The sequence below is a fragment of the Chelonia mydas genome, chromosome 7, assembly GCF_015237465.2.
Source record: "Chelonia mydas isolate rCheMyd1 chromosome 7, rCheMyd1.pri.v2, whole genome shotgun sequence".
NCBI lineage: Eukaryota > Metazoa > Chordata > Testudines > Cheloniidae > Chelonia > Chelonia mydas.
Genome location: NC_057853.1, coordinates 84,127,646 through 84,704,361, shown reverse-complemented (window position 1 = coordinate 84,704,361; position 576,716 = coordinate 84,127,646). Strand labels below are relative to the sequence as shown.

At 41.7% G+C, this 576,716-nt stretch overlaps 12 protein-coding genes and 2 long non-coding RNA genes across 57 annotated transcripts; 7 read left to right on the top strand and 7 right to left on the bottom strand.

The window, feature by feature from the left end:
- Window positions 1–36,885: 36,885 nt before the first annotated feature.
- On the bottom strand, window positions 36,886–117,842 carry IPMK (inositol polyphosphate multikinase). Of its 2 annotated transcripts, none has more exons than XM_037903645.2 (6): window positions 117,441–117,842; window positions 105,194–105,279; window positions 70,042–70,138; window positions 61,496–61,614; window positions 44,157–44,238; window positions 36,886–42,965 (listed from the first exon to the last, which is right to left on the bottom strand). In XM_037903645.2, exons 1-6 carry the CDS (start codon window positions 117,664–117,666, stop codon window positions 42,331–42,333), a joined length of 1,245 nt encoding a protein of 414 aa, XP_037759573.1. In that variant the 5' UTR covers window positions 117,667–117,842; the 3' UTR covers window positions 36,886–42,330. The 2 variants fall into 2 exon arrangements, with proteins under 2 accessions (XP_037759573.1, XP_007060731.2); XM_007060669.4 differs by having other exon boundaries at window positions 61,442–61,614; window positions 117,441–117,840.
- Window positions 117,843–131,975: 14,133 nt separating this feature from the next.
- On the bottom strand, window positions 131,976–144,044 carry CISD1 (CDGSH iron sulfur domain 1). 2 transcript variants are annotated; one of them, XM_007060665.4, is made up of 3 exons: window positions 143,875–144,044; window positions 139,973–140,178; window positions 131,976–132,352 (listed from the first exon to the last, which is right to left on the bottom strand). In XM_007060665.4, exons 1-3 carry the CDS (start codon window positions 143,903–143,905, stop codon window positions 132,263–132,265), a joined length of 327 nt encoding a protein of 108 aa, XP_007060727.1. In that variant the 5' UTR covers window positions 143,906–144,044; the 3' UTR covers window positions 131,976–132,262. The 2 variants fall into 2 exon arrangements, with proteins under 2 accessions (XP_007060727.1, XP_043407697.1); XM_043551762.1 differs by lacking the exon at window positions 131,976–132,352 and adding an exon at window positions 135,696–135,993.
- An 8,473-nt stretch (window positions 144,045–152,517) lies between these two features.
- On the top strand, window positions 152,518–177,714 carry UBE2D1 (ubiquitin conjugating enzyme E2 D1). 4 transcript variants are annotated; one of them, XM_037905345.2, is made up of 9 exons: window positions 154,408–154,505; window positions 162,974–163,037; window positions 163,136–163,167; window positions 167,974–168,092; window positions 168,589–168,666; window positions 169,167–169,272; window positions 172,600–172,693; window positions 174,962–175,024; window positions 176,817–177,714. In XM_037905345.2, exons 4-8 carry the CDS (start codon window positions 168,042–168,044, stop codon window positions 175,020–175,022), a joined length of 390 nt encoding a protein of 129 aa, XP_037761273.1. In that variant the 5' UTR covers window positions 154,408–154,505; window positions 162,974–163,037; window positions 163,136–163,167; window positions 167,974–168,041; the 3' UTR covers window positions 175,023–175,024; window positions 176,817–177,714. The 4 variants fall into 4 exon arrangements, with proteins under 4 accessions (XP_007060726.1, XP_037761271.1, XP_037761273.1 ...); XM_037905343.2 differs by lacking the exons at window positions 154,408–154,505; window positions 167,974–168,092 and adding an exon at window positions 152,519–152,727; XM_007060664.4 differs by lacking the exons at window positions 154,408–154,505; window positions 167,974–168,092; window positions 174,962–175,024 and adding an exon at window positions 152,518–152,727.
- Window positions 176,876–204,308, top strand: TFAM (transcription factor A, mitochondrial). 5 transcript variants are annotated; one of them, XR_005226264.2, is made up of 8 exons: window positions 179,880–183,202; window positions 183,750–183,883; window positions 186,587–186,657; window positions 193,009–193,158; window positions 195,979–196,074; window positions 196,647–196,719; window positions 198,303–198,359; window positions 201,903–201,987. XR_005226264.2 is itself a non-coding variant. In XM_037905341.2 (8 exons), the coding sequence occupies exons 1-7, from the start codon at window positions 182,967–182,969 to the stop codon at window positions 202,164–202,166; spliced, it is 1,008 nt and encodes a 335-aa protein (XP_037761269.1). In that variant the 5' UTR covers window positions 179,880–182,966; the 3' UTR covers window positions 202,167–202,171; window positions 204,171–204,308. The 5 variants fall into 5 exon arrangements, 4 of the variants coding, with proteins under 4 accessions (XP_037761270.1, XP_037761269.1, XP_037761268.1 ...); XM_037905341.2 differs by lacking the exon at window positions 196,647–196,719 and adding an exon at window positions 204,171–204,308 and having other exon boundaries at window positions 201,903–202,171; XM_037905342.2 differs by lacking the exon at window positions 196,647–196,719 and having other exon boundaries at window positions 176,876–183,164; window positions 201,903–202,817.
- DNAJC9 (DnaJ heat shock protein family (Hsp40) member C9) lies at window positions 202,969–214,334 on the top strand. Its single transcript, XM_007060663.4, has 5 exons — window positions 202,969–203,964; window positions 204,171–204,311; window positions 209,844–210,098; window positions 211,191–211,277; window positions 213,658–214,334. Exons 1-5 carry the CDS (start codon window positions 203,785–203,787, stop codon window positions 213,775–213,777), a joined length of 783 nt encoding a protein of 260 aa, XP_007060725.2. The 5' UTR covers window positions 202,969–203,784; the 3' UTR covers window positions 213,778–214,334.
- Window positions 214,335–216,680: 2,346 nt separating this feature from the next.
- FAM149B1 (family with sequence similarity 149 member B1) lies at window positions 216,681–238,389 on the bottom strand. Of its 18 annotated transcripts, none has more exons than XM_037905192.2 (15): window positions 238,256–238,389; window positions 236,273–236,377; window positions 234,755–234,887; window positions 233,508–233,650; window positions 232,653–232,772; window positions 231,865–232,035; window positions 229,337–229,530; window positions 228,215–228,348; window positions 227,514–227,567; window positions 226,874–226,986; window positions 225,587–225,811; window positions 223,017–223,143; window positions 222,440–222,592; window positions 221,181–221,262; window positions 216,681–218,036 (listed from the first exon to the last, which is right to left on the bottom strand). In XM_037905192.2, exons 1-15 carry the CDS (start codon window positions 238,309–238,311, stop codon window positions 217,960–217,962), a joined length of 1,887 nt encoding a protein of 628 aa, XP_037761120.1. In that variant the 5' UTR covers window positions 238,312–238,389; the 3' UTR covers window positions 216,681–217,959. The 18 variants fall into 18 exon arrangements, with proteins under 18 accessions (XP_037761120.1, XP_037761121.1, XP_037761122.1 ...); XM_037905193.2 differs by having other exon boundaries at window positions 222,467–222,592; XM_037905194.2 differs by having other exon boundaries at window positions 222,467–222,592; window positions 229,343–229,530.
- On the top strand, window positions 220,276–222,922 carry LOC119566834. The gene is made up of 3 exons (XR_005226261.2): window positions 220,276–220,411; window positions 221,095–221,274; window positions 222,275–222,922. It is a non-coding gene; the product is annotated as an uncharacterized LOC119566834 (long non-coding RNA).
- Window positions 238,312–257,219, top strand: ECD (ecdysoneless cell cycle regulator). 4 transcript variants are annotated; one of them, XM_037905196.2, is made up of 14 exons: window positions 238,312–238,447; window positions 239,184–239,409; window positions 240,545–240,662; window positions 242,122–242,209; window positions 243,903–244,081; window positions 244,881–245,073; window positions 245,774–245,902; window positions 247,153–247,278; window positions 249,356–249,441; window positions 249,529–249,635; window positions 250,080–250,263; window positions 252,303–252,370; window positions 252,452–252,669; window positions 256,227–257,219. In XM_037905196.2, exons 2-14 carry the CDS (start codon window positions 239,205–239,207, stop codon window positions 256,467–256,469), a joined length of 1,944 nt encoding a protein of 647 aa, XP_037761124.1. In that variant the 5' UTR covers window positions 238,312–238,447; window positions 239,184–239,204; the 3' UTR covers window positions 256,470–257,219. The 4 variants fall into 4 exon arrangements, 3 of the variants coding, with proteins under 3 accessions (XP_037761124.1, XP_043408083.1, XP_043408082.1); XM_043552148.1 differs by having other exon boundaries at window positions 238,355–238,440; XM_043552147.1 differs by having other exon boundaries at window positions 238,419–238,835.
- Window positions 257,220–258,809: 1,590 nt separating this feature from the next.
- On the bottom strand, window positions 258,810–270,806 carry NUDT13 (nudix hydrolase 13). Of its 3 annotated transcripts, none has more exons than XM_007060661.4 (9): window positions 270,688–270,806; window positions 267,854–267,961; window positions 266,744–266,883; window positions 265,708–265,815; window positions 265,153–265,259; window positions 264,046–264,171; window positions 263,663–263,774; window positions 262,706–262,860; window positions 258,810–261,917 (listed from the first exon to the last, which is right to left on the bottom strand). In XM_007060661.4, exons 2-9 carry the CDS (start codon window positions 267,937–267,939, stop codon window positions 261,723–261,725), a joined length of 1,029 nt encoding a protein of 342 aa, XP_007060723.3. In that variant the 5' UTR covers window positions 267,940–267,961; window positions 270,688–270,806; the 3' UTR covers window positions 258,810–261,722. The 3 variants fall into 3 exon arrangements, with proteins under 3 accessions (XP_007060723.3, XP_037761126.1, XP_043408084.1); XM_037905198.2 differs by lacking the exon at window positions 267,854–267,961 and adding an exon at window positions 267,694–267,825 and having other exon boundaries at window positions 270,688–270,796; XM_043552149.1 differs by lacking the exon at window positions 265,153–265,259 and having other exon boundaries at window positions 265,486–265,815.
- A 4,117-nt stretch (window positions 270,807–274,923) lies between these two features.
- On the top strand, window positions 274,924–349,313 carry P4HA1 (prolyl 4-hydroxylase subunit alpha 1). 8 transcript variants are annotated; one of them, XM_043552137.1, is made up of 15 exons: window positions 274,924–275,219; window positions 297,986–298,102; window positions 299,135–299,231; window positions 304,264–304,415; window positions 306,389–306,526; window positions 316,042–316,281; window positions 319,295–319,491; window positions 321,351–321,527; window positions 325,507–325,577; window positions 331,793–331,892; window positions 336,049–336,102; window positions 338,964–339,029; window positions 343,796–343,864; window positions 346,202–346,298; window positions 346,611–349,313. In XM_043552137.1, exons 2-15 carry the CDS (start codon window positions 298,015–298,017, stop codon window positions 346,679–346,681), a joined length of 1,617 nt encoding a protein of 538 aa, XP_043408072.1. In that variant the 5' UTR covers window positions 274,924–275,219; window positions 297,986–298,014; the 3' UTR covers window positions 346,682–349,313. The 8 variants fall into 8 exon arrangements, 7 of the variants coding, with proteins under 7 accessions (XP_043408072.1, XP_043408073.1, XP_037759506.1 ...); XM_043552138.1 differs by lacking the exon at window positions 325,507–325,577 and adding an exon at window positions 324,349–324,419 and having other exon boundaries at window positions 275,188–275,219; XM_037903578.2 differs by lacking the exons at window positions 274,924–275,219; window positions 325,507–325,577 and adding exons at window positions 283,472–283,757; window positions 324,349–324,419.
- On the bottom strand, window positions 306,522–372,088 carry LOC119566760. The gene is made up of 5 exons (XR_005226061.2): window positions 371,832–372,088; window positions 331,501–332,215; window positions 330,087–330,175; window positions 316,017–316,428; window positions 306,522–307,035 (listed from the first exon to the last, which is right to left on the bottom strand). It is a non-coding gene; the product is annotated as an uncharacterized LOC119566760 (long non-coding RNA).
- On the top strand, window positions 354,854–371,490 carry PLA2G12B (phospholipase A2 group XIIB). Of its 2 annotated transcripts, none has more exons than XM_027823081.3 (4): window positions 354,854–355,218; window positions 359,405–359,493; window positions 360,937–361,102; window positions 369,011–371,490. In XM_027823081.3, the coding sequence occupies exons 1-4, from the start codon at window positions 354,984–354,986 to the stop codon at window positions 369,127–369,129; spliced, it is 609 nt and encodes a 202-aa protein (XP_027678882.1). In that variant the 5' UTR covers window positions 354,854–354,983; the 3' UTR covers window positions 369,130–371,490. The 2 variants fall into 2 exon arrangements, with proteins under 2 accessions (XP_027678882.1, XP_037759508.1); XM_037903580.2 differs by having other exon boundaries at window positions 354,857–355,218; window positions 359,405–359,481.
- A 2,376-nt stretch (window positions 372,089–374,464) lies between the features above and the next one.
- Window positions 374,465–403,844, bottom strand: OIT3 (oncoprotein induced transcript 3). Of its 3 annotated transcripts, none has more exons than XM_043552136.1 (9): window positions 403,608–403,844; window positions 398,361–398,735; window positions 396,041–396,151; window positions 392,887–393,009; window positions 390,459–390,581; window positions 384,212–384,372; window positions 382,279–382,694; window positions 378,010–378,109; window positions 374,465–376,318 (listed from the first exon to the last, which is right to left on the bottom strand). In XM_043552136.1, exons 2-9 carry the CDS (start codon window positions 398,602–398,604, stop codon window positions 376,136–376,138), a joined length of 1,461 nt encoding a protein of 486 aa, XP_043408071.1. In that variant the 5' UTR covers window positions 398,605–398,735; window positions 403,608–403,844; the 3' UTR covers window positions 374,465–376,135. The 3 variants fall into 3 exon arrangements, with proteins under 3 accessions (XP_043408071.1, XP_043408070.1, XP_007060719.1); XM_043552135.1 differs by lacking the exon at window positions 403,608–403,844 and adding an exon at window positions 403,236–403,317; XM_007060657.3 differs by lacking the exon at window positions 403,608–403,844 and adding an exon at window positions 402,491–402,888.
- A 5,495-nt stretch (window positions 403,845–409,339) lies between these two features.
- Window positions 409,340–553,020, bottom strand: MCU (mitochondrial calcium uniporter). 3 transcript variants are annotated; one of them, XM_037903947.2, is made up of 9 exons: window positions 500,989–501,122; window positions 469,327–469,378; window positions 439,913–439,982; window positions 430,227–430,397; window positions 423,625–423,729; window positions 419,622–419,782; window positions 418,527–418,730; window positions 413,309–413,425; window positions 409,340–411,233 (listed from the first exon to the last, which is right to left on the bottom strand). In XM_037903947.2, the coding sequence occupies exons 2-9, from the start codon at window positions 469,327–469,329 to the stop codon at window positions 411,156–411,158; spliced, it is 909 nt and encodes a 302-aa protein (XP_037759875.2). In that variant the 5' UTR covers window positions 469,330–469,378; window positions 500,989–501,122; the 3' UTR covers window positions 409,340–411,155. The 3 variants fall into 3 exon arrangements, with proteins under 3 accessions (XP_037759875.2, XP_037759874.1, XP_037759877.1); XM_037903946.2 differs by lacking the exons at window positions 469,327–469,378; window positions 500,989–501,122 and adding an exon at window positions 552,759–553,020; XM_037903949.2 differs by lacking the exons at window positions 469,327–469,378; window positions 500,989–501,122 and adding an exon at window positions 517,543–517,620.
- Between the last annotated feature and the right edge of the window lie 23,696 nt (window positions 553,021–576,716).

Below are 576,716 nucleotides of genomic sequence, written 5' to 3'. Positions count from 1 at the left end.
TGGCATAATTAAACCACTGCCAGCAAGTGGCGGTAGCTATGTTGGCAGAAGACACTCTCCCGCCAACACAGCACTGTCACAAGGCGCTTTTGTCAGTGAAACTTATGTCGGTCGGGCTGTGTTTTTTTCACACCACTGACCAACAAAACTTTGCTGACAAAAATGCTAGTGTAGACAAAGCCTGACTTCGGTGTAACTACGTTGCTCAGGAATGTGAAAAAATCCACACCCCTGAGCAATGCAGTTACACTGACCTTAACCCCCTATTTATACAGCAGTATATCAGCAGGAGAGCTTTTCTTGCTGACATAGCTAATGCCTTTCATGGACATGGAGTTATTAAGCCAACAGGACAGCTCTCTCCCATTGGCTTATAGCATCTTCACCAGAAGTGCTACAGCGATGCAGATGCATCAGTGCCGCTGCGCTGATGCAAGTTTGTACCATAGACCTTCCCAGATTTAGTTTCCCAGACCTGAAGAAGAGCTCTGTCTAAGCTCCAAAGCTTGTCTCTCTCTCCAACAGAAGTGGGTGCAATAAAAGATATTACCTCATCCACCTTGTGTCTCTAATATCTTCAGATCAACATGGCTACAGCAACACTGCATACAATAATGGAAGATATTGAATTTTGCTATCTGAAATGGAAACTCCACAACATGAAGAAAAAGGAAGCAAAATTTAACAGCGACATCTACTCCCTGAGCAAATGCAAGAAACAAACCACCGTCCCCAGAGGTAACACCATCTATAATCCTCTGACCACTGCGTACAATTCCATATATGCTGACCAGCTCTGCAGATGGACTTCAGAAAAACTGAGGAACCATTTACTGTATCTTACGTGCTCCCACACATTGGAAGCAAATAATCAGGAAAGTTACTTGGAAGTCATGCAAGAAATCCAAAATAACTATCAACAAATAAATAAATAAATAAACCTGACAAGGGCCATCCAACAAAAAAACAAAAAGTGGAACCAACTACACCACCACCTCCAGGAGAAACCCTGGCACTAGTACCCACCATATGACACTACACAACACCCAAACATCATCAATTGATCAAGACTGTCCCTAACTGGAGCTGAATTATCTGTATTTTCTAAAGGACTGAACTTCTTGTGACAGTGCACCCCATAAGGCTTTATGGAAATATGCTTATGTATGTATATATGACATAACTGGAATATGTTTTATGCTACATATGACATGTAACATATCTCTATAAAGGTTATGATCTACTGAATCGATTAATCCTATTTGTATGCATGTATCATTTTTGTATTCAAAGTTATGAATATTGGCTGTGTATTTGCTTGATTTTTAAGTAGCCTTAGTAAAGCATTTGGTCAGCTTCTTTAGAAAGGAATTTGCAAGTTAAGTGCCCAGTCAAGAAGCACTTAACACACAATGGATCTTGGAAGGCTCCAATCCACATAAGAAGTCTACATGAGGACATTCAAGGTAGCATGTGGACAATGGCTGCTGCTTGTAAAAACTGAGTCATGCATGACTTGCCCATGTGACTCCAAAACTCCATCTTGGAACTGGACTTTGCATAGGAGAGAGGAGGGGGTCTCCACCCACAAAAGAAAGTCTATTTAAACCCCTGGGAGACCCCTCCATTTTTGTCTTCAGCTGGCTCAAGAGAGAGCCTCTCCACCCCCCAAGGATTCCTGAAAGAAACTGGAACAAAGGACAGTAACTACCGGGGGTGTGAGTGATTGCTGAACCCAGAGTAGAAGGAGACAAATCTGTAAAAGGAAGCTTACTGGAACACCTCTGAGGGTGAGGTGTTATCTGTATTCAGTTTTTTTCTTACTGTATTAGACATAGACTTGTGTGTTCTATTTTATTTTGCTTGGTAATTCACTTTGTTCTGTCTGTTACTACTTGGAACCACTTAAATCCTACTTTTTACTTATTAATTAACCCAGCGTATGTATTAATACCTGCGGGGGGCAAACAGCTGTGCATATCTCTCTATCAGTGTTATAAAGGGCGAACAATTTATGAGTTTACCCTATATATGCTTTATACAGGGTAAAACGGATTTATTTGGGGTTTGGACCCCATTGGGAGTTGAGCATCTGAGTGTTAAAGACAGGAGCACTTCTTAAGCTGCTTTCAGTTAAGCCTGCAGTTTGTGGGACATGGTTCAGACCTGGGTCTGTGTTTGTGGCCAGCAAGCGTGTCTGGCACAGCGAGGCCAGGCTCTGGAGTCTCAAGCTGGCAGGGAAAGCAGGGGCAGAAGTAGTCTTGGCACATCAGTTGGCAGCCCAGGGAGGTTTCTGTGATCCAACCCGTCACAGTTCTGTCCCACCACAGAACCTGATACCATGCTAACATGTGGAGAACTAGAAGAATTCTTCCACCAACTTCATCTCAAAGAACCCTTGCACAATTATGACTCCCCTCACAATTACCATGTCCCCACTGAAAATCATAAGAAAACATAATCATTTGACGGGACACCACAGAGCGGATGAAGCCACATTCTTGATCATTACATTGATTGCTTCAGGAACAAAATTGACTGTGAAATCCTTAATAAATATCACATCTACCACAATCTCTCCACTGTTGAAAGGACAGCTATGCAGTCTCGGAATCCAATCACCAGATAATGATCTAACCAGGATGGCTCCCAATATGCCAACCTCTTCATGGGGCCACCTTGAAGAAGAATTTCTGAACAAATGCATCATGAAACCAGTGATATACCAGAGTGTGACAGGATGTACTGGACCCTTTGTGACCACCTGCTAGAGACCTCAGAAAAGGAGCAGTGAAGGTGGGTCCTCCAAATCTGTCTAGAAAGGCTTTAGGGAAGCAGATAATTACAGTGCAGCAGGCTCAGTTAAAAGGAGCTGCAGGGCCTGGTGGATGAGTTCCTGACTGAAACCAAAAGGGTGATGGAGAAGATGGAGAAACTTTCCAGACAATGGGGCTTGGGGGAAGCACTGTGCAAACAGGGAACAAGACATACGGAACCCAAGGACCGTAATGTAAGGTAACAGGTAAGGTAACAAGTGTGAAGTGTCCCAGGGAATAGTAGCAGCAACCAAGTAAAAGAAAGCAGTACATGGGTTGGGACCTGGAATAGTGGGTGGGCCCAGCTCCCCCCACCAGCCACTGGAGAAGTGTTGTAAGCCCCAAGGCGGGGCTAAGACTTCATTAAAAGCCCAAGAAAGGGGCTGGGAGTTTAAACAGGCCCAGGGATGGGCCAAACATTCCCCAGGGTAACTGTGTTACCCAAGAAGGGGACTGAAGTAAGAAGTAACCTGGCTAGAGAGATGGGACACCACAGAACCACTAAAGGCAAAGAGTCTCCAGCCAACGCAGAGCTCGGATTGCGGTGCTGTTTCATTGCTATATAGGCTTGAAGAAGAGCTCTGTGTAAGCTCAAAAGCTTGTCCCTCTCACCAACAGGTGATGATCCAACAAAAGATACTGTCTCACCCACCTTGTCTCTCTAATATCTTGGGACTAACACTGCTACAACAACGGTACTCAATGTCAGTATTAATTACATTTCAGTTTTAGATCACTGAAGTCAAAATTAAATACAAGGTAACACAGGAAAACAATTTCTTCCAACCAAGCTTTGTATAAAATATTAGGCCCAGAACACATTAAAAAAACCAACCCTAGCAGACTTCTCTTTTTCTGTCTCAGCCATGGATTCTAAACTGCATCCACAGTCATAGACCAGTAGTTCTAGGCTGTTTATTGTCCCAGGTTGAAATTTGAAGATTTTGCTTTCTGTTCAATCATAAGTGATGTCTTCTCATTGAAATAGCACAGCCCATTAACACTAGAAATGAAACCCTTAGATCCATTGTAGTCAATGGCAAAACTCCCATTCAGTGGACCCAGAATTTTACCCAAGGACTTTGAAGTAGATCTGGAATTGGAAGGAAGACAGCACACATAATGGGATACTGGTGTGATGTGCTCTTGCTGTTCTGGCATGATGCTTAAATTTTCATAAATCAAAAAATAAATGAAATCTTTGCCCACAAAAAAACGCAATGGTAATTATTTTTCCAAGAATGGAAAGCAAAATAGTTTTTCATCTCCTTCTCCCTTGTTTGTCTTGCTATAGTCCCTCTCTTGCTTTCTGTCTGGAGGTCAAACAATTAGTGGTTTATAAAAAGCAGCAGATTGCCAAATTATAGCCTTCCACTTCTAAGTTTCTTGCTCGAATCCTGTCACTAAAGTGTTTCTAACAATTTCCTGTTCCCTAATAGACTCTGATGCAGCCCTACAAAGCTGTTCCTATACTATACCTCAGTAAACTTTGATCAAACTCTTCCAGCTCATGAGAGACCCTTAATGAATCATCCCATGATTAGGGAAAAACTGGAATGTACTAAAGAGCAGGAACAAATTGGAAAGATTAGATGGAATACTACTACAGATTTAGCAGACATAGCTCCAGAATACCAGGGCAGTACAGGTCAAACAGATATAGAATAAAAAACAATGGCAGAGTAAGCAAAGTAGAGCAAGAGGCTGTTAATACTTGGATCCTATTTTAAAAAACAAAGACGTGTTGGCCCATAAAGGGACAACAGGGCAGAAAATTATTTTAAAGTATACAGTCCTGCATGCAGTGAAAGGAGAGGTGAGGTGTGTTCTGGTTTCTCAGACACCGGGAGCAGCACATGTATTTTGCAGTCTACATTTTTTTTAGCTTGAGGAAAAACAACAAAACAAATATAAAATCCCCATGAGAGAGAAGAGCACAGTGGCTCACTAACATTCTGCATGCAAAATGAACCACGAAATAGCAGCTGCCTCAACTGCCCTGCAGGAGACTGCTCTATATTTAAATGTTCAAGACACAGAAGGCAGAATGATGTCTTCTTTGAATTACATAGCCACAGTGGTGTGAACTAGTCATTTGTCTTAGGTAAAGTTTGCAGTTAGTTAACTTGATCATTTGTAATATTCAAGACACTTCCTCTAGGGAAGTGCAAGGGAATAGTGCAGATTCTGAAGTAATGATAGCTATGTTTCAGAGGTTAAATTGGAAAGGTTTTTCCCAACACTGTCACTATACATACACTGTACAAAATATCATCATGTTGATCGTATCTGGCCTAAAACATCAGAGGTTCCCCACTCCCGAAGAATGGTTCCACTGGAAATATATCTGAAAACTGCAGGACATGTACAAAAAAGGACCATGAGGAGATACATCAGATTCATAGGACTATGGGGGGGAAGGGATCTCCCATGGGCGACGGATATAATAGGCTAGGGGAGGCTCTGCCTCCCTCAGGTGCTGCCAAGGCTGCTGGACCCCCGGTTGCAGGGTTTGACAGTGAAGTTTTTGCTTTATTATGCCCCATGCAGGTTCCGGGGCAGCTGAGGAGGCACAAACCGCCTCCTCAGCCACCCCAGAATCTGCATGGTGCATATCAAAAAGCATCTTCTACAGACGCTTTTCCCCTGGGCAGTGGGCGGGTTGGGTCTGGAGAGGGGAGGCATGGCTGTGGCCAGCCCCGGGATCCTCCAGGAGCAGGGAAGCTTGGCTCGGGCTTTCGGCCAGTCTGGCTGGGGCTCCTCCAAGCCGGGGAGGCTCAGCAGGAGACTTCAGCCAGCCCGCCAAGGCTCCTCTGGGCAGGTTTGTGGGGGGGGGCGGTCTCAGGGCTTCAGCCAGCCCAGGGCTCCTCCAGGCAGGGGGGGCTTGTGGCTCTGGCCGCAGGGTTGGGGGTATGTAGGGGGTCTCGTGGCTCCAGCCATTGGGAGGGGTGTGGGTGGGAGGGGAGGAGCTGGGGGCTAGCCTCCCCAGAGTGGGGCAACCCGCCACCCATGGGATCTCCAAAGATCATTTAGTCCATCCCCATGCCCTGAGGCAGGACCAAGTCTACCTAGACCATCCCTGACAGGCGTTTGTCTATCGTGTTCTTAAAAACATCCCATGACAGGGATTCCATAACCTCCCTTGGTCACCTGTTCCAATGTTTAACTGTCCTTATAGTTAGAAAGTTATTCCTAATATCAACCTAAATCTCCCTTACTGCAGATTAAGCCATTTACTTCTTGTCCTGTCTGTAGTGGGCCTGGAGAACAATCATCAATAATACACTCCACATTTAACTGAGTGGTGCTTCAAACTCAGCTGCCCCTCAACAGCAATGGGTATTCCCTCTCACACCACTCAGAGGTATCCATTTATTTTGTATTGCATCTGTGATCCATCTTAAGCTTTGGGCAACCTGAGGACAACATCTGGGCAACCAAGGAAAAGTGTTTTGCTGAGTTCTTATTAACTAAGGCCCAAGAAAACTGAAGGAGGGTCACACATTTCCTCCCCTCTGTCTTCATCTACAATCTGAGACAGATGAAACATTTTTCCCCAATTGATAGATTACTTGGAGGAGACTTCATGGCCAAGTCCAAGATGATTACTTAGTTTGATGAGTACTGCCATTGCTCACAGTATCAGTAGAAGTTATCTAATGGAACTGCATGCAGAAACAAAAGTGACACTAATGGAATATTCAGATGCTGAATAAAACTTACAAAATCCAGAGTGAGATTTGGTGTGGCATTCTTAACTCTACCTCTATAACCCTGCCCAACAGTGGCCAATGCCAAGTGTCCCAGAGGGAATGAACAGAACAGGTAATCATCAAGTGATCTATCCCCTGTCGCTCATTCACAGTTTCTGGGAAACAAAGGCTAGGGACATCATCCCTGCCCATCCTGGCTAATAGCCATTGATGGACCTATCCTCCATGAACTTATCTAGTTCTTTTTTGAACCCTGTTATAGTCTTGGACTTCACAACATCCTCTGGCAAAGAGCTCCATAGACTGCCTGTGCATTGTGTGAAGAAATACTTCCTTTTGTTTGTTTGTTTTAAACCTGCTGCCTATTAATTTCATTTGGTGACCCCTAGTTCTTGTGAGGAGTAAATAACACTTCCTTATTTACTTTCTCGACACCAGTCATGATTTTATAGACCTCAATCATATCCCCCCTTAGCTGTCTCTTTTCCAAGCTGAAAAGTCCCAGTTTTATTAATCTCTCCTCATACGGAAGCCATTCTATAGCCCTAATTATTTTTGTTGCCTGTTTTTGAACTTTTTCCAATTCCAATATATCTTTTCTGAGATGGGGCAACCACATCTGCACGCAGTATTCAAGATGTGGGCATACCATGGATTTATATAGAGGCAATGTGATATTTTCTGTCTTATGATCTATCCCTTTCTTAATGATTCCCAACATTCTGTTAGCTTTTTTGACTGCCACTGCACATTGAGTGGATGTTTTCAGAGAACTATCCACAGTGACTCCAAGATCTCTTTTTTGAGTGGTAACAGCTAATCTAGACCCCATCATTTTACATGTATTGTTGAGATTATATTTTCCAATGTGCATTACATTGCATTTATCCACATTGAATTTCATAACATAATCTCTCTCTCTCTCACACACACACACACACACACACACACACACACACTTCAGAAGGTCTGACATTCCATCCATCAGGTGGAAGTGGTGCATACATACTAGTGGCTAGTTTTGGGGTTGTTTTTTTTTTTTAAAGAGTATATATCTAAGTATAGCATGACTACTGACACATTAACAAAAATTCACCATCTGAAACATAGTGGCTATGTCGTGCTGACACATTGTGTATCAGCTCTAAAACTGTACAGCATTTTGAAGACTACAGCATTAATGGCGTATACAGCCCTTGATATAAGTGAACCTTGAATCTATCATATCAAAGACACATTCTGATGATATAATCTATTTTGACTGCAGCTTAGCACCTCAGCTATCTTGTACATTTTTACATGTTTTTTTCTTTATTTGGTGCGTTACTATAAATCATGCAATACTCACAAAGTCCAAACAATTACAGGCATGGGAAAAGATTTCTTCAGTACAGCATGGGCCAAGTGTAGCTCTGACCCACTACCGATTGTACAGAATCAGTGTGCCGTGCATGCAATGACTGTGATCATCTCTAGTATCACACGTGAGACTTCAGGATGGAGCCCAGGGTTTTTGGCTCAAAAAATACAGCTGTGCAGTATTGGAGAAGAGAAGTTTGTATTTGCTGTAGTAATATTTACAATACCTTAGGACCATGGGAAGCTGCTGCAAAGGGAACTCTGGCCTTGAGGGACTACTCAGGAAGCAGCATACCTGTTACAAGAAGCAAGTGATATGTATGTGAATGCTGCACAGGAAATCAACCAAAGTGACTATAAAATTACTTCTATTTTGGGGAAAATAACCTATTTCATATCCCTTTCTGTCCAACACATTACCCCTTTAAAAGCTCAATTTAGACTTCAGGCCAGGGTAGTAAAGCGGTGCTACACTACCAGAGCTTACTTAAAAACCTTAATAGACTTCCCTTTGAACAGAATCTCTATTCCTGGGGCTAGATTGGAAGGCTTACCACAAGCAATAACAGAACAGTAAACACGTCCATTAAGTTTTCTCAATGAAGAATAGTTCATAGGAACACATGCTCAGCAGCACTGTAGACCTGATCTTTCTTCACCACAATTTCCGCCTTTAGTGCTACTTGTCTCCTTTAAAGTTATTTATTCATTCATTCAGGGCTGAATTGGCACCTTGCAGTCTACCCTGCGTAAGGGGCAGCATATAGCTACACTGCCTCTAAAGCAGAGCAAGGGACGAACTTGAGTCAGAGGCGCATTTTGATCTTTTTTTCCCCCTTGCTGCCTGGGGGAAGTAAATTCTGCAAGCCCTTCTCCTAGAGCAGATTCTTGCTTCTCCAACTGCACCACCAGCCAGCACACTGCGTGTGGAGCCAAGGCTTCATCCACTCCCCACCCATCTGTACAGCAGGGACAGTAGCAGCTTGACAGTGTTCCCGCCTCATTCCCCTTTGCTGCGTTCCATCCATGATGAGGGTAGTGTATGAAGGGGAGTAACAGGGCAAGAGCATGTACGCGAGCTCAGGAGTAAGCTTTTGTTTATTTTTTACAGGTTTTCGTATGGTACTTGTCTTTACAAGTATTGTTAACCCCACTAGCCAGGTGGGGAAATAAGGCACAGAGATTTTCTAAAGAGCTCCGTTCTTTGGGTGTTGAGCTCAGTACTCTTTTGAAAAAAATCTGGCCACAATTGTGAGCTCCAGAGCACTTTAAATTGTGGCCCTACGTGATATACAAAAGGTGCTTCAGGTCATACGTGACAGAGCAAGGAACAGAACCCAGATCTCCAGGTCACTCCCTTCCCCACAAACCCAGACCACCTGGGATGAGGGAGTATGACGTAGCTCTGTAGTTAAAGTTACACTGAGGCGTTTTTGTTTGCTGTTGTTCTGTTTTGTTTTGTTTTTAATTTAAAGTGAGGTTTAAATCTCTTCACTAAGGATAAAAACAAATTACTCACATGCACCAAAAGATTAAATTCTCTGGAAATGTTCACACAAATGCAGTCAATAGTTTAGGTGACTGAAGGAGTTAAAGCCTTTGTTTTTTAATTGTAGGCCTAGTGCCTAATATTTTCCAAACCCCCATTAACTTACAAAATCTTTATGTAGATTTTAAAAAGAAACCTCATGTTCGGCAAAATGTTTAAATCAAAACCAACAAAACTATCAGCATTATCCCCCCAGTGTTTCTTCCATCTCTAACACAAAAGCCAACAGAAAAGTGTATTTGTTGAAAGACGAAAAATAAATAATAATGTGAACCAGCGATGGATGAAATATTTCACTTAAGCATTCTCATGACAGATTCTGATGTGTGAGCTAGTTCCAAACAAAAACAATCTTTAGAAAAACCTTGATGATGCAGCAGAAGATCGCACAAGAAGACTTAGCAGAGACCCAAACTCTGTAACAACATGGCCCCGGTTCCCTCAGAAATCACAAGCTCCATAGAACAAACATCTCCTAAGCTCCATAACAAAGGAGCTCCTCTGCTGTGCACCTCTTCAGAGCAAAAAAGGGGCAATAAATGCTAACAGTTCTTTACAGGACCACTTTCACCTGAACCCAGAGCAGCTAAAACCAAAATTCAGCCAGAATTAACTGAGTGGTGCTAATGCAATCCACTTCAATCCAAGTGTACTGAATTTCTATCAATGCCTGCAGAGTGACAGGTACTGAGAGCTCTGCCACATGACTACTGTTTCTGCCAGACTCTTTCAAACAAAGCAGAATAGAGCTAAGATTCTCAACCCAGTATTCCATAATGTGTGCAGCCACTTCAAAAACAAAGCCAGAAATCAATACATTTATTTCAGATGTTGCCCAATCTTTACATTATGTATTAATTATATGGATTACTTACGAATCCCCAGTTATCACATAGAGGGTTGACAGGTTCTTGCCCCAAGATCAGGCCCAGTATTATTAAAATTATTATATAGTTGGGAATCCCGATGTACACAGTTGCAGCACTCACACTATAGGAACTCTCTTGTTTACAAATATAGTTTATTAATACATTTAGCACAGTCACAAAAACCCCAACTTAGTAAGACAGGAGATGTACATCAGAATGTACTACAGAACGTACATCTGCACACCCATATACTCACACCATCTGCCGTAGAACCACCTGAAATATTTGCCATCATATTCCTCATCACAACCACCTTCCTCATCATCACCAGGCCATCATTCTGGCACCTCCCAAGGACTACATCTCTCTCTCCTATCGCTCCCAGGCTGGGATGCCACTTTTAGTAGGGGATTTTAGTAGGCGATTTTTCCCCTTTCCCTTATTTGCATTTCCTCACCTTATTAATGTTGGAGTGTCTTTTTCCTATAGATTAGTATATCGGTGATCTCAACTTATTATCATATATGTCCATTCGTTACCATGGCCTTTTTGTGGTTAAGTATCATATTTGTTATTTCTGTCCTAACTGGTTATTTCGGTTCTTTCCAAGTTCCAAGTTGTGGTGTACCTATTAAGTTTAAAGGGGCATGAACTTAGAAGAGCCCCTGTGCCAACCTGCTTTAATATATCTTCCATGTTAAAGGTTGCAGCCATATATGGACCTTATGCTTCAGTTCATCACCATCTGGTGAAAGGTCCCAAACACATCTATGCTAACTTTGCCCTAGCTCAACACACAGGATGTGGCCTGAAGGTCCCTTGTGTTACAGCCAAAATATACTCTAATATAAATCTATAAACCTACTATAATAAAACAAATAAGTTTCTTATTTCCTTATGGGTTTGATTATAAGAAAAGATATATAGGTAAACAAGCAGGCTAGCCTTAGATGTATCTCATGTATCTGTTATCTACGTCAGTTCCTTTCCAGGACACTTCTGTGGTTGAATCATGTACCTGTGGTCAGAACTTCCCCTTAAACTCTATTTTCAGCTCCCCAAACACTTGGGGGTTTTCGTTGGGCTGTTTATCTGTGCAAAGTTTAGCTGTTCAAAGTTCATAGGCCACAAGCCTTACGCTAACTTGCTGAAGCTAATGTCTTCCAGGATACAGGCCCGTAGGTTTCTTGTATTACTGCTAACTGTGATCCAAAGCAGAATGTAACGCAAAGCAGTAAATATAACAAAGGCACCTACACCTGCTGTCATCACTTGGACCATGTATTTTGCACACTTAGAGCTATTTTAAAAGAACAAAAAATAAGTAACTGTGTGTCTCTGATAAAAAGGTAACTCTCTGTTCACCTTTGTAACCCAAAGTTCTAATTTACCCGCTGTTTCATTCTAAGAATATTCTTGATATACCTACAGTAACATCTAAAATCAAATTCTAAACCAACAGTACCAATAACTGCTTCATTTATTACCATTGCTGGTCTCCCATGGAAAGGTGGTTGGTCACATGATGCTGATTCTTCTGTTTCCAGCCGCTAAACCATATTAAAGGAAGCTAAAACACACATTAAATACTCACTCGGTGTTTCTTTTCCATGTAAGCAACTCCTGTAGCTAACACAGGGATATTTTTTGACCATCAGTGTGGGAGAACCGTGTGTGATACCATGTGAATGGGAGGTGCAGTGGCCATAGGACAATCTGTTGATTAAGACGCAATCCATACAGTGAAAAGGTTTGAGAACCCCTGCTCTACACAATTGATTTAGAAAATGAGGATCACATTTTGAAAGGGAACAAATCCTTATGTGCAGCAATATTAATGTTCAGAGCATTAATGAACTAGGCAAATGTGTGCTGATTGCTGTAAGCCAAAATATGACCAACAGTTTAAGTAGCTGTCAAAGCGCTGTGTTATCAGTTCACTGAAAGTATAAATGGCATGGCCCCAGAGGGTCTGGCTTAGCAACAGTTTCAGATCAGATACTCTCTGTAAAATCAAATCCTTGCGTGCTGTTACAAAACCACTATCTCAGGCTTTCAAGTAACAGAGTCCGCCATTAAACCTACAGCTCAACGACACAAATGACTTCTTACAAGCAAGGGGAGCAGGAAATGTGCTCTAAATTTCTATATCTCCTTTTAATCAAAGCCAAAATGGAGCCTTTGGGGAGCAGTGATTATAACATTCTATATGGTGGACAGACCTCTATACTCACATGGCACTTCGTTAAATGCAATGGAATTCCCCATGGGTGAAGGTGTCTGTCCATGTACTTCTCTTTACAGGATTGAGACCTAAAAAAACAGCAGTTCTCCTCTTTGTGAAGTGATGAATCCAGACTTACAGTAAATAAAAACTATCATTTAAAAACAAAAATGAAACAACCTGAAGATTTTTTAATCATGATGGAAGGGGACAGTGTGACAGTTGGAATTCTTGAAGACAAGTGACACAGGAAAAGGGAAAAATGACAAGGAGTGACTGTACATCCTCACTATCAAAGGTATGTCTTGTGCTTTCAAGAATTCCTGGAACATTTTTACAGATCATGCTCTAGCACTACACAAAAAGAAGATTAAAAACAAATTATGTGATTAAATACTCCAAACAACATAAATAACTGTGCCTTCTAAGAGTGAAGTCAAATTGCCACAATTTTGACATAACTCTGGTTTGTGTAATAAATAAAAAGGATGATGACAATGTTCACAAGCCTAGGGTTCATTTGCTCCATTAAATTTTAAGATTACAGCTTCCTCTTTAATGGGCTCTATCTCAAAACTATCTACCATAAGAGAGAACTACAATTCCACATTTTCTCTATCAAGACTGAATCATTATTGCACAGACTGATGGAATAGCATTGTTCATCTGAACTGAGTAAGAAGTGATTAGTTTGCCACCCTCCATTTTCCATTTCAAAGAACAGCATCTCTGTAACACTAAGATCTAGAAACATAGTTGTCTTTTGTAATTGGGCTTACAAAGTTCATTACATCCGTTAAGATACACGAAGCATCCCCTATCCTCATTCCTAACAAAATGATGGATCCTGGTGCCATTTAAACAGGGCTGGCCCACAACATTTTGGCATCTGAGGCGGGGAGCTCAAATGACACCCCCATGCCCTGCGCTTGGGCCAAAAGTTTGAAAGGTCTCAATTCTGCCTTCCTCCTGTTCTACTCCTCTCATGGTACTGCTTTTCCACCTACCCCAATAAAGGAGAACTAACAACTTAAAATGCCTTGTTCAAAAATTTTAAGTAACACTTAACTTTCAAAAGCCTGAACAACAAATGTAACTTTTTTGTCTGCATAGTAAACACTGCCATTTTTATCTGTTTGAATAATCAAAGTGGTGCTTTCCGTGCTTTCTTGGTTGCAAAGATTTGAACTGCTTCCTGAAGGTCTACAATCTAGGCCAGCTCATGCTCTGTTGAGATGGTTGCAAGGCCGACCAGCCTCTCCTGTGTCATTGTGGAGCATAGATGTGTTTTTATTAACTTCAGCTTGGAGAAGCTGCATTCTCCACTGGCAACTGTTACAGGAAGTGTTAGAGGTATGTGCAGAGCAACAACAGCATTTGGAAAGAGGGTGGTCATCTTATTTGTGCACATATATTCCAGAACAGCCTTTGGAGTTGATCCTGCTTAAATGTATCTTGAAAGGGCTTTCAGTTCATCACCTAAATCACTCGCATCAATATCACTCATGTCATCATGTGTCAACACTGTCTCTAGTGCCCTGCATTGCTGGTGTAGGTCTTCTTCAGGTATAGTGAGGAGTTTGGAAATATCATACAACATCCCAAATATACTGTTGTGTTCCTGGAGCTGCATGAAACGTTCTTCAACTGACTGTATTGCACAATCTAGCTCCTGGTTAAAGAATTCAACTTTGAATTGTTGTTTGGGGTCTCTTATGGGATTATCCCGTGCCCTGTAATCAAAATGTCTTCTTCTTCGGTGACTCTTCTATTCTTGAATGGGTGGGAAAATAGCTTCAGTGTGAAGTTCCTCCTCCAACTTCTGTACACTCTTCGTTTTGAAGATCCCGCATCTGACCGGTAAGACTGTAAGTATGACTTTGCTTTGTCCAGTTGTTCCATTGCTCCAGATATATCAAGGTCAACACCTTGGAGTGTGTTGCTTACAACATTTATTTCAAACAGTATGTCATGCCACAACACTAAGCCACACAGAAATTTGAAGTTATGTATGTTTCTGGTGATTCCATTTCCCTCTGCCACTGTTCTCCCATGAACAGTTCCTGTCATAGCATTATCCTCCATAATGGCAACTATGGCATCATCTATCTTCCCAATCTGGTGTTTAATAGGCTTTATCGCCTCCACTCACCTTTCCCATCATGTGGCACTGAGTGGTTTCAGTGTCAGAGAGGATGTTCCCAGATGTTGCTTCAAAATTTGCCTTCGATGAGTTGATGCAGAGAAAAATACATAGATGCTTTGAATTACATTAAAAAATTCAGCAGTCTCTCTAGCTGCATCACTGACTACCAAGTTCAATGAATGAGAACTGCGTGGGACAAAAAAAGCTTGAGGGTTTAACTCTCAGATCCGTGTCTGCACTCCTCTGTTCTTTCCTCTCATGTTGGCACCATTATTGTGGCTCTGACCTCTCATGTCAGCTATCGCAATTCCCATATCTTTCAGCTTTTTAAGAAGCACATTTGTCATACCAGCTCCTGTATTATCATCAATGTCAATAAATTCTAGAAAATGCTCTCTGACAGTCACCATTGCAGGAACATTTTCACTAGGTTCTGTTGTTGTTACAAAACGCACCATTAAAGTCATTTGTTCCATATGGCTGATGTCAGGTGTGCAATCCAGAGTAACAGAGTAATATCTTGCTGACTTCAGATCAGCCACAATCTTCTGTTTGACTTTTGTTGCCAGTAACTGTATGATCTCATTTTGAATTGTTTTTCCAAGGTAGTGGTGTGTGTACATTTCTTGGGTGGTGACTCTTCTTAGATGCTCCTGGAGTACAGCATCAAACTCAGCCATCAGCTCCACAATTTTAAGGAAGTTTCCATTGTTTGGCACATACAGCTGATCTGAAGTGCCACACAGTGCTAGGTTTTGGGTAGCAAGCATTCTCACAATGGCAATGAGCCTTTTCAGAACATTTTGCCAGTAAAGAGACTCTGATGCAATCTTCTCTTGATGCTGATCATCTGTGGTGGCCTTTAACCTTAGTCTCATCTCAAGCTCTTTCCGCCTATGGAATGCTCTCTGGTGATTTGCTGCCTTCTCATGGCATGCCAGATTTCTAGCCAGATTTTTCCAGCCCTTTTTTCCTGTAGAACCCAATGTGGCTGGAACGTTAGACTGGAAGAGTTTGCAACAAAACCAGTATGCAGCATTCTGCGTTTTTGAGTACATAAGCCATGGCCCCTCCACTTTGTCACCATTGGGGATTTCACGCCAGTAATGTGTTGGATGGAAACTTCTATTTTCATTGTCTTTGGGGAACATGAAGTTTTTCACTTGCTGTGGCCCATGCAGAACAAGAAAGTCCCTCAGGCTACTGCTCAAGTTGGTCCACAGTCCTGGATCATCTAGATTTAAGGAACTAAACTCAGCAGCAGCTGTTTCTTGCACCTCCACCACACTCTTCTCTGATCTACACTTTTCTTCAGGAATGTGCATGATTCCATCCATTTGAGATGGAGATATGGATACTGCAGTAGCTGCCAGGTCACCTGCACTCTGACTAACTGGAAGATCAGGCATCTCCTCACCACTCACATCCTCACTGGGGCCAGAAGGCTCACTGTGAACATGTGTGTCTATGTATCTCAGGAGAGCGCCTTCCTGCTCAGATAGAAAAGCTTCCTTTGCTTTCTTTCTTTTTCTGAATGCTGCCCCAGAGGGGCATTTTCTTCTTTCACTTATGACTGCTGTTCTGTGCCAGCTATAGTGGCTCTCAACACTCAGTTGAAGGGGACAAATAAGCAGGCTGGTAGCAGGGCCTGAGTGAGGGAAGATATCTGCGTCTTAAGGGCCTAACTGGCACCTACTACTTCAGGTGACTGCTTGTTCTCCTCAAGTGGGTTCAGGGAAGCAGCAGGAAACAGGAAGCTCCCTGAGAAGCTGGTGTTAATCAGTCCAGGCTCCTGGCGGTGCTAGAGGGTACATAAGAGACTCCTCCTCCTCTCTCTCCCTGCAGCTCCTGCTGCTTTCTGTTATTCCCTCTCACCTTTTCTCCTGCCTGCCTGTTATGTCTCTTGTGCCTTCCTTCCTCCAGCACAGCACTCCACCATCTCTGTGCATCTAGAGCAGAGAGAATACATATGCACCAGCAGCAGACACAAATTTCTACACTCTGGGTCCTAGTGCGCTCCCCCCCACCCCCAGTCTGGCATCTGAGGCGGCCGCCTCAGTTTGCCTCCTGATAAGGCCAGCCCTGCATTTAAACTTCCACTGATTTACTACAAACAGGATTAGGCCCAAATGTATTAAAAATATGGAGATTTTGATAAACAAGCATTTTTTGCTTTTTCTGCAAGTAAGAATCTTAACATAACGCTCTCTATTATTCCAGTTAGATTTCTGGTTGGCTGATCAAGCTAGATATTCCAATGTGACTTCCTTAAACAGGGCTGGGATGTTATGACCATTGTTGGCAAAGATTACCACCACCTTCCTACGGAAGAAGAGATGTCACTCAAAGAAACAGTTGTTCACCCTTGCTTTAAAAAGCACCTCTTTACTCCTGATGATCTTGCCAATTACCAGCCTATGTCTAATCTTGTTCTTTGGGCCAGGTTATTGAGCAAGTTGTAACTAAGCAGCTCTAGCATCCCCTGGAGTCCCTACACTGAAATGTGTTGTGAAGTCAGGTGTTCGGCCTGGTTATGACACGGCGACACAGTTAGTTTCACTGATCAGTTGTACACTTTCATCCAGCTGGATAGCAGTACCATCAATGTTCTGATGACACTCCCTTCTACATGTCTTCTTCGTAAGCCCCAGACGCTGCAATTACTTTATTTGTCCAGTGCCTGATCGAGAGAGGGTCATGGGAAAGACTGCTCAACCCCTAGAAGATGGAGGGGATACTGGACAATCAGGGGCAGAACAAAGAAGAGGTGAACAGTGTGTGTCCGCTATTTGATAGTGAGATTTGCAGTCTGGGGAGCCTCTAATGTTGCTGGAGTCCCAAGTAGCAGCAGTAGCTAGAGGAGCTTTTTTATATCTGTGTCTAGCTGGGAGATTGTGACCATTCCTTCTGGAGGCAAATCTAGTCACAGTTACCTACATCCATGGGGCTTCCCCTATAGACCACTTGGAAGCTTTAGCTAATGCAGATGCAACTGCCAAGTTATATATAGGTCCTTCTCACACTGAGCACATTATCCCTATGCTCTCTGGTCTGCACTGGCTATAGATTTGCCTCTGAGACCAGTTCAAGATATGTGGTTTGACTGTGGCTATTCTATAGATCCTTTCTCTCCATATGCACCATCATGACAGCTGAAATGCTCCCAACTCTGGAATTCACTTTCCCAGTTAGCCTGGGTTTATTGACTTCAGGGCCTGCTGTAAGGCTCATCTGTGTTCTCAAGCTCTTGTCTGAGACGTGCTTGGATAGGGTCAGGCCTTTGTGACTGAAATGACATTCATTTGGGCTGTCTTGCCTAGTTGTTGTTCTGTAACCTGATAGTTTTCACATACGTTAACACGGGTTATGAGGCGTGCAGAAAAGAAACAAAATTGCTGGGGGATATTTTGTGGCTATTTTAATACAGTGCCTGTGCACCTGCTTTCTCCTATTGGAACCTCCAACCTGAAGGCAGTAACTTCAATGAATGACAATACAGTGCTGAAATGTTGATTGGCTGGGACAGTGCTGTTGTCCTGGAGTGGTATTTCCTGAAGAGATGTTGGTTTGCTTTGGGATGAATTTTCATGGGAATTTTAATGCCAGACCAACTTTATTTTCCTACTCTGAACAATAAATGACTTATCTGTATAAGGATAACTACACTTCCAAATTAAGAGGATATGGCCATAAACAGGAATTCTGTCAAAGAAAAGATGTTTACCCTGAACATTATACATTTATTAATTTTCAACTATTCAGCTAGTACAGCTTTACAACTAAGGGGAAAATTAACTAATATCCTTAAAAACACATTTTTAAAAACCTCTTAAAAATAGGTCAATATATCTCTGTAATGGACACCAATAAGCATGTTCAGTAACTTCCATTGGGGAATACTGCTGCTTATTAACACTGAATAATTAATCCTAACACTCATTACAATAGTCCCAATGATGCAGGAGCTCTATTACTTCTCTGTGCCTTTGAAGTAACCCTATAAATTTATATTATTATGGTACTTCTGATACACAGTTATAATCCCAAGGGATGAACAGTAATAAGCCAATCTTGGCCAGGTTTAATGCACTATCTGCAATGTTTTAGGAGGATGTGGTATAACTCTTTTACTGTAGGCAATTGCTCAGCTGCTACCTTAGAAAACAATTCTACGAGCGAAACTTGGACAGTTAAATTTACTAGTGCAGGCAACAGCTTCCTAGCAGGAACATACTCATAACAAGTAAGAATTCTCTAGCTCTAACCACAGAGGCTCTTAGAAGCAGAACTCTGAATAACCTCAGTAATAGCACCATCTAGTGGTATTGTGTTAATGTTCCACTATATTTTTAAGGCTGCAGTGTCCATGCTGCAGCAAAATCACTCGAACAGCCCTTTCAGCCAGTTTTAATGGTGCACACAGACATTGATCCAAGGACCTTTGAATAAGGCCCTCTGAGCTCTTGCAAGCCATTGTTACAAAGACAATCAGCAGCCTTTTTCAGATTCAGAAAGGTTCAGAAGTTCAAGCACCTTTTAAAAAGTATAAGGACAGAAAGGTTTAGATGTTCAAGCACCTTTCAAATAAATCAGGGACAGAAAGGTTCAGATGCTCAAGCACCTTTTAAAAATATGTACTCTTTTATACAAATCCTAATAACGATACTTAGAGCCATCTGCTTTCTTTAACTACAGTGATGGGGAACGAATCTGAAGAGCTCAAGACTTTCACACAAAGCTGTTACTCTTTACAATTAAAGATTATTAATTACTGAACTTTATCAGGTTTCAGAGTAGCAGCCGGGTTAGTCTGTGTCCACAAAAAGAAAAGGAGGACTTGTGGCACTTTAGAGACTAACAAATTTATTTGAGCATAAGTTTTTGTGAGCTACGGCTCACTTCATCGGATGCATTCAGTGGAAAATACAGTGGGGAGATTTACTGCATTTTCCACTGAATGCATCCGATGAAGTGAGCCGTAGCTCACGAAAGCTTATGCTCAAATAAATTTGTTAGTCTCTAAGGTGCCACAAGTACTCTTTTTTGTGAACTTTATCAGTTTTTGTAACTTATTTTTCCTGGACTTCGAATATTGTAATCTATTACAATGTTTATAAAATCCAGCACCACAGCAAACCAGATGTTATATTTTAATATGCAATATAAAGCCTCATTTAACCAAAACCCTAATTTATCTGAAGATCAGTTATGTCCCCAGATGTTTATTGAAGTATTCACTGTGCTCCAGGAGACAAAGGCAGTGTTGTGGACCCGTCTAAGACTGACTATTTCTCAATTTTAAACGTACCTATAACTGTAGTATCTTGCGTCCTCCCTCCGTCCCGCAATTAAGCCTTGATTTTCTGAAAGCCTTGATTATCCGAAAGACTCAGTGGATGCCTGAGACCTTTTGATAATTGAAATTCAAATTTGCAGCAATTTTCAAGAGCTTCTATGGAGAATATGTGCATGCAGAGCTCAGTATACCTTGATCGTAACAAAAAAGAAAAAGAAAAATCAACCATTTCTATGTAACAGCTGAACCTGACATAAAACAAAAAGCCCAAGCTTAGTATTGGTCAGTCTGACCATGATTAATTTTGTTTAAAAATAATAAAGGGGTTTGAGGAGAAGAAAATGGAGGCCCAGGTGCCAATGGTCAACTCCCCCACATGGCTACTTCATCCTTCCCCAGTTGCATATGCTTTCCCCATAGTCCCCGGGGACTGATGTGTGACCCATGGAGATGCCTCTCTAAAAACACTACACTGATCCCCTCCCCTGCTCCCTGCCAACTGCATCTGTCTCAGCAGCAGCCCTCCAGCTTTTCTGGGAACAGCTGAGACAGGGCTGTAAGAGTGGGTTTAGAGCTAGCTGCTGCCAAGAGAAGTAGCAGACAGGTGGTTGATGATTGCTCCTAAGAAATGCTGTCCAGGAATGGATCAGTTTTGGAAAGCTGGGACTGTCCTAACCAAGCTACGGTTATCGGCAACGGCAACTATGTCTCACTACCCAATAGTGAACACAGGAATCAGATAAACCCAAAATTTACAAAATGAAGAATACTGTTATGAGCTGGGTTAAACCTTGTTATGGGGTGAGTTAAAACCCCATTGACAATGATGGGTGTGAATGCACCCTTCAGTTAACACAACTGTAAGGAGGAGTTAAGCATAACACCCCCACCTAAAACAAAAACAGCTATGTGAACCCACCCAGGAGTTTCAGACTGGGTAGCTGGAGGGGCTTTTGCTGACTATTGAGGGGGCGGGGAGAAAGAGAGGTGACACAAAGGCGATGGGAGAGAGAAAGAACAACACATGGAAACTGAGAACACAGAACAAAGAGAGAGAGGCAGAGATGAAAAACAAGAACATAAGAACAGCCATACTGGATCAGACCAAAGATCCATCTAGCCTGTCTTCTGACAGGGACTAGTGCCAGATTCCCCAGAGGGAATGAACAGAACCTGTAATCATCAAGTGATCCATTCACAGCTTCTGGCAAAGAGAGGGTAGGGACAGCACCCCTGCTCATCCTGGCTAATAGCCCTTGATGGACCTATTCTCCATGAATTTATCTAGTTCTTTTTTGATCCCTGTTATAGTCTTGGCATTCACAAGCCAAGCAGTAGCCAGTGAGCACAGTGCCACCCTGGAAAAAGCTAGAGAGAATGCTCTTGGGACTGCTGGCTAAAGAGGGTTGAGGCTGCAAGCTAAGAAACTGCTCCTTTTGCTCTTGGTTGGTCCAGAGTTTGGAGAAGCAGGATGAGCTAGGCTGTTCTCAGTGGTGGCAGATGACAGAACAAGGAGCAATGGTCTCAAGTTGCAGTGGGGGAGGCCTAAGTTGGATATTAGGAAAAACTATTTCACTAGGAGGGTGGTAAAGCACTGGAATGGGTTACCTAGAGAGGTGGTGGAACCTCCATCCTTAGGGTTTTTAAGGCCTGTCTTGACAAAGCCGTAGCTGGGATGATTTAGTTGGAGTTGGTTCTGCTTTGAGTAGTGGGTTGGACTAGATGACTTCCTGAGGTCTCTGCCAACCCTAATCTTCCATGATTCTATGTTGTACATTCCTTGTAAATAAATGAGATTGCATCAAAGAAAATAACAGACTCCATTAATTGCTACTTCCAGCTGGAACATCTCCAGGGCCCCAAACTTTGACTCAGATCAAGAAGGGCAACAGTATGTACAAAATCCAAACAATAAAGGCTGCAAAATTACTGGTACATGGGACGTCAACATCCAGAACTCAAATACAGAAAAACAAACACTGAACAAATAGTTGAATACAAATTTCAGAAACTTCATGCTTCAATAGCATAGTGTGAGAAAAGGAAGCCTGTGTGACTTTCTAGCCACGTATTTTGATGGTGTTAATGTTTCTATTAAATTCCTAGATAAAGGGGTAGAAATACATGTGAAAGACCACACACGTCACTGCAGTCAGAGTGTGAGAGAGGTGAATATATGGGGTTGATTTATTTTGGACATCAAGATTTTCCTTCTAGAGTCATAGAATATCAGGGTTGGAAGGGACCTCAGGAGGTCATCTAGTCCAACCCCCTGCTCAAAGCAGGGCCAATCCCCAATTTTTGCCCCAGATTCCTAAATGGCCCCTTCACGGTTTGAACTCACAACCCTGGGTTTAGCAGGCCAATGCTCAAACCACTGAGCTATTCCCTCCCTTTTGCTTGGTTGTGATATCCTGGAGTCATCTTGAAACACTCAGAGCCTGATTCTCAGAAGCACTGAGCGCCTGACAGCTCTGACTGACTTCAAATGGAGTTGTGAGCACTCAATACTTCTGAGAATCAGGCTCATGGCAGGGAACAAGTTCAGTAGGTGGGATATTTGGAAGGCTCTGTGGATTTGAGACCTGTTACGTTTAGGAATAGCTTGTTTTTTTTGGAAAATAGCTTTATGCTCAGATGCTTCTTTACTGTGCAACTTAGAGAAGGTGAGTGCATAATTTAAAGATTTATGTATTATTTTTTGTTGATTGCTAGTTATAAACTATACCTTATACTCTGCATCAATCCCCAGCCAGTGAGATGGGGAAGCTGTTACTTACCCTGGTTTTTATCTTTGCAGTTAGGAACGTCTTATATTAGAGGCAGGTACAGAAGAAGCTGGGGCTTTCTGCGTGTGAGTCCATTTGGTGCTGTGACATTTGATCTTTTCCCCATAGCCTTTTAAGAAGTGTACTTACATAAGTAGGTGGTCATTCTCTTGTAGGATTGTTTATGACTGGTTACATTAAAGAATGTGGTTTTGTAATTAACTGTGCCCATATACAAATACAAGGGTTGTCTGCACAAGAAAAATAACCTGCTGCTAACTGGTGTCAGCAATTAGGGCAGCAGAACAAATGCTGAACATGGCTCACCTGCAAGTGTAGACAGGGACTAACTCCATTCAATATCATCTCAATAACTGTGGTTAAACCTGGCAACATTTGTATTAGAGGGAACCGATTAATTTCCTATGCTGTAAACAGACAGGGTGAGTTAATTGCGGGGTTTCTTTAGACAGAGAGGAGGATTTTAATTCTGTGAGGTGGGAATTATAAACCCCACCAAAAGATATAAGCTTTGTGAGGATTTCTCAAGTTCTCAAAACAGCTTATGAGATCTAAGGGTGGCTTGTGATTCTTTGACGGCCGTGGGGATTGCTGACAGTGTTGCAACTATGAATGTGATATTGAAATAGATTAGAGAAGCAATAGAGAGATGAGGTCCTGTGTAGACAGGCCCCGTGGAGATCGTTCCGATTGTCATCCAGATGCACCTCTAGAAAAAGAAGAGATTACGTCCCTGATATTAACCAAAAACATGTTGTGTGTGTCCGGATTTTGGATCACATGGCAGAAACACTTAGATACAATGATTCAGTAAGCAGTGAGAGTGATGTGCACACTCAAGAAGAAAATCTCAGCCTACTTGTACACAATTATGGGGTATATCCACAATCTCTTCCTAAGAAAAGACCTGAGGTTAGAGTTTAAAGATATTGGTGCTATAAAGAGAGTTTGTACTGCAACTCCTATACTGTAATTGTTGGCACATAAATAAAGGACATCAATTAAATGGGCCACCAACCTGGTATCTTTCCTGAGTACTAAACTCATTTATCTTTCATTAAACCTCTTCTATTTTTCACAGTACATTTCTTTAAGAAAAAATTCATGCTTCCCTACCACTTGGCTGCCCCTCTTCTGAGATGTTCTCCTCTGACTTTTATTCTCTCTCTTTTCTTCAAGCATATTGATTTTTATAGCCTCAGAGCAACTCTTTTCATTTAGACCAAAGCTAACATAATTGAGGTCTGTAAGTAGCACTGCAAAGCACCTTAATTTCCTGCTGGCAAAAAGTTTAAAATTTAAACAGACACCGTGATTCATTTGTCTGGAACGTTTCTCACTGGGTTGTCGCGCTGACCACTCTTTCTGAAATATACTGCAGCTACTTTCATGCCATAAAATATCAGGCAACTTCAAAAGATTTTGGGAAGCTTCAAAGTTATGAAGGTCAGTAAAAATCATAATATCAAGGGAATTTCCAGTAGTTCTTGTTTCTCTTCTGTTTTCCTCTTGCCATACAAACCTTTGGGCAGGTACATTAAACTATTATTCATCATTTCTTGTCACTGTTCAGTTAAGAGTGTTCCCTTCCCAAACTTTAGTCTCAAACACAGGGCTGCTATGTCACAACGCTGCATCCTCTAATTTTACCTACAACAGGGGTCAACAGCAACAACAAGAGAATACCCAGTAATTGGGCCAGATTCAGCATATTGGATCCCTGTGCAGAACAGACCCTCAGGCCATGTATCTCTCCCTTCCCAAGCAGAAAAGGAGACCAACAGGTTGCATGACTGCATCCCCCTCTCCTTGGATCTCAAAAAGAATCTGAGGATCCATATAATGGGAGAGGGCCAGGCTCTGGGATAGGCACGTCACTCACTCCTTTACCAAGCACAAAGACAAGAGCCTATGACTGTGCTCACTTTCCAGCAAAGCGTCTTCTGTGCTGGGAAATTCACATAAGAGAAAGAAGGGTCTAGTCCACACAATAGATGGGAAGTCTTTGCCAGGGAGCAGGGACAAAGCTGCAGGAGACCCAGAGCCAATGCAGAGACACAGGGCTTCCACGTGTCCTGCTGGATCTCAGAGGATGTGCAGGGTCTGAACCAGATATCTAATTTATTTCACAGGGAGGAGAAGCAAACAGTCCTCCCCCTTCCTGTCCAGTAAAAGAACAGAATGGAAACTGACAGAGAAACATTGCAGAGTGCCCTCGCCCTTTTATGAATATTTCTACAGAGCACTAGGATTGACCCCATTAATCTACAAAACTATAGAGGGAGGCACAGAATTTGAAAAAAAAATTAAAAGACAGGAACCGGCCCCTGGATGCTTATTAGACAAAGCGTGGCAGGTGCTGACAAGAGTAGGAGGCAATGGGGGTTAAAATGGTTACAACAACAAAGAGGTTATGAAACAGTTAATTTTAAAAAGCCCATTAAATATGAGGCTATAGGCCCTGAAAAGAAGTAGGTTTCACATCCCTCATTACTTCTTCATTGGTGTTAGACAGCTTCAAAGGTCACTTCATTTCACTTAAGTACCTACTTTTATGTCCTTCCCCAGGAAGTTTTCAAAATGTCAGAGGATAACTTTGCAACAATTTCAGAGGCAAATTGATATGTTCGGCAATCGCAACTCTTACTTTATTTTGCCAAGACTGCCTTTCCTTCAGTGATTGAGAGAGAGAGAGACAGAGCATGTTACAGATCTCAAGCATGCATTCCTCATCCCTGAAGCTCTATTCCAATGATAGTCCATACATCATCTGTGCTTTTCAAATCCCTTCTGAAACAATCTTGTATATTTTAGAAGCTGCAAAAAAAATCACCATGCTCAGTAGAATTTGATCAACACTTAGCCCTTTTTTGTGTATGCTCCAAGGCCATGCTGAGCCTTGTTCATGACATGTATACATACCAAATACATACACACAGCAAGAGATCCAGCTGAAACACAGGCAAAGCACATCGTCACCCTACCACTGTCCCCCCCACCATGAGTTCTAGTCTTACCTTCTCTACTGGTAGAAAGGTAGACACTAACTATAAAAACATGTGATGTTTTTGGTGCCCTATGAACATACAGTGCACATTAAGAATATTGGTACTATACCTGTTGATGTAATATCAGTGTTTCTCTTATCACAATAGCTACATGGGGAATTCATGATTCCACCAAGGTAGGGACTACATGTTCGTTCTTCATAGGATTAATGCAGCCAAGATCTACATATATGAAGTCAGAGTAAGATTATAGCTTTAAAATCAAGTTGGGCACCATAATAACTAAAATAAAGAGGGAAGACTACTATTGGCTGTGTGAGTCAGGGATGCCTAAAACAATCTCTCCAAGGTTGGGCTGATGAACCATATACTGAGAAGGTGATCCAGACAGCTTAAATCCAGACATACTCCTGATCTTCCACATTCCTCCAGGTAGTTTTCCTATCAAAAGTGTAATTGATTGTTTTGGTCTTTATATATGGCGGCCACCAATCTCAAAAGATGATAGGATAAGCGCCAATGCAACTCAGTTACTGTGTATCATGCTGCAGAATCATGGGTGTCTAAAAAGTTGAGTTCTCAAGCAACAGTTCTTGCCACAGATAATACAGATGAGCAAAGCCAGAGGATCAAGCCGGTGCACTACCACCACTTGGGGCCTACTGCACTTTCCTCTTTGCTCTCTTCACTTTCCTCTCTCTCGACCACCTCTCGTTAGCCTTTTTGACTTCCTGGTGCAGCACAGCTCTCTGTTGTGGTTTGTTCCAGCTTGTGGGGCCGATGTTGAAAGTTTTCAAGTCCCTCTTGCAAACGTCCTTGAATGAACCTACGTCAGCCCTGTGGCCTTGGTGTATCCACATGTTTTCCATTCAAAAGATCCTTTGGAATGCACCCATCTGATCCAGATGGCCACACCAACAGAGATATGTCTGTGTTTGAGAGTTGTGATAAGAGTTGGCAAATTTGCTTTCTCAAGTACTTCAGCGTAAGGAACTTTGGTTTCCGACTTGATATTTAGAATATGGTGAAGACTGAGTGTGGAAGGTGTTCAGCAGTCTCATGCCTGCTGTAGGTAGTGCAGGTCTTGCCACCATACAGCAGCATGCTCAGAATGCTCATCTGGTAAATCCATCTCTTGGTGTTCGCTGTTAACTTCCTGTTATCCCACATGAGCTTTGCCAGGTGTCTGAATGTGGTGGCTGCCTTTCCAATGTGAGAATTAAGTTCGCCATCTGGAAATAAGTTACCCAATTCAGCTAATTCTAGATAGCAGAACTTATGCACAACTTCTAGTGCATTGCTACCTATTAAAACTTGTAAAGTAAACAAACCTTGTGCCATAAACATTGTCTTCTTTAGACTGATTAGTCCAAATTCATCACAAGGAAGCTCAAAGTTATTACAAAGTTGCTGAAGCTCCTCTTCACTGTGTGCAACAAGCAATGCATTGTCAGAGAAAAGAAATTCTTTTATCAGCAGGTGATTGAGTTTGCTTTTAGATGTGCAATGTTGAAACAATTTTCCATCTAATCTTGTATAGAGATGTATGCCGTGGGTGCTAAATAAAAAGAATGATGAAGCAGCAGACAGAAGAATATACCAAAGAGTGTTGATGCCAAAACACATCCCTCTTTCACATCATTGCAGATGTCAAAGCGGACATATAGATCACCGTTATATTGGACTGTAGCCTTCATGCCATGGTGGAAGGACAGAATCAGATTGAGGGAGATTGTGGGGGCAACCAATTCTCTAGCAATTGGAAAAGGCCCTTCCTGCTCACCAGGCCAAAAGCCTTTGTAAGATCTATGATGGCTACGTAGACAGGTTTTCCTTGTTCTTGACACTTTTCTTGTAGTTGTGTTAGTGCATAGACCATGTTGGTAGTTGATCTACCAGCATGGAAGCTGCACTGACTCTGGATATACAGGTTCAGCAAGAACCTGAAGTCTTTTGAGACTGACCTACGTGAATGTCACGCCCTCAATACTAAGGAGAGAAATCCTTCCATCATTGTTGCAATCACTATGATCGCCTCTATTTTTATAAAACATGATGTTGGCATCCTTTATGTTTTGTGGTACTCCTCCTTCCATCCAGCAGGCAAACCACCTGTAGTCAATATTCGTAGTGTTATGATACATTTTGATGTTGCAACAGGACATTCAACCATGAGTGCTAATGAGTTATTGACTGCAAAACCCACCCACGTTCACAACGGTCTTCTTTGCTTTTTCCTTGTCAAAAGAAAGTGTAACGTGTGCTGCATAGAGAGCCTGTGTCAGCTATCCTGGGCTCAGAGACATTGTCTACACTGATGTCCAGCTCAATGATGGCAGTCTTTTTAGAGTAATTGACTTCCTCTAGATTGTTTGACAAACCAGTGCATATTGTCCTCACATTCCGACAACGTTTGAAGAGGCGACCATTGTAACCGAACCTTTGGTATGTACCACTAGCCATAAAAACAATGAAGAGGCAGAGCCTTGCCTTAGGACTAAAGCCCCCCTTTCAGCAGTACTAACCGGGCCCAAAGAGTTGGAGACCAAATCTTTTGGAAACCAGTGTTGCTGAATAAGATGTTGGAGAGCAGAGCTGCGTTGCAGTACCACTGCTTGACATTTACTTCACAGAGGATTTGTTTCAGGATTTTCTCCCCTAGTCTTTGTTCAGGAAACTAGCTGCACGGCAGCAGCGCCAGGTGGAGTTACCCCTTGGAATGAAAAACAATATCCACAAAGGAGTATCTAGCATTCCCACCACCACCATTCAGTGAGTGGCAAGGTTCCCAGTTTAGTTGCCAAGCAGCTGACCAACAGCAGGTTGTACTGGGTTACATGGTACCACTAAGCAGGTTCTAAATACATGTACTAAGTAAAAAAACTTACTTACAGATGCTCTCTGTCTTACCCTATCATTTTGGGGAATGTACCGAGATGAATGATAACTGAGAACTGGCTGAAATATTATGGCTGTGTTGGACACATCACAGGACATTTGGCCAAGATAATCTTTCTTTGAAAAGCAATCTACATTTCAAATCAGATTTTTCATTGTTCTTGCCCTAGGCCTATGAACAACAAAGCTAAGCAACATCAGATGTTGATTCTCCATATGGCTGTCCATACAGGGCAAAATGGTGTCAAGGGGGTCAGGGTTATATTTTTTTATGCTCTCTGAATGGGTTATAAAGAAATCAAACTTTTGGTGTTTTGGCCAAATTTAGGAACTCTATTATTGCAACTGACCTCATTTGTTTTCACCAAATCTAGAAATTTTCAGGGATATCTTAATCGAGTCCAATGAGAGCCTTCAGACATTAAAAAACAACTTCTGTGAATCTATGGGAACGATATCAAAAATCACGTTAAATAAACCTTAATTAGCTTTAAGCATGTCTGTACATTCATGGAACAGACGTTTGGGCCACTGTTTGGATGCAATTGGTCTAGTAACACAAAGGGAAACAGAAGCACTTATGCAAACTATGCAGATTTATCCATAATGTGATATGGTTTTTCAATTTACAAAGATGATATACAAAGATTTACAAAGAATATATCCCCAGAAAAATACATCTACTGACAGAAACAGGCCATAATTGTTGCTTTGATGTCCATATTGTTCTTTGTCATAGACTTATACAGAGCACAAAAATTAAACCATTTCACTGACAGCAAAAATTGTGATATGTGATATGATTTCCAGCTACAATTTAAAAAAAAAATTTAAACTGTAATATACTTAAAAGTGAAGTTTAATCAGTTTTATAACTAACAGAAGCTAGAGTGTCCATAGGTCAAGATGAAATGACTTCCAGCTTTCTGTTCCTATTACAGGAATGTCATCATAACATATGATCTTTATGTACAAGGTTTCTATCATACCAAAGCACAACATGGTATGAAAAAATATGACATACAACAATGTACTTGTATGGATTATGTGGTTTCAGAATGTGTTAATGGATAAAGAAAAGCAGCAAATTTCCAGGAAATGAAGCTGAATTGTTTACCAGAGACATTTTGCATAAGTTTTCAAATACTGTCCCAAAATGCTTTAGATTGAAATGATACAACACCATAAGAAGTAATCGTGTAAAGACACGGTATGGTAATAAATTAAAATGTCCAATCAAAGTCAATAACAGAAGGAAAGAGAAATTAAGAGGTACAGGCAAGAGATTTTCAGATGAGATTTGAAGTGAGATGGACAGTCCATGAGGTATAGATACACCAGATGGATGTTCCTGGTAGCAGAAACGGCAGGGAAGGTTTTTCAACAAGCATTGGTGAAGCTAAACAAAGGAAGAAAAGTACTTGGCAATGTGAATGAACAAGGGTGCAGAGAGTGACAAAGTCTATGAGGTAGGCTGGAGCTGAGTAATTTAAAGGTTTTCTACATAATGGCAATTTTGAATTGGATCCAAAAATGAAAGAGGGTCTAGTGGAGATGTTTAAGGGTGGTAGGGATGTGGAGTTGGTTTTTTCGTACGTGAGAAAAGGTAGTGAGCACAGGATTGTGGAGAATATACACTACTCTGTTTTGAGAACTATGTAATCCAAGAAGTCAAGTTATCCTAAATCCAGGAAATTCTAGGTCAAGCCATAACTTTGAAGGATGGTTTTAGAAAAAAGTGACTCTGTAAAACTGGTACTTTTTCACAGCATATATTTGATCACTTCCCATTTGTCTGCCCAATTATATCTGCTGAATTTGCTAACAAAATCAAGTTTTTACTACTAGCCACATTTCAAAGCTAATACAGCTGTGGGAAAATGGACTGCACCCAATTCCTCCTTACGTATCATCAACAAAATTGTCAGCTGATTTCGATTCCAGAATCCTTATTGCTGCTGGTGGTGGTGAAGTTCTGTGAAAGAACATTGCTTGAGTGTCAGATGTCATGAGGAACTGGCAGTTAGAAATATTTTATTTTTGACTTAAATGGCAGATTAGATACAGAAATCACAGAAGGAAAATAAATACGTAATAAAAACACTGACTATAACTGCATTCAAAACTTGATCCAAAGAAAGCGTTTGAGCTAAAAAGTATTTTGTAGGATAAGCAGAAACATGAATTTGGGAATGGGAGACAAGAGGAATAGAAAATGGAAGGAGAGAGAGATAGGTAGAAAGGGGATTGGGAAGCAAAGAGAGGAAGAAGAGATTTAGGTCCTCAACAGTAAAGTGACCCAGGCTTATAAACAGTTCAATTTACTTTAGCAGGTTGCACCATACCTGATACCAACACAGGGAATCAGTGGGATGCAGCATGGATGGAAGGGGCCACCTATGGACCCCTTTGCAGGATCAGGGCTTTAGTAAGTTCCTGAGGACCGGGGGTCTATATTCCTTTATGGCCTGTCCATCTGTGAGCATATTGTCAGTACTCGATAAATAATAGTAAGGGGGAAGAAAGAGGAAATATACTGCATAAAAAAAAGAGAAGAAAAGCTGCAAGGCAACAGAAAAGAAGTGGTGAAAAAATAAATGAATGAAATAAAAAACTAAGCATTTAAAGAGAAAATGGAGAAAAAAGAAAGGAGAAAAAAAGAGGATTTTAATGAAAAATCATTTTTAAAATGTGTTGCACACACAGGGAGCCTCAGGGTGTTGTGCTTAAAGCAATAATTAAACAGTGTCTCCGTGAAGGAATTCAGAGGAAATCAGGCTGATTTTTTTCAGGTTTGTAGAAAATACATTCTGAAGGGACATATCCAATTTGCTTTGTGATCATTTCAAAACAAAGCTCATTGCTATCACATGCTACTTCTATTTCTGGTTGCTTACAGTAGAAGAACATTTGTTACTTAGATACATTCTCAGAGTTCTTTAGGAATCATAACTACACTCTTCCTTGCACAAGAGCATTGGCTGATATGATCAAATACTACTAGACGGTACTACTAGATTTTTCTGTCAAGTGGAAACTACTTTTGGGCAGAGAGGGGAGAATATGGTTATTTTTTGTTTGTAAGGAACTGACAAAACTGCTAATGAAATCAACTGAGACGTCATTAATATTATATAGCATTAAAATTCAGATCAGCTGCAAGCCCAAACTGAGCTAAGTGTCACTAGAAAGTGGTGGTAATGGGGAAAAAATGTACAAAATGGGAAACAAAAAGTAGGAAGTGAGTAAAATGTTGATAGTTTTAATTGGTCTTGTTTCTGCATATAGTGTGATTTACCCTTCATTTCTATATGTCACAATGGAAGGAGGAAAGTTGTGGAATCTGTTGTCTGTAGATTATTTTTATTAGAAATATTCAGAGAAAAAATACAAAAATAAGCTTAACACATAGCCCTTTTCCAATACAAAAAATTAGCATAAGTAACTACAAAATGTATTTATAAAGACACACCACCTTACAGATGTTCCATACCTGCCCCATATTTACACCTTTCTTCTGCAAGGGAGGGGAAGGTCAGGGCAAATCCACACACACAAAAATCCAGATTGTTAAATAGAGTTATTGTTTAGAAAACATTTTTAAAAGGACACCATTTTTTTCCATGCATGCATCCAGAATGAAGAAGAGAACGAACTTAAATACAGAATACAACTTAAAACCAGTGTCAGTTTCTGTGTGATTGTTACAGAGTGTAAGAGATGTTTCAGAGTAGCAGCTGTGTTAGTCTGTATTCGCAAAAAGAAAAGGAGTACTAGTGGCACCTTAGAGACTAACCAATTTATTTGTAGCTCACGAAAGCTTATGCTCAAATAAAATGGTTAGTCTCTAAGGTGCCACTAGTACTCCTTTTGTTTTAGTGTAAGAGATGGAACTAACTGTGGAATGCAGGATGCTTTGTAATCCATAGCACAAGAATCTGTCACTAGAACCGGTGTGCCTCTCGAAGTATTTCTTTACATGAAATGCATAAATTTAGACTAGTCAGAAGTATGAAATGCCTGCAACTTGTATGGAGACTATTTAAAAACACCATAACAGAGGAGCAAACTAAATGCATACACCCAAATTAAAAGAAAAAAAAAAACACAGTAGGAGGGCCGAAAAAATTCCACTACAGCAAAGGAAAAGGAGCAGTTAGAGGTAAAAAGGGAAATTGGAAGTCAAATACTAGAGAGGAAAATATAAAAGAGCATAAAATCTGGCAAGTCAAGTGTAAAAGTATAATAAGGTAGCCCAAAAAGAATCTGAAGAACTACTAGCTAAGGACAAAAAACTAACAGTAACTATCAATGTCACTACATAAATCCATGATATGTCAACACCTTGAATATTGCATGTGGTTCTGGTCGCCACATCTCAAAAAAATTATATTAGAAATGGAAAACGTACAAAGAACAACAACAAAATGATTAAGGGTATCTTCCATATAAGGAGACATTTAAAAAAACTAGGACTGTTCAGCTTAGAAAAGAGACTACTAAGGGGGGATATGATAGAGCTCTATAAAATAATAAATGGTATGGAGAAAGCGAATTGGGAGATGTTTACTTTTGCATAACACAAGAACTAGGGGTCACCCCATTAAATTAATAGGAAGCAGATTTAAAACAAACAAAGGGAAGTACTTCTTCACACAATGCAGTTATCCTGTGGAACTTGTTGCCCTGGGATGTTGTGAAGGCCAAGAATAACTGTGTTCAAAAAAGAATCTAGTTCCTGGAAAATAGGTCCATCAATAACTATTAGCCAAGATGGTCAGGGATGCAACCCCATGCTCCACGTGTCCCTAAACCTCCAGCTGTTTTTAGAGACATGATACTGGGCTAGATAGATCATTAGTCTGACCCAGTAGGACCCCTCTTCTGTGACTTTTACTTACAGAAGACTGTTTTACCATTCTCTGTAGAACTGTTTCTATCCCTTTAATATATCTCAAAGAGTTACAACCTTTAGCAAAGACTGTAATATAATCTCCTGCCCCAAGCCTGATGACTATGTAAACCACACCCCACTATTTTATGCAAAGCCCACTGCATTGCCAACTTAGCCTGAAAATAATCACCACCACATTTTGAATGAGCTATGATCCAACACTTACAACTGCTGTGTACTATATTCCAAAATAATTGGCATATGCTTTCTGTAAATATATCTTAGCCTGAAAATGCCTTTAAATGGCACCAACTGTTCCAATATAATTATAACCATAACTCCTGTCAGCAGATTCATTTCATTTAGTCCTTGCATCTGCAAACTATCAATTTTCCAGGTAGATCGTAAATTCCTTCCTTGATCACAAAAGTCAAAGGAAAAGCTAACAATTGTATTGTCCCTTTCAGATAATTTGAGGAATTTCAGACCATAGAGTGCATCACTTTCCTGTCCTCATCTTTCTGATCTGCACATTCATCTTAGAACTGTTGCCTCATTTAAATTATATTTATAGTTTAGACGGTAAGTTATCAGTGTTAGTCTCTTCTTGGGTTGCCATATAAGCGTGTTTGGAGCCTTCTGTTTCTCCTTCTTGGATAGTAATGTTTTATCATTTACAACTTTGTCTTTATTTTCATTTTGCTGCTGCTCATGCAGTGTCTTCCGAAAGAACAAATGCAGGAAAAGACCACCTCACTTAAACTGTGATTTTCACAGTTGGGAATTCCTAGTTTCTAAAATTCTCACTATACTTTGTCGGAGCATAATTCTATCCAGTCTGCGGGTTTTGAAGAAAGTCTTTCAGAAACTCGAGTCAACAGAGATATAAATAAAATATCTAATCCAGCAGAATGCAGCAGCAGCTTTGCGTCCTACAAGCTTCATGCATGGAACAAACAAAAAGAGTCAAACAAAATATCAGTAATAAGAATTTATGGTGGCAAGGAATTCCCTGTGAAAGGAAAGCTTGTGTAAAGCACTTTCCTTGCTCCTTAGCACAGCTCTGCCTTTCTCCTCGGACTAGGTCCCAGCAGCCTGCAAGAATTACTAGAGAGAGAAGCTGGCAAGGTAATATCTTTTATTGGACCAACTTCTGTTGGAGAGAGAGAGAGAGAGAGAAGTTTTCGAGCTAAACAGAGCTCTGAGATGACGCTTGTCTCTCTCACCAATAGAAGTTGGTGCAACAAAAAGATATTATCTCACCTCACCTTGTCTCTCTGCTATCCTGGGACCCACATGGCTACACCACCACTGCATGCACAAATTACTGTAACTTTAGTATTGGAGTATTTGCTTTGCCCCAGTACCTCATGTGCCTTGGAAGATGGATGGCTCTTTCCATTATCCTTAAATAGGTATTTGATGCATTGAAAGGTGGTGTATAATTGATGTCAATTTTCCTCACCTCTGAGATTCCAACAAAATTAAAAGATGGCCATGGCTGTAGTGAAGATTTGACTGTGAAATACACATAAGAGGATAGTACTATGAAAACTCAGCCGTTTACCTTTTAACCTTTCTTAGACTTGAAGGGCATTTATCAAGCTTAGATGCATTCTGCCTAAGTGATCAAAAAGTATACAAAATGATTTTTGAAACATAGGGTATAGGAGAACAGGCATTTTAAAATGTTAAGTATCAAAGCTGAATGCAGGGATGCGGGGGAAATGTGTGGCACAGAAATTTAATACAACCCAAATAATATTAATTAAATGTTAATGTATTTGATTATCTTGACTGCCACTGAGACTCTTACCCCCACCATAAAAACCACCTTCTATCATCATACTCACACCAAATTTGAAAACCCAAATGAACAGATGCACAGAAAAACAAATTATATAGTTTTGGACTCCATTGGATGCAGGATGCTTTTGATTTTTAATCTACTGTGACGGGGTCTCTAGAATTGCCTGCCATAGAGACAGAGTGTGTGTGCCTTCGGATTCCTATATCCTTTGCATATAAAAGGTTGCAATTTTGCAGCTAATCTTCAAAGTAAGTTTCTTAAGTCTCTATAGTACTTAAAATTTAATCTTACCTGTAATTAGTTTCATGTCTTACTGTCAGAAGGCACTTCTGCCAAAGCCATTTTGTTCACATTTTTCCTTATAACAGGAAGTCCTGTCTCCATCTACTGGATAAACTGCTGCCCTGTACTCATGTTTCAGGATAGGCTTCCAAAACTTCACTGTATGATTAGTGCTTATTAGAAGTAGGACTCAATATGTTATAGATGACTGTTATAAAGTAGGAAGTGAGAAAGAACAGGGCATCATATCTTTGTAATTTCAAAAGGCAAACTGTTCCCAAAATGGCTGAGAAGTGACTTCTCAAACTATTTCCTAAGGCTGAATAGCTTTTCCATTTGATTTACAATGAACTTATGATGTCTGGAAGCCTCAGCCTCTGTAGCAGGTAGAAGGCTGTTTCTTTCAACAAAGATTAGCCACTCAGGCAGATAATTGTAAACCAGGATACCCCTCTCAATTTTATTAACAACTGTTCATTAGCTTGATAAATGACCTCCAAGTCCAGGAAAGGTTAAAAGCAAGGCTATTTTAAATATTTGCCTGCAATGGCAAATATTGGGAACTGGTGGTGGCAGGGGAGAACTAGGACACAGAGACAAGAGTTCTTGAGGTCAACTGAATACATAGATCTTCAGGGGCAAGTCTTCTGAAACACAAGACTAGTAAGGCAATTGATACTTTGCAAATATCATTAGATTTAGGACTGAAAGGTCAAGAACTTGTTAGAAGCCTAGCTTTCTGCTCTCCCCCAGTCTGGAGGGTTCCTTTCTCTTGTCCCTCAGAAAGCTGCTTCTTAGCAGGGAAGCAGAAAGAAGCTCTTCTGCAAGGAAGAGGCTCTCAAGGGATAGTAGCAGTAACTGAGTGCAACACTAATTGAGGGAAGCAGAGAACTGTAGCTCAGCTGTAGTACAGCATTCTATCCAGTAGAGAAATAGACTTCTGCAGAAAAAGCCCAGTTTCAGCAGAGCTGCCTGTGTTGTGCTGACAGGCAGGCTTTACCAGGCATGGATGCCCCATTGAGAGAGAAACACTTTCCCACCAATGGTGCTAAATCCACGGGAGTATCTGACCTCCTGCTTGTTGATATTATCTGTTATGTAATGGTGAACAGAATGAGAATGAACTGGGAGATAAAACAGTGCATACAGTGGGGAAAAGAATATAGATACATGAATTTTTGTTTGTTGGCAATAGTCCATATTAATAAAGGAAGCAATTACACATACAAAAATCACTTGCTGAACATTTTAATAGTTTGCGAAATATACAGCTATTAGAATTACCTAAATATCACTCATAATTAAATTACAAAAAGTTGGTATATAGCATATTCTATTGGTCTATAAAATAATGGACACGTTATACATCCACAATACCCTCTGCAGTCCAGTAATGGCAAAAAACAAAGTATGAACCACAGTCAAACATATACAAATTAAAGGAGATATAGTGACATAGTTTAGACATTTGAACCAAAGAAACTGAAACCAGACTAGGTACATTCATCAAGTACAATAAATTTAGCATTGTAGTTTTTAAAGTCACCAGTTAATAACACAGCTTTAGGTGCACTTTCACATGCTTTCAAATATCTTCCAGTACAGATCCCAGAGTAATAAAGTGCCTTTGTTCACTCTAGTTTCACTTATATGCAGGTGCAATATACATCACACTTGGAAAGCATTACTTCATAACAGATTTATTAATATCTCATTGAACAGATTAGTATCAAGTCCTAATGTTTATACAATTTAAAACAAGGTGTTTTAAAAGTACATTTGTTCCTGGTTACCACTCTTCTGTATAATCTCCTTATTTCTATAGGATTTCATACCATCAAAATGATTTCCAACAAGAATTAACTCCAAATATGTGGGGTCCATCTTTATGAAATAAAATTATGGCAAAATATTTCCTGAAATTCACTTTTCCTATAATTGATTATTTTTTTATTTTACTGTGTCAATTATTACAAACATTTGCAATTTGGAAGTTGTAATGTTCACTGGTGCTTTAATTAACAATTTATGTACAATGGCAAATGTGCAGTATTTAGCCTGTGGATATGTAATTGAATGAACTTCACATAAGACTTTTACTACAATATGTTTGTAATTCAATGGACCGCATGAGCAAGGACCACAGGAATGAGATACATGAAAGCTTAAAGTCTTTGGACATTATCTGTAATAGTTACTTGCATTGCAAGATTGAGGAGATGTCCCGCTCATTGTATACGATCCTTTACTGCTTTCAGCTGTACCACTTTAGCCACCCCAAGCCCAGCACTGAATATTGATTACATTAAAACAACAGTCTTGTTTTCATGCACCATGCTTTGAAAGGTTCTCTTTTAAACACAGACACAGCTAGTTTCATAAAACCTAAGATAACTAGTTTCCAACCAGATTACATTTCAGATTACATTATTTTTTTGATGGTGACAAATGTTAATGTACAATTGCATTTTCCATATTATTTAAAGCATTTGGGCAATGTTCTCCAGTATGTATGTGTACCTTATATGGATATGGGACTTTTTAAAAAAAAAAATTTAATGACATCAAAATCCTCTTTAAAGCATTCCATTATGATGTTTTAGATGCTACATATGTGAGGTCACCAAAGGTATCAAAGCAGGAGCTGAAGGCACTCAGCAGGGAAGATTATTGGAAAAAGTATAAACAATTAAATAAGCAAATAATAGTTTTTAAATAGCAGATATGGACCTGTTTACATAGAAGGCTATTAAACTAGTCCAAGTCTTAAAAAAAACTGATAACAAACCTAAAATTGTTAGCCCATACCAGACATGTTAGTGGTTCTACCCTTTCTTCCTCTTCCTAGACTTCATATTATTTCCAGTTTAAACAGAACATAAAATAGTTTCAATGGTATTCAAAATTTTTTTAGGTTGCAAGTAACAAAATGTTCACATCCTTATGTAGTTCATTCTTTTTTGTTGTCATGGACTAAGGGCCTGATCTTGCGTACATTCTTATCCAGAACTCCCACTGAAGTCTATAGGAGTTCTCTGTACACAATAAATACCTGATTGGCACCCTAGGCATACAATATATGATGACATTACTTTGGAAATAAGTGTATTGACTTATGCCAATAACCTGATTACTCTGTTAATCCAAATCAAGTAATCTTTCCTACTCAACAGTCTATAAACCCCACATGGAAATGTAGTGTTATTTAGAAGCAAAAATACAATCCAACTGCACACAAGGGAAAAAATTAATAGTTTGAGAATATTACAAGCTCCATGTTAAACACTGTTCATACAGAAGATTTTATAGTTTTAACTTGTAAAATTAGTTGAATAAATTATTCAACAATTCATAATGGCATAATAATTTCCAACTTCATTTGAATCTATGCAACAAATTCCACCAATATCCAAAAATATCAAGAATGTAAATGCTTTGTTATAAAAATGTATACAATTTAAATTGCTATTAGGTAAACCTGTACACAATTCCCACAATTACATAGCTAGAAAGTCTTTAGACAATATTCACAAAAAATACATTTAAAGCAACATTTTCATGAATTTTCCCTTTTGACAACTGATTATTTTGTAAGATCAAATGTCTTTCATGCTTATTGCTTAAATCAAAACACTCATTTAGTCAGATTTAATCAACAGATAATAGTGATCACGTATTACTCCAGTCAGTGATTACTTATTTCTATTTAGCAGAAATACCCATAAGTTTCACTAATATTTAAGTGAAAACTACTGAGTAACTGTTCTCTATATTGTACATTTCATACATGTATAATATGGGCATCGTAAAGAGAGGACACAGACCATTTGAAAAATTAGGCCCAAAAGAATCAATGCTAAAACACAAGCATACTGGTCAGCATGTCTTCCTTTTGTTTACTGTTGATTTTTGTAATCAGTTTACCAATGAAAGTCACAAGGTACTGGTTTCAGTGATCTAACTACATTTCCACTGAAAACTGAAAATGTTGATTTGAACTGCACAAGACACTACTATATTAACCTACAATGTGCAAAAATAGTCTGAATGTAGTAATTTTGCAGGCTTAAACTCACAGGAGATACTATGTTGAAGCACTTCCACAACAAGCATTCAGCTATACCTAATTTCCCGATTAAAAATACTACTTTTATATTCTTTGTTGCAGTTTTAATTAATAGAAAATATATCTGTAATTTCTGTTAAAAAAGGAAATAATTATTTAGATTATTTTATTCAAAATAGTCTGACAATTTTACACTATTCCAAGTGCATTGCCTGCCATAATCAACACTAAAAGGGCATTCAAACACTTCAGACATATATATTACAGTACAGACAGGAGTGCACAAGCATTTCTGACTGGGAGAAGACAGATCATTTTCCAATAACATGCTCCTTGGAATCAAAAGTCTGATTTCCCTCGCACATATGTAGTAATGTGCAACAGAGATGAATTACAGGTGAGAACTCAAATGCAGCTATAAAGTGGGTTTTCTACTGCTTTTTCTATAACGCATTTTGAATATAATTGGGAAAACTGCCATTAACAAGCTAAAATACTCTAATTGCCGTAAACAGGCTTGAATAGTGTTAACTACTTGAAGGATAGAACAAAACAGTAACACACACAAACAAGAGCACAACTGCAACAAAATGAAACTTTCCCAGGAATATGACTTAAATCAATACTCCTAACTTCTGGTGAGAATCAGAGAGTGTAAATTTGAGCTTGTAAAGGAAATGCCACCAAAATATAAAATATCCTTTATTATTTTCCTTTAGCCTTCACTACACTTTGCATAAAATTTCCATTAAAAAGACTATGTTCCTACTTTTGAGCAATTATTTTTCCATGCTTTGAAGACATCTTGCCTTGCAAATTGCTTGTTTTAACGCTAAGGTATTATCAAATATTAACTAAAAAAAAATCCAACAATTTAGTTTACAACCTATTGTGTTGTACTTTTATTTTGCTTCTAATTAAATAAGTATCTCAGCATCTAAATGTTGAGACAGCCTGATATAAAAACTAGTTAGACTGAAAAGGCAATTATCTTTCCAATATACAAAACTGTTTCTAACAAAATTTGCAAAGGGATTTGTACAAATGAGTGCACAGTGCATAACACTATACTGAGAAGCAAGGCCACATTAAATCCATATTCAGAATTAATAAATATATAATTCCAAGAGCAGAGTTCATTCTAGCCATTTTATTTTGGGGGTTTAACTTCAGCATAAAGCACCTTTCACAGCATGGATCACAACATTCTAAGCACCTCTTCCTCATATCGCATACTGCTGACTTTGTATGCAAATTAGGACAGCAGCATAAACAGCACGTAAAGGGGCACACAAAATATACTTGGGATGTTCCATCACAAAACTAATGCATATGAATCTTTATTTTGCCTGTATACAAAAACAGATTTGCTTTCAAATTACATAGCTTGCTTGTGTGTCAGTAATAAGGACAAAATTTAGCCCTGGTGTAAGTAAGGTACAACTCCAGTGAGTAAATGAAACCGTGCCAGATTACACTGGGGTTAAATTTGGTCTTATAGTTACAAGGGCTCCTCTGCATGTCCCACTCATGGCTTCTATTAGGCATTACCCTATAGTGGAACTCTGAACATTTAATTAAAAAAATAAATAAAACCAATAGGCAGAGGAAATCACAATCTGTAATAAATGTTCCTTTTAAAAATGCCATGTTTTGTTTTGCTTTTTTTGAAATAATGTCATTTTTAGAAGAAAGGAGTCTGATGGAAGTTCTCCACTCCTCCATTTAATCACAATGGCAGATATTCCACAAATAAAATGTAATTAAAAGTATGTTTCAGAAGACAACCCAAACAGGCTTAGGAATTTTACATCAAAAACAAGATGGGATTTCTAGATTTTTCTTTTTCCTTTTAAAACATAAATAAAGACTTCTCAGGCAAATATACAATTAAAGTCATTTTCGTTTATGATTCTTTAGTCCAGCACTTCAACAGCACTAACACATTAATTACATTGTACCCTGTGGACGATGAACTTACATTAAGGGCTACCCATGAGAAAGGGGAAGCTCCTACCAGTTTTAAGAATGCAGCAATATCATACCATTTCATTACAAAGCACCACTTGATATGCTGGTTACTAAATTAGAATTCAGCGTGTAAATAGGATTTCTCTCAAAGTAGGGTTACTCCAGTTTTAACAATGTTGTAATCACGGAGGGCAATATTGAGGACATCAGCCTAGGCTTTCTAGTTTTCTGCCTATCTTCCAACAACCTGTTAATTTAGATATGGCTCAGTGTCAAGGCTAGGTGGACAGACATCATCTACCTAAAGCAGTTATGGGGAGCTACCTCAACCATTAGTTATGAGATAGCACTTTTCCTTTGATTTGGGCAAAGCATGTTTCATTATATTTATTCATATATCCACTATCACCACTGCTTGAACTTCCTAAAAATTGTATACTTTCATACTTTACTAATCAACTACCAATTAATTTTCCTGAGTAAGAGTATAAAAAGTTAAACCCTTCTACCAAAAGTACAAAGACAAATAAAATGTAGTAGAACAATACAAACCCAGTTATACAACATTACAAGTGCAGAAATTCTTTATGTTGTTGCTTTTCATTATCATTGGCCCCCACTAAAATCCATAACAAAGAATTTAGTTATCCAAAATATTTTGAAGTACAGTAATTAAATTCTTCAGACCATAAATGTAGCCCTGGTCCTTTGTGTTACTAGGAAACACATGAGCAAAATCTATCATTCTAACTTCTACATCTGCATTTTCCTTTATCTCTTTGGGCATATGGCAGAAAACCTTTTCCAGTTGGGGTATAACATTTCCATTTAGATGTTCTTGGGAAATGCAAGTGCTGCTTTTCCATACATTGTCTTGCTCCAGGTTTTTAGCTTTTAGTGAGATCTGACTGTGGTGCCTCTTTGAATATGCCTTTTTGTGAAATGCATAAATTTGAGGCAAGTTTTTACCTACAGAGGCCTCTATTTTTCCATTCTCTGTAGAATTTATTACATGAATATTATTATTATACTCCAGTAAGTCTCCATCTTGTAACACTCCTTTAGGCACTACTCTCTTCTCTGCTAAAGTGCCATCACTCAACCTTGTGGCCATCAGCTGACATGAACCTTCATAAACAAACAGTAATGAACTTGCATAGAAGGTAAGCTGCTCCTGGCTTTCAAACCACTGCAAGATTTTTTCAATCTTCTGAATACTGGCAGCAACAGCATCTTTTCTCAAGCAGTACCCATTATGAAAAAACCTGGACATTCCTGAAAAAAGGAAACAAACTTTCAGGATAAGTAAGTTTACAGTATAGGTATCGCTTTTAAAATCAACATTAAAGGGGATTTTTTTCCTTCTGTTAGGGTGATAAGTTTTTGGGCCCAAATCTGTTCTCATTGATTTCAGTGGTTCAAAATCAAGATACATACAATATGTTCCTTTCTGTACACACTTAACATTCAAACAAATTAGAATTATATTGTATATCTAATAGTAGCATATCTAGCACTCGTTTTAAGTATAAAACTGAAAGTATTGAAAATTGACAAATTTATTCACAGAACAAGTGCAGCAAAGAGACCAGCCAAATAAATTGTCAACCATGTCATACTATAAATGTGCATCAATCTTTTTGTGGGGAGACCAACGCTCCCAGGAAGAGCAAGCAGTTTGGTCTCCATGCTCAAGTAGTCCTTGGTTTCTTTACTAAGACAGTCAACAAGGTGACAAATTAGTGCAGATGTGGAAGAATTTTTGTTAAATGGACATGTGTCAATTAGGAATTGGTTTGAAATAAACATCACAAAGATCACCAAACAGTCATATGGTGGCAACCTTTGTTGTGTACTGACCTGGTCCAGCTTTGAACAGGCTGGTTTTAAAGAGAAATATTTTATTCTGAAACATACAAAGGCCACTGCACCACCCATTCTGTTGCAGTTATTTAGGAAGTTAATACAGGTTCATTTTAAGATGCATGTTCAGAAGGTATGGGTGGGCTTAAACTGAGGAAAACTGAAGTAAGTAAACATACATTTACAGCAGCCTTATCATAAAAGAACATAATGCATGCTCGGTTATATGATCTTTCAAAGGTAAATTTTTATCATCTGATGTTGTGTATTTAACACTCTTGTGAATTTATTCTACTAAATCATATTGGCACAGAATAATTTACTTGTATTCTACCACAAATTACCTCCTTATTCACAAGAAACAAATGTTCTGGGATATTTACTATAATCTGCAAAGCTATTTAGGCCAAATGCAACAGCTCAAGTTTACTTGGACTATCACTGACTAATTCAAATGCCACCCGAGCCTGCTGCAGATCCAGCAAGTTATCCAGTGCACAGGGGTCCACAAGAAAACAGAAAATATTTAGAGTCTGAAATTGCCTATTCACTCAGTACTATGTGCTTGTGCACATCCATCCACATATACTTTAATTCACTTACCATCTTTTATTGTTTCTTTTGTTAAGCTTCTTCCATAGTGCTGGTTTTGTGTCTCATAATTGTCGGAATGAATATGGTAAACCTGCAAAAAACAAAGGGAATTCTGAATTCACCCAGAGCAGCTGATATTTCTGTATAGCTATGAGTCATGTAACAGACATACTAGGAAAACTTTGATAAACTTGTCCCAGTGAGTCATAATACCAGATTTTAAGAGGTCAACACTGCCCTCTTGTGCTCTACTGTGCCAATTATCAATCTGATCCAATTGTACTTTTTAAGAACACAGACTTTTGTAGTGATGAAATACCCTTGACTATCATTATCAACAAGTTATTACTATCTTGGAAGCAAGCACTTTATAGTGTGGTCTAATGTGGATTTATTTGGCAAACCAGAAAACAACATTCCACTACAGGTTTAACTACTTGCAGTACGTTATTCCCACAGTAAAATACTCTGGTGTAAAACAATAAAAAACTCAACAAGCTTCTAAAAATCAAGCCTAATTTTACAGTTTCATAATTTTCAAAGTATTAACTATTTCAACAAGTTTACTAAGATAAGGAGTAATGTGGTTCCCTCTGCCAAACGGTAGCAGATTTTCAAATCCTGACAGGTGAGTTTTCCTTTGGAACTGAAATTGGTGTCATCTATCAGATTTTTTTTTACGGATTGTCTGCACTGCAAAGCTGTATGTTTTAGCAAAAGCAGTACAAGCCTTCTAGCATGGATGCAGTTATATCAGTATAATGGTGCCTAATACTGTATAGTTTTCAGAGTAGCAGCCGTGTTAGTCTGTATCCGCAAAAAGAAAAGGAGTACTTGTGGCACCTTAGAGACGAACAAATTTATTTGAGCAAAAAAATTTGTTAGTCTCTAAGGTGCCACAAGTACTCCTTTTCTTTTTGCTAATGCTGTACAGTTATTCCCATACCGGAAGGAGAATAAGCTGTATATACGGGAACGGGAATATGCCGTACCACATGACTGAGTCACAATAGAGTTTGCTCTGGTGTAACTATTTCAGGTTGTTTTTTTTTAAATTGCAACCCTAACAGACAATTATACCAGGACAAAACTTGCTGGTCAACCAGATCTTCATACAATTATTTTATTTACAACATTTACACAAAGCCTTGCTTTCTGAAGCAGGGCTGTTTAACAACATGGCAAATAGGGAGTTGCCTCTGGCAGAAACCTCATGCCTGGCACCTATGCCCTGTCCCAAGAAACAATGCTCTCACATTCTCTCCAAACAGAACTCAGAGATCTAAACAAACTCATAGCCAAAACTGCCTACTTAATACACTGGCCTTGTCTTCACTGCATGCTAACCTCATGCTCACTCCTCCCCCCCGGCCCCCGCATTTTCCCCCGAATGCTGCACAGATTCGCACATCCACATTGCTATCAGTGCCACATGGCAAGGCAGCCACCATGTTCTGAACTGTAAGGCCGACGAGGTAGCTGTTATCATGTGTTGGTACAAGGTTAATGCAGTTAATAGGTGCAGCCATGGGCATCCACAATAAATTGAGGTATCACAGTCCTCCAACCCCTTCCTATAATCCCACTGGGCATCCATTCCTATCCACGTTCATATCCCTCTGCTCAGTGTCCATGATCCAACTGATTGCTGTTGCTCCTGGCTTCCCCATCCCATGTTTGAAACAGCAGTACAATGGCCCCGGATAAGCCTGCACATCAGCATGCAGCCACCTGGCCATATGAGCACACCAGAATCTTGATGCAGCTTTGAGCTGACATGAGTAAAACTCATCACTTGAACAGTACAAAGAGGAAAATCAAACAAAGATATCTAAGAAGCTGTGAGAAGAACACGGGATCAAGCAGAGCAGACAGCAGGGCAACAAGAAAAAGGGACTGACTCAAGGTGAGCAACTGGAAGTCCAGGTATAAGAAAAAGAAATCAGTGGTATCCCTAGAGCCATCTGCTTTACAAAGAACTGGACCATATTCCAAGCATCCATGTGAGCAGGAAGGCCCATTTCACCACAGAATCATCTGTAGAGCTGGGATGGGTGAAGGCTCAGAGACTAGAATCTCTGAATAACAGGACATATTCCTTCATGTATCCCAAGAAGAGCGCAAAGTGGTGGAGGTTTCCCAAACTTAAAAAGCAGGGGAGGACTCAGCATCTCAGATCAGTAAGATAGAGGCTGCTATCTTTTTTATTATAAATAATTCTATGAAATAATAGAGTGGTTTCTTAGCCTATAATTCTAGCTTTGGCTTCACTTGAGGGAGGATGTAACACAATTATACTCGCCTCCCAATTCCCTCTCTCCCCCACCGCATTCTCAGTTCCCAAGTCACGCTGTTCAATATGGTGTACAAGCAGAAAAAAAAATCTAACCAGCACTTACAGCTGATAAATGCAATAGCTTATTTAATGAAAATGCTTTAATATAAAAGTTAGGAAGTTTGTGGCCACATCTCAACTAAAATGTAAATTGTCATAACCTAACATCCCAAACACCTGCATGGTAAGATACCAAACCAGTACTGCAGAAGCTGGTTTATTACTGTTCTGATTTTGATCCATTTTACTCACATACACACACACCCCTTGTCACTCTCTGTCTGCTCCAGTGCACCAGAAAGAAACCAGATAAACACCAATGATTTATTCATTGATTTGTATTCTTTAATGTATGCATAAACATTAAATCTGAAAACAAGGCAACAACCTCCATGCACCATACAACAATTCAAATGTGCCATGCAACCTCATTATTCAGCCCGTGTGTTCTCCCCATGCAGCTTGAATATATGCAATCACAAATGACATCCCTTATGGCCTTTGGTATAGCAGATCCTGTAGCACTCATTTGTTGGTTCTCTCTAAATACACCCCAATTCACAATTCTCAGCAACCCTGTCCATTCAAAAGTATTTCCCCTCATGCTCATGTACATTGTGAGGCATACAACATGCTCTAATCACACATATAGCATTAAATATGCTACAGTCCAAACAAGTCAGTCAGCAGCACCATCATGCCTTTAGAGAGACATGGTGGGCTGGTAGTATCTTTTAATGAACCAATTTCTGTAACCATTTAATGATCTCCTGCATGGGTTCCAGTGTGGTGTGGTAGGTGACAACTAGGGACATGTAGTTGGAAGACCCCCTCGCTCATATTGAAGTAGATTCTCTCGGGGTATTTGAGCAGTCATTCCATGATGACCTATTTCTCTGGTGGAATGTCCTTCTTTGGTGTATGCGACTTTAAGCATGTTAAGATGTGTATCCCAGACTTCTTCTCTGAGTATATTCTGTGGTATCTGAGTGCCCGGCTGTAGTTAACAGATTCCTTGGTGTGTTTGGCATGCTTACTGGTATATACTTAGCTTCAGCAATGGAACCCTACAGATGACAGTGGTGTCCAGGAAGTTGATACTAGTGTAGACGAGTTCTAGAGAGTTCTCGCCTCTAGTCAGCCAAAGACACATTCAGCCACTATTCTGCACTGGCTCAGCATGTCGCTGAAGTGCCTCTTGTACTGCTGGCACACATCAGGATAAAGCTGTAAGCACCAGGGCAGCAACGGATATGCTGTGTAGCCTAAAATCACAGTTGGCACAGACAACCCTTGATGACTGTGCTGGTAGCAAGATGACATGGCAGCTTAACTGTGTTGAAACAGGCCAGACTTATGGAACATCCTGGCATCATGCACACCCTGTCAGTGCATGCAGTGTAGGTGTCCATCAACATGGTATGTGGTCCACAAGGGCCTGCAGAACGATGAAGTAATACCCTTTCCTGTTAATATATTGGCTTGCTTGAAATGGTACATGTATCCCACCAATTGCACCTACCCAGTTTGGGAAGCCCTACCCAGTTTGGGAAGCCCTTCTATTCAAACCCCACCATTATTTGAATGTGGGGCCAGCAAAGCATTAGTTGCCTTGCAAACCTCTCTAACTGCTGCACCAACTGTAGATTTCCCAACCCAAAACTGATCAACAGATCTATATAGCAGTCTGTGGTTGCCAATTTCCCTAGAGTGGTGGCAACACACTTTTGAACCTTTACTTGTTCTCTCATGTGATTGCTTGGCAAGGCAAATGCCAGGGCAGGGTCCCCACAAAGCCCCATGAATGTGTCCTCCTGTGAAAGTGCTAGGCCCACTGCCGGTCATCCTATGTTCCCATCACAATGCAGTCCCTTCAGTGTGTGCTTCTGTTCTTGGCCCAGAAGTGGCAATCTGCATAGGGGTCCTCTACCATTAAAAATTGCATTAGCTCAGTTCACATTGTTCCATTCAGTGGCGGCTACTGTGCTACTTCTAACAGCAAATTAGAAATGTCTTCTCCATTCCAAGACAGATTCTGAAACCCCTGCCAAAGTGCCTGGCAGCCGCTTGTGAAGAGGCACAAAAACCAAACACTGCTTCCATAAAAAGCCTTGGTCCTGGTAATTATGGAGAGTAGAACCCGTACCTTCAGCATGTAACATCGCACCAGTAACATGAACACCCTACCTGACAAAAGGTTAGTGCATTAAACTCTGTCTCCTTAATTAGTCTGAGTGCAATGACCCCTAATGGCAAAGCATTAAAATATTTTGAAGAAATTTTGTTTTAAAGCTATTATGCCTCTTTCAGCCCTTACTCAAGCAAAATGCCAAATGACCTCAGCATTTTGCTTTAATGAGACCCATTATATTTTTCTTTGGGCACCCAATGTCTCTTCTTTACACAGTGTCCCTTCCAAACGAGGGCCCTTTATCGTTTTTTGGTTTTTAACAGTTAAATATTCTACAGCACGTTAATTGTACACCCATCCACAACATGGTCCATGAAACAGATTACCTCCCAATGGATCCTATACATCACCTCCAATACATACATATATCCACTGACATTCTGAGAGTTCATTCCATCTCTAACTCAGAAATTATTCATCCCAGGATGTGTACTTGCTAATAATTTTGTTTATTTTACCATTTTAATGACAAGACTCCAAAACGGACAGCTGAAAAATTAAGGAGAGCTGCTGCTGTTTCACAACCATGGTAAGATGTGTTCTTTGGAAGAAAAAGCACCTAGTTATTGTCACATTCTGGGGTGCAATTCGGAGCAATGATGGGTTGTGTCACCATTTGTCCTGTAACCCTGGTGCCTCACAATGCTTTGTTATTGTAGCTCCCAATCTGGGCTGCTCACAACCAGCCTACCCTGAATATCTGCGCAGAACTGCAGCCCTAGTCCAGCAACCTGCCACCACCACACCAGCCTCAGACTGGATTCCACTGCCCTTGGTTATAGTCAGCAAGAGGACCCCAACACACCCCAGTCCTGAACTTCCCCAGGCCTGTGTGCTCTGATATGTCCAGCCCTCTCCTGCAATGTACAGAGGAATAATAAGATCCATTTGCTCTTTTAAGGAGACAACACCCACCAGTTTCCCACATTAACTGGAGTTGACATTCACTCTTGTACAAATACAGTACTGTTGGTTTAGATTAACAGTAAAACAGGTTTATTAAAAAAAGATAGGATTTAAGTGAGTTCAAGTAAAAGAGAAAGTCAGAAATTATTACCAGCAAATAATAGTGAAAACACGTATCTAAGTCTAAAATTTAATCTATCAAGTTTTGATTCACGACTTTGTTCAAGCTGGCCTCCCTCACCCAGTCTTCCAGCAGGATGGTGACTGGCACTCTCCTCAGTCAGGATCTCTTTCAGAGGCACTGGTGCCTTTGTCTTCTTAGGGGAAAGAGAACTTTGGGTTCTCTGCTCCTCTCTTTTATAGTCCAGCAAACCTTTGAAATAGATTCTTCTGAAGGTTACCCCTCAAAGCAACATTTATTCAAGCAGTGAGGAAGACAACATGGAGTCTAATGGTGAAGAAGATGCCATGGTCTCTTTTCCCCATCACGGCTGTGTTTTCTGGAATGTGAATTGTTCTGTTCCCTGTCATCTCCTCCCCCGGCTGTCTTGATGATCCTGTTTACCACTTATATATACACACTGGGGGTAAACACACATTCCTTCGTTTAGGATAGATGAGTTTAACAACTTTTGCGTAGGCAGGGCTGTATGGTTTAGAACATGTGCTAAGGACACCATACAAAGGGGGTGGGGGAGTTCATAATTTTACATATGTTGTAACATTATTTCACCATGATATTATTGAACAACAAGTTAATAGTTTTCAAGTGATACCTCACAATGCGTATGTTGTACAAATATCATTACAACAGCATGTAGGGTGTGAATACAAGGGTGCTTTGGATAACAGTTATGTAGATGGTCTATCACTCACTGGAGTTGGGTGCAAACTTTTTATTCCACGATGCCTATGACAGCCTGTTTTTGATACAACCATTTCCATGGGTTTTAAAGGACAAGGGAGTCACCACACAGTTACTGTCCAACACTAGTCAGAAAGAGTTACCTGGTAACTATTTAGAGTATTGATTTACATAGTATTCCTACAGTTCAAAAGAAAAGAACAGTCAGGTCTGGTGAATGGATATTTTAGCATTTTAATGTACCAGAATGTTACAGTTACTAATATATTTCTCAACCTTCCTGTACACTAATACAAATACGGTGAGGCTACCCAAGTTACAAATGGGTTTAGCTGTAATTCCTCCACTATATCTTTTTAAAAAAACTACATTTAAAGAATGTCTAGTCGAAAGAAATATATATAAAATTATAGTTAGGAATTTTGTTTCCAATATCTAAGGACAGTTAACCATAAAGATGGTACTCAATTCTATTCAAAAACAACTTTTCTGGATTCAATATAAATGACCTACTGGAGCGGTCTAAAAAAGTCTGACATCTCAAATACAACAATTCCTTTTCTGATAATCAGTGGAGTTGAAGCCCAGGATCTGATAGGAATACGCCATTATACCCCTTTCCTACCCTTACTCAATCATTACCTGTGCCAAACAACAGTAATAGTTGCATTGTTACAGCTGCATTCCTCTCTGTAACCAACTCCTTCTCCATACCCAGCACAATTAATTAAAACAACCTGACTTCTTGTTCAACCATGTTTTCTTCCCACTCAGATGTTGTTAACAAGACACCCTTCCCCAAATGTATTTGCCTCTAGACCAAACTGTTTCAATCCAGGTGTTGCAACCAACAGCACTAGTTCATTTCTGTCAAATATATTAGCCAAGCATTTGACAAGCCAAACTGTGACCTTCTTCATAATGCAAAAAGGGATTAGATAGGAAAGATCTCTATCCACCCTCCTCTTTTCAACTATACTTCACTGACTGCAAGGAGTATGCCCACCTGATTTCCATTCAACATCCCAGGGGAAGGTAAAAATCTAAAGGTCCCTGCCAAAATCCCCTAAAAGAAAATTCGTTTCTTCAAAGTTAGCTGCTATTTTTGCGCTATGCATGTGACCAAGAATCACTGCAAGTATCTGATCCCACTAGACCCCAAACAAAGACCATGCATCTGGTTCTTTGTGGACAGATCTGTGAACCAATGAGGAGCCCCAAGTTAATGGGTTTCCACATGGGCAGACCCAGATGCACAACTGAGGCCCAGTACACCAGTCTCTTTTTAAACATATGTTAAAAATGTGGATTCTACAAGAGAAGGAGGCAAAGAAATTCAGATAATGATTAACTTCCAAAGAAAACCCTCCCCATATGAACTTAACCAGGACTTTGTTCTTGTTTCCAGGCGTGTCAATGTGTTATCTTATTTCTGTTTAGTTCAAACAGATCCTTATGTGTGAGAGATCTTTTTAAGTAGTTTTAGTTAACATTACATATTTGATTTCATGTAAATCTCAAATTCAAAAGAAAAGGTGGATCCAATATTCTCCTTTTAAAATGTTTAATATATTAATAAAATGACTGGGTTGAAAATTTGCAACTCCAACTTCAGATATTAAGTTGTAAAACTGATTTACAGAACTCAAGGCAAATATTACATTATATTAGTTACAGTAATCCAGTATTGATTTTCAGGGCAAGACAGTGAAATGTACAAACTGTTGAAAATCATAATCTATGGTTGACCTCCCCCTCATCCTCTACAGAACTTCATCTAAATATTTATCAAATAAAGTACTATTTTGGTTTCATAAATATCTAGATTAAATATTTTTCAGACTTCTTGAACATCTGTCAAAAATTAGTTTTATAAATGTGTAAATTAAGCTTCATTACTGATTCTGAAAACATTTAAAGGATGATCACTTATTATTCAGGAGTGCTTTTACATATAAATATATTTTATAAAATATAAATATATATTTTATTACAATTATACATACAGCTTTTGCTTACATAAAGGTGTCTCTGCTCTTACAGCAAGAATCTTAAATATTAATAGCCTGCCTGCTCACAAGATTGGAAAAGCCAAGCAGAAAGGAGTGTGTGACATGATGAAACACAGCAAGCAAACGAATATTGAGACATACCTTCTTTTGATGCAAATCAATATAGTTCCATTATACCAGCAGAGGACCTGGGCCCCTAAGGTTTGACAAGCACTTCTTATTTTTTTTTATTTGGGCCGGGGGGGGGGAGGCCGGGGGGATTTGAAAAACCTCTAGGAACTCTTTCTTATTCTCTCATTCTAATACCCTTAATCTCTAGTAATGGCTGGTATTGTATTGTTATTGACAAGGACTGTAAATTCACTTTGAAATGTTGACATATGTTTTATTTTTTTTTGCACTGACACGATTAAGGTACAAAATCTCACTGCTGCTGAGTGAGAAAGTCACAAAGACATAAAGTGTACAGTTTGTTCTCTGGTTTATAAACAGTAGCTCTGGTTTATGTGCACACTGGTTTAAGAGAACAGCTCTGAGTAAGCATACAATTAATTAAGTGAAGACACAGTTTGAATATACAGTTTTAACTCATTCCTTGAGTAAGTAACAAAGAACGCTTCAGTACCAAGTTACGGACTCAGAACGGAGTTCTGTGAACTAGTTCAGTGAAAAAGCAGAATATAATTGAGGATTCCTATGAAAAACGTTCCAAATTATGAAATATCTCAAAATGTTTTCTGTATGATCTGCAGTCCAAAACATTATTCCACAGAGTAGCTAAGCTTTCAAGAGCAGTTAAGACATTCATGCTGTACCATAACCTTTCAATAAATGGGGGGGGGAGGTGGGGGAAGGGCAGTCTCTTTGCCTCATGCATTATTTTTTATATTATCGTAGCACATAGGAATCCCACTCAATGATCAAAGCCCTGTTGGACAGACAATAATGACAACAGTCCCTGACCTAGAGAAACTAGAAGTACATATTTTTAACAGCCAGGACAATTAACCTTTGGAACTTTTAACAGGCAATGTAGTGGATTACCCAACACTCAGAACCTTTAATCAAGAAGAGATGTCTTTCTAAAAAAAATCTCTTTTAGTTCAACCACAATTTATTGGACTGACTTTTTGGAATTATTGTATCAAATTCTGTGGCCTACATTCTGCCAGACATCAGACTAGACAAATGATCATAGTGGTCCTTCAGAACTTAAAATCTATGATTTACAATCTAGATGTTAGATAGGAAATTACACGTGAGCAACACAGACAAATAGGGAGAAGATGGGAGGACAAGGGAACTAACTAAACAGTTTTGCAGAAAATCAAAATCTTGGCTTGTCGCTTGCCATAATCAATCATTTTGGATTTGACTTCCAGTAAGTTTCTCTGAGTTTTAGTCTCAGAAATTTAGACTCATGAGTATGTAGGATAATGTGACCCGTTACGGTTTTCACCACATTTAGTGTCAAAAGAGTATGAAAAGTGAGTGCAAGATTTTTCAACAGCTCCATTACTAGTCTCCCTTCATTGTCTCACAGATTTTACGACAGCGTATTAGATACAATGAGGTCTACAATCACCTCTGGAGATAGCTTTCAACAATGAAAGAAATGGTTTCAGTTGAACTCAGTCAAGATAATTAACAAGGATATCTGGGTCATGGAAACTTTCCATATGCTGGAAGGAAAAGCCATGAAAATAGCTCTAATGATATGTGCCTGCTTTACTCTGTGTGCTAACTGTATTAACTTCTATTAACAGAGGAGAGATTATACTTGTGAAGATTAATTTACTGCCCTATGCTTTAAAGACAATTTCATTAGCACTAAGGACTACATGTTTTGAGTGCAATATTATGGATGAAAATTTAATTCCACTGAAGTCAAGAAATTCAAAGTTATGGATCCTAAAATCAAACACTTCCCCTGTCACAGGGTGACACTGGCTCTTTAAGAGGGAGCAAAGCCAGTGTACCTGGGACAGGTCCGCTAACACCAGCTGAACTTAGGAGGAGGAACCTGGGCTTAGAGCGAGGGAGACCCAGTGACTTGGAGCTAGGAAGCAGGACTGCCAGAGTCCCCTGGGAGGGGAGTCAGTGACAGCCTGAGAAGTAAAGGGGAAAATCCCTTGAGAGTTATAGCCCAGGATGAGCTGAAGAACTATTTGTTTGTTTTGCTTAAGTTTGGGGCAAATAAACTGCCTAAAAGAGACTGCTGGTGTGTTAATATGTCTTTGCAAGCTGTATGTGGCCTGCTTTGTTACACCTCCATTCTACCTGCATTTATGCAGTATTTTGTACTGTTGTATATGCTGTTAAAACCTATTTCTTATACCGCATAGGTGGGTGCCAAGTTTTGTTTCCTACACCATATTTTACATTTCTAAACTTGTGTTAAATTCTCTTTGCTTTAAAGTTGGTTGTTTTTCAATCAATTTCCTTTTTTAAAAACAAAAAACCCTAATCCCACGCAGAACTACACACAATTTTATCAATGTTCAACATGAGACTATGACTAGCTGGAGTATAATCTTTAGGTTCACTGAAGTGAATACACATTCAAAATCTATTCTTCACATACCTCAGACATTAACATGTGTGCACATTTAGTGGAATGCCTGTTCACTGAAATAAAATGCACCCATGTTTAGTATATTGAAAACACCGCCAAAAATATTCTGATAAAACAATAGGTTTACGTTACAAAGCACTTGCTTCCTTTCACAAGCGTGTTTTAGGACAAACCTTATTAAAACAGAGCGATTGTCTCATGGACTCTCTCCACCCATCCTCCAATTCATAACAACCCTGTATCAACTCAAGCAATATCTTAGATGGGAAGATAATAATAGGTAAATATTTTATGTATTTTTAGCTGCCCTTAGTGCTATTGTAAGTGGTTTGTGCTTTTTGAACAACGGTTAATCACAATTTCTACTTTTACTTTTTATTTTATTTGTTCACCCATCTGTTCTCTCTGCTGGAAACAAGGAGACCTAGTACCTTGAGGGCAGTCTGATCTCTCACAGGCTACCAGCAAGTGAACTGCAGATTACACTTTGGGAACCTGTGCTATATAACATGCTCTAAGGTAGGGGTTCCCAAACTTTTTTCCCCTGAGGCCCAGCTGTGCAGTTGCAATAGGCACTGCAGCCCACTATTAACACTTCTTGACGAAAATTATTAATTACATATAAACTGTAAATAAATGTATATGTTTCCTTTTCATTTTAATGTAAACAATTGTAATGATAGAAATCCCTAGCAATACAGTACAGACCCATTTACTCGCGCATGTCAGAAGTCAAGCCATCGCGACCACGTGTTAACAGACCCCGGGTTAAGAGGGCCATGCTGAAAAAAGTGTCTATGATTCACTTAGAAAAAAAAAACGCCGTTATTTTCTGCTCTTTCTGGCTCGCATTTTTTTCCTCTTTCTTTCTTATGAAGTCTGTCATTCGCCGCAGATGAATGATTTTGATATTTTCCGCATTTTGCTCCTCCATAAATCTTACAGTAGTTTCTCCAGCACTAAGGCCTTCTGTAAGCGAAATTTTGACTTTTTCAACGACATCCTCACCATCACTTTTGCAGTCCGACATAGCCTTGCAGACCGTTAATATTTCCTCCTCGGAGAGAAATTCTGAAGTTGGACAATCTTCATCCATCTCCAGGCACTCGGTAATGATTTCTGGCGATATATCCAAACTAAAATCTTTTAGCATTTGAAAGAGAAGTTTACCTTTATCGTGTGTTTGTAGGATGTCTTCTTTCGAAAATCCTTCAAAGTCTGGCCACTGCTGGAGTTTTCTGAATCTGAGCAGTCTTTGGCAGAGAAGGCATCACCGAGAGCCAGCAGTTTTCAATGGACTTTTGTTTTACTCCGTCCCGAGCTTTTTTAACTAAATAAATAATTTCCTTCATGTTTAACTGTTTCAGGAATTTGGAAATGCCTGAAGACGTGCATGACACAATTGCCGAAATCAGCTCCCGGCAATAATTGGTTTTAAAATTCTGAATAATGTCCTGGTCTAAAGGTTGAATTTTTGATGTTGTGTTGAATGGCAGGTATAGCACTCGAATTTTTCGATTGCTTGATACCAGTGGTTCGGCTGGAGGATGGGCTGAACAATTGTCAAGTAGCAAAAGTGCTTTGGCTTCGAGTTTCTTCGACAGCAGATGCTTACGAACAGCTGGAATAAATCTGTTGTGGAACCAGACATCGAAAATGTGTCTCGTCATCCAAGCATTTTTGCGGTTAGCGTATATTACTGGCAGTTTGGCTCTACTAGGTGATTAAATCCCTTGCTGGCTTGCAATGATTCATCCCCCCTTAAATATCCAAATTTTGTTGCTTTGGGCTTGAAGAATTGGCCCACTTGGCGGCATTCCTTTCAGCCTTTCCTGAGCAAACCAAGTGCACACGGCTTTGTCTATTGTGGGTTTTGCTGAATACCGCACACGTTTTCGCTTAAGCCCCGCAGCGGAATCGATATTTTGTACAAAGCCATTCAGTTTAGATTCAGTTTTTAGCCGTCCTCGGAAAGTAGATTCAGCAATCCCAATATCTTTTGAAACTTTGGCCTGGGTTTCTCCGCTATTTACTCAATCTATTGCAGCTATCTTTTCTTCTACAGTGTAGGAACACTGACGCTTGCCCTCTGCCATTATATTCGGCCTACAGTTAAAATTTTCTAATGTAGTGTATATATTACTATATAACTGCTATATATTATATATCTCTCTAGCATGACAATGACTAAGCGTGTGTGATGTGGCTTTACCAATATTGGTAAAGACATACAACAACAACAAAAATCTACATCCACACTTCCTGTCGATTTCTATGTCAGTGAGTTAGTGAGCAAATCTGTAGCATAGCAAGTTCCTGTACTGCGTGTTAATGAGTCTCGTGTGTTAAACAGGTAGCACTGGGAGGCATGGCGCTACCGCGCGTTAAGCGGATTCACGCGTAAACGGGTCTGTACTGTATGCACTAAAAGAAAAGCTTCAAGATCTTTGAAACCGAACAGTTTTAGTAAAACTACAGTTGGGAAAAAAAAAAATTTAGATAGCAAAATGTCGTGTTCACACAGGGAAAAAACACTGTATAAATGTATAAAACTGAATAAGCAACACAACATTAACAAAATTGTTTAGAATACATGGTGTTATTATTTTATTTTAAAACAAAATAGTTGTCCAACTTTGAACACTATTGTGTTTCAATTTTTTTTAGTGTAAAATCTGAATTTCTGTGCTGTGGAAGTAAAGACCCAACTTACTCTCTACTAATAAAAAAGAATCAAATATTGTAACTAAAAATACAAAGTAAGTTAACACAACACAGTGAGGCTCATCCGATCCACTAAAGGAGAATCCAAACTTCAAGTATTTGTACTCCTTTTCTTACCACTTCATTCATTCATTCAGCTGGCTCATTTCATGCAGCTGTAGATGGTCCAGGACTTTCGTTATCTTCTCCAACAGTGCACTCGTCTCATTTTAAAAAATTAGTAAATCCATGTCAGACTGAAATACTGTTTGCCATTTTGTAGTTTAGGGTAAAAAGCATTAGCGATGTGGGAATTATCTTCAAAACAATCGTTATACACCCAGGAATTTTATCATTAAGGTTAAACTTTAATGAAGCACGAACAAGTTAAAGGTATGAAAAGATTCAGTTACGATACTTAAGCAACTTGAAAGCCTTCAAAAGCCCTTCAGTTTTTGATGCTTGCTGGTGAAGGGCTTTGGACCCTTTGGCTTTTGATGCTGCTTAAGCAGACAGCTCTGGGCAGATGGTACAAGGCTGCTTTGAGTCCAGTCCTCAACATGAAACCCACCTTGCAAAGCACAGCCTCTCCTTGCTCTCCCTTGACAGAGGGACCTGAAGAGAGATACACAGGCTCAAGAGAACAAAGCAGCCACTATCTCCATTGCCTTCCGCAGTGAGCCCTGCACAAGCTCCCCATACAAGAGGTCTCAAGTTTAAGGCAGGTCCTCAAACTCTCTTGCTCTCTCTCTCTCTACACTTCTTGGTGGAACCCTGATACCTGTAGCCAAGAAGTAGTGTAGGCCTCCATCCCAGATGAAGCAGCTCTTGCCACCATCTCACCAATATCAAAAGTCACTTTTACCTGCTGCCAGGTCAGGTCTACATCTTCATGGACTAACTATGTAAGCTTCTGGTGTTTCATGTGGGTGAGAAAATCAGCCCTTTTCAAATTAACCCCAGCACATTGTCTCAGAATTCTGAGGCACAATGCTAGGAATGCAGATGGTCTTTGTTCTAACCATGGCTCCTGGGAGGACACTTTGTGCACAAATTAAATGCATTCACTTCTGAACTTGTGATTAAATTCAACTAAACATTAAGCCAAAAAATGAAAGAAAAAAAATCATCTACATTTGCTGCTCCCATTCAATTAAATACCTATATATATATATATAAATAAAACCCCATTGTCTATTTACATACTGTGCCTTTATTAAGACGCCAGAAAAAACATTTATCTTAATTTTCATTTTTACCTTCTATACCAGCTCAGTATTAGCTGAGGCAGCAGAAATCTCAGATCAAATATTATTTTTCCCCAACAGATCTCAGAAAAACTATTCCAAAGATCTCTCTCTTAAAACAGTAATGGGACATCACTCAACAAGATAAAGTAGAACCTCACTAATTAGCAAGTACCAGAGTGTAAAGAAAAACAATGAGAAAACAAAACGAAGGACACATGAGTAACACTCTTTATCTACTATAAATACAGACAGAAAATGCCTACCAAATTGAAGTGTGTAGTAAATTCATAACAAAATAAAGTCTTTCTGAAAAGGATAATCTTGTTAACAGGCTTTTACAAAACAGAAGATTAGAGATGATCTAAGTAGTCCATGAGATAGTTCTTCAAATGAAAAGGAGCTCCCTATTGCCCTCTAGGCTATAAAGCTTAGTTTTTAATGCACTCAAACATCACGATCTGGTTTATAGATTTGAGAGCAAAATCTTTATGTGCTTAATGATCCGGCATAAGCAGCTTAACACTTCAGTATAAAGGGAAGTTATGCAAGATTGTTACAAGTACATTTTTCAGGGTTAGTAATAATACAAGTAAAAAGTCTTGTTTTAGACCTGGAGTAAGACGGACAAGGACAAGAAAAAAGATGCAATAGTTCAGCTCAGATGTTCTAAAGGTCCGTAATCTTCTCTGCCTGCCCCTTTCAGGTCTCATATGTGCATTACCTGGAATGTCTATTTAGATACAAGCGTACAAGTGCTTGAGAAGGTGATGTTTGAAAAGTCTGCTTCTGAGGGAGAACACGCTCAGTGCAGTGCTCAAGAAACGAGTCAAATTTTTTGTATTTGCATTTTACCTGTTCTCCTTTAGACACGTTGTTTCCCTCAACCTATTAAAGCATAAGCATATGCACACACAAGAAACTAACTAAATCAAGATTTCAGATTAGGAGACTGTATAGCTCATGACTAGGTTATCGAAGAACAAGTCTCAAAGTGCTTCTCGGTCCCCAACATAATTAATGAGGAAGCTGCAGCATGGTCTATATTCTTCTTTTTTTTCCCCCTGGGAGTAATTCTTTGATTTTACACCAAGTGTCAGTTCACTGAAACGTAAAATCCTGTCCGACTCAAGCGAAATCTAGATCAACACCAAAAGATGACCATGAGGAAAGACTGAAGCATCTAGCTGTTCAAAATGACCCCATACTGGCAAAAACAAGCAAAAATATTCATAAGCAAAATCCCTGTCAATTATTTTACTTTATGAAACTCTGTCACCGCTCAATAATTAGTGCAAAAGTAGTTGGAAAGTGTGTTAGCAATATAAAGAAATATTATTTCTAGAAACAGAAAAAAAAAAAAAAAAGACATCATGGAAGAGATGGGGAAAAGAAATTTTGTATTTGAAACAATCATGAAGATTATGCTGGACAGGCTGAATGCAAGAAAAGATCAATTATGATGTTGTTGAGCACTGCCTTTACTGGAGAAATGAACATGTGTCTCTTCGCATTATGTTGGTCAATATCTTCATGAACTTAAGTCCAATGATGCCAAAAAACCTTAACTTTGTGCACTGTTAGTTGTAAACCCTGAAGTCAGAAAGTAGCATAATTATAAACAAAACTTTAAAAAAAAAAAAAACAGACTAGGACTGTAAATGTATGCGTGCCTCTGTCTCCACATACCACAAATTTCTTTGAAACTTCAACATCAAATTTCTTTTAATCTCAAAAAAAAATATAACATCTATTTCTATTTAATATCTTAGGCTCTGATCCTTGCAAACATTTAAGTATGTGCTTAACTGTACACGAGTAGACCCCATCCCAACATTAGTTGGACTACTCACATAAGGAGAGTTAAGCAAATGTAGGTATTTGCAGGACTGGAGCCCTTGTCTTGAAAGCAAAGCCAAAAGCTGCCTTAATATGTATACTGCTGACAAGATGTCCCATAACATCATTCTATTTGTAAATATTTTTAATATACCAAATAATACAAACATTAAAATGTGGGCTTATTATTATACAAAGTAACTAATATATTCTTTATAATTTTTTTAAAAAAAGGAAAATTTGCTTTGATAATCCCCTACATTTATATGACAACAAGTGAAAATAAATCTTTGGGGCAAAACTAAATTCAGTTTTAAAAAGACCCAATTTCTAAACTTGACACATTTCTGTATCATACGTATTTATATGTTCAATTTATGGTTAGAATCTTGGAAGGGACGTTGCACAGTTAAACATTTTTTTTTAAAACATGAGCTGTGTTTTTAAATATATTTTACGTGACATATCAATATTTGTGAATTTACTCAGATAACATTTTAATGACATAGGAGGGACAGAAGTGTGTTATTTACTAGAAAACTATTGATTAAATCTTGTTAACTCTTGGCAATAGACCAGGGCATAAACTGAATTTGAATACAACAAAAGATTAGGTCTTACCCTCATGCCTAGCACCAAGAACCCAATTTCTTCCATTAGTGGGTACTTGCTGACCTGTTGTTGAATCTTCTCAGCTGAAGCATATGGATCATAACTTTTCTGGCCTATTTTCACATCCATTATACACGGCTTATCAAACTTACGGGTCACATCTTCCAGTTTTAGGTATAGATCTGTTAAAAAGACAACTCGGTTAACAATAGGATAACACAAAGCACTTTATTATACAAGTTATGCCTGAATCAGTGTGGGAAAAAAACAAAGCATACTTTAGATGTTAAGTTTAGGTGTTAGAATTGGAAGGACAAATCTGTACCAGTGAATATAAAACAAAACAAAAAACAAAAACCACTAGCATGATACACTACAAATTCTGTTGCAATTAAGTCGCAAAAGGTAGCCACAAAGCTTCCTGCCTCAGGAAAACATACTAATTACAACAGCCTATCCGGTACTGAATCAGATTCCAATTTATTGCTGAAAAGGAATTCAGGAGTTTGATTCACCGTAAGTCTTTAATAAAAATTTAAAATAAGTACCAATGATCAAATTAAGTATTATTTTTAAACATGAGACAAGTGGAATTAAAATCAATGGAAACTGGTTTTAAGAGGAAAAGGCATATCTCATATCCTTACCATAGCACAGTAAAAATTCTCTACCCACTTCTCTCATCAGTTTGACCATCCTAGTTCAAGACGGACGTTTCCATCTGTACTTAGCAACAAAGCATTTTGGCCCAGTGTGTGCAATAAAATCTTAAACTGAAACAGAACAGAAACTTCCAAACTGTTTACAACCGCATAAGTCTTTTGGATAGAAACACATTCAAGATGTTATATCAAGTCTGTACGTCTATCCAACCAGAAATGCTCTCTGTTGGCATTTTCAGACATGCTTATGTGTGATCCTATCTCCACTTTTCACATGGATCAGATACAATATTGTAGGTTAGAAAGCCTTTAGGGTCAGCTTGAGTATGGAGCAGTGTATTTGCTATGTCACCCCAGGAGTGTGGAGAAGGAAATGCAACTCAAACCTAATTGCCTTCTATGATGAGATAACTGGCTCTGTGGATGAGGGGAAAGCAGTGGACGTGTTATTCCTTGACTTTAGCAAAGCTTTTGATACCCTCTCCCACAGTATTCTTGCTAGCAAGTTAAAGAAGTATGGGCTGGATGAATGGACTGTAAGGTGGATAAAAAGCTGGCTAGATCATCGGGCTCAACAGGTAGTGAACAGTGGCTCCATGTCTAGTTGGCAGCCAGCATCAAGAGGAGTGCCCCAAGGGTCGGTCCTGGGGCTGGTTTTGTTCAATATCTTCATTAATGGTCTGGAGAATGGAGCGGATCGCACCCTCAGCAAGTTTGCAGATGACACTACACTGGGAGGAGTGGTAGATACGCTGGAGGGTAGGGATAGATTACAGAGGGACCTAGACAAATTACAGGATTGGACCATAAGAAATCATCTGAGGCGGTTCAACAAGGACAAGTGCAGAGTCCTGCACTTAGGACGGAAGAATCCCATGCACTGCTACAGACTAGGGCCCGAGTGGCTAGGCAGCAGTTCTGTAGAAAAGGACCGACGGGTTACAGTGGATGAGAAGCTGGATAAGAGTCAACAGCGTGTTCTTGTTGCCAAGAAGGCTGAAGGCATTTTGGGCTGTATAAGTAGGAGCATTGCTAGCAGATCAAGGGACGTGATCATTCCCCTCTATTGGGTATTGGTGAGGCCTCATCTGGAGTACTGTGTCCAGTTTTGGCCCCACACTACAAGAAGGATGTGGAAAAATCGGAAAGAGTCCGGTGGAGGGCAACAAAAATGATTAGGGGGCACATGACTTATGAGGAGAGGCTCAAGGAACTGGGATTATTTAGTCTGCAGAAGAGAAGAATGAGGGCATATTTGATAGCTGCTTTCAACTACCTGAAAGGAGGTTCCAAAGAGGATGGATCTAGACTATTCTCAATGGTAGCAGATGACAGAAGGAGGAGTAATGGTCTCAAGTTGCAGTGGGGGAGGTTTAGGTTGGATATTTGGAAAAACTTTTTCACTAGGAGGGTGGTGAAGCACTGGAATGGGTTACCTAGGGAGGTGGTGGAATCTCCTTCCTTTGAGGTTTTTAAGGTCAGGCTTGACAAAGCCCTGGCTGGGATGATTTAGTTGGGGATAGGTCCTGCTTTGAGCAGGGGGTTGGACTAGATGACCTCCTGAGGTCCCTTCCAACCCTGATATTCTCGGATTCTATTACAATTCCTTCCCTGAAGCAGAAAGAGCCTGCAAGAGATAAGGGTGCATTTTATCAGCTTATTTCCCACCCCTTGGCTACCAAACAGCTATGCTCCCCATTCCACATACTTGCTTAGCCTTAATACAGGGGCAGTACTCCATGCAAGATGGGGAGATGACCAGGCTATACAGAAAAGGGGTGGAGGAAAAGAGTGCAGAAACATACTGGTGCAGAAACGTTAGCACTAGTCACAAATCTAACTTTCAGACAACATGACACCCATTACACAGGTTTTCAGCATATCTACTGCTGAAACTAAAAACACTTCAGGGTCACATTTAGCCCCCTATGGATAAATGCATGCATATTCTTTTCTCCCAGAGGTCATCAGATTTGTATGCTCTCTCATATGCTGGACACTGATCCCCTATTTAGCCAATTTTGAACTTATAAGCCATACATGACCATGAGGGGAAAAAAATTTCCCACCTTTAGAGACCATCATTTCATTCATTTTACATGCCAAAATGCACAAGAGTTTCAAAAATACAAGGGTTTGATTAAAGATTTCCTTTTCAAAAAGAAGAATTTTGTAAGTCCTAATAATTCTTCTGCATCAAGTTCAAATTTCTCACCATCTCCTTCAAGATCCTACACAACTTTGTGCCATCTACATTTCTGCTCTCATTTAGCCTCTTGCCATTTTACTGTCATTCCTCCCTTTTTCTTGATCTTTCTCCTCTTTTCCACACCAGTTCAAACAACCTTCTCGTCTTCCTTCAACTCTCATCTTGAAACACACTTATACAGCAAAGTCTTTCAATATCATCATCTTCTAGACATCTCCACTACTTTGAGCATATGCTTTCATCTGTGTATCACAGCAGAGACCTCTACGGTAGCAACTGTCTGAACTGAAGCAGGGACTACATGTTCTGTGTAGGGACAGGTTTGAGCCCCACTATCTGCACTCAATGAATTAAAGGAGAAACGTCCTGTTACAGTTCCAGGATGAACTTTACCTTTGGCCTCTCTTTCACTTCCTCTGTGGCGCACTTCCATCAAGTGAGAGGCCTATACCAGCACTTCTCTCGGGGTGGAATCCTGAAATTCACCCCACTTTTGACTGGATCAGCAAGTTACAGCATCCTCCCATGTACCAATCTTATTACCTCAACAGGTACAAATGAGAAGCCTGCTTTAGGCTTCTCTCCAGGAACTGTGAGCCAGCTGGTAAGCACAGTGACAGGAAACAGCTTGTTCAAAACCAAAGTATGATTTATTTATCCATAGGAACATCACAAGCAGAGATAAGAGGGTTAAAATAACAATAGCCCAAATGCATATTGTCTTCTCTAAACCAAGTCTTTCCTTGCCAGCTTAAGTAAGTCCCACTTGACGCAGATACACACAGCAACTAGGGCTGAACAAGACAGGCGGCACCCATTCAACTTCTGCCTCTATGACAGTAGGAATCTCTCTCCAGGCACAGGCTCTCTTTTACCCATTTCAAAGTTCCTTTATTAAGAAGTTCCCACACAAAGTGCTCCTGAGGTTTTGAGCAGGGCTCCTGAACAAGGACAAACTGGTTTATGCATTTCTCCAGAGGAGAAATCCTCCAACCACCTCCATATGAGAAGCAGGCAACTGCATTACAGTCATTGCCAGGGTCCTGGATACCTGGGGAGAGCTCCAGCTGGAATTAACCCTTAGTGTTCCAGAGAGCTAACCACACAACAACCAGCAAGCCCACAAACACACACACACACACACACTTCTGTATTTACCTCACATTCACAAAATTAACAGATAATTCCAATGTTCTTCACACATCCATTTCTAACAACCATGGCCTTCTGTAAACAATTCACAAATCTCACACTTAACACTTCTCCCTCCTAAAAGTTTTGCTTTTTTCAAATATAACCTATTTGACAATTGCATTACTTTGTGTTGGGTGTTTAATTGGGCCTAGAGAAATATGAAAATATATAAAAACCCCAAAGCATAAAGTAAGCTATAGAAAAGCTACAGAAAACTTCCACAGTTGAAATCAGTTAAGAGTAAAGAGAAGATGAAAGTCTTGATTTGATAAGTTATAGACACAATGAAAACAGAGGTAATGTCAGGAAAATGGGAACCAGTAATAATACCCAATTCTTAACTTCCTGATCAGAAGTCTCTTTCCTCCAGATCTTTCAGACACATGAACAGTACTTATAAGTGCTGGGGAATAGGTCTTATTTAGTATTCTATATTTTCATACCATGGTATAACTGTGAGTAGAACACTTTATCTCCAAAGTACATGTGTATCAATTTGAAACTTACTTAACCTTGAGACCTATAAAGGGGACTTAAAATATTGTCAGGATAATAATGAACGCTTTTTGAAGTGCAGTTGTGCTCAAGAAAATGTATCAAAAGTGCATTCTCACTCAAGAGATCTGATCTCTTTGTGCATAGACTTTCATAAACCTGATTCACTGACAGCTTTTATTACTTTTAATTTCTATTAGCACTACAAAATCAGCCCTGCAAGAGGAGAGCAAGCTGGTTAAATTCTAGCTTATTCATTAAGAGGAATTGTTAACTACATTCCAACTGCTGAACTTTTACTACTAGCGAAAGTTGCTGCTAACTAAAATGTAGACAAGCTGCATTATTTCTCAAATAATCTAAAGACAATGGGGCACAGCACTAGAACATGAAAGAAAATAAAAAGTGGCTTAAAACTTTGAAAGTGACACAAACATTCAGGAAAAAATGCATTTAATAGTTGTTTGTCTAATGAGGAGGAAAAAAACCCAGAAACTGTCTTAGAAAGCTGTGCAGAGTCTTTCCATTAACTTCAGTCAGCTTTGGACAAAGCTCTGACTGACTTCCAGAACAGACTCAAGCAACCGTGTCATTGGGATTAAGCTCACAAGATGCCAGTTTAAACACACAGCAGTTCATCTGACTTAGTGTTTTATGTTTTTAGGTTTATCCAGGCACTCTATAACCTGTTTATTGTCCTTGATTTCTTTTCGTGTTTATTCAGTAATATACATGGCTTGTTGATTGCCACAAACCAAGTACTTTTTTTCTTTTATTAATACCACGTTCACAAAAGGGGGGCCTCTGAAAGACATTAGCTCTGTGCCTCCAATCTCATTAATTTGGCCCTGGTCATTTCTATACTCCCCCTTGCATGCTAAATTGTTCTTGAAGCCTGTATCCTTACTACTTGGTAGCTCAGACTTTCCAGATTTAGCTCATGTTGCTCTTGTCCAGCAGAACTCTCCTATTGCCAAAAATCAGGCTTTTTATGCTTTTACTGGTACTGCAATCCAAGCTTAAATCCTCTCTCCATGTTATACTCTCACAAAATTTGCTCATCTGTTTATGTGTTTTCTTTCTGAAATGTTTAATTTTTATCTGTATCCTCTTCAACACCTTAATATGTCAGACTTTTACAATATATCTACTCATATGGTCCCCATAACCATAGCATCTGAGCACCTCACAACCTTCAATGTACATAACTATCATCATATCTCACAGCACATCTCTTTCTCCTTGGGGAAAAGAGGAAGCGAGGCACAGAGACAAAGTGACTTCCCCAAGGTCATATAGCAAAGTCTGTACCAGAGCAGAGAACTAAACCTAGGTCTCAAGTCCCACATTAGTGCCCTAGCCACTGGATCATCCTTCCTGTCCTATTTTAAAAAAAAAAAAAAAAAAAAAAAAAAAGCTATGCATATTTTTGAATAGTTTAGAAAGCAAATTTTCAAAACGACAAAGCAAACCATAGCATGTATTGCATATTTAAAAACACAAATTTTCTAAAAAATGTTGTGTAAATCAGTTACTCCCAAGTGTTTCTTCAAATTATACATATAGACGTACACAAAAACAGAATATATATTAAAAATATCTATAGCTCAAATCTACATCTAAACAAATATCAAAAGAAAACATGAAGGGACTTTGATACCTTAAATCAAAAACCCATGTGGAGAAGAGGATTTCTAAATGTTTAGACTTGCATAATTTTTGTACATGTGCACTGATATTATGAAGGATACATTTCTATAATAAAAGTTAATTCCTTTAGATATTTTTAAGAGGTATACAAACTGAAATCATTGTTTTCAGCTGGTGCTTTTAGCAAGATTCGCCCACAGATGCATTAGTATGAACTTGCTTAAGCATTCAGTCGTTGCTGGAAGAAGTAGTGGAAAAATTAGTTAAGGCATCTGATTTGTTTTTCATAACTTACAAAGACATATTTTGAAATAAATGAATGAAGCAGGGGGGAACCTAAGTTGCTATCAGCAACAAAGGAGGAAAATTTTGAAGATAATTCATATTGATCTGCCCTGTTCTTAGTCCAGGTGACGAAAATCAGATCCCAAACGGAAAATGCACTGAATAGTAATAAAGTACTGAAAAGTAAACAAGAGAAACAGCCAGACAGCAATGGCCAGATCCCTAAAACTTTCAGCAGACAATTTAAAATGGATATTTTGGCTTATGCATGCCTTTAGAATCATGTTTTTATATATTACTAATAATCTTCAATTACCCACACTCCATGAAATCTAAGTTCAAATCAAATTTGTCTTGCTCCAATTTTACAGCAATTTATTGGGGGTGGGGATTGAGAGAAGACAACTTGTCCATATCCTATAACTCTATGGCTCACACACACCAGCTTGTTGACTCATGTTAAATCATGATTGGGAAGGCCTAAACACACTTTCCCTTCAATCTTTGATGGAACATTATATTTAAATAGAGTAGAACACCTGCTCCACCAGTATGGAAATATATGAATGTTAATAAGTGTGTTTATGAACATCAGTCAATGTTTTCTAGTTTTATTTTGTTCTAATTGGTAATAGATTTTATCTAATCTAGCTGGCATCTTCTCCCATTTCACCCAAATATTAATGATCTAGCCTTAGACTTCTCATTTCCACCCTTTCCCTGTGAAATAAGTTACCCCATCCTCCCTCTTGGCTATCAACTGTGCCTGCTTAATTCATGGCCCTCACAATAACGTTTGTCTGTCCCTCCCAGGTATTGTCAACAATCTCAATTCTTAACAGTCCTTCTCTTTCCCACTGCAAGTCTATCATTCCCAGCAGCGTGTCTTGATCAATCTTCTCTCCTACCCACCACTCCTTTTCCAATAGAACATTCCTAGAGGTAGTGATGATTTTGGCACTCTCTCTGTACAGTTTATAAATTCTGGTTGATATCATCTAGTTGTTCTTCTGAAAATTTCTTCATTTTTGAATATCTCTATGTGTATATGGATTCCACCTGGGGCTGACAGGGCTCTCTCTCATTTCTGACAGAGTAGGAACGATAGCCAGTTGTTAGACCTTTACAGTCAGCTATTCAGGTAGAAACACCCGAGGATAATGGGCTAGCTCAAGCCTAGGAAAACCTGCATTCTCCAGTCCCTCAACAAAGGGGCTCATGTTTAGAGAGTGGAAAGTTATTGGCAGCAGGGAAAGAGAACCAGGTGTTCATAGCAAGACACATAAACTTGAGGGACTCATAGGAGCATTTCAGCAGAAGTGAGGAAAAGAGATGGACATGCTGAAGAAGGGGAGCAGGGGGCTCCATGACTGAGGAGACAAGCCATGTGCTGCAGCAGAAGGACCCTGGACAGCTGCAGAAGGGCTGACTCCATACCAAAGAATGAAGGATAAAAAGGATAGGTACTGTAACAAAGCTCTTTGAGATACTGCCAAAAACAAAAGCAAGAAGGCATTAATGTGAACCAAGGAGGTACCAGGCACTAAAGGAATTATAGTAGAATTACTTTACACAGAATAATTCATAATTGTTAATGGAAAACAAGTTATCCACAGGGAGCATAAGCAACACCTAATAAAGTTATACCAAAAGAGTGCAACTGCTAATTAAAAGGTGGTCAAAGATTTAGATGGGCTTTATAGTGTCCTGTTCCAGAGGTTCTATCTGCCCACGTGGACAATAGATAAGAAAGTGGGGACACTAGTTCATTTCTTAAATATAAGGCAGAAATTTGTATCTTTGTTTCCAGTTACGCACCAGAAAGATCAGAGAAAAAAGTGCAACATATTTACAGTGTTATTCAAATAAAGTTTTAAGGTGTCAGATCTTGGTCTCACTCAGACTCAGGAATATCTGTAGGACAAAATATTTTTCCTACATTAAAAGTTCTTCTTAAACAGGGTACCTATTTAAATGACTGTTATATTGTATGTGATGTTATAGGGAATACGATTATGCTATAAAATAGTTACAAAGGTTGGTATTGCCAAACTAATTTCCCAGAAAATTTCCCATCCAGTTTGGACAGCTAGCATAAAATTAAAAAACAATACCGTTAGGTGCAGTAGGTGGTGACCAGCTGCCAAAATATTTTGGCAAATATTTCCGCAGCTCTAGAAGAACACTGTCACAACAGTCAGCAGCATAAACCTGAAACACAAGAGGGGAAATATAACTTTAAATTATGCATTTTATATTTTCAAGAACCAACTACTACCTATAATAGCCTGTATTCTAGAACATTTACAACCACTTTATCGCCTCCTGTAGGTTTTTACATGTAAAGTATATATGAGAAATTCAAGATGTGTAATCTTCCAACATGCAGAACATACATTGATTTTTACTACCCATGGCATACTGTATTAGCTAACTTGAACAAAAAAAAAAACAGTTAATCTTTTCTCATCAAACTTTAAGTTGTAATTGTTGGTATTAAAAAGCCAGTATAGTACAGACTGAGTTCATTCTTCTATCCGAAATCCTGGATTTTGAAGGATTACTACACATTTTAGCCATTTTAAATTGTATCAAGCTTAGAATACAGATTCAGTTCTGATTTTTCCCCCCCACTTCGCACCCCCCCCCCCCAAAAAAAACCCCTCAGTACATCCTTTGAAAAATTACACAGGCATAACACGTTATTCACATGCATTTGTTTACCTCCGCTTTTGTTTTTTTCTAGTATTTGGCAAGAAACGGTTGGAAAAAATTGTTTGGGAATAGTAGCTGCTCTTTATTACATTTCTGCAGTATTAAATTTGTCATTCACATAAACTGGAATTTAGAGACTGTCCTATAACTACAACCACTTTTAAATGCTATTGTTGCGAGCAGGGTTCTAAAAAACATTTCCCTGTCCAGTGTGGAATAGAATTTTTTGTCAGAGAACATAGCTGCCAGCAACACAGCAGATAACTTAGAGCAGTTTTACTAGCATAAGTTTTAGACACCACGCCCGCCCCCCCAAAAAAGTATGTCCACACTGATAAAGGGTACAGATCACTGTTAAACACCAAGTCTATACACTTGTAGACAGCAAGGCCCCAAAGCCATTGCAGATGTGGGTCAGTTTCTATCTACGCTGTAGCAACTGTGCTGGAAGACCCCCAGACACAGTGTAGTAGTTACCTACAAATACTAACACATTTTCATTCTGCAACAGACCAAACTGCAATGTTTTAACTGCATTTCCAAACTGTTTACAAAGCTTCTTAAATGCAACTCCCAAACAAACAGAGCCCATTTATGCTGCAAAACTAACCCATATAGCCATGGAAGGAGATTTCCTTCTTATAATTGAATCTCCTCCTCAAAACTGAAGATGTTACATGGTAGACTGAACTAAATGATACCACAATGGCTTTAGGATGAAGGTGAACAAAAATATCTAGTTACAATTCCACAAACATCAAGGCAAACCTCAATTGTGACTATTTATGTCAATTCAGGTACATTGGAGCATCAAGCAGCAGGAGAATGTTAAAGCTGGTTTAAGCATTTTTGTCTTAGACTTTGTCTTACCTTCAGTCTAACCTTGAGTTGAGTACTCACAAGTTAGTCATCTTGATTTAGTCTAACTTGACAGAGCACAATTACACTGCAGAACAGTGGTCAAGTTCCACACAGCTGCTATCATGCCCAATGTCTGCACTGGCACTGTATCCAGTTGAGAGAGATTTCTGGGTGTATATCCCATGGTCCATACCACCACAGCTCAATGCACCACTTGACATATTTCAGAGTAACAGCCGTGTTAGTCTGTATTCGTAAAAAGAAAAGGAGTACTTGTGGCACCTTAGAGACTAACCAGTTTATTTGAGCATGAGCTTTCGTGAGCTACAGCTCACTTCATCGGATGCATAGCATATCGTGGAAACTGCAGAAGACATTATATACACACAGAGACCATGAAACAAAACTTCCTCCCACCCCACTCCCCCGCTGGCAACAGCTTATCTAAAGTGATCATCAAGTGGAGCCATTTCCAGCACAAATCCAGGTTTTCTCACCCTTCCCCCCCCCCCCCCACACACACACACATACAAACTCACTCTCCTGCTGGCAACAGCCCATCCCCCTTTGAAACCCCTCTTTATAATGCGCATGATAATCAAGGTGGGTCACCTCCAGCACTAATCCAGGTTTTCTCACACACCCCCCACACACCCCCCTCCAAAAACCACACACACAAACTCATTCTCCTGCTGGCAACAGCTCATCTTACAATGTGCACAGCAATAATCCAAGTTTAACCAGAACGTCTTGGGGGGGGTTTTGCAGGAAAAAAACAAGGGGAGACAGGCTACCTAGCATAATGACTTAGCCACTCCCAGTCTCTATTCAAGCCCAAATTAATAGTATCCAATTTGCAAATGAATTCCAATTCAGCAGTTTCTCGCTGGAGTCTGGATTTGAAGTTTTTTTGCTTTAAGATAGCGACCCTCCCATCCCACCATCAACCTCAGCCTGGTCCAGTCCACACAAGAGATCCACTTCCTGGACACTACAGTGCTAATAAACGATGGTCACATCAACACCACCCTATACCAGAAACCTACTGACCACTATTCCTACCTACATGCCTCCAGCTTTCACCCTGACCACACCACACGATCCATCGTCTACAGCCAAGCTCTGCGATACAACCGCATTTGCTCCAACCCCTCAGACAGAGACAAACACCTACAAGATCTCTATCAAGCATTCTTACAACTACAATACCCACCTGCGGAAGTGAAGAAACAGATTGATAGAGCCAGAAGAGTTCCCAGAAGTCACCTACTACAGGACAGGCCTAACAAAGAAAATAACAGAACGCCACTAGCCGTCACCTTCAGCCCCCAACTAAAACCCCTCCAACGCATTATTAAGGATCTACAACCTATCCTGAAGGATGACCCAACACTCTCACAAATCCTGGGAGAAAGGCCAGTCCTTGCCTACAGACAGCCCCCCAACCTGAAGCGAATACTCACCAACAACCACATACCACACAACAGAACCACTAGCCCAGGAACCTATCCTTGCAACAAAGCCCGTTGCCAACTGTGCCCACATATCTATTCAGGGGACACCATCACAGGGCCTAACAACATCAGCCACACTATCAGAGGCTCGTTCACCTGCACATCCACCAATGTGATATATGCCATCATGTGCCAGCAATGCCCCTCTGCCATGTACATTGGTCAAACTGGACAGTCTCTACGTAAAAGAATAAATGGACACAAATCAGATGTCAAGAATTATCACATTCATAAACCAGTCGGAGAACACTTCAATCTCTCTGGTCACGCAATCACAGACATGAGGGTCGCTATCTTAAAGCAAAAAAACTTCAAATCCAGACTCCAGCGAGAAACTGCTGAATTGGAATTCATTTGCAAATTGGATACTATTAATTTGGGCTTGAATAGAGACTGGGAGTGGCTAAGTCATTATGCTAGGTAGCCTGTCTCCCCTTGTTTTTTTCCTGCAAAACCCCCCCCCCAAGACATTCTGGTTAAACTTGGATTATTGCTGTGCACATTGTAAGATGAGCTGTTGCCAGCAGGAGAATGAGTTTGTGTGTGTGGTTTTTGGAGGGGGGGGTGTGGGGGGGGGTGAGAAAACCTGGATTAGTGCTGGAGGTGACCCACCTTGATTATCATGCGCATTATAAAGAGGGGTTTCAAAGGGGGATGGGCTGTTGCCAGCAGGAGAGTGAGTTTGTATGTGTGTGTGGGGGGGGGGGGGGGGAAGGGTGAGAAAACCTGGATTTGTGCTGGAAATGGCTCCACTTGATGATCACTTTAGATAAGCTGTTGCCAGCGGGGGAGTGGGGTAGGAGGAAGTTTTGTTTCATGGTCTCTGTGTGTATATAATGTCTTCTGCAGTTTCCACGATATGCTATGCATCCGATGAAGTGAGCTGTAGCTCACGAAAGCTCATGCTCACTTGAGATATGTGTTCACAGGGCGCTGTGAGAAAAAACAGTCTGTCCCCTCTGGGAATTGTGGACAGAAATGTTCTAGGCTCAGGAGATCCATTGCCTGGCAGGACGCAAGCTGTTGTGCTTTTACCTGCTTGTGCTCTCAGATATGCAGCCTGCTCATTCCAACAACTAGGACCAACAACTACTAGTTTTTATGAAGGCAACGTTTCTTTGGCATGCCTCTGTGAAAGCTGCCACCAAGAGACGCCAGCAGACATTTAACAAAGTCGGTTTCCCCAGAGAAGGCAGCGGTAGGGCTTGCTGTTAAAAGCACACCAAGAAGAGATCAGTACCATGCAGCTATGGAGGCATGGACCCAGCTGATGTTCTCTTTCACAGCAAACACACCATCACCCCACTCCCAGGACCAGAGCACAGAGTGGTGGGACTATATGGTGATGGAAATATACAAGCAGCAGTAGGCCCAGAACTTTTGTACGAGGAAAGCAAGATCCCTGGAGATGTGGGGAAAAAAAATAAAAATTCGCCTGGACCCTGGAGCACCAAAACACTCAGACGAGAGGCAGTAATGGCCCAGAAGTATGTTGCTATTGACTCGTGGAACCCAGCAACTCCATACAGCTCTACTGTAATCATTTGGGGATTGACAAATCCATATTTGGCACAGTAGTCGCAGAAATCTGAAAGCAAGTATTGCTCTACAGCAACGTAGGGGGGTTATTCAGAAATAACCATGGGGTTTGAACAGATGGCACTCCCAAACTGTGCAGGTGCAATTGATGACACGCTATACTTACATGCCCACCAACTCAAGCAAGTACATTAACAGGAAAGGCTACTACTTCGTCACCATGCAGGACTACTGTGTCAGATTCATGGACACCTACATAGCATACACATGGTAGAGTACACAAGGTGAGGGGTTCTGGAGGCCTGGGTCTGCTTCAGTGTAGGTAATACTGGATTCAGACCAAGTGACAATGATCAGTGGGATGTCCACATTCATTCTCATTTCAGCCAACCCTGCCTACCCTCCTATACCCTGGGTAATGAAGATTTATGATTTCCACTGCCCTGGCAAGAGAGTACAATTACACACCAAGCAGGGAAAAGGAAGGTGGCAGAATGTGCTTTTGACAGAAAGATGGTGCTACTTACAGACTCATTTGGACTGTAGTATATATAATGCCGTACATGGCACAGAGACACGTGTGCTCCACAATACAAGGGGGAATATCTGGCAGTAGAATGGATTGAGGACACCCATTTTTTGGAGTCTTCTTATAGATAGCCACCTAGTGCACCTCTTGATGCTGGCACATGGTCCATTACAACAATAGCCACATGGGTTGCCTCGTGCACCCCCATTTGAGCTGTGTGGGAAGTATACGGGTGCTGATGCCAGAATGTGGGCCAAGGGAGTGAAATGTGGTCTTGCAATATTTTTTTATGAAATAAATATGGTGGACCTGTTATTTCTGTTTGATGTATTTATCCACTAGAACTCCAGAACTCAGTATGTGCCTAAGCAAAGCTTTATTAAATGTCAGCATATTTAGGCATCCAGATCCCACGACAAAGTTGAAAGGATGTACAAAATGAAAGAAACAAGTGCAAAACAGCAACAATGGCATGCAAGAGCATAACAGTGCAACACACACTCCAAACATCTGACAGCAAAATAAACTGAAAATGTTGTGTGCCATGTTATATATGAAAGGAACTGCATATCCGGATGTGTTCACTTCATCCATATTAAAACTGGAAGAAAATGCAGCAGATAACTGCTGACTGGCTTCGCCCACAACAAGAGTTGTCCATAGGTTGGAGGACATGGTACAATGGAGACAAAATTATGGGACTGGACATGGCTAAGCAGATAATTTGGGCAGGACAGCTTTGGGCTGAATGGCTCATGATCCTCGAACGTCTCAATCACATCCCTCTGAAATGGCACGTCTCACTCCCTTATCTCCTGATCATAAAGAAAATACTCCACCAGCATTTCCCTTTCAGCTTGGAATTGCGTCTTTCTTTGCTTTTCGGCCTTCCCTAGGTCCTCCTGCCAGCATCCAAGCTGTTCCATACTGTTGTTCTGATCACCTAGTGAACTCCTTATGCAACTCCAGCTGCATATTCTCCTTGCGGATACCCTGAGTTGGTAAAAAGCAAGACAAGCTCACTCATGGTTTGTTCTACCTCTCAAGGCATGATGGTTGCCTCATGGTATGGTGTCACTCAGGGTGTTGATGAGGACGTTAATGACTGAGCACATTAACAAGAAAACCCCTAATTTACGAGTGAAATCTCTAATGAAGAGAAAGGGCTTGTCTACACTGTGCAGCAATGTGTGCCAGAGGGGTGTGATTTGTAAAGCACCCTAACGTGTTGCACTTTAACTGCCCAGAGCTGAACTCAAACTAGGTACTTTTTAATGTTAACATATGCACTTTGCCACACTATGCAAACAAGTCTTTAAACAGGGTTCTACTCTGAAAAACAAAACTCCTACATAACAGCATTGGGAAGTTTTATGTTTGTTGCCTTAGTGACTTCCAAAACAAATCTGTTCAGTTTACATGTAATGAGACTGCTTTCCTCATTGTCAACCTGGATCTGGGTTCTCTTAGCTCACATTGATGGTAAATATTCTACAAATCAAACTGAGTAGATAATTCTGTTGACACATGAACCAGAAAAAAAAGAGTTCAGTTACTTGTCCTGCTTTGGTTTTATGGTACTAATAAATATTTTAGCCAATAAAATAAACAGATATGATTCTGAACAGACACAGGGGAACAGCATGTTGAGTTAAAAGATGCCATTTCTACAATTTTAAAAATCAGAATCATAGTCTGACTTACTTTTATGATAGTAATATTAATGTCCATGGACTTGGGAAGGTACCAAAAATACACTTCTGTAGATTTAGAACACTAATGCAGTAGGATATCCCAACGTCAAGATCATATAAAAAACAGGGCTTAATCACTCCAAGAATAAGGAAGGTTTCTTAAATAGTCTACTACCCTGTGAAGAAGAGCAGATGTAAAACAGCTGTGTTTTAAAATGGAAAAAAGATCTTACTGTCATGTTAAAGGATGAGTCACTGCTTCAACGCCAATGAAATGGAATTAAGAGCATTATGTTAATCAGCCTCCTACAAAGTTGTCTTGATCCCAAAAGCAATTCAATTTTTTTTTTAAATCTAGACTAATTTCACTTAAGAATCATAGAATACCATGGTTGGAAGGGACCTCAGGAGGTCATCTAGTCCAACCCCCTGCTCAAAGCAAGACAAATCCCCAATTTTTGCCCCAGATCCCAAATGGCCCCCTCAAGGATTGAACTCACAACCCTGGGTTTAGCAGGCCAAAGCTCAAACCACTGAGCTATCCCTCCCCAGATATCCAGATCGCTTGTTTTTCTTTAAATACAGATCTCAGTATCAGTTTGCATGATTACTTTTTTTTTTTTTTTTTTGGAAGGGTGTGGGGGAGAAGTGTATCAACTAAGAACATGTACCATATTTGGTTAACTGCAAAAAATTGTTCAGGAAGCATTGTTCATTCTCATGCATAAAAGAGAGCAATGCCTGTCCATAAGAAAGAGCTCAGTAGTAATAAACAGCAGCTAATGGACATCTTCTCCTTTTAATGCATGCACTCCAGTAAGTACGCTGTAATCAGACACAAAGTCCAGAATGCTGAATATGAACTGAATAAAGTATCTTGCATATTAATATGAAATTGCATTGTCTAGTTTGTTTTAAGACAGCCAAGGACATGCAACTAAATTTCACAAGTACAGGAATCAACAAATTTAGATACCTACAACAATGGTAACTTGGGCTCATACAATAGCATTACAGTTAACACTACATTAAGCAATACATGCTATGTGCACAATAACTACAAAAGCTGGAAAGATGGACCATCAATAAGCCTTGCCTGGAACCTAAAGGTTACTGCTTATTTCAAACACTCAATCTTCAGCAAGTACATCACTCATTCACTGTCACAGTCTACACCTTATGTTCACTCCTTTTATAAGACTATGATAAATGTTGTACAAAGCATGCCTTGTGAGGTATCATTTGAAAACTCATAACTGGCTGATCATTACTATCCTGGTACAATGTGTGTGGCAACATGCTATATACAGATAAAAGATTCTACTGTAGAATATTAGAGAGACGTTCCAAGTTTGCAAAAACAGCCACAAACCAGTTCCTCAGAAACAGAAGGCAAACAGACCCCTCAGCAGGTGTCAACAAGATCAATGGATTATGACTGGTCAAGTGGCCACTCTTTGGCAGAAAAAAGGGTGAGTGAGAATTTTACATCTTGGCAAAGAAACAGCTGGAGGTTCCTGTCGAAACAGACTTTCAGTCTCCTGAAGCTCAGCTGGAGAGGATTTTCAAAGAAAAAAGAGAAAAAAAAAAAAAGCTATAAGAAAGGGAAACAGATCCCCCAAAAATATCTCTCTTCACAGCATTCACAACACTTAATGGACAAAGGAAGCATCATTGGACTGGGGAGAGATCCTGGCAGAAAGAAATTCAACCAGTAAGACTGCTAGAACATATGATGAGAAAGACCTTTGCTTTGAATTCACTCTAGCTTCTTAAGTTAGATATTAGTTGCGTTTTACTTTTTATTTACTCCTAACCAATTATGCCTCATTACTTGTAGTCCCTTAAAATCTCTCTGTCATTAATAAACTTGTTTTATTGTTTTATCTAAACCATTGTGCTTGGGATTGAAGTGTCTGGGAAACTCCATTTGAAATAGCAGGATTTGTGCATATCATTTTCTATTAATAAAATGATGGACTTTATATAAGCTTGTGTTGTCCTCCAGAGGGCTGGGCAGTACAAGATACACATTTCTGGGGGAAAGCCTGGGACTGGGAATTTGCTGGTGTTCCTCTGCAGTGTAATTTAAGAGTGCCTGGCCATAGCACTCATACAATACAGCTGGAAGTAATTTACATGCTAGAGGCTGTGTATGAGCAGACCAGGAGTGGTTGCTCTCACAGTAAAGCAGTGTAAAAAAGGCACCCTAGGTTGGAGAATTGAGGGGGGACAGCTGTTCAGTCCAGACTGTACCCTGGGTAATGTCACATTCATAAAAACCAATTTTTAAAGCACTAATTTTTAATTTTTTCAAGTTACCACCACTCTGTGTAATACATGTATGCAAATGTGGAAAATATGCCCATTAGTAGCACAAAGTCAAACACACTTATTTTTGTAAAATCTTCATATAATAAATCAAGAATTGCACAACAACTTATGCCAGTTCATACTGGCGTAGGTATGGATGTCACATACCATGAGCTATATTTTTCAGATAGCTCAAATGGAAGCTATCCAATCTAATAGTAGTCCAGGTTTAAAGCTATAAATTGGATGTTTGGTCTCTGCCCCAAAGTACCTTTTTTGGGGAGAATGGGTGGGAGGGAGTTTGAGCCCAAACAACTCATCCGTTTTTGACAAAGAGAGGGTGTGGGTGGGGCAGGGAATATTCGTACCTATTAAAAACTGCAAGTATTTTTATAAAAAGCTTAATGCATCTAAGTGACTTGGGGCAAAGAAAACATTGAATTTTAGAAGGAAAACTAGTTTTTACTATAGAACAGTGCCTTTAAATGGTTCTGGTGAAACTAGCCATTTGACAGAATCTCAAATGTTTTAAAATTGCATTATGAACATGAGCAGTACAATTGATATAGTTTTTAAAGTACTTTTTAGCAACACTGAGAACAAAGATACATGTGCAGGGAATGAGACAAGGAGAAAGAATAAGACCAGACTCACCAACACCACTCCCCTCAAACTTCTCTGCTGCCAGCTATTGTAGTTTGTCCTATAAATTAAGTGGCTGAAATCTGACCTACAGTTCTGAAGGTTCAGGGTTCAGACACTTCTGATAATGCACGATGGGATGTTGTTACACTTGTAAATAATAAATTTTTTTTTAAAGAACATTAGGTTGTAAAGTCAAGCATTTAGGAAGCTAGAAAATGCCAGATTTATGACTTGCTATGCAGCTTTAATTCTGCCTCTTTGTGCAAATGCATTATGATATAGCCTTTAGTTATATGACCATGCTTTACATTTCCCACAGGACCATGGCCTCATGTAGTGCATGAGATGCAAGCACAAATGAGTGGGGTGCGGGAGAATGAAGGTTGTAACAGCAACTGTAAATCTAAAATTATCTAACTTTTAAGTGTTTGACCTCACAACTTCTTAAGTAGTATCATGTGATGGTCACAAGATAATGTGGAAATATATTCACGTCACAAGTCAAAAGTCAGACAAGGTTTCCCTTTAGCCAACTATTCTAATATTTCTTAACACACCTCAGTAAACAAATGTCGGGATAGTCATTCAACTACTGAGGTGGTTAACAATTACAAAACTTATAGTTCATAAATATTTGTAAAGAATTATGAAACAATTATTTTAAATATCAAAAATACAGTTGTATGTAAACACTCAAACTCTAGCAAAAGATACCTGTCTCTGAGACTATAGGGAAATTGCACCCAATGTCTCAGAATAGTCCTCATTCCCACAATTGTGTAAAATCTTTTTGCTGGGCAAAACTGTGCCTTGTAAACATTATAAAATTACTCTTCTGACAAAGACAGCTATACTATAAGTTGCAATAAAGCAACAGTTTTTTCTACTAAATTCAACAGCTGCTATTTGACATTTTCATGGTTTACTTTGTAAAACATCTTCTGGAAGTGGATTTCAGAAAGTCTCTAATACTTCCAAACTCTCATTTTTCTTAAAGATGTATTGCTTTGGTGGTGCCTATTAAACTAGATAGAAGTTTCAGTTTGATAACAGACAGGAAGAACATGACTTTATATAAAGACAATTCAGTCAATTTTCTAACCAACAAAATACCAAAGCTTTGTCTACACTGGCAAGTTTCTGCACAGTAAAGCAGCTTTCTGCGTTTAACTCCCAAGGTGTACACACTACCAAGTCGGTTAGTGTGCAAAAACTGAGCAGTTGCAGCACTGTAAAAAAAACAAAAAAAAACAAAAAAAAAAAAACCCAACTCCGATGAGAGGCATACGGCTTTCTGCACCGGGGGTACAGCACTGCGGTGCCAGTGTAGACACCCTGGACAATTACAGCGTTGTGACTGGCCTCTGGGAGGTGTCCCGTAATGCCTGTTTTCGCCTCTCTGGTCATCGGTTTGAACTCCACTGCCCTGCCCTCAGGTGACCAACCATCATCCCCACCCCATAAATTCCTTTGGGATTTGGAAGTCCCCTTCCTGTTTGCTCGGTGATGTGTGCAGTGGTCTCAGCGCATCTTTCCAGGTGGCCATGCCTGCTCCACGCACCAGGCGATCCCCCACATGGAGCAATGCCGAGCTGCTGGACTTCATCAGCATTTGGGGAGAGGAGGCTGTCCAGTCCCAGCTGCGCTCCAGCCGTAGGAATTATGATACCTATGGACAGATTTCATGATGCATGACAGAAAGGGGCCATGACTGGGACACACTGTAGTGCAGGGTCAAAGTGAAGAAGCTGCGGAACGCCTACCACAAGGCATGGGAGGCAAACTGCCACTCCAGTGCTGTGCCCACGAGCTGACGGTTCTGCGAAGAGCTGGACGCGATACTCAGTGGCGATCCCACTCCCACTGCGAAGGCCACTGTGGATACTTCGGTGGCTCACGTGCCAGTCGAGAGCGGACCGAGCCAGGAGGAGGAAATCTTGGGCGAGGATGTGGAGGGGGATGGGGACGCAGAGGCAGAGGACGACTCAGAGGTCAGAGATGCATGCAGCCCGGAGCTTTTCTGTACCCCGGAAGAGGCTAGCCAGTCACACCTGTCGGATCTTGGCGAAGCACAAACAGGAGAGGAGGCCCCTGGTAAGTGGCTTTGGGAATTGCTGAAGCAAGTTGTTGGGCAGGAGGGTTGCAGAAAGCAGGCTTGTGTCTGTATGATGCGTGTACCACCACTTGCCTAGTCTGAGCGGCAGAACAGGGTGTTGATCGACTCCCTCACTTCACAGGAATCTGCCTCAGAGATCTCCAGGAAACCCTCAAGGAGATACTAGGCAACCCACTGCCGCAGATTCTTTGGCAGAGCTGCTTTGTTTCTTGCCCCATTAAGGGTAACTTTCCCGCGCCACTGTGCCATCCCTTGGAGGGTGGGGGACCATTGCTGCACACAGGAGAGCCACATAAGGGTCAGGACGGAAGCCAGTCTTGGAGAAGACCCCCCTCTTGATTCCCTGCTCACCCTCAGCAGCAAGGTATCTTCCATAATTAACACAGCCCGTGGAAAATGTGGGGACAGGAACGATTATAAGCCCCCGCTACAGTGCCCAGTGTACAGTACAGTCCTGGAACGCTGATTTCTCCTACAGTTACTGACCATTTTGGGGGGCTGGTGGCTCATGTGTGCCTAGTGACAGGTATGTGAATGGTGGCTGTTTTTTAAAATCAATCAGTGGTCTGTGTGTTGCAAACAATACTGCTTCTGTAAAATGTTGCATTTTGGCTTCACAGATATGACTTCGGGAGCCCAGCCTCCCTCTTTGTTATCGGCGGCTGAACGGCTGCACAGAATTAGAAGGCGGCCACGAAGAACTAAAGAGGACTTTCTGCATAACGTCATGATGCACTCCGCGGCCGAGAAACAGGAATTGAAGGAGTGGAGGGATAGCGAGAAGAGGGACCGAAAGAAGAACACAGTGCACCAGAACTAAGCCACGGAGCGACTCAAACATTAGGGAGTGCCAAGGGGACACACTCCAGGAGCTACCAGCACTGCAAACCGAGCAGCTCTATGCCCGTCGTCCTCTGCAGCAGCTGTTACAAAACTCTTTGCCATATGCCCCCCAGATACTGCCAACACACTTTTATCAACCTCCTGGCTCCAGTCTGTACCTGCTGCATTCCACTCCTGCCCCGTCACAGTCCAGCCCTGCGGACCCCCAGTACCCACTGAACTCAACACCCAACCCTTTGCAGTTTAGCCTTGCTGAAGTACAGTACAGTACCCGCTGCACTGTACTCCAAAGGAGAAGGTTAGATAGCATACCTAGACATACAGGAATCTTTATCCATCCTGGGACAATACCTCCTCCTGGTACCCTCCCTTCCCCCATTCCCCTCAATGCTGATGTGTTTTTTTCTCTCCCCCCTCTGGTGGTTGTTTTTTAATAAAATAATTGTTTGGTTTGAAAGCAATCTTTATTCCATTAACTGAAAGCAAACAGAGGCCTGCAAAGCAACAGGCAATTTTCTTACATCTTCATAGTGCATCGTCTGCACCAATCACAATCACCTTCTTGCATTACAAGCACTGCACTCCTGAGCATAGCAACAAATATTAGTGGCTTTCAGCTTCAAATTGCTGCCTCGAGGCATCCCTGATCCTTATGGCCCCACACTGCGCCCCTCTAATAGCCCTGGTCTCTGGCTGTTCAAACTCAGCCTCCAGGCGCTGAGCCTCAGCGTTCCACCTCTGAGTGAAGCTTTCACCCTTCCCTTCACAAATATTATGGAGCATACAGCACATGGCTATAAGCATAGGAATATCGTCATCAGCCAGGTCCAGCCTCCCATATAGGCAGCACCAGTGGTCCTTTAAATGGCCAAAAGCGCACTCAGTCATTCTGCACTTGCTCAGCCTGTTGTTGAACCACTCCTTGTTGCTGTCAAGGTGTCCAGTGTATGGCTTCATAAGCCATGGCATTAAGGGATAGGTGGGGTCTCCCAGGATCACAGTGGGCATTTCAACTTCCCCTACTGTGATCTTCTGGTCCAGAAATAAAGTCCCTGCTTGCAGCTTCCTGAACAGGCTAGCATTCCGAAACATGCATCCGTCATGCACCTTTCTGGACCAGCCTGCGTTAACGTCCATGAAATGCACCTGGTGATCCACAAGCGCCTGGAGAACCATTCAGAAATACCCCTTCCGATTAATACACTCGGTGACTAAGTGGTCTGGTGCCAGAACTGGAATATGTGTTCCATCTATCGCCCCTCCGCAGTTAGGAAAGCCCAGTTGTGCAAAGCCATCCACGTCACACACATTGCCCAGAGTCACAGTCTTTCGGAGCAGGATGGGATTAACGGCCCTGCACACTTCCATCTACACGAGTCCAACGGTCGACTTTCCCACTCCGAACTGTTTAGCGACCCATTGGTATCAGTCTGGAGTAGCCAGCTTCCACAGTGCAATCACCACGTGCTTCTCCAACAGCAGGGCAGCTCTCATTCTCGTGTCCTTGCACCGCAGGGCTGGGGCGAGCTCAGAGTCCCATGTATGTGGCTTTCCTCATCTGAAAGTTCTGCAGCCACTGCTCATCATCCCAGACGGGCATGACAATGTGATCCCACCACTCAGTGCTTGTTTCCCGAGCCCAAAAGCGGTGTTCCACTGTGATCAGCACCTCCATGAATGCCACAAACAACCTCGTGCTGTAGCTACTACATGTGGCGAGATCAATGTTGCACTCCTCTTGCCTTTGTAGTTTAAGGAATAACTCCACTGCCACTCGTGACGTGTTGGTCAGAGCAAGCAGCATACTGTTCCACAGTTTGGGATCCATTCCTGCAGATCAAAGAGGCAGAGTACGCAGTACATAAACCATTGAAAGATGGCACCAAATGTGGACGGAAGTAGAGGGATTGTTGGGACGCAAAGCAATGCACCCCGGAGCATTGGGACAGGACCCACGATGCCCCGCAACCCCCTCCACCTTCCCACAACTCTTAGCAGCAGAAGAGGAAGAGATGCTCTGTGGGATAACTGCCCAGAGTACACCGCTCCGAATACCGCTGCAAGTGCCATAAGTGTGAAAACACTATTGTGCAGGCAGCTGACAGTGTGAACACACAACAGAGGTTTCCCTTCAGCACTTTCTGAGCAGCACTGTAACTGCTGGTGCTGTAACTCTGCCGGTGTAGACATACCCCAAGTTACATTTCAAATTTGTTTAAGTTTTGCATAATGAAAATTAAGCAACACTTCACAGGACTTGCAGCCTCAGGGAACAATGAAATAGCATTTAGCAACAGCCTGAGGTTCCAAGAGGCATGCCAAACATTGATGTAGGGTTGTTTAAGATGCCTTATACTAAAACTCTTCAGCATATCCAAACATTAACATGAAGTTACCAGGAAGCCAAGAACGGCAATACTGAGAAAAGGATCTTCTCTGTGGAGCTAGAAGTGAAGGTGACAGTCCGGCAAGATATACACAAATAGTTGACCTGCTGCAAATCCTACCTCAACGTGGCGCAGCGGTGACCCTGGCTGTTTGACAGCGATGGTAGCGGAGTGCATTCTCCGGCAGGTCTAACCATGCTATCGAGGTGTCGGACTGTCAGCCCAGTGAGGGGGTTTCTTCCTCTGTGGAGGGGTGTATAATCCCTCTTTCTGAGGCTGTAAGCTAGCTAAGTTGAGGAGGTAAATGCGCCACTGACAGCCCAGCCAGCGGGTGGCTGAAAACAATGGCTAAAACAACATGGAAAACCAAGTCTCAGTTCTATGCATGTTCCTCGATCCCCACTCCGGAGGCAGTGAGGCATTCGAACGACGAGAGGCTGCAAAGAATCTCAGATGCCAGGTCGCCAAAAGGAAACCGGACAACTCTGTGTGCACTTATAATTGCAGAACACTGATGAGGAAGGAACCGATAAACCATCTCATGGAGGAAAAAAGACAAAAACAGCCTGCGATGTGCTGGGTGTTTCCGCAACACAATGAAAGAAGGAGATGGAGGTCAACTGGAGGGAAGGAAGCATGGTCATTCTAGGAAAAGGAGAAGGCACGATGACAGTTGGAGGAGTCAGATTCATCATAAACAAGGAATGGTCTTCAAAAATTGTCTCATGCCATTTGAAGTCATTGTGTATTGGGGTGCTTTACCTCCGACTGAACCAAAATAGTACCCTCAAAATCATCCAGATCTATGCTCCCACAAGTGCATGAGAAGATGATGATATGGAAAGATTCTATCAGGAACTGGAGGAAACCCTCACTCAGAGTTCCACATATACAATTGTGATAGGAGATTTTAACGCCAAGGATGGAAGAGGGAGAGAAGGTGAAAAGTTCATAGGAAGGTACGGTATCAGAGAACGAAATGTGCGAGAACGACTAGCTATATTGGAAGAGACAAGGAGAATGTTCATTGGTAACACCTGGTTCCAAAAGATGGGCAACAGAAGATGGACCTGGATCGCACCAAACGAGAAGACAAAAAATGAAATCGATTACTTTCTGATCGACAGATGACGCATCGTGCAGGATATTTCAGTAGTGCCATCATTCAATATCGGTAGTGATCATCGCCTACTGAGAGCCAGACTCACGTTCATTGTGAATGTGAAGAAAAAGGTGCTGTGTATGGCAAACAGAAGGCACCAACCGGTAGCTTTCGACGAGGCAATCCTGCAGGAAAACATTTCTAGGGAAGATTGGAGCCTCCTGGAAGACTGCGATGACGATTATGAGAACTTCGGTAAGAGACTGAAACAGTGTGTGAAATCTACTGAGCATGAAAGACCAAGAAGAGCTACCAGAAGAATCTCAGAGAATACGAAGACTTTATTGGAGAAGAGGAGGAAAATGAAAAGAAATGGCAGCGACAGGCTTGAGTACTCCCTTCTCTGCAAACTCATATGAATGAAGTTGAAGGAAGACTTTGAGAAATTTCGAACCGAAAAGCTCCTAAAGGCTGCTGAAGATCATAAAAGTCTCAAAAAATGCAAAAGGAAACTGGTGTTGTACAGGTCATCGTTATCGGCTTTGAAGAACAGGGACGGAGAATCAGTAACTGATTGAACAGAGATGGAGGCAATCAGCAGGGATTTCTATACCCAGCTGTTTGCATCCCATATAGACGTCCCAATGCCATCACTTCAACAAACCGATGACCACATACTCCCGGTTCTCATCAGCGAAGTCCATCACGCAGTCCATCAAATGAAAGAGGGGAAGAATCCAGGCGAGGACTGTCTGACAACAGAAGTGTTTAAGGCGGGAGGTCAGGAACTTTGAAAAGCTCTCGCCCAAAGGTTCAGCCGCTACCTGGAAATCCAGAAGATACCATCCAGTTGGAAAGAGTCCAATACCATCTTGCTGAATAAGAAAGGCGATCGAGAAAATGTAAAGAACTATCGCCCAATCTACCTGCTTTCGCATATCTATAAGTTGTTCACTAAAACAATAACAAATCGACTGTTGCAAAATCTGGATGAACAGCACCTAGAGAGCAGGCCAGCTTTCAAAGGAATTACAGCACAATAGACCACATCTTCACTCTAAACCAACTACTAGAGCATTCAAGGGAATACAAGTTCCCTTTGTGCATTGCCTTTGTGGACTACGAGAAGGCGTTCGACAGCGTAGAGACTAACGCCATTCTTGAAGCTCTTTCAGAACAGGGCATCAGTGTGAAATATATCACATTACTAAAGGAAGCAAACTCTGGCTGCAGCACAGACAGATCGCTGTTCGATACTCCCTCCGAACCCCATCGAGGTGTGAAACAAGAAGATACAGTTTCACCAAAATTATTCACAGCCTGTCTTGAATTGGTTTTTCAACGAGCAGACTTGGAAGACGGGATTAATATAAACGGCAAGGGGCTAAACCATCTCAGGTTCGCAGATGATATAGTGCTGTTAGCCGAAAATACAGCCCAGCTTGAGAGAATGCTTAAAGAACTGAATGGGAAAAGTAGTCAAGTCAGATTAAAAATGAACCGGTCAAAAATGAAATACATGAGATCAGATGTTCTGCCAAGAACGCAAATAACTCTTGGAGGAGAGCAGATCCAAGAGGTTGATAAATATGTTTATTTGGGCCAGGAAGTCAACATGTGCCATGATCAGAAAGACGAACTGTCTTGCAGAAAAAAAGCTGGATGGTGCGCATTCAATGATATCAAGGACATCCTCCAAAGAAAGATCAGCAAAACAACTTGTGCAAATCTTTTTAACTCGACCGTGCTTCCAGCAATGTTATATGACAGCAAAACATTGTCAGTGACAAAGATTGAAGAACATCAACTGTCTGTCACACAGACGGCAATGGAACAAACATTTTTGGGCATTTCACTCCGCGATCACATCCCCAATGAAATAATTAGGCAGCAGTCTGGAGTGCGAGATGTTGTTGAAAGCAGGCTCAGCAAAATGCGGTGGGTGGGACATGTGGCCCAACTCAGTGACAACAGATGGACCACAGCTATATCCAAGTGGTATCTGCGAGAACAGAAACGGCCACGCGGTCAGCCTCCAAACAGTGGGATGATTTCCTAACAAGGAGATATGGACAAGCATGGCGAAGGATGGCCAGAGCGAGAGAAGATTGGAAGACGTGTTGTGATCGGCTCAGTCTCAACTGATGAAGGACCGACAGTCTATGCACACATAGTTGACCTTACTATTCTCCACCTCTTGCTTCCCACGCAATGGGGTTGTAAGACTGCAGAGGAAAAGCCTCGCAACACTCATGTTCCTACAACAGATTAATAGTCTTTATCTTATAAGTAGAAACACAATCAGATCAGAGTAGAGTCCAGTCCAATCTTTGGCTGGTTTGAGTTTCTTGGTTGGTGCAAGATTAAAAAGGAGACAATGAGTTAACACAAAATAAAAATACCATCTCAACACTGATACAAGCCATCCTACTCAGCACAAATGAAGTAGCTTGTTTCAGAGTCCTGCTTTCCATTATCATTGGAATTAGAGGCAGCATCTTCTCACAGCAAATCCTTTGTTACCAAAGTAAACTTCTTCAGGCCCTTATACCTTCCCTGGCCCAGAATAGCCTATGCAGCCATCATCACAGCATCCTATAGAGATGTCACCAGGGTATCTTCAATTCTGATTCTGTACGAAAGCTCTCTCTCTATTTAACTGCTGATCTTAAGATCTAAGGAAGCAGCCGTCATTTTTCCTTCCTTCGAGAACATCCGGTACAGCTTAACCACCTTCCCCCGCCAAGTAAACAAGCAGGCTTTTTATTTTAAAAAACAAAACAAAAAAAACCTACATTTTCTTGAAGAAATCCATTATATTATACACAGCATACCTCACACTAATATTGGTACTACTAAGGAGATTAATAAATTTTGCAACAAACCACAGATTTTTACTTAAGACATATCCCAAAAAAAAAAAATAAAAGAATTTGACCAACAGCTTAAAAAGTGGGTCTGTTGTCAGGGACCTTCAAGCATGTCTGTATTCTGGCCAGACACACTCAAACTGTCTGCCTGGGATCACATCATCTCCAGAGTGTGTGTATTCCAAACAGCAGCAAGAATTCGTTCTTTGTCAGCCATCACCTGTGCCCCTCCCCCCTTTTTAAAAAAACAACAACAAACGCAGAATTGGTTTACATGTCCAGTTCTAAACTAACATTTGGGCAGTACTATATCACTTGCCAATCCAGTTTGGCATTATTTTTTTTTTCCTTCCACCAACCAGCATGTTGGAACAATGAGTCCCTTCCCCTTCCGCACCCTTCATTCAAACTTACTGTCTTTTAAAGATCCCTCAATACCACCAATTTCAGGCTGATCTTCTGTTCTCCTTAAAAACATCCAACACATGTCAAAAGATACAAGTCTGTCCATGCTAAGTAGGCAAACCTTTGTAAAAAGTTTTTACCCCATAGTCACTGTAGGGAGCCAGGGTGGCTCCCCTCCGAACCAGAGGGTAAAGAGCCACCCTCTCAGCCTGAGTGGGCGGGGCCAGACCAAGCTTACGCCAATCCCCGGAAGGGGCGGGGTGGGACAGGAAGTACAAAGGGCGGGGCCCTTTGCCCAGGGAAGGGAGCACCAGGGAGGGAGACAGACACAGGCTGCTCCCTCGCGATCCTGCTGCTGACCCAGGTGAGGCCCTGGGCAAGGAGGAACCTGATCGGGAGGAAGGCCTGTGGCAACCAGGGCTGTCAGCCGCTGAATACCCGGAGGACCTGGAGGGGTCTGGCTGTAGCCCGGGCCAGCGTGAGTCCAACACAGAGGGGGAGCTGGAGCTGCCAGCAGCAGAATACCCAGACGAGCTGGAGGGACCGGAGAGACCCGCTTGAGAGACCGGGTAGGAAGAAGCCCAGGGGCAGAACTGCACCGTGGGGTGGGTGTGGTTGGTCAGCAGGCGTGGATGGCGCCGCTGACCCAGTGGCAGGACCTTCGCCTCCCGCCACTGACCGGGCCCTGGGCTGGAACGCAGTGGAGTTGGGTGGGGTGCAGACTGAGGGGCGCGCTGCAGACTCGTGCCGGCGCTCCCCTGCCTGAGGGGCGCGCTGCAGACTCGTGCCGGCACACTTTCCCCGCTAATTCCTCAGCACCCGAAAGGTGTGAGTAAGGCCTGCCAGTGGGACCATAGCTCTCCATCGCCCCATAGGGGCTCGGAGGACCGACTGAAACCTGTCACAGTCACCAACACAAATTATTTTAACAGAAACTACATAAGAGTTCAGAGCTCTATTCCATACAGGTTCTTACACTACTCTCATCCAAAAACTTGCAAGAACCGCATTAAATGACATCTGTCACATGTGGTTAGTTCTCTTTCCCTGGAAGAGAGAAAAGTGTGCAATGTAGCATTTTGGTTTGGTAGGCTGGGGCCTTTTCTGGTTTTGTTTTGGGTTGTTTTTGTTGTTCTTCATGACGCATTCCATGGTGGTCAGGTGCCGGCTCTGGCTGGGAGAAGGAGCAGAAATAGTGCTAACCTGGTGTTGCCGCTATGAACTTCAACAGACTTAATCCTTGTCACATTAGAAATATAGTGAGACACTTAGGTCGATTCTTTGCCTATTCGGCCACATGCATGTGCCAGTCACCCAGAGAGGGTAACGGAAAGGATTTTTTCCAAGCTCTGACCAAAGCAACCCGAACATACAAACAGATTAAACCCATTCACATTTCTTTAAGAAGACTCAACACTGCAAGTAATTTTCAGAGAATCCAGTCCATGTTATGGACAAATTGCATTAAAAAGAGACAGCCCACTTTAACAAGAGTTCTTTAAAAAAAATTACTATTGTTACAAGTAACAACTAAGATCACTGTAAGAGAAAGATTAAACAAAATAATTCACACAGCAAAGGGGAGAGAAAAGTGATTTGAGCAAAGACACAAGAAAATGTGATCATAAAACCATAAACATTAGCATGGGGCAAGTATATCATCAGACAACCGATTTTTAGTTAGGACACATCTGAAAAAAAAAAAAAATCATCTGACACACAGCTTACAAAGTGGATGTATCTCTTGTCAGGGTCCTTCAAGCATGTCTGCATTCTGACCAAACACTCTCAAACTATCTGTAAGTTAGTCTATTACTTATTAGCATGGAGCAAGGTAATAGAGGCAAGTATACCACCTGGAGCTACTTTTAACTCATCTAATATGTTAAATTATTAGTATCTACTATTTAGATTGCAGTAGTACCCAAAACATGCTAGGCACTTTCCAAAGAGAAGGGGGAGGGGGGGAGGAAATCTACATTCAGTCCCTGTCCCAAAGAGCATACAATCTAATAGAGATAAAAAAACATCTTCTACTGAGCTATTCTTTTCCTTCCCCTCTGCCCCACAATTAAAAAAAAAATACAGTAAATCCTCTTCCCCACCACTCTCTCTCAACAACTTGGCCACTCATCTTTTCCCCACACCAGTTCCCAGTTTCATTTGTGACATACTAACTGGGAGTATAACCTGGCCTACATGAAACATCAGAAGTCCTTTTACATTGTCCACAGCAATTTAAACAAAACACGGTAAAAGTAAGTTATCTCCTGGGATGGGCAGAATCCCTTTATGAGAACTTTCTGCTGTAAAGGGTACAGAGAACAGATAACCCTTGAATTATTAATTTCTCCTGGACTAAAAATATATAGCCATCCACTTCTGTTCATCCCAAAATAGGATCCACCTAGGAAGTCAAGGCAAGAAGAAAATGGTTTATCTCATATGAGAAACCTTGTTTAGAGACCCACAGATCAGCCAAACTGAAAGTTCTACTCCCCCAAAATAGAAATTAAAATGACTAAATGAGATCATCATCAATAAACTAGGCAAGAATCTCTCATAATTTGTACATTGCTAAAACCTTTTCCTCCCGCCCCCGCCCTGCAAAAAACCCCACTGATAAGAAAGGATTGAAGAAATCTGTTATACACAAATACCATATACTGGATATCAATGGAAACAGCTGCGAAACCAGCAGCATATGTTCAGTTGGCACACGTTAAAAAGAAGTCATAGGGTAGCTCTCTCCAATGAGCCCTGAAATCAGGAGAAATATATATAAAACAGATTGCCATATAAGACCCCTCAGGCTGACCAAACCCACAAGGAAACTGCAGAATCCACAGCATGATGGGTACCCAGACCAGCTATGTGGAAAGAACTCTCCCCGCATCCCAGGGTTATGAGGATAAGAAATGGTGAGACTTCATTTCAAGAGATATTAAAGAATAGAAGGAGAAATACAAATAACTGAAGGTTATCTTGCTAAATCTGCAGTCTCTAGTGAGGCCTCGAGTAACCAAATTTTAACTAATGCTATATGTATGCCCTCCTTTAGAGGTCCAAGCAAACTGGCCTAAGAGAGATTTGAACCATAGCTTTAAGCAATTGCTTTTGAAATCCTAAACTTGTCCCTTTTGGACCAATCAATGCCAACAGCAGGGACCACACTCTTAAAAATGCTTTAAAGACAAGTAAGTACATCCTTACTCCTTGGAGAAATACTGGAAAAGTGACATATTGCTAGGTACTAAGGAATTTATTATCTCACAAAATCTTGGTAATAAGAAATCTTGGTGATCTGCATTGTTCCTTAGTGTAAATGCTGAGCTTTAACCTTAGTCTTTGACATCTGCTTGCAAGACTGTATTGGTGTGCGCAGTACATACCTAGAACACATTGCTACACTTGATTTATGTACAACCAACAGTTCACCACTGAGATTGTATATTGACATGGCTCTGGGTGAATTAAAGAATTGTTCACTGGTTAAGAGTAACCAAGTGTCCTGATTTGAGAAATACTATTCAAATTAAAAATTGACCTAAAAAGAACCTTGCATTAAGTTAGTAAACTAACACTCTCTGGACTCAATAAAAAGGGGTTATCCTATTAGAGTCTATTCTAATATTAGCCATAATATTAATTGGCAAATGTAATTTGTCAGATTTCACCTTTTAAAGCCAGCTGGTACCTCAAATTCATAAAAATTGACCCCCTTCCACACTTACACTGCTCAGAGTAAACTTCCACAGCAATTCATTTTATATTATTTATTTATTTATTTATATCACACACACTCACTCACTCTCTCTCTCAAATTAAAAGGCTTGGGTAGATGGGGTGGCAGTGGAGAAAACACTATACTTTAACAAAATTTTAAACTATACTTCAAATAGACAAAAAGGGAGACAAGTTTCAGCAATTATGTTTTTAATACAGGAGGCAACTCACACAGAGAAGATATACAATAACATTACCTTAAGATGAGTTTCTCAAATATTTAGATATGTGTTTATTTTGAAATTAATTTTAAAGTAGTCTTGCCTCTATTTTTGTGCATCATACAATTTAGATAATTTTACTGGTATGAGAAGTTATACATATGTTGGTAGCAATTGTTTAACCATTCTAATATATATAGAACTGGCTACTCCAGAATCATTTTAGCGTTAAATGTAGCTATGTCAAAACATTTTAGGTGGACCAGAATGTGTGTTTTGCATTAGGACTAGTCTATCCTAGGAGCGTTTTGCCAGTTTAACTCTACCAGCATAAGCTATACCAATATAAACACTTTTGACCGATCTAACTGCAACTACAATAGGGCTTTTACCAACATAGCCATGCTGGGGGCATCTTCTGCAGACGAGGAAGAAAACTGTGCTATCCTATTGGCAAGCATTGGAAGGAAGAAAGAAAGAAAATGATACCAAGACTTTGGTCAGAGTCTGATGCAAGTCAGAAAAAAAAAATGGGGGTAACTGGATTTAGTTACACTCAAGCTGATCTAGTTAGTAAACTCTTTGTTTTGCCATGTCATCTAACAGACCTATGTTTGTAAACAAAGATTTTACATCTAATTATTAGCAAATTGCTTCCAATATTCAGCTACTTATTGAAGTTACAGGAGTTAAAAAGCAAGTCATATTAATATGTAATCCCCAAAACATTTGTCAATAAGAAGCTCAGAACAGAGCTCCCACATTAAACAAAAAAGCATAGATCAAACCTAGAAATATTTTAACGTTTTACATATTTAACAAAAAAAACCACTGAAGCCTCATATTTTCAATAGTGAGATCAGATTCGGGGGAGGGGTGGTGTTAAGTCAACCCACGCTTTTCTCAATAATCTATTAACAGTCTACCGAGATCATGTGATAAATAAAGCAACAACAGGAAATGAAGTGCTGCCTTAACTGAACTACGGCATATTATAATAAGGCGTTAGTACTAAACACTAACTATGGTTCATGTAGTCTTATGTTTACATTCTAAAATGATGCAGAAAAATTAACTATAGTGTAACTGTCTTTCCATAGCTATACTCATATTATACTCCAAGTTACTACAGCACAGAAAATTATCCTTCAAAATCTGTATTTTAGCCTGAGCGCCAGTGTTCTGTTGCCAAACTAAAACTCCCGACTTTACAAGATTAAACAAACCCTACTGTACTGTGGGAATAAATTAGCAGTGATCTGGATTGTAATTTGAGCATGTTTGTATAACTATATCATGGATATATGGGTACTGCACACTGTTGGGCCCACATTATTAATAATAATGTAAATAGTTTAATTAAAAACAGCTTGTATTGATCTATTTTCCCCGTTAGAGAACTATTTTATCTGCTACTTTCTCTCACTCATGCCATTTTAAGTTATCTAGCAAACTAATTGAAATATCGGTTTCTTCTGTTATGTTGTGGTGTATAGGGTTTTCTTATTGTATTGTCAATACTGCTGTTTGGTCTGATGGTTCTAACTAAATACTGTATAGAACTGCCTGAACTAAGTGGAGAAAGTTAAATTGTTCACAGTGGCATATGCCATGTCATCAGCAAAATGTGATGGCACCAACAGCATGAGTGGACTGTTTTAAAATTTATTTACCATGTTTTCAAACAAATTTTGTACTGTTTATGGAGAATAAAGGACCAGGGGCCAAATTTTCAAGAAGTGGCATCCATGCGTGTGTACCTCTCCACATACTTTTCAAGCACTAACACCACTGCACACACACAGTAGCATGCAGGTGTTGGGACGCATGTTTGAGCATGCAAAAAAAATAAATAAAAATAAAAAAAATTTAAAATGGAGGGAGGCCAACTTGAGGCTCCTTTGAAACTGGCAAAATATGGTCTCTCTGTAAACACAGCACTGAACATGAAGACTAGACATTGAAATTCTACAAAGGGCTACATCTAACAAGCCAGACAAGAAAAGAAGGTCATGAACGTTAAGAATCAAATAGCCCAAATTCAACTATAGCTTTCTTACTTAACCAATCACATTCATATCCCTTAAGAGCAACTCCTGTTATACACAGATCAAGAAGATGACCTGGACATATGACTGAATTCCACAAACAACAGGCTGAAACGACACTCTTTCGACTATGGATGAGATTTTGTTTTCAAGATTTTCAAGTATTTTAGAAAACACTTTTTAACGTCAGTTGATAGCCTATCTAGAAAAGCTTTAAGTAGTAGCTTTACATACTGCCTCAGTGGATGACAGGTACAAAATACATTTCTTTTTCCACCTGCAGGTGCAAATGCTGCCTTCAGGTTTACCTGTGCAAAACCTCATAAGGCAGTGAGGTTGAAGAACTGGTGGCAAGACACCCTCTTACTGAAAATATGCAAATGAAGTTGGCTCTCCCCAACCTCTTTAACTTTGCATTGTGCCCTGAAAGATCCTCAGTTTACTCAGATCTCTGCCAGAGATCTGCTAGTTTTCTAGCCACTGCTTTTGGGATAGAGTAAGAGAGAAGGGACTTAAACAGATATTGCCACCTTGAAATCTAGTCATTTAAGAAAAAGTAGTTTAAGGAAATGCATGCCCTTGTTTCCCCCGGGACATTTTTAAGGTGTTGCAAGTTACATTTTTTTTTGTTAAGTCTTTTTCTATCCCCTTGTACTGCATGAAAGCCCCACACAAAAAGAAAAACAGAATATTCAGACGAAGCAATGAAACTCTCGGCGTACAAATGTGAAGTAATCAATCTGAACACAGAATAAATATTCTAATTAAGTTTATAATCTTATTTACTTTTAACTATTTAATTATAATAAACAACTTAGTTAGAAATTTGTTTTAAATTGACAGGTCTTTTTAAGGTATGTTTAGTACAGTGTGGTTCAATTTAATATACACCTTATGCAAGACAAGATCCCCCAGGTAAAATCCTAAGGGATAAGAAAATTCTTAGAATTCTATTGTTTGAAACTGTTTCTTCTATATAACATTGCAGAGGGGCAAAAGTACATTAGTACAGTGATGGAGTGACAGAGCTCCTGTTCATTTCTTTTTTAGGGAAGCACAGTTATCTGAACTAAGACTGTAAAAATGATTAACTGGGTTTATTAAATACTGTAATTCAACCTGCAGCAAAACATGCCTTGCCTCCCTGATCTACTTCATTTTCTATAACCAGCAAAAGAATAGTTCATGGAACACAGGCTGCCTTATCATGCTTTGCCCTACATAGGCTAAGCCTTGTTAGTTGTTACAGTTCTATTAGAAATCTTCCAACCCAGACACCTCCTTCAAATAGTGGGCTGACTTTTTGCAATTGACGGGGAGAGGGAACCATCAGAATTCTTTTGAGCTGCCTCAAGTCACTGGAATCCTAATTATAATTGGAAGAAGCGAAGCAAAGCAAAAAATCCTCTAGGACTGAAGCAAGCTGCTGCTTTACTAGGATGGAGGGGAAGGGGAAAGAGAGAGAGAGAGAGAGAGGGAAGATGATCACTTAGGACTGCAAGCAGGAGTGCAGAAGCTCCCTAAAAGTGTAGGGGCCCCCCCACCAGCACCTGAACCGTGCTCCAACGCCACCCCTTCCCCAGGCTCTGCCCCCATGCCACCCCTTCCCCCAAAGCCCCACCCCCACTCGCTCCTCTCCACTCCCTCCCTCCCACATCACTTGTCCTTATGGCCCGTAAAAAGTGATGGGGCCATGGCCACCCTGGTCCAGTGCCGATGACCCCTATCCAATGTTGCCCATACACTCAAAGTCATAGTGGCTCCATAGAACAAATGGGAGCATAAGGAATTCAGGATCAGGCTTCAAGTGAAAAATGTATCTGTTGCACCTGTACTAATATACATACATTAAATGAGTGATATTTAATTTCAAATACAAGCACACTAAAGAAAAGAATGGCATATTAGGGTTGCCTGGGCAACAGTCAATTCTGCTTTCTTGTACAGCCAGCCTGTATAGTGAATGAAACAAGTGTCCTTTGGGCAGAGGTGAAAGTAAGCCGGTACGCCCCGGTACAGCATACCGGTAAGAGCCAGTGCGCCGTACTGGGAGCGGCTTTCCCAGACAGCAATTTAAAGCCCTGGGGTAGTGGCAGTGGGGCTCCAGCAGGGATTTAAGGGGCACCAGAGCTCCAGCCGCTGCTTCTGCCCCGGGGCCCTTTAAATCCCAGCCTGAGCCCTGCTGCCCGAGCCTTGGGGTAGCGGCAGCGGGGCTCTGGCAGCGATTTAAAGGGCCCTGGAGCTACAGCTACAGCTGGAGCTACAGCTCCTAGCCACATATTCATAGCACATGACAAAGTTAACACTACTATCTTAAAATTGGTACACACATTCTTTAAAGCTATCAATTTAAGCAATGTCTCGTAAGTCATTAACTCAAATTACTGATCGTTAATCTGTTAGTAAATTGCATTTTATAGGGGACAGTTTCAGTATTTGTCTTGCAGTCTCCTGTTACAGTTTATTTTTTCCCCTCCCAACTAACAGAGATAATCACTATTTGTCATTTCCCATCAGTGTAGATTGCCACACTTTCTTGTAGAGCAGGGGAAGGCAAACTACAATCCAAGGGGCAGATCTGGCCTGTCAGGGCTTTCAATCTGGCCTGTGGGACTGCCAGCCCCATGGGGCAGCGGGGCTAAGGCAAGCTCCCTGCCTCCCCGGGAGGGGGGGGGGAGGAGAAGAGGGGTCCATGCACTGCCCTCACCTGCAGGCACCACCCCCTGCAGTTCCCATTAGCTGGGAACAGGGAACTGCATCCAATGGGAGCTCTGGGGGTCGCACCCACAGGCAAGGGCAGCGCACAGTGGAGCCGCCTGCCCCACCCCACCCCCAGAAGCCACTGCCGGACATGCTGGCCACTTCTGGGAGCGGCGCAGGGCCAGGGCAGGTATGGAGCCTGCCTTAACGCTGCTGCCTCCCCCACACAGCCACTCGAGGTAAGTGGCGCCGGGCAAGAGCCCAAACCCCTCCTGCACCCCGCACCCCTGCCCTGAGCCCGCTGAGCCCTCTAAACCCCTGCCTTGAGCCCCCTGCCCTGAGCCCCCTCCCACACTCTGCACCACGTCCTGCATCCCAACCCCCTGCCCTGAGCCCCATGCTGCACCCTGCACCACTCCTGCACCTCAACTCCTTACCCATAGCCCCTTCCTGCATATCACACCCCCTTCCACACTTAGCACTCCCTCCTGCACCCCAACCCCCTGCCCCAGCCCTACATTCATGGTCCTGCATACCATTTCCCCACCCAGATGTGGCCCTCAACCCTGTGGTAGAGTAAAGCAAAATATGATTTACCCAATGAAATAATCTCATAAAAAACAAATAAGCAAGCAAGCCAAGTTTTACTTTGTTAACTAGAGGATTGTTGGATTGAAAAGGTCTCGCTCCCTGGCCAAATTTAGGTCTCCCAGGAAAACAATCAAAGAAAAAATTCAACCTAGTTATCCATATTTAGGCAGAAGTTGGAGAGTTGACTAAAGAGGTTTTACATTTTCACTGATTCCTGAAAATTATCTTGGCCTTTTGGATTTATCATCTGCTTCTGAAGAGATTCAACTGTGATTTCCCCTTCTGGGTCATTATTGCTATTAAATTTGTTGTTTGGTGCAGGCTCCACTTTAATTGATTCAATATTGTCCCACTAAGCAAGTCTGCCTTGCTGTTTACTGTAAGACTCCTATTTTGTGATTACCCTGTATCAGTGGCACTTGGCTCTCTGCTCGATGGAGATTAGCCATTAAGGGAGCTTCTGCTGTCCTACTGAAAGAGACAACAGTTGCCATATTATCTGTCATTTTCAGACAACTGCCAACAGAAATTAAGACCTTCAATTTCAGGAGAGCCAGATGATTTCATTTGGAGGAATAGGGAGCACAACACACCTGGTGGTATGTTAATGGACAAATTAAGATGAAGGTGGCATTCAAGTCATTGTATCTGAAAATCCCTCCCCTACTTCCTCCCACTCCATTGTCTGTTCTTGCTATATTCTTGCTCTCTCCTATAGTGACTCTGCCCACACAAACAAAAGAATTTATTCTATCTAGAACACTATCCATGCTCTACTTTTAGCTTGAGTAGTTGGAGACTAGTAACACATGCTTTTCCTTTTCAATTAGTGCTTCTTCCAAGGTTTCTCCCAAATAGCTTGCTCCCCCAAATCTTGGTCAATACCAGGATTTGTTAAGCAGATGAATCCTCTTCCTGGAGTTCTTAATTAAAACTGACTTCTGGCCACCACCCTAGGAGCAATGGAATTCCCTGAAAGAGCAACTCCATCCATGGTGGCATCACAAAGTGATCTCCTTAGTTTAGTCCTCAAGCTTCTTTCACATGGGTTTATGAAAATAGACAGACAAACAAATCCTGCATGATGGAAGTTAATACTTTAAAGTTTTTCCTCAGATATCTGAAAGTTTCCATTCCCTGGATTTTCAAGGAAGAATTGAGGGTTTGGGTGGTGATGGCATCTCTATCAGGGTCTAGGAACTTGCCCAGCAGAGTTTATCCTTTATTTTATCATTCTTCAAAAACACCTGTATTCAGCCTCCTATTCTTGCTGGGGAATTACCACTTAGCCTGGATTATGTCCTTTGTAGCCATCCTGAAACTTCAGGGAAATATTTACTTTTAGGTTTAGATGGCTCCTGCTGAGCCTCTTGTAACCGAAGAGTTGTGATTTTGTTTAACACAGTCTCATAACATCAATTATCAAGTTACATTAATAAGTAAATATTGTTTTCACTTGTTGTTTACTGCAGTCAATTTGGTATCAACACACACAATCCCAAAACAGAAAATATTCTGGTGACCTCACTCGTTTAGAAAAATCTTTAACTTTAAAGCCCAAAACATAGAAAGAGTTAAGGACACAAAAATCTAGGCAACAAGTATTCAATAATATTTCTTACTAATCTACAGATTTGACCATGGACTTCTTAAAAACACACACACACACACACACACACAGTTTCTGGATCGTGCCATTTGAAAACACATAGACCAAACATTTCACTCCAAAAAAATTTTTTTTATAAAACCCATATTATCTTTGGTGATCACTACAGAGCATGTATAAGAAAATAATCGGTGTGGTATGAACATGGTTATTCTCAAGTCATTTGGCAAACTGGTTGTATTCATCTTATTCTGCTAGAAAAGATTGATTATGCCACATAAATACAATCACATAACATTAATGCCTGCTTTGTAGGCATGCACACTACAAATTATGTCTTGTACTAACAATTAAAGACTCTACATAAATCCCTGTACACCTGCAAAGCAAATCTAAAATCTAAGCAGTTCAAACACTTAATATCTTATTTATTTATAATGTATATAGAAGAAAATGAATATTTATTAAGATGCAAATTAAAAATTTTCCTACAAACCCCAAAAATATTTTATAGTACTACAGGAAACTGGCCAACAGACTGAAAATATGGTACTAAGTGTGACGTTACACCCCATACTCTTCATAGGAATATTGTTATGATATGAATATGGCATAACTAAGATACATTTTATGCAAGATGGGTCATGTAAGGTATCATTGGTTATGATTTGCTGAATGTGATTATCCAATTTGTATACATGTATCATTTCTGTATCTGAAGTTCGAAATATTGACTATGTAACAATTACAACTGTGCATGTACTTGGGGGAATGCCCCCCAGACAGTAGGCAATCAGCCTGAATGGGCCATTTAAGAAGGACAATAGAACTTTGAAGATACTAATCTCCCACCTTCCTGAGAAACTTCCTGGGATGTTGCTTTGACACTGCAGCATCATGTGAGGATGTCAGCTGGTTCGGAGTAGCACCTTGGACACTGCTGGTATTTTTTCCACTGGAAACAAAGGATTCCCGCCTTACGTAAAGCCTATTTAAGGCTAGGAAGTGAGTCAATCAAGCTTCTTATTCTCCATTGCCTCCCCCCCAAGAAGGAACACTGCTGAAAGAACCTGAAGAAACAAAGGAACTAAGCTGGGGAAAAGCAAGGGCCGAGTCTAGACTGAGACAGGGGTCTAGCCTGTGAAGAGAAATAAACCCTAAGCTGCTGAAACTGTAACCTGCCTAAAACAACATTTAGGGTGAGAAATTACTATTTGTAATGTGAACGAGGAGTACTTGTGGCACCTTAGAGACTAACAAATTTATTTGGGCATAAGCTTTCATGTTTCTTTAGTGAATTAAGCTTAGGTTGCGTATTTTGTTTTATTTGCTCGGTAATCTGTTTTGTTCTGTTTGCTATCCCTTAGAATCACTTAAAATTTACCTTTTGTAGTTAATAAAAACTTATTTTTTGTTTATTTCAAAACCCAGCTTGTGCAATTCATAGCTTGGGGGCACAAAGCTGTGCATATCTCCCTCCACATTCAGGAAGGGGGCAATTTTTACGAGCTTACGCTGTACAGATCTCTCTGTGCAGCGTAAGACAATATAATTTTGGGTTTACGCTCCAGAGTGTGCGCGCACAGGAAAGCTGGGCATTCCCCTAGCTCAGTCCTCTCACAGAGAGCTAATTGCAGACTCTGTGATTCTGCAGCTGGGTGTGTTGCTACCTCTGTGTGTGCTGGACAGGGGCTGGAGAGCCTGACACAGCAGCACACAGTTGGGGGGACCCATGGTGGGACAGGTGGGCTCAGTGGGACCACAGCACAGCAGGTGGCGCCCCGGAAAGGGGGGGGGGGGGGTCCAACCTGTCACACTAGGAATAAATGGTTTATTTCAACATGGAAAAGGTTAATAGCAAGGTGTCCACTACAGGGTTTCTTGAACCTTCTCCTGAAATTTACGGTATTGGCCACTTTGAAAAACAGGATACTGGACTAGATGGACTACCGGTTTGATCCCATATGAAGAAGATTTCCACGTTCTCTTGTCCAATTTGCTCCAACCTATGCATGTTAGGATTGGAGCAACTCGCTTAGGTAGAGAGAACAAGGTGAAGAGGAAGTCCTCCAGGGAAAACCCTAGAAACAGCAAAACCTTGGCAAGGAGACTTAAACATCAGCCTATGTTTGTTACAATTATCTCAGGTACCAATAAAGCAAATCCAAGAAGGCAATAAATTTAGACTGTATATAAATTTCATCATGGTCCATTCAGAACAGACTGGGAATTTCACCCAGTTAGAAGGGAAGTTTTGTTTGTTTGTTTTAAATTAATGGATCTGGTTTGTTAATAGAGTGGAGAATGCAATTATTCTCTCAACAATGAACCAAAAAACTGGATGGATGGGCCATATATACTACATTTCTAAACATAGGATTTTGAGACATTATATAGAAAACTGGGGTGGAATAAGAAGCTGAAGTACACATAGTGGTTTTGCAATGAGAGAAAACAGATGTGTGGTGGTGGTCGGTTTTTTTTTTTGTGTTTGTTTTTCAAGTGTTACACGTGGAATTGTTGCCCATGGAACAGGTGCATGATCCCAAAGCCCTACCTGGACAGTGCATTTGGTTTGGCTTAACAGTGAAATCCTTGCTGATCTTAAACACAGAAAAGAGGCTTACAAGAAGTGGAAGATTGGACAAATGACCAGGGATGAGTATAAAAATATTGCTCGGACATGTAGGAGTGAAATCAGGAAGGCTAAATCACACCTGGAGTTGCAGCTAGCGAGAGATGTTAAGAGTAACAAGAAGGGTTTCTTCAGGTATGTTGGCAACAAGAAGAAAGCCAAGGAAAGTGTGGGCCCCTTACTGAATGAGGGAGGCAATCTAGTGACAGAGTATGTGGAAAAAGCTAATGTACTCAATGCTTTTTTTGCCTCTGTCTTCACAAACAAGGTCAGCTCCCAGACTATGCACCGGGCAGCACAGCATGGGGAGGAGGTGGCCAGCCCTCTGTGAAGAAAGAAGTGGTTCGGGACTATTTAGAAAAGCTGGACGTGCACAAGTCCATGGGGCCGGATGCGTTGCATCCGAGAGTGCTAAAGGAATTGGCGGATGAGATTGCAGAGCCATTGGCCATTATCTTTGAAAACTCATGGCGATCGGGGGAAGTCCCGGAAGACTGGAAAAAAGCTAATGTAGTGCCAATCTTTAAAAAAGGGAAGAAGGAGGATCCTGGGAACTACAGACCAGTCAGCCTCACCTCAGTCCCCGAAAAAATCATGGAGCAGGTCCTCAAGGACCCAATTCTGAAGCACTTAGACAAGAGGAAAGTGATCAGGAACAGTCAGCATGGATTCACCAAGGGAAAGTCATGCCTGACTAATCTAATTGCCTTCTATGATGAGATAACTGATTCTGTGGATGAAGGGAAAGCAGTGGACGTGTTATTCCTTGACTTTAGCAAAGCTTTTGACACGGTCTCCCACAGTATTCTTGTCAGCAAGTTAAAGAAGTATGGGCTGGATGGATGCACTACAAGGTGGGTAGAAAGTTGGCTAGATTGTCGGGCTCAACCGCTAGTGATCAATGGCTCCATGTCTAGTTGGCAGCCGGTATCTAGCGGAGTGCCCCAAGGGTCGGTCCTGGGGCCGGTTTTGTTCAATATCTTCATTAATGATCTGGAGGATGGTGTGGATTGCACCCTCAGCAAGTTCGCGGATGACACTAAACTGGGAGGAGTGGTAGATACGCTGGAGGGTAGGGATAGGATACAGAGGGACCTAAACAAATTGGAGGATTGGGCCTAAAGAAATCTGATGAGGTTCAACAAGGACAAGTGCAGCGTCCTGCACTTAGGACGGAAGAATCCAATGCACAGCTACAGACTAGGGACCGAATGACTAGGCAGCAGTTCTGCAGAGAAGGACCAAGGGGTGATAGTGGATGAGAAGCTGGATAAGAGTCAACAGTGTGCCCTTGTTGCCAAGAAGGCCAATGGCATTTTGGGATGTATAAGTAGGGACATTGCCAGCAGATCGAGGGACGTGATCGTTCCCCTCTATTCGACATTGATGAGGCCTCATCTGGAGTACTGTGTCCAGTTTTGGGCCCCATACTACAAGAAGGATGTGGAAAAATTGGAGAGAGTCCAGTGAAGGACAACAAAAATGATTAGGGGTCTGGTTCACATGACTTATGAGGAGAGCCTGAGGGAACTGGGATTGTTTAGTCTACAGAAGAGAAGAATGAGGGGGGATTTGATAGCTGCTTTCAACTACCTGAAAGGTGGATCCAAAAAGGATCGATCTAGACTATTCTCAGTGATAGCAGATGACAGGACAAGGAGTAATGGTCTCAAGTTGCAGTGGGGGAGATTTAGGATGGGTATTAGGAAAAACTTTTTCACTAGGAGGGTGGTGAAACACTGGAATGCGTTACCTAGGGAGGTGGGGGAATCCCCTTCCTTAGAAGTTTTTAAGGTCAGGCTTGACAAAGCTCTGGCTGGGATGATTTAGTTGGGGATTGGTCCTGCTCTGGGCAGGGGTTGGACTAGATGACCTCCAGAGGTCCCTTCCGACTCTGATATTCTATGCTACTATGATTCTATGACTCAGACAGCAGAAACTCTACTAACAGCAAGATCTAGGCAACACGCAAATGTCCTGACAACTCTGCCAATGCAACAAACACTCAAACCTGCAACACCGGGAAAGCAGGATTTGAATCCTAGTCTCTATATTGTATATGGATGGTGCATTACTTACCACTTAAACCTTGACACTGCACTGTAACTTTTTCAGTCAGTGATGGGTAGGGAACATTAAGTGAATCAGACACAACATTCTCCCTTCAAAAAGACAGGCCACTTCCTTACTGAACAACTCTTACCTTGTTGTAGAACTCTTGTTCTCTGGGACCTCGAGGCGGTGGCTGCAATTGCTTCAAGACTGTGCCATCTGGATGCTGCAGTATGCCTAGAAAAACAAACAGTTCGTTTATAGTTTAATTCTAAAGAATGAAACCATACGGTCTTTTAAAGCTAGCAAATATTAAACAAGAGGTAGCCCAGCTGCTCAGTGTAAACTACTCCTACTGTTCTTTACAAAGAACAGAGGAACCTAGCAAACACAGCCCCAATCACCAAACTCTTAGCAGGGATTAGGGAAAAGGAGAGAAGAAGAGAAGAGTTCATGTAGAAAGTGTGTTAAGTTATAATTATTTTTATACGAAAATATTTGAAATCTTAACTCTACACAAGTAGGGATGGAAGACCTTTCTGCCGCTTTCCTTCCACCACTCCCACAAGTGATTTTATAGTAGTGTGCTGGAAGGAAAAAGAGGCAAAAAGGTCTGGTCAGAAGAAGATGGTCCAGTGAGAAGAACCTTGAGAAAAAGGGTCTGGAAGACTAGGGCAAAGTTGAGGTTGTACTCCCTTGACCTTCACTAGTGCTGATGTGCTGAGAGTAGTAATGCCTTATTTTTTTCATTTCCTGTCTTATGAAGTTTTGTTAGGTATATTGTGTGTGTAGCAACTTTAACTGATACACTATGTAGTGCTCCGGCATTAATCATAAAAAATTATTCTTTTAGAAAGCGATTTTTTTTTAAACAGCATGCGAGGAGTACTAGTCCTTTTGTAGACAAAATATTTCTGAAACAAAATAGTTTTATTGTTCCTGTGACTTTTACAGGAACCTACTGATCCCATAGTTGTTCTGCACAGGAAAATCTGAAGACAATGTTTATTATGCATGTGGAATGCGACCAGATTGGGCCCTTTATGGCAGTACAAGAAGTATTTTCTCACTGTAATGAGAGTTTTAAGAACAAGTTTGTTCCACTATCTATAAAGTTTTCACTAAAGGCATTCTAGCTTGTACAGTATATTTTACCATACCCTGATACTTGTAAGCATATCAGCTAAACCGCTTTAAAAAAAAAAATTACAAACGAAAGCAGAAATTATATTTAATTATGGGACATTTTGATAACTATATAGGACTAATTAGAATGCACTGTTATATATTTGCTAATCAAAAGAGTTTTCAAATTTATAAAGGGATTTTTGTTTTATGACAAAACATCAACATTTTGTACTAATTATTGTTATCCAACTGGCAGCGACGCTAAAAGATATGAATCCTGCAATCAGCATAATGTCGAAAACAGACAGACAATCTGATGAGTTATAAACAAACCCCTTTGCAAGTTCTATTTTAACCCTCTCACCTTTACTAATCAAAAAGAAATCTAACTTCATTTTTTCCATTCTCTGAATAGGTCTTTAACAAGTTAACACTTCTCAAATTTCTGACCCCTATGATTTCTGAGCTAAATCCCAAACACTTACTTTGTCACTAACACAAGAAAACAAGAGCACACTTTAGATCAAAGAGATTTGTTTAAGCAATACATACTGATGTATCATGCCGGAATGAATCATTCACAAATATAATTGTTTATCCCAGCTCCATCTAAAACTTTATCGAAAAATTTAAGGCTTTTGAGAGGAAAATATTTGATTTATAATTTCTACCTACTTTGGGGTTTTTTTGGTTCTCTTTTGCCAAGGAACATGACAGGACTGTGGCTTGACAAGTTAGTTAAAATACTGGTAAAAAAAAAAAAAAAAAAACCCCTACATCAGCAGTGTAAGTCTCTCTCTGGAATTTGGTGTTCCAAACAAATTCCACAGCCCGCTAAAGGACAACAGTACTCCACCCACAGGACAAGAAGTCGAGGACCTGGTGAATCATTACCATCTTATACTGGCCTCAGCCATTGGCACGCTACCCCAAAAAACAGCTCCTTCCATCCCATTGCCCCACACAGATCTCCTTGGTTTTCTGACACCCTCTGTTGGATGGAAAGAGATGAGCAGAAACTTAAGTGCAGAGGACAGAAAACAAAGGCTGATTCAGACAGAGCAAAACAAAAATTCCTCAAAGCCTATCCTGAGGCTGTATTATAGGCCAAGAGAACCTTTCTATCAGCCTCCATTGAGGTTGCCTAATCCCACCCCAAGAAGCTATCCAAAGTGGTAAATCATTTAATTCTGTGGGCTGGTCTATACTAACATTCTAAGGCCTGGTCTACACTGGGGGGTGTATCGATCTAAGATACGCAATTTCAGCTATGAGAATAGCGTAGCTGAAGTCAACGTATCTTAGATCGACTTAGAATCACTTACTTTGCGTCCTTGCAGCATGGGATTGATGGCGGCCGCTCCCCCGTTGACTCCACTTCCGCCTCTCGCCGTGGTGGAGTTCCGGAGTGGACGGCAGAGCGATCGGGGATCGATTTATCGCATCTAGTGTAGACACGATAAATCGATCCCCGATAGATCGATCACTACCAGCCAATCCGGCGGGTAACGTAGACGTGGCCCAAGTTGATCTAAGTTACGCCAGTAACTGAAGTCGACATAACTTAGGTTGACTTACAGCAGTGTCTACACCCCGCTATGTTGATGGGAGATGCTCTCCCATCGACATAGCTTCCACCTCTCAGGAAGGTGGAGTACAGAAGTCGATGGGAGAGCACTCTGCCACTGACTTAGCAGGTCTTCACCAGACCTGCTAAATCGACACTGCTGCATTGATCACAACTGTGCCAATTTAGCTTGTAGCGTAGCCATGGCCTGAGTGTCTACAACTGCATCAAGGCACTATCATCCTACTTTACTGAAAAGATCATGCACATTCAGGATGCCTTCTCAAACAACCTGGTTGGGGGATGCAGGCACAGTGGATCCAACAGCCAACTTGCATTCCCTGAGTTCAATGTATTCACTCATCAAGTAGTTCCAGACACCTTAAAGGAGACCCAACCCAATATATAAATCCAACCCAGGTCCTTCTTAGCTTGTGAAAGAGAGAAATGAACAACAAGCGCTACTCCTGACCAAAACAGCCAGTGCCCCATTCAAAAAAGAAAAACTTCCCTTTTTCTTTCAAACAGTAAAGAAACCCACCCTAGATACTTCAGTCTTAGCCAACCATCACCCACTGTCAAACCTGTCATTCCTGAGAAATCTAGCCAAAGGCCAACTACAAGCTCATCTAACTGAAGCCAACATTTTGGGCCCAGGATACCAAAAAGGCTGTTTAAAGCTCCAGGAAAGAGACTGGCCAACAACTTTGCACCTCTTCTTCCTTCATATGGCTTAAAAACATAAATATTAAAGTTTAGGTTGGCAATTCAATTGACTGCCTTAGGTGACGTGGAGTAGATGGCAGAGATAGCACCAGGATATGATAATTTGGAACACTGGTTCAAGCGTCCCATAGGCTGACGTCCGTTTCCACAGTCACAAATAGGATCATGGCTCAGCCTCCATGGATAGAGGAAGTAGACATCTGCCACATGATATACATATGCAGTTCAAAGTGGACCATATTTTCCATGGGAGTGAAAAGCCACTGGATTCCCCAGTTGGATCCTAGATGAGATGTTTGTTCGGAATGTTGGTGTCCTCCCACCTTGCTCGTCATTAATCTTGGACAGCAAAATGCTGAGTCTTCAAGCTCTTGCACTCCAAGCCAAAAAGGTTTTCTGGGATTGAATTGGAAATCTCAGTATGTTATTTAAGTCTTCATGTATTGGAAGACCCTTGTTCCCTCAAGCATGATGAGACTCCAGAAGGATTCTCATGTTGCGACAAATTTGGGCTGGGTTGATGTGTACCAGTACAGGAAGCCATGGTTATGGAATTGATTATGCTGTGTCCATAGAGATCCACATGGTGATGTTGAGTGTTGACAAGTGATGTGTGAGAGCCATCAATCCGGACAGACGAGCAGTATTCTGTGGTAGAGCAGACAAGGGCTAGTGAAGAGGCCCAAAGAGCTTTTTGCATCCACTTCTCCAATCATTCCTGACAGTTTCTAGAGGAGATTTACATGCATCTTTACTTTGTCATGGGTGTTTTTCAGGTACTGGTGGTATGTGATAATTCAGTCAAATGGCACTCCAAGATCATTCAGGGTGGTATCATGTGTTATCTGCTAGCCACAGAAGTCCACATGCAATTTCATCCTAGCCTCTCAACTGTTTAGATGAAACACTGACATTACAGTCTTAATGGGGTTTGGTTTTAGCTGCCAATATAAGAAATATTCTTCCATGCTTTTAAGGTTCTTGGTTAGGACTTGTTCTACAGTAGGTAAATCCTGTGCCTGTGTAGTCAAAGCAAAGACAGATTTCCATGATGTTGTTTGGGGAAGATCAGTGGTGTACATATTAAACGAGATCGGTGCTAGCACTGAATCCTGTGATAGGCAATTGTTGAGAGTACATGCTCTGTTGACCTAGTCACCAAGGAAAGTGCAAAGCCTACGATTGGTCAAAACTTCTTGGAAAAATTTTATCATGGGATAATTTAACCTGGGATAATTATCATGCGATAATTTTGCTGGCTTTCAGAAGACTGTTCACCCGTATGGTGGCACAGGCAGATCAGTCTAAGAAAGCTGCCCCAATCTTTGAGTTTTCGCTGGACTCTCACCTCAGTGTGTGTTTGTTAAGACTCATGATTGGTCAGTTCAGCTGTGGCCTGGTCAGAAACCTACTTGTTTACGAGATAACATTGCTTCTACAAGCAGCATTCACTCCTTTGGCACAATTAAACTCTTGAACAACAAGAGTAAATCTCATCACCGCAAGAGACAACCTTCTCAAGGGGTGGACCAACACTGTGGCATGAATTCCCCCAGGAACTAAGAAGTACCACAAACCTCACCACTTTCCATTCTAAGCTCAAGGTGCATTTCTTTGACCTCGCTTCTCTAACATGAACATAGCAAGAAGTATATTTAACAGAACAGCTAGCAAAACATAACATCCACTCACTTCTCCCTCTGAGGAGAGGATGAGAGAAAGAACACCACACTCAGATACAAATAAATTGGTTAGTCTCTAAGGTGCCACAAGTACTCCTTTTCTTTTTGCGAATACAGACTAACACGGCTGTTACTCTGAAACCTGTCAGATACAATGGTGAACACCCTGGTATAAAAACCTATATGGAATAGAACAGCATATAACAACAAGAACAAAACTACTCTCCTTTTTATAGGGTGACTGATATTATGTTATTTTTCAAAGCTATTCAATTCCTGGTAAGAGTTAAGCCAGACAAAAATAATTCTATTTTCATTTAGTGAAGAGTATGTTCAGATTTCAGCAAGTTATGAACACACAAATGGAGAATCGGGGTTATGCCTGAAAAAGTTTCCATGCTATTTAACTCTACTATAACAAGAGCCAACAAATGCCCATAACAAAAATTAATAGGCAATGTAGGTTTTAGAAGGCTTAGTCATTTTTTCCTGCATATGCGTTATTTTGCTAAAATCAGCCTTATGGCTTAGCTGATAGCAACGTTGCAAAGTAACAGTGTAAGAAATTAACTGAATCTCTCAGCTCAGTCATCTTACATTTACTTAAATTAATTGTTTTGGCACATAGTCAAAATATATGGTTGGGCAGAAGACGGAAAAAGAAGGGAGAGACTCAGAGTGACTGCAGCTCACCAAGAGCTAGTACTGCCTGCATTAAACTGTCCTCATCACAAGGACAGGGCAGGACAACATTGTGCCTTTAAGGAGATTTCTACCCCTCCACTACTAAATTTTTGTTAATAGAGAACAGAAACTGAAGAGTGTCATTCTGATCAAAAAGAAAAATTCCACTTTGTGATGACAAGCTTCTTTCTATGATTTATTCATTCCTAACTTTTCAGATAAATTCTTCTATACAAAACAGAAGAAACTATAGAGTGACAGTTATCAGAAGTACCAATATGCTGTTGGTTTTAAAAAAAAAAAAAAAAAGTACCTAGAATAAGTTCTGACTCAGAAGTTTAGCCTTTCAAAGTTTGAGACATGGTAAACCAGGGGTGGGCAAATTACGGCCCGCGGGCTGGATCCGGCCTGTGAGGGCTTTAGATCTGGCCTGCGGGATTGCCCCCGATGGTGCCGCAGGCCCCGTGCCATTCTCAGAAGCAGCCAGCACCACGTCCCTGGGGCCCCAGGGGAGGGGGCGGCTCTGTGCATTGTCCTTGCCTCCAAGCACCTCCCCCCGCAGCTCCCATTGGCCAGGAATGGGGAACCACGGCCAATGGGAGCTTCAGGGGAGGTACCTGGAGGTGCAGCAAGGGCAGCGCACAGAGCCCTGTGCCGGTCCCCCCATCAGGGGCCGCGCAGGGACATGGTTCTGGCCACTTCTCGGAGCGGCGCAGCATGGGGCCAGGACAGGCAGGCATGGAGCTTGCCCTGGCCCTAGTGCACGCTGCTGCCATCCCGGAGCCAATTTAGGTAAGCGGCACTGGGCCAGAGCCCAAACCCCTCCTGCACCCCACCCCCCAACTCCCTGCCATAAGCCCTCTGCCTGCACCTCGCACCCCTCCTGCACCCCAACTCCCTGCCGAGCCCCCATCGCACCCCAACCCCCTGCCCTGAGCCCCCTCCTGCACTCCGCACCCCTCCTGCACCCCAACCCCCTTCCCTGAGCCCCCTCATACATCCTGCACCCTCCTCTGCCCCAATCCCTTGCCCCGAGCCCGTTCCTGCACACCACACCCCCTCCCGCACCCCAACCCCTTGCCACGCATACAATTTCCCCACCCAGATGTAGCCCTCAGCCCAAAAAGTTTGCCCACCCCTGTGGTAAACAAACAAAAAAAGCTGGGTGGCCCCTGACATCTCAGTGGATGGTAGAATTCTTATTGCTACTAAAAATGGTGATTTTCTGGGAATAATTACATTTGTTTGGGTTTCTTTGGTCAGTCTTGGAAATGGTTGCTTCTTCTATGGCTTTTTTTTTTTTTAAAATAAGCCTGGTTTTATATTTTTCTGTAATTTCTATTTACACACACAACTATATAGGGAATGGAGTTACTTATGTGGCCTATGCAACGTAGCAGGTGCTATAAATGAGGTAAAGAAGTCTTGGCAGTCGCTTAACAACAGTTTAAAATGTGTGCTAAGAGCTGAATATAGTTTTCTAGAGTCCTTTATTTAGATATTGGCATATGAATTATGTGCCCCTCTCTCTAAAGGCACAGCTACAAGGACATTCAGTCAAAAATTAGTTCACAGTCTATAAGCTGGCTGCATCATTAGTAACAGGCTTTTTTTAAGCAGTATAAATTTAAGACTGAAATCAAGCTGTTTGCTAAGACTGGGTTTTGAACACATTCCACAATTATGAACTGCCAGACACAAAGTGAATACGGGCCTCATAACTCACTAGGATCAACATAACACATCTTTGAAAAACAGCCCTTTTTTACATATATTTGTGTGTAGACATGGTGGAAAGCACACCCTCAGGTGAACATGGTACTCTACTGACAAATGTTTGAATTACTAACAATCTCAATGTTAAAGGCCACATACAGAACTTCAGTTAACCTAGAGCTTACATTCTGCCACTGCATTATCAAGATTAGACAACATACAAAGCCAGGCAAATACTTCTCAAAATAAAACTCACGTAATACTGAATTAACAAAATGAAATGTGATGAATATTGAACTTTGAGGACAAACTGTTATACAAGTGTTTGGCTGGTTTGTTTTGGGGTTTTGTTTGTTTGTTCTTTTAAACAGCTACCTACCTCTGATATGTGACACTGGATTACGATAAAGTTTATTACTTGAAGAGTTTAGTACAATCATTCTTAAAAATACAGAACACTTCAAGTGTTAAAATCTACTAACAAATGGCAAGGGGAGGTCTAGTTAGTTTCCAGACCTAGCACTTTTCACAAGGACAAGATTCTTTCTCCTTCCCACCCACCTAAAATAAAACCACCACCACCAATTCAGAATCATATTAATGTAGTTTGGGAGTATGTGGGTGGGACGTTCTGTACCTTGGGGGAACACCCAGCACCCCCATGTTCATCCTTATAATATGATTGGGGGGGTATCTAATGCAAAGTTTGTCATGTCTTCAGAAGGCTCATGATGTACTAAGCACTGTTATGGTAATGTTACAGGTTGTAATTTCATGTGTACAGTTACGAGGCTTGAAAATGTGTCCTCATAGCTTAAAGCAAGCCCAGGCAAAAACTCGCCAGAAGCAGAAGGGCAGTTCACACCTCATCAGGACATGTATGGGACAAACCCAGCTCAACGTCACAGGAACAAAGGACACTGGCTTAGGCAACAACAAAGGATCTGTTGGACTCTCAAGTGAGTCACCCCCCTTCCTTTGGTCAGTTTGGGACTGTGATGAGGTAACGCTCACCTGACTCTGAAGAGGGGATCGGGGGGGCAAAGCCAAGAGGGAAGAAAGAACATGATAAAAGGGAGAGACTTTTGCTCTTCCACTCTCTTCCACCTACATCTACAGACACCACACCAAGCGACTGAAGCACTGATCAAAGGGGAGAGCCTGGCTGTAGAGCAACCAGCCAGGGGTGAGAAGCATCTAAGTTTGTAAGGGCACTGAAAGTGTTAAGAGCAGCTTACAGTGCTTTTTGCTTTTATTTCATTTGATCCAATCTGACTTGTTATGCTTTGACTTATAATCACTTAAAATTTATCTTTGTCGTTAATAAATATGTTTGTTTATTCTACCTGAAGCAGTGTGTTTGGTTTGAAGTGTGTCCCAGACTCCCCTTGGGATAACAAGCCTGGTACATATCAATTTCTTTGTTAAACTGACGAACCCATATAAGCTTGCAGTGTCCAGCAGACATAACTGGACATTGCAAGACGGAGGTTCCTAGGGTTGTGTTTGGTACCTGAAATATTGGGTAGTGTCATTCGGTTGCACAATCCAAGGAGCAGCTTACATTCCTGTGCGTGAATAGCCCAGGAATGGGGGTACTCACAGAAGAGCACGGTAAGGCCGGCTTCCAGAGTCAAGGATTGGCGTGACCTAGCAGATCACCGGTCCAGATAACATCAGAAGGGAACATCACAGTGAGTTTGGTTTAATTTAGTTTCATGCGCAATAAAGATCTACAACTCAATGCATTTATAAACAATTAGTAAAGCAGGTTGGCAGTCAAAAAGCTGACTTGCACCAATAGAAAACACAATGGAACTTTCTCACTGTGTGTGGACCTTTACGCATGCTCGGATGACCAAAACAAGAAAGTTACTTTATTTGGTTATTGCACAAATATTCTCACATTACATCCAATACATACCCTTGATGGGATTATAAATAAACCAATTTTTCACATAAATAGTCTGAACATTTATTTTAGAAGACACCCCCTTTTGCTTATTTCTTCAGTAGAAAAACAAAGACATGATCCTTTGAAAGAAAAGGAGTAGTTGTGGCACCTTAGAGACTAACAAATTTATTAGAGCATAAGCTTTCGTGAGCTACAGCTCACTTCATCGGTTGCATCGGTTTCTTTTTACAGATACAGACTAACACGGCTGCTACTCTGAAACATGATCCTTTGAAAGAATCTTAAAGTACTTTACAAAGATGGAACAGGAACATAGCCCACTATCACTTCTGAAAATAGGGTGACAAATTCTTTTCCCACTTTGAAACTTGTCATCAGATTAGTCCCATCAATCTGTCATGAATAAGGGAGACCAACAGATGTCTACAAACATTCTTCAAACTACAATCTCCCTGGACTCCAACAAGGAGCTTGAGGACTCCATTTTCATCCTGACTGATAGATCACTAATATGTTCCCTCTGATATCAACTAATCACTCATCCCCTTACACTCAAACAGAAATGCCAGATATTTTTATTGCCAGATGCTACTGAAAACAATCATCATACGTGCTGGATCGTGGAACATACCTTTTCTTACCATACAAAACATTTTTAGCAGGGACAATTTCAGATAGACTCACAAGGTCAATGTAATGCTCACTGCATTCATGGAAAAGAAAGACTCATGCTGAGAGGCTGCAAAATTAATATACAAATTAAATTTTGTATTTACAGTCATAATGCCATTATAGTTGTTCATAACTTTGTGCTCACTACCAGATAAGACTTGTCAACCACTCCCATCTATCATACAGCAAGTGTTTTAAAAAAAAAAAAAAAAAAAAAAAAGACCATGCCCCCAATTTTCCCTTTAAAAACACACACACACACACACACACGTACGTCAGAAAACAGTTAGAAAATATTCTCTGTGTTCTTTACAAGGATGGACATTATTAATACTTGGCACTAATAAAAGCTAGGCGTCTCAATACTTTTGTGGACTTGGGCCTAAGTCTCTTTTTGGGGAAGCATTTCCTCTGAAAGAGGAAGGACAGATATTCGGAGGACAAAAAGAAGTTATGAGTATTTTAAACTGGAGTAGAACCATACCACATAATGTTGCAGTTGCTTATGTAATGTTATTTAGAAAGACCATGGTTAAGATATTAGACATGGACTGTCTGTATTAGTGTGTCTAATGTGTAAGGTTTGTGGTCCAGATGTATGTTTATCTATCAAACATAAATTTGTGGGCTGCTTCTATATGTAGATATGAGAGGGGAAAAAAAACTTAATAGTTATCCAATTTCTCTCTAGTAGCTACTGTTTTTATATGCTTGCATATTTTGGGGGAGGGACCCTGCAGAAAACACACCAACAAACTTAACCTTGCTATGATGGACAAGGTATTTAACTGTATTATAGAGAGGCTCATTGCAGAGAAACAGATTTTATTTAAATGAAACCTACTTTTAAGTGGACAGACAAAACATCTTCAGTTGGACTAGCAATTTCTCTGAATAGATTGGTTTCAGAGTAACAGCCGTGTTAGTCTGTATTCTCAAAAAGAAAAGGAGTACTATCTGATGAAGTGAGCTGTAGCTCATGAAAGCTTATGCTCAAATAAATTGGTTAGTCTCTTAGGTGTCACAAGTACTCCTTTTCTTTTTCTGAATAGATTAATATCTAGTTTATGAGACAATTGACTGCATATATTTTTTTTGGTTCAACTAATATATTTTCCTAACCAGCAACCTAAAACTTCAATGCTGTAGTACTACACATACTGTGGGAGGAAAGTATTCACCAAAAGTATCTCAGAAACCAGAAGGACAATTAAAAAGAGGCTATCAGAATATCAGGGATCCATTAAAATGTACATCCATTCAAAAAAGTGGGCATTTCCTCTCAGTTAACAGCTAAAAAAAAAAAAATATCTGGAAGGCTCTGCAGTCATTTCCATTTAGATAATCATGTATGACTGACATTTCCCACAGACCCTTTTGTACCTACTGAGCTGGGTCTATTAATATTACCTCAGAGACAAGTTGTATTGCCTAACCCAGAAATATTCCCAACATATCACCAAAAGGGTGATTTGTTTAAAGACGCTTGTTTAAAGTAGCGTGATGAATGTGATTAAAACCTTGGTTGTTGAGATTTGACTATTCCCTCTTTTACTCAGAGTACGGGTACTCCTGCCCCCCCCCCCCCAAGATTTTTCCAAACGACAAAGATACTTTTTGCATGGTAACTAAACCTCTCTTTAGTCATTCATAATGAATACCATCATTATATTCAGCTATACCTCACTCTGATGTTTTCCTTATAACTCTTATTCAGTCATCCCAGTGAAACCTGTATTGGGAAAAAATCTCCAACACTCAAGCCCTTCACTCTAGAGAATCCCAACGCAATGGGGCTCCTGTAATTTTGTACAACCTCTAGTTAAGAACAATCTCTACTGAGAAACTGACATGTGTTGGTCCCTTGGGTGGTAATGCAAGTTTTACCCCTTTCGCACAACTTCTTCCTTAGTAGGAATCCGTATATATGACTAGAAAATAGATCCATACCCCACATAGGGTTCACACACCCCAACAGGCAAAAGGGGAGCACAGAGACACCACACAGGGGAGGCTCAGATCATAGCAAAGCAAAGAACAGCAGATCCACTCCCGCACCCCCAAAGGAAATTAAAAGGAGGATTAAACGTAATGGGGCGCGGGAGGGATGGGCACGACCCAGTCGAAACACGGGACCCAAGTTCAAATCACACCGGGGACGGCGTAGAAGAGAAAACAAGACCCCACCTTCCAAGTGAGAAGAAGGAAGCCAGCCAGAGCCCGGTATGTTCCCCTCACCCCAGGGTCAGCTCCCCAACTAGGTAGGGGCGGGCTCCACGCCCTGCTCGCTGCCCTCGGCCGCACTCACCCCCTTTATCCTTGCCGTACATGTGCCCGGCCACTTGGTGGGAGAGCGGGACGCAGCCGTTCAGCAGCCCCCGCCTGCCCCCGCCTACCGCGACTGAGGCGCTGGACGGTTCGCGCGCGGAGCCCCGCAGCGGCTCGGCCTCCTCCCCGTCCCCAGCGCGGCGCTGCCCGCTCTCCGGGCGCCCCGTAGGCGGAGGCGGCGCTCGGCGCGGGGGCTCGGTTGCCATGTCCCGGGGGGAGAGCGCGGGCTCCGGGTCTGCGCCCTGCGGGCTTCACCAGCTGCCGGCTGCCCAGGGAGGAGTGGGGCGGGCCCGCGACCCCATCGCCCCGCGCACCGCTCGGGAGCCCAGCTCCCTCCCTCCGCGCTCGGAGAGCGACTGGCGGCGGCAGCACCGCGATACTTCCCCGCTCCGGCCGGGCTCCTCCTCCGCCAGCGCCCCCGCTCGGCGCTGGCCCGGCCCCCTGCGTGCAGGAACTGGCCGGGGCCCGTGGCGGCGAGTGTAAAGCCAAGCTCCGGGGCAGGGCGTGGCGGCCGGAGCCCGCAGTCGCTTCGCGTTGCCTGTCCCGAGGCTGCAGGAGCCCCACGCGTTGAACCGTACGGACGAAACGCAGCCTGCTGCAGCCCTTCTCCAAGGGGGGCATTTTCTGCCGGCTCCCTTGCGGCTCGTAGGCTGGCCCGGGCTCTGCAGTGCAGTTGCTCGCTCCGAGGCAGGTGTTACCCAGCACCCACCTTCTGCAAAAGCTGTGCGAGCTTTTCGGATTGCAGAGAAAACCTCCCGCGGCGCCAAGGCCAGGCCTGCAGGGGTAGCATCCTCGAAACACGCCTGAGCTGAGCTTTATGACCAGGGGGCCTGTGTGCCCCAAGTTGAACATAAGAATGGTCCTATTGGGTCAGACCAAAGGTCCATCTAGCCCAGTCTCCTGTCTTCCGACAGTGGCTAGTGCCAGGTGCTCCAGAGGGAATGAGCGGAACAGGTAATCATCAAGTGATCCATCCTCTGTCGCTCATTCCCAGCTTCTGGCAACAGAGGCTAGACACTATTCCTGCCCATCCTGGCTAATAGCCATTGATGGACCTATCCTTTGGCAATTTATCTTGTTCTTTTTTGTACCATGATATGGTCTTGGCCTTCACAACATCCTCTGGCAAGGAGTTCCACAGGTTGACTGTGTTGTGTAAAGAAATACTTCCTTTTATTTGTTGTAAACCTGCTGCATTTTAATTTCATTTGTTGACCCCTAGTTCTTGTGTTATGAGAAGTAGCAAACAACACTTCCTTATCTACTTTCTCTACACCAGTCATAATTTTATAGACCTCAATCATATCTCCTGTTAGCCGTCTCTTTTCTAAGCTGAAAAGTCCCAGTCTTATTCATCTCTCCTCATATAGAAGCCGTTCCATACCCCTAATCATTTTTGTTGCCCTTTTCTAAACCTTTTCTAATTCCAATATATCTTTTTTGAGATGGGGCAACCACATCTGCACACTATTCAAGATGTGGGTGTACCATGGATTTATATAGAGTCAACATGATATTTTCTGTCCTATTATCTATCCCTTTCTTAATTATTCCCAGCATTCTGTTAGCTTTTTTGACTGGTGCTGTACATTGAGTGGATGTTTTAAGAGAACTATTCACAATGACTCCAGGATCTCTTTCTTGAGTGGTAACAGCTAATTTAGACCCCATCATTTTATATGTAAAGTTGGGATTATTCTTTCCAATGTGCATTACTTTGCATTTATCAACATTAAATTTCATCTGCCATGTTGTTGCCCAGTCATCCAGTTTTGAGAGATCCTTTTGTCGCTGTTTGCAGTCTGCCTGGATCTTAACTATCTTTAGTAATTTTGCATCATCTGCAAATTTTGCCACCTCACTGTTTGCCCTTTTTCCAGATTATTTATGAATATGTTGAATAGGACTGGTCCCAGAACAGATCCCTGGGGGACACCACTATTTACCTCTCTCTATTCTGAAAACTGACCATTGATACCTACCCTTTGTTTCCTATCTTTTAACCAGTTACCAATCCATGAGAGCACCTTTCCTCTTATCCCATGGCGGTTTACTTTGCGTAAGAGCCTGTGGTGAGAGACCTTGTTGAAGGCTTTCTGAAAATCTAAGTACGTTATATCCACTATCCCCTTGGTCCACACCCTGGTTGACCCCCTCAAGCACCCACAGAGTGTTGGCAGGATTAGAGCTGTCACAAGAGCTTTCAGGCTTCCTCCAAACTAGGCAGTTTTAGGTGGGTGAGGGAGAAGATACCACTGGTGCTACCACTGGCTTCCAGAGGAGCCCGATGGTAAACAAAGCTCTTGTGGACAGGGGACAGACCTGTTTCTAATACGAATTTAAATAAATCTGCTCCTCTACAGATTGAATTGAGTGTTGAAAAACCAGACTCAGGCTGCCAGCTAAATTCAGTGGTAGCACACGGATGGGATTTTTCTTCTCTCTAAAATTCCTTATGGTAAACAAAGCCTGCTATCTATTGTTTCTACATGTAGATTGACTATGGCCATGTCTTCAAGGGAAAGGCTGCCGCTACATCACTGTGGTACCTCAGTGTGCAGACCCTCACTTTCTTCTCTCCTCCCGCAAGGGAATTATCAGCTCTTCCTGTCATGCTGTAATGACTGCAGTTTCTTGTCCCCATTTCTCTTCCTTCGTAAGATTTATTACCTCCTGCATTTGCAACCACCAGATCTGCACTTTGGCACAGCAGCTTACCTGGTTGTAATTAGATAAGTAATCAAGTCAGTTGTATTATGTCTCTCACATGACAGTTGGCACCTCCTGGAGAAAAAATATGTCACTTAACATCATGCTGGGGCGTTGGTTCAGTAAGAGAGTAGAAAAGGAAGGAAACCCAGGGGAATCTGAACAGTGCAAGAGACAGGGAGTTATTGCAAGGGATAGAATACCTACTAGGGCATAGTGACAAGTACCTTATTCCAGTGAAAAGTAATGGTATATAGCAGCTCAATTTGAACCTTGATTAAGGTCTTTTTTTTTTTCTTTTCAGACCCCTAATTGCTTAGCATAGAGAGTATAGCAATAAAAGTTCAGCAGGACCAATCCTAGACTGAAAAGACTGCTCATCTCCCTTGAAAAGGTCCATCCCTTCCCACTGTACATCCAATCAATCTCCTGTGCTCAACTTCAAGATTTTGGGCAGCAGGATAGTTGTGAAAGTTAGCTGCTCCCTTCCTCCAAGCACAATAAAGCCATCTAGATTTCTTCCAGAATGATGCTGATAAGGAATTTTAAGACTAGGAACTAAGGCTGTCAATTGCAGTTAACTCAAGCAATTAACTCAAAACTAATTAACTCAATTTAAAAAATTAATTGCACTGTTAAAAAATAGAATACCAATTGAAATGTATTATAAATATTTTTGGATATTCTTCTCTATTTTCAAATATATTTATTTCAATTACAATACAAAGTGTACAGTGCTCACTTTAGATTATTATTTTGATTACAAATATTTGCACTGTAAAAAAGAAACAAAATAAATAGTATTTTTCAATTCAGCTCATACAAGTACTGTAGTGCAGTCTCTTTATCATCGAATTGCAACTTACAAATGTAGATCTTTTGTTGTTGTTACATAACTGCACTCAAAAACAAAACATTGTAAAACTTTAGAGCCAATGTAAAACTTTAGGTCCAATCAGTCCTACTACTTGTTCAGCCAATCGCTAAGACAAACAGGTTTGTTTACAGTTACAAGAGATAATGCTGCCCACTTCTTATTTACAACGTCACCTGAAAGTGAGAACAGGTGTTCACAGGGCACTTTTATAGCCAGCATTGCAAGGTATTTACATGCCAAATAGGCTAAACCAGAGGTTCTCAAACTGTGGTCCGCGGATAGTTCCCTCTAAGGTACACACCTGGGCGGCTGCACACAAGAGAATGAAGGGACAACCACCTAATTAGAATGCAGGCATGGCTCCACTAATTATGTGCCTGGATCCTGGAGAAGACGCACATGTAAGGTGAGGTGGTGGCCTTGGGGGGAATAGGGGGTAGGTGGGAGGGGGCAGTGCGGTGAGAAGAGAGGGAGGGGGAAATTTGGGATCTGCAAGGCTGCGGTGGCCAGAGAAAGAGGCGACTTTCCCCAGCTCTAGGGCTGCGGCTGCCGGGGAGAGACCCCCCTCCTTCCCAGCCTCAGTTCAGGGGCTGCTGCAGTGGGGGAAGAGAGGGAGAGACCCCGCTCCTTCCCAGCCCCAGCCTGGGGGGCTGCTGCGGCTGGAAGAGAGGGCACATCCATCACATTAGAAAGGTAAGACTACTGATATTAAAATTTGAGTTGTGTGCTTTTATTTGTAGAGCAAAAAAACGTTAATTGTTATTGTTTGTTTTTTATATTGCGCTTGTGACAGGCTGGATCACAGAAACCCCCTGGGAGCTGCCACCTGATGTGTCCAGACTACTTCTGCCCCTGCTTTCCTGCCCTGGCAGCTTAGGACTTCAGTGCCCTGCCTGGTTTGAGCCAGACCCGCTAGCCTGCTACAGACTCAGACTCAGGCCTGAACCACATCCCCTAACAGATGTAGGCTTAACGGAAAGCAGTTTACAGAAGTATGCCTGCCTTTAATACTCAGATGCCCAACTCCCAATGGGGTCCAAACCCTAAATAAATGCATTTTACCATAAAGCTTATACAGGGTAAACTCATAAATTGTTCACCCTCTATAACACTGATAGAGATGCACAGCTGTTTCCCCCTGCCCCCAAGTATTAATACATACTCTGGGTTAATTAATAAGTAAAAAGTGATTTTATAAAATACAGAAAGTAGGATTTAAGTGGTTCCAAGTAGTAACAGTCAGAACAAAGTGAATTACCAAGCAAAATAAAACAAAACACGCAAGTCTATGTCTAATCAAACTGAATACAGATAAAATCCTCACCAGTTCCAGTAAGCTCTCTTTCACAGACTAGTCTCTTTCTAGTCTGGGTCCAGCAATCACTCACACCCCCTGTAGTTACTGTCCTTTGTTCCAATTTCTTTCAGGTATCCTTGGGCGTGGAGAGGCTATCTCCTTAGCCAGCTGAAGACAAAATGGAGGGGTCTCCCACAGGCTTAAATAGACTTTCTCTTGTGGGTGGAGACCCCCTCCTCTCTCCTATGCAAAGTCCAGCTCCAAGATGGAGTTTTGGAGTCACCTGGGCAAGTCACATGTCCATGCATGACTCACAGTTTTTACAGGCAGAAGCCATTGCTGACATGGCATCTTGAATGTCTTCAGGAAGACTTCTTATGTGGATTGGAGCATTCCAAGATGCATTGTTCCTTAATTGCTTCTTGATTGGACACTTAACTTTGCAAATTCCTTTCTCCAGGAACTGACCAAATGCTCTACTAAGGTTATTTAGAAATCAAACCAGTACATGGCCAATATTCATAACTTCGAATACAAAAATGATAGGATACAAATAGGATTAATAGATTCAGTAGATCATAACCTTTACATAGATATGTTACATATTTACACATATGTTACATATTCCAGTTATGTCATATATACATTCATAAGCATATTTCCATAAAGCCTTACGGGGGACACCGTCACAGTGCTTTTATCCAAAGCACTTTACAATAGTTAGCTAACAGTACAGACAACATTTGGAAAGATCATTAAGTGGTCCGCTGAGACCCTTAGCGATTTTTAAGTGGTCAATGAAAAAAAAGTTTGAGAACCACTGGGCTAAGCATTCATATGGCCCTTAATACTTCAGCCACCGTTCCAGAGGACATTCTTCCATGCTGATGATGCTTGTTAAAAAAATAATGCATTAATTAAATCTGTGACTGAACTCCTGGGGGGAAATTTGTTTCCTGCTCTGTAGTTTTACCCGCATTCTGCCATATATTTTGTGTTACGGCAGTCTCTGATGATGACCCATTACATGTTGTTCAATTTAAGAACACTTTCACTGCAGATTTGACAAAATGCAAAGAAGGTACCGATGTGAGATTTCTAAAGAGAGCTACAGCACTCGACAAGAAGGTTTAAGTGCCTTCTAAAAGCTGAGAGGGATGAGGTATGGAGCATGCTTTCAGAAGTCTTAAAAGAGCAACACTCAGATGCAGAAACTATAGAACCCGACCCACCAAAAAAGAAAATCAACCTTCTGTTGGTTGCATCTCACTCAAATGATGAAAATGAACGTGTGCCAGTCTGCACTGCTTTGGATCATTATCAATCAGGACCCATCATCAGAATGGAAGCATGTCCTCTGGAATGGTGGTCAAAGCATGAAGGGGCATACAGATGTTTAGCATATCTGGCACATAAATACATTACAATGCCATGTGAATGCTTGTCTCACTTTCAGGTGACATAAATAAGCACCAAGTCTAAGATTTCATGATAATTTAGGATAGGAAGCAAAGAAGCACATACCTAAGTAGAAGAGTATTCTGAACATTATTCTGCTCTTCAAATTCTTTTGACACTTTTGGTGTTTGAGTAAGGCCCCAGGCAATCCTGCAAACATACACGTTTAACTTTACTATTGTGAGTTGTCCACTTTAACTCAAGGGAGTAAAGTATATGTGTAAGTGTTTGCAGGATCAGGGCCTAAAAGGCAAATGTCAGCAAATAGCACTGATTGATTAGTCCACTATAAGGAATTAAGCCATAATTTGTCTAGTGTAGAATCCAAATGCCTCAAAATTAAACCCTTCTACAAATATATGTTCAAACGCTTTAATTTTTTATTTCTTTTTTTAAATTGTCTCAAACTCCAAAACATGGCAATAAAAGTTTTGTAACATTGATTCCCTAATGAAAGATATTTTCACTATTCTATATTTCTTTTTCAAACATGTACATTATAATGACTTTAAGCCACTCCTCATCTTGACTTCCATGTTGAAATATTAGAGCTAGCTACAGACTTCTACAAAATGTTCCTTTGAATTTCTAAATGACATTCTTAACCCATCTATCTCTGAAGTACAGCCTCATTTCTCTATCACTGCCTTGCAATGAGTGCTAAAGGCATTCACTGTGGCGGGTGTAACAGTTTTGTGTTTACATTTGTATGACTATATGTTCAAAGTCATATCCTGCTGGTTTAGCATTACCTAAGGTAATAATCACTAGCAACCCAGCATTGACTTAAAATGATCAAGGCCTACTATATCAAGAAGTTGTTAAAGAAGCTCTCTAGCTGTCTGTTTGCAAACGTCAGTTTCGTTGGGTCAGTTCAGAGTAAAACTAAATAGAAAGTTCAGCTGTCTGAAAAGGCAGATACCTGGTATAAACAAAGCTGAAAGTACTCAGGGTTTTATACAGATGCTTTTGCATAGAAAGTGATAGAATGTTAATCCTTCAAATACCATTTAACTTTCAGGGAACTAACTTTACACAGCTGTTGGAGTCAAGAGTAAGACTCACACTGTTCCCTTTGAAAACAAAAAGAGTTTTAACAGTGATTGCAGTGAAAGTCTGAGTGGGCCCAAAGGCTGGAGCTTTTTACAAGCTTTGCAGGAGCAAACAGACAATGTGTTTTAGTGAGTTTTATCCATGTAAGGTAATATTTGCCAGATACAGAAAACTATTTGAGAAAAGTCATGTAGCAAGTGAAATTATTCTTATTCAGCTTCTTTTGCCTGCTTACGGAACGGCAAAAACATTTCAGCTACTGTACTGATTCTTGCAATATGCTGAGTTTTTAAAACTTTGCACATTTATGGTACCACTTCTGTAGCTTTCATGAAACTTCTGTTTTCTGTGATTCCTCTTCTGTGATTGCTGAAGAGGCAGCATAGTTTTTTTATAATTCATTGGAGTTGCAGAAGGAAAGCTGTAGTTTGCACGACAAAAATGAAAAATACCAGACCAAGAACAGTCCAAGGTCACATCAGAAAGAGGGTATAGTTAATTATTCAAGGTATTAAGAAGGTCTAATCTCAAGAAATAACCCTCAGTGTTTTTCATATTTTTCCCTGCTATATCGAAGTGCAGATTTCCTTGATACCCTGGATGAATCAACCTTTTCAATAGTCTGTCATATACAATGAATCAGAAAGATGGGTCAGATGCTGCTTTCACCTTCAGTGATATAAATCTGGACTAATTTCACCAACTTTAATGGGTGTAATAGAAATTTACAATGACACAGCTGAGATAAGACTCTGGGCTGCTAAATATAACTTTAAGTTGCCCAAGACTCAAAAGTTGAAGGAAGAGCCGCATGCCATCCACAGTTAATATTTTATACAAATTATGGTACATACTATAGAGAGAGAATGAAATAGAATGTATACAGAACAGAAATAATTTCTTGCACTTTAGCTTAATCCTTCCTGCAACCCCCTAAAAATGGTATGGGTAAAATCTTCTGTAGCTTTTTCCCCCCTCTCCTCTCTTATCATGTCTCTTTCTTTTCCTCTTCCTTCTCTTCTTTATGCTCAGTGCTGTGTCTAGCCTCTTGCCCCCATTGGAAAGTGTTACACAGGCATCGCAGTGGTCATGTAATGGTGCTGTTTTTACCACACTAGTGCTTCCTCATGAGGAGAAAATGAGGTTACTTACCTGCAACAGAATGTTCTTCAAGATGTGTGGTCCCTATCTGTATTCCACTGAGAGTTATGCGCATGCACCATGTGGCCAGAGCTGGAGCTTTTGAAAATAGTACTGTTTGGCAGTCTGCATATATGCCCTGTGCCACGTAACGGTCTTGCCCAAGGCAACTAAAGGGCACGGCGAGCCATAGGTATCTCCAATTCCTTCTCACCGCTGCATGAGCCGAGTCAGAGCTTCTACTCTCCTATCATCCTTGTGATGCATTTTTCAAAAAAAATCCTTAGTACTGTTCATAGTTTAGATTTCCTAGTTCTGCATTTATTTTTTTGTTTTCTGTTCGATATGTCGTTTCGTACCAGATTTAGGAGTTGGGGCGCTGCTTCGGTGGGGTTTCTGCTAAACTTTACGCACAGATCCCACCCCACCTCCAGTACCCAGTCATGGGTAATGGATTATGCTGAAGACACGGGTTCAAAATCTGTGCTTCCTGCCCTCACTCATTTTCCATCAGCGACAGGCACCAGTACTGTTTGTACTGCTTGGAGGAAGCCCACATCGCGTCTGGATGCAGTATCTGTCTCTCCTTTCCTGGCCATAATCAGGAGAACCAGACTCTCTGCCTCAGGAAACATTTTATTAGAGGCTGACATGGGATCGACATCAGATCCTGGGTGGGTAACTCCCTCCCGCCCCCCGATACCTGGTACATCGGCCTGAACAGACAAAGAGTGCTACCCCCGGCCATGGAACCCCCATCAGACTCCCCTTACCAGTGCTAAGGACCCCATGCTCAGAATAGTTCCCACGTAGTTACCTGAGAACAGGGCCCTACAGATGGGAGGGAGCCTTGCTTCCTTCCTCCTCCCCCCCCCCCCGCCCGTTTTCCCCAAGGTGTAAGTAAACAAATACCAATGGTTAAAGTCTCAATTTTCCCCTCTATTCAAATAGTAGATGATGCCATTTTTAGTAATAGCTCTGTGAGACCATGCCCAGTTAGGTTATTTCTAAACAATGATTTGTTCATTCATTTTAAAACATTTTCTTATCTAGTAAATAATTACAGTACCACCAATTACTGCAGTTTTTCCTTCAACTCTAAACTTTCATAGCTCTTGTGAATTCAGTCTGCACCAATGCTTAAATCATATACTGGAAACTCTACATCTAGGGCCAGTATGGAACACTAGAACTATGAGAATTCGCTTCTCTAAAAAGTGACTTATCGCTCGCCTCTACCATATACACACAGTTCTTAGAGGAAGCTAACATTTTGAACCCTAGATAGGTTGTAAAAGTAAAAAAATAACTGTCCAGAAGGATTCCATCACCTGAAAACTTATTCATGACTTTGAATATATCATCTCATTCACCCAAAATTGATGTGTATAGTTTTATTTAAACATCGTAGTGATGGCAGGCTTGTATAGAGCTCTAAACTCCTCTACTAGCTGCCTGAAATTAAATTAAAAGTAACATAGGATCAAATCCTACAATCCTTATTCTGTCATTTTGACAGAATTCCTTTAGAATTTGCCCAGGTAAGGACCTCAGATACAGATGACAACGTTTTGTAGATCATGATGTATAAATTTTTCCTGTTGCCAGCAGGAGAATGAGTTTGTGTGTGTGGTTTTTGAAAAAAAAAAAAAGGGGGGGGGTGTGGGGGGGGGTGAGAAAACCTGGATTAGTGCTGGAGGTGACCCACCTTGATTATCATGCGCATTATAAAGAGGGGTTTCAAAGGGAGATGGGCTGTTGCCAGCAGGAGAGTGAGTTTGTATGTGTGTGGGGGGGGGGGGAAGGGTGAGAAAACCTGGATTTGTGCTGGAAATGGCTCTACTTGAGGATCACTTTAGATAAGCTGTTGCCAGCGGGGGAGTGAGGTGGGAGGAAGTTTTGTTTCATGGTCTCTGTGTGTATATAATGTCTTCTGCAGTTTCCACGATATGCTATGCATCCGATGAAGTGAGCTGTAGCTCACGAAAGCTCATGCTCAAATAAACTGGTTAGTCTCTAAGGTGCCACAAGTACTCCTTTTCTTTTTACGAATACAGACTAACACGGCTGTTACTCTGAAACCGATGTATAAATTGTACTCCATAACTTCTTTTTCTGGTTTCCTCTTATTTCACTCTGGTCCTGGAGTATTCTTCATTTAATTTCCATTTATACAAACCTTTACATGTTCTGTATCTTTGTTCCAAGCTTTATCATACATTAACTGCATATTTTGAGCAATACAGTAGATGTCAAAACAGCAGTGACTGACTATTCACTCACTCAAGAAGTTTGCACGGGAAGATCGTGCTTATCACAATATCTCAATGGGAGATGCTGGGACCCAGGGTCCCGCTCCACATTTCCTGTCTAAAACTGAGTTTAGGTTTGATAGCTCTACTTCTTGTGGTTATCTTATATACTAAGTTTTAAATCAATGAACTTTTAAATAATGGAGTTATAAACCCTTGAAAAATTAAGTTTCATTGGCCTGTTTCATCTACAGTGGTTTTAAGATTCTGAACTAGGGTATCATGAGGTAGCTTAATTTAGAAAACTAACTTTTATCTATTTCAATTGATGAGTACTAGAGACAGTGTTAGCAAGAGGATTGTAGTGAAGTCACATTTCCCTAATATCTTGATCCTGTAAACATTTAAATATGTGACAATTATTCTGGTGAGTGGGTACTCATGCATATAAATTGTTACAGGATTGGTACTTTAATTTGTGGTGCTTTCTTTCCAAAAAGGGGGAGATGTAGAAAGTTATCAAATATGGAAGTTAAACTAAATTTAACCTCAAAAGAAGTGCTCTCCATGCCACAAGTCTGAAAGTTATACATGACAGACCTGACTTTTGACTGGGTATGAAAACTACTCTTTTACAATATAATTTCTCAAAACTTTACAGTAGCCCTGTTTACATTCTTTATGGCCACTAAACATGTTAGTTTTTAGAGCCACAGTTCACTTCTAATTCTCAGTTATGTGAGCAGAATGTCAAAAAACAGATTCAAAAGCAAATACAGTACACAGGAGGGAAGCATTCAGACAGTTTCCTGATTAAAAAAAAGTTACCATAGTTTATATATACACTGTTTTTCACTTCTGTTTGTCAGGATAGCCAGCAAATAAGTTCATTAAGTTTTCTTTTCATTACCAAGTTCAAAAGAACCTCAGAAGTAACATCTGGTGGCAAGCAAATTAAGAAGTTAGCATCAAACTACAGAAGTACTAATTTAATCATTTTATGGCAAAGTTAAACAAACATGGCATTTCTTCAAACTGCTCTATTTTCAATAGAAATGCACAGGATGTAAAGCAGCATAGAATTTGGCTTAGCCAATCTTCCCAAGAAGCTTTTCACTAAATGAACTCCCCTTACCCTAAAACAAAAGGAAATATTTTACTGATAGACTTCAGGAAGCAATTTACAACTAGGGGACTCATCTTGAAACTTTTGAACTTGAATTACTGAAACAGTCTATAAAACATCCAGTGGCATTTTATTTGTTCAGTGGCAGTCAAATATAGCTTTTAATTCTGTTATTTCTTTCCACGCTACCTGACATGCACACAAGTTTTTAGTGACAGTAATCTTTTGTGTATAAATGTACCTATAAACTAACTTTCTTTTAGAAAAAAGTAGAGTGCAACACCTGTATGGTCGACTAGACAGATAATCACTGTCAGTCCTACTGTGTATTTGAGAAAGAAAGAAACTTAATTCTGCAGTGACATACTTTCATTAAAGCTAACTCCTCCTGTTTTGGATGAAATCACTGTTTCGTGGAATTTTTTTTTACCTTGCTGGTACTTTTACTCTGTGTGTTTGTCTCTGTCAGGGTTCCTTCCCCTCTCTGAACTCTAGGGTACAGATGTGGGGACCCGCATGAAAGACCCCCTAAGCTTATTCTTACCACCTTACATTAAAAACTTTGCCTTGTCCTTGAACTGTATGCTGCCAACACCAAGCGTTTTAAACAAAGAACAGGGAAAGAGCCCACTTGGAGACGTCTTCCCCGAAAATATCCCCCCCAAGCCCTACACCCCCTTTCCTGGCGAAGGCTTGATAATAATCCTTACCAATTTGTACAGGTGCACACAGACCCAAACCCTTGGATCTTAAGAACAATGAAAAATCAATCAGGTTCTTAAAAGAAGAATTTTAATTAAAGAAAAGGTCAAAGAATCACCTCTGTAAAATCAGGATGGAAAATACTTTACAGGGTATTCAGATTCAAAACCCAGAGGATTCCTTTTTGGGCAAAACCTTAAAGTTACAGAAAACAGGAATAAACCTCCCTCTTAACACAGGGAAAATTCACATAAAACGAAAGATGAACTAATTTGCCTTGGCTGGCTTACCTATACTGGTTGCAATATTGGAGACTTGGATTAGGATGGGTTGGAGGAGATGGATTTCTGTCTGGCCTCTCTCAGTCCCAAGAGAGAGCCACCATGTAAACAAAGAGCACAAACAAAAGCCTTCCTTCCCCCGCCCCCCAAGATTTGAAAGTATCTTGTCCCCTTATTGGTCCTTTGGGTCAGGTGGCAGCCCAGTTAGCTGAGCTTCTTAACCCCTTTACAGGTAACAGGAGGATGCCTCTGGCCAGGAGGGATTTTATAGCACTGTATACAGAAAGGTGGTTACCCTTCCCTTTATATTTATGACAGTGTCTGACACCTTTACTTGGCAAAACAGGAAAAAAAGGTGGAAACATTTAATCACAGCTTCACCTAGTAGTCTCAGATAGCAAATTAGTTAGCTTCAACTCCACCTCTGCTGAAATCATAAATCACCTCTCACTCTGGGCTAAGTTCTTTCCTTTCAGTCTCTGTGGAGGTCAGCAAGGTCGAAGGGAGTGCAGAATTTGGCCCACTGGCTATTGCAGTTTTTCTATGACACCCTGTCCCAAAGTTCCAGTCTTAGCAGCATGTTGCTACTTTGTGTCCCAGAGAAGATAAGCACTCATCACCCCCACTCTAAAAGATCCACTTCAGTGATGAAGACGGAGGGTACATACAGAACCTTGGTTAAAATTCTGTCCTATTGAACAGCGCTGGGCAGATTTCCCTATCTCCAATAGTCACCCCCTTTCTGGACACTGGTAAATCAGTTGCATAGCATGAAAAGATACTGGTTACACAACACGCTTCACTGAGTTATGAGAGCTGGGTCTAATATGAAGTTGTCCCCTATCCCCTCCTCTAATCCAAATCTTGGACTTTTGTTTTCGGAAATGCTTGGCGCATATCTGTGTAAGTGGGGATGAATATACACTAAACTGATTTTATGGTTTGTCTATCACAGAATTGTAATGGGAAGCAAAATTTTAAATGGCAGAAGAGGTGTGTCAAACCACCACCAGTGGCTGAAGTTTTGAAAAACTTGATGAACATGCCCTAATAGGGAAGATTTAATAAGGCATTCTCTGGCATATAAAGGAAGTTGTGCTTCAAAAAAAAAAAAAAAAGAACCCAGTCTCATGCATGCGCGCACACGCACACACCCCATCCTAATCCCTATCCCACCCCCAAAGACAGTTCTACAACTCTAGACACCACACACACACACTCTAAGGTTTCAGTTCAACTCTGGTGTAACTCCATTGATTTTAGTAGAGTAAGGGCCTGTTTGCAGTACATATGACCCTACCTACTTAATTTTTGGTACATTCTTACAGTAAGTCTTTTTGTTTATTCTTATTAGTGTTTTAACTTGGATTTTTATTGAAGTTGTAATGTACAACTGTTTTAAAAGAATAAAACTGTTATTCTTAATCACTGTATGCACTACACTTTGTGGATGTAGTAAGTTACATTTCACGCACTTGGCACCATGATTTTTCCGCCATTAATGCTTTTTCAACAGAATCTCATTTGCATCTGAGTATCAGCCATCTTTTCTGTAGTTTCAGATTACTCAGTAAGGAATTTGTTGTTCTACTTAAAGATAGTTTTCCAGTAGAACACATGTATTTGAGAATAATTTAATATATTATCTTCATACAGTTCTGAGTACAATTGTCACTTTAATTTCATACTTAATGAAAATGTATACACAGTTCAGGAGACAGAAATAGCCTTAAGCCATTAATATTTTACATTTAGTGTTTAAAACAAGGCAAGCACCATGAAATACACATGTTGGAGCCTACTTTGTACCACACCCAAAAATCTTCAGTGACATGACTAAGACAGAACTTCTTTACTCCAATTACAAATAAGCAGATGTGACAAATCATGGCCTCAAACCATCCCGTTTATGCTTCCTTTCTCTTGATGATCAGAGGCCCAACGTTGTCCCCAGTTTCATCATTGTGCTTCGTGTGAGAACCGTCACATAACGGAAACTGAAAAAGAAGACCAGTACAATATAAAAGAATCGGTGCATTTAACACTAAGTGAGAAGGAAATATAACCCCGAAGTTATGAAAATGGCTTCACACGGTAAAGATACATTTACAATGCAAGTGGTACCTCAAAATGTGTTATTACAAGAACTTAAATATTTGCTAGACATGTTTAAGTGTTCATTAATATTACCTGTGAGTGTAATGTACAAGAGCACTGTAACAAGGGAAAGAACCCAAACTCACAACGCACTTTGGCGCTCCAATCTCAGACTCTTGTCAAAAACAAGCAGCCTAGGCTGGCCTCAAACTTCCTTTTCACCTCCCCCACATCACTCCCTATTCCCTAGGGAGGGCTCTGGAGTGCAGTGAAGATTACCAAAGGTTTGCACAAGAGTCTCAGTTTCTGGATCCTCTCCTTTAAGGAGAAAGTAGGTCCTTGCAAACACTAGAACAGGTTTGTCAGTATAGCGACCAGAAAACCCTGCTAATGGGGAAAACAGCTTATACTGACAGAAGTTCTTTTGCCCGTATAGCTAGTCAGTTCCCCAAATGAAGTAAGCCATACCATTCCCCTCTCCCCACCCCCAAAGAAGTCCTTTTGTTGGTATAACTGCATCTACACTAAGGTTTTTGCCACCATAGAGTGTTTGGTTGTTTAAGAGATCACCGACATTGCCATACTGGCAACAGTTTCTAGTGTAGATCTGGTAAAAACCTTTAGAACCCCACTTCTGTAAAGAAGCAATCTTTAAATTCTTTCTTGCTATATTGGGGAAAGAAGACAGACACTCTTCACCTAAAGCAAAACCCACAGCAGAGCCCTGTTAGCTAGGTGTAGCAACTTGGCTGTTTAACCACCTCTCAACAACTGTCTCTCCTGTGCCCGAGACAATATCCATCAAAGTCAATGGAAGTTAGGCCAGACCCTCTAACTGCTCCAGGATGGTTTGTAGAGGCTGTTAAACATAGCTGGTTATCGTCATTCTGCAACTATTTCCTTATCAGTGCTGCAAGTGGCAAATGGAAGTTTCCAAGTAAACAGAAAAGTTTTACAGAATACTAATATTCCTGCATCAGAGAATATCTTTACCACCAAAGTCAGTCAGTCACTTTGACTTGAGTAATACTCAGCAAAACTTCAAGGCAACCAGAGTGTTTGATGAAATACTGGATTAATTCACTCAAAGCTACTGATGAAATGAAAAACCAAATTTCATCTAACACAATGGTATGTCTTACATAAGAATTCCTGCCCTACCCCGACTCAACCAAAAGGATTAGAAACCTAGATTTAACAGCAAAACACAGGGGAGAACTCCAGATCTGCATGTTATCATTCCTATTTTTGAAATCATAACCAAGGAAGTATCTGCAAGTTACACAAGACACTTTTGGCAGAATAATGTTCTTAGAAGCTAGAGGATTATGTTATAAGAAACACTGGTGTTTGAGAGCATCCTGATTAACTTGTTTCTCGATGCATCAAAGAGTTGCTTTTAGTTTTAAGTGTTATCAATGTAAAGGCTCTGACTTAAGGGGGGAAAAGCTATCAGTAGAGCCCCAGTTTGAACAAGGTACTGGCAGCCACTGACATTTCAGCTAACATATCCTCTAGACATGCATTAGTTAAGATGGTGGTGAAGACACCAGCAGCACCAGTGCTCAGAAAGTTATACCACTGATCAAACTGCACCAGTGACAGGGTACTTTAAAGGGGGGGGGGGGGTGGAAAAAGAGGCTAATGTAAACATCCCCTTAGTAAGCCTCAAGAATATTTAAGCACTGGAACATTATACTATATCATGACAACATGACATACTAGCTTAAATAAATCTGTCACCGACATGTACAGCATAGAAATGTTTTCAACCATAAAGCTTGATTACAGTATATAGTTTAACATGCCTTAAGTTTTCCCTCACAGTCATTTGGTAGTGAAGAGCAGATGCACTAAGAGACCCAAGAGAGAGGAAGAAGAAAAACAAAAAGCAAAAAAAAAACCCACACCCGCAAAAATTCCCTCTTCATTCTCTATCACCACTGATCTTATCAAATACTGTAGATAGTAAACCCCTATACCACACAGCACTTGTCCTATGCCTTGTGAATTAGGCAGACCATATTAGAGTTTTTAGGATCCCATGTATGGATGGGGGGGAACAATAAGTATTGTTCAGTGCTGAGATGCTCTTTCCCACTGAATCTGTTGTATTAACTATGAAGTTTGGGATGGCTGACGGGAGAACGTTAGTGACATACACTACGAGTACAGCAGCAGAAGAGAGGGGGTGAGAAGAAGTCTTGAATAGAGAGAGAGTGCACAACAGCTAAGGAACTTTCACCACTTAACTAATCTGGAGTCAGAAGCATCATCCACATCAAAAGAGGAATGCAAACAAAAAGTGTCTGATGTTTGCGGGGGCAGGCTGGCAAAGAGGAAAAAGTGAAAACAAAGCAGGAAGGCAGAAGGTCAAAAAAAATTTCAAGCTGTAATGATATAACACTAAATTCTAGAGTGAATACCAAATGTTAGTTTAGTCCTTTTGGAGTTCTTAGTTTTAAAAAAAAAATATATATATATATATATATATATATATATATATATAAATAAATCAAATACTTGAACAAAAAAGTAGAAAATATTAGATTACCAGAAGGGTATGTGCTATGCTTTATAGAAGTTATGCTCCATTTATTTATTGAATGAAAGTTGTATTTTCAGTTTGAGCCCAAATGAAGCCAATGCCAAACCCCTAACTACGTATTGTGAGCCTCATAGCTTGCCACTCAAACCAAACCCTAACATTAGATGAGAAATCCTTACACAACTGGATACTTGCTGTTACTTTGCACCTTTCGGTCATGGAAAGGTACAAATAGCCTCAAGTTAAAGAGCCCTTTCATGTGATCTAACCCAAGTGTAGAAATTTCATATGAAGTATGTGAAGAGATATACTAACCCAAAATATTTTGGGGTCAAGAAAAATCAATTATGAAGGATAAATATATTCCAATATATTTTCACTGGTTATCTAATTTATATTGTTCTTTTGGATGATAAATAATTCTACCATCAATTACTAGTTGAGAAGATTTAGTATTTTGTTATTGAAATTGATTTATAACAGAGGGTAATTTTTTGAATTAAAATGTTCTCTATAATAGCATATTTGAGAGACCAAATATATTTAAGGGAAAAAACTGTGGAAGGCTGAAGTTGATTTAAGAAAATGTCTGTGGAGTCCTTTAAGGCCACCAAGAAGTTTTCTTGTCATCTGGCCCCCCTGGGGGGCCAGATGACAAGAAAAGTTCTTGGTGGCCTTAAAGGACTCCACAGACAATTCCCTCCCCTCCTCCATCAGATTCTCCCAGGGCCACAAGTTCTCCCTGTGTTAAGTCGCTTGAGGGTTCAGGCTTCCCCTTCTCCTGGAGACTGTTTCCACCCATCTTTATTCCCTTCAAGTCTCCCTCTGCATAACTGAGGGATACTGTCCTTAACTTGCCCCCTTTCCTGCATGCTTGCTGTGGAAAGTTACAATCCCATCATTCTGGGACAAGAGGGTAGGACCAGTTCCAGGAACTTCTCCCAACTCATTTTTAAAAACTAACTCCATTTCAACCTGATGTATCCTCTTCACCTTGATCAAAGGAAAAGAATTAGTGGGGGGAGGGCAGCACATTCAATTGAAAATAAAATGAAAAAAAAAAAAAAGACTGTTAAAATTCAGACAACTTTAATACAACCGTTGATAAACATGACTTTTGCATTCAGAAGTTAAGAAATAACAGATACTCAGAGTAATTTGACATTGTAAAATTAGCCTGAATGAGGTATGTATCTAACCATATGAGGAAAAATAGCATGACTTTTTCAACCTGCACCAGAGACCCAAGAATTCCCTGTTATATAAATTTGAATTCTCCCCCCCCACCCAACAAACTTTGATATGCGGCTTGACCGTACAACAGATTAATGTTCCTTCATTTCCACCCTAACAAAAAGATAAAGAATGAGTAAGCTAACCAAGACACAGACTTCACATCCTCTAGCAAAATAACTGACACTTTAAATTGCAAAGAATTATTGAATTGACTAACAGTAATGGACTTCAGACTGTAGTACCATGATGCAAAGATAAGCTTTGCGGACAGAGATTTGTACGTTTTAAAACTGGGTCCAAGACTTGGTGTCAGTAATAGAACTAGAAATAGACACGGATGGATCTTACTCCCTCCTCCTGTCAGTCTTTTATGACCTTTCCTCCGTGTTATCTTGTGCTTAGGAAAATAACCAATTAAGGACAAAACTGACAGGCAGGAACAGTGCAACTTAAATCCTCTATCCCCAAAACTGTTCATCTTGACTATCTCCTAAAGCAGAACGGTTAGATGGAGACCAGATGGTTTCAGAAGACTGATAAAGGAACGGGCCTTTTACTTGTAGGTCATTGCTTTTAATCTGGCTCAAATTGGCTGTTATTGGAAGTTGTTGCCATTTGATGGTTGTTCAGTGACCTTGGTTTTGTTATCTTAGTACCACATCCAGCAGAGGAGTGTCCATATCACAAAATCCATCATCACAGTTGTCATCTTTGCTAACTGACCTCAGCAGAAAAGGCAAGGATTGAATAGGCAGGGACACAATTATCCAGTGACACCAGTAGTTGAGTCTATAGAACAGACTGTCCCTCTTGCTTTGTCCAAGTCTGGCACAAGTTTAGATTTTGTAAAGATAGCCTTTTGCAAATCTTAAGTCCACAGAAATATGTTTGTGAACATAACATTGTCCTATAGTGTTTGCAAGCATCAAAGCATCATGCTACTACAGCTTCACTTTCACTTGCTCATGACTCAAACTGAAGTAGCAGATTAGTCCAAGCCAAAATACATGCAAAAAAATACTCCTCGGGGAATTCTGCGCCAAAAAATTAAAAATTCTGCAACAAAAAATATAAAATTCTGCACATGCTATTTTAAAATTCTGCATATTTTATTTGTCAAAACAATATACTCACACCAGTTTCAATTATTTTTTGGTCATTTATTTCAAAATGAATGTCAGCAAGTATGTCTCTAACAATATAGACAAAAAAGATTCAGGAAACGTTTTTTGACAAATAGTATGCCTAGTAAGGAATCTAATACGGAACTCTGAGTAATAATTCATTTAAGCTACAATACAGAACCGTATTCCTCACACCCTTCAGAAGCAGTGCAAAGGCTTAGGGGTAGCCAGTGGTAACAGAGGAGCTGATGGAGAGGGAAGTAAATATCTGAGAATGAGCCGGGGTGTGAACTTGTTGGGTATGGGTTGGAAAAGTATGGAACAGGTTGGGGGGCGGGGGGGTTTGCGGGGCAGGGAGGGATTGTTCAGGAGCTTCCCCCATGCAGACCTGGGCTGACCCCTAGCCTCTCCCACTCAGTCAGTCACATCTGCCCTGTCCCCATGTGGCCCTGCACCTCTCTCCCCCTGTGGCCCCAATCCCATACAGCCCCTGTCCCAGTCTGTCCTCCCCTACTAGCTCATATGAGCCCGTTTGACCCTCACCCCCAGACCCCACTCTGTATGTCTCCCCATAGCCCCTGTCTCCTGACCTGGCCAGCGCTGTGAAGAAGGCAGGCTCTCTCTCTTCTCTACCTGGCTGGGAGCTGCTGTGTTCTGTCACCATAGCGCCCTCTGGTGGGCAAAAGGCGGAACTGCAGAAGTTATTTTCTGCTGGGAGCTACTGCTGTTCTTGTGCCACAGCGCCCTCTGATGGGCAAAAGGCAGAACTTCAGCAACATTTCAGCAGAGTTTTTCTGCACAAAAATTAAAAATATGCATGGCTCATTACTTACACACACATTTAGTAGTGCATAATTCCCCCAGGAGTAGCAAAAAGCGTCTTCACATTTGAGCTGTTTAGCTATGTTCATTGTGTTCTGTTTAAACATCAGACAGTGCTCTTAAGAATTTAGGTACAAGCTGTTTTTAATCTGAGTATTTCTTTAAAAAACTAAAAATAAAAAACAATGGTGGGGCAGAAATAATGCTGTTTCTTCATTATTCACACACACACACACACACACGACAGAGGACTTTGAGAACCTGGCACTTTTTTTGCCGTACATTCTCTTAAATGTTAATAAAAAACAGCTGGGTAAAACTGAATTAATTCCTATCTAAACAGCGTTATGTCAGTTTTACTCTAAGAATAATGTCAACATTACATTAAAAAGATGTGTTACATCTCAGGTAAATTTTAAGACTTGTGAGGAATGCACATTAGAACTGTTCAACCTTAATGAAGAGTAAGAATGAGCTCATTTTACAACTCGGAAGATTTGATTCAATACATGGATACACTGAAGTTCTTGAAGTCTATACAGACTCAGAGGGAGACAGCTATTTGAGAGAAAACTGGGGCACTAGCGGTAGAATACCAGTCATGCTTCCTTCCCAGATTGGCAGTGACTAAAAATTATTATTCAATAATGGTTTGATGGTGTATACTGCCAAAGAGCCACAGTAACATATCAGCAGCCCCCTAACCCCCCCACCAAAATCAGCTCCCCCAGCACCTACCACTCACTAGCAACCCCTCCGCAGCACCTCCCCGTCCCTCCCCGCACCTCTCGATCAGCTGTTTTGTGGCTTACAGGAAGCTCGGGGGGAGGGGGGGGTGCGAGCGAGGGAACTGCAGGCTCAGAAGAGGGCATGGGAAGGGGTGGAGTGGTGGCAGGGCCTGTGGCAGAGCCAGGAGTTGAGCGGTGAGCACCCCTTGGCACACTGGAAAGTTGGCTCCTGTAGTTCCAGCCCTGGAGTTGGTGCCTATACAAGGAGCTACATATTAACTTCTGAAGAGCTGCACGTGGCTCCAGACAGGTTGGCCACCCCTAGTCTATGTGACTTGATTTTGGTAGTTTCACCCTGGTTCCTTGTTCTGCCACTCATTATGGATTGTTAAACTGTAGGAGAACCAGTAGCAGAGCAAGCCAAATCAGAAACTTCCTTAGTCTTTATATTCCCCAGCATGCTACATTAATAATGAAATTGTGTCTCTATGCACTTATAATTCCTCCCGTTCCCCATCCCCACTTCTTTCTCTAACACAAGGAAGAATGAATCCCTTGAGTATAACATGCAATTAAAGAGTTATATGCATAGCTTGACCTCAACAAAAAAAACCTGGAGTTCCCACTTATTCCAATGTTATCTACAGGAGATACTGACAGACAATAATTTAGGCCTACAGACAGATCTCACTGATTCACGGACAGTGGATTTGTCAACCAGTAAGTGTTGGGTTCCTGTGCTAGTAGAGCGATTACTAGATCCTGCCAGCTATGAGGATCTCTAGAATTACATGGCTATTTTGCAGAATCCATGGCTTGAACACCCTCCTTTATTATTAAAACCATTTATGCAGTATATAAGAAAACCTGAAGCTTTACAACTGCATGTATTTTTACATTTTAGTTTTGTAAATTACATAATTACTAATTTAGAAATAGTGTAGGAGTGAAATGTAGCAATAGCTTGTTTTCTTCAACAGACCAAGTATCAAATAATACAACTGAGACGAGCTTAAGAGGATTCTTGCACATTTACAATTATTTACAATTTTCCCCTCTCACCTTCTTAGATCTCCAGCAACGACAATACACAGCTTTGTCTCCCAGATCTTCCATATCAAATGCATGGACTACCTTGGGATTATCTTTCTGTATATGGAGATTTACCATTGCCTTGCAGCATTTGTCTTTAGAGAGGAATCTTGTGTATGCTAGATATCCAACAGCAGCTGCTCCTGCAGCTAAAGAGATTGCAGCAACCCATTCAACTAGAGCAAGAGATAAAAAAAAAAAAAGAAAGATTGGCAAAACCTTAAATGGAATTTTTCATTCAATTTAGCTCCCAGAGTCATATTTGTGCTTAAAGGACAGTTCTACTACTTTGACAGTGTTCTGAAAATAAAACCACTTTCTTCCTATACCCATCCAATTAATTTGTCCCTTTCTATTGACCAGGAGGAACAGGAGAAGCCTATGGGGAAAAATAGAACTAATGTGGCTTTCCATTTATTTTTTGCTCAGGCATCTGCATCACTGATGAGGTCAACAGCTCTACAAACAAAATCAGCCACATTTTGTTCATAACGGATTTAATTAAAGATAGTGAATGCTAGGCACTGGGCACAAGAGGAACTGATTTTACATTATAAATACAGAATTGTGATACTTGTAATTATTTACTTTTTTAAAGGGATCTGATATAAAGCTAAAAGATTAAATCCCCATGTAAACATCACCAGTGTGAACCTGCATTTCTCACAGGCCGTAAGAGAACAAGTTCTACCTGTCTTATCTGTACTAAAGTCTTGAGTGTCTCAAAGATGCTGTTTATATAAACAAATGTTTTTCTCCCCATTTCTCACTTTTCTTTTATCATCTTATGCTCATCTCTGCAACTCTACATCTTTGCACTCTTCTTTGTCTCACTTGATATCATTTTCCTTCTCTGCAATTAATCCACTTTTTTTAAAGTCCTGCTTTCAGGTTTTTGCCTTGTGTCTTCCACTTGAAAGTACCTTGAGTTTCTGCCCAACTGTCACAGAATTCTCCTGCCTGGTTGCCGTAACACCCAGCTCTAGAAGTGGCAAGGGTCACTCCCTCCAGACAAAAGTCAGCAGCAGGACAATTTGAGGGATCAGTCCCACTCAGATGTTTTCCTACTGAGTATGTAAACACTGTCTGACTCTCAACTGCTCATCCATAAATCAGATGGGCATCTGAGGTCTACACGGTTCTTTCCACATATTTAAAAGACACTCCTGTGGCGATGCTATAACCACCAAAGCCATCTCAGACTAGGAATTTCAGTCTTGCTTAGCCTGTATTGTTTATGGTTTAGAAGAAATGTCAATCACATGATACAGTAGGAGTCCCTCATTCTAACTCTAGAGAATAAAACATGCTAACACTTAACATATTCCATCCCTACCTCTATTCTGGGACTTTTACTTACCCTCTTCCTAGTGCTCTTGCCAAAGAGCCCATTTCCTCTTGTATCATTTGCTTTGGACAGCCTGCTCTCTCCCTTTTCCCACCCACTCCTCTAAAGGCTACATGGACCTAGGCCTTTGCTTCTGCAGTATCTGGTCCCTGTTAAAAGGAGCAGCAGCTCAGAAACAACTCTGCACTTCCCTAGCACGGGGAACAGGGGAGGAAGAGAGAGCTTTTACAAGGACAACTTTTCTTCTTAAAAAAGCTCTCCTGCAGGCATAATTAAATCACCCCTCGTGAGCAGCGTAGCTAAGTTGGCAGGACAGCATCTCCCACCAGCACATACATGGCTGTCCACACTGGTTCTTTTGTCAGTCGGGGGGTGTTGTTGTTTTCTTACACCCCGACCAACAAAAGTTTTACCCAAAAAAGTGCTAGTGTAATCAAATCCACATTTGCCCTCAAGAGCCAAATTGGACGTTCCTGAAGTAGATTAGGACCTCATGTTAACATTAAAATGTACTTTTTACACAGACACACTGCATTCCACACAATGTTCATAAAGTGTAATTGCTTATGATACTCATTACAACAAAAAACTAAATCAAGAATAGATTCTGCAACTTGTCATTGTTATCTTCATCACAGATGAATTTTTTAGCTACATCCTCTGAACAAGATATGTATCCAAGAAGTTTAACTAATTGAAGCCCCTTAAAGATCAAGCAAATGTAAGTTACCAACATTGAGATTAGACGCCTTAGTCACATTTAGCACTATTCCTCTTTCCAAATGAAAAAAGAGTTTAATCTCAATATACTCCCCCCAAGCCATTCTCCACACCTCTCTCCACACCAAAAACAGCATTCTTGGTTGGCAGCATTTAAAACTAATTAAGCTCCCATGAACTTCACCACTTTATGCTTAGAATCATTATACCAGTTCTCATCACCATTACTACCCACTAGTTCGTTTTCATGGGTATTGGGGGGGGGGGGGGGGAATCAAACTGAGTAGACAGATTTACTCATTTTAAGAGTTTGCACCAACCTACTTAACAGATCCTACACTAGACATATGATGGTTGAATAAGAACAAAGCCTACTTGTGAAAGCTACTTCAAGAAACAAGTCAGACTACTGAAAGAAAAGTTTTTAATTTAACTGTATTACACAGAACAAAGACTCAGCCAGGATTACAAAGACCAGAAGAACACAAGAACACTGCATCACATTTAATTTTAAATACCTGTAGAAACCTATGTAATTATTTTAAAACTGTTCTAAATCACAGACTAGACTATGCAGTAGTTTTCAAGGATTTCCAAAAGCTTTTCATGTTAATCCCAAATTTTAGACCTATTATGTAACTTGCTTATATCTCACAGTGAAGTACCTGCACCTGGCCGCTCATCAACACTACCCAGTCACATGATCCCCTACGGTCAAGGTTGTACAAGAATTATATTTTACTACAGGTTTACTATTGAGTTATTCACTTTGGGGAAGGGTTCTTTGTATTTTGCAGTATGAGTCAACAACTCACAACAGTAAGCACCGTTTACTGCCTACATTTGTAGCTATAAGAAAGTTCCCTCACCTTTTTGCTGAGTTACTCTTCTAGAATATGATACTAGGTAGGTAGCAACATTGTGAGGTTAATAGCCACTAATAGAAATGCTGCTCTTAAATCCTACAAGCTAGAGAAATTCCGACATTTTTAATTTAAAATTAAATTTAAAAACCAGACAGCCTGCGATTTTCAAGAGAAGATCAATCAGCCACTAGTTTCTTCATTTTCAGCAGAGAAGCCAAGCATCCACTACAAGGCACATGGTCAGAAGGGGAAAAAATGCACTCAAAGGATTGTTTAGTAAGAGAACACCTATCAAAGGGCTGCTCCAAACAAAAATAGGTGTGTAAAAGAAAGGGCGTTTGCTATACTTCCACAGCACCTACGACCATGAATGGCCAATCCTGGGGCTTCTAGATACTATTACAAAACACAACATACCAGACCTCAGTGGATGTAACCATTTTGCTGGATTAATGATTTACGACTAGTGGTTATCAGAAGCTTGGGGGATAAACTCTTGCACGAAGGGGTCAGCCGCACAAGAGAGGCGGTGAAGGTCACTGCATTTCCCAGGGAAGCCCCATCCTCTGCAAAGCAATCGGGACCCTTCTGCAAGTGGGTCCCTTTCCTGTGGATCAGTCAACGCCTCCTCTGCATCGTGATACTGCACCACCACGACACAGCCACCCAGCTATTGCACAGCTATTACAATGACCTGCAAGACAGAGGAATAAGGAATTCTAGCTAGGCCCCTCCTGCAAAACAGGGGTGGAATGGCAACCTTCCGCGTTCAGATACACCCCTTGCCCGAGCAGGAAGGGCCCCAAGGTGAGAATAAGGGGCGGGGGGGGAGCGGCGCGCCCCAAGCAGTGCAATTGGAAGTGACTTGTGAAGGCGGCGAGCAGACAGGAAACAACCCCCAGCGGAACGCACCATCCCGCAGGCGCCCGCCCGCCTACCCCGCACGGAGGAGTTCGATCCGAGCCCCATTGCTCCCGCACCCAGCGCTCCTCGCCGCCGACCTCCCGAACACCTAGAGGGCACAAACGCTGCTCAGACGCAATTGCGCGTGCGTACAGGAACTCACACGATAGTAGCGGCGGGCCTTGGTCTTAAAGGGGCCGTGCTGCTGGGCCGCGGAGGCAGGGGCGCGACTTGCGCGCGTCACCGCCGCTAGGGAACGGGGTCCTGCTGCTTCCCACCTGCGCATGGATACTGAAACGGGCTCCCGGGCCCCGCGCCTGCAAACATCAGGATTTTAGGCGGGGCCCTGCACCTCTGCCTCGCAAGCCTGGGGGACCTGAGGCCTCGGTGGGCTCTCGTGCAACCTCCCTACCCAAGTGCTCTGTTAGCATGAGCCAGGGGTCTGGAAAGCATGAGACTAAAGTAACACGTTGGTCCATTGTATTGGGTCCCGTTTTCAGACTTTTCCCCACCACCTAGAAACTAAAAATTATATCTGAGATACTCACCTGACTCCAGGAGCTGGGGCTTTAATGAAAACACCAAATACCCTGAGACTTGCAATAAAATCCCAGGAGTTTTAGCAACACTGCTTGTAAGTAGTGGGACAAGGGTCCTCACACCCATATTCGTCCCTGGGAACATTATCCCTACACAATCATGATGTGTCAGCCACAGATCAAGACAGAGACCCTTGCTTTCATGCAGGCCCCCTCCCAAATACTGAGATGGGCTGTAACATCTATGAAGGCCCCTTGCAAACATCATGGGTGGGGAGCACAAATTCATAAGGAGCTCCTGTAAAAAAAAAATGCAGTGGTGGGGCCTTGCAATTAATGGGTATTATCAATAATAATGATGATAATAATACTTAGCACCGCAGTAAGTGCTGGACAAACTTTAACTAATCATCCCACATCCACCATTGTAAAATGTAGCACTGAATTTTCACTTGCCATTGGATATTTTCTGTTACAATTTTGTATTCATTGTGTTGTGGCAGTAGAGTTCCATTTGAAAAGTGGCACCTGTGAAATGATTCCCATATCAAATGCCTTCAGTTTACAAGTTTAAAAAGTTTTTTTCTAATTGCTAGTTCTGTACATTTAGCCTGGGATCTGAGAATCAAGCAGATTCATTCTTTCTCACACATCATCATCAGTAATAAGGGAGCTGTAAGCCAAATTAGTCACTTGTGCAATCCAGTGTCTTTAAACTTTGCTTCAGTGATGTTTATGTAGCCCCCTTGTTGTCAATGAGTTTGCACAAATGTAACTGATTGGAACTAAGTAAAGAATTCTATTGATGATGCATAAAAAGAAAGAGAATCCATCTTATTCTCTCTAGCTGTGGTGGCTCTGCAGGGCTAACAGGAGTAAAACATTAAAAACATACTTTTTCAACTAAAGCAATCAGATAATACTGAGCAGGGAGCAGATCTGTTTAGTAAAATGGTGACAGTTGTACAGTCACCTTTCCAGTGTTGCCAACCCTCACAATTTTTTCATGTATCTCACTATATTTAAATCCCCATTCCTAGAGTTGCTACTCTGAAACCTGTCATTATTAACTGAGAATTTCAGCTTTTTTTTTAAGTACATTTCTCGATTTCATGGTTGCAGAGAAAACTTGAAAACATTACCCCTAAAGACTCAAAAACCAGAAAAACAAATACATACCCAAAATATTTTATTTATAAAATGCCAAGATTTGGCGGGACCTGTCTTATAATTTTTGCATGTTTGCATTTGGCAATACTGCTTTCCAGAGTACAGCCACACTTTAGGGAAACAAACTGCTGTGTTCAAAGTAAACAACTGAAGCAAAAGAGTTTTGCCTTGGAAGAGTGTTCACATTCTACTTAGACTCTGCAGGTTGGAATCTAAAGTTATGATCTAAAAAGTAACAATGTACATTTGTAATGTAATAACTACGCATTACCATGCAAGCTGACTTTCCATGAGCCCTCTCCAAAATGCGGCAAAACACCTCTATTCTGATATATAAACTTATAGAGGAATGAGGCTGGCTGATGTACATACAACACTACCCTACTGTCTCTGCTATTCCCAGATGTCAAGAACAAATATTTGAGCAAATATTTCAGCAAATCAGCAAATATTTGAGTGGTAAAACTTTAATAGTGATTTTAATGCTATATACCCAAAGTTCTTCAGTCTACAATATTCTAAAAGTTACTACGCAATTGTCTTGTGTGATTAATGTTCATGTATACAAGTTGTAAAACTCTGTGTAAACTCAAGTAACTATCATAAGTCCATTACATTCTGTGGATCAGCCACCACATGGAAGAAATGTGATCAGTCCATCAAATGGTAGTATTTGTGATATAACCTTACTTTTCCCATTACTCAGAGTGATTCTGAGTGATTTTTAGAGAGTAAAATGCATTTGACCTGAACTGTCCTTGAGGTACAAGAGACCATCCAAAGAAGCATCTCCAGTATTATTCTTTCATTCAGCCCTGTCCAAAGAGCAAAAAACTTCCCTCAGAAAGGGATTACTTAGTCAAAATGTTCACATTGAGAGAAGATTTTTAAAGCAACAAAGTCATATGCACTGAAGGACATTCTTTTCTTTTGGAATGAGGCACTTTCTCAGGAATCAAGTATCAGAGGGGCAGCCATGTTAGTCTGTATCCACAAAAACAACGAGGAGTCCGGTGGCACCTTAAAGACTAATAGATTTATTTGGGCAAAAGCTTTTGTGGATAAAAAACCCACTTCTTCAGATGCATGGAGTGAAAATTACAGATGCAGGCATAAATATACATCTGTAATTTTCACTCTATACATGTGAAGAAGTGGGTTTTTTACCCACAAAATCTTATACCCAAATAAATCTGTTAGTCTTTGGGTGCCATGGGACTCCTTGTTGTTTTCCTCAGGAATGGATCCACAACCTTATGGTCATGAATAATACAGACACTTTTGGCCCAAAAAGAGGCCCTCAAGGTCTTAGTTCAGCCCCACTACTGTTCACCGAATAAAATGAGGTGACATCCATCTGGAAAAGAGGGAAGCTTGAACCCAGAGGAATCTTCTCAGGCACTTAGGGGGGAAAAGTTTCCATCCAATTAACAGAGCCACCTTAGATCAGGTAACCAGCAGTGGAAAAGGTGATTGTTACTCTAAGAAGAACAATTTTGAAGAAGTTTGTATTCTGCTGATTGTCCAAAAGCAAGTCAGCAGGTCTTTTTATAAGAAGAGGCTTTTCTTTTTTTAAAGTGTTTCCTTTGTTTGTTTATTTATTGTTTATTTATTTTTTTGATAAAAGATTATTTGGAACTGAGCTTTGCCACACTTAGAATCAAAAGGGGTTTACAAACCCTTTCTGTGCAAAAGGGGGAAGGGCAACTTAAAAAAATGGCCTGGCAACAAGAGACTTAATAGCAGTTGATGGGTGTATATCAAGAAACACAGTGCACCCTCTCAGCAGTTGCAGCAGTTCTAGCAACTTCTGTTCCAGCGGTTTACTAACCCTGCCTAACATGCAGTCAAGCTCAACCCCATTTTATCCATTCTGGGCTGCTGTAAGGACAACCCAGGAGCTCACCTTGCTCTATTTGAATGGTGTACTATTGACAAAGGGGCTTATGAGATGTAGGCCCACAAATAACATCTCTTGACAGGGAAAGACAAGCTTCTTGCTATGGCCTGGATGTTTTGGTGATTCAAGACTATGATTATGTTAAAACAGTCATGCTAGGTTGCCCCTAGAGTGTCTTCTGAAGGGTCTGATGGAACAGTTTTGCCCTGGGACTTGACATGCAGTGCAATTCTATGTTCCTTATTATGGAGGTGTTGACTGCAGTTCCATCGTTAAGGTTGAGTTCTGTTTTGTGTTATATAGAAAATGCAACATATCTTTCCCCAAACTGGCAGCACTTGCTCCATGAATATAGAATAACTCTTCTGAGAATTTACAAGTAAATCTGGTGGTTCAAACTAACTAGCAACTAGGTCCTTGAAGAAATATAGATCTCAGGCTATTCTTTTTTCTGAATGATCTTACTAACAAAATAATGCAGACATTTTAAATTTTCCATTCAGGTAAAATTAACTGAAATATTTTGTATTGGCTATATTTGGTGAAATTTGGTTGTAATTAACCAAGGTATTAACAATTGTATCTAATTGCTCCGGTAATATAGGCTGTTGGTATCACAGGTAATTTAAGGGTGGGTCATGATTACATCACAGGTAACTCAACCAATCACCACTTCCTGTACAACTAAACTGCAGCTATTGATTGTAGTTGCTCAGTAGCACAGCAGAATTGCCAACCTCAGGTGCTCAAATGTTATTAGATTGTTTTAAAAACCATGATATTTTAATTAATAAAACTTGGAGTTTTTTCTTTGCCTTCTGTTTTTTAGGAATTCAGAATATTTGGGTCACACTTCAAGCTTTCTTCTGCAATTCTAAGGCCTAGGAACTTACTTTTGTAAAGTAAATTGAGATTCTATTGTAATCACTTGTGTCCATGAGCTGGGGCATCAGCTCACAAAAGCTTATGCTCAAATAAATTTGTTAGTCTCTAAAGTGCCACAAGTCCTCCTTTTCTTTTTGCGGATACAGACTAACACAACTGTTACTCTGAAACAAAGAACACAAAATGTCAGGATACTTCATACTAAAATTGCAAGAGTTGGCAACACATCATGAGGGAGATTGGACATTTGTTATTGTTCTTCAAAGGTTCTGTCATTTATATTAGGGGTGCTGCACTGGGGGGCTGTGGGCCTTGACCAGAGAATACATGATGGAGGGGTGGCCAGGCCAAATCTGAGTGGCTCAGTGACACTGTGTGTCAGGTTGTAATGCTTCTCACTCACGTTTGGCCTGACTGCCTCTCCATCATGATAGGGGGTGGCCAGCCCAAATTTGAGAGGTGGTGTGAACCTGTGCACCTGCTTGCCCCCGCCCCCAACACTTCTGCAGGCCTTCCAGCACCCATGGGAACTAGGTAATCCCAGCCCCTCGGGAGAAATGAAGCAGTAGGTTCCAGGAATGCCCAATCCTCAGAAATGGGGGAGGATTGGATCTGGACTTTTGGTACTTCCTGGGGAAGTGAAAACACAGGAGGAGGAGGATGGGGTCTGTGACTCCTAGAACTGCCTGGCTCCTGCTAGGGATGGTGCTCTTCAGCCTGATTGCTGCTCTGGGTAAGAGCTTGCGGCTGGGAGATCACAAGGGGAAGAGCTCAGAGTTGGGTTTGGGGCAATGTGGGGAAAGAGCACAGGGCTGGGTGTGGGGCAGCAGGAGGAGATTTAATATAAAGCTCGGTGTGGGGAAGTAGGGGTCTGGGTGCAGGGAGAGAGAGCTTGGGGCTGGATACAGGGCAGGAGAGGGACAGCTATGAACTCCCTCCTTAGGAAAATTCTGGTTGTACCCCTGGGTTGCGTGCAAGCCTGGGCGCCAGTGCTTTTAAGGCTGCTCTGCTGGAATAGTTGAGGCCGGAGCAGGAGAGTCCTTAAATCACCCAGACATTGGGACTCAGGGATAGGATTCTCCCTGCCTTCTACCTTTATGTAGTGCTGATCTTGCATATGCTTTAACTGCTTTGAGTTGTTCTAGTGATTCAAAGCAGCTGTAGATCCACCTTATTTGGCTGATGTGCTCTGGCTACTTGATGTTTTGGTGTACTGCTGAATCTTCCCTTAAAAGTTAAAATAAATTAAGAATGATACTACATATAATCTAATCATTAGAAATAGTGCATGGTAGCATTTGCTTTGGGGTTTTTGTTTAATATGAAATGTTTGTTTCTTTTAAAAACTTGTTTTATTTTGTTTGAGAATTTCCTTAGTGTTAAGATTGAGTTAAGTTTGAGAATGCATATCTCATTTAAGGGTAAAAAACACTAGAGATACTTGTCATTATCCCAAAGCCAAGCATTGTAAACTTAGGAAATTGAGAGTTAAGGTTACACTTAAAAGAAATCCAAATAGGATAAGGTAAGATATGCAGTAGGCATCCAAACAATCTTAACTTTGTCTTGTAGTAATACCACAAGAGGAAAGAAAACACAATAAAAATCTAATGTCTCTAAAAATTAGCATAAGCTAATCATGAACCACAAACATTAAAATGCCTTAATCATATTCCTATAATTATTGGATGACACCACTACAGGGCAGAGTTAAGATCGTTAGTTTTAATCTATTTAGTTTTCTTTTAAATGTAACCTTAAATCTGAATTTCCTAGGCTTATAATGCTTGGTTCTGGAATAATTACAAACATATGTGTAATTTTTATTATCTTAAATTACTTATACATACCAGACTGATGCAACCATAACTCCATCTCAATTCTTTGTTGTTGTTGTTTTTTGTCTTGGAATTCTAAGAAGGTCATTCTAATAAGCGTGTGCCTCTTTTGTGATTCTTTTACTAGAGTCACATGAGATGTCCCAGGGTCGTAGCTCTGAGTTCATTAAGCACTTTTCAGATCCTTGTATACAAGACCAAGAGAGTCTGAAATTCAGTCAAAAAAAGGTAGACTTCTGCCCCGCTTGCACTAGATCTGATCAATCTCACCCAAGAACAATGTGGAATAAAGCAAGCAGTGGCTACCTTTGTCTGAGTCTGCAAGCATTACAGAATAACTTGACTACATACAGCCCAAAACTGTTCCACTGCTGGTTCTTTGTCCTGATGCAGAGGATACCAATGGAATTATCTTGGTTTCCAGTACTGTATATGGATATGCTTGTGTGTTCCCTCAGCAGAGTACAGAACTAGATTTTGACTATTGCTCCAGGCTCCTCCTGCCAAAGACATAATCTCATGAGGTTCATGTATAAACCAATGTATGTGCAAGGCAAGTGAGACCAGTGGGTGGCTAGCTAGGTCTTGGGTTGTCATTGGTGATGGAGAGCAGATATTGCTCTGTCAACTTATTGGATGACCAACCCAATGTAGAGAAACAAATTCCTATTTTTCTGTTGCAACTGATGTGGGTATAGAGCCTTCTAAGGTGGACTCTCACAAGATGTCACAGGCTTAGACCCAATATATGAATATAGGGTCTAATATGAATGGAGTAGGCTTACAAATAAAATTATAATGAAAAAATAAAATGTGGTCCCAGATAACGGGAAATTTCTTGTGAGAAGTGTGCTGGACAAATGATGCCAATAATTATATACTCATTTTCATGAATCTGCATCTATCTAAATCTTATAATCAGACATGCAATTAAAATAACCACAGGTGCCTAAATTTGGAATATTCTATTAAAATAAGTGTATATCTGGATGAGCAATCTTTCAATGTTTATGTTTTTAACCTTTTCGGAAGATCAAAGATGAGGGTAAACAGTGTCAGGAATTTTGCAAGTCATATGAGACCTGACTTTCTCAAGGAGAGTGCAGATGGTCTAACATTGGTGTAAAAACAGTGTAACTACTTCCCAGGCTGATTTATTCTTTGAACTGTATTAAACTGACTTGTTTACAAAACTAGTTTAAATTTGGGTAGCTTGGCCAAGGTTTAAAGTTGACATTCAAAGGAAAATAACATTGTCTGAGCCCAATTTTATTTCTTTATTATGCATAAAGACCTGTTAAAATTTGAAGTATTATTTTTTGTTTGTTGTTTACATTAGAATTTCAGATCTAGCCTACCATGTTTTTTCTGGGAGAATCTATTGACAATCGGAGAATAAGTAGCATTATTACCTCACACTCACATGAACCAAGAGTGTGGCCAGCTAAGAGATGTTCAACTAGACTATTAAAAACTCTGGTTTTGTTATTATTTAGTTATTTAACTGCAATAACTGTCAAAAGATGGGAGAAAAGATTTCTTTGTGAAATCTTTCTCTGTGTGTTTTCATTAATTTCAAGACCAGAAGAGACCATTATGATCATCTAGTTGTATAACACAGATCTAAAGTATTTTTGGAGCATATCACTTTGAAAAACACCCAATTTTGATTTAAAAATGGTCAGTGATATAGAATCCACCACAATCTGTGGTAAATTGTTCCAATGATTAATTACTAGATGGTTTTCTTAAATTATATATTATAAATAATAATCCTCAAACAGCAAACATCTTAATCATATTAATGTTTTTGACAGGGTAGAAGTGAACTTGCATTGCTACTTTGATGGGCTGGTTGCGTATTGTGGCAGCATTAAAATCAGTGCAGCTTGGTCTTTGCATTTCTATAGCCTTCTTTAGTTATGTCTACACAGGGGACATTTTTGAAATATTCCCACTGGAACATCTGGGAGAGAGAACCATTTGGAATTTTTGAGTAAAGTTCCATAGTGAAGAAGACAAGGCCAAACTGCAACCTGAGTGCCCAAGGGGTTTGGTTGGTGGGGGTGGGACCAGGGTTAAGGTTGTGTGCACTTTCCATCCTTTCACATCTCTGTGGGAGAAATAACCATGGAGAAGATGTAACTGTAGCTTTGAATTTGCTCCTCGCATTTAATCCTAGGGTAAAGGCCCCTTGGGCTGCAGCTGGCAGCAATTGCCACCTCCGCCCTCGTGCTGCCCGCTGCCTGGGCCTGCAGACTCCGCAGTGGGACGGTAGGGGGCGCTGCGCCGCCCTCCCGCCTCCGGACTACATGTCCCAGAATGCAGCTGGCGCGGGGCTCCGTCTATAAGTAAAAGCGGAAACAAAAGAGCCAGCGAGTGAGAGCCGAGAGGATCCGGTCCCGGTCCCTCACGTCCTGAGCCCGGCCTCCGTCCGGAGCGACCGCACGCGCCCAGCTGGGGAGTAGCCGCCCGCCGCCGCCTCCCAGACCCCTGAGCCGGAGCGCGTCCCCGCCCGCAGTATCGCCCCCCATGGCGCTGAAGCGGATACAGAAAGTAAGTGCGGCCGCGCCGGGCCCTGCAGTTGGGCGCCGGGCCTGGGGCTGAGCCGCGGGGAGCCCGGGCTCCGTGGGAGCGGGCGGAGGGCTCTGTCGCGGGAGAGCGGGGCCACAGGGGAGGTGCGAGGGGAAGGGAGGATCGTATTGTGAGAGCGGGGCTGGTGCGGGGAGAGGGAGGCTCTAGTGTCGGGGAAGCGGTTATGGGGGAGAGGGAGAACTGCAGGGAAAGGGCTACATGGCGGGGGAGCTGGGGAGAGGGAGGATCGTGCTAGAAGGGAAGCCGGTGGTCGGGGAGAGGGAGGATTGTATCGGGGAAGAGAGGCTGGATGGGCGCCGAGGAGAACGTCGTGTGTCAAAGGGTAGAATAATGGGTGTTGGATCTTGGCTGTAGTTCTGCTCCTCGGCGTAATGGGGCTTTCATATCTTTGCTGTACCAATGGGGATATCGGTAGTTTATTGCTTCTGGGAGACTGTTCTTTGTTTCTCCTCCCCCATGGAAGTGGAATGTCAGTCTGTAGGTTGGAGGAGGATTACCTGTAGCACAGTATAGTAATGATGCTTCGCAGCTGCATGGCAATCTGGATGCAGTTTAACATTAACCTTCACAAGGCCCAGGTGAGGTGGGCAGTTACAGTTATCTTACAGCTGGGGAAACTGAGGCAACAAGCAGTTGAAGGCTTGCCTATACAAGGGAAATATTGTGTGGTGCTGACAGCAGGTGTCAACAATGCAGTTTAGTTGCAAGTGTAAACAAGGGGGAACTGTGTTCAGTGCCACTTCAGAAACTGCTTTAATTCTGGTATGGCCAGTGACTGGCCTGAGGTTCCTCAGCAGGTCAGTGGCAGAGCTGAGACTAGAATTTGGGGTTCCTGTTTCTCAACTCTTACCTTTATTCACCAGAAGATCATGTTGCTTCTAGACAGGATCATTGTTTTGGTGGAGGGGTCACAGCAGTTCTGATACATCCTTCATTAATCTCAGAGGGACTTTGTATGGGTCTAATTCGTCTTGTTCCCCTCGGTAAGAATTGCTCTCCTAAATCTCTGAATGTGATAGAAACGTAAATAAGAGCCTGCTCAGTAAAGCAGCTTGCTATGTACTTCAGTTGATCATTTCCTTCCCGGTGTTGCATACTGTGTGCAAAAGCTAGCAGTGTCTCACTTTGAAGAAAGGGGACTCTCTTACTTAGGCCATGTCTAGGTTACAAGTGCTACAGTGGCACGGCTACAGTGCCATAGTTACGTTGCGGTAGCATTGTAGTGTATATGCTTCCTAGAGCAATGGAAGGGGTTTTCCCGTCGCCTTAGGAACGCCACCTTTGTGAGTGACGGAACTTATCACACCCCTGAGCACTATAATTATGTTGACGTAACTTTTAAGCGTAGACCAGACCTCAGGTAGTCCTGCCCCAAAGAGCTTACAATCTTTTTGCTTTTGCTCTATTTGTACAGTGCCTAGCTTAATGGAGTCCTGGTCCATGACTGAGACTCCTAGGCACTTTGATAATACAAAAAATAATAATTACTAATAAGCCACTTAAGTGCCCTGCTGCTGCCACATTAGGTCCGACACAACTGCAATGGAAACGTAGCTGCTACTAACCACTGTGATGCCTTCCTGGCTGTCATTCAGGGTATCTTGTCGTGGTCTGTCTGAGGAGCATGTTTCTATCTGGCAACTTTATCACATGAAATATACAACCTGGACATCTAGCAGGAACTCTGCACCAAGGAAAGAGCAGTCCAGGTCAAGGCACGGTTGTTATGTCAAAGCAAAGTAAGCATAAATGTAGGGTTTTGTGGTTTAACGAGGGGGAGGGTGTAGCAGAGGGAGAATTCTTTCAGTCATTTATACGTTAGGCACCAACAATCAAGGAAACAGCATGTGTGTAGGATATCCAATTTTTAATTTGTCATTAATGTCAGGAGATTGATCAAACTTACTATTGACACATTTCTTATCTTGAGTGTAAGGCTATACTGTTATGACTAGGGCTCCACGTTTGTCATGGAGGTCACGGATTCTGTGACTTCCTGCGACCTCCGTGACTCCTGCAGTGACCCATATGGCTGACCCCAGGGTTGCCCGAGCAGTTGGCTCCAGGGACAGTCACACCTGCCACTGCTGGAGCGTCTCTACAGCCCGCCACTCAGGGTCCCACTGCCGGAGTGGGTCCGGTGCCGGCCTCTGCTCTGGCAGCTCCGGGCAGCTGGCCCCGTGGACGGCCCAAGCAACAGCCGATGCAGCTGGCCTTGGGGACTGCCTGAGCAGCGGTCCTAGCAGTGGCCAGAGTGGCCATTGGCCTCCTTGGGACTTCCTCTACAGCGGTGGCCAGAGCTGCGGCTGGTGCCACCCCGCTCCCTCCCTGTTCCCCCCCCCCCCCCCCCCCCCCCCCCCCCCCCGCGGGCCCCCCTGGGGCAGCTGCTCCCAGTGGTGGCAGCACCCCACCTAAAATTCAGTCAGGAGTATTCATGGTATAAGTCATGGACAGGTCACAGGCTGTGATTTTTTTTTGTTTCTTGCCCGTGACCTGTTCATGACTTTTACTAAAAATACCCGTGATTACATCATAGCCTTAGTTGTGAGCCACTAGGTCAAAGGTAAAGTACCATCATATAAAGTACAGGTATCAGGCTATTATGCTGATGCAGAAATGTTATACTTACAACTTTAACATTTTGAGAACATAGCTAACTAATCCTGGTTTTCTTTCCAATAATGTTCTATTGTCAGCCTATTTGGCCCTTGAACATATCACAAATGAGTTTGTAAATGGCATCTGTAAATGTCAAGGATTTAAATGAGAAAATTTCTTCTAAAAAAACCACCCATCTTTCTTTCCCAAATACTACTTGCCCTATCAGAGTCAGTCTTTCATTGCAACAAAAGAGATGTCTGTTATGAAAGGTAAGAAACATGGGTGCTCGGAATATTTATATGTATAGCTTATCTAAGGTTATAAAACTGATATGTACTTCATCTTGCTATTGTTGATGCTGTGAAATTAGTGTGTTAGATGAAAACAACACACTTTTTGCTCTGTTCACATGAATAATTGCTTGATTTCTGCATTACTTTACGGTTGATGGTGGAAATGGAGGTTGGTGGTTCTGTAGTATCCAATTAACATGCTGTTAGTGAAGATATGACTTCAAATGTACCAACTGCTGAACGTAAAATCAAGAGATTATAGCAAAGGTTGGGAATTGTGAGATCTAAGTCTGTTCTGCCACAGACTGTATTTGTGTTGTTGAGCAAGTTATTTAACCCTCTCTGCATCGTTTTCCTCTCTGTAAAATGAAAACAATTCCTGCCTACCTCACATGGGTTTTAAGGTTCATTAAAATGTTAGCATAGTGCTTTGAGGTCCTTGGATGAAAGGTGCTTTATAAATGCAAAGTATGAGTGTATTTAAAGTTGTTTTGGTGTTGCTCTAGTACTCTTTTAACCAGTTGCTGTCCTCGTTACAAATTGGGACTACTTTAATGACAATAGCCAGCACGCAAGTGGGAATGTCGGAATTGCTATCTTGGATCAGGTCCATTTAGTTCAGCATCCTGTCTCCAACAGTGGCCAGTATCAGATGCATCAGAAAAAGATGTAGGAACTCAACAGTGGGCAGATCTGGGATATTTTGCCCCCCATGTTAGGTCTCATCCTGATCTCTAATATATGGAGACTGACTCAAACCCTGAAGGATGAGGCTTAATATCCCTCCCCAAATCATCATCAGTCATGATAATTCTGGTTGATCATCTTATCCATATAAATTTACAATCCCTTTTTGAATCTTGCTAAATTTTTGGCCTGAATTTCTGTGGCAATGTTACAGTCAAATTACGTGTTATGTGAAAAAAGTATTTCCTTTTATCAGTTTTGAATTTGCCATGTTTTGCTTTCTGTGAACGACCCCTTGTTCTTGTGTTATGAGCCAAGGAGAACAGACACTGAGGTTTTCAAAGTTTGGATCGTGACCCAGTACTGAGTTGCAGAATGCAAGGCACTGGGTCGCTTTGCTCAGCACCCAGGGACCCTAGTCGCCGGCCAGTAAAAACTAGTAGTCCCTACCTGTTCTGACACCATGGTGGACCCCGGAAGCGGCCAGCAGCAGGTCTGACTCGTAAGGGGGGGGAGGGGCCACGAGGCTTTGCACCAGCTGTGGGGGTGGTGCCTGTGGGCAAGAGCCGTGCGGAGCTGCTTGCACGCCTCTACCTTGGAGCCGGACTTGCTGGCTGCTTCCGGAGCACAGCACTGTGTCAGAACAGGTAGGGACCAGGAGACACTAGAGATAAGCCTGTGCCCCAATCCTCTGCCCCAACCCTGACCCCCCCCGCCCCCCCCCCGCAACCTGGAGCCTCTTCCTGCACCCCAACCCCCTCATCCCTGACCCCACCCCACCCCAGAGCCCCCTCCTGCACCCTGAACCCCTCATTCCTGGCCTCCACCCCTGCACCCCAACCCTCTGGCTCAGCCCCCTCCCAAACCCCTCATCCCCAGCTCTGTTGAATTTTGGGCATCAACAATTTTCTTCAACTGGGTTGCCAGAAAAAAAGTTTGAAAACCACTGATTTATATCATTCTTTATCGTATATACTTTTATTATGTCTCCTTTCTAAGATAAACAGTCACAATCTTCTCTAATCTTTTTTTTTTTTTTTTTTTTTTTCCATACGTGAGTTTTGCCAGGCCTTTTCTGGACCCCTTCTCATTTCTACACTTTTGTTTGTGATGGGTTGATCAGTACCGCATGCAGTAATCCAAATGCGGACTGCAACATTGAATTTTACATAAAGGAATTATATTTTCTGCATTAATCTGCATCCCATTCTTTATGTATCCATCTTTTTTGAATCTTCCTTGTGTTGGAGTGAATACCACAACTTGTATGGTCAGAATATTTTAAGGAATAGCATCTGTTAGGTGCTTGAATGACTTGTGAATAAATTTGCACACTAAGAGCTTGTGCTGTGTACCTTATTAGTATTTCAAAATGGTGGAGATGAGAATCAGTTGGTTTATCTGTAGTTAAGACTATCTTAACTACACAATTGTTTTTAATCTGAAATAACTGAAGAAATGCCAAAGGAGGAGTGTGATGGGGTGGATGAGGCCCAGAGGCCCCCTACTGGAGGCCTCAGAGTCCTGCCACACTCGTCCCAGATACGGAGCAGTTGGAGAGGCTGTCCAAACAGGCTAGAGTGGCTGCAGGGGAAGCAGCCCAGAAGGGCCCTATAAAAAGGAGCTCCAGAGACAGTTCAGTTCCTTGCTGGAGCTAGAGGAGTGCAGAAGGGCTCCTGGCTGGCAAAGGGAACTGCAGCACAATGGACAGTTCAGTGCTAGTGGGGAGCAAGGAAGAGCTCCTGACTGGCTAGTGGGCCTGATCTTAGAAGAGCCCTGAGCTAAGGGTAAGGCATTGGTGAAGGCTGGGGCTGCAGGGAAGTGGCCCAGAGAACTGAAGATAGTTTTACTAAAGGGACACAGTGGCACGTGGCTGCTATTCTGAAGGTTCCTGGGCCAGGACCCAGAGTAGTGGGTGGGCCCTGGTTCCCCCCATAGGCCATTGGGAAATGGCCTACAATTGGACATCAGTAAACCTCCAGAAGGGGACTGAATTGTCAGGATGCCCAAGCTGAAGACTGGGGCCAAACCAGACTAAGCGGGCAAAACCATTGCCTCCAGGGAGGAAGCCCTGCGGATACAGCTCGATGGCAGGGCTGGGACTGGTTTAAAGACTGCAGACACACCCAACCAGAGGGGGCGCTCAGGAGAGGTGGGTGCCAGCCCTGTTACAAGTAGATATGGAAGGGAAGCTGAAGTTGGTAGGTCCAAAATTAGACACCTTTTTCTTCTAGTTTGGGAAGTGAAGATGGTTGTTTTCTCAGGTCTCTTTCCTCCTCCCCCGCCCACTTTTCCCCTGAACACCTCACCCTCTGGAAATTTAAAAAAAAAGGGGGGGGGGGAGGGGGGATTTTGTCATCAGCCAAGCTTCATGAATGGTACTACAATAACAAACTAGCATGCATGGATGAGAAAAATGGTAAGGAAACAGATTTCACTTTCAAATGGGTCATTAAACTAAGGGAAAACCAGTTAAAAAAAGATGAAATACCCTGACATTGTCTCCTTAAATGATGTACAGTTTTCCTACATGATTACAAAACCTAAAAATACTAACTCTAGGTGAAGGTATCTTATAAAATTTAGTTTTAAGTTGGCATTTTTAGCCCATCTGAGAAGATGACAACTAGAACTCAGTGACTGTTCAGGTTTACTGTAAATGTTGGTGGTTGTGTTGTGGGGCCTTAAGTCTATGGGGGTATATAGAGGGCTCTGAGCAGATAGAATACAGTGAGGTCTTCATAGCTTTAGCAAGTACCTCAAAGAACTCTGGGAAGAACAAAGGGCTGGCAGATAATGCAATGAAGTCACTTAGAAATTCATGTCTATATAGACATACTGTCTCTGGCTAAGCTTGAGTGTTCTTATGACAGCTAGAAATTTTATATCTTAAAAATAGCTATGGGACTTGGGAAATCTGTGAGATCAAGTGTCTGCTCAGATTAATAGTTCTAATAACATTTATGTTAATGATGGCAGTATCTACTAAGGAAATGAGCTGTAATATACAGTGAACATTAGTAAGTGAACATATTTTCTTATTTTTTTAGTGTGTGTTGGTACTCTAACATCTCGCTAGTATCAGCATCATAGTTTCTGCTGTACCATATCTTTTTCTTGCTGATCTATCCCGTAACACTGTTTCCAGACAAGGCACTTTTCAGAGGTGTACAGCACACAGGCTCCTAGAGCAAACTAATACCTGAAAAGAGGTATTCTACACCGTGGGAGAGCTATAGCCAAACCAGCCAAAAGCTAATGATCAGGAGATAATTGTAAATGAAGGATTCTCGCATATTAGTGAATAAGTGAAGGCAGAACAGTAAGGCTTGTCCATTGTGTCCTCACTACTAGGCTGAACTTCACCAGTTGCTCCCAACTCTGTGACAAACCTGTCTTGAGTCCCTCAGATTTCCCTCGCTGTACTCCAGAGTGCATTTTAATCTGCCTCACACTAATAGGGACCCCTTGACTGCCTCTGGTCAGTGATCTGCTTTGCCATAGGACACAAGGGAGTTGATAGATTTGTGTCATCAAAATCATAGATTTAGACTGCACAATGTCTGATCTACACTGGAAGCTCCTTGGGACAGGAACAGCATCTCCTATTATCTGTGTACTGTGTAGCACCAAGTACGTAGTCAGCACTAAGCAAATAAAATATATACAAAATTCACTTCTGAGACTCTTGATGCTTGTAAGTTCTAATTGATTTCATAATGTATAGTAATGTGCTGCAGTGTAAACTAGACTTGGGGGTTCTGCAGATGAGTCTTCTGTAATTAGCAAATCTTTGAAAATTGGGGAGAGGCTACCACTGTTTGGTGCTAAGTATGAATATGCATGCTCTAAAGTCTTGCTGTATCTAATGTTAGGTAGCTCAGTGAATTTGTTCACATGGCTCTTCTGTGGAGAGCTGTTGTCCTACGGTTGGTGCTCAGAACCCTTCATTTTCATCTCTGTTCATGGACTTCGGTTATCATGTATTATAGGGTTTGTTGAGAAGACACTTCCTTTATAAGCTACTATTTTTCCAGGGCTTACCTCTAGTGATCAAGAGGAAATGCGGTTTCTGATGCTTGTTCATAGCTCAAACTTAATTATTTGGAAATACTTGAAAAATTCTTTTTGGCTGTTCTTGTTTTGAGTGTGGAGGAACTTGGATGTATTTTACTTCAGAAAAATTATTTTTGAAAATTTAAATAAGTGGCTTTTGACACATTTTTGAAGTAACTAAGTTTAAAAATAAAGGGTGTTGTAGTCTTGTAGTGTACACAACTTTATTTTTTCCACTAAATTGAAATGTAAAGAGACGTTCATACACTTAACTGTCAGTGAAATAACACATCTGTGTTTCAATATATAATCACACGTGCATACAAATGATCAAACATCATCCACTAATTTGAATCTTACAATTCAAAAAATGTTTTCATTTGTTCCTATAAACTAGCAAAAGTAAATATAAAAAGAAAGCAAAATTATAGTTGCCAATGTAAATATATAATTGTGAAATTCTAAGCCATAACTCTGCTCCAGGTCAATCAGACATTTAACCTAACAGTAACATACATGTGTAGGGGAAAATATTGTCTGTTGAGAACCATAATCTAAAGTTTGCTCATTAATAGTTTTCTTTGTATTGAATTATGATGCACTTGTTGGATGATAAAAATAATCTTGGGAAAAAGGTAAAAAGTTTTATTTAAGCAACATGATATGAAGTGTTACTTAGTCTGTGTTAGGTTTCTTAAATTCATGGAGAATTAAGAATCATTACATTTTAATGTTAAGAGTATAAGCAGTGCATTTAGATACTTGTGGGAAGTTAATTTCAAAAGCAGGTAAACCAGTAGCTGTCTAGGGGGAATCAATAGAAAGTGAGGTTGTGATATATAATTACACTCAAGCAAAAAAATAAAAAGTGTAACTATAGTAAGCATGGGACATACACTTTGATTTTAAATATTGGGGCAAGGAGGAGGAAAAGTGGGATATCTAATCTCTTTTGGTATAAAAATTCTGAAAACTAATCATGTTAATGATGTTGGCTGATGGCACGGACTTCAGTCTTTTGTTAGTCTTTCTCTTCAGCAAAAAAGATAGGACTGTGTAAATAGAACACTTCTTCGAATCCAGAAATTCTAGGGCTGATCTCATATTAGAGTATCTGTACTAAAGGATTTTATGGCATGTGCCCACATTATCAGAACAATTGGTTATAATAACCGATATTGAAAGTACAATTTAAAATGAGCTATTCATCTTAAATGTTTCAGCAGTCTTTTTGTAATGAACCAGTGGCTAATTAAGCATGCTGATTGAACACTGACTTCTTAGAATAGGAGATGGTGACACCTTATTTGAAGGGAATATTGCATTTAATTTCTTCCCATGAAGTGAAAGTAACTATAAATTTATTTTAATTACAATGCAAACAAGAAATGCAATGCTTCAGAAACCCCTTATCGCTTGCTCAGTATACAATAGGCAGTGCCTCCATCAGCTGAAATGTGTGAATCCAGTGCTCATGCCCTTGGGTATCCTTTGTTGTTAATAAATTACTATAGTCTCACTTTAAGAAACAACTAACTTTATTTTCCATCCCAAAAATTTGTTCATGAGCTCTTACACCCTTGGCAGCTATTGAGTTTGTTTCTACGCTTTTTAATTTATATTCCGTTTTTATTAACTGAACATGAATACAGTAGGCACTGATAGTGGCTTTCAGCAACAGCAGGTGGTTACCCAGCAGGAGTGTTTAAAAAAAGAGGGTGGTTGTCACAACCTCCAATAAGGAGGACTGTTGATAGTAGCTAGGGACAAGGAAGACCTATGCAATATTCCCCTTTGGAAAGGCTATATCTAAGGACTAAAATAAAAACATGAACAGCAAGGAAGGGTAAATTAGCCAAGATTGACTTTATACCCTTTCGTAACGAAAAATATCATACTTGTAAAATACTCTATGAAGATTTCTGTTCAATTTTAACCTTTCTTGTTTTGTAAGTAATACTGAAAAATAAGATTTACGAAAGTAAAGAAGCTGTTCATCCAGAAATATCAACGGGAGGCTAAATTCCTTTAGCTTTCAGGTTCATTTATGAGTATTCTTAATAACAGTACATTTGTGGAGCACCTTTTGGGAAAATCAGACATTTTACAAACTAGTTTAAATCAATTAATGTACATGGATGGATGGGGCCAAGATTAGGTCATGCAAAACATTGCAAAGTTAAAGGAACACGCAGTTAAGCATTTAAAATTTTTCCTTAATACTTTAAGTAATTGAACTTAAAATAATACTTAATCTTAATTTTTTTCATCTTACGCTTGACATTTCACTGTAGAATTGATTTATTTATAATTTGCAGATCTATTTTACATGTCAGTAGCACAGTACTGCAGTTCTTGAGTTGCAAACACTGCAGGGAATGTTTATCTATTTGGGAAAACTTTCCATTTTCACTGGCACTTACATTTCTATTGTTTTTTGGTTTTAAATGTCCTAGATGTCTTATTTTAATCTAAGTATGATTAGAACTGAATTTGGCTTGATTCTTAGTTATCTCATTCTTCCTCGTAAATATTTTTAATCATTTACAATATTTTCATGTTTTTCATAGGAACTAAGTGATCTGCAACGTGACCCACCTGCCCACTGTTCTGCAGGGCCTGTTGGAGATGACTGTAAGCTCTTAATAATTTACTGCAAAGGTCTTAGTATATTTTTGTCAGTTGAGGGAGGGGAAAAATTGTCTAAAAACTTAATGTGTTTTGTCTTTCAGTGTTCCACTGGCAAGCAACTATTATGGGACCTGTAAGTATGTAATTCATATAATTGAAATAATCCCAAACCCCTTAGAAAGTAGGCCTGAGGTATTGACTTTTCTGACTGTGGAAAGGATTCATTTCATACGAGCATTTGCACACCTGTAAGCACCATTGTCTTGGATTAAACTATCAGATATTCAGGTTAAATATTTGGGGGAAACTTTTTGCTATTGTAGTAGTTTAGTACTTAGAGTATTCTACATACTCCACCTACTTTGTTACACTTAACTTTCACTTTCAGTAAAACTTAAAAAATCCCTCTTTTTCCTCTTGAAACTAAAAACAATTTAACCGTAAACAACATCAGTCTACATTGAACCTTTGGTTTACTGTTCTGTTTCCTAAATGAAAAGCCTGTTGTGTGTTGTTTCTTTTTTTCCCCAGGGATGATCAGTTAAATACTGTTATATGTTAGCTTCATCAGTCCAAATGGAAAACCATTATAGTAATTCATTTAGTAGTTCTAAATAGAATTGTCGTGGCACAGGGTGCGCTTGAGCCTTTAAAGGGTTAAAGTTCCTCCCATTCCTGTGATGTGGTTCTACCAAAAACAGAGCAATGCTTTGACTTGTTGTACAGCAATCATGGAAACCATAGGCTGCTGTATATAATGGATCTGCTTTCCTCAGTCTGAAGAAGGTCTGGAAGATGTTAGGATTTGCTGTAAGACTCTCTCCCCAGTAGGTGGTTAGGGAAGGGCAAAAGTGCTAACTTTGTCAAAGGAAAAGTGCTTAAGAACAGAAAGAAGCCTGAAAAGGAAGCCTGAAGAGGATCTGAGCAAAGGACTATTTGGGAGAAATATATAAAGAGTGAACCTCTGAGGGAAGAGATGTTTTACCCAGACCCTGATAAGGGGATCATAGCCCAGATGTCTTTCCTTTTGGACTTTTTGTTACCACAGAGAGAGGATTTTTGGTTCCGTTGGAGGGCTAAGCCATCGAGCCAACAGGGGAAACTGAGGCCCTAGCCAAATCTGATGACAAGAAGGTGAGCAGCAGCATTACATGGTGAAAAGGAGAAAAAGGGAGTTGTGACTACTCTGGGACAACTTGTTTTAGCATATTTAAATACAACTCCTGCCTCCTCAGGAAAAGGATTAGGTCTTAACCTACCAATGGAACATTAGAACCTGTTGTCTGACACTGTCTCTTGGTGGTTTTATCCGACTTGCCACTGACCCATAAGCTCTGTGACTGACTGACTTGGGCCTGCTTTATCAATAGTGGATTCATATTCACATGAGCTGAAGCTACCCTTCTGGTTTAATGACTGCTTCCTTTCTTCTACCCCCTTTGCACTACTGAAAGGTGAACGGCAAAACTGTGAAGGGACGTAGAGTTCCGATGAAATTTGTGTGATGAATGTCCCCATTAACAATGCTGTGAGGCTTGTTCAGCACAAAAAATGGAGGAAGTGGAGGAAATCTTTTAAAAGAAAGCTAGAATTTGTCCCAATAGTGAATTACCTTGATGACCTGAATAACACACACCCTCATCCGGCTCCGCGCCCTTTACAGTTCACCTTTAATATCCTGTAGCAGAAACATTTTCTCTCCATGTATTGAACTTGCACAGGAATGAAGATATACTTATCTAGTGGAGAATGGGAACAGATCCCTTTTCAGTCCATCTTCCATCCATATCTGGCATTAGGGAAGGCCATGATATTCGCATAGTGCACTTGATACTGGGAGACATATGAAAAATGACATATATTTTCAATGCTCCAATTTCCTGCTGGACTGTAGAAAGCACAGGACTAAAATTCACTTTCAGAATTAATGTTCCATGTCTGGAAGTAGGATGACTTGTATGCTACTTTTGCGTCCACCCAGGGTAAATATTGCACACTGATTGTTTCAAATGACAAGTCTGGAGGGGTAAAGTATCTCTCTAGATACTAACTTTCAACCAGTAGCTAACTTTTACAGGTACAGTTACAACAACAACAACAAAAACTAGGGCTGTCGATTAATTGCAGTGAACTCATACAATTAACTCAAAAAAATTAACTGCGATTAAAAAAATTAATCGCGATTAATCACACTGTTAAACAACAGAATACCAATTGAAACTTATTAAATATTTTTGGATGTTTTTCTACATTTTCAAATATATTGATTTCTGTTACAGCACAGAATACAAAGTGTACAATGCTCACTTTATATCATTTTTTATTACAAATATTTGCACTGTAAAAATGATAAACAAAAGTATTTTTCAGTTCACCTCATACAAGTACTGTACTGCAATCTCTATCGTGAAATTGTAACTTGCAAATGTAGATTTTATTTTTATTTATTTATTTGGTTACATAACTGCACTCAAAAACAAAACAATGTAAAACTTTAGAGCCTACAAGTCCACTCAGTCCTACTTCTTGTTCAGCCAATCACAAAGAGAAAGAAAATTGTGTACATTTACGGGAGATAATGCTGCCCGCTTTTTGTTTACAATGTCACCTGTACGTGAGAATAGGCGTTCGCAGGGCACTTTTGTAGCCAGCATTGGAAAGTATTTACGTGCCAGCTATGCTAAACATTTGTACGCCTCTTCATGCTTCAGCCACCATTCTGGAGGACATGCTTCCATGCTGATGATGCTCGTTAAAAAAATAGTTTGTTAATTAAATTTGTGACTGAACTGCTTGGCGGAGAATTGTGTCTCCCCTGCTCTGTTTTACCCGCGTTCTGCCATATATTTCATGTTATAGCAGTCTTGGATGATGACCCAGCACATGTTTGTTTTAAGAACACTTTCACTGCAGATTTGAAAAAATGCAAAGAAGGTACCAATGTGAGATTTCTAAAAATAGCTACAGCACTCGACCCAAGGTTTAAGAATCTGAAGTGCCTTCCAAAATCTGAGAGGGACAAGTTGTGGAGCATGCTTTCAGAACTCTTAAAAGAGCAACACTCTGGTGCGGAAACTACAGAACCTGAACCACCAAAAAAGAAAATCAATCTTCTGCTGGTGGCATCTGACTCAGATGATGAAAATTAACATGAGTTGGTCCACTCTGCTTTGGGTCATTATCGAGCAGAACCTGTCATCCGCATGGACCTACATCCTCTGGAATGGTGGTTGAAGCATGAAGGGACATATGAATCTTTAGCACATCTGGCATGTAAATATCTTGTGACGCTGGTTACAACAGAATGACAGGTGACATTGTAAACAAAAAGCAGGCAGCATTATCTCCTGCAAGTGTAACCAAACTTGTTTGTCTGAGCGAATAGCTGAAGTAGGACTGGGTGGACTTTATAGGCTCTAAAGTTTTCTACGTTTTATTTTTGATTGCAGATTTTTTTTGTACATAATTCTACATTTGTAAGTTCAACTTTCATGATAAAGAGATTGCATCCGATGAAGTGAGCTGTAGCTCATGAAAGCTTATGCTCAAATAAATTCATTAGTCTCTAAGGTGCCACAAGTACTCCTTTTCTCTTCACTTCAGTACTTGTATTAGGTGAATTAAAATATACTATTTCTTTTGTTTTTTACAGTGCAAATATTTGTAATAAAAATATAAAGTGAGCACTGTACACTTTGTATTCTGTGTAGTAATTGAAATCAGTATATTTGAAAATGTAGAAAACATTTAAATAAATGGTAATCTATTGTTTAACAGTGCGATTAATCACAATTTTTTTTAATCGCTTGACAGCCCTACAAAAAACGTTAGAGTTCATAATCTAACTATTGGAGCCTTTGTGTAGTGTTATAAATCAGGGTACAGTATGTGAGTTGTAGATTTGGCAGAATTCTTTTTTTTATCATTTTGACTGATAATTATTTTAAGCATCTTTTTATTTTTATCAATTTAAACTTTCACTTACCTGGTTAAGGTAAAGCTTTCAAACCATTAAAACACAAATTGTCAATATCACATGTCAAAATATACAAAGAGAATATCTTAAATCAAACTCTCATAAGTTCTCAAGCAGCAGTTTTCTCAACTTGTTTATCTGTACGTTTTGATTAGTATTGATGGAAATATTTTTTGTTGGTTTGTGTGTGTTTGGTGAAATCGACACTTACCAATAAAAATCTAATCCTTCCAAGCCTAGTTATCCAACGTTAAGCGATTAAGTAAAGGATTGTCTTCATTCTGAATTTTTATATGTGGTACATGCCAAACACAGTGTAAATTTGTTTTTCCTTTTCAATGTTAAATTTGTTTGATCTTAAAAGCTTTTAAGATGGACAGGTCCATTTAGTATGCATGCAAACTGTCATCTTATTCCTAGCTAGAAGTATTGTGACAGCCACTTTTGGTTTGGTATTATGTAATACTGACTTCTTAGCAGTACTGTTTTCAAACTTTTCTCTTACTGAAAAATTTCTTCATTTGAAATCTTTACATGAAGTGTTCACATGGCTTTCCCTATGGCACTCTTTCCTAAATAAGTAAAAATGATATTTATGGTGATTTTTAAGATTTTTTTTTTCCCCTCTCCTCCAAAACAAAGAGCAACAGACCACCTTAGATCTATATAGGGAATCTGAGAAGCCAGTGTACTTGCACTATTTTGTTGCAGGCATCAGATTCCTAGCAATTACATTAAGGATACCAAAGAAATTTGAAACTATTATTTTTTCTTAGAAGTCACAGGGATGCTTTAGCTTTGAGGCCCTCAACCACCTAATCTTGGGGTTTTTTTCCTTCATAATTATGAAAATGAAGGGTTTCCTCAACAGATGACTGCAACAGAAAGATATTTCTCTTTTAACTGTGTGCAACCTGGACTTAAACCTGTGCACATGTTCTCTAACAAAATGCATGTTCACAGATTTGTACAGGTCACAAAGATGTTGTGTGTTTTAAAAACTCCCTGATGTCGTCATGATCAGCTGAGTAATGCTGGAAAACCCTACTCTTTGCGCCTGCAAAGAGAAATCCCTTCCGAAGGTAAGTATATTTGTGGCTTAAAGCTGGAGGAAGGCCCTGATTGTAGCAGAGCAATTGTGGTTCTGTTGCACAGAGGGCATGATAAGGAGGGCCTGCGCAGAGGTTCTGTGCTGCCATGGAACTGAGTTCCAGGAGCACTTCGCTGCCTGAACATGCAGGGGAGCTAGCTTGGAGCTGGTGGATCAGCAAGTAAGTAGATTCACCAGCCAAACATTCTTCCTTCTCTCTTTTCTCCCAAAAAGTGACGTTCAGTAGGGTGTGGGTTTCTGCAGTAGTGGTCAGGGATGGCTCCGCTGTTGCTCCACAGCCTTGGGGGAGGATTCCATCCCTCATTGTCAGCCGCATGCCTTCCCAGCACAACGCCCGCATACTTGGGCTGTGTGTTGGTGAATAGATTTGGTCCAAAGTTGCCATAGTTTTGAGAAGGCTCTTTAAATTCAGAAAGGACCCTTAAAAAAAACCCAGTAGCATAAATCCTGTTTTTTGTCTTTTACAGCCTGATAGTGCATATCAAGGGGGAGTGTTTTTTCTCACAGTACATTTTCCAACAGACTATCCTTTCAAACCACCAAAGGTAAATACTTAATTGTCCTAAAAGTGTTATAACAAGTCCTAGGTTAGGGCTTTGTTTCTGTGTCTTACCTGTTTAAAACCCAATTTTTTGAGTTAAAAGCAACAAAGTCAAATACCTATTCATATTGATTAATATAGCAGACCAAATGTTAAAACTGGGTTATAGGGTCAGATATTTGTACAATAGGCTATGGTTTGAGCATTGGCCTGCTAAACCCAGGGTTGTGAGTTCAATCCTGGAGGGGGCCATTTAGGGATCTGGGGCAAAAATTGGGGATTGGTCCTGCTTTGAGCAGGGGGTTGGACTAGATGACCTCCTGAGGTCCCTTCCAACCCTGATATTCTATGATTCTATGATTAGTGGTGATAAAAGTCCACATTGTGTTACTTCTGTGAGTGGCAACTCTAAAAATAAATGACTGGATATTAAAGGGGCAACACTTATGGTGCCAGTTGTAATAAGCAGAGCTTGAAGCTAACCTCTTTGTTTGTTGTTCACAGATTGCTTTCACAACAAAAATATACCATCCAAACATAAACAGTAATGGGAGTATTTGCCTTGATATCCTGAGGTCACAGTGGTCACCAGCTTTGACTGTATCAAAAGGTAACTCCATAGATGTGCTAATGATTTTATGCATCTGTAATAGTAATGATGGTGAACATTTTGATGACAATATGGCATTTTTAGGTCAGCCTTACTGTGTATTCCTACACTGACAGTAGCTGAAAAACAGCAGTAGCAAAGGGTGGGAGTAAGAACTTTTATCCTACACAGTATTTAAATGGGAAATTCCACAAGATTCCTGACTCTTTCAGATCATGCAACCTTTTTTACACTTCAGATGTCACATTAGACAGTGAGTCATATGTATGACTAGCAACTATTATTCAATTTGTGCCACTTAAGTGTGGGACGCTGGGAATGGAAAAACAATTTAGATGTAGGCATTGTATTTAGTATTTTAACATTAAAGAGGTGTCATGGGCGCTGGCTCTGAGTGGTCAGGCACCCTGCCGCCCTGTGACTGGCTCAGTTAAGGAGGATAAGCTAACCCAGATCTGTCTGTGAATAGTTAATTGGAGAAGTAGCTGGGTGCTGTTTAATTAGTTAAGGAACACTTGAGCCTTTTAAAGGATTATGAGGGCTCAGGTAGGAGCCCAGAATACAGAGAGAAAGCTCTTGAGATTGTTCCTAAATGGGGTTGGGTAGGAGACTATTCCCAGTAATATCTCCTCACAGAGCAGGGGAGAGGAACCACACCCAGAATGTGCCAGAGGAGAGAGATAGTAAAGCTTCCCAGGGAGGGAGGCCTGAGAGACCCTGAGTTAGCAAGGGAGAGACTTCAGAGATGCCACCAGCGGAGAAGCCTGGGGACTTGTGGCAGAAGGAGAGGCTTGTTTGCATACCATGTGTGGCAGTTGATTAAATAAACCCAGACCCCTGTAAGGGCATTGTTCACTGAATACAAGCCTCATTGAACTTATTGAAAGCGCACCAGGGGAAACTGAGGCAGAGACATAACTATGATTGCACAAAGGGCTTCCAGAGGGTGCTCCAAGGGAGGGTAGCTGGTATATCACGGGGGGTTCTGTAGTGTGTGTGTGTGTGTGTGTGTGTGTGTGTCTGTAAAAATAAATCACAAAACAATAGGTTTACTCTCTCCTCTATATGCGCATGTAGTGTATAAAAAACGTTCACTACATGCGCATATAGAGGAGAGAGTAAACCTTATGTTTCTGATTTATCGTAAACCCACAAAAGCAAGGAGATTCCAATTAAATGGAAAATCCTATCCTTCACCCATCCTGTCCTTTATCCATGGCTTGGTATTGAGGCAGATCTAAAATATCAGATGGCTCACTGCTTTGGAGATCCTTGCTACATGTTAGCATAAATAGATGAATTTAGGGTGGTGATCGGGATTGGCTCTGAATCATCATCTTGTGGGGTAAATCTAGCCTTTTAATTATGCTTTTGTGGGGGTAAGGGAAACTGTTCTGACTATATCACATTCTTGTGTGAGATTGCACAGTCTGTTGGCCCTCAAATCTTCAGCAAATAAAACTGCTCAATTATCTAACCAGTCTAGTGTAGCATTCAGATTTTCTCAAGTTTTGAAGCATGTTAGCTCTTGGAATAGTAAGGCTGAGGTTAGATAGTTTTGCGTGGCACAGCTCTTCATATTATTGGGGTTGTAGGAGTTCCACATAAGGTGTGTGTATCTTCAAGTGTAGGCACCAGAACTGCTTTTCATTTCTCATCCATACTACTCATTACACTTACCCACTCCTTTCCTTGACACGCTGTATATAGTGATATAAAATACAATCCGACTATTAATGATGGAACTTCTTTAAAAATGTACAAGGTTAAACAATGTAATGTTTCCTTAGGTACTTAATAACGCCCTAAACAATGTCTCCTTTTAGAATAGTGTCATTACATTTTCAGTTGGAACAAGGCAAAATTGTTAGTCTTCATCTGATCTAAATTGCTCCATTCAGGTGCAGCTATTATAGCTTCTTGTATAATGCAGCTGCTGCCCACACACCCCAATTCTGTGCAAGACAGACTCAATAGCTACATAAAAAAAGTCTCTAAATTTACTTTGATTGCGGGGTAGATGCATAAGGAACATCTTGTGTATATTTGATCTGCAGCTTTCTGTATAAATTGGCCACTTGTCCTGTCACTGAGCAACCATTGTCTTGTTCCCTATTAATGTCAGAGGATATATTTAAAAAAAAAAAAGAAAAGGAGAGGAAAAAAAGATGTCAGCCATTTGCATCTTATCATTGTCTCAGATTTAAAGGCTATACTCTGTTTTTCTTAAATGCTCTTTTATTAGTAGTGGTGAGTGGTCTGTCCCCTGGTTCATGCTTTAGGTAGAATGCTTTTAAAGTCTTAATTTCATTCATGTGCGTATACGTTGCATATCTCAAACTGGTGCCTCACCTGAATGGTTGATGGAAGTTTTTTTTTTCACTTGCACATATGTTCTTGCTGAGCAGGATTAAAGGACTTTGATGTGACTATATGTCTGCTAAAGTGGTCACTGCTCAATGTGACCAGTCAAGCAACTTGAGTTGTCAAATATTAGTGTCTTATGTTGATATTTGTAAGTGCCAAAAACTTCAGCACAAAATGATTGAAACTGCCACAGCCCAAAATACCATTTTGAATTCAGTTTAATACTACTTTTTAATGTGGTAAAATTAAATCTGCCTGAGAATGCCAAGAAATTAGTACTGACATCTGTTTGTGGCAAAACTTGTAGTGTTTAGAATTAAAAATCTAATACCTAGTGTATTCAGATTGGGTGAAAATTTTCATATGCAGTCTTACTGGAGAAAATAAATCTAAGATGGCTACAAAATGGGAAAAAATACACTAAAATCTGGTGTTGCACAATAGTGACACAGAACATAAAATAGATGCATTTGTAATTAGTACATGCTGATCCTGTGACCCTGCCCTAAGCCCTCTGTCAGAAAGTCAGTCTCTCTCAATAAGAAACTAATTGTATTGGTTTTAAAGCAAAATGGCTTGCAGTCTGATAAAATGTTCACATGACTGTATGTAGTTTTCTTTAACGTGTGTAAGTCAAAATTGTCAGTTTCACTTCTAAGGCCTGAGTCCTGCAATGAATTCCTCACAAGCACATGGGTCTGCATGGTTTGTTGTATTTTGCATCAGGTTCTTGGAGTGTACACTCTCTGGGTCAGGAACCATATCCTCATGTATGTCTGTACAGCATTGAGCAGAATGGGACCATGATCCTGAGTGAGGTTTCTGGGCAGACTTGTAGTATAAAGATTTAATACTAATGATGGACATTTGTTTCCCAAAATTTATCACTGTATATAGTAAGGTATTATAGAAAATAAGACAAAGAAGTAAACCCTTCCTTAATCTATTTTCCTTTTTTAGTTTTATTGTCCATATGCTCCTTACTTTGTGATCCTAATCCTGATGACCCTTTAGTACCAGATATTGCACAAATCTACAAGTCAGACAAGGAAAAGTAAGTATAACTTTTTGATATTTAGAGGCTTGCTTTTAATCTGCTACGCATAAAACGTTCCCTCTCATTCTTCGAAGACATTCTCTTCATATACGCTCTCAAAACTTAGGTATACCAAAGATATACATATCTAAGCCTTTAAACAATAGAGTTTTAACAAGAACCCATGTAATAATTTTATAACTTCAACTAAACCACTTTAGTAGACTGTAGGGTTACACAAATTACCATTGATATTTCCTAATATTTTAGTGCACAAATCTGTACATACAACCTTGACACTTCTTTTGTATGTTTACATTAGTTTTAAATTACATGAGGACAAATAACAGAATATATTATTTGAGATGGGATGTTGGTCCTGTTATGAAAGACTTGTTAGACTTATGCCTCTGCTAAAAGGTTAAAAGATATTGAACATGGATATTAAATTTTGACATTTGATTTTCCAAATACAACTTCTGTCTAAAATATAGAAAATATTGAGAAGTTTTTTCCATAGCCACATTCATCTAACAAACAGCAACATCCTACAGCAAAAATGAACCTTTCTTCACCTTGACCTCAATTTAGAACTGGTGGGATAACTTGTATCTGGATGGCAACTAGTGGCTGCAGTAGTGCATACTTCTGGTGCAGAAGAGATTTAAATTGAAAGGATTTAATCTCTAAAGATATCATATTGACTGGATTCCTACTCTTTGGTCTTAGTCTTGTTCTCAAAGCGCGCCTGGAACTCCCAAAGCTGAATTTTGATGGTTTCAGGCAGCACTCTGTTACACATCCCTGCCATGGGGTGGCTTGAAGCACTGTGATCCAAGTACACTGCATGGCTGTAGCCCCGGGAACGTCTGGTACCAGTGTTTTGTGGTCAGCTGAGTCTCCAGGTCTTTGGTACAGAGTGGAAGCTTATCTCCAGAACAGTGCTGTGCAGAGTGAATTCTCTGAGCATTTCAGACTCTAGAGGATTATGTCTCCGGATATCTCAGGAAGTTGATGCTTTGGCACTCTATGGGGCACTTCACATGGGGGTGGCTACAGGCTCTGGGCCCTCAGAATATTGCAGACCAGATTTGGGAATTTCCAAAAGGTTCTCTGGAGTAAATTTGGAATGCCAGTGTCTTTGAATCTCTGGAGCTTTCCCCTGGTGTATCAGACACTAGCACTGTGAGAGTGGCTTGAAGAGCCAGGTGGTGGTAGCTCAGGGGGCGGGGAGAAGGCAGAGGAGGAGTTGTGTATCTCAGGGAGCTTGTACTTGAGACAATCTCCTCCACGAGTAAAGCTGCTTATTTCCAATGAGACAGGAACATCTGTATATGCTTCCTTCTTCTAATTCCTGTTTCTAAACCTTTTTCTTACGTTTAGCAGGAATATGGATCCATTGGTCCTATAACCACAATCTGAGTGTTTTAACAGTCATTCCAAATGGTGGAATTATTGACTACTCTAATGAACAATTGATGTGATAACAGAGTAACTTGGAGGTGCACCAGTCTTCCACACCAGGGTGCTCAAAGTAGTTGGGGGATTGAACTTTCTTCCTAGAGGTCCTGTGGGACATACTGTTTCTTGGTCTGGATAGTCCGAGTCCAGGATGTGGTCTGACTCTTTGCTAAAACAGACATATTGACACTCTGTTGCAGCATATGCCCTAAACTGTGTTCTGCAACAGTATTCGAGTACCTGTGACATCTGAACCACATAAGAGCATTTTAGTGGGCCTGAAAACACAATACATAATATCAGTGAAGATGCAGCAAACACAATGTCTTGCTCTTAGTAATGGTCTTAAGCCCTTCCAGATTCCACAAATTCATATTGTTCGCTCTTTGGAGCGAGTATTTGGTAGACACTATTAGGTTGGTGGACGTTGTGTTTGGGATGCATGTTGGCTACCTGTGATTCTGGCTGAAATCCTAGCCCTATTCAAGTCATTGGGAGTATTGCCATTGACTTCAGTGGGGCAGTATTTCACTCGTGGTGTTTATGCTAATTGTTGGTAGCCTCGGGGGTCTTTTCTTTATTACCTTAATCAGTTACACTCATTGTTCCAGGATCTCTAGAGCCTGTATGGAATATCTGGAAGAGATCACAACTGCTTGTAACATGTGAACAAACTTGTGTGTGCCTGCTGCAATAATTTAACAAAATACTCATTAATAGCAGCACTAAGATGAAAGGTACTTACCAGGAAAATGTTTGACATTGACTGTCATCTACATATTACAGATAGAATCCGATTTAGCTTTTTAATACTCATCCATTCAGGAACTTTTTGGTACACCTGCAGATGGGCCGTAGTTCTTCCTCACTGGGCACAGTTTTCTGAAGGTAACTGAAGATTGTTTTCAATTTGAAAACTGTTCTATTTGTCAAGTTGTGTTGGGGTCTTTGCTTATGTTAGATGGAGGTTATGGTTGTCTTAAAGGATATTCCTCTGCTGAAACAGTCTTCCTTGTCCATGCAGTGGATATTTTTGCAGACTGTTAAGATGTTTTTTCTTGCCAGTTATGATGTTTGGTGTAATCAAATTGTCTGACCCATTTTGCAAGCACCTGCCCCAATATTTGAACTTGTTTGTATATCTGCCGTATAATACAAACCCTATTGTTCTCAAGATGAAGAAATCAGGGCTCAGCCTTTGCCTGTTCATTTACTCAATATTTCTTCCTCCTGTTGTTGATGGGGGGCCAGGGGAGTGGTGTTGAAAAGTCTCCACATTTCTTAAGGTGGTGTGGAAATTCCCATACAGTTTCTTGGAGAATCTCTTGGTTTATGGAGACTCCCTCTTTAAAGTGAGGACTAAGAATCCAATTGGTATGGAATGGTTTGAGAGAGGAAAATTTGCCTGTAACTCTGCTTCATTGAAGTTATCCTTTGGTTGGCTTTCTATTAAACTTATCTCCTCTCAGATTTGGTCGGTGAAAGTTATGGCTGACTAAACTCTGGTTATGCTATACACCGACTTTTACCAATATTAACTTAGAGTCCAAGGAGTTATGTTCCATTAGCATGTGTTTTGCAGATTATGGAGACTACTGCAGTTAGTGCACTAGTTACATATATTGGCATCTTAAAGGGAGGCAATTAGGTTTTGCAAAAGTTCTTGCTTCAACCTTTTATTTGAAGAAGGAACTAACAGGTGGGGGCACAAGAGGCTACAGAGCCTACAGTCAGGTGTTTAATATACCCAAGTGCTGCTACCAAGGCATGGAGAGAGTTGGCAGTCCCCAAACTCCTAGATTTGGGAGTTCTGGCCAGTCTCATGAAGAAAGGAAAAGGCCCAAGGATAGAAATCCAGTCAAATGATACTTTCGGAGAAGCATGATTACTTTCCTTTTGAGTGTCAAAGTTCAGATGTTGTTGGCAGACAATGGTAGTTGTGACACTAATTGACAACTATAAGGAGAATTACAAAAAAAAAACTTCCTAGGTTTTGACCTAGTTCAATAAAAGACCTTTTATACCTAAATGATATTTTGGAAATAACTTTCTAATAATGACATTAACAATTTGACCTTGTTCATTCTAATGATATGTAATTAGCTTTAATGCAATTCTTACATTTCTTCTAGGAAAAGTCTTTAAAAACTTGTTTAACTTACTGTAAAGTGAATTTCTACAGCCAAAATAGAGTTGACATTGAGCAACAGATGGTGGAATAAAATAATCTTGTGCTTCAGTATATGGTGTGCATTGTTTTAATGACCTACTACTTGACTGTATTAATTAGCTAATGTGTTTCTCATAGTCATAAGTATGCTAGAGTTGTTGATTTTTGGCACTGTTTAGTGCACTGTAGAACTATTAGCAAAAGACTGATTACATATGCACAAACGGTAGATTTCTTACATTTTAATGCAATCATCGAAGACTGCTGTGGTTAGACTTTATTTTTTTAGGTAGCTCCAAAACTGAGCATGTGTATCTATATGCTATGAATTACGTATTTTGTTTCTTGAGGAAAGAGAGTTACTATGTAAAACATTCTTTATATTTCACAAGTTTATAATCAATCCCAAAAGGTAGAGAGCCAGTAACGCATCATTTGAGTACTTACATAGATGCTGTGGATCATATATATACCTATCTTCATTGAAATGCCTTCTTTCTATACATACAGATACAACAGACATGCAAGAGAATGGACTCAGAAATATGCAATGTAAGCTTGTGAAGACTTTTTCATATATACCAGAGTACTGTAAATTCTAGGTTTTTTCAAAATTAGAAGTAAATGGAGCACAGTTTACTGTTTCAATGTACCATGAGGCCCTTTTTAATTTTTACCCATGTAAGTGTGTTTCTGGAGCAAGAAAAAACAAACTTCCAAAAATAATCTTAAAACTGTGATGAGACTATTTATCCTTTTTGTATGCTTTGCAAAAGACATTTATTGTGGTTTTTAAGACTCTTGGACTTCTGCATCTTCAGCCTACAAGATCCCTAATGCAGTTGTAAAGCAACCAACTTATTTTTTGCTGAAAAACTAGATGCTTTACATGAGAAAAACTGTATGTGTCTTTAAGATATGTTGTCAATTTCATGAGTCCGTTCAAAATTTCATTCTGTTAGTTGTTATATAATTTGTATTTTTTTACTGTATAGACTAAATATATTTTATTTACCATGCAAATTAATTCATTTAGACTTTTTTTCCTTTAGCACAGTATTGACATGATACAACTGCTAGTAATGAAATCAATGAGGTGTTGCTCCCTATGGGCTATTATACAGACTGATTGCAGATTTCTTAAAACCTAAAATGATCTTTGCACTGTAATTCTTAACATGCTGATTATGGAGAAACACTTGGGTTTTTTTTATTCTGTTGCATACTTGACTTAATTTTATTGCAATGTGAACTAATTGCACTGCTATGTAGAAAGATGTAACTGTTTTGTTTGTTGCTATTCATGACTGATTTTTTCCCCCTCTATTGGCAACATAATATTCTCACGGACCTTTTACAAATCTTACTGTAGCTTTTTCCATATAAATAAAATGCATTTTCTACTATTTGTCTTGGCTATTATTTAAATCTTGCATAACCTTGTAAGTGCTTGCTCTAAAATTAAAAGATCAAAATATTAAGTTATGCATGTGAATTACAGACAAAGGGGAAAATAAAGCCATGCATCTGATATTAATTCTAACTGTGTTGCAATGAATTTTGTTAGCTGTAGCCCAATTTATTTAACATGTTATGCCCATTGCTTTGTATTGTGTGGGATTCAACTTTGCTGAAATCCTACACTAAACACATACAAGTAATTCTCTTTTGACAAGAAAAAAATCACAGATGTTTGGGCATCAGACACGTCTCAAATTGATATAAATGTATACTTTCAATATCAGAATATCATGGTAAAGAATCTTCCCTCATTTATGTCTAACAATATTTTGGTCTAATATTTTTCACACGTAAAGCTAACTTTTCCATTAACTGCGTCATCTAAGTCTACTTCACAATGCATGTAGAAAATCCATAGTATTGGAAAAGCAGATTTTGTTTTTAAACTAAAAATGAAAGCGTTTTAATCTCAAACCACAGATTCCCCTCCCTCCCCTTAGGATGCTAAATTAAATAATTGTGTGTGTAAAAAAAAAAAAAAAAAAAAAAAAAAAAAAAATTGCTTTGAACTTTCTGCATTAAGCAAAACTGGATTGAATGGGAAATTTGCCACCACAGGAACCAAAACCTTTGAGTGCAAGCTAACTCCAGTGCTTTCTCTTACACCAAGGAAAAAATGCCATTTACGGTAGCAAACACCTAACTGGAATGTGTAGAACAGCATGCATGCTAGAAACTCTTTTTCTACCACTGGAATTTTTTATTCATTAATACTTGTTTAAAACTCGATTCACCATTGCCAAGAATATGAAACAGCAGCACAAATTGGTCAGTTGTGAAATGTCACTTTTTTTCTAATACATACAGTTGACTTTTGAGAGCAACACTTCGTGGAGAAGCACTGAAGTTTTTTCTTTGCACTGCTTCAAAGAATGTCCCGGTTATACACTGTAGAATATACCATCTTTAAAATGGTCAATAAAAGTCTTTAATAGTAAAAATAAATGAGTAATTCCACTCTACTTGAAATGGGACATTACTGCTAGGGAAGCTAAACTATTCACCATTCATTTGTTTTGTGTAATATCTCTAGTGGGTGGAAAAGGCTTCTGAGTAACAGAATCTTTCCCAGAATTCTTTTACATTTGTGTTTCTTACATTTTTGTTAGTTATATGCTTGTACCAGAACAAATGGTTTAAATAGTTCTTTGTGTCTTATGCTTAATTATGTGAAATTTGGAAGCTTGACTTGCATGTTAAAAGGAATTAATTATTCTTTGTCTTTTACTTTACTAAAACATCAAGGCTAGTTTGAAAATGTTTATACGTAAATTGGCAATATTTGAGTATACACCATACAAAAAGGAATAGCTTCCCATCATAATGCAAGATCTTTGGGATGAGCAATAGAAATCAAATTAACTGACAATGATGATCTGACTGCAGCACTAGTTTTTACTCTAACCTTATAGGATTCTTTGAAGATAACTGTCTTGAAGACATTCTTTGTAGAAGTTTTCTCAGTGGTATTCAGTCTCTGACTCAGCTATCAATCTACCTTAAATAGTCTAAACTTTCTGTCCAAGAAATATCATACCTACTATCTATAAGTCTGATATTTTGATTTCTTTGACTAGCATTTTAGGTAATTCCAAACTTCATCCACCAGGACAACATTTAAGCCATTGTTGAATAAGCAAGGATTTTAAGAATTTCCTGGTAAATGTTCTGTCATCACTTATTAGATGATGCATTACGAAGACTTTTTCTTCAGAAGGTTGCTCAGTCCTGCTGCTTTCATTATGATGGAATAAACAATGTATAAATCTGTGCTTCCCTCCTCTCTATCGAGTCATATACTACCGTTCACTGTAAAATGCTTCATCTGATTGTCCTCTCTACGGTGACATTGCCACAACTAAAGGATCTCTGTATCTCTGGAAATTCTTGAAAATGTAACCTTAGTTTTATTCTTATTTATTCTTACTCTAATATTACAGATGGCTTGCTTTCTAATAACTTGTTCAACAAATTTCTGATGTTTGTGTGGTATTTTCTGCCTAAAGATGCCAACTGAGGCCTAAAAGATAAAAATTAAAAATGTTTATCTGTCTCTGTTAAAGAATAATTTGCTCTTTAAGTACTCATATGTCTAATCGTAATTGTCAATATTGTGTTCAACTGCTAAGGAATGAATTGGGGTTATTAAAAACAGCTTTGTATATGGGGAATAGTGGTTTGGGGACTGCAGTGGCTGTAAAAAGCAGCTGGGAAGAATATTGAAGACACTGTTTTGATGAATGCATCATTCCCTCAGAAGGAAACAGCTGTTCCTCACTGAGAGGAACAGAGGAAAAAAGAGCATGAGAATGCTCTATGGAATGAAAAAAGATAAGGTGCAAAACAGCATAATCAGAGAAGAATTATTGTAGGCTAAATACTCTTCTCTAAAAATACCATCAGCAAGATTCTCACTCACACAAGAAGTGGAAGGGATGTTGCAAAAAAGTGAAGCTACTACTAGTGGAAAAAGGGAGCTTGTTCTATATTTGTATCAACTTATTCCTCTTTGTACTGTTAACACAACTGCAGTATCAAACGCAACATTGAAGTCTTGACCAATTTTATTTTTTAAATATGCAAACAAAATAAGGGACACACTGAAAGAAAACAAAAGTGATGGGTGCGTTTGACTTTTTACTCTGGAATTGAGCTCTAAAGCTGAGTTGAAAAGTCCTACCTCTGAGGGTGAAATCCAAGCAAGGAGGGCCAGTGGGAAGGGCACTGGTTTGAATCTTAGGAACCCTGAGTTCCATTCCTTGCTTGGGCCCAAACTTCATAGGTGACCTTAGGTAAATCATTTAGGCCCCCTTGACAGATGGGGAATTGAAGCACAGAGAGACTTGGGGCCAGATCCTCAAAGGTATTTAGGCACCTAACTACCATGAAAATCATTGGAAGTTAAACATGTATTGCTGAGGACCTGGGTTTAGCCTCTGTGCCTCAGTTGCCCATCTCTTAAATGGGAATATTTCTTCCCTACGTGCCAGCTCTGTTGAGAGGATAAATTAAAATATGTGACATGCCCAGATACTCCTAATGGGGCGTTATTTTAAAGCATTTTTTTAATGAAAGAGGACCACTTAGTGGATTGGCAGATGGTTTTCTAGGGAAACAGCTGAGATGGACTGTTATGTAATGGTTGTGTCTCAAAATAAGTAAGTTTTGACATAGCCTTCTGGTTTCCGACTGCAGCAATGCAATCAGACATCCATTTAGCTGTGACTGTCCTGGTAAAAATGTTGCCTGATACATTAGTGTCAAAAGAAACCTGCACCTACCTATCACAGAGAAACCTGTATAGAATGAGGAAAATGTTGCTACAATAATAGTCTAAGGTTGAACTCATGGTGAGGAATCTCAGTAGAATCACAGTACAATTATTATTATTAAATCTAGTATAAAGTGGATCAGTGAGCCGTGTGAGCAAGAGTGGCTGCCACCAGAAATGACTTTCCACATGTGGAAAAAAAAATTTCACAGGAGTTGAGTAGTCCCAAAAGACCTTTCATCAACTTTATCAGGACCATTTATCTTGCAACACAGGTGCGTCTGCTGGGTGGTTTCAATGTTAAAAATATGACAAGGTGTTTTAAGACACTAAGTGGTCTCCTTTCCCTTTTGGACATCAAAGTAGGAAAAATGGTACTGGTATTTCTGGACCAATAGACAAAAGAAGCCCCTGGGCTTTGAGACAGGCACTAATTGAACTAGATTCTGGGTAATAAACTGCCTAACAACTTTCATGTCAGAGTACTACGGACAATGTTGTCACACAACAGCTGTACCAACAAGCAGAAACAGCCTGGTGACATTGTGGCACTGACCAAAAAGAGGCACCAAAATAAAGAAAAAACATAGTGTGTCAAAAGAAAGAACAGCCCTAGACTACCAAAAACAGTGCTTAGCCCTAAAGACTAGTGCTATCTCCCACCACAGCAGACACTGAAGTAATGATACAATGGTGTCAAAAATCTATAAAAATCACACTGAAACTCACTGGAAGACAAAGCTATTAGTAAGAAAAGAATAACCCAGAAAAGTTGGTTAGGATCTGCTAAAGAGATGAAACAGTGGCTCCTGAGGTGCAGGCTTGTCCTGAAAGCTATTTCATTACGGTAAAGAAGAAACTGAAAGGTCAAGGACAGCACATATACTCTCCTGCAGATAGCACATGACAGCCAATAGAGACTTGTCTGATTTGCACTCTTTGCAGCTACTGCTGCCCTCGACAGAGCTGTATATGCAATGTAGTTGTTGTAGCTGTGTGAGAATCCCATAGGATATTAAAGGGACATGGTGGGTGAAGTAATATCTTACAATGGACCAACTTGTGTGTGTGTGTGAGAGAGAGAGGGAGACAAGCTTTCAAGCCACAACTGAAGAAGAGCTGTGTGGCTTGAGAGCTTGTCACAGAAGTAAATTGATCCAATAAATTAACCCTCCTTGTCTCTGAGTAACACTAGGGAAGGTCTGCCAGTCTCACCCTAAGAGGCTAAAACTTAAGTGTGAGAATCCTGTACAGACAGTATCTTTAGAGAAAAATCGTAACTTTAATGCATGCTTACTGACAGCATATAAAAGGGCTTCAAGTGAGGGAATGCCAAGATCAACCGCGTGAGTTTCTTCAAATACCTGTATTAGATCGACTTTTTTTTAAAAGGCAGAATATACTGATTTCAGCGGGGACAGCTGCCTAAAAACTGGTATGTGAGCCGTGAGCTATTCCTGCGCAATTCCACTCTGAGCTAACCGAGTCAAAGAAAGGGCACGGTGTGGGCGACGCAAGGCGCATTGGAAGGCTGCACAGTGCCCACACATCATAGGAAAAGGCTCCGTAAACCACTTGTCTGCCTCTGTTTCTCCTCTAGCTCGCAAATCTTTGGGGGAGGGGCCGGCTCGAGATCCGTCATAGGGCACTGAACAGCTCGGATAACACCTAAACGGGGCCAGCTGGGCTTGAGGTGCTGGCCTGAGCCCGAGCCTCGCGGGGGAGGGACCCAGCCGCTACTAGGTCCCCCCGCTAGCCCCCGGAAGCCGCTACAGGAGGGGTCGCGCCGAACTTCCAGCTCACCCCCCCGCCCTTTGCACGCGCCGTCCTCCTCCTCTCCCCCCGCCGGCCGGGGGACGGTTCGGAGCATGCGCTTTGGCGACTATCTGTCTCGAGGCCCTGTTCCATCAAAGAGGCGGGGCCCGCTTCTTCCCACATTGCACCGCGCCAGTAGCGCGCGCGGCTCTGAGAGGACCCCGCGTCCTGTTTTTGTCTGCCTGTGCTATGGCGGTCGCGCTGCTGGGCCGGGCCCTGGCCGCTTTTCCCAGCGCCCGGCACATTCTCAGGTGAAGGCGCCGCCTGGGGCTAGTGGCGAAACTTTGGAGTGAGCCGGAAATTTGGTCCTCCCGGCGTATCTGTCTGCATCCCGCCCCAGCCGCCCTCGTCTCGTCCCCTCGCTCCGCCTTCCCCCTATCGGCAGCACCCCCGGGGACCCCCAGCGCAGCGTCCCTGTCTCCGTCCCGCGCCGCCGGACCCTTCGGGCACCCTCCGCGCATCGTCCTCTCCCTGACCGCCGCACCCCTTCGGGCACCCTCCGCGCATCCTTCCCTTCTCCCGTTCTGCCCTGTGGCCCTCTTTGTTCCTAGGAGGGAGCGTGTCCTTGGGTGGGGGTGATAGACGCTTTCAGCATGTTGGAAGTGGCTGACCCAAGCCTGGTTACAAATGCGGAGTTGTTTCTGGGGGAGCTCCTGTGCCTTTTGGCTGGGAACATGATGGGCTGTAAGTGTTAGTTGTGGGCTTATTCTGGAGTCTGGTAATACTGTTTACTTTTGGATTGTAAACTGATGGTCACGTTATTTTGAAGTGTAATTTACAGCTGAGTTTACATATTGATGTATTTTTAATATCTGATAACTTGGTGTGTGTTAAAGATGCAGCACTACATACTCAGTGGAGAAGTGGTTTTCAAAACAGATCAGTTCCGATAATCCTCCAAAGCGACCCTTAACGGCCTACTTTCGTTTTGTAAAAGATCAGCAGCCCATTTTTAGGGAACAAAATCCAGGTAAGGAACTCTCTAAAGAAATTTGGTATTAGAATAACTTATTTTTTTCAGAAACTGATTAGCAACGTAAATAAAATTTTATTTTAGTATGAATTAGTTAAAATGTGTTGGCAGTTCTGTTTATTGAGCCCAGTTTTATTTCAGATGTGTAAGCACTTTTTTCAGTTTTCTTTGGCTAAAAAATTAGACGAGTATTTGAGTCAAACTAAATATTATATGAATAACAACTTTATTAACTTTAAAAGAACATATTAAAGTGATAAAATCCAGTAAAATTAAATATCAGGATTGGATGTTAGATACACATACTGCCCATACTTTATATTAGCTCTAAAAAACTTTGAATTTTAATTCATTCAGAGTAGAAAAAATATTTGTTATATTGATAGGGTACTTAAAATGAGAACTTCAAAAAAGAACCGGATTAAATATTTGCGTTGTAATGATTAGCATTCTCTCATTGCATGTGAATATTTATTTTCATGGATACTAAAAAGATAATTTTTGATTATGTACCAATGCCCAGTACAAGCTTCTATCCTGATGCTTTATCTAGTAATTTGCTGGGCTTTGAAAACGGTGGGTCTGTCCATGACCTAAATTGGGAAAGGGCAAATATTTTTAAGAGTGTGTGTCTTTCCCTTGAATATTTTTAGTTGTCCTAAAGTATGCATGTGTTAATGAGCACCAGATCAGGCTTTCATTCCTATTCGTAGCCAGTGAGAGCTGCAAAATTGAATGATGTTCTGATATGGAAAAAATCATTTGAGAATGAGGAAACTTGGTCTAATTGAGGATTACTGTATATAGAAATGATTATTTTAAAGTACTGAAACTAAATTATGGTTTGATTATCTTGGACAAGTTTTGAGGTAACTCACTTTAAATTATAAACAGTTGAGAATTCTTAAGTCATTTGGCTGTAGAGAGGTTGTAATCAGAAAGTTCTCCTATAAAAATATGCTTGAAGTTCTCGTTCAGTTACCTACCCAGATCCCAGTGCATGATCCATTTCTGTGACTTAGGCTTTGTCTACACTACCAAGTTTTGTTGCCAAAAACCACTTTGGGCACCACCCTGAAACTAAACGGCAGTTAATGCAGATCACAGAGCATTATGCATTCCTGGTATGAAATATTAAGATGTGCTGACACATTTAATGCTAACTTAAGTTATAGATGGTAGGAAGATATAGACGTAGAGAAAGGACAATAGTCTAGCCTAAAGGTGACAGATATGAATAACTGTAACATATTATTTATCTGGGAAAAAAACACTGTTGCACTTATGGTCTGAAACACTCTTCTATATTGGCCAGATGCGACAATTGCTGCCTGAGCATCCATGAGCCATCCAGATCCCAAGATGCGCAGCGATCAGCTCTGCCTTCCCACAACACTGCACTGTGGGATACATACCGTGCATTGCTCACTCTGTCGATGATGGTGCCCACAATGTGGACGTGATCTGTCGACAGAGGAAGCAAGTGTGAACACCCTTTTGCGATTTTGTTTTGTCGACCTTTTGGTGTCAACATAAGTTTTGTCGACAAAACTTGGTAGTGTAGACAAAACCTTTGTCTACAAATTAGTATATTCCATTCCATGGGCACACAAAGTTTTTTGTAGACCTGATAAAGTAGTATTCTTCCTCATCTTGATAAAGTTATCCTTCTTTTCTCTGAAAAGCTAATAATCCATGGCAAAATGTGGCATTGTTGAGTGGAGTGTGCAAGGAGAGGCTGACCCATGTATTCTAGATCTGTCTTGTCTTCCTATACTTTTTGAGCCTGAATTACTTACTGAATGCTTAGGTTCAGTCATGTCAATAGTGGAAAAGCCGAACTGGCATTTTTGGAAAGGTGACTAGCAAAAGTGTTTTGGCGGGGAGGAATTGAGCCTGTGCCCTTTCCCTCACTAGGATGTTTAAAGAAAGCCTTAAAAGATTTTTGTCAACAAAAATTTTAACTGCTTCTATTTTACAAGTTCAAGTCTTGTTTGACCTGAAAAACTTTCTGATTGAAAGATTTGTGACATGATGATATTACAGAAGTAAGGAGTGAAAGCTAATTGAGAAGGGAAGGGCATTTTAGGCAGATTCTCTAAACTATTGTTTGGGGGAAATTGGGGATTGGTTAACACTTCAGTGATTGACATTTTAGATGAAGTACCTGCCATTTGAAGATTCAACACCACTTCTCATTCAGTTAAGGTGTAAAGCTGAACCTGTACCTGGTGTATTTCAGCAGATCCTCTGGCAAAACGAGGAAAGTTGAGACTTGACTATCCTGGTATTTCTAAGTAAGAAACCAAAACAAAAACAAGGAGAAACTTTTTAAACTTTAAAAAAACAAACAAAAAACTCTTTCAGTATGCAGTGTAAAGAAGAAAAAAGAAACATAAGTCCAACTTCTAAAAATTTCTGTGTAGGTCACACATAAAAAAAATGCCTGTTTCTGAAATAGTGACATTTAATCTTTCTGTTAGGAATAAAAGAAAAGCTATTTTATTCACCTGGTGTTCAGTTTCTCATACTGGCATGTTAGGACAGGTTTTATGGAAAAAGAATGTCTGTGGCAGAAAAATACCAGTAGCAAATTCTTTCCTGGGGAAAACGAAGAACATTTTAAGCATTAAAACAGGTTCAATTTTCTTACTCTCTTCCTTGTAAACAAAGAAGTTAAAATTTTCTTTTGTTTCACAGATGTGAGCATTTTGGAGATAGCAAAAAAAATTGCATATGCTTGGAAAGAGTTACCAGTGTCAGAGAAACAAGTAAGCTTGATTTTTTTTTTCTTTTGTTTTATGCTCTTTCAGTTGCATATTGAGTCTTATCTTTATGTTGGCTGGGTTTGGTGTGTCTTATCGAAGGAAAATTTGTTGAAAAGTTTGTAGCATGGCAATTTATAGTATCTGGAGTTCTCAGATTTTTAGGACCACCCCATCACTCAGGTTTTAGACCTGGATATGGGACATATGGTATTGCAGAAATTGATTTCTCTTACTAACGATGAACAAGGATAAAGTGTGTACTGATTCTTTTTGAACTGTTGCCTTAAACACTTGATCATAAAGTGGTGTTGACTGATTTGCAGTCCTTAGCAAATGGCTTAACTTCTTTCATAATGAGAATTCCCAGAGGATAGTACTTTGGACAGTTGCTCATCTTCCCTGAGAGAAGTGTCATGGGATTCTACAAGGTTTTGTTTTACTCTCCTTTGATCAATTAATATATGTAGTTATTGTGATGGTTAGGAAGGAAATACGTGCCATTGTGTTTTTCAGTGTGTTGAGAAAAAGCTCTGGTTTTTTTCCTCATCTGATCCTATTGGGACATATTACTTGGTATCTCCAGGAGAGCTGGCTGAGGTTCAATCCAGAGAAAACCAAAATAGTACTTGTAGGTTATTAAGCAGTTGGAAGGATTGGCAAAGGCTATAGTGACACCCCTGAGGGTACATGGTGCTGTTTGTAGCATAGATTTACAATTTAGGGATTTTTATAGATACTGGATGGCTCATGGATGCTCAGGTAGCAATTGTGGTCTGAAACACTCTGTTCTATATTGGCCTGATGAGACAAATGCAACAGTGTTATTTTTTTCCCAGATGAATAATTTGCTACAGTTATTCATATCTGTCACCTTTAGGCTAGACTGTTGTCCTCTCTATATATCTACATCTTCCTACCATCCATAACTTAAGTTAGTATTGAATGTGTTAGCACATATTAATATTTCATACCAGGAATGCATAACACCGGTGCTCTGTGATCTTCATTAACTGCCGTTTTGTTTCAGGGTGGAGTCCAAGGTGTTGGTTTTAAGATATAAAATTCTAAATGGTTTGGAATCTGATTAACTTGAAATTTGTCTGTCACTGTGTGATATCTAGAGGTGTGGAAGTGGGCTTTTGGTAGGGCATTTTCTAAGAAAGGGACTTCAGATCTGGAACTCTTTTTTTTCCTTCCACAAGAAACCTGGCTTTAACTTTTGGGGCCTGCTGTTAATGCACTTTTTTTCCCTTGGGTGTTCGTGGAAGAAGCAAGCTGAAGTATTTAAGATGTTTAGATTTCTATTGGTTGTATTTTTTGGGGGGAAAACTATTACAAGGATTCTAATTTTGATTTTAATTGTAATAGTATTAAATCTATGTGCTTTGTAATACACAAGTGAAATAAACTGCATAAATCTTGTTGCTCAGATATAGCATCTAAACTTGATGTATTATAGAAAATAGCTATTCAGAGGGGTCCCACATGATTATACTAACCTGTATGTTTCCTGTTTCTCTTGGTCTCCTGTCTTTGTGCTGTTATGGTAAATGACTCACATTTTGTACGAGATCACATAGTACAGTCTTTCCTCCTGATGAGATTATTATCCTGGAGTTTAGGCTCTAATCTGTTGAAAGTAATTTCTCTAAAGGTACTATCTGTGTGAGATTTTTCAGTTGTAGGTTTAACTTCTCAGTGCAAGACTGGGAAACTTGTCCGTTACCTCTCCTTTTGATCCTTGAGGGCAGCAGTAGAGAGGTAGAGTATGAGCTAGGTCCCTGGTGCAGTTGCTACCCACTGCAGAATATAAATGCTGCCCTTGGAACATTCCAAGCCAGTTCCTTCTTGACTACAGTTATCAAAGGAACTCCCTGTTGGAGGCAGCACCCGACTGTCCATTGCCCGAGTTTCCAGTAACATATCAGGTATTTATCTTCAGGTTTCCTCTCTGCTTTCCTGTCAAATCCGCTCTGTTAACTATATTTTTGAGGCCTTTGCTTTGGGTACTTTGGTGACTCAGCACTTTGACACCTACTTTGGCGCTTGAGTGCAAGTAGCTTCTGGTACTCTGCACTACTTTGGCACTCCAGCACTTGTCATCTTGGCCCTTCCATCCTTGCTGTGGTGCTAGCAGTGTTCTAAGATGGGTTCTCAAGACACATTTTTTGGTGGCCTCAGAGTGCGGCCACCAACTCTTGCTGGTGGCCGCTCTCATATTTTTTTCCCTAAAATACTTGATTAGCTTTAGGAAAAACAAATAAATATGCACATATACATGTCCAAATCATTGTAATTTATTTTTTGATAGCTAGTAAGTGCTATGAAAAGTGATAAGAAACAAACAAGTATCACTTTTCACAGCAGACTTACACAGCCCTGGATTGGCAGGGAGGAAGGGTGTCGGGGAGGCAGCGGAGGTCAGGGATGATGGGGTGTGTGGGTGGCTGGGAGAGGCAGCGGGGGGCTGGAGCCTGAAGCCCTGTGTCCAGATCCCAAAGCTCCATGGACGGGGGATGGAGCCTGAATCTGTGCAACTGGAGCCTGGGGCCTGCTGCCACACAGCTGGAGCTCTGGGGTGGAGCCCGAAGCCCCGCTGCCAGAGCCTGCTGCCTTGCCTCCCCAGAGTTGAAGCCCAAAGTCTGAGCCCCACTGCTCCAGGGAAGGTGGGGAACTCACTGGCTGCCTGCTCCTCCAGCGTTATGCCCCAGGTGTCTCTGGAGGGCAGCAGTGGCCAAGTCCTGCAACCAACACCAAGGTAGTGCATCCAAGAGAAACAAGGAGGGACAGCTACTTTGCCACTCTCTCCCCTACCCCCCACCATCACAGCCCTGGAGGCTGTGGCCACAAGAAAAGCCCCTGGTGGCTGTATTTGAGAAACGCTGTTCTAAGAGCATGAGTGCTTGAGTTTGTGTTTCAGTGCCACAGTTAAGGCTGCCTTGTTATTCCTGCACCAAATACACCTGTTTTGCAGTGTGGTGTTTATTTTCTTTGGATCTGTCCTTCTCTCAGCAAATTGCAAACTTCCTTCCACCCCAGTAAGCCCACCAGGGCAGCTTCACCACCAAAGCACTCTATGCCACCACAAGCAAAACCAATGACTTCACTGAGCATGAGCTTCTCGGTGCTCTTGGGCCTCTGTACTCCACTTTTGTAATGAACTTCTGCTCATTGGATAAGGCAGAGCATCTTTATGAGAGGCTGAGCCTGGAGGTGCCAGGAGAGGGCCAATAACCTCTTTCTTTTGAAACCCTGGCTCCATGAAGGTCTCTGTCAAGACCTGTTTAGATTTTTGCTTTTCTCTCATGTGCTTGAAGTGGAAAGGAGATGGTGATGTCCCTGTTAATCTGGCTCAGTCATTCTTGGTCCATCTCAAAGCCCGCAATCTTGACTTCAAGGCGTTCCCTTTGCTGTGCAACAGCAGATATAGGAACTCTTGTGATGGTTGGAGAGCTTTTGCGCAGAGGTTAATGTGTCCTAACTCAGACCTCTAATGTCAGAGCTCTCAGCACAGAGACTGTAGCGGCCTTTGCGTCTTGCACTAGGGCTGCTATTTGCCCTTGGAAGGTTGAAGTACTTACTTGATGCCAAATAATTCCCTACTACAGAGGAATGCTATGACAGCAACTCAAAGGGGAAGATTTCACCTTCCCCTAGGTTTTACAAAAGCTGTCCAAATGGCTGATTTTTTTTTTTTTTTTTCCCTGTTGAAATCATTCCAGGAATCTAAAGAGCTTCAATTGAGATATGTGGGCTTGAAACACTTGTCCCATAGGTTGGCTTTGCCTTTCATCAACTGGCCCATATTGTATAAACAAGACTTCCTCAGAAATCTGTACTTGTGCTGATGTTCTTAGTGTATATATACAGCTGACCAGCCGACCAACTCGGCAACCAAGTTCATATATGCTGATGACATCTGCTTGGTAATAGCCAGAAAGGAGCTCTGAGGAACTGGAGTCCTGCCTGTCATCTGACCTTGACATCTGGTCAGGTATTTTTCAAAGTGATGATTTAAACTAAACACATAAAGACAGCATCATCTCATTTCCATCTTGCCTACTACTTGCCTACTTAGCTCATCGATAGCCGCAGGCCTTTCTGAACAATCAGCTGATTTTTTTTTTTTTTTTTTTTAACCATACCCTACTTATTTGGGGATACAGCTAAACTGTTCTCTCTGTCCTTTTGACAACATTGAGAAGACACACTAAAATTCAATTGAAATTTGCACTCCTCCACAGGCTTGCTAGCAGCTCAGAGGGCGCTAGTGCTCACAAGGTGCTAATTATTGCACCTGCCAAATACTGTGCGGCAGCATGGGGCACCAGTCATCAGTGTGTCACACTGGTCTCAACGATCAGCTTTGCTCTTCAGATCATCACCGGTGTGACCCTGACAGCTTCAGCCTCCAACTTCCCAGTCCTGGCTGGCATTGCTCTTCCAACAATTAGGCGTGAAGGCAGGGCCCTGGCCACATTGACTGTCAAGACAGCTTACTTCACAATTTTGTCTCAAAACCACATAAGAAAGCCAGCTAAAGTCAAGATGCCTCTTTTCTGAAATAGTTTGCCTCTTAGGCAATACATCAGACACAACCTTTCTAAGGAACAGGAGCAACAGATGATGTAGGACTATATTTTTGGATCGATGCTTTTCTTGTCAGATAGTCAACTCAGATCTACATCCTCTAGTCTCTCCTGATCAGCTCCTCCATGGCCCTCAGAACAACTGTATGATCCTTCTTTGTTACAATAGGATAGCTTGTGGTCATGGGCAGTTTAACCTACATCTTTACTACTGGGGTTTCTTCACCTCGTTGTCCTGCCCCTGCGGCGCTCAAAAGCACAGTGTGGTATCATGTTACCATCTTGATGGTGAATAGATGCACTTGACTTTTCCAGATGCTGCTGCAATAGTTGTTACATCACTTACCAAACATCTAATTTGTTTGTATTTGTGCCATGAGAAGCTATAATGTCAGAACAAGAACTGGCCTAAATAGATTGCTCACATGACTGCACCAGGCTTGAAGATTGATTGAAAGTAAGTACTTCTGGGGGATGCTGCTAGTTAAATTTCTCACCCTCTCCAGGAGAATGGGAAGTGGTCATGATTAGCAGGAAGATTGTATTGCTGCGCACGCTACTGAAATCCTCACAAACAACTTCAGTGAAATCTTTAATTTTTCATTACTTTGGTATCCTTTTGATATTGAAATTGGGATGTGAGAGGAGGGAATAGGATGGTATTTAGGGGAAATCAGGAGAGTAACTCCTCGGCTGTTCTTGGGCTTGCATGCAGCCAGCTTGACAAGTGACAGAGCTAGTGTGCTCTGAGTTGTTACACCTGTCTCTGAAGGCCAGTCAGGAGCATTCAGAGATATTGGGAGACCCATCACTGGTGTAGTTGCTGCATTAGCACTTAAGTAATGGAATATGACGTAATGATACCTAACATATTGGTTAGGTTTTCAATCCAAATGATGGTGTAAATGGTATGTACCATTGATACAGTTGCTGTGAATGCATAGGATACATGCATGGCAGAGGGTCTAAAGACTAGTTATATCGAATTACTCTTGTGTACATCATGAGGTTACTTCATCCTGAAGACTAACTCCCATGGATTATGTCCCCCCTGGAAAAGGAGGGGCAGGACAAAGATATGGGGCTGTTACACATGGGAGGTGGGGGCTCATGTTATAAGAACTCTTCTTTGCTAGAGATGATGTGCATCTCTGCTGCACTGATTATTTCTAGGGGCTCTGTGAAGCCTGATGATTCTGTTTACTGCATGGCAGACCAACATCTGTATCCTGCTATAGCCTGCATGGTTTGGAAGGCTGTTTGATCTTTAGAATGTTTTAAAGCAGTGGTTCTCAACCAGGGGTACTCATATTCTTGGGGGTATGCAGAGGTCTTCCAGGGGATATATAAGTTCATCTAGATATTTGCGTTTTTGTATAACAGACTAGATAAAAAGCATTAGTGAAGTCAGTACAAACTAAAATTTCATAGACAATGACTTGTTTATACTGCTCTGTACACTGAAATGTAAGTACAGTATTTATATTCCAGTTGATTAATTTTATAATTATATGGTAAAAATGAGAAAGTAAGCAATTTTTCAATAATAGTGTGCTGGGTCACTTGTATTTTTGTGTCTGATTTTGTAAGCAAGTAGTTTTTAAGTGAGGTGAAATTTGGGGATACGCAAAACAAATAGGACTCCTGAAAGGGGTACAGTTGTCTGGAGAGGTTGAGAGTCACTGTTTTAAAGGTAGAATGTTTAGCTGAAATTGTCAGTTATGTTTGCTTTCTTTGGTTGCTTTCATGGTTTTTGTGCTTATAGACCTATGAAGCAGCTGCAAAGGTAGAGAGGCAAGCATACAAAGAAGAGCTGGCCATATACAAAGCACAGTTAAGTCCAGCCCAGATAATAGCTTTGAAAGAAGAAAGGAGACAAAAACGGGCAAAAAGAAAAGCAATGAGGAAAAAGAGGGTAAGTACTCAAAATGTGATTTCATTGTCACTTTTAAGGTAACTTAAATGTATTAATCTGGTTGTTTCAAATGGTTATTAGACATGGACCATGATTACAATGCAAGGCTAGAAATAATGTTTTAAAGGAATGATGCCAGGTTAAAAATTGTACTTAAATCATTACTGATGTTTCCCATAATAGTTGGGTTTATTAATTGATTACTCTATTTAATTTGCTTCTCACTATGCTATACTTTTTTCCATTTCACTTAACTGAGACCATGAAAATAGACCAGCTAGTTTCACCTTCTGGTGCATGAGAATCAGCACAGTCCTGCAATATTTGGTTGCAGATGCTGCGAAGCCACGTATTAATCCTGATTTGCCACCGCCTGGAACAGTCCCCTCTGTCAAGGGTGAAGATGGCAGATAATTCCAGCAAAAAGAACAAGTAACAGTGACTAGGTAGCAAGTGCTCTGCTCCAGTTATTTCTCACATGGACGGTGTCCTGGAGGAGGCTTGTCAGGAGGGAGCAGCAACACCGGAGGTGTCCTGGAAATAGCTTTCCATGAGCATTCAGTCCACCAGCCCCCGAATTTGGCAGCTCCAGGATGTCATCCGGTTGATTAAGCCTCCTCAAAACCATTGTAGCCACCAACACCTGTACTAGATAGGGGTAGTAAGCTTGGCACTTCACGTGTCCTTTGTATCAGAGTAAGAACTCCAGAATTAAGAAATGTAAATATTCTCCTTCCGCTCCTTCTGTGATGGGTTCACCCTGGGGTGCCACCTGGAACTTGAGTACCACTGAGCCCCCAAACCCACCAGTCTGGGCTCCCTCTCTCACTGCACTGCTGTGACAAGCTGCATAGCCCTACAGCCTACACTTTCACCAGCATTTATACAGGTAAGGGACACACCCAGCTGCACTTACACACAGGCTCTCTAACCATCAGCTTTCAGCCTGGGACCCCAGAGCAGTACCATCCTGCCCTGGTCAATTCTGGCCAGTATATGGGTTTAATATCTGGTCCGCCTCTCCCTCAATATGAAGAGAACAGTGCATGCTTGGTTACCACAAGTAGAGATATTCCCTAAGCACTCCAGTGAAAGCTCACTGGTTTAGATTAAAATAAAAACAAGTGTTTATTAACTACAAATGGTTTATTTATTAGGTTATTAAATTTTAAGTGATTATAAGGGATAGCAAACAGATCAAAGCAGATTGCCTAGCAAATAAACAAAAAATGCACACTAAGCTTAATATACTAGATAGGTTATGAATTAGCAGATTCTCACCCTAAGAGATGATACAAGCAGGCTGCAGATTCTTAAGGGGCAAGATGCGCTTGCTTTACAGCTTGGAATCCCCAGCTGTTTCATACACAGGCTAGAAATCCCTTTAGTCTAGCACTTCTCCCAGTTCAGTCTTTGATCCTCAGGTGTTTCCAGGAGTCCTCTTGTGTGGGGAGTGAAGAACCACAGATGATGTTACTCCCTGCCATGTATAGCTGTAGCATATGGCGGGAACCCTTTGTTTCAAAACTTGGTTCCCACACCAGTTTGTGGAAAAATACTGACATCCCAAGATGGAATCCAGAATCGTGTGACCTGGTCACATGTCCTTTGTAGAGTCATAGCAGCCATTACTTACAGGCTGTTAGGAGTGTTCTTAGGAAGGCTCACCAGGTGGGAGATAAGCTTCTCTTAAGGCCTGTTTTTTTCCCTAATGGCTCATTGCCCTGAATACGCCCTTCCCAATGAGCTATCTAGACTGAAAGCATCTTGTCTAGTGGGCATCACCCAGGTGTAGCTACATTTGAAATACAGATACACAGTCAATATTCATAACTTCAGATACAAAAATGATACATGCCTACAAATAGGATAATCCTATTCAGCAAATCATAACTTTTCCAATGACACCTCACATGACTTATCTTGCATAAAATAAATCATAATTTTGCTATAATCATATAATATAATAATAATACTATGAAGAATACAGGGTGCAGTGTGTCACCTTCATCCCCCCTTGAAGAAGGGGCACTTTTGGATTTAAAACTACAGGTAATGGAAGAAACAACTCAGGAAAAGCTCTTTAAAGCAGACTGTTTTGGTCTAATGCTTTGCAATGTAGTTACCTCTCAGTATGAGTCCAGAGCCTGTCCAATGAGTGCAGGAAAATCCTGATCAGGAGTAAGGTGAAACTACCAAACAACTTCTCCCTTGTCCTAAAGAAGGAGCTGTCTATCTTCCTGTAATCAACGCTTGAAAATATCATAAAATCACAACTGGAGCTGTCCAACAAATAGAGGTTCCCAGGCAAGACCAGAAATTTTATGCTGTGTTTAGTATCAAAGGCAAATTGTTAACCTGCTGAAGAGAAATGTGGCAGTAGCCTTACTAATAAATTAACCACTCATTTTTGTTCAAGGAGTCCACTGACAGCCAAATAAAAATGACCCTCAGAAGAAACTGAGATGTTTAGTGCAGCCCTCCACGCTTCAGTTCATGTAGCTAGTCATGATCCCTTCCTCCAGTGGGCTCAAATCTATCTTATTGTCTCAATCTGGGTTAAAGTATGAGTTGGTTCACAAATGAAGACTAGTTTGGTGTTAGTGTAAACCTTAACGGTCTCTTGTCCCCAGTGCAATGCAATTTTGCGTAAGAAATTGATCTTTTTGTAAAACGCTGCTTTTTTTTTTTAGTAAGTGTAAAATGGCCAATAAAAAGCTAATGGTATAATCAGCTTTGCTAAAATGAATTGAAACAAAGATATTCAGTGGGTTCACTCATTCACAAAAAAATAACTTCTACCTTCTTACAATTTTTTAGGAATTAACAGTGCTTGGAAAGCCTAAAAGACCTCGTACTGGCTTTAACATTTTTATGTCTGAACACTTCCAAGAAGCTAAGGGAGTTTCAGTTCAGGTAAACAAGATAAAATTGGTTAATTTTAGATTTCTTCATTGTTAAAACAACTATCTTCAAAAAATTTGTTGCATTCAGAAAAGTGTTATAGCTTCTCTTATAGGTAACAATTCAAATAGTTCAGTATTTCTGGATCTTCCTTTGCTAGGCAGAAGTTGAAATTTTTAGGGCATGGTTGAACGCTTGCTGTTAATTGCTTGCTATCCAAACTGAGCCACTCAGTGGATGCATAGACTTAATACATCAGAAAGTTTTGCAGTACTGTATACACTCTGAAGACTTAGGGCTTGTCTACACTTACATTTTATAGCACTCTAACTTGCTGGCTCGTGGGTGTGAAAAATCACCCCCCTGAGCACAGGAAGTCTGAGCGCTTTAAAGCGCTAGTGTAGACAGGCTCTAAGCTAATCCCCTCGTGGAGGTGGATTACCAGGAGTGCTGGGAGAGCTGCTTCAAAGCGCTGCTGCGGGAGTATTCCCGCGACAGCGTTTTGAAGTTTCCAGTGTAGCCATGTCCTTACTCCCTCTTATTCAGTAACTGGAGAATTCCATCTTTCCCTGCCTCTTTCTTAGGTCTAAACACAAGGTTGCATCACTTTAATGAAGACCTTGTCTGCACAAGAAATCTGCACCAATTTAACTTCAGGTGTGAATTTAAACTGATTGGAGTAAGTCAGTAAAAACCCTTGTGTGGACATGATGACTTTGGTTTAAGTGTGACTTATTTTGGATTAGCTTCAGCCTATTCCAAATTGATTTAAACTATAAATAAGCCATACAGAAGGTTGCTCCAGTTTAACCAAATCAGCACCTGTCTATACAGCGGGGTAATGGGTTCTACTGGGTGTGATTTCTAAAACATGCTAATGTGTTGATTGGTCTATGTAGACCCTGCTAGTGTGCCATAAAGATTCCCTAGTACACTTTAACATAGTACTGTTTCAAACAGCACTACCTGAAAGCACACCAGCAGGGTCTACAAATGCACACCTAATTAAAATAGATTCAAATCATGATTAAAGTTGATCTGACTGGATAGAAAACTGTATTTAACCCATGCTTAATATCAAGGCCACTAATTTCCCAGCTGAGTGGAAGGAACTCTTTTTGATATCCTGCAATTACGTTCGATTATATGGAGGGAGGGGTCAGCGAGTGATGCAAGGCATTTCTCTTTGAGGTGGTCCATTCATATAATCAACCAGCTTATTCCCTAGAACTAAGATGATCAAGAATAGTAAGTGTAAACTGTATGTCTCATGAAGGTATAGGTGAGTGGCTCTCAACCTTTCCGGACTACTGTATCCTTTTCAGGAGTCTGATTTGTTTTGCCAAGTTTCACCTCACTTAAAAACTAACTAGATGGACAACAACAGAAATATATAGATGATCCCCTTGGCAGACTACCCATAAGTCTGCTCATTTATGCTTGAACGTCTTAGTTAATTGGTTTTTGTTTCACTTTTGCATTGAAGCAGACTTTTAGCGATGGGGAAGTATCCACCTCCCAAAAAGTCAGACTATCATTTATGAGTGGTGTCTTCATTCCACCTTGTTTAGTCTCCTCTTCTTGCTCTCTGCTTACCTTCCTTGTACCCTCAGTTTTCCATCTGTATTCTAACATCTACCTATCTTCCAATTCAGCAAACACCTTCATCTTTTATCCTTACTTTCCCCCATAACCAATTGTATTCCTAGTTAGCTTCCTCATATTTACCCCTTTTTTTCTGTCTTTCTTCCCATGTTTGCTCCCCCTGGCTCTAGTTCCCTTTCTGTGACGTTCTGGGTGCCCATGAGCAAGTCAATTCACCCCTCTTTCTCTATCTGTAAAAAGGTCAAAATTACTAGTCCCAGTTTACCTATTTCATGAAGACTTTGACAGTATTTGTAAAGTTCAAATAATATTTACAAACAGAGTGAAATTATTAAGGTGTCTAATTTGTAAAGTGCAGATAGCACTTCAGAGATTTTGGTCATTTTCGTGTTGATGCTTATTCATGAAATACAGTGTGTGCTGGTATTCTGTACTGGCACATACTGTTCCATCTCAAGCAGTGCACAACTTTCCATTTTAAGAGCAGGAAGAATGGTGGTTTTTACTGGAATCAAAGGTATTTAGCTGTCAACTAATTTTGCTTTAGGAGGACTTTAGTCCCTTTTAGCCTATACCCTTGAGAATCTCATGATCCAACTTTTTTACATGCGTTTAAGAGAGTTTGTATTTTGTAGGCAAAGATGAAGAATTTATTTGAAGAATGGCAAGATCTATCCAATTCTCAAAAGCAGGTATGTGTCTAGCTTTTTGTGAGGCTCCAGTCCAGCTAAGTGTTATCCAACTACAGAATGACAGTTTAGTCATTCTGACTGCGGGACTCTCTTGTAAATTCTAGTTACACCAACCTTTTATTGTAGTAAAAAATGCACTTTAACTAAAGGATTTTATTTTCATTTATTTTATAAATTCTTGAAACCAATTACACTTCAAGCTGAAATGTCTCATATTGATTCTTAACACAACAGTGACCACTTTTTAAAAAATACTGATAACGTTTCATTAAGCAGTGGAATGGGTGGGTGTTATTGGGGAGGAATATTGATTCCTGAGTATGGAAGGAAAAAACTTAATCAGTTAAATTTTTTTCAAATTAACTTCTTGCTTTCATAAATGAAATGAGATCTTTTAAAAAAACTTCAGACTAGTAATGGATTTGGCTCTTATGGGGAATGAGTCCTTTTGCTATGTTTAATAGAAATTTTAAAATAACACTGTTATGTGCATGGTAAAATCTTACTTCATGTGTCTTTTTTTGCCGTCTTTACCGGTGCACTGAGGTATGATGCTCCAGATCTGTGTGTAAGAATATTTGAAGCATTCCACATTAAAACAGTATAAAAACTAGGGCTGTTGATTAATTACAGTTAACTCACGCGATTAAAAAAAATTAATCACAATTTAAAAAATTAATCGTGATTAATCGCAGTTTTAATTGCACTGTTAATAGAATACCAGTTGACATTTATTAAATTTTTTGTTTTTCTACATTTTAACATATATTGTATTCTGTGTTGTACTTGAAATCGAAGTGTATATTTTTTATTACAGATATTTGCACTCTAAAAATGATAAAGTATTTTTCAGTTCACCTCATACAAATAGTGTAGTGCAATCTCTGTTGTGGAAGTGCTACTTACAAATTTAGATTTTTTTTTTTGTTACATATCTGCACTCAATAAAACAATGTCAAACTTCAGAGCCTACAAGTCCACTCATTCCTACTTCTTGTTCAGCCAATTGCTATGACAAACAAGTCTGTTTACATTTACAGGAGATAATGCTGCCCTCTTCTTATTTACAGTGTCACCAGAAAGTGAGAACAGGCCATTCACATGGCACTTTTGTAGCCGGCATTGCAAGGTATTTACATGCCAGATATGCCAAAATATTAATATGCCCCTTTTTGCTTCAGCCAGCATTCCAGAGGATATGCTTCCATGCTGATGATGCTCGTTTTAAAAAAAAAATGCTTTAATTAAATTTGTGACTGAACTCCTTTGGGGAGAATTGTATGTCCCCTGCTTTGTTTTACCCGCATTCTGCCATATATTTCATGTTATAGCAGTCTCAGATGATGACCCAGGACATGTTGCTCATTTTAAGAACACTTTCACTCCAGATTTCACAGAACACAAAGAAGGTACCAGTGTGAGATTTCTAAAGAGAGCTATGGCACTCAACCCAAGGTTTAGGAATCTGAAGTGCCTTCCAAAATCTGAGAGGGGCAGGATGTGGAGCATGCTTTCAGAAATCTTAAAAGAGCAACACTTCAGTACGGAAACTACAGAACCTGAACCACCAAAACAGAAAATCAGTCTTCTGCTGGTGGCATCTGACTCAAATAATGAAAATGAACATGCGTCAGTCCGTACTGTTTTGGATTGTTATTGAGCAGAGCCCATCATCAGCGTGGACACGTCCCCAAGAATGGTGGTTGAAGCATGAAGGGACATACGAATCTTTAGAGCATCTGGCACGTAAATATCTTGCAATGCCAGTTACAAAAATGCTATGCGAACGGTCTGTTCTCACTTTCAGGTGATATGGTAAACAAGAAGCGGGCAGCATTAACTCCTGCAAATGTAAACAAACTTGTTTGTCTGAGCAATTGGCTGAACAAAAAGTAGGACTGAATGGACTTTGTTTCATTTTTGAATGCAGGTTTTTTACCTAATTCTATGTTTGTAAATTCAACTTTCATGATAAAGCGATTGCATTACAGTACTTGTATTAGGTGATTTCAAAAATACTATTTCTTTTGTTTTTTTACAGTGCAAATACTTGTAATCAAAAATAAATATAAAGCGAGCACCTTACTCTTTATATTCTGTTTTGTAATTGAAATCAATATATTTGAAAACGTTGAAAACATCCAAAATATATAAATAAATAGTATTCTGTTATTGTTTAATAGTGTGATTAATTTTTTTAATCGCTTGACAGCCCTAATAAAAACCCAATTGGCCTTTCTTAATCTTGACTTTCTTTTAAACCTGGCATTCCTTGTCCTGAATTTCCTCTGTCCAAGTAATGTTTGTGTGAATGTGTAAGTGGAGCACGCAGCTATTTTATATTTCATACTCCTTTCTAGAGAGAGAATTGAGTTTGAAATTGGTTGTGCAGAAATCTGTTTGGTTTTTCTTTCCAGCTGTAATCCTTATGTACTCCAGCTTCATCAAACTTGTACTCCAATGCAAAACCTTAATGATCTCAGAAATGGTAAGGCAGAATCATTTCCCAAATGCATGGAGTGTGACAGTCAGATGTGCTGATCTGTTGGCATAACTGATATAAAGGAATATGATCTTATTGTTAAGGTTTTGTGTTAAAGTGCAAATTTGAAGTTGAGGTCATGTATTGATTTTCGGTTTTTGTTGGAAACAAAAGCCTTATGGAGTATTGGAGTACATTGTCATATCAACAGTTGAATGGAGAGAAATGCACAAGTCTTTCTACTTAACTTTTTATTTCCATTCTTCTCAAGTTCTGGTGGATGGAATTTGTCCTGTTGTAACCTTAACTGCCCCTAAACATAGTATTTCCTAGCTAATATTTACTTAACAATGGGGAAAAGGGAGTTAAAGATTTTATCTGGAGGTCTAATGTGTCTGTGCAAAAAGGTAAAACACTTCTAATGCACTCTCACAAGAAGACTTCATGCAGACAGAGTATATTATATTGTAAGCTCAAGATGGGGACTTGTCTGTCTGGGTAAAGCATCATGCCATACAAATAGTTTTTCTAACATTTAACATTGAAAAGGCAGTTTCCTCACTGAAGTATTAAGTCTGAAATCTCAACATGGTTTCACTGCTCATGAGTTTAGTAGAGCATACAGCTAATGCTTTATCTGGTTTAGCTGAAATTGCTTAAAACATTCCAGAAGAGTACATTTGCAGATTTTAAATATGCAATTGCCTGAATGTTCTACGTCAACATAAGACCCTAGGCTGGAGGGAAAATTGAAGGTGTAGGGAGCCTGAAGGTCTCAAGAAGCAGAAGAAATGACAGCTCTTAGGAAATTGAAGGTAGAGGTTACTGAGGAATTTGAAATAGACTTTCTTATGTTGTTTAAAGAGATAAATAACTTACTATGCAGCAACTTATTATTGCTTTCATTTGTGAGTGAATTTGATTCTAAGAAACGGATGCTTCAAATTCTTGTGGAGCATTGGGAAGGGGGAAATGCCATGGGATTTGGCAGAATTTCCATTTCCAGTAACAGCCAGAATTTTACCTAAGGAAATATTGAAACATTTTAAATCATTTCTCAGACATATCTACAGCTTGCTGAAGATGACAAGGTTCGGTATGAAAATGAAATGAAGTCATGGGAGGAGCAAATGGTTGATGTTGGACGTGAAGATCTGATACGTTACAAAAACAGAAGACTCAAAAAGTCAAGAGCTACAACAGAGAAGAAAACCGTAAAAAAGGTTATTTCAAAAAAGAGAGTTAAAACTATAAAGATTCAAAGAACTAAAGATTCTTCATCGCCAGAAGTTAAGGCAAAATTAAAAACAAGTTCTGAAGAATAAAGCTGGTAAATGTTTTATATTTAATTACTTGATTGCCATGACTTTATTCTGCTTGTAAGTGTTAGTGCTAGTGCTAAGTGCATTGAATTTTTGGGGAAAAAAATGATTGTTTATACAAGATATATTTAAGAAAAAATTGGGTAAGAGGGATTTGAATCTCTCTCAGAATTATCCAGAGAAATTATCTCTGCAGGTGTAACATAGTCTATATAAACATCATCAACATTAATCAAGCTGTGAATACTTCTGATACTGACTGATCGTGATGGGGAAGAGCATTCTTGAGCCCACAATAATGCAGACAAGTGTTACTTTTTGTAACTTATACAATATTTTAATGAAAACAACCAGAATCTACAATATTACCTTCTAGATGTTGTAACCAATTAGGAGGTGAAGCTTGAATTTACAACAGAGGTATGTTCTGTTCCCTCCCTAATGTTAACAGTGCATGCATTAGCTGGAAATAAATGTCTAGGTGTGTATTTTTGCTAATTTCAGTTCTTCTCACAAAAATGTAAACTTCAGAATTATGTACACATCTAGTTTTGTTACTTCCATCCATATTCATCTGTGTACCACTTCCTATGTATCACACATCTATGCATATATTTAAGTTGCATAGAATAAAAAAATCAATAAGGTTTGTACCAAACATTTTCCCTTGAGTTTTATGCCATTACTTCAAAAATCTGGAAAACACCATTTTATTATTCAGTTTTGGGGTAGTTTCCAAGGGAAGTAATATACACTTTTTAAACGTTATCCACTGTTACAAAAACAGTGGTTTCTGATAAATCTGGGTTTTGCCAAGATCTGATTGGTGTCTCTTGGAGCCTTCTCCTCCCCTTGCTGAAGTCAGCGGCAACACTCCAGGCCTTTAGAGAAGTTACCTTTTAGAAACAAAAACGCAAATTAAAAACACACAGTATTTTCTCTTTTATTTCAAGACGTAGTCTACAACTCAAAATTCTTTAATTCTTGTGGTTGTCAATCTATGGTGGTGTTGTGAGCCTATAGCGCCCACCCTGTGCTTAGGCTCCTGCCTCCAGCTGTTTAACTCCCGGTGCCCAATCACTTTCCCCCTGGACAGATTCTGCGCATCGCTCCCTTCCCTTTGGCCCCCGGCCCCAGAGCAGCGGGGAAGACGCTATCATTAGGTCTGAGGCCCGGCTTCCGCAGATGGGACCGAGCATGCTCAGTAACAGCCGCGAGACAAAAGTGCGTCAGGCAGCGGAAGCGCGGCCCCAATGTGAGATCACACGGGCCCCGTGCTGCGGCCGGCAACGCCTCGCTGAGTCTTGGGACGAGGCACAGGGCAGGGACACGTGGGCAGCGGCCCGTCCCGCTTCCTACGGGGAAGTCCCAGGGAGGGCCAGTCCCTGCGAGCGGCCAGCCCGCCGTTCCAACGCGAAACCTCCTGCGGGCGGGGCTGTAGCCGCAACAGTTAAAGGCTGCGGGATTTAGTTGCTCTGCCTGTCTCAACTGCGCGTCTTTGCGGCAGTTCCGGACCTGGCCGTAAAGCAGCGCGGGTCGCAGACGTAGCGCGCGCGCGCCAAACTCGGCCCGCGAAACGCCGAAGCTAGTCGCGCGGCGCGAACGAGGCGCCAGCGGCGGGATGGGGCTGCTGGAGCAGTGCGAGGCGGCGTTCGGCGCCGCCGACCTCTATCAAGTGCTGGGCGTCAGACGGGAGGCCGCGGGGGACGAGATCCGCCGCGGCTACCACAGGGTCTCGCTGCGGGTCCATCCGGACCGCGCGGCCCCGGACCGCAAGGAGGAGGCGACCCGGCGCTTCCAGGTGAGCTGCGGCGCAGCCGGAGCTCGGCGGGCGCAGCGCCTGTGGCGCCGCAGGGTCGCAGCGGCTTGTGAGCAGCGCCCTGAATCCCCCGCAGCAGAGGCTGCTTCTGTTGGCTGCCGAGCGGGAGGGGGAGACTGAGCCGCGAGAAGGGGAGCGGGCCGCTGCTTGGAGCGACTCGTTGCGGAGGGTGACGGTTGTTTCCTCAGCTCCTAGGCAAGGTGTACGCGGTACTGAGCGACCAGGACCAGCGGGCGCTGTACGACGAGCAGGGGATTGTAGATGAGGAGTCGGACGCACTGAGCCGGGACCGCAACTGGGAGGAATACTGGAGACTGCTCTTCAAGAAGGTAGGGGCTGTCGGAGTGAGCCAGGGGAATTCTCAGCACTGCTACTGGGGGAGTCCCAGATCTAGTGCTCCTGGGAGGGAGGATGTGTCGGGAATTGCTAGATAATGATCTCTGCAGCTGGTGCATGTTCGAAAAGTGCTGCACCCCTGGTTAAGGGGAACTTGTTTTCTTTCCAGCTATCTACCATATCTGCCCTAGTGTTGTACAGCGCTGGGCAGTTGGTAATTCTATTGCTCTACCATTCTCTCACTAGAAGGGAAAACCTATAATGGCAGCAGGCCGTAAAAGAGACCCAGTTTGGGAATATTTTAATGAAGTTCCTCTACCTCTGGGTAAGACAGACAAATGTGCAAAATGCAAACAGTGCAACAAAGAAATGCAAAGCCTGGTTGGCTGAATGAAACAACATCATGAGAAGTGTTCCTTCTCAGGAGGAGGCTGTGCTGAAGATGATGAAAGGAACATGTCTGAACATACAGGATCTTCAGGTTGGTAAACTTTTTTTATTTCATACTCCTTTCTTAAGGGCTGCCTGTCTTCCTTCTGGGCTATTCTTGAATTCTCATGTTTGAGCAAAAAAATATAGTTGTTACTCGAGGGTACTATCATTTTAGATGCAGTTGTGATAAAAAAATAAATAGTTGAAATAGGCAGATCTTCCTTTTACAATTTCACCTTTAAAGTAGTGCTTGGTGTCAGTGAATGCAATGAGTAATATTAAATGATCAGTATGGGAATAATAAATAACTGCATTGACTTATTTTGTTTAGGAGAATCCACCATCAACATACAGGATTCTGAAGACTATCCACCTTCAAGATCACCATCATTTTCTATAGTTTCAGTTATCTGCCAATGATAGTGTTTCAGTCACATCATGTATGTCACATAGCTGCAGTATATCACCTGTAGTAAAAAAAGAAAAAAAAACTCCATCGTCCAGAAACAGCCATAGATAAATTTGTGATAAAAACCAGCAGATTACAAAAAGAGCTAATTGATGAAAAAAATTGCCCGGTTTGTTTATGCAACAAACTCTCCTTTCCGTATGATTGAGAACCCACACTTCATTAACATGGTGCAGTCATTAAGACCAGGATACAGTCCACTCAACAGAGCAGATGTTGCAGGCAAATTGCTGGATAAAGTGTATGAAAGAGAAATTGAGCAGTGTGCAACAGGTCTAGAGGGTGAAATTGTTAACCTGAGTCTTGATGGGTGGAGCAATGTCCACAATGATGCTGTTGTATGTGCTTGTGTGACAACAGAAGAAGGGAATGTCTTCCTTACAGAAACAATTGATACATCAGGAAATGCACACACAGCAGAATACTTACAAGAAGTAGCAGTAAAATCTATAATAAACTGTGAAAAAAAATTCAAATGTCTAGTACGCAGCTTGGTCACAGACGATGTTGCCAATGTATCCAAGATGAGAAGAAATTAGAAGAGAGTGAAGAGATTCCGAAGCTAATAACATACAGTCGCAGTGCTCATTTGATGCACCTCCTAGCCAAAGATTTCAGTGTTCCAGAAAGAAAGGCTAATGTTTTTGAAATTGCAAAATACTTCTGTAACAACCACTTTGCAGCAGCTGCTCTGAAAAAAGTGGGAGGAACCAAGCTAACTCTCCCACAAGATGTGCGATGGAACTCAGTAGTGGACTGTTTTGAGCACTATATCAAGAACTGGCCTAATCTGATGACAGTTTGTGAACAAAATAGTGAAAAAATAGATGGCATTGTCACAGCCAAAGTTCTCAACATTGGGCTTAAGAGAAATGTTGAAGACATGCGGAGTATCCTGAAGCCTATTTCTGTAGCATTGAACAAAATGCAGGGAAATAGCTGTTTTATTGCTGATGCTGCTGAAATTTGGAAGGAACTGAGTGAGATCTTAAGAAGAGAAATATGCAATGACAGAGTTAAATTACAGGCATTAAAAAAACGAATGGGACAAGCACTATCTCCAGCTCACTTTCTTGCAAATATTCTCAATACTCGGTAACAGGGTCAAACCTTAACGGCTGAAGAAGAGGAGCTGGCTATGACATGAACATCCAGCAATCATCCCTCCATAATGCCAACTATAATAAACTTCAGAGCTAAGGGTGAACCACTCAAGAAATATATGTTTGCTGATGATGTTTTAAAGAAAGTCACACTAGTGAACTGGTGGAAGTCACTTAAGCACTTGGATTCAGAGACAGTTGAAGTGATAATCTCACTTTTAACAGCAGTGGCTTCTTCTGCTGGTGTAGAAAGAATATTTTCTTCCTTTGGACTAATTCATTCCAAATTGAGAAATCGTTTGGGACCTGAAAAAGTAGGAAAGCTTGTTTTTCTTTTCCAGATTATGAACAAACAGGAAAATGAAGGTGAAGATGACTGAGTTAGCTGCAGAAGCCAATATTTTAAGTTTCTCATGTTGACCTGGCTGACATAGTCGATTTCATTTTTTTTAATAAATATTTAACTATTTTAGTTCAAACAATTTTAACAAAAACAAACGTGATTTAAAAAAACTAAATTCAAAAATTCATATGTTTGTTTTGTTAAAATATTATATATTTGCAGTTGAAGAAAAAAATCCAGAATACAGAATGTTGTTGTTAAAACAATTTAAATGTCTGTTTGGTGGTGGTCTCCTCCTAATACAGCATGGCAAGAAAACCCTCCAAATATTAGTGACTAACCTGTTGAATTGGAGATAGTTCACCTCCCAATGACTTCATAAATATCTGCTTCAGTCACCTTTGGTAAATGAAATAACCAAACAATCATTCATTTTCTGATATAGCTGTAAAACTAATCTGAAAAGTTTTCAAAATAAATCACTTTAAAAATGTGTAGTGTATACCTTCTAAAAATGAAACCTACATCTATCTCTGAGTTGTGAAGGATATGTATTAAGGTTAACAGCCAACAAGAATGCACTTTTATGTAGAAATCCATGATTAAATCGAGCCTTCCTGACTAGTGATTTTAAATCATGATTTAAATCAAATCCACCCTGCTCTAGCTGAATTAAAACATGTCACTGATCACTTGGGTAGATGTTCATCTGCCTCAATAAAATGCTTCAGGTGTAAAACAAGAGCAAAGTGATGGTTAGGGCTCTAGAAGAGACCTAGAAGAAGATAGTGGGCAGAAAACTTTCCGTTGGCTCTACGTAGGCTCACTAGATTGCCTTCACCAAGGCTCAGTCAACAGTGGCTTACTGCAATGAGCTTACTGTGTGCTTTGCCCCAAATCTGATCAATCTAAAACTGCAGTGGTGTCAAAGGAGAGGGCAAACACACGGTCTTCTCTCGGGCATCCTTGATAATACTAGTTATTTCAATGGGCTTTTATCATGAGATGCTGGTGATGCAAAAGTCAGTTGTAGTTAAATTCCTTCTGGAGATAGCCTGGAGGCTGATGTTCTTTATCCGTTCTCTTCAACTTGAATGTGTAGCTGATTTTAAGGGGAGCAGTGGGGGCAAAAAATCTAACTGGCTTCAAGACTCAGTTTGATAAGTTTATGGAGGGGATGGTATGATGGGACAGCCTACAATGGCATGTGGCCCATTGGTGGCTGTCAGTAGCAAAAATACCCATTGGCCAGAGATGGGATGCTAGATGGGGAGGGCTCTGAGTTACTGCAGATAATTCTTTCCCAGGTATCTGTCTGGTGGGTCTTGCCCACGTGCTCAGGGTCTAACTGAAACCCATATTTGGGGTCAGGAAGGAATTTTACACCAGGTCAGATTGGCAGAGACCTTGGGGGTTATCACCTTCCTTTGCAGCATGGGACATGGGTCACTTGCAGGTTTAAACTCGTGTAAATGGTGAATTCTCTGTAACTTTGTCTTTAAACGATGATTTGAGGAATTCACTGACTCAGCCAGAAGTTATGGGTCTATTACAGGATTGGTGGGTGAGGTTCTGTGGCCTGCAATCTGCAGGAAGTCAGACTAAAATAAACTATGTATTACTTGGTAAGAATAACCAGGCTGGGCTTACAGCTCAGGCTGTCTCCCGGGATGGAAGGCGGGGGCTCCAGTTGTGAGCCCGGTAGCTGGCTGACAACTTGGGGCAGGAGGGAAGCTGTGGGCCCAGGTTGGGCTCAGTTTCACAGTAGGGAGCCTACCAGCAGTGCAATTGTCATTTTTGTCAGTTTCAGGGCTCCACATGTGAGCCCCAGCACTGCTGCTCTGAGTCCAGGCAGCCGTGAAACTGACAAGAATCGTAGCCAACAGCTGATGTAAGTAACGCAGTGTCTACGCCAGGGGTGGACAAACTACAGCCTGCGGGCCGGATGTGGCCCGGGAGCCATTTTAAGCCAGCCCGCGAGCTTCTGCTGGGGCACTGAGTCGGGGGCCACACCACGTGGCTCAGTCCCACTTCAGTGCTCCAGCCAGGACGGGGGCCACACCACGCGACTCCCAGAAGCAATGGCATGGCCCTGCTCCAAGGGTCAGGGTCCGCTCCACGCCTAGGAGCTGGAGAAGGGACATGCCACTGCTTCCGGGAGCCACTTGAGGTAAGCACCGCTCGGAGCCTGCACCCCTGAGGCTTTCCCCACGCTCCTGCCCCAGCCCTGATCCCCCTCCCACTCTCCGAACCCCTCAATTCCAGCACGGAGCACCCTCCTGCACCCCAAACCTCTCATCCTCAGCCCCACCCCAGAGCCCGCACCCACAGTCGGAACCTGCACCCCTTCCCGGACCCCAGCCCTGATCCCCCTCCAAACCCCCTCGGTCCCAGCCCAGAGCATCCTCCTATATCCCAAACTCCTCAGCCCCTCCCTCCCTCACCCCAACCTCAATTTTGTGAGCGTACAATTTCTGTTCCCTGATGTGGCCCTCAGGTCTACATGGACACTGCGTTGCCCTAACCTCGTGGAGATGCAGTTGTTATGTCGTGTAGCAGGCCACTTACTTCAGTGGAAGCAGCATTCTATTGTAGATACAGACATAATTAGGTCGATGTCAGCTGCCTTACATGGACCTAAGTCTGTAGTGTGGACCAAGCCTCAGTGCCTTAGGGTATGTCTATACTTAAAACGTTACAGCAGCAGAGCTGCAGCACTTCAGTGTCGATCACATTCCACAAGAGTAATGAGGGCCTCCTTTATGTGCCTTAAGCGTATTCCTATTGTAGAAATTTGCAGAGCTGCTACATGGACCTTTATTTGTATGTTTACAAAACATGATGCTTTACACCTAGCATCCCAATAGGATGCTCAGTTTATTAGAGCAGTATTTCAGTCCCTGTTTAATCAGAACTCCACGTCCCACTTTCTTGAGATGATAGCACTGCTTTTCAAATTGTCCCGTGAGTTTGAATGGGTAGAGTCCTTCCTAAAGAACTCCCATTACTGGCGAATAACTTTCATTTCCATTTTTAGAATAATTTTAACATCAAATTTTGGGCTGGAAAACTTGAACGTGTCTCTAAATTTCTTTTCTAATCGGACTTCGAGAATTTGCCTTCTGTGGTAAATAAATCTTGTAATTCATGATGTTTTACTTAATTTTTAAAATTTCAGATCACCATAAAAGATATTGAAGACTTTGAAAAGAAGTACAAAGGTTCAGAAGAAGAGCTGGCTGACGTTAAAGCAGCATATAAAGATTTCAAGGGAGACATAGACAAAATTATGGAATCTGTGCTGTGTGTTGATTATACAGATGAGCCAAGAATAAGGAAGATCATACAACAAGCCATTGACTCTGGAGAAGTTCCATCCTACAAAGTCTTTGTAAAAGAGTCTAAGCAAAAAATGAATGCAAGGAAAAGGAGGGTATGTTACTGCACATGCAAGAGGTCAAAGGGGAAAATTATTCAATATTTACACTTGGTAGGAAGTATTCTTTTCAAATCCATGTAAACTGTGCCTCACTTTACTTACAAATTCTCTCCCCATTGGAAAAACATAGGATGAGTTTTATAAAGACAGAACTGAGACACCATCATGAATTGCTGGACTTAAAGTTTGAATCTGAGTCTAGAAACTTTCTATTTTGTCTTTTCAACAGTAACTAAGGCTTTGTCTACACTAGCACTTTTGTTTGCAAAACTTTTGTCACTCAGAGGTGTGGAAAAAAACCAACCCCTGATTGACATAAGTTTCATCAACAAAAGCACCAGTGTGGACAGCACTGCGTTGGCAGGAGATGTTCTCCTGCTGACATAACTATTGCCAGTCATTGGGGGGTGGTTTAATTATGCCGGCAGGGGAGCTCTCTCCCACCAGCATAGAGTGGCTACACAGGCGACCTTACAGTGGCGCAGTGCAGCTGTGCCGCTGTAAGGTCTGTAGTGTAGATACAGCCTTAGTTTTTCAAATACATGTCATTTAATTGCAGTCTGTTTGCTGCTAAGGGTTTCAGTGCAATAATAGGCACTTGTATATTACTTTCTATTTACATTTCATCTGTTTGAATACCACACCCACTTTGCTAACAGCTTATCAAAGTTCAAAAATTGGAGCAGATCAGTGTCTCTTGACTGACCCAAATCTAACAGGACAATGTTAGGCCAAAAAACTGACTTCTGGAATCCTAGTATATATTTATTCTTTATACCAGACAGTTCATGCATCAATTTTATTGATACTTGAATGATAAAAGTTGTTAAAATTCAGATGTGAAGAAGCAAAAACATGGTAGGATTTCCTAATAGCAGAAACAGTCCTGGACATTTGTTTAATGCAGACAACACTTTAAGGCCAAACAACTTTGAACAAATATCTTTTTCCACTAGAGTTTTTTGCTACTTTGCTCCTCTGCTTTGTATTTAGACACAAAAGGAATTATTCAATGACTGTTGTAATAAAACTTTGGTCAAATAACCTGCTGTTTGTTTTCGTCTAAGCAGCTAGTTACTATTTCAGGCTCAAGAAGAAGCTAAAGAGGCAGAAAACACCAGGGAGGAACTCGGTCTTGGTGATGGGGAAGATGACTTGAAAGCGCTAATTCAAGTAAGATTTGAGGATCTCTGTAGAGAAGGCATTTTTATGTCTTTGACTTCAGATAGTTGTTACCTTTTGGTGCCCAAATGCCAATAGGCTAATATGCTTACAGATTATTGCATATTGGAAAAAAAGAATCTACTGGAGATTAGAATAAGTCCTAGTGTTGAATTTTATGCCTTTCATTTAGTCTTCAGAAGGCTCTGATTAACACTGAATATGATGCAAAATTTTATTTAATAAATTCACTTACAGTAAGATAACCTGGTTCACTGTAGTTATACTTATTCTGGTCCCAAATAAACCATGAAAGTTTAGATTGGGAACCTAGAAATTGCTATACTAAATAGATACTACAGTAAAGGAGCCATTGATGTGTTTGCAGTCCCTGATGGGTGTAGACAGGAATGTTCTTCATTGGCTTCGTTCTTTACTCCCTAAAAGATTTCACAGGTCATGTGGTGGTAGTCTGCCCTGAGGTCTCTATCCTGTTGGGTACCATAAGGAACTAGTCTGTCATCCCTTATTCAATGTGCATGTGAGGCCACTCACTAGTGAGATGTGTCGAAGTGTTCTCATACTGATAACACCTAGCTTTATATAGGTAGCTTGTCCATCCCAGAGCATGTTATCAAGTAGGCAAATTTGGGCTCTGAGTAAGGGCAAGAAAGCTAAGTTTGAATCCTGAGAATATTAGTGATTATGAAGTTTGAAAGATGTAACTTGTAGTTAGCAGAGATTTTATAATTTCCTCCGATTACAAATGAAGGCCAGACATCCTCACAGGTCATATCTTGAGGGATGTAGTTAAATTCTCAGCTGTTTTTAAAGGACAAAAGAGCATCTGCAACCAAGTTGGCTTTTTACTATCTGTGTCTGACCAGGAGGTTGCATTCTTTTTTTTTTTTTTTTTTTTTTTTTCTGAGGTGGACCATGCTGCTATGATCTGTGCTTCTGTTTCCTGTGGGTAGGACAGCTACAGTGCTGTCTACATGAGGTTACACCTTAAATTTATTTAAAATCTGAAGCTATGAAGAATGTAGTAACTTGATAGTTAAGTGAAGGGTCTTGCTGTGAACACATGATATCCGTACTCCTAAGAGCTTTAGTGGCTGCTTAATGTTTTCCAGGTGGAGTTTAAGGTATTGATTTTTACCTATAAAGTTCAGTGGCCTGCTTCTCAGAAGTGCTGAGCACCCACTAGTCCATTGAAGTCCAATGAGAACTGCATGCTCAGCCCCTTTGAAAAGCGAGCTGTAACTGACCTGAGATTTTTCTGTTTGAGGAATTGCGTTACTCCCCATGCCATACTGTCGCTGTTGAGGCTGGTGGAGGTGCCTGAGTTTGACTTTGAGCTCCCTCTGTATATGTGAGGGAGCTTCTGACAAAGGGTGTTGCATGAAGAACCCTTGACTTTGGAATTCACTGCATCTGTTCGCCCTGCCTTGATGTGAAATAGCCTGAATCTGCTGATCTTCCCCATATGCAGCAATGCCCATCTGAGTAGGCATTTAGCGAACACTGAGGTGGCTATAGGAGGGATGGTTTGCTTTGAAAGGGGATGTGAAGATGCTGATTTGAATTATGCTTGCTGATACGTTTGTAGGGGTGGAGGAGGAAATGTGCTGCTGTTTAGGTTATATTTTTGAATTGTACCTATTTTAGTTAATGGCAAGGGAATCTCTTATGCTGTATTTGTATAAACAAATTAGATCCCTAGATCATTTCTCCTTTCCAGAATATAGTTCTGGTCTGTTACCTCCTTCTAGGAACCCGCGCTTATTGTCAATCAGTTAATATTTTTGTTGCCCTTTTGTAGCCTTGCTTAACATTTATTTTTAGATATTAGATTAAGGTGGACCACAGATTTTTACATAATTATAGGTTTCAGAGTAGCAGCCATATTAGTCTGTATCCGCAAAAAGAACAGGAGTACTTGTGGCACCTTAGAGACTAATTACATTACTAATCATTACACGTATTGAATCTATTTCCTTAAGTTAAGTATCCTCACACCTTCTTGTCAACTGTCTAAATGGGCCATCTTGATCATCACTACAAAAGTTTTTTTTCTCCTGCTGATAATAGCTCATCTTAGCTAATTAGCCTCTCACAGTTTGTATGGTAACTTCCAACTTATCTGTATGTATATATATATCTTACTATATGTTCCATTCTATGCATCCGATGAAATGGGCTGTAGCCCACGAAAGCTTATGGTCTAATAAATTTGTTAGTCTCTAAGGTGCCACAAGTACTCCTGTTCTTTTTACATAATTGTAATACATCTTCCATATTCTCAACACCTTATTTAACTATACAGAGTATTCTAATGAAGTTGGATCTCACAATGACTTTTTGGTAAACAGATTTCTCATTCATTTTATAGAGCAGAAATAAAGATAGAAAAAAAGAAATAGATGACTTTCTGGCTCAGATGGAAGCAAAGTATGGAAACAATTCCAAAAAAGGAAGAAAGAAAACAGCACCCAAGAAGGCAAAGAAATAATTATCTATTGACTTTCTAGCCTTTGTCAATCCACAAATGAACACCTAAGTTCCAGTGAATCTCTGCAACCTTCCTGACTTCCAGTGTAGAGCACATGCGCATCAGTGCATTGTGGCTGGGAAGATATGATAGCAAGTGAGATGAAAACGAACTTTTTGGTGACACTATTTTAAATCTTCTCCTAAATTTTAGTTAGGATTAAATAGGTTATTGGATTACCATTGTGCCCCAGAAAAGGGTTGTAAATTTACTATTTGGATCTATGTCTTTCAAAATTTGAATTGTGGAAGTACATCAAAACCCATCTGGTGAGACTGCTGGTGGCAAAACAATGTAACTTAACAGGATTGTCTTTAAAATGTTAGTCTGTGTGGCATGTTACCTGAATATCTTATTTTCTAGTTCTGTTCATGCTTACCAGTTTCTTCTGTAATACCCTGTTGCTCTTCTTATGGTCTTTGCACTTCTGATAAGCAGGGCAAGAGTTTTTCAAATATTTGTGGTTTTATTAAAGATATTTTTGAAAACTAGCTTTAATAAAAATGTTTTTTTCAAAACTGCAGTACTCGTTTTTTCAACCCCATGTTTTTGCAAGTGTTTTTATAGATGAGTGTCTAAAATAGAACAGTAATAATGAAATTGACTGTCTGTTCAAACACCTGATGTTGGATTGCCTAACATGAAGTAATACTGCATGATTTTAGCATCTGACAGAAAACCAATCATTTAAGCAAAATGATGGACATATATTCCCACAATGGCATGTGGTTATGTAGATACTTGTCCTGCAAGAGGCCTAACTGTCACCAGTTCATTATTTCCATAATGAAGCCCTCTTTCTGTAAGTTGTATGAAAGTTCTCATAGAACAGGTCTATTGTAAAAATACACAAAGTTGCTTACATTACTTAAGAAAAAAATCTAAGCAAAGGAATAGTTCTGTAGTAAGTTTAGTAAGAATAATTTAAAGACAGAAGAAATTCATGTAATATGCCTTGGTATAAATTGGAGGGGCAGTTAATTTAAAAAATGCATTAGCTGAATGAAACCTATTTTTGTAGGCCTCTTTAGTAGCCAGGTGCTGCACATTTGCAATTTGAAGGTAATGGAAGTTACAGGTACTCATCAGTTTCTAAGATCACCCCCTGAATTTAAGATTGCCTAGAACTGTATTGAAATGATTGATTGACTTTTTAAGGAGGAGAATAGTATTTCATGGTATGTGTTACCTCATTGCTTTTAACAGTTGTTATTCTGAAGCTGACAGACAAGCTATATTAAATCATTAAGTAACTATGATTTGGTGCAAAACAAATCTTACCAAACAAAAGCATTCAGTAGTGCAAACTTTTGACATCTGTTGGCCCCTTTCTATCACACACAGGAATTGTATCTGTAATGATTGAATTTTGGTAAAAATAAGTCTCCAGAGCTGGTCTCTGGCCAATTTTGTAATGTATCTGCTGGTCTTAGGCTACAAACATGTACCTTTAGTTAGGGGCCATAATACCATCGAAGCTGCATTTGTCTTGTGTGTGTAAATAGGGTATCACAAACAGAGGAGTGGTGGAGAAAAATATTTTGGTCCCAACACAAGTGTTGCCATATGACCTGATTTGAACTACTTTGACTGTTTTAATTTAGATAATTTTCATTTCCTTAAAGGAAGGAATCTTTGTAGCGACCAAGATGAGTAGACTGTGTGGATTCAGTTAGAGAGAGGTTATAATTGGTCAATCAACTGGTACAGCCCACTTAGTGCCCTGGAAAAGACAGTGATTGCCTGTAACTATCATGTTTAAGTTAATGCCTTTAGCTAATTCAGTGGTGCTTTGGTGTGTTGTGTATCATTCTGTCTGTAACCATCTGAGATAAGACCACTAAATCTTAGGGAAGGGAACCCCATGGCTGTTAAGGATTGTTCCATGTTGTGCAGCATCTAGCACAATGGGCTTGTGGTCTGACTATGGCTCCTAAGCACCACAGGAATATAAATAGATTCATAGATACTAAGGTCAGAAGGGACCATTATGATCATCTAGTCCGACCTCCAGCACAACACAGGCCACAGAATCTCACCCACCAACTCCTGTGAAAAACCTCCCACCTATGTCTGAGCTATTGAAGTCCTCAAATCCATGGTTTAAAGACTTCAAGGAGCAGAGAATCCTCCAGCAAGTGACCTGTGCCCCATGCTACAGAGGAAGGCGAAAAACCTCCAGGGCCTCTTCCAGTCTGCCCTGGAGGAAAATTCCTTCCCAACCCCAAATATGGCGATCAGCTGAACCCTGAGCATATGGGCAAGACTCACCAGCCAGATACCCAGGAGAGAATTCTCTGTAGTAACTCAGATCCCACCCTATCTGACATCCCATCACAGGCCATTGGGCCTATTTACCATGAATAGTTAAAGATCAATTAATTACCAAAATCGTGTTATCCCATCATAAGTCTTTTGCCAACACTATTCTTTCATTTTTCTGAACAGAGAATGGTTGAACCAAGACGACAGGAGAGGGTTGGACTGCTTTTCCATTAACAGGAATTTTTGAGGTGAGGTCTTTGCATGGGGAGGGAGAAAAAACTGAGTAAAAAAGTTGCTAAGAGACACAAAGTGGTTAGTGGAATTTGTAACCTGTTTTTTGGTGAGAGAGAGGGCTAAATCACTGCATCTGCTAACAGACTATGATTGTAAAGGATATTTTTTCCTCTGTCTGAGCAAGATGACTTCTAGTGGTAATGGGACTTGTGTGACCACTAAAGAACAAATGTGCCCTGGAATAGTCATTTCAGTCTCTTTTCATGAAGCTTGTATCATGTATGTATTTTCAGTAGGCAACAATGAAGCCATTTGACAAAACACATCTACTGTTCCTCAGTATTTTCAAATTACAAACGAACAGATGAAGTTTAGAAAAGCTTTTTAATTGCATATAAAAGGTGACAATTTTTTTATTAAAGAATCAGTTTGCTCAAAGTAACTGTCTTCACATTGTAGCAGAATACCTATTGTTCAAAAATAACAGGTTCCCCTCAATTTATGACATATATTTGCAGTCTAGCACTTACTGTTAATAGTAAGACCTGAATATAATGTTTGTAGTTAAACTGAATTACAGTTTAGCTGCTTTACTGTGAAACTGTTGCATTTAATGTATAAGCGACATTTATGTCTTAATGGTAACTGTTTCTAAAATATCCCAGTATGTCTGTCTTACAGAAGCGGAATGTGTCTGTGCCTAAGAAAGCTCTCCTGGGCGACTGAAATGGTGAATGATGCTGGTGCACAGAAACATTTCTTTAGTCACTCTAATTTGTTTCAAAATGGAGACATCCATCTGCTGAAATTACATAAAATATGTAATCATGAAGAATACTTAAAGGATTCTCTTACTTTGAGTAGTGTGTGGGAATAAATTTTCAGCAAAATAAGATTGCTTTTGTCCCTTGAGGACACTTGCCTGAGTCACTGGTGGAGAAGAATTAGTTTATAATACAGGAAGGGACAGTAGCATGCTACAGTTAAGACTGCAAGTTAAAATTAGCAAATGTGGAAGCACAAGATTTCTTTATTTGCTACCTTATTTTATGCAACTGTTGTTGTAGCTGGTGTTCTCACCATAGGATCCACAGTTTGTCCAAATTACCTGTTCACCACAGTTGTACAGGCAGCATTATATGCAATAAGTCTGCTCATTTTTAATAGAGAAATCATGCCAGACATATCAACGTAGTAAAGTTTTTTTTTAAAAAAATCCTTTTATATAGTAAATAGATTGCTGTGAAAAGTGCAATAGTCTTTCACAAAGTTAGGCAACTGTTCCAGTAGTGCCCCTGCTGCAGTAACAGGAACCAAAGAGTCCTGAGCCAATAGTCCTTTTTAATATGAAAAATATTAGCAGTGGTTTAGCGGAAAAATTGGTAGACTTTTAGGGTACAAGCTTTAGTGTTCACCAGAATAGCAAAACCTGGTCTACAGGAAGAAAACTGAAATGTGCTGAGTACCCTATAGTCTTTGGCAGCTGCTTTTTAAAAATATAACATACAAAAATAAGATCCTTCATGAAGATGTTCTTAAATTCTTCTGTAAACAAGTTTAATATTGCTGAGATTCAACACTTTCATGAGTGTCCAGCTGTGCTCACTGCATCATTGTGAGGGATGGATCCTTGTTCATTACCCATTACAATGCTTGTCTGCTTCTTGTAACTGATCCACCTCTGCTGTGAGCTTTTACAGAACCCTGTAGCTGAAGACCTACTACATAAAGATTAGGTAAAACATCAATTTTAGTATCTGCTAGAAGTCTTAAATACCAAAACTATATATATCCACTTTTTCAATGTTAAAATATGCTTTAATTTATTTATTAGCAATGGCAGTATCTTCATTTTAAAAACCAAGGCTGATTATGTTCAATAATAAAATATGCCTTTTATGAAACTTTCTGGAGGTAAGAAAGGTATGAAAATCCTTGGTTGAAGGTAGCTGCTGTATTACTGTGGAATGTTCTGTGACATGATCCATCAAAGAAGCTTTGTACTAAGAATACTTGATAAATTCCAGTGCGTGTGACAAGTACCAGCATGAGTACAGGAGAGTCTAATATTTACCATCCTAAAAAATCATGAGAAACCAACTCACAAAACTGACAAAAAAAAACAAACAAAAACCATCATGACTTAAGACAGTTTCTTCTTTTGGTCTGTCTTCTAAGCATAGTAGGCAATACTCACTTTGGCTATGGATGTTTCAGCTTGAAAAATCAGTGTGAAATGTACATAAAACATACCATTCAGGCACCAATTTCCCTTCTTTTCTTTCTTGATGCTAGATCATGCATCCTAGTTCCTTCCTCTGTGTTCCACTCAGAGATGCCCTTGAGCACTCTCCAGCCTGAGCCCTATTCAGATACTCTGATAATGGTGGGTTAAGTACTTAGGCTCCTGGTCTCTGCTCTCTACAAAGTCTGGCAGCAATGGGAGAGAAGGAGTTGAAGGGAGCTTGGCCTGAGAAGGAGCTGATTCCCTGGAGGCTTGGAGGGGAGGGAGAAACGCATGCATACTTGTGCCCTTACGGCTTGTCTACGTGGCAAGTTTACTGTGTGGCAAGCCAGGGTAAGATTTTAAATCACAGCAGTTTGTCATATCACACAATAATGTCCTGCTAAGGAGCATAAAGTCCTGGACATTGGCTTGGCACACTACTACTTGAAGTGCACTATATCAATGTCCACACAGGGTGTTACTGCATGGTAAGCTAGTGCATTGTAGCTTCACAACCTGGCTTGCTGCACAGTAACGTGCTGTTTAAAGTGTTTAATACCCTCCCTCCACCCCAGTCCAGAACTGAGTAGGGGAGATAAAGCAAGTTGGTGTGCATTTTGTTCCTGGAGAATTTATATGCCAGACCCTTCCTGTTGCTATCCCTTCTTGGGCTGGTTTCTGCTGTGCTCACTAGCTGAGTGAGTGGCTGCTTCACCGCACTCTATTCCACTGATTCTGAAGGAGGGAAAATTATGCCTTATTTAGAGTTAACACCACAAATCATGGGACTCAAGAATTCCACCAGAAAGGGGCAACCTCTAAGAGCTTTCTAATAGTACACACAACAGACAGCAACAGTTCAATTCTCCACCCATCCCCTCTTTTTCCCCCGACCATGTGCTTCAACACTGAGCTGAAGGAACCATCAGATGCTCTCTCTGACTGTTCAGTCATTGACAAGGATACCAGCCACAGTTGCCTACTTTCACGCAGTAAATAAGTACTCCAATTTTCACAATAAGCCAAAAATCACGCTAATCCCATTTCAAAACAAGGCCAAAACAAAACAATCCCTAAGAACCCCAACACTCTACGTGACTAATCTTCCCAGCGTGCACTCTGGGACTGGGGTGGGCCCGCTGTGCACCCCTGACACTTTCCCCACTTGCCCCTGCTTACCAGGAGCCAACCAAAAAAAAAGAAGCAACAAGCCAAAAACTAGCCAACAAGCCAATTAAGCCAAAAACAAGCCCAATTTCTGCATTTTTTTCATGGGTTTGGCATGTCTGATACCAGCTCAGATAATAAATACCATCCTAACACCTATCTACTAGGAATCTGACAGACCAACAACTATCAGATACAAACGCACCAAGAACATTTAACAGTTCTCAAGTCTCGTGCCTCATTTCTTACCCAATGGAGGATGATCTCTCTCCTCATCAAAAGAATGACCTAGAGCATGATGGTGAAAAGAACTAATACAGGAAGAACTAGATATCCCTAATGTGATTCCCCTCACTCTTATGTTAATAGAATCTGTAGAGTAATAAACATTCCAGTATTAAAATAGATACAGAGGATGGGTTTTGAGTTTGAGGTGAAAAGCTTATCCCACTTAAGGATTTACAATCCAGACCATTTTCCAATGTAAACAACCCAGCCATACCTGAAAACAATATATACTGTATAGATTTGGTTAACTGATTTTTAGTGCTGTGTAATTGCATAGTACGATGACTGACGTCCTCCCTACAGTAATCCTGAGATCTCTGAAGCAAGAGTTGATGGAGACAAGAGGCCTCCCTCCCTAGATGATTTCTATGGCAAAAGTGCAGTTGCACACACACCGCTTCGTGTACCCTGCTGGTAAGTCACAAAATGGTAGTGGGGGTTGTATCTGAAGCATATAAGAATGGCTTTGTTTTAAAAGTTAAAGATTGTATCATTAGCATTGCCAGAACAGTAGGGCAGTTCAGGCTAGGGAATGCATATTATCTGCCACTAAATTCATCCCCTCCCCTCCCCATGCAAAACCTCGTCTACATTTAGAAGCTGCCCTGGTTTAACTAAAAGTGGATTTTGAGAGAGAGAGAGAGTGTGTGTGTGTGTATTCAGCTTAATTGGGTTACAAGTCAAATGAAGCTAAATTGATGTATGGGGTTTAAACTGATGTGAAAGTATCCCTATAGGGATTTTGCCACCTTGATTCAACTACATTGACTTTCAGTTAAAGCAGCGCAGCTTTTAATATAGGCAAGGCCTTAGTTACACACGTAGTGAACCAGAACCAATAGAAAAATATAACCTTGAATTTCACACATATAGTACTTGATCTTTCTTTCACTTCAGTCGATTTCCATGTATTTTAATAGGAGAAGGATCAAGGTCCACAGTGTAAAAAGTCCTTTGAATTATTTAAACTGTTACATATGGCAGGAGGAAAAACCACACAAGCCCCATATCTGTGAAACTTTGTATAATAGTAGATCAGAAGAATAAATCAAATATAAAATAAATTTATTAATAGGGGTTTTCTGTTCATGTTGCAGATATAACTTAAGTGATGTGATATGAAAGCAGCAAATACCCCACATCACAGCCATTATTATTATTTCAGTCAAAATATTGCATGTACCTGTGCCTGCTGATCCTCTACTGGTCCGGGTTTGATTCGCATAATCAATAACTGTGCAAGAACGGCGATACTGTGGATCCGGCTGAAAGATAAGGTGAACTAGTTTTGAATACCTGCAGTAACAGGATTTTTAAAAATGGCAAAGTCCCAATACCAAGAATTTTATTAAAACAGAACACTTTTAATGTTGCCCAGTAACTCCAGACCTCATAAGTATACTATATGAGCCTAATATACAAAGATTAATATCTTGAGGTTGTTCTCCCTTGGGTAAAATCGGACAGAAGACACCACACTCCTGTCCACACTCCCTCCCCCAATCTACTATATATTACTTGGAAGCATCACTAGCCATTCATGCATCTGATGAAGTGGGTATTCACGAAAGCTTATGCTCCAATACGTCTGTTAGTCTATAAGGTGCCCCACAGGACTCTTTGCCGCTTTAGCCATTCATTATCATTATTTCAGTTTCTGAAACTACTTAAGTTTCAAGATAGGAAGCCCAAGTGTTCCTAATTAGTAATTCAGCAATGCCAAAACTATACATGAAAATCATGAGCTGTGCTGCAGGATTCAATACTCACAAAGCTTAATATAATATAAAAGTTTAGTTAAAGCTGGGACAAGAAGCCAGCCAGACTGTTCCCCAGTAAATTTTAAAATAAAGAGCTATACAGCAGCATCTGATAATGAAATTGAACGATAGGGATTTTACAAATAATACGGGGTTGTTCAGGAAACTTAAGAAAACTATCCTTCAGTTATGCAGGAGGTTGAGTAGATAGCCCAACAAGTCCTTTAAGTTTACAAAGCAAAGCATTTTTTTCTTCCCCATTTCTTCATGAGTGTAATTCTCATGAAAGATACTGGCTTGAAAAACTCTGAAGATTAAAGTCAAATTTCATTCTAGAGCAGTACAAGCTTCTCCACAATATACCTCAAACTTGTTCTGGAAGGATCATCTCTAAGGAGAAGGGTGTAGTTCGAATAGCTGAAAATACTGACAATAAAGAGAGCTGGTTGTGGGAAATTTGGAGGCATGGACACTTAACCTCTAGGAACTGGACTGAGTCCACATTGTCATTTCACAGGTGCCGAACAACTTTACATCGACAAACCTGGGCAGATTTGAAATGGGGATTTAGGACTTAAAGGTTCTGTACCAATCACTTGAGCCATCCAGTTCTCCATTAAGTATTTATAAATGCTAACAGCTAAAGCAAAATCTACCAAACAATCTCTCTGGATCTACATACTATTTGGATACATTTGCCACTTTTTACCCAAAATGCATGTGTCGTATTAGGCCTGGAGAAATGATCAGGTAAGAAAAGCCTCTCCTGTGGCTGCTGATGGTTAATCTCATCTTCCATTGCACTCTGAGCTCGACTGGAATTCCCTCGGGGATCCTACATCAAAGTACAGGAAAATTAACAATCAGACTATTTTTGATTGTGACTACTTTAAAGATAAAATCTTGGAATCAGAGTCTAATCATCTATGAGCATCTTCACAGGAAACAGAAAATGGTTCCTACTTTCACTGGGTCTGAAAAGCACTCAACTTTGTTCCAGTTTGTTGGTCAAAACTCATGATCTTATTTTTGTATTACAGCATTTTATTGTCTTATCATAACTATGAGGAAGAACTTCTAAGAACATCAGGATAATTTGGATAACAACAAAAATATAAACCAAAAATAAAAATACAATAAAGAATTCTTGAATTTGCCAATGCAATCTGTTGTGAGATAAATTCAACTTTAACATGTCTCTCGTTTCCAAAGAATATAATTAAATGTGTTTTCATATGACATACAAATTGGGAGGTTACCGTTTGCCTTTGGGATCCCACGGTGTTCAAGTGTTCCACAACGTCAGCAGTACTAATAGGTGGCAGAAGATTATTTCGGCTCAAGGGCATTAAGGAGGGTGAGAACAGCTGGTCATGTGCAGTAGGACTGGATTCCGCCACCACCAACAACCAAAAATATACATTAATACCAGAGATTATGAGACTGATGTGAGCTAAAGCAAATGAAACAATAAAACTCAGGACAACACATGCAGAATTTTAATTTAAGACGCTGGGTTGTTGTGTGGAGAGTATAGGAGAACTGGGCTTCAAGGACGAGCACTGCACTGGCATAAACTTAAATTATTTTTTAAATGTTACAAAATTGTTTTAGCCAGTAATTTCTTGTATTCCCTTGTTAGTAGGCTTGGGATTGCTCTTCATGCATTTTGTCAATGTATCCCTTGGGAAGGGAAACCTTCCAGAGACCCTGAGGTATGCTATGGTCCAGTCAATGGTCAAAATACCAATGGTCTCAGCAGTTTCACTACATCTCAGATCTTCACAACCCTAAGCAAGGTCATGGGAAAGGTAACAGGAGCCCAGCTCCAGCAGCACATAATTACTTATTGCTAGATCCCTCCCAGATACGTTTCAGACCTAGCTATGACATTGAGACAGTAAGGTAACTCCCATCTTTTCATGTACTGTGTCTATATACCTGCTACGTGCATCTGATGAAGTGGGTTCTAGCCCACGAAAGCTTATGCCCAAATAAATTTTAGTCTCTAAGGTGCCACAAGGACTCCTTGTTGTTTTTGCTGAAATGTGTGTTTTAGCAAGAGATTGTCCCGCACAGCTCTGTTTCTCATCCTGCTTGTCTATGAAATCACTAACTGTGATCTCACAAATTCTACTTCATTACTGGAACAAAAAGGTAAGTTGTAAAAGGCCTGTTAAGAGCAAATCCTTTTTTTAAGAAGGTGAACTCAGAAGCTTTCTACCCAACAAAAGGCAAATTCAGTATTTATAGTACAAAGTTGATGGAATCAATGACGTCTAAAACAAGACAGGGAGCAGCACTCCTTGGCTTCTCTGAGGTCTGAGTGATGATTAATTAGCAACTATTGCAGAGAAGACACAAAATTTAAGTCTTGACAAGTAAGCAAAAAGGGAAATGATTTTTAACTATTCTGCTTTAAAATTTGTGATGTTTAAATCTACATAATATTTGTATTAATAATCTGAGAGTTTAAGGAATAACTACAAATGTGCAAACAGAAGTAGAAAGTTGTAAAATAGGTATTCTGCTCTGAAAATACTGCAATTTATATGCGAATAGAGTCCATTTATGAGATAAGTATTGAAGATATTCAGTATTGGGTATTATTGGTATTTGGGTATATGCATACATTCTGAGATTGCCAGATTGGGAGGACATTCTGGAATTATGTGTTACAAGAGCTTGAAAACATAACCAAAATTTTTAATACCTCTCCCTGGAACCCACTGTATGCATTTAGTATATATGCCAAGAATAAAGGGGGTAATTCAAGAACTGTGAAATGAATCTCTGGGTCTGAGAATAGCGAAGAGAGACATTACAAGACATTGGAAGGAAAAAGGAGAATCATCTATTAAGTAATTTACAGCTGAGTTGGTAATAATGACAACATCTAAAAAAAAATGTAGAGAAGACAGGCTAGATTGGATGAGGTTAAAAGAACACGAGTCCATTCTTAAATATAGATGGAAAAGTCAAGTCAGTTCCAGAAACACATGCAGAATTCTGCCACTAGCCTGCCTGCAAAGGACATTCAACAGAGAAAGAAACTTTAATTCACCTTTCTAAACAAAACATTTTTAGGGTCTGTGAAATCCAGTGACTCTTCTGGGTTTACTAGCAATGCTGCACAATGTATCATTCTGGGTTGTCACAGTACCAGAAGCATCAGAAATCAATTAGAGACTTTTGGTACTTGTGGCTTCCCAGAATGATGCATTTTGGCATGTCATTTCTAAATCCAGAAGAGCCAGCTCTTGGTACTCGCACTCCAGGGTGACTCAGCTGCTTTCAAAGTGTAAAAGTCTGTTTTGGATGCAGGCAAAAGACTAGAGGAAAATGAAAATAATTTCATTCTAGATTTGATCCAAAGCCCATTGAGGTCAATGGGAGTCCTTCCACTGACTTCAGTGGGCTTTGGAACAGACTCACTAAGATTAGCATCCTCTGTAGCTATCATATTGTACATCTTTACATGCAACTCTCCTCCTCTCTCCAAGGCAGCAATTAATAAAATTAAGTTTGCTCTCCAGTTGCTCGAAAGCTTATAGGGATGTAGTCTCTCTTATACAGCAATGCACAGCATCACATGCTTAGGCAATTTTCAGAAACATAGGTTGCAGCTAAAATGTTACATCAGTTTTAGGAAATGTAGCAGTTTCAGCTTTCTCAGGAGACAGTGATTTAATTTGCAATTATATTTTTTTTAATAAAAAAATCATAGATACTGTCTCCATTTGACAGCTTTTTCACTTTACATGTACTCGGTTCTATAAACCATTGGTTATAATAATTTGTAGAGTGAAAAACTGGTTTTTAAACATACAGTCGTGTTCCCCTGATGACTTCATCCATGGATCTTGGTGTCCCAGAACGAGAGTGGTTAGTGTTGATGGGATGCAGGGTGCGTGGTGGTGGGTTGCGTCTTCTAGCAGAATGAGCAGAATATGACAGAGAAGACGTACTGAGCTCTAGAGTGCGATTTGGTCGAGTTCTTGTTGAGAGGATGGAACTGGAGCCTGGCCTCAATAGTGGTTTGTCATCCAGATCCCTAACAACAGAATCAAGGAACCAAATGAAACATACATAAACATGGTCATTATGACAGATTTCATACTGTTAGCACAGTCCTTGTCTGAAAATTACAATAGCAACATTATGTACTGATAAAGTTGGTACACTTTTGATACCATTATATAAGATGTTACGGAGGGCTGTGCTACCAAGGAATAGGGCAAGGAACAGAAAAAAGGAGTTAGGCCTTATTTTTAATCATCATGAAATGTTCCAGACTGAAGAGAATAGAAATGGAAGAATTACTATTATTCACAGAACAAATGCAGCAACAACATAGAGAGTGGCAATGTAAGCTAAACCCTCACATCCTTGGCTTTGTGCCTCAGACCAGACCAAACAGGTCTATCTCTAGGGATAAGAGGGCACATTAGTTTCCAATTCCATTCAACCTGTCATTGTCCTCTTCAGGATGACAAAAGCTATGCCAGCTAGTACCAGTTCTGATTCAGACCACAGCTCACTAAGTGATAAACTAGCCATATTAAAAAAAGAAATTTTAAAAGTTTGGGATTAGATGTCTTAATGGGTTAGTGCAATAATCTTTCAACTCTGTAGACCAAGTTGAAATCACATTTAAATCAGAAACAAAAGGGTGTTGAGTTTGCTTGTTCCATCTGTTGCATGTCACAAAACCACGACACAATTTGCCATTTGGCAAGAGGGGCCTTTCTTTAATAGAGACTCAATATATGAAACAGCAGGCTTGTTACAGATCCAGACTATGGTATATTGGCTACCCTGATGAAATCATAGATTCTGATTCAGCAAGGTATTTAAGCATGTGCCTAACTTTAATCATGTGAGTAGTCCCAGTGGGTTTACACAGGAGCTTAAAATTAGTCATGTGCAAGTGTAATAAATATATGCATCACTGAGAACAGATAAATAGGTGAGAAAATAATTGAGAACCACTGCTTACACTATGGGAGATTAATTTCCTTGACACTGGGTTTAATCTCAATACATTCTTCTTTCCCAGCATTAAAGAGCTCAACTTTACTACAGTACTACGAAGACAAAAAGCTACTACTCTTACAATATTTTGTCTATTAGAGGCAGATTCCTTTGTTGTAAGTGCATCCCATGTATCACCATCAAACCATTCAGATTTTGTTGAGGGCCACCACTTGATCCTTGAGAGACATTTATCTGTAAATCAGAAAAAAATAGATTTACTTTTGACATGATGATGATACATACACTCACCTATGTTCTTGCCCTTACCAGATAATCACTGGAAAACAACAGAAGCTGAATGCTTCCACCAAAGCAGAGTATATTCATATACATCATTCTCATATTTTAGCTAAGTATCCTATAAATAACAGTTGAAGCTTGGTCTTGCAAATGATGGCACTTAGCAGATATTTTAAAATAAAAATATATACTACCGTACTATACTATATATTGTACTTAAAGCTTCACAACTGAGGCTTTCATTTGCAGGAAACAATCTTGTGACATGGTGCACAAATGAGTGTGATATAAGTAACTACTGTAGGAGAATCTTTATGATCTCACTTTACAATGTGTTGGGCACTTCTTTTATGTCAAGAACAAAACTGGAAAATCCTCTCCTTGTAACTCAGGCTGATCTGGAAAAATGGCAAATTCCACCCACCACAATGACACCAATAGTAAGAACAATAGAGCTTTAATCTCTCCAGCATACATACTTGAGGTGATTTTCTCCTCTTTTTGGTTTTGCGGCTACATCTGGGTTGTGGGCACTACACATACAATAAGGCAAACATGAGGAAGAGGTAGAGGATTATACAGGAAAAGTGGGAAGAAAGAAATAAAAAGGAAAGAATGGAATTAAAAACTGATGGAATATAGATAACATTTTTGGTGCTTGCCATTTTAGGGACATCTAATCCTAAAGTAGAACATGCAGGGCCAGAATCAGTATCTAAAAAAAATTTTTTTTTTTAAACAATGTTTTAAATGTAGAGTCACTTACTACTTCACAGAGACTAGACTCTAATCTCTAGTTTCTAATGACCTTGGAAATGGCTGGGCTGACAGTGACTAGGACATCTCTTGTGCACAGTAATCAGAACCTCACAATATAACTCAAGCAATGTTAAGTATGGAAAGAATTTACACCATTACCATCCAAAACTCACCGTACCTTGGTACATTATAAATGATACTACAAAAACAACAACAAAATTTAAAGCAGCAAAACAGGGATAAAAAACAATTGTGACTGTGAGGCATAACAAAACTAAAGTTTTAGAAAGGGCAGTTAGTGATCATGTGTCTAATTTTAAGAAGAGGTCAACACACAAATCTCCCTCTAGAAAACTTTAGCCTCTCTGGCCAGGCAGTGTTACTCGAACTCAACCTTAACCACTTGGCCAGTAGAGCTTACCAAATTTGAGGTGATGGAGGGCATTTTAGCTTGTGGCACTCGTGGTAACACCAATGGCAGAGGTTCAAACTGCAGAAAAGGGCTTCCAGGATCCATTCTCATTGTTTCTGCAGTTATGACATTTTTCTCATCATCTATGCAAAACAAGAAGAGTGGAGAATCCACATCATTACAAATTATCAGCATTGCCACTTTTATGGGCAATACTTTGAATCCAAAGATTTTAGGCTCCTTTTTGATAGATTTCACTCAGGTGTTTAACTCTGCTTAATATTGTTAAATTCATGTCTCATCAAGTTGAAAAATCAAGGTACTGTGTTGTCTTTAAAGGGTCATCACCAAAATATGTCTCTCTTTTATTTCATTCCATGATTTTTCTCACAGGCAGGCAGATTATAAGTTGTTTAAAGAGTAATATCAACTACAAATTTTAAAATCCCTTGAAAATATAATGTGGTGGGGAATACTATCTAAAATATTTTTTAATTTTCAATTTACCCCATTCACTGCTCTTTAAAGAAACAAAAACAAAACACTACCTATACATTACTGCAATATCTCTGCTCTGATCATGCAGGACAGCAGCTAACCAAAAGATGAAATAAGTGTACCTCAAACCTGTGTGGTTATCAAAGACACTAGTGAACTGATTATTTTTGGGTAGTGGGAAGACAAATAGTGTTTCCCAAATGGAACAGAGCGACAAGTGTTATTTATAGGATTCTAAAATAATATTGGAAACTATGGAAGGTATAAAAAGTATACTAAGTAATAAAAAGTATTGACAACCACTCTTTAAAGTATGATTTAATGTACAAATATTGCCTCCAGAAATACATTATATCCTACGAGGCTAAGGCTTACTAATTTTAAGCACTCCAAAGAGTATCCTTTTTAAAGAGAAAAGGAGTACTTGTGGCATCTTAGAGACTAACAAATTTATTTGAGCATAAGCTTTCGTGAGCTGTAAGCTTATGCTCAAATAAATTTGTTAGTCTCTAAGGTGCCACAAGTACTCCTTTTCTTTTTGTGGATACAGACTAACATGGCTGCTACTCTGAACCCTTTTTAAAGAGAGCATCAGAGTATTATATCCATTTCAAATTTTGTTTCAACACGGACCATTACCGGAGACTGATCCTTCCCAGTGCCGGCAGATTAACTCCTCCACAGAGCCCAGGACTTCACTCCACACATCATCAAACACATATGTGAGCACAGCATCCTTCATACAGTAACATGGAGATATAGGAGGGAAACCTAATTTCTGTCTGTCAGATGAGAGTCCCATTTTCCTTTCATGCAACTCTTCTTCCCTGTAAAGAGAGGGTGAACAAGATTTCTATCTTGACTTAAACAAACTGCTTTCTCTATCCTTTGCATTCTTGTTGTAATCATTTAATGTTTTAAATGGCTGGTTATATGTCTGTTACATACGTGCACCTCTGTTAGACTTTGATTCTATTTCCTTTTAAGTTAAAATGGGTAGGTCAGGACAGCTGGCTGCATGATTACAAGAAATGACTTCAACAGAAATGGCGTATTTCTCACAGATTACTGTCTGTTGAGGGGTGGCAGTGCACTCAACAAATAAGAGCAGATAACCCACTGACTCTAGTATTGGAGGCAGCACACTTCTGTGGATACAGCACTGACATGAGAATATATTTCAGAGTCTGCCACTGATCTGTGTGATATTCAGTAAATCACTTTACCTCTCTGTGTCTTGATTTTCTGATCTGTAAAATTAGTATAATGATTTTTATCCTCCTTTGTAAAGTGCTTTGAGATTCAAGAATAAAAAGTGCTATATAAAAATATATATTGATATTTACAATTTGAGTACTTTGGCTTCCAGCGGGACTATTATCTTTATTCATCTCCCCACTAGGCAGCAGTCTTGCAAGGCACATCACTACGAAGTCTCTAATTTTGGCAACTAACTGCAGTTGTTTAGTAGCATTTCCTGTCTGTTGACCTAACAGCCACCAAATACTTAGAATATAGAACCAACTTAATTTCAGAGAATTAAAAAGAAATAAAGCTCTTTTATTTAAAAGATATAAAAAGAAAGCTCAGGGGCAGCAAGAGACCCCAGCTGCAGGATCTTCCACAAGACAGGACGTGTACTGAGTTCTGAAGCCCAGGAAATATCTGCTGCATTCAAGAACATGATGGGTCAGCCAAAAGATTTCACATGCTGACACAGAATAAAAAATATTTCAGCATCTATTTTTTACAGCATCAATATCTTCTATTTAATATTTAACATAAAAAGCTATACATTTTGAAGATAAGGAAGGGTCAGCATTAAAGGAGTTTTCTATACTGACTACTTAATACCTTACAGAATTCTCTGCTGTTTGTTCACTGCAATACTCATCTCCTACTGGCCTGGTCAGCACATGCCATACAGTGGTTTTCAAACTGGAGTAGCTGTACCCCTACGGGTACATGAGAAAAATCATGTAATGGCGGAGGATGCATTTCTTTGTACAGACGTTTTCAAATTGTGGGGTACGCCCCCCTAGGGGGGCACATAGGAATGTTTAGGGGGCCCCCTTTGAGTTACAATTTTTGGTTGCACTCTTCAACACAGACAGGATGGGTGGCCCACTGAGGTGAGTCAGCAGGCAGAGATGGTGCTCCCTCCCCGAGTCCTGTGGCACAGGGCTGGCCTGAGCCACCTGGCGTCACTGTCCGTCCCCCTGAATGTTCCCCTGCGCCCCCCAGGAGGGCGCGCCCCATAGTTTGAAAAGCTCTAGAAGCTGTTGCTAAATGGAAGGCAGAAATCTGGCAGGGGGTGGGGGAAGGGCGCGTTACCCTCCCCTACGTGTCGCCTCTACCTATCTCAGATGGGGATATGCAGTAGACTACATTATTTGGAAAGGAGTACCCAGCCTAAACAGTTTGAAAACCACTGCTATACACCAATCAGAAACTCATGATCTGATGAGTGTGACTTTGTTTTTTCAAACTAGTTAACTTGTGACCAACTAACAAACCAACAGGTCGTACAGATTTCTTACTTACTTTTGTTTTCATTAGGCAAGTTGTACAAAATAAGTGGTGTTTCCAACTGACACTCTTAATTTCCTTCTTTTGATGGAAACAAATGTAAACTATTTTCTCATAAATCGTGAATCCAGAACAACTTAAATTGCTCTTATGGAGGTGGAAAGGTGTAATACTACCTAAGTACTAGCAATCTGGACGCTGAAATGCGGACACAGCACCAAGCACATTGTTGATACTTAACAACTAACAACAAACTTTACATTCAGAATCATGTAACAGACCCTCGGCTATTATGTTATAAACCACCCCAGGCCAGAAACAGAAGCAACTAGTTTGAACAGTTATAAAAAGGAATTAAGACAAATACTTTGAGGAGAAAAATATAGCATAGCAAAATTACTAATTCAAGGAGGTGGATAGACCTACATGGGTTTAAAAGCTCCTCTCCAGCCTTAAACATTTTAAATTTCTCTCGTTGGATGACGTGAGAGAAGATTCAGTTAAAGTATTGTTTTGTCATATTAACTGTCATCCCAATGTCAAGAACAAATGTAATATATTATCATTTAGAAACAGAAATTCCAAGCCACGAGTACTAGAGGTATTGTTATAGATTAATATTCAATACCTACACATCTCTGCAGTCAAATGCTAAATATTCCTCCATTATTCCTTCAGAAACAATTACTCCATCTTCACCTTCTTCACTCTCCACAGAGCAAACAGTAGGAGGTTTTGAAATGTCAGCATCTTTATGAATGGGAGTAACCCACAGAGGTATCTTCTTGCCCAAAATACTAAACCTTAACAAACAAAATATTTTTCAAAAAGCAGAAAATAAAACAAATTTGTTATTCTATTTATAATAGCAGAATTTAGCTTTTCCTGTATGGTTGACTGAGAGACATAGATGGTTTGGTTGTAAGACCAAATGGGTACATTAATGGGTTAGGTACTGGAGAGGACAGTAAGCCTACATATTGTGTATTTTAATGCTGTATATTTTTAATACTTATACAAGAATCTACAGTCTCAGATAATAAGTTTATATAACAATTGTAAAGAAAAAAGTGCTTTATATCTTTAAAGCATTGTACCAATATTAATAGTTAATTAATGTCACTGGCAACTACTATATATACAAATCCTCAAAAAGCTAACTATCAACTTATTAGGTCAATTTGTAGTCTACCGCACCTCAAAAATAGACTCATCTGGAAGGTCTAACTGTCCTGAATCTAGTAACATTTCTTTTGGCTACTAATCCATGCTTTGTCCAAAAACATACCAAACAAAGAATGCTGAAGTTTGACTTTATATACAACTCATAAATTAAGAAAAGAAATTGATTGTTGCAATCCTTGAGCAGAAAAATCACCTTCATACACTGATACAATCTGGGAAATCTACTGATACTTACTCACTAGAATCTCTTTCTTGTACTGGGCTGACATCCAGTGAACCTAAGCTGCTAGAAGGTGAACTTGAATACCACCCAAAACCTTCATCTGTGGGGATTACTACCTGCTTCCCCAAAATCCTATAATATTAAAAAGAAAATTTAAAAAAATTAGACAATGTGATACGTAAAATGGCTGAATGATTTATTATACAAGAAAGTAAACAACGTTTATTGGGAAGCCATATGAACACCATAGAAATAGTGAGGTTGCTTGTATCTCACACATATAGCTTTGAAAATATACTTGTCAAATGAGAGAAATTTTCTGCTTTGCAGATTATATTTTAATGTGGTTTGAGGTATTTTCTCTACACATATTCCATGGCATCATGCATAAGTGTTAAAAGAATTCTTTTGCTTTCTCCTCTTCTAACACTAATGCCTTTAGCATTGGCAAACCTGTCAAATGTAAGAATAAGATTTAAGTCTCCAAACAGCCACCATAACTGGCAAGCTATTCATTTGTAGAGCAAGGATGAATTTTTGGTGTTTTTTAATTATCAAAAATAAACATCCATCACTTCTAAGAAAAAATGCCTTGCAACTTTTTCTAAGAAAAAAATTGCTATTTTAGGGCCCAATGTAGTGGAAAATATCATCAGTCTTCCAAGCACCTGAAGGAACTAAACATGAGCCTTGCAGCAGTGGGGGAGGGGTGGGAGCCGACAGACAATTTTATCTCCGCATATTGTATAATCACACACACTCACATCAATTCTAACAATGTTTAAAAATACAGCCATTTTCACCACTAGCAATTTGGTTCTTTAATAATTCTGTGACAGTAACAGCATTAATCCATCAATAAAATACCTGAGATGAGGAAAGCTAGATGTCCATTGTTGGCACTCTACTTGCAGACCCTCAACATGCACACTTTCTTTCTGTTCATATAAAAGCTCATCAATGTGTCTGAACATCTGCTGAACTTGACGTGTGGCAGCTTTATCAAATTCCTAGGAAGGAAAATTATCCAAAAAAATGTTAAAGGGGAGGATTTGGGGTGAGAATTTTTTTAAGCCACCTACATTGAAAAAAACATTAGTTTACTTAAACTTTAGCAGGATTGATTTAAACAGAAGGACCTCTCTCACACATGCATGTTAACCTTAAGTCATCTTTCCACTGGAGAGAACACGGATTGATGTAAGTGCTGATCCCAAGTACACACAAAATTTAGATTAGCACTGTCCCTATTGGATGGTTTAACAGAAAAGACATCAGAAGGTTTTAGAATATTTGTTTTAAATCAATAATAAGAAAGAAAATTATGTCAGTTGAGACATGGCAATTCAGGTTAATTACCTAGAAACATGAAAAAATAAGACTCTTCCAATTTCAGTGAAATGGAAAATTAATCATGACATAGATGGTGACAGAGAATGGAAAAACAATGCTAACTGGTATCAGATGTTGCCACAAATTTATGACACTGAACAGTAATCAAGAGTTGATAGGTGCCAAATCCTCTATGTAGCCAGTAAACAACTGAGGATGCTTCTCCAGACAGAAAACAACTGAAGATGTTTCTCAAGTCATTTAAAATTCAAAAATTTTTCTGTCTCCACTGTGGAGAGAACAATAGCACCTGTTAATCAGAGCCTAGGTCAGAATATGAAAGAGAAAAAATATCAGTGGCTTTAATATGCTTTGAGAAGCACAGAGGTTTTCCAAAATACAGTTTGGTAAATCCAACCACATGAAAACGACACACTGGCATGTGAGGTTCAACAATTATTGCATATATGCTGTATACATTAACTTTACTCATCAAATCACCTGTCATCCGAAAGTTTTAGGCTAAAAATGCAGACTATACGATATTCAGGTATTAGCAGAAGATGTCCTGATTAGACAATAAAGAAAAGAGGGTTGGGAGGGGTTAAGAGAGAAAGACCCTCCATTTCTTTTCCCATAACAAATACCATTGCATTATTTACAGCTCTCATCTTAACCTGGATTTTGCAAATAAATTTACTCAAAATGCTACTTTAAATGTGTCAGCACAACCTTTCAACTGTCTCTGATAATTTTATGCTGGAGGACTTTGTTCTACTCACATCGTAGCCCCAAGAGAAGACTGAGCTGTCTTCAGTGGAGGTTCCTGTGTAACTCTGACTAGCAGACCATGAGCTCCCATTGTCAGCTGCAGTAATGTCTGGGTAATTTGATTCCTTCAAGATTTCAGACTCCCTAAAATGCACATTTTGTGGGGTGCGGGAGAAAAAATTCTCATGAGATACATTCACAAATATGTGGATGAGTAAACTATTTTTCCTGTATAGAAAGGCATGTATATAACAGTTTAGATTCCAGTAAAGGGCTGCAGGATTAGGCTCTTCACATGTTCATTTTCCAAGAGTTATTTTACTACCGTCTCCCTTTAACTACATAGAGAATTACCAGTTCATCTTCTCCACACCTCAGAAAATCACTCTCCCTCTCTCCTGCTTCTAGCATAAAAATGAGATGATCCACAACATTCACAAGCTGTGACAGATCAAAAGAATTTAACTAGTCTGAAAATTATTCCCAAACACTACATGTGTTCCCATATATGTATACTAGGGATTGAAAAAGTATATCATATTGTCTTGCCAAAATGAAAGGGAGGGCAACCAGCAAGGCATAGAGCAAATTTCTGGCAAATTTTTTGTCCCGAGGGCCACATCGGGGTTGCAAAATGGTATGGAGGGCCAGGTAGGGAAGGCTGTGCCTCCGCAAAGAAGCCTGGCCCCCACCCTCTATGCGCCCCCTCCCACTTCCCGCCCCCTGACTGCTCTCCTCAGAACTCCCGACCCATTCACCCCCCGTCTCCTTGTCCCCTGACTGTCCCCTCCCAAGACCCCTGTTCCTAACTGCCCCCCCAGGACCCCACCTCCTATCCAACACCCCCTGCTCCCTGTCTCCTGACTGCTCCCCTCCCCGAACCTCTGCCCCATCCAACCACCCCCTGTCCCCTGAATGCCCCCTGAGACCTCTTTACCATGCCACTCAGAGCGGCAGGACAGGCTTACTGGAAAGCCTGGGAGGTGGGTGGGCGCAAGCCGCGCTGCCTGCGCAGTGGCGTAACTACAGGGGAGGGGGGATAGCGGGGAAGGGGCCAGGGGCTAGCCTCCCCGGCCGGGAGCTCAGGAGCCGGGCAGGACGGTCCCATGCACCAGATGTGGCCCACAGGCCATAGTTTGCCCACCTCTCGCATAGAGTCACTACCCTAGTAAGAAGCCTGGGTCAAGCTGCTGGGAAGGGGACAGGTGCTGGGATTCAATTGTCTCCAGCCTCATTATGACCCCAGTCCAAGAAGCTGTTCTATGTTGGGGATCTCTTTGCCCATGCAGCGTCCCATTAATTTCACTGGCAACTTGTGCGAGTGCAGACCTCTGAGGTCTATATGGTATTATCTCTGGGAATCAAGCATTAGTAACGTAGTTATACTGTGGATTCATGCCACTGTGAATCAACATATATACCACCTAATTTAATAGACTGTGTCACTATGATAGCTTTATAATGCGGACACAACACAAAAGTTGTTTCTCTGTGGTCTCCTGACAAAAATATTTTATTACTCCAGATACCTCAAGAATTCTTCATAGCTTTCAGTGGCCGCTGTAGCAGGGTAAATGTCATCTCGTGGCTCTGGCAGGGGATGATGCTCTAAAGCATTTTTTGCAAGTCCATGGCTAAAAGAAACATAAAATAAATAAGCTCAATTTGACATTAGTTCTGAGAATAAACACCACAACTGAAAACTTCTGCAGAGTTCCAGGGCATTAGAGGTTTTTGATGATTTTCAAGGAAACAGTAACATGCACACCTGAACTGTGTTTATATCCCTAGAGGATTAGTGTCACTATATTAAATATCTACCAGTATTCCGTTACAAATCGCTATTGTCATCAAAGCCTTAGAATTTAAACATAAAAATTAACTCCAGAATGAAGTTTGAGATAAAAGATCTTAGTTTAGGATCCACTGTCTCCCTTTAAACTAAGCTTATTTGGCCATAATTCATCAAATTAATGTTTTCAGAATAATATAAATACATGACAACACTGATTATAAACAATAAGTATTTTATTTACAATAATAGTTGTTTTTATTTTGTTTGGATACTGTATCCAGTCCACCACTACTGCTTCCACAATATTATTTAGATTTTAACAAACCTTTTCAAAAAACACAGAGATCAGACAGGTTCCTTCACACTTTATTTTGGCTATCACTTTCTATACTTCAAAGAGACTTAGATTAAGATGGGGCTGCAACACAATCTCAAGGGCAAATGGGGTCCTGAGTTATGTTGTAGATTTCTTTCAGAGTAGCACCCGTGTTAGTCTGTATTTGCAAAAAGAAAAGGAGTACTTGTGGCACCTTAAAAAGAAAAGGAGTACTTGTGGCACCTTAGAGACTAACCCATTTATTTGAGCATAAGCTTTCGTGAGCTACAGCTCACTTCATCGGATGCATTCAGTGGAAAATACAGTGGGGAGATTTATATACATAGAGAACATGAAACAATGGGTGTTACCATACACACTGTAACGAGAGTAATCACTTAAGGTGAGCTATTACCAGCGGGGGGGGGGGAGGAGGGGAGGAACCTTCTGTAGTGATAATCAAGGTGGGCCATTTCCAGCAGTTGACAAGAACGTCTGAGGAACAGTGGAGGGTGGGGGGCGGAATAAATATGGGGAAATAGTTTTACTTTGTGTAATGACCCATCCACTCCAAGTCCACATAACTGTGTCCACATATCTATTCAGGGGACACCATCATAGGGCCTAATCACATCAGCCACACTATCAGAGGCTCGTTCACCTGCACATCTACCGAAGTGATATATGCCATCATGTACCAGCAATGACCCTCTGCCATGTACATTGGTCAAACCGGACAGTCTCTACGTAAAAGAATAAATGGACACAAATCAGACGTCAAGAATTATAACATTCAAAAACCAGGCGGAGAACACTTCAATCTCTTTGGTCACTCGATTACAGACCTAAAAGTGGCAATTCTTCAACAAAAAAAATTCAAAAACAGACTCCAACGAGAGACTGCTGAATTGGAATTAATTTGCAAACTGGATACAATTAACTTAGGTTTGAATAAAGACTTGGAGTGGATGGGTCATAGCTCCTTGAATGTGAAACATATTCAATGTAGCCAACTCTGGCAACTGGATTACAGTTCTCGCAATATTTGATGTTTTACTTAAAACCCAAACTCGTATGAGGGGGGAGGGGATCTTGGGGCCCGTGCTGCAGCCAGGCCGGGTGGGAAGGGCTAGGCCCTGTGGGGGAGGGAGGAGTGCTGTGTTCGGGGGCGGGGGGGACGCGGGTCATAGGGGGAGCTGCTATCAGGCTGTTGGGGGGGGGGGGGGCTCGGGCCCTATGTGAGGGTTGTTGCTGGCACGCCAGGGGGCACGCCCTGTGTGGGGGGTGCAGCTGTCAGGGTGGGGAGCAGTGAGGGCTCGGCCGTTGGGCCTGTTAACGCTAAATCTCCCGCGTGCGGCCCGGGGCTGGCCCTAGCCGGGCTGCAGCGAGGGGGGCACTCACATCTCCAGGGCGTCGGGGGGCACCGGCTTCCGCGTGTATCGCGAGATCATCCTCATCCCTCATCGCGGCTTCTCCGGCCGCCCGGCTCTGCCTCCGGCCGCCATGGCGACGCCCCGCCCCCCAGCGGAAACGGGGCTGCCGCTGGCGCGCGGTGATGACTGGCGCAGCAGGGAGCGCGCCGGCCTGTGAGGGGTGAGCTGAGGCGACTCTAACGGGCTGTGGTGCTGCGGTCAGAGTCCTTAGTGCCCCGGGGCCCTCCGCGATCCGGCTTCCCACGTTCTCCGGCCTCGTGTGGCGGGCTGGCCTAGGCCGCCCGCACTTCCCTGGGGGCGCGAGGCCGGGCGGTCTAACGCTCGCACTCGCGCGCCGGGGCCCTCGCCGGGCGCTCTGCCCCCGCAGCTCCCCGGGAAGCCGCTGGCCGGGTCAGGGTGTCCCGGGCTGGGCGCAGTAGCCGCGGAGGGGTCGGAAGCGGCTGGTGCAGTTTGCGGAGAAGAGGCCGCGAGGCATTAGCCCTGCGCGGTGGAGGGCAGCCGGACCCGCTCCGCTCTGTGGCTGTGATGGTGGCAGCGTGGGGGTGGAGGTGGGTGACAGGCCAAGTGTTTGTTTCGGGGATGACCCTGATGTGTGTCTGTGGCACCCGTTGCCATGGCTCTGGCTACAGATTGCCTGACATAGGGCTGAGCTCTCTAGCTCATACTTCTTTTGAGACAACTTTTAAGGTTTCCCTCTGCTGTAGAATTGGTTTGCTCCATAAAGTAAATAAAGGGTTTTCTTATCCGATATGACTGGCTGGGGCAATGTAGAAGAGCGTCAGGAATGTTTTGAATAGATAACATGGCTGAATGTATCATTTTGGAGGGTGGGTTACTTAATATTTACTGGTTTTGAATGGTTGAACCTATTTCTTTCTTTTTTTTTTTTTTTGGAGGACACTTTATAAAAGTTCAGAATGGAAGGGGAGCTGAGAGTGGCAGCTGCAGAAGATGCAGTGCAGTACCAGCTCTTTCTGATAACTTGTGAACCAGGTGACCCAGACCAACGCAGAGAAGTTCTTCAGCAGTACATTGAGAGGATATTGGTCCAGTTTGCACCAATATTAGTTTCTTATATCTGGCAAAATCAACCTTTTAATCTCAAATATAAACCTGCTAAAGGTAAAACTACTGCACTTGTTTTAATCTGGTATAGGGTGGGATTTCCACCTGCTTAGTGACTGGCTACTACTATGAAAATAAAACATGCTGGTGATATTACTGAGGAATGTCTGTAAATCTTTGGGGCCAAGAGGAGGAAAATCTGAAACTGTTATGAATTTGTTCACTGAAAACTCAGTTTTTTTTTTTATAGTATTGTTGTTTAACCCCTTTCCTCAAGTGAAAAGTTGCAAATCATTCTCCATATTTTGTTGGGTTGGTACTCCAGTTCTCACTAAGGTTGCCTACTGCTTATCTTGCTTTCTTTCTGTTTGATATTGCTGTTAACAGAACTACTAGCACAAAACATTCACCATTTCAACTGCTGAGTCATGTTCTCTCCCATTTCTCCCCACCTCCAGTTTTATTACATAGTGCAGCATTTCTCAAAATGGGATCCCCGAGGGTACTCCAGGGTGTCCGTGGGCCTCGCTAATCAACTCCTCCCCTTCCCTCTATCTCCCAGAGCCTACTGAAGCCAACCCAGGAGATTTTAGGTGCTAAAAGTCTGGCAGGGCTAAGGCAGGCTCCCTGCCTGCCCTGGCTCCGCGCCGCTCCCAGAAGTGGCCAATACGTCCCTGTGACCCCAGGCGGGGGGTGTGTGTGTTTCTGCGTGCTGCCCCTGCCCTAAGCGCCAACTCCAGAGCTCCCATTGGGTGGGAACTGTGGCCAATGGGAGCTGTGGGGATGGTGCTTGTGGGCAAGGACAGCAGGTGGAGACCCCCTGGCCGCCCTGCTTAGGAACCGCTGCCAAAGAGATGTGCTGGTTGCTTTTCAGGGGGGTGGGGGGAGCTTGGGAATCCCCGAAAAATTTTATTTCAAAATGAGGGTCCTCGGGTTGCAAAAGTTTGAGAACTGCTGACATAGTGAATAGATTGAAACAACGAGGAGTCCAGTGGCACCTTAAAGACTAACAGGTTTATTTGGGTATTAGTCTTTAAGGTGCCACCGGACTCCTTGTTGTTTTTGTGGATACAGACTAATGCGGCTACCCCTCTGATACATAGTGAATAGATTGACCATGTTTTACAGACCATTAATAGAGATGATACTGCTTAACTTCTGTCTTGAATTTTTTTTTAATCCTTCCTCCCAGGAGATATCCCTGCACATATTGGTGGTGTGACTAAATTTGGGGATAATATTGAAGATGAATGGTTTATTGTGTACATCATACAGCAAATAACAAAGAAGTTTCCAGAATTAGCAGCAAGGTACCTCTAACACATTTTCAGCGTTTTGTGAAACTGTAAATTAAAGACTTTTAAGCTCCTTCAATGACAGCTATTGTTGTACTCTAAACCTCACCAGGATAATATTAAATTGCTTTTTCAAAAACACACTTCTGTTGTCAAGATGGGGGGAAATGAAAGACAAATAATTTTCCTTCTAAAACAGCTTGAAAGTGTTAACTGGAGTCTTAGCGTTTACTTCAGTACATGTAGGCTAGATCCCAGGTCTACACTTAAAACCTTGCAAGTTAAGACGCTCCTATGCTGATGGGAGAGCTTTTCCTGTTGGCGTAGTTAATCCACCTTCTCGAGAGGTAGTGGCTATGTCAATGGGAGAAACTCTCTCATCAACATAACACTATCTACATGGGGAGTTAGGTCAATATAACTATGTCATTCGGGTGTGGATTTTTTATACCCTGGAGCAACATACTTATACCGATATAGGTCTATAGTGTAGACCTGGCTACAGTGTTTGTGTCAGACGTCTAAGTTTGTAAAGTATTTATTGAAAATAGAAATCATAGTAGTGGCTTTGTACTAATGGTTTCTTGTCATATAGGAGAAAGTAAGGGAAAAGAGATTAACAGTTGAGTTGCCCACTGTTAGTATGTTCAGAAAAGAACACAAGTAATTTGTCTCTCTTACTGGTCTTTCTGTAGACTGTTCCTTGAGGGCTCAATTTAGCAAAGTGTGTAATCATGTGCTTAATTTTAAGCACATGCATAGTCCCTTTGAATTTAGTTAAGCATGTTCTTAAGTGCTTTGGTGTACCAGAGCCTGAGGGAGAATACAAATCTCTGTAGTTTGAATTTTAGGATTACTATATAACAATATCTTCTCGATTTTAAATTTTACTCTCCTCTAGGATAGATGAAATAAAAGTGCCTTTTAGGGTGACCAGAATAAAATATGGTTAGTGCTTGACATTGCAAAATCTGTGTGTAGAAATAATATTCCCCCAGTCTTGTTCTTAATTGTGTTTCTATATAAACTGTACTTGAGCATATAGCATGTTTCCAATCTTTTCCTAATACATGGCTCAAAGAAGTGAGTCCTATTCTTGTTCATAATACAAATGTGACTAAAAATTCTGCAAACCTGTTAATTTATTATCAATAAAAGAACTCGTTCAAGTGGAGGAAACATTAGTTGACTTCCAAATAGGAACATGCAAAAAATAATCCTGGAAACCCTATTTAAGGCTGCTACCAAGTAAAAGGGAAAATGCCTTTCCTAAAAGGACCAGGCAGCTGAAACCTTTAACCATGTTTCTATCTTGTTGTAGAGGATTAAGAGGGGAAAAAATCTTTTACAATGAATGTTTAAAAAAAAAAAAAAAGTGAAGAAGCCCCCTTTCACTGAAGCAATAACTAGTAATTATTTATCATTGTGCTATACAGGGCCATGTTTAATATGACACTGATTTCTATTTGATTAGGGTTGATGACAGTGATGGTGAGTTCCTGCTGATAGAGGCAGCTGACTTCCTCCCAAAGTGGTTAAAACCTGAAAATAGTACCAATCGGGTAGGTGAAATTGTCATGCAAGCAGGCAGGTAATTCAATGATGTATTGAGTTAATTGCAGTAGCCTTTTACCCCTGCAGACTTAAAATCAAATCCCAGCTTAAGCTACAAATGAAATTAGTTGACCTGTCTTATTCTCCTATCTCCATCGCAAATCTACACTTGTCACATTGTTTGTAAAGGCAATCTCTGGACTGAACCAGAGTCTTGTGATCAGCTGCTTGATCTCTTTGACCACAGTGTAGCTTTCTTCTGTTTCGTTTTTTAATAGCCAGGCTTACCACAAAAACTTACTACAGGCTTACCAGTTGAACACATCCAGTGCAGTTGGACATACTATGTGTTCTAACATCCCATTCGTTTGAATGTTGTTCTCTAGGAAACTCCTGTAGGAATGTTTGTGAATTCTGATAGTTCTGAAGTAATTGATCTACCCTTAGTTTATCAGCATGGCTGGGTATCAGAAGATGCAAATAAGAAGAAAGCCAGATTCATAACCTATACATGTCATCTAAATTCGTTAGTTAGAAATATTCTCTAATAGTTAAGAAGGTGTGATTACCCAGCATGCTTTTTCCTCACAAAATGGTTCTCTCACACAGATCATGCTTAAAATTTCTGTTTTGCCTTTAAAGTTACTTGAACTTCTGTATACATAATACCAATATTACATAAACCAGTGTAAATGTTGATGTAGGCTGTGTGTGACCCTACTGATACTATATAATCAGTAAATATAAGTGAGTATCTTGGCAGCAATTAGTTTAAATGGCAGGACAGAATGATACTTGCTGGCAGGGCTGTTTCTTCTCCCAACTGCTCTTTATTTGGGGAAAAAGCCCAAACCACCACACACACACACAACCCGACGCAACCTTCTTTGGATATATAGCGCTATTTTAGCTCCTTTACAAGGAGATCAAAAGTGCTTTACAAATGTTCAGCAAGGAGAGAGAAGTGTTCTCTGTTCTACAGATGGGGAAACTGAGACAGAACGATTACACAGCCAGGCAGTGTCAGTACTGAGATTTGATCCTAAGCCTCCCTGCCTCCTTTCTCTGAGTGAGGAGACCTCAGATAGAAGACCAAGCATGTTATCTGTCCTGTTAAAGAAACTGAAATAAATTAAAAATTCATTTGACTGGACCTGTTGCCGTCAGAATTGTTCTGAATCAATGATTAAGTCCCGAGTCTTTGCTGCACCCAGTGAGGCTCTCTGAATAATTACCTCCTTTCCTCAACTTCTGCTTCTTGCATCAATTCTCTTCTCATACTCCTAATTTCTAATGTGTTCTCTGTAGTTTGGATAAATGCAAAAAAGTACATCTAATAGATAAATTCATTAATCTATGTGTGAATATGGATGTTCCTTCTGATGTGCCATTTTGATCCTCTCTAACCATCCCTTCACGTGGAGAATGTTTTTGTAACTACACCTCTACCCCGATATAATGCAACCCGATATAACACGAATTCGGATATAACTTGGTAAAGCAGTGCGCCGGAGGGGCGGGGCTGCACTCTCTGGTGAATCAAAGCAAGTTTGATATAACACAGTAAGATTTTTTGGCTCCCGAGGACAGCGTTATATTGGGGTAGAGGTGTATGTATAAATTCACCAGTCATTCATTAATTTAAGACCTGTATGGAACACTAGCAAAATTTTGCCTAATGAACACGTTACATTTTGTCAGGTTTTTTTCCACCAAGGAGAATTGTGCATCATTCCACAGCCAAAGAATCCTGGAGAGGAGTCTTGGCTACCTGTCACCAATCCAACAATCCTGCAGGTATTAATGCTATTGTATGCACACCCAGAGGACTTCCTGGCCACAAAATCTATTAGAGCAGCTGTATATAAACGCATCAGTGGGTACGTGGATTATTTTTTCTGATATTCTTTACCAGAATGTTCTGATACTGAGCTTCTCGGGAACTTACCTCCCGTATCTAAGTATCCATGGTATCTAAACCATTTTCCTGCTAACTACAATGAGGTTACTCCTATCCTGACAAATCTGTGCTAATATCTGTGGCATTCTTATGGTGGGGACCCTAACAATGCTAGTCCCATACACTATATTCTGATCTCAGCACTGACACCTCAGTGGTTCAGGGCTAAATTCCAGGCTTTTACAAAGGGGCAACATTATTTCTTCATTCATGACTTCCAGGAAGGCTGACGCAATTTGGGCCTTTCCATAAAAGTGTATGTCTGGATCTCTTCCTGGGCTCTCAGCTGAGAGACAGAAGTAGAATGACCTTCAGACCATCAACTTGCATTCAGGATTGGCCAGTAAGGGTCAGTGGATTGGTGGTAGAAATTCCTTTGCAGAAGTTGACAACCTGGGGCTGAGCAAAATGACTGTAATTTGACTCCTCTGTTTATTACCAAGAAGCTATACAGCTAGCCTGTTTGGCTAGTTCACAATCGTGCATTTCCACAAAACGGGGTGGGGAATGGAATTTCATTGATCTTGGCAAAAGAGCTTGGCTATGCAAGTCTTGTAGAAACATTGCAGAAACATTGTTGACTAGTATTCTAATTTGATTTCAGAGTATTTTAATAATCTGGCATAATGTACATTCTGATATTAAATGACAGAGGAAACAGGCCTATATTAAATGGCTGGTCATGTCTGTAGTATTTTTTGTATTGTTGCCTGCCACAGGTATCCTGAGAAAGTCCAGGCCTCCCTTCACCAAGCCCACTGTTACCTTCCAGCAGGCATTGTGGTAGTGTTGAAGCATCGCCCTGCACTGGTTGCTGCAGCAGTCCAGGCCTTTTATCTGCGAGATCCCATTGACTTACAAGCATGTTGCCCTTTCAAAATTTTCTTGCCCAACAAACGTGTAATGACTTCAGTAAGTGATCTTTCTGCCTGTAACTTATTGCCATTCTACTGACTGCTTGACTGATGGATATACTGTTTGTTCCGTAGTTATGTTAGGAAATGTATGGCTTTCAATTTTAAAACAGTATGTTTGCAAATTCATTTTTCTTGAGGACAGTCATGAATTTCTATTTGCTTTAGGAATCTTATGTCTTACCACTATATACTCCAACAGTAGATGATTATAGACTATAAAAAGTTTTGTGCCACCCTTCCCCAAGGCAACCCTAAAATTAGAAAAAGTCTAAATTCCTTTTATCTATGCTTTCTTTCTCTTTTTGCCCCAATAACTAGGGGAAACTCCTTTTTCAAATTTTATTGTGCAGGGTGGGTGGTACTCTGCCACTCTTTTTCTTCTTGCCATTGCTCCCAACCCCGTTCCTCACCAGAGTAAGGCCTCTCAGCAGCCACCTGCTGACTTTATGTATACAATAAGGCCTTGCTGAAGTCATCCAGCTCACAGAAGGAGGATACTGGAATTGTGACATAAAAAATGTGGGCGGGGGGGGATCACCAATCAAATCACCAGTCTTTAAATAACATTGTAAGTGTTACTTTTAACAACTGCAGGTGTAAAATAAGATTCAGACAAAAGTATGGCTTTTTATTTAAGTTGATATGTCTTCTAGAAAATCATGCTACAATATATTTATTTCTTTTGATATTTACAGGTCACATTCACTAAATGTTTATATGCACAATTAATGCAGCAGAAGTTTGTTCCAGACAGACGCAGTGGATATACATTGCCTTCTCCTGTACACCATCAATACAAAGCACATGAGCTAGGCATGAAACTGGTAATGTCTTTTTACATGTCTCCTACACTTATGCTTGTTTTTTGTTTTCCCCTCTAGTTCATGTTTTTGGGGGTGGTTGAATCATTAAGCGTGCCTCTTTATTTTCCCCTGGCTTGCTTACAGAGAGAACTTGAAGCCAAACAGCAGCTTACGTCCCCAAAAGGATGCTGTATCAGACCGCTGTAGAGGATTGTTTTTACAGATTGGGCATGGGTATTTCTTCCAAGTACTTTCCCTTTAAGCAAATCCATTCCTTTTTCTCAAACTTTACTCTCTCCCTCCCCCCATCTGAATCTAGTTCCCAGTTTTGCTTCTCCCAAGTCATTAAAGAATTTTCCACTCTTCTTGCAAGAGTCTTATCTGTTCTAGAAAAATAGAAACTCATAACTGGTTACTCGTGCATCTCCTCCACTGGAAGTTGTATCAGAAGGATCCAGATATTCTTACCACCATGTTGTCTTTGTTGAAAAACTAAGTTTTATTCTAGGAAAATGGAAATGAGACCTTCGTGAAGATGAAAGATCTCCTTTGTCCTTGCAGCTCAGGAGAAATAGATGGGCCTCCTCTTGAAGCCTGTCAACACATCTTAATCACTTATTAGGGTTGCTACTGAGTGTCGTGGGCAGGGATCCTACTTTTCCACGATAAAAACCTCAAAATTTAAAAAACAAAAAAAAAAACCCATAAAAAGCCTTCTTTTTCTGTGATTGAAATGAATTGCTGAACTTTAGTTTCTCTAGCCAGAATATATATAAAGATCAATTGAACACAATGTTTTATTGATATATTTACAATTTTTAGGGTGACAGCCCAAGACCTGCCACAAACGGCTGACAGTCCAAGCCCTACCTATTCTCCTGATTATCTGAATTTTTGATTATCCGATCTGGCCCAGTCCCAATTAGATCGGATAATTGGGGTTCCACTGTATATATTTGTTTCCCCACAAAATGTAAAGAACTAAAGATTCTGTGTTTTTAAAAAAATAAATAAATCAATTTTTTTACCTGCAGCAAATGGATTTCTAGGATCCCTGATCATGGGCCCACCCCCTTGCTATTCTGGAATTTGAGAACTCTGCCTCTGCAGTACTCCCAGGCAGTTATGTCCCAGGGAGCAGGCATCAAATCATTTCTCTCATGACAGAATCTGGAGCTTACCACTACTGAGTTCTTTGTGCAGTCATTTAAAGCAAACTTCAACAAACGTGTCATAGTTAAGAGCCTATGTTTCCTGCATCTCTTATATAGGCTCATGGCTTTGAAATATTATGCTCCAAGTGCAATACAATTTCTCCTGATTCCAAGAGGCAAGCATTAAACACTCCCTTTTGGGCTGGTTTCCTCAACAGCCTGAAGAAAAATAATTATTTCAAGGTAAGGAACTGTCTCTCTCTCTCTTTGTATAACTCAGGAAAAACAAAACCAGCTTTCAAATTTCGGTCAGAATTTACAGCAGATTTTAGATAGAGGCTGAGGGACATAATTCCTCTCATCATGAAAGATAAGCTCATGTCATGGGAGGAACCACTCCTAAATTCTGTATACAGTACCTTTTATTTCCCTTTCCCCACCCACCAAATAGTTTAGAATAAAATGTCTTTACAAATGAAAAGATATTGTAGGATTTGGGGATGAGCTATCATGAATGAGAGGATAGACTTGAATGAAGGAAGCCAAAATGACAAGTCCTGTTGCATGCAAGTGCTTTTATTTGTATATATTGAAAACAATAATATGAAATAGTAAATGTATTGGGGAATATCGTTTTATAATGATTTTGTTTCACAAATCAAATATACTTAAATTCCACACTTGGAATTTAACATCATGCCCATTGATCCCTCTGGTCTCCTGCAGGTGATGATTTAAAAAAAACAATCACCAAGGTCTCTTAATTCTGACCTGTCATTCCTTGGCTTATAGTTTAAGTTGACAAGTCCTAACCTTTTTGGTATGTTTGCAAAATATTATTAAATGCAAAAAAGTACACTCCTGCGATGCCACACTTATGACTGTAAATGCACAAACATCAGGAAATTCATCTATGGTTCTCACAGCATCTGTAACCCTGCCTCTTTTTTGTTATATATTAATATATTCAGTGTGGTTGGTGCTGTGGGAACCATAACTTTGCATTTCCTGATTTCTTTGTGTGTAAGATCAACTATATTGCTGCATAACACTTTTTTGGCATGTTTTCTTTTCGTTTTAATTCATGCCCTACTATTAGCAAAATGTATGCCCGTTTTCTGCCCTCTACTTTTTGTGAGAGGAAAGTAGTATAATTTACATCATTGTACTAGAGAGACTAGGTGCATGAGGTAATATCTGTGTAATCTCAAAAACTTGTCTCTCTCTCACCAATAGAAGCTGGTCCAATAATAGATTTACCTCCCCTTCTTGTATTCTAGGACCAACACTGCTACAGTAACACTACAAACCACCATTGTTATGGTCACTGCTTAATTGCTCTTGTTTACTGCACTTAGTTGGATTTTTCCTAAAGAGCCAATGTATGCAAACCAATAACTAGGGCCCTACCAAATTCACAGCCCATTTTGGTCAATTTCACCATCATAGAATTTTAAAAATAATTAATTTCATGATTTCAGCTATTTACATCTGAAATTTCACGGTGTTGTAATTGTAGGAGTCCTGACCCATAAAGGAGTTTGTGGGGGGAGGTCACAAGGTTATTGTAGGGGGGTTGTGATATTGCTACCCTGATTTCTGCTCTGCTGCTGGTGGCAGCGCTGCCTTCAGAGCTGAGCAGCTGGAGAGCTGCGGCTGCTGGCTAGGGAGCCCAGCTCTGAAGGCAGAGCAGCCACTAGTAGCAGTGCAGAAGAAAGAATGGCGTGCTATGGTATTGCTATCCTTCTGCACTGCTGCCTACAGAGCCAGGCCCTCAGTCAGCAGCTGCCTCTCTCTGGCCACCCAGTTCTGAAGGCAGCAGCGCAGCAGTAAGGGGGGCATGGTATGGCATTGCCACCCTTACTTCGCCAGCAGCAGTGCAGGCGAACTGCCTTCAGAGCTGGGTGCCCGCTTACAGCCGCCACTCTCCAGCCCCCCAGCTCTGAAGGCAGCGCAGAAGTAAGGGTAGCAATACTGCCACCCCCCTAAAATAACCTTGTGACACCCCCCACCCCCGAAACTCCCTTTTGGTCAGGACCCCACAGTTTGAGAAATGCTGATCTCCCCTGTGAAATCTGTACAATATAGGGTAAAAGTACACAAAAGATAAGATTTCATGAGGGGAGACCAGATTTCACGGTCCGTAACGCATTTTTCATGGCCATGAATTTGGTAGGGCCCTACCAATAACTAAGCAAGGAAACTGCATTGTGATACTCACCCCCATTTCACTATTAGTGGTAGTTCCTCTGGGCACTGCTATGAAAAGGAAGTTGAGGGAGGATTTGATACACTAGTGTTGATGACCTGTTTTAAATAGGGAGAACTCGAAGGATCTGCTAAGTACCTGGACCAGCTGCATATGGCAGAGAATTACTTCCAGCAGTCTGTTATCAAGCCTAAAAGGTAAGAGTTACTGTAAACTGATATTGTTTATGTACGTTCAATTAGATTTCATGGGATTTTACAGATGTGGGGGATTTTTTCTTTTAGTGCTGTTGCTATGAGTCCAGGTGAAGAAATCTTGACCTTGCTACAGACGTTGTCCTTTAATTTGGATGAACTTGAAAAAGAAGCTGCTAGTCTTCCTCCTGAGGATGGTGAGTGAAGGTGGTGTCATAGGAAATTAGGCACTTCTCTTTATATAACAAATGGCTACAGAAGTTCAGTCTCCATGTATATTCAATTTCAGCCTTTGTGCTGAGACTGCCACAAGCTTTTTTGTGATCTTGCCTAGTGGAGAACTCTCTACTAGTTAGGAAAACCAGTTTGTTTTGCGTAAGCCACCAAATATGAGCTGGTCTGTTGGTCCAGTGTGATAAAATGGTGTCAGAAGTATTTGTCAAATAACCTTTTCAACCCCTTCATAGTTTTTCTCATTATCAAACATTTCAGTATTTCCATGTAAAGTATTCATGATTTACAATAAGTAGGCATTGTGTTAACATTTATCTTGCTGATCAATATTTCCTCCATTTTAAAGTTACAGTATTCCCAATTTGATCTTGTAGGTTGACAAATATGTTCCCTTTCTGTTATTTCAGATGATGGTTGGTTGGAGATCTCTCCGGATGATCTGGATCAGATCCTGAGTGAGGCGTCAGGTAGAAATGAGTCCATTCCTCCCTCAAATGAGGAAGATCAGAAGTATGATTTGGCAGAGGTTACTGAAAGCATGAAGGCTTTTATATCTAAAGTCTCAACACATGAAGGAGCAGAAACTCCATGGTATTTGTTTAAATAATGGTGTATGTAGTGCATTGCTTTTTATGTTGCAACCCTATTAGTAATGCTGCAATTCTGGTAAGGATTCAGCTTTTCAAACCAGCATAGTTAAGCTTGAGTGATTTGTTAAAGTCACTAGAATCCTGAAGCAGAATTACATTCTTAGTTTATATACACTTTTATAACATGTTGAGCTGGTACAGTAAAAATATCTGAAAGCTGTCTTATTTTCCAAAACTCTTACTTGGTTTTTTTGTTTGAATCCATTTTTCTTAATTTAGGTTCCTCATGCCCATCACCATAGTGTCTGAACAACATTGGGGCTCTTTGGATTGTATACATCTGAGGATGGTTGTTTTCTTGTGTATTGTGAACTTTTCTGACTACAGAGGATTACTAAAAATGTCCCTAATCAGGCTGCACATAGACAAATTTATAACTTATGGCTACGTTGGGAGCGCCAGACCTCTTAAGATGAAGACAATGCATTAGCATAATACCTTAGAATTCATAAAGGCAAACATTCCAAGTAAGCAGTGCAGAACAGCAGTGTGTAACACCTGCTTTCTTATATCTAACAAAAATGAGGAAGTGCTGCTCATTCCAAAACACAGCCCAAAGAGTGAAAAAAATCCTCACTGTAGGTGTTTCAGTATTTTCTCACTTGCTTATTTGACAGTAACACATCTGCTAAGTTTCTTGTTACACTGAGCAAGATATTCACTGTAAACATTAACAGCCACCTCTTACTTACAAGTAAGTATAAGTTGCAGTGGTGGTTCTCGAGTAACAGCCGTGTTAGTCTGTATTCGCAGAAAGAAAAGGAGTACTTGTGGCACCTTAGAGACTAACCAATTTATTTGAGCATAAGCTTTCATGAGCTACAGCTCACTTCATCGGATGCACAGTGGTGGTTCTGTTTCAGCATTATGGGTGTTGAGAATGTCTAGTACAGAGGTGGGCAAACTATGGCCCGCAGGCCACATCTGGCCTGCGGGACCCTCCAGCCTGGCCCCTGAGCTCCTGGCCCGGAAGGCTAGCCCCCAGCCCCTCCCCTGCTGTTCTCCCTCCCCCGCAGCCTCAGCTCACTGCACCGCTGGTGCAGTGCTCTGGGCAGCGGGGCTGTGAGCTCTTGCTGGGCAGCGCAGCTGCAGAGCTGCGGCCAGACCTAGTGCTTTGTGCTATGCGGTGGTGTGGCTGGCTCCAGCCAGGCGGCACGGCTGACTGTCATGGCGCTCTGGGCAGCATGGCTGTAGTGCCACCAGCCATCAGTGCTCCAGGCAGCGTGGTAAGGAGGCAGGGATCGGGGAGGTTCGGGGTGGTGATCAGGGGGTGGGGGTGTGGATAGGGGTTGGGGCGGTCAGAGGGCAGGGAACGGGGGTTAAATGGGGGCATGGGTCCCAGGGGGGCAGTCAGGAAGGAGAGGGGGGATTGGATGGGGCGACGGGGCAGTCAGGGGCAGGGGGTCTGGAGGCGGTCAGGGGAGAGGGAGGGGTGGGTGGGGCAGAGGGCAGTCAGGGGACAGGGAACGGGGGGGTCGGATAGGGGGCGGTGGCTGGGCCATGCCTGGCTGTTTGGGGAGGCACAGCATTCCCTAACCAGCCCTCCATACAATTTTGGAAACCCAGTGTGGCCCTCAGGCCAAAAAGTTTGCTCACCCCTGGTCTAGCAAGTCCTTACTTTTAAGAGCTTGAGAGTTGGCTATTTTGAGTGGACTATTGTGAATTATTTTAATAGCTACATTAATACTGAAACTAGAAGCATAATCCTACCTATGAAAAAATTCAGAGCCTTATCAGTTCCCACTCCCCTTATTTTTACCCACTTTAAAGTGTAAGAACTTGATTTTGATCATGTATGCAGATGTCTGACATGTGCAGAGAAGCAGTGTATTGTACTGCCAGTAGATCACCAGGCCAACACCCCAAACTTTTCACTCCTAATTCTGCCTGCCAAGGTTGATGCCAAACGTTCTTGCCCAAGTATACCACACCAGATGTACAAGAGAATGGATTTATGGAGTAATTGTTCTTAAATTTCAGGTCACCTGCTGAGGCCTGTGTCACCTTTGATGTTGACTCTTTTACAAATGCTTTAGACAGAATTTTAGGTGAGATCTAGTTTCTTTATTAACATTCTACTCTGTTTCCTGGCCATCCATATACATTGCATTGACTTGATTTGTTTATAGGCGCAGACTCAGAAGAGCTGGACTCAGATGATCTGGATGAGGAGGAGCAGTTTGAGTTCTTGGACAGCGATGAAGACTTGGATTCTGAAGCCCATGGTCAAGAGGAAAAGGCATTGCCAAACAAAATGATGGGAAGTCTCAGATCATACATGGATGAGATGGACTGTGAACTGACACGCACCAATGTTGGTAAAAGCTTCGTCACCCCAAGGAAAGTGGTATGTATGTTTTGGGGTTTTGTAATTTATCTCCTTCCATGAAAGAGGAGGTAGGGAGTAGAATAATAAACTAAGCATACATGGCTGATGTTCCTGATCTCTGAGCATGTGCTCTTTCCAAAGAAAGATCCTATGTGCAAACAATGTGTGCTGTAGCTATACCACGAGACTGATTCCGTATATAAAAAACTAAACTTTTGACTTCCACAGTAGCTTCAAATCCTGGCTTCATTTCTGCATTTTACTAGTACTACAAGCAGCTGTCTCATGATCTCTTGGAGCTATTGAAGTCCTAGATGACTCCCAGGTGAAACCCCAGGCAGGGCCAATAATTTTCCATATCATAGAATCATAGAATATCTGGGTTGGAAGGGACCTCAGAAGGTCATCTAGTCCAACCCCCTGCTCGAAGCAGGACCAAGTCCCAGTTAAATCATCCCAGCCAGGGCTTTGTCAAGCCTGACCTTAAAAACCTCTAAGGAAGGAGATTCTACCACCTCCCTAGGTAACGCATTCCAGTGTTTCACCACCCTCTTAGTGAAAAAGTTTTTCCTAATATCCAATCTAAACCTCCCCCACTGCAACTTGAGACCATTACTCCTCGTTCTGTCATCTGCTACCATTGAGAACAGTCTAGAGCCATCCTCTTTGGAACCCCCTTTCTGGTAGTTGAAAGCAGCTATCAAATCCCCCCTCATTCTTCTCTTCTGTAGACTAAACAATCCCAGCTCCCTCAGCCTCTCCTCATAAGTCATGTGTTCTAGACCCCTAATCATTTTTGTTGCCCTTCGCTGGACTCTCTCCAATTTATCCACATCCTTCTTGTAGTGTGGGGCCCAAAACTGGACACAGTACTCCAGATGAGGCCTCACCAATGTCGAATAGAGGGGAACGATCACGTCCCTCGATCTGCTCACTATGCCCCTACTTATACATCCCAAAATGCCACTGGCCTTTTTGGCAACAAGGGCACACTGCTGACTCATATCCAGCTTCTCGTCCACTGTCACCCCTAGGTCCTTTTCCGCAGAATTGCTGCCTAGCCATTCGGTCCCTAGTCTGTAGCGGTGCATTGGATTCTTCCGTCCTAAGTGCAGGACCCTGCACTTATCCTTATTGAACCTCATCAGATTTCTTTTGGCCCAATCCTCCAATTTGTCTAGGTCCTTCTGTATCCTATCCCTCCCCTCCAGCGTATCTACCACTCCTCCCAGTTTAGTATCATCCGCAAATTTGCTGAGAGTGCAATCCACACCATCCTCCAGATCATTTATGAAGATATTGAACAAAACCGGCCCCAGGACGGACCCCTGGGGCACTCCACTTGACACCGGCTGCCAACTAGACATGGAGCCATTGATCACTACCCGTTGAGCCCGACAATCTAGCCAACTTTCTACCCACCTTATAGTGCATTCATCCAGCCCATACTTCCTTAACTTGCTGACAAGAATACTGTGGGAGACCGTGTCAAAAGCTTTGCTAAAGTCAAGAAACAATACATCCACTGCTTTCCCTTCATCCACAGAACCAGTAATCTCATCATAGAAGGCTATTAGATTAGTCAGGCATGACCTTCCCTTGGTGAATCCATGCTGGCTGTTCCTGATCACTTTCCTCTCATGCAAGTGCTTCAGGATTGATTCCTTGAGGACCTGCTCCATGATTTTTCCAGGGACTGAGGTGAGGCTGACTGGCCTGTAGTTCCCAGGATCCTCCTTCTTCCCTTTTTAAAAGATTGGCACTACATTAGCCTTTTTCCAGTCATCTGGGACTTCCCCCGTTCGCCACGAGTTTTCAAAGATAATGGCCAATGGCTCTGCAATCACAGCCGCCAATTCCTTCAGCACTCTCGGATGCAACTCGTCCGGCCCCATGGACTTGTGCACGTCCAGCTTTTCTAAATAGTCCCTAACCACCTCTATCTCCACAGAGGGCTGGCCATCTCTTCCCCATTTTGTGATGCCCAGCGCAGCAGTCTGGGAGCTGACCTTGTTAGTGAAGACAGAGGCAAAAAAAGCATTGAGTACATTAGCTTTTTCCACATCCTCTGTCACTAGGTTGCCTCCCTCATTCATTAAGGGGCCCACACTTTCCTTGGCTTTCTTCTTGTTGCCAACATACCTGAAGAAACCCTTCTTGTTACTCTTGACATCTCTTGCTAGCTGCAGCTCCAGGTGCGATTTGGCCCTCCTGATATCATTCCTACATGCCCGAGCAATATTTTTATACTCTTCCCTGGTCATATGTCCAACCTTCCACTTCTTGTAAGCTTCTTTTTTATGTTTAAGATCCGCTAGGATTTCATCGTTAAGCCAAGCTGGTCGCCTGCCATATTTACTATTCTTTCGACTCATCGGGATGGTTTGTCCCTGTAACCTCAACAGGGATTCCTTGAAATACAGCCAGCTCTCCTGGACTCCTTTCCCCTTCATGTTAGTCCCCCAGGGGATCCTACCCATCCGTTCCCTGAGGGAGTCGAAGTCTGCTTTCCTGAAGTCCAGGGTCCGTATCCTGCTGCTTACCTTTCTTCCCTGCGTCAGGATCCTGAACTCAACCAACTCATGGTCACTGCCTCCCAGATTCCCATCCACTTTTGCTTCCCCCACTAATTCTACCCGGTTTGTGAGCAGCAGGTCAAGAAAAGCACCCCCCCTAGTTGGCTCCTCTAGCACTTGCGCCAGGAAATTGTCCCCTACGCTTTCCAAAAACTACCTGGATTGTCTATGCACCGCTGTATTGCTCTCCGAGCAGATATCAGGAAAATTAAAGTCACCCATGAGAATCAGGGCGTGCGATCTAGTAGCTTCCGTGAGCTGCCAGAAGAAAGCCTCATCTACCTCATCCCCCTGGTCTGGTGGTCTATAGCAGACTCCCACCACTACATCACTCTTGTTGCACACACTTCTAAACTTAATCCAGAGACACTCAGGTTTTTCTACAGTTTCGTACCGGAGCTCTGAGCAGTCATACTGCTCCCTTACATACAGTGCTACTCCCCCACCTTTTCTGCCCTGCCTGTCCTTCCTGAACAGTTTATAACCATCCATGACAGTACTCCAGTCATGTGAGTTATCCCACCAAGTCTCTGTTATTCCGATCACGTCATAGTTCCTTGACATCACCAGGACCTCCAGTTCTCCCTGCTTGTTTCCAAGGCTTTGTGCATTCGTATATAAGCACTTGAGATAACCTGTTGATCGCCCCTCATTCCCAGTATATCCTTCTCTTGTGACTTCTTCTGCATGATGATTCTGATAGTGTGATTGTTTGGTTCATGAACTCCTATCCTCCATGATTGGGTGGTACATACTGGACTTTAACTTGGCTTCTAAAGTATCTGCTTAACTCACTTGTGGTGGGGTTTTTTCCTCCACTGCCTTGATTGTGAAGAGTAATTCTGGTAGTTTCATAGATCAGTCTGTGCCTTCCCTGCTGTCTTAGTCAGGAGCTTCTCCCACTATGGTTGCTTTTCATATACCACCAGCGATTGTCATAAAGAACCTACATGTAATCAAATATTTGTTTTCAAAATTTACTCTCTGTATGTGCTACAGGCTAGTTCTGCTAAAGAACCTCTGTCTCGAGATGCTGACTGTGCCTTAGAAGATGATTCTGATGCAGGAGATGCTGATTTGACACCTGTAGATGTAGACCTGAACCTAGTGACTAACCTGCTGGAATCATATAGTGCTCAAGCTGGACTTGCAGGACCTGCCTCTAACATCCTACAGAGTATGGGGGTGCATTTACCTGAAAATTCAGACCGTAGATGTATTAGCAGCACAGCAACGGATTAATCTGTTATCCTAGTTCAGAGGACAGTTTGTGCTTCTACTCTCATCCTGCAGAGTAGCAGTGGTACAGCAGACACTATGAATGGTTTCAGTACTAAACACTTCAATACATTTTACATGGCTTTAGATGTGTGTGCAAAATACTTAACTGATAAAGTCTGTCTGATCTCTTAAATGCAAAAAGTTACCTTGGGAATAAAGCAGAGTTTTCTCTTGTGCTAATATATTTTAGAAAAATTGTGAAGGTGGTTCTGATTTGAATGAAAATCTCCTATGTCTATTATAAAGCTGTATATCCAACATAAAGATCATAATCTAGGTGATACTGTCACTCTGGGAAGACTCCAAGTCTTGCTTGCTTTTTCTTTGCCACTCACAATTTTTTTTGTCCCTTTTAGCCATTAATAAATGTTTTATTTTAGTGGCTAAAATATGGATTAGATGCAGACCCTCTTGAAATGCTGCTGTGTCAAGAAGGATATAAAAGAGATCACACACCAGCAGTCGTACCCTCTTCTGTCGTCGTCTTTTTGCTGTTGATCTCCACAAACATCCATCTACCCAACAAGCACCCACCCACCCACAGTTTCTAAAATGCAAAAGCTTCAGTGTAAGCAGTTTTGATGAGTAGTAGTGAAAACTATATAGATTTCTTCAAATAATGGAGAATTGTAGATTTACCAGCCTGGGTATTTTAATATATTTTTCTATAAGCATTTTTCTAATTTATTTAAATAAAGATCTAGAAAAGTATAACTTGGTTGCTGTAACTTTTTTTTCCTTTGAAGTTGCACTTATTTTTCTCAGGGCAGTATTGCAAATCCTCAGAATAAAAAGCATTTCTCAACACCACTGTATTTGAAAGAAAGCTCATGACCAAACTTGGCTTTTGTTTGAACTACCCACTACCTCAAGGGACTGAAAAATGATTTTGTGCCAACAGTATCTGTACGTGGACCCAATCTAAACAAGTCTGTCTTGCTTTAATAAAAGTTTAATTGGAAGATACTCAACATTTCATTTCTATACTGAATTGAAAAACTTAAAATTATATCAGTTAAAGCTAGGTAGCAAACCATTTAAGTTATCCATATGAAGACTGTCTTATTCCTCTAGTTAATATTTCAAATAAATATATAAAAGGTTCCTCCTTCACTTACTTGCCAAGACTGATTCAGATTTCTGTGCAGTTTCCTTACCTGTTAATATCAGGCACCTTAAGTGTAGGAAAAGCTCCATATTTTGCTTTGGAGATTAGTACGGTCAAACTCTCAACGAAGCAGAAGCCTGAATACTGGTCCTAGCAGGCAAGTGAAGGCGAAACTGATTTTCTAAGTACTGTTCTTAAATACATCTGAAAATCGGAACATAGGTTTAGTCGCTTGAAATTGCAACTAGATTTTTATTTAAAAATTTTTGTACAAAAATTCTGCCATTTTCTTGACGCTAAAGAAGAGATTAGCAACTAGTTTATTGTACTGCTGATGTTGAATGTCACACCAGTATTCCAGTCACCACCAGTAGGAGGCTTATTAGATCTGTTATAAGGGAGGAAACACTGTCCAGTTTCCAGACCAGGTGAGTTGAAAGTTAAGAAGGGAAATCTTTAAACGGTTTAAATTGTCGTACTTCCAGGGAAGTCACTGGCTGAGGCTCTGCCACAACCTTGCTGTGACACCGTGGCCTGTGTCTGTTTCCCCATTTGTAAAATGAATAGTTTGCTCACATATGTAAAGTTTTATGGATCTCTGATAAGATACTGCAAGTGCCAGAATTTGACCATCTGTATAGGTACAAGGTGAAAAATATCCTAAATTATTAATGCGTAAAACAGCAAAACAGCAGCAATTTCTTCTACTCTCCTACTGCTGATTTTTGTCTTGATTATATCTGTCTTAGTTAAATCCCTATTATTAAGAATTTTATTTATTCCAACCATTTATATTTATCAGCTTATCTCAGGGTGTTGTACAAATACCCACATTAGAATTCAGCATATAAAAATAGTTACATGCTATAATAAACATTGCCGTCTTGCCTTTTTGACTGTTCTGAAGAATGTACTAAAACATTTTTGCTTTTAATTATAATAGGGTTTTTATAGTGAGTGAAGTCTGATGGTATCCCAGTATGGTATCCAAGGGAGTAGGAACAGTGTTTCTTAACTTTTGCTGTCAAAGTTTCCAGCAAAACCTAATCTTGTTTTACTAGACCTGCATTTGGATGTGATAAAATTCCCTGGTTCAGGTGAGTATCCGCTTCTGTTGCGGAAGTGTTTATGTAGAACTTCTGACAATTTAATTTTTTTCTACTTGTGGCCTGAAGCCTGGGACAGAGCCTAGCATGAATGGATTAATTAGCTGCAAGCTTGCTATTTTAGGCAGGAAGATAGATAATGTATCTTCATTCCTCTTGATGCAGCACACACTCTAGCAGGATCATAACCAGCCCACAGTATTCTGATTACTATTAAGGTGTCTAATCTTGGATAATAATTAAGTGATTCAGCTATTAGGAAATTAAATTACCACCTAACTCACTGGGAGCAAATGTGGGATCTCTTGCAGCAATGGAAGGGAAAATGAGCCTCTCTTTCTTAAGGCTTTATCTACTTGTCTGTGCATGCAGTTTCTCCCAAGTCACACTGCATCATCAGTACTTTTAGATCAAGCGTAAATCCTCTGTGGCTGGAGTGGGGCTTGCCCAAGTCTCCCTTTTTGAAAATCAAGAAAGCTTTTTTTTTTTTTCCTTTGGGCTTTGGGCTGGCAGAGAGCAAAAAAATCCAGGTAGTCAAATGCCTTCAGAGTGATAAATATGTGGGTGAAGTCAAGATTTCAGAGCGGGAGGCCTGTACTACAGGAATCCCAACTGGAGCTGAAAGGCCAGCTGGCTAGAGAGGAGCATCCTGAACTCTTGGGAGCACAGAGCAACTTTAGCATCAAACACTATGGAGATGGGGCAGGACAGCAGCTTCCCCCCTCCCCTTTGTCAGAAGGATGGAGGAAGCAGTGCTGATTTTTAGCTTGCTGTGTTTGGTGGTCACCCAGCATCCAAATGAAGTCCCACTAAATAGTCCTTGGCAGCAAAGTAGAAGAGACAAAAGTTGAAAAGGCTGAGAGGCAGCAAGGTGTAAAGCTGTGGGAAGCTAAAGATTGCTGTGGCATTTGTGTAAATGTAAACATTCTTTAGTGACTTTGACTTTGCGTGCTTATGCTCTTCTAATTAAAATTCATTTGGAAGTATTGTAAAAGCTGAACAGAGCACAACACAGATGCATTCTCAGTACTTAGAGTACACTGGGTGTGAGGCCTCTTAAGATAGGTATGTGTCTCTAGCAGACCATTCTAGGGCTTAATGACAAACATACATGGTAAATATATATTGTATATTTATAAAACTTGGAGAAAGATTGCGAAGAGGTACACACCCTGTTTTGTCCTAAAAATAAATCCCCACAGGCTGCAGAAGTTGCAAAATACTTCCACATTTCTTTGACATACCAAAACATGTTTTTCCTTTTGAGTTTTGACATGTGGACTACACTGCAATTATGAGTTTCTCATCTCATCTGTCTGAGCCACTCCTTTTCTTCTTGTCGTTGCCTTGTGCTGCCCTGAGCTACTCACACTTTCCTCTGCCTCTCCGTAATCAGTAGTCATGGTGTGAGTGGATTGGGGGGAGGGGGGTGAGAGAGGTGCTGGAGGAGGCATCAAGAAGTTGATGCACCAAAGTAGAGTTCTGTGCACATGAGAAAAACAGGTTCCAGAGGCAGGCTAGAAAACAATAGAAAATGGAAATAAGAAGACAAGACTGATCTACACCCATTCTCTACCTCATTCCTAATTCCCCTGTATTCCAGCAAGGGAAAGAAAGGATGATGAGAGTAAGAGCCAGAAAGAGGGAACCCAGAAAGAGGGAACCCAGACACCACGCATGCAGGGGAAGAATGGAGAACAAACCAGCAGAGCCAAAGTAAATTACATTTTAAAGAAAGCTGGATGCCAGACTGTTACAACACAACAATGCGTGACTATAGAAAATGTGTAGCTAGCAGTGTTTGGCCAGGAGCAGGATCAATTGGTGAGAATTAAAAATGCACTTCTCCCTCCAAATGTCCATACTAATAGCCTTGGAACTGTGGGCATCTGTGCATTTTCCCAAGAACTCAACCAAGTAAGCAGAAGGTGAAGCCACCCTGAATTCTTCCAGTTTAATTACCAGCAAATCAGAACTCCAGGTAACTCCATTATTAGGCTATTAGTCTCTGCCTGCCCAAGGCTATGCTTCAGTGGGTCTCCCAGAGGGTGATAACCTGCTATTCCACCAGTACAAGGGGAGCACATATCTAGCCAAACCCGTGAACCTTGTGACTGGACTCTGCTCCACAGAAATGCTCCGTAGTTAAGCAATGCATGGAGTTAAGTGAGATACCCCATGAACTGAGACGGAAATGTAGTTCCTAAGGCTCTCAATGATTTCTATTACCCTTTGAGTCATGGGGGCTCTTCCAGAATATCAAGCAAGTTAAAGCTTTATGCAGGTTTTGTTCCTCTGCTGTTTATCACCAAATCTTGCTCCCTGGGGATGGAACGCTGTAGAGGCAATGTGCTCGGCACTGAGGGAGGGCCTTGTAATACTTTTTGCTGCTAAGTCCAATATGAACAAATGTAGCAGCAAAGGAAATCAAGGGTATTTTTGTATGAAGATGAGCATAGTGGGAGACTTGATGGGGCAGGGGAGCAATGGAAGGAGGGAACTTAATGAAATTTGCACTCCCACTATTCCCACACTTTGTCAAAAAATGCAAGAGCAGCACTAGGACCAACACTGACAGGCCCTAAATGGAATCCTACCTAGTCCTCTGTCAAAAAGAGTGAGGCTCTATTGTGTGACATCAGAGATGTCTAAGGGGGTAAAACAGAGGAAAATGAGTGGAATCCTTTATTCCAAGAGGGCTCGAGGAAAAACGTGGTAGGGCTTGACCGTTCTGATGTCTATCATGCAGGCTTGTAGCTGGTTTGATGACACGCTGGTTTGGGCTTTTGGGGTTTTTTTAGATTTACTGGAACTTATGGTATTGTGTCTAATTGATGACTCTTTGTGTATCAGGGTTGCTGGGGCTTATCCAAATATGCGTCTGTGCCCCAGGTGTACCTGAATCTAAGATGGTTTATGAGCCATTCTGGCTGGGTCACCACTGTGAGAACTTGTCCTCACTTGTTTTTCCTGCTAAAATAAAGGCTTGATAGACTGTGCCTAAGCAGGCGTGGAAGCCTGCAGCTTAATCCACTCCTGAATCAGTTGGTGGGCTATGGCCCACTTGGGTGGCAGACAAAGTGAAAAGCTGCCATCCTCCTGTTTCAAAGGCTTAGGCTCCCGTCCGAATGCTTCCATTATCTCCTCCAGGCTGAACCAGCCGGCTGCTTCCAACTCCAGTTTGTTCACGCTGATCTGGAAAGGATTCAAAATGTACAAAGGACTGTAAATGGCTTTAAAAGCAGCAACCTAGGACTTCATAATTCCTGTATCTACAGGACTTTCTGGCAACAAAGGCTAATGAACTCTGGGTTCCAATGTATTCTGTGAGGCTGTTCAGTGGCTTATGTGAAATGAATTAGTAGTATTTGGCTAGGACTAGGTCTTCACATCATACCTGTTCCTGGGTTGGCAGTCTCCACAAAAGGGTTAAGGCCTCAGTGGAAATGGAGACTGAACTACTCAGCCACGAAGCAGGCTTCCAAAACAATGACAGCTTTTATACTTTAAATATCTATTATGAGACAATGCATTGACCACTTGTTGCCAATAAATTAAAAAATTGCCACTAACAGAATCTATTGCCCGCTAATATTTTGTGGGCTTTGGTTTCCTTTGATGTAACAATTAGCCAGTACACACTATTCCATTACCTTGCTTGTATTAGTGGTGCTGGTGGATGAACAAGGAACTTTAGCAATAGGAAATCAAATCAGAGCTTGGCCTCATCTGCAGAGGGTGGATCTAGAGTACAGCGGTGTTTGGATCTGGATGTTGGTTCATACACATTGCAGCACAAAATACACCATGTTTTTGAAACAGAAAAGGAGTATTTTCAAGCTTTTAAAAGGATCCCACACTCACTTCATTAGAACTCATTGAAAGTTGCATTTAAAAGGATTTGACAATGCAGCAGTTACGTGGCCTGGGAAAGGAGAATTCACCAAGCAAGAAAGGTAATAAAATCTTGGGGGGCTGCTCACCTTGGTCTGTTGTGGTTGCACCATGGCATGACAAGCTATCATTAGGGAGCTGTTGGGAAAGGGCCAGTGCTGAGAAGCAGAATACCACAGAGACTCCACCTCCAATCCCACCTCTTCTGCCACCTCCCGTCGGACTGTCTCCTCCAGAGTCTCACCTGGAAACACTCAAGTTAGTCAGGGACAGCCTCCCCATCAGGTAAGATAATGCTGGCAGGTTTTCCCCAGGATAGGAAAGTATCCCTTGTGCCACCTAAAAATGGGTGGGATTTTAGGAATTCTTAGGAATTTTATGTTTGACTTCCCAAGTAGTGTAAGTCTCTGTAAGATGAGTCATTCTGAGAGCACTTTAGCATCAGGCCACAATAACAAATCCATCAACTATCTTTAGTCCCCTTCAAATTTGCTTTTTGGATACCTCTCCTAGGCACCAAAGACATTCAAATAGTAAGGTGGTGGGGGCCATATAAGTATATACTGTAGACAGAAAGAATAAGCTACTCTGACCTTCTTTCATTTTTAAAGCCACTTTCTCTCCCACTCACTAAAAGCACCATACTTTTTCTTGTAAGTTCCCCAACATACCCACTCTCCGCTAGCCCAGAAAAAAGATGTTAGAAGGAGAGTTCTTGGATTTACCTCAAAGATCTCATACGTGGATATGAGCACAGACAGTGCCCTGTTGCTGAATCCCATGATTTTACTCGTTACAGCGCCTTTTCTTTTTCAGATAAACACAAGCAATTTCACACTTCAGCTGGATGAGCAAAGCTGCTCTAGTAACATCCCTCCCCTTTTTCCAGAACATCACCTCTGAGCATGAGCTCCACTGAATGGGGGGAGCTACAGGTCTGTGGCTGGTTCCCAGACTCAAGTCTCCCACCATGCAGCACACAATCCTGTTATCAAACACAGCGTTATGCCTTTGAGTGCAAAACAGTCGGTCAGAAGCTTCCTTACCCACATCACAGAAGCCTGCCAGAGCACTGTACATCCCCTTTGGGAATGACGCCTGTCGGGCAAGAAGGCACCGGCTCCCATCAGACACCAAAGTGATAACCACTGGGGACATCTAGACAACATACCAAACAGCAAAGCAACTAGGAATCAGAGTTCAGACAAGCTGATTGTTACATGAAAACTCGAGTAACGTGAGAACACAGACTATTGCTATTGCTTTTTCTAGAAGATTTCAGGGGACATTGGATAAATAATAAAGAAAAAGTACACAACTAAATAGCAAGCTCTTGCTCTTTTCACAAATTCCCTCTTATTAAGTCCAACAACTTTGGCTAGTCACTGCTGTGATCATGTGTCAGTTGTCCCACCATTCAGATGCTGACCTGTGGATAATAAATTATTCCGTTGGTATGGCAAACACGCTTGCTGCCAGCTAGGTTCTTCTGGGTAGGCTGCCCAGTTTTGCTACAGTACTGATGGGTGTCATGCCAACGAAGAAGGGCCTGAGCCTATAAACACCAAAACATAAATACCGTCAGTTAACATCAGAACATAGGGCTCATTCAGTGCAATCATGCCATTCTCCCTGAGCGACACTTTGCCATCCTTTTCCAGTCATGCATCCTTGTGGATCAAATCACAGTTCATCAGGTCAGGCAGCTCTGAAAGTGCACATGAAATTAAGGAGCTGCTTTGAAAAGTGGCTGTCGCCACACAATGTTTCAAGCTCCTCATTTTGAATTTAAATTACCATCCCTTTCAGCATGTCTAGGAGAGGAGAAGAAAAAGAAGTTGCTGTGTTTTGGGATTGAATAGTAACAATAACTGGAATTGAACCATGCCTCGAAGTAATGCCAAGACCAGATCTGTTTCTTGCTGTATAGCACATGTACCACAACTCTTTCAGAAAGGGGAATGATGAGCTATTTCTATTTATGGGCTAATGGACCTGATTTTAGCACACCTGCTTTTTGAGGGGGCTTCCAAAAATAAATTAGGGTATCTGCAGAGTAATGGCTCAAAGAGGAGCAGTTTTAAAAGGAGAACAACACAATGAGAAAACCACTTTTTCCTCCTTCAAACCCCTTCTTAGCATTAACTTCTGCTGGGATGCATACAGAAAACTGCCCTCTGATAGTGGTGAGGCAGATGACAAGTTGTGATTACTGTGACTATTGTTACTGACTGGTTTGTTACATTTACAAAGTGGGCAGAGAGCTAGTCCGTGTTAAATCAGCATATTATTACTGTTATTCTGTCCTCTTTCCCCAGCCACTCACTTCTCTGTTTCATCCACCTGTTACGTCTTGTCTTTCAGACAGAGGCTGCCATTTAATATGTGTTTGTACAGTGTCTGGCACAATGTCTCACAAACTGGTGGGGCTCCTAGGTACTGCCACAATATATATAAAATAATAAACTAATGATTTAAGCGGGAGATCTGGTGCAAGCAATCACAATTTCTATACGTGAAATATCCTATATCATACCGAGGACAACAAGGGTGCATCTTTCCCATCTAGTTGAAAGAAAGCCTTCCGTAACTCAGTAAATGACCCCTTCAATTCAGATTCAATGACAGATTTCTCCAAGGATCCTGAAATTGAATAAATCTGTGGGAATCAGAAATTTCAGTTATCACCCTACCCCACACCCCTCTTTGTTCCTATTAAGAGTATAAAATCTCTGAACATTTCCATAGAGCTGCTGATGACAGAATCATGTTAGTATGGAAATGACATTACATCAACCATAATACAGTCCCCAAAAGTTGGGAACTACAAACATACCAACTTTACTAAAAACAAAGAAAGAAGTAATACCATTATATAAAAATTCCGTAAAGTGGCTCCCGTGAAGTCACAGTACTTCCCATCAAGGATGAGTGAGGACTTCCTTCAGAAGCAACTTCTCACCCATCAAGGGCTAAGCGCGCTGCCTAAACAGCATCTCCATCAGTGTGCCTGGGCTTCCTTTACTTGCAGATTTAAGTGAACAAATATAGCAGCCAATGGCTGAGACATAGATGGAGGCGTAATTCTAACCTAGATCCAGGGCAAAGTATGCCACGCATTCATCTGAACAGCCAATCAGCACTGAGTCCTCTATCATCTGTTCATTCTGTTTGAACTTCCCCAGCATGCTTTTCATTTCTAAACAAGAGAGGAAAAGGGAGGAGAAAGCTGTGATAAGCTTACACTAAAAAACAACAGCTTAATATTTAAGGCTCCTACAGCCCAGGCCAATGGAACTAGGCCACATCACAGAAGGGATTTCCTATGTCTTGTGGAAAAGGTGTGAGACTGGGCAAACACCTTGAAACAGCTGACTCACGGTGCTGTTGACAACAATCCCCTGAAGTGCAGAGAGTAGTAACCCATTACACCTTCCCATCCAAGGGAAAAGCCTCAAGACAAAGCTCACATGTGGGGAAGGTATGTGGTGGTTCTAGAATGAAAGGAGTCAGGTGGAAAATGAGAATCCAGTTTATTCACCAGCTTTTGGACCATGATTGTGCAGAGCAAGAAGAGCATACAGTCTAGAGCTCGGGGACCTACAATGTGCCTCTCCTCTACAATTATTTGTGTCTCAGAATGTATTGTATTTCCCCCAGAGAAACCTTCCCAGGTTATACCAAATACCCTCCACCTTCCTTGTCAACTTTATATCTCACTTACAAAGGAAATGGCTTCAAAGGAAATGGCCCCACATATTTAAACCAGATTAAAAATATTGTCTCTAAATAAATATTAGTAAATGGATTAGACCTGTGTAGATACCATTTATACTTACAAAGAATTAGTTCATGTCCATGTGCCAGGGCTTTAGATGGTAATCCTAAACACAGTTATTTGATGTTAATAAATAATACCCTGAATATAAAGTGGAGAACACACTCCCATATGGCTTAATAGATTTCCTGATTCTTCATCATGATCAGTATGAGATAAAAGGACAAAGCTCTGAGATCTTTACAACATACATGGTATCAACTAAAATCTGGTTAGTGGAAGAAACTTGGGTGTACATCATTTTGGCTGGTAAATCTATGAAGATGTTTACTATTGACCATCAGCTTACCTGCTACACTTATCTGTGGTGCCAAGTACTTGCTCCCAACTTTCTTAAGGAATGGAGAGAGATTGTGAAAGAGGTAGAATGTTCCTGAGTTCTGGGCTTTCCTACAAATGCCATCATCTTCCTTTAGCTCAAACAAGTATCTGCAGTTGTGAAAGAATCAGGAAGATCATTGCAAGACCAAGCCTAGATCAGGAATGATACACTCATTATGAACAGAGAAATGGAACAGAATACATGGTATAGTATCTTTCATATTCCAGATATTTCCAAAGCTTTGCAGAACAAGATGCTAGTTGTTGGTGGGTAGTGACTGTATAGGTGAAGGCAAAACAATCATGCACTCACCAACACCTCACAAGAAGGCTTGAATGTTGGACACTATTTTCAAACACACTATAACCCAGCCCCAAACATATGTCCTCTATTTTATACACACAATAATTTCTGTGAAGAAATAGAATAGATGTCTTTCTACCTCACAAAGGTGCTCGGAGCCCTGAGGATCCTACTCGTCATTTGTATTGTATTTCCCTACTTTTGAAGGCTCTAAGTGATGTTTGACTGTCTTTACAAACAAGGAAGGCTGGGTATGGCTACTCTTAAGCCAGTAAACACATCTCCTAATTTGGATGACTGGATCATTAAGCAATATGAGACTCTCCCTGTCCTGCTGATTCAGGAGGTAAAGATGAAGCTCAAATCTTGAAAAAAGGCACTCCATGTTGGACTGCATCTACACTAGGGAAATGAATCATAGTTGATAACGGGTAACAGAAATTGCTACGCTCAAACTGTTTGAAGTGGTACTGAAAACTGTTGTTGAGCTGTTGATCAAGTTCAAGGAATATTTGAGAAACCTCACTGCTAGCATGCTTTCCAACAATAGGGATTGACTTCAGTTTACCTGACTTCAGCAGTTTTCAGCACTATTGGAAGGGAGCTGGGCCTACCTGTTGTGTAGACAGGGCTGTGAAGTGCACTGTGTAATCACTGGACTATAGGATTAGCCCCAGATGCAGAATTTTAACAAGGACACATATGGAACATTGGATACATGAGCACCAACTTCTGGTCTTCCTGCTCTGTAACACAAATAAGAAAAGAACTTACCGCATTTTTCTAACATAGGTAGAGTGTAACCTGCACCACAGAGAGGAAGTTCTTCTGTATACACCTTGATAAATCATAGCTCTCATCAGAACCTGAGAGAAGCTGCCTCTGACCAAAACAAAAGCACAGCATGCAGTGTAATGAATTTCCATGAATGGGTTGTTTAAAAAGGGACAATGTCCCAATGTAAAAAGAAATATATCTCTCTTCTACAGAGTCCATAGGATGCTGACGGCACACTTGCTAAAATATTGTTCAATTTGGCCTTGGGCTTCGTCCACTTCCCAGGAACCTCATTATCCGAACTCAGTTTTATACACTTTTCAAAGAAAGTTCCAACATAGCTCAGTTTTTATATATTTATATATATATTTATTGTTTGTGTCCGTCAAGAAGATCTTGTAGAAATTGCTGTAAACAAAGATTAAATTGTGCTGTCCTAACCTGTGTGTCTCTGTGATTAAGGATAATAAAGTTAATTACTATGTTGTCTGTTTTCTAAAGAAAGCTATTCCAGCTCATCAAACTGAACATCCGAATACAACAACCAGAAAATGTATTGGAAATGCAATAATGATAGTGAAGAATTAAAGACAAAACATCAGGTGCAGAAGAGAACTCTCCAAGTTAGAAAGAAGACAGCAGTTGCAGCTGCATCTGTCTCTCTAGGTAGTTGATGATTTTGTACCAAAGAAACCTGCAACGTTTTTAGCTGAGGCAAATACATAATCTACTTTGTCCTCAACTCCAAAATGTCAGGAAGACAACTACCCAGAAGGCAATGTTATCTATAGTATCTTTTCTGAAGAATTGATGAACAGTAATTCTTAATTATTATTTGGCTTTTATACAGCACTTCCTAACCATAGATCTCAAAGCATTTTACAAAGGAAGTTAAGTACTATTAGCCTCATTCATAGGTGCTGGAACTAGGGGCGCTGCCATCCCCCTAGCTGGAAGTGGTTTCCACTATATAAGGAGTTTATAGTTTGGTTCAATGGCTCTCAGCACCCCCACTATAAAAATTGTTCCAGTACTCCAGCCTCATTTTACAGATGGAGAAATTTAATCAAAGGAAAAGAAGATTCTGTGGATACTCCATGCAATTCTACACTAGCCATTATGGAAAGTACTCTGTTCCTGACACTTTATCCACAGAAATGGGAACTTATAAAAATATTGCAAAACTGCATACATGATTATGACATGAAATTACTGAAAGAGTTTAATTGTCTCAATGATCAGATTTGAATGGGATCTGAGGTGTCAGGTTAAAAATTATGTGGCTCTAGCAGGAACCAGTCTTTGATCTTTGTTTCTCCATCCCTACTACTTCCAGATCAGTTGGGATTCTTTTTTTTTCCCCTGGTGTAATACTGGATGAACTGATTGTAGTCTGAGAGTTGGGAAAAAATTTGGATAGATCCTGGCAACCAGCAGGGCATTTCTGTTTTATTCCTTTTCCTGGTTTGGATGCTATGGAGCAGCACTGTCTCCTCCTGATTCTACCACCAGATGTATGTTCATCAAAGTACCAGGCAATTTTCATCCCTGGGATACCTTCATTGACTTCAGTGGAGTCACAGCAAGGTTGAATTTTGGCCATCCTTTTTAAGGACCTTCCTTCCAGCCCTTATATAAGAACTTTTTTTCAGTACTAACAAAGTTTTTTTAAATGGAAAATAATTCCCCTTACTTTAACAAAATTTATTTGGAAGCACTGTGAGCTCTGTACATGGTATCATTACTTGCAGGATTCTATGAAATGGAACATTTTGATAGTCTAGTCAAGGGGTGGGCAAACTTTTTGGCCTGAGGGCCACATCGGGGTTCCGAAACAATATGGCGGGAGGGGTAGGGAAGGCTGTGCCTCCCCAAACAGTCTGGCCCCCACTGCCTATCTGCCCCCTTCCACTTCCTGCCCCCTGATTGCCCCCCTCACAGCCCCCGACCCATCCAATCCCCCCCCCCCCCCGCTTCTTGTCCCCTAACCGCCCCTCCGGGACCCCACCCCCTATCCAACTCCCCCCGCTCCCTGTCCCCTGACTGCCCCAACCCCTATCCACACCCCCACCCTTTGACAGGCCTCCCGGGACTCCCACGCCTATCCAACCCCCCCTGCTCCCCGTCCCCTGACCACCTCCCCCGGACCTTCCGCCCCATCCAACTGCCCCCTGCACCTTGTCCCCTGACTGCCCCCCGGGACCCCCTGCGCCTTATCCAACCCCCCCTTTACCATGCCGCTCAGCGCACCAGGACTGGCAGCTGCGCCGCCCGGCGGGAGCCAGCCACACTGCTGCGCAGCCCAGAGCAGCGGGACAGGCCGGCGGCTCTCGCAGCCCCGCCGCCCAGAGCTCTGGCGGCACCGCGAGCTGAGGCTGCGGGGCAGGGGGGACAGCAGAGGAGGAGCCCGGGGCTAGCCTCTGCAGCCGGGAGCTCAAGGGCCAGGCGGGATACTGCCATAGTTTGCCCACCTTTGATCTAGTTTGTGAAAACCCCAAACACAGCATAAAGTTTAAGGGCAGATCAGTGTAGGAGTTAACAGAAAACTCTCTACTTTGCTCTAGAACGGGCAGCCGGGAGAGGGTTCAGAATCTGACTGCAGAGGGCAAAAACTCCTTCTTATAATAATAACATGCAAAATCGGGAGATGAGAAGCCTTTAACTCCTTCACTCCATGGCGCCCCAAGAAGCATGGTTTGTATTTAGCAATAATGAATTCAGGAGCTCTCATGCACATTCAGAGCTGCCACCCTGTCAATCCTGTCTATGTTGCGTGCATCCTGAGTAGGTGGGTGTCAGTCAATGAAAGTCCACCCATTTCTGGAACTTACTGTAGTCAGTGCAGGAGGAATGCTACCTCGGAGAGCCGGAAGTGCTTCGTAAAAGCCACCCGCTGACTCACAGGATGTTAAAGGAAATGCAGCGTGTCTATGAATCGGCTCCACATTTTTCAGCAGGCCTTTCCCCACAGGGAGCTCTGGGAAGTGTAGTTCCACAAAGACTGCTTCAGAAGCCCCACTCACTGTGGAGGCTGTGTTTGACAGTTCACTGTACATTTGCTCTTATTTTTCTTAACTCTTTGCATTAGTGGTGCTTTCTTGTAGTGAATTATTGATTTTCTACTAACAGTTCATTAAATCAGAGAACCAACTCGCTAGATTCCCCCAAAATAAACATGTAACAGGCAACAGCAATGCTAGTGCTGTGTTTTGATCTATTTTTATAGAACCTAGTAGTATTTTATGCAAGCTTTCTCTTTTTTTATGTCTGAAATGTGGGGAAACTATTTTAATGAGTAAGCTTAAGGATCTGAATCCTCCCTATGCCCTTAATAAAGACAAATGTGTAAATATCAATATGCACGTGACAGGTTTCAGAGTAGTAGCCCGTGTTAGTCAGTGTCCGCAAAAAGAACAGGAGTACTTGTGGCACCTTAGAGACTAACAAATTTATTTGAGCATAAACTTTCGTGAGCTACAGCTCATGTGGTTTGCAGTGTTGGTGTAACTGTGTTGGTCCCAGAATATTAGAGAGACAAGGTGGGTGAGGTAATGTCTTTTGTCGAACTTCTGCTGGTGAGAGAGACAAGCTTTGGAGGCTCCACAGAGCTTCACTTCAGGTCTGGGAAATGTATTCAGGGTGTCACAGCTAACACATATTTCAAGGGACCTTTCAACGGGAAGTGATCCCTTGAAATATGTGTTCAATTACTTCTGCTAAAAAAATCTGTTCCACCTTGTATTTAGCTGTGACACTCTGAGTACGTTTCCCGGACCTGAAGAAGAGCTCTGTGGAAGCTGGAAAACTTGTCTCTCTTACCAAAAGAAATTGGTCCAATAAAAGATATTACCTCATGCCCCTTCTCTCTTTGTGTGGGGGAGGGAGGAAAGGAGATTGACAGATCTGTATAGTTTCAAAGCACTCAAGACTATGTTTGAAATTGCAAGCACACAACTGTGATTAGAAAGTGAAGTTTGTCAAGTGAGATGTCAATATAATTAAAGAGACAATCTTTTTCCTGCATTTATAATTGAACCAGAAAAGTGATTCTTCTCCAGTGGTGAAAAACATCAGTTCTGGGCTGAGATCTCCATTTAGCATGAAGAGTATCTTTATAACTGTATAACAATAAATGTGATTTACAAAGAATATTGACAGGTTTCAGAGTAGCAGCCGTGTCAGTCTGTATTCGCAAAAAGAAAAGGAATACTTGTGGCTTAGAGACTAACAAATTTATTTGAGCATAAGCTTTCGTGAGCTACAGCTCACTGCATCAGATGCATTCAGTGAAAAGAATATTGACAGACACTTATTTATTTTGTCATGAATTAAGATACTATCATAAGAAATTCCAGACATTTAACTAGAGAGCATAGGTCATAAAAACAACAAATGAGATACTTAGGGAAAACAGCACACTTGTTACTAGAGTGATGTACAATTATGTTACATTTAATTATGTTTGACTGTTGTTACTTGTGTGCTTTCTGAAATAGAGCAAACCCTCAACATATTAATCCACTAGGCTAACTGGATTAATTTAGAAAACGAAACAAACAAATCTTTTCTTAACAAGATAAAGGATTGAAGTATAATCTGTAAGGAAAATGTCCATCCTGCTGTTAACATTTTTTTTCTTTACCATGTCTGCACTAGGGTGACCAGATAGCAACTGTGAAAAATCAGGACGGGGGTGGGGAGTTTATGTAAAAAAAAAAAAAAGCCCCAAATATCGGGACTGTCCCAATAAAATCAGGACATCTGGTCACCCTAATCTGCACTGATATATGAAATTTGCAGCATTGCATAGCCTGGAAAATTATTTTCTGCACCACAATAGCCAGGTAGCTGGTTTTCAAAATCATACAGCCATTCTCATCATATAATTCATTTAAGATGATAAGTGGTGCCCATCGCTTTGGCATGTGGATGCTTTATTACATGTAAATGTTATGGGGCAGATCCTCAGTTGGTGTAAACTGTTATACATAGCTCCATCAATGCAGCTACGCTGAATGCAGCTGAGGGGCTGCACCTACATTAGGGTGGCTACTCATGCATTCCTAAAAAAGAAAAGGAGGACTTGTGGCACCTTAGAGACTAACCAATTTATTTGAGCATGAGCTTTCGTGAGCTACAGCTCACTTCATCGGATGCACGATGAGCTCACGAAAGCTCATGCTCAAATAAATTGGTTAGTCTCTAAGGTGCCACAAGTCCTCCTTTTCTTTTTGCGAATACAGACTAACACGGCTGTTACTCTGAAACCTGTCATGCATTCCTAGAACACCAGACATTCCAGTACTTCAGGGAGCGGCCTGGGCTTGCCCTGTCAGCATGACCCACCATGCCAATGTGACCTCACACACATGGTGTGTGTGAGGTAATGCCTGCAGAGTGGCACACTCTTCAAAATGGCATCCCCCATCCAATACCAGACATATCCATGTCCAGTTTTATTTCAATACCTGATGGAGGACAAACCACCCAAAAAAGAGGACTGTCCAGTGTCAAACTAGATGAATGGCCTGCCTAACCTATGTATTACATTAAATTCCTCATTCCATGTGCCAGTGGTAATCCCATCAGCTAAGTAAAGGCTTGTCTAAATAAATAAATTTCACACAGATTTCTGAAGCTTGATATATCTGAGCTTTGGCAGGCCTCCAGAGGAAGCGAGCTCCAGAGGTTTAGGCTTTCCTCTGAGAATACCTTGGTGCTGGATCACAGGCTCAGCACCTGACTTTTAGGTGCCTAGAAAATTACAGGAACAATACTGCAAGCCACAAAGCCTGATTTAGCCACCTAGGTTCCTATGCAATGAATTGGGGCGGTGTTGGCACCTTAGAATGCAATCTATAAAAACCAGCACGGTAGGCAGGGAGCTGCCTAAACAAGCCAAAGGGACATACTGATGTGGTCTAAGCCCCACACCTCTCTTGGAGATAGGTGCCTAAATCCTGGCTGCAGAGACATGCCTATTTCTATTTAGCAATTCATAAATGGGAACCCATCTCCTGTAGTCAGGTGGCTTAAGTGCCTAAGTAGTTTCTTACAGGCAGGGGTGTGTGCAGGAATTTAAATTTAACCCCTCTGGGGGAGGAGGGGAAGCCTCAGAAGCTTGCTGCCCCTCCTTCCCCCCCTGGCCCCTGGAGGAGCTCAATTTTCCCTCCCTCCACCCCGCCCTGGCCCCACCCCAAGCTCAATCTTCCCTCCCAGCCCTGGCCCTGGGCAAGAGCTCAATCTTCCCTGCCTCTGCAGCCCTAGGGCCAGAGAAGTTCTGGGCCCCCACTAATTATTGGGGTGCATGCCCCTCCTTGCAGGAAAGAATTAGGTACTGCCTTGGCCCACACAAACCAGCTGGATGAGGAAGTAGTGGTGGTGCCATTAGCTAGCTTGTAATTGTTAGTCCAATGAATTGAGCTCTCACCTGGGATATAGCAAACCCAAGTTCAATTCCCCTATTGTCTGTCCCCCTGCCTGATGGGGAGAAAGGATTTGAACTTTCAGGAGGATGTGCTAACTACTGAATTATGGGATGTTTTGATGTGGAGGTCTCCTTCAATCTCTTTTGTTGAAGCTGTTCCACTGTGGATAAATACTGAAAGAGTAATTGGAGTAGGGGCACCGGATAGGTACCCTCACCACCAGACTATAGGATCATTCTCTTGCTCTTTCTTTCTAACCCACTGACTGTTTCACTGTGCGTAAATACTTAAATAGTCATTGGGCTGAGCAAGAGAAAGTGAGAATGGTGGTTAGAGCACCCACCTGGTGGGCGGGAGACCGAGAAGTCAGTGTCCCTGATTAAATTGCTTTTTTATTATTCATCCTGTCAGGAATAAAGACCTGCAGCTGAGCATGGGGCTAGCCAGCTGAGTCTCCTGGCAAACTAATGAGCCCCGGTGAGCTACAGCAGAACCACCTGATTGACCAACCTGCCTGATGGGCTGAGGGGAACCAGCAGGCATGTTCTTAAGTCCAGCAGCAGCAATTTGCTGGGTATTTGATGTTTATGCTAGTAGTTACAATTGTGCTTGCCTTGTTCTAGCCCTGCTTGTCTTCTGGTTCTGACCACACAAGTCTCAGTTGCTGAGGTATCCACAGTGGAAGAAAATCAATAAGAGGGAGCCCCCATAACAGACTATCTCAGCTTTGTGGTTAGAGCACTCTCCTGAGAGCTGGGAGACACCTGTTCAACTTTTCTCCCCATCAGGCAGAAATGGAGGAATTGAACTAGGGTCTCACCTGCCAAGTGAGTGTTCTATGGTTGTGCTGTAAGGTGGGCTCCATTTGCTTGTTAGTGGCCAGAGTTAATGGCCTCTTACCCCACCTACCAGAGCAGACCCTACATGTGAGATAGGTGAGTGACCACCCATCTTCCCCTAGTTTGTGGATTGTTCTGGGGTTTAGCTGGGAGATAGACGTCCAGATGCTAAAAAGAGCAACAGTGCATCTGCCCAGAGGCAGAAACTGGGTTACCGAGTGAACTTCGTCCTGAAAATCTGGGCACTGAGCGAGTTTAGATGCCAATAGTGTTTGGTGGGAGTTCTGTGGATTGCAGTAGTGCCCAAATCTTGGGTTTAGGTGCCTAAGGACCTTTGTAGCACAGGGCCTGATTACTAAGTCTGAGCCAAAAGCCCTTGTCCTGCAAATATCTGGCCACATGCTTATTTTTATCCCATGATTAGTCTCATTCAGTTGAACTACTGAAAGCAAGAGAACAAGCTTCTTGGGTCTGTTTCTTTTAAAATTGATTTAACAGGGAGTAAAGAGAAACACTGCTTTCTGTAGGTGACTAGTTGGCTGTTGATTAACTGATGAATTGAAAAAGAAAAAATGGATGAAGAGTGAAAGCAGGATAGGCCCTGCTATTAAGAGGAGGCTGTTGATTGCATTGTGGAGGAGGGGACATTTGCATGTTAGACTGTTATTTCACTGCGTGATTCAAGATGATGAAAACACTGGGATAGGAAATATCTGAGGACCCTACGCAGTTTCTTGTTTAATGGCAATGTTGTGTGAACCAAAAAACATTTGGGAGACGAATTGTGGTAGTTGTGATAATCAAGGATATGATTAGTTTTCCCATGTGGATGTTGCTGTTAGGTTAAGATCACACATTTCAAAAGCTTTCCAACATTACGTTGTAAAAAATGCTTATCTGCATGAATGATTCATGACAGACTGGCAAGCCAAAGAAATCATTGACACCTTACCCTTAGACTGTCTGGATATAAATGAGGAAGAGATTGACTGCAGTAATTGAGAGAGGGGATTATTTCACTGTATTCAGCACTGGTGAGGCAATATCTGGAGTATTGCATCCAATTTTGGGCCTCCGACTACAGAAAGGGTGTGGACAAATTGGAGAGAATCCAGTGGAGGGCAATGCAAATGATTAGGGGGCTGGGCACATGACTTATGAGGAGAGGCTGAGGGAACTGGGCTTATTTAGACTGCAGAAGAGAAGAGTGAGGGGTGATTTGATAGCAGCCTTAAACTACCTGAAGGGGGGTTCTAGGCTGGAGGATGAAGAGGATGGAGCTAGGCTGTTCTCAGTGGTGGCAGATGACCGAACAAGGAGCAAGAACCAGTTGCAGTGGGGGAGGTCTAGGTTGGATATTAGGAAAAACTATTTCATTAGGGTGGTGGTGAAGCACTGGAATGGGTTACTTAGGGAGGTGGTGGAATCTCCATCTGTAGAGGTTTTTAAGACCTGGCTTGACACAGGCCTGACTAGGATGATTTAGTTGAGGTTGGTTCTGTTTTGAGCAGGGGGTTGGATTGGATGACCACCTGAGGTCTCTTCCAACCCTAATCTTCTATGAACTAGTGTAGGTGGGGAAAAAGAGTGGTTCTATTTCTTACAAATCCTTTGGTTTCTATTAATGGTTGAACTGGTAACATGGTATATTGCTTTATATAGACAAAATAACAGAACGTAACGACTGACCTTTACAAAATAACTGCAGTGATTATTTGCTTTAAATATATAATCTAGCAATCAGCTTGATAAATTTGTTCTAGAAACTAACATAGTGAAACTTCAGGAAACCTCTTGATAGAAAATTTTCTTTACTAGGAAGAGTTCCTCCAGAACAAGATTGAGGCACCATGGCCTTACTGTTTTTATGGGGTACCCATAGTCAGCTAGTCACTGAGACTGCCAGTCTAATCAACTTTTTATATAAACACCTGTCTGTTAGGAGCTGGACAAAAAAGACAAATTTTCTTTATAGATAAATTTTAACATTAAAAATGACCAAGCTTTTCTTCTACTGCTAACATTGTGATTGGCTGACAGAAAGTAGTGAGCCAAGTTCTGTTCAATTATATCCATGCAGTCAGACTATGGACCAGCCTAGCTCCATCAGCTGCTTTTACTGCATGTGCAGGGATTCTTTCTCTAATACTTCCTAGGCTGCCTAGCTCGTGGGTACCTAAGTATCCTTCATTCCTTACCTCATAAGAGAACCTTGAATTGGCCAGGATGTTGAGATTTCAGCAATCATTGAAATCATGTTCTTTCTTTATGTAATGACACAGAATATCTTGAACATTTAATTTAATTGAATTGTGTCAGGGGTTGAAGTTTCCCATCTCTCTGCTAAAAATCTCAAACGTATTACAAAAAGAAAAGGAGGACTTGTGGCACCTGAGAGACTAACAAATTTATTTGAGCATAAGCTTTCGTGAGCTACAGCTCACTTCATCGGATGTATTCGATCACAAAGCTCTTTTGTGATTCTGGGACTCCATCATAGTCCTGTCTGCTGATGAGATCTGCACTCACCTGCAGCTTGCTACGCTGGCCAAACAGGAAATGAGATTCAAAAGTTCGCGGGCCTTTCCTGTCTACCTGGCCAGTGCATCTGAGTTGAGAGCACTGTCCAGAGCGGTCACAGTGGAGCACTCTGGGATAGCTCCTGGAGGCCAATACTGTCAAATTGCGACCATGCTACCCCAAATTCGACCCAGCAAGGTCGATTTCAGCACTAATCCCCTCGTTGGGGGAGGAGTACAGAAATCGATTTTAAGAGCCCTTTAAATCTAAGTAAATGGCTTTGCCGTGTGGATGGGTGCAGGGTTAAAGCGATCTAATGCTGCTAAATTCGATCTAAACTCATAGTGTAGACCAGGGCTATAGGAACCCCATAAAAATAGTGAGGCCACTATGCCTCAGCCTTGCTCTGGATGGGCTCTATCTCAAAGGGAAAAGGTAGTTACAGCTCCATGCATATTCTTTGTTTGGTCTTTACAGGCAAGGGTTCCAGCAATGACATATTTTTGGGACACTTCTTTACCAAGAGCTACAATAATTAATTGCTCCATTCAAGACGTACCTGGATCTGGCTGCTCCTTTTTTCTGCCTCGGGCAGCCAGTGATAGACTGAGGACAATGAGTGCCTGCCTAAAGCAAGAGTCCAACTTGAAGCAACTATGTGGTCTAAACCAATATTATTTTGCTGCTGTTACAGCTTTAGTGGCTGCCAACAGCGGCAGTGCTGGAACCAGGAAGGCAGAAGAAACTACAGAGTCACATGCTGAGTGATTCTGTTCCTCTAATGCTATCGAAATGGAAGAAGAATTTTTAAAGTGATGCCTCTGTAAGAGGGACAGGAACAGATTCCTGGAATAAGAAGGTTCCCTGATAGTTGGAAATGAGAGTTAAGATTTGGGGCCCCCTGGCCGATAAAAGTTGCTCTCACAGAATCTGTCTGGAGCTCAATTGTCAGCAAATTGGGAGTGGGAGGCTGACTAGAAAAGCTGGTACAAAACGCTTTGAAAGTTCTGAACCAGCCCATGTCTGTCAATGACCTCTCACTGCTTGGTAACCTGTACTTACAGCACAGTCTCTGATATCTGAATGTAACAATAATGAAGAGGAAATCCACTAAGATCACTAAAGGTGTAAATAAATGCTGGGGAAAGATGGGCCTTTTTCTTTTTAATTCTTGGTAAGAATTTAAATGTCTTCGGTGTAGTTTTCAAACAAGCAATCAATAGAGGCTGGAGTCATATCTCAGATATTATGAATTCTTTTGATAATGGTGTTTTAACTGATCTTCAGATAGATATGTGTGTATTATTCCAATGTTCCTGCTAGTGGTAGGAATTCTTTCGCTAGAAAGCTACCTAGACAGAAAAGTGGTAAGGCTTATTTTTAAGAAATGGGAAGTCATCTTATTTTTAGTGGGACCCATCACTGCTCTGACTACTACTCATACAGTTGGAAGGCAGAGTCTTAACTCATTGTGTTATAAGCAGACATTTTTCCAGGGGCTAGAAAAGACTAAACTCTGAACTTATTTTTAAAAAAATACCAATTGTGGTTTTAGGCCATGTGGATTACTCTCTATAAAGTGGTGTACAACTCAGAATATGGTGGTATTCATACTTTAAAATGAACAATGGGAATAATTGTTGCTTAGATACTTATTTAGGCCTAGGGGAAAATCTTTTAGATCTGCACTGTGTCACTCTCTCCAGTGACCTGGTCTCAAGCAGTCCTGACATTATAAGGCCACTGGGCCAGAGGGACCATTGTAATCATCTTGTCTGCCTGCATTAACACAGGCGTAGGACTTCCCTAAATTAATTTTTTTCAGCTAGAGCATATCTTTTAGAAAAACACTAAATCTTGATTTTAAAATTGCCAGTGATGCTGAATCTGACACAACCACTGTTATGTTCTAATAGTTAATTATCCTCATTGTTAAAAACTTGTCCTATTTCTAATCTGAATTTGTCTAGCTTCAATTTCCAGCCATTGGATCTTGTTATACCGTTGCCTGCCACACTGAAGAGACAATTATCAATTTTTGTTCTGCATGTTGGTATCTATAGGCTCAAGGAGCTCAATCACTATAAGGGCATGTTTTCCTTTTTTATTAATCCAGTCTTTTATGACAAAAATCTTATAAAATTATTTAACTTAAACAGAGAGAAACTTAGTATATAAACAATTATCTATTTGCCTATGGAAGTCCCTAAAGCTGGAGGTCCATCAATTGCTATTAGCCAGGGTGGGTAGGGATGCAACATCAGGGATGTCCTAAGTGTCCCTATCTGTTTGCTGGAAGTGGATGATGGGATGGATCACTTCATGATTACCTGTTCTGTTCATTCCCTCTGAAGCACCTGTCATTGGCCACAGTCAGAAGACAGAATAATGGGCTGGATGGTCTGACCCAGTATGGCCATTCTTATATGTTCTTATTGGCTAGACCTACCAATCACTTTCTTCAGCTTTGTGGTACTGATCACATATTGTTGATGATTTTCTACTCCTCATCCCTTTCTCCTCTTCTTCCCCTTCTGTCTTGCCAGTAGATCATTTCTGTTAGTCTTTATCTCTTATTTAGGTCCCAACTTTTGTTTTCCTTACGTTTAAATATGTAAACTGTTTATTGTCCTATTAAAAAAAACTTTTCGTGATATTAAGCTTTTCTCCTCTTGTTTTGCTTATTTTAATATCGTTTTGAGTTTAATTTTGACTGCAGGGGCTTCTCCTTTCCTTAGTCTGGGAACTTTTTTTGAGTACTATCAGATTTGATGGTGAGGGATGACCCTCTTCCAGTAAACTCCAAAAAATTCCACCATTTTAATGGGGTCACCAGGGCTGGCTTAGACTTGCTGGGGCCCAGGGCCAAGATTACAGGCCCCCTGCCTGGGGATGAACCCCCGTGGGCTTTGGCCCCCACCCCCAAGGTGGTGGGGCTTGGGTGGGCTCAGATTTTGCTCCTCCCTCCTGGGGTCCTGTAGTAATTTTTGTTGTCAGAAGGGGTTTACAGTGCAATAAAGTCTGAGAACTCCTGGCTTAGAATATGATTGCCTGTTGAGATTTTTCTGTTTGTAGTAAGTCTAACTTGCTTCTGTCCTCTTAATGTTTTATATATTTTCTGAGACCGACTTTTCTGAAGTAATTTTATTTTTTTTTTCAACCTGACTGAGCAATGTTTGCTTTTTCTCTTTTTCTATCTTAGACTTCTTTGTTAATTAAACTGTCCCTAATCACTGCTTTGAAGACATCCCCTAAAGTCCTTTTAACATCTGGTCAGCATTGTTTTCCTTACAGAAAATTATGCAATTGTTTATCTTAAACTCTTTTCTGGTCATATAGAAGTGTGGTGATTAATTTTCTTCTTGTTCTAAGTGTGTCTTGCCAGTTTCTAATAAGTAAAACTGATGCAGGATCTGACAAGGAGTTACAAAATCAGCACAGCAAGGCTGTTTTAAGCAAAGTTCTAAAGATTACAATTATATCAATTATCATATATTTTGCGGGATATTGAAAAGGAGTAATCTTTCTTCTGGACTGACATCACCTGGAGTCCCACATCAAGTTAATTCATTAGAGATTGTCAGTGCCTGATTTCCTATACTTCATTATACTGCTTTCTGACTCCTTTAACACTGGGTCGAGAACACAATTATTTTTAGTTTCCCAGTCCCTTCCTCCTTATTTTCCCCCTAAATCCCTCAAATATACTGAAACCAAAAAATCCCTAAATTTCTTGCCCCTTCACAATGTGGAGATTTACCAAAGTCCCAGATGGATCTGGCTAACCTGTCCACTCTTCTGGTATGATGAAGTTCCTCTGGGGGGAACCTCAACATATACTCCATGCAAAACCAGAGTAGTGTTGTGGGGTGGTTTGTTTGTTTTTTGTTTTGTTTTGTTTTGAATAGGACCAACATCCTGTGGAGAGTTGTACTAAGCCATATTTCTACTCCTCTTCCCCTTATTTACATCTTTATTTTAGTGCATGGTTACACCACTCTTTCTCCCCCCAATCATAAAGTCAACGCACATTTGTAATCCTTGATTTCATTCCTTATATTCTGGTATTTAAATAATACCCTTATGAGTGGCTCAGAGTATTTCATGAGCAAAAGTGACACTCTGCTTTGTTTCTTAAATCTGAGAAAGATGAGGGAAAGCAATGAGACAGCCTTTTGGATGTCCATCTCCTTATGAAACTTTTTCTTGACTTTACTGTTCTATTCTTGGGTGATCTCTCCCCTACATTTTATTGCCAATCTTTATTTTGACTTGCTTGTTCAATACCTTATTCCCAAGAGGATACAGACATGTTTTCTAATCCTTTAATCATTCTTGTATCTTTTCTCTGAACCCTCTCCTATTTACCAAAACCCTTCTTGAATTGTCCAGAGCTGGACAAAGTATTCCGGTAGCAGTTGCACCACTGCCAAATACACAGGTAAAAATAACCTCGCTACTTGTATTCAATATTCAACTGTTCACATCTCCAAGAATTGCACTACTCCTTTGGGACATTAGGCATCAGCAAGGTAAGAGCGATGACTTATATATCCTGATAATGTATACCTGATATCTGGGAAACATTGAGGTATTGTCAATAGTTGCTTCTGGCTAACTACAGCCATTATGAAAGACACCAGATTACAGTATGTACCAAAGATTTAATGACTCCCAGTGAATGCTTCCAACAAGTGGTGGCCAAAAGTGTCTCAGAACTTTGTTTTTAAAATGAAAAATGGCTTTTGACTACATTTTTTTCATATATTTTTTTGTTTTTCTGTGAAAGTTTCTATCTTTATCTAAAATGTCTGGTTTTTGTCAAAGCATTTGGGTTTTCTGATTGAGAAATTTTGTATTTGACATTTTTATCATGCCAAAAAATTAAATGACCATGTGAGCTCTATCCCATTCTATTTACAGTGATCTTATTGCTGCTGGGAAAGGAGCATAGGCCCCAGGGCTGTGAGAACTGAATGAGGGTTGTACGAATACTCATGCAACATGGTCCTCTCTAAAGTCCATAGTTAGTTACCCTAAACTCAACATATTGGATATAAGGAGCTTTTGGTTATGTGAGCTGGAGCATATCTTTCCATGGTAGGTAGGTAGGTACCTCCAGTGCTTAATTTGTGCCAGGACTGATCCCGATTCCCTGGTGCCTCCAGGCTGGGCAATTCATAGCCCCAGTACCATAGGTGGGGTGTATAAGAGGCTGTGGGAGGCCTCCCTCAAAAGGACTAGCCATGCAGGAGAACAAATGCCATAGATGCTATGCAGATCACCTCCTTGTGGAGGCATGCTTGCTCACTGCCTTTGGAGTGCTAGAAACAATGCTACCTGGAAGTGAGGGGGGGCTACGGGGAGGAGAGGGGCGTCAGCAGTGAGGGGCTTCAGGGGAAGAGGCAGAGTGCGGAGGAACCTGGTACAGGCAGCAGTGCGCCGCCCCCCCCCCCCCCAACCTTCTGGGGAGTGTCTGGTGGTGAAGCCTTCCACAACAGAAGACTCACGCAGTGCCTGTGCCCAGCACGTCAGGGTTTGCTGTATCAATTATGAAAGTAAAAAAATTGCTTGAGCCCCCAGCAACTGAAAGCACTGGATGCCTCTACTTTGTGTGGAGAGCCTGCCTCAGTTTCTCTCCATCCTGCCCCCACGGTAAATCCTAACTCTTCTCTCATGGGCCTGCGCTAGGGGAGAGGGCACAATCAGGGGCTGGGGTGGCGTTGGGGTAAGGGAGGGGCATGCAGCTGCCGGGGGACCATGCAATTTGCCCACTGCTCCAGCCCAAGGTGCGCACGTAGCCACGCCCCCGAACAAGCCACGCCCACATAGTTTGCAGGGTGACCGCCCCCCACAGGCTGCTGCGCTTGCGCAGGGCGCTGCTGCTGTGCTCGAGCTCACGTAGACGCAGCGTGGCCAGCAGCTGTGGCCGCCCCCCCCATCGGCGGGCGGAGCGACACGGGCCCGGCCGATATAAAGATTCCGAAGAGGCCCAGGCGGCTCTTGGGGTGCGCCACACGCCAGGTGCTACCGTGTCTACCCGCGGCTCGGCGCGGCGCAGGGAGAGCGGGGCCCGTGTCCCAACAGGAGCAGCCAGCAGCCGCCTTCCCGCAGGTGAGGCGCCGCCCGACCTGCTGCCCCGCCCCGCTCCCGGGGCGTGAGGGGAGCCGCGGGCGGCCTTTCTGGGGAGTCACTTCCCTTGGGGCCGCGGCTGCTTTTCCCTCACGCCTCTCGCCTGTTGTCGTCAGGCGCCTGCTCCACCTGCGTGGGGGTTCTGCGGCGGGCCGGACCCCCCGGGTGGCGGGGGTGGGGTGTTAAAAGCGGCGGGAGCTCGCGGGCCCTGAGAGAACCTGTGCGGTCCGGAGCGGGTCCGAGGGTCTTTTCTGGCCGTGAGCCGCGCCAGCAGCCCCTCTCGGGCCCAGCTGGAAGGGGTGGGGGGGTCCAGGCAGATGAAGTCATCCACCCACTTTAGGAGCTCCGTCCTCCTGCCGATCCCGAATCTTCTTTCCGTGAAGGAAGCATATTTGCAGCAGATTATTCTGCGTATTGATCAGGATACGCACGTGTTTGCTACTTATGAAATGGGATCAGACTTCTTCTCTAGTCAAGTGCAGTTATGGAATGGATTTTCCATCCATATTCTTAGCCTGTGCCCATTGTCATGGCACCAGAGAGCATATTAACTATGTTTGTTTAAACAAGAATACTGTAGCTGGAGGTTACACGCATGGGTTTTCCTCGTAACTCCTGATTTCCAGTCTTTAGCAGACTGAATTGCATTGGGGCTGTTTAAAGCAGTTTCTTTAAATTAGAAGGGGAAAAAACTTGTAATAAGCTTTCGGGCTAATTTTATTTGTGCATCAGATGCTAGGAATATGTTTTTATGCTGAGCTCTGTAGAGTGATCTCTGCAAGCAGTGGAAAAGACATGAGAGTCAAGAATTAGTTGTAGCAAGCAAGGATTATATAGTGTACAAAATTTTGATTTTTTAGTTTATTTTAGAGGTGTAGTTCTTTTTTGAGATTCCTATTGGAAAGAAATTTGGAGAGATGAAATGTTCATTACGTGAGTGGGGGAGGGGGTGATACGTGGCAGTAGCATTCTTTCACTAACCTTTTGCTTGCTTTATAAACTTCTGGAAAGAAGTTTATTTCATTTCCCCCTATTTACAGTTAGTGATACATAAAATGAATAAAGAGCATGCAATTTAATCAAAAATATACAGATGTGAAAAACCTGACATTACACAAATCCCATTCCTTTCTTCTAATTTTTGGTCACTATTTTTTCAGAGAAAGAGGTTACTCCAAGCTACTTGTGATTTTATCTGGAACTGCTAGTCTAAGCAGTTCTTATTTTGAGAAGTTTAAAGTTGCATTACCCTCTCAGTTAGCTGAGACTAAACAGAATTTTAAATGTACTTTTGTTCCTACAAAACTCAGTTTAACGGACTTCAGTTATGTACATAACTGTTAAAAGCAAAATATAAATGAGATTTTAAATTGAACTAGATTTAATTGTAGCTTATGTTTAAGTGGGAATATGAGTTGTAGACGATGATTGGGTCAGCAGAAGCTTTGCATACATCATAACTTTTTTTTTATCTTGTGGCAAGCAGTTTAATTGCGAGAGGCTTGGTAAATTTATTTTCATGTTTAAGATCCTGAAAAAGACCACTTCGTTCATTCTGACCTTAACTTTGTAATGCAGTACTTCCCAAACTAGCACTGGACATAGGTTACACTAGAGACAACTTTTTTTTCTGCTTGTAAGACTGGGTCTACACTATGAACCTTACAGCTGCACAGCTCCTGCTAGCTGCTCTTAGCTGGCGGGGGAGAGTTTGCAGGTATGTCACTATAGCTTACACGCTTACTACCACGATGGAAGAATTCTGTCATCGACCTGGCTGCATGTACAGTGGGGGTTAGGTTGGCCTAATGACATCGCACAGGGTGTGAAGTTTTTCATAGCTCTGAGCAAAGTTTTTTAGGTTGACCCAAGTTTTAGGTGTAGACCAGGCTGTAATGTAAGCTAGAGCAAAGGCAAAAGAAAATATCAGACTAGATGTACCTTTTTAGTAATACTGTTGTATGAATATAGGAAAATTCAGAAGCAAATTACTGTACTAACCCAGCTAAACATGATAGAGAAACCCCCTTATGTTTGTTTATAGTAAACATAACAAATGTTTTACAAATAATTTTCTTAATGTCCAGTTGTGAGCTGGTGGGTGGCCTAATAGGCCTGTGCATTGCTGTGAAGGAGCCCTGTGTTCCCTTCCAGCTCACTCCATTAGTTTGGGGCTGGGAGTCTGCAGAAGGAATGTCAGTCTCAAGCAAATAGTTTGTTCTGCACTGCTTGCTATGAATCCCTTTGGCAAATGAGGTTCTGCCTATGTATGAGAGATTTCCACTAGTGTAGTTACATCGATACAAAGCCCCTGCATAGCTGTAATGCACTGCATAGCTTTAAAGTGGGGCTTACACCTGTGTTAATAATCTGATCCTCCAGTGGATCAAGGTAATTGCACCATCATAAGCAATGCTCTTACATCTTTGTCCTCACCCATAACTATTTCACATTTGGGGACAATGTATACCTTCAAATCAGCGGCACTGCTATGGGTACCCACGTGGCCCCACAGTATGCCAACATTTTTATGGCTGACTTAGAACAACGCTTCCTCAGCTCTCATCCCCTAATGTCCCTACTCTGCATGCGCTATATTGATGACATCTTTGTCATCTGGACCCATGGAAAAGAAGCCCTTGAGGAATTCCACTATGATTTCAACAATTTCCATCCCACCATCAACCTCAGCCTGGACCAGTCCACACAAGAGATCCACTTCCTGGACGCTACGGTGCTAATAAGCGATGGTCACATAAACACCACCCTATACCGGAAACCTACTGACCGCTATTCCTACCTACATGCCTCCAGCTTTCACCCAGACCACACCACACAATCCATTGTCTACAGCCAAGCTCTACGATACAACTGCATTTGCTCCACCCCCTCAGACAGAGACAAACGCCTACAAGATCTCTATCAAGCATTCTTACAACTACAGTACCCACCTGCTGAAGTGAAGAAACAGATTGACAGAGCCAGAAGAGTACCCAGAAGTCACCTACTACAGGACGGGCCCAACAAAGAAAATAACAGAACGCCACTATCCATCACCTTCAGCCCCCAACTAAAACCTCTCCAACCGCATCATCAAGGATCTACAACCTATCCTGAAGGACGACCCATCACTCTCACAAATCTTGGGAGACAGGCCAGTCCTTGCCTACAGACAGCCCCCCAACCTGAAGCAAATACTCATCAGCAACCACACAACAGAACCAGTAACCCAGGAACCTATCCTTGCAACAAAGCCTGTTGCCAACTGTGTCCACATATCTATTCAGGGGACACCATCGTAGGGACTAATCACATCAGCCACGCTATCGGAGGCTCGTTCACCTGCACATCTACCAATGTGATATATGCCATCATGTGCCAGCAATGCCCCTCTACCATGTACGTTGGTCAAACTGGACAGTCTCTACGTAAAAGAATAAATGGACACAAATCAGATGTCAAGAATTATAACATTCATAAACCAGTCGAAGAACACTTCAGTCTCTCTGGTCACTCGATTACAGACCTAAAAGTCGCAATATTACAACAAAAAGACTTCAAAAACAGACTCCAACGAGAGACTGCTGAATTGGAATTAATTTGCAAATTGGATACAATTAACTTAGGCTTGAATAGAGACTGGGAGTGGTTGAGTCATTACACAAAGTAAAACTATTCCCCCCCGCCCCCCCCGCCGACGTTCTTGTTAACTGCTGGAAATGGCCCACCTTGATTATCACTACAAAGGGTTTTCTCTCCTCCCCCCCCCCCCCATCTCAGTGATGAGATAATAGCTCATCTTAAGTGATCACTCTCCTTACAGTGTGCATGATAAACACCCATTTTTTCATGTTCTGTGTGTATATAAAAAGAAAAGGAGTACTTGTGGCACCTTAGAGACTAACCAGTTTATTTGAGCATGAGCTTTCGTGAGCTACAGCTCACTTCATCGGATGCATAGCATATCGTGGAAACTGCAGAAGACCTGAGCGTGTGGCACAAGCTGTCAGCATAGTCTGTGTGGTATGTAGATTGTAATGGATTTTTTACCTTCAGTCCTTTTGGTACGATGTCCATCTGTTTGCATTTGGAAAGGAAGATGATGTCTGTCTGTATCTGTACAAGTTTTTTCATGCAGTTGATAGATTTCCACTCCATGCGGCTAAATGCAGTGCCTTGCATAATGACAGGTTTCAGAGTAACAGCCGTGTTAGTCTGTATTCGTAAAAAGAAAAGGAGTACTTGTGGCACCTTAGAGACTAACCAGTTTATTTGAGCATAAGCTTTCGTGAGCTACAGCTCACTTCATCGGATGCATAGCATATCGTGGAAACTGCAGTGAAGTAGCTCACGAAAGCTCATGCTCAAATAAACTGGTTAGTCTCTAAGGTGCCACAAGTACTCCTTTTCTTTTTACGAATACAGACTAACACGTCTGTTACTCTGAAACCTGTGTGTATATAAATCTCCTCACTGTATTTTCCACTGAATGCATCCGATGAAGTGAGCTGTAGCTCACGAAAGCTTATGCTCAAATAAATTTGTTAGTCTCGCAGGTGCCACAAGTCCTGCTTTTCTTTTTGCGAATACAGACTAACACGGCTGCTACTCTGAAACCTGCTCTTCCACCGTGTAGTGTAGCTACATTAGGGGTTTGCATTGATGTAACTACTCTAATATAGACAGGGTGTAAATCTTACTCCTGGGGGAATTCTGTGCCAAAAAATTAAAAATTATGCACACAATATTTTAAAATTCTGCAAATTTTATTTGTCAAAATAACACTATATAATCACTCCAGTTTCAGTTGTTTTTGGTAATTTATTTCAAAATACCTATTGGCAAGTATGTCTGTAACGAATAAGACATACACACAGATTCCCCCAGGAGCAGAGAGTTAGAAACCAGAGTTCCGGTTTCTCTGTCCTTTCCCTTCCAGAGCCCAGTCATGGGGGGGCCCCCCCGCCTAGAGACACTCCCTCTCCCCCCCAGAGCCCAGCTTTGGGGCTTCCCCGGCCCAGACACACTCACCCCTTAATCCCCTCAGGCTAGATCTGTAGGGCCCCCCTCCCAGCCCACACACTCTCACTTCCTACCCTCCTAGAGCCCAAGGATCCAGAGGGAGAAACAGCCTGATGCTGGTCCTGGGCTTGCATAGAGTTTCCTGTGTGCTGTCATGTCCTTTAGGGCATGCTGGGAACTGCAGCTGCCAGGAACCCTCCAGCTCCCTCGCCCTCCCCTCTGGCGCTGTCTTCTATTTGCAAGCTGGGCTCTGCTGGGTCCAGCGGCCGCTAGTGGCAGCCAGGAGCTCTGCAGCCCATTTCTGGAGGAGGGGAGGAAGGAAATTCTGCACACACAACGCTAATTTCTGCAAAATGCGTTGTGCAGTGGCACAGAATTCCCCCAGGAGTACCTGCAACTCTGCACCCAGCCATGAGGGGGTGCCCTAGAGTTAAGGATGCCTGAGGGGGTGTGAGTGGCTGGTTTGGGCAGGGGGAACTTGAATTTTTGTCTGTATGGTTACAGACATACTTGCTGATATTTATTTTAAAATAAATTTCCAAAATAATTGAAACTGGCATGATTATATAGTGTTGTTTTGACAAATAACATTTGCAGAATTTTAAAATATTGTGTACATAATTTTTTGGCACAGAATTTCACTGGGAGTAGTTGCAGGAAACTTGGCCTCTAGCACTCCCTCCTGGTGGCCACTTTCCCAGCCATGGCGATCCCTCTCAGACAGTCTCTTACCCAGACTCCTGCACTGGATTTTTTTGGCTCAACCCTGTGGCAGAGTTATGTAACCGTTCAGTTTGCTTCTGGGGTTCAGGACTAAACAAAAGGTCCTTTACCATTTCTCAGCTCAACTCCAAACTGCAAGTGTTTTTTGCTATTCCTGTATTTGACTCCAGTTCCCTTACCCATGTAGACCCTGGATCAGGACTCCTCTCTGTCAGAGAGACCGGTCTCCTCTACGGTCTTTTTCCAGCTGTGTTCTTTCAGGGCATGTTAGGTCAACTTATTACTGTGGTGGTTCATGCCCAGACTACCCTCGTTCTGTCAGTAGTGTGTGTCCTTACCAGGAGGGCTTCCACCGACTTAAGAGGGGCAGTGTGGGGGGGTGCTCCACATGAAACTCTGCGCCGGGAGCCTGGCTCCCTGCCACCTGGAGTCTAGCGGCCCCCCAGGGCTTCCTGCTGTTGCTAGGGATGTAAGCTGCCTTATGTTGACCGAAGTCTATAATGTAGACCAAGCCTCAGTCTACTTATATGGCTTAGCTCCGCCTCTTTTATCCAGGATGTGGTTAGATCCCTCCCACCCCCCTAAAAAATTTGGAGCATGACTATATGGGTCCTTTGCCTTGCCTTGCTGATGATGGTAGTTAAGCCCAGTCACAGACTGCATCCGTGCTCAGACTTGTACTGCCTATGAAGCTGAACAATATTGTCTCATAGTTTACTTGTGCTCCCCTGTCAGTTTATATCAGGGTGGATTGATTTAAATCAAAGTGATTTTAAATAACTGATTTTAATGATGATTTGAATCAGCAAACAGGAAATATTGATTTAAAATAATCAATTCTAATCAAGTTTTGCATTTGTACTTTTTAGTTGTTTTCTTAAAGAAAAATTCTCATTGGTTGGTAACCATTGTAACGTAGATTTGCAACTAAACATAGCCTTTACACTAAATTTGGTTGTTGTTTTTGCTAACTGGGAAGAGACACTATATCTGGACTAATCTATTTAAGCAATTATATAGGTGTTTTTGTTTTTTGGTGCTTTGTGTCACGCTCTACTTGAATGGAAATTCAATTAAATGCACAAACCCAACATTTTAATTTTTTTAAATTAAATTACCTTAAGTGTGCTGGATATGTAAGGAAAAATAATTACAATTTTTAAAATTAAAAACTAATTTATTAAATAAAGTACTACCTGTTAGGGAATTGAAGGGATTATTTTTTTTTTTTTTGTCACCATGTCCTTCAAGATTTTAGAACTAGTAGATTTCATCCTCTCCTCACTAGTTTTTATTCATAGATTGGAAAAGGAAAACAAACTTTCCTGCTTTTTCGATTTGGTTTCTTAACTTCTGAATGAACTCGTCCTTGCACTGAGCTAATTGAATAAACTGAAATGAAAATCTGGTTTAGAATTGCAGCACACTGATTCCAGGTGCTTGGTCAGGGGCTTCCACCAGTTCACGAGGTCTGACTTTTTTTTTAAAAACAAAGCAGCAAACATGTACTGTTCAATATATTTTTTTTTATTTAATTTGAATGCTTTTAATATAATACATTTAGATCTTAACATAATTGTCAATTTTAAATTTACTTTTAAAGAGTATAAAACCCCTGTATTTATATTAAATAAAAACAGATTTAAAACTCTTTATCCATCCTGGTCTCTATCTGTTGTTTGTTGTCAGAATTAGACTTTAAGTCCCTTGGGGAGAGACTATCTTTTTTATTCTGTGTTTGTACAATGCCTTGCACAATGGGATCACATTTATGACTAGAGCCACTAGGTAGATGCTACAATAATCAGTTTTAATTCATACCTCTTGTTTTTTATCATTTGATTTTAGTTATTTTTGTGCAAGTCTGTATGTAAACATTTCTGTTTCAAAATTGGAAGTAGCTAGAGTTAATTTTAATTAAAGTTGGTCAATTACCAACTTTAACTAAAATAGTTTAAGCTACTTTAATTCCAAAATAGCATGCATACATACTTGCACAGAAATAACCAAATCGGGTTAATTCACACTTCTTATTTCAGTATCATTTTGTATGTAGACCAGCCCGAAGTAGAGATGAGAATATTTTTTAAAAAACAAAACAAAAAAACCAGCCCCATATCTCTTCATAGAACTGGAAGGGACCTCAAGAAGTTGCGTAGTCCAGTTCCCTGCAGTCAGGTATTCTCTCTGACAAGTGTTTGTCCAGCCTGCTCTTAAAAATCCCCAATGATGGAGTTTCCACAACCTCCCTAGGCAATTTATTCCAGTGCTTAACCACTCTGACGGTTTTTGTCCAACCTAAACCGCCCTTGCTGCAATTTAAACGTATTGCTTCTTGTCCTATCCTCCTTCTAACAATCTTTTATGTACTTGAAAACTTATCATGTCCCCTCTGTCTTCTCTTCTCCAGACTAAACAAATGCAATTTTTTCAATCTTCCCTCATAGATCATGTTTTCTAGACCTTTAATCACTTTGTTGCTCTTCTCTGGACTTTCTCCAATTTGTCCACATCTTTCCTGAAATGTGGCGCCCAGAACTGGCCACAATACTCCAGTTGAGGCGTAATCAGTGCAGAGTAGAGCAGAATAATTACTTCTTGTGTCTTGCTTACAATACTCCTGCTAATACATCCCAGAATGATGTTTGCTTTTTTGCAACAGTGTTACACTGTTGACTCATATTTAGTTTGTGATCCACTATGACCCCCAAATCCCTTTCTGCAGTACTCCTTCCTAGGCAGTCATTTCCCATTTTGTTTGTGTACAACTGATCACTCCTTCCTAAGTGGAGTACTTTGCATTTGTCCTTATTGAATTTCATCCTGTTTACTTCAGACCATTTCTCCAATTTGTCCAGATCATTTTGAATTTCAGTCCTATCTTCCAAAGCACTTGCAACCCCTCCCAGCTTGGTATCATCTGCAAACTTTATAAGTGTACTCTCTATGCTGTTATCTAAATCATTGATGAAGATACTGAACAGAACCTGACCCAGAACTGATCCCTGCGGGACCTCACTCATTATGTCCTTCCAGCATGATTGTGAACCACCGATATAACTGATTGGAAAATCGTTCCTAGAGAGTAGTTATGCACCCACCTTATAGTAGCTCCATCTAGGTTGTATTTCCCTAGTTTGTTTACGAGAAGGTCATGCGAGACAGTATCAGAAGCCTTACTAAAGTCAAGATATACCACATCTGCCGCTTTCTTCCCCCCCCCCCCAATCCACAAGACTTGTTACCCTGTCAGAGAAACCTATAAGGTTGGTTTGACACAATTTGTTCTTGATAAATCTATGCTGATTGTTACTTATCACCTCATTATCTTCTAGGTGTTTGCAAATTGATTTCTTAATTATTTGCTCCATTATCTTTCTGGGTATAGAAGTTAAGCTGACTGGTCTGTAATTTGCCAGGTTGTCCTTATTTCCCTGTCAAGAAGAGAACAGTTTTTTTCCTCACTGCTATGCTGTATTTTCTACCAGTATATTTAGTGAAGCTGCACATGATAATTGATGAAACACTGAACCCTGATTATCAAGTTAGATAACTCATGATTTTCTGATATAATCCTCTGTGGAGATCTGAATAGCAGTTTTTGCATTATGCCTCTTTAAAGCACACCTACATTTTTAACAGGAGGAACTAAGGAGCACTCTGGGAGCTTAACAAAGACAAGTTAAACAAGATATGAATAATTGGTATGGCATTATATTAGTATGCCTATAACTGCTTTAATTTTACTTTGTTCACAGGGTCACTTACTTTCCCTATACTCTCCCACTGAAATTTTTGCACATTTACTCTGACAGTAACTCTCTTGCAATCTCCCATCAGTCTGTAGAGCACAAAGAGAGTGAATATTTATAGCACTTATTTTAAAAAAGATGTAATACTCTTCTGTTTGGGACGAGAGAGATGCAGACCTAAGTGTGGGATCTGTTCCTTTAAAAACAAAAAGCTACACCCATATTCCTCTAGGAGCAGTACTTACTGTTATAAAGAAAATCTATTTATTTGCTTACAGAGGACGTCTTTGTCTTTGTGATCTTGAGAGGGTTGCTATCATAGGCCCCGACTTCCACTGTTCCTGGTGGGTGCTTAACCCTACCCATGCCCCTGCACTGCCCTCACCCCATTCCATCCCTTCCCCAAAGTCCTTGTCTCTTCTCTGCCTCCTCCTTTGAGTGTGCAGCGTCCTCGCTTCTCCCCTGTCCCGAAGCACCGCCAAACAGCTGTTTGGCATCAGGAAGCGCTGGGAGGTAGGTGGAGGAGCGGGGACGCGGTGCGCTTGGGGGGGGCGGGGAGGGGCTTGGCTGCTGGTGGGTGCAGAGTACCGACTAACTTTTCCCCAGGGGTTCTCCAGCCCTAGAGCACCCACGGAGTCGGCGCCTATGGTTGCTATCTTAGCTGGAGCTATTCTAGAGGAGAAAACTGTAGAACTGTCTGGAATTTATATTAGAAGACAATTGAAGGACTTGGACATTTCAAATGGCAAAGAGGAGAAAAGTAAAGTTTCTATTTAACTTTTTTTTTTTTTTTTTTTTGGTAGTATGCCATTTGTTCTGAGGGGTGTGTATGTATGTATGCATGCATGTATGTTTCCCATGACATGAACACACACATCCAAGACATTTTGAAGAAGAGAGGTTAAAGAAAAATAACCTATCTTCTGATATTCCTGGGGATCAGGAGGAGGGAGTAGGTGGAATTGTGGTGGGTTTTACAATCCTACTGCAAGTAATATGTAGAAGAAGTGGAGACAAAACATGATTTTGAATGCTTTAAACCGTGTATAACTTACCGGTTTTATAAGTAAGATATTTTTCTCAGAATATCTGAGCTCCAGCAGGGAGGGAAGCCTTCTGGGATGGTAATAGAGGTTGTGGGAGGATCCAGAGATGCCAGGAAAGATTCCATCTAGGCCAGGGCTCTCAAACTCAATTTACCTTAGTGCCAGTCCTCAAATCCTCCCAGTAGGCCAATAATGTCACTCATGCTGCCCCAAACTCCACCCCACCCCCCAAAAAAACTCTACCCCCCCACCTCCCTAAGGCTCTGGGGGGAGTTTGGGTGGGGCAGGGGGTCTGGGGGTGCAGGCTTTGGGATGGAGTTTGGTTGCTGGGTGCAGGCTCTGGGCTGGGGGTGGGGTTGCAGGCCCTCAGATGGAGGAGGGGTGCAGGCTCTGGGAGGGAGTTTGGGGGCGGGAGGGGATGGGGGTGCAGGCTCAGGAAGGGGGGGTGCGGCACTTACCTGGGGCTCCGGGCCGGGCCAGGGGGCTTCCGCATGCTGTTGCCCCCAGGCACCGCCCCCGCACCTTCCCATTGGCCACAGGGGCAGTGCGCAGAGGCACAGCCCTGCCCAGGGGCTGCAAGGAGGGGCCGGCAGCCATATGGAGCAAGTGTGCAGGAAGCTGCTCAGCTCTGGTGCGCTGCCAGTGGTGAGAGGGGCCCCGGGCCGTTTTAAATCGCCTGGGGGACGCGTGGGTGGGGGAGCGCCCTGGGGTGGCAGGCAGGGCCAAGGGAGAGATCCTGCCCCAAATTGCTGGAGCTCCGCGGGCCATGTTGGGGAGGTTCTCGGGCTGCAGATGGCCGGGACTTTGAGACCCCTGATCTAGGCAATGAAAAGAGTGTGGAATGGTTGAGAGAGAGGGTTTGGAGGGAGTTGGATACAACTGCAGCTGGGGCGAGAAGCTTTCTGGGAGATTGACACGCTGTTAGAAGAAGCTGTGAGGGAAGGTGAAGGGGGAAAACTTTGATGCTAGAGTACATCAGTCTAGCAGTTTCTAAGACCTCATTGTGATATTGTTTGACATTGTGGAAGGATTTCAGCTCATGCACATGGCATAGGAGACAAATCTGATCCTTTCCAATCAATTTGTTTGGAGTAGATAACTTACAAAAAATTCTGTTCTTGTATTTCGCGTGAATATACAGTGTACTGATAGTTCAATGTATTCCAAGTACTGATAATTCAAAGTTAGCAAATATTTATAGTGTAGTAGAACTGTTTGTGCTTTCAGAGTAACAGCCGTGTTAGTCTGTATTCGTAAAAAGAAAAGGAGTACTTGTGGCACCTTCGAGACTAACCAATTTATTTGAGCATAAGCTTTCGTGAGCTACAGCTTATGCTCAAATAAATTGGTTAGTCTCGAAGGTGCCACAAGTACTCCTTTTCTTTTTGTTTGTTCTTTGTAGTCAATGCACAGATTTATTTGCTTGCTTCAGTTGAATGTGTGGGAGGTGCTGAACTTCCTTGGAAATAAAATATGAAGTTCAGCAGTCACATTAAGGGTATGTTTAGACTGCAGCTGGGAGTGTTCCTCCCAGTCTTGGTAGACTTTAGCACACTGGCTCAAACAGAGCTAGCACAGAATAGCGGTGTAGATGTTGCTGCACGGGCAGTAGCTTGGGCTAGCTCCCCAAGTCCAAGCCTGTCTGATCTCGGGTGGCTGAATCAGCACCTGTGTAGCAACGTCCACACTGCTATTTTCATGCTAGCTCTGAGCTAGCACACTAAATTGGTCTACCTGGGCTGCGAGGCATGCTCCCAGCTACAGTACAAATGTACCCCCTAACAGTCCAGGCAATCTGTTTCTACTCTGAAGACTTTCTTTTGGCACCTTAAGGGTCCTAAGTGTGTGGATGCAGCTTCCTTTGAATAAAGGAGAACGGAACTGGGTCATTTGGGGAGCATATTAATTTCTGATGTAACTAACTCGATCTGCTTCAGGGGAATTATACCAGGGAGAATTTTGCTCTGGTGATAACTTCAGACCTGGTGTAAACAGGTGTAGTTTCCATGTTCGTTCCCAGACTCAGTTCACTGGTTCTCATAATAGGTTGTGTACTTGTTGCAAGCTGGTTAGAGAACAGGTGTTCAGTAGTGACAGTTTATACTAATGCTTATTCTTGTTAGCAGAGCCAACTGGTTGTTTGGGTGAATAATTTTTTTTTGTTTGGCCAGTGAAGTGAAAAATCGGGGAAATACTCAGTTTGAAAAGTCCTCAGAATTTATCAGCAAATCAGAAAAGTCCATTTCAGTTGTTTTTTAAGGGCCAGCTTCAGAGAGACAAGGTGGGTGAGGTAATGGCTGTTGTTGGACCTCCTTCTGTTGTTGAGTGAGACAAGCTTTCCAGCTTTCACAGAGCTCTTCTCTTCTTTTAACCTATAGAGTCATTTGTGCACGCGTGAGTGCTCTCTCTCTCCCCCTCTTCCCCCCCCCCCCGAAGCTAGCCCTAAAATCTTTTTCCGAGATGAAGCTAATGGGGTCAAATTTGTGAATGCTTTTGAGTTGATCGAAACTGTGTTTTTCAACAGATCTATTTGTCTAAAATATTTTCCCCAGCTCTAGTAGAAACATCAACATTTCTAGCCCCCAAATCTCACAGATCCATGTAGATCTCAGGTGCTCTACAGGAGATCAGGGTCTGGAGTCGCCATGCTGCTCTGTTGGTGCTGGGGTCCTCATAGCTATCCAATAGTTTCTGATAGCAGCTCACCGTTGCCAGTGCTGCCTTCACTGTTCCTGTCAGCTGCTGTGGGCCTCTTCTGTGCTTCGCAGACCTTCTCCTCTGTGGAAATGGTAAATGCACTTAGGACTACTTTTTTTTTTTCTAAGTGGTGTTCCTACTGGATACTGAAAGATGAGGACAGCACACATTCTCTTTCCTCAAGCCTGCTCCTCTCCTCTCCTGATTTGAACCCGCAGAAAGAAGTTATAGGGAGAAAATTCTAGGCTCTGGTGAAAGTCCGGGACTTTGAAAGGCTATAAAACTTTGGCAGCAGTTCATGGGAGGAAATACCAGTTACTCACTAAAGGCTACTGTATCAGCTGGCTTATAAATACTGTATGCCTTCAGAAATGTATTATATACGTTATGATGGGGAACGAATGATTTATTAATGGAATTTGTCAATATGGGATCTCTTTCAATCATGTTTATTCCATAGGCATTTGTTTTAGTGGCTCAGTTGAAAACAGATATTTTGTATTTACGCTGGAAAAATCAACTTTGATGCAATATATTGTGATTCGTTTTTGATTCCGTCTAGTTCTGTTTATTTTTGGGCTTTAAAAAATTATTTTATTGTATTATGGTGGTGCTGCCTTCAACATTGCTGGGACTTCTTAGAGGTTTTCTTTCTGAAAACATGCCTCCTTGGTGTGTCTCTTTTTTCTCCATTTTACTGTATAAGGGAGTAATACAAGTGCTGTTTGCAGAATGTTGTCAGTCCTTTGGGAAGATTTCTACTTCCTAGAGTACTGCAGCTTGGAGGGAAAGAATTCCAAAAGAGTAATGTGTTAATAGGGAGAAAAATTGTTTAATACAACTGTGACCCCCCATACAAACTTCAGGTGAAACAGTGTGAATAAAAAACCTCTTTATCTGATGTGGGGGTAAAATCTGGCTAAGTGCTATGGTGTATACAAGTCTGTTAATCACTCTCTTTCTCTTGTAGGTGTGTACTGAGGCAACAGCTATTGGACTATGGCATCCGTAAAGCTTTGGTGTGTTTTAGTCCTGAGCTTTCTGCTGCCTCATTCTTATGCCCATATGGACTTCTTCACTTCAATTGGTGAGATTTACTTCTGTATGTACAGAGAATAACTGCAGAGCTGTGTCTGCCAACTTTCAGAACTGTCTCTGCGGTGATGTGATTAAAGATGAAGCTGTGTGCTCTATTAATTAGCATAGCTCTAAATGCACCAATAGTTTTACATGCCCTGCTTGCTTTTTTTATCTTTTTGAGGGAAAATTTGAATTCAAATCAGTTCTGTTAAAATGACGAGATCAGGATACACAATCATTGTATACTATTACAGATATTGGATTCAAAACCATACTTTGGTTTGAGAGTCACTTTTTGTGAATTGAGTACATGAAATAACTCTTGATTAGGATGTACAATTCCAGCATTTCAGGATCCCATCTTTCTCCTCCTCGATGTTTTAATTGTGTATGAAGTATTTGTTAAACTAGCATTTACCCTAAGGTTAAGTGGTTCAGCTGCCTTTTTGCTGTATTTCCTGTAGGATTTACTGCTTTATGAATTTGTAGCTGAGAAACAATCTGTCAGTGCAAGCAAAGCAATTTAAACAAATACTACTTTGTGTATCGCCATAATTAATTCTTGCCATATTTGCTATGTACCAGATGTATTTGAACAAGAGCTTACTCCTTCGTAGCCTTTATTCTCTTCTAAATGAGTCCTGAATTAGTCATAATGCTAAATTTGTGACACTCTATTCACTTCCATGGCAACAAGCTATGTCAAACACAGGACTGTGTCTCTCTACTGTAAGTTCCATCAAAAGGAGAGAAATCTTTTTTGAACACCTCTTCATAAGAACACCACAGAATGTCCAGCCAAGTAAACACGTTCTTGAATGTTTTCTTTTTTGTGTGCCCAAGTTTGTTCCAATGGGAAATCTGTCTGAAATCAGTGTTTCTCAACTTTCTTGATACCAGGGACTGGCTTGCTGCCTTCCTAAGGTGTGTCAGAGAGATCTCAGGGGCCAGAGACAGGGCCAGTGTTGAGAAACACTGCTCTAAATGAGGAGGATCAAGAAGATCTAATAATCAATTGAAATCATTACTTCCTCTCTAGGTCACATGACAGACTTAATTAACACAGAAAAAGACCTGGTGACATCACTGAAAGATTATATCAAGGCAGAAGAGAGCAAGCTGGAACAGATCAAAAAGTAAGCAGCTGGTTTCATAACACTAATATTTAATTGTGATTTCATCTTCATGTACAAGAAGGTTCCTGAAGGCTGAACAGGAATTTATTGCCTATGGGGATAAAGATTAATTTGTAATTTCTGCAAGATTTTTGTCCTAAATGAATGTCTCTTTTGTGAGACATCATTTTGTTTTATTAATTATTTTTTATGGTGGTGAGTCTAATTTCTGTATTGAGAAATTCTGATTTCTCTTGGCAGGATTCCCAGGTGAGTCTAGTTCTTTCAAAAACATGCGTTGCTGATAGGAAATGAGCAAACCAAAAATGTGTGTGTGTGTTAGAGAAAACATAATGATGTGCTGTAGCTTAAAAAGTTTTAATATATATTGCAGTGGCTGTGGTGTGGGTAAGCTGTAACTAGTCCAACAGGCCTCCCAAATGAATTCTAGTAAGTCATTACAAAAACACCCCATGCCATCATCTCTTCTGTATATGTGTGACATTGCACTCTATATGCTTTTATAAAAATATGCTAATGAATGTAAATATAATGTAACTGGAATATGCTTCATGCAAAAGGTCTCTTGTAAGGTATCATTACAAAGCTTACAATCTACTGAGTGTGGGCATCCTATTTGTATAAATGTATCACTCCTGTATCTAAAACTAGAAATATGAAATATAACTGTTATTTCAAAGTGGCTATGCAAAGTGTGGGCCATTAGTAGTGGTTTGGAATCGTAATGGCTCCCATTAGCCAGGACAGTTACCTGTAGATGGCTGTGTTTTACTTGTAAGTCTTCCTGTATACCTGTGGGCTGGCAAGTGGGTAATGAAGTCTTACAGTGACATGTGATCATGTCACCTGAACTGGAATTCATCTTCAACCTGGTGCTTTTCCATTGAGAAGAGGGGTGGGAACCCAGAGGGACAAACGATTCCCGCCTTATGCCAAAGATATATAAATGGGTGGAACAGAACAAAGGGAGCGGCCATCATGAGAAATCCCCTAGCTACCACCTAGGCTGGAACAAGGGCTGTACCAGGGGAAAGGATTGTGCCTGGACTAGGAAGGAGTCCAGTCTGTGAAAGAAACTTATTGAAACATCTCTGAGGGTGAGATTTTATCTGTATTCAGTTTTATTACTGTACTAGACTTAGACTTGCAGGTTTTATTTTATTTTGCTTGGTAATTCACTGTTACTACTTGCAACCACTTAAATTCTACTTTCTGAAGTTAATAAAATCACTTTTTACTTATTAATTAACCCAGAGTATGTATTAATACCTGGAGGGGGAGGGAACTGTTCGTATCTCTATCAGTGTTCCAGAGGATAAACAATTTATGAGTTTACCCTGTATAAGCTTTATACAGGGTAAAATGGATTTATTTGGGGTTTGGACCCCATTGGGAGTTGGGCATCTGAGTGTCAAAGACAGGAACACTTCTTAAGTTGCTTTCAATTAAGTCTGCAGCTTTGGGGCATGTGGGTCAGACCCTGGATCTGTGTTGGAGCAGGCGGGCGTGTGTGGCTCAGCAAGACAGGGTGCTGGAGTCCCAAGCTGGTAGGGAAAGCAGGGACAGAAGTAGTCATGGCACATCAGTTGGCCACCCCAAGGGGGTTTCTGTGATCCAACCCGTCACAATATTCCATACTTTTTCATAAAAGCTGAGTTGGTTTAAATAAAAAACAACAACTTTGAAACTGTACCAACTAACATTTTGTCCAACAGTAAAGATTTTAGGGGAAAGGCCCAATATCTCAAAATGTATCAGGGTTGGGGATGGCGGGGGAGGAACCATGTCCCACTGGAAAGGGGAATTCCTAGCTTTCAAATGACTTTTCTATGTAACTTAATCTCTTCGTAGCCTAGCCATGGTGGGATATGAGTTTTATGACCATTCAATATGTTAGCGGTCCAAAAGATTACTGCCTGTATTACATCTTGGAGCAATGTAACTTAAAGAAGGAAACTTTTATGTCCAGCTATATTTATTTATTTACTTTATTTTTGTGGCTTTATAAAATACATCTGTTTGAAGTCATACATAGGTTTGAAATGTTAGAAGTAGGCCATACAGCCACAAATTAGTGATCACTGGGCAGATGAAACTGTCAAAGGAGTGGAACTTTATCACATAAGCATCATTACTGCATGTGTATATTATATAGACATTGAATTCTTTGGTTTTTAACCTGCTGATGTACAAGTTAAAACAAAAACTTCCTGTCTTTAAAACTTACTGGACACCATTCTACATCTGCAGGGAATGAATACATTCCATTCGCTCTTGAAGTTGGGAAAATAGGGCCCATCAATCTGTGGGTGGATTATGGTTGGGTTTATACAGTATGGAAGCTTATTGGGAACGAAATCTTGGCTTCAGCCTCCTGTCTTATGGTTGTAAAGATGGTTTGTAGCCGCTTATTAACTTTAAAATTGTCATATACTAGTAAAAATGCTATCAATTCAGTGAAATCCCATTATTAGTCTTTTTTGTTAATACATTGTTAAAATCTGGAAGCGTTACACAGAGCAGCCTGTTCAATCCCCGGCCACAGAATAAAAGCACAGTGCATGTTAAAAATCCTGTATTGGCTGGCAAATAGCACTAGCACTTCCAGGAGGGAGCCATGTCCAATTATAGGGCTGGTCTACACTGGGAACTTACATCACCATACCTGGGGGTCTCAGAGGTGTGACAAGTCCATACCCCGGAGTGAAGTAGCTATGCTGACCTAACCCACATTGTAGACAGCAATAGCTTAACAGAAGAATTCTTCTGAAGACCTACCTTCCACTTCTTGGGGAGGTGGATTACTTATGTTATACCAATAAAATAAAAACCAGCAGGATCTTATTAAAGGGGAAAAGGCAAAATGCCACATTTATTGTGAATACAGAAAGAATCATAGTAAGCAGTTAGTTATAGCTAGAACATTCCATTCAATTTCATATTTATTCACACATTTGTTCTCACTTTCACTCTCTCACACGTATGTTCTGCAAGGTTGTTACCATAGTTACCAGCCTTAGAGTTGCTCGTGCCAAGCCACTGGCCAGGACGCCTGGACATGAGGAGGGAACAGGGCCTTGTCAGATGCACATCTGACGCTCCTGGAAGTTGGTTTGCAGAATCAGACCCCAAAGTTCTCACTTTCTAGAGTCCATTTTTATAGGAATTTATTCCTGTACCAGTCTATGGGAATTACTTCATCATGCTGTTGCTGAATCAATCAGCAGATGGCACATTCCTGATGAACAACACGGAGCCTTCGGTTCTCCCATCCTTGAGGCTTTTGGGTGGATTCCGGTCTGCCCTCCTAGGGGTCCTCTGGTTGTTTCCACTTGACGCGTTCTTCGGCCGATGGACACTGCATTCTTGGACTGGCACCTCCCTGATCATTCGGTTATTATCCACACCAAGCATCCATCCACATACATCCTCTATCTCTGTTTTAATCACAATTGTTAACAAAGCGAGATAAATACAACAAAAGGGTGGGGAGTCTCTGTGTGCTGTTCCTGTTGTTACAATGTATTGCTTTGAGGACAGACTCTGTCTTAGGATGTACTAACACAATTAGCAGCTTGCAGGTTTCACGCAGAGAGGGAGAGAAACAGTACCAAAATCCAAGAGACCTCTTAATTAGTAATACCCTGGAATTTAAACTATGGGGAATCAAACTCATTTGTGATTTTAATGCAGAACTTCTTTAATATGATCCAACACTTATGCCCACAGAAGAGCCCCTCACATCAGTGTAGGTAGTGTCTACACTGAAGCACTACAGGTTTAAGTGTAGACATACCTGTGCTCTGCTGTTGAGGAGGGTCACCGCAACATGGGGCTTCTGTGGGCAGGAAAAGGCTTCAACAGAGGTTTGGAGGATCGAATACAAATGAATTTTTTTTACTACCCAAGAGCCCAGAAGGAGCAGTGAGTCAACTAGGTGAACTTACTTTTTGTGTGTCTAAATATAAGGCCTATTTACTGTCTCGATCTAGGTTAATGCAAGATCCCCTGCTTTCTGCTGTGGCAGACTAGGAATTCTTTGGCAGCTTTATATGAATATTGAAATAGTATTTTTTATTTTTGTCTGTGTGTGTGTGTGTGTGTGTGTGTGTATAAAAATATAGAAATTACTGAATCAAAAGTTAAATTTTGTAATAGCAGCCCTTGTTTTTCATATTACATTAATTTTACTCTGCCCCTATACTTTCAGTTTTCAAGATGCTGCTGATTTTTATGTAGCATTGCACTGTAGAAATTGTTGAAGGGAAGCTTGGAGATTTTTGCAACTGGATAGGGGACAACTTCTCAGATACATATTTTAGGCTTCCTGCAGATACAGGAATACAGTGCTACATCAGCTTGCAATCAGTTCTTGTATAGGAGGTTTTATTTAGAACCATGAGAGCCAGCTTTTATTTAAAAAAAAAAAAAAAAAAAATAAAGCTTAGATTCTGGAGCACAGTTTCCTGGCAAAGACCAGAATATATGGCCCCGGGTTGAGCATGCTCGGTGACTAACTTTCAAAATTTAATATTTAGCCACTGATATTTTTTCCCTGTTAAGAGTAAAATGTGTTTTCAACTACTTTTTTTGGAAAGTACAAAAATATATCTAAACATTACATATTAATAAATTACCAAGACCCTGGGTAAGATTTTATATTGGACTGTTCATTCCTGAGTACAATTTTATACAGGAATTGCTGAGATACTACCTATGGCAGTATGTATTTACCTTTCTTCCTGCATATTGTAGAGGAGTTCTGTGTTGGTGCATTGTGCTTTAATGCTGAAGGATCATGAGAATGATGCTACTTCAAGGTTTACACCACAGCAGAGGGAGGGCTGAGAAAGATGACATTTTTGATTCCTTGCAGATAAACTTTGCATACAGAGAAAGTAAAAATAAACAACTTGTACTGGAAGCTTTATCAGCCAAGAGAGTCATGTAGCTCAGCATTAGTTTTACAATACATAGGAAAATATTTAGGTGATACCGTATTAAGCTTATTCCTAATATATATGTTTCATAGATGGGCAGAGAAGTTAGATCAACTGACAGACACTGCTACAAAAGACCCAGAAGGATTCTTGGGGCATCCTGTAAATGCATTCAAGTTAATGAAACGACTTAACACCGAGTGGGGTGAACTGGAGAGTCTGGTCCTGAAGGACATGTCAGATGGTAAGTTTGAGGAGATTTTGGAGTTATCGACACACAACTATTGCTCTGATTAACATTATCACCCTAATGCAAGCAAAGCACAACTTTGTTTTTTGAGGAACATACTTTTTTTGTACTGCACCTGCAGTAGAAATAACAATGGTCAAACACTTTTGCAGAGAGAATTATTTGACTTGTATCTTGCATGCATTGTCATTGAAATTGGATTTCTGTCATGTTTTCCATGACTTTGTGAGTCTCTCTGTAGAAGACGACCCTGTTTTTTCTGTATGTAGGTACATATAATGCACTTATCACCTTATCAAATTGCTGATTGTGCTGGTAAAAAGTTTAACCAGCTCTGAGCTATACAGGAAGAGATCAAAAGCTCACCAACAAAACTTCAGTGACAAAGGGAGTAAATTCAGAGAGCTCGAATTCCTCAAAGTGGACTATTTGTGATGGTTCGTGGGGTGTCCAGGACTGAGTCACCTTGTTACCCCTCTGCCTCCAGCAAAAGGGAAACTTGCTTGTGTTTAACTGGGTGTCAGCTCCCTGAAACAGCAGTCTGAGTGGCTAACGATCTCCTCGGGGCTTTGCCAGCCCTTACTTTGCCTTGCAAGTTAACAAAGGTGCACCCCAGTCCCCAAGACCTTTTGAAGCATTCCATTGTAGTATTTAACACCTTATCTGCTGAGCACTCCCAGTAATACCAGGTATGCCTCCCCAAAGCGAACCGTATACTTACCAGTTTACTCATAGACTTTAAGGGCTAGAAGGGGACCATCATGCTCATCTAGTCTCACCTCCTGCACATTGCAGGCTACAGAACCTAACCCACCCACTCCTGCACAAGGTCCATAACCCCTTGCTGATTTAGTGAAGTCCTCAAATCTTGTTTTAAAGAGTTCAAAGTTACAGAAAAATTCAGCATTTACTTTAGTTCAAACCAGCAGGCAACCAGTGCCCCATGCTGCAGTGGAAGGTGAAACCCCCCGCAGCGTCTCTGCCAGTCTGACTTGGGGGAAAAAGAGAGAGAGCAACCCCCTGTGGTTCAGTCTCCAGTGTCTTGTCTCCCTGTTGACTTAGTATGCGAATGGGGGGCCTCCGTTGTGTTAAGTTCACAACACTTAATTTACATTAATTTATACCCCTTTCACCATCCTAAAACAATTCTTCTCTCCCTCCAACATCCTAAAACAGAACATAGAAGAAAAAAATTAAATTGAAGGACTGATATTCAGACGTGTCCTCTAGTTTGAATCCGGATTTTCATTCATGCAAAGTATTGTGAAAATTAGACTTATTTAATACAGAGAAACTCTCCCACATTTTCCATATAAACTTCTACTAAAATAAGGCATCTTTCAACATACTTACGTGTGAAATTAGTGATTGTCTGTTCCCTATACATTTGCTGAAACAATATCTCAGATCCTGCCTCAAGGTTGGTCCTGCATGGGTAGTAACAGTCATACAATTTTTTTTTCCTTTATGCTACTTTATCTCAAACCATTACCATGATATTGCATAGGGATTCTTTTGGAAGAAGAGCCTTAAGACAACAGATAAAGAAACTATGTTAAAATTAATTATCCTTGTCTTTGAATTTGCTGTGTATTGGTTATTGATTTATTTATTTTTAAAAACATTTCAGCATGGTTGGTCTTGTGTGTGATGTTTGGTTCATTGGCCTGTTAGGACACTCATGAAATGACTATTGAATAATCAAGAGAGGTGCACTGTTAGCATATTACTGCTCCGTACAAATAGGCTTACACACTGTTTATCTAGAGTTCCACCCAAAGGTGGTAGCTTTTGCAAGAAGATCTGCCTCTGATTTAATAATAGCCTGCAGTGACATGCTGGTTTTCATCCAACAACTTGTATAGGGATATTTATTTGTAATTAAATGTTGTTAATGTAAAACTCCCAGGACAAGCAAAGCCCAGTTCTTTTCTTGATCTCTCTGACATTTCTTTTTTTCTCCGAAGGCTTTATCTCTAATATGACTATCCAACGCCAGTATTTTCCTAATGATGAAGATCAGGCTGGTGCAGCCAAAGCTCTCCTACGGCTCCAGGATACCTACAATTTGGATACAGACACCCTCTCCAGGGGGAATCTTCCGGGTAAGAAGCACCTGAGCTAGTTTGGAAAAATAGCTGTGCAGTTACAGAATATCTAGATTATAAACCCTTTTGAGGAGTCTATTCTTCATGCCTGTCTATAAAGCGCCTAGCATGCTGTTAACAATAGGAAAAAACCCAGACTTTCCTAGTCTTCAGCCAGTCTCTGATAACCTGGCCCACAGCACACAAGTTTATGTAAACTGAACTGCTGCAGGGAGTTGTAAGTCACATCTCCCAGTGTCAGCCTGTACCCTAGAGAACACTCTACTCAAGGCAGGATGAGCACTGGTACCATAGCACTTCCTTGGGATTTTCTGATGGGGAGGGACACGGCAAAAACTGCTGAGTGATGTACTGAAACACTATGTGCCCCACCCACACTTCCTCCCAGGCTCACTTTTTGGGTGTGTTGGTCTTTCCTTCAGTTCTTTGGTGGTGAGTATGTTGTAGCTGTTTTTCTTCATCACTTTCTCTTCCTCTGATGGGCTTTCTGCTGCCAGGACCTTGTGCTTGGGTTTAGAATGGCAAAAATTGGCATTAAACTCAAACTGTATCTAGCCCTCTCTGTGTAAGTCAATGTTAGTATGTAGGAAGAATAAACATCTGGTAGTTTTATTTGTCATATTTTTGGCTTCTTATGGAGCTATTGCCTCTGATCAAGCAAAGCTGCACTCTGTCTCTCCTAGAGCAAGATTAGTTGCTCAATATTTAAAGTTGCAATTGAGTTTCCATTTATAAGTCCACTGCATAGCTCCTCTCTAAAATACCACAGAATTAGCACACTTGGCTGGATAAATATTCTTGTTATGTTAATGCAAGCCTTTAACCTATGGCTTGTATATAAAACTCAGTAGGTAAACAAATCACTGCACTAATCACTGATGGTTAAAATGTGCCAATTTTGGTTAAAATATACCTATTCTGTCCATTTATTGTTAGAGTATTTCATGCTGTTATGTTAAAGAAAAATATTTAAACAGGAATGAGATACTGATTAAGAGTAAATATTATAATCAGCAAGCTGTATTTTAAAAGTCTGTATCTGAATGTGTGCAGTGGAATGCATGTTAGTAAAAAAGAATGCTATTATATAGTCTTCCCCACCCCCCCAACGTATGGGGAACATGTGGAAAACATACATAATCACTTGCACTTATATAAAGCTAGCTAAAATAATCTTTAACAGTTTTTTGTAGGCAGGAAAAGACAGCTTGTCCCTTGTAAAGAAAATTAAAGGAAAGTTCCTAACTTCACTGGTTTCTCTCTCCCTCTGTTCCAAAACAGTCCTTTAGCAACTGGGGGGGAGAATAAGCACTGCACAGTCCATGTTATATTTTCACAAACTCTCATGTTCAGATGCCTAATAAAATTGGGAATGATTGGCTTTAATGTTGCAAAGCATAATTCTTCTTCGAGTGTTTGTTCACGTCCATTCCACATTAGGTGTGTACATGCTGCGTGCACGAGTGTGGAAACTTTTCCCCTTAGCGGCTCCCAGCGGGCCTCCCGAGTGGCACCACTGTGCTGTGCATATATACCCCTACCGGTTTGACCCCCTCGAGTTCCTTCTTACCATCTGTGGTGGCGCTGGAACACCTTCCCCCTCTCCCCCCCGTCCCTTAGCCTTCAGAGTAGCTGTTATCAGTTCGTTTACATACAGATTGTGGACACTTAAGTCATTAGGTGCTTGGAGGCCTCCAGCACCTGCTCCAGGGCTTCAAGGGTTGCACCACGTGCTGCAAACCTATGCCAGTTAGTGACCCCCCACGACTTGTGTCTACGTTGCCTGGGGGATGGACATCAAACTGAAAGGTGTAGGATTTGCAAGGCTTTTAAGCCAAGGACAAGGAAAGAAAGAGACTTTCACCTAAAGCAACTGTTGATGGAGGCCCCATTGCAGCTGCCGGGCTCGGAGCGCCCGACGCCGGCTCAGGCTTCCTCGGTGCGTAGTGTCCCGGAGCCGTCGAGAGACCTGGCACTGGCTAAGCACTGTAAACTGTCGGGCCTGGAGCTAGGCCCCGGCACCGATCGTTCTCCCCGGTGCGGCCCCCGGCGCAGCCTAAAGAAAGGCGTGGTCGTTCCCTACACAGGAGGCTGGCACCTCCCAAGGCCCCGAGCGCAGACAAGAGTGGGAAGGCCGCAGTACCGGTGCTGACACAGGTGGTCCCAACAGCGCAAGCCCCACCGAGCCCAGACCTAAGTGAGCTCAGTGTGGACGATGGGCTCGAGGGCATAACGGATCAGCCCTCTACACCTGGCACCTTTTGAGACTGCAAAGGACCTCATCGAGCTATTGGCAGCGAGCCCCCTCCTGTATGGGAAGAACCCTCTGGCGCCCATGCCTCGGGTGCCGACGAGGGGTAAGCTGGCAATGGTGTGCCACTCGAGGACACGGTCCCGGCACCGCTCCCGGAGTTGATCCCGGTCGAGCTCCGACTCTGCAGACTCGCCCTTGCCAGGGGCCCAGAAGGAGGTTGTGGCACCGGCAGCGGGTCGAAGCGAAGAAGCACCAGAAAGGGCATGCAGCTCTCCGGCATCGCCCAGAGACCAGCACCGGGAGGAGCTGAGATGGCCCTTGCCAGAGGTCTCCCGCAGACAGTCCCAGTCCAGGGAATGCCGGCATTGGTCCCAGTCCAGATCCTGGTCCCGGTCCCAGGGATACCAGTACTGCTCCTGGTCCCGCTCAGCCAGGAGCTGCTCGTTCTCCCGCTGGCGCAGATTGTTGGCACTGCCATGGCCTTCGCGATCGGCGTCGCCGCAGTCCGGCGCCGGCTTCAGCCGCTATAGCTACCCGCACCGGGGCCTGGAAAGCAGGGACCCTCAGGGGAGCTGGCAACGTGAATGGGGGCCGGCAGGCCATTGGCCCTTCTGGACCCCCTGGGCCTATCAGGAGCACCAAGGGGCCCCGTCCAGGGCAAGTTACTTGGTGCAGAGGTCCCGGTCCCTGCACCGACACCAGAGGTGCCAGAGGCAACAGTGTCCTGGCCTCCAGCATCCCCCCCAAGCATAGACCGGAGAGTCCGGCACCAAGTCCAGTGCCATCCCATGGACCCCCACCCTGGCCTGAGCCGGAGGCCCTTACCACAGGAGATGGGGAGCAGGAGGACCAACCAGAGGGGGTTGAGCAGCAGCTAACCTCCTGATCTTCCCCCGATGAGGCGGTGGAGGGTACAGAGGTGTCTGGCCCTCTGCCAATAGACCATAGAGCCCACCAGAAACTGCTGTGCAGTCGCCCAAATTTTGGGGTTGCAGGCTGAGGAGACGGTTGAGCAGGAGGACCCCATGGTGGACATTTTGAGCCCCAAAGGTCCATCCAGAATAGCTCCCTTGCTCATTAAGACCATTCAGTCTAACTATAAGACTATATGGCAGACCCCGGCCTCCAGCACTCCAACGGCTAAAGGAGTAGAGCGTAAATACTTTGCCCCATCTAAGGGCTGTGAGTTCCTGTTCTGCCACCCGAGTCCGTGCTCCCTAGTGGTTTCGGCGGTGAATGACAGGGAGCACCATGGTCAGCAGGCCCCGGCCCCTAAGGCCAAGGAGGCGAAACGCCTGGACCTTTTTGGTAGAAAGGTGTACTCATTTGGGGACCTTCAGTTGAGGATTGCTAACCAGCAGGCCATCCTCAACAGGCACAATTTCAACTCCTGGGCGGTGGTGGGGAAGTTTAAGGACTACCTCCCGCAAGGTTCCCAACAGGAGTTTACGGCCCTGCTGGACAAGGGCAAGGCAGTAGCCAAGACCTCTCTCCAGGCCTCCCTGCATTCGGCAAACACGGTGGCTAGAACAATCGCGTCGGGCTGATCATGAGGCGCTCAGTGTGGCTCCAGGAGTCAGGCCTGCCCCCCGAGATCCAGAATACACTCCAGGACCTCCCCTTCGAAGGCTCTGGGCTCTTCTTGGACCAGACAGATGCAAGGCTGCATAGCCTCAAGGACTCGCGAGCTACGCTCAAGTTGCTGGGTATGCACACCCTGGCGACCCAGAAGAAGCCCTTTAAGCCGCAGCCTTCCCCTCAATGCCAGTACCAGCCTCGCCATAGGCGTGAGCCTTATCGTAGGTGAGGCAGGGATAACAGGTGACGGCGCAATAACAATAATAACAATAATGCACCAGGCCAGAACCAAGGCCAGCACAAACCCCAGCCGGGCACTAAGTCAGTCTTTTGAAGGTGTGCTCGAGGACACCTAGAGGAGGAAGTCCGCTCGCTGCTAGAGGTGGGGGCGGTAGAGGCGGTGCCTCACAGCCTAAGGGGAAAAGGGTTCTACTCCTGGTACTTCCTCATCCCCAAGGCCAAAGGGGGCCTTCGCCCAATCCTAGACCAGTGCGGGCTAACAAATTCCTGGTCAAGGCCCGGTTCTGCATGGTCTATCTGGGCACCATCATCCCTTCCCTGGATCCGGGGGACTGGTACGCTGCCTTGAACATGAAGGACGCATACTTTCATATCGCCATCTTCCCACCACATCGGTGGTTCCTATGCTTCACCAGGGACCAAGAACATTACCAGTTTGTGGTTCTCCCGTTTGGTCTAGCCGCGGCCCCGAGGGTGTTCATGAAGTGCATGGCAGTGGTGGCGGCCTTCTTACGGAGGCAGAGAATCCGGGTGTACCTGCACCTCGACGACTGGCTCCTGGCGGGCTGATCCGAGGCGGAGGTACAGGGCCATGTGGAGGTGGTCCTGAGATTGTTCCGTGAACTGGGGCTCCTGGTCAACATCCCCAAGTCCACGCTTGTACCCATGCAGAGAGCAGAATTCATAGGGGCGGTCCTGGACGCGGTGGAGGCCAAGGCAAGCCTTCCAGTATCCCAATTCCAGGCTATTCAACAAGCAGTGGCCTCCCTGCGCCAGTTTCCAACGAAAATGGCCAGGTGCTGCCTGCAGCTGCTGGGCCACATGGCAGCATGCACGCATGTGGTCAGGCATGCCAGACTGAGACTCAGAACTCTAGAGGCATGGCTTGCTCGGGTGTACCGCCCAGGCAGGGACCCCCCTGGACTTGGCAGTGACAGCCCCAAGGGATGTGCTGGACCCCCTGCTGTGGTGGCAGTCCCAGCCTGTGGTTTGCGATGGCATCCCCTTTGCTGCCCCACTTCCTGACCTGATGCTGGTGACGGATGCATCAGACCACGGATGGGGGGCTCACCTGGGGGACCTCATGACGCAGGGGTTGCGGTCCGAAGCAGAGCGGTCGCTCCATAGCAACGTGAAGGAGCTCAAGGTGGTTTGTCTCGCCTGCCAGACCTTTCGCGCCACTCTGAGTGGTCACAGCGTGACAGTTCTGACAGAAGACACTTCTGCCATGTTTTACATAAACAAGCAAGGGAGGGCTCGTTCCTCGCCACTCTGTCGTGAGGCTCTCCACCTCTGGGACCTTTGCATAGCCCATGCAATTCACCTCGAGGCATCCTATCTCCCAGGGGTGCGGAACGAGCTGGCGGACTTCCTCAGCAGGTCGTACTGCGTGCATGAGTGGACGCTCAGGGCGGACGTCGTGCTTCCGCTCTTCCGCAGATGGGGGTTTCCCCGGGTAGATCTGTTTGCCACCAGGGCCAAGGCCCAGTGCCCGCGGTTCTGCTCGTTCCAGGGCCGCAGCCCAGGCTCACTCGCGGACGTGTATGCGATCCTGTGGAGAGGGGGTTTGATGTATGCCTTCCCCCTGCTCCCCTTGGTGCACAAGGTCCTGCTCAAGGTGCGCAGGGACAGGGCGGCGGTGATCCTCATCTCCCCAGCCTGGGCCCACCAACACTGGTACAAGTCGCTCCTAGAGCTGTCGGTGGAGGCCCCAGTAGTCCTGCCCCTACACCGGGACCTCATTACACAGGATGGCAGGCAGCTTCTCCACCCCAACCTGCAGTCACTGCACCTGACGGCATGGAGGCTCTGTGGCTAAATGCCCTGGAGAGCCAGGGCTCCCTTCCTGTGCTGCAGATTCTGCTTGACAGTAGAAAGCCCTCTACCAGGGTGGCCTATATGGCCAAGTGGAAAAAGTTCTCGTTTTGGTGTGAACCCTGACAGGTGCGGCTGGGCCAGGCCCTGGTGCAGGCCATTCTAGAGTACCTCCTGCACCTCAAGCAACAAGGGCTAGCCCCATCCTCACTCAGAGTGCACCTGGCGGCCATCTCTGCCTTCCATCTGGAGTTCTCAGGGCGGGCTCGGTGTTTTCCCACCCAATAGTGGGACGGTTCCTTAAGGGGTTGGAGTGTGTGTTCCCGTACTCCCGCCCCCCCCAGTCCCTCCATGGAACCTTAATCTGGTCCTTTCTAAGCTCATGGGACCCCCTTTTGAGCCCCTCACTACCTGTTCTCTCCTCCACCTTTCCTGGAAGTTGGCGTTTCTGGTTGCCGTTATCTCGGCCAGAAGGGTGTCCAAACTGAGGGCCCTCACCTCTGAGCCACCGTCCACAGTATTTCACAAGGACAAGATGCAACTCTGGCCGCACCCCAAGTTCCTCTCTAAGGTGGTCTCCCAATTCCATCTGGGCCAGGACATTTGTCTGCCAGTGTTCTTCCCAAAACCCCATATGGACCTAAGTCACCGCAGCTTGCACACGCAGGGTGTGCATCGAGCGCTGGCGTTCTGTTTTACACCAAGTCCTTTCACAAATCGGTGCAGCTGTTTGTGGCTATAGCCGAGAGGATAAAAGGCCTCCCAGTGTCGGTGCGGCGGATTTCATCTTGGATTACAAACTGCATCCGGGCGTGCTATGAGCTTGCAGGTGTTCCGGCCCCGACGGTCATGGCCCACTGGACCAGGGCGCAGACGTCTTCCACAGCTTTCCTGGCACAGGTCCCGATCCAGGAGATCTGCAGAGCAGTCACCTGGTCCTCGGTGCACACCTTCACGACCCACTATGCGGTCAACCAGCAGGATAGAGAGGAGGCTGCAGTTGGCAGAGCGGTCTTCCGAGTAGTTGTTCCGTGACTCCTGCCCTCCTCCAGAGGTAAGCTTGTAATTCACCTAATGTGGAATGGACGTGAACAAGCACTCGAGGAAGAAAAAACTGTTACTTACTTTCTCGTAACTGTTGTTCTTCGAGATGTGTTGTTCACGTCCATTACACCACCCACCTTCCTACCCCTCTGTCGGAGTCGCCGGCAAGAAGGAACTGGAGGGGGTCGGGCCAACGGGTATAAATGCACGGCACAGTGGCACCACTCAGGGGGCCCACCAGAAGCCGCTAAGGGAAAAAGTTTCGGACGCTCGTGCATGCATCGTGTGCACACCTAATATGGAATGGACGAAGAACAACAGTTACGAGAAAGCAACTAATCGTTCATTTTGTTTTCTGGTTTTGTTAATCTTAAACTTGACTATTCTTTCAAGATTTGACTTTGTTTAAAACCCCCCCACAGATTTTTATCATTTGTTGTCTTCTATAAGAAATTAAGTGAATTTATGGACCATATTCTACTATCTTTCTTGGAAGCAAGCCTGTGCAGCCCAAACTGTGTGCTGCCTGGTAGTATAATTCTGCTTTTGAATAGTATTGTGATAAAATTGCATCAGAGAACCCATCATAATTGCTGATAAGTTACATTTTCATTCTAGAAGTAAAATTCTCTAGTTTTCTTGGCCTCCAGGGCTAATGGAATTCTAAATCTCTAGTATTTTATCGGTTTTGGTCACCATTTGTCTTCTGTATGATTTTTCAGTCACTTAATGTGTCCAGTTTTTCCCCCACAATCTCCCCACTTTCTCCAATTCAGTTGAGCATTGCTGCTACTTTGCCTAATTCTTCTGCTTTTCGATCTTCTGCATTTCAGACCTTGCTGTTTTTTAAACTGATATTGTACTAAGCAGTTGTCCTGGCTATTTCTGTAGCAAAATGAACAATTACTGTAGAATTTCCCTGACACAAATAAATCTGTTTAGTTATCAGTGCTAGTGTTGTGGTGAGTGTGGACCCTGTGCTCAGCACTTTGTTTATATTAGGGCCCCTTAAATTTAGTTCATCTGTGGATGTTCAGTTTCCTGAGCATCTACATCAGACCTGCAAGCAACAAACGTTATCGGAGAGGAGGCCTGAGGCTGTGCCCTTTTGAAACAGAATCCCAAGAGGGTAGGCTCCCAACAACCTTCCTCTGCTACCTCTTTTTGCACTGTAGACATACCGGAAAAAAATCCATTTGTGGCTGGTCCAGGTCAGCTGACTCAAGCTTTCCGGGGCTGGGCTGTGGGGCTATAAAATTGCAGACTAGGTATTTGGCATCAGGCTGGAGCCCAGGCTGAGACCCACGAGGAGGGAGGGTCCCAGAGCCCAGGCTCCAGCCTGAGACTGAACTGCTATGTTATAGCTCCATGAGTCAGCTGACCCAGGCCAGCCACACATGTTCTATTGCAGTGTAGATGTACTCTAAGAGGTTGAAGGTGGTTTAACTTCTCTGGGACAGTTTGTATGAAATCTCAAGACAGTCTAAAACTCAAGAGTTTAATTAAAAACAAATCTTAATAAGAAGAGAAGATCCGATTTAAACAAAAGAAATTGAATGCACAACATATTTAGTCTGAAACCCTGAAAAAGCTCATCTCGGGTTTAATTACAGTGAATAGAAAAATGATATTGCACTGCTAGAGAACTGCTTTTTCCATTCTCATCCTTTTGGCAGCTTAGTCTCTCAGGGCTGGTCTTTCCCAGAAAATTTAATTGTTAGAACACAACCTTGAGAAGTTGCAGGGCAGAGGTCAGATTCTGCAGAATAGAAAACAATGAAATCCATAATTTATGTCCATGATTTCTTTAACTTCAGGTGTAAACGAAAAGCAGTTAAGCTGATACAATGTCATGGACAATGAAGGATACTGCATTTTTCTGTAGTGTTTTTTTACTCCACCCTGTATTTCCAAATATTTGCCATTCCCTTTTTACAAGACAGAATTTGATTCTTCAGTGGGCCCTGAATTACAGTGGCAAAAATAGAAACCTGTAATTTACTTATGAAGACTTCAAATTAAACTTTCAAATAGAGGCCATTTTAGACTCTGCGTCTAAACATGAGTTACTTCAAAACCTTTGCCAGTTGTGCAGTTACTGATTATCATAGTTGATGCTTCTTTCCCTCCCTCGTTCTAATCATCTTGCCAGTTGCTAATAAGATGTCCCAGACAAGCTTTTGAAAGAAATAAAATGTATATGGAAAGTGCCTAACCCAAGATCTAGGGCCAGTGCTTGAACAATTTTTAAAACTACTACTGGTAGAAAAGAAAATATTTAAGTTGATTTAGGTCAATATTGTTTCTGCATAATGTGCTTTTCAGTCACAAAAACCTTTGTAGAATTCGCAGTGACTAGTCAATGAAAAACTTTGTGCTCTAGGGATTTAACTTCTGAGGATTCAACAATATAGCCGCTAACAAAGGTAAGTACATTCTAAACTCTGGGTGCCAGCACTAAACAGAATTTAATTTGTTCAGTGGGGAGTAAGAAAATGTGTGACAACTGAACACAGGTGTGCTATTCAAAATATTATGATTCCAAATCCTACATACCTTGTCTGTCTGTTGCTTTCTATAGGTGTAAAGCACAAGTCTTTCTTAACAGCTGAAGATTGCTTTGAATTGGGCAAGATTGCATACACTGAGGCAGATTACTATCATACTGAGCTGTGGATGGAGCAAGCTCTGAAACAGCTTGATGATGGAGAGGTGTCTACTGTTGACAGAGTCTCCGTTCTAGATTATTTGAGTTATGCTGTGTATCAGCAGGGGGACCTGGACAAAGCAATGATGCTCACCAAGCGACTTCTTGAACTGGGTATGTTGTTAAGAGACTAGATCCACAATATATTGTAAAACTGGTCGGGAAATTCTGTGATGTAGCAGTTTTCATATTATGGTCTGTAGATTATTTTTGCTTCACAGAGTAATTGTGGGTAGCTGCTTCTGTCATACAGGTGAATGTCTGCCAAAATAAAATGTGTGAGGAATCATAGACTTTAAGCTCAGAAGGGACCATTATGATCGTCTAGTCTGACCTCCTGCACAACGCAGGCCACAGAACCTCACTCACCCACTCCTGTAACAAACCCCTATCCTATGTCTGAACTATTGAAGTCCTCAAATTGTGGCTTAAAGACTTCAAGGTGCAGAGAATCCTCCAGCAAGTGACCCGTGCCCCACGCTGCAGAAGAAGGTGAACGACCCCCAGGGCCTCTGCCAATCTGCCCTGGAGCAAAATTCCTTCCTGACCCCAAATATGGCGATCAGCCAAACCCTGAGCATGTGGGCAAGACTCATCAGCCAGACACCCAGGAAAGAATTCTCTGTAGTAACTCAGATCCCACTCCATCTAACATCCCATCACAGGCCATTGGGCATATTTACTGCTAATAGTCAAAGATCAGTTAATTGCCAAAATTAGGCTATCCCATCATACCATCCCCTCCATAAACTTATCAAGCTTAGTCTTGAAGCCAGATATGTCTTTTGCCCCCACTGCTCCCCTTGGAAGGCTGTTCCAGAACTTCAGTCCTCTGATGGTTAGAAACCTTCGTCTAATTTCAAGGCTAAACATCCTGATGGCCAGTTTATATCCATTTGTTCTTGTGTCCACATTGGTACTGAGCTTAAATAATTCCTCTCCCTCCCTGGTATTTGTCCCTCTGATGTATTTATAGAGAGCAATCATATCTCCCTCAGCCTTCTTTTGGTTAGGCTAAACAAGCCAAGCTCCTTGAGTCTCCTTTCATAAGACAGGAAGGTATCCAATCCAGCAGTTACACCCATTGTATTAAAAGATGATGAAAATAATCTTCCCTGATATTACTTTTTCAAATAAGAATAGCTGCTGCAAGGATGTTATGGGATCAGCACTGGGAGTTTGGCAAGGGAGGAGGGCCACAAAAGTATGCCTGCCTTAAGAAATGATCTGTAACATGAAGCTGACTACTTGAGGTACATCTTTTGGATGGGAGTTTGCATTTGAGGGAATGGTGGTTTCTATTTTGGCCTAAATTTTACTCCTTGCATACATTTGTTTCCAAGAAGGGTAAATGGAAAATTAAAAATTCCATCCTTAAAGAAAGGAAGAGACAAATACTTCTTGCAGAATTGGGCAGTTCCTGCTATGTTGTAAGTTCTTTTGGCATGGAGTCTCTTCCTGTGTGATTATACAATGACTTGCGCAGTGGAGGGTTGCCAGCTGTCCAGTTTTCAACTGAACACCTGGTCGAAAAGGGACCCTCCCCAGCCTGGTGAAAATGAGCGAGTGAGTGAAGATGAGGGAGAGCAAGGGAGGGAGTGGCAGGACCTCAGAGAAGGGGTGGGGCAAGGGTGTCCGGTTTTGTTTGGTGAGAAAACTGGCAACCCTAGGGGGCCCTGATTGTCGTTGAAGCATTTGGGTGCTACTTTAATACAAATGATGATAATATAGAAAAATATGCAAGTAACTTTGACTAAAACTCTTCTTACAGGGATTATAAACTTGGCCTCAAACATGCTGTATGCTTAAACTTCACATTCAAAATCACAATGTATTTTTATAAATTGATTTATAATCCATTTTGGCCTTGCATAGCTACAGAATTGTATCTGGTTTAAAACTTGATTATGGTGTTAGTTTCATAGCAATGTTGCATCAAATTAATATGTTTAATAACCAAGATATGTCAGTGACTGCATGTTTAATCATTTAGAAGTTCAGTTCTGTTCTAATGTACTATGTAAAAATAGCAGCTTGCTCAACACTTGCTCTTGTGTATATCCTTTCTCTCTAGGCACTCACATAGCTCTCATCGCCACAGTATCTGAACGCCATGTAGAGTCAACGCTTCTTTATTTTCTAAATTGTCTAAAATTTGTTTTACTGTCTTTTCATTCCTCTTTGCTATACAATCAGTATAGCTTCCCTCTCCTAAAGATGAATTCTGTTCTTCTGTGTACATAAACACAGTTGTTTATACTGAGTTCAGAATGCAGGATCTCTCTTGTTAATTGTATATGAGGCTGGAAAAACCCATATTGAGTCTGCAGAGTTGGCCCATGAAAACTATCTTTTAAATTGCGGACTGAGCAGTTTTTATTTGGAATAATTGAAAGACAACAAATATAGAATCCAGTAATGGCTTGCCTAGTGATATTTAAACACAATGGCATAGTATATCTAGGCATTTGTCATTTTCATCACTGTGTGGTATCTGAGTGCCTGAAGGAGGATGTTCTAATCTTAATTCTGAATTAATCCTTTCACAGCAGTAAAACCCCTTCATCAGTAAATGGAGGAATGAGCTGGCATAGTTTGTTAAACTAGCACTTTTTTCTACCGAATTTTGTCAGCTGTCAGTATTCCTGGCCCAACTCTCTCCCTGTTGGGTTTCCTGATGGGACAACGCAGTCTATTTCACACATATCCTCATTTCTCTGTCTCCCTTTATAGTCTTGCAGGCTGTCTCCCCCATGGAATAGTTAAAGTTTATTCCATCTCTTAACTGTTGCTGGGTAGTACTGCTTCCAGTGGAGGTGTCAGTTTCTTGGATTTAGAGGGTTTAAGCTAAGCTTTTCCTTGCCCATTCTCTGCTTCCTTGTACAATGAGCAATGAGAATACAGAAATGTATTACATTCCCGCCTGTCACCTATTGAATGGGTCAGGCTTTCAGCTATATTTTTGTTCTGATTTAACTGTGTAAGCATGTTGGATCACTAAGCATTAATTTTTACAACTTCTGTTCCAGAATGAAGAGTGTTTTGTTTTGTTTTTTATATGCCCTTTCAGGTTGACTTCTACCAGTTGCAAACTTATCTGTGGTGCCTTTCCTTTCTTCTCCATTAGATCCTGAACATCAGAGAGCAAATGGTAACTTAAAATACTTTGAATATATCATGTCTAAAGAAAAAGAAGCAAATAAGTCTACTACCAAAACAGATAGCCAGACTGACAAGGAAACAAAGAAAAAGGAACCAAGCAAAGATTACCTGCCAGAGAGACAGAAGTATGAAATGCTGTGCCGTGGGGAGGGTCTCAGAATGGTAAAGTGGAATAGCCTGTTTGTTTTTGTTTTTTGTTTAATCTACAAAACCAGTTATGCAGGACTCATTTAGACGTGTCAGCAAGTTCTAGTGCTAAGGAGGAAGGTCAGTCAGCTTGCAGGGATGAGCTGGCTCACCTTTAGAACACTGTTTTCCCTCTTACTCCTGTCTTTATGGTGGCCTGCGTTCAAAGTATTTTTGATGAACGTTTGCAAGAAGTTTTGTATCGAGCTTGAACATAAGGAAATCATTTTAGCAATAGGTTTCAGAGAAGCAGCCGTGTTAGTCTGTATCCGCAAAAAGAGAAGGAGTACTTGTGGCACCTTAAAGACTAACAAATTTATTTGAGCATAAGCTTTCGTGAGCTACAGCTCTGCCCTAGCTCACGAAAGCTTATGCTCAAATAAATTTGTTAATCTCTAAGGTGCCACAAGTACTCCTTTTCTTATTGTAGCAATAGAATGAGTATAGACCTATAGTGGAGGGAATGAAGAGGGACAGTGCAGCATCTCTGAATGAAGAAATAGTAACCCATGTTTGAGGATGCTGCCCCCTAACCCTAATGTATTTTAATACCAGTTACTGCACTGAGAATCAAATAAGGTTATTGCATTACAACAAAGATTGTATTACACACATTGTGTTACACACAGCATTGAACATTGTTCATCTTAAGACTAACTGTAAAGTTAATGTTTGCTCTAAGATGTATCTAATATTAAACTTGCTGAGAGCATGGTTTCTCAAATAATGTGCTTGACCTCCCTAAGGAGACTCCAGTCTCCTCAATTGGTAAAATACAAGTAGACATAGGGAAAATGAATTACTGTGTTTTGTTCTTCTCAGAATGAAGGAAAGGCTGATGCCAATCACAGCAGTGAATGAATAGTCTAAGTGCCTATGAATTCATTCATCTAGGTTTTCCAAAAAGTGATGGACTCTTTCAATCCAGTGTCTAAATACTGCTCAGCTGATCCTGTTTAGGAGCTAGAAGATTGACTTCTTCCTTCCTGAATTTGTTGTAATCATATGCAAAATTTCTCTTCATTGTCTTACAATTTAACTTACTAATTATAAATTAATTGTTTAAGTTTTGTTTTATTTAATTTGTTTGCTGAAGGACCACCCGTCACCCCCTTAAGGATATGTCTACACAGCATAGTCTACCGCAGATCTTTCCCAGGTTTTAGCCTTAGCCCCCCTACTGTCCACACTGGGTTTGTAGGTGTTTTAAGCCCAGGTTTGTTTATCCCAGCTAGGAGTGTGGGTTAGAACCTGGGCTCCACTTTAAGTTGGGCCGGAGCCCACCCACTTTGCAGTGAGGATACAGGCTAAACCATTCAAGTTCTGATAGTCCTCTAGTGCCCTTTCCACAATTCCCCCTAAAAGATTGTTCTCCTACACTTGACTGGAAAAGAATCCTAGATCATCTCGCCACAAAGAACAATGAGATATTCCCCCAGACACACATGGGTGAATGGAGAAACAGTCATAACACAGTGCTGTGGGTAGGGCTTGGCAGAGGGGACATTCATACCTGGGCAAAGCTAACTTGGATGCTCAGACCTGGGTGAAGGGTACAGACATAGTCTTAGTGTTATATGCTTGCCATATGAATATGTGTAAGAACACCAACAGAGAAAGTGGTCAGGTTTATAGATGGAATATGACAGGTCAACAAGTTCCATGTTGTGAATATACAATATATATATACACCTACGCTAGTTGTGTCACATTAGATGCATATCTGTCATAATGTGTAATTTTTTATATTTAAAAAAGAAATGTGTGTGTCCTGTAATGGTGTTAATGTGAGCAAGCACTTGATTCTTTTTGTGTTTGTTCTGCCTTGATTTCAGACACCTCGGAGAGAGAAGAAACTCTTCTGCCGCTATTACGATGGAAACCAGAATCCCAAGTATGTTCTGGGACCTGTCAAACAGGAGGATGAATGGGACAAACCTCGGATTGTTCGCTTCCTTGAAATTATTTCTGATGAAGAAATTGAAACTGTGAAAGAACTAGCAAAGCCAAGGGTAAAGAGCTTCAGATTCCTCTTGTTTTGGAAACTTCCATGCCATCTATAGTGTTCTATGTGCATGAACTCAATTCACCTCTTGAATTAGGAGTTTGTAAAGTTAGCTTGGGTGAATGGTGTTATGCACACACACACATGCGCGCACACACACACACGCACACAGAGTAATGTTTTCTCTGCATGGCTTATGCAGATTCACTAAACTGTTCTGCTGGATAAGATTTTTGTGGATGCTATTATGGAGGAGAAGAGAACCTCCTTGAACTCCACAATATAAGTTACATAAGTCCTTTTCAGCAAATCTCACCCTAGCTTCATTTAACTTCAAACTAAAAGAGGTATAATAGGTTGGAACTAACATAACCTTCATTCTCCCACTTCATCACCTCAACTCTCCAATCCCATTTCAAGAACCAGATTCCAAAGGACCAGTCTCTGAATCTGAAATAACCTAAGACTGGCTTATTGTCAAGGCAGCCATGAGAGCCCAGGTCAAACAAAAAAGCTATTTTGCTGGAAGTCACCCAGGACAATATGATTGGCAGCTGCAATACCAGGACAGATTAAAACTGTTAAGAAACTTGTGGTGTACCAATGTAGTAAATATAAAACAACTTGTCTCAATTTAACTCTATCTCAAGACTTGCACTTGAGGTGAAGCTATTCTAATTAATCCATGTTTGTACAGGTCACCAACTACTTCTGCAATCAGATGCAAACAATATAAGTGCATCATTTCTCCAGCTCTACTTCTGTTTATGCTAAACGGATACTTATTGGGAAAGAGCTGAGCGAATGAAGGATAAATACTGTGTGGATAGGTACATCAGAATTACCTAAGAGAAATTATCCAACCATTACTTCTTTATTCAAGCAAATCAAAGGCCTTATCCATAATCAAGTCAAGAATGGTGCTGCCTTTGTTAGCCACCAACTTGAGTACTGAAGAGCATCAAGTGAAGAGTAGGCTCACTATCATCTGACATTCTTTGTTCTTGAGGTAACACCCCAGACTAAACCAGTGGATCTGATTTCAAGTGCTGTGCTCCTTCCCTACACCTAAAACATCTCTTCTTGCCTATGCTTCCCATGTCGATCACATCAGGAATCAGAGCCCAGTTTGTGTGCTAATTCCTATTTTGTTGTGTTACAATGGAAAATGATACAACTGATGATTGGGCTGCATTGTTGCTGTAGGAAACACTGGTGTTGCCTCCTTGGAGTGTAACTAAAGCTGTTCTTTATGGAGTGAAAAGAAAACCTTTCTGTTATAAGGATCACTGAAAACGATACACAGATGATAGTGGATTTAAACTAAACTTTCTGGGACCATTGTTTTCTAGTCCGATAAATGTTCAGCCTGTTACAAAGCTGTGCCAATTTCGGGTACTAATATCTTGCGTTGAAAAATGTGGAACATTCAGACTTAAAGCCTAGACATTGCAGAGTTCAGTGGTTGATGCTGCATGAGACTATGTTTTGAGGTTGAAAGTTCATCTCTTGTATTCTAGCTATTGGGAGTGTCACAGAAGTCTTAGAGTCTAGAAGTGAAAGGGTGTGTAATCACTACCCAGTCTTCTGCTCTTTTGTCATCAGCTGGCATGAGAAAAGCTTAATTCAGTCTTTCGAGACTGTCTGCTTTTGAGTAGTAGGCTGTGTGCAATGATCCAGCTACTTTACCCATGGGACAAAATGGGGTGAGAACAGTGCAGATTAAGGGATTCCCTGATTCTTTGTTTAGATCAATAAGGTCTGAGATGCTTTGAGCCTTTATTGCAAAATAAAAACTAGTAGTAAAACACTTGCCCAGATTGTGACACACAGTACTCAATAAACCCTCCTTGGCCTGGAGTCACCATAATGCAGTCTGTCAATGACCTTCTAGTGCTTCTAATGCTGGAGCATTGCAACCGAAACTTTCCCAATTATGGGTCACTGTATAGTATCTGAATGTGCAGTAGCAACATGCAGTTTGCTTGTGGTGTTGCCATGACTCCGTATGGCAGAAACAGATTTTGTGGAAATGGAGCAGAATGGGACACTGACTAAAATGGGATGGAAGCAAATTACTTGACAATGGTGCAATGTGTTGGTTGGAGAAGAGAGGCCCTAGAACAGTCTTGGTCCAAAGTCTTATTTTTGGATGATCAAAAACGTGGGGAGTATTTCACATGATTTGTGATCATGGTGTAGCTGATGGGTCTGCATTCTGGAACAGAGTGCAAAACACAGATCAATTATTCAATCAACTAATGCAGATAATAAGTTAGAGATATTTTTCAGATTCTGAGGTAAGGTTTCCTTCATGTTTCCCCCCCCACCCCCACGGTTAAAGCTTTTACTCAGTATGTTCCTTATTGATGATTAAACTCTAAAGTGGATCTTGGATGTACCGTATATCATTAACAAAGCAAGAGTTGTACATCTTTGACATACATGCTGTATAACTTCCAGCAGTTGAAAGGAGTTGAAAGATGTTACAGGAAATAGCTTTACTTATCTAACCAGCTCGCTCTTGTTGCTCCCCAAAACTGGAGTATTGCTTCTAGAAAAAAATGTACCACTCATTTGCTCCCTCTTCTCTAAGAAGGAACTGAAGTATCTCCTTTTTATTCGTGTTAGAGGTTTCCCCACCTTCGCCACCACACACATACTCTTTCTGCTATAAAACGTGTAAAACACCACAATGGAAACTGATTGGATGAAGTGCATGGCTTGTGTGGAAATTTTTTTCCCCTCTGTAGGTTTCTGAATGGTCGGATTAATGTGATGCGATATTTACTTTGTAATGCAACTATTCTGATTGGTTCGCTTCACAGCTGAGGCGAGCCACCATTTCAAACCCCATAACGGGAGTCTTGGAGACGGCACATTACAGAATTAGCAAAAGGTAAGAGACTTCGTACACCAAACATTCTGGGCCTGTAATGAGTGCTTGTTCTCTGCTCATTCAGGGATAGAGAGGTGGTCTAAAAACATACTTTAGACTTTCTAGACCATCTCTTTAATATGTACAGATATTGTAACAGGCTGTTACTGCTGAGTTTCTCAGTCTTTTCCTCTAACTAGAAGTTCTGTTTTTTGCCGTTTTAGCTAATATTCCTTTTTTCAAATAGTATTTTGTGCAGGTGCATAGAACGTGCACAGGTGCAAAAACTCAGTGGAGGTTCCCTTATACGTGATTTCCCTGACCACATATGCCAACAAAAATTTGTCATTGCTCTCTTTGCTAAATCTGGCAGACTCCGAGGATCCCTTGCATTCAGAAGTGGTCACATTATCCTGCATAACAGTTGCATTGGCATGCAGAAGCATTTGTTCATTAGTCATATAAAATACAATTGTCCAAGATAATCTGTCTTCCTCCGGTCTGTTTTGTTTGTTTGTTTGTGGCTGCCTCCTAACTCAAACCTTGAAGAAAGCAGCAGTATTTTTTTCTTTACCGGCTTCCAAGTTCTCTCCACTTTGCTAAAAAGCACTGCAGATTTGTGAACTTGAGTTGTTTGTTTTCTGAAAAAAGTTTGATAATGTCTTCGCATTTGCACCTCTCCAAAAGATGTCTTTAGGAGCTGCATAGTAAAGGTCCAGTCCTCCATTAGCTGTTTTGTTTTCCGCACAAAAATCCTGTTCTTCAGCATTTAACAAAAACAAGAAAAGAACATTAAACTTCTGGATACAGAGGAATTTTCTTTGAAACTCAGCACTATGAACTATTTGCAGAAAGTCTCTAGTTTTTAAAAAAAAAAAAAAAAAAAAGAGAAAAGAAAAAAGTGAAAGGACATTCTAACCAAATTTGTCCACCCAATTCTTCATTTTGGAAATGGCAGCTTGCAGCTACTGTCTCCCTTCTAAATACTGCTGCTGATCTGAGAGCATTGCATACCATCCAGACCAATCGGAAACCCTTCCAATCACCTGTGGCTTGTCAAAAAGAAGCCTGCTATCAGAGTAAGCCCTTGTCCTTTCTCTTTTTGTAGCTGAGCCGGGCTACTGTACATGACCCTCAGACTGGGAAACTGACCACAGCACATTACAGAGTCTCTAAGAGGTAAGGGGAATGTGTTCCAAAGGTATATCTAACACCTAGGAAATCTGTTCTGTAGCTAACCTGTTAAATCTTCTAGTTGCAAATCTGGGGTGAGGGAAGATTATACATATTTATTTCTTGTGCTCATTTCTATTTAGAAGAGATGAGGTGGCCTAAAAATTACCTGGCACGTATTGTTGCAAATGGGCTGCTTAAATAGAACGTTTTAAAGCATTCCTGCTAGCTAAAAGGAAAGCTGCTACTGCTTTTCTGTCTGCATGGTCCTGAATAACACAAATACATACTAAAAACCTGCTAAAAAAATGGGAAGATTCCCACCTAAACTAAAATTCAGAAAGGACTGCACTTGTTATTTGTACCATTGTACCAATATATGTTTAAAATTAAGCACTTGAGATTTGTTATAATGAATAGCAACAACAGCATGAGTTAGAGAGCTTGAGAACTTTAGTTCAAAAAATTCTTTGTTTGTTTATCACAACACTAACTAGTTGTGCATTTACTCTGCTAGTTGATTTAATATAAAATCCAGCATTCATTGGAAAATATTAGAGCCACATTTTGTTTGATTAAATTATCTTTTGAACAAATGAAACTGTCATTAAAGGGTTTTTGTCATAGTTTTAACCTCAACATTTGAATAGTGTTTTTTAAAAAGGGGTAAAAATGAATTGGGTTTACAGAGATGTAAAATTTCTGAAATATTCTCCCCCTGCCACAAAAACCATTAGCTTTTAGTTAGTTATGTGAGCAGTGAGTTTAGAACCCTTATGAACAAGAAGACTACTACTAATTAAATACTAGATTATTAGAAATTCTGTTCCAAAAGGATTGGTAGTAAATAGACTTGTTGAGGAAATATCCTCCTCTTAGGGCTTTTTGACTGAGCTGGTTTGGATTCCAGATAAATCCTTACTACTGAAAACCAGAAACGATATGCTCTATTTCCTGGGTTGTTTTTTTTTTTTTTTTTTAAAATAGATGGTCGCTTCCCCACTGCAAACATTGCAGGCATTCTTTCCTAGTCATTGCCCTTCTAAATTACAGCATTCCTCTATGAGGAGAGTACTGTTCACTCAGCAGTACGTGGCAGACTGTATTAACAGGGGCATGTTGCCAGCTGCATGAAGAGGCATGTCAAGCCTTGCTGTATGCAGTACAAGAATATATCCAGACAGTTTGACACAGCTTTCAAGGAAACTAGTGGTTTTTGAGGCAGCCAGTTAGAATCCGTAGCATACGAGGTTAGTGTTTACTCTTCAGGAATATCAGCCTCTGCTTTTATTTTAATCACTGCTCTTTCTCTAAAGGAAGTGTATTTAGACCATCCTTAGTATGTAAAAATGTTAGTAATGTTGTATTTTATATATCTCATAACAAAGCCAATGAGTAGGTTATAGTCAACCTTTTAAGAAATGATTAGAAATGTTAAGGAAGGGGAGTAAATGTAATTGCAATTTTTAATTGTTCATTTGTAATAAGGTCAGACATCCATTTCCCAATTTTTTTTTAATTTTCAAGTTGAGAAAATGTCAAATATCCACCAGTGTGGATTTCAAACGCTTCATAAAATATTTTATGTAAAATACAGTGTGGCAGAATGTTTCTAATTCAGGTGTACAGATCATGCTGTACATGAAGAGCTTCTGAAGGGGAGAGGCTAAATGTTATGTTCTGATGGTGGCAGCAATGATAACTAGACCTCTCTACCCTTCAGGGAATCTCTAAGAATTTTGGCTTTTTGAAGTGGCACAAAGAAAACTTGAAGTCCTATGTTAGCTTCCCTATGATTCCCTCTTAAAGTAAAATGGAAAAATGCTTGTGGGCTTCGCGAGTAAAAGGGGTTTCAAAAGAATTATTTTCCACCAGGAAAAAAAAGCTCCTCTTAATGTGGATGATAGTCTTTTCGATGTAAGGTTACCTGTCTGTAACGTTCACTTGAAGCATAATGATACTTCTAATGAGTGAAATTGTTTTCTGGCTAGTAGAAGTTGAAGGAAAAGTTACACTGAAGGGCAAGAGCCTGGCATGCATTTCACAAGAGCTGCTCTGATCCTTAAATTCACACTTGAATAGTTCAGCTAGTTGAGCACAATTTTCTAACTGATTACTAATCCTATAATCACCAAAGCTTATGCTCAAATAAATTTGTTAGTCTCTAAGGTGCCACAAGTACTCCTTTTCTTTTTGCCGATACAGACTAACACGGCTGCTGCTCTGAAACTAATCCTATAGTGCAATTACCAGTGGAAAAATGTCTTCAGGTTTGTGTGAGAGAAGGGTGGTGGAGCAAGTGAAATGAAGCTTTTCAAGTGGAGAATTTCTGTCCCTGTGGAGCAGCCCTCACTGTACATACCTACCTTGGCTGCTTTGATAGTGAGCTCTGCAAGAGATAGAACAGCTCCCTTAGACTGACTGACTTTTTTTAATACCCATGGAGAACAAAAGTTGAGACCAGCAGCAAAAATGGATGATACAGATGGGCTCGTATTCCTGAAGGGCAGATAGACAAATCCTGCTGGAAGTTGCAGTTCTGGAGGAACCTCTTCATATGCATGATAAAAGCCAGTGGAGCTTACTAGAGCAGCGGTTCTCAATCTGGGGTCAGGACTGCAAAGTAGGTCACGACCCCATTTTAATAGGGTCACCAGGATCAGCACAGATTTGCTGGGACTTAGAGATGAAGCCCAAGCTCCACCCCCACCCAGGGTGGCTCGGGCCCCCTCTCCCTCCACTCGAGGTGGTGGAACCCCTCCTCCCCCCTGTCGTTTAGTAAATTTGTTGTCAGAAGGAGGTTGTGATGCAATGAAGCTTGAGAACTTCTGAACTAGAGGCTTAAAGAACTACCAGAGTCTAGTTGGTGCTGGAAAATCAATCTAGAGCTAGGAATATGCAAATCCTCCTGAGCTGTGATAGGAACCGAGGAAGTAGACTCAGTGATGCTTATGGGTGACAACTTGTGCCAAATGTCTTTCTAGAAGTCATTATTCAACTCTACCAAGTAGCTTTCACTGCCAAGTTACTCTTCCAAAGTATGTATGATGCTGTTTTACCAGAAATAAGACTGATGCTTCGTAGTCTTTCTTCACAAAAGTTTGCTTTATCTGGACCATCTGCTTCCTTCTGTTCTCTGTCACATGGCTGTGGTCAGGAAACAACTGCCAGACCCAGAAAGCTGTCTCAGTTCTGGCAAATATGAAAATGCAAGATCATCCCCCCCACTACTGCCCCTTCTGTCTTACACGCTATGGTAACTGGGGGCTAAATAAATACTTGAGTGCCTCAGACTCTATGGTATTTATCCTCCCACCACTTGTGTGAAGTAGGCAGGTTCTCTTTTCCCCATTTTACGAAAGGGGTACTGTAACACAGACAGACTGAATTGCCTGTGGAAGTCTGTTGTGGAGCAGGGCATTGAACTTGAGTTGAATCTAGTCCTAACCACTAGACCATCTGTCGTCTCTTTCGTACTCAAGAGGGAGGTGAAAGCTACTTGGTAGAGTTGAATAGTGACTTCTAGCAAGTACGGATTGAATTGGGCGTGATGGCGTAGCCTGATAGTAACAAAATGGTCTTATTGTGGTGTTTCTTTGTGTATTGTTGTTACAGTGCCTTTCTGAGGACAGTGTTGCATGTTCTGGGGTTTTAATTTTCAATATGCAGTGTATAATTGGCTGTTGTGGGAAATGCTTCATACGCACACATTCCTCTTCCTTTCCTTCTTGTTCATTCCAAACAGAATGAGGATAGTCTGCTTTTAACACTTTCTTATGCTAACAATTGTTCAAAAGTATTTTTATAAATACTCCCAGTGTGCTGAAGTCCTCATTTTGAGATGGACTGCATTTACGTACTGTTCTGTGTATGGTGAATATTTAAACAGATTTCATGTTTGCCCTTGGAGATTCTGTAACCTGTGTCAGTACCAGGTGTTGTAGGAACGTGTTTTGCTGCTTCTCTTGGTGTGGGGCATTCTGGGGCTTTTAAAAGAACAGGTATGTAAAAATACACTGATGTTAGTAGGTGAAAAATTGTTATAAACCTTTGAACCAACGTACATACTGATTTGCCAGTTCACTGGTTCTCAGATTGGTCTGTGGGCACTGGTGTTCAAGTGTTGCGGGCTTCTAGTTTCCCACTGCTTTTATAGGTATCTAAACTTTTCATTGCAAAGATGATCCAGGGAGTTAGCTGTGCAGCTAGGAGGAGTTATCACATCACATAAAAGGGTTGTAAACACCAAGGGACCAGAGTCACCAGTGTTTTGTGTTGTACACAAGAGAGGACTCTCTGGTGAAGAAAAAGAAGAGGAAAAGATGGCTGGGTAGCATATGCAAAGAGGAAGAAAAAAGGGACTAGAGAAAAAGAAGCCATATTGCTGGAGATGCGTCAGGATTGCTATATGTTTATGAAGGCTAAGGGAAATGGTCCAGTAGACGGGCTCAGCTGTGATGACATGAAGTTTGAGCCCTGCTGCATTAGTCGGTAATACTCAAGTTAAATCATTACCTTTGAATACAGTCGCTATTTTTACATTGCTTGTCTTTCAAGAATGGACGGAACAAACGGGATAACATTGTGATTTGTCTTCTCCATACCTGCAAAATGATACATTGGTTCAGTAGTCTGTGTCTGGATGAAGACAGCGGATTCATACTGAAGGCTTACATAGTATCAGTTATTTCTGCACCTGTTTTATTTCTGTCTGAACTCATTTTTTCCCCAAAGTATCTTAATTGCAAAGGAAGCTCTTGGTTCCAAGTTTGAAACATCATCATTTAAAGGTAGCAAAGTTCTAAAATGATTTTCAGGACTTTGAGGCTGACCTTTTTAGGAAGCTGGAGAATATTTAAAAAATGATACTGGGTAATGTTTGCTTACTCAACTAAAGCAGAACTATTTGCTAAATACTGAATATTCTACAAGCTGTTCTGGTAAGAATTCCTGAACAAGGAGGAGAGAAATTAAAATACCTTTTTCGTGTATTCAAATTTTTTCGTTTTTAAATATACTTTGCTCTCGCCACCAGTGGGGGAAGATGGGGAAACTTTGGCCATTTCATATTCTATTCTCCAGAAGCCCTTCTGAAAATAGATGTTTATCTTGAGAGCCCACAAAAAATTGTTCCTGTTTTATTTAAAAAGAGGACAGCTACAGTAAAGCTAGTGTAGTATTGCTCACTGCATAAATATTTGGACTGTGCTTTATGTCGATCTGTGCTGTTATGCTTGGAATATGGAGGTAGTCCCTTTGCCACAGTTCTCTAGTGCCTTTCTTCCTCTTTCATGGGAACACATGGTTACAGGGGAAATTAAAGCAGCTGTCCAAACAGGGCTTTGATTGAGATGGGTTGACAACCCAGTCCCTCCTACCCCCACCTTTTATTTATTTATTTTATTTTAAGGCACTCCTCTTACTCTTTAGAATTTCCACTTTCTTTTTAAAAATGTTACGTCTCTAGTCCTTATAGTTGCAGAGAAAGCATTAAAATATGAAACCAAATGTCAGTGCAGTATGTCTGGAAAAAATAGGTCTGAGGGATGTGAATTGCCCTATTTATTTCATTGTCTGTCTGATAATGGAAGTGAAGTTTCATTGTTGTTAAAGCAAGCAAGTAAGAAGTGAGGGAGAGTGTGGAAATCACAAATCTGTATAACCTGAGAGGATAGTGTTTGGGAGAGTTGAGTTGCAATCACCATAATCCTGTGTACGCTGAGTCAAAAACAGAGATAAGGGTCCATGTTTAAACACTGCTTCGACTGCATAAGTTCCTACCATGGATTGGTTGTTCAGAATAGACAGGGCAAAACTTGTGTTTGCAAGCTTGTTCAAAATTATTGTTAGAACCTGACATAAAATAATGGAATACAGTTTTTAGTCCTGTTCACCCCAGCTGGCCAAATAGTATTGGAAAGTAACTTACCTCGTTTAAAAAGTTTAAATATGGTTCCTTTGATCACTTCCTAGCCCCTTATAGAAACTAGGTGCCTTATTCAAGACGCTGATATTACCAAAGTTACAAAGGTCATCTCTGGTAAGAGAAGCCTCACAAATGTGGGACCTGGCAATGCCAGTAATTATAGTATTAGCCTAAACAATTGTCTACAGATGGCTCTAAGTCTTTATGCACATTTTAGAAATTATAAAACTCTGTTCCACTTATAACACAAGCTTGTGGTATGTTACTAGCAAATCATTTTCCTTTTTTAATTTAGTGCCTGGTTGTCTGGATATGAAAGCCCTGTGGTATCTCGCATTAACCTGAGGATACAGGACCTAACAGGACTGGATGTTTCCACAGCAGAGGAACTACAGGTGTGTAAATGAGGATTTCAGTAACTAGTCACACCAGACTTTGGTTTGAATTAAATGGACTTTAAAATCTACTGAACAGCAGACATCCATGTAGTCTTCAGACAGCTGCTTTGGGGGATATATGCAGAGGCTTCTTCTTTGGTGTGCACTCAACTCCTTCAGGTGTTACTGAAAGTCAGGCCTAGTCAATATGGGAAGAACATCAATGCCTTGTTGTTTAAGTTGAGTAACTGAGCCAAATTCAGTCTTGGTATAGGGGGGATCCAGTTCCATTTTCAGTGGAGCAGCACCTGCTTGTCCCAGGGCTGAGTTTGACTTAGAACCTGGAGGGAAGTAGAGAACAGTTGAAATTTCTGCTCTTTAAAATGAGTGAGGTTTTTTGTTTAGAAAACTTTTTTATTGCCAGCAATAAAACCAGGTTTTCTGATGGTAGCTCAAATTTTCGTGGGAACGGTCTCTAGAGAAATACTGGTTTTGACTGATATTTAAGGGAATGGGTTGTTTTTCTCTGAATACATCTCAAGGTTAGAAAGTCTCAGGAAACTGATTGAGGACTTTATCCTTAATTCATCAGCATTGTTAGACATGGGGAAGATTGTGACTGCACGTGTATATTTTAAGTGAATTAAATAAATTCAGTAGTTGCAGTAGGCTGTGCTTGCGGAAATTGGGGTCTTAATTTATCAACGTGGAAGCATCACATCTTACACTTAATGTGAATGGCAGTAAATGTTAACACTGTTGCAAAAAAAAGCAAACATGATTCTGGGCTGCATTAGCAGGGGTGTTGTAAGCAAGACACAAGCAGTAATTCTTCCACTCTACTCCATGCTGATTAGGCCTCAACTGGAGTATTGTATCTAGTATGGGTGCCACATTTCAGGAAAGATGTGGGCAAACTGGAGACAGTCCAAAGAAGAGGAACAAAAAATGATTAAAGGTACAGCAAACAAGGGAAGGTTGAAAAAACTGTTTGTTTAGTCTGGAGAAGAGAAGACTGAGGGAGTACAGAACAATTTTCAAGCACATAAAAGGTGGTTACAAGGAGGAGGGAGAGAAAAACTGTTCTTTAACTCCTGAGGATAGGACAAGAAGCAATGGACTTAAGTTGCAGCAAGGGCAGTTTATGTTGGACATTAGGAAAAACTTTCTAACAGGCTGATTAAGCACTGGAATAAATTGCCTAGGGAAGTTGTGGAATCTCCGTCATTGTCTAACCTGCTCTTAAAAATCTCCAAACATCCTGTCAGGGATGGTCTAGATAATACTTCCTTAAGTGCAAGGGACTGGACTAGAAGACTGCTCGAGGTCCTTTCCAGTCCTACGATTCTCTGATTAAGATGTAGAAAGTGTGACTGCTGATTATGAAACCAGGCTTGCCACCCTAAACAAAGTTCACATGAGGATAAAATGCCCAGGCATCCAGCTCAGAATAGAGAGCTCTTTAGAGCAGGGGTGGGCAAACTACGACCCGCGGGCCATATCTGGCTTGCCACCTGATTTAATCCAGCCCTTGAGCTCCCGCTGGAGAGAGGGGTGTGGGGCTTGCCCTGCTCCCGCACTGGAGCGGGATGGGGGGGCCACTCCGCGCACACGTGCCACAGCTACCAGAAGCAGCGATGTGTCCCCCTTCCAACTCCGATGTTTAGGGGCAGCCAGGGGGCTCGTTGCACAGGTGCTGCCCCCGCAGATCTCATTGGTCAGGAACTGCGGCCAGTGGGAGCTGCAGGGGCGGCACCTGCGGACAGGGTGTCTGAGCCTCTGCGTAGGAGACAGAGGGGGGGACATGTCGCTGCTTCCGGGAGCTGCTTGAGGTAAGTGCCACCTGGAGCCTGCACCCCTGATCCCCTCCTTTGCCCCAACCCCCTGCCCCAGCCCTGATTCCCCCTCCCATCCTCCAAACCGCTCAGTCCCTGCCCGGAGCACCTTCCTGCACCTGAAACCCCTCATTCCCATCCACATGCCAGAGCCTGCATCCCCTCCTGCACCCCAACCCAATTTTGTGAGCATTCATGGCCTGCCATACAATTTTCATACCCAGATGTGGCCCTCGGGCCAAAAAGTTTGCCCATCCCTGCTTTAGAGTGTTGTGTAGGATAAAGTGGCAGATGGAAGTCAGTAATATAGTGGACAAGAGAAAATGTGATCAGGCTGGTTACTAATATCCAAAACTGAGCTTGGTTTGAGGGAGAGCTTAGTTTGAGAGGGAGAGTTCCTGTTAAAGGATGGGGAAGTGATTTGGAGTGACACACAAGGATGTGTTAAGAACAATTTTGTAAGTCTTTTATAGAAGCTAATTACTATTTTATCTATGACTTGGATAAAGGACTTCTTGGTATAAAACAGAGACAGCCATTACAGGAGGGGAACATTACTCAAAATGACTGATAGACTAGAGACAAGCAGGGACAGATGATCGCTCTTACATTTCTCTGAACAGAACTGCAGAAGCTGTAGTATCAAAAAGGTTTCAGAGTAGCAGCTGTGTTAGTCTGTATCCTCAAAAAGAACAGGAGTACTTGTGGCACCTTAGAGACTAACAAATTTATGTGAGCATAAGCTTTCGTGGGCTACAGCTCACTTCATCGGATGCAAAAAGGTGACTCTCTTTGTTGATACTCTGTGCAATGGAGGAGTATTTGAAGGAGAGATGATTCCAGTAAAGTAACCGCAGTGGAGTGAAATATTAGAGCTCTCACTTCAAAAACAGACTCTGCTGCAGAGTCCTAACTCATAAATAGTCTTGGATTCACTTCTGCTGCTGCTGAGCTAGTCTAACACTGCATGAAGGGTTAATTACCTGATTTTTTTCAAAGATGCCGAACATCCCAACTCAGGAGTCTGACAGCTGAAGATGCTCAGCATCTTTAAAAAATCATACTTGGACCTGACCACCTTCAGGATTTTAGAGAAGGATTGTACAAGTCCAATAGACTTTCTTAATGTACATTCTGTCTGTGTATAAATACAATTTAAAGTGTCTATATGACTTAGCATGGGAGAAGAGTGCAGGAAAGTTAATTCAGGGTAACAGAAAATGAAGATGTATTTGGCTGTCTCTAGGGCAGCATTTTCTCAGATGTAGCCACTTTGGCTGAATGAGGCCATCAGGGGCTTTTCTTCTGGCTCTTCTTTCTCCCTCCCCCAATTGCCCCTGCTGCCTCCTCCGGCCCTGGGCTTTGGCCTTGGGTGGCAGGCTTACCACTTATCGCCCCCGGTGCCTTCTCCGACCACACGGCAGCAGACTCCATCCCCTGGCTGTGGGATTGGGGCTTGGGCCCCGGGATCCAACCCTGGCCATGCAGCGGATCTGCGCAGGGCTCACCCCCCAATAACCCCTGGCTCCCCATTTAGGGCTTAATTTGTTCCCATGCTTGCTGGGGCTGAGTAAGTCTCCTATGAAAGGTGATATTTGTATGTTTGTTAATGTCACTTTTCACAGCAGACTGAGTAGCTAGCTGAGTGGGAGGCTGTGAAATGTGATATTAACATACAAATATCACTTTTCACAGCAACAGACTTACTAGCAAGCAAGTCTTTTAAAAAGAAAAAAACCACCCGAAAAAGACAAGAACGTGCAAAGCACCTTATTTGTGTTTCTGTTGTGTTTAGGTCCAGTAAAAAATAGAGACAAGTGTAAATTGTTTTTATTACTGAGTCTGCAAAAAAACAACAACCCCACCCCACCTAAATAAATTACAATAATTTTGAGATGTATATGTGCATATTTATTTTTTTCCTAAACTTAATTCAGTATTTTAGGAAAAATTGTTAGTGGCCACCGCAAGAGTTGGTGGCTGCACTCCGGGGCCACCAAAAAACTTGAGAACCCCTATTCTAGGGTTTGAAATGCTATCATGAGATAGCTGTAGAAATGAACCCGAGACTCTCAGCTCAGAGCTAAACTCCTGCTTGTATTCTCATGAGTAGTCTGATTCATGGAAATCAATGGAACTATTCATGAGAGTAGGTTTAATAGGTTTTAACCCTTTGTTATTTCACGGTATGCCCTACAGGGGAGGGATTTATTTTTTATGACTTCGAATTTTTTGTAGATGAAAGTTTTAAGTGTACAGGCTGGAGTCAAATATTCATTCTCTCTCCTCCAGATAATATACTGCTTTATTAGATTTTTATGCTTCTCCTTTCACTATAGGTAGCCAACTACGGCGTAGGAGGCCAGTACGAGCCTCATTTTGATTTTGGAAGGGTAAGTTCCTCTACTTTTCTGCCTTCACGGCTTTCTACTTCACATGCACTGTGTTTCTCTTTTTCAGGTGGCAAATTATGGAGTGGGAGGACAGTATGAACCCCACTTTGACTTTGCACGGGCAAGTAAAGAGGTGGAGGGGTAAAAATGACCTACTGAAGCCTAGGCCTGTTGACTATGGCACAATATATTTTCTTTAACTTGTGTTAAATTTCATAGCCTATTAGCTCTTCTAATCCATATTAATGGGTAAAGCCCTCTAAACCACCAACTGAACAGGCGTTATGAAGCAGTAAGATCTCCTTTCAAACTGTAAAACAGTATTTTATTGAGGGAGGTGACTAATTCTTTCAGACTGAAGGTATTAACCCCATTTTAGAAATGGGAGATGGACCAGGTATGACTGGCTCAGCGAACTGTAATAATGAAAAGTCAATGTAATAATCTTTAGTCACTGGTGCAAGTTGAACCAAAGTCTGCAGTGAATCAGAGTCATTACTACTGATGTCTGTTTGGTGGCATATGGAAAATGATGTTGTGGTCTCAATCAACGGTTTTCACTCTCACAAATTACCACAATTTGCACCCCCCTAGGTAGTCTCTTCAGAGAGGCCAGGAACTGAATGGGCCTGGAGACTTAATTATCTTCTCTTTTCTAGAGAGAGTCCCTGCAGGTCAGGATTGTCTGGACAGTGTGGTGAAGTGTGCATTTGCTACTGCCTATTGCTATACCTTTAACGTGGAGAGAGAATTTCATTTCCCAGAGCTGTGAGTTTTAGCACCTTTCACTAGCAGTAAATTCTCAAAAATCAGTCCACTGCTTCTTCTGGTTTATAAATTGCATAAAAAATTAATTGCCCAAAGAAAGAAATTAAGAGATGGCAAAAGCCTTTTATGTTCCCTCCCCTCCCAAACTCTGCTTTTGTTTATTGCTTATTTGATAAACAATTTGAATTGCCTCACCTCTCCCTACCCCAACTGAATTTCACATGCCTGGAAATAATGCCATTTCAGCTGGTTGTTTAATGGGCATTTTATGTGTGATTAACATTGTCCTGTGAACCAAAACCAACAAATATGAAAAGTCCTGTCATCAAAGACATTGAAAATCATTAACAGTTTGTTTTCAGCTGCATGAATTAATTTCTAAAATAATGGCTTCTAAAAAGAATGACTCCAGTACACAAAAATATACAATGTTATTGTGCGGGGGGAAGGTATTGGAGACGTCCCACAGATGAATATGTAACAGTAATTCGTCTCAACCAGAAGGAAAGAGTTTCCTGGCCCAAAGTGTGGATGGTTCCTCTTGTGATGCAAGGGATACAGTTTTAAAAATGTTCTTTAGGGCAGGTCTTTGTTATAGCAGTGCCATTGTGGCATACGAAGGGAGGAAGTCAAAATTTATTTTTTTTAGTTGCTTTCTAGCTAACTCAGTATTAAATCAGTAATGTGGGCATGGCTTCTTGATTGGCTGAACTTCAGTAATTGCATTAAAATTAGGGCTGTCAAAGGATTAATTGCGTGAGTAATCACAATTTTTTTTTAATCACGCTGTTAAACACTAGAATGCCATTTATTTAAATATTTTTGGATATTTTCTACATTTTCTAATAGATTGATTTCAGTTATAACAATAAAAACTGTACAGTGCTCTTTATATTTATTACAAATATTTGCACTGTGAAAAGTTTTTTTTAGTTCACATAGGAGATTGCTCTACAGTACTTGTATTATCATGAAAGTTGAACTTACAAACGTTATGTACAAAAAAAAACCTTGCATTCAAAAATAAAAAAAGTAGAACTTGAGCCTACAAGTCCACTCTGTCCTACTTCTTGTTCAGCCAATCACTAAGAGAAACAAATTTGTTTCCATTTACAGGAGGTAATGCTGCCCGCTTCTTAATTACAGTGTCACTTGAAAGTGAGAACAGGTGTTCTCATGGCACTGTTGTAGCCACTGTTGCAAGATATTTAAATGCCCGATGCGCTAAAGATTCATATGTCCCTTGATGCTTCAACCACCATTCCAGAGGACATGCATCCATGCTGATGACACAGAGGCTTGGATCTTTGTATAATACATCTCAGAATATACATTTTATGCATTAATGCATGGTCATATTTTATCAGCAGCTTCAGCAATTAGAGCCAGACATCCTGCTTCTGAGAAATTGCAGCTGTAGCACTAAGAATTGGATAATTCAATATCTAAGCTGTATAAAATGTGAGAGTTAAGAAAGCCAAATAGCACTGGCAGCAACATCATGGCACAAGGGCAAATACAGTAACTAGCAGGTATAGTCCCTACCAAAGGGTCACTTGTGCACTAGTATAAAGAATGGGGGCAGAAAAGGGAAAAGCAGATGGAAAAAGGGAGAAGGCTAAAAATCAGGAAGAGAGCCAAAATAGAGGTAGGGTTGCTGTATGTGTTAAAGGCAGCCAATGAGGTATGTCCCCAAGGAAGTCCTGACCTCAGCCTGCTTCTCACTCAACTGAGGCAGTGAGGAGCAGATTTCCCTTGTGTAAACTCAGGTGCTTGTCAGTTACAATTAGACAAGTACTTAAGGCCTAGATTATGAAGGGGTTATATTAATTTTTAAGACAAACACAAAGGGACATTTTCAACTTGTCATGTGGGCTGGAACCTTTTAATTTCAGTAGTTTTAGCAAAGGTATACATTGGTTTATCTGTTAAATATTTTTCAATTTCCTTGCGCTCTGTGTCCCAAGCTTTTTGATTTTTTTTTCTGCATGAGTTTGTTTGCTGGCACTGCAGCTGTCTGTCCACTGGTGTGCAAATTACATGATTAAAATAATGGGCATTTTATTAAATCAGTGTGTTGCTTTCTTTCACAGAAAGATGAGCCAGATGCTTTTAAAGAATTGGGAACAGGCAACAGAATTGCTACTTGGTTGTTTTATGTAAGTGAGACATTTTTAGCCATATCATTACAAACTGTTTCTGCCAAAAATGTTAGTTTCTATTTCCGCATCTTTATCTTAGGCACTTTAGTGATTTCAGTGATTCTGATTTATGTAATCTGCAAATAAAGGCAGCTAGTAATTGCTCAGTGGTAAATAAGAGTACCTTTTAAAATTAGGTCAACTTTAAAAAAAAAAAATTAAGAAAACTTACAGCCTTGAAGGTCTTTTCTTTAGGTGCTTGAGGCTTTTTTTTTTTTTTTTTTTTAAATCTGAAAGGTAGTTAACAGGTCTGACACTTCCTGTGGATACCCAAAGTTGTGAGGCACTTCGCTACCATCTGCCCTTCATGTAAGGAAGCCTTCTCTGTACATAGCAGGAGTCAGCTCTGCAACTCCTGACCCAGATCAACACAAGCACTTCCATCTAGGCATTGCTCGTTCAACTATTACTCTGTATTTTAGCAATAAGCACACTACAACCCTCAGGCTTTCCAAGCATCTCCCTGGAGTGTTCACTCCCTTTTCCGCTGGACATGCGGTATTTACAGATTTGGTGTGTCCAAAGAAATAGTACACCCCAGTTTACCCATTCCACCTCACATCACCTTTGCGCTTCACACAGCACTTAAATATGTTTACAGTGAAATCAAGTAGGTTTATTTAACAAAATATAGCGATTCAAGTAATAGCAAGTAGTAGTACTGGAAGCAAAAGGCTTACATTTAAAATAGAATCATAACATGCATTCTACAACCTAGACTTAATTAAATAGATTCTTGCAGAGTTATGCTCACCAAAAGTCCTTGTAGTGTTTTACAGCCAGTCTTGGCTGTAATCCTGTTTTCATGAGAGAGACATGCTGTCAGATTGTCTCCAAGGTGAAGGACTCAGTGTTTCTTTGCCTCCCCAGATATACAAATCCTATTCTTAGTCTTCATTAATAAAGAGAACACACACCCATAGACCCTGCTGATTTGTTTTTTCTTACAGATTTTCTCCCATAGATTGTATAACTGTTGAACTGGCACCTGGCTCAGTCTGTATATAAGCCTCCAATGTGAGGCAGACAATACACAATATGCATGACCAGACAGGGAGAGAAGTGTCTGTTACCTCCTGCCTGAAAGGAACCTGTGCAAGACCTGTTGTCTCGTGGTGCCCTGAGTTAAGAACCCAAATTCTTATACCTTAAGAACATAACTGAAACATACTTTTCAGTATAAATACGTAACTTCTTAAATATTACCTATACATACATTTTGCAGTGATTGATGACCATTGGGCTACTGGTCTCAGAGACGGTACAACTTTTTTGTGAACTATTATGCATCTGTTTGACCCAGGGGATCCCTGTGCACCACCTGTGCCCTCTACCAGTTGACAACAAGCGGTCCCAACAGGCACATGCAGGAAGTTGTCCATTGGTCCATGCCTCTCCTTGTGCTCCGAATTGAAGATAAGGAGTGGTGCAGATCAGCTCCCTCTTAACCAGCACTTGGCCTGAGTCAAAAATCTCTGTCCAAATGCATCTTTGCAGAATCTGCAAATATACAATCTATATTTGTACATAGTTTAAGTATTCTTAGCTTCTTAGAGTTTATAGTCTAGTTAGCTTAGTTTCTTCCTGCCTTGTGGAGCTTCTTCCTGCAGAGAAGGATTATACTCCGTCTTGGGGTTTAAGAACTGTCTCCTGCCCCAGCTCCTTCAGTCAGTGATGAACACCAGCGTTGCCTTTACTTAGAGGCTCACAACCACCAAGTGCAGCCTTTGTCACGAACCTGAGGCACGAGAGCGCCGTGTGAGGAAATACCACATGGAGAAGGCCATAAGATCCCAGTAAGAGAGACACCCCTCCAGTGGCCTCAGACTGTAGGCAACGACCCTATGAGCACAAGTTCTAGAGCAGAGGCTATAACAGCGCTAAGCCCAAAAAACCACTGCCTCTTACCAGAGTAAGGGGCATTCTTGTGGGAATAAGAGATCCCCTTCTAGATCTTCCTTAAAATGAAAGTATCCCTCTCCAAATAGGTCCAAGTCAGGTAAGTCCTTGCCTACAGGTCCTGAGGAGTTAGATCCACCTAAATCTTCCGTTCAAGAGGGGAAGTTGTGAAGGAAGAAGAATCAGCCAGTTCTAGCTCCAGCTCATAGGACAAAGGATCAGCATCTACCAGGATGGACTGGGAATTTGACTTTGGACTGCCCTTCAACAGCACTGACATTCCAGCAGGGATTGGCCAACCACCATGCCCTCAGGTGCATCAGTCCCAACCTCCAGAACTCCAGTGTGGTCTGAAATTTTTACCTTGCCAGAGGATAGTTGTGTCTTACTCTGCCCACAACCTCCTTTCCTGTCAGGCCTGTCCTCCTCAGACATGGAAGAAACTACCCTGAGGATTCTCCCCTACCTTTTACCACAAACTGGAACATTTTTCTACCGGTAGACTGCCAGTAGATTATGAACCTACTTTCTCATCCGTTGAGTCCAATGTTCTAGATGAGTCTGTCTCCTCCTAGGGAGACTAACCCAACAGAACCTCTAAGAGGTCTTGGAACGGTCCTCCTTCAAGATACAACTGCCCACAGAACTGCATTAGTGGGGTATTGGTCCCACAGGAGCCTTATGCCAAACAGCCCAGATCTGTGCACAAGCCCTGCCAGCACTCTTCTCCCAGCTGATACCAAATGACTGAGTACACAGAGGAAGAAATTAAACTAGAGGATCCACTGGTACTGATAGTCCCAACAGGCATGTCATTGTCCTCACCCAGAGGTGGTCACTCCATTATTGCCATATCAATTGATGGCTACAGCTAATGTCAGGTGTTTTTGCAGGGGATGGTGACTGAGCTCCAGCTCTCTCTTGATGAGGTCCGTGACACACATTCTAAACTCCTTGACCTCTTACAACCCTTGGGCCCTTCTCTGGTGGTCCTCCCAATGAACTGGGGTATTTTGGCCTACTTCTGCACACCCATCCCAGGGAGGCTAAAAGAGCAGAATTCCTCTTTACACCCAGTGGGTAACTCCCTAGTGGTGCAGGCAGTCACAGAGAGATCAAGATTACAACACCCCAGGGCAGCTCTAACAGATAAAGTCTCTAAATGCAGCAAATGTCTTGACCTTCTGGAAAGGATTTTCATCAACCAACCTCCAAGTCAGAATTTGCTAACTACAAGGTCGTGCTTCCTCAGGAGGACAGGACTCAATTCCAAGACCTCATAGAGGAAATCAAACTGGTGCCTGAGACCTCATTCCAAGTGGTAGTGGATGTGGGTGATTCCATGTTTAGAGCTGTTGCTAAAGCTATAGTTATGATGCTTGAATCATGCCTTGATTCTTCAGGATTCTCCAGGGAGGTCCAGAATATCATTGAGGATTTGCCCTTACAGTCTAACTCTTCAACAGGAAAGTTGATGAGTCATTGCACTTGTGTAAGGACTCCGGACAATTCTCCACTTCCTGGACATTTATATCCCAGCCCCAAAGAGAAGACAACACAAGCAGGGTTATAAACCCAGACATGCCTCTCAGCCATTTTATCACTAGCACTTATACAAGCTGCCATCCAGTGCAAGAGCATACAAAGATTCGGATATACTGCTTCCTCCGCCTCAACTATCACTGCTCTCTCCCACTCCACCACCCGGGGGTTTCTTTTGATGGGGCACTCTGTGTAGCTCTACTGACGCCATGCCATTCCTTGCTAACACCAGACTTTTGGTGGTTGCCTTGCCCACAACTTCCTAATTCCAATGAGAGGAGACTTCATTCTCATGACATCAGATGGGCTTTGGCATTCTATCTGCAAAGAACAAAACCAATTAGGAAGTCTTGAAGGTTAGTTGTTGAAATAGAGTGATTGCAAGGAAAAGCATTACCTGCGCGCGCGCTCGCTCTCTCAGCTGGTGCATATTCCTCCTTTAGACAGGTGAAAGCACTAGACCACAAGCAACCTCAACAACATCTTTTACAGAGGTACCTATACTACATATTTGTAGAGCGACTACCCTGGAGTGCCATCCATATCTTCATGAAACATTATGCCTCAGTGTAGGCCTCTTTTGCAGCTGCAGCTGTTGGGACAGCAGTTTTACAGACATCTATACCAACTGCATCTTCGCACCCTCCTTCTTTTTGAATACTGCTTACCAATCATCAACATGTGGAATACACATAGGGACCAGTACTTGAAGAAATACTTATCTGTAACTGGAGGTTCTTTGAAGTGTGGAGTCCCTATTTGTATGCTACTACCTGCCCTCCTTCCCCTCTGCTTCCGATCTTCCTTGATTCACGGTAAGAAGAAGAACTGGAAAGGTGTTGGTTTGCACTGTCCTTTATAGCCTCAGTTTGGAGCATGAGGAGACCAAGTGTGCAGGTGCAGAACAATAGACATTACTTGCTAAGAAATTTCCAGTCTAGGTGAATGGAGTACATGCATATCCATGTGTGGAATACAGATAGGGCTGACACATGTCAAAGAACCTCTAGCTACAGATAAGTGAACTCCATTTTTCTAGCTGCCACAGTATTTGTACTCTGTTCATCATTGAGGCATCTGAAAGCCTTACAAATTCTGGAACAAGCATTAAACATATTGTGTTTAATGCTACAGGGCCATAGCAAATGTGATTTTACAGCTAGTCACAGAAATTGTGCCCTTAATGAGGAGTCAGAAATGAAGGTTTTTAGTAACTTAATATTTTATTGATGTGGTTTTGGGAAAGCACTGAGTAAAAGTCTCTTATTTTCTCTCCTTTACAGATGAGTGATGTATCAGCAGGGGGAGCTACTGTATTCCCTGAAGTAGGAGCTAGTGTTTGGCCTAAAAAGGTAAGATGAGTTTTAATGCAACTTAGATGTTACTCTCCCACTTTCCCTCCATTAATATCCAGCTGTGAGGAACTGTATATTTGGATGTTTAAATGTAAAATGAAAACTTCCAAATGAATTGATTAAAGAAAGTACTAGGCCACCAATCCTGCAAACACTTAAGCAGTACCATTTATTTCAGTGGAGCTACCTATGCAAGTAAAATTGCAGGTCAAATCTAGCTGTGCTTGTGCAGAGTTTCTGTTTTTGCTGTTCTGCATGATTATGATTCAGTGCATGTTAAAACTTCATAGACTACTGAAGCCAATAGGTCCAAAACACAAAACTTACCTTACTTGTAATTTGGGTCAAACTCTATTTGCAGGGGAAACCCAGACTAGCCAAGCAGTGCACAGAATAAAACTCCTGTTTAGAAAATGGTGGTGGCTCTTAAAAAGATCTTTTTGGGTTCTCTTGTCCTCTGTAGGGAGAGAGCTGGGTTCCAGGGCCACTTGGCAACCTGGCTGTACTGCCACAGACACATCAGGATCATGCCCTTCCAAGCCTGGACAAAATAGTATAGTGGGGGCCAGCTGGGAGGGATAGGGCTGCTTAGTGAAGCTGAGCCAGGGAGATATGGACAGGATCAATAGGCCACTTGGCCTGCCTTCTAATGTTCAGTTGCCACAATGACCACTCACTCCTACCAACAAGTTTTCTTTGTTTAAAAGAAACCAACTCCTCCTCTCCCCACCCCCAACTAGGACATCAAATGGGAAAAAAAAATTAACACAGTTCAGGTTTCCCAGGGGCAGCTAGTGCCTTTCCAGAACATCGAGTTCAGCAAAACTCAAACTTCAGAAAACCAGGAAATAAGGAGTTAAGGTAAATGCCCACATAACTTTATCTCTGCTCCCCTGGAGCTGACAGTAGTCACTGTGAATTATCTACATGCACTGCAGCTGCATTCAACGTGAGTGTTTTAACTGTACTAAATGGTTTTAATGGTGGAGGCAGCAGGGGGGTAGACATTTGTTTGTGAGCTGAGAAGAGTCACAGAACTGTGAGTATATGAGAAGTTCAGGATTTGCACCCCACCTCCTATGTGTGAGGAAGGGAAAACAAACAGCACATGTACCTTGAGGAGCCACTGTGGATCATTTTATTACAAAATTTTGTAGGTTGTTTCAGGAGCAAGTTTCAGGAGGGTCTTGCCCTGTGAGGTGGAACATGAGAACAGTTTGTAGATGGGTAAGGGAAAGTAGAGATTTAGGTGGTATCCTGTAAGTGTGAAGCAGCTGTTTAAATTTTACAAGTGTGCTGTGCTGTCAGGAGAGTAGAGTGAATGAGTGTAGGGCAGGTACAGGAAGCTTTTTTTTTTTCCCTTTTCACTGTAAATTAGAGTATGTGGGTTATGGGGCATTGCTCAAAGAGGGCAATGTTAAGGTTTATGTGGGTGGTTTACCTTAACTTTGCATTTCCTAGTTTTCTGAAGTTTAAGTCTTGCTTAACCCAAACTTCTGGAAGGACATGAGAAGTCACTGGAAATCTTAACTCTGTGCTAACAAAGGTTGTTGCCATTTAAATAAACCTTACATTCTGGATGCACACGGGGAAAAAAAAGTCAAATGTTTTGGATTTATTAAAACAAAGGAAGGAACTATGGCTAGTGAATTTTAATTGATTGTCACCATACCCTTCATGATTTTAGTGGATCTCAAAAGTTCAGACCTAGGGCTTGCCTACATGGTGAGGTAATTTTGCACTTTTACTCTGCTCTAGAAATCCCTCCACCCGCAGTGTTGCACATTAATTGGTACATGTAGACACTGGTGCACACTTTTAAAGGTTCCCTAGTGCACTTTAACAAACAACACTTCAGGAATCACACCTCCCCATAATGTTTGTTATTCCACACTGAAGACAAGTTTTTATTCATAGCTTGGAAGAGAAAAGTTTTCCTGCTTTTTCAGTTCCCACTCAGTTTCTTAACTTGGAGTGAACGAGTTGAAGAAACTGAAATGAAGAAAATATTTTCTTTGCACCTGCAGAAGAGGTTGCTGCCATCAAAAGCTGGTGTAGCACTGCAGCAAACTCAGGTTCCAGGTGCTTAGCCAGTGACTTCCTGCAGTTTCAGTGCTCTGACTCTCTTTAGAACTTGGCAGAAAACATACTTTAATATTATATTTTGTATTCAATTTAAATGAATATTAAGTTTAGGCTTTAACGGGTTGTCAAGTTTAATTTTAAATACATTCATTTAAGAAATGATTGTAAAAGTCATTGATTATTAGCCCTGCTAGAAGTAAACTTTGTGTTGCATAAAGTAAAATATTATGTTTGTATTGAAATTTCCAGGGAACAGCTGTATTCTGGTACAATCTTTTTCCAAGTGGAGAAGGAGATTACAGCACAAGGCATGCAGCCTGTCCAGTACTAGTTGGAAACAAGTGGGGTAGGTATCCGTATTCTGCCAAATGTCTGATTTTAATTTTTTTTACTTAGCTGCTTGTGGTAGGATACAGTAGAGCCAAAGCTGCCAGCTCTTTTCAAAAGAAGAGAGCTAGTACGTACCTAGCTACTTCATACTAAGGTTTTCCCAATTTGCAAATATTGTGGAGTTTTCTTCTTAGGCTTAGTATGTCAAGTTTCAGGCTATTGCTTTGACATTTATATTTGGGGAACAAAGCTTTTCTGATGCATGTGCTGATAACGTGTATTTAGTTTAAATAGAAGTGGTGACCAATGCTATTTTTGTCTCTCATAGTATCCAATAAATGGATCCATGAACGTGGTCAGGAATTCCGAAGACGGTGCACTTTATCAGAGTTGGAATGATGCAAACTTTTCCCTGTCCTGTACTCGTTTGTGTAAAATATGTCTCCCCCATTTAACTTTCTACAATTTACTAACACTCCACTACAGGTACAGTCTCCAACCACATCCAGTATTTCATCTGTGAAGAAACACCTACATTGTTTTAGTTCACTCTACAATATCCCTTTTAGAGAGAATATAGTGAGATTTTAAGTTTTTCAGGCTAGAAGGACAAAATATAGTTGTCAGAAATAACAGGGATAATTTGTGATTTATAGTACCCTTTACTCTGCAGAATCTCTGATCAGCAGAGAAAGCCAGTATGTGATTTCTGTTAGTCCTCACAAGCTTGAGTTTACCAGTGGTAAAAAACGTGAACAATCTAATTTCAAGCACAGACTCATTGTTTGGAGGGATGCATTAAACCAGTCCTTGTCTCCAGCTCTCAACTCTTTGTTGTAGTGTGCCTGACCACTACAGTTGAACAGTTGAACTGTGGGCATGGTTTGTGTTTCTCCTAGCCTGTTTTTCCACTGCTACAAAAGCCCAGACTTAACTGACTTGTAAATTCTCTCTCATGCCTCTACAGTGAATTTGACTTGTAACCCAGAGAATGTGAGCCTGCAGTCATATACACGTATGTGTTTTGGCTGTGCTGTGTCAGATACCTGTGTGCATCAGAACAGCCTGACAGAAATCATGACCTGCTTTCCAGGTCTAGTTTTGTTTTAATGACTTAGTTTGTCCATTAAAAAAAATTCTGCGTCTTAGTAATAAACCTTTACATTCATTTTGGGGACAGTACCATCTTTGATTAAACAGAGCATTGTGCCTTAGGAGACTGGAATTTTCAAAGTGGTTATGAGGTAATGCGCAAGCCTCAAAGGCTTATTTGTAAAAAGCCAAATTTTCCCATGCTGAAATCTTTTGTGACAAAGGCAATCTATTTATAATCTTCACAAATGCTTTTTATTTTGTGTATGTTTTGATATGTTGTGGATATTGAATGCATGCCATAATTGTGACTGGCTTTTTACCAACTCTTGACTGAATTCATACAGGATGTACATGATAGTAAAAGTGAGGCACACCAGAACCTAGCAGGCCACCTTCTGTCAGTCTAATCTTGGATTATTAAATGCTGAAAATTTAATAGTGTACAGGTAGCCCCATTTCAGATAATTGGATTTTCTACCTGAGTGAAAACCTGAATATTGAGCCCAAAAGGTCAGAAAATCCAACTATTAACCTATGCAAATACTTTGTAGTACCTTTAAATTGCATCCCTCTTCAGAAGGATTATAATAAAAAAAGTTAAATCAAGTAATCAATGGCAAAATAAAGTCTAGCAAAGAAATACACACCAACCGAACAGAGTTCTTGTTCTCTGAATTTTGACTCTTTTACAAGAGGAAAGAAAGGGGCACTGAGGGGTGGGAGATGAAAAATTTGTTAATCCCCTCATTTGTTTGTCACTCAATTTTTTCTTCTTTCTCCATTCATTCCTTTCATATGCTTTCTTTTGGTAGCAATGGCTGAAGTTTAGTCCTGCAATTTTCAGGAAAATAGAGTGGACATGGCTAAGAGAGATTGATAGACAGGAACAAAAAACCAAAACACCTCCATTCCAGTACCCCCCTCTATGTAATCAAACAGTTTCTCTTGTTAGAGACACCCAAGTAATAGTGTGGCAGCGAAGAGTCTGTATTTTCTTCTTAAGCAAAACTCACTCTTCTCAGAGTTTAAAATAAGGCACTGACAAAATGTAAGATTTCCCATTTTTTCTTTTAAGAAGTTAAACAGTCAATGGTCATCTAAGTTACTGCTATATACTTGCTTGAAATATCTATTGCTCAAACTGGAAGAAAGCCAGGCTATGCTCCAACCCATCTTTTACTTTCAGTCAGCAGTAGTGAGAAGATGGGGGTATAGCATACCAACCTGTAACTCCCAACTCAGTGCAAGCAAAGACAAACACACCTTCCTTCAAAAGATGGCTAGAGATTTGAGGTGGGAAACAATGGTTTGGGGCCTATTAGACTTCAGTTGGTAAGTTCAGAAAATAGTGTCTCCTTCTGCACCCACCCATCAATAAGCATTTCTGATGTTCATAGAAACTTATCTAAAATTCTAAGTAGTATTGTTTCAATTGCATGATGCTTAAGATCCAGAAATAAAATCACTTGATCGTGAAAATGGACAAAAGAAATGAACTAAGTGAAATTTAGTTTCCTACTAGTGAAAATGTTCCATTGGATAAAGTTATATCTAAGACTGGTTAAAGGTGTTGAAAATCATTAAAAACTGAATCCTTCCAAGCCTGGTTAGTAGGAAAAGAAACTATTTACTTTAATTGTTGAAGACCCATCTTTCATTTTTCCTGCTTGAAGCATTCATACATTTAACACTATATAAATGTACAAGTACTATTGCTTGCTGCCTTATCTTTCTAAACTTTCTAAAAAGGGCTTTCAGATCAAGAGTTTGGCTCCTGTGTGAATGCAGTTTAGTATTAAATATGAATGACAACTATCCGGTTCATAGTGACTGACATTTGAAAAAATTTCCTATTAAATTTTTTGTAAAAGTTTTTTAAATGTAAAGAACAGGCTTAAAATAAAAAGTCACTGCCACTTGCAGTGAAAATCCTCAACATCAAACTTTTGTGATCTGTTACTGTCCATTTGTCAGTTCCTAGACATGAGTTTCTAGGAACTGTAACATGGAGTACTATGTATTAACTGTTCTCCACAACAACAGACATGAGGTTTAATCATGTGTGTCCAAGTGAGACAAGATAAGGGACCAAGGAAGAAGAAAATAAACCTTTAACAATGAATAGCAGTACCCAGAAGATCTTAGTTTCCAAATACACAGCCCTTTCATTAATGTAACACTTGTAAAAGTAAGCAGCTTGTGTTTAGAATTTCAGAAGGAGATTAAATACCCTTGTTAGTTTAACTGCACTCTTTAGGCTTTCGTTAATGAAATACATCTAGGGCTTCTGTTTTTGGGGTGGTGGTATTTTTAGCTATTTGATTTTTAGGTGGTTCTTCAAGTGCTGTCCCTGTGGGTGCTCCACTTTAGGTAGCTGTCCAAAAATCAGGTTTTCAGGTCTCTTTGAAATAGTACTATGTTAAAATACATTTACAAAAAGTACTAGGCTAAGCCTAGTAGGGATCTTTAGTATGCACCAGGTTGGTCTACACAAACCAATTAATGTGCAACACATTAAGTGCGTGTTAGAGACTACACCCTGTAGTCTGCATTATTGTTCTATGTAGAGAGTCCCTTGGACCCTAAACCATTTCTGGTAGGATAAACCACCTTTGTTTTGGTATTGGGGGTGTTATATTTGTGTTCATCAGTTTAAAACCTAAAGTCAGAAGCTATAAATGTATCCCAGATGGAATCTGAGTTGAATCCAGGTATCTCAAGCTCCATCAGTTGATGTTGTATAGATCTGGTAGCTTGTACGGGAAGTGTACAAGAAGAATCTATACAGGGATTTCTAACCTAAAACCAAGGGTAGCAGTAAGGAGACAGAGGTGTTGGAAGCCTTGCCAGAAATTTCCTGTTTTTAAATATTTAGAAGAAGCTTTCCTATGGCACCCTAACCTTTGGACTGCTCACATGAGAGGGTAGTTAGAGGTGTATGTCCATGGTGTTTAACACTATACTGTTTCCTGTGGACTCAATCCTACAGTTCTGACAAACCACAAACATTTTTCAGATGAGATGCTAAAGAAATAGCAATGCCATGTGGTAATCCCATCAATCAAATAGTCTTCTAGGTACATGCTGGGTGCTTCTCATTTAAGAAACACTTGCTATAGATGCTGTTGATAGATTAACAAAACTGCACCTTAGGGAGTTAAAAAAAAATCTTGATCTCTAAACCTATTTAAAGGGTGTTTGGGATCTAGACTTTTGGTCCTAAGCATGAAATTCACTCAGGCTGGGAGGCAGGGTCAGTCCCAAGGTAGCAGCAAGGGCGATGGCAATTGTCCAGTCAGTTTAAAATAAAAACACCAGCACAACCTTTAGCTTTTGGAAAGCCTGGCATGAACTAGCAGAAAATGTTTGATTCTCTCTTTAGGGTCTCAAGGTTTGTCTACATGGTGGGGATAATGTGCACTAAAGGGTGTGATTTCTGAAGATTTCTATACATTGCCCTCACATGTATATTAATGGGTCTGTGCAGGTGCAGGTGGTGAACACAAACATTCCTTAGAGTGCTTTAATTTAGTTCCCACCAGCCCTGTCTACATGGACCCATTAACATACTTTAGAACACTTGAAGTCACACCATCCCCTACTGTCAGTGTGCATTGTGCCACAGTGTAGATGTGCCCTTGGCCTCCTTTAACTTTCTCCCCAGCAGGCTGGCACTTTAGCATCCATTACACAGTCACTTGTTTTCATACAAAGAGTCCTCAGTTGCTTCCTGCCCAGACCTAGCATAACCTCCCTTGTACTGCGCATTCATTATTCAGTCTTATCTGAGCTAATGAAAGTTTTCTGTGATGGTATTTATATAGTACTTCACTACACCCTATGAAATTCTTGCAGTCATTTTTCTCTTTGTGGCTAAATACAACAGGGCAACTCAAGAGGAAGGATGTGTTGTGAAAGATATCCAAATGTAGTTTCTTGTCCATATTCCTTGTTTACAATTTGGGAAGTTATGTACACTATCAAAAGCATTAGTCTGCTGTTACCTGTCCCAGAATGTGGCTTCTACTATTTATTCCTTATTGTACCTGCTGCTACTCTCTAAGAAGGGATTTGGACATCAGAGGTAATTCGGTTCATCCCACTTGTACAGGCAATTTGCATACTGTAATCCTGTTAAGATGCTAATTTTTTGTGACACTGAAGCTAGATTCTCAAACCAGTCTTTCTGGGTGACAGGACTGTAGTTCAAATGAATCTTCACTCAACTAGAACAGAGTGAATGCACAGGAATGGTTCTATGAATACCCAGTCACACATTATGATAGCATAGCTTGACTTTTAAAGTCTCTACAGCAGGAGGAATGCACAGTTCATTTCGATAACTCATTGAGCCATTCCTCTCTCTACAGGTCCATGAGACTCCTCAGCTGTCTAACCAAAGTCTTATGGATCCAGATCTGCCCACAAAGGCAGCTACATTTGAAGTTGAGTTGTAAAGCCACATAGGCAGAATTGGACCCTCAAAGAATGTAGCTTTTTAAAGTGTCAAGTAACTCTTAATTTGTTTGAGGCGGTTTATGTTGTCTCACCTCACTAGCCATGCTTTTGCTCACTCTACCATTATGAGATTTAAAACATGTTTTGATGGTTGCATTACTGTAGTAACCACTATGAGGATAAACTGTGACTCGTATTCCACAATTATAACACAGCTGCACACATTCCAGTCAAGTTTTAGGGTTTCTCTAAATAAAGAGAGCAATATATCAAAACTGAAGCTGATCTTCAGCTAGTGCAAATAGAACTAAACCAATTCACATCACCTGTGGCTCTGACTAATAAATTTAGATTTATTAAACTTTCAGTTTACTTTCTGCATTAGTCTCAGTTTGGACAGTACAAATATGATAGGTGGTTTCATTTTCATAGTCTCTTGCCTAACAGTTTTGTATTGTTTGGGTTGCCTGTAGAGCTGGACCCTGTTAACAAAACTGACTGTATATTTAAAAGTCGCCATTTAAATCTAAGTATTTTTACTGTTAGACTGCAGCAACTCTTGAACCAAAAATATTTCTTCAAGTGGCTGTTGAATTGAAAAGATAATCAATATATGTTGTTCCACATGGACTCTGAAGATGCATTAAAGTTATTTACTGTGGCAAGCAAGAAACCAAGTGCTATGACTAGTATACATAGTTTGCTTTTATTGTACAAATTGACACACTTGTCTCTTTTGCTCTTAGTTAATACATGTGCCACCCTGTCTACCTGGAGTTCAGTCTGCACCTTTGCACAGCAATTCCAGCTGGATTTACCTTTTTAAAATCAGATCTACAACTTGGGGAGTAGGCAGTGCTTAAAGAAAAATAGTACAGTAAGCAACCAACAGTGATTCTTCAAGATGGTTGCCTTGGTGGATCTGCACTACTTGCCAACTTTTCCATTGTTTCAGAACTTTGCTATAGCTTGTTGAATTGAAGGAAGTAATTCTCAAGGCAGGAGAGGAAGGAAACATAGAAACAAACGTGATACACTACAGTCCCATTGGCCACTGCTATTAGAAGGTGATACAGGTGAGCTCAGAACTAAAGAATCTGGATCTGCACCTGCAGTTGTTTTGAAGAATCAGTTCACTATGTATGTTAGACATTGTTTCCTCACCACTTTTCCTCTACACTAAATGCTAGTTTCAGTGACAGCTGCACTGAACTGCAAAGGCCATAGAGGCAACAGCCAGCTTGTGAGTCAGGGCGAATTATTCCCTACCTCCCAAACTGTTTGGTACTCAGAAGGAATGCCATGTTCTAGAGTCATACCCAGATCTATCTTTGAAAGGTATGTTATTAGGCATAACATCACAGTACCAGTCATCCAATGCTTCTATAGGTTTTTAGAGTTATTCCTATTCGTTCCATGCATGGTAAATTCTATAGGACTTTTCAAAAGGGCTGTAAGAGCATGGGGGGTGGGGGGAGAAGAGTCTAGTACTTTGTGCAGGAAGATCATTCAGATACTTGAATTGCTCTATACACTACAAAGAGAAAGATGTGATGACTTGAACCTGGTTTTCATTGTATCAACATTTACTGATGAAGCACACAGCAAAATAGCAAGGAGAATGGTCATTCTTCATTTGTCATCAGTAGTTCAAGCCATTTAGGAATGTCTTAAAACACAGAGTGAACAAATAGCCCAGTCCTACAACTGCTTTTCTCAATGGATCTTTACTCAGAGTCAAACGCCCACTGATGCTACTGCTTTGTGAGAGCAATGACTACTTGGGAAAGACATTTGCAGGCTCAGACTGCAGTGAAAGGTTATTGAAGTTCTCTATTATATCATATAAAGAAAATTTAAACTACCAGTGAGGCTTGTAAGGAAGCCACTTATTTCAGTGCCCACAGGGGAGATGAGCTGTTAAAAAAAAATCTGGCCCTAGGCGTTTACTACCCTACTGAAATTAGTGGGATCGCTAACACTTCAGGCTGCTTGCAGACTCAGGAAGACAACACTCCACTGGGTCATGTTAGGAAGGAGGCTTTTTTGTAACCAGAGGGTCTAGAAGCATTGATTTAAATAAGTTTAATTTCTGCAAAAGCTTAAACTGATACCAGAACAGAACCAGGAGGAACAATAATGCTGTGGAATGGAGCCCCTCGCAGGTACAGTTAAGTGCCACACGTTATTTATTTTATATATATAAAAATAAAGTTACGTGTATGTTATGGGTCACTTATTGCTGGTCTGTTACATTTATGCAAGCAAGGCTGACAGTATATTGCATTATTTTTATAACAAAGATTTACAGGTGCCCCAAGACCATTTTATGTCAGCCACCATAAGAGATCCTTAGGAATCCCCCTCTGGCGTAAAGTTGGTCAGACTACTGCTACACCAGCCACTGAAGAAGTCCCAGCAAAAGCATAAGGAGACTGGTCATTCATCTGTTAGAATGCTGTAAAGTAGCTTTACGAGAGTGTTAGAACCAGGGTGCTATGGAAGATGCCCTGACTGCAAAATTTGGCCTCATGGAAGGCCCAGTCCCTGGTCTACCTGACCACAAAAGCCTCCAGCAGGGACATTCTTGTTGCTCAGGCACTTGCCCCACTGTCTTAGCATAGAAAGTCTAGAGGAGGATACACAAATCCACACCCCAGTTCCCAAGAAAAGGAAGATTTAAAAAGAAACAAAAACCCAGGAAAAGTTTTGTGGCCATCTGTCTAATGCACTAGCAGAAGGGGTGTTTCACTGAACTCATGACTAGCTACCAATCCGCTGATGAAGAGAAGCATGGTGTGATAGCATGCTCCGACAGCGTCATTTGAAAGAGGGACAGTCTCTTCTACCCCATCCAAACTGGATAAGTGCCCCATGCTGAGGTGTTTGAACCATTTCAAAGTATTACACAACTGTCCTCCACTCTCCTGTTTTATGAGCTGAACTTGGACCGAATCTCCACTTTGTCTGACCTTTGCACTCTTTAATTGCTATGACCTCACTTTGGTTACCACAGCAGTGTTTAAAGTCCATCAGAGAGGGGAGTATACATGCCCTGTACTCGAAACAACCCAGCCCCATTTCCACCTCACTACATGTCTGTGCATTAGAGTTTCATGAGCCTGGATTTGTTTGGTCTGACTGCAAGATGAAGCAAGTTGTTAAGACAGTGGTTCTGTGCCTGGCCCTGAGTCTAGGAAGATGCAATGAAGAAGTAACCCCAGACAACTCAGTCAACCAAGCTGCCCCAGAGAAATCATCCTCAGCAGACTGGGGCATTGGGACCATCCGAGATGGCTTTGAAACCGTTAATGGCTATTTTGACTCTTTTTTAGAGCTGCTAGGAGGAAAAAATGGGGTTTGTCAGTACAGATGTAGATATGGTAAGTGGCTTCTTTCCTTTCCATAGGGTCCTGGGGGTTCAGGCACCTGTCCTGTGAACTGGTACACCTATTTCAGGCCTAACTAACAGTTCTTACTAGTAAGATACTGGCTATATCAGTTTTGGGTTTGAGCCAGAAGATGGGAAGGGCGAATGCAACAGATATTCTCTGGAGACACAAATCTTGTACATTCTGTATCTGTTTCTAGGACTTATGACGGAATTCTGCACGTTGCTGTCCCAGTACTGTCCACACTCCATTAGCTTTCTAAATTGATACTAATGGAGTCCTTGGTGCTGCCTCTTTAACTCTCCGCTTCCTCCTCAGAATTCTTGGGGGGTTCCCCCCCCAACCTTTTTCCTTTCAAACTCCCCTTTGCTTGTTTTTAAACTTACAGCCTTTCCCCTGAGCTATGATGGATTCTGTTCATGACACTTTCATTGATAGAGAATTCCTTAAAACAAAGGGCAACTCTCAGTCTAACACTGAGTTAGCAAGTCAGAAACTAACCAGCAGGTAGGGAGGGGGAGGGGGGCTAGAATTCAACCCTGTGTTGATAACTAAGCCTAGTATAGAGAGACCACAGTGGGGAAGCTTGTGCTTCCCCCACCCTGGGATGGCCAAGGGCCAATTTGCCCCACAGTGAAGATTAAGGGCTTCCCTAAAGGGTAAAGACTCCTTTGGACTTTTCTGCTAGTGGGAGATAAGGGAAGAGAAGAGAACATGGGTGTCTTAACACACTGCAGTTCTCAGTCATCTCGGGCCCCAAAGTAGGGGACAACTCTTCAGCAGAGGGGACAAAGACACCCCAGAATAAGGGACCAACCCTTAACACACTTTGGGCCCAAAACACAAAGAAAGAAAGGACTTTGTATAACCCCCAGTCATGCTGTTTGCTTCTTTAACATGTATCAAGTTTATACTCTTAGATTCAGCCATTCTGAGGTCAGAGGAACAGCAGGTCACCATAGGACAGATGTAACTCTGGTTTGCCCCCCATAATCCAGGGAACTTTCAGAATCAGCAAGACAGCTTTCGTTCCTGCCCATCCCAGTTTGGTTAGACAGCTAAGCCCTTGCAGGCACAAGGAGTAAGGGGTCTTTCTGGCTCTAGCTGTACAAATCTATCAGCTTGGTAGGTGGAGTTTCTAAATGACTCATACAAGCAGCAGACCAGGCAGGCTACAGCAATCTCTGCAGCTGTCAGAGTTTAATTATTCAGCAGTTCTTAGTTCTAAGATTAATAATGAGGGGAGGAGGGACCGAGAGAACTGGAGGGTAAATAAGATCTGTTGTCACTATTACAAGAACCTTTAACACTCAGTCTGTTCCAGACAGTTGTGTGTCTTAGCCTTTTGATTTTAAAGAAAAAAAAATGGTACAAATCAGTTTGTCTTTGAGACAGAATTTAGGGGAAAGCTTCTTGGATGTAGTCTAAAATGTCTGTAGGTGAAAGCATCCTTGAATATAAACAGCCCCCTGGGAAATCTGTTGCCCTACTTGTGCTAAAGAACATAGGAGATTTGTCACAAGGAAGGTCTTACCTCTAAAGGCTGTAGGGGGAAGAGAATCTGGCAGGCAAACTGCCAACAAGCTGAAGCCAGGGCTTTGTGACAGTGGCAGCCTGTGGGTCTGATGAACCGTAAAGAGAGCTCCTGTGCGACAGCCATAACTGCCACTATCCAGGGAAGTGTTTAAATGTACTGGAACAGAAGACAGTTGTATTCAGATTAGGTTTCACAAAGCCTTATGGTTCCAGTCCTGTAGTGTGTGTGTGTACCCAAAAGTCCCAACTACTTCAAGAGGAGTTTCACATAGTAGGAAAGCAGTTTAGGACCTGATCCTGCATAACAATGGGCCTAATTCCCCCCTCACACAGGAGAATCAGAAGAAAACGCTTTGACATACCATGGTATCTCCATGTAAGTGAAATGAGAATCAGGTGCCCACAGAACAGAGTGGCTCAAATCCATGGAGAGCATAGTTCTTGTTAAAATAATTATCTACATTTAAGTTATGTTAAGGGTGAACAATTGTTAGTTTCAATAAAGGCTCAGGATGCCCTGCAAGGTGGAGAGAAGACATTTCCTTGTTAAGGTCTTTTATGCCTCCTCTAGAAGATGAAGTGCTGGAGGGATACCCTGGGAGCCCCATGTTAAAAATTCTGCCTTCAGAGCAAAGGGAAGATTGCTGTAAGATCCTTGCCTGACAGGTTCCCCCTTTGTCTGCCAGGATCACCTAAACCACTGTCTCAGAAAGATTTCCAAAGAGCAAAATTTTGGCTTTGGAATGGACCAAATGGTAGTTATTTAAAACAACCCAGCCTTCTTTACCCACAGGTGCCCTATGAGGTTTTGGCACTCAAACATCCATACCTGCCATTCAAGAATTCACACTGGATATTTCCTGTACTATCAATAACTCTCTATATTCGTCAGGAACATTTCCAGCAAAAAATGCAGATGTTTGTTTGGTACATGATGTAACCTCCCTCCTTGTTTGTAGTCATGAGAAAGTATTTGTTTTCCCATTTAAAACAAAACAAGTAGATTCCTTCACTCTCCTCTCTGCTAGCATGTGTTTCCCCTTTAGCCTGTGACTAATCACTTGTCCCAGGGAAATTAGCACAGTCCCTTGTTGAAATATTGGCAGGACATCCTGGAGGTTTTTGATGATCCATGCAGTCCTATTTGTCCATGCTTTCTCCCCCAATTCAGGCATTTGAAGCTGCAAACTGGGTTATGGATTCCTCCCCCCCCCCCCCCCCCCAAGATAAAATAATTTGTTCACAGGAAGAATAAAAGCAGAATCCCTTGACCTAGGCCAGCCATCTGCAACTACAGCAGGAATTAAAGATCTGGTCTCTTTTTCCCAGGGCAACTGTTACAAACTCTGCCTGCTGCTCTTTTTTTCAGCCTAGTAACGCTGCTAATAGTCTTTACTGCCAAAATGAAGGTCAGGACTTACTGGGAAAGGCCATATCCATCTTATGCTGATGAGAGTGTTCCAGGCTTTCTGCAGTTGGAATCTCCCTTCTCCTGGCTGCCAACTCACATGGTTCTTAGTGGATTTCTCACCAGCAGAGGGCTGTATTATGGAGGACTGGGAATGCACAATGTGACATATAACCCAAAATGGGGGTGGGTAGGGGTTATGGTTATGTGGTTGTTAGCTGAAAAATATTGGGAGGGATAGTAAGGTATTTCTTTAGGCAAGTCAATGGTGAAAAACGAAGAGCCATACTCACATTTCAGACGCCAGGCTCTGTGGGTGGGCAGGCAGGCAGGCATTGCAGCATTTTGCATGGTATTGCCTCTTTTTCAGAGTTGTCCCAAGGGACCCATTTTAACACTTAAGAGCCGTAGAAGTCATGATTTCCAGCACAGTACCAAATGGGTCTGTGTGAAAATGGGCAGTGTAGTCTAACGCCCCCAGGGCTTGAGAATCCAATGCTAGTGGGCCAGCACTGTCCCAAGTCTCTGGTGAAAGAAATAAGCAGCAGGGTGACATTTTAACTCCATTGTGGAGGGCTCGATTATCAATATTTACACAGAATTGGATGTCCCCTCTCTTTACTCCTTGAATATAGCCCAGGTGGACCATGTGGAAGCGACTGGGGGGCTCAGGAGGTCTGAGGCAGCTGGAATGCAGAGTCCTGTGTCCCCAAGAAGGACTCAGACAAAGGACTCGGAGTCTGGGAATGTGACCTGGAGACCCAGAGCTAGAAATAGTAACTAGACTCAGCCCAGACCCAATTGATTTAGAGACATATGGGACTCGTGTTTGGGTCCATTTACAACAGACTGGTAACTGTCCAGGAGGAGCACTGGACCAGGTTGTAAACACTGGAATCCAGGAATGACATGGCTCTTCGTAAAGGGTTAACGATTATGGGAGGTACAACCAGGTCCTCAGGGAGTGCTGTACTGTGTTTCACTTGATCTCAAAGGAGCAGCTTATGCCTCTCTTTTTAAAAACAAGAGATTAGTTGGGTGATGGTCTTCTGTCTGGGCATGCCCTGGTTGTTCAGTGGAGCCAGGATGCCTATAGGAGGCTGTATTTAAGACACTCGTAGTACAATATTTCTTGTTCTTTGCTTTTGGTTTGCCAAAGAATGTGCTTACCTCTAAGTTTGACACCCCTGCAATCTCACACCCCTAACTTTTCACATTTCTCTGTCTTTCAAGGGAAGGCTCCAATGCCCAGACCTAACTACAAGCCACAAGAGCCCAATGGCTGCAGCTCCTACTTCCTTGGTCTCAAGGTACCAGAAAGCGTATGTACTGCTGCTAACACCTACTTCCCCCATGAAATAATTCACTAACTGGAATAATCAGCTAAAAAAAATATTAAATAGTGAAGAATGTGGTCGAGCTAGGACATGGGCTATTGGTATGATAACGATTGTATTTTTTTCCTGGCCGCAGCCAGCTCTTTGAAAAGGTGAGGATATTGCTCAAAGATTGCTGAGACAGTCAGTCATATCATATTACAGTACTAAATTGTCTGCCTGGGGTCTGCCAAGGAGATGGCTGTCTGCGATGGCAAGTGAAGGAAAATGTAACTTTAAGGATATCCATTTAATTTACTATCTGATTTGCTAACCAGCAGAGCAATCAGCTCCCAAATGTTGATGGCTGCGGCCTGCAGTGGATGAATAATCCTGTCAATGGGAATTACATGTGTGAATGCACGATATGAAACTCCAATTGTCTTAGTATTTATTGGAGGATAAAGTCTACTTAGCAGATAAATGCAGGAGAAGCAAATGATTGCATCAGGGAAGCAGTTCAGAAGGTACATGGCAATCCATGCCTTGGCTACGGAGCGCTGGTGCAATAGAACCCACTTAATGGAAACCCAGATAAGTATCATGCACTTTTAACTGGGTCCATCACCCTGGAACATTCAGTGTAAGGCAGTTCAATTACTGGAAGCTTAGAGATCCGTGGCAATGCCTGGTGTTCCCTCTAAAGCCTATTTACAGGTGCGAATTGGTGTTTGCTGTCATAAATCTCCCACTGTGCAGCCCTTTGGTCCCTTTCTACTGCTCCCCTCCTCAATATTGAGTACTAAATTCAACTCGTTTCCAGGCTTTGTATCACAGTTATTTTTAAAGCAATTAATGAAATCAAAGTTAATCTATACCATGAGAATGGTTCCTTTAAGAGTCGGCCTGGCTAATTAGCCTATTTCTGTTCCCACCAGGGTCTGCACCAATTAAGATTCTGTTTAAAAAAAAATCCCTTGTGGGCTATTTTTGAAGTTATATTAGTTCCTTAAACTGGACATCATCACAAACCTCTCTAGAGGCTTCTGTCATCTCCTGCATGCATGTGCATTCATGAGCGTTAGAAGCAAGGAGGGGAAACTAGAGCCCTATACACCTCTGGGATGTGGAAGAGAAAGAGTTTCTAATAAGTAATTTAGAAAATAAGAACTTCATGCCCACCTTGATATGAACAGGCCCATGTGTAACTCATGGGTATTACTAGAAACAACACACTCACTAATGGGAGAGCATAAACCAAAAATCCAAAGTGTATTTGTTCTTGACCTTACAGCTCTGTTTGTTACAACTACAGCATTAACACTGGAATTGTATAGCAGAAGCTTTGGGGAAAGAGGGGCATCACCACCACTGGAGAGGACGATAGACCCTTCACTAAGTACAATGCCTGAGCAGGGCTGTCTTCCCTTTCTCTTCCCCTGCCTCCAGTTGGATTTAGGTATCCCTGCCATGACTAAGTGCTGTAACCAGCTGGATGTTTGTTATGACACCTGTGGAGCCAACAAATACCGCTGTGATGCTAAATTCCGCTGGTGCCTCCACTCCATCTGCTCAGATCTCAAACGGAGCCTTGGTTTTGTCTCCAAGGTTGAAGGTGAGTTTTGCACCGAAGCCACTCTTGTGGGAGCCAGGCGGCTCCAGCCCCATTTTCCAGAGGAGTGGTAGCAGGGGGTCCTTTTCCTCCAATAGGGCAGCAGGTTTTTGAGGCAACTGCAGTAGGACATAGCACTGCCACAGCTGAGCGGCAATCACGTGTGAAATACGCTTCGATCAAAAGGCTGAGCTCGCCCTAACTTTTGCTTGAACATTGCCTCCCTCCTCTCTAAAACAGAGCTGTCCCAGACAATTACCTAACATGCTTTTATGTTTGAAGTTTATTAATATTTTAAAAATAAAACAGCCCCAAGCTGTTCATTTTAATCTTAGGGTGGGATTTTCAGAGCCACCTATGGGGATTATCAGTTATTACTTTCCAATGGGAATTGGGTGTCCAAATCCCTTAGGCAGATTTAAAAGTCTCAGTGTTAATGTTTTAGAAAGGGATTACATTTTTCCACAGTATTTAACTTTATGACAAAAGGTTCTTATTAACAATACATTTATAAGCCCCAATTTCAAGGTTCAAACTCTCTCTACCATTCTTGATTTGGGTTGAGTTGAAGCTGGCCATATGGGCTGCCACCTCTTCTTTATTAATCTTTACATCCGAGTAAAGCCACTGTGGGGGAGGGGACAGGGAAAATGAGACACCAGAGAGGGTAGTGCCACTGAGATGCCAACACCCACCCAGCTGATCATCTCTTAATCCTGAAATGGAGACAAAAAATCATCTCCCAGCTGCCGCAATGTCTGAGAAACAGAGGTTGGCTGAAAAGCAGTTGGCTGAAGCTAAATACAGATTCCTTCACAAATCAGGTGAAAGTTACAGGCACATCTCAGGGGCTTGAGTGCAGGGCCGGTGCAAGGATATTTTGCACCCTAGGCAAAACTTCCACCTTGCGCCCCCACCTCCCCTCCCCGGGACTCTCACATAATTGACACAAAGTATTAGCAAAACAATGCAGCAGCATCAACCCCCGGAGCCTGGCAAGGCACACAGCATCCCCCCCCCCCACCTTCCCCCAAAACCTGGGCCAGTGCACTCCACAGTCCCTTGCCCAGCCAGCTTGGCCCGCTGGTTCCACACCTCCCCCCCAAAGCCTAGCCCAGCACACAAAGATCCCCCCCAGCCAGGCACACCCCCCCCCATCACAGTACCCAGCCAGACAAGCAGCCCCCCCTTGACCCTTCTCTGCCTTCTCCCCCCCAGCACACACCACACACACCCCCCACATCTGCCTTCTCCCCCCTCAGCCCTGCTCGGCACACGGCTCCCATCTCCAGAGCGTGGCACGCAGCCCCCTCCGGCCCAGCTTGCCCGCGCCTCAGCCTGGCCAGCCCACCTGACCCTGCCCCCCACTCCAGAGCTTGGCATACAGCCTCCACCCCCCACCCCCCACTTCTCCCCCAGCCCAGCCAGCCACGCCACGCCACCCCTCCCTGCAGAGCCTGGCACACAGGGTCCCCCCCACCCCCCCCGAACTCCCAGCACCAGCAGGCCCCTGCCTCCCCCGCATGGGGCAGAGCCCCCCAGGCAGCACATGGAGGCCCCTCCCCGGCAGCCTGAGCCTTCCCCCTCGCCCCGCCCACACAGCCCAGGCACCCAGTGCTCCCTCCCTGCCTCCCACCTCACCTCCTCAGGTCCAGGGGAGCCGGGGCTGGGCACAGGGCTGGCACTTGCAGAGGGAGAGTGATCAGCACAGCGGGCGACCCCAAGCCCTCTCCCCCTCCGCCCGGCCGCCTCCCACCTGCGAGCTCATCGCCAGTCGTCCCGTTGGAGCCCTTTTTGGCAACCCCAAATCTTGGTGCCCTAGGCAGCCGCCCAGTTTGCCTAGTGGTTACACTGTCCCTGCTTGAGTGTATATCACCTTCCTAGAATGGTGGAGTTTAAATTAGAAACACAGTACACGCAGCTTTCCTCCTTCGCCTGCCAGCAAACCTCATGTGGCTTCTGAGACGGGAGGCCGGGCTACATTTGAAATTAGATGGACCTACATCAGGGCTGTGAAAAATGTCATGCCCTGTGCAACATAACCTAACTTCTACTGTAGACACAACTAGGTTGATGGGAAAAAAAAACAAAAAAACTCTTCCATCAACCTAGCTACGACCTCTCAGAGAGATGGATTAACTTCGCTGGAAAACCCCTTCCATTGACATAGGACCTAAACTACAGTGCTGCTGAAGCACCATAGCTGTGCCGCTGTAGTGTAGATATATCCCTAGCGTGCTAGCCACAGGAGGCTCATTGAATTGGGAAGGGAGGGAAGTGCTATGCTTCCCCACCTGCTCCTGAAATACCTCCGAGTGCACCTCTTCATGTCACTGGGCCTCCTTTGTGGTAGTGCCACATGGCAGGTGTTCACAGTCCCCATATTAATATTCCTCAGACTCCTACTGCAGTTGTCCAGAATATGCTCCGAGAGTGACTGCCAAAGACCTTATGATTGTTTGCTGAAACCAAATTTCCTTAATAAATGTTCTTAATCAAAAGATTAATGTGACTCTAAACTATGAAACACTGGTGCAGTCATCATTCACTGCTAGGAAGTCCAGTAAATTAGGTTCTTGCTGTCTTTTTTAAAAAAACAAAAAGACAACATTAAAACCCGGAGCTCTCATGAATGACTGTTTTTAGGGTATCCATTCCTGAACCCTTTGTCTGATTTTGTTCAAAGTTGGTAGAGAAATTTGAACCCTGTCTCAGAAATAGCCTACCAATTTTGAGGCTGATATGACCATTTTTGTGAATTTCAGGAGGTGACTAAAAGTAGAAATATTTACTAGAAACAGCCGCAAACTTAGCTAGGAATCAGCTCCTGGCACTTTAATACAATACAGGCAATATTAACAGAGCAGGGACAATTTGAGGAGCAATAAGTAATTGTGACTTCACCTATATTGTGAGTGTGCATCAGATAGTCAAGGCAATGGACAGTCTCGTGGTCCTGTTGGGTTAATTGCACTACTAGGGCACCCAAATAGTGACAGTGGCCAGAAATGCCTTTGTTCATCTTCATTTAGCCCAGTGTCACATCCCTTCATCATATCCAGGCTGGACTTCTGCAGTTCACCTTACTTGGGACAGTTGGCAAAGGCCACATGGAAGCTACAGTTCATTATACTTAAGCCCAGCTGCTAAGTGAAATGAATTGGTGGGGCACACTTCAACAAAGAAGTGCGCTGGTTCCTGATCCAATTCTGGATCCAGTTCAAGGTGCCAATCCTGAACTGTGAGGCAATTAATAGCTGAGACCTACATGGTCTTGGTGACAACTTCTCCCTCCACCTTCCAACAAGGCATAGGTGACAGGTATGGACACTGAAGTTCATGGTTATCGAGATGAAATTCTTGTGGGCTGCAGACAAAGTATTCTGAGTGGAGGGTATCCATGCTATGGGAGCTCCCTGGCAGCAGCAAACAACCACATAAACAAGCATGCATGGGTTATAGACGAAGATGAGGTGAAGAGAGAATTTGGGTTTCTCTGGCAGAATCATTGTGAACCTTCCTCTCTCTGCAGTGCTTAGATACTTCAGCCAAAGGCATATTAAAAACGCACAGACAGATTTATATAGGACTAAGTATCCTTTGTGGTTAAACAAATTAACAAAAACAATAATCTAATTCAGAAAGCTAGTGAGATAGCAGTTTGAGTTTACGAGGGAACTCAGCATTGGAAGGCATCACAAATGTGTGTTGAAAACTGATTTGGAGGAGAGTGTCTGGAACACAAGTAGTGAGAGACTGGCCTAAGCAGATGGCAGCTTGCTAGCAGGTGCAAAGCCAAAAATGGGAAAGAAAGACAAATGGGGCAGTTTGGAAAGAGGATTGGAAGGAGTGTAAGGATTTGGCTGGGGTTAGTGCTCCTGGGATTGGGATAATCCTGTGTCAGATTAATGAACAAAAGGAAAACTGGCAAAGCTGGTTGGATCGGTGGGCAGGAAGGGGTACTCCTGGAGCTGAGATCCAAAGAGATGAGCAGAGAAACACCCATTCTGGGCATAGATTTGGACTGCTTAGTGGCTGAGTTGCAGTGTAGCACGCTAGACCCCTTGGGGACTGTGCGGGAAGCAGCAATCTCTGTCCCTGGGGACTTGTGTTTGCAAGGGACACTTTCACAAGCCCTAGCTCCATGAGTAGCTCAGAAGTTGCTGTGAACAGCCCTCCTCAGTCAGAGGTCATTAGATGTGAGGTTCTGAGTGACTGAGGCAGTTAATGGGCGGGGGTTGGGGGGTGGGGAATGTGGGAGAATTCCCCCCCAAAAGGTTACTGACTGTGCAGATCCAAATTTACTAGCACAGGTGTTCAGTACTCTGCCTATCTTTTTTTGCCATTCTCTCTAGTGACTGAGCTCAGGTCTAGCTTAGCAGCACTTTGGCAGTGTAACTATATTGGTATACAGTACTGGCCAAACACTCCGAATCTGGATGCTGGTTTGGCGGCATAGCTTATTCCAGTCCCTCGCCACATGAAACAAGCTACGCTGGTAAAAGTGCAGTTTTGTCAGTAGAACGGTCTACAGTACGGGCTTTTACTGACACAGCTGTATCAGAGATCATTTTTCTTCACACAGCTATGCTGGGAGAAGTCCATAGTGTAGACCAATCCTCTGAAAAGTCTGTTTTAACGCTTTTGTCCTGGGTGTTGGGTTCTGCCAGTGTGACACCCACTGCCATTAATGGGCAGTGCTCATCAAGGATTTTAAAAGGGACATAGTGACAGGGCCAACTCTGGACATCCAGAGCCCAGGTCATTTATTATTATTACATCCTTCCCACACCAATGTTGGAGCACAGCGCAGAAAACAGTCTTTTCCATTTTTCTGTCATTTGCTGCTGCTTCCATTTGGTCTGTGGCACTGAGATAGACTATTCTGCCCTCCCTGCTAAGGATTCTTCTTAAGGTTTCTCTTGGGCACCCTTGGATCTCTTCCCAACCAATGCCCATATCAAAAAGTTACAGTTCCTGTTTTCACTGATCCCCTGACAATTTGTTAGCTCATGCCCCCCCTCCCAGACAAGGGCTACAACAGTGGTAAAAATCCCACACTCTCAACTGGGAACTCACCTGCAACAAATCCCAGAGAAAGCCGACACTCAGGATTTCAATGCTCCCTTATTTTTAAACAGTGATGATTTACAATGTATAGATTTTTAAATAAAGAGAGCAGTGTAATGTGTATAATGGCAGAGTACAAGATGTCAAAAGTTAGGCCTGCCAACTGAAGGACAGTCCTTTAAAAACAGTATTTATACAACACTGAACCCTCTTAGAGGGTCTAACCCATGATATGCTCCTTAAAAGTGTTCCCCTTGCATTTCCCAGCATGGTTACAGCATTTCTCACAAATGGTATGCAGCCAGCCAGCCACAAGGCGGTTAAGGGGTCACTAATTTGTTTTCCAAACCTAACACCTAATTAAGATGAATGGGGAAGTTCACACTTGAGTGCTGCTATTGCAGACTTGAAAAAACAGAGCCTCTCTCCATTGGTTTCCTGTCTCATGACTACAATTAAACATTTATAGAGAAGTACCAAAGACAGGCACAGCAACAAGTTGTAGAGAACAAAGAGATAGGCCTAGGCCTGAGAATCTTATTGCTGAGGTGCATTAACCCTCCACCCCCACAAGCTCCTCCACATCTTCAAGGGTCAACACAAACCCTACCTACAACTCTGCTTTTGTTGGTTTTGATAGCCCTTTATCAGAGGGTTCTGTTTGAGCGCCCTCTGCTGGCTGAGTGTGGCCTGACAGGCCATGACTACACCCTCCCCTCAAGGGCCTCAGTAGTTACTCCACTGACAGGTTTTTAAACATAGCAATTGCCTCTCCTGCATATTTGCTTATTAATATTTAGAATAACTCCACCCAGTCTTAAAGCAGACTCTCAATGTCTCCACTTAAAGTCCTAGTCATCCCCTTCTGCTCTGTGCCAGGTTCTTCTTCAGATGCTCAGCTCCCTTTTCCTGGGCGCAAGTCCTCAGGGTTCCTTCATCAGCAAAAGCAGTCAACCAAAGTGATATCCTCCTCTCCCAGGGTAATCACTACAGGAGCTCACTGCTCTCTTCAGGGCCTTCCCTTGGCTCCTCTCTCAGCCCCTTTCTAAGGGCTGCCTCTCTGCAGCTCTCCTCTTATGCTTTAATTGGGGTGTTGCCCTGCCCCTCATTAGAGGCAACCTGGGTTAACCTGCCTACTCATCAGGGGAGCAGGGCTACTTCACTTAAAGGGCCAGCTCCTCTGTGACACCTTTCCTCACAATCAGTTCACATTACTAGTCCTCCCTGTATGCCTGATTTAAAGCCCAATGAAGTGAATAGAAATACTCCCATTGACTTCAATGGATTTGGCCTAATCTACACTAGGAATTTTCCTGGATTACAGCCATTGGTGGCTAACAGCCAGTGTAGCTGCACCACTGCAGCCCCCCAGTGTAGACTGCGTAAACCCAATCAGCCACAATTTGCACCAAGACAGTTTAGCCTCATTTCAAGCAGGGGTAAGCTCCACCAATGCTTTACTTGACTGCACTAAGGGTTGCACAAGCACAGCTGAACCTGTGGTCTTGTTTACACTTGAAAGACAACACAGATTAAGGTAGGATGTGAATTTAAAGCACAATAGTTACTGGTGAATCACTCCAGGTGTAGACAGGCCCTCGTTCTCCTCTCAGTCTCAGCTTGTTCCTGTGCCTTCTGTTAAGCTTCCCAATTTCCCTTCTCACCTTTCAGCCATCATCTCTTTAACATCCCTTCTTGCAATCCACCTCTTCAATGAGTCACCCCCACTCCTGAACTGTTGTCCTGTGTCTCCTCTTGTGTCTTACTTAGATTTTAAGTGCTCAAAGGCAGGGAATGTTTCTCTCCATACATATGTGCAGAGTACCAGGTACATTTATGGTCCTATATATTTTATACTCATATCCCCAGACCCAATTAAGTAAAAGAAGAGAAGAGATTTTTCTGGGGAGCTCTGAAGTAACAAGGAGGGCAGAGGGGATCAGGAAGGCTGTTCCAGGTGGCAGGAGTTACAGTGGCAGAACTGCAGAGAAAAAGCCAGAGGAGCCGAGACAGCAGACTAGAGAGAGACGGCCATGGGGTAGGACTATTACCAAGTCTATTTCTGAACAACTGATTTTATTGCCTTCAGCCCATCAGGGAAAATGACCACCCTGTGGAATTTAGTATTAACTCATTTATCAACCTGACTGGGGAGTTCAATAGTGAGCCTCTTGTTAGAGCTGCCAACCCTGCAGGATTGTCCCAGAGTCTCCAGGAATTTAATAATCTTTAACTAAAGACTTTGTCATGTGATGAAACCTCCAGGAATACATCCAACCAAAACTGGCAACCCTAACTCCAGGCTGCTTGACATTTTAACTACTGTGTCATCTGGCTCTGCTCAGAGCAGGTCTAGATAACACCCATGTCAAATGCTGATGATCACTGCCACCTTGTTTACACTATTGCTCCCACCAGGGGACTGTAATGATGATATAGCCATGTGAGAAATAGCCTGAGGGTAAAAGCTTAGTTTAGACCAGGCCATAGTCAAATGGAAGGCTGAGAAGTAGGGAAGAGTTGATACAGAGAGATCTTTTGAGAAGCTCACTTGTTATACTGCCATACATAAAGAGCATAATGTACTTTCAACAAGAAAAAACAAAAGGAAAGTCTAAGAGAGAGCACAGCTGTTAGAGACTGGACTGCAGCAGCACTGGGAACAAAATGGCTTCTAAATCCAGCAGATAGGGAGAAATAGAACTGTACACAAAGGCAAAAAGACACTGCTGTCCCCCACACAATCCACAACTGGTTTGGAGGCCAGTCCTGGTGCTGTTTTAATCAGCAATGAAAGTGAGAGACCGCTGCTTACATGCCTGTTCTTTTCCCTCCTGACAGCTTGTGAATCTGTAGCAGATACAGTGTTTAACACTGTCTGGACTCTGGGCTGCCGACCCTTCATGAACAGCCAAAGAAGCGCCTGCATTTGTAATGAGGAAGAAAAAGAGGAACTTTGAAGAGCAGAGACCTCTAGCCAGAGATGACCTCATGCATCCCCTCTCTGATGCAGCTCTTTAGCAAGCCATTTTCCATCAGCCCTCTGAAATGGAGAAGTTATGATAGTATGGGGCAGGAGGAGCAGATTTTTGCACTGTGTATAATGCATCAGTTACAGCTTTGGGGTGGAGGAGTGCAGTCAGAGGCTGTGACAGCTACTGCCTACCTCAGATCCAATCTAACAGCCCCATCTCTTTCCAGGTGTATCATTGTGGGTTATTTTAATGCCAATTTTCTATTGAGACCAATTAAGATGAGCAAACAGAATGCAATGCAGACAGTAATAAGTAGTTTTTGCAGCAGATGTTATACACGTGTATGACAACTTCCTCTCTCACTGATACACCCTGCAAAACAAGTTTTCCCACTAGCCATCAAAGTTCCAGTCACTAGTTACATCTTTTAAATAAATTATTCAAATACATGAGATGAGATGAGCTACAATATCTGGGGACAGGGTGGAAAAGTTCATCCCATTCTGGGGTTTTGGTTCAGACCCATTATTTACACACATACAAACTACCCCGCTTATCTGAAATGTTTAGAGGCTCCCCAAACTGTTCAGATAACCAAGGATTTTTGTTTGCTAAGAGAATGATTTATGGCTGGGGACATGGCTGAGGATTTTGAGTAGTTCCAATACACATGTGCACACAAAGGTAGACTGGGATAAAGACCATCCACACTATACACGCTGATACACATATAGGACTCTGCCCATAATTTCCACAGCAGAGGAATAAGTTTCCCCCCCACCCCCATTCCATTCAGCTGTACCTGTTTATTTTCCTCCTTCATAATTTAAAACCAAAGGGAAAAATTACATTAGTCTCCAGTAAGCACCTTCAGCAGTGTCCTTTTAAGGGGAGGGGGGATTTGCAGGAGGCAAAGAGTTGGATTTGATGGGAATTTGGGAAATCTTCAGGCATCCTTGTAGAATGGTACTGTACAGGCTATGTTTGGTAAGGCAGGGCTTGGTTTCACCCCTCTCCTTTGGGTAGGGACATGGCTAACTTAAAGAGATGAACAATCCCAGCGGATTTATTTTTTCAAACATGTTTAAGATCTAAATCTGTTAAAGGATTCTCTTATAGACTTTAAAAACTACCCCCATTCCCCCCAGGGAATTTTGTTGGGGTTTGTTGTTGCTGCAAGGGAGTTTCTACCAAGATGTCAGATTTCAGAGTAGCAGCCGCATTAGTCTCTATCCGCAAAAAGAAAAAGGAGGACTTGTGGCACCTTAGAGACTAACAATTTTATTTGAGCAAAAGCTTTCGATGAAGTGGGCTGTAGCTCATGAAAGCTTATGCTCAAATAAATTTGTTAGTCTCTAAGGTGCCACAAGTCCTCCTTTTCTTTCTACCGAGATGTGTGTACCATACAAGATAAAGTGGATCTAAAACATGCCTGTATATGTGTGTGTGTGTATACATTTTACACACACACTCCCCGTCTTCCATTAACTTTTACACATTGCACAGTGGAAGTTACAACACTGTTTTTTTGACAGGTTCTGTTTTAGTTATATCCTTGCTGGCATATATGTTTAAACTGATACATTTAGCAGTAAGTTATTTAAACTACTGTCCCTGTTTTTGCCAGGCTTATTGGCCGCACATTGGAAAGTGTTATACATGTGACCTATATGGTCTGCCGCAACGGGAGGCTATTGTTAGAAAACATGAGACTAAGGTAATAAAAAGTGATATCACTGAGTTGTGTGGGGATTCCCCACTTCCCTTTGGAAGGGACATTTTTATCTCATCAGTGCAAATTAGAGGTTCCTCTCAGCAGGTGATAAGCCATTGGCCAGTGAGTATTACAGTGCCAAAGTTCAGCCCAGTAGCTATCAGAATGTTTCCTGCAGAAAGGACCTGATTGTCAGCCCTAGTTTGTCTGGGGTGGAAGGGGTAGGAGGAGTTGTGTGGGAGGAAACATTTCTGGTTTCAGACCCTAAGAACTTTATATTCCATTGTTAATTCTAAATGTCAGTTTATACGTACAATTAAATATCACTTGCAAAAATATCTTGTTTATGTTCAGTAGCTACCTTTAAATTGCAGATCTCTACAGTGACACATGAGAGCTGACCCAAGCATGCAATGACATGCTAGATCATGACAAAATGGATAAACAGAGGGGTTTTGAATGGAACCTTTCCATCCAAGCTTTGGTACTTTGAGAATATCACAAATAAAAATATTTCTTTAGATCTACATAGCACCTTTCATCCCCAAAGCACTTTACAAACTGCAGCCGATACACGGAAGACCATTGAGCCTGCATTTTTCAGTGTAGTTTCCTTTTACTGACTTGGGGGGGGAAAAAGCACCTTAATTATTTTTGGACAAAGCTTTTGAAATATCTTATGAAAGGATCCAAACAAGAGGAGTAGATGTGCTACGTGACATAAGACAACTCAAGAGTTCTACAGCCTAGCCAGAGGTCACTGATGAGTCACTGAAATACAACCATTCTGGCTGCTTAGCGTCACACAGCTGTTTAGTGTGAGGTGAACTGAGATTAATCTATGTTCACTACAGTTCAACATGCTAAAACTTGCATCCTCTTCGCTCTCACCCCCAATGGATGCATGAAGGGAGCGACCCTGTGCTCCACTCAGCTGCCCCTCCCAGCTTTTTATATGGGTTGAAGTACTTACAGTTCTTGTTTACAAATGATCCAGTTAAAGTCTTCCCTCCAATTAAAATGCTTCTGTACAAAACTCAGCATCTCAGAGCACGCGTCTCACAGCATAGTGAGGCACTGCAGCTACTCTGCCTCAGCCTCCCACCACGCTCTGCAGCCCACCCTGGCCAGAGCGATGACTTGGGCCTCCAGACAAACAGCATCCAAGGGTTCAACCCCTCCCAGGGTAAGAGAGTCCTTTAGAGAAAGTCCAACAGAGCACAAAACAAAGGAAACTTCACCCAGCTCCTTCCTTAAGGTCCCAGCTACCACAGACTGTTTCAACACTCACTAACAGGCACCTGGGCTCTGAGCCCCTCACCAGTGAAGTCCAGGCCCATCCTCCTGCAAAGGGCTCTAGCCAGCCACACTCCTCAGGCAGTTTCTGACTAAGCATCTTACCGCAGGCTAGGAACACTGTGTTTGCTCCTCTCCCTAATCAGCCCTTCGCAACTGGGCTTTTCTCCACTTAAGTCCCACATCCTGCACATGTATAGCAGGGGAGGACTAACTGAACAGGGCTGACTGGCTCCAAGCCTCCTGATCCTTAAAGGAGCAGGCCAGCCTGTTACAGCTTCTTATGGGATCCCCTGCATTTTCATTGAAATCATAATAGCAGGGGTAACTGGTACAATGATTTAATGAATTAGCCTTGTATTCCTGGAAATCTGGGTTCAGACTCTGACTTACTGTATGACATCTGTGAAAATGAGTTAGTTCAGCTCCAATCCTGCACATCAAAAACCCGCCTCTCAGTTGTGAGTCAGCACCACAGAAGTTTAGAATTGGACTAGCCATGAGCAATTCAGGTCATGACTCTGGGGGGTTGGCTGAGCAACATAGGGTAAATTTGCACAGTGCCTGCTTACGCTGCATTTAGCTTCCCGCTCTGTTATGAGACACTCACGTGTTTTTAAAAAATTGTCCCCGCATAATTGGAGAGCATTCTGACTGATTTGCTCGTCTGTTCTAGTCAGACAGGAAAGTTGGCAAGGAGTGGAAGCAGACTAAAGTGGAATTTTAGGAGAGCCATGAAGAAGGAGAATAGTTTATGGGATGGCTGAAGGAATGATGAAGGGAGCAAGTAAAGTTAACAAAGCACAGTCCAGTCCCAAATGCAGGCTAAGAATAAACTGCAAATGTTGGAGATAAGAAATTTGCAAGGAAAGGATCCTGCAGGGACTCAGTCTCATGCACTTCAAACTGGCAGGAGCTGGGAACACTTAAACTGGTGGTCTCAGCTCCCCTTGGAATATTAGGAGAGGAAAAATAGCCTTGTGTGTTGTGTTTATCTGCAGTGAACACCTGCTATGAAGACTAGGTGGCTCAGGTAATGGGATTAAACCCTTTCATGTCCAGATCACCAGTGTGAATCTGGCATTGCATGGTACAGGACAAAAGTTATTACAATCTGCTGGGGGCTAGGTGATGTCACAAACCATTACAATACCTGATACCTTTAATTACAATCTAAGCAGAGAGGACAAGGCCTGATGACAACATAGGCTCCTAGAGGCAGTCCCTCCAGGTCAGAGAGGAGACAGTTATAGGGTGGTATAGTGAAGCTTCTGCTACTCTCCTACCTGTTCTGTTGATAAACAGGGATCTGACAACAAAGCACCTTAGCTAGCACTTAATTCACATACACAAAAATGAAATGAACTACAAGAATTGCTGAGCAATATGAGCAGCATTATTGGAGCTCAGGTATGGGATGTTGAGATGAGGCCAATGTACAAGGAAAAGGAGTACTTGTGGCACCTTAGAGACTAATTTATTTGAGCATGAGCTTCTCCTCACTCTCCTGCTGGTAATAAATGGGAGGAGGTATTGTTTCATGGTCTCTGTGTGTATATAATGTCTTCTGCAGCTTCCACAGTATGCATCCGATGAAGTAAGCTGTAGCTCACGAAAGCTCATGCTCAAATAAATTGGTTAGTCTCTAAGGTGCCACAAGTACTCCTTTTCTTTTTGCGAATACAGACTAACACGGCTGTTACTCTGAAACCTGTCTCAATGTACAAGGAGAGATTCAGTCTGGACTTCCAGAGGCCACAGCTAAGATTGCACATTCCAAGCAGACTCTTCCAGAACCAAGAAAAGATTTACGGCCCAGACTTTCAATCTGATTTTCACTTTCCTCCCATTTACTTTGCAATTAATTTCAATAAAAGGCTGCAGATCAGAAAGGAGATTTTAATCACAGTTTCTCAGTAAGAACCAGCTACTCTGCCCAACAGTGAAACAAAAAGCCCACACCTTTTAGGTTAACAGCTGCAACAAAACAAAAACCTCTCCACAGCAAGAAGGTTGAAAAATTCATCTTATTTCACAGCTCAGGTTCTATCAACATAAGGAAATTAAAACATTTGGGTGTGAAAAAAGTTAAAATTACAATAGAAAATTACTAAAACAATCCTAATTCAGAAGTGAATCAGCAGGAACAGGAGGAGAAATATGGTAATACATATGTTACATTTCCATTTTTTTTATTTCACAGTGGTTAGATAAGACATCAAAACAACAGTGTCTCTCCACTTATTCATATTATTTTACCAGCAATTTTTCCATTATTGCTCTTCTTCCAACACAGACTCTCTCTCTCTCTATTCATAAAGACAGGCTAAAAGCCATTTTTGAAATATCACAGCTACCAAATAAATCAATAATGCTAAACTCTAATTTGTATTCCGAGTCTGGTTGCTGGCGGAAATAAAGCTCTGAAACTGAATACTGCGGATATGAGTTGTAATCCCCTTTTATAATGTTGCCCATTTGCAAGCGATAACAGATTCTGGACTTCGGACACTTTCCAATTGGAAGAAAAATTGGTGATACAGACTCAGGGGATTTTCTAGTGCAATTTATTTATTTACAAATGTACACAAGTCTTGTTTATCTTGAACAGTGCTGGTCCAAACTGCACAAAAGGAATTTCATTTGCAGAAAACCCCATGAACACAAAGTCAAACCCAGTAGCTCCCTCCTCTCTCACTCTTGGGCTCTGTCCCTACTTTCTGCACACTTGCTGATCCTTACTGCTGCCTCTGCATTGTACTTCTTACCTCGGAAATATCTTCACCCAAAGTCACTAGTCTTTGGCTGCATGGAGCCGCATGGACTAGTTCAGGCTGGCTTTGGCATTATACCTCCCTCTGTGCTGGTGCGTTGCATTCCAAATGAATCTCAGACAGGTATCAGAATCCAATATTCAGTATCCACTGGAGCAGACTCTCCTGCTAGTCTTCCTCCGCCAAGATGGTGCTTAACCCTCACAATGTCTTTAAGAACTTTCTGAGCATTTCACCAGGCCTGATGGGGCTTTTGAACCTGATCCTCTATGTTTAACACTATCTATGGAGTGTTTCCATCAATTGTTCTTAATATGCATTTCATTAACACCTCTATCCTGTTCTCGGTTAATGCATTAGAACACCCAAGTCACAGAAGATCACAGCATCACACTTCATATTAGTTTTAAGATTTTTAATTTTTTTTACAATTAAGGTGTCAGATCACTTACAAAAATGCACCACATATCACCAAATTAGTGGGGGAGTGGGACAGGATTAGGGGGAAGAGAGAGAAAGAGATGATACACTAAATAGAGAGAAAAATATTGTAAAAAAAATGTATGTAATTGTCAGAGGAAAATATAAAACTAATTTTATGAAATCATTCTTTTAAAATATGCACATTTGCCTGTAACAATTCTGAGCTTTAGCTGAATATTACTGTTCTTTACAGCTTCAGGGAGTCTGCATATTTGAGATATATATTTATATGTATTTTAATAACCACCCTTCAGAACCTTGATGTCACACGCTCCACCTACTCACTGCACACACAGCCTTACCACAGGAGTTGTTCGGTACGTGTGTTGGGCTCCCCTGGCACCGTTTGTATTGTCCTTGGAAAACAAAGCATTAGCGACATGGTTCAAAATGTGTTTAAACATTGTGAAGTTCTCAAACAGATCAGAAAAATGAAGGCAGGTAACATTTTGGGCCCATGACTGAAATATCTCCCTTTAATTGACAGAAATGCAGGCACAGCTGTATTACACAGCTGATCAGATTACATATGGAGTGGCTGCCTCTTGTGTCTAATATAGCTTCACAAAAGTAAATAACTGTCAGGCTGTTATGAAACAAGATAATAGGCTCATGCAGGGCTTTACCAAACACCTTTTTCACATCATCAAAGACCCATGCGACAAAACATCAGTAGGGAGGGAGGGCAGGTTCTTGGGTAATACACTGTGATGGTGAGAGAGTGCTACTCATCCATGTCAATTCTAATGGGGCCACCTGTCAGGATATGGTTTGCCATGTGACTGGTTTCCTCCTCCTCTTCCTCCATCCCAGCTGACCTGCGCATTCGTCTCCGACACCCCTGGGCACAGCGAGACCTCTCATCCAGCACGCCACACACAAGGATGCGGCAGTGCAAGAACACTTCCTGCAGGATTGTGAAAAGGCAGGGAGATGGCAGTGTGAAGAACCATGGGGCTGGCTTTCACATAAGCAGTGCTGCCAACTCTCACAGTATGTAGGCGATTTCATTTCTATCCCAAACTTGAAAAATATTGTCCTTATCCAAGATGGACACCATCTCCCATTACTAAAGGGACTGAAGCCACAGGCCGCCCTCACTGCCATGTCCCTTTAACTGTTAGAGGAGAAAATGAGGCTGCTCCGAGCAAAAACGGCTGCCCTACTTGTTGTTTCCAGTGACTCTGTAGCCTAACTGAGCTCAGAGAAGACGGTGGCCCCCTTTAGTCACCATGTAAGGGGCAGGCAGGGGCAAGAGAATGTGGAGGTGCTGGGAATGAAACTGAAGGGGCAATATGCTTAAGGGAGAGTTTGTTAGGAAACAGAACAGGAAATTATGAGGAATTGGGATGGGGGAGCATAAGGCAGAGGGAGACAGGGCAGTGGGATGTGGCATGAGCTGGGAGGAGTAGGAGGCTGTGAGGGGATAGGGAGGGAAATATGGCAAACAGGTCAGTGTAGAGTGAGGGGGACAGGAGACTGTGGGGGACCATGGAAGGAGGATGTGAGTGGCAGCTGTCATTTCTAGATAGTGAGGAAGCTGGAGTGATAGAATGGCAGCTCCCTATGCCCCAGATGATAGTAGAGTCCTCTCTGAGTAGTAAGCAGGATGTCCTGCATTTTTGTGCATGCAGGTAAGGTTGAATTTTGAACCTGATTCTGCCGAGAACAGCCTAATGAAATTCAAACAGGTGTAGACACAAGAATAAGATAGAACAGAATCTGCAGTTATACTACACTAGGTAGGACACCAGTTACAGGAGCTATGAATCTTCATGCTTCAGGCCTAAGCTAATTGCTTTCTGCTGTTAGGAAGAAATTGAGCCATGGTATTGCACAACTTGCCCCACCCTGCACTCTCCTCTAAAAGCACCTGATCTAGGCTCTTAAAGGGAACAGGATACTAGATTAGGCAGACCATCAATCTGTTCTGGTATGGCAATTCCTATCCCTGGCTCTCTACTCCCACTGTAATACTACACGCACAAAGAATCAGCCCCATGCAATGGCGACCCGGGGAGGCAGGAAGGAGGAAGGGCCAAATGACCCTCCCCAAAATGCCAGGGTGGGGCAAGGCCAGCAGCCAAGGAGATGCAGGGGCAGGGCCAGAGCTGGAAGAGAAGAGACGGGGCCAGAGCCTCTCCTCTTCCGGCCACACTGCCTGGTGCGGTGTGCAGTGGCTGCACTCTCCCAGGCAGCCTCTGGCCATGCTGCTTGCCAGGCAGGCAGCGTGGCTGTAGGCTGCCTGGGAGAGAGCAGCCGCTGCGTGCCGCACCAGGCAGCATCCCAGGCGGGCAGCGTGGCCAGAGGCTGCCTGGGAGAGTGCGTTAGTGCGTGGCTCCACACATGCCAGGAGGACTGGAGCAGAGTCTCCCCCCGCGAGGAAACGTGGGATCGGGAGGGGACGGGAAGAGCGCAGGGCCCCCTGGGCTGGGATGAGTCACGTGAGGGGGTCACGTGGGGAGAGGGGACACGCCCCCCTTTAGCTGGGGCCCCATTTGTGTCCCTCCCACTAGTTGCTCCCCCATGGACAGTCTCCCAAGCCAGTTATGGGCTGGTTCAATGTCTGTCTCAGAAGCAGTTTTGTTTTGAGCTCACCTTGTTGTCTTTACCCACAAACTTGAACACAGGGACCTGGAAGTGCTTGGCAAGATGATCCTTTGACGTGTATTGTTTCACGGAGTCATCAGAAACACAGCTGAAGAAAGCAGAGGGAGAAGTTTTAATAGCTTTCACAGAGGTGGGGGGGAAAAGTATCCCAACATACTTAGTCACCTAGTTACCATCCATATTACTTTGTCTTTGGCCACAGCAGAACATTCAAGAATGAGGAGGAAAAACAACAGTTGTGACTGATAGCATCTCCAGCCCAGCTCTGCAGCAAAGAGAACTGGCAGAATGAGCACAACTAATAATGCTGCGCACACCCACAACCGGAAGATTTGCCAGAGAATTGCAATCAAGTTTATCCTCAGTTCACCTTTCTGGGCACCAGAATCTGCAATGATCAATAGAGATGTACAGATGCAGATATTTGCTGAATTATTTAAAAAAATATAATGTCATAATTAAAGGGACCCTGAAAAGATAAAAATCATTTACTTTAAAAGAAAGTGTCCTTATCGGTGTTACTAAAATTTCTTAGCTCATTAAAACCAAAGCATGTACTTTTCACCGTTTATGCTTTTGTTTACTTTTTGTATTTCTTCAGTTTAGCCTGTGAAACTACACTGATCAACTTCTCCATGTCTAGCCAATTTCACATTCAGAGTCTCATGCTCTAGGACAATATGTTTGGATTAGGGTTCACAGAAAGACAGAAAGGGGACCTGATAACAGTATTCAAATATGTTAAGAGCTGGTACAAAGAGAATGGTGATCAATTGTTCTCCATGCCCACTGAAGGCAGGACAAGAAGTAATAAACTGAATCTGCAGCGAGGGAGATTGAGATTAGATATTAGGAAAACCTTTCTAACTATAAGGATAGTTAAGTACTGGAATAGGCTTCCCAAGGAGGTTGTGGAATCCCACCCCTGTCATGGGAGTCTTTTAAGAACAGGTTAGACAAAAACCGCTCAGGGATAGTCTAGTTATATTTGGTCCTGCCTCAGCACTGCGGGCTGGCTGGACTAGAAGATCTCTTGAGGTCCCTTCCAGCCCTATATTTCTACGAACACTACAGGAGAATGGTTAATTGTTTTTACAGAACTTAAATTTGGAGACTGAACTATATAACAGTTTAGAGCTAGATATAAAACTAACAAAAAGAAACATGTAACAATTTTTATTTAATAAAAGTTCTTGTCGATTATTACAATGCCCTGCCAATTTAAAAAGGCAAAAATTCTACTCTATTGTTGTATCGTATTACAACACAGCATGTTCCCTTCTGCAAACTAATCTCAGGAATGTGGATTTTGCCTGTTATAAAAGAGGTTGTGATGGAAATGGTGGAGGGTAGAGGAACAAAACTTGAAACACTATAGCCTTACTTTTAACAGACAGCCGCAGGAGAAATATTTGATGAATTGTTGGAAACGATTACACAGTATAGTGTATTCATTTATGAAAAAGAAAAAAAATAACTCTGTTTACGCAGAAATGTTCATTTAAAAACCTTTGGGATATTCAGCCAGTTAGGTTCCTCAGCCTGCAGAATGTTGCTAACTCTAGTAGAGTTCTGCATAAAGTGGATACAATAGCATGCATTACACTATATAACTGTTGGAATGATCAGTTTGTCTGACTGAAGGGGGCGGGGTGAGGAAAAGAGGTAAATAAAAATTTGTAAAAATCAGTGTTATTTAGTTCATCACTTGTTTTATTTCAGGCCTTTCTCAACAAATGGTCTAAGTGTCTGGTTTACAATATGAATTTAGAACTCCTAGAACTGCCCAAGAGGCTAATACAAAGATAGGAATCCAGGGGAAATTTGTAAATTAATATGCATCTGCAAAAAGCAATATTCAGATGTTCCCATGGGTCTGAGTTAATCCCCCAGTAGTCAGTCTAGGTGCACTCAGCTTCTGCAGGGAGGCAGCCCCTTTCATTATCTTGAGCAACTCCTTCCAGAAGTGAGGTAGTGGGCTCCAAAGTAGGGTAACCAGATGTCCCAATTTTATAGGTCCAGTCCCAATTTTTGGGTCTTTTTCTTATATAGGCTCCTATTACCCCCTACCCCCTGTCCCAATTTTTCACACTTGCTGTCTAGTCATCCTACTCCAAAGTACGGAACCTTCAGCACTTGTCAGCTGGGGGATTTGGGGTGGTGGAAAATAAGTAAGGGAAGGATACTCCCTAAAAGTATTTCATGTCCTTATACAGTATTTTATTTAAGAATTTCTATGCCACAGTTGCCTTGCAGACCTGATGATGGTTAGTTAGCTAAACTAATTAAAAAGCTTGTCTTTTATCCTTGGGATTTTGTGTATGGGTAGATTCAGGGATGTTGGATTGAGTACTATTTTGAGCAAGAACAAACATTTTTTAGCATGGGCTAATCACTGGTATAGTCTATGAATTTTACTTTTTAATTGCTGCAAGAGCAGCTAAAACAGTATGTAGTGTGCCCATGCAGAGTCATTTGATAGGTAATAGTAATCTTGACAGGACTATACAGAGTGAAGTCAGAATGGTGTCTGTTCCACCACACTGAATCTCAAATCTTTTCTGCAAAGTTTTGCTGTCCTGTAGAGTATAAAAATAGCAGAGGGGTTGGGGGTACCTCCTTCCTCTGAGGCGGAAATGCCAGTGACTGCTTACAGGAGGAACGCCCTGGAGCCATCATAGTCAAGTGCAAATCTGCTGCTGTAATGGATTTGAGACCTCACCATTCAATTCTCCTTTCTCCCCATTCAGTTCATGTTCCTCCTTTTTCCAATTCTGACCATTTTCAGTAATGTTCTCAAGTGTTGGTGATTAATGGATGTTTGGAGCCCCAAGAATACAAGTGCCCAAAGTCATTGCGAGGAGATCTGATAAACAAGTTATTCCATTATGATTTGGTGCATAAAGCACAGAAGTACAAGTGCATAAATGACTTAAGTGCAACTGATGCATCAAGTACAGTGTACAAGAGCCAAGGTGTAGCTCACCATTGGTTACTGAGAGAGAAGCACTACACACTGCTGCAGGAATAGTTCATTAAAGTTAGAGAGATTGAAGTAAAACACAAAAACAAAACAAAAAAATACCCAACCCAAAGCCTCCCTGCTACTTTTAAAACAGCAGCCCATTAAACTTTTGCCTCATTAACTGTCATGGTGGATGACTTACGCTGGCTGCTGAAGGAATATTGTATAAACCACTGTTATCTTTGCCAGCTGATGGGCAGACACTAAATTAGAGACTTAACTAATCAGTAGAGTCCCTGAACTAGTGGCTGAATGTGTGCATCTTGGATATTACTTTTACTGGACTCTCTCCCCTGAGTCATACACACAACCTTCACAATACTGTAAAATTTGCATTATGTCATTATGATGTTGCAATGCCATTCTGACTGGCAACACCACAATGCAAACATCCTGAGACAGCATCAAAACATGACAACATCATGTTAACACTAAAATGATTCTAAAGATGTCAGGACATGTGACAATCCTGTCAAAGCTGGGACCATCTTATGAAACATCAGAACACTCAGCAAACCTACTTGGAAACTCTTGTGCCAAAATCATTATTAGATGTCCCTTTACAGACCTCGAAGGTCTGCTCTAAGCTCTTTATTAACATCCCCCTGAGGACTTGACCCACTGTCAATTGCCAGAAAATTGCCCCCATATTTAAGTGACCTGTAGCCCACTGTGTCTCTAGTGATAGCCAGAGACAGACCGTTAGATGGCAGGTGTAAGATGTGAAATGAGCTCAGCAAAGCTCCTAGAAGCTCCAGTCATGGTGGAACTTTTGGCTCATAGGGTAAAAATGACTGCTAACGGAATATAAAGAGATTTGGTTGCACAGGCTGAGCTGCACACAGAACAAATCTAGCCACCGTAATAGGATTCAACTCATTGGTTAAGTAAGCTTTAGTGTTTGGTCACCAGCTGACACACAAAGAGGGTCAAATGGCTTTTCTACAGGGGCCAAGTTATGGACACAGATATACAACAACAATATGTAACAGTCACTTATGCTGCCTTCTTTTTGGTCCCTCCAGACTTTTTACTACATGGGTGGTTTTGCATTGGTAGCAATGGCTGTTGGCAATTACTGTGAACATGCCTTGACCAGTAATCTAGATTTTTCCTGTCGGTGGAGGAGTGATGGTGTTTTCTGTTTCCTCTATGTACCCTGTGACCCAGATGGCAAATGGTATTGGGGTTAAATATCAGACAGACAAGGGAAGTAAAATTGTGACACTTGCCCATCTTGAATTAAGTAGTACTTCAGGATCTCATCAATTTTTGAGGTTGGGGTGGCGAAGCAGCTCTCTACCAGTGTCTCTAGCCCACTCACGTGCACCACGGGCTCGATCCCAAAATACAGCGAGTCGCGAAGCTTGAGGGTGGGGACAGAATCCCTGTAGGGCTCGTCAAACTCTTTGTCTTTGAAGATCTCGAGGGTAAAGGGGAAGATGCCCCGGTTGCGGCTCATGATTTCCAGAGGGGAGTTCTTCAGGTTGGGGACGTAGCCCTCAGAGATGGTGTACTGACGGGGGAACTCACAGGTCACAGGGATCAGCAGCTTGCTGGTACGGACGATGATGTCCCCATTACTGCCAGGTGTCTGCTTGGGCAAGCCAGTCACCAGATTGGTAGCAATGATTTTATCATTTACTACCTGCAGCACAACAAAGGGAGGTGGGAAGGGGGGGAAGATCATCACAACACGAAGCAACTGGAAACATCAGGCATCAAACAGGACCTTTATATTTTAAAATCTCTGTTTGATTTTGGATACAAAAGCCAGAGATTGGGTTTCTCTTGCTATTCCTGCTCTAACAAACTGCAGCTAATAAAATTATATGCTACAGCCCACAGTCACCCTCATCTTTAGCAGGGCTCATGGACACTATCTGGGTGCAGTGGGACACTTGGATCCAAACATTATGCTTGGACATGTCGTCTCCATGGACTGGAGCTCTGTATGACAGATGAGGCCAAGGCCATGCAATCGGCTACACTATTCACACTGCGATAGGTGTAGCCCTTTGGCTCCTGAGAAATTGCCAGTAATGGGGACGCTCCTCCTGTGTTCCCTTCTGACTGCATTTCTGCAAATGAGTCAGCTACGGGGTGACAGAGCATAAAAACTGGCCTTTCCCTCAAGGACCAAGGTCAAGCCCACTCAGAGGCCCTAACGGAACTGAATTTAGTGGTCTCAGTTCAGTCCTCAGTACTTCCAAATGTACATTACTAGGACTGAGCCAATAAGGGAGATGGAATAAATCCTCATACGTAGAGTTTGGTGGCCCATCCAGGCCTGGGCTGAGGTTGTTTGCATGGCAGCAGGAGAAGATGCTCTCACTGCAGCTGCCACACAGTAATTTGTGGCTAAAATCCCTAGAAAATGCCTGCTAATTCCACCATTTCAAGCAAAAAATACGCACACACAAATAAAACCAGACATTGTGAAAGATGGGCCCTCCATGGCTCTTTCATCTACCCATCATTCTGAGCTGAAATTGGTCCCCTATGTTCTCTACTGTGATCATTGAAGTATAGCCTAACGTGCAGCTCGATTCCTGTCCCAGTTCCTCTCCTCCTGACCTGAAAGTGCTAAGGAAAGAGGGTAGTCGGACTCCAGAGAGAGGGAGTACCCTTCAGTCCATTCCTCCTTGGAAAAGGGATGGGGCCTGCCATGCGGGGCCCTTCTATGATATGATGGGTGAATAGTTGAGAGGAAGCGTGTAGGAATACTCAAGTATCCATAGAGGATATGCACATAGCCAGTATTTTCCTCATTTGTCTCCCACAAAGAACTTAAATGCATGGTATTCATCTCATAAAACGGCCACTAGGAGCTTAGAAATCAGACTGGCCGAGACAGGTTCTACCTGTGCAATAAGAAACTTTATGAAATGCAGCTGAACTAGATACCCACACAGCTCAGTCAGTTAAGAGTTTGGGTTCATGACTCTCATGATGCATCCAAAGTTGGAAGGGTATTAACATTTACTGAGGGTCCAGTCCTGCAGCACTTCCCCATATCAATTGTCTTAGTAACCTCAGTGCAGCTACTCATGTAAATGAGGACTGCAGGATTGGGCCCTAGCTGACCCTACACCTATCCCCAGTCCCTATGCATGTAATGAGAACAATGATGATGACACAGCTGATTGTGATGAGGATACATACATCTACAACGGTGCCACAGGACTTCAAAGAGAAGTTGATGTTGACATGAGTGCCATTGGATACTCCTTTGCAGGAAGCATTGATGAGAGAAAGATCCAGCCCTCCAACCAGATCCTTGGGGATGCTCACCTCGACGGAGGTGGACTTGCACAGCACTGGAACTGCAAGAAAACCCCCCAGCACAATGATCAGCACAGCAAATCTGCCAAGTGAGGTGGGGAAGGACTCTGCATACCATTACTGGGAATGCAGGGGAGAGCACATGTCCTATTTGTGATCAGGCCGCTCTTCGCTCCTGTCATAAATATAAAGGGAAGGGTAACCATCTTTCTGTATACAGTGCTATAAAATCCCTCCTGGCCAGAGGCAAAGTCCTTTTACCTGTAAAGGGTTAAGAAGCTCAGGTAATCTGGCTGGCACCTGACCCAAAATGACCAATGAGGGGACAAGATACTTTCAAATCTGGAGTGGGGGGAAAAGGCTTTTGTCTGTCTGTGTGATACCTCTGCCGGGAACAGATCAAAGATGCAAGCCCTCCAACTCCTGTAAAGTTAGTAAGTAATCTAGCAAGAAAATGCATTAGGTTTTCTTTGTTTTGGTTTGTGAAATTCGCTGTGCTGGAGGAAATGTGTATTCCTGTTTTTGTGTCTTTTAGTAACTTAATGTTTTGAATCTGATTGCCTGTAAGATTATCTTCCATTCTGATCTTACAGAGTTGTTCTCTTATCTTTTTTTTATTCTTCTAATAAAGTTCTGTTTTTTAAGAATCTGATTGGGTTTTTTGGGTCTTAAAAATCCAAGGCTGGTTTATGCTCATCTTGTTTTATTCTCAAGCCTCCCCAGGAAAGGGGGTGTAAGAGTTTGGGGGGATATTTTGGGGAAATAGGAACTCCAAGTGGTCCTTTCCCTGTTCTTTGTCTAAATCACTTGCTGGTGGCAGCATACTGTTCAAAGACAAGGTGAAATTTGTGCCTTGGGAAAGTTTTTAACCTAAGCTGGTAAACATAAGCTTAGGGTTTTTTTCATACGGGTCCCCACATCTGTACCCTAGAGTTCAGAGTGGGGAGGGAACCTTGACAACTCTCATTTCCAGTGTTTCCTGAAATGGCCTTTTATTGGCCTACAGACACTTTGTTTTGATCTCTGCCCAGACAGTGAAGTTGAATATTTTAGATTTCAGCTTTTTAGATGCCCCAAAGAGCAGTTTTTCCTCTTTGTGGGGCAAATCTGTAGCCAGGAGTCAGAGCTGCATTTAATGTGCATCTCCTGCATTGCTGGGATCCAGTAGAGGTCTTTGTCCTTTTGTTCAGTTATGACTATTCAATACAAGTGATTTTTACTCTATTCTTCTCCAGACTAACACTAAGCATTTTAGCCAAAGCATCGTATCACATTATCTTCCTCATCCCTTTTCATTTCAGGGTGTTTTAAGTTACTGTGGAATATGGAGAGGTTTTGCTCTTCCCCGCATTTCATTTTATGTCCTGTCCACACCCCAAATTTTCTCATTTCTCCAATCCATGCTTACCCCCAAATTCTCCACATAGCACATTGGAACCAAGCAACTGAAACAATTTCCATCCTGGCTGGACCAGCAGCAGAAGACAGAATTGAAGAGATTGAAGTTTTTTGTGGGAAGAGCTTAATTATTGTTTTTCAAATTTCTCTTATTTAGTCCAGGCCTGGATGATATCATTAACAGTGTAACGTCCTGGGAGGACCCCTGCATGTTACTGGCAAGGACTTTGTAACAACCCAAACAGAACCATCCTTGAAGTATCTATCTCAAGTTGTATACAAGTCCCAGAACATGCTATATAACAAGACTTTGGGAGGGCTTAATTCGTTCTGTATAGATGTCCAGCCAGAATGGATGTGTTCAGAAAGACCATTAGAATCAATATTTAATGCAATACATTTGGTAATGATTAGCAAACTCATTCTGCTTCATTCCAAGCCACTTGGACTTCTGGGATTTGAAAATTCAACTTGAACATTTTTGAGTCTGAATTCTATTAAAGAGAAACTGGGGAAAGATGAGCAGAGATGGAGCAGAGTGAAAACGAGATAGAGAAAGACTGTTAAAAAGAAAATATTTTTTATTAAAAAATAAATGATATATATATATATATATACACACACACAACCCTGTACATAGGGAACCCACTCAATTTTGGGGGAGGCTTTCTGCTTCTTATGCATAGCCCAGATTTCCCCACTTAGCTAGAAAAGATACAGAATTTTGGAATTACTTAGTTTTAAATTACAGGACAAAACATTTTGCAAATCCATTAATTTGGCAAACTCAGGCAACTCAGAAAAAGAATTCAACACTTCTCACTCCACAAGGTTTGCCTCTCTAATGCCAAGCTCCTTGGATCTGGGATACAACAAGCATCACTGAAGTGTAACTTTTCCCCCAAGCGAACATTTATGCTGTATCAGTGGCAATATTTTTAACACTCACCAAGCCATTATAGAGAATAATAGTTTTATTAAAATCCATCATTTTTGGTGTGATGTGCCAAACATGCAGTGTTCCCAGAGCCGTGTGCTCTCTAACTGTCATCGCTAAGGGGGGAGTGGAATTAAACAAAAAGGAAATGTCATAGAGCTCCTGCTCTGTTAGAAAGACAAGAGGGTGAGAAATAATCAATGAGTGTCAAACAACATAGGACAAAACAAAGGACAAATGTTATTTTCAAGATTCTACAGGGGCACCACGAAACCATTTCTGTAGTCTGCCAGAAAGCTAACACTTTGCAGAACTGATGAACTCAGCCTTACTTTAGGACTTTTATTAACACTTTCAATTAACCCTTTGACAAATGAGGAAGCCTAATGCTTTTAAACTGAGATAGGCCAAAGCAAGAGAGTTTGGATCCAGGTTGCATTTCTTCAAAGTTCAGGGTTTTGGTTTTGGCACATCTCTATTTTTTAATGCTGTTACCTTGAAATACTGAGGAGAGAGGAGAAGAAAATCTTTACCACCTGAGTTCTGGGCTAGGGCTGTGCAGGCTTCTGCGTATTCTAGAATATGTGGGAATCCATGAATCTGGAGAACTCTTAAAATTCAAACAGGTTTCACTACTATCAATAAATCAGCTTTGGATCCAAATTAACTCATCACCCACTGGAAAAAAGACTTAAAAAAAAAAAGCAATGCCAACAACTCATTACTGATGAGCACCCCCTGAGTAAAGTAAGAATGTAACCTTGCCTATGTTAGAGAAATTTTTCAAAAAACTGTCCCAGTATTGACAGTACTGGTTCAATTTCACCAATGTCAACAAATCTTGAACCCTAACGTAGATGAGCTGCTGGTGTTTTAAGCATTTGAGTCATCCAATTGAGCTTACGTGAGGTCTAATCCATATGCTGCTTACAATGCTGGCAGCACTGTGTTCCAAGACCAATGTTCCCTCTAATTTTTCCAACCCATGTGCGGAATGAATTTTGTTATGTGCACCAATATGGAGGTGATGTATGACACATCACCTTCATATTGGTGCACATAACAAAATTCATGTGGTGGGGGTGGAATAGAGGGGTTTGGAGTGTGGGAGGGGGCTCAGGGCTGGGGCAGAGGGTTGGGGTGCAGGGGTGTGAGGGCTCTGGCTGGGGGTGTGGGCTCTGGGATGGGGTCGGGGATTAGGGGCTCAAGGCTGGGGCAGAGGGTTGGGTTCAGGGGATGAGGGCCCACCGCTGCCACCATGTCAGGGTTCCCCCCCACTCTGAACTCCAGGGTACAGATGTGGGGACCCACATGAAAGCTTATTTCTACCAGCTTAGGTTAAAACTTCCTCAAGGCACAAATTCTTTGCCCTTGGAGGGTATGCTACCATCACCAAGTGATTTAACAAAGAATCAGGGAAAGGACCACTTGGAGTTCCTATTCCGGCAGAATATCCCCCCCAAGCCCTTACACCCCCTTTCCTGGGGAGGCTTTAGAATAATATCCTAACCAATTGGTTACAAAGTGATCACAGACCCAAACCCCTGGGTCTTAGGACAATAGAGAAATCAGTCAGGTTCTTAAAAGAAGGATTTTATTTTAAAAAAACAAAAGGTAAAAATCACCTCTGTAAAATCAGGATGGAAAATAACTTTACAGGGTAACAAAAGATTCAGAAACACAGCAGAACTCCCTCTAGGCTTAGTTTCAAAGTTACAAAAAACAGGAATAAACCTCCCTCCAGCAAAGGAAAAATTCACAAGCAAAACAAAAGATAATCTAACACTCCTTGCCTGGCTTTTACTTACAACTTTTGTAATATGACAGACTTTTAGGATGGTTTATAGGAGAAGGAGTTTTCTGACCTGATGCATCTTTGCTTCCCAAGAGAACACACAAAAACAAAGCCTTCCCCCTGCCCAAGATTTGAAAGTATCTTCTTTCCCCATTGGTCCTTTTGGTCAGGTGCCAACCAGGTTATTTGAGCTTCTTAACCCCTTACAGGTAAGGAGGAATTCTAGGCTACCCTTAGCTGTATGGTTATGACAGGGCTCAAGGCTGGTGCAGAGGGTTGGGGTGGGGCCAGGGATGAGAGGCTCAGGGTGCGGCAGAGAGTTGGGGTGGAGGCTCTGGGGTGGGGCAGAGAGTTGGGTTCAGGGGGTGAGGGCTCCGATTGGGGTGCAGGCTCTGGGATGGGGGCAGGGATGTTTGGGGTGCAGGCTCTGGGGTGGGGGCAGGGATGTTTGGGGTGCAGGAGGATGCTCGGGGGCTATGGCGGGGAGAAAGGACTCCCCCAGATCTCTCTCCCCACAGCCCTACCTGGGCTGGGGCGGGGAGAGGCAGCTCCGGGGCTAGAACTGCAGGATAGGCACTCCTTCCCCGGCCCTGTCAGGTCCAGGCCAGGGGAGGGGCATCCCGGCAGGTCCAGGCCGTGGCAGAATTGGGGCTAGAAGAGGGGAGCCCCACGAGAATTGGGGCTAGGGGAGGGGTGCCCCGGCCTTGGCAGGTCTGGGCAGTGGCAGAGTTGGGGTTGGGAGAGGCGCGCTCCGGCCATGGCAGGTACGGGCCGCCCCTCCCCTGGCCAGTTGTGTGCTGGGCTAGGTTGGGGCTGGGGGAGGGGCGGCCCAACCCCAACTCTGCCAGGGCCCGGACTTGCCAGGGTGTCCCTCCCCTGGCTTGAACCCAGCCCTGACCTGGAGCTGTCTCTCCTGGCCAGCTGGGGGCCGGGATAGGTTGCAGCTGGTGGCGGGGCACCCCTCCCCCAGCTACAGCAGGTCCCCGGGCGGGTTCTCTGAGCGCCTGCGTAGCGCTAAATAGGCTGCTGCGTGGCCGCCCGGCTTACAAGGAACCTAGCCCAGGACTACTGCCTATCATGCTGATCAATATTGTCTCACAGTTTCCTTGTGCTCCCTGAGGCTGTCTGTCTTTGGGGGCAAGGGCCATTTTTTTGTACAGCACCTAGTGCAATGGGGTCCATAATTGGGTCTCCTAGGGGCTACCGCAATACAAATAAATGATAAATTATAATAATAGCTGATTCACAATGTTCCTAGTTGTACATAGGGTTTGTGTATGTCCAGGAGGAAAAAAGCATTTCAGTTTCAAACTGTAGCAGGAATACAAGAAATGGGAGGGGAAAATTACTTTAAAAAATATAAATATTTCTTTGGCTCGACTCTCTTTTTAAAAAATTGCAGATGATACGACACCATGAATTACGCTGAAAGGGATGGCTACATGTAGAACTATTGCTATGATACCGACAAACTGCTTCAGGTTTCTGTGCAAGTCTTCCACAGTTCATTACATCACCATAAACTTGATTAGATGCAATAAAAGCTTTTATTTCTGCAGTTATAAAAAGGTTCTGTTAAATACCTGCTTTACTCCATAAACTACGTATGTGACCATATGTTTGACTGAATTTAATAAAGTAAGGCTGCTTGTTCTTTAAAATGCTGAATTCCTTCTCAAAATGCTCTTGACATCTGACACTAATTGGCACCATTGTAAAACAGTAATCTCAGAAGAGGCACCATTTACCCTGTTAAACCCCTAACCTACTTTCATGCTAGATACTTGACTACACAACACGTTCCCCAGCTGGCGAGGGTGGGTGAGCAGAGGCATTATAAGCAAAAGCCTAGGAGTGTCCCCTAGAAGTGTCCCCTTCAAGATGCACTTTAGCTCCAATGGATTAAAGATCTAAGGGTGCTTCCCTACTTTACCTACATTGCCCTGGGCTGGCCACACAGTACTGGCTCTCTAGCAAGTGATCTTTATTGCACCTACCTTGGCAGCTGTGGTTGTCCTCTGACAGAACAAGCCCCCTTGGGCACTCACACTGGTATGTGTCCTCCACTGCAATACAGGTATGGGTGCAGCCTCCATTGTTATTGTGGCAACCTTCAATTTCTAAGAGAGAAAGTGTTTGGAATTATTAATAATGTTTGAAATATTAACACTGGAAATCACTAAACACCAATTTAACCATAAATTCCTTTCTTAAATCCAAAGTCTTATGCAGTTCCTCTAAACATGCCTTTAAAAAGCCTAAATAAGAAGCTATTTACTACATCCAAACAGTAACAAAACATTTATAAGCATTTGATCAAGATACTTATAAATGAGCCAAACCCAAAGGTGCTCAGACCCATGTTGGTCGGCTCCAACGTGGTCAGGTAGGTATTAGCAATGAATCTGTTAAGAACTGACTTTTTATATCCTTTAACAAAAAAGGATGTCATTGCCAATTACTGACTTCAGCTAAAAAACAGTTTGAGACAATTCACCCTTATGTACAGTCTTAATCCGGATAAGATTTACAATCTCCTTTCTTCCCAAGGCCATTCCTCCCCTTCTTTTTGATGTCCAACAGTTTTCCCATTGTACCTGGGTTCACACAGGCTTGACAACTGGTGTGTGGCATGGGGAAGGGCTGTGTTAGCTCACTTTAAGACAGATTCTCTTTGATTTAAAACCATCTGCAGTCACCCCTACTGGTTAGAGAGCTTCTTTTTAGAAACTTCCCCTTATCTTATTAGTTATTCTTTGAACCAGACATCCTCCCTACTTTATTCCTTCTGACCTTATCACTTACTATTTTCAAGGCCTTCCCCTCTACTTGCTAGTCAGGGCCTTTCTTTATAACACATATATATTTCCTTAATCAACCTTAAGCTCACTTTAATTCTTTAATTTTATACTTATCCTACAGAAAGAAACACTAAATGTCTGTTATGCATCTTACTGAGTATATTTCTGGCTGTATGAAGAGCATTTTGACTAGATTAGAGCTTTGGGGGTAATAACTGGGTGAGATTTTACTTCAAGAAAATTTTGTGGAAACCAAATCGAAAAAGCATTTGCAATGTTAGCAGTCACTCCAGTTTGTCAGATTTCACACGTTTGCTATTACTCTCTGAGTTTAACAGGGCACTAGTAAAAGTTTATTAATTTTCCCTTGTTTGCTGACTAAAAATGTGGTCCAATTACAATTTAAAAGGTAAAAAGAAAAGGAGTACTTGTGGCACCTTAGAGACTAACCAATTTATTTGAGCATAAGCTTTCGTGAGCTACAGCTCACTTCATCGGATGCAAAGGTTTAAAAGGTGTAAAACTTGCACTGTATTGGATTTTTTTTAGCTTTTTAGGAAAGAAGGGTCCTCCTGAACCTATACTAAGTAGTGCATTTTACTAGTATTTGTTTGGTGGGTCTATAGAACTAAAGCATTCACACAAAAATAGTTTAGAACATGTGTGTTTGCAAACAAAAAGTGTTCCTGATGAGGGTTTACCTCAGCTTACAGCTGTACAACCCCACTGATTTTAATGCAGTTTAATGGGTGAACTGAGGGCACAAATTAGCCAGTATCTCTAAGAGAGATTTGAACTATTCCTCATACATCTCAACAGAGTGTTAATTCTGAATCACAATGACAACATATTTAGTATCTATCTATTTCTCTGCCAGTTGTTTCAGCACATGTATAGCTACTCTCTAGAACTGTGAGTGAAGTTTAGGATTGTAGGGGGAGCTTCAGCAGAGTTAAAAAACCAACCAAACAAAAAAAACCCCACAACTCTCAACCATAACTGGGACTAACTGATCTTTCCCACCTACCAATTCCATCCCTAGATCATCTTTTGCCAGATTATGGAAATACAAAATCCTGCTTAACCCCTACACATGGGTCCCTATTGCCCTGTCCCATGCCTCATCATTTTGTTTCCATTCCTTCATCACTGTATGGGGTGATGGTGAGAGGGGTCATGCACAGAGCAGCTGACAGCTGTGCTGGTAAGGTCCCATCACTACATGATTTGCACTTAGGTCGTGTTTCAAGGGTATCTCCATCCTCCCTTTTTACTCTTTATGAAGATAAAAGCCACTTATGTCGGCTAGCAACAAATAAAAAACTTGTTCACAAATACAAATGTATGTTTTTATTGGAAACAATACTGGAAGAGTGGGAAGGAGCCTCTTCACCACTCTCTTCTAAGTGTTTCAGGAGTAAAATTACTGGCAAGTACAACAGTAACACAAGTGAATTTCACACCAGCTGAAAAATGCCATGACTGACCAAGTACTGTGGGATAATATTTATGCAGGAAAATCATGTAATGATTGATGTAACTTTATGGAAGTATGACTGTAGAAGGTGCTATTCAGAGCAGTAATTCCACGCTGGTACCTTCATCCTTTTGCCTTTTAACTCACCTTCACAGGTTTTACCATCCTTTCCCAGCGTGCGCCCTATTCCACATTCGCAGCGATAGGAGTTCTTCAGATTCACACAAAACTCACTGCAACCTCCATTATCCTGTTCACATTCATTCTCATCTGCAGGAAGCAAATACTGAAATAATACATAATTTTGCAACACACAGCCTGTAAAATGGGTCTGAAGCACATGGCTGCTGGTAAGAAATTGGACTTTATTTTCTGGCCAACTCACACGAGCTAGGTCTAGGAATCAATGCGCTTAACACACAACAGGGGTCATTGCCACTGACTGCAGTGAACACCTCTGCTACTCTGAGTCTGCCTTAGGAACAAGACTGAATATAAAGGAAAAACAGGTCACAAACAGTGACATGCACACAAACTATTTCATGGGGAGGATGACAGTATGCAACTTCCCCAGAGGGTACGGGTTAATTATTTGAGAGGGGATGGAAAAGGTAAAGGTTGCCTTTGAATCCCTTGGCTGAGCCCCAAGAATTCCTCCTAATTTTTCCCATTTTAGAACTACCCCTGAAGCCTGTAGTTTCTCTTCCCTTTTGAGCAGAAAGGCTCACTGTTTATAGGGAATCCTGGTTCTTTAAACTTGATTTACTCTTTGCCTGCATGCAATGAACACATTAAAGGGGGCGGGGGGGGGGGGGGCGGGCGAGGGGAGTGATTGCTGGCAGCAGGCCACAAGAGTGACAATTTTTCTAAGTCGAGGTAAAATGACAAGGTTATCCATCAGCCAAGCTTGGATTTTCTCTACACAGGTTGCTAGTTGTTATTTAGTGGCTGACAGAAGCTAAACATAAGAAGAATGTAGTTTTAAAAGACAGTACAGAGAAGAGTTCTTTTAGGTAATACTAGTCCTCACATGCCCTACACAATCAGTTTGTAGCTGGTGCCATAATCTACTTCCACAAGTGATACAAGCTTGATGTTTTTAGCTGAAGGCATAAGCTGCAACCCATCCTTTACCGTTTAAGGAAAATGTTGAGTGAATTTAGGAGGCACAGAGATAAGACATGTTGACCAAATTCTTTCTTTCTTTCTTTCTTTTTAATGCTTTGGGTTGAAATTTAGTGTTTATGAAAATGAGGGATGATTGGGGTGGCTAGAGATAGACCTAAAGCAGGAAAAGGTTGTGCTGAGTTCTTTTAACGGCTCTACTCAAGGCTGTACACTTTCAACGTTATTCAGCCAAAGACCCTTTAAATCTAGCCTTGTAATTCCACAGAATTCTGCCCACAGACTTTAATACTGTCTCGCTGGTACTCTAGTTCTGCTTATCAAAGCAGAGACAGTCAACATGGGGATTTTATGAAGACAAGTGTCACTTCGGGGACGAGGTTGACGGACTGTAGTTTCAGCTATGACAACCTGGGATTGACTCAAGGTCTCCAAGAGGTGAAAAGTAAGTGTGTAAATAGTATTATTAACCCACTAAGATAGGTTGGTTTATGGCAGGAAGCCTAAATCCTAACTCAAACTCATAATTTAGTTTGCAGGTGAATGTATTTAATTTAAGAAAACTGAAAAGAACTGCAGGATCAGCGGTTCAGAACTGGGATTCAACATATATATATAACATCTGTAGTATATTGCATAAGTCAGTCTAGTTCAGTGCAAGACAGAATTCCCAGATGCTGCTGTTTAGTTCTAGACCTCAATGGCTCATGGGATTAGTAATGGGGTACACAGACTTTCACTTTGAGGTCACTGGTGAACTCCAGCCCATGTCAGCAGGGATGAAGTTATTACCATCTTCTGACTGTTCAGTGACTTCAGTGAAATGGCCTGATGGCCTCAGTCCAGTAGTGAACAGATATTTACAATGCAAAACCCACTCTGACAATTATCAGTGTCAGCAAAGAAGCCACCAGTTCTCTCCTCTATAGAGCTGATCTCCCACAGCTTCGGATTGAAAGCATATTGGCGAGGCAATGTGAGGAAATTTGCGCTGCTGTTCTGTGGACATATAAAGGGAATCAGTCTGCAGGGCTGTCAGTCCAGCACCTTTCTCCAGCGCTAAATTCAGTGAGAAAAAACAACACCTCTGTCTGACAGTGTGAAGATCAGAAGAGAGCACCAGCTACTTGATCAATTTTTTACCACCAGGTATTTATCACGGATTTAAGTTTTAATTGATAAAAGTGCATACCACATAGTGTCTATGGACACAAGAAATATTAAAAAGATAAAAATCCACACATATTTTGCAGACTAATGACAATATTGGAAAAGACTCAGTCATCATTCAACTTTCACATCCATCATTATGCCTAATCCCTTCTCCACCATAATCAGACCATAATGAAAAAGCCCGGGAGCAGAGACAGATCTCACCACTAGTCCTGAAGGCCAACAGACTCAGGTTCTGTTGGGCCAGAAGAGGAAGAAAGTTCCCGAGTGAGGCCCCTCCACTGAAAAAGTACCAGCCCCATGCCACCTAGGTCTCGGAACTCTTACCTACTGGTCACAGATTATCAAGCACAGTCTCTCTGCCTCCAAGCTACATTTGCAGAGACAGAAATCTAAAAATCCAACAGGTGATTTGAAGATATTATGTCCCAAGCCCTGGATAGGGCCCTGCAAGGACAGTAACATTGTCAGCATCACCAATCTTAGCACGTAGCACTGTGACAGTGAATGCAACTGTTTGGAGGAGTGAGGAATCTCACAGAGCCGTGAAGGAAAAGCCTCTCATGACAGACACTGAGCCTATTGTTGAATATGAATGAGCAGTGACCTTCCAAAGCAAATCATCACTGACAGCAAAGCTGCTGCCCTCTGATTAGCTCTTCTTTAAACCAACTGCTGGTCCACACAGAACACAGATTCACCCTCAGTAACTACATGGCCTCAGGGACACCAGGATAATGGTCATTCAGGTGCTGAGTAAAATGGTGGAAAACTCCAAAGGTGAGATCATTGACCTGCAAACAATGTAGACTTGTTACAAGCAACAAGGGGTAAAATTAGTCCCAAACATATCTCTCCCTCCGCACCCCCCTTTTTTTTTTAAGCAATTAACTGGGAGATGAGTAACTAAAGGAACAGAAAGGAAACGTCAATAACTTGTTTAGTCCCTTTCTCCAGCTGGTCTCTCCTCACATTTCCTATGCCCCTCTGTTCCTGCCCTTACCAAGACAGGTCTGTCCATCAGGTCCCAGTGTCGTCCCCAAGGAACACATGCAGTCTCCAGTATCCAAGCAGGAGCCATGGCAATCCACCACATCACAGATATCATAGAAATCTACAGAATGACAAGAGCACGGTTCATCTAGAATACTGAGAATCTAGACAACTAGTTCTACCATTAGTGCTATGAGTTTCATGTTCTCAGCTAAACTGATAAATTACAAGCCCGGCCTAGAAAAGCACTGGTCTAATTAAATCAATTTTGAATTGATCTGTTTAAACTTCTAATGTATAGACATTTAAACTGGTTTAAAACTCATTTAATTCGGACTATCTTAATTTACCCATTCAAATCTAGTTTTGGTAATTTACACACACAATCTAAACCGGTTTAAGTGAGGGTTAAACCATTTTAAGTATGTCTACATTAGAGGTTGGCACTAGTTTAACTAGACAGATTTAAAACTGATTTAGTGAAACAGTTGCAACTTCTCTAAAATAAACAAGCCTACAGTTTATGCTGCATCAGTCTGACAACCTTTTGTGCAAGAAGAAAAGAAATCAGTCATCTTCTCTCACAGATATAGAGACATCTTCTAGGCCAAAGGAGTTTTTCCTGCTTTTTATTTAGGTATTTATATGAAAAATTCAGGTACCATACCTCCCTGTTTTTCCTGGAAGACTTTGTGGATGACTGAACAACTAGTAGGTTTACGGGTTTGATTACATGGAGAAAACAGAGACTTTTTAAAGTTATAAATTAAGTAATTGAAATTGTCCCACAGAATCTGGAACTCACCCCAAATCATGGAGGTTTCTGGATTCTGTTGTCAATTCAGACCTCGGCCCAGTTCTGCAAAAGTCATAGGTAGGGCCCTACCAAATTCCTGGTCCATTTTGATCAATTTTATGGTCATAAGATTTTAAAAATCATAAATTTCACGATTTCAGATATTTAAATCTGAAATTTCATGGTGTTGTAATTGCAGGGGTCCTGATCCAAAATGGGGTAGTGGGGGGTGGGTGTCGCAAGGTTATTGTAGGGGGTATCATGGTATTGCCACCCTGACTTCTGTGCTGCTGCTGGTGACAGCGCTGCCTTCAGAGCTGGGCGGCCGGAGAGTGGCAGCTGTTGGCCGGGAGCCCAGCTCTGAAGGCAGCACCACTGCCAGCAGCAGCACAGAAGTCAGGATGGCCTGGTATGGAATTGCTCCCCTTACTTCTGTGCTGCTGCCTTCAGAGCTGGGCCCTTGCACAGCAGCCGCCACTCTCCGGCTGCCCATTGCCACCCTGACTTCTGCGCTGCGGCTGACGGTGTTGCCTTCAGAGCTGGGCGCCTGGCCGGCAGCCGCCACTTTCCAGCCAGCTCTGAAGGTAGCTCAGAAGTAAGGGTGGCAATACCCCATCACTCCTACAATAACCTTGCAATTCAAGCACACACACCCTGCAACCTTCTTTTGGGTTGGGACCCCCAGTTTGAGAAACACTGGTCTCCCCTGTGAAATCTGTATAGTATAGGGTAAAAATATACAAAAGGCTAGAATTCATGGTGGAGACCAGATTTCACGGTCCATGACGCGTTTTTCATGGCGTTAATTTGGTAGGGCCCTAGTCATAGGAGCTGGGCTGGTGTTGTTTTCATAGCCTGGGCTTTCCTTACTCTCTTATGTTCTTTAGGATATCTAATTTCTAGGCACAAGGGAACTCCCCCACTTTTCAACTGTTTTGCAGCACTGTCATTGTGGAGTCCTCACTTCACATATCAACAGTGTGAAAGGCCCAGCCCTCTGACCCAGAACCCTCCTTTACTTGAGAGCTGGCAGGAAGCCCTACCCCTGCTTTCTGCTGCCAGCTCTCCTCCTGCTGGAGGATGGAAATGCCATTGACAGATTCTGAGGCCAGAACAGACCACTATGATCATCTAGTCTATAGACCAGAAGAGACCACTGTGATCTAATCAATCACCTTCTGTATAACACAGGCCATAGGATTTCCTGCCAGAGTCTGAGCTCAGGGCTTGGGGAAAGACCCAGGGAGCAGCCTGTCTTGCGTGGCCACTGTGGGCTGGCACCACACTGCAGCACTGTGATTAAGAGGCTAATGTTGGAGGGGCACTTGGACTGTTTGTTTTCTGATAAAGGTGTTGGAGTGATTTCTGGATGCATTCCTGCCTCCCCAATGTCCGTAGGAGGATTCCCCACCCCAAGGCAAGGGGTGGGAGTTAGGAACTAACTACCAGAGAGGGGAAACCCCCAACACAGTTGTCACTCAGAGAAGAATAAAGAGATTGTCAAAGAAAACAAAGGACTCTCATGGTTACTTACGCCCACAGTACACATGGAAGCAGACACTAGGCTTGGTTAAGCGGTAGACATAATACCCGCCGGGACATGCCTTAACATCAATCGTGGTGTTCCAAAGGCAACAGTTCCCACTGAAACTCGCACAGGCTTGTCTTTGGACAATGCCATCCAACTCCCTAGGGTGGCTGCCGTTTAGCCAGATCGGGGCATGGGTCCCGCAGTGGTTCTCTGGGATGCAGAAGGTAGGCATGGCATCGCCAGCCATGCCAGTGAAGCGGTACCACTCCCCATCAATGTGGCTATCGCAAGTAGGCTGGTCACGGGAACCATTTATCTGGTGATCAGTGTTCCTCCAAGGCTCATTCAGGCTGATATAGGCAGAGCAAGGGTCCAGGGCTGAGTCATATGATAAGAGAGAAGAGGGAGAACCCAGTGATAATCAAACCATGTTTACTGACAGGTAACTGTAGAAACCAGAAAATAATTATTTTTCCATTCCTGATATAGCAGAATCTTCTTAATGGACAGAGATCCCAGAGGAGACAGAATGATACTGGTAAAGTGATTGTCCCATTTACCAGAAACTCAGAGGAATGAAGTATTCTGAAAGTTCAACTTAATTAATTCCTTTAAAAACAAGCAATGTAAAGGAGCATTCGAGCACATAAAATGTTATATGACAGTAAGAATGACTTGCAGAATAACTACTGTATAACGGGTACCTGGAGCATAGCAGAACGAAGTGAACCAGTGGAAAACATTTTCGCAAATTCAAGTTCTGACCGGTGACTAAGCTTGCAGGGAACGTCAAGTGGATCAGACACCCCATGAATCCATTATTTAAGTATAATTGAAATGCCTTGTATAGCATCAGTTCTTTGGCATTCATCCATTTGCTGGGGCCACATAAGTGGCTGACCCATTGGAGTCAATTCTAATTCTCCCCCAGACTTCAGGAGGAGGAGGACCGAGTTCCAAGTGGATTTTGAGGCATTTATAAAATCCATAAAAAGCATTCAACTATAGCACATTTCACTTTTTGTCGAGTACTAGTTTTCTATGGATAGAAGTCAGAAATCATCACTAGAAGTAGCTGTTAGAATGGAAGCAATAGATAGGTGGTGAACATATTCATGTTACAGTTCTACAAATGGAAAATATCTGCCTGTTATCTTGGCTATGGATATGGCCCAGAACCTACACAAGAGTCATTAGAATCCAATATAACTGTAAACCCTTCTCAGGCAGTTCAAACTGCTGTTTTTAGATTAGCTCTCCATCACCGGCCCCCTTGTGTAGCTTTGTACTGTATACCGGTGCAAAGGGCTACCATGTTGACTTGCTAGGGTTTTTGCACGCACTTTGCTTAGTGTAAATTACTACACAAGGGGCGAGGCAGTGGAAAAAATCAGGACCCTGGCATTTAAAGACCGGTGTGGACTTGCCCCAGACTACCCCAAGAAACTTGTCCTCATTATTTCTTCTGCCCTTTAAAACTCCCCCTCCTCTGACTCAATACATTCATTATGGTTGGTCTGACCACCTTCAGCTGCCATCTAAAACAGCCTTCCTATCACCTCTCTTCATATGTCACCTCAAAACCTACTGAGTGCAGTGCTCTGAACTGGGACATGCTGGGAACCAGCATCTACTGACTTCAGTGGGAGTTGTGCGTGCGCAACATAACTAAAATGCAAGAATCCCGTACCATTGAAAATACATGAACAAAAATATTCAGTGTATTTTCATCTTTCCTGTATTTAGTCTGTTTCTAGACTAAAAGATTGGAACTTAGATTTTCGCAATATATTAACACCTAGTTAACTACCACTAACCATGACTAGATTTGTCCTTTGTAAGCAGAATGTATGCTAATATTGTCCTGACTAAGGAGAATTCATTACCTTCAGTAGCATTAGACTAATAAAGCCAGTCATTCTGATTAAGCACATCCCATCCAAGTAGAATACATGGTCTCTCTCTCTCTCTCTCTCTTTAATATACTTCTTTCATATATTCTGTACTTTCTCTCTCTGCTATTTATTATTTAACTTAGTTCTAAAGAATGGTGTGATGCAGTTTATATGAAAGATGCCATTCAAAATTAACTATTTTTTTAAATAAAATGTTCTAGATACTGTCTTTGTACAGTACAGTATTTATCATTGCTTCACTTGCTCTGAAATGGGAACTATAAGTGCTTTGAGGAATGGTTTAAAGATTGTCTAATTTAACTGTATCCTCTGTAAATACCTGTTTCTGTCACTGAAATGCTATCTTGAACCTTCCTATAATACAAGACTCTTAAAGGAATCTCGCACTAAACATCCTTACACCATCTGCAACCACAGATGTGTCTCATTTGGCTTTGAGTTCAGTAAAACAGAAAAAAAAGAGAAAGAAAAAGAAAAAAAAAACCCAGCTGCAGAAGCCATTAGAGGGCTGCAAAGCTATGAGAGGGAGCTGGAGGAGATCAGGTTTGGATCATGGAACAAAACTTTTAAAGAAGCTTTGGTACCACTGTTTTTAAGTGATGAGCGGAAGAACAGATTTAACAGAAAACTTGCTACACAATGTGTATTCCTTAGCCCTGACGAGGACTGCAGAGGGAAGCCATCATTAGGCATCTCAGATCTCTGAAGAGACTCACTGTGCATTTCTCTTTCCCAGAGATGCCACCCTTTTAAAGCCAGTATTCCCAAAGAGATTATTTTACCCCCCTAACAAGGACAGACTTGGACCCCCTTATTTAAGGTGTCCCAATCCTGTCTTCCCTTACCAGCAGAATGAACTAATTTCATGGAAGAGCTAGGCTATTCCTGTATCCAGAACAGATACAACTGAAATAGCCTCTTTCACACTTACCTGGCCTTTCTCCTTAATGCTTTAGTTTCAATGACTTTCTTGTTTTGGGTTTAGGATGGGTTACTGTCCAAGATTAAAAGCTCTGTGTTAGCAACAAAAAGGTGGCAAAGTGAGGAATCCCCTGTCCACTTCCCAACTTAGCAGCACTGAAGATATATACAATGCAATTCGCTTCTATATAATGTCTTTCATAGATGGGATAAGAAAACACTTGCCACAGAGAGCTTGTCATTAGCTAAACAGATAAGAAAGGTTTTAAAGACGAGATTTAGAGAATGGAACAATGCAGGGACCTGGAGAGAGAGAAGGGGGGAACTCCAGACTGATGAAGCAGCTCAAGTGAAACAACACCCCCCCCCTACCCAGACTGTGAGCAGTTTCAGGCAGGAGGGGACAACAGTGACTAAAATATTCCTTAGCCCTGAGAACACTGAAGACTAATACAGCTATTTGCAGACAAACACAGGGGCAAGATCCTGCAGCTACTGCCTCAGCAGGTGCAGTTCTAAATGCCAGTTCTTTCGGACACTGCAGCTGGTGGAAAACTTTTTTTTTTTTTTGGGGGGGGGGGGGGAATTAAAAAAAGTTCACAAAAAATGTGAAAAAGTCGTTCAAATTTTAAAAATCAAAACTGCTACATTTTTACGTTTCATTTCCACCCCCACCCCTTCACACACCCCTTCCTTGCTGAGTGCTTTTGGAAATAGCATGGCCAACTTAATGCTAGGAGAACGTTAACTTTCATTTAAGCATTTCCATTTGTAACCTTACTGATACTACTAGTGTTTGTTTGTGCACTGTAACATATATAATTACATAGCTCATGATCTAATAAGCGTTCATGAGTCTGACATTCTGGATAAAGGTCAATCCTGTATGTTTTGTGTAAGTGGCAGTTTCTGCTCCGAGAAGTGGTAGTAATGGAACAGCAGGGATGCTGTAGTTCCCCGAACTGAGCTGTATTGCTCGATCATGTGAGCAACTAGCACAGTACCTGCCCACCCTAGTCAAAAGAGAGTCTCCACCATTAATGAATATTAAAATTTCCCCAGCTTTTAACTATAAATAAGTGGCGATATTGCCTGTTTAGCCAGGGTCCAAACACTCTGACAGCAAGGACTCTCTGTGTAGAACAGGAGGTTGTAAAACTCCTCAAGATATTTCTAATACTGATTCCTGAATCCACCACTCTTTTATCCAAAAGGAGCACAAGGCCTCCCAGCCTAAGCCCCAAAATACCATGCACACAGATACTCCTAAAAGCAGTGCCACTTGCGGTTACTCACCCACTGAAGATATTGGCTGTAACTGGACATAGATACAGGAGGAGAAAAACAAGTACTGGAACATCCCACTCAACCAAGTAAAAGTTGCACCTGAGCAAAAACTCCCTGTGACTGTCTGCTCCCACTCCCTCTGGCCTCACTGTCCTTCTCTCCGACTGCCTCTCCTAATGGTGTGCGTGTTTTGACCCCAGGCTCTGGGAAGTGTGATAGCGCTAGTGTTATTGGAGGGTTTATCAGAGGAAGAGGCTGAGGGGATGCTGGGCACAACTTCAGCCTTGACCTGCACACAGCAGCGCTGCCCTTTACTGACCAATCTTGTTTTTAAACTCATCCCGTATTGTTTTCTTGCAGTGATACGTCTAGTATCTTATCTGAAGGGGAATTCTAATGGAGGAGACACCCGGACATCCTGGAAGGCTGGAAGAGAAGGGCAGATTGGTGCTAGCTGTTATCTCGGCTCCTTCCACAAGTCATATGACTTCATGGTGCTCATTACGCTCCCTCCAGTTAATGACAGACAATTGGAAAGTTTTAACTAGAGGAGGCAGTGGAAGGAAGGATGAAAACTAAACCTCTCCTGCGGAGACTGTCCAGGATGGAGCATTGCTGTAATGGGAACATCAGTCAAAGGGAAGAGAGGTGTCCCACAAGGGACACTTTCCACTAGAGAGCAAATATCCTGACCACCTGAGTCATGAGTTTTGTACAGAGTCTGTTCAGTCTGCACAAGAAACATGCTACTTACAGTAAGTACTGCAGGCTGGGAACATGCTGCTTCATTCAGCTACATAGCAAACAGAGTGGGGGAAAACACCCACTGACTAAACAGGAAAGGAGTGGGGGAATCCACTTAACCCTCTGAAGACCGCTTTACTACCTGAAGGTACTATCAACAGGTCGTTCGTGGATAGTGGACCTGCCTTGACCCTCTTTTTATACTGAATGTACTTCAGCAAAAATCATTTTATTTTGCAATGCGCCTTTTTAACCTGTTAGTCAGTGGTTGAAGCCAAGTTGGTGTCTGTGAAAGTCACGATCATGTGTTCTGCAGTTTGTGAGAAACAAATGTGGTAGCCTCCAACGCAGCACCCAAAAGTCAGCTCCTTGCTACACTTACCAGAGAAGCTGACAACTTAATGAGCAGACAGGGGAATGATCTCATTCCTTTACCAGCCGTAGCCTGGCAGGCTAGGGTAGCGGGTGTGCAGCTCCCCCCGGTTTCTTCCACGGGGGACCCAGACTCCCACAAAATGCAGGAGGCACCCTCGGCCCTTGGGCAGACTCACCCGGAGTTGCTCGGCCCCCCTCTGTCCCGCTGCCGGCCCACAGACCCAGCCCAAAACCTCCAGCGGCCACTCAGGCCAGGCTATCGCTCTTGCTGAAGGGGACAGATTAGCAGTCTAAGTAGCCTATTTTAAACACCTGCGGGCCCTTTGTGCCATGTGCTTTGCAGCAGCTGCCTGCTCCCCTCCCAGGAGTGCAGCAGGCCTTCATCACCCCCTGAGGTGCCCCAGTGCCCCCTGGGATGCTCAGAGCCAGGGAGTCTGGCACAGCTCCACCCCTTTCAGAGTCTCAGGTCGAACTGATCAGCACTGGTGTGTAACAGGAGCCTCCGCATTATGTCCTAACTGGTTCCAACTGGCTCATGCCAGAGCCTCTTAAAAGGTAGTTTTCCCCAGCTCCAGGATTAGGTGAGCACATATCTAACCCCAGAGTCTCTGTGCTGGTACAGGGATGAATTTGACACCCTGAAACTACAGGTTTAAATCCCAGCAGGGGTCACTCAGCCGTTTGTCCTTCTGAAGTACATAATTGGAATTCAGCAGAGTTTATTGGAGAAGGGAGATTTCAGGAAGAAACTGGTATTAAGTACCTCACTGCTCTGCATAGATATTCAAGACCCTATACATGTTGTATAAAAAAACCTTTTCCTCTTTCTCTTTGGGTAAAAATTGCCCTTACCAGTGATGTATTACTGTATATTGCATCTCTGGCTGCTCACGTCCACCCCAGCAGTGGCTGTATTTCAGGGGTGAAGCAACTTCCATATTTATATAGTGTGTTAATGCTTTTGAGATTTGTTGTGATGAAGGTTGCTATATTAATACCTGGTACAGCCCCCACCCATAAAATAGGGTTGTTAACTTTCTACTCACACAAAAGCAAACACCCTTGCCCTACCCCTGCCTCACTTCTTCTCCAGGGTCCTGCCCCCTGCTCACTCCATCCTCCCCACCCCCCATCGCTTGCTCTCCCCACCCTCACTCACTCGCTCCTTTTCACCAGCTGGCTCAGGGGCCTGGGAGGAGATGAGGGCTCTTGCTGGGGGTGCAGGCTCCAGGGTGTGGGAGGGGGGCTCCACGCTGAGGTAGTGGGTTGAGATGCAAGAGGGGGTGAGGGCTCCGGCTGGGGCTTAGGATGAGGTGTTTGGGCTAAAGGAGGGTGCTCTGGGCTGGGATTGAGGGGTTCAGAGGACAGGAGGAGGATCAAGGCTGAGGCAGGGGTTTGGAAGGGGGTGCAGGCTCTGGGCAGCGCTTACCTCAAGCAGCTCTTGAAAGCAGCGGCATGTCACCGCTCTGGCTCCTACTCAGAGGTGCTGCCAGGTGGCTCTTAAAGCTGCCCCATCTGCGAATATTGCAGCAAGTCAATACTATTACAGTTTGCCATTTTCATTTAGAAGCTGATTCATACTTAAAATCAAGGATAAATAAAAATGACAAGTTTGAATTGAAATTCCTATTTGTGTTACAAGTGTGTATATGTATTATTTCTCTGCATACAATTACATTGCCTTCTGCAGCTCTTTTTGTGTAGCAGATATATTAATTTTGACAGTAGCACTGTGGAGGTTGTATGTGAGTGACTGATGACTATTAGCACAGAGAATACAATGGCATCTCACTCACATTCATTCAACTCCAAACACTAAAAGGGAACAGACATAGCCCGATAATGGTCTGTTAGGGAACCCAAGACAGTGGAGATTCCAGCCTTTTGGATGACAAAACTATACCAAACCCCTGACCTCTCCTCTCTATTCCAGGGATTCAGTTTAAAGCTTTAAAGATGCAATGTGCTGCATTTGATTCAAATCTACCTTTGAATTTCTTCTGAATATGCAGTAAAGATAAGGAGCTCATGCAAGTTGTAAGAAAGCCACCACCTGTATAGAGCTCTTCTGTCAGCATGGTCTAGGCTGACCAGATAGCAAGTATGCAAAATCTGAACAGAGGGTGTGTATTTGGGGGTAATAGGCACCTATATAAGACAAAGCCCCAAATATTGGGACTGTCCCTATAAAATCGGGACATCTGGTCACCCTAGCATGATCATACCTGCCACCCACTTCCTCTCCCCCGCAGCCTGGTCCAAATGTAATCATGGATAAGCTAGAATTGTTACCCCCCCGGCCAGGGAAGGTTTAGGTCCAGACTAGGCTTGCCTGGAGCCATTGTATATGGAAGCTGAAATTCAGGGGAGGAAAGGAAAGTGAAAGGCACACGAATACCCTTATTACATGGGGGTTTGGAGCTTGCTTAGGCATCCATCCAATAGTGATGAGCTGCAAAGTCCTATGAAGGCACTTTCATAAGATAGAATCTAATCAAAGCCTATCAGTCCTATTGTCAGTGCAGAGGGCGTGCTCTTGAGTGGTGAGTATTTCCTGCCAAATACCATTTTATGACAGTTCAGGGCAGAAGAAATGGCTGAGCCATTTAAAGTGTATCCAATTATACTGTTTTGCAGGTACCAGCCAGTACTCACAAGTCAAGATGCAATGTGTCTGATTTACTAACCTTATACAGACAGCTCAGCCTCCTCCTCTATTTAGTCAGATCAGAAAGGATCATGCAGCTTATCTACACAGGAGCATCCACTCATTGCACCATTTCACTATTTGCTATTGTTGACTTTAGGTAACTTTGCCAGAATCATCCTTGTAACACATGAAAGTTAGATGGAAACACAATACCGGTGGCTGTTTGAGCTAATGAAATCTTTCACGGCAGAAATGATCCTGGCAGGCCTGAGAGCCCCTGGCTGGCAGAAGGTGGAAGAAAAAGCAGATCAGCACTTCCTGATGCTGGGAAGCCATTGACAGCCTGACACATGCTGTAAGATCCCCATCCGCAGTTAACTGGAGGATGTGTGCTCCAGATAAGCCTGGACATGGTGCCAAGATTAATTGAGAGTGTGTCAAGGACTTCTACTTAGATAGCTCTTGTTTCTGTAAACAAGCTGTCCCAGGACAGAGCATTCATGCTCCACCTAGACTGAATTCACAAGATTTTAATAGCCCTTCATTTGGCACTACTATGGAACTTGAACCACACGTGTGAAGAACAAGTAATCTAAATTTAAAGGTCACAAAGATTAAAAACAAAGTGTTGAGGAGGCAGTACAGTCAGCCCTGAGTTTAGGATCGGGGAGGGGAAGGGATTATTCCATTCCCCATTTGGCAAATATTCTATTGGAAATTTAATTATACTAATTAGCACCTAGACAGTATTCATCCATAGAGATCAAAGCACTTTATAAGGTAAAATAAATTTCCCCAATTTACAGATGGGGAAATTGAGGCACAGAGAACTTGAACATGCCCGAGATCACAAAGCTAGGCAATGGCAGAACTGGGACTAGAACCTACCCCCTATTTCAGTATCCGGCCCCTTGGATCATGCAGGCAAGGCTACAGACTGGTACCTGCCTCTAATGCTCTAGATGTGGAAACCAAAATTTGCCACCCTTCTTATGTACATCAAAGAATGCTCTGGTCTGGCCTGGCCTTCTGCACTTAAAGATCTAAAACAAGGATGTCAGTGTGAGATCAGGAATGATTATGTAGGGTGAACTGGCTAGAGTTTCCAGGATTCAGTGGCAACATTGTTTTGTGGGAAATGCTCACCATTGCTCTTTTTTTAAAATTAAGTTTCTAGTTTGCTAGAGCACAAAATTAAGATTAAGGCCACTGGCACACACAGTCTAACCACACATACAGCATGGCTTTCAACTCAAACAAAAATATAAAAAGAGTTAAATAAGATGATCCAATAGCTCAGTTAGTAGAGGAAATCTACCCACTTTACTTGATGGGTTGTGGTACAAGATATCCTGAGCCAACAGCAGCTTCAGGATTGCTTACCTGCTTACCAGCCTAGGGCAGTTCTGGCATATTACAGAAAAGACACTGGAGTTTGTATGTTAGAGAAATGTGAGAACTGCAAAGGCAGCTGCTTGTTATAAAATGGGTGACTAACAGCTGGTCTATGGAACAACATCACTGCTACCTATAAAGAGAGGAGAAAGGTTAGAGGCAACTCTGGATGGACAGACCTCCAGGTTAGGGTTACCTGGGGCAAGGGGAAGGGGTATAACACTCCACTCCCTAAAAACACGCTTTTAAAAAGAACAGTCACGTATCTTGGAAGTGATAAGCGCAGAGCCTATTGTCTCAGCAAATGAGAATTGAACTTGGGAGACAAAGGAGCAGATGAACTAAGGCAACAGGTCCCATAATTGCAGCTGCTTCCATCTTGCTGGTGACAGATTACACTGGAGCTGGTGCATGCAGTGTTGCTTTAGGCAATGTTGCCTATGCTTAAATTGGTAACAACTAGAAATTTCATTACTACCTGTTTGGCTTTTAAAGAGAAGAGAAATTACATGCAAAAAAGTGGCAGGAGCTCTGAGTTTTTTGGCACTTCTCAGACTGTAACATGGTAGCGGTACCCTCCTCCTTGTGTCAATCAGATGTGCATTTTGGTGGGGCTAATGGGCAGGGAGAATCAATCAGATAAGGACAACTTGCAGGAAACAGACGAACAGGAACACCAGAACAGATAACCACCCCAGTAGAAGAGTGTAGAATCAGTAACTTCACCTCACCTCCTCCCTCCCTTGGACTCTCCTCTGGAATGATAAAGGCAGTAGGGAAAAGTTCTTTCATGGTATTTCCTTGCCTTGCGATTTGGGATTTTAGCTTTTAGTGGCTACCAGAGGTAAGCCCAGAGTACTTTTGGATGCCACTTCTGCCCAGTTCTTTATGTAAAGTATGTTCCAGGTCGGTGTGTCCAGACGAGGTTAGAAACTAATCCAACTACCGTATTGGGAAAAAGCTGCTGTTACCGAACAATTAAACTTTATAAAAATTGACCGCAACTACAGATCGGTAAAAACAGACGCGTTCAACCTGGTTTTAAACCCTAAAAGGGGCTGAGTGTGTGAATACTAGCCAATAATCTATTCCACAACCAAACAGGAGAAAGTCCTCTGGAATCTAGTGTGTTGAGACTGTAACCAGAACAAACGAAATACCCTGCTAATTATGATCTTAATAAGCAGCCACGAATAGCAGGTAAATGTTTGTGTCAAACAAACTGCAACACAGCCACTAAAGTCTTAAAAGGCTTTAAATCTCTGAATGCCCAATGCCAATGGAGAGCCTTTAAAATTAAAAATGCTGGGATGGCTTGAGGTCTAAGGACGCAGGTGGCTGCATTCCGGATAAGCTGCCCTCTGGGTATATTGTTATGCTGGAGTTCCAGCTTGCCAAGGTGTCCCCGGATTTCCTCAACCTCTACAGTGACGTCTACTGTTCACAACAAAGGTGGTAACATTAGCACAAAGCTTTGACAGAAGCACTGTTGATGTATCTCATGTGTGACATAAAATGGTGACAGCTCCATTTGAGTCTGAGCAGGAAGGTTGGTGCCTGCATCAAAATGGTCTCAAATGAGATAAAGTCAGGGAAATGCAATTTGAATGAAAAGAAATAAGGGGAAATTAGGAGTTCAGCTGCAGCATGAGGGATGCTCCCCCCTCAACTGGAAAAAAGTTTAAGAACACGAGTTCAAAAACTGAATAATTATTTATTGTTCCAGAAGTACATTGCTTTATACATATTTCATAAATGATACAGGATTTTACACATGTTCAGTTTTTTTTTTCTTAAGTAAGGATTTTTCTCCATGCCCCTCCCTTACCCCAAACACACAGCAAGGTTTCAGCTACAAGACTGTGTTCGTTTTCTTTCCCTTTAAAACTCAGCACGCAAACAGGATAAAACAGGTAAAAAATAACCCACATAATGTAATTAAAACAAAAAAGACAGGGAAAATGTGGGGAGAAAAAATTAGAAACATGCATCCATTCGGTCCAATATGCCACCGAGTGAGGAGAGGCAGCAACAATCCCATCTGTTTTTCCATATCTGCAAGGCACCTGGCATCTTAATATTGGTTTAGTTTTTTTGTTGTTCTTTTTTTAAACATGGTTCTCCAAAAACTGGAGCCTCTCGTCAAGACACAGTGAGAAGTAAGAATGAACTGCCAAGAGGAACCCCCATCTTTTTGTGTATTATGTATGGAGCCCTATTCCCACCTCCATCCTGTTTCCACAATATTTATCAACAGGATGAGGGATCCATTTTGAATGCAGTTATCTGCTTAAAAATCAGCTAGTTTCAGGCAAGGTGGAAAGCAATGTGTCGGTTTTCCAACCCCAATATCTTTTTTAAAATAAGAATGGGGGAATGCAATTAGCCTCCACTAAGAAATCCTACCCTTGGGCATCAGAGTTCATTGAAAGCTAGCTAAATAAGGGAGCGGGCTAGTAAATCAAAGTGCAATTCTGTATCTTTTGCTACGGGAACCCTGGCCTTTGACAAAGCCTGAAGATAGAGCAGTGTACCATAAATGAGACCATTTATCCCATTACACAAGCAGTCAAACTTAATCAAATTTAATTTTTCCCATCCTGAAACTGCTTGGTTAAGTAAGAGTCATGATTCTGAGTCAATTTCCTAATCCTTGAAACCTTCAAGGTTTGGTCATCCAGGTGGCTACCAGATTTGGGGTGGGAAAGATGAAAATCTTCCTCCCTTAAGACTGAGTATAAAAACTCTCATGCAATGTTGCCATTATTTCTAGAAGTAGCTCTAGAGCACTGGGACACTTCACAGTTGAAGAAGGTATTAAGGAATAATCCAAAGTGTCCATTATCAAACATTTAGAACAAAGATTCCATTTCTGATTTGGATAAAACTCAGTGTAACAAACAAGTAATGGAAGAAGTCAGTGAAGGGAATGGGGGTGGGCAGGGGAAACTCATGATTTTCAGTAGAAGGCAGTCTTGCAGTAACTTTACAAAAAAGATACCAGTTCTGACCAGGACTGTGTGTTAATGGTGATGGAGCTCATTGTCTGATCACCAGCCATAGCTCCAGATGGCTTGGTTTTTTTGGTGCGCTTTGTTATTGGTGTGCGTCAAAAATCAAAAAAGGAAAAAATTTAAAAGAGCTCAGCAGGCTGCTGGTGCATTATTGAGAGGCAGACCCTGCAAGGCTGGAAGAAGACAGCCCCCCCCGCATTACATTCTCATTATGAAAACCCCCAATCTTGTATTTGTACACCATTTTCATCCAGATACAAATGCTTGCATGTGACAATATTTGCCAAGCCCTTTTTGAGGCTAACATTCCACAATGCCCGATCTTCAGATTTAAGAGATTTTCCCCCCACGGTCCTTTTTTGTTTTAAATTAAAGGTAAAAACCCTCCACCCCCACACAACCTCCCAGCTTCCACCTTTAATTAAATGCTTTAATTAAAAAGGCAAGAGCTATGAACAGGTTCTCTTTTTGCTGGGATTCAGACATTCTTTGCTGATCAGTCTTTATCATTGATTTGCTGGACAGGCAGGTGAACCTGCAGTGGGTCTCGAAGTCTCTTAAGATCCAATTCTGCCTAAAAATAAAGATAAAGTATAAAGGACAGGTTTCTTAAACATCTTCAATTGCTAGTGCCTGCCCTCTAACCCACGGGTGCCATAAGAGTAAATATCCAAAGAGGAATTCTTAAAGTCACAGTCTGAGCAACAGATATTCTGGTCATTATAGTCACTTACTGACAGCTTTCTACACCTAGAACACTACTCATCTGTTCTGGTATTCAACCATTAAAAAATTAACTTAACAGAAGCCAGAATCCACTGAGACAAACTAGTGTCTTAAAAAAAAACCCAAACAAAAAACAATACAAAAGTCAAGGAACTACCATTGTGAAATCTTTGCAAAATGACACTCAACAGCTATAATCCCTTCTGACCAGGGACCATCATTTTTGTTGAGTTTTCTTATAACCACTTGTAACCTCCTTGAGACAGGTGGCGTGAACATAAGAATGGCCATACTGCATCAGACCAACGGTCCATCCAGCCCAGTATCCTGTCTGCCGACAGTGGCCAATGCCAGGTGCCCCAGAGGGAGTGAACTTAACAGGTAATGATCAAGTGATCTCTCTCCTACCATCCATCTCCACCCTCTGACAAACAGAGGCTAGGGACACCATTCCCTACCCATCCCGGCTCATAGCCATTAATGGACTTAACCTCCATGAATTTATCTAGTTCTCTTTTAAACCCTGTTATAGTCCTAGCCTTCACAACCTCCTCGGGCAAGGAGGTCCACAGGTTAACTGTGCGCTGTGTGAAGAACTTCCTTTTGTTTGTTTTAAACCTGCTGCCCATTAAATTTCATTTGGTGGCCCCTAGTTCTTGTATTATGGGAACAAGTAAATAACTTTTCCTTATTCACTTTCTCCACACCACTCATGATTTTATATACCTTTATCGTATCCCCCCTTAGTCTCCTCTTTTCCAAGCTGAAATCTCCTAGCCTCTTTAATCTCTCCTCATATGAGACCCGCTCCAAACCCCTAATCATTTTAGCTGCCCCTCTCTGAACCTTTTCTAATGCCAGTGTATCTTTTTTGAGATGAGGAGACCACATCTGTACGCAGTATTCAAGATGTGGGTGTGCCATGGATTTATATAAGGGTAATAAGATATTCTCTGTCTTATTCTCTATCCCTTTAAAAATTGTTCTTAACATCCTGTTTCCTTTTTTGACTGCCGCTGCACACTGCATGGACGTCTTCAGAGAACTATCCACGATAACTCCAAGATCTCTTTCCTGATTAGCTGTAGCTAAATTAGACCCCATCATATTGTATATATAGTTGGGGTCATTTTTTCCAATGTGCATTACTTTACATTTATGCACATTAAATTTCATTTGCCATTTTGTTGCCCAATCACTTAGTTTTGTGAAATCTTTTTGAAGTTATTCACAGTGTGCTTTGGTCTTAACTATCTTGAGCAGTTTAGTATCATCTGCAAACTTTGCCACCTCACTGTTTACTTCTTTCTCCAGATCATTTATGAATAAGTTGAATGGGATTGATCCTAGGACTGACCCTTGGGAAACACCACTAGTTACCCCTCTCCATTCTGAAAATTTACCATTTATTCCTACCCTTTGTTCCCGGTCTTTTAACCAGTTCTCAGTCCATGAAAGGATCTTCCCTCTTATGTTCTTATTAAGAAACACCCTGGGAGACATGAACTGAGTGGATGAAAAGTCTTCAGCCCTTAGTAGATCCATAGTATGTAGGTGGACAGAAGCAGAGAAAGGAGGAAATCTAGACTCAGACCTTCTGAGGCATAAAGTGCTCCAAGCACCTCTAAAAAGATGCAAGGTTTGTCAATAATTTCTCAGAAGCCCTTACAGATACATGGCTCCTTTTTCAGACTCCATCTTTGAACAGCAGTTGCACCTGTTTGCTTATGCATAGCGCATGCCAAAATACTAAATCCAACTAATGGTTTATTGATGGCAATGACAAGAAAGTAGACTGGAAACCCAAACTAAGACAGAGACTATCATTCTACTTTTGTATGATGTGCACTCAATAATAATGGTTAAAAACACAAGTGGGGGGGCGAGTTCTTTCGTTTTCATTCCGGCAAAACTTTGAATTACCTGAGCAATTGCATCCTTGAGTTGATTGTATTTCTCTAGGTCAAAACGTGTCTTTTTGGCTCCTTTATGGAAAAATAATAAGTACTGTCGGTCTCTGGCATCTGGGTAAATATACTCCTGCAGAGAAGGGGAGGGAAGACGGGGTGGGGGTGCGGGGGGAGAGAGGCAGAGATAAGAATTAAAAACTTCCAAACACAGGCTGCTACAAGCTCAGCATATATTGGAAGGGCTGAATTGTTTCTGGTGATTGAAGTTTGGGTTTACTTGCTAAATGCAAGCAGCCACTCCACTTCTCCAACACTTACCTGTCTCTGAACCTCAATCCTGACTTGTAGTAGCCCCCTTCATGCCCTAAATTTGGGACTCTTGAGAAGGAAGAATTAAGTGTGCCAAACCATCAAACTGTGGGGTTCTTTTGGGATGCTGGCATATCCACATGTGATGGAGTGTCCTCCCCGGCACTGGCCATGCAAGAACTGAATTAGGCCCAGATGGGCCCTATCAGCTAATTAGGCTGCAAAGAGGAGCTTTAGGCTAGAGACAGGTAATTAGAGAGAAGCTCAACAGCTCCACTGCCTAGTTCCTAGCCTCTTTGGAGGAGAAGGTCACCAGAAAAGTCACTATATTTTACAGAAACTGGAGTGATGTGTTATCTATCTATAGTCCACTCTTGGGGTGCATGTGCGCTATGTGTTGAGATTGGAATCTTTTGGTCAGTCGTGTCTGCTGGGGCTTAATCTGTGCCTTACATGTCCTTGGGCTCCTGTACTGAGAGCATAGTGTGGAGTGGCCGCAACTGCCACTAAGTTCCTTCACCACTGCAGAATCCAGATGGTAAGGACTCCATAGTAACAGGAAGAAGGGTGGGTTGTGGAATACATATAACACCTCTGCAAGGTAAATAACTTTTCTTCAAGTGCTTGTCCATATGTATTCTGCTCTTTGACTCAGAAGCAGTGTTTTGATGTGAAAGCAGTGGGTACTTGGAGCCTACTTAAATAAAAATTAGGGCAAAGCTCTGCCAAAAGATGTGTGGGAATCCAAGAGATTGGAGAATTAGCATACATCAGTCCCAAGGACCACAGAATCAGAAATGCATCCAATAGGATCCTAAGCATAAATCCCCTGTGGAACAGAAGCTGAGATGCTTGTTACATGAGACCGGCCATCCTGGGTCAGATCAAAGGTCCATCTAGCCCAGTAGCCTGTCTTCCAACAGTGGCCAATAACACTTATTTCCAGACACCCTCAGTATGGAGGTGGTGTCTGTTATCACTTGGACAGTCAGTCTTTGACTCAATGGGAGAAAGGTAGCACAGGTTTGTGAACTGTGCTGAGAACATTTACATGTACATTTAGAGTTGAGTCGGAGTCCCACAGACTTGTGCCCAGAGGTGAAAGTAAGCCGGTCTGGTCCGGAGTACCGGTAAAAAAAGATGCAGTAGTGTACTGGCAAAGAAGTGGAGCATTCAGTACTGGCTCACTTTCACCTCTTGACTGCAGAACAAAAAATTTAAACTAAAAGCTAATAAAAGCTTGGAAAGGGAAAACTCACTGTCACATTTGTTTGTTGTTTCTCTCCCTCTCCTCCTCCAGCCAGGCTGCTGACAGGGCTAGGCTCCCCGTTCCCCCGACCCCCACACTCAGCAGGGGCTGCAGGGGCTCCCCTCTAGCTTGTAGCAGGGAGCACGAGGACTGGCTGAGGGAGAAGCCTCCTTAGGTAGCCTGCTGCCTGCATAAGAACAGTTTAAATTTAGCTGTTCACTGTGGATTCGGGTCTATTTCTGGCTTCCTTGTTAATTTCACTCAGGGTTGTTGCTGGGAGCAGGGGAGGGGGTTGTGTGAGACCAAGGCAGGGGCAGAATACAATGGATTTAAGCTGTGCGGCCAAATGGCTAGAGGTAATAAAAGCCAGTGGAAGGGGAAAACTCACTGTCACATAGGTTTCTCTCCTCCCTCCTCCTCCAGCCAGGCTGCCAGACATGGCTATGCTCAATGCTTCCCTGAACCCCTGTACTCAGCAGGGACTGCAGCAGCTCTCCTCTAGCTTGTAGCAGGGGGACTGGCTGAGGGAGAAGCCTCCCCAGGATGCCTGCTGTCTGCACAGGAACAGTTTAAACTTGCTGCTCCCTCCCTTGTTCAGACTGAGATTCAGGGCTATTTCTGGCATCCTTGTTAATTTCATTCACAGTTGTTGGGGGGTGGAGAGGAAGGTGAGACCAAGGCAGGGTCAGAATACAATAGGCATTTTACTGCACCGCTTAAATCCAGAGCTAATAAAAGCCAGTGGGAGGGGAAAACTCACTGTCACATTGGTTTCTCTCCTCCTTCCTCCTCCAGCCAGGCTGCCCCACGCAGCTAGGCTCTCTCCCCCCGGCCCCAGCAGGGGCTGCAGCGGCTCCCCTCTAGCTTGTAGCAGGGGGACTGGCTGAGGGAGAAGCCTCTCTAGGATGCCTGCTCTCTGCATAAGAACAGTTTAAATTTAGCTGCTCACTCCGTGGTCTGAACCGCGGAATGAGGGGCTATTTCTGGCTTCCTTGTTAATTTCACTTAAGGTTGTTGGGGCGGGTTACCAAAGCCTGGGCAGTTCTTTTCTGCCCCCTGGATGAGGTGATCTTCAATAATATAATACACAAAAAACACAATCAAAATCAGGAACCATTTCCAAGTTCAAATCTATCCCATTCCCCCCGCAGCAGAATATCATGGTTGTAATGTCCAAACTGCTTGCAGATCCTCTTTGAAATGTTACTGTTTAAAAAAAAAGTTCGAGAGGATTCTTATACCTCAGAGAATTGGCTGTTCTCTGAGCAGGTCTTGAAAGTCCTTGTAGCCTTCTGGGTGAGACTGTGCAGCTAGGACCACCACCTCATCTAGGGATGAGGACAAAATACCCACGGCTAATGCCTGACCCTCAGTTTGAAGGTGTTCCTCTTGGGAAAATTACTCATGCGTCATAGGTTCATGTACTGCAATCTGAAACACCCTAGGCTCCTGGCATGGAGAAGGTTCTCGTCCTAGGAGGAGGTGCGGCGGTGTGATGACCTGGGCAGTGAAGACTCCAGAGGTTCTAATAGGGCCACATAGGAACACTGTATGGGAAAGGGGCTGTGCCACGAAGAAGGGTATTATGATATATGCCTACACTCAACCCCACCCTGAAACCCAGACCTCTCAGATTCATAATATTCAATAGAAAAAGTCCTTGGAGAATAAGTAGGGAAGCCCTCCCCATTGTGTTTAAGTCAAAGCATGAAAAGGACCATTTTAGGCCTAAGGGAGGAGGCTGCTGAAGTTGGAGTGTTAGGTTGCATAGTGATCCTAGAAGACATCAGCCCCTGGCAGGCACTCTGTGTTAATGAGGTAGAAGGTATTGGTACCAAGGTAGGAATGCTTAGTCATGTAGATGGCAGAGGAGATTCTAGTTCCTTTGAGAGCTGAAGATCCTTCAGTACTGCATGCTTCCCTGGTATCCAGAGGACAGTGCTACAAACTTCAGTGCAATAGAAGGTAATATCAGGATTGTGCCTGGTACTGATGTGCTTGGTACAGAAGTGAGTAGCACTGAAGACCGCTGTACTATGGAAACTGGTACCATAAATCACTAGTGCTGAAGCCCTTGATTCTGAGCTAATCCCAAATGCCCTGGGCCTTGATTTCAATTCTCAAGACAGTCCTCAGAGCTCAGATCAGGCCATATAGAGAGTCTCCATTGAATGAGAAAGGTGAGATGACTTAGATCTCTTCTTACTGGGAATTCCTGTTAGGGATCTGCCCCTGCTTTTCCTTTTTGTCTGAGGACTTGGATTTAACAGTTCTAGCTGAGTCCAAAGAAGGCATGGTCTTCAAAGACGAAACATGGGAGCTAGTGGATGTGGAAGTCACAGGGCACTAATGGGCTGAGGTGAAACTTGTCTAGAAGATCTGCACTGCCTGGATTGAAGGCTGGCTGCATGGAGCACTCCAATGAACATTTTCAAATGTGCTTTCCCAGCTTTTAAGATCCTTTTAGAAAAGGACTTACACACCACCCACATGTCAGGGATGTATGCTTCCCCTAAACAAAAAAGACATCTTATATGCCCATCATTTATTGGAATTGCCACTTTGCAAGCAGGGCAAGACTTAAAGACAGGAGGTTTAGGGAGGGGACATTATTAAGTTCCAGCACTGGCAAACTCCTGAACAGAAAAGAAAAAAAAGAAAAATTAAGAAATTTATATAAACTATCAACATGTTGCCAATTGGCAACTACCAAACTATCTCAACCTAATTAATTCTAATATGTACACAAATATTTACAGAAAAGCAAGAAAGGGATGAGTAAAGAGGTATACACTGAGAAGCTCCATCTTGTAGCCCTGGCTGGTGAGAAGGAACCACTGCCCTTCGGTACCCTCTGTACAGGAGCACAGGAACACTCAAAGCGTATGCATGGCCCTAGTGGACGCTGCTGGCCGAAAGACACCAATAGACTACATGGGGTGCACATGCACTTACAGTGGAATACATATAGACAAGTATTTGGAAAAGAATTGCAGATCTTCAAACAGGTGAGTATGAATGGGTTTTTCTACAGCCTTGGATTGCTGAGAAAGGGGGCGCAGACAGGCAGAAAGGACAAGGAAGGTGGTCAGACGGAGAGGGAGCTGGATGGGCACTACAACTATTATTGTACTTCTCATCCATCCCCTCAAAGTGCTGCTCTTATTACTCCTTAAAATATGTGGGAGATCAGAGACATGAGAAATTACCCTACTTCCCAAATAAGAAAGAACTGGGCAGTAAAACCAGGAAAAGAACCAATCAAACACATTCTTCTAGCTTTCCTGCTGTGCTCTATAAGGTAAGGACCCTCCTTGATCTGCAGGAATAAGGTTCCAGGCTGATCTAGTTCCAAGTTATTATAAGCTAATCACATGCACAGAGAACACCTACTGATAGTTCTGTTTTATCATGGCAGACTAATAGTACACTTCCTCAACCAGCAAGATACCACCTCAGTTATGAGTAGCTAGTGCATATCCAGTAAGAGATTAGGGTAATTTTCATGTCCATGCCACCACCAGTGAATGGGAAAGTTTGGTGTGTTTTGGGGGAAGAGAAATAAAGGTATCGTGAAAGGGGGCAGGACGGTGTCCAAAGGGCATGCTTTTCAAAGCTTTGCATGAGCTAAATCTATCATTAAGACGATCACAACACAGAGGGCAAGTCTTACCTGACGTGTCATTACGAAGTAAGCATACATTGCCATTGCGCTACCATAGGTGATAAAGTAGGTGACTGGCTCCATAATGTCCCAAGAGTACTCCCACCAGGTGAGCCGGGCCAGAATCCCAAACTGAGTGGCCATGTAGGCCAGTCCACCCCACAGAACCCAGGTGGTCCTCTTCTCTGCTTTTCTGCCAATTTCCATCCTGACCTAGTGGACACAAACAAACTGTGTTGTATTCTCAATACCTTCTGGGGTTGAGACAATCATTCTGAGATCAGGTAAAAATAAAGGTCTACTTTCTATGAAAGTGGTTAGTGTTCACAGGTGCTTGATTTGAGTGTTATAGGTTATGCAGAAAGAGCTCAGGGAGCAAAAAAAAAAAAAAACTAACTCTAGCCTCTTTTGGGTCAACATCTCACATATTCACTTTGACTAAGCTATAGATACATAGCCACGGCACCACTTATATTCTTGTCAGAAATGTAGATGGCTATGTATGTTTATGATTGTCATCACTACGTTGTTGGTGTGTGCTTTGATGCACTATTTTCAGTCTGTCTTTTAATATGCTTTGTTTTAATTGTTTTGTTTAATGGCTGCTCTGGAGATTGTAACCACCACTTATGATATATCCTACTTTCACTGTCAAAACAGTGTATCAAAACTGTATCAAAACACTGCTTTGAAGCCAATATGGCTCAAAATATTTGTTAGCCTGTCTTGTTTGCTTTGTGTTTTCTTCCTTTCTCTTATCAAATTAAATAAATAAAATGGTTTAAAAATGACAACACTTTTTGCAAGAATGTGGGGTCTTGGTCTGGGGCCAATTTGGGCAGTGACCAGGTTTAAAAACATCCTGTCAAATTTTTAAAAAATCATTTAATTTTATTTTCAACTCTATGCAGCAAATGCTATTTATTCTGTGAAGACCATACAAATGGCTTTCCACTCATTGAGTGAGCCAGTCTTTACGTCTCAAATAGTTTTTAAAGCTTAACGTACAATTAGGGCCACCATTTAAGATAGACTTCACTCTAAACATGAAAGTAAATGGGCTCAGTGGATAAGTAGATTTCCATAGGAGATTTCACATCTCACCTTTTCCAGGGGCGCTAGCTGCTCCTTGAGGTCTTCTAGCCGCCCAATCAACTCCTTTTCCTTGTTCAGTTGGTGTTCCTCAATGCACAGAGTGGTGTACAGCTGCTGAACCAAAGTCTTCACATCATTCAGCGTGGTTGCATCTTCATGGCTTAAGAGGTCTAAAGAAAAAGGAGACTGCTTTATGTGCCTTTATCCACATTGGTTATCATGTACTCTTCAAAATAGCTGTGGGAGTCCAGGGATTTGCATTAGTATCTATTCTGCTTGCCTAGAAAATTTATGGAACAGTCTATTAGAGAACTGCAGCACTCGAGTTTTAAGTAAAGTTATGTTTCAGAGTAACAGCCGTGTTAGTCTGTATTTGCAAAAAGAAAAGGAGTACTTGTGGCACCTCAGAGACTAACCAATTTATCTGAGCACAAGCTTTCGCGAGCTACAGCTCACAAAAAGTTATGAAATTTTCTAGGAAGAATGCTATGCTTCGCACTAGAGGCACCTAAAAATTGATACCAATGGCCACACTGCCTTATACCCAAATATTCCAACATAGCCAAATAACAGAATAGTCTTCATCCCAACACCAAATATGGAATGTTTATTAAAAATCAAGCAAGCCAGTAAAGGAGAGTCATATCTAATTAAATACTAGCTAGTATATATTCCATGCAGAAAACCTCAATAATTTTAACAGTAAGGTTGAGAAATCAAGCACTATAAAGCCATGAAAAGCAATGTTAAAAGATTGCACGCTTAATTTTAATTCCGCTTATATGTATTACAGCTGCCTTAAAATATGTTATCCAGTGTTAATTTGTCAATACAATACAAGTTAGAGCAAGGATGGGCAAACTACTGCCCAGGGGCCGCATCTGTCCCTCCAGACATTTTAATCTGGCCCTTGAGCTTCCGCTGGTGAGCAGGGTCCGGGGCTTGCCATGCTCCAGCCAGGGAGTGGGGTCAAGGGCTTGCCCTGCTTCATGCGACTCCTGGAATCAGCGGCATGTCCCCGCTCTGGCTCCTACGCGTACGGGATGCCGGGGGTTCTGCATGCTGCCCCCACCCCAAGTGCTGCCGTTGCAGCTCCCATTGGCCAGGAACCATGGCCAATGGGAGCTGCAGGGGCAGCGCCTGCGGATAGGGTAGCGCAGAGCTGCCTGGCCGCGCCTCTGCATAGGAGCTGGATGGGGGACATACCGCTGCTTCTGGGAACTGCTTGAAGTAAGCACTGCCCTGACCCTCTCCATGTGCCCCAAGCCCCAGCCCCAATCCCCCTCCTGCCCTTGAACCCCTCAGCCTTAGCCCAGAGCACCCTCCTATACCCCCAGCCCCTCATCCCCAGCCCCACCCCAGAGCCCGCACCCGCAGCTGGAGACCTCATCCACTCCCACACCCCAACCCCCAATTTTGTGAGCATTCATGGCCCGCCATACAATTTCCATACCCAGATGTGGCCCTTGGGCCAAAAAGTTTGCCCACCTCTGAGTTAGAACTTATAGAAACTTGTATACAGTAAAGTTGAAGAATACAATCTTAGCTTGTTTTGTAGATTTTACTGAGACTTGGAAACCAAGCTAAGTCTCAAAAACATCCATTCAGTAAAAACTAAAAAATATTTGTAGCTTTAATGCCAGCAGTTCCGTTGTAAGAGATGGCTCAATATTAAGCCACACTTCTCACCTTTCATTTAGATCAAAGATCAGCAGACTGTTTTCTTTAATGTAAACAAGAAATCACTTTTTAAAAAGGAAGTGGCTTCTACCTCAATGCTTGGCTGAAAATATCTTTAACTCAAGTTTATGGTTTCTTAGCATTTATTTTCTAAAATATATTGAAAGAGTATTTGTAAAATGAAAATACATCTGAAAACCTAGATGAAATTTAATGGTGAGGATTGTTGGTGAATATTAATTTTATAGCTATCAGCTAATCAAGGAATTCTCCCTAGGAGAATGGGCCAGAGGTGGAAATTTCCATTTGCATAGGTGATCCTAGACGCCATCTGAACCAGCACTGTTAATGTCTGTGCTGAGCTGTGTAAATTTAGCAGGTCAAGTGTTAGGTCTACTCGTCATTGTCATGTATTAGAGTTGCATGAACTGTTCTACGCTGGGACAAATAACTCCTCCTCTCAACACAGAAAAGTATATAATTGTATATTTGATTTAACAAAGGGGAAAATGAGAAGTTAATGGGCAGATCAACTTTGTATAGTGTCTTACGACTGGCTGAGAAGAGCTCAGGGTCCCACTGGTGTTATGGTTAGGAGACACGTTCAAATACTTACTCTCATTCCCGTAAGGGTGTGGGAATGTGAGGAGGGAGATTCAGTACTCAAGAGTGGGGAAATGACCCATTCTGGCTCATTAAAGAGGTGAGCAGATGGACTCCAAATGGAATTCTCCATTGACTCGTCTGTTCAGAGACAGCAGTGATGTGAGAATTTAAATACTTGGAGTTTTTGTTTTACACAGCTATGCTACAGGATGATTCATGGACTTGCAGGCTAAAACCTAATGATAAAAGGAGAGGTATCTGCAGTACTAATGCACCAGTTCCATACTCAAACGGCTTATTAGCACAGTGAGGATGAGGATGCCACTGTCTCATCTTGAGAAACACTGATTTCTCTCCTCTCTTCATTTAGGGGTTTGCACCCCAGGGCAGTGCTAGGGGGGCTAGCAAGGGCTATGGCTACCCCAAAATTTGCCTTAGCCCTCTGGTAGCTACACCCAGTGCAAAGGTCAAATGTTATGCAGAATTAAGGGTGGCATGGTATGGCACAGCACTGCCACCATTACTTCTGCAGTTCTGCGCTGCTGGTGGTGGCAGTGCTGCCTTCAAAGCTGGGTGCTGAGTCAGCAGCCACCGCTCTCTTGCCACCCAGCTCTGAAGGCAGCGGTGCCACCAGCAGCAGCGGAGGAGTAAGGGTAGCATATCGAGCATGGGGAAGGGGTGGAGGCACGGAAATAATAAATGGAGGGGGACAGAGCATGCAACAGAGACGGGGAGGAGCATGCATAAGGGAGAGGGATCACAGTGGAGGAGAGGGCAATCACAGCAGGGGCATGGGGGAGCTGGCAGGGGTCCGATCCCGCTGCCATGGCTGTCCGAGGGCTCCTAGTGGCAGGCTTGCTAGCACTGAGCTGAGCTGTGGTGCAGGGCAGCAGGCGGTGTGAGGTGTGCGGGGCTGAACCTCAAGGTGCAGCAAGAGGCAGCAAGGGGCCAGAGCCCTCATGCTCCTCCCTGGCCCCGTGTGGGGGCAGAGAAGTCTCCATGCTCCCGTACGTGCGCCCACAAGATGTACAGCACAGCCCCTTCAATTTTCTGACTAGCCCAGCTCAACCCCGCCCCCCCAAAGAAGTGGCTGGTGCCGCCTCTGTTTGTAACCCTTTATACACTCTGCTTAGTTTATTTCACTGAGGGCTAGCATCATTCAGCTGTCAACACAGCTTTGGTAACAGAGTCGGCTGGTCAGATTTTGCTACCTCTACTGGCCACATATGTGTGGTAGTTGGGAACAGTATAGGTGCCAGAAAACAAATCTCCACTACTTAAGTGTGTCAGAATGGTGGAAAGGATTTGTATGTGGAGGGTTCTTCCAAACCAGATTACAGTAGTTTTAACAGAGGTCATATTTTGGGTTTAAACTAAAGAGCTTAACTCCGCATATTAAAAATGCTAAACCAATTCTACTAGTTTTCTTCATTTATTCCTCTATTAGGAGGGGTGTTGCTTGAGAACAGGATGGATGTTTGTTTATAAATGTTTGATGCTGTATACAATTATACAAACACTGAAGTTAGGACTTCAAGTGGATGATTAGACAATAGGAAGATTCACTTTAGAAATAACCTGTTTTTACACAAGTGTCCTTCATTTGAAACATCTTTTAAATGTCAATTAGTTTGTGAGATTGAAGTAACTCCTTAAATAACTAAGTGCAGAATTTGCTACTAAACATTTTTGAAATTATTTTTCAGATGCAACAAATTGGTTTTACCTCTCTTTGGTGGTCGAACATGGTATGTTAAGTCATTGATGACCAGTTTGAAGTCATCCAGCAGGAGAAGGTCTATGCCAGTTGAAGAGGCTACTCGCGTACCATCTGTATGACAAATCACAGATGGACTCATTAAGGATTAGGAAGAAAACATTCACCTGTATTACTGCAGTTAAAGAAGAAGCTGACATCATTATTTATACAATTTCTGGGCTAAGAAAGCGTTCAGGAACTCTAATGATTTCCTAGTAGCTAGTACTCTGCCATGCCATGCAAGATCTCCTGGTTTATATTCCTGACTTGGCAAGGGCTGACTCAGTTTCTGAATCATTTATAAAAGAAAGTAATCCTTCAGTAGCTTGTGAGGGCTAGTAACTAGAACTTGCAAGAGCCAGTCATGCCTTGCAGTCAGTTGGATATTATAACATGCTACCATGTTCTGCAATAGTACAGACACTGGATGCCCTGTATCTAATCATTTGAGCACTGCAAATCTGTGGATATCTGCGGACCATATTTGCGGACTGGATGCAGGTACAAGTTTTGTATCTGTGCAGGGTTCTACTAATCATGCTGCTGTAAAATATGATTTCTACCACCCTCTATGTAAGAAGCGACAACAGCTTTGACACCTCCAACCCAGAGGGGTCCTCCTTTTTGAATTTCCTATCAAAGACTTTCTAGAAATATATCTATTTGTGTGTGTGATCATTCTGCGACCCCACAGCAAAAACCGGTTATCTACCTTTTGTAACTGTTGTTCTTCGAGATGTGTTGCTCGTGTCCATTCCAAGTAGGTATGTGCATGCCGCGTGCGCGATCGTTGGAAGGTTTTTCCCCTAATGGTACCCATTGAGTTAGCTGTGCAGGCCCTAGAATGGCACCTTCACGGCTGTGTATATAGGTCCCTGCTGACCTGCCACCTCTTCAGTTTCTTCTTTCCGGATACTCCAACAGAGGGGAGGTGGGTGGGTCTTGGAATGGACATGAGCAACACATCTCGAAGAACAACAGTTATGAACGGTAGGTAATAGTTTTTTCTTCAAGTGATTGCTCATGTCAATTCCAAGTAGGTGACTCCCAAGCAGTTCCCTGAAGAAGGTGTCAAGCACCACCCTGCTTGTTTATGTAGAACATCACTGTGATGTTGTTTGTTAACACTGAAACACATTTGCCCTGAAGACAGGCCTGAAATGTCTGGCAAGCTAGACGCACCACTCGTAGCTCCCTGACATTGATGTGCAGTGATAGTTCTGCCTGGGACCATAGACCTTGAGTCCTGATGTTGCCAAGGTGTGCCCCCCACCCCAGCACCGATGCGTCCATGACTAGTGACAGCGACGGCTGTGGTTTGGAGAAAGATACTCCCACATAGACCACCTGCGGCTGTAGCCACCACAGGAGGGACTGGAAGACCCGAGGAGGGAGTGTGATCAGCCTGTCCAGCAGGTGCTGGCTCGGCCTGTATACCTGAACCAGCCATGCCTGGAGAGGGCAGAGTCGCAGCCTCGTGTGCTGCACTATGTAGGCGCAAGCTGCCATATGATCCAGCAATCTTAGGCAATTCCTGGCTGTTGTGGTTAGGAACTGATGGAGACCTTTGATAATGGCACTTAGGGTCAGGGAAGGGATGCCCTGGCTTGGGTGGAGTCCAAGAGGGCCCCAATGAATTCTATTCTCTGAGTGGGGGGTTAGGGTTGATTTCGCCACATTGAGGATGAGAGTCTGAAGAACGTTGTCCGCACCAGGATCATGTGTTCCTCCACCTGAGCTCGATATCGCCCCTCGATGAGCCAGTCATCCAGGTATGGGAAGACTTGCACCTGGTGCCTGTGAAGAAAGACCGCCACGCACTTGGTGAACACCTGAGGAGCTGCTGATAGTCCAAATGGGAGGACCGTGAACTGACCGTGCTGGCCTCTGACCACAAATTGCAGAATATGTCTGTGGGATGGGATTGTGGAGACATGGAAGTATGTGTCTTTCAAGTCGAGGGCGGCATACCAGTCCCCCAGATCCAAGGAAGGGATGATGGAAGCCAGGGAGACCATGCAAAACTTCATTTTCATCATGAATCTGTTGAGATTTCGTGGGTCTAGAACAGGCCTGAGCCCACCCATGGCCCTGGGGATTCAAAAATAACGGGAGAAGAACCCTCTGCCCCTGAATTCCAGAGGAACCTCCTCTCCTGCCCGGAGTAGAAGGAGCGATTGCAACTCCTGCATAAAGAGTTGCTCGTGAGAAGGGTCCCTGAAGAGGGACAGGGAAGGTGGGTGGGAGGGCGGGAAGGAACAGAATTGGAGAGAATATCCCAATTCCACGTGCTCAGAACCCATTGGTCAGAGGTGATTTGAGACCAGATATGGTAGAAATGGGATAGATGGTTCACGAAGGGAGGGAACGGATCCACGCATTGAGCTGGTGCTCTGTCCTTAGGTGCACCTTCAAAAGTTTGGCTTTGCTCCTGACTACTGTTTAGCCAAGCCCTGGCCCTGGCCCGAGGAGGATTGCGATGGGCGCCTCCTGTTACTCCTGCCCCGCTTTCTATTGAAATCCTGTCTAGGAGGGGCAGAGTAGAATCGTATGGCTGTCTGGGGTTTGAACGGCTTTCTTTGAAGGGCTGGTGTGTGAATCCCCAGGGACTTAAGGGTTGCCCATGAGTCCTTAAGGCTATGCAGCCTTGAGTCAGTCTGCTCTGCAAGCAGGCCCAAGCAGTTGAAGGGCAGGTCCTGGATTGTATTTTAGACCTCTTGCAGGAGCCCAGAAACCCAGAGCCAAGAGCTGCGCCTCAGTCACTGCTGTGGCCATAGTGTGGATAGCTCAGCCAGTGGAGTCCAGGGCGGCCTGCAGAGATGTCCTGGCCACCACCTTGCCCTCCTCCAGGACTGCTGAGAATTCGGAGCGTTAGTCCACTGGGAGAAATTCCTGAAACTTCACCAAAGTGTTGCAGGAATTATAAGCATAGCAGCTTAGGACTGCATGCTGGTTAGCTATCCGAAGCTGGAGCCCTCGGGTGGACTATACTTTCCAACCGAAGAGGTCCAGCTTTGGGCTTCCTTGGATTCAGGCATGGGCCCCAGTTGCCCCTGCTGCTCCTTATGGTAAGCTGCCTCCACCAACAGGGTCCCAGGCTGGGGGTGGGTAAACAGTTGCTCGTATCCTTTGGACAGCACAACATATCTCTGCTCTACCCCCTTGGCTGTTAGCGGAATAGAGGCAGGAGTGTGCCATAATACCTTGGCAGCGTTTTGGATAGTTTTAACAAGGCGCAAGGCTACCCTTGACGGCCCTTCTGGGGCCAAAATATCCACCATCAGGTCCGTTGTCCTCCATGGACTTCCTCAGTTTGCAAATTAAGGTTTTAGGCCACCCTCCTAAGAGGGTCCTGATGGGCTCTAATGTCCATGGCAGGCAATTTGGTGGATGTCCCTGCCACTGCCTCATCAGGGGAGGAAGATGATGATCCCTTTGGTGGCATGGGGTCTTCCAGACCCTCCAGCTCACTGGGGAGGGGGTGGGGGGGAGAAGAGGGTATGTGCGCTGCTGCCTGGGTGTTGGCCCCTTGCATTGTGCAGGTGGCTGCTGGGGTACCCAGTGCCGCGGTGGGTACAGAGCCGGCACTCGTACCAGTCGCACCTGTCTTGCTGGTTCATCGGCCTGAGCCTGGGCCCTGGACCCCGACACTTGGGCTTGGTGATAGGCCCTTGGTGTCCAAAATGGCCACTGAGGGGACCAGGACATTATGGGCACTGGTTGCCCCTCATCCGGCCTGGGGTGGCACCCGGATCAGTGCTGGGAGTGGTACCGGCTCTGGTGAGAAACACAGGAGTCCGCCTCTGACTCAGAAGAAAAGTCCGAGCCTGACCATGGTGGAGCGGACCCAGACAGTGCTGGGGAATGGTGCCACATCATAGTGGGCTTGCTCCTGTGGCGGACAAGCATCGGTGCTGCTGCTGCTGCTGTCGGTGCCGGTGTGCAGGCTGATGGGATAGCAGACTGTGCCATCATGGCAATCAGGTCCCTTGCTGCCTCGAACGTGTCCAAAGTGGAGGGAAGACCCAGATCCTCCTCCGGTTCCTCCCGTACCAGGAAGTCCATCAGGATCACACTCAATGTACCTTCCCATGAGGCTGGACTCAACAGCGCCGGAATAGGCAGGGTTGAGGCTGGGTGTCCCGACGTGGGACGCATCCCACTGGTGTCCACACACTCTGATGGCTTGGTAGGGGAGCGCCCCCATCAGCCCTTTTCTTCTTGTGTGGCACCGGGGATTGCGAGAGGTGCCGCACGCTGGAGCTGGTTCTCGGTGCCAAGGAATGGTAGTACTGGGGCTCCTTAGATGAGTCCTCCCTCAGCGCCAAAGCCTCCTGCACCTAGGCTGGTGCACTGTGCACCGAAGTTCCTGGTGCTGGGTCCAAAACTGCCTGGGGGTCAAGGGCTGACTCCATGAGGAGGAGTTTCAGCCAAGAGTCCCGTTCCTTTTTAGTTCTGGAGGTAAAGCCTATGCAGATATTGCATCTGTCGGACTGGTGATTTTCACCCAGGCACTTAAGACAGAAATCACGTGGTCCCCCTTTGGACATAGGCTTAAGGAATGACGCGCACTACCTGAAGCCCTGAGACGAAGGCATGCCCCGGTCCTGGGGAAGGGGTTATGTGGGGCGACCCCCAACGTAAACCTAACTACAACTAAGCTACATAACTATTTACAGATAGACAAGAAAGAAGACCACTAGGGAAGCACTTGCAAAAGCAAGAAAGAGCTGCTACAATGACCGTCACTGGTGGTAAGAAGGAACTTACATACATGGCCACAAAGGCAGCACTCCAGGGGTCTCCACAGCTGACCAGACGGATACCACTAGGGGAAAAACCTTCCGACGATCATGCATGCGGCGCACATATACCTACTTGGAATGGATATGAGCAATCGCTAGAAGAATAATAACTGTTTTAAAGTTGTGGTGCTGCATACACCATGGGTGATCTAAGCACAGTACTTGAGTGTACTTTGCTCTATGAACACTCCTCCTCGCAAATTGATTAGAGGGCTCCAATTGTGTCACTAGAAGAGTCTCTAAATAATCAGGTTTTTTAAGTACACTCCTGCCATGCCTTCAGACTAGACGTTAGAGTAACCACAACCAGGACTTATAGTGGCCAAAAGGCAGCTTATCTGAGCAACTGTACCCTTTGCATGATTAATAAACTTGTTTAGAGACAGGGAACAAGCTATCTACACAAGTTCACGAGGGAGCATCTCTATTAAAGCAAAACCATTTGCTTGTTAAACAGAATTTCAACTGATCGAATACGTTTAGATTGTAGGGTTTAAAAATATATTTAAAGAAAAAATACTTTCAGCAGCAGACCCTTTCTACTCTTCCTGGAATGATCTAATTTTGTGAAGACCACAGCAAGGAAAAAAGGTGATTCTTCTCGGACTTCTTTCAATAGAATGTCTCCATGGGTAGTCTCTCATATTTGGATGCTGGTGCCACTATCAAGCATGGCTTTACAAAAAAAGACCTAATTTTCACAGTGAGAAAAATGCCAACACCTTTCTAGATGTTTGGATCTGATAGGCAGAGGGAGGGAAAACAAGATAATTGATAGATGTTTATATTTCTATTTTCAAAGTAGTTTTTTAAACTGTCCCATGGTACTTTGATTTATCTTTTTTGCTAAAATGATTCTCATTCAGAGGTATTAATGTGAAGCTCCTCTTTGCCACTCTGACATCCTCAACCATTAAACTCCCGAATACCTATGCAACTTCTAAAAATGAGGTTGTGTGAGCTGTTACATTCACACAGTTACAGTAACTAATGCTGCAGCAAGGGCTAGCATGCTTCTGCTCCATGTAGTTTTCATTACAAATCACTTTTTTGAGAGTCAAGTATCAGAGGGGTAGCCGTGTTAGTCTCGATCTGTAAAAGTGGTGAAGACTCCTGTGGCACCTTATAGACTAACAGACGTATTGGAGCATAAGCTTTCGTGGGTGAATACCCACTTCGTCGGATGCATGTAGTGGAAATTTCCAGAGGCAGGTATAAATATGCAAGCAACAATCAGGCTAGGGATAACGAGATTAGTTCAATCAAGGAGGATGAGGCCCAACTGCTAGAAAAGGCCTCATCCTCCCTGACTGAACTAACCTCGTTATCCCTAGCCTGATTCTTGCTTGCGTATTTATACCTGCCTCTGGAAATTTCCACTACATGCATCCGACGAAGTGGGTATTCACCCACGAAAGCTTATGCTCCAATACGTCTGTCCATAAGGCGCCACAGGACTCTGCCTTTTTTTGAGAGTGAGATGCGAAGGTAAGAAGAAAATTATAGCTCTAGCAATAAGAAGTTTCTAAGTTGAAGCTTGGTATTAGAAATGTCCACACTCCCTCCATATCACTGTCTAGCCTGTCCATGAAATATATGAACATGCACTCAGAAAATAGAATACTTCTATCTTAGAGGCTGCACTTCCACTGGTAAATATGATCAAGACATTACTTTTAAAAAAGTTTAAGGCCTGAAATGGTGCTATAGTTGGATGGAATAAGGTGCTACGAGTAGTCAATTTGTTTGCATAAATAACTGTACCTGGGGAGTAGATTGCGACCCGGTCAATTCCCCGGTCCTCTGTCTGCAGCTGTTGTAAGAACACTCCAACAGAGTCTGAGATAGGTTTAAGCGTGAACTGGCAACGCTCACGCCGGGATGGAAGATTCACAGAAATCACAGGTAACCCATTTTGGTAAACCACTGTCACATCTAGAGAAAAGAATATTAGACTCAAGACAGACCATTTCCAAATACACAGTATAAAAAAAAAAAAGTACCTTGTGTAACAATCCTGTATCTGTCCCCATGAAGACATGACAGGGATAGTTAAATATTCAAGTGGAAGCTCCAAGTTTTGAATTATTGTTTATTACTATACAGGCAACCTTATCAATCTTCGTGTTGAAGGGTATCAGAAGTTCTCCCTCCCCACAAGTTCACAGCATCTATTAACTTTCTGGTGCTTTGTTGGAAAGTCTTAAAGTGCAGTGTGATTCTTTGAAATACGATGAAAGTGTAGCTATTGGACAAAAGTGCATGGTAATTAATAGCAGCCGTGATAAAAAATGTTCTTTAATCTAAGCACCAAACATTCGGTACTTCGCAAGACAAAACAGATGGTCTTTCAAGTTTTAATCTCCCTGAAATAAAGACAGATCACACACTAGGAGACCCAGCAAAAGGACATGCTTTAGAAAAATTATGTTTTTACTCTAATTCCATTTCCCCCTATTTGTGTTGAATGAACAAATCAGCATTAAGTAGGACTAATAAGAGGCCAGTCAGAACTCTGAAATCACAGAGACAATATTCCATCAGTTTTATAAGCTAGAAGGTGTTAGGATATATATATTCAGGCCTTTCTGTAAAGGCCTATACTCAAAGAATGTAGGTGTATTCTTATCACTTAGCTAGTTCTAGAGGTATAAAAGAGAGAATCAAAATCACTGTCTGACTGTATAAGGCCTTTTCTCACTGACAGTCTGAGGCCCTGTTCTTAGGCTAAGGCCTTTGGCTAAGCAGCAGAGGCAGCCATAAGCTGGGAAGCGAACGGTCACATCCTCACATTCCAAACTAGTCACATTGAAATAAGGTGCTATTGGGCTGTTAGGAATACAATCCTGTCCTGATAATGCCTATCTCCTCCAGAGAAAGGGAAGTCCCTAGAAGATGTAAAAGGAAACTTAGTTTGATAGCATCCTGTCTGGCAAGAATTCACCTATCAATAGCTGGGATGTGAAATCCTCATTTCTTTGTTGTTCTATCACCGTAGTCCCCGTTTCCCTATTGTTTGTCTGTATAATCTCTGCCTGGTTCTGTGATTGTTTCTGTCTGCTGTATAATTAATTTTGCTGGGTGTAAACTAATTAAGGTGGTGGGATATAATTGGTTACATAATCATGTTACAATATGTTAGGATTGGTTAGTTAAAGTTCAGTAAAATGATTGGTTAAGGTATAGCTAAGCAGAACTCACGTTTTAATATATAGTCTGCAGTCAATCAGGAAGTGGGGGGCGGAAATGGGAACAGGGAATGGGAGTGGGGAATTGGAATCACGTTTTGCTAAGCGGGGAATGGGGGTGGGGAAATTGGAATCATGTTTTGCTGAGGGGGAAATGGGAACAGGGACACAGGTAAGGCTCTGTGGTGTCAGAGCTGGGAAGGGGGACACTAAGGAAGGAAACTGGAATCATGCTTGCTGGAAGTTCACCCCAATAAACATCAAATTGTTTGCACCTTTGGACTTCAGGTATTATTGCTCTCTGTTCATGCGAGAAGGACCAGGGAAGTAAATGGGTGAAGGAATAAGCCCCCAACAGAAGGTATTCCGTCTAATGCTATATCACTCATACATAGAAATAGGAAGGGGAGAAAAAACAACACTTACACTGACAATTATCATAGGCTAAGCTGGAGACAAAGAAATTCTCAATTTTTTAGTGTTCTGAGGTGCATTTTCACACAGGTGCATGATGATTTCTGTGTGACTCATAATTCCTTGTCCCAAACATAAGTTAAGTAAGTTATTCTATTATTTGCATGATCACAGCATCCACATTGTGCTAGGGGCTGTCCACATATAGAAAGACAGTCTCTGCTCCAACAGCTTACACTCTAAAATGAACAGATGGAGTGAGAGAGCGGGATAAAATAAAGCTGCCTACCTACCCATTATTAGTTGGTCAAGTTTTCCAAGTAACAGTCGCTGACTAATGAAGTACGGGAAAATAGAGGGTTAGCAGTATATATTTCTAATAAAATATGCAAAACTTCATGCTCTTTGAATTTTTATGTTAGGCATAGTGTTTACCATGTCTGAAGATAAAACCCAGGCACCTATAGTAATCTAGTCCAACATTAGTTTATCAGTATCTCAGGCCTCAAAAACTGCACTTATTTAACAGAATCATTTTCTAAATAAATTTAATTAAACTGGTGCAACTTCCTGGTGTTACTGTTCTTAAATCAGTTTTAGGACTGCTAAAATCAAAACTGATTTAGCAGTGTCTATACAAGGGAGAGATGCACTGATTTAAGTGAAGCTATTTAGAAACTGGTCTAATTAAGTTGATACAATTTCTATGTGTAGATCAGGATACAGACAGTTGTGCTGCTGACATACCTTACACTACTCTTCACAGGCATGTTGCAAAATGATCATCCCACCTGTATTGCTCATCCTTTCAAACGAGTAGGACTGAAACTGGGACCATGCCCTTTTAGAAATATCAGTAGGAGACATGCCAAAAAATCCATACAAACTGAACAGTATATCGTAAGTGGAGCAGAAAACTGCATACAAGGGAAGATTAATGTTGCATTAGCATGTGTGGAATTAAGGGTATGTCTATACTACCTGCCGTATCGGCAGGCAGCGGTTGATCCAGCAAGGGGTTGTTTTATCTTGTCTAGACTAGACGCGATAAATCGATCCCCAAGCGTTCTCCCGTCGACTCCTGTACTCTACTGCCGCAAGAGGCGCAGGCAGAGTCAACAGGGGAGCGGCAGCAGTCGACTCACCATAGTGAAGACACCGCGGTCAGTAGGTGTAAGTATGTCGACTTCAGCTACATTATTCACATGGCTGAAGTTGCGTAACTTAGATCGATCCCCTCACCTAGTGTAGACCAGGGCTAAGATATGAAAGGAAGCCATGGAACTAAGTCTGAACAGCAACAATCTAGATTCAAGACATACGACTACCTGTGAGTAAATGCAATGCATCACACCTAGGTAAAGGGGCAAACAGAACTACATATGCAAGAATTGCAGCTTCTAATGCTAAGCTGCATCTTTAAGAAGTATAACAAAGTCTTAAGGCAAGGGGACAGTATGGCAACCAGAAGCATCTATGAGGCATATTTAAATTCCATAACAGTTATGTATAACCTCAGTTTCATAGTTATCATGTGTGTTTGAGGAAACTCTGCATCTAAAGTGGACGCCCATACACTGTAATTCAGTGCAATGACAAGGTGTGGTCACCTGCGGAGACAGTACAAAGTCAAGAAGAGCCCCAAAAATATTAAGGAACTAGTAGCTGTAATCGAATGCTGTCTCTGGGAAACAAATCACAATAATCAACTAACAAATTACGAACACTTGATTAAATGAATATTCATCTGCCAAAAACAGTGAAGCAGCAGGTTACAGAGAACAACGCAGACCTGTATACCATTTTTGATTTATATGATTTGTCAAAAATCTTAGGAAAAACAACATGATGCAACATACAAAATTCCAAAGATAGAAAACCTGTGATAATAGTATTATCCCTGAAAAATATGCATTTTTTTTTTAAACATTGCACAAAGCAAAGGCTAGTTTGTAAGGTAACAAAACAGTTTCAGGAATTCAGAAAAAAGATTTTAATCCTGACATTTTAGGAAAATGTCAACCATAATTTAATTATACCACTACCTTTCCACTGAAGTTGCATGATCTGGTTCTCAGGCTGGATTCATAGAATTATTGTCAAAACACACCACCTTTCCCTCTCTTTAATGCTAGTTTGTGCTCTAGAACATAAGTTTACTTTTCCAAGTCAACAGGTCATGTGGCTAGCCTTTGCTAGGCTATTCCTTGGCCTTTGCTGAAGCTCATCTTTGAGAGAACCAGAGTTTGTGTCTTTCTATTCCAATAAGCAATTGGGAACCTCTATCTATAACTCCCAATGGTTTGAGATTTGTCTATGGATCAGATCCTGCATTAAACTGCTAGGATTTCTATAGTAACATTTCTTTTGCTACTCTTTATTCTGCTCTCTATCTGACTTAGAGTGAGCCTCATCAGGGTACTTGGAGATCTACAACTTGAATTTAAAACATTCAAATTATATCATCACAGGTTTAATATTGCGTTGCATTTTACATGGTCTGATGAAAAAATGCAAGCCAGTGGATGTTAATTATGTAATCTATATGCAAAGTGTCAGTTGTTCAAAGTAAACTCATCTTACTTATACAGCTGTAAAACAGTCCTGACTAGAATAAATATAACTTCCGAAAGTGTCGGGATATCCATATTCTCCTACATCAAAATTTGCACTTCACTGAAAAGAAGGGATACATAACTTTCTTTTCTACACCATTACACTTAGAGAGAGAAAGAAAAACTCTGTCTGTAGAAATGTATATGGTAAAGAGCTCACATATTGGTTAAAGTTAATGCCTCAAAACATTCAGAGTGTTTTTCAGCAAATTATGATTAATGACCTCCCTGGGTTCTCACATAATCATGGCAGAAGACCTAGATTATTTTCCCAAGCAAAAAAAATTGCTTTCACCTTTCAGAGTTAGCTTATCAGAGACCTCTCAAGTTATCCAATAAATCTGGCTTCTTATTGACTGTTTTCTATTGATGCCTAGTTCACACTCACATTTTCTGTTATACTGCACACTGGCAGCACAAACTGTTACATCAGAGACTGGAAATATTTTAATTTCAGATGATGTCCTGGTCACACATGTCTTAGGCGTGACCCCAATGCTGGGAAAGAACACTCCTTACAGAAAACCTCCCTGGCTTTTCAAGGTCCCAGTCTCTACATTTTTTTTTTTTTTTTTTTTTTTTTTTTTGTGGAGTGGGGGAGGGAGGGAGGGAACCAATGAGATGAACTTATTAAAAGTAACTCAACTGCAAACACTACTCCTACCCTCTCTTTCGAGAATGTAAATTGGTATTAGGAGACACTAATTTAAAAAAAAAAAAAAACACACTGGAAAAGTGCAAAAAGCTGATGACAATTTTCTAGAACTGATACAAGTTGAATTTTAAAACTTAATGAACAAAACAGAAGAAATGTAATGTAGTCTGAACAAGACAGAGCCAGAGTTGAATTAGCCCTTTACAATGACTCGTAACCTAGCCTGAATTCCACAATGAATGTCATTTTTACCTTTTGCCCACCAAAAGCAGTGTACTCTTGGCACGAGGCCTCTACAGTGATATCTACGATTAAAGACTCCCTGAAGGAGAGAAACACATTGACTTCAAAAGGATTACAGGTGGTATTGCTGTTTAACTGCTTTCCACTTCCAGACACTGCAACAGGATGAAACACAAGGATTTCTTTATTACATTCCCTTATACTTTTGAAGTGCTTTAAGTTGTCTAAAGTCAGGGATCCCAAAATCACTAGTCACTTTTGAAAATGTAGACTAGAGAGTAAAAAGCAATCTCATCAGATTTATCTGAAAAAAGTTGTGCTTGTTTGAACCGTTAGATGGCATTTCTAATCCCATGCTAGCAACTTTTTTTAGGTTACTTACAATTTTGATAATGGATGTCCATGTTTGCCACCTCTTTCACATTACTATATTGCCAATAGATCTACAGGATAGCGGTTAGTGTTAGGTACATTAATGATTTTTCCACTGTGGAGAAATGAGCTCAGAAGAAATTTTGTGACAAACTGGATGAAGTTAAATAGTTTGTCATCCCCCCTGCAAAATATTAACATATTAATATTATGTTTTTTCAAATTATTAATTGATCCTGTGGCTGATACGCACACAACAGAATATAAAATCTTATACAAATTATATATAAGCCAGGAGACCATGGGCAAGTATGTGCTAGGCTCTAGTACAACGTAAAAAATGTTGGATTTAAAATGCTAGTCTGATCACATAGCCAGTGGACCCTCTCCATTATTGGAAATAGTGAGGGGATGCTGTTTCAAGCTCTGTCTACACTAGCAATTTTCTGATAATCTTCCACAGTTGCACTAGGACAAGTGCAGCTCCATTGTCTCTAACACTGGTGGAAGTGTGTAAACTGACAATTGGCATTTTCATCACCATCTGCTCAAAGCGGATCTAGATGACAATAATAAAAATGCTGCAAACGAGTCTATACTAGCAGTATCCTCAATTGCTAGCACCAGTATAAGATTTTCAAAAAAATTCAATTGTAGATGAAGCCGCAGAAACAGTAATTCATTTCCTTAGGATGACTGGTTCAGTCAGACTGGACTGTGACTACACTGTGTCTTCTTCACAATACCTTATAAAGTGAACTAAAAAAATAATAATTCTCAAACTTTATTTACAGCTGGAAAAGGCCCATAATTCAGCTGGATCATGACTGATCCTCCTATTTTCCAATGAAGGTCAGGCCTTGTCAAACTTTTACTACTTGGAGAAAAAGCCTCAGGTAAGAATGAAACTGAGGACCTCTATACTTCCAACCCAATAGATTCCAAGAAATAGCAACATCAGGCCTCAGGGAATTGATATGGGAAAAAGTCAAAGAGGTAGCTGTATAATGAGATACTGCATATTGGTTGGCTACCTTTGTCAGATCTGGTCCTTTGATAGCCCTGTGGTATGTGACCTGTAGGGTTGGGAGGCATATGTAATCATTGAGTACAAAATGTTTATTTTAGCATGTCACTCTGGATTAATTTTAAACCAATACTCTAACTTGTATCATGCATTTAAAAGTAATGCCATGCATGTACTATTTCATGTACATAAAAAAAAGGGTAGGAAAATTAACTGTAAACCTGTCACCTAATGGAAACATGGAGGTTTTTGGAAAGCCTCCAGTTCAGCAGCTAGAGTTAGGGGTGGGAGACTGAACTTCATCCTGGCACTCTGTATGAAATTTTAGCTCTGCAAATGTAAGCCTCAAAAATGCAGTGTGGTGTGGTGTTTTGTTTAAGAAAATGTGGTCAGTATTACCTTGGGAAGTGTATTCAACATTACAATTAAAAAACATGGGTGTGTCAAATTAATAATTAGGGTTGAACATTTAACAAAACTGCTTGAAGGAATAAGTGAAATACCAAAGTACACTGTGAGAATGACTAAATGATTCAGAACTCATCAAGTCATACACAAACTATCCTACATAAGTGCATAATCTTAACAAAATTGCACCTGTCCTTCCTTTTGTTCACCCTCCCTTGTTCATTTAAAACTTGTTATATCTGGTTTCTAAATTAAGATTGTAAACTCTAGTCTTATTCTGTGTGTATTCATTGGCTACACACAATGTTTAAGTTTGTATATGAAAAGCAGCAACTCTCACTACTAGCACACTGGATCATCCTGCACAAGCACTGTCTACAGTTATCGTGAGCTATGTAGCCATAAAGCAGAAAACAGTGCAGAAGTCTTCTGTTTTCATTTTGTAGCATGAGTTTGGTGCACTGGGACCTTCATTTCACTAGAGGTTACCTTCTTTAGCAAAAGATTCCCTTGCCTTATGTCACACAGTGACACTATTGAAAAGCTCAGTATCTGAGCCCTTAGACTGTAAAGAAAGGAGGGAACTGCTTTAGCAATGAATGAATGAATGATCAAGGCAAGGATCAAGTAAGGAGTCGGTACAACTGCTCTTTAAGTATGTTCACTGTTTATTAAATATTCGTCACATGACTACTTAGCATATAGTTCTAGCAGAAGACTACTTAGCATGAATTTTTGCTAACCAAATTATATTCTTCCTTTCTTAGAGCTAGTTTTGTAAAAGTGGATATTAGAAAGGTTAAACTATAGTTCTTTACAAATGACACTTTTGTCAAACGGTGACTGGTCTCTCTTGTATTTAGTTTATCCACCAATTTAATTAAGATCCCAGATCTACACAAAATGTTTGGGCTATTCATTCTCTCAGCAGGAAATATTTGCCATTTGGAGCACTTGTTATACTGTATGTTTTCACTAACATGCAGACCTATTTTGGGATACAAGACTACAAAAGTGCTCTCCAAAGATTTTTCTTCAAATGTACATATAACTGGAGATCTAGCACAAGGACCTTTGGCAACGACCCCTTTGAATTCTGATCCACTTACAATTTTTGGGGGTGGGGCAGGAATGTATATTAATGCTTCTTTTAGCTTGAAACTGCATGGCTGTGTTGTGGGAGATTTCAATTACAATTACTTCTTCCACTGCATGCAAATATAAAAAGCATGTAAACACCCCCCCCCCATACTAGGGGTTCTCAAACTGGGGGTCAGGACCCCTCGGGTGGTCCTGAGGTTATAACATGGGGGGTTGCTAGCTCTCAGCCTTCACCCCAAACCCCACTTTGCCTCCAGCATCTATAATGGTGTTACAAATTAAAAACACTTTTTGATATATTTAGGGGGGGGGGGGCGGCGCACTCAGAGGCTTGCTATGTGAAAGGGGTCACCAGCACAAAAGTTTGAGAACCACTGCCCTATACAGTAAGATGGGCCCTGACCTGTGTAACAATAAAATCTAAATATGCTTTTCAAAGATTAAGACAATGTTTTTGTTCTGGATAGGTGGCTTACTTAAATAACAGGAAATTAAAGTAACATTTATAAGGAGTGCCTTCTTTTGCAGTTTGTTTTAACATGGAAGTTTTTAATGCCAGTTTGTAAATTCTGATCTCTTGGAATGATCATTTCATCTCTATTTTGGGGTAAAACATGGCTAATCCACTGCATTGCCTCAACAACTTTCCTAGATCCCGTTGACCTAGAAGTACACAGGTGGGGTGAGGCAAGGAGATGCTTTGCTGGACTGGTGTTCAGCTATTTCAAAAGCAGCACAGACTGGCTCTGGAGGGAGCTGGTATGAAAGGCTATGGCTTGTTTGGAGGGAGGAAGAGGAAAGGTATAGGAAGAGTAAAAGTGAAATTGTGCTATACTTGGGGCTCAGTAGCTGTTTTGAAAAAGAAAGCCACGGATTGTTTTAGTGGCACAGCTACACAGCATTCTGTAAGATGAGAGTGACCTTCAAGACTCCTAGTTCTCATAAGCAAATGAAGTGGGCTGCGGATGTGATGTATGGTTTCTGGGCATGAACATTAATCAAGCCTTTCTGAAAAAAAATGACCACTCTCTTCTCAAGTCAGGAAATGGAACTGAGGATGAACAGAAATCCTTTTATCTTCCTCCTTCCTTCCCAGAGGGAGGGTGCTACCATGGTGAAGCAGAACTAGGGAAAACTCAGGGAAAGAAAAGAAGCAGCTGTCCTAGAAGGATTATGTGCATGCATTTATCCAAACTTCAACAAAAGATATTGGGGCAGCCCAATTTTTATTTTATTTTACACAAGCCACTCTATGAACAGTATTTCAGACTGCTGTTGTCTTAGCATTGCCCTTTTCTCTCCACCCCCACCCCAGTCCCTGGAGAAAAACTGGATTGCATCCCAGGAAAAAACAAACAACCACACTGGGTGATTTAAGTTGGAAAGTCATTCAGAAACAAGAATAAAAATTCTTTGCCAAAACTCACCATCAGAGGGCACTACTGTACTGCAATGAACCACTCTGAAGCTCTGCCATGGAGAAAGCCTCTGGTGCACCTAGAAAATTCAAAATGGAAAGGTTAATATAGCGCAAATGCTGGGTTATGCCAGTCTCTCAGGAGGTGGCAGTGGGGTGAGTGTCTATCTCCTTTCCACACATCCTAATTACATTTATCTAGGCATATCCTCCTATCTACCACAGGGATAACAGCAAGTCAGGGGTATCTGTCAAGAGCAGCATCTTTTGTTGCCATCTGTCATCCAGAAGGGATTTACCCCCTCAGCCATGTTCACTTCTCATGGTTTCTGCCCACCAAATAGTGTAGTTGGAGAAAACTTTAAAGGGGCAGCTTAGAAATCAATGTTTTTTGGCGTAACAGCCACCTTAGCTTAAAACTGAATTTTTGAAAATTAAATTTGAGAGAGTCCCAGGCAAGAAAAAACACATAAGTGTTATCAACCTGTACTGCTCTTTACCTTAGGAAAGACAGAAGGAACTGCAACATAATGGGTGAATAGAATGATCTAACCTATAATTCTTCATATCTCATTTTGTCCTTTGGGTATATAAATCAACAAAACAGAGGAAAAAGGTAATTTTTAGCATGTTTCATACAAGCAAGCTTGTATACAACCACCTTACCAGAATCAGGGACAAAGGGGCAAGACCACTGGGCTGAAAAAGACTGCCTTGCAGTAATCAGGAGAAAAGTACAGAAGTGGATTTACTTTTGTATGTACTGACGTTATTTATCCTCGGCAAGCCATGTACACTAGTTTGTAGAGGAGAGTCTAGAGTCAGGCTGATTTAAGTACTTGTTTCCAGAAATATTGTATTCTAGGATAACCCCACTACATGTGTTTAAGAAATGCTTACTAGTAGATTACAGCACTAGCACAAACCTCCAAATCCCCCCGTTTTATAAACTATATGGCATTAGTCAAGATTGGAGTAGTTTATATATTTAAGTAGTTAGTACATTTAGATCTTTGAGCAGTTTGTGACCATGTTTAATTGCAAATTATTTTTATATTCCAAAGCCCATATTCAAATTACAAGAGTACCTTTAGGAAAGAGCCTTGCATTAAGTGTTTTTTGGACAATTTCTGCATTGATCAGAATTTTGTATCAAGAACTCAAACGTGTTAGTTATTGCTGTACCAAGTTGTCAAATGGACTTAAAACTATTGGGTTAGGGGAATGTCAATGGAATAAAAATTGCTTTCTCAGCAATTTAATTTCCCCTTTTCTTTTGAAAGCAGTTGCACAAATTGAATCCAGACCCCAATATCACAGTCTTTAGGCTGGGAAATATGCCCTCCTGCTGAAAACACTGAAAATTCTAAAAATCCAATCCAACTTACATTGTATTTACATTATTTTCTCAGATTTGAAAATGCAAATCAATGCAAGTCAGTTTCACTCTAACTTGGGATCAGTTGCATTTTGAACATCTCAGAGCTGTGTTTGGGTGGTGAACAAAAGAGAAATGGTCATTTTAAAAGTCTGTCTGAATTTAAAAGAAATGAATTTAAAGATGTCTACTGGGCTGGAAAAATCTTGCTTTTACAAAAGTCTACATTTTGGGCCAAATTTAAAATTACAGTGTCCCTTTAATATTTGAAAATAGCAAGACTGACTAAAAGCAAAAGATGGTTAGGAATGAAGATCTGGATATTTAATCTGACTCCGGGATCCCAATAGGAATATTGAATGTCCACTGCTTGAGCTACCAAGCAAAACCCGCCCACTGAGTTAGGAACATGGTTCAATTTACTTTGAAACAAACTGTCACAGCTCCAGATGTCCTGGAAAATGGTTGTATTCCCCTCTCCGCACTCGGTTACACAGCTAAGGCTGTGTTAGCATTTGCACTGGGAATTACAATTGTCAAAAGCTGTGCAATTCATATGTAAACACACAAGGCTGTAAATATCCCATACAGTTGTCCCTAGTTCAAGAGAAACTAAGACCCTTTTGAAGGAAGTTGAAATTACTAACTACTTACATTACTTGCATTACTTACATTAATGCTTCTAAATCTACACAAAGTCCAACAGCCATCAGGCACGCACAGATTGTAAAGTTGTGAATTTTTTAAAAATTAAGTGTTCTGAAGACAGTTCTGACATTGCTCAATATTTCATTTTTGTTTCACTCTATTTCAAGGCAGAACAGCAAACCCTTTAAACTTAACACTTCTAGTCCTTTCCCCTCCTTTCTGAAGCTACAATCTCTATGCAGAAACATCAGATAGAGAATTAACATACTACCTGCAGGACAATCCTAAATCTGACAGCTTTTAAACAGTCCCAAAAATCATTTAAGGCCTGTTTTATCATTACCACATAATTGTCATAATCATTCAAGTGTTCTTTTTTTTAAATCACACACACTGCCCTAGTATGATGTGATGAAATGAAGCCAACTACCCCTCAAAACAGTGTCAAAAGTGGCAGTTGTGGAGATATTACACTAGGACAGAGGTGGGCAAACTACGGCCCGCAGGACTGTCCTACCCAGCCCTTGAGCTCCCAGCCGGGAAGGCTAGCCCCCAGCCCCTCCCTCACTGTCCCCCCTCTCCCGCAGCCTCAGCTTGCTGTGCCGCCAGCGCTTTGGGCGGCGTGGCTAGCTCCGGCCGGGCGGCACGGCTGCTAGTCCTGCTGCTTTGAGTGGCAAGGTAAGGAGGCGGGGAGCGGGAGGTATGATAAGGGGCAGCGAGTCTAGGGGGGTTTGGATAGGGGGTGGGGTCCCGGAGGGGGCATTAGGGGCAGGGGGGGTTGGATGGTGGGGGCTCTGAGGGGGGCAGTCAGGGGCCGGGGACCAGGCTGTTTGAGGAGGCACAGCCTTCCCTACCCAGCTGTCCATACAGTTTCGGAACCCCGATGTGTCCCTCAGGCAAAAATGTTTGCCCACCCCTGCTCTAGGAGGATTGTAAGTTTAGGTGGCGAGTATGCAGCACGCAGAGACACTCTCGAAACTTTCCTACTTTAATGCAAAATATTCTTCAAAACAAAGGAAGAGGGAAAAGAAAGAAATTATGCTGTGTATGTGCCGAAAGGCTGTTATAAGGCAAGGTGTTTAACCATTGACCATTATTCTAAGATGGTCAAGCACTCATTTTCACACAACACAGATGACAAGGCCCCACATCTATTTTGTACCTACACACCTTTAGGAAGTGAAGGATTTGTAATTTCTGAGTCAAACAGAACCAGTTTAGTTTTGAAACAAGGTTTTCAGTAACCCTATGGAAAGAATTTGGTTCTCATTTCACTTTATAGATTCCAAGGCCAAAAGGGACAACTGTGATCATCCATTCTGACCTCTTGTGTAACACAGGCCAGAGAATTTCCCCAAAATAATTCCTAGAGCATCTTTTGGGAAAATATCCAATCTTGATTTAATATATCAGTGACAGACTCCAACAAGAAGCTTGGTAAGTTGTTTCAATGGTTGATTTTTAACCATGAGAGTAACTGACCCCTTATTTCCAGTCTGAATTTGTCTAGCTTCAGCTTCTGGCCATTGGATAGTGTTATACCTTTCTCTGTTAGATTAAAGAGCCCATTATTAAATATGTGTTCCCTATGTTGATATTTATAGACTAATCAAATCATCTCAACCTCTTCTTCGTTAAGATAAATAGATTGAACTCGGAGTCTATCACTAAAGGCAGATTTTCTAATCCTTTAATCATTCTCATAGTTCTTCTCTGAACCCTCTTCAATTTATCAACATCCAGGTTAAAATCACATATCACTTACATTCATCCCAAGATTCAGAACTGGGCCTCAGTATAATGAGGCATTGTCAACAGACATCCCATTCCACCCCAATGTGTGCTATTCAAAAGCTTTACAGGGAAAAATGGCAGAACAATGAAATTCTGGACCAAAAGAGCAGTTCATTTCATGCTTCACTGATCATGTCTCACAATCAATTATTTGAGGACACTTAGTTCATAGCCAAAAACTTTAGTTTTAGTAAAGTGATACACAATTATATCCAAGCTCACACTGAAGCATATATTTACTATACATTTAATATGAAGAGAGACTAGAACTATGAATTCGCTTTTCATGTCCATTCAATCCTTGACCTCTGTCTTGTCCAGAATGGGTTTAGTGTTTCACATCTCAGTTGGTATATCTACACAACATTTTGGTTTGAACAGGAATGAGCCTCTAGCCTGGGTCAACATACTTGGGCTAGGAGGACTCGTGCTATGCTCTAAAAATAGCTGAAACAGAAAGTTGTGGCTCAGGCTTTGAAGCCTATGGGTGGCTTCAGACTCCAACCTCCAGCCCAAGGCATGACTTCAAAGCACTGTCTATACAGCTATTAATTGGGACAGTGGTTTGTGTGTTGTGGAAAACTGTCTACCACAAACTGGATGGAAACCACTACCAACTATTTCACCTAGGCTAGCATAAGTATCCTGACAGTAGTGATTTTTGGTTACTAATGTCTTGAACTTGATTTAAACCAGGGACCAAGATTAAGTGACAAAGAAATATGAGTTTCTTTTAAATTGACGTTATTACACATAAAAATATGCTCACTGAGAATCCTGAAAGTTTCCCAGCTGCAAACTAATCTAGTAACATTTGAAAACCAAGCTTCAGACTAGGTGATTAGAACTCCTGAATCACAATGTGAAAGGACAGCACATATTTTCTGAGGAGGAGGAGAATGTAAAAAAGGTTTAAAACAACAAGAGCTTGTACTATTTATGATGCAAAATATTTTAAAAACTTCAAAATATTAGTGAGTGCACAGTGCAGTGTTCATGCCAGCAACCTAAGAAGGAACCCTATCAAATGTGTACCAGCCTGAAATCAGATTTGAGCCAATTAGTCTTTTCAACAGTTCCAGCCATTTTTCTTCCCTATCCAGTTTTGCACTATGTAAAATGGAATGCCCTTTGTTGACTCTGACACTGGTTACCTCAGAAGCCACTGGTTAGAATTTCTAGGACATGACAAAATTACTGCTAATAGGGTGTTGTCTAGTCCATCTTCTGTTCAGCCTCTGGCTTGGACATCTGGCTGCACCTGGAATGAGAAGTCCTATTTATTCCTATATGTTCCACTCCACACTATTATCTAAGCTTTTGCTTTTTTTTTTTTTTTTTTAAAAGCTTTTGAGAAGTCTTTCATTCAGAGATCTTTTCTTCCTTCTCCCCTCTTAGCTCCCCCTTTGAACCCATGAATCCTTAGCTGTCCCGCAGGACTTCTCCTTAGAGATGTTTTGGAGAGTACAATTACTGACATTTTTACATTCATTACCAGATTTACATCAAGAAATAACTTTGTACGGCAGGTTTCCTCAAACATTTTCCAACATGATCTTTACAGACATTCACAGTGTAAAAGTATTATCTTAACTAGTTATGTATTTTAACACATTTTAGGCTATTATGTGTATATTTAGAAGTCTGCAACCCAATAAAATGCACACCAGCAGCCTGATATCGTAATATTCATTGTTACAAGAGTAACATTCAAGCCTAAAGGATGCTGCTCTGTACTGTAAAGCCACATGAGAGATCAAACTTAAGATACATAACCCTTCATTCCCTGGCTAACAAGGGCTAATTTTTCTTTGAACAGATTGCATCAGGGCAAAATGGGTGGGAGAGGAAAAAAAGAGGGATAATGGGAGAGTTTTATTCATGCCCCTCTTACACCTACATGGTTGGAGAGTAACAGAAGTATCCTACTCCATTTGAGTGTCTGGGAGCAGTGCTATCAGAGATGCTCCGTTGAGAAGACCTCACTCTTGCAATTCATGTGTTCTCACCAACTTGAAAACCACACCCAAGAGGCTGCATTGTTCACTGTGCACAGCTCCTGCTTCCCACAACGAAGTCCAATAGACTTAGATTTAAACAAATGGCTTAAGCTCATTTCTTGTTTGCCTAGCTTCCTGTTCTTCCCTCCCCTCATTCAACTACCTACTGAACGACTGTTGTGCCCTGAAGAAATGTTTTAGTGTTTGACCTCCAAACAGATAAAGGCCCAAAGTGGTTGTCAAGGTAACTGAGGCATGTCTGAACAGCAATAAGAGTCTCTTAAATCCTTACGTTTTACCAGGACATGGAAGGCAGACACAAAGGAATAATGCCAATAATATCTGGGGAAGCACTAAATCTTTTCCTCAAATGCCAAGCAGCAGACTGTGTGAATGATCTGGAGGTTGGTTTCTACTCAGCAAAAGAAGCTTCCCTTACAGACATAGGCGTTACAGTCTGAGGTAGTTGAATAAGCCCTACACATTAGAGACCCTTTGGTATTTTCCCTTCCCATCCCCTTACCCTTAATTATCTTACCTCTATTCTATTACCTGTGTGCAGCTTCAGCTCACATTTACATTCCTTTCCTAGCAGATGTACATAGGATGAAGAGCTTAAGCCGTGGGTGGCTGCTATAAATATTTCCTTGTCAGTGTGTTTCCTTCACCCATCTTTTTTAATAAAAGAAACAGGTAACAAGCAAATTCGAGGAAAAGGGGGTGGAGGAGGAGGGAGGGGTAGCATTTAACCCCTTGAAAAAGGAAGGTAACAGCTGTCCCATGTTCCTTATTAAATTCTCCATGCAGTGCTATAGGGCTAGGACAGCTGACATGAGCAACCCTATGTTAAAATAAGACATGCTCAAACAAGTAATTGCTGAAACAACTAACTATTGTGAATATGTTTACAGTAAAAAAGGGAGGTAGAAACAAAATTTAAATGAACTATTGTGGGTATGTTTATAGTAAAGTAGGCAGAAACACCCTACATTGATATGCTATCCTTATGCAATCTGCAAAGCAATTGGTCTTTACCAGGAATAGATGTTAGTAGCTAAGGCAGATTATATAAACTGTGGGGTGTGTGACATGAATTGGAACTGTGGTATCACTCTGTGTCTAAAGAGCCTGGGCCTGGCTTGTGTGTGCAAAATGCTGTTACACGCCTAATAAAGTAACCTGAGTGATCAGTAGGGTTGCCAACCCTCCAGGATTCTCCTGGAGTCTAAGGATTAAAGATTAATCTTTAAAGATGGTCATGTGATGAAACCTCCAGGAATAAGTCCAGCCAAAACTGGCAATCCTAGTGACCAGCTAGAGTCAAACTGAGTTTTTTGGATCTCAGAAAACTGGATGCGTGTTTGTGACATTCCCCAGGGTACAATCTCAACTACGGAACAGCTGTGTCCCCTCAATTCTCCAATCTGGGGTGCCTTTTACACTGCTTCTTCTGTGAGAGCAGCCACTCTTGGCCTGCTCATGAAGCCTCCAGCTTGTAATTTACTCCCAGCTATTCTTCAGGAGTGGCTAGCTGAAGCACTCTTGCATTGTATTGCTGCTGTCGCTCTGTAAACTCCAAGTCCCAGACTCATCCCCAGAAATGTGCATCTTGTACTGCCCAGCTCTTTCCTTCTAAACAATATAAGCTGACAGAAAGTCCATCATTTCATTAATAGAAAATGATATGCACAAATCTTGTTATCTCAAAAGGAGTTCCCAAACACTTCAATCCAAACACACTTGTTTAGATAACACAATCAAGCAAGTGTATTAACTACAGAAAGATACATTTTTAAGAGATTACAAGTAATGAGACCTAAAAGTCAGAATTGGTTACAAAGAAATAAAAAGGTAAAACGCAAATACCTAACTTAACAAGCTAAGTGAATTTAAAGCAAAAAGTTCTCTCTCACCACATGCTCACAATAGTCTGGCTGGATTTCTTTCAGCCAGGACCCCTCCCTCAGTTCAATGAAGCTTCCTTTGTTTTAAGTGTTAATGTAGTGAGTAGAGACAAGGGGAGAGAGTGATTTGGGGTGTCTGTTCCCCATCTCCAGCTGGGATTCAACGACAGCCAGTCTATTTACACAGGAACTTCCAGCTTTTCCATTGCCAAGATATAAATTTCTCACTCATACCCTTCTTCCTGCCAAAGAATGGCCACAACCAGGTGACAGTCCATTTCATTTGGTTGACACCTGGCTGAGTTGTCAGTTAGCCTTTGGTCTCTGAGGAACTGGTTTGTGCCTGCTCTTCTAAACTTCGAGCATGTCTCAGCAATGTCATACAAAGCTGCCATACACATTTTATCAAGACAATAACGATCAGCAAATTATGAGTTTTTGTGGGAGAGTTACATCGGTGGGAGTGAAATTTTAGTGTAGGCACTTACAGAGTTAGATCAATGTAAGGTGCCTTGCATCGACCTAACTCTGTAGTGTAGACTAGGACTTAGTCAAGATGCTACCTATGTCAACGGGACAGCTTCTCCCGTTGGCGTAGGCATTCCACTTCTCCTAGACGCTGTAGCTATGTCAACAGGAGAAGCCTTCCCATCGACATAATGCTGTCTATGCTATGGATTAGGTCGGTATAACTATGTCGCTCAGGGGTGTGGATTTTCCACACCTGTGAGCAGCGCAGTTATACAGACAGATTCCTAGCGCAGGCCAAGCCTGAGGTGGTTGTCAGGGAAGGCACCCACACTTCTAAGCTGAACACATTCTACCTCGATCCAGGACTGAAATAGAGTGGGGAAAAAAGTTCAAGGAAACACTTCCTTACATTTCCAGCATTGTCAACTCTTGTAATGTTATTGAAAGTCTCAATATTTGGTGTGGTGGTTTTTTTAAAAAAAAGACCCAGGTCCTGGAATCTAGTGATTAGGTGAGAATCTCAGCCGTCATTTTGTTTTGTTTTTAAAGTAAGTCTCTAGCCCTCGTGGTAGCAGAGAAAGGCTTGAAAATAGTACCCGAGTCTAACCTGAAAGCTCAAAAACCATGAAGGAAATAAAAACACTTCAAAAAAATCATACTTTAAAAAGCAGTCTCTTCATTTTGGGGCGGCCTGACTCATGATTTTTGAGCACACAGGGTTGGCAGTATTTTTATCACTTGTTTCACTAACTTATGTGAGTGTTCATTATGGAGAATACGGTCTCCTCCTTATCCTCAGATCAAGTGACATCTAACTGTTTAGCTCTTTCAAGAATTTCACCAGTTCTGGTCTTCACTAGTGCTAAAGTAACTTCCATAATTCTGCACCCACCCACCTTTAATGCTATTAAAAAGCGCTGTAGAAGAGATATAAAAGGAGAGAGAACAAGACAGCTGCGGTTAACCAGCACCCCACAACTAGTGTGTTCACTTTGGTAACCTATTTCTGGGTCACCAAGAGTCATCTGATTCCATCAGGCAATTCCTTTTCCTTCTATTACTACCAGGCTAAAGATTATTTTCCCCCTTCCCTTTTGCTTCGGTAATTGTTAGAGATTCCAATTTATCTCCCTCTCCAAGGGAAGTTCAGTAATTCAGGATTCTAAATCTGAAAGGACTACAGTACTTCGAAGACAAATGAAAAAAGCGAGTAGGCCACGTTTTTAGTTTGTTCAAGTACAAAGAAAATCCCTTTGTAGATAGATGTATGGTTCCTTATCTAGAAAAAAAGCTTAATCACATTCCATCCCCAGGTCTGGTTAGGATTGGCCAGTTTTCCTTCATAACGTTTTGAAAATTCAGCTCAGGGAATAAATCTTCATTCTCCATTTTCAATTCATAGCATTCATCTACTAGGTGAGGTTTATACAGTTAAAAAACCCTTCACTGGTCCCATACATATGTTAAAACAGAAAGGAAACATCTGTCATTTGACTCATGAGATGCATGTCTGAGGATGTTTTTCTCTAGAAACACTTGCCACGATATGGACATATTGCATTACTGACTTGTTTTACCTCCGCTCCTTGACAACTTTATGTAACCGTTTACAGAGCCATAGTTCTGTAGGCAGCACGGGATGCCTAAGAGAACAATTGAAGAGTATAAGAAACTGCTAACCAAGATTTATACTATAAAGATTTAAAACTACCAAAAAGCATCCAATTTAATCAGACAGCGGGCTAGAGAGCAAAGACTCAATTTGTATATGAACTTTCACTTTCCCCATTTCTACATAAGTGAAGTGTCTGATGTTTCTCTGCAAACCCCATCCGCACCTCTTCTATTATAGAAGAGGCCGAATAATGCTGACCCACTGTTCACTTTAGATGCACATATGAGAGCGTGGGTGACTGTAGAAATTAAAAAGGAGTGAAAGGCAGTATTTTCCAATAGGAGCAAATCTTTATCAACATAATAAAGAAAGTACCATATGCAACATCCCCTACTCCCACCCCTGAGGTTCACCCACTCTGTACCCAGGTGTGGAGCTTTCCCACAGGCCTTCTTCTCTCCCCTACAGACCTTACATTTTCCCCTAGTGCTCCTTTGCAAGCGGAGGAGAAGTGAACCTGGAGTTAACTCCTTGTATAAAAGGGACACAGCAGTAATCCGGACCCTGTTATCTAGGTATATGTAGAATTGCAGCACAGTACATTTTCCTCCAAGTATGGAATATTTAAAAACCCAGTTGTGGGTTATAAGTAACATCACACTCCTCCCCAGACAGCAACTTTAAAAATTAAAGATAGTGAGTCTGCAAGAGAAGAAAATGCAATGGATTTATAGCAGTGAGCAGTACTGGATTTATTTTACTTCTCAAACTACAGACACCTCTAGAAACTTTGTGACAAATGGACTATTTAACTGGTCTTGCCCTCAGCACTCCTGTCATAAATATAAAGGGAAAGGTAACCACCTTTCTGTATACAGAACTATAAAATCCTTCCTGGCCAGAGGCAAAACCCTTTCACCTGTAAAGGGTTAAGAAGCTAAGATAACCTCGCTGGCACCTGACCAAAAGGACCAATGAGGAGACAAGATACTTTCAAAGCTGGAGGGGTGGGGAACAAAGGGTCTGTCTGTCTGTGTGATGCTTTTGCTGGGAACAGAACAGAAATGGAGTATTAGAACTTGTTAGTAAGTAATCTAGCTAGAAATGTGTTAGATTTCCTTTTGTTTAAATGGCTGGTAAATAAGCTGTGCTGAATGGAATGTATATTCCTGGTTTTGTGTCTTTTTGTAAATGAAGGTTTTGCCTAGAGGGATTCTCTGTGTTTTGAATCTGATTACCTTGTAAGGTATTTACCATCCTGATTTTACAGAGGTGATTCTTTTACTTTTTCTTTCATTAAAGTTCTTTTTAAGATCCTGATTGCTTTTTCATTGTTCTTAAGATCCAAGGGTTTGGGTCTGTGTTCACCTATGCAAATTGGTGAGGATTTTTAATCAAGCCTTCTCCAGGAAAGGGGGTGTAGGGCTTGGAGGGATATTTGGTGGAGGGGGTGGGGAAAGAAGTCTCCAAGTCGGCTCTTTCCCTGTTCTTTGTTTAACATGCTTGGTGGTGGGCAGCATAGGGTTCAAGGACAAAGCAAAGTTTGTACCTTGAGAAAGTTTTTAACCAACGCTGGTAAAAATAAGCTTCGGGGGTCTTTCATTCAGGTCCCCACATCTGTACCCTAGAGTTCAGAGTGGGGAAGGAACCTTGACAACTCCCAAGTGTTCTTCTGGAACAGAGATGCTCTATGAAGCATTAAATATTGCAGGAGAATTATGCACTAGCAATTTCACACAAGGATACTTTAATGTCTTTAGATAAAGTTGTTGTATAAACAACAACTTTTTTTATCCCAATAAGATCCCAATTTCCCTCTCCATTAAATGTAACTTTTGGATTTACAGTCTAAACAAGAGAGGATGTTGCTGCTACTACTAGAAATCAATTTGCTAATAAGTAGGCCACCAAATGGACTGCACTGAAGAACACTAGTTCTACACAACTTCACTTCCACCAGGATGAGAAAAAGGTTGCTATTTAACTGATTTCTTAGAAGAATAAACGGCTGGAACAGCATCTATCTTCATAGTACAGTCACCAAATCAGAACTATTTAAGCTCAATACTTTGAAGTAATCAAAGACAGAGCTCCTGCACTATAAAACTGAATACAATATTACATAGATGTATGGAATATGATGCAGTAGGTAGTAGCTACTCAATAGCTTTTCAGGAACAGATATAATCCAAGTGGATTATTTCAGCTGAGGTCAACACTGTTTTCAGGCCAAACCTAATATTGTGTCAAGAGTAAGCTCCATGGGAGAAGAGACAGCATCCCCTAGTAAGCTATTTCCTTAGGCCTTAGATGACATCTCACAAAGCTGCATGGGCGGACTGAGGTCAAGTTCTGATTACTGCTATTTGTTTATTTCTCTCATTTCTGGTCTTTCCCTTGCCTTAGAACAAAAGCTGAAGTGGGACTGGACATCTGCATGTGTATAAAAATACTGGTAGTCAAAGCTCATCTTTAGTTATATATACACATTTATCTAAACACACTTGAACTCACTGTATAAAGATATTCTGTCAAACTACCAAGAAAAGCAGATGGGTGTGTGTGTGTCCGCGCATGCATATTTTAGCAGTTGTCCAAGAAGGTACTTACTAGATGTAGGCAGCCACTTAAGCTTCTTTGTCTCTGCAGAGTGGTCACCTTTAAGTATAATTTGTTTTTTGAAGTGTTAAAAGCACTTGGTTTCATTTATAATGATTTCAGTTAACAAAAGAAATGGCTTAATGCTAAACCTACTTTTTCTAACTCACTCTGAAATCAAAAAACCTACACGAACTGAAACCATGGGCACAACATTTAAATTATTTTGCTTCTAAAAAAATTACTAAAAAGGTCATTGCAAATATTTGCAGTGGATTTATACTTCTAACCACCTGAAAAAGGTTTCCACTGGAAACCATGGCACAACTTTTTGACTATGACAGGGAATCACAAAGAGAGTTCTGATATGTGAAGAGAGACCAAATTAACATTTTACAGTCCTTTGGGCTATGAAAAGCCTACTTTGGATACCTCAAATTACTACTTATAGGCCACACATCAGATGTATATGTATTCCACAGTAGTTCACCAGATTTTATTCTATAGCACTTCAGATTTTCCTCCATTAAAACGAGGCTTTTGCATCAGGTCTGAATAGCAACATATTCATGTTCTATTGGTCACTTAAAAATGAATAAAATGCCAAAATCCTAGCAACTTAAACCAGATCAAACCCACTTTAAGCAGCAATGTAGGTAACCGAGTGCTTCAAGGTGGGCCAGTGTTTCCATTCTACATTCTCCTATCAGAATCTTAAACTTGGCTGCTTTAAATGAAGTGATTTTGGGAAAGACAGCTTGCTCAACAAATGTCAGCCCCATGCAATTTTGTCATCTTTTTACGTTAAGATAATACTTGTGAAAGGTGCCAAGTTGACAGTTCTGTAGAGTTATGTTTTTTGTTTATCTAAAGAAATGGCACAGTATGAACAGCAGTGATGCCAACTTCCCCAAGAACATGCAATAACCTGGAAGAACCACCTTCAAAACGAGAAGGTAGTTCCAGTTTTCATACCTGTGCAAAATGACCTCTCCCGAGTCCAAGCCTCAACAACCACCGTGGTTACCGCCAATGAACTAACATGGAACTGGACTAAGACTACAAACTCATTTCACACAGGTCAGATTACCATTAGGTAATAATGTTACTCGCCATCCTAAATGCCAAATTAAATCTGAGTATGTAAAGACAAAAAGCTCCATATATCCATACAATCCCAGGAGCCATAAAAAAACAACTATGCCTGCTTCATGATTTAATAGCCTTAAAATTGTTCACATTTTAAAAAGATAGAAAGCAATAAACTGTTCCTAGCTAGAGCTCAGTAGAAGTCCTGAACATGTCCAGGTTGAGAGATATTTTACAGAGACAGCTCTGATTTCCACTGAAAAAAAATCCGTGAAAGGGGAATTCTTGAAGTTATGACTTTTTTTTAAAAAAAAAGTGAGATTCATTTCAGCTTCTGCAGAACAGCTGGTAGAATAATTCACCACTGGGGGGGGGGGGGGGGGAAGCATTTAAAAAGGAGCACTGAAACTACTAGAGATGGTATAAATGATCGTCAGACTGAGCAGCAAATAATTCTTAAAGATAACCACCATCATTGAAATTGTTGCACGATAGGTAATTGGAGACCTGTACGTCTGAATTGCCATTAGCAACCTGAACAGGAGAGCTAACTTCCAAGTTACCTGAAGTTGTAAATTATCCTCTTTCTAGGATTTATAAATAACTTTAGAAAGCATTAAGTTACAAAATTAACAGTTGTATCTATTCCAAGAAATAAACTTCCTTTAGCAAAACAATGACAGTTTATAACACTTGTTACCATGAAGAGTACTGAAATTTCTAATACAAATAGTATTATTTAATTACATATATGTGACCTTATTCCATTAAAGGAATAGAAAACAGCTCTTTTCTTTTGCATTGGATTAACACATGTGGTACAGTGCAGTTTCATTAGTGCATTTCACTTCATTCTACACAACACCCACCACGCCCTATCTTTTAGATGGGCAAAAGTAGGTACTTAAGTAGCCAGTGGCTTCCACGTGGCTGGACTTTACAAAAAGGAGACAAGACATTTACAATGCACGCTTCACTTCTCTACAGAGGAAAAAGGACAGTAAATTGTCTAAACTCCTACATGCCACAGGGAGCTACAACAGTGGTACTCTCAACTCACCTAACAATATTGTTAATCTATCCAACCACACACTTAGCCCAGCAGAATAGTCTGTCCTATCTTGGGGACTCTCTTTCTGCCCCACCACCCCCACGAACATGATACAGTTCTGTGGTGATCTGGAAGCCTACTTTCATCTTCTCCAACTCAAGGAATATTTTCAGCACACCACTGAACAGTGCACGGACCCACAGGAACCCTCCTACCAACACTACAAGAAGAATTCCACATGGACTCCTCCTGACGGTCAAAATGACAGACTGGACTTCTACATAGAGTCCTTCCGCAGACGTACACAGGCTGAAACTGTGAACAAACACCATCACTTGCCCCATAACCTCAGCAGTACAGAACGCAATGCCATCCACAGCCTCAGAAACAACTCTGACATTATAATCAAAGGGGCTGACAAAGGAGGTGCTGTAGTCAATGAACAGGTCAGATTATGAACAGGAGGCTGCCAGGCAACTCTCCAACACCACATTCTACAGGCCACTATCCTCTGATCCCACTGAGTGCCACCAAAAGAAACTACACCAGCTGCTCAAGAAACTCCCTGCTACAGCATGGGAACAAATCTACATGGACACACCCCCAGATCCCCGACCAGGGGTATTCCATCTGCTACTCAAGATCCATAAACCTGGAAACCCTGGACGCCCCATCATCTCAGGCAACAGCACTCTTACAGTAGGATTATCTGGCTATTTGGATTCTCCCCTCAGACCCTACGCTACCAGCACTCCTAGTTATCTTTGAGACACCACCGACTTCCTGAGGAAACTACAATGCATTGGTGATCTTCCTGAAAACACCATCCTGGCCAACATGGATGTAGAACAGGGGTCTCAAACACACGGCCCACGGGGTTCTTCCCTGCAGCCAGCCAAGCTCCCTGCGGCCCCAGCCTACCTCCAGGCCAGGGGTGGGCAAACTATGGCCCCAGGCTGGATCCGGCCTACGGATTTGCCAACCCCGTGGTGCTGAGGGCTCCGCACTACTCTGGGAAGTGGTGAGCACCCTGTCCCTGCGGCCCCGGGGGGGGGGGAGGGGGCAGAGAACTCCGTGAGCTGTTCTTGCTTGTGGTTGCCTCCCCTGAAGCTCCCATTGGCTGGGAACGGGGAAGCGCAGCCAATGGGAGCGTCGGGGGAGGTACCCACAGGCAAGAACACCTCACGGAGTTCTCTGCTTCCACTCCCTCCCCCCCTCCCCCGGGTAAAGTAGCCTAGGAGCTTGGGTAAAGTTCCTAGGCTGTCAGTCAGGCAAGCCGCAGAGCTGATGGTGGGTGGGTGGAACTGCCAGCAACCTTACCTAGTTTCCATCAAATCTTAGTCAAAATTGAACCACACGTTGCTAACCTTCTGAATGTTCGACCAATCTGCATTCTAAGGTGGAAAGATGATCCATTGGAGAATTTCCAACCAGTTCTAATGGAAACATTCTACCTAGATAAATTATTTTGGTGAGAGAAAGTAGTTAAGGTTATTAGAATTCCTTCTAATCCACACAGTGTAATGCATATGAAGTTCACCTCAATCAGTGAGTGAAACTGTACACAAGTTTGATAACAACGGAACAGATCTAGAGACTATTTGGTGAACAAAGAACACGTGCAACAGATTCATATGCATAAAATGAAGCTGCCGATCCCCAGGTCAGGAGCGCAGCCATAGGGATCCATAAGTCATCATGAGAAGCTGTACTCATCACTGGAGGAGAAGATGGACAAACGAATACAAGTTGGAGGACCCCCAGCATTGACTGGCATGGGAGTATTAGGAGGTGGGGGAACAAAGAGGAGGAAGAAGCATAGGGGCATGGGGCTGAGGCAAAAGAAAGAGGCTGGACTTGGAATCTGAAAGGGGCTGAAGGGGGGGAAAAAGGACAGTGTCTGAAAGGTCAATGGTTAAGAGTAGAAATAGGTTCCAAGGGGGGTGGGGGTGGAATTTATTCTAAGTGTGAGACTGTAGAAGAGTTTCAGTGGGGAGGAGGGTTAAGGGACCTTGATTTGTGAAAAACTGGGATGAATTGATTTTAATTGTGTGTTGCAAAGCAAAACTGTGTTACAATTGGAATGACTTTATTGTAATTTGTGGGGAATTAATTATGTAAATGGGGGCAACGTGAATTATTTTTTTAACTGGGGAAGGAAAACTGATCCTATGAGGAAGCAAGTGGGGAGATTCATTCTGATTTGTCGAAGAGCGAAGATGAAGAATTTTTAATCTACTAGTCCTTATTTCGTGGTAGTGACACGTCCTGGTCGGCAAGCAGCAACCAGGAAAGTAATTCATTAGATGGTCTCACTACTAAAATTTTTGAAACCCCTGGTCTCGTCCACTCTTTGCAAATAGAACCATCACAAATCATAATGTGTATTGACAGTCACTGCTTGTCTCAATGGATCACTGCCATAATGGATGTCAGGGGTGCGGGACATAAATAGAAAACCCTGTATTCAAACATTCACAACCGTTGAAGGCATTTGCCAGGAATTCCATTTGTTTGGAGAGTTGCTGACACAGTGAATTAAGTATTGCAGTCAGGAGAGCCGTATTTCACATCACATTCTAAATGAGTACTAGCCACAGACTGATACTTTACCAAGGAAGGGCCCACACATAGTAAAGAAAAAGATACAGCAAGCGTTTTAGTGCTGAACCACAGCATGATGCAGATAACCATATTTGAACCAGTCAGAAAGAAGACCTACTCTACCCTTCAAGTGAGAGAGATACTAATTTTTAAAATATTTTTTATACAGGCAGAGTATTATTGAAGGTAGAGCATTAGCAATAACACTCAGTCATTGAGATGACATTACAGTCATTCATGGAAAGGTCAAAATCTAAAAGAAACCAACATCCTGTTAGCGAAGATACTTATAATATTGTACTGGTGACTGCACTAGTCTAATCCCTGTTCCAGTGCATACCATTCCACCAAGTTTCTGAACTACTGAAATATCTTTCAGAGTTACCACATGCATCCAACACAAGGCCAGCTGAGTCCCGAGACTTGCAGATTTATTATATACAACACTCCTTTTTCACTACTAGTTATTTCATTTGCCTTGAAATAGGAACTGCACACATTGATAAATTAATAGTAAAAGGTCACTTAGCTTCTCTGTAGCTTTTGTAAATATCTCAGTACCAGTACTGGATCTATTAATGTCAAGAATTATTGGATAGTACAAAACAAGTTGTATGCCAAAGGAATATATTAGATCTCATTGGTATGGTACACTCGACTAGCCATTTTCCATTACTAAAAATAAGAAATCTTAGCAACAAAGAACCTGAAACTGTTGATCATTAGAGATCAGAATAATTTTTTTTTAAAAATAAAAACATTGTTTTTACATTCCCAAAGGATTTACTGGTAATTTACACCTTACTTTGAGATCTGTGAAGTTCACTTTTTCTTACTGGACAACAGAATTGATTTTTGATTTAAGACATGTAGCTATAGCAACAGATGTTAGAATTCTGTAACAGGTTAAATTACAGAGTTTCACCATGATTTATGACTTAGTTCAGTGGTTCTCAACAACAGATGAAAGCACCGGATCCACGGAGAGCTGCCAAGTCATAGGATTTTAACTCTCCTTGTTACCACCAGTTAAATTGTACGTAAAAAAGCTTTAAAAAAAACAAAGAAACAAACACGTTTTCCACTATTACATTTTGCCCTGCAAACAAATTGCTGCATGGGCAGTCCCACTACTGGGACTCCCTCTGAGACCTTTCCACTCGATTTATCTAGAACACCTTGTCCAGCTCTGGAAGAACACTTCGTCCAGTTCTCTGGAACCTAAAAAAGTCAAGTTTGACTCCAGATTTCGTCACTCAGGTTGCATTGTTTGGTCGATAGCAAAACTAAGCTGAGTTGATCAGACTCAAGTGTAGGGGGTTGATATAGGCCAGGCCGCAGCTACAGTTACAGACTTTTATGAACCCCAGGGGCAGGGAAACTTGGCCTATTGCAATCTTGAATCAGGGGGATTCTTCAATAGTAGGTAGGGGCCTAACTTGCTTCAGTGCTTTAGTAAATCCCAGTAGGCATTTTTTGATACCTAAGTACCTTTGTAAATCTGGCCTGTGGACCATAATATGCACATGTTTGAAAAAATCCTGCTTATGCCTGATTTATCCTTTATGCCTGATTTATCTTGCCCCCCTCAATCCTTTATGCCTGATTTATCTTGCCCCCCTCAATGTGATCTGACCATGGGAAACAAGACAAAAATAGCCTCATGTGAGCCAATAGCTCCCCATGGAACATCAGAGCAAGTCTGAGAATTTCTGTGATGACAAAGTTTCATCTACTACTGCTGTTTCATGAGGAGGGACAGGTTCTACTGCTGTAACTTGAACAAGAATTTATTTTTATAGTTTTCAGAGTAACAGCCGTGTTAGTCTGTATTCTCAAAAAGAAAAGGAGTACTTGTGGCACCTTAGAGACTAACCAATTTATTTGAGCATAAGCTTTCGTGAGCTACAACTCACTTCATCGGATGCTTACCAATGAAGTGGAGTTGTAGCTCACGAAAGCTTATGCTCAAATAAATTGGTTAGTCTCTAAGGTGCCACAAGTACTCCTTTTCTTTTTGTAGTTTTGTCTTTGTTTGTTATTGTTTCAGATCATTGATAGGGTCTCCTGTTTTCTGGTGACCAGAGCCTTACGTAGACCTTCATCCTCCTGAATAGGAGATGAAACAAGATTGTTAGGAGGATGTATAATTTTACAATAAGGTCTATGGGAAGACTTCCTTTTTCCTTGGGTATTGGCATCTTTTTTGTAGATTTGCCAGTGAAAACATGAGAGAGCTGAGAGAGATCTTGCTGTAGGCTTCCCGAAGAAGGCAGTGTTCATTTACTGTGCATTTTGGGGCTGAGCTTTGTTTTTCTAGGGAAAAATTGCCTTCACTTGTGCTTCCATCTAGTACTTAGTTCTGTATCTCTCAAAGGTTTGGCCTTGGGTCAGGAATATTGTCCACTACTTGTGGGAAAGGTCTCATCCAGGGAGGGAGATGTCTAGGAAAGTATACACAATCATTCCTCTTTGCAAAAGAGCCCAGTTCTAGGTCATCTGTCATTCTGGATAGCTACAGCCTTCTAGAGCTTATCAACTGTATTGCTAGATCATTCAGAGATAATCATTAAACTGATACGAAATATACCCAGCCCCCACTGGCCAAAAGGGACAAGCCTACAAATCACTGAGCTCCATGTTGCACTGCTGTTAGATCATTTGTTTGAGACAACTCTTTTCGATAGCCCCAGGAGAACTAGCAACATGATGGTATGTAATGGTCAGAACGGTTTACTGCAAGACTATCAGCTGTTTGTAATTAAATAAAGATTATAGTAATGTTGAAAACAAGGTAGCAATGTTTAAAGCTAGGACTCCCCAAGACAAATTCCAAGAAACTATGTTAGGCTACATCAGCCTCAACTTTGAAATACTGCCTTGTATGTTTATTGCATTAACAAGAAAAATCAAGATTGTGTTTAAGTCGGGGTGGCCAACCTGAGCCTGAGAAGAAGCCAGAATTTACCAATTTACATTGCCAAAGAGACACAGTAATATGTCACCAGTCCCACCCGCGCATCAGCTCCCCCGCCCCACTCCCAGCACCTCCCACCCACCAGCAGCCCCGCCGATCAGTGCCTCCCACTCCCTCCCCACACCTCCCAATCAGCTGTTTCAAGGCATGCAGGACGCTCGGGGGCGGGTGGGGGGGGGAAGAGAAGGACCAAGGGCACTGCAGGCTCAAGGGAGGGGGCGGGAAGGGGTAGAGTGGGGGGCAGGGCCTGTGGCAGAGCCAGGGGTTGAGCAGTGAGCACTCCCCGGCACATTGGAAAGAATTGCCACTTTTAAGTCTGTAATCGAGCGACCAAAGAGATCGATGGGGTGGGATCTTAGTTACCCAGGAAAGAATTTTCTGTAGTATCTGGCTGGTGAATCTTGCCCATGTGCTCAGGGTTTAGCTGACTGCCATATTTGGGGTCAGGAACGAATTTTCCTCCAGGGCAGACTGGAAGAGACCCTGGAGGTTTTTCGCCTTCCTCTGCAGCATGGGGCACGGGTCACTTCCTGGAGGATTCTCTGCTCCTTGAAGTCTTTAAACCACGATTTGAGGACTTCACTAGCTCAGACATAGGTGAGAGGTTTTTCGCAGGAGTGGTGGGTGAAATTCTGTGGCCTGCGTTGTGCAGGAGGTCAGACTAGATGATCATAATGGTCCCTTCTGACCTTAGTATCTATGAATCTATGAAGTGTTCTCCGACCTGACAGCAGGATTCTCTGGCTACGTAGACTCCCTCCTCAGGCCCTACGCTACCAGCACTCCCAGCTATCTTCGAGACACCACTGACTTCCTGAGGAAACTACAATCCATCCTGAATACACCATCCTAGCCACTATGGATGTAGAAGCCCTCTACACCAACATTCCACACAAAGATGGACTACAAGCCATCAGGAACGGTATCCCCAATAATGTCACAGCAAACCTGGTGGCTGAACTTTGTGACTTTGTCCTCACCCGTAACTATTTCACATTTGGGGACAATGTATACCTTCAGATCAGCGGCATTGCTATGGCTACCCGCATGGCCCCACAGTATGCCAACATTTTTATGGCTGGCTTAGAACAACGCTTCCTCAGCTCTTGTCCCCTAACACCCCTACTCTACTTGCGCTACATTGATGACATCTGCATCATCTGGACCCATGGAAAAGAAGCCCTTGAGGAATTCCACCATGATTTCAACAATTTCCATCCCACCACCGACCTCAGCCTGGACCAGTCCACACAAGAGATCCACTTCCTGGACACTATGGTGCTAATAAGCGATGGTCACATGAACACCACCCTGTACCAGAAACCTACTGACTGCTATTCCTACCTACATGCCTCCAGCTTTCATCCAGACCACACCACATGATCCATTGTCTACAGCCAAGCTCTACCATACAACCGCATTTGCTCCAACCCCTCAGACAGAGAAACACTTACAAGATCTCTATCAAGCATTCTTACAACTACAATACCTACCTGCTGAAGTGAAGAAACAGATTGACAGAGCCAGAAGAGTACCCAGATGTCACCTACTACAGGACAGGCCCAACAAAGAAAATAACAGAACGCCACTATCCATCACCTTCAGCCCCCAACTGAAACCTCTCCAGTGCATCGTCAAGGATCTACAACCTATCCTGAAAGACGACCCATCACTCTCACAGATCTTGGGAGACAGGCCAGTCCTTGCTTACAGACAGCCCTCCAACCTGAAGCAAATACTCACCGGCAACTATACACCACACAACAAAAACACTAACCCAGGAACCTATCCTTGCAACAAAGCCCGTTGCCAACTGTGTCCACATATCTATTCAGGGGACATCATCATAGGGACTAATCACATCAGCCATACTATCAGAGGCTCGTTCACCTGCACATCTACCAATGTGATATATGCCGTCATGTGCCAGCAATGCCCCTCTGCCATGTACATTGGTCAAACTGGACAGCCTCTACGTAAAAGAATAAATGGACACAAATCAGACGTCAAGAATTATAACATTCAAAAACCAGTTGGAGAACACTTCAATCTCTTTGGTCACTCGATTACAGACCTAAAAGTGGCAATTCTTCAATAAAAAAACTTCAAAAACAGACTCCAAGGAGAGACTGCTAAATTGGAATTAATTTGCAAACTGGATACAATTAACTTAGGCTTGAATAAAGACTGGGAGTAGATGTGTCATTACACAAAGTAAAACTATTTCCCCTCCTACTGTTCTTGTAAAGTGCTCGAAATGGCCCACCTTGATTATCACTACGAAAGGTTCCCTCTCCCCCCGCCCGCCCCGCTCTCCTGCTGGTAGTAGCTCACCTTTCCTGATCACTCTTGTTACAGTCTATATGGTAACACCCATTGTTTCATGTTCTCTGTGTATGTAAAATCTCCCCACTATATTATCCACTGTATGCATCCGATGAAGTGAGCTGTAGCTCACGAAAGCTTATGCTCTAATAAATCTGTTAGTCTCTAAGGTGCCACAGTACTCCTTTTTTTTTTTATGGATACAGACGAACATGGCTGCTAGTCTGAAACCTAATTTCATAGGATCTCAGGCTAAGTCACCTGAACATAAAATGAAAGCTGTTTTCCCTAACTTTGCAAAAGTGCATTAACGTTGAAACAGAAAGAAAAGCAGAAAAATAATCTCCCCTCTAGAAGTATTTTCTGTTTAAAAAAACTGCATGCATACGCCCACTCAGATAGAGAAGTCTATAGTTACTATAATTGACCACTATTGACCACCCCTACAGAAACAGGGATCGTTTGTACAGGTTTAGGGAGGCTTAACATGGTCATCACATTTGAGAAGAACCAGAGAGCTATTCTTGAGTTTTTACATAGTCTAAATATAGGAATTTTTATATCCTCTTTTAAAAATCATTTAAATAAAGATCTGGACTGACCATCCTCGCAGAATGAAGTCTGTCAGTCATAAAACAGATAAATACTGTAAAGCTGTTAATGAATGCTCCTCCACAGATGTGCCTGACTAGTCCTACACTTTTTACCGAAAACGCCAGAGTGCCAACTGGTTTTATTTGCAGTGGTGATTCACTGTGGTAGGTATCCCTTAACAAACATCAGATCAAAACCACAAACTCATTTCATCAACACCAGTGAATCTCAGTTATGCTTGAAACACTGATTAGCCTTCTTTTGCTCCATAAATAATTTTTCTTGCCCCAAAACAGAAATGGGCATAAATCTCCAAATCTTACTGTAAGTTCTTTATGTAAGTCTGTTCTTTGCTGAAAGTGTTTAATAAGTTAATAAGCTCCATTTCACAGCAAAAGTATACCTGGGTGAGACCACTCCAACTACTGCATAAAGCAGCAGAATGTCTGTCTTCAGAAGGATCCCCAGCGATGTAGTGCATATTATATAGTTATGCAACATTGTTTATATTTTAGAAACAAAACCATCACCACAAAACTAAACTCTTTTCCAACTAACTTTTAGAAGGGCTTTGAATGCTGCAAGATAACCAAATTCTGAGCTTCAGAATACGCGAAATCTTGGAAGTAGATTGCCTGGTGTGATTGTAAAGTTAGACAATTCTGCTAAGCAATTCCAGCAAACAAAATATCCTCTATTGAGTTTGACAACCAACCAACCCACCCAACCTAACCCAAACAAACGATTCAACATTTCATCGGTCACTGCAACAAATATTCACCTTAATAGGGCAGTCAAATGTAGATATGAATGTGCCAGCTCTCTGGCACACAGTTTAGCAGCGACTGTTAAATGAGGTGGAACAGCCAGCAAAGAAAATCTCACTTGAGCTTTTTCATCTTCATCCACTGTAGCTATAAAACAAACCCTTCTGCATAGCTCTCAACTGTCTGAAGAGAAGAAATAGTCACTTGTTCGCTAGGGCAAGTTAAAGTGCTACAATTCACTTCAATAGTACATGCCCTTAAATACATGCACTGTTACTGTATCATCAAGTACAAAAAGCAGGGTTGAAAGAAGACAAGTGTATGTGGTGGTGGGTTGGGTTTTTTGTTTTTTTGGGGGGCAGGCTTTTTGGATTAATGCAGCTTGACTGTTGATTTATGCAATGCTTTTCTCTTTTCCCACAGGGTGAAGATTCTTTATCCAGAATTGCATCTAGTGAATCCAGTGAGCAGCTAGCAGAAGCCACTAAATGATGGTACTGAAGACTGGAGTATTTTATTTCACCTGTTGGTCCAGATTGCACAAAGTTTTGACAATAAGCAATTTAAGTGGCGCTTTGAAGCAGGCAGTCTGGGCTTTGGGACAACTGGAACATGAGCCCTCTGTAGTTCCCATTACATATGACGCATTTTCTTCATTGATTTAATGGATGAGAGAGAAAGGATTCTTGAGTTTGAACCAGCAGATCAGTTCATAGTATAATTTAAGGAAAAGCACACACTGAAAAGTCATACTGACCTCCTTCTACACAGAAAGCAGCAGTAGGTCTACTGGGCTTTTTTCTTCTGAAAGCAATATTCCTTTCCCACAGTCTCTTTAAAAACTTAATACCCAACTGAAGAAATACATGTACATCCTCATCTCAGAAATGTAGTCTCTTAATTGAAGGCAGGTAGTACCTCTGTCTGAATGTAAAAAATGATTTTTCAATCAATGTGGATACTCCACTTTTAGATGTGATCGGTCAGCATCTCTTAACTACACTTGCCTAACATCAGTGTCATCACACACTGAAAGATTCAAGAGAACATATCCAGATTTTTATGCAGTGAGCTTTTAAATAAGAGTATGTATAAGTGAAGTCTACTAGTTTTCACATACTTCTCAGGATAAACCCAATCCTAAAAATATAAAAAGTGATATATGGCTGGATTATACCACCAATTCACAAGCTTCATGCAGCTGAGTCAGCTGGCATTATTGACCTAACATTTTATTATTTAACCTCATAACGCAACCAAAAGGATAAATATCCTGAAATAAAGGAAGTTTAGTATCTTCTATAGTTGTGATCCAGTAGATTATCAAAGTCAATTTTAAAATGCTTCTCAACAAGAATCCAACCACTGTATTGCAGACCTGCATATTTAAAACTTGCCCTGAATTACTACTGAGGAGCTAACAATTAAAAAAGGAAGTTTGGTTTCATAGGAGAAGCAGCAGATAGAAGGGCAGAGAGGCATTTGTGCACATGCAGAAGTATTCCTTAAATCACATTGAGGTGGAGTGCTCCTGGCATTTTCTCATCTGATCTGGATTTCAGTTTAACTTTGTGATAAAGTTACTGTTAGCGTGTCTAAAAAGAAACAGAATGGAGCTAAAAGGTGAGAAGTTATTTAAGCTATTCCAACCCAAGGCCAGAGATGGGGCTCAGCTGCAACTCTGTCACATAAGCCCCTGTCTTGGGAGAGTAGAAGACCTATGTGAGAGGAAGCAGAGATTCACATCAATGAACTTTATAGAATAATAGGACTGGACACCATGCAAGCCTCTGACCTAACTGAACTCATGCTGGAATCTGCTTCTGAATCCATATATCAGAGCTGTGAATCTTGGAACCTGTCCCTGTGCTCCAGGACACTATGTGTTGTGATGAAAATATAAATTTGATTTTACAGCATGTTTTATTCTCGGATATCTAAGTTACAATGGTAATCAGGTAGTACGCTCAAAGTTGGGAAGAAAGCTTGGCAGGGTGGCCTGCAGCCTTACCTGATCATCTTTGCATAGCACACAATACTTTGAAGAATATTCTAATGCCAAGAAAAAAAAATGTTCCACAACCAAGGCTGTTGCCATCAACTGTCAGGAGCAGACACCAGATCATGAGTTACTGGAATTTTTGAACTGTTCCCTTTCCCACTACCATATATTAATTAGCTCTATATGCTCCGGCAGTAGGTCATTTTCCCTTACAATTACAGGAATCCATGGCAGGCAGGCTGCCTGCTGATATTGCAATGAAGGATTTTACCTCATGTTAAGCTTTCACATTCCACAGGCAGAAGGCACACAGTCTTAAAATTTTAATAACCCTAATTTGCTAAATCAGATTTACCATAGGACAGAAACCTATACCCATTACTCGCATTCCCAAGTTCCTAATTTGTGCTACTGACCGTCTACATTTAGTTATCAATACAGCACATCCTGCTGTGTATTACTAAATTAAAGAAATATGTACAGTGAGTTATCCCTGGGTTAAAGTACAGGCTTTTGTAACCATCCATTTTCATTAACTGTCCTTACTTTTTGTCACAATAGTCCACTGCTCCTTACTACCACAGAGGGGACAACCACCATAATCTCTTTAGAGCACTAAGACCAAGGAAAAATAGGCCATGGTGCTGCAAACTTCACTAGTTTCTAGGCTAATGGACAAAAGAGAAAATAAGACTAATCAGTGTCTCAAGTGACAATAGCCCAGTGTTTTTAAATCATGTAAATAAATTTTCTAATTGTATCTGAGCCAAATGTAAGTAAGTGCTTCACTACCTGTTTAAATACGATTAAGATATTTTAAATTAATACTTACTGAGGAAAGTTTATCTTTAAGATCACCACTGCATGCTATGCATCAAAATTTTCACTCATACTGAAGCTATTTAGCTGCTTGTCTACACAAGAAATTAACTGAAATAGCTATTGCTAAACAGCTCTCGATGTGGACACTTCAACACGGGGAACTATTCCAGAATAGCCATTGCACTTAAATTCATACCCTACCTTAACATGAAATAATTTTCAAGTGTAGACAAGTAATACTTTGCGAAGTGTTAATATCAGCGCAGTTATTTGTGGTTTCATAGTACTTTTTCATCCAAAGATGTCAATGCAGGTTGATACCAGATTAAATTTCTAGAAGAGGAACTTCAATGCATGACTGAGGTAAACGAAAACAGACTAGAAAAAACTCAAGTAAAAAAAACCCAAGTAATTTACATTCATCAATAAGATCTAGATATACAAAGACTGCTCTTCACTCACCCACCCAGCCTCCTCCTCTATACTCCAACGATGTCACACATTTAATCCTGATTTGCCATGAAAATTCATGTGAATACTCTTGTCAAACCAGAGAGAGAAATATATACTGGTCTGAAATTATGTTCATACCTGCACTAGTGCTAAAAATGCCCTACTAAACAGAGGAAGCTGTTTTCTAATAGTAGCAAACAGATTGTTATCTGACCTTGAAGAGAATGGAGAAGAAATATTGATCTTAAAAGCAAGATCAGGGAAAAACCTTGATCCCTGCAAGTTTGCCCCCCTCCCCCAGCTGTCATTAAGTGAAATGAGAAGTTGGACTGCAAGTGAGGGCTCCTAAATATGAAACAGCAAAAGATACCAGGCAACAGCCCAAACTGCATCTGAATTTGTAGAGGAAGGGTAAGGGAGATAGAGTTGTATGACAGAACATATGGAAAGAGTATCTCCAGGATTGAGTCATCCATTTCTCCACCTTTATCATTTTTACACATTGATGTGTCATAGAGTTACATACAAAGGGCAAAGGAGAGGTCATTGATTTAGACAAAAATACCGAGACTTGTGAAAAAATCAGTTAAATGGATGCAAAGAAACGAGATGGTCAAATTTTGGCTATGCCAACGTTTAACTTTCCTTTCAAAAAATTAAACATCCCTTTTATTTAGTGAAGATATGGGAAATGAAAGGAAGGGAGACAGGGAAAAGAACCCAAAATACTGACAATATATATTTGTTTTGCATTCTTTCTGTTGGAAAAGTAAACTTAGCAGACTGCATTTTTCTAAAACAACCTCTGGATTGGACAGGTATTTTCCTTCACCAAGATTTCAGGTCCTTTCTGGCCTTGGAATCTATGAAAACAGCCAGTTGTTGCTACAAGACAACCTGGAACACATATGGAAGACCCATAACCTTTTGTATTGGTCATAAAAGGCTGAATGAACCCACATGGAAGCACGTCACACTGCAACTAGACCACCAGGTTGGCTGTTAATCCTCTTGTTATGATAAAGTCACTGAGAAAAATTATGGGAGTGACTAAAATGTTACTTTCCAAGTCCAGCTTGGTGTTCAACAGATACCTTCTTACCCACCCCATGACAGTTTAACAGCACCAAGGTGAAAGCCTAGTGTATTGACTAAATCTTTTTTCTATTAAAATAGTTTAGTGTCAAAAGCTGTGAGATCTAGGAATGTATGATGGCTACTCTGTTTGCTTTTATAGTCACTGTAGTGCTAGTATCTAACCTGTTAAGTGTTTAATATAAACTCTCTCCCCACCTTTCCCTTCCCAAATACAAGTTTCAGCTACTGTTAAAATTCCAGGTCAGCGAGTCAGTCACACTGGACCCTACTTAAAAAGGGAATTAAAAATTCACAGAACATCTTGTGACTGCAGGACTTCCTTCCCCCACACTTCACCTCCTGAGCCCACATGCTGGCCTCAAACATTTCAGGGCCTATGGGTAAAAAGGCTATTCTAGCTATCATTTCAGCATTGAATATAATTTAATAGAGGTGTGCATAAAGACATATATTAGTCTGGGGGGGCTAAGGATGGAAAAAGTTCCAAATGGCTGTTAACATTTCATTTAAACCTTGCCTGAAAGAGGTTTACCACCCTCCCTTGGTTGTATACTGTTCATATATGCCATCTACACTAGGCTGCACATAAAGTGTCAGCAATCTTCTCACAACCTCAACTCCTGCCAATCTCAAGGACCAACTACCCACTCAATTTTCAAGCATTCTGTTGGCACCTTGCTCAGACTCTTAATCCTAACACTGATTATCACTCAGTTGCTTTCAACGTCATTTCATCCCACAGTGCCCAAACTCCAGAGATCCCATGCTGTTCTGATGAACTTGCCAAGAAGATGGTTACTCTCTGTGAAAAAAAATAAAAGGCAACAAGACAGGAGAAGAGTATTCAACACTACACAATTTAAATTCTGACTTTATTGTATGACAAAGGGAGAAAACCAAAGGAGGTTAAAATTCATTTTATTTGCAAAGATTATTTCAGTTTGGCCTTTATTTAAAGGCAGAAACACTTAACCAATGATTTCTCAATTTTCCTTTCTTGGCAATAAAATAGGCTTGAAAGATTACACAGAGAACTTAATCTCAGAAGGATGAACAATCACCCAAGTAAGCAATGAATTAATTAATAATATAAGGATGGCAGGTCCAGTGGTAAGAGCAAGAGTAAGGAGAATAAGCACACCTGGATTCTTTTAACACCTGATAGCACCTCTCTGTGACATGGACAAATCACAACCTTATTATGCCTCATTTTTCTTACACATTCCCCACTTACCATTCTCAGAGGAGAACTGTGGTGTCTAATGTTTATTAAGCATCTTGAGATCCTTGAGAAGTAGAAAAGCAAATCAGTCACCATGAACACCATCAGCATAGGTGCAAGTTTTCAGTAATCTCAAGAGAATGAACAGAACATGCATTAGGACTGAACCAAACTTTTAACACTAAGAGATCCCTCCAGCTCAGGGATGAAGCACAGTGGTGGAACTTTGTTCTGCCCATACTGGGTTCACCAATTTGAGATTTTAATCAAGACTCTAGTGATAGTTGTTTTTCCTAAAAATGCCAGCCCCTGGAGTCAGGTGATTACATGAGAGACTCTGTATTTTTTCCAAACAAAAGCAAAGTAAGTTTCTCAATGATCTGGTTACAGAGAAAAGTTTGAAAATATGACCACCTTAAGGCTCAGAACAGAACATGAGAAGACCAACTTAATTTTTAAGCACATAAGGTTGGTAATACTGTGTCGCTCTTGTAGACAAAACAACTTCAATCTACATTAATGTATATCAAGCCCATTTTATGAGCACTAAACTGTAAGAGAAGAAACATTTCTTTTAGTGTGGAAAGAGGAACAGCTGGGAGAAGGAATAAAAATGGCAGTACTTGGGGATCACTGTAGCACATGGGTTTCTTAAGTTCTTGTTCAACTGCTTGGACACTAAAAACTCAGCAGTAGGTAGACGAGGTCAGTTGTGCTTATTTATGCTGTTTTAATAACTAAAGGGAAACTTTACTGGACTGAATATCTGCCAGAACCGCCTTTCCCTAGCCCTACACAATTTGTTTACAGATGCTGCAATATTAAACTATTTTGCTACTGCACACAGCTTGAACTTAGCATTATTTGCTTGCATTTTAAGAAGTTAGAGTGTTATTTTAACTCCCAAGGACTAAAAAAGAAATCAGTGCAGTTTATTTTTGACTGAAGAACAAACATGCTGCAGGTGGGGACAATAGGATCACCGCATTCTCAATCTAGAAAAGAATCAGTTCTGCCTGTTTCCTCCTTTTATATTTGAACATGGAATGACTGGATGACTAGCCTTTCATGGGACCCATCCTCCCACAACCCAAACCGAAGCGGACCTCTTGCTCAGAACTGGAATGCCAATGCTGTCTTTCAGAAGTCATGAGTTTACCTTAAAAAGTCACTTTAAACATGTTTAAGACCTCTAATATTCAGATTATAATTTTCAACAGAGGACAGTCTGAGGATAAAAAAAGGTGATTCTATATGATGAATTTCACCCACATTATTAACAATCAATCAGTCATTGATAACAAAGTAGCATCTAGGGGCCTTAATCAAGTTCAGGGCCCTACTGTGCTAGGTATTATACATATGACATTATGAGCATGTCTATACTGCAAAGAGACACCTGTGGCTGGCCCGTGCTCACGCTAAGTGGCTGTTCAATTGCGGTGTAGACCCTGGGGCTTGGGCTGCAACCCAAGTTCTGGGACCCTCCCACCTCACAGGCTGGGAGAAAGGAGATACCTTCATTTTACAGTTGGGGATCTGAGGCACACAGAGAGTTTAAGCAACTCTTCCACGAAGTTTGTAGCAGTGTGAAGGCTTTAACCCAGATTCAAATCCCAGTCTAGTGTATTAAATACAAAATTGTATTTCGTCCCAACATCCAACTTATATTGTCACTAAAAACAGAAATACACATACTTCAATCATTGCTTCCTCCTGAGCTATTTATTGCCTATTATAGTAGCTATGCGATATCATAGCCAACTATACCATTCAAACAATATTACTTGTAACAAACTTCCTGGATATCAGTGTGTGTGCACAATAATTTTTACTTCTAGTGGTTTTTACTATCATCTAGTAGCAGTGCTTGTTACAGACCTATAAATAAATAAGCAACAGGGAATCCCAGTAATGCTTAGGGCTGCATGATTTTATCTTGCAAGATAGATTGATTCAATATGAGGTTTATATTTCAATCCAATGCCTATTATTACACCCTGCTTACCACCACATAAAAACGAAACAGAAACACACAGAGTAGGTCTGAAGAGATTTCCCTTTTCGACTAGGATTTCTCCTAAGGTCTCTCTCAACACATGACTCATTGCCCAGATATCGTTCATATAGCTTGCCTTTAACGATTTCATTTAGTGTGCCAGTACATATACACAGCAGAGACTTCCTCTGTCTCCTCCGCTTCAGAGTGCTTCACACACAAATGAGGCATCAAAAGTAGTACAGACATTTATGTGGCATAAAAATGAAAAGTCATATTCCCCAATATGATCACAATAGCCATGATCAATAGAAATATGTTCTAAGGTACTCTGCAGAAAACTTCTGTGGTAGTAGAATGAATGAAAGGAACCGCAAAAGAAGCTTATGTTTGCAAAACAGAAGCAAATTCAGAGCTCTTATCCTTTGGGTCACCAGCAAATGGGAGTACCAGGAGCATGATGGACACTCCTAATCGCTGGGGATTGGAGAGTTCCAGTCCCACAGAGTTGGGAGCTCCTCCATCACACATCTCCTAACTTAGCAGCTGTTTTGGCTGTTTCTGGACTTGCACTAGAAGCTGCATGGGTGGTGTCACATATCACAGCTTTATTCAGACAGGAAAATTCTCCTTCCCCTTGACACTAGCAAGGAAGAATAGGGAAAGTAAAGGAACGGTGGAAAAAGCTTACTTTTTTCTTCTATGCATTTGTTGCGTCAAATACATGTCAAAGGAATTTTAAAGGCTAGGTTACAAATGTCAGTAATAATTATATTCACATAATACAAGTATAGCTATACAGTCTATATGAAGGGTGAGCTAAGGGTTTAATATACTGGTAGAAGGGAAAGCAATAGAACGAAAGGATAAAGGACAGCTTTATCACCACAACTGGGGCCAGCTAAAATCCCTTAGTCACTGGTAGTGAAAGAGGAAGAGAGGCTGAAGACTGTCCCAACCATTGCTATGGTGACTAATTAAATGGTATGTCACCAGATGCTGTGGGCATTTCCAACTACAAAACAGTTTATAATTCAGAGCTACTCCCCGCCCCTCCCCCCCCCCCCGCCTTTTTTTTTTTTTAAATCAGGCCCCACAAAACAGGTATTGGCATATGCCCAAGACAGCCAGCTAGTATTTTAGTCTATTCCCTTTGGCCCTTTAACAGCTTCTATTATTCTTTCTTCCTCATCCTCATCTCCCTCTTGGTTGCTGTTCAATTTCTCTTTGAGCCCTGCCTTTTTCCTACATAGCACCAGTGTTCAGAGGTACAATCATCAGATCTATCACAATTAGGGCTGTCAAGTGATTTTAAAAGTTAATCGTGATTAAAAAAAATTGTGATTAATTGCGTGATTAATCGCACTGTTAAACAATAGAATACCATTTATTTAAATATTTTTGGGTGTTTTCTACACTTTCAAGTATATTGATTTTAAATTACAACACAGAATACAAAGTGTACAGTGCTCACTATTTTATTACAAATATTTGCATTGTAAAAAACAAAGAAATAGTATATTTCAATTCACCTAATACAAGTACTGTAGTGCAATCTTTTTATCATGAAAGCTGAACTTAAGAAATATAGAATTACGTGCAAGAAAATAACTGCAATCAAAAATAAAACAAAGTAAAACTTTGGAGCCTACAAGTCCACCCAATCCTACCTCAGCCAATTGCTCAGACAAACAAGTTTGGTTACATTTGCAGGAGATAATGCTGCCCACTTTTTGTTTACAATGTCATCTGAAAGTGAGAACAAGCATTGTAACTGGCATCAAGATATTTATGTGCCAGATGCCCTAAAGATTCATATGTCCCTTCATGCTTCAACCACCATTCTAGAGAATGTGTGTACATGCTTATGAGGGATTCTGCTCAATAACAATCCAAAGCAGAGCGGATCAATGCACGTTCGTTTTCATCATCTGAGTCAGATGCCACCAGCAGAAGGTTGATTTTAATTTTTGGTGGTTCGGGTTCCATAGTTTCTGCATCACAGTGTTGCTCTTAAGACTTCTGAAAGCATGCTCCACACCTCGCCCCTCTCAGATTTTGGAAGGGACTTCAGATTCTTAAACCTTGGGTGGGATGCAGTAGATCTTTTTAGACAACTCACATTGGTATCTTCTTTGCATTTTGTCAAATCTGTGGTGAAAGTGTTCTTAAAACAAACATGTGCTGCGTCATCATCCAAGACTGCTATAACATGAATTATTTGGCAGAATGCGGGTAAAACAGAACAGGAGACATACAATTCTCCCCCACGGAGTTCAGTCACAAATTTCGTTAAGAAACTCTTTTTTTTAAACGAGCATCATCAGCATGGAAACACATCCTCCAGAATGGTGGTTGAAGCATGAAGAGGCATATGAATGTTTAGCATATCTGGCATGTAAATACCTTGCAATGCTGGCTACGTAAGTGCCATGAGAATGCCTGGTCTCACTTTCAGGTGGCATTGTAAATAAGAAGCAGGCAGCAGTATCTCCCATCAATGTGAACAAATTTGTTTGTCTTAGCAATGGTTGAACAAGAAGTAGGACTGAGTGGACTTTTATGCACTAAAGTTTTACATTGTTTTGTTTTTGAGTGCAGTTATGTAACCAAAAAAACCCCCTACATTTGTAAGTTATACTTTCACGACAAAGAGATTGCACTACAGTACTTGTATGAGGTGAATTGAAAAATACGATTTTTATCATTTTCACAGTGCAAATATTTGTAATAAAAAATAATATGAAGAGAGCACTGTATACTTTGCATTCTGTGCTGTAATAGAAATTAATATATTTGAAAAGACATCCAAAATATTTAATAAATTTCAATTGGCATTCTATTGTTTAACAGTGCGATTAATTGTGATTTTTTTTTAATTGCAGTAAAAAAAATTTTGAGTTAATCGCGTGAGTTAACTGTGATTAATCGACAGCCCTAATCACAATGTAATTTGCAGTACTTGGATAACGTTGCTGATGGCAGCTCAAGACCACCATATATTCCAAATAGCCCCCTTTTCTAGGCTTTGCCTTCTCTTCACAGGAAATAAAGTCTTCTTGTTTGGTGTAGGTAGATTCCACATTATATAACACCGAACCCAAATCTGAGCAACAGTATAGAACCCAGATTTTAAGGAGTCCTTTACACTCTGTGCCTTAAATATAGCATGTGTAAGATCTACATAGCTTTGATCTTTATTTGCCTATTATGTCTCAACAATTGTTGTCACATCTGGTTTCTGGGTCACTTACTTTGCCGCAAAAGCTCAGACTCCTCTATGGAATATTTGGAATTTGACTTAGCCTCACTTTCATATGCAACAGTGCAGCCAAGGGGAAATCCAGGGCTTCAACACTTCGTCTCCCTCCTGGAGTTGCATTTTAAACAAGACTAGGATTTGGCGTCACAATATAATCACTTTTGCATCCCTTTCTGAATCTCAGTTGACTATGTGCCAATACATTCTCTACATAGACTGACTGTACATAACATCCCACCTACGTATCCTTAGAGGTCTCCTCAGCGATATCTGGAGTGCCATGAATCTTTATGGAAAGAAGTTTCACTTAACCTGTATTCTACCATTTGTAAGTTTGTACTGAGAGGTCTATGTAATTTTTATGGTAGTCTAATTTCATTGCTATAGAAGTACATCCCAATAATGAGTTGAAGGAAGGACTCATGGTCATCTTAGGGCACTCTAGATATATCAACTTTATAAGTAGGAAGAAACGGAAGTCAAGTGGAGGACAGGAAACTCCCCTTCCTGAAACCTATGCATCAATCCTTCAGATTTTTTTTAATTGCGATTAAGCCTAAATTTAGTGCAACTTTTATGGTGTGTATGCCTGAAAGTTACTCCAGATGTCAGAATACTGCCATGTGGAAAACCTATGATCATTTGCTTGCCACTTACTCTCCTAGGCTGTGTAGAGGGGAAGAACCATGGCTTGGCATTCAAACAATGATTTTCATAATGCCAACTTTGGTGGAAATGTACTTTTTTGAAAGAGAAGAGTGGCTATGATGTATGACCTTGATGGTAGAGGTGGGATTAAAGTGAATAGACACAGGGTGGAGAAAGACCCAAAGTGACTGGTCAGGGAGGTAGAAATTCCTTCACCATCCCTGAATAGAGAACTTGAATCCATAAAAAAAAGCAGAACGCTAACATGCAGCTCCACAAGAACTCTCCAAGTGAAAAAGTGTCAGTACTTGGCTTTCAGATTACCTAGAACATGGAAATATCACTACATTCTTGGACAATATTAAACTTATATCCATATTTCATTAGAAAAACTCCTCAGTGGTCCTTCTGAGTATCTGAACCTTTTTGGAATATAGCCAGTATATTAGCCTTTTGCAAACACAAAAAAGAAGGGGTTAGCTATGGTGAATCCGATCATTAGTGGCCACCATTTTGTAAACAATCCAGTACATTGAGGCTTTCAGACAACTACACATTGCCTCCAAGGATGTATCTATACTGTAATTACACATCCATGCCTGGTCTGTGGCCAGCTGACTCGGGCTAAGGGGCTTGGGTTAAGGGGCTGGGTAATTATGGTGTAGATGTTTGGGCTCAGGCTGGAGCTTGGGCACTGGGACCCAACAAGGTGAGAGGGACCCAGAGGTCAGACTGTAGCCTGAGCCTGAACGAATACACCACAATTAAACAGCCCCTTTGCCAGAGCCTTGTGAGTCAGCTAGCACCGCAGGTGTCTAACTGCAGTGTTGACATACCTTAAGGGTCTATGCAAAGAAAAAAACTTGATAAAATTTTGCACCTAGCCCCTTTAGCTAGCTCTACTTTCTTTGCTTGACAATTCCCACAGTCCTCCACACAATGAAATTCAGCTAACCAGGATGAAATTTGAGAGGTGACTGACCAAGCACATTGCTCAATGCTATCCAGCCCTATACATTGAGTTCGACAAGAGAAACCACAATCAGAGCCCACTTGGAAAATGCAATCTCCATTGTTGTTTATTCTCATTCCATTGGAAGATATAGATATAGACCTTACTAGTTCTGAATATTTGCAGCAAGGGGCACTCACAAGCTAATCCTTGGACATCACATCCCAGTGTATGGTGAAGGGAGGTGTTTTACATCAGCTGCAAAATCTTCAACTCTTTATGACCTTTCAAATGACCTTTTTCTATGCTTGGAGAAAGGGGTGGCAAGGGTTTGAAAATGCTAACTCCTTGAAGCTTGTGCATAATTTATCAAGTTACTTACACCCAGTAGTTTTACTCTGCAGCAGTGTCCTAATGTACTGGCTTTCAGCTACCATAGAATCAGAACTGGAAGGGACCTCGAGAGGTCATCTAGTCCAGTCCCCTGCACTCAAGGCAGGACTAAGTATTATCTAGACCATCCCTGACAAGTGTTTGTCCAACCTGTTCTTAAAAATCCCCAATGATGGAGATTCCACAACCTCCCTAGGCAATTTATTCCAGTGCTTAACCACTCAGTTAGGAAGTTTTTCCTAATTTCCAACTTAAACATCTGCAGAGGCACACAGAGTTAAGTGTCCCACATCTACTCAGTGACATATGAAGGATTTAGGCAGCCCTTATATGTTCAATTTTTAGAGTTAACTGATGAGTTGGAATCCTTCGTGAGACAGCCAGAATGCCTGCTCCTTATTGATCAGTTTAACTGAGGGCTCGTTGCCAGGTACCGAAAGGAATATTCCAGAAAGAGGAAGTTGTATATGGCATTTAGGGAAAACAAATTCACCCACAAAACTGAACATAGTACTTTTATTTTCAACACCATAATAAATCAATCCATGCATTCAGTTATTTAATGTTGTCATGTTTGATGTTACTGGCTTTAAGTTGTTGCTGAATGCTGGTTCCACACATACAACTTTAAAATATGCATGTTTTCCCAGAGACATCCAGTGCAGAGTGTGGAGCAAGGAAGGGTGGGGCACAAGTTTTAGACCTTTCCCTGGCCATCTCATCTTATGCAGTCATAAGCCATTTGCATGCTATCCCTGCTTGGAATTTCATACTGAGATAATATACCATTCATTCCACTGGAGCAGGACTGATTTGGCTAGAGTCCAAATGGCTCACACTACAACTTTTAATAGCAACTTGAGTTTTCTTTTGGCGAAGAGGGCATGTTAACAGGAAAGAATTGCCAAAAGTCACAAGTTCCAACTCGGGCCTTTGGAAAACTTTCAACACTCCCAGACTTTTAGAGGATGGGGTTAAGCTAGCCAATTTCATAACCTTCTTCCCACCTATAGCGCAAATGCTATTAAAAGAATTCTGACTACGCACATTTTGTCCAATATAGCCTCCAATAAAGTGGTAGGTAACATTTGTCCACATATTTTTGTAAACATTTGAGTTTTTCTGACAATCACTATTTTTGGTGACAGTTGCAACACCAGTTGGCAGACAACTCAATGCAGCATGCTCTTACGATGATCATCCCAACAGTTGGGAATTCCCTCACTAGCCATGATTTGCCACAACTGACCGTCAATCTCAAAGAATTTGAGAAGAGCAGGAAAGTTTCATTATTTTCACCACAGATTGTGTAGAATATACAGCTCATACTAGGCTTTGCTGATCCATCCAAGCAAGGAGGAAAGAGAGAAGGTTCTACAGATGGGTTTGTTTGTTTTTTTCAGTGCAGTTATTTTCAATGGCCCCTTTTGATGAGAACTAAGGATCTTTATTGTATATACAGGGAGAAAAACTGATTGATTCAGTTTGCATGAAACCCTTTCAATTAATTACTAGAAACACTAAACAAAATAATAAGTCTTGCTAACCAGCCAGCTATCTTGGGATTCAGAGGTGAATGGTCACATACAGAAGTAGCACTGGATTCCAAGAGCATGTATTTGTCGCATTGACTGACCTGAAAGCCACAACCTAGACAAACACTGTTAACAATGCAAGGCCCATTTAGATAATTAGTGCGGACAAAAGCAAGGTTAAATGACGACAGTTCAGTTACTCATAGGAGGACAGATTATATTATGAATATATTTCCTTTCCCTCCCTACCACTGTAACAGCTTTTTGGAAGAGCTACTGTATTACAATAGTTGACTATGCACTGAAAAGAACAGGAAAACAGGAAGACATCCTGGGACAAGTATGGTCAGTTCCGTGCTCCGTGTGTCATTTGGGAAGTTGTGCACAGTGCTGAAACACGCTTACTCATAGTCACTGACAGAGCTTTTTACTAATAAGTGTGTTACCCTCTCAGGCCAGTAGGCTTTGGCAGACATTATCAGGAGATTTAACAGACATTAGTTAGCTAGCATCTAAGCCTACAGCACCAAGCATGCACTTTATTTATTTATACACACACACACACACACACACACACACACAGAGTAAGCATGCAGTTTAAGCATTTCAGGTGTAGTTCTATCCTACAAGGTTACTAAAAATGGCATTGTGGTGTTCCATATTAGTTGTCTCAGATGTCCATCTCACATTTGCTCAGTCTGTGAACATAAAATGTCTTCTGGCTCACAAACTAGCCCTGGGCTCCGAGTCAAGATTGTGGTGGGTTTTTTGTTGTTTTTTTGTTTTAAAATCTCATGGATCACTACCAGATTATGCCCTCACTGAAACCTGTGCATCCCCATTAGCCTTAAGTGAGTTTACACAGGAATCAAAAAGGGCATGATCTGAAGGAATGGGGTTTCATAGGTATACCTGAGCTGCCGAACATTTGGAGATGGTTTAACAAGGGGAGATGGGGCAGGTGGGGGACAACCTGACTCACAAAGCTCAGGCTGAATTTGTAGAACTAGCAACTAGAAAAGATTTCTGTTTCCAGACTAAGTCTGGTCTATACTACAAAATTTACTTTGGTATAAAACTTATGTTGCTCCTGGGTGTGAATAATCCACACCCCTGAGCAACAAAGTTATATTGACTTAAGCGCTGATGTAAACAGTGCTATGCTGGCAGGAGCTCTCCCACCGACATACCTACTGCTTCTCATGAAGGTGGTGTTATTAAGCTGATGGAAGAGCTTTCTCCCATCAGCTTAGAGCAGGGGTGGGTAACCTATGGCCCGCAGGCCACATCCAGCCTGCTCCTTCATTTCATATAGCTCACAGCAAGGCTCTGCTCTATGGGCCGGAAGCCCCAGGTCTCAGCCACCCTGGCGGGGCTGGAGACGCAAGTGCTGACTTGCCCTGCTGCGGGGAGAAGCTAGGGTTGCCAGACCGTTAAGTGTCCGGTCAGCTCCGTGCAGCTCCCAGAAGTGACCGGCATGTCCCTGTAGCCCCTAGGAGCAGGGGCAACCAGGGAAGCTCCATGCACTGCCCCTGCAGCTCCCATTGGCTGGGAACTGTGGCCAATGGGAGCAGGGGGTGGCGGTGGCTGCATGTGCAAGCAGTGCACACTGCCCTGAGCCCCCTGGCCCCTCCACCTAGGGGCTGGACATGTCATTTGCTTCCAGGAGCAGTGCGGCAACAGCGCAGGCAGGAAGCCTGCCTTAGCCCTGCTGCACCGCCGACTGGGAGCTGCCTGAGGTAAGTGTTGCCCAGCCAGAGTCTGCACCCCGATCCCCCGTCCCAGGTCAGAACCCCCCCTCCTCCCACACCCCAAACCCCTGCCCTGAGTCCGCTCCCGCAGTCCAAACCCCTCATCCCCAGCCCCACCCCAGAGTCCATACCCCCAGCTGGAGCCCTCACCCTCACCTGCACTCCAACCCCTGCCCGGAGCCCCGTCCTGGACCCTGAACCCCTAATTTCTGGCCCCACCCCACAGCCTAGGGGAAGCCTCGAGTCTTCATGCCCCACTGCAGGGCTGTTTTTGGCCCGTGACTGATTTTTTCTGTGGGTCAATAGTCCATGATAGAAAAAAGGTTCCACACCCCTGGCTTAGAGCATCTTTACCAGAAGCACTGCAGCTGCGCTGCTGTAAAAATTTGTAGTGCACATCTGCTCTAAATACACTTGATAAGAAAATCAGTCAGACACACTGACTATACCACTTTTACACTTTTTCAGTGTACAACTAATACTTTAAGGCAGCATAAGTGCATTACTCTGTGACCCCTCCCCTAATATCTGGTCCCCTGGTATTACTCCAATTTTTTGGCAGTTTAATTCATTCTAAACTTTTAGATAGTCTGGAAGTGTTTTTTGCAGATGAAAATCATTGGGGGGGGCAGGAGGAAAGGGGGCAATGGAGAGAGGACTGACTGCAAGGCTAGGAAATTACTATTGAATCTCTGCAATTTACCAGCACTGTAGCTTGGACAGTTGTGTTAGGAACGGACAATGATTTAATTAATACTTATTTTTCCTTCTCTTGCACCCCAACTCAGCTTTGACAGTTTTGCACAGAAAATGTTTGCTAATCTGGGTCATGATATTTTAATTACCAGTGTAACAGAGGACAAAATATTTTGATCCACTCCTTTCACTCATAACTGTAGCATTCACACTTTAGGCTGAAATTTTCTGTGTTTGGTCTCTTCTTGAAGGGGACGTTTTGAAAATCTGAGCAAAATCTCAGCTGAAAAATGGCTGAAGGAAAGGTTACACACATGCTGTTATTCAAAAATATTTTTGCCACTCTTGTATAAGGATATTATGTAAAGATGGCTGATCATTTACAAATCTATATGTGGCGTAACTAGCCCTCACTGAGTTATCTGACTGGTTTAAAAATGGTTTTTGAATAAAAGGAACATTTAAATTGTTCACTGAACATGCACTTGAAAAATGAAAGCTTTCTCTGTAAGCTTAGATGCAGTGTGCATGTGCAGACAGTATGGGAAGTAAATACTTTTCATACCTGGTTAAATGCCTCTCATTCTCCTTCCCCCAAACAATCAACATTCTGGTACTGGAGTATTAAAATTTAATAGTTTTTAAAATTTGCTGATGGAAGCAAGCAAGCTCAGCCATCCATTTCTGCCTCCTTGTAATGTATATTTTTATTTTTTAAACAGCTCAGCAGCAGCAGAGGAACCAGTAAAGGCTTAGCTATTTAAACTACATGCATTCCATTGCACACTGTGGTGTGGTGGGGGATGGGGAATGGAGAGAACAGAGGCCAACTCCCTCTGTTCATTCTAAAGGCAGATTTAAAACGTTTTGCTTTTTTTAAAAGGAAAGAAAAAAAATCACCCCAGAGACAGTCTGATAGAGGATACAACGTTGTCGCTTTCAGTCAAAAGAAACAATACAGACAACAACCTTGCAGCAGCAGCACCAAGGTTACTAGTGGAACTCTGGCAGTTGTACTGCCAGGGCTGTCCATGTCTGTTATTGCGGTTTGCTTTCCCAAGCATCTGATGTATGTGGAAGGCAGGGAGATACTCTTGCTGGGTCATGAAATTTCCTCTGCTTACTCAACAAGCAAGGTTAGGGAAGAGCGTTATGTTGCTCATAATCCCAGCTCCCCCGACAATAGCAAGGTTCTAATACTATGCAGGTGTCGGTCAGGCTTAGTGACAAAATTAAGCTTTAAAATAAACTCATTATTAAATATTGTCCTCCTTTCTCTCCCCCCACCCTTCTTAAAAAGTGACTGGTAACTATCAGCTTTAGGAATTACCTTTGGTGCAGGGAACTCCCATACTATGCCCTAGAAACACAAGGCAGTTCCGCAGTCTCATTTCCAGCATGCTGTCACGTGCAGGTTTCCCCAGACACTTAGAAATTATTGAGTCTGTTCTTCCCCCTACATGCTTGTCAGTCACCATTAAAATTTATACACATACACGAATGCAACAAGGGATTTTCCAGATGAGCAAGGACATTTCAGAGATCTAATCTTTTCATTTAATCTTGCAATCACCTTCCATGGTTCTGTGTCTGAGCTTGCAAAATACAGGCTACTGGTAGGCATTAATTGCATTTACATCTCATCCTAGGGTGACCAGTCAGCAAGTGTGAAAAATCAGGACGGGAGTGGGAGGTAATAGGAGCCTATATAAGAAAAAGACCCAAAAATCGGTACTGTCCCTATAAAATCAGGACATCTGGTTACCCTATCTCAACCTCTTAAATTGCTCCACAGGAAACTAAATTTGAGCTCTTTATTTCTCCAAATATTCCAAAATAAGCCCCTCTCCCAAATAGTTTGAATACCAATTTTAGAAAATTAGAGCAGAAATGTTAACACTGATATCTTCCCCACCCTCCACTCCTCGTTTTATTCTTCTCCAGAAAGCATGCACTTTTACTTAGATGTAAATCTGTTCAAGAATTGCATTAGATACTACAAGTTACTCCTGAAGGAAGTATTCTGCTTTCCGACTACAGCCAACAGATGCCAAACTACTGCTTCCAAACCAAATAGTTATGAAATAATGAAGCATGTTACAGAAGACAAAATTAGTCTGCTGCACAGACTGGTGCATTGATGGGTGCCATGTTCTTGCCACACGTGACATTAAGCAGCAGAGTTAATTATACAGAATAGCAAAAGTGATAATAATTGGATATTGACTTTCTGAGCTCGTGAGTGCACTTAGCTTCTAGAATCAGGCTTCAAGAACTAGGTTGTTCTTAACCTGAGTTGGTTATCCATCCTAAGTAGTAAAGTAAATACTACAGATTTAACTTAGTTTTTGGAGCGCAACAGTAGCTTTCTACTGCAACAGTATAAAATAGGTGCCAAAAATCATGCCAAAATGCCCAAAGAGATGGAAAGAATCATGCTCAGCCCTAGGTGAAGTATGGACAGCAAAAGCCCCTAAAATTGCTTCACTGTGAGACTCTTATGTAGTAACCAATTATATACAGAAGAAATAAGGTAAATAGACTTGCTTGTGTTGAATTCTTTTGAATTCTCTAAAAGTTTACATCAAAATGCATACTAAGAAGTTAGCTTTCAAAAAGGTTCAAAAGATTAATTCTGGTGCTTTTCGTCGACAAAAGTTTTACCAACAAAAATGCATTTTAGACATAGCGTCTGTTGTAGAAGAGCCAGTGCGCTCACCCTCACATGACTTAGGAGCAGCTTTGCCTTATTCCTAATGAGCTCTGTCCAGAAAGATAGCTGTGATATGGGACCTTGGTTTGTAATACATAGGAGGCTGAGAGGGAGAGAGATTATCCAAGTTCCAACCACAGCAGACCACCTCAAAGAAAAATGTTACATATTTTAATAAAGACTAGAGGTGCAATGTCATACATTCAGACCCTGCGCTATTTCAGACAATAAAACCATCTGAAGACAGTCTCCAATGATACTCCTGAAACAAGAATGGTATACATGCAGCACTGCAGCAACTTCACTGAACCAAACCAGACCGAGTATTTGAGATAGGAATTATATTGCAACATTATAATACAGAAATTAATTTTCTGCATTAATCAACCTATTTCCTCTATTTAGCTGGAGGGGAGAAAAAACGCACACACAAAAAAAAAACCCCACCAGTCAATTGTTCAAATGTAAGACATTCATGACTCCCAGAGATGAGAGAAGGGAAGATGCTGATCTGAAATGAAAATCGTGGTAAATCTGTCGATTCTTTTAGTTATTCTTGGACCCAATCATAATGCAGAAGCCATTGCCTAACACCACTGTTGGATGCTAAGACTATTAAAATTAAAAATGGAAAGCACAGATCTTGCTTAATGGTTTGATAGATCATTTACTGCATAAGAAACGCAGAGGCTAGCATAAAACCTGGCTTGGAAAAAGTGGTGACAGGAACCAAGTGAGCTTCAATGGACAGGATGCAGAATTCATTCTTAACGATACTAGAGAATACTCAGTGCTCTCTCTGCAGAAGCATAATGTGAATGGGGGAAATGGGAGAGACTAAAGAAAGAAACAAAGGATGCCCAAATGAATTGATATCCCATCTGTTATATTTTGAATTTACTAAGAAGGCCGTACCCCCCGGGTAGACTTTCCCTCTTTCTCCAGAGGAAATGAAGGCACTTGTGGTTTCCCCATCACAAAGTCTCAAATTATCAAATTAAAAGTCACAACCATCAATTTATACAACTAGGATATACTGGTGAGGTCCCCCCAGATCTCAGTCTCACTTTCTCCACTAGTTCATTAGAGTAATCTTCAGGGCACAACCTATGGTATGCAGTACTTGTGGCACCTTAGAGACTAACCAATTTATTTGAGCATAAGCTTTCGTGAGCTACTGCTCACTTCAGCAGTAGCTCACGAAAGCTTATGCTCAAATAAATTGGTTAGTCTCTAAGGTGCCACAAGTACTCCTTTTCTTTTTGCAAATACAGACTAACACGGCTGTTACTCTGAAACCTAAGGTATGCTTCTCCTAGACGGGGGGTAGGCAACCTATGGCACACATGCCAAAGGTGGCACGCGAGCTGATCTTCAGTGGCACTCACACTGCCCGGGTCCTGGCCGTCGGTCCGGGGGGCTCTGCATTTTAGTTTAAATTTTAAATTAAGCTTCTTAAACATTTTAAAAACCTTATTTACTTTACATACAACAATAGTTTAGTTATATTTTATAGACTTATAGAAAGAGACCTTCCAAAAAGTTAAAATGTATTACTGCACGCGAAAACTTAAATTAGAATGAATAAATGAAGACTCGGCACACCACTTCTGAAAGGTTGCCGACACCTGTCCTAGACTTTTGCCTGAGGACAATTACAGATGGTGATGGTGAAGCTGAATGGTGAATAAGTGTGTCGATGTGGCCCAGGAAGAGGCTGGCATATTGGGGAACCATTCTAGTACCCTGGTTATTCCCATGGTTTGGACAAAATGTTTGCTGAAATGTAAGAGTGTTATGCGTGAGGATAAAAAGGACAAGTAAATACACCAAGAGAACCTGTTTCGATACAGAAATAAAACCCCTTCTGACCGCACACCCCTGCTTGTCACCTACCACACCACAGTAAAACCCATTCATTCAATGTATAAAGCAATTACAACCCATACTCGATAGGGACCACATCCTGAAAGAAACCTTTCCTGAACCCCCTCTTCTGGGCTTCAAACAACCCCCCCAACCTCTCCAATCTCATCATCTGAAGCAAGGTCCACACATACCAGGACAAACCAACTCAAAGCAGCACCAGACCCTTCCACAACAACAAATGCAATTGATAGAGACATATCTACATCACTACGAAGACCAATGTGCCCCACAGCAGACCTTTCAAGAGCAATGGATCCTGCACATGCCTATCATAACATGTGCATTAAGTGCCCCAATAGCAATTATGTGGATTAAACCAGACAATCACTACACTCCCTAATGAACACTCACAGAAAAGTAAAAACACACATCATATCACTTGTAGGAGAACTCTTTTCACAAAGTGATCACTCCATAAATGACCTCTCAGTCATCACCCTCAAAGGAAACCTTCACAGCACCTTCCAAAGAGGAGCCTGGGAGCTTAAATTCATAACTTTGCTACACACTAAAAATCATGGACTGAACACAGAAATTGGATTTATGGCTCACTACTACACATACTTGGAAGGTTACACAGGGCTCTTCTTAAGAGGAGCTCCGTGTACACTTGAAAGCATGTGTCTTTCACCAAAAGAAGTTGGTCCAGTAAAAGATATTACTCCCTATCTTGTCTCTCTAATGAGGGAATATAAGCAGTTTAACTCTCAGTGCTCGTTACCCCCATTCCAGGAGGGGCATAGAACACTAAACATTTTAGAACTCAAAAAAAATAAATATGCCTGTCAAACAAGACAAGGGGAATACTGAAAACGTAGATTATATTCTCAGCCATCTAATCCGACTAAATGAGATGTCACTTACTCTTTCAAAAGAAGATTCAAGTCTGGCATATTAAGATGTCCTTGCCCTATTCAGCCACACTAGCATTGCAGATGTGTTTGGATGCAAAAAAAAAAAAAAAACAAAACAAAACAAAACCCTTCTCTTTAAAGCAGTCCTGTGTATACAGTGTGCTCCATTAGAGGCAGAGTTGGTAGCACAATCTACAGTTAAGGTTGTCCAACGCTTCACATTAAAACACATTTCCATGGCTTATAACTCTGTGAAACAACTGTTAAGGCTGAAATTTTCCACACCAGGCATCTTCCTCAGGCTGAATATTTTTGGCAAGTTTCAGAAAAAAAGGTTCAGCCATTTATGAGAAGGAAATTAGGTAAAAATAAATTTAACCTGTTCTAGAAAAGTTCTTACAAACCTTTAGTTAAGCTCTAACACCCTCCATACTTTGAAGAAAGGCCTTGAAATGGCACTCTAGTATCAAGGATGTGCCTTTTAAGATTCATTTGAAAATATATTCAATTTTTGGCCAAGTTTTGAGCCTCTGAAAAATACAGTTTGCAAATGATCAGTAGAGACTTGTTACAGATTGGCAGCTAAATTCTCAGAGATTCTGTCTGCACTGGGCATACTCATCCCATCACAGCTCCTGTGTGTCAACTGGATTTGGCATGCACCACCTCCACAGAGACTGAGCATGCTCCATTTCAGAGCTACAGAAGCACAGCAGGACTTTCTCTGCAATTGTTACTCCCTACTCCTGCTGGGGGCTACTGTGGCACCAAACACTGGAACTATGAGCAGGCAGTTTCTCCTGCACTCTCAATGCTCCCCCTGCGGGCACCCTTGAAAGATACAGAAGGAAGCAGGAGCAGCTATATTGGAATGCAGAAGAATGAGAAATGGGGTAGAAGACAAGGTAGACTGTGGGAGCCAAAGGGTCAGGGGAAGCAGAAATGGAAAGGTACAGAGAGGGAGGAGCTGGATATGTGCAGGAACTGGGGTGTGGCAGGGACTGGAGAAGCAACAGAAGGGGACAGAGACAGGTTGGGGCACAGGGGGAAAAAGGGTCCAAACACCACTGAAGCACAGTCCTCTCCAGCAAATTTAGCAGGGAGACCTCAAGTCTCTATATTCCTCGGTCATCAATAAATAGCTCTGAAACCCATCTGCAAAATGTATATGTCATCCTCATCTCCCGCCCACCCTCAATGACTAATTCAAAGGGTAACACCCTTCTCCTTCTCCATTTACTTGGCTAACTCCAGCGGTAGAGATCTGCACTGTGGATCTAAAGGTTTAAATGAAAGTTGCTGGCCATTACTCTTTCACAACTTGGAATTTGTTTCAGTGTCTTAAAAATTAGGAGATTATATAAAAAAAGCCTCCACTGAAAGTATGTTCAGGCTGCAAAGTCAAGCACTCAAAAATTAGGAAATGCCAGAACAAAGATTGCCTGTGCAACCTGTCTCCTTTGTGCATATACCTTACGATACAGTCTTTAATTACATCGTCACATTTTTTCCCCACAGGATTCTGCCTCACTCAGTGCACAGGATGGATAGTGCTCTGAATCAGGTTTGTGTAGTGAACGAGGCCATTGTCTGTAGGACTCCTGCCTAATTTGTTGCATAAATTGGCAAGTGTGTAGTAAATGAGTCAGGGTATTACAGGAAAAGAAAGTCTCCTGGTTCAGGCAACTAAATGCCATCCTGCATGACTGGATTCCATCACTGCCTCTGCCAGAGTTCATATATGGTGTGACAAGTCACACCAAAAGTTTCATAGTGAGCCACTAGGTTTTTCATTTTCTGGGTGAATAGTCTGAGATTTCCAAGGCCAAATTTTCAGAAGATCCAAGTCCTCACAACTGGAGCTGTGCTTTGAACATATCTAGTACTATAAAAAAGGTTAAGTATTCTGAAAAAAAATCAAGTGCTAGGTGTCTCAAGTTGAGCACCCAAAATTAGGGGACCCTTTGGTGGACCCTCTGTCTCAATTTCCTAACTGTAAAACTGGGATAATAATACCAGGATAATAATACCACTTATTTCCACGTGGGTACTGTGAAGATAAATTCACTTTTGTTTGTAAAACTCAGATATTATGGTAAAAACACCATGGAAACACCCATGAGGAAATATTTCATATTGAGTGCAGTGTTTGGATGGTGTGTATTAATCATGCATTTAACAGAGGATTAAAAGAAATATTGAATAACTACCCATTCACTGAATAAGATGGGGTTTTGTGGAGAAAATGGCATTTCATCATATCCTTAGAGACTATCACAATGTATGTATACAAGAGGGCCTGAAGGGCTAAAATCCATATGCTGTTTATGTTACAACCAGATATATAGACTGTGTCAGCTCTTTTTACAGCCCCAAAATCCAGAGTTTGGTCAAGAAGACAGAGGCCTAGCAAATAGTGAACAATATTAGCTAAGAAGCGGAACAAACAAAGGACAACCTTGCTTTTTGCTCAGATAAGCTTGGTCAGCAAGAAGCCAGATGGAAATTACCATTGGGGGCTTTATCTCAAAGTTGAGAACAGACCATGGGAATGAAAGGGGCCCTGTTTCTTCTGTAGAAGAGGTGCCTTCCTACACACCAGCCTTGAGTTTATGGAAGAGGTTCAAACATGTCAGTATGAGATATGATATCCTCCCTCTCACAGATGTGCACCTCTCCTCCTAGCCATTGCCAGTACCTGCCTTAGAAACACAAATGAATAAATTAAAAGACAACCTTTATTGCTATATACTTTTCATTTGTCCTTTTGCTTTAACTCCTAGGTGTGTACCTGTTAGACAATCAAGGAAGCTACTTCATTACCTATGGATCCCAAATCAGAATTCAACATATATATTTTATACTAACACACTTTATATATTGTTTAATGGAAAACACCTGTGTACTAATTAAGTATCATGTTTCAGAGTAACAACTGTGTTAGTCTGTATTCGCAAAAAGAAAAGGAGTACTTGTGGCACCTTAGAGACTAACCAATTTATTTGAGCATAAGCTTTCATGAGCTACAGCTCACTTCATTGGATGCATACTGTGGGAAATACAGAAGAAGATGTTTTTATACACACAAACAATGGAAAAAATGGGTGTTTATCACTACAAAAGGTTTTCTCTCCCTCCACCCCACTCTCCTGCTGGTAATAGCTTATCTAAAGTGATCTCTCTCCTTACAATGTGTATGATAATCAAGGTGGGCCATTTCCAGCACAAATCCAGGGTTTAACAGGAATGTCTGAGGAACAGTGTGGGGGGGAAAGGAACAAACAAGGGGAAATAGGCTACTTTTTATAATGAATCAACCATTCCCAGTCTCTCTTCAAGCCTAAGTTAATTGTATCCAATTTGCAAATTAATTCCAATTCAACAGTCTCTCGCTGGAGTCTGTTTTTGAAGTTTTTTTGTTGAAGGATAGTCACTTTGAGATCAGAAATCGAGTGACCAGAGAGATTGAAGTGTTCTCCGACTGGTTTATGAATGTTATAATTCTTGACATCTGATTTGTGTCCATTTATTTGATTTCTGATCTCAAAGTGACTATCCTTCAACAAAAAAACTTTGAAAACAGACTCCAGCGAGAGACTGTTGAATTGGAATTAATTTGCAAATTGGATACAATTAACTTAGGCTTGAATAGAGACTGGGAATGGTTGATTCATTATAAAAAGTAACCTATTTCCCCTTGTTCATTCCCCCCCCACCCCCCCGTTCCTCAGATGCTCTTGTTAAACCCTGGATTTGTGCTGGAAATGGCCCACCTTGATTATCATACACATTGTAAGTAAAGTGATCACTTTAGATAAGCTATTATCAGCAGGAGAGTGGGGTGGGGGGAAAGAAAACCTTTTGTAGTAATAAACACCTATTTTTTCATGGTCTGTGTGTATAAAAACATCTTCTGTATTTTCCACAGTATGCATCCGATGAAGTGAGCTGCAGCTCACGAAAGCTTATGCTCAAATAAATTGGTTAGTCTCTAAGGCGCCACAAGTACTCCTTTTCTTTAAGTGTCATGTGTTAACCTGAAACCATGGGCGGAGACATTATGTAACCTTTTGACCATTGGCTACTGTGCTTATCTTGTCTTGCTGCTAGACCTATCCAGGGGTTTGGGACTGCCTACCCCGTCATTTCCCTCCGCCCATGGAAAATCCATATAATCCATTGTAATCAATTGTTTGGCAGTGTCTCTGAGCCTAATAAGCGAGGTGACATTCTGTCAGCGCTGTACGTAATAAACCCACGTGCTTGATTCTACATGGTGTCCACATTTGTTCCTTCAGGGACAAATTTTGATCTAATACAGTAACTCCTCACTTAATGTCGTCTCGCTTAACGTTGTTTTGATGTTACGTCCCTGCTTCATTACAGAACATGCTCATTTAAAGTTGTGCAATGCTCCCCTATAATGTCGTTTGGCCACCTGCTTTGTCCATGGCTGGCAGCCCCCCCACACCCTCCCCCGCAGTGCCTCCCGCCTGCCGGCAGACCCCGTGGATCAGCACCTTCCCCCTGCTCCCCCCGCCTCTTGCCCATGGCAATCAGCTGTCTTGCAGAGTTCAGGAGGCTGGGGGGGAGGAGCGAGGACATGGCATGCAGCCTTCCTCCCCTGCCTCGTGAACACCACAAACCAGTTGATTGCCACAAGCAGGGGGCAGGGGAGGGAGGGAGAGGGCAAGCTGCATCCTCACTCCTCCCCTCAGCCTCCTGAGCACCGCAAGACAGCTGATTGCTGCGGGCAGGAGGAGCAGGGGGAAGGCACTGATCTGCGGGGTCCACCAACGGGCGGGAGGCGCTGGGGGGGCAGTATAGGGGGGCTGCCAGCCTGTTTAATACCTGTATTAAAATTACTTGTTTAAAATTGTTTAAAATGTATATAATGCCTTTTGTCTGGGAAAAAGAATTCCCTGGAACCTAACCCCCACATTTACATTAATTCTTATGGGGAAATAGGATTCGCTTAACATCATTTTGCTTAAAGTTGCGTTTTTCAGGAACATAACTACAAAGTTAAGTGAGGAGTTACTGTATATGCATTAAAGTACAAAACACAGTGACCATATTTTTTTAAAAAACTAAAGTTTTCAAATCTATTCTATTAATTTCTAGGCAACAGTGCAGGAACTCCCTGTACTTTAGAGATGGTCAGAAATACACTGAATACAATCTAAAAGGCAACAGATTGCAATACAAAATGGCAGTATTCACTTTGTGAATTACACTTGCCTATTAATATTGACTTAGAAAACAGAATAAAAAACTAATAATCTTTCAGGTAGACACTCCATACTTTGCATTCTCATATCACACAGAAAAATGTATGCAACTGTTATCTCTGAACAGAAAAAGTGTTATACCAGGGTAAACAGGAGGGCATGTCAGCCATCTATTCTTAACAAATTAACATAATAAACTCAGTTTTGCCTGTCTAGAGTTCAGAGGGGGAAAAAGGCTAAAATCCACACCTTCTTGGTACTTTCAACTCTAATTATTCAAATAATGAATATGTTAATTTAGTAAAAATTCTACCACTTTACTAAATGGAGGGAAGTTAGCTTATGTTTTCTCAAAGTTGTAGTTGCTATAAGTAAATTATTTTCTCACATAATATCCAGTCTTCCTATGTGGCATCTCCATTAGGGGAAGTTTGCAACCACAGCAGCCCATTTCAAATGATCCTGGGCTAATCTCTTTGTGGATTCTCTAAGAGTCCTTTTGATTCACCCTACATGTCACATCGTTCATCCAAGATCCTATTTTTCCACTGTGTTCTTCTGCCATCAACTTTCCCTTCCAATCAGTCTGTTGGAAATGGGCAACTCTCTTTGTAGTAAGGGTAGACTAAGTTGCATGTTTTTTTCCCCTTGAGATGCTAGGGGGATTCCCTATGATTCCCCATAGACAGCAGCTTTTGGTTCATCCATCGATAAATACATAGAATGCTTTTCTGGCTACTATTTCCAAGGAGAGGTGACAGATTCTTTATAGCATACAACCAGAAGGGAATCCATAGCCTTTGAACCAGAAGCATAATGAAGCTCTATGACAGACAGTAAACCTCTTTAAAAGGTTTACTATATATTCCTCCAGTTCAGTAGTTCTGTTTCTAAGTACATGGTTGTTAATGATTACAAATGCATATAGCACTTTTTATCTTTGAAGTTCCAAAGCTTCACTAAGCATCCTTGAACTCCACACAAATCTGCTGCAGGTATTGTGTTACTCAATTAAATTGTGATTTTGGCTTGAGTGAATAATGTTTTATAGTAGGCTGAGGAAGGAGATCTTTGAGTTTGATGCAGAAAAAAATCGCTTAATGTCCTCTGACATCTTGAACTCTTTTGTGCAAAGGGGATGTTTAATCTCCATCTTTTCATTTTAGGTGCATCGTGCCAGTTTCTAATAAGAAGCCAAACTGCTGCATGATCTGACCAGGAAATAGAGCCTTGCTATGCTGATATTGCCGTATGAAGTAAAGATTTAGAGATTTTAGAATATCTGCTCTCCCATATATTCTATGGCAGTGGTTCTCAACTAGGGTTATGAGTACCCATGGGGTATGCAGAGGCCTTCCTGGGGGTACATCAATTCATCTAGATATTTGCCTACTTGTATAACAGACTACAGGCAGTCCTTGACTTTACGACGCTCAACTTACGACTTACGCAATGGAGTGTATTGCGGTTCCGAGTTACAACATTTCGACTTACAACGCAATTTTCAGGAACCAATTGTGTCGTAAGTCCAAGGACTGCCTGTACATAAAAAGTCTTAGCGAAATCAGTACAAATTACCATTTCATACAGACAGTGACTTGTTTATACTGCTCTATACACTGAAGTTTAATTTATGTATTTTATAATTATATGGTAAAAATGAGAAAGTTAGCAATTTTTCAGTAGTAGTATGCTGTGACACGTTTGTCTTTTTATGTCTGACTTTGTAAGAAAGCAGATTTTCAGTGAGGTGTAACTTAGGGGTACGCAAGACAAATCAGACTCCTGAAAGGGGTACAGTAGTCTGGAAAGGTTGAGAGCCACTGTTCTATGGGCTATTGAAAATGAGTAGTTTCTTCTCTTGGGATTAAGACACCTCCAGAAATCCCAGAAACCATGTTTAAACATTAGAGAGATTATTCTGTGTTGGATTTTCTATACTTTATTTTACTTCCGTATGACCTAACCTCATGTCCAGAGCACAATATAATTATCTCCAATTATAATATTTCCTTCTCTAAAATCCTCTAGTATGTGAAAGTATTTCCTGGGGGTGGGGGGGGGAGGAGGGAAAAGCATTTTACCTTGATTTAGTGTGTAAGTACTTCCTAAAATTAGTATTCTATCACCAATTGTACAGGTACGTAGTAGACATCTGCTTTCATTACCTCTATATTTATCCTTTAATTGGAAAGATAAGTTTGGCAACAATGATTGCTATTCTTTTATTTGATGTTCCTGGAGAAATGTAAAGCATGTGGAACCAGTTACCTCTGATGTATTTATTATGTTCCTTCTTAAGGTGACTTTCTTGTATAAAGCATATATCTGAGACTTCAGCTTTGATAGCTTGAAAAGCTTTTTTCTTTTTAAAACTATTAAGAACACTGGTATTTATGGTATAGAATGTAATTGTATTACCCAGGAAAAAAGATGTACATTGTTAGCCGGTAGAGAACACTCCAAAGAATAAGTAAAGTCAAATATCATCTAAAGCCCTAATTCAAATCATTGGACTTTTTTTACTTCCCTTTTTTGAAAGAGTAATATTTTTAAACTGAAAGTGCATTTGTGCCATTGGTAGGTTTCTGCACTCAAAAATATTCTTCTGCATAAAATATCCATTTTCATTCTTAAATCGAAATTTGTTCCGATCTGAAGATTTTTGTTTTCATTATCCCAACCCAACTTCTCCAAACCTTTTAACTTTTTAAGCTCTCTTCTCCCCGCTTTTCCTTTAGAAACTGTCTTGTCCACCCCTTTCATCATTATACAAACACAGAAAATTTACACTCTCAATATAAACACCCAGTTAAACTTTAGAGCATTATCCTTAGTTTCCGCAATCCCTTCCCTATCTTCTCTCCCTTAAATCCTTCACACCTCAAAAATATATTGAAACAAAAAACTAAACAAATCCCTTCCCCTTTACAATGTGGAGATTCCCAAATGGATGTGGCTAACTGGCCCACTCCTCCCATATGGTGAACTCCCTCTGGGGGAAACTCAATACCCACACCCTGTGTGAAGCTGAAGCACTAATTTTTTTTCATAAAGAAAGAAGAATATCTGTGATAGAATTACACTAAGTCAGATTTCAGGCATTACGTCCTATTTTAGGATACAGCTGCACCAAATCTCCTCTAAATGATACAGCTAGCACATTTATAATCCTTGTTTCCCTTCCCCGTTATATTCTTGGACTTAGGTAATATCCTTTTAGAGTGGTTCAGAGTACTTCATAAGCAAAGCAGACAGTTTCCTGCTCCACCATTTTCCTTCCTCTTTCTAAGATTCATCTTGAATGTCCATCTCCTTATGAATCTTTCTCAATTTCACTGTTCTATTTTTGGGTGATCCCTTTCTCCTAGGTTTAACTAATTGCCAATCTTTATTTTGGCTCTCTGGTTCAATGTCTGTGTCCTCACCCAAGTCAGGATTGCGTTCTACTCATTTTAATCTTTCAAAGCTCCCAATTCCCTCCTCTTTTTTCCTTTCCTGTACCTTGTGGGTGAAGAGGAGCTTAAAGGGGAAACCCCCTCTGAATCTCATGGGGGCATCCCTTATGCTGATAGGTAATTGGTCGACTTATCAAAGCAGAACAAAGCGAGATAAAAGCGTAGGCTGAAAGAGATTTAAGTGACAGTTTTCACTAAATCACCTGGTTAGATATGGGATTGCAGAGGAGGGGTCAAGAAAGTCCTGAAGCAAAACCAAAAAGCCCCTGAAGGAGGCCAAAATGAAATGAACATAGTTCAGATGCAAGAACCAATGAAAAAACTTGTACCCTGTGTTGGCAATAATCAGTGACTTGCTTTTGGATATTAAAATCTCTCCTAGGAGGCAAGCTCTTCAGAGAAAGCTTCAGAAGTTGTCCAACCCTAACTGAGTCCTTTGGTATTGTCCATTATCTCCACAGTTTACCTTAAATCTTCAGCTCTCCATGGAAACAGATTTAAACTCATACCCTTAACTTCAATAAGACAGCCTTAAAAAAAGGAGTGGGGGGGGGGGGGAAATCAGAAGCTCTTTCTCCAGTGTACTCAAGACCTGTAAGGTTCCATTTTTTTTGTCCCCAAAGTATTTATTCTGCACCAGAAATTGAATTTTCATCAAATGAAAGAACTCAGTGTAGTAGGAAACAGCAAGAACAAATTGGAATGTACATGTGATTAATTAGCATATCATGGGAAATCTTTGCTACATTAACTGGCTGCACCTAATTTGACTAATAGAAGGCTGGTAATAAGCCAGTTTTAAGATTTATCATTCTATGTATTTATACTTAAAGAGATGCAAGGACTTACAAAACTTTTCTGAGAGACCATATGAAAGTCATAGCATGTATTTTAGAAAACAAATTTCTTTAGCACCAAGCTGAACATGGTAAGCATTCTGGTACATTATTCCCAGCATTATGTACCAGAATCTAATATCTTTGTACAGTGCATAACTGAGTGGAAGCACATGGGGTGGTTAGGGATAGGGAAGAGAATATGTTTCCGAGAGAGGGGACAAGATCCCCCTGAAGAATTAATGCTCCAACTACACATCTGCTTGCAGCTACTATACTTCCATGCTAGCTATTAGATATCCAGAAGGGAGGTACTGAAATTTATATTCAAGGGCATATAATTCTGATCAACCAACTATGGACATTAGTTGTTACCACAAAAGTCAAGTTACATGTTTGGTAACTTTGGCATGTTAAATCAGTAATCAACATCATGATCTTAGTTGAAAGCTAAGCTAGTCTTTCACCCATTCATTGTGGCCAGCTGAAGAGTTGGAGTCTCCAGAAGCATTCATAGAACACTTCAGTACAAATTCAGTTGTTATGACCACTGTACAAAGCAATTAGTTCAGTGTTTACAATTTGTTTCGCTGTGGTGACAGTGAAACAGCATTCCCATTCCCCTGCTGCAAGGGATATCCAAAACAGCCACAGGTTTGTGCATTTCAATTGGCCGGGCAAGGCGGCTCAAGATCAAAGATACTTGAGTCACTGAGGCATCCTTTTCATTTATAGTCAGAAAGGGGGCTAAATATGGGACGTTTTCCTACTCCTTTGACCTCCAGTCAAATGTACAAGTCAAAAAGAAGATTTATAAGAAGAGTGATACACCTCAATTTCAAAGTAGCTGAAAAACTCAAGATATGTATGAAACAACACGGACCTAACCAAGAATAAAATTGAACAATCTCAACCCAATAATTTTGTCGTTAATGCTCAAGGTAAAATGCTGCTTTGTAATTCCACATTTATGTCAGCTCTAAAGAGGTAAAATAAAAGGACTGATTTTTTTTCTTAGGTTATTGACAAAATGGAATGGAGCAGACATGCAATACTGGTGTGCTATTTTTACCATGTCATTTTTATAGTCAATCACATTTTAAAGGGGACTTTGACCCTGGGTAAAAAGGGCGGGGATGGGGGGAGAGAAATAGTATTTACATTAAAAGCAATGTACTTAGGCAGTAGCTTTCTGAATTCCCACTTCTATTTTTGTTTTACTGATAGTCCCGTCACTCAAAGAGAACTAAACTTAGAGAGGTATTAATTTAAAATAGTTTCAAATGCCCTCAGCCATTGTCTGGCACTCTTTATAGTACAGAGCTCAAAGACCAGGGTGGATTCAAAAAAAAAAAAAAGATTAAAAAAAAACAAAATTTTTTGATAAAATGCTTTTCGAGGAAAAAAAATCTATCTAAAGATATCTTAATTAAAACTATCTCATCATTGAATAGGGATTATAGGGAATAGGGATTATAAATTCTAATTCTATAGTATGAGACAATATATTCATGTAATGTTTACGAAAAGTTTTGTAAATGAGTTCCAATAGTTCACGGATTAGGGACCCAATCTTATGGGGTTCCAGGGGCTTCTGTATAGATTATTTAGGTTAATCTTTCTATCTACTCAATGGGACTCAGTGCTCAGTCTAGAAGATACCATCAGAGATTATTAGTTTTGTAGTTCTCAAACTGTGGATTTGTGTCTCCAGAGATAATATGCTTCTTAACAGCAAAAATGTTTTTAAATAAATATATAAATAATATACAGAGGTGAGAAGTAACAGACCTCAACCCTATTGTCCCTCTGCAAATTTGTGTACACAGAGTCAATCCTTTACCTCTCTCTAAAAGTGCAAAGTTTAAAAAAGTTCAATGAGAAGAAGATTGTTGGGGGCGGAATAGATCTGGACAAGAAGAAGAAGTCTGGAGATAAATGTCAGAAGGAAGGGACAGGCAGTAGAATCAAAATTGAAACTGTTTGAGCAGCATACTCCAGAAGTCTTTCCAAGTGTAACCTTCGCTGATTTGAGATCTACCATACCATTCTCTCACTAGAAGGGAAAACATATAATGGCAGCAGGCTATAAAAGAGACCCAGTTTGGGAATATTTTAATGAAGTTGGTCTACCTGTGGTCTACCTATAGTCTACAAAACTATACAATTGCGTGCAAAATGCAAACAGTGCAACAAAGAAATGTAAGGCCTGGTGCCTCAATGAAACATCATGAGAAGTGTTCCTTCTCAAGAGGAAGCTGCATTGAAGATGATGAAAGTAACATGTCTGAACATGCAGGATCTTCAGGTTGGTAAACTTTTTTATTTCATACTTCTTTCTTAAGGGCTGCCTGTCCTTCTGGACTATTCTTGAATTCTCATGTTTGAGCAAAAAAATATAGTTGTTGCTCTACGGTACTATCATTTTAGATGCAGTTGTGATAAAAAAAATAAATAGCTGAAATAGGCAGATCTTCCTTTTACAATTTCATCTTTAAAGTAGTACTGAGTGTCAGTGAATGCAATGAGGAATACTAAATGAGCAGTATGGGAATAATTAAATAACTACATTGACTCGTTTTGTTTAGGAGAATCCACCCTCAACATACAGGATTCTGAAGACTATCCACCTTCAAGATTACCATCATTTTCTATAGTTTCAGAGTTATCTGCCAAGGATAGTGTTTCAGTCACATCATGTATGTCACATAGCCACAGTGTACCACCTGTAGCAAAAAGAAAAAAAAAATCTCCATCAACCAGTAACAACCATAGATAAGTTTGTGATAAGAACCAGCAGATTACAAAAAAGAGGTAATTGATGAAAAAATTGCCCAGTTTGTTTATGCAACAAACTCTCCTTTCTGTATGACTGAGAACCCTAACTTCATTAACATGGTGCAGTCATTAAGACCACGATACAGTCCACCCAACGGAGCAGATGTCGCAGGCAAATTGCTGGAAAAAGTGCATGAATGAGAAATTGAGCAGTGTGCAAAAGGTCTAGAGGGTAAAATAGTTAACCTGAGTATTGACAGGTGGAGTAATGTCCACAATGATCCTGTTGTATGTGCTTGTGTGACAACAGAAGAAGGGAATGTCTTCCTTACAGAAACAATTGATACATCAGGAAATGCACACACAGCAGAATACTTACAAGAAGTAGGAGTAAAATCTATAACAAACTGAAAAAAAATTCAAATGTCTAGTATGCAGCTTGGTCACAGACAGTGCTGCAAATGTATCCAAGATAAGAAATTATTTAGAAGAGAGTCCCAAGCTAATAACATACAGTCGCAGTGCTCATTTGATGCACCTCCTAGCCAAAGACATCAGTGTTCCATAAATAAAGGCTAATGTTTTTGAAATTGCAAAATACTTCCGTAACAGCCACTTTGCAGCAGCTGCTCTGAAAAAAGCAGGAGGAACCAAGCTAACTCTCCCACAAGATGTGCGATGGAACTCAGTAGTGGACTGTTTTGAGCACTATATCAAGAACTGGCCTAATCTGATGAGAGTTTGTGAACAAAATTGTGAAAAAAATAGATGGCACTGTCACAGCCAAAGTTCTTAACACTGGGCTTAAGACAAATGTTGAAGACATGCTGAGTATCCTGAAGCCCATTTCTGTAGCCTTGAACAAAATGCAGGGAAATAGCTGTTTTATTGCTGACGCTGTTGAAATTTGGAAGGAACTGAGTGCGATCTTAAAAAGGGAAATAAGCAATGACAGAGTTAAATTACAAGCATTAAAAAAATGAATGGGACAAGCACTATCTCCAGCTCACTTTCTTGCAAATAATTCTCAGTACTCGGTACCAGGGTCAAACCTGAACTGTTGAAGAGGAGTTGGCTAGGACATGGACATCCAGCAATCATCCCTCCATAATGCCAACTATAATAAACTTCAGAGCTAAAGGTGAACCATTCAAGAAATATATGTTTGCTGATGATGTTCTAAAGAAAGTCACACCAGTGAATTGGTGGAAATCAGTTAAGCACTTGGATTCAGAAACCGTTGAAGTGATAATTTCATTTTTAACAGCAGTAGCTTCTTCTGCCAGCGTAGAAAGAATATTTTCTTCCTTTAGACTGGATTCATTTCAAACTGAGAAATCATTTGGGACCTGAAAAAGCAGGAAAACTTGCTTTTCTTTTCCAGATTATGAACAAATAGGAAAATGAAGGTGAAGATGACTGAGTTAGCTGCAGAAGCCAATATTTTAAGTTTCTAATGTTGACCTAGCTGACAGTCTATTTAATTTTTGTTTTGTTTTTTAAAAAAAAATTTAACTATTTTAGTTAACAATTTTAACAAAAACCTGATTTTAAAATAACTTGAATGTTTAAATTAAAAAAAAAATCATATGCTTGTTTTGTTAAAATATTATGTTTGCTCTCCCATTCAGAAAGAAAAATATTAGCCAATCTCTGAATGGGACAGGAGAGCAATTTTCAATTGTCCGCCACTGAACAAAACTTAACCAGCCAACAAGAATTAAGCTAATGCCCCCAAAGCAGCACAAAAAGCACTTGCATTTTTACCACCATTACAGAAAGAGAGAAGTCAAGGAATGGAAGAATATATTTCTACATAACAACCCTCTACAATCCCCTCAGTTAGTCAATCAATACAAAAAACTATATATGTTAATGGTTTGCCTTTGAGGCTCTCTATATGGGGACCTATATTTTGGTAAACATCCGTTTACTTACAAACATGGTTAATATAGAGGGGTCTGTTTCTAAGTCTGAACATTCAGCTCTCTTCATAAGACAGAAGGGGGATGTAAGTTACTTACTTCTAATTAATTCTCACTTCTCAGAAAGAAATTGGAAATCCCCCACTCTTGGATCCAAGCTTTCAATGGGGGGCAGGGGGGAGGGACAAAAAAACCCCAAACAAACAAAAACAAACCTGTCTGATCTCCCTTCTTACTTTGATGTTCTCCACCCGTAAACTACATAAGTATGAGGTGACATGCACTTATCCACAGTAGATTAAGCAACAGTATTAGTCTCAACTGACTTGTTCCCCCCCACAAAAAAACTGTATAGACTATCTCAAGCATAAAAACACTCCCAACTCTCTTGGGAGAAGGGAAATGGAAATATATTACAGAGAAGTATTTCTCTGAAAGGCAAGCAGTATAATAGATCATCACTCTCAGACAAATTCCAATAAACACTTGTTACAGTATGAACAAGTATTTATAATGTAATGCAATTAGCATGGTATGCAACAGTAACAAAAGTTAGATTTCTATAAATGTAGAGAGGATTAAGACACCTCTTAAAAAGACAACACAGAAAAAAAATTACGTATGGAAACATCATGAAAAGTTAAACCTACGGGGGCACGAGATCTGGGCTATTCCCAACTCAGAAAAAAGTTCTTTTACACTGATGGGCCAAACCTGGATTCATGCCGTGACGCTGAGTCCAAGCAATAACGCTTTGACAAAGTATTTGAAGAACTCCGATGGCTGCCCTGTAAATCTCCTGGATAGGAACCAATCTGAGGCTGGCTACCATCGCTGACATGCCTCTGACCTCATGCGCCTTAACATGCCCTTGAAGGTTCAGGCCTGCTAAGGAAAAACAAACAATGAGAGATTTTATCAGACTGCTATTTCCACATGTTCTTGGAGATAGCCTAACCTAATGTATTAGATGGGGGTTTTCAAAGGAGCCCAAGGAAATTAGGTGCCTAAATCCAACTTCAGAACAATCTGAATGCATAACTTCTTTAGGCTCCTTTAAAGATCCCCAGCCTTACTGTCCGAAAAAAAAAAGCGGGATGAATTTTCTATAGCTTTACTTCATGTGAAGTAAGAGTTAAGGATCCTTTCCACATGTAACTGAGATGGTGCTGAGTGAGTAAGTAACTTCTCAGACCTTTAAAACATAGGAGTTCAGCCAGACTCAGACAGGGAACACAGATATGAGAGTGGAGATCCATTATATTACTACTTGCTTTCTTTTCCCCTCAACCCCTAGTTGCTTCTCACCACACCTAAGTGGTTTTTAAAAACTTGGCATGAAACTTAGTCCCTTCCTCCTAATGACTTGCCATGCTTAAAATTTAGTTTGTGTTTAAACAGCAACTACAAGTAGTATTCTATTTTCCTATATGATGCACCAGATACTGTTAAACATGTTTTAAACCAGGGGCCTCAAACATGTGGCCCGCGGGGCTATTTCTTGTGGCCTGCCAGCTCCCTACGGTCCCCCCGCCCAGTGTTTACCTAGAGTGTGTCCGGCCCAGTGCGCAGGGGGGACACAGGGGTCTGTGTGTTGCTCTTGCTCCAGGCACCGCCCCCAGCAGCTCCCATTGGCCGTGAACCACGTGCCTGGAGCAAGAGCAACACACAGACCTCTGTACCTCCCATCCCTTAGGTCCCGGCCACTTCCCGGAGTGGCGCGGAGGCAAGGCAGGCAGGGAGCCTGCCCTGCCCCCAGCACGCACCGGGCCAGAGCCTGCGCCCCGAACCCCCGGCCGCACCCCAACCCCCTGCCCTGAGCCCCCGCAGCACCCTACACCCCTCCTGTACCCCCTGGGGGGCAGGGAGAGGGTGGAGTTGGGGTGGGGCTTTCAGGGAAGGGGTTGGAATGGGAGCAGGGAAGAGACGGGGCAGGGGCAGGGCCTCATGAAAGGGGTGGAGTGGGGGTGGGGCCGAGGGTGGGAGCTGTCAGTAATGCAGCCCTTGGGCCAATGTACTAGTCCCCATGTGGCCCTTGTGGTCATTTGAATTTGAGACCCCTGTTTTAAACAGTTCTAGTCAAATGAATGCATTTCCTCTTTAAGAACTGAAAAAACATAAAAATATAAAAATTTTAAATACACAGGAGTCAAGAAAGTTATGCCTTTAACACCACCACAACCTGTCACACTATATATGGGTACTGAATCTGCAAGGGAGGGGGGAGGTATTTCACTATTCCACAATGAATACTGACTCATAAGTGTTAGCAAAGCCTCAGAGTGCAGCTCAGCAGAATACCAGTTAGTGAGACCAAGTGGAAAGATCACTGGATAGATGTCACAGGCACCCATGTTGGAAAAGAGTAATTGCATCCTTCTTTCCCCCTCCTCCCCATCCCCAGGCGCGCACAAAGAGAAAGGACTTTCCTCATAAAGGCAACCACAAATGCTCTTCACTAACCACTCTTTAAAGGCCTCCTACTTAAGGCAAGTGATAGACTTATGGAGGAGAACAATATTCTAGACTTTACTTATACATAGAACCAAACTTATGAAGTTTGTGAACCTTTTGTTACATACCCACCATTATCTCCAGCAGCATCTACCAATATTTACTTCTTGCTTTGAAGTAGCCATGTAAACGAAAAATTCAACTCCAATCCTTGGAGATTAAATTTCCTGCTTAAGCAAAGCAAACGCATGCCACAGCGCACAATCCAAAGATCATTCCAAAAAGCAGCAACTAATATTTTATGTTACGAAGCTCTAAATTCCCATTTGGCACAGCTACAGAGAACCAATAAAGATTACTGTTAAGATCAGGGATGCACTATGAAGGGCTCAAACTTCTCACATTCTTTTTAAAAAGCTATTTTTAAAATGTAAAGTGATTAGTTGAAAAAATAGTTTCATTGCCCCAGGTCTTACAGTGGAGCAGGAGAGTAAACATATTTAAAGGTTAATAAAACAGTAAGCAAAAATTTTATGTTTGAAGTAGCCACTTTTCCGTGTAGTTACTATCAACTGTATCACACTTGCCAAAATATTCTGAAGTATAAAGCATACAACAGCTTCAAAAGAACTGTTATTCCAATACATCAAAACCATCTTTTATATAAGCCACACAGTCGTCGTAAGGTTCACAAAAATTTAAGCAGAACAAAATGCCTGTGCTAAGGGTTTCAACTGCCAGCCCCACAGAATCTTCTTGGGAGGAAGCACAGTGGTACAGAGTTTGTAATACCAACTCTCCAGGGAAAGTAGGCTGAGGAACCACTAACTATCTCAGACGAGAAGAAAAGACAAAATAAGCAGAGCAGCGAGAGATGGGAGATATAGAAATCTTTGAACATTTATTTTTTCAAGAGGTTCATAGGATTTTTTGTTTTGTTTTGTATTTCGTTTTTCTTTTTGGGGTGGGGGAGGAGCTGAAGGTGAAACAGACTGTCGGGAGCTGCTGCTCTTTTGCCATAGGCGAACAGAAAAAACTGGGGAAAAGCAGCATACAAGTGTCAGTTCTCCTTTAAAAAGGAGGGATAAGGCAAGCCAAGGATTCATTAAGAAGGAAAGAGGAGAGCTCTGGATCCATTGAGTTGAAGGTACCGGAAACTGTTTGATCAGAAGGAGACAAAAATTAACTGATGTAGAGGTGTCAATTTATTACATTTTGGGCAGCATATTTGGTTGGGTTGGGTATCTCCACCCAAAAATCACTACTCACTCTTGAAAATCTTGGCCTTAGTCTTTTTGACTTTCCAATTGCTCAAACATTACAGCACTTTGAGAAAAGGAGAATCGATTTTTTTTGTAAGAGCCATGCTCAATTTCGGCAAAGGTCAAAAAACAGCTTTCAACTTATCTGGCTCCCTTGTCAAGATCCTCCTGCCTCTTTTGTCATCATATTCTTTGCTTCAGTTTCATGGATGCATAGATTTCAAGGCCAGAAGGGACTACTGTGATCATCTAGTTCAGGGATTGTCAACGTTTGGCACGCGGTCCGCCAAGGTAAGCCCCCTGGTGGGCCGGGCCAGTTTGTTTACCTGCTGCGTCTGCAGGTTCGGCCGATCGCAGCTCCCATCGGCTGCTGTTTGCCGCTCGAGGCCAATGGGGGCTGTGGGAAGGAGCACAGGCTGACGGATGCGCTGGCTGCCGCTTCCCGCAGCCCCCATTGGCCTGGAGTGGCCAACCGTGGCCAGTGGGAGTCGCAATCGGCCGAACCTGCGGATGCAGCAGGTAAACAAACCGGCCCGGCCCGCCAAGGGGCTTACCCTGGCAGGCCACGTGCCAAACGTTGCCAATCCCTGATCTAGTTTGGCCTTCTGTATAACACAGGCCATTTAATGTCTCCAAAACAACCCCTAGAACACAGCTTGTAGAAAAACATCTGATTTTGATTTAAAAATTGCCAGTGATGGAGACTCCACTACAACTCTTGGTAAACTGTGTCAATGCTTAATTACCCTCACTTAAAAAAATGTACTCTTTATTTCCAGTCTGAATTTGTCTGGCTTCAACTTCTAGCCATTGGAGTGTGTTATACCTTTATCTGCTAGATTAATGAGCCCATCATCAAATATTCATTCCCATGTAGGTACTTCTAGACACCAGCATCCGGCTTGCTGCCTTGCTGCCTTTCTAAACTGTGTTAGGAAGATCTTGGGGTCACGTAGTGGTCCACAGACCGGTCATTGAGAAACACTGTTCTAGACTATAATCAATTCTCCCCTTAACTTTCTTTTTGTTAAGCTAAGAAGACTGAACTCCCTAAGTGTCATTATAAGACATGTTTTCTAACCCTTTAATCATTCTCGTGGCTCTTCTATGACCCCTCTATAATTTATCAACTGCCTTCTTCATTTGTGGACACCAGAACTGGACATACTATTCCAGCAGAGGTCACACCAGCGCAAAATACACAAGTTACTATCCTTTCTACTCCTGTTTGAGATTCCCCCATTTATGCATCCAAGGATCGCATTAGCCCTTTTGGCCACAGCATCACACTGGGAGCTCATGCTAGAGTGATTATCTACTCTCATCCCCAAATCCTTTCCAGAGACACATTTCCCAGGATAGACTTCCCCATCCCATAAGTAAGGGATGCATTCTTTGTTGCTAGATTATACATTTAGGCATATTAAAATGCTGTGCTGTGAAGAGATTCTGAAGCTCACCTGCTTAAGCTTCAGAGCCCAAGCTCTCGCCTGAGCCACATCTTCAAAGTGCTGCCTACACAGCTATTTTTAGAGTGCCAGCACAAGCTCCACTAGCCTGAGTCTGTTGACCCAGAATGGGAGGATCGTTCCCACTTTGAGCTCCAACATTCTGTGTAGACATACTCTCAGAGTCCTGTGTAAAAATTATACACATGGTCTGTTCTCTCCGTACTGAAGGAGATAAATGCATCAAGCAGATACACAAAAGTAAGTAGTGTTGTAATACAGCCTCTGGCACTCAAATGTAAGTCCACAGGGGTAATTCAAGATCTCAGCTCTATACAAAAGACAACTATAAAGGAAGTCTTGGAAAATCCCTCTTCCTCCACAACTCTGTGCATGACAATCTTCGGTTGGAACATCACCACTTATCCAAGGCACAAACTATCTGGGAGAGCTCATATGCTATTTCCCTCAAACCTATAAAACTAACCAGACAGTTTGAGATACAGTTCTCACTTTCCATGCACTAAAAACTGGCAAGAACACACAAGACATTTATGATTAATTCTACATGTTTTACAGTAGACAAACTGATTAATTTTGATTCCTTAATGAGGATTTTTTGTTTTATATGAATACAAACCTATTAAAAGTAGTATGCATCTCTTAACTACAGCTAATCATTTTAGGTTTTAATTTGCTGAAGCATTCAGATGGGCAAATTTGTAATAAATTTGTCACCATCTTTATTCGTCAGTGATCAGCTCTGTTTGCTGTATTCATTTTCAAGAGGAAGTGAGTGGGGGAAGATGCACATGCATGTGGAAACACTATATTCATTAAAGTTCCTGTATTATGTTCACTTACATACTCAGTCATCAGCCAATATTATACACTTTATGGGAAACTAATCTCAACTTTCTATTTTTTTTTTTTTTTAAACACACAAACCTCTTACTCCCACTATCAGATGAGCCTCTTTAACTGTCAAACAAAGTCCTTCAAGGCAAGCTGCTACAGAGCAAAACTACCAACTAATACAATTGAGCAAAGTTTTGGTGCTCAATGCAATAAATGGCAGGGACCTGTTCATCAAAGCAGGTTGGCTGGAATGCATTAGAACAGTGACAGTTCCAACAGTTGTGGGAGTAAAAGCGTCATTTCCACAAATGTGATGGTCACTGCTACTTGGTCATGAAAGTTAAAGGTATTGGCAAGTGATCAGTCTTCTTCTGAGGAAAGAAACTTTGGAGATGTGCAAGTGCTAAACAGTCTCTTAATAATGGACTTTCTTTAAAGCAAAGATTTGACTTCAACAATTTTCACTTTGAGCAAAAATGTCTTAATAAATTATGTATCTGGTTGCTAATTGAGCATTACAAATAACCATAATAAAAATCAAAAAGCTAGATGAGGGAAGATTATTCAAATTCCTGTTATTTGCTGGAGCATCTAATTTCCATTAAGTTTTTTGTATAGTACTACACTGACCTTAGGGTTTTGAGCCAGCTAAACATCACTGAAAATTATGTTTATTTTAATTGTTCACTGTTACTTACCCTTTCTAAAAAGGATGGGAAGTCAGTAGTTTAAATTTTCTTTTTTGAGAATAATTTCGGAGACAATGTTCACCAGGATCCTACTTTCATCTCAACATTATTGCCACCAAAGGCATTCATGGGAGGAAATACATTCTTCCTTGCATTCTTTTCTGGAAGATCCTCAGGTATAATGAGGATTTTGTAATTAAGTTTTATTTGCAACATTCATAGGTGTTTCTGTTAAACTACTGCACCGGGGCATCAAATTTAATTGGAAGGCTCCAACACTAGCATCAGACAGCTGATACAGAAATTAAACACATACAAAGCATAATCTGAGAAACTTGAAAATATGATTTCTGTGCTTTACAGCCCAACTTTACAAAACACGGTGAGGCTCTAACTAATACTAATATCTAACAAATAGAATTCCAAAGCACCATGTGATGGGGTGTCCACCCCACACAGGACTGGAAGGGGTTAAGGTGGCCAGGTAGGCCTATTAACTACCCAGGCTGCACCTGGAGGAGAAGCCAGGGCGGGCTGGGACCTAACTGCTGATGGTACCCAGCTGAGGAGAAACAGGTGGGGCCTATATAAGCCAGGAACAGAGCAGCTGCAGTCACTCCCTGGGAAGAGGGTTTGGAGCTGGTACACCCAAGAAAGGAGGGGAACCAGGAGTTCTAGGAAGCAGCCCAGGGAAGGAGTAGTGAGGGCTGGGAGAGTAAAGCCCAGAACTGCAAGGGTGAGGGTTAGGGTTGCCAACTGTCTAACTGCACAAAGACACTTGCCCCACTCCCTTCCCTGCCCCTTCCTCAAGGACATGACCCTGCCCTGCCCCTCCTCCGAGGCCCTGCCCCCCTACCTCTATCACTTGCTCTCCCCCACCCTCACCACTCACTTTCACCGGGCTGGGGCAGGGGGTTGGGGTGTGGGAGTAGGATGCAAACTCTGGGATAGAGTTTGGGTGCAAGAGGCAGCTCAGGGCAGGGGTAGGTGCTTTGGGTGTGGGAGGGGGTTCGGAAGGAGGTTCAGGATGCAGACTCTGGGAGGGTATTTGGGGTGCGTTCTCCAGCTGGGCAGCACTTACCTCGGGTGGCTCCCTGAAGCAGTGGTATGTCTGGTAATGGCTCTTAGGCTTCAGGAGCATCCAAGTGGCTCTGCCCACTGCCCCTGCTTGAAGGGGCCACCCCCACAGCTCCCATTGGCCATGGTTCCCCGTTCCTGGCAAATGGGAACTGTGAAGTTGGCACTCGGGGCAGGGGCAGCACATGGAGACCTTCTGGCCACGCCTTCGTCTAGAAGCCACTGCTGGACATGCTGGGAGCGGCACGGAACCAGGGCACACAGGGAGCCTGCCTTAGCCCCGCTGCGCTACTGGACTTTTAGCGCCCTAAAAATTTCCCAGATTGGCTTCAGTAGCCTTCAGGAGATGAAGCCTGATTCCAGGAGAGTCCCACCCAAACCGGGAGGGTTTGCAATGCTATTTGAGGGTTGCTGGATTGGAACCCAGAGCAGTGGGCAGGCCCAGGTTTCCCTACTGGCCACTGGGGAAGTGGCACCATCAGGGCAGTGCTGGAGAAGACTGCCTGAGACTATTTGTACAGAATGACTTTAGGAGAAATCTTGTGGTGACCTGGCCGCAGGGCCAAGCCACAAGCAGGAAGCTGCAGCTCCAGGGAGTGAGAAGGGCCGCAGGGTAAAAGGAGACAATGCCAAAGGAGGAGCAGTGCCTGGAAAGAACTAATCCCTGGGAGCCACCAGGAGGAGGTGCCACGTGCAATGAGTGTACTGTGTGCCTCACCAAGAATTGCAAGGTGTACCCTGCACAGGAGCACTGCCCCAATTTACAAGTTGCACTAGCCAGTAAAGCACAAGACAGATGCCAACTTACATTTGGTTAGAATGAGGAGCTGACTATTTCCCTTTTTTTTAAAAGGAGTCCAAGGTTATTTAGGCATGTCAGGTGGGGTGTTCACATTATCGTTTTCAGGAATATGACAATTCACAAAATATTAAAGGATGTCTGCACAAATTTCAGTATAGTGTTCAATTACTTATGTCCTTAACTCAGAAAAAGGTTTTAAAAAGACAGAACTTTCTGAAAGAAGCTCACTTAAAATCATATTGCACTGAAATGCATTCTCTAACAGCACTATTCCTTTACAAAATTTCTACTGTAAATCTGTATACATGCCATTAGGGAGGATGATGAGGGGACATGTGATTTCTTCCAATACGAATTGTCTCAAGTGACAGCAGTGAGATCCACAAATACTAGTAATTCTTTTATTCTAAGAGGTAATTTTGCTGTTAGTAATAGTCCCATTCCTCCAACAGCAACTGTTTACTAGATCCTTTTTCTGCATGTTTATTTGAAGGAGAGAATATTCTTTCTATAATTAATTTTTATTTTCTAGGATAGAAGAGTTACTGCCTCAGCCAATCAAAAATCTCCAGAGCCTGTTAATTTCATACGTTCATTTCAGCACAGAAATACTATTTGTGTTAAAAATTCTATTTGTAGGTGCCAAACAAACAAACAAACAATGTGAATGTATAGAGTATTAAAATGAGACCTTCTGAACACTGGAGGATCCTGGATATAGAAACCAGGTTCATGAGCTTGTGATTGGTAATTCTGGACACAGAATATAGTAAACACAGTAACCAACATAAGAGCTTGTGGACAAGTGTTGCCTACATTTGAAATTCTACCAAGGGAACATGCTCACACACAAAGAGCAGACCGAAGCCTCACAACATACCTTATCAAAAGCAGTTTCTGTTTCCTATGTTAGATAATTTCCCAATAGCTCATGAAGTAAAACAAAGCTGTTCTTCCTGCTAGGAAGTTGTTAGCAAATTCTATTAAAACTGCAAACAGGACTGATGCTGTAGAAAGTGTATCTACATTTGTCAATTCTATGTTCAGAATTTAAACTGAGTAAAACAGCTTGATCAAACAGATTCCCTTCCCCCATCGCCAAATCTACTGGGCTAAAAGCATCCCAGGCTACCATTAAGCAAACAGTTTGCAACAGGAAAAACGTCAGCCACTTGCATATATTTCAGTCTATTTACTCCACATAGCTTTGAAGTTTTCTGCCACGGAATTAATGAGTTTCTGAAACATCAGGATTGAACTCAAAGCTAAATATATATCAAATTTCTTTGTGCATTACTCAAAGTCTTCCACACCCACCCGAGACTGAAGGAAAAGTAGAGAAGGCAGTAACAGCGAGCAGAACGGGAAAACTGACGAGATGCAGTTTAGATAGTAAAATCCACAAACTAGACACAGTGAAGCCCACTCCACTAAACCATATCCCTTCAAGGCCAATAAAAGTGTTGCGCTAGTTCTGAACAATTGTAGCAGCATCCTTAGGAAACAAACACTACTACAAATGTGTAAATATCAAGAAGTCACAGTGGCTAGGCTGTTACCCTAACATTAGCACTCCTCTGCACTTCAGTGTGTTGAATAAGCTGGGTTCAGTTTTACATTTGGGTCCATGTACTAGAAAGACTGCAAAGATAATATGCTGAGCCCTGGCGGAATACATCAACTAACATAACCCCTTCCAACCAGTTTTGGGCAACAGGGATACTCTGAAGCATGTGCCTTCTAATCTTTATGAGAAAGAGTTCAGCAGCAGTTCAGTGATGTTTAAAACAATTGCCTCAGACTCTTGAAATGTTAAGAGCCACAGATAAATGAACGTTGTCCAAGCTCTGAGATCTCTGGACATTCTTCTATTAACTATAAGCCATGGTACCCCCAACTCCAAGGAATAGCTCCAACTGCAGTGCGAGTGAAATCCCATCATATTGTCTTCTCTTTGGGGACATCTGTTGGAATCCAAGGCTGCTAGTGTCAAGTTCAGTGAAGGAGGCCAAGTCAGCATTTTTACATTGTGACATTCTGTACCTTGGGGGAGGACTCTGCAACCCCCCCATATTCCTCATCTATATATAAATTGTGATATTACACATAAAACATATCAGGGGAAAGGTTATGATCTGCTGAAAGTCATTTCTCTATCCATATATGTATATCATTTATGCATATGAAGTTATGAGAATTGTGTTGTATGGTTGTCACTAAAACATGCTATAAGTTGGCGAATCAGCCAGATATTAGCTCCCTAGAGGCAACAGCAAGGAAAGTAACCAATCCCCGGGTGGGATGTCAAACAGCCCATCAGCAGCCATTGTCCAGCAAGGGAGCTACAATGCAATGACTCACCTGCATGAGGCTATACCAGGGGTATTGCTCAACCTTGCCTGGAGACTCAGCAATGCCCCCAGAGACAACTGGACTTGTGCTCCCCAAGCACATGGGACTAAGGATATAAAACAGAACACAGTGGTGACATGCTTGGCCTCTCTCCTTTACCCACCTATGCTGCAAGCAACAAGGACACTCGGACGACTCCAACTGAGGGGACTGGCCCAGGTTTAGGGGACAAACCTGTATACCAACGACTGCAATATCGAGTGGGGTGAGAAAAACTGCTTAATCTAGGTGTTGCCCAGTCGAATATAGTTGAGAGTTTAGATTGCATGGTTATAGTTTCTTTCGGTAACTAACTGACTTTCTGCCTATCAATTAATATCACTTAAAAAAAAAAAATCAATCTTTTATTGTTTATCTTTACCAGTGAGTTTGTATGAAGCGTGTGGCAAATCTGCTCAGGTTTTGCAAAAGTTGGTGTATATCCACTTTCCATTAGGGTTACCATATGTCCGTATTTTCCCGGACATGTCCAGCTTTTTGGTTCTTAAATAGCCATCCAGGAGGAATTTTTAAATATCTAAAAAAGTCCGGGATTTTGCCATTATTATTTTTCCCCAAAGAAGAGTTGATCACTCGAGAAAGAAAGTGAATGTTGATCACTCGAGAGAGCGACCACTTTTTCCCCCCTAGCTCCCAGCGCTTGCATCACAAAACAGCTGTTTTGCGCAGCTGGGAGGAAAGGGGAAGGAGGGAATGCGGTGCGCTCAGGGGAGGAGGTGGGGCCGGGGCAAGGATGGAGACTTTGGGGAACAGGTGGAGTTGGGGTGGAGCCGGGGATGTGTGTGTGCGAGCAAATACACCCTCCCCCCCCCGTGGAATGTCCTCTTTTTTGAATGTTCAAATATGGTAACCCTACTTTCCATTGGTGAAGTGGTGAACCAATTAATAAATGTGCACCCTCCATCTTGACCAGTGCAAGATGGTATATTCCTGATGTACGGTGCTGTGGGGATTTGGCTCTGGTGCCTCTCTCTGCTTGATTCATGAGTGGCTCTGGGAGCATTCATGCAATATAACTGAGTGTGGGGGTCTCCACATGCAGTTGTGCTGAGTGACAACAGCTCCTGGAGGGGTTTGCTGCCGGTCACTAGCAAGGCATTGTGAGAGTCAGCCCAGGCTGGAGAGAGTTAAGTGAGCACAGTGGTCCCACTCCCAGTCACAGGCTGTACCCCAGGGATCCCGTCACATACAGCTTCGACCCCTCAGGGACCATTTCTGAAGGTTTAATGAAATCCACCATCCTGCATCAAAACTGAGAACAGTTTAGAAAAATAATTAGTGGATATGTAAATAAGGAAGCAACTGGGTCTGAGATAGAAGTGATCATAGAATTAGAAGGAACCACAAGGGTCATCTGAACCATCCAACACAGATAGCTATATCCAGCCTCTTTTTGAAAACCTCCAGTGAAGAAGCATCTACAACCTCCCGAGGGAGTCTGTTCATCTGGCCCACTGTTCTTACAATTAGGGAGTTCTTCCTGAGGGTTCATCTAAATCTGCTATGCTGTAGTTTGAACCCATTGCCTCTTGTTCTGCTCTCTGTAACAAAAGAGAACAACTTTTCTCCATCGCTTTTATGGCAGTCTTTCAAGTATCTGAAGACTATCATAACCCCCCTTAATTTCCTCTTTTCCAGCCTAAACATACCAGTTCCATCAGCCTTTGCTCATACGGCTTGCATTCCATCCCTTTGATCATCTTTGTCTCTCACCTCTGGATCCTTTCCAGTTTCTCTACATCCTTTCTACACATTAGTAACCAAAACTGGACACAGTACTTCAGCAAAGGCCTAACCAGCACTGAGTAAAACAGTACAAATCACCTCCCGTGACTTGCATGCTATGCCTCTGTTAATGCAACTTAAACTCGCATTTTCTTTTTTTGCAACAGCATTGCATTGCTGACTCATATTGAGGTTGTGATCCACCATAACTTCCAGATCCTTCTCAGCAGTGATGCTGCCAGGCCAGTTTTTTCCCCATTCTGTATTTTTGCATTTGGTTTGTGTTCAATTAGTGTAGCATCTTACAGCTGTCTTTGGAGAACTGGGCTACAGACAACAAAATGAAATTAAACAAGTTACCTAGATCCCTCTGAATTTTAGCTCTATCCTCCAAAGCATTGATAACCCACCCCAAAGCTTTGTCTTCTGCAAATTTGATCAGTATGCTCCCTATTCCTACATCCAGGTCATTAATAAAGATGTTAAACACCGTACCCAGAACACATCCCTGTGGAATCCCAACTGAGATCTCCCTCCAATCCAACATTATTCCATTAATAGTTACTTTTTGTTTGCGGTTATTTAACCAAATTATGTATCCACTTAATGGTAGTTCTGCTGAGCACACATTTCTCCAGCTTACTTATCATAATGTCATGTGGGACTGTGTCAAAAGCCTTGATGAAGTCCAGGTATATAATGTCCACCTCATTCCCCTCATCCACCAAATCAGTTATTCTGTCAAAGAAAGAAACTTAGCTGGTTAGGCATGATTTGTTCTTTGCTCTAGTAGCTTCCCAGGTACCTAAATCAGGCTGACTGGTCTATAGTTCTCCAGCTCCTCCTTTTTCCCTGCTAGCCCTTCACCAGTCTTCCGGGACCACCCCTCTCATCCATGAATTTGTAAATATTATTGCCAGTGGCTCCAAGATTTCTTCAGCTAATTCCTTCAGTACCCTTGGTGAATAGCCTCCAGCCCTGATGATTTGAACTCATTCTGACATGTTCTTTATTTATCCTTATATGCATTCCTTCCCCTTTATTGGCTATGGTATCTTTACTAGTCCTCCAGTTATGTTATTTTTTTTTGTGAGAAAACTGAAGCAAAGTAATCATTGAACAGCTCTGCTTTCCTATCAACTTCCATTACCAGCTCATCTTCTCCATTGAACAGCAGACCCCACAATCCTTGATCTTCTTTGTCTAACATATTTGAAGAACCTCTTCTTGTTGTCTCTACCATTTCTTGCCAGCTGTAACTCATTCTTTGCCTTGGTTTTCCTGATTTTGTCCCTACATGCTCACATTATTCCCATGTACACTTCCTTGGTGACATGCCCCTCCTTCCATTTTCTGTATGTATCCCTTTTGGTTTTTAGATAGCTAAAAATCTCCTTGTGCAGTCACACTGGTGAAGCAGAGACATGAAAAAGCGACCATTATTTCTTAGGGCTAGTCTACATGGTGCAGCAATGCTCACCAGAGGGGATGTCAACTGTAAAGCGCTCTTAAGTGTTGCGCTATAAAACAGTCCCATGTAGACCCTGCTGATGAGCTCTAAAAGGTATCTAGCGTGCATTATCATAGTACTGTTTCAACTGGGACTACATCAACGTGCACTAAGTACCTTTTAGAGTGCATCAACAGGATCTGCACAGATCACTTAGAGTGCAACACCTCAGAGCGCTCTACATATTACACCCCAGATTACACTACATGGCATGACAATGTGCACCATCGTAGACGAGCCCTGAGTGTTGCATAAGTACAAGAACATAATGAATCATGTTCAAAATCATCATGTTACAAGTGATCAAATTGATTTAGAGAAATATGCCTGAATTATGGATTCAGGCAAGCAAGCATGTAATTTGCATAATGTCCATCAGCAGAGAAACTAATCACACTTTAGCTTACTTCACATTGTTGCCATCTCTGTTAATAACTGGACCGTTTTCTAAGCTAGGTGGTAGAGGGTCATTTAAGACAGTGCCATAGCATGCATGTAGGAAACTTGGTTAGCCTTCAGAGTTATCAAAACTTCCACAACTGCTCAAGTTACATTCTTGGCACTAAAATATTTGACATACTTAAGTTCCCCTCCATCAACAATCCTGGCTGATTATACAGATTCCAGTAAAACAGATGCAGCTATAGATGGCACATTACTTCTTCACAGCCACCTGCTCAGCCTCCATTACCCTGCAAGTCTTCAAACAGAAACCAGGGGTACATATGGCAAAACTAGCTCTAAGAACAAAAGCTTAAGAGCCTGCTCTACCAGATAGCGTTACTATACGGCATTTAACTATAGCCATACTAAGGCAACATGAAGGAATTAATGAATCAATAACCTTAGGCAGCTGCATCTCAAACCCAACAGATGTAATTTAACCAGCAGATTAGGACAAATAGAGAAGGCAATATTCTGAATAAGGCCTGAGTTTCTAAAATTTTTCCTTTCAGCTTCAAGATCCTTTTTCAAAAATATCTACCTCAGGACTTCCTTCCTTTTGTCTGTTAGAACAGCGATTTTCAATCTGTGGTCCACGACTAGGTCGAAGATTTTCAAAGATTTTCCATGCCTCCATTTCAAATTTTTTAGGGATAGGCAAACGAAGAAAAGATTGAAAACTACTGTGCTAGAGGATGGGTGGTTTGGTTTTGTTTTTTATAAAAAAAATGACCACCTCTGGAAGTATTTTGTGTTGCTTCCAAGCACCAAAAGCAATCCATTATGAAGCAGTCCCATAGTCTGGAAGAAAGCCTTTATGCAACATATGACAAACAAACAGTGGACCAATTTTCGGAATGGAATCTAGCAGGGTCCATTGATTTAAATCAGGAAGCAGAAAACCTTGATCAATTTTTTTTATCTTGCTTTGTATTTGTAATTTTTATTTTCTTAAAGAAAGGTTGCTTCTTGCTGGTTGGTAACCATTAAAATGTGTTGATTTTCATAGTTATATAAAATTATAAATTTATATATAATATATAAATTGCATAAAAAATAAAAATATCATGTGAGAGGATCTACTAGTTTTAAAATCTCGGACACTGATCACAAATAATCATTTCTAAACACTAGCTGCAATTAAGACTTCCTTTGTTTAATTAATCCATGAGTTCATTAAAAATGTTCTGCATTTAAAACTAATTTTTCCTTAACGTATCTACCACATTTAAGCTAATAAGACAATTTTTACATTTTAAAAATTGAACTCCAATTTCCACCTGAATGCATCTTGACAAATTATGAACCAAAAAAAATCATAATTTACTAAATAAGAAATACATCATTAACCATCTTCTAATATAATATTGTAAAAATTAAGACTGAATATATATCTTAACATGCATTTAATTGCTTAACTAAATGTGTACAAATATAATGTATCCTCCCGGTTAGCTGACAATAGTACCAGATTTAGCGTAAGGACTGTATTTAGTTGCAAATCAACATGTTTTAATGGTTACTGACCAATGAGAATCTCAAACTGGGCGGTACAGAGCGTATTGTGGAGGGGAGGAGTAAGAAGCTGGGAGGGGGGTGGGGGGGAAGAGAGCCTGACTGTGTACATTTCACCCACAGCTATGAATAACTAGCTGACATATCAGGTCCTCAGATGGCACTGTGCATTTTGACGGATTTCTGTTAAGCTTGCATAGCATTATACAAAGTTGCTGCCATCTGTACTTTAATCTGTTTGCTACGACGTGGTGTGCACATTTAATTTTAAGTATGGATACGATTCTACCACGGAGGTCATGGATCCAGTGACATTCCGGACCTGTGAGACTTATTCTGGGCAAGCCCTGGGGCTGCCGGAGCATTGTTTTGTTTTTGAGTGCAGTAATGTAACAAAAAACAAACAGACCAAAAAAAAAAAATCTACATTTGTAAATTGCACTTTCACGACAAAGATTGCACTATAGTACTTGTATGAGGTGAACTGAAAAATACTATTTCTTTTGTTTATCATTTTTACAGTGCAAATATTTTTAACAAAAATATACACTTTGATTTCAGTTACAATACAGAATACAGTATGTATAAAAATATAGAAAAACATCCAAAATATTAAATAAATTTCAATTGGCATTCTATTGTTTAACAGTGTGATTAAAAGTGCAATTAATCGTGAATATTTTTTTAAAATAGCAATCAATTTTTTAAAATCGGTATATGTACTTGTGTGGCGGGGGGTGTAAACTACTACAGACACAAAGAAGGAGGGCATGATCAAATACATTTGAGAACCACTGGAATAGATTATAGTAAATTTAGACCGTAAGGTTGATTTTTTTTTTTTTTTTAATTAAAGAGAACGTTGTTAAAATTAAAAATCCATTTTAAATTTAAAAAAAATTTTTTTGCAAGTCCTGCAATATTCTGGTGCTTAACATGATTCCAGCACCTGATGCTTTATTATATGAGAGCAAAGTATAATTATGTAGATCAAAAAATCTTTTAAAGAGAAACTTGCAAAAAACCACAAACAGGAATTTTTTAAAAAGTGTATCAGAAGCAGGAAGCCTACCTGGGCAGTGGCTCCACTGGCCAAACAAAGTGTTAAAGGAGCACTCGAGGAAGACAAGGCCATTGCAGAAAAGATAAATGAACTTTACACATTCCTCTTGAATGCAGAAGATCTGGGGGAGATCTCCACACTTCAGCCATTCTTTTTAGGTGACATATCTGAGGAACTGTCCAAAATTGAGGTGTCAGTAGAGATGGTTTTGGAACAAACTGATACATTAAACAGCAATAAGTCACCAGGACCAGATGGTATTCACTCAAGAATTCTGAATGAACTCATCTGAAATTGCAGAACTATTAACTGTGATATGTAATCTAGTGCTTAAATCAGCCTCTATATCAGATGACTCAATGATAGCTAATGTAATATCAGTTTTTAAAGCAGTCTCCAGAGGCAATCCTGGTAACTACTTTCTGTACCAGTCTATTACTATTCTTTGAGGGTGGCAACAAGCATGTGGACACAGACCCTGTTGATATACTGTAACTGGACTTTCAGAAAACCTTTGATAAGGTCCCACACCAAAGGCTCTTAATCAAAGTAAGCAATCATGGGATAATAGGGAAGGTCCTCTCACAGCTAAGTAACTAGTTAGAAGATAGGAAACAAAGGGAAGGAATAAATGCCAATTTTTTTTTATAGTAGAGAGGAAAACAGAGGCATCTCCCAGGAATCTGTGGGACAAGTGCTGTTCAACATATTCATCAATGATCTCTATAGTTAAGTCCAAAACTGACTGTGAAGAGTTACAAAGGGATCTTGCAAAACTGGGTGACTGGGCAAGAAAATGGCAGATGAAATTCAAGGTTGATAGAACAAAGTAATGCACATTGGAAAACAATCCCAACTATGTACACATAGTACACAAAATGCTGGGGTTTAAATTAGCTGTTATCAGTAATAGAGATTTTCGAGTCACCGTAGATAGTTCTCTGAAAACATCACTCAGTGCATAGCAGCAGTCAAAAAAGCTAACAATGTTAGGAACCATTAGGACAGGTATAGACAAGAAGACAGAAAATATCACAATGCCATTATATAAATCCATGGTATGCCCACACCTTTAATACTGTGTGCAGTTCTGGTCACCCCATCTCAAAATGGATAAATTAGATATGGTAAAAGTACATAAAAGGGAAACAAAATGACTTAGGAGTAAGGAACAACTTCCATATGACGAAAGACTAGGATAGTTGACCGTGTGTGTGCGCTACAAAATCACGAAGGACATGGAGAAAATGAATAAGGAAGTGTTATTTACCCCTTCGCATAACACATGAACAAGGGGTCACCCAATGAAATTAATAGGCAGCAGGTTTAAAAACATACAATATAAGGGAGTACTTCTTCATACATTATACAATCAACATGTGGAACACAACCAGGGGATGTTATGAAGACCAAAAGTACAACTGGGTTCAAAAAAGAAATTAGAAAAATTCATGGATGATAGGTCCATCAAAGGCTATTAGCCAAGATGGTCAGGAACACAACCCCATGCTCAGGGTGTCCCCTAAATCTCTGACTGCCAGAAGCTGGGACTGACAACAGGGGACGGGCAATCACTAAATAAATTGTCCTGTTCTGTTTATTCCCTTTGAAGCATCTGGCTGCTGTTGGAAGACATCATACCGGGCTAAATGATCCACTGTTGTGACCCAAGATGGGCATTCTTATGAGAATTTCAGCTTTCATTTTAAAAATGCACATTTCTCACCCTTGTAGTTGCTGAAAAGAAGCTTGAAAATATGAACTCTGAAGGTTCAAATACCAGAAGACAAAAGAAGAGACCCAACAAGGAATCTCATGATGTTGTGTAGCTTAACTCATGGTTTTTGAAAACTTGGCATTGACAGTACAGGTTCCCTTGCCACTCAAATTTTCTGATTGCTTTTTTGTTAGAAATGCAGATTCTGTCTAGGCAGAGAGGAAGCCTATAACAATGGCTGGTAAATACTGTAATGACAAATATCATAAAAGTCAGAAGATGAAAAAGTGAGGTCTAAACAGGAAAAGGGATTTTTAAATTGCTGTTTAAAACTATATTTTCTGTGCGCGCCCCCCCCCCCCCCCAAAGTGTGTGTGTGTCGGGGTGGTTAACACCTACATAACTGTTCTAGCATCTTCATAGTGGAAGCCTTTGTCAGAGTTTCAACATAGTTTCTGTTCAATTAACATGCTGACCGCTCACAATAAAATACTCTGACATCCCAGTGGCCCTCCAACCATGCTAGATTCTACATTTCTAATATCTCTATAGTAAACAAAACCAAAAAAAGCACAAAAATTTTTTAAAATTTTCAGTTCTTCGTATCTCATAAGTATGTTTTCATGCTTCAGAAACAATTCTTCTAGGCAGCAGGTGCTATCTCTTCACTTTTCAAAAGCTAACCTGGTCCCTGGAGATCTTATAGCTTTGTGCATGTCATTTTACTGTTTTTTTTTTTAAATCACACATTTGCATGCTGGCTGTATTTGGATTTACCCCATTGATTACATTAGTGGGCATGACTCCCCATAGTTACATTTGTAATTGTTCTGCCTGTACATTTTACTTAAGCCTCATTTTCTTTCAAGGAAGATGCAAGATTAACTTTGCCATTTTAAATGTTATAAAACTAAAAACCATATTTGACCAAGGTAAACCCCTTTGAAAGTCACCAACAAATACAACTGTGAAAGTTTCTACTCAGATTTTCTTCAGAATGCAGCATTTGTGTACTACTCCATATGGATTAACTCCTCCCCCTCACTTTTTTTTTTAATCCTCCCCATCTGTTGAAAGTGAAGTTGGGTGTTTATTTCAATTCTAGGGTGTAGTCACCTGTTAATAGACAGAAAACAAATAGATCTAGTGGTGCAGCTTAACGAGGAAGCATTCAACATCACCATGGATGCTGCTTAATACCCTAACTTCACCTTCATCTCAAGAGTCTCAACACAATGCAATTTCAAACATTCTTTTTAATTGAAGAGGACTCTTCTGCTCCATCCCTGTCCGACAATGCCATGTGACTTACACTTCAGCTAATACAGTGTAATACATTCATTGGTAACCCATAATTGGCATATTGTGCAATTTCAAGAGTTATTGACATATGGTAGTATGCGTCTCAATCATTTGACCTTTGGTTCTGTGCCCACATCCTGCCAAGTCCCAACCAAAATGAAATGGACAAATACGTTGTGTATATTCAGTGAAGTCACCATTTTGCCCCCTTTATGATGACACTTACTGTAGCACACTTGGAGCAAAAAGGATATTTTCCTTCATAAGTTAACAGGTCCTGCTATAAACCAATGTCAGTTGAGCAATCCCTTAAAATTTCCAAGAGCCCCAGTTGTTACTCCAACCGGAGAGTCTCATACATATAAAGAACCAAAAAGTTATTCCTAACCTGGGCTCCCAGAATATAGCAATACCTACAAGACAGGATTGGGGTGAAGAAAGAATTGCTAGTAAAAATAAAACTCTGCTTCACATGCAGGTGTGAGGGTAGAGGGTTGTCTAAATTCCAAATTGAAGTCCCCTGCAAGTCAGCGCATTTCTATGAAGCCAAACTCACTTCCACGTACCAGCCAAGGCTGACTGTCATGATTCTTCTTGAAAAAATTTGGATAAGTGTCAATGAAACTTAAGGAAAAGTGTTTCCAGTTGCTTCATGCTTCCAGTTTATCTAAGCAGCATAGTTACTATCCTAAACTGGGAGATTATGCAGTATTAGTGCTATTTCCATCAATACACAGAGACCAAAAAACTGCTATTATTAAGAGATGAGTTTTAAGTTTGTATGGCATCCATTTATCTACCCAACTTTTTTTAGCTGGGTAGACCAGTACTAGATTAAATGTTAGTTCATAGTGACAAAGGAATCCATGTTTTGTAGTCAAGTTAATGCTTTCCAAATTAAAAGAAATCTTCCTGTATTTTGATCTGATACTTTCCACATCGCCTTAAGAGTCTAATTTCTGGACTTGCGTGGCTGTATGTATTACCATTACCAAAAAAAGGGTCTAGGTTATTTAGCATCGTTGTTGTGCCTAGCAGTTGGACAGAAGGAGCCTGCAATCTAAGTTACAGATAATAGAAAACTCAAAAGGGTCAGAAGTTTGGAAGGGATACAAACCCTGTTGCTTCAGAGCATGCAATCATCTTTGGAGGAGGATGAGGAAGAGGCTACCCCTACAGCTTGTGTTATGCTGGATCATATTAAAGAAGTTCTGTATTAAAATCACAAATGAGTTCGATTCCCCAGTGTTTAAATTCTAGGGTATTACTAATTAAGAGGTCTCTTGGTTTTTGGTCTCTTATTTTTAGTTTCTCTCCCTCTCTGTGTGAAACTTGCAAGCTGCTAATTGTGTTAGTATATCCTAAGAGAGAGTCTGTTCTCAAAGCAATACTTTGGAACAAACAATTACTCACACAGAGAGAGACTCAAAGCAATACTTTGTAACAGAAACAGCACACAGACTCCCAGCCCTTTTGTTGTATTTATCTCACTTTGCTAACAATTGTGATTAAAATAGAGATAGAGGATGTATGCTTGGTGTGGATAACAACTGAATGATCAGGGAGGTGCCAGCCTAAGAATTCAGTGTCAATCGCCGAAGAAGGCGTCAAGTGGAAACAACCAGAGGACCCCGGAGAGCAGACTGGAATCCACCCAACAGCCTCAAGGATGGGAGAACCAAAGAACAAGATAACATCTGGCAGCACGGAGCCGTCAGGAATGTGCCATCTGCTGACTGATTCAGCAACAGCATGATGAAGCAATTCCCATAGACTGGCATAGGAAGAAATTCCTATAAAAATGGACTCTAGAAAGTGAGAACTTTGGGGTCTGATTCTGTAAACCAACTTCCAGGGCGTCAGATGTGCATCTGGTAAGGCCCTGCTCCCTTCTTGTGTCCAGGCCACCTGGCCAGTGGCTTGGCATGAGCAACTCTAAGGCTGGTAACTATGATAACCTTGCAGACTGTGTGTGTGTGTGTGTGTGTGTGTGTGTGTGTGTGTGTGTAAATACGAAATTGAATGAAATGTTATAGCTATAACTAACTGCTTACTATGATTCTTTCTGTAGTCACAATAAATGTGGCATTTTGCCTTATTCCCTTTAATAAGATCCTGCTGGTTTTTATTTTATTGGTTTAACACTAGATCATTCAGTTACATACATTTCAGGCTTCTTATACCTTCCTCTGAAGCATTTAATACTGGCCACCATTGCAGACAGGATCCCATACTAGATGGAACATGGGTCTGACTTGATATGGCAATTTTTATGTTATTATTTGCACATCTATTTGGCTCTAACCTGGCAGTAACACAAGCCCGTATTCATTTAACTCAATATGGCCTTTCTAAATGTTGTATTACAAATAAAAAGTTTAATGGACATGAATGTATCCCTTTTGTATTGTTGAATTATCCTCAAAGCAGTATATGTGATCACTAATTCAGGAAAATAAACTATTGACCCCCATAGCGAGGAGGCATGGCCTCCCGCCCTGTCAGACAGGGAGAGACCTGAAATCACCCCGACGGGCAGAACCAGGCCGCCTGCGGCCGCCCCACCAGAAGCAGAGGGGTCGGACAGGAAGCAGGACATTAAAAGGCCAGCCTCCTAGTTCAGTAGGGGGAGAGCTGCCAGGGGAGCAGGACATCTCTTCCTTGCTGCCAGAGCCCGGAGCTGAAGGAGACGGCTGCCCAACCAGAGGAGTTACCTGAATTGCCGGAGACCAACAACGCCGACAAACTGCCGGGGATGTCATTGGCTGTTTACCCAGGGGAGACCTAGGACAGCCCTGGAACCCAGATACCCCAACCTGGGGAGGGTAGGAAGGACCCCATCGATGCCAAATAGGGTTTGACTATGGAACTATTGTGAACTGGCCAGCATGTTGCGGGCCCCCACTGATCTGGTGGCGAGCCTACTACCATTAATAGGGCCATGGGCTGGGACGCAGTGGAGTGGGAGGGCCTGTGTCCCCCTACCCCAGGCACTCCACCTGTGGAGGGTGGCCACCTCCCCGCTAATAGGCCAGGAGGTCTGAAGCGGTCTGGTTCCTGCAGGAACTAGGGCGCCAGGTGCATTTGCTGTGACTCTCAGTTGGGAGTTAATTCCCCACCCTGAACTGTTGGGCTGTATCGCACGGACTGAGCCCGAGATATAAACTGTGAACCGCCCTGATTGAGGGACTTGGCAGAAGGGCTAACTGCTAATTGGACTAATCACCAGGAGGACTCACTGGCTGTGAGCTGCACCCTGCTTGCGAAGCAGCAAGGAGGAGCGGCCTCCCAACCTGTCAGAAGGGGAGAGAGATGCGCATCTCCATACAACCCCTCCTCTGTGACATCCTGTACTGTCCATGCATGTGATGAACATAGGAAGGTCACTCACATGAAAATCTTTTCTTTAATGCTTAATGGTATTAAATAACTTGGCCCATTTCTGCATGCCACCTGCAAGCTACTGAAGTCACCAAGGAGCTCTATGCTAAATAATCCTACTGATCCTTAGTTTGTGTGTGCTCTATGAGCCAGCAATATTATTTATTGATATCATTACTGTATGGTACCTTTTTGAACTGCAGGTACAATGAACAGAGCTATGCAGTTTGCATTCTAATCAGTTATGCTGTTAGGAATTACTGTTTTCACCCTCTAAACATAAGGTACTATAGAATCCCAAATGTAACTGTACTGCTGACAAATTAGTTTAAGAATATATTTTGTTTAAAAGCTTAAAGGATCCAAGAACTAGTGTTGATTTTAGGTGAGATCCTGCACTAAACATACCGTAAGTCATCAATGATTACAATATAATGCAGGTTCTTGGAAGTGATAAATACCCATGTCAGATGGAATGTATCAAAGAGACTGCATTGTAGTATCAAGCAATTTGTTAGAAGCGGTGTTAGATCCGGATAAGGAGGAATTTTGGAAAGCCAAACAGTTTACTGCTGCCGGAACTGCAACACTGAATTCCTTCAGGGGCTCTGTACAGCTTCCAAGAAGAGAGTGGAGAAGGATGGAAAGTCTGTATGAAAAAAATGATCATAGCTTCTCTTTGCCAGGGTTGGCCTCAGCTCCCATCTGTAAACACATGCTTACTCATGCTGAAAGCCTGCAGCATATTACGAACGTCAGAATCATTCTGCACAACTTCACTGCCAATTGTATCCAAAAGGATACACACATACCTAGTAACTTTGCCTTATTACAAGCTGAAGTGCCACATTTTCCAAGGTTAGTACACACCTTTCCTTCAGTCTCCTATTGCTCTTAAAAGCATGAGTTCCCAACCTATTGGTTTTGACAGCCATGGGGGGGAGGAGGGGGGAAGAGTTGTGGAGGCGTCACAGATAAATGTCAGGGGCTCACATCTTCCGTCCATTCTTTTATGGGCAGATAAAACAGGAAGTTTCAAAATTTTCCTCAACATGGGTCAGAGAAAGGAGAAGGTTGAGAACCCCTGCTCCACTGCAAAATGAAGATTGGGAGCAGTGATACTACATTGCCTACTCCTTCCCAGCCACCAATTTTTAGCAAAAAATCAGATTATTATTAATTGCTATTGTTACTTCTTGGCTCAAGATCCTAAAACACGGAATCATTCGGAGGATCATGTCAGTCCTCTTAGCTACATAAACATCTCCACATTTAAAAATGTGGCTCAGAATTAATAGTTAAAATTTGATGAACTAGAATGATCCAGATGTTTGTTTCATTATAATCTGGATTTTCACCCAGTAGCCACACACTGCAATCTCACCATCAGCATCCTGATGCCTTTATATAAAATCACGTGTGTTTACTATCACGATGTGTGAGAGGTAGCCACTATTTCCTCCCACAACTTTTTCTTCAAAATGTTCACTTTGTCTAGTACTTTGCAATTGAGCTAGAGGCATCTAATCTCTCTCCGCATCCCAAAGTTCACATATAGTTAGGGCCCTACCAAATGCATGGTCCATTCTGGTCAATTTCACAGTCATACGATTTTTAAAGTCATAGATTTCATGATTTCAGCTATTTAAATCTGAAATTTCGAGGTGTTGTAATTGTAGGGGTTCTGACACAAAAAGGAGTTGCAGGGTTATTGTGGGGGGGGTTGCAGGGTTATTGTATGGGGGGCTGCAGAACTTGCTACCCTAACTTCTGCACTGCTGCTAGCGGCGATGCTGGGCAGCTGAAGAGCAGTGACTGCTGGCCAGGAGCCCAGCTCTGAAGGCAGAGCTGCCGCCAGCAGCAGTGCAGAAGTAAGGGTGGCATGGTATGGTATTGCCACCCTTACTTCTGCACTGCTGCTAGCGGGGCATCACCTTCAGAGCTGGGCGCCCAGCCAACAGCCGCTGCTCTCCAGCCACCCAGCTCTGAAGGCAGTGCAGACGGGTGGCAATACTGCAGTTTCCTAAAAACAACTTGCAACCCCCCTGCAACTCCCTTTTGGATCAAGACCCCCAATTTGAGAAACACTCATCTCCTCCATGAAATCTGTAGAGTATAGGGTAAAAGCATATAAGACCAGATTTCATGATCCATGACACTTTTTCCATGGCTGGGAATTTGGTAGGGCCCTACACATAGTAGAACCTGAAAGATACAAACCACCAGAGTTATTGACTGACCGGTCAACTGTACACCACGTGGAACCAGAAGTAAGCAATCAGGCAGCAGTGAAGACACCAAAAAACCCAAAACCCAGCAAATACTTCATGGTGCCTGAATTACATCTTAAAGGTAGGCACATCTGGGCTGCCTGTCCCCCTATACCCCTTATTTGCCACATGGTAGAGGGGCCAGCCACTTGCAGATAGGAGGTGAAGATGCTGAGAATTTCACAGGCACAGCTGTGAGCCCCCGAGCAGCAAGAGCAGGAGCAGTGCTAGGGTCTGTGCTGCTTTCCTGTAAGCCATGGGTGCAGTTTCTCCCCCAGGCCAGCTGGAAGGGGGCAAGCTTGCATGGTCAGTCCCAGCTGGGAAAGACACTTCTCAAGCTCCTGCTGGAACCTGGCCTAGAGTCTTTGCTGCTGGAGCCCAAGCTCCTGCCTACACATTGCACTCCGGAGTTTTAAAGGGTCACAGCCCCAGGGTGCCTCAGTCATCACCCTTGCAGCCACAGGACTAGAACCAGCTGCCTGTCCCCACCCTCACTCACCAGGCAGCCATTTACCAGTAGAAGGTGCGAGGTGAAGACACTGAAGTTTGCAGGCACAGCTGTGAGCCCCCACTCTCAGCAGTCCACCCTGAGGAGCATCCCATAACATCTTGTTTAGAGTTATGAACATTTCAGAGTTATGTACAACCTCCATTCCCAAGGTGTCTAACTTGGAGGTTCTACTGTAAGTATCAAGTGGCAGCTTTATGCCTAGGCAGCTGTATAGGGACCCACTCATCCAGTGGCTCTGCACATACATGTAACCCATGGCTGAATGAAACAGCCTTTGGCACAAGTCAGAAGAGATTGGATGGAGCCCTATATATCCTGCTTCACAGAGGATACCCCATATTTATATATTAATACATTTATGAGTATTTACAAGATAACTGACTACTTCTTAAATCCCTACACACTAGTGGGCAGAATGCATTAGTGCTTCAGCTGTACTGATGCAAATGGCACTTCCAGCAAGTTCCACGATACTCCAGAAATGGCTCCACTGACCTCTCTGGTCAAGGTTTTGCACTCCAGAGTGGATATGTATCACAAGTCAATTCTCAAATATTTACATTTTAAATATATAAATTCTATACAAATTATAAATAATTTTATTTATCTTCATTTGTACATATTTTAAATGTTTACATATTTAACAAGCAGACGACAGATGGACAGCAGTGTGACATAATCTGAGACTGGTCCTTACAGAGTAGTGCTATTAAGACTGCTGTGCGCAGATGGAGTGCACTGCGTGCACCCAGAATAAAATGGCTACCTTTGGACACTTTGAACCAGTGCAATTTGTACTGACTGAATCACACCAGAACAGGTTGCAAATCATGCCACCCTTTAACAGACAAAGCTTAAGAACTCAAGCCCTTTTAAAAAACAAACAAACAAACAAACAAAAAAACAACCAAAAACCACTATAGCTTTTGGTCTCTGCCAACAAGTGGAAGGAGGGGGGAAAAAAAATAAAAATGCATCTCTTCTCAAGTGGTAACAGCCTCAATGGCTTCTTGTGTACCAGACAGCTAAACGTTCTCTTGTGTGTGCACCATTGTTGGTGGAACTGATATGCCACCCAAATCCACTTCGTTCTTTGTTGAGTAGATCTCTGGCACCAGCGCCCGCTTCTGGTGTCATTAGTTAAAGTTAATTAATGTATACTTGGGTATGAGAAGAGATGGCTGAGGATGATGGCTGCTCATCCAATCCAGAGCCACTTACACAGCATAGTGCTTGCTCTTCTGGTTGGAAAAAGCTCTCTGCAGATATTTAGAGGCCTGCAGCTCTTAAAGGGTGAAGTAATGGTGATAAAAGTAATGAGGAAAGGAAATCCCTGGGGAACTTTCTAGTCATATATAGAAAAGAAGCTGTTGTTCTCTGTCCTGAGGACAGGTATTATATGAGTGCTCTCAGCTCTGACCAACTTAAGGCAGTTTTCTACATGGGGAACTCCAGAATTGAAGTGTTTGGTGCACTGTGTTTCAGTTCAGGAAAACTAACACTTGGATGACTTTGTAAGGATTAGGTACTTCAAAAACAAAACCAAGCGGTTGTTGAGCAGACCCCGTCCATAATCACCTAACACTTGCCTGCTGATTGTCATCCATGATGCTGTTTGAATGTTCCATGCAGGGTGGATTGATTTAAAAATTGGCGATTCAAAATCGGAAAGCAGGAAATGTTGATTTAAATAATCATTTTTAATCTTGTTTTGCATTTTGTAGTTATTTTCCTAAAGAGAAGTTGATTCTCATTTGGTTGGTATAACCATTAAATCACGTTGATTTGCAACTAGGGTTGCCAACTTTGGTTGGACGAATTCCTGAAGATTGTCCAACGCTGGGACAATCCTGGAGGGTTGTCAACCCTATTTGCAACTCCTTTACACAAAATTTGCTTCTGGTTAGCAAAAACCAGCACAATACATTTTATCTCTATACACTAATTTAAGTAATGATCTAGCTTAATGTACACTCCTCCAGATTCCTAATTTATTAAGTAGAAAATGGTAAATGATACTTATTTACTAGATTAATTTTTTATTCAAGGTATGTGTCAAGCTGCATCTGGATGAAAATTGGAATTCAATTAAAAATGCACAAAAAAATTTATTTTCAAATAAAACTTCCTTAAATGTGATGAATACATAAGAAATAAGAGTATGTTAAAACTAACCTTTTGCATTTAAAACGTATTTATTAAACAAAGGAAGTATCTGTAATTAGTGAATTGAACTAATTGTTTTCCTCCTCCAATCTATGAATAAAAACAACGTTGAGAGCATCACCTCTACTAGTTCTAAAATCTTGAAGGACAAGGAGACCAGAAACAACCCCCAATTCGTTTCAACTTTGAATGAGCTAGTCATTGCACTGAACTAATTGAATAACCTGAAATAAAGAAAATATTCTCTGGACTTGCAGAAGAGGCTTATGTTCTCAAATACCAGTTAACATTTCAATAAACCCTAGTTCTAGTTTGCTTAGCCAGTGATGTGTACCAAGTGAGTGGTTTGACTTGGCTTAAAATTTTGCCTTGAATATTTTTAATTTAAATTTTAATAGATTAGACCATAATGTAGGTTGGCATAACTTCAAATTTTAAATACTTATTTTTAAAGAAAAATAAATTAAAATCCAATTTAAATATTTGTTACCTTTAATCCACCCTGGTTCAATGATACTTCATGATAAGAGGGGCTGTTAAGAACGAACAAAAGTTGGGGGAGGAATGTTTTAAAACACAAAAACAAGCAAAGATAGAGCATTCCTAACCGCAGGAAAGAGGAAGTGTGTTTACTTTGTTACATAAAGGACAAACTGGCTGCCTTTTCATGAGGAAGGAGATGTGCTTACTCGGGTATCTTAAGTGATGGTATGGGGACTGGGCTGAGGGATTGATACATGTGTACACAAATAAATCAATTAAAATATGAAATTAAGCCCAAAGAACCTTCAAGCTATTCCTGGTCACAGAGCTGAGACAGGATTACAGAGAGCAGGATTTTGGCAGAGGACCAGAGGGGACAAAATTAAGTGTTATGCAAGCCCACCCAAAAAAATGGATGGCTAAATCTTATTAATATACCAAGGCGGGGACAGACCCAAGTGTTGCTTACCTTGGGCACTTATCATACCATGGATGCACCCTCTAATGCTGATGCAGAGTACAGAGGATGTGCCAGAACTCTAAACAGCAACACAAGGAGATGGAACCCAATTGCTACCTCACCAGAGTCCTGTAGCTCATCTCTTTCCCTGTCAGTGCCTACCCTACACAAGCCCAGAACTTGATAAGCCAGTGCTAGGAAAGTGACTAGAATCCTGCTCTCCACCAATTAGAAGACAATCTCACCCCAAACTCAACATGCCAGGTAAGACACGTTCTTCAAAGCACTCTCCTTACCCTGTATACCAGTTGAGCGACACCTGCTCACTTCAGAACCAATGAAGAACAACCAGTAGGTAGCCATTCTGTAGCCAATCATGCAAACTACCACGTGACCAAACACAGACAACTGTTAGTATCACCCAGCCTGTCATCACTGCTTCTGTGAGTAACAGCTGAAAGGTACAGCATTCAGCTAGAGAATGTTATGCGGGGGACATCAAAAGCAGCATTCTGAGTTGAGAAGCCTCAGCCAAGACTGGGATGTGGAAGCACTGATTATTTACATTTTAAGAGAATAGTGCTAGACAAACTCACACAAAATGGATAAAAGTAAGCATATACCCTGAACTGGAAAATACAACCAACGTATTAAAACCATTATGTCCGTATCAAAACATCTCCATCTTATATTTATAGGAACAATAGATCACCAGGAAGGGCATTCATACAGAACCATCATTAAGTTACATTCCCCTTCCTTTAATTTCCCATACTTCCTGTCTTCTGAGACTCCTCCCTTTCCTCCCACCCCAAAAAACATTCAACTTCCCAACAGGAGTTTTTAAAAAGCTAATCTGAATGGGTGGGTATAAACAATTTGAAAAATGGCAAGGGGTCATGATATAACAATGTATAGTCAATATAGAATATACTGCTGAAAACTCAATTCTGTATTAAGATATATACTTAAGAAGGCCATACTGGGTCAGATCGAAGGTCTATCTAGCCCAGTATCTGGTCTTCCGACAGTGGTCAATGTTAGGTGCCCCAGAGGAAATGAACAGAACATGTAATCAAGTGATCCATCCCCTGTTGCTCATTCCCAGCTTCATGTCTTGACACTAACTGAAACGTTTTATTGTAAATGAGTTGTAATATCAGTAAGCTTTATTCCTTAAATGAAAACATTGGCTCAGCACAAGAAATTTAACTCTTTGCTGATGCATTCATGAAAGAGCAGTATTTCTGAAATGCCAACATATCAATGGCTCTAAAGCAGTTTAAATAGAATCACAGAATCTCAACTTATTTACTGTCTACAATACTTAGGAAATGACAGTGTTAACAAACAGATTTGTCTTGTAATTTTCCTTCACCAAGCCTAAAGACACTCAGATACGGTCCCAATAGTTTCATGCTAGGAATTGTGGAGAGGCACACATCAATCAGTAAAGGAAAGCCTCTTATAACTCAGTGACTACCAGCCATTTTTAAAGGAGCTGAACTGACTACTGGCTAGTCCTTGATTCAAGGGAGGGTGAGGGCTTGTCTACACTGGCAAGTTTTGTTGATGAAACTAATGTCGACAAGGGAAAAATGGACAAAAGAAAAAAGTCACCAAAGCATGTCTACATTTGCTCCCTCTGTCAACAGATTGTGTTCACATTTGGGGCACCTTTGTCGAGAGCGAGAGCAATGGACTGTCGGTATGTATCCCACAGTGCCTGGCGACACCATCTGACGCTAGGTGTTGTGGGAATGCAGAAACAGAGCGCAGCACATCCTGGGATGTGCAAAATGTACTGTCGTGCACCGCTTTGTGTTCCACCCCTCCACAGGTCTCTGGCTTTCTTTTGTGCCGTTTTTCCAACTGTCATTCTTTTGTAGTGCGCGCCAGAATCTGCAGTGAGAGGATGGATCCCGCACTTCTCTCCATGCACTGTTAGCTGTCGTGACGACATCACGCATGGCAGCACAGTTACTCGCAAAGTTAGCAGAGGATGAATCGCAGGCACCCGAGTGTGATATGGATGGCAGCAATTTATCAGTGTTTTGTGCATTCACAGAGAAGCTGTATACAGTAGAGTGTCGCTTTTGGGCTAGGGAAACAAGCACGGGTTGGTGGAATCGCACTGTCATACAGGTGTGGGATGATGACCAGTGGGTACAGAACTTTAGGATGCATAAAGCAACCTTCATGGAGCTATGTGCTGAGCTGGCCCCCGACCTGCAGCGCAAGGACACCAGATTGAGAACTACCCTTCCAGATTGAGAGCTGCATGTTGCAATCATTGTGTGGAAGCTGGCGAATCCAGACTGCTACTGGTCAGTAGTAAATCAATTTGGAGTGGGAAAGTCCACAGTTGAGGCTGTATTACTCCAAGTGTGCAGGTCAATAAATCACATCCTGCTGCATAGGACCGTGACTCTGGAAAATGTTGAGGAAGAATCTGGATCAGACACCCTCTCTCACCACCTCCTCCAAGATATTTGGAGGATTGTAAGCAGCAGAGGCGGGGGGGAGCATGTTCGTTCTCGTGTTATAGGATTATTTTGTATACCATTTGTATGTGGCCATTTTAAGGAAAGAGGGGTTGAACTGCAATCTGAAGATAGATAATCCTTAGAAAAAGCGTACATATTTCCTGAAAGGGAGGAAAGAACTCCAATTTTCCACCTCAACAATAATACTCAAATATTAACTGAACTTTTTCAGTGTACTTGATTTCCAAATAAGTTTCCCATGTCCTGTACTTCACAAAGTGTCCTCTTTAGAGCTGTGGTCTAGGACTAGTAAATTCATATTTATTTCCCCTAATGCCTCCAGCTCTTCCCTGATTTTCCAAGATTCTTGCAACCACTGAGCCAGTCACACTTAACAGAAGAGTCTGTGTCCTGTTGGGGGGGGGGGGGGGGGGGGGGAGAGGAAAAAAGACACCAAAAAAATTGAACATATAAAGAACCCAATAGACAAAAAAAGAACCAACATGGTTGAAAGGAGTATACCTTCAAGTAGCATAGTATTAAGTTTCTCAGCTATCAATGGCAGCCCTTTCCACCTCCTCTTAAAAATCCTAACTACCTTTGATGTTTTTAAGATACATATTAAAAAAACCCAAATCCATCTTTGACCTTCTGGATTAACAGATGTCTGTATTATGAACAAAATTTCCAATAATCCATCCAGGAGCTGGACATTGGGGTAGGATGGGAGAATCTTGGCTGGTGAAACCTGTAGCGAATACTTTGTGCATGTTTCGGGCACAGCAATCTATTGACACCAAACAGCAGCATAACTGGTCTAAACCTACTCTAACAGGTCAACTGGTAGAAGTATTTCCGGGGATCTGAATTATTCTTACTCAGCTTCTCTATCAAAACAAGTGTGGTGCCCACCATCATGAAAAGTCATGAATGGGTCCTGTCTGCTTCCTCTTATTCCCACCCTGCCTACTTATTACAGTGAGCTTCCTGTAAAAGGGAAGCTCCTGTAATTAATTCTGCATTACGCCAAACTGATTGGCGCACTAGTGCAGAGAATAAAATTAAACATGCCAGCTCCTAAGTGAAAACATGATTCATCAACAGGGGAAATTTTTAATAATTATTTTATTAGACAACCTATATGGGTAGCTCTGTTTGCTTCTGCTGAGTAAAAGGGGCTGCTCACTTTGACAGTTAAAGAGAAACCAGACACTACTTCACAGACAAGTGTAACTATTTGCACATGACCATTTACACCAAAAGTAAATCAAAATAATTCATTTTAACAGGCATTAAACTAGATCACTTGGAAATTCAGTGAGGCGAAAGTAACTGATTTAATTGCTTTCAGTGACCTAAATTCTCTAAATACAGAAACAAGACTGATGGACTATTGTTAAATATTACTGATTCTAATTTGAAAATCCAGAAATATTTACTATAAAGCCAGATTTTCCATTTTTAAACTACAAATCAGAAAGCTCAAGCTTCAACTCCAGTTTATATTTATAATTTTATATCTTGTTTCCTTCCATGAAGTAGGAAAACAGAACCATCTTCCACCAAGAAAGTTAGTATGTCTGCAGTTAACTAGTTCATACTGAACAGGTGTATGTCATTTAATTGTCAAACACAAAATGGATCCCACTTTAATACAGATATCGATGTAAATGATCATGTAGATGTTTCCATAAAACTACAATGAGGCTTCATCATTGCAATTCTGAGAAGACATCCCTAAATATTGCACTCCATCATACAAAAGTGTCAGTCCAGAGTAATTCTGTTTTACAAATACTGCCAAATCAAATAAAGTTAAAATTACTGTGAACAGAACTATTTATATGAGTGAAATATTATGTAGCAACTTCAATTCAAAGGACGTGCATTGTATGAAGAGATATAAAACGAAACAGACAGTCCAATAAGAGAAATGAAAGCTCATGTTACATTATGAAAACAAAACTGTTTACCCATGTAGAAAAGCACTACCAGAAAAGCTATATTCCCAGTTCTGGACTAGTTTAGATCATGGTTGTCCATTTTTCTAGTGCTGCTTACCTGAGTAGCTTAATTACTGAGCAATGCTTCAGTTCCCTGCCAACCCAAGTTTGCCATGAATGAACTTACAGTCTGACTGGAGATACTAAAGATCCATCTTAAACTATGAACCCTCTCTCCCTTGCCTGTCCACTCACTTTCATATTGGCTCAAACATTTCTCCTATAGATGGAGTACAACATTGCTCTCTAGGGCTAGGCTTCTTAATATACAATACGTGGAGTAAACGAGCTATTAACGGACACCACCTTGGACAAAGGTAGTATTTCCTGCCTCAAAGCAGCCAAGTCACCTCCAAACTAAAACTCCTGGTATTACATAATGAACATTATACATTATGTTAACTAATTCTGTACATTCAATCTACAGTGGCAGCACTCCCACTGCAGCCAAAATAAGCATCTACATGTCCACCTAACGTTTTCTCCTATAGCTTTGCCCTCACTTGCCTTCTTATAGATCAAGTACCTGGAAATGTTCCCTCTGCTGCTTCAGCACTTCAGTGATGCATTACAGTTATTAGGTTTAAGGGACAGCCAAATAAACAGTACTGCATAATTTTTTTTGCAAGTCAGTCATACAAGCACAACAACATATCTGGAAATTACCGCAGGAAGGTAACATTTCTCCCTGTAGTTCTTGAATTTATTGCTGAGTTTTTGGTAATACACATTACTTATATCCAAGTCTTGCTCACAAGGATACAGACTAACTTGATTTCCTTGCAACCACCCAACTCGTTCAAATTTAATAAGATATCACCAAATTGAAAGGAATAGGAATGCAGTTGTGTATTAATTACCAAAACTGCAAACTGCTAAAACAATTAAATCCAACAGAACTCCAGGTATTACAGTCTGTACCATTAAAAAAAATAAATCTCTGACTGGGGCTAACACTCTTTTCAGCAACAAGCCCTTATGAGCTTATAGGATGTGTCTCTGCTGCAGTTAGACACCCGCAGCTCATCTGTGCCAGCTGACTCAGGCTTGTGGGATGCTTTAACTGCAGTGTAGATGTTGGGGATCCTCTGGGACCCTCACACCTCTCTGGGGCCTAGAGCCCAGGATCCAGCCCAAGCATCTACATGGCAATTAAATAGCCCCTTAGCCTGAGTCAGGTGGCACTGACTAGCTGTGGGTTTTTAATTGCAGTGTAGCAGTATAGCAGATGCTGTTACGAATTTTGAACACACTATGGTCTGTCATGTGAAGAAAAAATTTCTAACTCCCGCTTTTTCTTCTGCAGAAAGCCAAGAGAATTTCCCAAACATGGTAAATGAGAGCATTTCCATGCTAAAAAAGGAACAGACTTTTTGCTGTGCAATCTCAGCGTATTTCTGTTCACGGTCATCTAAGGAGAAAGTAAGTTATTCTTCCACTCCCTCTACCACACACACACACACACACACGAGAAATCCAGCCACTACAAACCAAGCAAGATTCTTCCTGCTTAACATAAGCATCTTATAATAGATTTATTCAAGTTCAATACACAGACTACGTTCCAGTTCTATCTAGAACCAGAACACATGGCTGGGACATGGAAAAATCAGACTATACCGAGAGACCTTTAAATCATTCTTCCTCTATAAAGTGTTTGTTATCACATACAATCGGTATACCGATTCATTCTCATCAGCAGTCCTCCAAATCCCAGAGGCAAACTTCTGGCCTCTGGATGGTTCTCTAGCATTAATATAAACCACATGCATATCTTGATAAATTAGTTCTAACAGTCCCCCTGTTCTCTTAAAATCCTCGTCTGTCATTGTGACTACACCTGCACTCAAGAGCTAGGGGTGCGGTTCCCAGCTCATGTTGCCGTTCCTGCACTAGCTGCTAAAAATAGTAGTGCAACCATGGTAGCATGGGCAGGGCAGCAGTAACATGGAGTAAGGCAGGTTTGTAGGGGGTGGGTTCCCAAGCCTGTGCCACCACTGCCACTGCCCGTGTTACCGTGGCTACACTTAAACAAAAAAAAAAACAAAAAAAACCCACCTCTCTGAAGTGGAGATAGCACAGGTACATCTACGTGAGCTGGAAAACACACCCCTAGGCTATGTCTACACTTAGAGACAAGAGAAGTCATTATATATTTAAAGCCTTTCCATTTTTAGAGGTACTTTGCCAGGCAGAGTGCATTCTTTTCTGAGTCAAACAGCAAATAAGAATGAGATTGCTATGTTATGGGAAAAGCACTAAATAGGGTTCAGCTCTCCATTTAATAGGAATAATTTAAAAAAATCTCTCTAAAAATAGTTTATGTCAACAGATCTTTGAAATTCAAAAATATACCTTGGACTCGGCCATTCTGATTAAAGCTCAATGTTTGCATTTTGACTGGTAGTATGAATATTTATTACTTTTGCTACTTTGCAGATTAGGAATCAGAAAAATGCACAATGGGAACTTCTTCTGGTAGCAGGAAGTAAGGATTTTAGCGAACACTTACTTCCACAAATATTCTATATGAGGTAACAGGAGACAAGGGAATGCAAGGAAAAAACCTCCATTTGAAGTTATCCCAGGAGAGCAAACATTTGTGAAAAAAGTGGTAGGAACCCTCTGCAACATTTCCACGAGTCATTGGCACATTGTCAGTTTTTCCATTGAGTGTAATGAGATCGGAGAAGATAACAGGTTTAAGTGCTGAATTTGTGTTTTACTCATTCCTGCTTCTTTTGGATTTCAAGTTTTTCATAAGACCTAAGAAACCTCTCCTGAATATGCAATTTGTTATTTTAGTTCTCAAGTTAAGATTCCCCTTTATTAGTGTTACAAACAGACCTACAGGTCCCAATCATGGGATAAGGGTTTGAACTGTACTATATATTGTAAAAGCACATAGAACACTGACTCTGTACCAAAGAATTTACAACATAAGTGCAACATAAGAAAGAAGTGCACAACTAAGATGGAGGGAACACAAGGAATACAGATTAGACTATCCGATAAGCAGAAGACACAGTATACCAACTTTTAGCAAACAAACTTTAAATGTAGAGATTGTATCTCCTACCGAAACTAAACGAACCAGAGTCTCCATTCTACCATCATCACATCAACAAGAAGCCAGAATGGTGGCTGAGGATGTTACAAATAAAAACTTAAAGGAAACTTAAATTTGGTCTTAAAGAGCCTCACAATGGTGAAAGCTACCCACTCCTTTTAAAAATTAATATGATTATGGAATCATACTGCATTATCTCCAAAAAAAAAAAAACACCATTGCTTGCATTTTTTTTTTTTTTTTTGAACACAGAAGTAAAGAAACAGAAAAATTTTGGCTGGCTCAGAGACTTGGTGAATATTAGACTGCCAGCCAGGAGAAAGAGGAGAGGAGCAACATAGGAATTGCTCCTCTGGCCCGTGTTTGAAAGATAGAGGATGGACTGGAAGTATTAGAGATGATACTCAGCATCTGGAAGAGAGGATGCAGTTTGCACTGCTTCCTGGCAACTCTGTGTACCATGTAAGAAGAGATGACCATTTGTCATTTCCCAGCTCCAGGGTATGTGCAGACTTAGCCCAGATGATAAATTTGTGGTAGATGTGGCAGTTTCCCACATACCCTTGGAAGACCTTATTGAGTTCCTTTGGGGTCCATTGTATTACGCACAAGTTTATGTATTACTGTGGGCTGGGATTGGATGTAACCTCTGTTGGGGGGCAGGGGAGACAGGTGTGATGTGTGGCCTGGGAGTTTAAAAGGATTATACTGAAAATGTGGCAGACAAGAATGGTCTTTTGCGACAGTAAGTATGAAGTGGATTTCATGAGGAACACCAAGGGAGAGGTTAATGTAAATTCCCCACCTCCAGATACGCAAAAACAGTCTCTGGGAACAGGTAGTCAAAGCCGGACTTATGCAAACAAAAGGCTGAACTGCACAGTCTGGGTTATAGTTCTGAATCTGAAACAGTTATCAACTTGTCGCCACAGGGAAAACCCAGCTGTGGGTTTTGAAGGACTGACACCGACCAGAGCTTGAGACTGGAGTTGGGGGTGATCTCTGGTAAGCTTTTTAGCATGCACAGGTTCTTTTATTGTTTTTAAGGTTCTCTCTAATATGTTTACCCTGTATTACAAGATGGTATGTACAAATGACTGTCATTCAGCATCAAGTTTTTAGTGCCTATCAGGGATGCAAAAAGAACATCTGCTCTCCTTCCCTGGGGAGAACAGGGCCTGCAATTATTTGTTACACAGGAAGTCTGCATAGCACTGGTTCCAAAACAAGAACAGCACACAAGTCAGTCTGCCAAGTCTCAGCTAAAAGTGCTCTCAGAAAAGTGACAGGTATGTCACTGTTCATGATGGAAACTCATAAGATCAAAAACATTAAGAGTCAGATAACTTATTTAAGCATATTTTACCTCCTTTCCAATAACCATACCACCTCAACTTTATTTAAGTGTGTGACTGACCTCCCCAGACCACTTCAAGCCTTGCACTAATCCTAGAGGAGAAGCACTACAGACATATTGCATTTAACAAGTGATGCTATACTGTCAGTCTAAAGCTTAGCAACTGTACCTGTGTACAGAAGTACACCCAAAGTCCTCCTTAAATGGAGCACATAACTGCAATCCCCAAATCAAATTCAGAACTGTCATTGTCGGCTTTATGAGTCTGGGAATTACCTCGTTGCATGGCAGTCCCTGCCCCTCCATAAGGGCTAATTCAAGTGATCTACCAAGACAAGCTCAAATACTCTGAACTTCTGCTCTCCCACTTATCACGGTGGAGCTATGCAACTTTAATCATTCTTAAAAGCTGCCACAGCGATTTAAGGACATCATAATTCACCCTCTTCATGAAGAGGGGGAAGGTACTTTATATTTTACAAGAGGCAGCAAGCCAGTGTGAAATCATCTACTATTGGAAAGTTATTTGGTGTCCTACTGGAAAACTATATGTTTTCATCTTTATTAACAGGATGCAATATGAGACATTAACATGGGGAAAGTAAAGGGCTGCGAAAACTTTAACAGGAAAAAAAAGGATAAGCCACTTTCTTCTCAATGCTCAGGACTGATCTGTCCTAGAGGGCCTAAAAACATTTAGTTTGCTGAAAAACCACATCACTAAACACTCTTTACTATACCAGCAATACCCAAGGTGGTTTATTCTCCAAAAAATATTCCTATGATAACACTTACTCCATACACTCCTATATTACCACATTTCAGTACCATAAATAGAGCACAATCGTTCAGGTAGGTGAACCAGCCCAAAGGTAGTGCTTTCTGTCTTATGAAGTTTCTAGACCTAAAATGAGAGTGCTGCAAAAGCAGTATTCAGCCTGGTGGAAGGCGGTGAGGCGTAATGGAGGGAGAGATGCTGAAAAAAACACCCAGAGAGGTGGTGACTGGAACAGAGGGGAAATTGAAGAGGAATAATCATGGGAGGGAGCAATCCAAAGATGGACAGTTTAGGGAGGTGCAATTCCTTTCAGGTTTGGAAGCACAACACTATCATATAGTCCTTGTACATGCTCTGAACAGAGCTTTTAGAGCAGGGGTGGGCAAACTATGGCCCGCCAGCTGTTTTAAGCCAGCCCTCAAGCTCCTGCTGGGAGCTCCAGCCAAGGGAGCAGGGTTGTGGGCCGCTCCATGCAGCTCCCGGAAGCAGCCGCATGGCCCCTCTCTGGCACTCCAATGGGAGCTGCAGGGAAAGCGTGCAGAGCCACCTGGCCACACCTCCGCATAGGAGCCAGAGCAGGAACATGCTGCTGCTTCCGGGAGCAGCTTGAGATAAGCACTGCCCGGAACCTGCATCCCTGAGCCTTTCCCCATGCCCCAACCCCCTGCCCCAGCCCTGATCCCCCTCCCACCCTCTGAACCCCTTAATTGCAGCCTGGAGCACCCTCCTGCACTCCAAACCCCTCATCCCCAGTTCCACCCCAGAGTCTGCACACCCAGCTGGAGCCCTAACTTGCGCACCCCCCTGAACCCCACTCTCCCGCCCAAGCCCAGAGCCCCCTCCTGCACCCTGAACTCCTCATTTCTGGTCCCACCCCAGAGCCTGCACCCCCAATCAGAGCCCTCACCCACACCCCAACCCCAATTTTCTAAGCATGCATGGCCCGTCATACAATTTCTATTCCCAGATGGGCCCTTGGGCCAAAAAGTTTGCCCACCCCTGCAGTAGAATGACAAGACTAAAAGCAAGTAATCTGGACCTTTTCTCATTCAAAGCAGCCTGTCCCCTTGTTTCCCATCCACTATCTGGTACAAGTCAAACTATATATAATAAAAACATCACTTTAGTCCAAAGTTTTTAGCTTGCCACGGATTCTGTTTTACCAAAAAAAGCCAACCCATGTTAGATGTCCACTTGTTCACCAGGACTAGAAATGGTTCAACACTCAGCCTATGGGATACTGAGCCCTTCAAAACCATGGCAGCACATCTGGTCTGAGGCAGCAGACACATTTGCCTTACATGTGGTCACAGACCCTAACAAGTGCCCCCTCCTGGCCTCCTACTGGGATGGCTTTGAGATGAATCCAAGCCTGATGCTCAGGATCCCCAGGTGTTTCAAGCTTCTGGAGTCAACAAGCTGTAGTACAGGTTCCTCCCTTGGCCCGTCTGGCACATTTTCTGGGCACTGACTCGGTCTGCTACTTCTCAGAAATGAAGCTCCTCAGCACACCCGCCTTAGGCCCCCAGGACCAGCACTGACCCTTACAAGATAACCCAGTTACTTAAACACACACAGTCTCAGAACCCCATCCCTAAGATGTGAAGCTTCTGGTTTATAGTTTTATTTCCTCAGGGGCACACAGCAGTTGTAAAGAAGTTAATGCACACTCATACTCCGCACAGAGTCTAACTCAATTTGCTCTTTGATACTTAAATCATATAAAGCACAGGAGTACAAATCATCCAAAACCAACGCTACGTGAATGTCACTTTCTATCTCACCCTTCCCTTGGAAGTCCTTAGGGACCACAAAATGTCCAGCAAGTTGTCTCTGGAAGGTATCCCCTGCCTCATGAAGGCCATTAAATGGAGAGTAGTATCTTCCTTATAGAGTTAAGATGACCCCTGAGCAGAACAGTTTCTACCCTTTTAAAAACTTTCATCCCTCTGTGTCAGGTGCCACCCTTGTCAGCTTTCCCACATAAGCTCTTTCCCAGAGCTAGAGCACCCACGGAGAAAAAAATAGTGGGTTCTCAGCATCCACCAGCCGCCAAGCTCCCGCCTCTTCCCTCCCCCACCCCGCAGCACCTCTCCCCCACTGATCACTCCTCCCCCTCCCTCCCAGTGCCTATCACCCACTGTGAGCAGCTGTTTCACGAGATGCAGGTTGGTTCCAGGAAGGAGCAGGGATGGGGTGCACTCGGGGAAGGAAAGGGGTGGGGGAGGGGAGAAAAGGAGGGTGGGGGCAGAGCAGTGGTGGGAAGAGGTGGGGCGGGAGCTTTGGGGAACGTGTAGAGTGTGGGCAGGGGATGGGGGGAGAAAAGATGAGCACCCCCCCCAGGTAGAGAGGAAGTCAGCGCCTATGCACATAAGTACAAACCCCTGCCAGATAACTCTTGTTGCCAAGGTGACTTTTGCCCCTGCTAAACCTGTTCTTCTGAGCAGGGACCAATCCTCTGTCTAAAGAGACTAGATTTCCAACAATTGAGTACTTAAAATGAGCTACCCTCTGACTTGAAGTAGAGGTTAGTGTACCTTGAAAGCTTGTCTCTTTCACCAAAAGAAATTGGTCGGAGAAAAGATATTACCTCACCCACCTAGACTCTCTCCTGCCCTCTATTAGTATTTTTTTTTTTTGCCAGAAGCCTTTGGAATCTCAAATCAATATGGGGGCAAACAGATCATGGATAAGGCAAAAAACTGCACACTCAAAATGGATGTTTCCAGCCTGACAGAGGATTCATAATCTCACACAATTCATAAATTATATAGATTCTCAAATTATTACACATGCAGCCAATTATGTTTGGCAGCACTCAGAGGTAAAAGGGAAATGCCGACTAGCTCCAAGGAGTGTCCATTTTCAGTTGACCTTAGCCAGGAATGGCCAAGATGCAAGGAATCAGACAAGGGATGCAGCTTGCACTCAGGGGGAAGGGGGCAGCACAGCTTTCTGATGCCTAACAATTCAGCTAACTTCTTCCATTCTTCCCAACTAAGAGAATCTAGTTAGACCAGCAGTCTAATAACTTATCCTAATGAATGACTAACACTTGTTTGTACAGAAGAATGGGCCATCCTTATCATATTGGTCATCTAAGGAAGTGCAGCAGAAAAGCGAGTTTCTGATGCAGATAATTGTTTCTGCATTAGCAAAGTTTAGCTGCTCCAATTGTCAGAAATGGGTCATTCTTCTAACGTAGATTAATGTAGACAGGCAAAAGAGGTCTCTAGAGACAATCCAACACCAGAACCCATCTGGAGACATTATAGCAGTGTTGTGTTAAGGATTTTAGTTTGGTGGACAAATTGTGGTCACAGCATGCTCACCCTAAGATTAAAAGAGAGAGAAAGAAATGTGATGAGCGCTACAGTATTTTTACAACTCATCTGACAGTCACGCTTCTTAAAATAGGTTTTAATTACTCTTGATTTGAAAATTGTAGTTATGATATGGTATATTCCAGGAGAATAGGGCTTAGAAGAGCTGAGTAAATTGTGATCTTTGGGGATAAGCTACTTCAGCCTGCAGGTAGTCATTAGTACAGTTTTAATATTGTCACAAAAATTCCAAATCCACACAATCCAGGGAAACTATTAAAACCCTGCTAAGCAACAATGTTTTAATGGTTATTGCTACAATTGTTTCAGCCATGGAATGGACAGCATCATAGGTTTAGGTACAGCATGTGCCCAATCAGTTCAATGCAAGACAATGGAAAGCTCCTAGAACAAGAACATTTAAACTTTTTCTAGGAACAAAGAGGTTACCACCAAACTTTGGTTCTAACCAATATACTTACCATTACACTGATACTGAACAACCTGCACTGAAATCCTAGAGGAACTCAGAGTGCTGATGAACATAAGTAACCATAGTCTTTCCTCTAAAAATCAAATTTAGAGTATATATAGGAAGCCCACCCACAATTTTCTTGCATTACTAGAAAGGTTAGATCAGGGACAGTTTCAGTAATTTCTCCTGGTTTTATTTGTTTTAAAAAGTCAGTGGGCAATTACTATTACGTCCAGAACCCCTTGAGTTAACCAACATCTGAAGACTGCATAGATGGAGACTATGAATTGAAGTTCTTTCAGGAATCCAGCCCAACTATGTTTGCCCCAATGCCATATAAGAATTCATCGCACTACTGTTCCCCGCGCCCCCCCCCCCCCGCCTGCCCCCCAATCTCTATATAGGAATAAATCATGAGAATTAGACATTCAGAACCAGTGTGCAGCACAAATGTAGATTATATTTTAAGAGCTTTAGTAAATAAATCACTCATCTGAAAATATTTGTAGTTTACTTCTGGATAGAGCTCCTTCACACAAGATATCTCTCCAACCATATTCCTGCATCACGTAACTCCCACCATTAAAATCTTACCCTCCACATCCATACCACTCTGTAGAAGTCAGCTGCAACACAGAATCAAATCATAGGTTTCCCTGCATGTTCCCTTGCCTCACAATAATCCTTATTTTCAGAAGCAACCATTTAGAAACAATTTTCTCTCTGATATTACTCAGCCTGCCTTCGTCAGTGGATAAAGCCCACTATCTAAACAGCAGACAAGCAGAAAGCCCTGGCCATAATAGCCAACATTTGCTGAAAGATAAAGATCATACATCTTATTGCCACCCCTCAGATTCCTCAGATCAATAGCGTCAACACTAATGGCTACTATAATGGCCAATACCTGCAAAAAAGTGAAGTACCTGACTCATTCACACTCTACTCCTATTGTTTAAAGATGGCACTGGTTTGTACAGCACATTTTGTAGTACTATACCACATTGTAACATTCCACCTCAAGCCATCCAATAGGACATTGTCAGGCTTTTCCTCTCCCTCTCCTACTACTTCCAGTCCTTCCTACTTCTTCTGAGTAATTCTTCCCATCTCTCCCTCTCTGTATCTGTCACATAACTTACCCCCATCTCAACTTCACTTTCCTCAATCACTTTCCTCACCAATTTTGACCCTGGCTTTCCATGTCTCCACACACATTCTTGGCTGAATATTCATTATCATCCTCAAACCTTTTTCAGTCACTACTTTCCAGGACAGGGTCCTCCATCCTGCAAGTATGGCCTACATTCTTTGTTCTTAGATGTAGGACTTTACATTTGGCCATATTAAAATGTATTTTGTTTGCTTGTGCCCAGTTACCAAGTAATTCAGATTGCTCTGTATCTGTGAACCGTCCTCTTAATTGTTTACCCAATCTGCATGTCATCTGGAAACTTTCAGTTCTGCATGCTCTCTCCCCTCCATTCTCAAAAAAGTCATCCACTGACCTCAGTTACCTCCCAGCTCCCTTCATTTTTAAGATTAAGTGATCCATAGACAACTGCTGTCTTGAGTTCTTTGGCTCCAATTCTATTTTGTATTCCCTCCATTCCATCTTCCACCTTTTTCATTCCATTGAAACTGCTCTCTTCAAAAATATAACCAAGTCTTTGTAGCCAAAAATGTTGGGTCCCGGGCTTCACCCTTACCCTCCTTAACCTCTCTACTGCTTTTGACATGGTTGTAAATTCATTCCTGACATCTTATCTACCTTGCTCTTGTGTGATACTAATCTCTACTAACTATTTAGCAGATCCTCCTCTTGGTCTCTCCCAGTGTCCTTGGGGGTACTACAGAGCTCTCTGCCCTATGTCTTGCCATTCTACACCCTCTTTGGGTGATCTCATCCACCAAGTCATTAGCTTTTCCACTCTTTCTTGAAAGCCCACTCCTAGCATATCTTCAGGGAATTTACCAACTGAAAATAGCAACCATGAGCTCTAACTGGGAACAGCTTACATATTCTATAAAAACCTCAAACTTTTTACGTTACCAAGACTCAACCAATCACCGTATCAACCATGTATATACTGAGCACCTTCTTCCTTCTCTGCCTGAAGATTACAAACTCACCAGAGAGGGATCTGGCATACTTTTCTGTTTGGAGAACACATACTCAGGGCTGGATTAATGCAAGAGCATTAAGGGGCTACAACCCAGGGCCTCAGATTTCAAGGGGCTCCCAAAATATATAATTTACTGCACTGTTTTTCAATTGGCAGCCCTTAGGCCAGATCTGGCCCACATGGGACTTCCATTTGACCAATAACTGGCCACCAGCTGTTCCTTCATGCCCACTAAGCAGCAGCAGCCAGAGCTCCTCAGGAAGCAGCCGAGCTCTCCTCACTGCCCCTCAGGAGCCAACCTATTCTCACAGGAAGGGGGGGGGGGGAGGGGGAAAGAGTGGTCCCTGTTCACAAGAGTAGAGCAGAGCAGAGGAGAGGAGGGGGAGCAAAGAGAACCCTGCAGCTCATGGTAGCTTCACTCTTTCTTCCCATGAACAGTAATGGCTCCTCCACTCCTCCCCCTCCCTGTAACACCCAGCCTGGGGATGGCGAACTCCTTGAGCTACCTACCCCTCCTCTGCCTACACAGTGGTATCCACTGCAATGCCTCCCCCCAGCCTGGGAAGCGGGAGGTGAAGAACCCCAATAAGAGTGAAGGTGAGATGGGGTGGGGGAGTGGAATACAGCTTATGGGGGCTGGGCAGATGTGGAGCTAGAAGGCAGAACTGATGGGGACTGGCCAGATTCACTTCAGTTTATTTTTCCTTCTGTTTACTGTCATACCATTAATTTAGAAACATTTCATTTACATTCTCACACATTGAAACTGGACTGTATCGATACATTTCAACTTAGTGGTATACTTTTAATCAGGTGCTTAATCAGATACTTACACAACATAAAGAAATCAGTAATTGATGTGCTTCACTAGTTTTACTTGATTGTGTGCTGTGCAGTACTTTTCCAAAAATAGACTATGCAAGCAAGTGTCAACATTTCAGGCAGTAACAAAGGGAAATTAGAGGTCCATTTTTTTCTCATGAGTTTAACTTCTAATTTTAATTTAATGTAACAGAATTAAAGCAGCATGTTATGGCATTACAGTTCATTTGTATAATCTTGTATGCAAGATTTTGTTGGACTATTGCCTATCAGCATGCTTTACCTTTTATTTTGAGACTAATAAATCTAATCTGGTACACTTAGTCTTGAAGGGCATGACCCCCTAACTGGAGTCAGGCTCACTAGAGAGCAAACATCTGAAGAGCCCTTTGGCCCTAGAGTGTGCTCTTTGTCTTATCAGGCCTGTCAGAAAACGTAACTGAACATCACCAGTATAGGTACTTAGACAATTAAAGCATAGCATCACTATGCGTATCACTACCAGGTACGAGCCAAAATTAAAATGGTTTTGTTCATTTAAACTTTCATTCAGCTTTCCAACCGGTATATCATTTAAAAACCAGAACCAAAACAACACAGGTAATTTAACAGAGTGTTTGGCATCTGGGTGATGGTACAACAGCAGAGGGAAGGAACTGAATATGCAAAGAGGGACTCCCAAAACTCTAACAGCCCAGGTCCCTATCAAACTTAATCCAGCCCTACACATACCATATTCTTGGTGCTATTGGAAATATTCATGGACACTAGTCTGCAACTCCTCACAGCAAGGATTCTAGTTGATTGGTACACCGATCAACTGCTCTACATCATATATTTGTGGTGCTTTGTACTCTTACAATCCTCAACCCTACAACTTTTTGTGACTGTCAGATAATATAGCCCATTAGATTATAGCAGTAATATCATACACACAATTTTTTATATCACAGACTGGATCCACACACACTGTAAAAATCCAAACTCACTGCAACATTAAAGAGGACCCGTGAAGAAGACACTAAAACCCATTTAATTCTCCATTGTGTCAACTGCTCCCAACCAACCAGGATGAAGAGACATAGGGATTCAATGCATAAGTGAAAGCCATGCTTCAGGGCCCACAGGCAGAGTTGCCAAAACCACACAATACATCCAAACAAAATTACAACTACAGGGGGGGAAAAAATCACCTACAAACACTGAGCAAGCCAAAAGTGTTCAGGCAAAGTCCTCCCTTTGCTCTACAACTACAGAGGACAGGGTTCTGAAAGTTTGGTTTTTATTCTATGTCCTCTAGGTCCTCTGGGCCTGCTCATAACTCCAGCAGTAGTCTGGCAGCTGGATGTCACAATGAGACATTGTGGAGTATCAGTCTGTTGGGATCCTAGAAGTGGGCAGGCAGAGCCCACCCACTACTAAAGGACCTCTCCCAGCCTAAGGAGAGGATCCACAAGGTCCGGGATCTCAGTTAAGTACGCAGGACAACTAAAGATATAACAGGGACAGGAGTGAGGTTACAGGGCTAAATGAAGGGAACTGGACGGGGACACAGAGTAGAGAACCCCGGACAGAGCCCACTGTTCCTTGAGGGCATCAAGGGAGCCAGCAGATGCCACCCAGAGGAACTCTGCCCGGATGCATGAGACCAGAAAGGAGTGGAAGTAGGCCGCACAGTCACAGAGCACCCCCTCGTCTACCATCCTCTTCCTGGTGGTAGAAATCGCTTCTTTGGCTAGTGCCAGGAGGAGGTTGACGAGGAGGTCTCACAACTTAGTAGGGCCACAGATAGGGTGTGCAAGATGAACAAGTGTGGGGAGAAGTGCAGCCAGAACCGGAGCAGGAGGTTCTGGAGAAGCCAGAATAGGGGCTGCAACCTGGTGCACTCCAGGTACACGTGCGCCAGGGTCTCCCTCACACCACAGATGGGGCAGGTGTCCTGGATGGGGCTGAACTACGCCCAGAACACGCCCGTGCTCACAGCCCCGTGAAGGAGCTGCCAACTGATATCTCCAGCGGGCCTCAGGACCAGGGTGGAGTATGGGCTGGCCCACCGGTGTGCCTCACCCTCCAGAAGCGGTAGGGGGTCCTGTCACTTTGTGTCGGGGTGGGACACAAGGGTGAGGACGTGAAGGGTGTGGAGCACAAGCATGTACAGATGTTTCCTTGGCGCGGTCTGAATGTAAGCTGGTTACAATTCGTGCAGCTGGCTCACGGTGAAGGGGTTGGGTGGCAGGGTGGGTCCCTGGGGTAGGGTCCTGATGAAAAGGTCCGGAGGGCCTGGGGTGCAGGGGGCACCCTCTCGCAGGACTTGGTCGAGGTAGGCCCAGGCAGTAAAGCGGCCTACACCTCCTGAACCATGCGCCGGGGAGTATGAGGGCCGGAGAGCCCCATGCGCTGAGCAAGCATCAGGGGATCCAGCCAGTCTCCGCAGTCATAGTCCAGGAAGTCTCTGACTCTGGTGACTTCTGCCAGGACCAGCCTCTGTCGCACCAAGCGGGACTCCGCCACCGGCGCACAGAGTTGTGGAGTATCAGAGAGAGCAGATGGAACCCAGACAGGTGGTGGAATTTTGCTGGTTTTTAAACTTGTTTGTGGGTTGAATGCTACTCTTAGCCTGGTTAGTAGGAACATTTAGCACATAGATTTCAGTCACCATTGCAATAAATTCACCTTTAAAACTTAGCAGGAAATACAATTTCAACAAACTGCCTTTCTGGAGCCAGAGTAACAAGGAGAGATTTGATAGTTAAACAACAAATAAATGGTAACGCCACACAAGTAGCTTCAGCTTACCGAATTTGGGCTTAATTAAGATGCTCTAAGATCTTGTATTTACAACGTGGTAAGCACGGTGTTTTCTGTGTTTTATACACGACCAAGTACACTTAATATTTAACTTATCAAATACAAAATAATAGAAATATGATATTTATACAGAGAAATGCATCAACTACTAGAGCTATATCAACTTTTAGAATCAAGTGAGCAGGAGTCTATTCATTAAATACAATCCAGTCTCTCCCTGCTCTGATGAATCATGCCCCAAATCCAAGTTCATGAGAGGAGCTGGTCTTACAAACAAGTACCATACAAAGCTAGGGAAAAGCTGCAATACTTTAAAAACAAAGCTTCAATACTTTGAAAACATATTATAAATTTTAAGTGACATACAAAAAAATTAAGAATTAATGCTACATAAGGTGTAGCAATTCAGAATTGAACATGCTTACAAACAGAAGTCATGCATTCATTACAACTTTCCACTAAAGCAGCAAATCCACAGGTATCATTATAGACAGATTTATAACAGAACTGTGATAAGATAATAACTGTAAGAAGATTTCAAGGTTGAGTATTCCGTACACTCAGTCTGAACTGAGGAATACCACAGTATTTTCAGCAATTCTTTCTTACTCATTTGTGTAGAAATAGTCCTTGAAAACTTGAAAAGTGAAACTTCCTTCCATACCAGTTTACTTTTTAACTCTCACACATTGGTTTATTACATATTATACACAAAGGTGTGCTGTTAGTAATTTTTTTTTCAAGTGAACATAAAGAGTTAATAGGCTTTTCCAAACAGACATAAGCAAAATTTGTATTTTACAAAAAATCTTTACCAAGTCTCTAAGTAAAGTACACTAATTTGCTTATAGCACTAATGTACCCATTTTTCTGCCCCATGCCCAAGGTCAGCAAAGAGAAAAAACTCCATTTGGCATTTGTATTTTGTCACACACTCTCCCTTCTACCCCCAAAAAGCTAATCTATTTGTGAATTACATGTCCTTAACTGATGACCCAACTAGCACGCTGTGAGGATCCAACTCACATACTAATATGTACTTGAGCAACAGAATAGAAGTCAGAATTGTTGCCAGGAGTCATCTGAGCTACAGACCAATAGAGAGTGCCACCTACTGTATACACAGGACAATTGCCGAGATAAGTCTAATTTAATCTTGAAAGGAAAATAAGGAAACAAAAAATTGCTCTGTCTGTAGATGTTCTCCCCTCATTGTGTTTATGATTTTATCCCGACATTAGTATGTTTGTGTGTTACTCAATATATCTTTTAAAACCAGGAAGAAGTTATACAAAAAAAATCTAAAAATTAAACTAAACTCCCACTTCCTATAGCTACCAACATTTAGATACTCTAATACTTCAATGCAGACATCACCAGATTCATGCCAATTAAAAGCTATTTCATATTCCAAGGCCAGTTTGAGAAGGCTGATCCAGAAACTGATTGCTAACAGAGTATAATCAAGTACCTCGCTAGATTAGGATGCCCCAAAGACTTTTTCCTTCTCCTTCAGCTTGATTACAGATCTAAAAAATACTCCTTGTATACATGTGATACTAAGCTCTCCTTAAAGAGCTATTTTGTAGTTCTAACATTTGTTTAAATATATTGTAAACTTCCTAAACCCAGTGTAAACTAGTATCATTCTGAACTCTAGCAACGAAGAAAATAAGGCATTAATTTTTTTAAATCTTATACATCATTTGACAAGCAAGTTGTCTGCCACCTGTCTTATCACAATACTTACTATCCTGTCACTTGACAATTGTACAAAGATTTCCTATTCAGATACCTGTATGCAGATTATTTGCCATTTATTAATTTATAAGTCTGCAGGTGGAAGGAAAGGGAAGTTTGACAGGGTTTGCTTAACGATGATGGCAGAGAAGCAGTGTAAATAGTAGCACTGAAAAGCAGGAGGGATCATGTACCAAATTTTCCATCTGTAACTTGCACATGTTCGATCCCATCTTAAAGTTACACTTTTTCAGCTAGAAGGTACAAGATCCTCTTTTTCATTATACTTCTACTTTGGCTCTTACTTCCTTTGTTTCTTATCTGTACACCATTACATTTGAATTTAGCCTTCATTTTCGATAGTGATCTGTAGAGGAAGATACAAATGTAGACTCTCTACAATCAAGGCACTTTTAATTCAAACTTCACATAAATTAGCCATCACTATAGCAGATATGCAATAAGATAATGCTAAGAATGTTGAACGGTTGCTTTAATGAGCTGTAAGAGCACACTGGTGGCCTTGTACACCCTTCCACCTTCATACCTTGCATATGTTTTATTAATTTTATTTGCTCAGCTTAACTAAAACATAGGTTGGTTTTCTAGTCCCCAAAGAGTTGATAAACGGGTTTATCGAGAGACTCTAGAGAATCACTTAGAAGATTTTAAAAACAAGTTTGTGAGTATTAATAAATGAAAGGATTGTGTTGGGATGTTTAAAAATGGATCACAGTTTATATAACATTAGAAAACAAAACAAAGAGTTCAGCACAACTATGGAAAAGCTCACATCAATATTAATGATACATAAAAAAAATTCAGCAACACAACTGACACACTTTTACCTTTAGAAACTCAATGCTGTCCATTCTATAGTTTAATCCCTTCAACTCTGCCTTTTTTGTTGTCATATGCAGAATGATATCAACTTTGACACTGCTGCATGACTCATCGTAGCCTTGATTATTCCCTCATACACAACCTACACACTACTTTCCTCATTCCTATCCCTAAGGATCATTTTTCTGCCATGCGTTTAGCAGATTAAGCATTACAGGCAAGTACATATTTAAGAGGAAGTGTTAGTTAAACTAACCAGCCTGTATGATCTTGCTTTCAGTATAAAACTTTACTCTGAGGGAGGGAGGGAGGGAGACCAGCTTCTTACAACTATGTTACATCATTGGCTAACGGCCAACACATAAGGATGTGGACAATCCCGAAGGAAGCCCCAATGCCGCTCCTCAGCAATTAGAACAAAAGCAGGCCTGTTTCACTTTATAGTTGCCCCCCTCTCTCTTGCTAGCTCCCGGGATCTCTCCACCGTTAATACCATCATCAGCCCTAACCAGAAGAAGCTCGCCTCACCACGAGGGGTCCCCCCGGCGCCTCCCGAACCTTTCCCCTCCGCCAGGCAATACGAGCCCAGCAATCAAGATCCACCCGGGAACCCGCGGACAGGAGAGGAGGTGACATGGACAGTGCAGGGCTTCTCCCCAGTCACTGCAGCAGCACCTCCTCCCTCAGCCCCGGCAGCCCTGCACCCCAGCCGCGCTCACCCATCAGACACACGCCTAAGGCACCCGGCGGGGCCCTCCTCGGGATCCCGCCGGGGAAGCCCGAGCGGGGCTGGGCACAGGGCAGAGCCCCCGGGAAGTGCCTGGGTGTGTACGGGAGCGTCCCGCCCCGCCCGCCGAGGGACCCGAGCTCCCCTGCCTGCCGCGCCGGCTCCGCGAGAGGCTGAACGTGGCCAGGCTGCTCCCCCGGAGCCCGCCGCCGGTGCAGAGCTGCTGCTGCCACCGCACAGCGAGAAAGCGACTGCGGCGGCCCACGGGGGCTGTTGCGGTCCCGCCGCTCCCGCCTTCCCAGTGTCCTGCCCGCACATCCCCCAGCCCCGCTGCGGCACCTGAAGGGCACAGCCCCGCCGCCGCCTGCCGCGCTCACCGTCCTGTGCTGCTGTCGGTGCCTGCCCAGCCCGGGGAAGCAGCCGGCGGCTGTCAGCGCCCCGCCGCCGCCGCTCCGCGAGAAGAGGAGCAGCAGCGATCTCCCCACGGCAGCCGCCATCTCTCAAGTGGAAGCAGCCCGGCCGGCCCCCGCCCCACTCAGGCAGGCTGCACCGCGGGGCTGCCCGGAGTCGGGGCGGGCGTGCAACCACCAGCCAATCAGCGGGCTCCGCCCCCGAGCTGGGGCGGGGCTAAGGCTCGTCGCGCTCGCTCCTGCGAGTAAACTGATGTAAGGCGGGACTCTAGGGTGTCAATCAGCGGGGACGGTTAGTAAGTGGTGGCCGCGATGCCGGAAACAGCGCGGGGAGTTCAACAGAGAGGGGGAGGGGCACAGCTCGGGACAGGGGGTAGGGCGGTGGCACAACTCGGGTCGGACTCGTAAGGCAGCGGGCAGGGTGGGTAGCGGCACAGCCTGGGTAGTCCAGAAAAATTGGTCCGTAATTAGGGTTGCCAATTGTGGTTGGATATATTCCTGGAGATTTCATCACATGCTATAATCTTTAACGCCTAGAGACTCCAGGCCAATCCTGGAGGGTTGGCACCCTATCTGTAATAGACCAGAAAGACACCCTGGGATACCTGGAGTCGTTGTGGCATTTTAGAGACTAACAAATTTGTTTGGGCACAAGTTTTCGTGGGCTAGAACCCACTTCATCAGAGGCATGGAGTGGAAATTACAGGAGAAGGTATAAATACATGACAGGATGGGAGTTGCCCTACCAAGTGTGAGGTCAGTCTAAGGAGACAATTTACTTAACAGCCGGATACCAAGGGAGGAAAAATAACATTTGAAGTGGTAATGAGAGTGGCCCATTTCAGACAGGTGACAAGAAGGTGTGAATAACAGTAGAGGGAAATTAGTATTGGGGAATTTAGATTGTGTAATGACCCAACCACTCCCAGTCTTTATTCAGGCCTAATCTGATGGTGTCCAGTTTACAAATTAATTCCAGTTCTGCAGTTTCATGTTGGAGTCTGTTTTTGAAGTTTTGAACCTCTCCACCACATCATCAAGGATCTACAACCTATCCTGAAGGATAATCTCTCACTCTCACAGACCTTGCTTACAGACAGCCCCCCAACCTGAAGCAAATACACACCACACAACAAAAACACCAACCCAGGAACCAAACCCTGCAACAAACCCCAGTGCCAACTCTGTCCACCCGCCTATTCAAGGGACACCATCATAGGACCTAACCACATTAGCCACACCATCAGGGGCTTGTTCACCAGTGTGATATATGCCATCATGTGCCAGCAACGCCCCTCTGCCATGTACATTGACCAAACCGGGCAGTCTCTACGCAAAAGAATAAATGGACACAAATCTGACATCAGGAATCATAACATTCAAAAACCAGTAGGAGAACACTTTACTCTCTCTGGTCACTCAATAACAGACCTAAAAGTGGCAATTCTTCAACCAAATAAATTTGTTAGTCTGTAAGGTGCCACAAGGACTCCTCGTTGTTTTTGCTGATACAGACTAACACGGCTACCACTCTGAAACCTGGGATACCTGGAAATCTCTTGGACCCCAGCTAGGGTAACCAATTGTCCAGTTGTTGGCCAGACCACTCAGTCAAAAAGGGATCCTGGCGGTGCCGGTCAGCACCAGGGACGTTAAAGGCCTGGTTGTCGGTGCTGCGGAGCCAAGGCAGGCTAGTGCCTACCTGTCCTGGCATCGGGCTGTGCCCTGGAAGCAGGCAGCAGGTCTGGCTCCTAGGCAGCAGGGGCTACGGGGCTCCATGAGCTGCTCCTGCCCCAAGCACCGGCTCCGCACTCCCATTGGCCTGTTCCTGGCCAATGGGAGCTGGGGGGGGCAGTGCCTGCAGCGGGTGAGAGCAGCATGTGGAGCCTCCTGACCACCCACACCCGCCTACCAGCATTGGACCTGCTGGCCGCTTCCAGGGCGAGCGCACCACGGTGTCAGGACAGGCAGTCAGCCTGCCTTAGCCCCACTGCACTGCTGACCGGGAGCTGCCCAAAGTAAGCCCCTGCCCCAACCCTGAGCCCCTGCCCCAGCCCTGAGGCCCCCCCCAATCCAGAGCCCCAACCTGCACCCGAAACCCCTCATCCCTGGACCCAACCCAGAGCCCATATCCCCTCCTGCAACCCAACCCCCAGCTCTGAGTCCCCCGAAACCTGGAGCCCCCTCCTGCACCCCAAAGCCTTCATCCCTTTCCCTAGCCCAGAGCCTGCCCCCCAGCCCAGAGCCCTCACATCCCCCTGCACCCCAACCCCCTGCCAGAGCCCTGAGCCCCCCCCAAACCCAGAGCCCCCGCCTGCATTCCAACCCCTTCATGACCAGCCCCAGCCCAGAGCCCGCACCCTCAGCCCAGAGCCCTCACCCCCCCCTGCACCCCAACCCCTTGCCCAGAGCCCCCTCCCACACCCTGAACTCCTCATCCCGAGCCCTACCCCAGAGCCCTCACCCCCTCCTGCATTCCAACCCCCTGCCTCAAACTGCAGGCCCCGCCCACACTCTGAATCCCTTGGCCCCACTCCCCAGCCTGGAGCCTGCTCCTGCACTCCAAACCTCTGGGATCCCGGTATACCTATGTACCCCTGTGCCCTCTGCCAGCTGGCATCAAGAGGTCCTTGGGTCAAGAGACTTTGAACTGATTTGCAATCAAATAATGCAAATCTATCCTCACTATTATTTCTAGGCTCCTTTTCAAGGCCATGGAGTGGGTAAGACTGTTACTAAGCTCTTCTTCTTTTACACACATAGACACATACACACAGAGATGGGGGAGGACACCACCAGGAGCATCTTCAGCCCAGCTTCCTCCCAGACTTTGGAATAAGAGAGTGCAAGTAGGTTCTTCACTCCCACCCTACTTCTCCAATGTCCAAGGGCATTTCTGCTGAGAAGTTCTCCAATCCATATAAGACACCAGAATTAGCCTACTTTGATCATCTTTTTTCTCCACCCACAAGTCTGAGAGAGGTCTCGGGAAGAGGCATTGAAACAATACTCTTTTCAAAGGCCATAGCAGCTTTCTCCTAGTCCTTGTGCCAATTCCCGCAGTGCATTCTGGGATGTTCCTGTGTGGTGCTGGCAGCAGCAAAGAGAGGCAACAGGTGCTGGCTTCTAAGCAGAGGCAGCTGCAGGCATTCCTTGGGGAGGCAAGAGGGCTGCGAGGCCTTTATCTGTGCAAAATGTGAAGAGAAATGTCTCTCATTAAACCCACACAACCTTAAAAACTATTTTTAAAAGCAATGGCTGGTTAGGCCAACAGGCTTCCTAGGAGATTTCTAGAAACACATGGAAGGCAGGAGGAGGTGGGTATGGCACAGGATAAAAGGTACTGCAAGGGGGCTAAACAGCAGGGAAAGGGTCCCTCCATCATGGAGGGGTATAGGAGAGAGGGGTACAACACAGGATGAGAGACTGTATGCCTGGGCAAAGGCTCAACCTGTTCAGGGTAAGGGTAGAGCACAGGGGAGCCTACACAATAAGACGTGTGCTTCAACTGCAAGGAAAGGAGGGGGAAAGCTACGATACGTAGGTCATTTTCAGGCATGTGTCTGGCAGGCCAGATTTGTCATGACATTGATATGAAATGTAATGATGACCTTCAAATGGTGAAATCACAACAGAGTAGCATCATGTCATGATAACATATGAGGACACCACAACTCAAGCACATGAAATGTCAGTGCATCTGCATGATGCCACAATAGGACACAAAGATATTACATCTCAGAGTTGTGAATTCTCAACATAACTTCACTCCACTGCCACATGGAGTGATGATGTGTAGCTCAGAGTTATAAAGATGCAAGACCACTTATCACACTTGCACTTGATATAATGCAATCATTCCTTGAAGCACAAAAGTTCAATGCATAATATCACAGATGAATGTGGTTGTCACAGTGTAGTAGAAATACACCATCACGGGACACATCAAAGCTCAAAATGATGAAATCATGACATAGCTACATCACAAAGCCATATAACAGCATCACTGCTCAAATGAAGTCAACAATATCACTGTGACATGAGGACATCACATGAATGGATTTAATGATGTAGCTTGAGTGATGAAATTACACTAGCATTGCACCATCAAAGTAGTGAAATCACAATATTATGTCATTACCTGATGGTAGAACCAGATGACAACACAGATCAATATGATGAATTGGGAATGCAATAAAATTACACAACCATGTGACGTTACAACATCATAGACTGATGAGGCAATAAAGTCACAGGGCAACAGTATCATGGTATAGTCAAACAATATCATAGCTTAATATGATGAGATCATAACACAGCATCATTGTGACAAGTAATATGGTAGCTTGAAGCATGAAGTTATAATGCAACATGTCATTGCAAATAAAAATTAAATCACAACATAACATCAGTGCATTTTGACAGAATATTGCTTTGCTGTGTGAAAATATTGTAACTTCATCTTAGAGTTGCAATGCAACAGCATCAGGGTATGACATGACATCACAACTCAGAACAATGACGTCACAATGTAACATCATTTTGTTGTTAGACAACATGCTGCTACAGAGGCCTACAGCTATTCTTCAGTGATCTTGTGAGCCCTGCAGAATGCAAAACAATTCCATTGAAACGGGAAATTGGAATATTCCTGCAAAATTTGGGATGGGTCGCAACATCAGGGTTTTGATGGGGGAGGGGGAGATATATGTAAATATGTTAATTAAATCTTGCTATGAGTGAAGATTTTGATGTATGTGGGGTTAATATGATGAAATGTGTAAGAAATTCATTGAAAGGTCATTTACTTTGATTATTTTTCTTAGAAGGGACCACCTGTCTATGGGTTATTACAGTAACTCTGATAGTTCCTTTTTTGTAGGATTCATAAAGGTTTATGCGCTTGGCAACATTCAGGGCACACCCGGAGTGTTGTGTAGGAGCAGTGCACACACTGCTCCATCCAAGGGCATCAACCTTGGAATCTCGCCAAGATGACATGAACCGTGGGAAGCCTCTCAGGACTGGGCTCAAGGCCCGAGAGCAAGGAATGCGGTAGATAGAAATTGGTAAATAAGAATGTTAAACAAAGCCAGTGTATTCCTTTTATCTGTTGGAGAATGTAATGCGCGGGGGGAGAGAGAGAATAAAGGGGAAGGTGGAAAGCTGACAGGAAGAAGCCTGTTAGCAGAGACCAGCCTGCTTGCTTGCTAAAAGCTGTGTTCTGTCTTGTCATTGAACCGCCACACTTTTTTAATTCTGTAAAAGGAATATTCTTGAAAGCAAATAAGAGCATTAATTTTGGTTTTGGATGTGACCCCAGAATTGCTGTATTAAGTGATGGGCGTTCAAAATAATTTTTTTAAATTTACAAGTAGTTCCCACACGTACCAGTATTCTTATGGCTCTGAATAAAATAAAGCGTTTGGCTCAAAAGCAGCTGGGATCATGTATTTTTTGAAGTCCAAAGCACAAGATGATTGGTTTCCTGATGAAAATGTATTAGAGTGTTCGTTCTGCATGGAGGATTTATTGTAAAACTCTGGAACTTCTCTCAGTCTGTTTATGCGAGATGCAAGGAGCTGGATCAAAACAACATCAGCGGCAGGCAGTTTATTGTTATATTTTGAAATCTGCCATGGTGCTGGACAACTCCCTTTCTGATTTCTCCCCACTCCGTCCTTACTCCCAGTTTTAATATGCCTTTCACTGTATCTTAATTTTTTCCCATTTAAAGTCACTTTATGTTCACAGAGTGCAGTAAGCTTTTTTTTGTATACTTTGGCACAGCCATAAGCAGCTGTTAGTCTATGAATGAATATTAAGACTTTCAGCATCCTTATTTCCACTTCCTAACCACATGAACACACCAGATTGGGCTTTCGTGAACTGGTACCACCTGGAACAGACTTCCCTCAACAATTAAATTCTGTACTGGGCTTCATATGATACAGAAACATAGACCTAAGCTTCCCTCAACTTGAAGCAGTCAGAATGGTCATTTTTTTAACCAGAACCTCTGATATTTTTTTACCTCATGGGTAAAAAGTAAATGACAGAGGGATAAAGTATAGCCCCTTGAAGTGAATTACAAGAAAATGGTTAAAGGTGTTAAGGCTGCTGTGATCCTCAAAAAATCACTGGATTTTATAGATTCCAGATATTATTTAGGGCTATTGTTCAAGACAGACAACTGCTAAAAATAAAGACCAGAGCCAGAACACAATTGGTGAATGACATAGATAAGATTTTGCTTTTACATCCCTCCAGTCTCTGTGCCATCATCTCTCTGAATCGTACTACTTTCGCAGGCTCTCTAGGTCCCAGCAGTCTTTCCAGGTCTGGTTGCTACACTCCTTTTTGTGTTTTCTTTTTTCTACCCTTAATCTTTCATCTGGTGCTGCTACTTTCTCTATCCTCTCACCTTTTTGACAACTGCTCTTTTTTTCCAGGCAAGTTCTCTAAACAATCTAATTTATTTTTTACATAATGTGCTTCATACAAAGTATCACAAACTGATTTGCAGAGAGAGATGAATCTCAGTTTCTTCAGAGTTTTTCACTGAATTCTTCTGCAGGGCTGTACTCTATATGAGCAATCCCTACTGCTTTTAGGTCTCCTGGATTCAATTCTCTTTCTCAGTGGGAAAGAAAGGTGAATTCTCCGTCATTTGATGTCTTTAAATCAAGGCTGATTGTCTTTCTAAAATAGATGTTATAGCTCAGACTGAAATTATGGGTTTGATGCAGAAATTACAGGGGAAGGTTCGATGGCCTGTGTTATGCAGGATGCCAGATTAGTCCTATTCATAATGGGCTCTTCTCACCTAAAAAAGTGAGGATTTCACATCCAGGCTCTCCCAGGTCTCCCAGTTACAGAAGCAGAGGACTTGAAAAACATTGTTTTTGCATGATCTCAGAACATCCACCCTCCAGAACAGTTGGAAATCCCATGCTTAGCCTATTGATGCTCCTCAGTCTTCCTAGCCCAGTCCTCATGCTGGCTGGAACTGCTCCTTTACAAAAATAAAATCATGGTGTCAACAGATACCCTAGAGATAAGTGATTTTGCAGGGTCCAAATTTCAAATGTGGACATCTAAAAAGTATGTCCATATCCCACACTGAGATTGGTACTTGGATATTTAAATGCCTGATTTTGCAAGTTCTGGATGCCCTATTGTAGCACCCATATCTGGAAGTTGGGTTTTAACTCTAATATAAAAAATGAATTTCAACAACTGTTTTTTATATGTTTTCAATATAACAAAGAGAAAATATTGAAAAATAACATAGGAATTTGCTATCACAGCTACCTGATGCTATAAATTAGAACAAAAGTAATTCACCTCACACTTGAATGCGCGACAAGCATGAGACTTTTATTATTTTTACTCTAAGAAAAGATCTGATTTATAAATACCAAGGTTGGTGGTTAACATAATTGAATTTATCTTGCAACATTATTTAAAGTCTCCTGTTCATGCGGGAAGCCTGGGAGGGCTGAGAAGCAGGCGGCAGCTTCACGCTCAGGCCCAGGGAGGCGGAGGCGGAGCGGAGGTGAGCTGGGGTGGGGGTGCGCGAGGAGGGCCACCTGTGCCGCAGCAGGTAACCCGGGGGGGGGGTGCAGGGGAACTGCTCCCCGCCCCAGCTCACCTCCGCCTCCTTGGGCCTGAGTGCACCGCCGCCGCCTGCTTCTCAGCCCTCCCCGGCTTCCCTCACAAACAGCTGATTCGCGGGAAGCCTGTGCGGGGCAGAGAAGCAGATCGGGGCGGTGTGTTCAGGGGAGGACGCGGAGCGGAGGTGAGCTGGGGCTGGGCGCGGGGCGGGGAGCTGCCAGTGGGGGCTCTGCACCCACCAAATTTTCCCCGTGGGTGCTCCAGGTCCAGAGCACCCACAGAGTTGGTGCCTAAGATGCCACTTTTGATGTGATCAGTGGGGGGAGCAGCTGCTCCCCCTGCTTCCCCCTAGCTACACTACCCCGCCCCTAGGAGCCAGAGGGGACTCCCCACCTCGCCCCCCGGCAGGTCCCTCTGGCTCTTAGGGGTGGGGTGGGCACCCACTACAGTGGCCCACGAGACCCTCCTGCCCGGTTCTGGGGCAGTCAGGGGACAGGGGAGGGGGGTAGATGGGGCAGGGGTCCCGGGGGGGTGTCAAGGAATGCAAGGGGTTGGATGGGGCAGGAGTCCCGGGGAGTGGGGGTGGGCCACAACCCCCTCGTGGGGTGAGGAGGGAACCGGTTGTTAAGATTTTGGCAGCTCATCACTGACTAGAGGGGACTAACTTCTGGTTAGTATCAGTAAAATAGCAGCTCTTACTTAGAGACACCAACACTTAACACCATAATAATGAAAGTATTAAAGGATCACCGGTCGCCTAGGCCCAAAATGTAGACCCAGTGCTACTGCCTTCTCGTCCCTGAGATGAATACCCCGCTGTGGCGCCACTGTCCCCTTTGGCATAGAATGGTGCAAATTGAATCATTCTCTGAAAAGCACTTGTTCCTTGAGAAAAGAAAGCAAGGTCAAAGAAATACAAGTAGTAATCTTTTGAAGAGGACTTAGCTCGAAGAGAAATGCACAGAATTCACTACAACAACAGATGGGTAAAATCCATAAAGATTGGCAATAAGAGTATGTGATGAATCCTGAGACACCATCAGAAACAAAGAACTAGCTGTGAAAATATTTAGTTTGAGGGAAAATTGTTACTTAAGAGTTATAGTTTTAACGTACATTTCTGTGTGGGTTTTTACCTTTTTTTGACTAATTTATTTAACATGGTCCTAAGGATTATTATACTAACATAAGGGACCACTGCATATAAAAAGCAGCCTTTGCAAATAAGTATTTGGACCTGTTTTTTACCAGTCATGTTTTGCTCACTGTGTCCGGCCTCTTTTTGCATAGAAAGTTGACAGAAGCACAGAATGGGCTTTAAAATAATGATAATATTTTGCACGTACATAGGCCCTGGTTCTGTAGTTGACTCCTTGTGAACAGACTCTTGCACCCATGCACAGCCCTAGAGTTTCACTCACACAGAGTCAGTGGTAGGACTGAGTCCATAATACCTTTCTTCTAGAAATCTCAGAGCACTTTAAACCCATTATTTGATTAATATTCACAATATCCCTGTTGTTAGGTAAAAAGTGTTAGACCAAATGTTTTTTACAGATATGTTAAACTGAGAGAATAATGACATGCCCAAAGTAAAAGTGACACACACAGCAAATTAATAAGATGGAGCCAGCAGAGTCCTGGTTCCTAGTCTAATGTACTAGTAAGTACATTCTACCTCATGTGACCTACTCATCCCATTTGTTATTAAAGAGAGACTTAAAGAAACTTGATTCTATGTCTTTTCATTGTTCTAGAATAGTGTTGAACAATAGCCTGGAATGTGATTCTAGTATTTTGTCTATCCCGTTTACTATAACATAGAACTATGACAATCTGATTATATGGTGGCATCCAGATGTACCACTGGAAATATAATAATTATGGATCAGAATTCAAATGACCTAGATAGTATATCTGTATGAAGAATAAATTGTTGATGCTCTTTACTGATACTTTTTAAAGGTTTCCTCAGTAGATATACTGTTGAATATAAACAGAAGTTTTACAGAACACTTCACTGGTGTATTTGAAGAACCATCCTCCTGGAAAATATCCATTGTGGTTCAGGAGCTGTTCAGAAATCCTTCTCAGTGATAGCTCTGTCATTATGAAATGGCAGTTTCATTAGAACTCCAGTTCAATAATGAAGTCCTTTTCATTCTAGATTCCCCAAATGCCTCTCTTATCTACATTCTTGTTCAATAATTGCTTTCTCAAAGGGGGTTTCAAAAGTACTCTCTCTCACTCACACACAATTCTAGTTCATTAAAGATAGTCATAGTTCCCAGTTCTTGGACCTTCAAATATGTACTATACATCACAAGATCATTCCTCAGTAATTTCAAATTCCCATATAACTGTGTTCTCAGAATGTTTATTCAGGAAAGGCTTCCTCAGATTCCTCAGTGTTCTGCAAAACCCCAGCCAGCTCTGGTTCCTATGCCTTCCCTGAGTCACTCTAAGACAGGGCCTGGTTTGCTAGTTCCACACAGCTGCAGTTTAGTAATGTCTTCCTGAGGTACATCCATGTCCTCAGATACCTCTCTGGAGTGCTGCAATGCCTATTCAGGCACAGTAAATACATGGCCAATTAAAATTTTAAATGTAATGCCCTGATTTTTTGGCATTTTGGGAAGTGCATCTCCTACAGTCATTGACAGGAAATGCAGCTGCTTTTGGAAGGCTGAACTGAGTGTGACAGGAACAGACTTCACAGCAGGAAAGAAGTTGGAAAAAAGATGGACAGCCTGATACCATGCAAAGGCTAAGAGGCTAGAAAAAAGCACGAGATGAGAAAGGGACGAAAAGACTAATAATTAATTAACAAATGTATATTGTGCTTTAGGATAGTCATTAAAGTTCATAGTAATGGAAATAAAACTGCCAAACACTGAGATCAATAAGATATTAAATTTAAAAAGACATTTCCAATGCTTGGCACCAAAGGGTTTATCCGGAGAACTGCGGAGGCTAACTGGGTCAGGATACTGGTAATGAGGTGCAGGACCATTTCCTTCTAAGTGAAGTCCATCCCAGGTTGGCAGTGACCAAAAGTCATCACCATCTAATGACTATTCAGTAGTGAATTGTGAAATGATGGCCTCGCTTTAGTTTGTATCAGAAAAATGTCACAAGTGAGGATGCTTTCAGCCCCTTTCCCAGAGCTTTATTGCCATCTCTCTGCCAGTTTCAACCCCTAAGGTTGCATTTGCTTACCTCTATTTTTAATGGCACACATGCCCACCTCAGAACTTACACTCAAATGACATTTTCACTCTTCTGTATTCTTCCTTTTGAGTAAGGACAGGTGTATTTTATGTTATTTGGGAGCTTAGCTGGAGAGGTAGCTAAAATATTTCACAGTTTATGATTCCCTTTTATTATTATACAGGTTTTCCCTTTCAGAAATAAATAAATAACTGACTTCACTATGAACCGATATCCTATGAGTGCTCCAAAAGAAGGCGAGTATAAACAGTTCTGGTAGCATACTTATTCCTGCTAAACCACTTTCTGAAGAAATTTTAATAACCAGGAGCCTACTTCCAGAAATGGAATTTGTTCACTTGACACAAATTCCTGATTGAAAATGATATAAGTTTTGCCTTTAGCGTGACTTGTCAACCTCTCACCAAATTCCCTGCACTGTAGCAGTATGAGCCAATTCTCCCAACAGTCAGGCGAGGAGGGGCATCTTCATCATGTTACAAGTCTGAAACTTGAGAAAGTTTTCAACTTCTTGGGTCAAATTAAAGAGGCAGTGTACTGCAGTGCATTGGGCACAGGGCAGGGAGCCTTGAGACCTGGTTCCATTGCCAGCTCTGCCACAGATTTACTGTGTGACACTGGATAAATCACCTAAACTCTAGCTCCATTTCCTATGGACCAGCTCTCTTCCCATTCATGATCACACGGTTCTCTCTCTCCCCATTCATGATCACATAATACCTCTAGCAATTACACAATTGCTCACATGGAAAAAATAATACTAAGAAAGCATTTATGAATTTTGGCTGCTTTTAGTATGATAAGCGTTTTGTATGTTTTTAAGCTTAATTACACTGCTTTTACTTTTCACTTCATCTACCATTCCCATCTATTCTGTTTCTCTCATCTGGAAATTAGGGGATAGCCAGCAGTATCTGATGAGCCAGCCCCACACAGACCACCCACAACTGTTCCAATGTCTAGTAGTCCCATCTTAAACTTCTGGAATCTCTGTTTTCTGGCCTGAGCCATGGGACGTGGGGGGGAAAGTGGGGTATTCTGGACCCAGGAGGGTGGTATGTGCTTTTTACAGTAAACTCTCGCTGAACTCGATTAATAATTTCTAGGGCTGTCAAGCGATTTAATAAATTAACTGCACTGTTAAACAATAACAGAATACTATTTATTTAAATATTTTTGGATGCCTTCTACATTTTCAAATATATTGATTTCAATTACAACACACAATACAAAGCGCACAGTGCTCAATTTATATTTATTTTATTACAAATATTTGCACTGTAAAAAACAAAAGAGATAGTATTTTTCAATTCACCTAATATAAGTGCTGTAGTGCAATCTCTTTATCATGAAAGTTGAACTTACAAATGTAGAATTATGTACAAAAATAACTGCATTCAAAAATAAAACAGTGTAAAACTTTAGAGCCTACAAGTCCACTCAGTCCTATTTCTTGTTCAGCCAATCTCTCAGACAAACAAGTTTGTTTATATTTGCAGGAGATAATGCTGCCTGCTTCTTGTTCGCAATGTCACCTGAAAGTGAGAACAGGCGTTTGCATGGCACTGTTGCAGCTGGCGTCACAAGTTATTTACATGCCAGATGCACTAAAGATTCATAAGTCCCATCATGCTTCATACACCATTCCAGAGGACAAGTGTCCATGCTGATGACGGGTTCTGCTCGATAAGAATCCAAAGCAGTGCAGACCAACAAGTTCATTTTCATCATCTGAGTCAGATGCCACTAGCAGAAGGTTGATTTTCTTTTTTGGGGGGTTTGGGTTCTGTAGTTTCTGCATTGGAGTGTTGCTCTTTTAAGACTTCTGAAAGCATGCTCCACACCTCATCCCTCTCAGATTTTGGAAGGCACTTCAGATTCTTAAACCTTGGGTCAAGTGCTGTAGCTATCTTTAGAAATCTCACATTGATACCTTCTTTGCATTTGTCAAATCTGCAGTGAAAGTGTTTTTAAAATGAACAACATTTACTGAGTCATCATCCAAGACTACTATAACATGAAATATATGGAAGAATGGAGGTAAAACAGGGCCGGAGAAATACAGTTCCCCCCAAAAGAGCTCAGTCACAAATTTAATTAAAGCATTATTTTTTTAACGAACATCATCAGCATGGAAGCATGTCCTCTGGAATGGTGACCGAAGCATGAAGGGGCATATGAATGTTTGGCATATCTGGCACATAAATACCTTGCAAAGCCAGCGATAAAAGTGCCATGTGAATGCCTATTCTCACTTTCTGGTGACATTGTAAATAAGAAGTGGGCAGCATTATCTCCCATAAATGTAAACACACTTGTTTGTCTTAGCAATTGGCTCAACAAGAAGTAGGACTGAGTGGATTTGTAGGCTCTAAAGTTTTGCATTGTTTTGTTTTTGAGTGCAGTTATGTAACAAAAAAAAAATCTACATTTGTAAGTTACATTTTCACCATAAAGAGATTGCACTACTGTACTTGTATGAGGTGAACCGAAAAATACTATTTCTTTTGTTTATCATTTTTACAGTGCAAATATTTTTAATAAAAAATAATAATATAAAGTGAGCACTGTACACTTGTATTCTGTGTTGTAATAGAAATCAATATATTTGAAAATATATAAAAACATCCAAAATATTTAATAAATTTCAATTGGTATTCTATTGTTTAACAGTGCAATTAAAACTGCAATTAATTTTTTTAATCACAATTAATTTTTTTTAGTTAATCGTGTGAGTTAACTGCAATTAATCGACAGCCCTAATAATTTCCCAAATTAATTAATAATCTCTGTAGGCAGCTGTGCAACATTTCTGTGAACTCTCTTGAGCCAATCAGAATGTGAACCCGTAGTGACATTTCTTTATAGCATTTATGTGCTCTTATGTCCATGTGCCTCATATGCTGGCTGGCTTATCCTCTGTGTGCATTCAGCATATATTGCTTCCTAATAGGTCTTTTCCATCTTTGTCTTGTGAGATCCTGTGGTAATAAGGTGAGGTAACAGAGCAGAACATATTGTAACCTATTCATCTCCTACCGACAAGGCTGCAAGTAACCATAAGATTCCTGACATAAGAACCAGAATATGTACAAGGAAATTAAAAAAGGATTTGCAGGCCACCTCTAAGAACACAGGGTCGGTAACTCATTTGTGGGCAAGTAAAAGCCATTGGATTTGGTGTTATATGCCTCAGTTGGAGACTGAATGACTTCAATCACCAGAGAAGTTCAATTCTCACTCAGGAATGCACAGCTTGAAGTGCCAGTGTGACAGAATGTAACCTAAGAATAAGGGAAATAGCTCAGTGTGTTTTCTAGTCATTACAGACATAGATGTGACATAAGTGACAGCCAGTCAGAAAACTCCAACTGTGCTCAATGTCAAAAGCCATTCTAAAACTTTACAGAAAGAAAGAAAGCAGGAAAACTTCCATTTAATTACAACCTCTGTGTTTATTTGTTTTATATCATTATTTTGCCAGTGATCTTATTTATGCCATTCTTCAGTTTCTACAGAACTGCACAGATCTATCCGCTTCAGATCTATCCACTTCTGTTTCCTTCAGTGCTTTACTTTATCTAAAATCTTGGAATTGTATTTTTTCCCCATTTGCAAATGGGTCATCTGGCAGTTTGCATAGGAAGCAGACACTTTGACAGGGTCCAATGAAAAGTAATTAATTCTAAATATAGGGATTATCCAAAACTACTAAAAGAACAGAAAACTACATAAAGATATCAGATAAAATGTAACAGACTCTTTCTCCCTCTCTCGTGTATTCTCCTAGTTCATAGATTTACCTCAAAATATAGCCCTTCTGAAACCATTAGTGGACACAGTGGAGCTACACAACAGAAAAAAAATTACAAAGTAATTCAGTTTAATTTGGTTCAACTCTTTTGAGAGGTCACTTTATAAAAAAATGTTTACTGACTTTTCACCCACATCACATTTTGGGGGGCGTGGGTTGTGCCGAGTTTAATACATTCTAACAGTATTATTGGCTCTCTTTTATGGCATAACTCAAATCAACAGAAAATAATAATGCTGCTGTTTGCTTTCCATGGCAGGCTTTTCCGAAGTGTAAGCACTCACACAGCCCAACAGGAACAGATGGCATTATTGCATTCTGTATTTGTTCCTCTGCAACACTCTTTTGCCAATTTGTAGTCTTGTTTGTTGGTTATGGCAGTGCAATACTTTCTCTGTAAGATGAATGATAATTAAGCATCATATGCTTTGACAAAGTGGGAATTTTCTGTAATATTTTTATGAAGCCTATGCTTACCTCAGTTTCCCTCTGTACTTTGCACTGCTACCCAGTGGGTGCAAAAGGGTTAATACTGCTCCTGGAACAGTGCAGGAGACATGAGGTATGTGTGTGTCACCTAGCTGTCTGAGTAGAATGACAAGGTCCTTAAAGAACTGATTGAAACTGATCCACATCAACAGAGGATCCGGAGAGACAATGAGAACCTCCATTGACTGAACAATGAACACCTAACAAATCCCAGCAAGTGGAACATGTGAACTTAGCTGGAGAGCAAAGGGGGAACTCAAGTGGCTGGAGTAAGGTCTGCCCTTTTGAGGGACATAGCCGCTCTTATCTGGGTGTAAGGACAAAGGGAAGAAGACAAAGCCAGAAAGAGATCCATAACAACTTGGCTGGCTCATTGCACTGCCTTGGCCAGGATAGACTATGGCTTAACCTTGGCCGCTCTTTGCTACCCCAAGAGCTTTCAACTTCTGTATGCCAGGTGACTAATACATCCTACTCTGTTTTGAAACGGTTGCTTGCTGTTGCTGCAAATACTCAATGAGAACATTGTGCCCTGAAGGTGCATAGTACAAACCTCCCACAGGAGTCTGGCTCAGCTGGGTTTGCTGCAGGAGCCACAGAGAGAGATAGGGCCCAGTCTCTGAGTCATGAAGGCCATGGTCCTGTCCCTGTGGAACTGTGTGAGTCCTTGGGACCTGGCCCACTAAAGAGGTCACTCTCAGGGGACTGGTTACAAGCTAGGGCATAGACGACATCTTGTGGATCTGTGACAGACATAGCAAGAAGTGTGATTATACCAGATACTTACATACCTTGAGTGCACTGGGAGGCACATGGCTCAAAACCAAGCACCTTTAACCATCAGTTATAACTGCATCTCTTGAAGGTTGTTGTTATTTGTAATAAAAATTTTGATACATTTCTGTAATCATTTAGTTAATCTTAACACACATGGTTACAACTAGAGCGGGCTGAATATGGGAAAATAATGTAAATGTACATGTAAATAATGATTTGAGCAGAAAAGTGCCAACATTTGCAGTGAATATTATTTGCAATAAATTATTCAACTAGCTCTTCTTATAAAAGATTAATGGATAGTCAGAACCTTCAGCACTCAGATTCCATCTTTCATAATAAACTTATTACATTTAATGAGTTTTGTCACACTGTATTCCACAGCATAGCATACATAATATAAATAAGATCAAGCAAACAAGCTTCTTATAGCATGTAGAGTGATTATTCTCTGTATCTTGCCTGATTGGTTATTGTAATATCCTCAAATAAAGTTATAGTCACCAAGTGGACTCATTAAAATGACACTTGAAGAGCGTGGACACATTGTACTCACTCTATAGCTATGAGCACAGAATCTTCAACAAGTGTGAGCCCTCACTGGCACTTAATATGTTACAATAATAGGCATCCTAGAACTATCACATATGGAAAGATATGATTGCAGAGATTGTCAAGGAACCCAGCCATGGGGGAAATGTGGCAGGTTCAGCTGAAGCTAATTGCTCCTCTCAAGAGGAAGCAACAGGAGCTATAAAAAGGCAGAACAGTTGCATGCCTCTCCCTATGGATTTGAACTGAACTGAAAGCCTGATTCAAGCTTGGACAAAAGAAGATGCTGGTTGAATGAAACCCTTTTGTTTATTTTGATTAGGTCTATGAACCCAGACTGCTGAGTTGTTTCTGCATCTGGCCTTAACTTACATGGCCTATAATAAATGACTCCTTGTATACTTGCCAGGAGTTACATTTTCAATGCATTGTGCAGGGATTTCACCCGGCAACACCAATGATTATCAGTAGAGGTCTAAAAGCCCTTGTACAAAGTGTCTTCTATATCTTCGTTGCTAATTAATTGAATTTCAGGACCAAATCTTTATTACTGTCCTCCCTGCAAAGCAATTTAGGTGCAAAACAGCAGTGTATTTTGCTCTGCTTCACATACCGTAACCAAAAACCAAAACTCCAAACTAAGGTGTTCCCAGAAACTGTGAGGAACTGTGATGTACAAAGCAGAAAAGACACAGCTTGATTGTCAAATATCAACATATTGAGATTTAATTGCTGGCACTTAATGCAATAAACAATATTTTTGTCCCCTGGGGGTTTTAGTGTTTGTATCACAGCTTTGATGTTCAACATACAGGAAGGATAAAGTATAAACATACGTATATGTAAGCAAAAGATAACTGATATTAACATAATAGATTATGTGAATCTCTGTTGCTGCTATTTAGTACTCAAATAAGCACCTAAAGATTAAGTACAAGTAGGAGGAGGAAAAGGTGGGTAAAAGAGAAGGGGAAGAGCAGATGAAGAGAGAGAGAGAGAGACAGAAAGCCAGGAGAATAAAAAGGAGGAAAGTGGAAAAGTAGAGAGAGAAGTGACACAGCTATTCCTTACTACTTGGGGAATTCTGCACCACTGCACATGTGCAGAATTCCTGTTCCCCACAGATTTTTTTCTCCACAGAAAATACATTCTGCCAGAGGGGTGCTGCAGTTATATCTTTCACCCATCAGGGGCTGTTGTGGCTCCAGAACAGAGGCATCTGGCTCACTAGCCATAACAATCAGCAGCCAATAGGGAGGAGAAGAGACTATATTCCCCACAGTGCCCTACACACAGGGCCAAATGAGGAGGTATGGGATATGGGGGGGATAGATAGAGGGGGTCACATGGAGCTGCTGGGGGGTCACATAGACTGGTATTCAGAAGGGCTAGTGTGGGGGACAGACTGGGGCAGAGGCTGGGTGGCTGAGTGGGGGTGCAAGCCCACATGGGAATGGGGGCAGGGGGTGCATGGGGCAGGGAGTGGTTGAGTGGGGGTGCAGGGACACATGGGGATGGGGAGGAGAGGTGGCTGAGTGGGGGTGCAGGGACACATGGGGATGGGGAGGAGAGGTGGCTGAGTGGGGGTGCAGGGACACTTGGGATGGGTTTCATTGGGACGGGGGTACAGGGACACATGGGGATAGGGGGAGGGGATGCAGGGACACACAGGGACAGGGGCTGATGTGCCTGACTGAATGGGAGAGGCTAGCTGTCAGACAGAGTCAACATAGGGAGACTCCCCAACTTCCTAACAATCCCTCTCCCCCCAAAAAGATGTTCCATACTTCTCCCACCCACATCCAACAACCCTCCAGATTCACTCCTAGGCTCCTTCTCAGCAATAATTTTCCTTTCCCTCAGCTCCTCCATTATCTCTGACTCCCCCAAGCCTTTGCACTGCTTCTGTGGGGTGCGGGAAATATATTTATGTATTGTAGTTTAAATTAATTATTACTCAAAGTTCCATATTAATATGCCTAGTAAGGAACTGATTTGTCAAAAAACATTTCCTGAATCTTTTTTGTTATCTGTACTGTTGCAGACATACTTGTTGACAGGTATTCTGAAATAAATTGCCAACATAATTGAAACTGGCATGATTATATTGCATTTTTTTAACAAATAAAGTATGCAGAATTAAAGTAGTCTAGGAGAGCCACAGACTGGGCTGATAATTGGCTCACTGGCTTCCAGATAAAGGACATCTCTGTAGCTGACACTATCTGCAAAAGAAACAGGTGATATTTATACTGTTAAAAAGAAAAGACTATTTAGAAAAAGAACAATTGGCTGATTAACCATAGAAAAATTAATAGATAAATTACATATTTATGGCACTAAAGATTTTAATCACCTAGGCTTTAGTCAGACTTTAGCAATCCAATAAGTGCCCATATCTGTCAGCTATCCTCATGCAAACACTGAAAGCTGCATTATGCTCACGATACATGTCTTTCTTAGCCTTCTAGCTCATCATGATGAATGTCTTCACTCTTCATCTTGTGGCACAACATACTTCTCTCATGTATTACTGAAACTCAAAATTCAGCTTTTCAATGTTATGTAAAATCACAATTGTTACTAAAGAAAGTAGTTCTTAAGAATTCACTTGGTTTACAGAAAGCAAACTGCTTCCACACAATTTGTGATTAGCAGTTAAACAGAAATCTGTATATTTTGTTAGCAACACCAATTGTCTTCTCAGTGAAGACCATTTATGAATACAGATCCACTGCTGTAAGTGATGGTAATCTGGAAAACACAAACCAACAAAAAATGAGGATGCTCCCATTTCAAGATGACATTTCTCATTTTGTCTTTAATGTGTACAGATATTTGCCACACACCTGGTAAAGGTCTATCTCATGCTGTAAAGATTTAAAAATCCCGCAGCAGCTAGAAATGACCAGTTCTCAGAATTCAGAAGTAAAAGACAAGAAAAAATAGAATAGATCAGATATCCCTTTCCCTACCACAAATGCAGATTAAATCCCCCCACATAGAGGACCTACCCGACATCAAACTGATACTACACTGGATTGTGTATGCTTAAATCACAACCTTAACATGACTGAACCATGATAGGATTCTTCTAAAGTTATTAAAATGTGCCTATTTAACAATCTCTATATCTTTTTGGTTTTTTCACATTTTAGTCAAACAGATAATGTATGATTACAAGAGTAAATCAGAAGCAAGCTTAAATATCCATATCACTGATAGCATTGTAGATAAAGAAGGAAGGAAGCCTCTCTCAAGTCCTCATTAGCTCACCATCTAATCTATACACACAGACTTCCCTGTTATGCTTCTTAATTTCTCCATATCAGCCTTATGACTGAATTATTTTCTTTGTGTATATACATATGTATTTAGTGGTTGTGAAAGACACTAGACTGAGCACCCTGGAGAATATTTATTTCTTCATTTATTTATTTTGATTTATTCAGACATATGGTAAAAGCATGCTATCCATAGTTCTAATGCACTCTTGACAATATTTAAATTGACAATTATTGATCCACTGAAGAAGCAAAATATGGATAGCAACAGTGCCCATATTCCCTTGCCAAGGTGTCTGCAGGGATGCTGTTCTGGGGGGACCACCTCTAGGACGCAGAAGGATATTTCAGTCTAAAAAGTCTATTCAGTCTTTGGTCCCTTCTCAAAGGCTACCAACATACTGTGTAGCATTTGGGGATATAATTGGTATGAAAGACGCTATATAAAATAAAGCTGAGGTGGACTGGCTCTCTTAAATTATCCATTACAAGTGCCAACTTGTCCAAAAATGTTGTCAGAGTTTGTCAGAGTTTGTCCATGCACTTCAAGACTGGAAAATCTGTAACCAGGTCAGTCCAGATATTTCTTTGTAGCGCATTAGAAGCCAGATTCAACTGCTATTGAAGTCAACAAGAATCCTTCCTTTGACCTCAGCAGGAATTGATTCAGCCATTATAGCTGATGCCATGTATTTAAAATACTTTTTTGTTTAGAACAAAAGTAAGTAATACATTTTTATATGTACTGTGATAGTTCTTGAGGTACCAGGGACTGTGAGTCACTTTGCATGAGCAACATCATGGGGGACTCTTGCTTATCATAACTCGGTGTCAGCTCCCTAATACCACCAGCCTGTTAGCCACTCAAATACTCTCCTCTGGGCTATGTCAGGCCTGACTTAAGGTAAAGCCTTACAGATTAACAACAAGTGCACCCCAGTACTTGAGTCCCTTTGAAGCGTTCCCCTTTGTTACCCAGCCCCTGAGACTGGCTAGTCACAAAAATCCCAGATCCTCCCCAGCAAAGGTGCCATGTACGCTGGTTTATTAGTTTTACCTTAAATCATTGCTCCTGTAAAATCACACAACACTGGGACAAAAAAACAGAAGTAGGTTTATTTAAGAAAGAATGGAGCGTTAACTAGAAACAAGAGAAAGTGGTGGACATGAATGGTTACAATGCAAAACATAATCATAAAATGCAAATCTAGGTGTCCACTTATTAATCGTTACCTTTCCTATCTAATAAAGTAGGTTTCCCTCCCAAAGTTCAGTCTGTTGCAGAGTTGGCGGGCTTCATAGGAAGCAGGATCCAATTTTTCATGAGAATATATCTGCTCTCCAAGTTGTCTCCTCAGTGAAAGGAAGCAGAGGACCTTTCCCCCTCCTCTGTTATACTGAAGCAGACTTTTGTCTTTATTCAGAGGCAGGGTGATTGTCTGTTGTAATGTTCCTTTTTTACCTCCAAGTGGTTTTGATTGTTTGCAATTGTTTCTGATAGTTTTCTATTGATAGTTTGGGGATGGAGCAAGCCTAGACAACTGAGCCTTTCTTGACATCAATGGCTAACCAGTGAAGGGTGAAAACTCCTACCTGCCTGCATGAGTCATCACTGAGATCTATTATCCCCTCATGACTAACTTTTACTCCAAATCCACAAAGCCTACTTTCAATATAAATACCTTATTCCTTAAATATTATCTGTATATTTATCTCACAATGATTATGAATCTTGACAAATTACAAGCTTTCTGTCAATACCTTACATGTTACTCTTTATGGATAGATATCTTGCAAGACGTGTATAATGAGTTTGTGAGGTCTGAGGTAAGAGTTGTTTGCAAAAGAACAGGAGCTTGTGTCACATGTGCTTTCCCAAACTTTACAGTAACTGTTCTTCACACTAAGCACAGTTCAATTTTACTAGGAAGAGAGCAGCTCTGTACTTTGTACTTGGTTCTGTAGAGATTTTTCTCCATAGTCTAATACACAAGGGCATGTTTGCATACTATGACCAAATGAATCTGCTTCTGCTATATGTTAAATATATTTGGAGTCCAATTGTGTTAAATATTATATCGCTTCAGAGAATTAAAACTTCCCTTATAATACAGAACAGTACCTGGCTTCAATTAGTATTGTCTGAAAATTTAGGCTTTGTAGGCCTATTCCCACTTCCCCTCAGTCAACCTTTCCTCCACACTCCTCAACCATTTAGGTATGAGCTTGAGGATTCTGAGTATTTTGCAAAGCTTCTCAGCATTTACACATACAAACCTCCTGAAGGAAGATTTCTTATCTACAGGAGGGGATTGTCTCTCCTGCTGAAAACCCAAGGAAGAGAAAATTTGTGGACAGCCCCTGTGTGGTGTGCTTAGTCTCCACCTCCCTTCTCCATCTGAACAATGAAGAATAGTTCAGAAGCCCCAGTTGCTGCAGATGCCCTGAGATTCACATGGATCTTAGGGGATCCACAAGCAGCACAGTTCCATTTACAGTAGTACCTCAGAGTTACGAACGTTTTGGGAAGGGAGGTTGTTTGTAACTCTGAAATGTTGGTTTCAGAGTAGCAGCTGTGTTAGTCTGTATTTGCAAAAAGAACAGGAGGACTTGTGGCACCTTATTTAAGAAAATTTATTTGAGGATAAGCTTTCAGGAGCTACAGCTCACTTCGGTTCTTTCAAAAGTTCACAACTGAACATTGACTTAAGACAGCTTTGAAACTTTACTGTGCAGAAGAAAAATGCTGCTTTTCACCATCTCAAGCACAGAAACAAGCACAGAAACAGTTACCTTCTCAAATCTTTTTTTAAAAACTTTCCCTTTATATTTTTAGTGGTTTTCGTTTAACACAGTATGGTGCTGTATTTCTTTTTTTTTTTTTCTTTGCGGGGAGGAAGGGGATGTCTCTGCTGCTGCCTGATTGCATTCTTCCAGTTCCAAATGAGGTGTGTGGTTGACTGGTCCGTTTGTAACTCTGCTGTTTGTAACTCTGAAGTTCCACTGTACATGAAGACCCTGTGGCTTTGCACCAACTCCAGAGATCCCAGCATTGTCTTTGGCTCCCTGGCAGTATGACTGCATTGATCGATATAAATTTCCCTGTCAGATGTTCCTGAAATTCTCTTTCACCAGTGTGAAGGGGGCACTACACAAAAAGTTAACATAGCCTCTGACTGCGGTAACTTTTTAGTGAATTTGGTGCTGGTTTCTGGGAAAGAAGGTCACTCCTAGGCCCTGCCTTTGACTTACACTTGGCACACTGACTCCCCATGTTGGAGGTCCTAGACAACCCTTTGCAGATCCACAGTTGAGAGAGGTGGCACCGCAGAGATAGCTTATCATCCACACACAGAAGGCAGCCTCTCGTTCCCAGGGGAACAATTCCCCTGTGATTATAGTTTCCACTGGAAGCAGAGCAATACAATCCCTTGAGAACAAGGATATCCTGATAAGAAAACATTGGCTTGTCTGGTTTCAGAGTAACAGCCGTGTTAGTCTGTATTCGCAAAAAAAAAAAAGGAGTACTTGTGGCACCTTAGAGACTAACCAATTTATTTGAGCATAAGCTTTCGTGAGCTACAGCTCACTTCATCGGATGCATATGGCTTGTCTGTAATGGAAAGATAGTTCTTAGAAATTCTTCTGTCCTGGGGTAATACTGGACTTGGAAAGTAACACCTTTGTTGCAAACTAAGTCTCAACAATACTTCTCTCCCCTCCCACCCCCAGTGCACAAACCCAAGAGGAAGTGTGGACTGCCTACAGATATAGATAACCAGAAGGGCCCAATCCTTAGCTAGTGTAAAATCTATGTAACAGCATTGAATGAAATGGAGTTACATCGCTTTACATCAGTTTTAGATCTAGATCTTAATTTTTTACCATCTCCTTGCTTATGTCCAATTTCTGCCTCCCTATAGTGGGTTGGTCATAGTGTGTATTACTACAGCTGGACAACACAAGAAGTTTTTCAGGGAAACTGGTTTGAAACACTATTGCTCTGTTTGGATTCAAAAGTTACCATGCAAGTCAATCACCCAGCTGGTTTTATTTCATTTGACATACCCAGAAAAACGTCTGGAAAATGAATCCCCTTAGCCCCTACTCTTTGTTTACATTCTTTTTAACAGTAACTTTTTGAGCTGTTTAAATGAACTT

Coding starts and splice junctions, on each gene's coding strand:
- IPMK (XM_007060669.4), bottom strand. CDS start 117,666: ATGGCAACCGAGCCCCCGCGCCGAGCGCCGCCTCCGCCTACGGGGCGC. Junction 44,239..61,441: donor TCTTGGTGCTAGGCATGAGG/GTAAGACCTAAT, acceptor TGTTTTTTGCAG/GTTTACCATATTCATTCCGA. Junction 42,966..44,156: donor AAAAGAAACAATAAAAGATG/GTAAGTGAATTA, acceptor TCCTTTTTTCAG/GAATGTCCAGGTTTTTTCAT.
- CISD1 (XM_043551762.1), bottom strand. CDS start 143,905: ATGGGGCTCGGATCGAACTCCTCCGTGCGGG. Junction 140,179..143,874: donor ATCGAACTCCTCCGTGCGGG/GTAGGCGGGCGG, acceptor CTCTTGCTCTAG/TTGAATGGGTTGCTGCAATC. Junction 135,994..139,972: donor GTTGCTGGAGATCTAAGAAG/GTGAGAGGGGAA, acceptor CCTTTGATCAAG/GTGAAGAGGATACATCAGGT.
- UBE2D1 (XM_037905343.2), top strand. CDS start 152,704: ATGGCGCTGAAGCGGATACAGAAA. Junction 163,038..163,135: donor AGGGCCTGTTGGAGATGACT/GTAAGCTCTTAA, acceptor TTTGTCTTTCAG/TGTTCCACTGGCAAGCAACT. Junction 163,168..168,588: donor AAGCAACTATTATGGGACCT/GTAAGTATGTAA, acceptor TGTCTTTTACAG/CCTGATAGTGCATATCAAGG.
- TFAM (XM_037905341.2), top strand. CDS start 182,967: ATGCGCTTTGGCGACTATCTGTCTCGAGGCCCTGTTCCATCAAAGAGG. Junction 193,159..195,978: donor AAGCAATGAGGAAAAAGAGG/GTAAGTACTCAA, acceptor ACAATTTTTTAG/GAATTAACAGTGCTTGGAAA. Junction 198,360..201,902: donor TATCCAATTCTCAAAAGCAG/GTATGTGTCTAG, acceptor ATCATTTCTCAG/ACATATCTACAGCTTGCTGA.
- DNAJC9 (XM_007060663.4), top strand. CDS start 203,785: ATGGGGCTGCTGGAGCAGTGCGAGGCGGCGTTCGGCGCCGCCGACCTC. Junction 203,965..204,170: donor AGGCGACCCGGCGCTTCCAG/GTGAGCTGCGGC, acceptor TTGTTTCCTCAG/CTCCTAGGCAAGGTGTACGC. Junction 204,312..209,843: donor GGAGACTGCTCTTCAAGAAG/GTAGGGGCTGTC, acceptor TTAAAATTTCAG/ATCACCATAAAAGATATTGA.
- FAM149B1 (XM_037905186.2), bottom strand. CDS start 238,311: ATGAGGATGATCTCGCGATACACGCGGAAGCCGGTGCCCCCCGACGCC. Junction 236,378..238,255: donor CCCCCCGACGCCCTGGAGAT/GTGAGTGCCCCC, acceptor TGTTTCTTTTAG/CCATGGACTTGCAAAAAATG. Junction 225,812..226,873: donor CCTCTAATAGACAAAATATT/GTAAGAGTAGTA, acceptor TTCTGTTGTTAG/GGATCTGGATGACAAACCAC.
- ECD (XM_037905196.2), top strand. CDS start 239,205: ATGGAAGGGGAGCTGAGAGTGGCAGCTGCAGAAGATGCAGTGCAGTAC. Junction 245,903..247,152: donor ATGAGCTAGGCATGAAACTG/GTAATGTCTTTT, acceptor TCTCTTATATAG/GCTCATGGCTTTGAAATATT. Junction 252,670..256,226: donor TCGTCACCCCAAGGAAAGTG/GTATGTATGTTT, acceptor TATGTGCTACAG/GCTAGTTCTGCTAAAGAACC.
- NUDT13 (XM_007060661.4), bottom strand. CDS start 267,939: ATGAGAGCTATGATTTATCAAGGTGTATACAGAAGAACTTCCTCTCTG. Junction 265,816..266,743: donor ACCACAGATAAGTGTAGCAG/GTAAGCTGATGG, acceptor TCTCTTGTTTAG/AAATGAAAAGCATGCTGGGG. Junction 262,861..263,662: donor GGCAGGCTTCTGTGATGTGG/GTAAGGAAGCTT, acceptor GAGTGTTTCCAG/GTGAGACTCTGGAGGAGACA.
- P4HA1 (XM_043552137.1), top strand. CDS start 298,015: ATGGCATCCGTAAAGCTTTGGTGTGTTTTAGTCCTGAGCTTTCTGCTG. Junction 298,103..299,134: donor GGACTTCTTCACTTCAATTG/GTGAGATTTACT, acceptor CTTCCTCTCTAG/GTCACATGACAGACTTAATT. Junction 304,416..306,388: donor CCTGAAGGACATGTCAGATG/GTAAGTTTGAGG, acceptor TTTTCTCCGAAG/GCTTTATCTCTAATATGACT.
- PLA2G12B (XM_027823081.3), top strand. CDS start 354,984: ATGAAGCAAGTTGTTAAGACAGTGGTTCTGTGCCTGGCCCTGAGTCTA. Junction 359,494..360,936: donor GTCTCAAGGTACCAGAAAGC/GTATGTACTGCT, acceptor CCCTGCCTCCAG/TTGGATTTAGGTATCCCTGC. Junction 361,103..369,010: donor TTTTGTCTCCAAGGTTGAAG/GTGAGTTTTGCA, acceptor CCCTCCTGACAG/CTTGTGAATCTGTAGCAGAT.
- OIT3 (XM_007060657.3), bottom strand. CDS start 402,554: ATGTTCCAGTACTTGTTTTTCTCCTCCTGTATCTATGTCCAGTTACAG. Junction 390,582..392,886: donor GGATGGTAAAACCTGTGAAG/GTGAGTTAAAAG, acceptor TTTCTCTCTTAG/AAATTGAAGGTTGCCACAAT. Junction 376,319..378,009: donor TTGTGGGTAAAGACAACAAG/GTGAGCTCAAAA, acceptor ACAATCCTGCAG/GAAGTGTTCTTGCACTGCCG.
- MCU (XM_037903946.2), bottom strand. CDS start 552,878: ATGGCGGCTGCCGTGGGGAGATCGCTGCTGCTCCTCTTCTCGCGGAGC. Junction 423,730..430,226: donor GGTCGCAATCTACTCCCCAG/GTACAGTTATTT, acceptor TTTGTCATACAG/ATGGTACGCGAGTAGCCTCT. Junction 418,731..419,621: donor AGCTAGCGCCCCTGGAAAAG/GTGAGATGTGAA, acceptor TGTGTCCACTAG/GTCAGGATGGAAATTGGCAG.